This window comes from Triturus cristatus, chromosome 2_2 (assembly GCF_964204655.1).
Source record: "Triturus cristatus chromosome 2_2, aTriCri1.1, whole genome shotgun sequence".
Classification (NCBI taxonomy): Eukaryota; Metazoa; Chordata; class Amphibia; order Caudata; family Salamandridae; genus Triturus; species Triturus cristatus.
Window position 1 is genome coordinate 322,343,901 of NC_140582.1, and position 575,943 is coordinate 322,919,843.

At 46.2% G+C, this 575,943-nt stretch overlaps 3 protein-coding genes across 3 annotated transcripts in view; 1 reads left to right on the plus strand and 2 right to left on the minus strand.

The window, feature by feature from the left end:
• HADH (hydroxyacyl-CoA dehydrogenase) overlaps window positions 1-74,444 on the minus strand; it is a 271,639-nt gene extending 197,195 nt beyond the window's left edge. The window contains exon 1 of the mRNA XM_085641388.1: window positions 74,165-74,444. Within this exon, the coding sequence (XP_085497514.1) occupies window positions 74,165-74,290 (126 nt within the window). The 5' untranslated portion in view covers window positions 74,291-74,444. The remainder of the gene's footprint in view (window positions 1-74,164) is intronic.
• Window positions 74,445-75,172: 728 nt separating this feature from the next.
• Window positions 75,173-95,196, plus strand: LOC146862203 (THAP domain-containing protein 1-like). The gene is made up of 3 exons (XM_085641389.1): window positions 75,173-75,385; window positions 90,675-90,873; window positions 93,343-95,196. The coding sequence occupies exons 1-3, from the start codon at window positions 75,315-75,317 to the stop codon at window positions 94,090-94,092; spliced, it is 1,020 nt and encodes a 339-aa protein (XP_085497515.1). The 5' UTR covers window positions 75,173-75,314; the 3' UTR covers window positions 94,093-95,196.
• Window positions 95,197-232,902: 137,706 nt separating this feature from the next.
• On the minus strand, window positions 232,903-484,235 carry CYP2U1 (cytochrome P450 family 2 subfamily U member 1). The gene is made up of 5 exons (XM_085641390.1): window positions 483,558-484,235; window positions 373,637-374,272; window positions 264,682-264,843; window positions 237,491-237,658; window positions 232,903-234,981 (listed from the first exon to the last, which is right to left on the minus strand). Exons 1-5 carry the CDS (start codon window positions 484,078-484,080, stop codon window positions 234,803-234,805), a joined length of 1,668 nt encoding a protein of 555 aa, XP_085497516.1. The 5' UTR covers window positions 484,081-484,235; the 3' UTR covers window positions 232,903-234,802.
• Between the last annotated feature and the right edge of the window lie 91,708 nt (window positions 484,236-575,943).

Sequence of the window (575,943 nt, forward strand, 5' to 3'; positions counted from 1 at the left end):
ACCTGGCTCTTCGACTGATCCATAGCACCTTTGACGGATCAGCAGCCCTCCCCTCAGCACCTTGAGACCCTTACGGGTGAGAAGTAGCGCTCTACAAGCCACTGATTGATTGATTCCATTGGATAAAATCAGTTAATATCCTCCATTAGTCCCTTCCATTGGCTAGTACTTCCTTTTTGACCATATATAGGTACACTTCCCTTGCTCGACAGTGAAGTCTGACTCTGTTGTTGAGTAATTGAAATGGAAGGATGGGTGACAGGAGAAGGGCAGCGAGGTAAAGACAGAGGTATAGTGAAAGTGTTGAGGTGGAGCGAGAGGCAAACTGAGAAGATGTATATAAAGACAGGTCAAGTACAGAGAGTAGAAAGATACACAGACCGGTGAAAGGTAGAAAGAGATACGAGATGTAGAGAGAAATGCTAAAGTGGAGAGACTGAGGTGAGTTAAAGGGATATGTGGGAGGCAGACACAGAGGTAGACTGGATTGGGTAGAGGGAGCTGAGTGGTGAAGATAAACAGGTGAGGCAGAGAGATGCTAAAAAAGCATGAGGTAGAGAAGGTAGGTTTCGTGTTTGAGTTGAAACAGAGAAGGGGGTGTAGACAGAGAAGACCCAAAGAGAGGGAGGGAAGCTAAGGACAGCCCAAGAAAAAAGTTAGAGGCAGAAAACTATAGGGAGTGAGAAAGGAGTAAGGTAGTCAGAAAGGTGAAGTAGACAGAACATAAGTAGGAAGGAGAGAGGTGAAGATATAAGATAAAGTGAAAGGATAGGAAGTAAGAGAGGATTGGGGTACAGAGTTGAGGTAGTGATGGTGCAAAGCAGACTGAGAAATATGGTACAGAGAGGTGAGTTGGAGAGATGTAGGTTATAGATACAGAGAAAGAGGTGAGGTAAAGAGACAGAGGAGTTTGGAATACAAAGCTGTGAGATGGACAAGAAAAGTCAGGTGGAGAGATTGGCTGGAGTTAGACCTGGGGTAGAGAGAGGGTAAACAGGTAGAAATGCGGAGGTAAATTCAATAAATAAATAAAAAAATTAAATGCTGAGATATGCACAGAGAAAGAGAGGTACAAATAAGTGGAGTAGGAAACAGTGAGGGATATATGGTAAAGGATAACATATCTATCCATTAAGTAGGAATAAACTAAAGTCTTGGTGATAAAATAAGGACTACCAGTAAAAAGAACATTTAAAATAAATGGGGAATGACTGGAACAAGTAGCCAATTTTGATTACCATGACATGCATTTCTAACGTAACCTTAAACGGCATGATCATGTAATAAAGTGTACAGTCAAGTTCAAGGTATGCTGCAAAGTTGTACTTCGATTTGGCAGTTTTATAAAGGATCTGTTTGAACATGGATCATCTGGCAATGGTGTATTTACATTCCGTCATGAAAGTATTAGATTTAAGAGTGATAAAAGGCCACAGTCGGATGGAGCAAGCAGGTATGATGCTTTGTGATTTTGGCCCGAGTCACTTATGGTAAGATCCTAGTGAAATTAATGCTGAGAACCGATTATCTGTCAAGGAAGTGGGCTGGTGAATTAAGTCTACTGTCATTACCAAAAGCGCAAGTCCTTTGACTACCAATTATTCTGAGCATTCTAATCAAGGTCGAGCCCCATACGTAGATGTTTTACATCCAGAATGAAACGCTCACTATACATAAAATGCAGACTAGAGTCCTACCCGACTAGGGACTATTGCTCTACATAGGACATCCTTTTGTCCCAATTTTGCACATGTTTATTGAGGGTAGAGATTTAACATTGCACTTTATCCTTTTTTTTTTTTTAATTACACAAATTTTCTGGTCCAAGGAGGGATTGGCGGATTCTTCTATTGAAGAACAAAGGAATAAGATCAAATGGTGCTTTCTCATTATGTTGCAGGACAGACAACATTGTTTGCTCTGTTGCCTCGACTCGTTTTAGGAAAGAGCCAGGGTTAGTTTCGATCAACTGCCAGCATTGCACGATGTTATTGTGTTTTTGACTACTGTCCTATTTGCTGTTTTATAAACGGCCAGTGGGACCATTTCAAGGAAAGAAGCAGAATGAACTTCCACCTACTGCTTGCATTGCACAATAGAATTATTTTTAAATCCTCTGCATAAAATAATTGGTTAAAGCTGGAACTGATTGTTGTACTCTTTAGGATGAAAGCCAGAGACTGTTAAATTGCCGTCATAGCATTTTTAGATGTTTTTATCACTGCTAATTGGATTTTTCTTACCTATGTATTACGGAATACGCACTTTGTAATTGGATCTGTACCAGTTTAATTTTAATCTCCTCTGTGAGTTGGTTTTACTATGTTGTAGTTAGAAGTTGAACCAGTTAATACATGAATTAAGAAGCAGATGGGATAGAGAGTAGGTTAAAAGAGATGTAGAGAGAGAGAGAGAGAGAGAGATGTAGATAGAGAGATAGAGAGAGAGAGAGAGAGAGAGAGAGAGATAGAGAGAGAGAGAGATGTAGAGAGAGAGAGAGAGAGAGAGATGTAGAGAGAGAGAGAGAGAGAGATGTAGAGAGAGAGAGAGAGATGTAGAGAGAGAGAGAGATGTAGAGAGAGAGAGATGTAGAGAGAGAGAGAGAGAGAGAGAGAGAGAGAGAGAGAGAGAGAGAGAGAGAGAGCTGTCAATCATAAAAAAATAATCTGTTTTCATGCTCACCGGTATCACTTTACCATTAAGGCAAGTTTAGTAGGGCTGCAGAGGTAGTTAACTTTGCCAATGCCTTAAAATGGATCTGTGAAACTGTAACCCCAAAACCAGGATTGAAAATACCACCAGGATTTGAATAGGGCATGCACGCAGCAGAAGGAGACGGGCTCATATAAAGAGCACACAGATACAAACTTGGTCAACACAAATTCAGACACCCATGCGTTCTGGCAAGCTACCATACATGCATCTGAGCAGCAGGGAGCATACGGTTTTGTGCCACCGGGAACCTTGGGATGGGATGTCCCAGGAGACTACAAAGCACTATTTGGAATCCAATTCTCCCATTTTTAGGTCAAGTGTGAGCCAGCGCGCATGCGCTGCTCTGCTAGACTTCTTGTATACGCTCACCTAACGAGTAGCGAATAGAAGCCCCGCCCACTCTCCGCCCATTTTGCCATTGGCTCGTGTCATTGTGTGCCCTAAATGCTGGCTTCTGATTCATCAATCCACTTGTTAGTCCCTCCTTAGTACCGCCTCCTCTTCATTTGTCACCTCCCATGGCGACTGACCCCTTTATTTCGTTTGTTACACTGTTGAAGATTGCATTAATCTCTTTGCATGAGCTGAAAGCCATTTTGTACTTGGCAGCCATTTTAGTTAGCTATGTGCTGGTTATTTGCTGTTTCCCTCTCCCAGAGTCTTGCACATGCTCAAATGGGCCTAGCTAGTAGAATGCACCTGTTCCTAGTATAGAACTGTCAGGCTGTTCTAACTGATGTCAGCAACTTATTACTCCTCCTACTTGTTGACTGTGCAGTTTCTGTATGACCATCTATGAGCATAACTCTTCTCATGTGTACTTGTACCGCCTTTTTCAGCCCCTGTGTGGGTATAAAAGGACCATGCTTCTTCTGTTCAGTGTGCTACTTCACTCAATACCGAAGGGTGCTGTTTGAATGTAGTTCCACCTCATGAGGTTTATTAAACTTTGTATTTTCTATTCCAGTTTCTGTGCCAACTTCTTCCGATTGGTCTGAGGACTCTGTGCAGAGAAGGGCGAACCCCTTGCTCTGGTAGGCCTAGCTGAGGTCACCATCAACAAATTGGCGCCCAACTACTGGGTTTCATCGGTGACTCGGATGCCCAAAGGATTGGTCGCGACGAAGGATTGGAATCTCGCTCTGGACGCGATCGCTGTCCGATGAGACCCGAGTCTTGGCAACCACGGCGTTTTTCCTTTCTTTCTGATCTGACCATCCAGGTGGTGCCGGTCCTCGACTGAGATCTCTTCTGTTGATTCGCCGTGCAGTGACCATTTGGTCGAATTTAGAATTTGGCAGTTGGAACCTGGACACCAAGTGATTGGTAAGTGTCCCTCTGTGGCGCTTGCTGTTGGTTTTGATGCCTGGGATTGGTAAGGTAGTTTAGTAACACTTACTGTGGCTTTTGGAATTGGTGTTGGCCAACTTGGTTTGTTATGAGATTTACATATGGATTGCAATCTATATAGGCAGGTAATGAGGAGAATTTTCTCTATTTGAATTGATTTGAACGGCACATCGTACTAAAGGTACCTTAAGTGCTACTTTGATTATAATACTGCATATTCTGCACTATTTTTGGCATGCCTGTTTTTAGCACACTTCATAGGATGTGTTGCTTTTGTAGTGGTACCAATTTGAGACTAGATAAAGCACAACCGGCCCCCCGGAGGGGACGCCTAATAGGGATATGTATATTAAGTATGGTCTTCATCTATAATGTACAGCGCATTATGGAATAAATACACTCGTAAGGATCCTGAGTTGCGTTGGCCTATGTATGGGTCCTTTGATTTACGAAATAGAGTATGTAGAACAATGTATGTTTAAGCGAAAGACTACGCAAGAGATGTTTGATTGTGTACGAATGTGGGAGAAAGAGGTGCGTGAACGACTGAAGCGTGAGCAAGCCTTGATTGAAAAAGAACAGCGAAAGAACATTTATGTGAAAGCATTAGAGCTGAAGAACAAAGCAGTTAATTGTAAGCACATGCGTGATGGTCTTTTTGTTTTCCCCAGGTGAATGTATGAATGTGTTGCTTTCTTGGATGTACCATTTTTAAACTTGTATAGAATTAGCCGGCTCCCCTAGAGGGGATACTTAACTAGGTTTAGGTATAAAAAAGTATTTCTTCTTTGGTGACTAGTACCCCGAGGAACTAAATATGTACATAGAAAGGATCCTGGTCTGTGCACTTAGTAACATTCATACGTGGTGATATGCAGAGCATTTTTTTCTTGGTGTTCTGCCAGCAAAATCTAGTGAATATGACTTACAACTAGTATTTACAAATGGTTTGGTTTAAGTACAGTCTGTGGGCTGTCTTTTGTTTCTGTCCTAAGTGTTGATCTGTGGGTTAAATGTGTGTTTAAATGTCTGTGGTTTGTCATTAGTGGTACTTGTAAATAGCGATTGCGCTCTTTGTGCAAGAATGGCTAGCCTTAAGTGCCCTGTATTATGTGTTCTGAGTATATGACACCGTTTTGAAAATGTCTGGAATGAGCTCAATGTTTTTTTGTCATCATTCTGTTAGGCCAAATATCATTAAAATGAAATACATTTTTAAAGTATCCAGCGATTAATTATATAATATATGCTAAATAGCTGCACGCTATCATTAAATTGACAGAGTAAGACACTATACATGTGTGCAAATTGCCACAATGTTAAAGATAAAATTAGAATCCACATTTAATAGGAATAAAAAAAGCTTCAAAAAACGAAATTGTGTGTTTTGCAATAGATAAATTAAGATACAAAATGTCACAGCATTTATCCTTCTGTATTAGGCATTCACATTATCTGAGTGAGTTGGTTGTTGCAGACCTGAATACATTCCAGAACGACAGATTTGTGGAAAGGCTGACTTGAAAGGCATGTGAATTCGACGCCTTTACATGTCAAGCAGCTGTGTCAGCATGTGGGTATTTCTGACTCCGGCCACAGAAAACAGCTGAAGTCAAACACGGTGTAAAATCCTGCATTTCAGACTGCTGTTTTAAAAGTTAGAAATATAGTTTCATGATTTTTGATAAACAGAGGACAGATTGACAGTAGGGATTTATTTTCTTAATGCCTTTTTAAATAAGGATAAGGTTTTTGATGTTAAATAATAATGACTATTTTAAAAGTGGCGCAGACTTTCAAGTTAAGTTTCAGTTCTTAGGGCTGTGAATGAATGCGTTTAAATATGATAGGCAAGGGATGCAGCTCGCTTTTCATATGTGGACTCATCAAAATGATTAGATTTATTAAACAAAACAAAAAAATTATTTTGATTATATAAAAAATGTTATTTAAAATAGGTGCATTAAATTTGTTTTGTAATATTTATAATGCCTAATAATGATGCTGTGACCTCCTAGCATCCAAATTGAATTTAAGCCATGCTATACAGCAATAGGGGGTCACTTACATGTGAAATATCACTTTACCCAGGCGTAAAAAACTCCTTTTTATAAGGGTATACATTATACATTTCTGATGCCACATCTCTGGGATATGTAGGGGACATTCTGGGGATGACTATTATGCAAAAACATTGTAGGATATTCATTTTTAAGTGCCCCAAACATCAAAGTCAAAATTGAGTAAAATTCACTGTTTCAATGACGTTATTCCAATCAGAGCAGCTTTTAAACTGCCTCAGGCTACAGTAAATGCACATATGTAAGCATAGAATGAATAGCTGACATCTATACTGCTAGACAAGCACTCGGCACACTGCTTCCAAATATAAATATGTACAAAAAACTGGCAGAAGTTATTAAGCTTACCTCTGAATTGCTGGTAGACAGGAATGAAGTGGGTTTTGCTGTTGCTGTTTGCGTTTCCAGGGTCACTTTGAATTGGGACACCCCCATGAAAACCTTGCACGCAAGATGGGACAGCTGCATAGGTTAAAGGCCGAAGTCCTACATTTAGAAGCCTGCAGGGCTCAGCGCAACGTTTGCTTTGACATTTCGACATTTGAAAGACGAAATGGCAGGGACAGAAAGAGGTTTTGCTTACTTTTTTGGCAAAAGCAAGTTTTTGTTCACTCACATGAATAGATTGCATAATAATAATGGTATATGTCAGCTTTTATTAAGACAATGGCTCTGTCATATGTATAGCACTAATGCTTTTAGGGCTGAATTAAGGAAGCAATGGGATTTAGTTTGAATTCATGTGCCCTCGTGTTACACTTGTACATTTGCTAAAGGGATATGTTCTTTAGCTAGCTGAATGTGCTATTTAGCTCCTCGGAGTTTGTTTATGCCCAGTTGCTACAAATTGGGGTTGATAGTGTTGACAGAATGAAACCTGTTACAGGTTTCCTACTGTCAAAAATGGGGGGGGAGGAGGCTAGCTCCTCTACAAATTAAGGGTAGGCAAATGTATGTGTTCTCTCTCTTTTTCTTAATTTCTTTTGAGCCTGTCTAAACTGTCTGTGAAATAGCCATGAGACTATTAAATTGTCTATTCAGTAATAATGTTTTAAACATTATTAGCATTAATAAAATGAATAAATAAATTTGCTATGTTAATGCCCATCCTGTCTGATGAAATTATGAAAGGATGAGTAGTCTAGATTGTGGTTTCCTTATTTGATCTTTAAAGGGAACTAGCTGTGGGTAGTTTTTGTTCTAAAATTCTCAGGTGATAACACCACTATTGTTTGTTATTATCATGCTACATACAGTTTTGCAAGGGCATTGCTAGTTTTTATTAGCTAGTCTGTGTAAATAAACTGACAGTCCTTACTAGAGCTGATGTTGCATAGTTTGGATTTTGAAAAGTAGAATGCAGGGAAGATGCCTATGTGATCCTTAGCAAACATGTTCGAGGAAAATATTGTTTTAAAGGAGTGTGTGTGTCACAAGATGTTCTGCTGGAGAAAATGTACCCATTATGTTGAAGTTTTTTAGTCCTTTATGTAATAGGAATCCCTGTTAAAGTAGCAGTTTTAGATTTTCCTGTGCTCCTATAACATGAGAGCATGGTCCTAAGCATACAATGTAGGTGCTTTTATTAAGAGAAATAATTTTAGAAGGGTCTGCAGTCCTGTACAAGTAATGCAAAGTCTATGAGTAAAAGTGTAGAACATTTCCTTTTTTCTTGAGGGTCTTTAGATGATTAAGATAGGAATATACAGATGTAAGGATTTGGAGTATGTCTGTATTGTTTTTCTCTTTTCCTCAGAATTTAGTAAATGAACACAGACTTCCTTGGCTGCTTGGGATTGGGTGACGTATTACTCTTGTCAGTTCACCAAAGAGTTCCTTTTATACTTGCCAATAGGTCCAGGCTGTTGTTTCTTTTACTCTCACATAGATTAAAGTGGTTCTTGGGTGCCTTGCTAATATATGGGGCGTCCCTAGACTAGGAAGTATTCTGAGACTATCCTCTCTGTTGATAGATTATTTCTGTGCCTTGTCTCAAGACCTTTTGTTCTGTCCACCAATAGATATTTGCTGCCTTACAACCATTGCCAGAGGGGCGCGGACATCAGATCCAGCTGGGAGAGTCAGCACCAGTCCAGCTTGAAGTCAAAGTGAAGTTAACCAGCACAGGCATTGCTGGCAACCAGGACCTCAGTGAAGGTAGAAGGCCGGAAGCACTGGGATGTGAAGTGTGTACCCCTGCCACTGTCTTGGGCGAAAGACGGGGTCACAAATCAGAAAGGAGAAATCGTGGATCAAGTTTTTGATGCCCAGCTGAGAGTCACAAACCGACCAGATCAGCAAGAAAGTTTTTGCTTGAGGTAACCCCCTTTGAAACAAGGGTTGCTTCAGAGATCCTAGCATCAGGCCTCTGAATCCTGGTCCCAAAGTGGCTGTAAAGTTTTCACCTTTGTTGGTCAAGAGATACCTGGGCACACTGAATGCAATCTATGGCCCCAACGAAAGAGCAGTGTGCCAGCAGAGCAATAGAGGAGTTAGGGAAGGACTTGAGCTGAGGGTACAGGTGCTGTGTCTCTGGTGCCTGTTCGATTGAAATGAAGAAAACCGGTGCACTGCCTGAGACACTGGACAGGATCGCTGAGAGCATTTGCCCTAGTGGGCGATTGCCCTATCCTGAAAAAAGAAACTTTTCCCTTGAAACTAGGCCATGATTCCTGAGTTGCGAGTCGTACAGCTCCACCGTGGGAACAACAAGAGCCTGCCTGTGAGGCTCAAACAGACACAGGGAGAAGACTCCCCTCTGGTTGGTTGTACAGCGGCTTTAATTTTCCAAGGACTTCCTTTTCTTTTTTGTTGAAAATGTACCCCATTGGTAGTCCCATTTTTGAGGAGGAGCAACCCTTTGCAGCTCTTCGTCCTAATTCTCATGGTCTTGTGTGGTCCTCCTGGTCCCCTGGATCCAGGATCATTTTTGTAATAATACGTCTGACTGCTTTCATAATTGTATTGGGAATAATGTTTATTCTGCATGAGAAAAGTTCATCTGAGCAGCTGATAAATGTTACTTTACCCTTTCCTTGATTAATTCTCTAGCCCTCATAAAGGAAACACTGGAAAAGTCTAGTGAAAATGTTTTTATTAGATATGTACTGTTGGCTATTTTGATATTGAAATTGATGGTCACTGAAATGCATAGGAGCCTTGAAATTGTTTTTACTGGATAGTTCTAGGATTTGCTTAGGACTAGAAAGCTAATAGTTCTTTTTCTGATAATAGTAGTTACTCTCTCCTGCTATCTGTAGGACCCAATTATCTGTTCCCTTTGTACTCCTGCTTATACCTTATACATACCAGCTTAACAATATTTAGAATGAGAAATGCCCACCTAGCAATGAATTAGGATATTGATACATTTATGAAAAAATTAATGTGCATATTTTTTGTTTTCCTACTGGATTATGGGAAATGTCTTTAGCTCATGCTAAAAGGACCGTCTGTTGAAGATTGCATTAATCTCTTTGCATGAGCTGAAAGCCATTTTGTACTTGGCAGCCATTTCAGTTAGCTATGTGCTGGCCATTTGCTGTTTCCCTCTCCCAGAGTCTTGCACATGCTCAAATGGGCCTAGCTAGTAGAATGCACCTGTTCCTACTATAGAACTGTCAGGCTGTTCTAACTGATGTCAGCAACTTATTACTCCTCCTACTTGTTGACTGTGCAGTTTCTGTATGACCATCTATGAGCATAACTCTTCTCATGTGTACTTGTACCGCCTTTTTCAGCCCCTGTGTGGGTATAAAAGGACCATGCTTCTTCTGTTCAGTGTGCTACTTCACTCAATACCGAAGGGTGCTGTTTGAATGTAGTTCCACCTCATGAGGTTTATTAAACTTTGTATTTTCTATTCCAGTTTCTGTGCCAACTTCTTCCGATTGGTCTGAGGACTCTGTGCAGAGAAGGGCGAACCCCTTGCTCTGGTAGGCCTAGCTGAGGTCACCATCAACAAATTGGCGCCCAACTACTGGGTTTCATCGGTGACTCGGATGCCCAAAGGATTGGTCGCGACGAAGGATTGGAATCTCGCTCTGGACGCGATCGCTGTCCGATGAGACCCGAGTCTTGGCAACCACGGCGTTTTTCCTTTCTTTCTGATCTGACCATCCAGGTGGTGCCGGTCCTCGACTGAGATCTCTTCTGTTGATTCGCCGTGCAGTGACCATTTGGTCGAATTTAGAATTTGGCAGTTGGAACCTGGACACCAAGTGATTGGTAAGTGTCCCTCTGTGGCGCTTGCTGTTGGTTTTGATGCCTGGGATTGGTAAGGTAGTTTAGTAACACTTACTGTGGCTTTTGGAATTGGTGTTGGCCAACTTGGTTTGTTATGAGATTTACATATGGATTGCAATCTATATAGGCAGGTAATGAGGAGAATTTTCTCTATTTGAATTGATTTGAACGGCACATCGTACTAAAGGTACCTTAAGTGCTACTTTGATTATAATACTGCATATTCTGCACTATTTTTGGCATGCCTGTTTTTAGCACACTTCATAGGATGTGTTGCTTTTGTAGTGGTACCAATTTGAGACTAGATAAAGCACAACCGGCCCCCCGGAGGGGACGCCTAATAGGGATATGTATATTAAGTATGGTCTTCATCTATAATGTACAGCGCATTATGGAATAAATACACTCGTAAGGATCCTGAGTTGCGTTGGCCTATGTATGGGTCCTTTGATTTACGAAATAGAGTATGTAGAACAATGTATGTTTAAGCGAAAGACTACGCAAGAGATGTTTGATTGTGTACGAATGTGGGAGAAAGAGGTGCGTGAACGACTGAAGCGTGAGCAAGCCTTGATTGAAAAAGAACAGCGAAAGAACATTTATGTGAAAGCATTAGAGCTGAAGAACAAAGCAGTTAATTGTAAGCACATGCGTGATGGTCTTTTTGTTTTCCCCAGGTGAATGTATGAATGTGTTGCTTTCTTGGATGTACCATTTTTAAACTTGTATAGAATTAGCCGGCTCCCCTAGAGGGGATACTTAACTAGGTTTAGGTATAAAAAAGTATTTCTTCTTTGGTGACTAGTACCCCGAGGAACTAAATATGTACATAGAAAGGATCCTGGTCTGTGCACTTAGTAACATTCATACGTGGTGATATGCAGAGCATTTTTTTCTTGGTGTTCTGCCAGCAAAATCTAGTGAATATGACTTACAACTAGTATTTACAAATGGTTTGGTTTAAGTACAGTCTGTGGGCTGTCTTTTGTTTCTGTCCTAAGTGTTGATCTGTGGGTTAAATGTGTGTTTAAATGTCTGTGGTTTGTCATTAGTGGTACTTGTAAATAGCGATTGCGCTCTTTGTGCAAGAATGGCTAGCCTTAAGTGCCCTGTATTATGTGTTCTGAGTATATGACACCGTTTTGAAAATGTCTGGAATGAGCTCAATGTTTTTTTGTCATCATTCTGTTAGGCCAAATATCATTAAAATGAAATACATTTTTAAAGTATCCAGCGATTAATTATATAATATATGCTAAATAGCTGCACGCTATCATTAAATTGACAGAGTAAGACACTATACATGTGTGCAAATTGCCACAATGTTAAAGATAAAATTAGAATCCACATTTAATAGGAATAAAAAAAGCTTCAAAAAACGAAATTGTGTGTTTTGCAATAGATAAATTAAGATACAAAATGTCACAGCATTTATCCTTCTGTATTAGGCATTCACATTATCTGAGTGAGTTGGTTGTTGCAGACCTGAATACATTCCAGAACGACAGATTTGTGGAAAGGCTGACTTGAAAGGCATGTGAATTCGACGCCTTTACATGTCAAGCAGCTGTGTCAGCATGTGGGTATTTCTGACTCCGGCCACAGAAAACAGCTGAAGTCAAACACGGTGTAAAATCCTGTGTAAAATGCACATATGTAAGCATAGAATGAATAGCTGACATCTATACTGCTAGACAAGCACTCGGCACACTGCTTCCAAATATAAATATGTACAAAAAACTGGCAGAAGTTATTAAGCTTACCTCTGAATTGCTGGTAGACAGGAATGAAGTGGGTTTTGCTGTTGCTGTTTGCGTTTCCAGGGTCACTTTGAATTGGGACACCCCCATGAAAACCTTGCACGCAAGATGGGACAGCTGCATAGGTTAAAGGCCGAAGTCCTACATTTAGAAGCCTGCAGGGCTCAGCGCAACGTTTGCTTTGACATTTCGACATTTGAAAGACGAAATGGCAGGGACAGAAAGAGGTTTTGCTTACTTTTTTGGCAAAAGCAAGTTTTTGTTCACTCACATGAATAGATTGCATAATAATAATGGTATATGTCAGCTTTTATTAAGACAATGGCTCTGTCATATGTATAGCACTAATGCTTTTAGGGCTGAATTAAGGAAGCAATGGGATTTAGTTTGAATTCATGTGCCCTCGTGTTACACTTGTACATTTGCTAAAGGGATATGTTCTTTAGCTAGCTGAATGTGCTATTTAGCTCCTCGGAGTTTGTTTATGCCCAGTTGCTACAAATTGGGGTTGATAGTGTTGACAGAATGAAACCTGTTACAGGTTTCCTACTGTCAAAAATGGGGGGGGAGGAGGCTAGCTCCTCTACAAATTAAGGGTAGGCAAATGTATGTGTTCTCTCTCTTTTTCTTAATTTCTTTTGAGCCTGTCTAAACTGTCTGTGAAATAGCCATGAGACTATTAAATTGTCTATTCAGTAATAATGTTTTAAACATTATTAGCATTAATAAAATGAATAAATAAATTTGCTATGTTAATGCCCATCCTGTCTGATGAAATTATGAAAGGATGAGTAGTCTAGATTGTGGTTTCCTTATTTGATCTTTAAAGGGAACTAGCTGTGGGTAGTTTTTGTTCTAAAATTCTCAGGTGATAACACCACTATTGTTTGTTATTATCATGCTACATACAGTTTTGCAAGGGCATTGCTAGTTTTTATTAGCTAGTCTGTGTAAATAAACTGACAGTCCTTACTAGAGCTGATGTTGCATAGTTTGGATTTTGAAAAGTAGAATGCAGGGAAGATGCCTATGTGATCCTTAGCAAACATGTTCGAGGAAAATATTGTTTTAAAGGAGTGTGTGTGTCACAAGATGTTCTGCTGGAGAAAATGTACCCATTATGTTGAAGTTTTTTAGTCCTTTATGTAATAGGAATCCCTGTTAAAGTAGCAGTTTTAGATTTTCCTGTGCTCCTATAACATGAGAGCATGGTCCTAAGCATACAATGTAGGTGCTTTTATTAAGAGAAATAATTTTAGAAGGGTCTGCAGTCCTGTACAAGTAATGCAAAGTCTATGAGTAAAAGTGTAGAACATTTCCTTTTTTCTTGAGGGTCTTTAGATGATTAAGATAGGAATATACAGATGTAAGGATTTGGAGTATGTCTGTATTGTTTTTCTCTTTTCCTCAGAATTTAGTAAATGAACACAGACTTCCTTGGCTGCTTGGGATTGGGTGACGTATTACTCTTGTCAGTTCACCAAAGAGTTCCTTTTATACTTGCCAATAGGTCCAGGCTGTTGTTTCTTTTACTCTCACATAGATTAAAGTGGTTCTTGGGTGCCTTGCTAATATATGGGGCGTCCCTAGACTAGGAAGTATTCTGAGACTATCCTCTCTGTTGATAGATTATTTCTGTGCCTTGTCTCAAGACCTTTTGTTCTGTCCACCAATAGATATTTGCTGCCTTACAACCATTGCCAGAGGGGCGCGGACATCAGATCCAGCTGGGAGAGTCAGCACCAGTCCAGCTTGAAGTCAAAGTGAAGTTAACCAGCACAGGCATTGCTGGCAACCAGGACCTCAGTGAAGGTAGAAGGCCGGAAGCACTGGGATGTGAAGTGTGTACCCCTGCCACTGTCTTGGGCGAAAGACGGGGTCACAAATCAGAAAGGAGAAATCGTGGATCAAGTTTTTGATGCCCAGCTGAGAGTCACAAACCGACCAGATCAGCAAGAAAGTTTTTGCTTGAGGTAACCCCCTTTGAAACAAGGGTTGCTTCAGAGATCCTAGCATCAGGCCTCTGAATCCTGGTCCCAAAGTGGCTGTAAAGTTTTCACCTTTGTTGGTCAAGAGATACCTGGGCACACTGAATGCAATCTATGGCCCCAACGAAAGAGCAGTGTGCCAGCAGAGCAATAGAGGAGTTAGGGAAGGACTTGAGCTGAGGGTACAGGTGCTGTGTCTCTGGTGCCTGTTCGATTGAAATGAAGAAAACCGGTGCACTGCCTGAGACACTGGACAGGATCGCTGAGAGCATTTGCCCTAGTGGGCGATTGCCCTATCCTGAAAAAAGAAACTTTTCCCTTGAAACTAGGCCATGATTCCTGAGTTGCGAGTCGTACAGCTCCACCGTGGGAACAACAAGAGCCTGCCTGTGAGGCTCAAACAGACACAGGGAGAAGACTCCCCTCTGGTTGGTTGTACAGCGGCTTTAATTTTCCAAGGACTTCCTTTTCTTTTTTGTTGAAAATGTACCCCATTGGTAGTCCCATTTTTGAGGAGGAGCAACCCTTTGCAGCTCTTCGTCCTAATTCTCATGGTCTTGTGTGGTCCTCCTGGTCCCCTGGATCCAGGATCATTTTTGTAATAATACGTCTGACTGCTTTCATAATTGTATTGGGAATAATGTTTATTCTGCATGAGAAAAGTTCATCTGAGCAGCTGATAAATGTTACTTTACCCTTTCCTTGATTAATTCTCTAGCCCTCATAAAGGAAACACTGGAAAAGTCTAGTGAAAATGTTTTTATTAGATATGTACTGTTGGCTATTTTGATATTGAAATTGATGGTCACTGAAATGCATAGGAGCCTTGAAATTGTTTTTACTGGATAGTTCTAGGATTTGCTTAGGACTAGAAAGCTAATAGTTCTTTTTCTGATAATAGTAGTTACTCTCTCCTGCTATCTGTAGGACCCAATTATCTGTTCCCTTTGTACTCCTGCTTATACCTTATACATACCAGCTTAACAATATTTAGAATGAGAAATGCCCACCTAGCAATGAATTAGGATATTGATACATTTATGAAAAAATTAATGTGCATATTTTTTGTTTTCCTACTGGATTATGGGAAATGTCTTTAGCTCATGCTAAAAGGACCGTCTGTTGAAGATTGCATTAATCTCTTTGCATGAGCTGAAAGCCATTTTGTACTTGGCAGCCATTTCAGTTAGCTATGTGCTGGCCATTTGCTGTTTCCCTCTCCCAGAGTCTTGCACATGCTCAAATGGGCCTAGCTAGTAGAATGCACCTGTTCCTACTATAGAACTGTCAGGCTGTTCTAACTGATGTCAGCAACTTATTACTCCTCCTACTTGTTGACTGTGCAGTTTCTGTATGACCATCTATGTGCATAACTCTTCTCATGTGTACTTGTACCGCCTTTTTCAGCTCCTGTGTGGGTATAAAAGGACCATGCTTCTTCTGGTGCGCCAAAGGTAAGCCTGTCTACGCCCGTCCGCGCCTGGACCGCGCCCAGCGCCATACCCCCTGGTCATCGTAATGCCCACCCCTCCCGCATTACTTACGATGCCACCACCCTCCTAGCCCTCAACCCCGGCCGTTCCCCCAACTGCGTCCAAGCCGCCCCTGGACACACCCATGGACCCTTCTCCTGCAACTCCTGCAAGTTCGACGGCACCAAGAACAACTCCTCATCCACGAACACAAAACATATAACCGACCCCAACCATCTAAAATGCATCCTACTCAACACCCGATCGGTCCACAGGCACGCCATTGACCTCTGGAATCTACTAGACACCATCTCTCCGGACGTCGCCTTCCTAACAGAAACATGGATGAATGCCTCTTCAGCCCCAGACATCACCACTGCCATCCCGGAAGGCTATAAGATCATTCGCAAGGACCGTACCGGCCACACAGGAGGAGGCATCGCTATCGTCCATAAGAAATCCATCCGCATCTCAACCAGCTCAGACGTCAATCTCGCCAACTCTGAACACCTTCACTTCCAGATCCACACCGACCCCAAGACCACGCTCAGAGGCACCCTCCTTTACAGACCACCAGGACCCCGCGCACAATTTAGTGAAGACATCACGGACTTCATCACTCCACACGCGCTCCCCTCCGAGGAGTACATCCTTTTGGGAGACCTCAACTTTCACCTTGAAAAGAACAACGACCGCAACACCACCACCCTTTTGGACAACCTTGCCAACCTCGGACTTAAACAACTTGTCACTACCCCCACCCACATCGCAGGTCACACACTCGACCCTATCTTCACCTCCAGCAAACATGTCTCCTTCAGCCACACCAGAGCTCTCCTTTGGACTGACCACAGCTGCGTTCACTTTACCTACAACAAGCCCACATCCAACATCCACCCCCAACCCACTCTGCAAAGAAACTGGAACAAAATCACCATCGACCAGATCTCATCGCTTCTGCAAAACCCCCCAGCCCACTCCTCAAACCCAGACCAAGCAGCCACCAACCTCACCCAATGGTTATCCAACAGCGCAGACATCCTAGCACCACTGAAAAAACAACAAATCAAACTAGGCAGCAAGAAGGCCTCCTGGTTCAACGATGATCTTCAGAAATCCAAGAAACTCTGTCGCTCCCTTGAGAAGGCCTGGAAAAAAGACCCAACCACCAGCACCAAGGACGCCTTCAAAAACGCCACCCGCATACACCACCAACTGATCCGGAATGCCAAGAAAGCCGCTTTCAAGAACCGACTAGATAACAACGCCCACAACAGCAAGGAATTATTCAACATCGTCAAGGAATTTACCAACCCCTCGGCCAACTCCAACGACATCACCCCCTCTCAAGCCCTCTGCGACTCCCTAGCCTCATTCTTCCACAACAAAATTGCAGACATCCACAACAGCTTCGACAACCGACCCAGAGACCAACCCACCCAACCCCCTGCAGGACCCCCACCCCCCCCCGAAAAGCCTCAATGACTGGAAGCCAATCTCCAATGAGGACACCATCCGTCTGATGAACTCTATCCACTCAGGATCCCCCACAGACCCATGCCCTCACCACATCTTCAACAAAGCAGACTCCGTCATAGCACCACACCTCCGAGACGTCATCAACTGCTCCCTCAAATCCGGCACCTTCCCGGAAAGCTGGAAACATGCCGAACTCAGCGCCCTTCTGAAGAAACCCACAGCTGACCCCACCGAACTCAAAAACTACCGCCCCATCTCGCTCCTCCCATTCCCGGCCAAAGTCATCGAGAAAGCGGTCAACAACCAGCTCGCCGCCTTCCTCGAAACCAACAAATCCCTCGACTCCTCACAATCCGGCTTCCGAGCCAAGCACAGCACTGAAACCGCCCTCATCGCCGCAACAGACGACATTCGAACTCTACTGGACAATGGAGACACAGTCGCCCTCATCCTCCTCGACCTCTCCGCAGCCTTCGACACGGTCTGTCATAGCACCCTTTTACAACGCCTCAGAAACGTCGGGATCCAAGGAAAAGCACTGGAATGGATCACCTCGTTCCTCACCGGAAGAACCCAGAGAGTCCGCCTTCCACCATTCAAGTCAGAGGCCACTGAAGTCATCTGCGGCGTACCACAAGGATCTTCACTCAGCCCCACCCTCTTCAACGTATACATGAGCCCCCTCGCGGTCATCGCACGCCAACATAACCTCAACATCATCTCCTACGCCGACGACTCACCAGAGACCCTAACACCGCCAAAACCAACCTGCATGAAGGAATGAAAGAAGTAGCCGAATGGATGAAACACAGCCGTCTGAAACTGAACTCAGACAAAACAGAAGTCCTCATCCTAGGCACCTCCCCCTCCGCCTGGGATGACTCTTGGTGGCCAGAGGCCCTTGGAAAAGCACCCATCCCGACAGACCACGCACGGAACCTGGGCGTCATCCTGGATTCCTCACTCTCGATGAACAGACAAGTCAACGCCGTTTCTTCATCTTGCTTCAACATTCTTCGCATGCTCAAAAAAACATTTCACTGGATCCCCACCGAAACTAGAAAAACAGTCACCCACGCTCTGGTCACGAGCCGACTGGACTACGGAAACACCCTTTACGCCGGTACCACCGCAAAACTCCAGAAAAAACTCCAACGCATCCAGAACCCTTCAGCTAGGCTCATATTAGACATCCCGCGTAAAGAACACATCTCTGGTCACCTGAAAAGCCTCCACTGGCTCCCCGTCAATAAGAGGATTACTTTCCGCCTCCTAACCCACGCACACAAAGCACTCTACGAAATCGGACCCGAATGCCTCAACACACGACTGTCCTTCTACACCCCCCCCCGCCAGCTACGATCCTCCAACCAGGCCCTTGCCACTGTACCTCGCATCAACAAAACCACCATGGGAGGTAGATCCTTCTCCTACCTGGCAGCTAAAACCTGGAACTCACTTCCCACTCACCTTCGCCTTACTCAGAACCACCTAGCATTCAGAAAGCAACTTAAAACGTGGATATTTGACAAGTAAGTCCCCACCCTTCTTCAAGCGCCTTGAGACCCTCTGGGTATGTAGCGCGCTATATAAATTTTTTGACTTGACTTGACTTGAGTGTGCTACTTCACTCAACACCGAAGGGTGCTGTGTGAATGTAGTTCCACCTCATGAGGTTTATTAAACTTTGTATTTTCTATTCCAGTTTCTGTGCCAACTTCTTCCTATTGGTCTGAGGACTCTGTGCAGAGAAGGGCGAACCCCTTGCACTGGTAGGCCTAGCTGAGGTCACCATCAACAACACAGTACCTGACATTTCAGACTGAGAGCACCATTTTCTTTAAGGAGGTTCTGCTCCTCATGCACACCATGCTTTTGTGCCTTCTTTAACCCCCCCCCCCCTCTCCTGTTGTCCGTGCATTCTTGCCCCTGTCCGCCCTCCCTCCCGTTGTCCGTGCTGGGTCTTTATTTACCCAAGCATTGCTTTCAGGTGTTAGTTCGACGGGATCAACTAAGCTACCCAAGACTACAAATCCCAGAATACATTTGACAGTCAGTCTGGTAACCGTACAGTGGAGGCTGCCTCATCACCATACCTGTCTTTGCATTCGAACGCCATAACTTCATCCCATGTCTTTCCGAATCCTGTCCCTGATTTTGTCCCTTGTCACTCGGACGTATTTTGTGTACGTAGTTCCGTGTATTTACAAAACTTTCTTGCGGGAAACTTTTTTATCTCACTCCTGAGCCTGTCGTACCCTTCCACGTTTTATCTCTGGGCCTCTTATTCTAGTCAGAGCCAAGCCTTTCTCTTATCTCTTCTCCGTTCTATATTATGGGACATCTTTAGTAATCTCTAGCCTGTCTCCACGCATCCCCCTCTGTTGAGAGTGCCCGATTTGACTTCTTTCTGCACCCATTTTTTTATAGTCTGCATCGTGTGATACCATATTCCAATATATAAAATGGACACTGCCCCTTTCTTGCCCTAGTTTAATGTTACCTTGTAAATTGTTGCACTACACTCCTATGAAAATGCATATAGCCCGTTTGTGTGCACCCCGTGTAATTCCCCATTGTTCATCAATATTCCCCGTCTCTTCGGAGTCCCATAGTACACATCTTCACTAAAGCACAACAGACATAAATGAAAGTAAAGAAGGCGAGTTAAAGTGTATATTTTTTGGGGTTGTGAACAAAATGCACGACGCTAGCTTTGCTGCCATACTGAATAAGCATTCTCCCTAAAGGGGAAGGAACCTTCGTTTTTCAGTACAAATGGGCACCGTGCTACAGGTCTATCACCCTTACATATATGACAACATTTCGAGACAAGCATTTGCAATACAATAGGTCTCGCATTTGCTAGAGTTTGAGCTATTGGCATTGTAAATGACAATGCCTTTTATTTATCTGTTTTGAAACCCTGCAAGCAGGGCGTAAACACGCACTTTGTACTTCTAGTCCTTGCTTACCAGAAGCAAGGCTGGCAGACCTATTGCATTGCAAATGCTTCTTTTTAAAGGTTCATTTCAGGTCGGATGCAAATGGCAAACCCCATGAGAACTTCTTGTTCTTTCGCTGCAGGCATTTTTGAACTGCTCCACTGTGGCAGCAAGAGACCACAGCCTGCCAGACATGTGGTGCGAATTATCATGTCCTTTATTGACTAAGCTCTTTTTTTCATATTCAGTCAATTATGTTAAATACGTTCATATCAGGCAGTCATGCTTTTAATAAAATACTTAATTTCTAAAGGCAAGAGGGAGAAGAACCCAGCAAACCTCCAAAATCGAAAGAGATTATTAAACTTTAAAAAATGCAACCTAAAAAGTGGTGCGACAGAAAGGCGGACAAGGCTGGGAAGGCACAGTGGAGAATTTCACAGCTCAACTAAGTCTTTCAGAGGCTCCTTATCTTGGTGAAATACTTCCATTTCCAGACAGTACAGTTTGGTCCTGTTTTTATTCATTTGTATCTTTTATTTGAGAAATTAGAAGTATGGCAAACACATTCAAGGGGCAGCAGATCACTTGATAGTAAACATGTTAAGTGAATCAGCATCATTTCAATCCAAGGGAGATGAACTGAGTGGGGAAAGGGGTCCTCTTAAAAACGGATTACAGAAGCCAGGATGTGAGAAGGGACGTTGAATGCCTCCTTGTTCTGGGCGGAGGTGCCAGTACCTATGCAGCTTCAGAGCAGTTGTCCAAGGGATCAGGGGCCAGCGAACGCAAGTAGTTCTAAAGGCCGGGGCGGGGTACAGGTTCTGTTACCTGCCTCTGCTCCTGTGCATTAGGTTGTTAATCCCTGGTCACTACTAGATACATGCCAATAGATCCGATTCAGGTGAGAGACTCCCGGCTGTTTAAGCCAAAAATGGATTCATTTTGGACTGTCTCCCGCCTCAAATTGTCTCTGCTTCAATTGATGTCAATGGGGGAAAATACATTCTTCCGTCTATTTTAGAGCTTAAATCTCCCACTTTCCTCTTCTAAAATTTTTGCATGGCCAAGATGGCGGTCTGATGAGACGTATTTCTGTGTCTCTCCGACTCCGCCGACATAAGCCTGTACTCTAGCTGCCTCCCCACCGCATTGTACCGGTGGAGACTCCTGTGGACCCCGATACACAACTCAACGGGGCGTAGAGGGGAGCAGCGGAGCACTGCCGAACCCTTGAAACCGCACCCCTCCGTGGATAGACAGGAGCTGGTGTACTGAGAGCTGCGGTGTCCAACCCGGCCTCGGGAAGTGTGACACATTAGAGGCAAACTCTGACCTGCGGCGGAGACGGTCAGCACCTGTCGTCCCGGGCTGCCGAGTGAATCCCTCCGCCTATGAGAGCATCCTTGGTTCTCCCTCCCGCTGGTAGAGCGAGAGATCGGGTTCACTGATCGGGGCCAGGCCTCGAGAGATCGTTGCGGCCCAGCAGGAGATATCTTGAAGCAAAAGCGTGTGCCTGCGCTGAGGGAGTGCGCTGCGCTGACCCCGAGGTTGAAGCTGCGAACACCCGTCCGTCATCGCCACCAGAGGAAGCAGGCCCCATGTGGTAGGTGGAGCAGGCGCACTGGGCAGGCGGCGAGGGAAGAGAGGCCAGTGAATGACTAGCATAGGCCGCAAGGTAGACGCGACCGGGGGCAGAGAGCACTACAGAGCCCGGCCTGGCTCCTGGAAGCAGGCCCATTCACAGCACCAGTGGACGGATCCTGTAAAGTATCCACGATACCGAAGTGAAGTGAAGAAGTACTTTATTAAATTATGACCAACACGGAATCCAGGGGAACGCCTGGATGAGGAACAGCGTGCAGTCGGCTGGGTGATCAGCTGTCAACTGACAATGACAGTTGACAGCTGGTGACCTCACCGCTGGTACAGGTGCCCGGAAGGGACACTAAGGCGTGCACACATTACGGTGTCCGCGCAGGGATACACTATGTAAAACACAACACATCCTCCTCCTGTAGGAAAATGGAAAAAGGGGATGGAAAAAAGGTAGGTGGAAAGACAAGGAAAGGTACTGAAAAGATATCACTCACAAACGAAATCTCTAAACCTGGTAGGGGGACCTAAAAGTCTACCAGACCTACTGGTTGTTACAGGTTCAACAATGTCTCGTTCCGGTGGCGTGGGCAACCTCCGTCTGACCCTTTCCTTGGTAGTAGACAAAGACTGTCTGTCAGCAACCCCAGTGTTAACTCCAACTCCTTGACTTCCACCGGGTCTGTCCTCTGTGGTGTACTCACATTCAGAGTCTTCATCGGAAACACAAAGACGTTTCGGACTTTTCCCACTTGTTTTGTCACTGGTGGCTGAGTCATGACTCTGGTGCTTAAATGGCGCAAGATTTGAGAAATGCCACACCCATCACTGAGGAGTGCAGAGTTGCAATAAACCTCTCGCACACTCAATGGAGGTGTGAACCTATCCTGTCCTTTGGCGATGTGTCCGCTCATCTTTACTTTGACTATGTCTCCTTCCTTTAGAATTACAGGTTTACTTCTGTGTTTTCTGTCGTAATTTTCTTTTGCCGTTGTCTGAGACTGCCGTAGTTTCTTCAGCACATGCGGGGTCGACCAGTCAATTCTTTGTGCTGCTCTGATCCAACCCACATTATTCTTTGATAATGGGGTCCTTCCTCGCATCATAACAAAAGGGATGAGTCCGGTAGATTCTCTCGGGGTTATTCTGTACGCCCAAACAGTCTTCAGAGTTTCTTGTTTCCAATTTAGATTATTACTGTTGGCTATCTGAATAACCCCCCTTAATGACTCTGTTAAATCTTTCCACAGCTCCATTACCAGCAGGATGATATACTGATGTCGTCTTATGGTCAATACTATTTTTCTTTATGTAATTTTTGAATAGTTCGGAAGTGAACTGAGCGCCGTTATCGCTCACTATTTGTTTAGGTAGTCCCTCGCGGGTAAAGATCTCATCCATGAACCTTACAATGTTCTTTGCCACAGGGTCGTTGGTGAATTTAACCTCAGGCCACTTAGTTAAATGATCGATCATAACTATCACGTACCACTTCTCTTGACCGTCTGCTATGTGGCCCATAATGTCTATTCCTATTCTCTCCCATGGCATACCTGGGCTGGGTTGTAAGGGTGGTCTGTACGTCACCTGTGCCTTGTCAGAGTTCATGCATAAGGTACATTCCCTAACTGTTCTTTCAATTTCCAAATTGATACCGGGCCACCAGTTCATGTTTTTTATTCTACCTTTAGTTTTTACTATTCCTAAATGTCCTTCATGGCATAGTTTTAGTATTCTGCTTCTTATTTTACAAGGTGGTACATATTTCCCGCTCCTTAGGAGAAACCCATCTATCTGATAACTAATTTCTTACTTCCCAAAATGCTTTGTAAATATCGGACAGGTTTTGTTTTCCGACCCAACCTTCACTTAACATTTGTATTACCTTGTTTATTGTACTGTCAGTTTCCTGTTCTTTGAACCACTCCTCCTTGGTTATTCCACATGTTTGCTCTAAAACACTAGCAACAGCATTTTCCTCCATTTTAGATTCTTCTTCATCGCTTGCTTTTCCTACTGGCATCCTGCTTAAATGAGCCACGACATTCTTCACTCCTGGTACATATTCAATTTTGTACATGAAATCGAATAGACGCACAGATAGTCTAGCCAATCTAGGAGACGCTGTGTATAGACCCTTAGTTGTTTAAACTTTTGTTAGGGGTTTATGATCAGTGCATAATGTTACTTTTCTTCCCCATACAAAGTGTCTGAAATGTTCCAAAGCCCACACACAAGCAAGGGCTTCTCGCTCTATGACTGAAAAGTTTTCCTCTGCAGGGGTGAACGAGCGTGACGCAAAGGCAACGGTATACTCCCTACCTCTTGAGTCCTTCTGGGTGAGCACGGCACCCAAACCCTTGTTGCTTGCGTCTGTCGTGATGAAATTCTCTAAGGTTGTGTCAAATCCTTGAAGGGGAAGTGCTGTGCACAAATCTTTCTTAACACTGTTTTTTTTTTTTTTTTTTTTTTTTGAAACCGTTTATTGCAATCTCAAATAGTTACAGGTATGGGCCTACAACCGTCTGGCCGGCCGCTAGAGTGGCAGAAGCATATGATATATATACAGAAAAATCTCTTGGCGGTGCAAAAAGGTAAATCAGGGGATATCAGTAGTGCAGGCCACATAACTCCAAATCCACAATACGGTTTCCTTTTGTCGAAACACAACAACACAAAAAACCACACCCGCAAGGCAACCCGCAATCCCAAGTGACAGCACGCGCTCCTTAAGTGGGGGACCCCAACCAATCGCCAAACTCTGAAGAGGGGGAATGAGAACAGATCAGGGACTGGGGAACCACATGCCCGTGGCTAGGGGAGGGGGTCGGCTAGGGGGACGGGGCTGGTGAGGCAGCCGGCAGCAGTGGCGGCTCGCAAATACCCCCGCGATAGGCGTTCCAGGGGCCCCAGATTTTCACCCACGCCCCAGGCCTACCCCTCGCAACATACACCACCTTTTCACGAAACATACACCAATCCATGTGTTCTTTCCAGGCCGACACCGCCGGGGGCCTCTGGGATCCCCACAATTGAGCAATGTCACGCTTAGCTATCATGTATCCCAGAGTCACCCACCGCGTCTGCGGAACCGAGTAGTCAGTTGGCTCCCACACATTCAGCAAGCATCTCCTCGCTTCAGGCAACAGCGCGACACGCGTAACCACTCGCAGGACCTCGTGTACACCACGCCAGAATCGCTCCACCTTTGGGCATTCCCACAGAATATGCAAGAAAGTTGCCAAAGCACCACAGCCACGCTTACACAGTCCATCCTCAGCAAAGCCCATACGTAGAAGCCTCGGCCCTGTCACGTACACCCGGTGGAGGATCTTAAGCTGGACGAAGCGAAGGCGAGCCGGGAGGCCACCTCCTTCGGAGAGGCCACCGCGGAAATCCAGTCCTCGTCGTCCAATTCCAGCCCATCGGCAACCCAGGCCTCGCGGAGGCCAGTCAGCAGGCCCGATCGGTCGTTGATCAGTTTTTTATATATAAGGGAGATCGTGCTGTCTGGAACATGGCCATCCAGCACTCTGTCCTCCAGGGGGGAAGACTCCGGAATGGACGCGACATCCGGGAAGACGGAGCCCAGCGCGTGGCGGACTTGCAAGTACCGAAAGTACTCACTGCCTTGCAACTGAAACTCCGTCTGCAGCGTCTCGAAAGTTTTGAATCCCCCCCTCGTCCAGAGATCTCCCACTGTGCTGATGCCGATCGTATCCCACTTCTCGAAGCCCTTCGAGGTCCACAGGGAGCCCAACCTCGCAGACGCATATAGCGGTGACGCCCGGGTCAAACGGTCCTTCCACCCCATAGCTGCGTTAGCCGCGTGCCATACACGCACCATGACACGCGTCGGTCCCGTCAGGCGAGGGTCCGGCGCGCCAGAGTAGAGCGCTCGATTGTAGTCGCCACCGGGCAGGAGCATCTTGTCCATTTCAAATGCCGGGTTCAGGGCGGGCCCGTAAAGGCCATGATTAAGCGCAGCTAGCTGGGAGGCCCAGTAATACCGTTTGATATCCGGGAGGGCAACCCCCCCATCGTACCACGGGAGCGTCAATTTAGCCAAGGCAATACGTGGCCTCCCGTCCCAGAACAGGCGACGCTGCAAACTCTCCACCTCACGGAAGTAGCGCGCCGGGACCAAGTCCATAGTGTTCTGGAGAGCGTACAGAAAGCGCGGCAACGACATCATCTTAAACAAGGCCGCTCGGCCGAGCGGCGAAAGCGGCAGACGCCGCCAACGCACCACATCCTCCTTCAAGCGCTGGAGGGGGGGCAGCAAATTCCGCTCGTAGCGGGCCTCCGGGTCCAGAGTAATATATATTCCCAGGTACCGAAACCCCTGGGAGGCAATCTGGATCGGACAGTCCCGTGGTAGGACCGGAGCCTCCCCGGCAAGCACATATACACAGGATTTCGCCCAGTTGATGACGAGGCCTGAGTTGCGACCGAATGAGCGCAAAACATCAACTAGGACGATCAGTGATTTACGCGGGGAGGCGAGATATAGAAGGATATCATCAGCGTAGAGGGACACACGGTCCTCATGCTCGGGGGTCCAGCGGAGACCACGGATGGAAGGGTGCCACCGCAGCCACTCCGCCAGGGGCTCCAGGGCCAGTGCAAACAGGAGTGGCGACAGGGGGCAACCCTGTCGCGTGCCCCGTCCCAGTGCGAATGGGGCCGAAACTCGTCCATTCACCACCACCTGCGCCAATGGGCCGGAATACAACAACTTGACCCAGCCGATGAAGCCCGGTCCGAAGCCAAACTTCGCCAGCATCGCCCAAATGTATGGCCATTCGAGCGTATCAAACGCCATGGTGGCGTCCAAGGACGCCAAGATGGCCGGTTCCCGCACGAACGGGACACGCGCGAGCACCCCGTGCAAGCGTCGCAGATTAAGGGCCGTGTTGCGATGGGGTATGAAGCCGGACTGGTCTTGGTGGACCAAATCGCCCACCACGCCGACCAGCCGGTTGGCCAGCACCTTGGCGAGGATTTTGGGCTCCGCGTTCAAGAGCGAGATAGGCCTATAGGACGTGACCCGCTCACGGGGTCTCCCCTCCTTGTGGATCACCACGATCGTGGCCAGACGCTGGTCCGGCGGAAGGGAACCCCGCGAGCGGGCCGCCAGGAACATCGCGCGCAGGTGGGGCGCCAGTACATCTGGTCGCAGCTTATACAGCTCGATAGGGATGCCATTAGGGCCCATGGCCTTGCCAGATGCGACCGAGCGGATAGCAAGGGCAATTTCGTCCGAGGTGGGAGGAGCGTCCAGCAGATCCCTGTCCTCCACCGAAAGGGAGGGCAGCGCGATGTCCCGAAGCAGGGCATGGGAATCCTCCTCCGAACAGGGAGAAACCGGGGAATACACCTCGCGGAAGTAATCCGCGAAGCAGGAGACAATGGCGTCCGGCTCGGTGACACACACACCATCCATCCTCTCGATCAACGGAACCACACGACTCGCTCTCTCCTTTTTGTCCAACCACGCAATCAATTTACCAGCCTTATCACCCACATCATACAGTCGCCCCTGTTGCTCTCTACTGAGGCCCCTGGCCGCCTCCGTTACGAGGGCCCTATAAGCCGCCTGCTTGAGGTGTAGAACATGCAATGTGGCATCCGTCACCCCGCTCCCCAGGTCACCCTCTAGTTCAGTAATTTCGGCCTCCACCCGGGTTACCTCCTCCCGCTCGCGCCTCCGGGCATGGGAGATAAAGGAGAGGGCCTCCCCTCTGAGAACTACCTTAAAAGCCTCCCACAGGGAGATAGCCGAAGGGACAGACCCCACATTCTCCTCAAAGTACCGCTGCAAGGATTTGATCAATTCGGCTCGAATAGTGGGGTCGCGCAGGTACCAGGCATTGATTGGGGCTACCCTGCCCTCCCCCCTCGGGAAGACATCAAAGTGCAACAGTAGTGGGGAGTGATCTGAAATACCCCGCGCCAAATGGCGCACCTCTCCCACTCTCCCAGCATAGGCCGCAGGGACAAGGACATAATCTAGCCGCGAGAGGCTACCATGGGCACCCGAGTGGACGGTGTATTGCAGCTGCGCGGGATGCTTTAGTCGCCAGCAATCCACCAATCCTAGTGTATCTAAAAGGCCGGACAGCCACGCCTGTGCCCGGGGGAGGTCCCTGGGGGGATAACGATCCATAGACCCAGAAGCCACCGCATTGAAGTCCCCCCCAACTACCAGAAGCCCACCCGGGAGGTCAAGGAGGAGGCGCCCCAGGTCCGCAAACGTGGTAGATTGCAACCCCGGCGGAACGTACACTGATACAAAAACGACCACTCTGCCCTCCATTCTACCCACCAAGACAGTGTAACGTCCCCTCTCATCATGGCGCACCTCATCAATCTCCAATGGGAGCGAGTTCTTAATCATGATACCCACCTCCCGCGAGCCCGAAGTGAAGCCCGAATGGGCCACCAAGCGATAGCCTCGCCGATTCATGGCGTGAAAGGAATTACCTATAAGGTGTGTCTCCTGCAGGAAGACCACGTCTGGTGAAATTCGTTTCAGATACTGCAGGACCACACCACGCTTAATCCTATCCCCCAGTCCGTTAACGTTCCATGATAACACTGTCAAATCCCTACCCCCCATCATACCTGGAAGCCATCCGTCGTCCCCCAAAGAGCATCTCGAAAACAACAATACAGTAAAGGGTTCGCCTTGCGGTGCAAACAAACAACACTCCACCCCCCGCCCACCCATCCCAACAGAACTCCCCCCTCCCTGCACCCCTGCATGAGCCCAGACAGCCCCCCCAAAGTGCAGTGTGCCTGTCGCCCCATAGACAAAAAACTAACTAGTCCCCCAGAGGAGGAGGGAAAGCCCCCAATGGACCCCGTACGACCTCCATAGGAGGGGAACATACACGATCAGTGAATGGTAAGCGGAATGTTGTCCAGAGCAAGGCCTACTATTCACCCCTCAGTTCTGATCCGGCAAGCCCTCCCCGCCAACCGCACCCCCCCCCACCCCCCCGGCCCCGATCCCCAGGCAGAGTATCCAACCAGTCCCCAGCCGCCTCGGGACGGTCAAAAAAGTGCGTGCGACCATCCACCTCCACCCTCAGCTTAGCTGGAAAAAGCATTGAGTACTTAAGGTTCAGGTCCCGTAGGCGACGTTTAACTCCGAGAAAACTCAGTCTCTGCTTTTGGACCGTCGGAGTAAAGTCAGGGTAGAAATTCACGTCCATATTATCGAGCTTGACCGGTCCCTGTAGCCTGGAAGTCTGCAGGATAGCGTCTCTATCCCGAAAGTTAAAAATCCGGGCAATGAGAGGCCGCGGCGGGGCTCCGGCCTTAGGTCTTCCTCCGGGGACCCTGTGAGCACGTTCCACCGCAAAAAGTTTACTCAGCCCCCGGGGCTGGAGACGGGTGAGGATCAGGTCTTCCACAAACAAATCTGCCGCCTCCTCCTCCCGTCCCTCCGGCACCCCGACAATGCGAACGTTGTTCCTCCGGGCCAGACCCTCGGAGTCCTCCAATCGACGGTCCATCAGGGCGCCCGCCTGGCCAAGCCGGTGCACCTCCTTTTGAAGGGCCGCCACGTCTGTAGTGAGACCCGAGGTAGTGTGGGCCAGGGAATCGACCCGGTCATTTGTTTTAGACAAGTCGGCTCTCACCAGGCCCACATCCACCAGGGCCGAGTCTATCTTCTGCGCCAGAGTATCAAAGCGCTGGTCCACCGAGGCCTTCATCTCGGCAATGGCGCCCATGACGTCCCGGAGGGTCAGATCCGCGGGCTGAGCAGACGCCTCAGTCGGGCCCGCGGGGGATGTACGCGGTGCCTCTGGAGATCCCTTCTGGAGGGTGTAGCGGTCCATGCTGTTAGACTGATGTGCCGGGCCACGGCGGGTCGATTTCACCTTTGCCCGGTCGCCATCTTGCTTTGTGGACATGTCGCACTCCCAAAGTCGTGCCAATCTCCTCGAAAGGGCCGACAAACCAGTTCACGGGTTCCGGGGGGGGGGTGACCACTGGACCGCAGGACAACTCACAGCCGGCGGGTCAGCCGGGCACCGGGACAAGACCACACCACCGCACCCCGCTCCGCAACCCTACCTCGCTTGAGGGCAAGGAGGGCGCAAAAGCGAAAGTGAAAGCGCGGGGCACGCGAGTCGCCCAGCCCTGCCCGCCGCTGTTGTTCGCTTTGTCCCCGGATCGCCCCACAACTCCGATCCGGGGGGCCGGCGCGGAGAAGGCCGCAATCTTCGATCGGTGCTCCCACCGGTGTCCGGGGTCAGATTCGAAAACGGAAAACGGGTGCCGCCTCAGCTCGGGTACACAGACACAGTCCCCTCATCAAAGACAGGATATAATCAGGATTAATTCAGGAGGTCGCGGAGGTCCTCGGGAGCTTCGCACCTACGCGGCCATCTTGGTTGCGCGCTAGGCTCCTTCCCCCTTTCTTAACACTGTTGAATATTTTTTCACATTCCACTGTCCATTCAAATTTGTTTCTCAGTTTCATGAGTTGTCTTAGCTCATGTGTCTTTTGTGAAATTTTTTTGATAAACTTAAGAGTAGAACTCCACCATTCCCAAGAATGACCGTAGTTCATCCTTGTTGGCGGGGACAGGAGAATCTTTTATTGCCTGCAAAAGTTCCTTTTTTGGGCTTACACCATCACCCGTAATGCAGTGACCCAGATAATTTACTGAGTTACATGCAAACTTGCACTTTTGATACTCAGCTGTCAATCCCTTGTCTTCCAGAATACTGAGCACTTGTTGTACTATTCTGTCATGTTCCTCTTTAGATCTCCCCATGACTAGGATATCCTCTTGGAATATTAGGATGTCAGGAACTCCTTCGAATATATTATGCATGAGTCTCTGGAACATTGCAGCTGCGAGACCAAAAGGGACACGGGTGAATCTGTAGCATCCAAATTGTGTTATAAAAGTCGTCAGTCTCTTACTATCTCGATGTAGTGACACTTGGTGATAGGCCGACTTCAAATCTATTGTGGAAAACCACTTTATACCTTTAGTGGTGGCCAACATTTTATTAATTTTTGGAAGTGGGTATTGCTCGACCACTATATTTTTGTTTAGATCTCGAAGGTCCACACATAGTCTCAATTTGCCGTTGGACCGTTTAGCAATCGCCAAGGGTGCAAACCACTTTGATGCATCTACTTTCTCCATTATACCCTCCTCAAGGAGTTTATCTAATTGGTCTTTTACTTCTTTTCTTACAGCGAAGGGTATGTTTCTCACTTTGTGCACTATAGGGGTTGTTATTGGCTTGAGTGTTATTTTGTGTTGGTACCCTTCCAAAGCACCAACTTTTCCCCCAAATACTTTTTGAAATTTTTTTTGCAAGTACCTTGCCTGGTCATTGTGTTCCGTTATGCTAATTACTGGGTCACTTTTTGTTGGATCTAGTATTATACCCAAGTTCCCTTGGTCCATCCACCCCAAGACTGATGGACCAACCTTAGATACATACAATTTTCCGGCTGACTCTCTGCCTTTGAATCCAATCTTCAGATCTCTGTAACCACAAACATAAAATCATTCACAGGCGAACCAATAGATAATTATGTCTGGTTTCTCTAAATGATCACCAATTCTATATTTGAATCTATCTGACCATACTCTTTCATTTACTATCATATAAGGCGAACCAGAGTCTGCCACAATGCTAATTTTAATTCCACCAATGGTCATGTTACAAATTGGCTTTTTGGTTTTCGTGGCATTTCCATCTTTGGTTTTTCAGTTTTGTTCATCATCTATGTTTAGAATGAACATGTTCATATTTTCTTCCTCTGAATCTGCTGGATCGTATTCATCGGTTTCGTCTACAATTTTTATTTGTTTAGTCTTTCTTTTATTGCATGCCTTGTAAAAATGTCCCTTGATGCCGCAATTAGTACATCTTGCGTCGCGTGCAGTGCATTTCAAATCGTTGGCTAGATGTGAAGTACTGCCACATCTGTTGCATTGTCCCCATTTTAGTGTTTCATTTTTTCTGCTCTGAAGCTTGAATACTTTCTGCCTCCAATTCTGTTTATAATTTACATTTTGTTCAGATACTTTGCTTATATTTTCACTTTCTTTCTTTTCTGTAAGTACTGCTGTTGCGCAGCGCCCTCTTAGTTCTGCCTTTCGCGCTATATCAATGATATTCTGTAGGGGGTACTCTCCTTTAGCCCATAAATTGTCCTGAATATTTTCATTTGACCCCTGCATTACAATTTGGTCTCTTATAAATTCGTCATGTAGTGCTCCGAATCTACAATTAATTGCTAGGTTTTTTAATGTGGAGACATAGTCGTCAATAGTCTCTTCTTTACCCTGTTTGCGATAAAAAAAATTGTATCGATCAACTCCCACACAAAGGTTTGTAGTATGTGTTTAAATCATCAATCGCGTTCATGAATACGTCTCCTTCATTTTCTGCTCTCACTTTTTTGTTAATTGAATTATATACCTTTATCCCTCCTGCGCCTAGGCAATGCATCAACATTTTGTATTTTTTTTCTGGTTTCACTTCTTCATCCTCCTCTAATGTGGAGATATAATTAAAAAAATACTCTCTCCATTCTTCCCATCTGGGATGGCGGGATCTAGAGCCGCCTGGGCGATTACCCCCGCCTTCACGAAAGCATGGCTCAGGCCGTCCCAGGAGATGGTGAGCCTCTTTCAGTGAGCGGAGTTGTCGCATTTGGCCTTCAAATTGGAAGATAATCTGGAAGGGGAGCCCCCAAGAATACGTAATCCCTTTTTCTCTAAGGTGGATCGTGACTCCCTCCTATTGTAAAGGGTGTTCGCGGAAAGATCCTGAAAGCGGGTGAGGGTGTGCCCCTGAAACTGTACAGGGTGTGCTTCTCTTGCGTGGTGAAGGAGTTTCATCAATCTGGTAGTCGTGAACGCACACCAAAATGTCTGCTGGGGGGCACTAGTGCCCCTTGGTTTTCCAGCGCGATGGACCCAGTCCAGTTTGAGATCACACTGGTCATCGTCACCCAGGAGCTGCATAAAGAAAGCTACAATGTAGGCCCGAATGTCCTGTCCCTCCACGTTCGTTGGCACACTGCGGATTCGAATGTTGTTGCAGCGGGAGCGGTTCTCTAGGTCCTATGCGATGGCCTGGAGCTCTATATGTTTATTCCATAAATATACATTGAAAAATGAGTAGTAGTTTAATGCTGCCAGAACGCTGAGTTATGTTGAGCACAAGAGGAATTAACGATATACTTAAAGCCTGCAGATCATACTATTTCCGCCTTCTTATATGCAAGGTGCACGATGGTGATCGTTTAGTTAAGCATGGCCTGGTTTGATATAGTATTTACCTTGAATTATATTGGAGACTAGGATTTGATCTTGCGTAAAGTACTTGTGTTTTCTTCACGCGATCGCGTCGCCCGCACTCGTTGCTGCGATCGCGTACTTTGTTTACAATTTTTTTTTTTTTAAATGGCGCTTACGTTCTTTGCACGCTGACTAGAACGCTAACCTTTATTTTAAAATGGCCGCTTACGTTGTGTCGTAGTCCGTTGCATACGTCAGCAGACTTTCAAGATGACGCGTTGACCAGCTGATGGTTACGGCAGTTGACAATCTGTTAATGCCGTTGCAAGTTCTGTGGTGAAATTCTGTGGTGAATTTTCTATCCGTTTACTTTAGAAATTTTGTAGCGCCTCAGTACTTAAGCATCCATTTACACTTAGTTTTTTCCTCACACGTATCTTCAAAATGTCACTTATAAACAGTTCGACGATTACTTTGTAATTGCATTGAAAGTTGTTTGCAAACGTGCTCTATAAGTTTCTACCATAGTTCCGCATCGTCTTCTTTTCTTCACAAATGTACTCTAAAGTAGATCGTCTTCTTAAAGTTTATATGTGTAATAAAAAAAAAATGTAAGTACTTTTTTCTTATTTCCCTCTTTTATCTTTTAAATATTATAAATTATCCACGATGAGTTGCACTGACCTCTTTTCCTGGTAGTTCAGTTGTCTTTGTAGGTCAAAGCTCAAATTTCTTTTTTTTTTTTTTTTTTAAAAGAAAAGAGTCTTTTACTTATTTGAAAGTTCTCTCAAATGGATTTCCTTTTTCTTTTAAATTCACTTGTGTCACTCGCGTGGGCTCCCGTGTTGGCCCTCGTCGCCACTTTTGTAAAGTATCCACGATACCGAAGTGAAGAAGTACTTTATTAAATTATGACCAACACGGAATCCAGGGGAACGCCTGGATGAGGAACAGCGTGCAGTCGGCTGGGTGATCAGCTGTCAACTGACAATGATAGTTGACAGCTGGTGACCTCACCGCTGGTACAGGTGCCCGGAAGGGACACTAAGGCGCGCACACATTACGGTGTCCGCGCAGGGACACACTATGTAAAACACAACACTCCCCGCACAGGGGGGGGTGGGGGGGGGGGGGGGGAGGGGATTGAGAGTGTGGGAATGCCCGGACACTGCGTAAGGGACTCCACTGATTCTTGAACAGCGTGCCGTGGTGCTTCCAGCAACAGAGGACAGAGGGGCCCGTAGTAGGAGGTATTCTGTGGGAGTTAGCCAGACAGAGGTGAGCTGCGCCTTACCGTTGGCGTGATCGGGCACTCTCCCAGTAAACGGGCACACTGCTCTGGTCCCAAGGATTTGCCTAGGGTGGGCCTGTCATTACGCCTCTAAGCTGTGACGAAACAGGAACTGCATACCAGCCACAGTTATAGCACACTTCGGAGGTCCTCGGGGAAATGTGCGGCTACTCACTCTGCAAGGCGCATTTCAGACCGCCCACTGAGCCAAAGCCACAGGAAGCACAGTAGCCAGCCCTGCAGCATAGCGCGAACTGACAGCAACGGAGGATCAGACTCTCGAGGGGTGCATACTAATACCTAGAGTCAGATCTACACAGGACCAGCCTCGGCCCGACCCGACAACAGACCGGGCTGGACTCTACTGCATCCGCCATGCCAGAGCAGCGACGTGAAGCCCTACATAGCCTTCCACAGCGCGCACCCGGCAATATGGCAACAGCTCAAACCAAAAATTAGCAGTCAGTAAAAGATCTGTTAACGAAGCAGCCTCTTTCAGGGACCACTACTGGAACGGCTCGGGATGGAGAATCCCACCCTGAGGGGACGGAGGATGCGGACGCCCCCGTTACTAAAGCTTTCCTGACAGCGCTCTTTTCGTCACTGAGAGAAGACCTGCAAGAATTGAAGGGGCAGCTGTTTGCCGACTTAAAGGAGCTGAGAAAAGACCAGGAGGACGTGGGAGACCGCGTTGCACATATAGAACACGAGACCGAAAGGGACGAGGAGATTGAAATGATGCAGCAAGAGATTATCAGATTGAAAAATAAACATATAGAGCTCCAGGCCATCGCATAGGACCTAGAGAACCGCTCCTGCTGCAACAACATTCGAATCCACAGTGTGCCAACGAACGTGGAGGGACAGGACATTCGGGCCTACATTGTAGCTCTCTTTAGGCAGCTCCTGGGTGACGATGACCAGTGTGATCTCAAACTGGACTGGGTCCATCGTGCTGGGAAACCAAGGGGCACTGGTGCCCCCCAGCAGACATTTTGGTGTGCGTTCACGACTACCAGATTGATGAAACTCCTTCACCACGCAAGAGAAGCACACCCTGTACAGTTTCAGGGGCACACCCCCACCCGCTTTCAGGATCTTTCCGCGAACACCCTTTACAATAGGAGGGAGTTTCATTCAGTCACGATCCACCTTAGAGAAAAAGGGATTACGTATTCTTGGGGGCACCCCTTCCAGATTATCTTCCAATTTGAAGGCCAAATGCGACAACTCCGCTCACTGAAAGAGGCTCACCATCTCCTGGGACGGCCTGAGCCATGCTTTCGTGAAGACGGGGGTAATCGCCCAGGCGGCTCTAGATCCCGCCATCCCAGATGGCAAACAGTGGGGAAGCCCGCAACCAGCCTCAAGCCTGATCACGACAATTGTGAAAGAAAGAGAAGCGGTCCTCCATTCCCTTTCGGGATCGCCGGGGCAGGTAGTCTCCGCCTGATGATAATCGGACTTACAAGTGGGGAGTGCATCCAGGGCGGAGCAGGAGAGACCCTCCGGTCCATACCACACCTACATGGAGGTCTTGACCGCCGACATCAGGACTGACAACTTCTGTCTGATGCCTAGAAGATCCATGGCGGTTGTCCCCGATGGAATGTTATTCTACAACGAACTGTTGTCGTTCTATTTTGTGTAGTTTAATCATGGAGTTTTTTTGGGGGTGGGCCTTTCCTGCACCAAGGGCTAAACTGGCAAGATCTAATTACTATAGACTCTATGTCTATCATTCTCTGTGGCCGTAGCTGCATAGATTCCATAGCAGGTTTGCATCATGCCTGTAGCCGTCCCTGGCCTAGTCACCAATATAGCATCATGGCCCACTCAAAGGCAACATAGGTAAAGACCTAAGAATCATTAGCCTCAACGTTCGAGGCCTCAACCACCCTGTAAAACGCGCTGTGCTCCTCTCCCTTCTTGAGAATTCTGGGGGAGATATCGGTCTCCTCCAGGAAACGCACCAGGTACAGGGGTGTGGAATTTAATAAAATATCTACTTGTTCATGGTACAGGATGCATCATAAATCTACTTGTCCTGTAACAAAAACCACTTGTCCATTTGGTGCCATGTATTGCGGCGACAAATTATGGGCAGCAATCTCTTTAAATAAGAGTTCTGATAATAGCCTCTGATTATGCCAAAGCTCACACCAAAGTAGGGTATGACTACTAGCAATTTCCTTGTTTTGCCACCTTTCCGCAGATCTACATACTGGGGCAGGATGTAGTAGTAAGCAATAGTTGCCCAGGATTGGAATGCCTTTTTGGGTCTTGCAAACCTGCTAACTTTTGTGTTATATGTTTTATGGGTTTTCACAGCTCGTCCCATATATTTTCCCATGCAGAGAAAGGTTGGAAATGTACTCCTGACAACGGCAAAAGTAAAATATCTTCCAGGGTTTGGGGGGCAAAAAGTGGTTGAAGGAAATGTGAACTTGTTACCACTCAACAGATTTTTGCATGAGCGAATCTACACATGCATATTTGCTTGTGCCAAAATGCAGTTCACAAATATTTTTGGGAAGTACGATTTTCATGACCTACTTCTGTAAATTCTTATGAATTCATGAAACCCTTAAATCTTCAGTAAGGGAAGGACATATACCATGGGTGCATGTTTGTAACTTTCATTAAGAGTTGGACCCCATTTAGGTCTGGGGTTAACCAAGACCTTTTGTTTTTATTAAAATTATATTTCTCTCCATCTACCGGCTGGCTTCTCTGAGAGTGACAGCATTCTGCTCTTTCACAAGGAGCGAATCAACAGCAAAGCAGTTTTGTTTAGTGCAAAGTGTGGGAATGTGTGGCGTTTGAGACCAAAAATACTTTTGCCAATGTTTGTTATAAGGATGAGGGCCCGGCAGCTCCCACAACAATTAAAGTTTTACAAAAACCATGTCAAAACAAGCCATGCATGAACAAAACCAAAAGGCTGCCCACCAGTGGCATACCAATTGGCTTTGCCAATGCTTATTTATTTCCATGTTTCCTATAATTTGGTTGTAACTGGTTACAATGGTTTTCAATTATGAATATTTTTGGGAAATACTAGCCGGCATCAAAACATTTTACTACATGATTCTTCAAAGAAAGGGTACCTAAAATTTCACAGTAGTTCTGAAAAAACGTTTTTTTCACAGTTGCATTTTTTGTAATGAACATTTTATTTTGAAAGCAAAGAATCCTCAATCTTGCTTTCAAGGTTTTGCATATATTTGCATCTAATCAGAGAGCATACTGGAAGCATTATACATGGCCTCACTCGTACACGTTTTTATACTGGAACCACTGTCAGTAGTGCAGTCTGAATTTACATTTCCTCACAGCACTCACCTTAATAATAAAGGCTTTGCATTAATGAACCATAAATACAAGTTCGAACTGCATTAACTTATGGACGCAAATATTACCTTAACTGCAGACAATGCCCTTCCCTTATCCATAATGTAGTGTTGTAATCTGGCAGCCAAAGGGTCTGTGCTGCAAGGGGTTGTGCCTACTTGTCCCAAGGACAAAATAAACATGAAAACTTGTTGTCCTTGGGCCCTAAACAATGTGTCCAGGGAGTCACGGCGCGCATGCGTTCCCGACTCTTCCCAAGACAGTATTGGTCCTCAGGTCCTGTAAAAAAAAAAACATGGAGTTGCTATTCTCTTAGGGGCAAAATTCAGGGGCAAGGTAATCACCACGTCACTCGAGATTAAGGGACGAATGTTAGCTATAAAAATTCAATGGGGAACCGCATATCTCAGTGTAGCTAATATCTATGTTCCAAACACACATCAAGAACCCTTTATTACTAATGCCCTCGCCGATATACTCGCCTCTCCCGACTCTGCGATCCTGGAGGGAGGGGACTTCAATCTAGTTATGGACACCAGCGTAGACAGATAGGGCCAGCAGTTTGGACAGACCGGCGCATTCTCTGCCGAAGCCAAATGCTGGCTAGCGGACAATGGCCTGCACGATGTATGGAGGCAGCAGCACCCTGACACACGGGGCTATTCCTTCTATTCAGCTGCCCATAAAACATACGCGTGACTCGATCACTTTTTCGCCTCCTCCACGCTACTCCCCCACCTGACTATCGAATCGAGAACACCATCAGACCACGCGATGATCACTGCTACAATCCAGACATGCTCTGACCGCACAGCCCCCTCTCGATGGAGATTGAGGGAGAGCCTTCTTCAGTCCCCACAGATCCTCTCGGAGGTACGCACTAAACTAGTTGAGTATCTCCAAATGAATGATACGGGGGTATACTCCCATAGCCGTTGTGTGGGAGGTGCTCAAAGCTGTGTTGATAGGGGTGTTTATTGCGATTTCATGAGCTGAGAATCGCGAGCTTTTTGACAAGTGCCAGACCATGGAAAGGGAGGTGACAAACTGGAGTCCATTCACAAACGGACCGGAGCGCCGAGAATCTGGAAGCAATTGGAAGGGAAAAGACACCTGTTAAAAACACCTAGACCTAGATAGGGCTGAATATGCCCTGCTCAGGCTGCGGCATAAATTCTATTTGAGCAGCGACAGGTGTGGTAGGATGCTAGCACAGAGACTCTGGGCTAAAGCATTAGCAAACTCCATCACCTCGATAAAGGGGCCTAACAGCGATGAAGTCCACTCAGACGCACAAATTGTCGAAACATTTCAATCCTTATCTCAATCTCTATATTCTGATCCATTCCCTCCCAGTTAACAGACACAGACTTATCTCCGAGACTGCTCGGTGACCCGCCTTCCGGAATCGACCGCAGCCCAGCTTGACCTCCCAATAAAGTTAGAGGAGGTTATCTCCACCACTGCCCGCCTTAAAGTCCAGCAGGCCCCGGGTACGGATGGATTCCCGGCCCTCTTCTATAACATTTTCTGCCAAGAACCAGCCCAGCTGTTGAAGCAACTGTTCAATTCATTCCTGGAGACAGGCACGCTCACTGATTCTATGCTAGAAGCTTCATTCTCAGTCATCCTCAAGCCAGGCAAAGACCCGAGTGAGTGTGTCTCCTACCGGCCAATCTCTTTACTTAACATTGATGCAAAACTGTTCACCAGAATATTAGCGGCAAGGCTCAATCCTCTGATGCCGGGTGCTTATAGAGCCGGACCAATCGGGCTTTATACCAATGCGGCAGGGAGGGGACAACATCAAGAGACTCCGACACCTTATGGATGAGATCCACAGGTTGTGCAAGGAGGCACTCTTTCTGTCAATAGATGCTGAAAAAGCATTTGACAGGGTCCGCTGGGTGTACCTCTTCGAGACACTACGTCACTTCGGATTCGGCGATAGTTTTATACAATGGGTTCGCTGCATTCATTACGCTCCCCGAGCTTCCGTCCGAATCAGCAGGGCGTCATCGGATTCTTTCCCAATAGCGCGGGGTACAAGGCAGGGTAGCCCCCTGTCCCCTCTTCTATTTGCTCTCTATCTGGAGCCTTTAGCACAAAGGATCCGGAATAACCCTAGTATCGAGGGCATACAATTTGGGAAGAATTCTCATAAACTCAGCCTTTATGCAGATGACGTGATTCTCTCACTGACAAACCCAACGTCCTCCTTTACGGCTCTACTTGTGGAGCTGATGGCCTTTGGAGACCGTTCTGGCTTTAAAGTCAACTTTAACAAATCCCAAGTTTTAAATATTTCGGTCCCCCCAGGACGAGCAGAGACCCTAAAGGCTGGGCTCCTGCTGCATTGGCCAGATAACTCCATATCGTACCTGGGTATCACTTTGGGCCCCACTATCCCCAAATTCCTTGTGCTTAACTATACGGCACTAAGGGCACAGACGACAAAGGCGTTGGCGGGATGGTCGTGTCTGAAACAGGCATGGTTTGGGCGTATCACCACCGTGAAGATGACAGTGCTACCCCGCATTCTTTACATCTTTCAAACACTACTACTGACTACACCCCCAACAGTAATCCAAATGCTGCACGTGTCAACGAATACATTTATTTGGGAAAGAAAGAAACCCAGGTTTACAGCGGCACAACTAACACGGTCCAAGCGGGTGAGGGGCGGCCTTGGTTCTCCTCTGTTACATAGATACCTTCTGGCAGCTCACCTTCTCTATCTTGTCTAGTGGAACCTGGCCGCTCTCTGAGAACTACTGGTCCTTTATGGACCAAACAGTGGCAGGAGCAAAGCTTGGCTTCTGCGCAAACACACAGCATGGAGCCTGTTGGAAACAGCCCACTCCCACTCCGCAGGGTGGTGGTGGACCTTCCCGACACAACGGGGTAGCTGGGCTCGAGTGGTCAGGAAACAGGCGCAGTGCTAAGCATACAATATACCCATACAATAACCATGCGTGCATCCGTTCCAAAAACGACTCTACACCGTAAAAATTATGAAAATATGTTTCTTTATCTTTCTTCTCTTAGTTGCTGATTGGGAAAATAAATAACAATCACAGTATATACATTTTAAATAGAGCAGGTCAAATAAATATTTGCTGTTTGCTGAAATAAATAGGGGTGATTATAAATAACAGGGCATAAATACAAGTGCAATATATACAGACAATTAAATACTTTGAGGGAATAAATACTGTACTAATAAATACCGTCCCAATAAATACTGTACACCAACAAGTCCTGTAGACCCATAAATATAGTGCAGCAATAAATAGATAAGAACTTAATAAATACAGTATCCCCAATAAATAATTAGAAGTATACAGTCACACTCTTGAATCAGATGACACTTCAATTCTTAAGGGCTGATTTGGCCCAGGCACAGCTTGTAGGGTGTGAAAGGCTTGAGGGGTACTACTCCCTGGCTGAGGCAAAGGCTGAGGCCTAAACTGAGGTAGATCAAAAAGAGGGGGAAATACCAATGCCCTGGCTTCCCTTCTCCACACAACCTCTCTAGGTTAGTCCCAGTTCACCCCAGGCACAGTCAGGTGGGTTTCAGCACCTCCCTAGCCCCTTAGAGGAGTCTCTCAGGTCTCCACAGGGCCTTAGGCGCCCTCTACTCCACTTACTGCCCTTTTCTGATGTTCCGACGCCGCTGGAGTCGGGTCGACGCCGTGAGGCGGTTCCGGTTCGGTCTCGGCGGCCTCGGCACAGTGTCAGTTCTTTGACGACGCCGGTAGGCGGTTCCGGTCCGATGTCGGGGCCTCGGTTCGACCTCTACCTTCGATCCGACGGCGTCGGGCAGTCTCCACACGATGTCGACTTCGGGCGGCTCCGGTCCGATGGCGCACTCGGCTCCGATGACGTCGGCCGGCCTGGCCTCGCTGTCGACTTCCGGCGACTCCGGGGTGCGATCCTCACCCCCGACCTCCGGTGCTCCTCCTCACAGGTTCCGGGCGACTCCGGAGTGCGATCCTCACTCCCGACCTCCGGTGCTCCTCTACCTCGGTCTCCGACGACTCCGGAGGGCAGACTTCACCCTTCCGATGACGCCGCTCGCTCGACCTCGGTTCACCTCCTTCTCGACCCTTGGTATTCCACTTGACCTCCGCCGGCGCCCTCTTATGACCTCAGGCGGCTCCGGGTACGACGTCTGCTACCTCAGTCAGCGCCGCTTCTCCACCTCGGGCTCCAGGTCTTCGGCTACTCGACGCCAGGCTCCAGGGAAACCAACTCTCAGGTCAGAATCTTGTTATCTTCTTGGTTCTAAGGCCTGTTCCTGCTGTCCAGGTCCTTAGGATGGTTTTCTTCTTTCTTCTTCCCACACAGGGCTATAGGCTGGGATCCATCAGCTGGGACAAGTATCAAGGGTGGGTTTATGGACCCCACTCCAGGCACAAGTTTCCACCCCTGCTGCTTCACTCCTTCCTCCTTCACTCTTGTGCTCCTCTCTCTTCACCAGTCAGGTGCCAACTGCCAGCTCCAACTGCCAACTGCCTCTCTTATCCTCCCAACATTCTAAACGGTTTCCAACTGTCACACAGTTCTGGAATCTCCTGGAAGGTTCTGGAAGGTGCTGGTAGGTTCCAGTGGATGCTGGTGATGTCATGGGAGGCCACCATTTTGTGCTTCAGGCCCTCAGACAGAAGTTTCAGGGGTAGCTAAAATGGCTCCCTGAATCTGTAGCAACACTAAAAAGTCTGGTGGTTCCCAATAAAAAGGAAAAATTCAAACAGGGTTTGAGGCACAAGTGGGACAAAATAAATAATGATGAGGAGGGACCACCCAAAGGGCTGACAGGTCTAACACGCGTCCCCCCCAGCTGAAAGTGGGGAGAGCTACCCAACCCCTTGGGAGTTCTCATCACTAAGGCGGAAATACCTTGAGAGACCGTCTGCATTGGCGTGGTCCACTCCAGGCCGATGTTCCACCTGAAAGTCCATCCCCTGTAGGGAAATAGACCACCTCAACAACTTGGGATTCTCCCCCTTCATTTGCATCAGCCAACGAAGGGGTCGGTGGTCGGTCTGAACCAGGAAGTGCGAGCCAAACAGGTATGGCCGCAACTTCTTCAGAGCCCATACCACTGCAAAGGCTTCACGCTCTATTGCACTCCACTTCTGTTCCCTGGGAAGTAGTCTCCTGGATAGGAAGACCACGGGTTGATCCAGGCCCTCTTCGTTGAGTTGCGATAACACTGCCCCAATGCCATGTTCTGATGCATCTGTCTGGACAATGAACTTCTTGGAAAAGTCTGGGGCCCTTAAGACCGGGGCCTCGCACATGGCTTTCTTCAATCTCTCAAAGGCTTGCTGACAAGCCTCCGTCCAGACTACCCGTCGAGGTTGTTTCTTGGACGTGAGCTCCGTGAGAGGGGCTACGATGGTACCGTACCCCTTCACGAAGCGGCGATAGTATCCCGTGAGGCCCAAAAATGCTCGGACCTCAGTCTGTGTCTTGGGGGGTTCCCAGGCCATGATGGCCTCGATCTTCGCCTGGAGGGGTTGCACCGTTCCCCTACCCACCAAGTGTCCAAGGTACACTACCGACCCCTGCCCGATCTGGCACTTGCTGGCCTTGATCGTCAATCCAGCTTGTCTCAGGGCCTGGAGAACAGCTTGCAGGTGACGCAAGTGATCCTCCCAGCTGTTACTGAAGACGGCTATGTCATCCAGATAAGCAGCAGAGAAACTCTCCATTCCGGTGAGGATCTGGTTTACCAGGCGCTGAAACGTGGCAGGTGCGTTCTTGAGCCCAAAGGGCATCACACAGAACTGGTAGTGGCCATTGGGCGTGGAGAAGGCTGACCTTTCCCTTGCTCCATCAGTCAAAGAGATCTGCCAGTACCCAGAGGTAAGGTCAAAGGTACTTAGATATTGGGCAGCTCCCAGCCGGTCAATTAATTCATCCGCCCTAGGGATCGGATGTGCATCAGTCTTTGTCACTGAATTCAGTCCCCGGTAGTCCACACAGAACCTCAGTTCTGGTTGGGCACCCGGCGGTGCAGCTTTCGGTACTAACACCACCGGACTGGACCAGGGGCTGCTAGAAGGTTCAATCACTCCTAGCTCCAGCATCTTAGTGACCTCACTATGAATGCTGGCCTTCACCTTGTCTGACATCCGGTAGATCTTGGACTTCACAGGTGGGCTGTCTCCTGTGTCCACGTCATGGACGCACAGGTGAGTCCTACCCGGGACAAGGGAGAACAACGAGGAGTACTGCCCCAGGGCCTGGCGACAGTCCTCCTGCTGTTCAGGAGTTAGAGATGGGGAGAGAATCACTCCCTCCACCGACCCATCCTTTTCCTGAGACGCAAACAGATCAGGGAGAGGCTCGCTTTCCACGTCCTCTCCTCCGTCAGTCACCATCATCAAGATGACTTCGGGCCTCTCGTGGTGGGGTTTGAGGCGGTTGGCATGCAGCACCCGCAGGGGCTGACGAGGGGTCTTCAGGTCCACCAAGTAGGTAGCCTTACCCTTCTTCTCCAACACCTCAAAGGGTCCTGACCAGCGATCCTGGAGGGCACTAAGCTCTCCTGGTTCGATCACCCACACCTTCTGGCCAGGCTCCAACTCCACCGGGTGAGCGTTGTGGTCATACCACGCCTTCATTACTGCTTGGCTGGCTTCCAAGTTGTCAGAAGCTTGCTTCCACAACTTAGCCATTTGGCTCCGGAAGGCCAGCATGTAGCTCACCACATCCTGGGGGAGCTTTCTGGGAGTTCTTTCCCATCCGTCTCTCACCAGGTTGAGAGGTCCACGTACAGGGTGCCCATACAGAAGCTCGAAGGGGCTGAAGCCCACTCCCTTCTGTGGCACTTCCCTGTAAGAAAAAAGTAAACAGGGTAGGAGGACGTCCCATTTCCTCCGCAGGCTTTCAGGCAGACTTCTGATCATGCCCTTCAAGGTTTTGTTAAACCTCTCCACCAGACCATTGGTCTGGGGGTGGTAAGGAGTGGTGAACCGGTATGTCACTCCACACTCCTTCCACATCGCCCGCATGTACGCTGACATGAAGTTGGTCCCCCTGTCGGACACAACTTCCTTGGGAAAACCCACTCGGGTAAAGATTCCCATCAGGGCCCTTGCCACAACAGGTGCTGTTATGGTCCTCAGAGGTATTGCCTCTGGGTACCGTGTGGCATGATCCACCAGAACCAGGATAAACCTGTGACCAGCTGATGTTGGCGGATCTAACGGACCCACAATGTCGATGCCCACCCTTTCAAAGGGGGTGCTAACGACAGGAAGTGGTTCCAGGGGAGCTTTCAGCTTCACCCCTGTTTTCCCACTGGCTTGGCAAGACACACATGTCCGGCAGTAGGTATCGGACGACACTTTCATCTGAGGCCAATAAAAGTGTGGGACAAGACGGGCGAAGGTCTTGTCTTGCCCCAGGTGTCCTGCCAAGGGGATCTCGTGAGCCAACTCTAAAAGGAAGGCTCGATAACGTTGAGGGACTACCAAGGCTCGTGACGATCCATGTAGGGGTGCCTTGGGTTCACTGTAGAGGAGGCCATCCTCCCAGTAAACACTGTAGTTCCCTTCAACGTTCCCTGCTGCCTGGGCTTCGGCCTGTCGCCTCAGCCCCTCAAGGGTAGGGCACTCCCTCTGGCCCTGGCAGAATTCCTCCCTGGACGGGCCTCCCTCCACGTGCCACTCGGCCGGGATGGGTAGGTCCTCCAGGTTGGTAACGTCCCCCTCCGCAGACTCCTGGTCCACCACCTCCGGTGGCCTATCCGTCCTACGGGGTGGAGACGCCGAGGCAGGCTCCTCCTGTCCTCGGTTCTTCCCTTGACTGGCAGCTGGCTGGGCCTTTGTTCCAGGCTCCAGCCGGAATGAACTCCCTCTTCGGGTAGTCTCGGACCTTGTGCTAACACAGGCCCAGTCAGGTGTACCCAGCATCTCGGTATGAGTCCGGTATTCCACCTCCTTCCAAGCGTTGTGCTCCATGTCATTGCCCAGCAGACAATCGACTGGCACGGCAGGGCTTACGGCAACTCGAAGTGAACCTGCAACCCCCCCCCATTCAAAGGGAACCTCAGCCACGGGATAGTGACCGGTTCTGCCGTCAGCCATCGCGGCTGGGTGGAGTACATCGGGAATGACTTGCTCTGGAGACACCAGTTGGCTACGTACCATAGTCATACTGGCTCCTGTGTCTCTCAGAGCCTCCCCTCTTTGGCCATTGATGGTGATCCACTGCCCATACTTTGTAGTATTTGCGGGCACCTGGATCTTAGGAACCATCTCCCGTTCTCCCAGGGACACTAAAGTGACACCCGCCCACTCCCTTCCCTTAGTTAAGGGCATCTCCTCCCCGAGCACTACACTAGCTACCCCGGGGGGCTTTCCTCCAGTGGGAGGGGGTGAGCGTTTCTGACACTTCGGATCTCCTTTATAGTGTCCAACGCCACCGCACTCGTAGCAATGGACAACCCTTGGCTGCTGACTCTGGCCAGGATTAGGGTTTCTGGGAGGGTTAGCCTTAGAGGTGAATCCTGTTCCCTTCCCTTGGAAGTTATTTTGGGGGCCTTTGGAGAACTCCTTTTTCTTTTCCCCTCCTTCTTTCTTCTGGGGGGCGCCCTGTCCGGTCTTTTGAGTATCCCCTCCAGTCCCCCTTGTGGACACCCGGGTACTAGCCCAAATGTCCGCCTCCTCAGCAAGCTTCCGGGGACTGGTCAGCTTGCTATCCACCAGGTGTTGCCGCAGTTCAGGGAAACATTTCTCGAGTAGGTGTTCCTTCAACACTAGGTCAAACAGCTCCTCGTAGTTCCTTACTTCACTGCCCTGAATCCAACCTTCCAGTGCCTTCTTTGCATAGTCCAGGAAGTCCACCCAATTCTGTGTGCCCAGTTTGTGACTACCCCTGAACTTCTGTCTGTACTTTTCCGGAGTAAGTCCAAACTTCCTGATGAGCGCCAGTTTCATGGTGGGGTAGTGGGTTTGCTCATCCTCTTCGAGGGCCAATAAAGCATCCCTACCAGCTGGAGGCATGTATTTATACAGTCCCCCTCCCCAATACTTCGCTGGAACCCCATGGGCCCTCAATGAGACCTCATAGGCTGCTAGCCACTTGGCGATGTCGTCACCTGCCCCATAGCTCGCTACAATGTCCTTTGGCAGGTAAGGTTTGGATTCCCTGGTGGACTCTTGGTTTTGGCTGCCACCATTAGGAACAGTTGGTGCCCCAATTCTTAGGATCTGAAGCTCTATCTCCTTCAGTCTTATCTCATGAGCCATCCTCTCTTTCTCCGTCTCATGAGCCAACCTCTGTTCCTCCTTCTCCTTCTCCAGCTTTGCTAAATCCCATGTGAGTTGTCTTTTCTCTCTCCGATCTGCTAACTCCACGCTGGATAAGCCCCCACTAGAGGCACGGCTGCCCCCCCTAGAAAGTGTCCTGGGCCCTGCGGACAGGTTCCCCACCTCAGGTTGGTACATCTCAGCCCCCTCGGGGTCAGGCTCTCCATCCCTGTCTTCCTCCTCAGCCTTGCTTTCCCTGCGTGCCTCCCCCCAAGCCCTTAAGCTGGTTTGAAGTGCACCCTTCTTTGCTCCTGGGGGACAGTACACCCCCTCTCGCTGGCAAAACTCCCTGAGTTGGGCCACAGTGTATGTTTCTAAATCTTCAAGAACAAACTCCATCTTGCCCACTCAGGTTAGAGGACAGGTTTTGTGCAGTAGCAATGTAGGGTGGTACCTTTAGTAATACCTCCTCCCACCACCAGAGTAAATTTGGAAAAAACAAAAACCCACAATTAGGAAGGCCGCTGTGAGAAAACTCCCGGTGTAGGCCTATGGACTACCCACAGTTATTGTTGAGTATATGTAGGCACAGCTCTATCCCACCACTGAACACCAATTTATGTTGGAAACAGCCCACTCCCACTCCGCAGGGTGGTGGTGGACCTTCCCGACACAACGGGGTAGCTTGGCTCGAGTGGTCAGGAAACAGGCGCAGTGCTAAGCATACAATATACCCATACAATAACCATGCGTGCATCCGTTCCAAAAACGACTCTACACCGTAAAAATTATGAAAATATGTTTCTTTATCTTTCTTCTCTTAGTTGCTGATTGGGAAAATAAATAACAATCACAGTATATACATTTTAAATAGAGCAGGTCAAATAAATATTTGCTGTTTGCTGAAATAAATAGGGGTGATTATAAATAACAGGGCATAAATACAAGTGCAATATATACAGACAATTAAATACTTTGAGGGAATAAATACTGTACTAATAAATACCGTCCCAATAAATACTGTACACCAACAAGTCCTGTAGACCCATAAATATAGTGCAGCAATAAATAGATAAGAACTTAATAAATACAGTATCCCCAATAAATAATTAGAAGTATACAGTCACACTCTTGAATCAGATGACACTTCAATTCTTAAGGGCTGATTTGGCCCAGGCACAGCTTGTAGGGTGTGAAAGGCTTGAGGGGTACTACTCCCTGGCTGAGGCAAAGGCTGAGGCCTAAACTGAGGTAGATCAAAAAGAGGGGGAAATACCAATGCCCTGGCTTCCCTTCTCCACACAACCTCTCTAGGTTAGTCCCAGTTCACCCCAGGCACAGTCAGGTGGGTTTCAGCACCTCCCTAGCCCCTTAGAGGAGTCTCTCAGGTCTCCACAGGGCCTTAGGCGCCCTCTACTCCACTTACTGCCCTTTTCTGATGTTCCGACGCCGCTGGAGTCGGGTCGACGCCGTGAGGCGGTTCCGGTTCGGTCTCGGCGGCCTCGGCACAGTGTCAGTTCTTTGACGACGCCGGTAGGCGGTTCCGGTCCGATGTCGGGGCCTCGGTTCGACCTCTACCTTCGATCCGACGGCGTCGGGCAGTCTCCACACGATGTCGACTTCGGGCGGCTCCGGTCCGATGGCGCACTCGGCTCCGATGACGTCGGCCGGCCTGGCCTCGCTGTCGACTTCCGGCGACTCCGGGGTGCGATCCTCACCCCCGACCTCCGGTGCTCCTCCTCACAGGTTCCGGGCGACTCCGGAGTGCGATCCTCACTCCCGACCTCCGGTGCTCCTCTACCTCGGTCTCCGACGACTCCGGAGGGCAGACTTCACCCTTCCGATGACGCCGCTCGCTCGACCTCGGTTCACCTCCTTCTCGACCCTTGGTATTCCACTCGACCTCCGCCGGCGCCCTCTTATGACCTCAGGCGGCTCCGGGTACGACGTCTGCTACCTCAGTCAGCGCCGCTTCTCCACCTCGGGCTCCAGGTCTTCGGCTACTCGACGCCAGGCTCCAGGGAAACCAACTCTCAGGTCAGAATCTTGTTATCTTCTTGGTTCTAAGGCCTGTTCCTGCTGTCCAGGTCCTTAGGATGGTTTTCTTCTTTCTTCTTCCCACACAGGGCTATAGGCTGGGATCCATCAGCTGGGACAAGTATCAAGGGTGGGTTTATGGACCCCACTCCAGGCACAAGTTTCCACCCCTGCTGCTTCACTCCTTCCTCCTTCACTCTTGTGCTCCTCTCTCTTCACCAGTCAGGTGCCAACTGCCAGCTCCAACTGCCAACTGCCTCTCTTATCCTCCCAACATTCTAAACGGTTTCCAACTGTCACACAGTTCTGGAATCTCCTGGAAGGTTCTGGAAGGTGCTGGTAGGTTCCAGTGGATGCTGGTGATGTCATGGGAGGCCACCATTTTGTGCTTCAGGCCCTCAGACAGAAGTTTCAGGGGTAGCTAAAATGGCTCCCTGAATCTGTAGCAACACTAAAAAGTCTGGTGGTTCCCAATAAAAAGGAAAAATTCAAACAGGGTTTGAGGCACAAGTGGGACAAAATAAATAATGATGAGGAGGGACCACCCAAAGGGCTGACAGGTCTAACAGAGCCTTTATTCCTCTCCGGTGACCTTGACTACAATGAAAGCTTGGGACAGGGTAGCTGGGGAAAAGGGTTTTACAACATTTTACTTCCCAATGTCACTGATAGTGGACAATCCTGACTTCCCTATGGGCCAATGCTCAGAGATATTCCACAGATGGAGAGAGCAGGGATGCAAAGGGGTGGGCTCCCTGTTCAACCAGGGTGGCATTATCCCCTTCGATCAATTATGCAAGGAGTACACCCTCCCGTGGGCCGACTCCTTTCACTACATGCAGGTTCGACACTGGGTCACCTCACCGGCATATCATGAGAAGGCCTCGAGCCCAGTCACAGTTTTTGAGAAGAGGCTAGTGCGCAAAAAGGACGATAAACACCTTATCTCGGAGCTATATGCGATGCTTTCTGCCGGGGTACGGAGGGGCGCACCGGGGGGCAGAGGCATTGGGAGGAGGAGGAGCTTGGTAGAGTACTATCTGTTAAAGAATGGGCACACATACATTATCGAGCACACCACACAACATATAATATTGCAGGCTCAGAATCTGCTTACTAAGTGATATCATACTGGTATTACACAAAGGCGCGCATTCACCTTTGGGATAAGATCCACTCAGAGAGCTGCTGGAGAGCATGTGGACTAGAGGGCTCCTTGGTACACTTACTCTGGCATTGCCCTAAACTGGGTCTCTTTTGAGACCAGGTCCTGAAGAATATAGACAAAGCATTTAACACCTCGCTTGTACCATTTTGGGACTGCCGAACCCTGTGACCTTCCCCCTACGCTCTTTACGGGGAGACAGATTGCATTAGCTCTGCTAGCAGCACGCCAGGTCATCCAAGTCCGTTTGGGCTCTAACATTCCAGACCACACAACATGGCTCCATAGACTTTGGCTGATTTTAGCAATGGAGCACATGTCCTTGGCTGGAGAACATAAATTGGACGCCTATGCTGAGCTCTGGGCCCCCTTCCTCCAGATACTCTTGAAAGACCTGCGTGAGATCACTAGCCCAAAATTCCTACAGATATCGCATCTCCTCCCGGAACCAAGCGGATGTCCTGAAATCTGTATCGTCTCCCGTAGCACATTCAATGATCTAATTGAATCCCAACAGTCTTAGAAACTAGAGTTTGTGGTGTTAGGTGCAGGAAAGGGGGGAGGGAGGGTCTGTTTTCCTTTTTGTCTGTTCCCTTTTATAAAGGGTGATTTAGCTGTTTCTTTGAGTTGTTGCATGTTTTTATATCTGAAATAACATGATCTGCCCATCGCTGCCAGCCCCTGGGTTGTAGGCAAGAAAGCTGTGTAGAAACGCAATCCTTTTAATACGCTGCCGCCCACTGGTTGTAGGCATCCAGCGGTGTACGTTTGCTTTCGATCATGGTTAATGAACAGATTGGTTTCATACAATATTTGCATATATGCTACGGGTTAGCAGACTTGATGCCAACACGTGGCATCCTATGAGCCTAGATGACGGAAACCCTGCTGTGTACTGAAGTAGCAGGCATGCCCCCATACTAGACTTTCTAGAAAGAGAACCCGGTGAGTGGGACATTTCAAACAGCTATCCAGGATAGACTTGAATTGATTGTTACGCAGAAAGTGTTTCTAGTCTCATACCATTGCATGTCCACCACGGATTGTACCCAAATTTTCCATCTGCTTGGTATCAAATTCATAACTGTTGAGCATAGGATACTGATGTACGCTGCAAAAAAGGGTTTGACAATTCCACTAATTTACGTTTTTCTTTCTCCAAGGAAAGTCGTTCAAAAATGTACTATTTCAAGAAAGTTGTTTACAGTCTGCTGCTCTTAAATGTTCTCATCATGTCATGTTTACATTTCATGGGAGATAACACTGATCCAATGCAATAAATCATTCTAAATGGATGCTGAGATATACACACAGGCTGTCAAAGCAAAGCAGACCATAGCTTCGATGGAACCAACTTTTTTCATGGACATTTCTAACCGCAGAATCCTCACCTTAGCACCAGACTGGATCCAGAAACTCAGAAATGCACCTCTGTGCTGCTACGTGGTACGAGGCAGCTCCCGGAATTAATGGAGTAGAGCTGCATATAAATGCCACAGTGCTTAATTTGAGCAGGTGGCTTTCGGTGCTCAGCACCGGCACCAAATTGGTTTCTGGAGCTCGTAACCGGCACTTTGTCAGCACCACACTTATGACAATCTAGACAGGAGCAGAACAACGGTTGTTTATGAATTCAATATACATAAAAAAATTACTAATAATTGCCTCCCCTGCAATTCCTTTAGCTTTTGGGACCTGGAATAAAAGTAACTGTCGCACGTGCAGGTGAGAGAGATGGTTAGTAGTTGTTTTGGTACCACCATTGGCAGCGATGTCTGTGGAAATGGGTGGTGCAAGTTGCAGTGGCGTCCTGATCAGGCCCTGGCACTTATTATTTTACAAACTAAGCACTGGTGCCACCCCTCACGTCAGTTTCTTATTCCTTTCTTTCCGTACCTTCTGACACAGATCCGGAGCTCTGCTCCTATATCAGTCAGCCTTACAATGATTTCTAAAACAAACAATCTAGAACCAGTGGGCTGGGAAACCATGCCCACCGTTATTCAAGCCATGCTGCATTGCATAAAAAGACACAGGCTCCAAGTTGCCGGCACGGTCTTGGTTTCGCTCCTGGGGCCAGTCTTGTGCGCGGTCTTCCTCGCGGTCGAAGTCCTCCGGTGAGCCCAACGCAAAGCCTAAACAGTAACATAAAAAAGCAAAACTTGACCCCATTCTGCCACTCCATGTGCAAGGTACAAAGATGTCAAAAATTAAGCCTGTCTCCTCCAGGGTCCCCGAGCCTGAAATTTCCCAGCTGATCCAGTGCGCCCCGGGTTTCCCGGGCCTTTGGTGACACCACGGCAAATCAAGGCCTTTAAAACCAGATCTACAGCGCTTTTCCAGTTCCTTCAGGTGTTCCTTTGGGCTCAGAGGATCTGCAGGGGTCTCAAATTGGGTTACTACCAGTGGGCCCTTCCCCTGCACCAACTGACCCCTTAAGACTATTTCCGCACCCAGTATAGACTCCTGTACAGGTGCCAATACTACAAGAGAGGATAGATTCACAAACTGTGCCTGACCCCGATCCAGCTTCAGCCTGATCGCGTATGATGTTGCACTATGAAAATGTCTCAAGTGCAACCAGCTGTCAGTTAGACTGATGCTGTACAGATTACTTTATCAGGGCAGTCGTGCCAACAGAAGTTCCATTCTTTTTTGGGCTCCAGCTCTGATCAAGGTAAACAGCAAAGGGAGAGAACGGTGCATGGGGTAGGAAATGGTGATCGTATTCCTCATTACGATTACAGTTTATATATAGATTTACAAGACGCCAGTGGGTTTGATATTCTTCTGATACGGGGTTGGACTCAGCACTTGGGCTACCGACTGAAGAGAGTAATTTGTGATAATAGTTTGCCGGACAGCGGAGGTCCCAGATTTTCCGCTGCCTGCAATTGAGACCAAGAATAACGTCCTAATGGAAATTCTACTGCCTGAGCCGGCAATATCAGAGCCCTTGCTCCTCAGCCACAAGGCACTCACTGATACTCTGATATTCACTTGGTCATATCCCTGCTCCTGTCCATCAGTGAATAGGCAGTTGGCCCTGCATCAAAGACCAGCACCTGTAAACCCTGATTTTCTCACTAAACATCCTACTCCAGAGAGCCTGGTGATTAAGGATTCAACCAATAAGGTAGGGAGTTCAAGAGGATTGACGAATTTGGGAAACTAATGTGCTCTTCGGCTAACCTGGCTCCGAGATCGGTCAATGAAGTCAGTTTCCTAGGCCGCAATACAGAAGCCCTTCAGGACATGGCCTGCGAGATCTTGCCAGCACTCCCAAAGATTTTGGGCATCTCTGGCTCAAACAATTCATGATGAACAAGATGCAGCCAAGTACATGTTTCGCACTGGCCTAGACATGACGGACTGCCTACAGAGGGAGGTTGTCACTAGCATGGTGCTCCCCCACTATCCATTGATGTGCGCCACTGGGTTTATGAAGATGTGATAGCTTCTCTCATGGATATGCCCTTTGACAGCTGACGCATTTTTTTTTTTTTTTTTTTTTTTTAACGTAAGTACTGATTCTGCTGTGGAGAGCTTTAAGGACAGTATGATCATAGCACTGGCCCTGGGACTTTTTACTCCTGCCAAGCAGTTGCTGCATCAAGTTATGAAACCCACATGTTCTACTCCAGGGGACTGGCTTACAGACAAGGTCAATCGCCCCAACCAATGCAGCAGTCACCTCAGTCCTCTCAAGGACGAGGATAGTGTCAGGCAGGCATTTTACAGGTTTGCATGGGCACCACTCCTTCCCGCCATCCCTATCTTGTAACAACAGTGTCTACGCCACTTTAGTTTGAGCTTAGCGGCACACACCCATCCTGTGGGTGGCAGGATCTGAAAGGTGGGTCACAAACATCATTCTGCATGGTTATGCCCTCCCTTGTCTGGTTACTCCGCCACATCTTCCCCTCACATATCCAATTGAATTTCAAAGGAGAACCTCACCATTCTGCAGTAGGAGTGAGTGTTGCTCTCCAAAGGTGCTAAAGAGAGGGTGCTGGACTGGTAGGAGGAGAGAGTTGCTACTCTCGCTATTTTCTTGTGCTGAAAAAGGACAGGAGCCTCTGGCCTATATTGGACCCCATGACCTCTGAATGCCTCCCTCTGGAAAGACCAATGCAAAATGTTCACGCTGGCACTGATCTTGGTTGCTCTGGACCGTGGGGACTGAATCGTCTTCTTGGACCTGCAGGACACTCCTTTTCATATACCAGTGCTGCAATCACACAGGCATTACCTGCAGTTCGAAGTCAGCCAGGAGCATTTCTAGATTCTGGAGCTCCTCTTTGGCCTCACCAATGCCTCAGGTGCTGACAAAAGTGAGGACGGTGGTCGTGGCACACTTTTGTAGGTTGGGCATCCCAGTTTTCCCCTACCTGGGTGACTGGCTGTTGAAGGTGAGCTTGCCACAGTCAGTCGCAGATCACCTTCATATTACGTCAAACCTCTACACAACATTGGAGTTCACAATCAATAAATATAAGTTGCACTGGACTACTTTGCAGAGGCTGCAACTTATCAGGACTATTTTGTACACAATGTAACTGTGGGCCTTCTCCCTGCCAGAGACTTCAGGACATTCAGGCTACAATTCCCATGTTTCAGCCTCAATTCTGGATCTCACTGCAAGCAGTTCTCAAGCTACATGCCCCCTTAGCAGGGGCGTAACACAGGCCCCCGCATCCCCCGGATGCGGGGGGGCCCCGAGCTGCAGGGGGCCCAACACAGTACTTAGGCCTGAGCGCTCCGTATTAAATTCAGAGCGGGGGCCCTCCGTGTACATTGCAGGGAGGTTCCTTAAACTTTTGTTATGCCACTGCCCCTTAACCTGCTGCACTTTCCTGGTTGACTACATCAGGTGGCACATGTAGGCTCTGCAATGGAATCTGAAGTTCCAGAGGACCCAGCACCAAGGTAATCTGACTAATGCCATCCAGATTTTGAAAAAGATGGGTCACGATCTGCAGTGGTGGCTGCTCAAACTTAATTGGACCAGCAACAGGGACCCTCCCTTCCCATCCAGAGCAGACAATAGTGACGGATGCATCACTGCTGGGTTGGGGAGGTCATCTAGGAAGGTGAAAATCAGGGGACTCTGGTCTCCAGCGGAGGCCCCACTGCATATCAAATTTATTGGAGTGCGAGTCATTCGTCTGGTTTTGAAGGTGCTTCTGCGGATCAAAGGCAGGCTGGTGCAGGTTCTCACAGACACCTCTAAAAACATGTGGTACTGAATCAAGCAGGCGAACAGTCCTGTGACAGTAGACTCTGTGCCGCTGGAGTTGGTTGGGCGTTGGGGAATTGTCCTGGTAAAGAAGCACGTGGCAGGTTCCTCAAATCTCAGAGCTGACGAGCTCAGCTCGTGGCGGATCATGAATGGAGTCTAAATCTTGGGGTGGAGCTGGGAATCTCCGGAAGTGGAGATGGGGCCCTGGTTAGATCTTTCCACCAAGATTGAAAATGTGCAGTGGAACCGGGTTTTGCGTGTTGGAGCTTCTGGAAAGGCAAACTAGGCGATGTATTTCTGTTGGAATGGGGTAAGGGACCCTGCGTTTCCTGTCAAGAGTTCTGAAGAAAATCATGAACAACTAGGGCCAAGTCATTTTAGTGGCTCCAGATTGAGCTAGGAGACTGTGGTACCTGTAACATCTGGGTTATGAGCATCTGGTGTCCATTTATGCTCCCATTTTGAGATGAGAGGATCTCTTGTCACCGCAGAAGGGCAGGGTCCAGAATCTGTGCAATCTACAGCTCCATGTGTTGAGATTGAGAAATTGCAGTTAATTGCATTTGATCTGCTGCCGGCAATAGTGTGTGTCATCCTTGCTGCCAGACGACCTTTGACTAAGTCCTTTTATGCTTGGCGCGGAGACAAATTTGTGGCTTGGCCTGGCGTTTACAAGACAGACAAGCCAAACTGTTGGATGTTTTGTTTGTTTTGTCTTTGGCCCAGCAAGGCCTTGCAGTGGGCACTATTAATGTTATTTGTCAGTCTTTTGGGCCTTTTTGCGTTTGCCAGACCAACCATCCTTGCTTAAATCACCTGTTGAAATGTAGTTTAATAAAGGCTTGGCAAGTGTTTCCTCACAAACTGTTTGTGATTCCATAGTAGGACCTTAACTTGGGCTTGGCGTTTCGCATGTGTACACCATTTGAGTCGATGCACAGCTGCTGTTTGAGCTATCTGACCCTAAAGGCAGTCTTCCTCAGGGCGATCACTTCAGCTTGTCACGTGAGTGAACTCCAAGCACCATCAGTGTAACTGTGCTACGCCATCTTTTTTCCCCAGACAAATTGTTGCTGAAGACTCAAAAAGTCTTCTTGTCTAAAGTCACTACTCCCTTTCAACTGGGCCAATCCATCGCCCTTCCAGCGTTCTTCACCCTTCCTGGCTTCCAGAAAGAGTAGGAGAGGCTTTAAACTTTTACATTGATCATACCAAAGAACACTGTGTGGACGATCTGCTTTCTGTGGGGTTCTCTAGGCAAAGAAAGGGGATTCTGTGCATAAGAGACCCATGGCAAGGTGGGTAGAGATCTGTATCATGATCTACTACATACTGGTAAACAAGTAGCACCTTATGGTCTGAGAGCCAATTCCGCCAAGGCACTGACACATGGAGTGCCTGTCCTTAGTATTCTCCAGACTGCGGTACGGGTGTCTGTGCACCTGTTCACAAAGCACAACTGCCTTGACAAATAGGTCCAAAGGACACATCGCTTATTTGGTCCTGCAGGACTATATGGTTTGAGTCCACTCCACAGGCCCTCCACCATGGACAGTTATTGCTTTGGTATCTACTCTAAGGTGAGGAATCTTTGGTTAGATGTATCCATCAGAACAACAAGTTACTTACCTTCAGTAACGCTCTTTCTGATGGAATTTCTATCTAACTGCAGATTCCTCACCACCTCCCGCTCTATTGAGTGGCTTCTTCTTAACACCTAAAAAGGTCCCAAGAATAGGAATCAGCACACAGGTACCACCAATTGTTTAAGGCTCCGCGTCTGAGGGTGTGGAAAGAGTAAAAAAAAAAAATTATGATGTCAGCACGCATGGGCAGCGCTTATAGGCAGCCCCACTCACTCACTTCCTGGGCAGTAAGGAACCCTCACAGAGCCACATGCCCCACCAAGAGGCACACGGGAGCATTGCTAGCAAAGTTTATGGATCCAGTATGGTGTCTGGAGACTAACAACAGATTCCTCACCTTACCATAGAGTATCAACCAGAAAGAGCATTGCTGAAGGTAAGTAACTTGTTCTTTTTACCTGTAGTCAACAGCATCTTTAGGATTGCTCAACACTTATGTATGATACCTCATGCATGAACTCATACTAGTCCCTTATATCTAAATATCCTAAGATACTGAATGAATCAATGCCACAATCAGAATTTATTAAAGAAAACCTAAAAAATAAATTTAAAAAAACCTACAAGGGTGACCACCTCACTCCATGTCTTTATAGACACTATCGACAGTCCTCAACTTTTCCCCTATATTTGTATTTCAATTGAAGCAAAAGAACACTACGACAGCCAGAATCCATTAGGCTATCACACAAAAGAGTAGGCCTACTAAAATTGTCCAAAATAATTTTGGAGGGAGGTGGCCACTATGCCTAGGGCTTGATACAAAGAGTATTTGGCAAACTGCAGGAATAGTTCTGATTTGACTACAAATAGACCAGAACAAGTGCCTCTTAAGGAATATTAGGTAAGGGCTCGAGGCACTCATTACAAGTAGATGAGCATATGAAAGTTTGAGTCAAAAGTTTGGCTATGGTTCAACATTAATTGTAATCTGAATAACGGAACTAAGGCACTCGGCCTCTCTGTCTCTCCATCTCGCTCTCCTCTCCCTCATGCAGTTTTGAAAATTAATTAATTTTAAAAAAGCACACAATATACCATTAAATGAAGGTGAGCTGATAAACGCCATGGTCATAAATAGAATACGAAATAAGTGTGTACACTCTGCTTCTAATGTAATTGCTGTTTAAAATACATGCCGAAGAATAGCGTGAAGATATGCTTACTTACTGCACCTGAGCTGAACTTTGCAGATCTGTCACAAGGAGCAGCTGTAAGTTGAGAGCAAACTCCATTGTACCTCTGTGACGATTGCACAGCTAATAATTTATCAGTATGCAGGGATGTTAGTAAAATGGAGTAGTATTTATTTAGAGGTTTTGTTCTGCGCTTTGCATAACCTATGATAAACCAGAACACTATTTGCATATAGAGTACTCTCCTTCCTTACATGTAATTCTGTAGAATGGCGAAAAATGAAAACCTATGCAGGTTTGCTTGACAGCTTCATAATGTACATGTGTCCCTTTTGTGCATGAGCCATTTTGAGATTGCACTGATTTGTCTGCTTAAGAGGAATTCTCGTGTGTAGTCAGGATAGTTTTTGAAGCAATTTGTGTTCTTTGTATGTCGCATTTAAAAAAAAACATTTTACGTGATCCTGATAAAATGGATTATTTTGCTGCATCTTAATAGCCAAATTTAGAAACACATAGAAGTGACTCAGTTCAGTGTGTTTGCTAAATAAAAAAATACTCACATATGGTTTACTGGACTGCAATATTGCTTTGTACATATGGCTTAAGTAGCACACCATATTTTAGAGGGATCTTGAAAGACATAAAGGAGTTTCTTCACCAAGTATAGATAAGGCAGAAGACCAAATCATATTCCTCCATAAGGTCACCAAGCAGGTGCTACAAGACCCACCCTCCGCTGCCTCAAAAACAAGGATTCTTCATCCATCTAGTGAATGAGATCGTCTGGCTGTAGGTGTGCAGAAAAAAAAACCGTTGAATATATACTGTGAAAATAATGGGATGCAAAGACATATTCTAAGAACATTGATAGAAATCATTCTCAAAAACATCTTTGTGGTTTAAAATGTGTTAGAACACTCATATAGATTCATGAACTTCTGCTGAAGTACAACAGATAAGCAATCCATCATAAATATTATCACCTAACGGCTGAAGTTTCACAGGAAGAAATTCAGGAGAAATCTAAGATCAAAAGCTCTCCTTCCCTGAGATTCCTCGATCTGGCTCATTGTGTTAGCTCAAGAAACAAGCTATTGTTTACAAAATATAGAGGGTGGGCTTTGGGTCAGCACCCTGTAGCCATTGTCTCGTTTAGGTGATCCCCCGGCAGCCACTTACTTCTTTGAGAGTCACAGTCACATCTTCGATCAGCCCACACTGATATTTCTCGCTCACTGCCATGCCAGTGGCTTTTGGCGCTAGTCTTCCTATTAAGGAGTGCTTGATTGCCATACATAAGCTGTATTGTCTTCAGAAGTAGAATCCGGCATGGAGTATTTGGTTCAGGCAGAAGCCATATTAAAATTATGACTTAAGCTATCAGCTTAAAAAGGCTTACCCCACTGAAAACAACACATTCTGCATAATCTTTTTTTGTTTAAATTTCTTTGAGTTTTAACATTTTTTTAGATGCTGTTTGACAAACTCTGGCACAGATTGCATGCATGCACATGTTTATTTAAATAGACATACATTGATGAGAGAGTCTGCATAAAGGAGAGCGCACATGCTCTATGCTGTTTGCGCGCCATAAAACATGTGTCTTGAGCATTAATGCTTAAAGAAACAGGGGGATGTATGAACTGGGACGTTTTTGTGCTGTATTGCTAGCGCATGTGATGGCCCTCCCACCTGGGCTGGTTCTCCATTGATACCTCTGTGTTGTGCCCTACTAATACATACATTACTTATCTGTCTTTTTAGGTTGTGTGATTCTAGCCGCTAGTGAATGAACTTAGCTAACATGCCCTAATTATGAACGTGAGATGCATCGTCAGTAGGGTAACGTGGTCTTCTGCCCCGCGGGATTCCCAATGGCGCTTAGCACGCTCCATGTGGGCCACTTGGTCCACCTGACTGAGAGCATCATGTGGAAGTCTCGGGCACCTCCAGATTATCTTGCCCTGGATTTCAAATGTCTAGTAGAATCGCATCCCATGCCTCCGCCAGCAGGAGCACCCGCAGGCCCAGCGTGTCCTTCCGCAGCACTGCCACACTCTCCACCAGCAGCCAGCATGTCAGCGACTGTAGCCAGGCTATGGTGTTCGGTGGATCCGGTGACTTCCAGCACCTAGCGATTAGGCGCTTGGCTACAATGATCCAGAGGTCTATAAATCGGGACGTTACTTTGTGCTTTTCTGTTCTACGGTATAGGCCTAGTAAGCAGGTGTCCCGGGAGCACGAGACTGTGCGGCCCGTGCATTTGGTCAAATGTGTTGCGATTGCTCTCCAGTAGGAGTGGAGAGCTGTGCATGCCCACAGCATATGCCATAGGCCTGCATCCAGTAATCCGCATCAAGGGCACTTGGCAGCTACGCGGTTGAAATACCTATTAATCTTGGCTGGTGTTATATATGCTCTCTGAAGTATATAGTACTGTATTAAGCAGAACCTGGCATTCCTGGGGATATGCGTAGGCCCCTCTACTATGGCTGACCATTCGCGGTCAGTGCACTGCCTCTGCAAGTCCATGTCCCAGCGCTGCCTAAGAGATGTCAGCGGCTGTGTCGAATGCGTGCATAGGGACTCAGCGAACCATTTAGTAAGGTGTCTGCCTGTGCCCAGCTTGTGTAGGTACTGAATGGTAAGATGGATCACAGGTTCCTAAGTTAGTCATCCCACAAAGCTTGTAGCGCCTGTGTCAGCCTGGCATATGAGAGGAATTGGCCCTGTGGTAGGCCACTGTCCTCAGCCAGCGTGTGGAACAGCACTAGCTGCTGGTCCTGATACAGGTCACCCAGGGTCAGCAGTCCTGCCGCTTCCCAGGAGACTAGTTACGTTGTTGAGATTATGCGGTGGTAAGCTGGTGTGCCCAGAATGGGCAGGAAAGGGGCATATGGCACAACTTCCTTCGTAAGCTTTAGGCTCCAGGAAAAACATCTACAGGCAACTGAAGTCAGAAGCTGAGTCGGAACTGCACCCTTCCTACAGGGGTGAAACAAGGCTAGGATTTGGGACTGCGTATGACCAGGCTGTTGCGTGGCAGTGTCGGCAAACTGCCGGCCATCAATCCAGCGGGCCACCCACTGTAGTTGCGATGCCAGATAATAGTGCTCCATGTTTGGGACAGCCAATCTGCCTCGGTCAACGGGTAAATAAAGTTTCGCTATTGCTACCCTATTACGTGTTCCATGCCACATGAATGCATCAGGTCTTTCTCTAGAGCACAGAAAAAGGCGGGTCCGATGTAGACTGGCAAATTTGTAAAGTGATAAAGTAGCTGAAGGAGCACCACCATTTTCAGGAGTGATATACGACCCATAGAGGCCAAAGAGAAATGTGTGCCAGAAAGACATCTGAAACCTCACCGCCCTCACAGCCTGCATGAGGTCACCTTCAAAGAAAGGTCCTCCTGCTGGCTGTAGTTACGGATCAAAAACCAAAGGAAATGATGGACGGAGTGTTGAACATTGCAAGCACTCACCCCCAGTCAACTGATCTGGGTTTAATCCATCACCGTTCTTTAGCCCACTCTGCCACCCCAGTTCAGACATGGCCATATGCAAATCAGTCTGACCCTGGCGAACAAAGCAAAAACCAAAGGACGCTCACTTTGCCACTGGATTCAAGCAAGCCTGGCTGAAGACGGCTGAAATGCCAGAAACCGGTCCTAGGAAGCTTGTTTCCGGTCCAGTGAAGACATGGCTTGGCAGTTCGGGCTGGACTGTTCCAATGAGGCACAGGGTCAGACTGATTTGCATATGGCCATGTCTGAACTAGGGTGGCAGAGTGGGCTAAAGAACGGTGATGGATTAAACCCAGATCAGTTGACTGGGGGTGAGTGCTTGCAATGTTCAACACTCCGTCCATCATTTCCTTTGGTTTTGCTTTGTAGATACAGATCCCCATATAACGGAAGGCTGAGTTTTGCCACAGTACAGGCGTATCACCCAGTACCAGTTCCGGATCTCGGGTAGTCTCGGCAAAGGGATACGGGCACGACTTCTCCCAGTTTACTCATAGCCCCGACAGTGAGGCAAACTCCGATAGCGCCCTCTCGATAGCCGAGTATGGGCCACGCACATCTCGAAGGTAAATCAGGAGATCATCCACATACAGCGAGACTGCATGCGTATAGTCACCCAGATGGATACCTCACTCTGCGCCAGTCTGGCGCAGAGACATGGCCAGCGGTTCAATGGAGAGCGCGAATAGCAATGGGGAGAGTGGGCATCCCTGCCTGGTGCCGCATTCGATTGAGATCGCCCGAAAAACATGTGGGCCTGTCTTGATTTTAGCTGTGGGCTGTGTGTCGAGCAACCAGTCTCAGGAAATTTTGCCCCGGCCCATACCTGTCAAAGGCAGCGAATAAAAATACCCATTCCAGGATGTCGAACGCCTTTTCCAAATCGAGAACTAGGCAGCCCGAGTGTGCCCACCTCTCGCCACAGTAGTGTGCCACCCTGAAGAATCGGCGTATGTTCAATGACATGCAGCGAATAGGCACAAAACCGTTTTGATCTGCGTGCACTAACTGCAGCACCAGGGGAGCCAGTCTGCACGCTAGTATTTGGGCCAACACCTTGTAGTCCGTATTCCACCACACCATGGGCCGGTAGGAGCCCAACAGTTCTGGGTCTCTACCCAGCAGTGATTCGCGGAGCGACTCCGGCATGTTAGACAGCTCCTGTGCGCAACGGTACATGGCAAGCAGGCGTGGGGCCCGGACCGTCTGGAACGCTTTGTAGTATTTGGAGGGGAAGCAGTCAGGGCCTGGGGCCTTCCCAGTCGCCAGCGCCTGTATGGCCGCCTGCAACTCCTGTAGCGTGATCGGCTCCTCTAGTTGCGCGCGCTGCCCAGCCAACACCACGGGCAGTGGTAGCGTGGACAGATACAAGTCCAGTTCTGGGAGTGCTACTTGAAGGGCCGATTTGTATACTCTAGCATTGTGGGCTGTGAACTCCTTATGAACATCATGCTGGCCAGTGATTAGGTAACCCGACGCCGAGCGCAAGGGCTTGAGGATGTGCCTGATCTTGCCTAATCAGCCTCGCCAGCAGCCTACCCGCTCTATCTGCTGTTGCATGGGTGCACACTGCATGTGCGGCATAATTTATGCATCGTAGTCGTTCCATGACCTGTGTGTGATCATACTTCAGCTTATCTAAGGCATGCTGGGTATCAGGTGCTGTCGCTACTTATGACTCTAGCTGGATAAGGGCATTTTCAATGCAAATGGCTTTGTGGTCCAATTGCCGGGATAGATTCCAGTTTAGCCCCATACATTGTCCCCGGATCACAGCTTTACATGCCTCCCATTCCGCACCGGTTTCAGGGACAGAGTCTTCGTTGGCTTCATAATAATTTTCAATAGTAGTTGCTACTGAAGCCCTGAAGGGGGGTGGGGGGTCTTCTAGTGCCGCAAGCTGGAGTCTCCACCCGCAGGTAACACGCGCAACTTGCTCTTCTAGAAGATGCATCATGTGTGGATTGTGATCCAAATGCATGTGGCCCAAATATTCTGCACGGTTGCATTTGGCAAGCGGCGCCTCTCTCCCTACAAATCGGTCAATGCATACGTGTAGTCTGTGTGGGTGAGAGTAATGTGAGTATAGGCGTTCTCACAGGTGCAGTGTCCTCCATATGTCGGCGAGGCCCCAGTGGCACAACCATTCCCCTAGTCCCTTAGCGTGTGACGCAGCAGCTGTGAGCTGTAATGGTGGAATGGACCTGTCTAAGCTTGTGTCCAACGCTGCGTTAAAGTCCCCTCCCAATAACCAAGGGATGACGAACAAACAGGACAGTATGCCGAAAGGGTCTGCCAGAACGCTGCCTGATCGGTACTTGGGGCATAGATGGACCCTATGCCAATCTGCCTCCCACCCAGGTAACCACTAGACAACAAACAGCGCCCATAAATGTCTATCTCAGTCTTTTCAGATGTGTATGGAGTGCCCGGGCAGATGCAGATGAGGGCACCCCTAGCATAAGAGAAATAGCCCGTGGCCAACACTTGGCCTCTCCATCTATGATCAAGTTTAAGAGCCTCTGGTTGCGTAAAAAGAACGCTACATAATAGATACAATACAAACAAATGCATATGTAAATAAGAATTGACGTTATATATTTATCTCCTTTATGTAAGCACTTCATTTATTGTATGGCTTTGTTTTTGGTGAATAGCTTGTGCAAATAATGTTATGGGGGAGGAACCGGGTGGGTTCGGATATCCTTTACTTCACTAAGCCTTGGCCAGTGACAAGAAGCAATAATTTTGCTTCGTAGGTGCTGTGTGGATACCAGAGCGTAAAATTCACAGGAACTACAGTTGATGCCCTTAACGTGGTGTTCAAAACTTTATTTGCCATGGTTGTATTTATTGTAAAAGAATCCATTAAGGATATGCAAATAATTCATGCTTGTGAGAAGGAGCCCTATTCTATTCAAGCGGTCTTGGGTGCCAGTGCAAACTGACAAGAGCACCCACGTGCATGACTGAAGACAAACTACAGCAAAGAGGGTACATCGACTGCTTTAAAAAGCAGCGAGTTAGCGAACTCCAAAATATGGGCAAGTTTGACTTTGCCAATACCTTATGTGTTAGTAAAGAAAATAGCACTGATAAGATAGCATTGACACACAAAAACGCTTACCCCATAATTTTTTCCTTTTTTTCCCCCCCCCTCAGGGAATACTCACATAGCATTTTCCAATAAATGTAAACTTATGTGAAAATCAAACACTTTGTACCTGGCCAATTTATTTTTCTGTGACTGTTCTGCCTGTATGTTACGCTAGATTGTTGTTAATGTGATGCTTCTGCAGAAACAATCCAGTCTCGATAAATGAAGTATTGTCTCACTTATTAACATATTTGAAATTAGATCATAGTTGCTTTGCAGAGCCGTTGTAATAAATTGCAGTTCTTTTTTCTCTCGACATCTAGTAACAGCTTGTGTTTTGGCAGGCTTGTGCTCCTCACTCTCTGGACACATCGCATTGGCTATGGTTAGCTTTAGGTTATTATTTTACAGTGCAAAAGCATGTGAGCAGCATTTGTGCAGGCTTGTTTTTGCATGTGTTAACTCATAAAATCAGGCCTATTGGCTTCACCAATGCTTGCTTAAGTGGCAACTGGGCTTACGCGCTGCCAGTGGACATTGTGCTGTCACAATTCTACATTACCAAATTTTTGCATTACAGCAGCTTTTTCATGCCAGAGGTCAGCAGTGGCCCTACAACTAGACAGTAATAAGGACATGAGAAACAGGGTTTTGCCGGGTTCCAATATTTTGAACATGTACGCACTCATCCAAACATCAAATCGCTTTTAGCTCACTAACTGAAAAGTTCAGGCATAATTTATTGAATTTCTAGTTCGCCTAGTTTTAAAAAGTCTTTAAACATATTTACATACAGTCTGCTGCATGATTTACTTGGACATTATTTTTAATGGCTTGCCTCGTGCTGCGGCTTCTCTGACTTAGCCAGACTGCTAGAACTCTTCTAGAACATATGCGCTACTGGATGCACTACAGACAACAGCACGCTTAAAGGGCCGTTTAGATCCGATAGGCAAATTTAGGCGCAGAAACACCAGTACAATTTACATTTGCATCGAGAGATCAAAATATTTTGGTAACTTATTCATAGATGGGTGGGGACAAACTGCAATTGTGACCGTTTTATTCAAGTGACCTTTATTCCCTGCTTTGTGCATGCGGTTACCATGAGCTAAAAGCTGTAAAGTGCAGGAGTAAATAAGCTAAATTTCCTTACAGCTCTTAAAAAGGTGCCTGTGCGAACGCAATGCGCAAATTACTTTAGCGCCTGTTTTGGCCCTGCAGTATGATTCTAAATTAATCTGAGGGGGCCTCGGCCTGATGTGCGTTGATCTCCCTTTACTGGTGCTTGTGCTGAACTATAGCAGGGATGGCGGAAAATTCAGGTATGTCTGCATATATTGGGTCCAATCAGAGCAGTCACTCTCTTTTAGAGGAAGAAGGAAAAAACATTTGTGGTTGATAAGTTATTAAACAGCCTAACAGAGCCTTAACTGGGTCTTCGTTAAGGCCAGCAGACAATGCAGAACAGTTAGGCGATTCTTTTGGGATGGTGCGTTTAAAAAAAAAAATCAAATACGGGAAAATTATCACATCTCCTAACTCCAACACATTCTAACCAAGAAAAGTTAGGCTACCTTAGGAAAAGTCCTCTAAAAATACTGTTTCCAAGAATTATGAAGTAGGGAGCACTGGTTAGCTACAACCGGCCCTCTTTTGTTGAACCCTCATCCTTCTCCTCTTAAAAGACATTGTGGAAAATTCCCTATTTCAACACACAGAGGAAAGGGTTCTGCCTAATGACATCCTTTATCAAGTGGCACTCTTTTCTGGGCCCCTGCCAACTTGATGGCTCATACTGGCAAAATGCCCTGAAGAAGCATTTGACAGGGTGGAGCACTGTAGAAAAACCCAGCCAGGCATAATTTGGAGTTCAGGCACTTCAAGGCAGTAACATGGACGGTAAATAAGGCAGGGCTCTCTTGGAAGAGTGGGACTCTGCATGTTGCTTCATAATTCTGCACTAAACACTTGCGAACAACGCGTTACTTGTGCAACCTTTGAACTCACCGTCTTTTTCACCATAACTGACACAGCTTATTTTCTTGTTGGCTCATAAACTGCACCTTTTTCTGGGAGATTTGCATCAGTTATACTCTACAGAAGAAACATACAATAGGCATATTGCAATCAGTTGGAATGAAAAAAACAGGGCTGTTAGCAAAGCCAATAGGCCTGGCGCTAGCAGCTGCCAGTCTTTTGGGTCTGTCAAAGCCTGTTTTTTTTTTTTTCAATGGATTTCCTAAAACGCTATTGTTGAGGAGCTGCCAGGCCCTTGTCAATAAAAACAAATACATATTGGCAAGAAGCAAAATTTGGTTTGGTCACAAAAAGCACTTTGCTGTTGTAGCAGCTGGAACTGAAGGCAGCTACTTTGTATTTAAGTGTGCTCCTTGTGAGAGCAGTATGCCATTACTCACAGTGAAGTCAGTAAATGATTGAAGCAGGCTGACCCATTTCCCCATGTTGTATGCAGTAGTGGGAGGAAGAATAACTTGAAAAATACATCAGTAGACCAATAGATGAAGAAGGCCAACTCAAAGCCCCTACAAGTATATCACACACATAATTTTAGTAAAATCAAAAAGTCTTGGCTAATGTCAGGCCTAATAATCAAAGGTAGGCAAATAAAAATACTAACTATCAAACACACTGAAAAAAAGTCATGAAAATGGGCATAATTCTGTTGGGCACACACTTCTAGTTATAACAGGTAAAAAAGGTTTTTATTTTTTTTTACTCATGAACAGATGATGTTCATATGCAAAATGTACAGTTACGAGTGTACAAGGATTTTTTTTTAGCTAAGGAGTCACTTGCAATGCTCCCAAAATCAGATGTCCCATGATATTATTTTAATTGTGTCCCTATTAAGTTTAGTAGAAAGTGACATGTTGTTTCTTCACGGTTATGCAATATTGCGTTACAAAAAGAATAAACACTGCAAATGGAGTACACTTGTTTGCCCTTCACCATTGTTTCATATGCCCAATATTTGGTTACTTTTTTTGCGGTTTTATATAGTACGAACTCGACCCAAAGGTATTGGATCGCTTTATATGAGCACTAGTTACGTTACACAAAGACACATTTTTTATTTGTTCTATGCAACCTTTCTTGACCAAAACTCCACCTGGGCCCGAGTGTTTGATTCTGGACGTGCAGACCGAATGTTTTGCTATGATTCTGCTCCATCTAGAAGTTTCCCCAATTAGATTCGGGTCTGACATGCATAAACATTTATCATAATTTCTTTAACACAATGCAGTCCTGGTCCCAACATCAAACAGCATTTGAGAAGGATGTCAATACCATGTGTGGAGGAAGAGAAACCTGGTTCACACACAATGTAATATTAAATGGCACTGAGATGTGGCAAGCCAGGAACCTTATCAGGCTAAATTTTTCACTAGCAAAATAGCTCTTATTAATGGAAGTCAGTACGATTCTCATAGGCCCGAACCATTTTGTAGACAGGAAGGACATGGAGACACAGTTAATTGATTCACCAAAGGAAACAATATGGGATGATTCCGTGCGTCTGTAGGAACACCACCCAGGCCCTACCGAGCTAGGCCCAAGGCCTGGTATATCTGTGAGGTGGCCTAAATGAGTTCTTACTATTTACAGTTACACTTCTGGTAGAGTGACACTTAGGAGTCCATCGCCTTATTCTATGGGTTCCTTTGGACAAAAGGATATGACCAGAAGCATACAATGTTGGCAGATCAGGAAGCCTGGGAATATCGGTGGAGGGGACACCAGGGCAAATTGGCAGCGACAGTCCCTTGGAATATTTGCAACTATAAGGCGTAGTCCCCCTGGGTTCCCCAGGTTGGGAAATGCTTCCACAAATCCTGAAGTAATGATCTTTAGAGCATATCATTGTGAGAACACAATATTTAGCACCTCTTGGTATTAATCCTACACAGGGTGTGGGTGTAGGGATATCTGTCACAAATAGGTCACCAATCATCCCATATGGGACAGACAGCTTGGTGGAAGAAGGTTAGCCTCCAATGATAGGGCATCACTTTTGGAACCAAAGACTACGTCCTGACACAGGCCGCTGACACTCTGGGCATGTGTTATGTTGACAGTAGTATAGGATGATAGGGTAATTAATATCCTTTGTGTATCGTCCACTTATGTTTTTAATTCTATGAGGACATCCAATAATACACTAGGCTTAGGATAGTCCTAGATAGTTTTAACTGTTAATTTGATTACATTTGATTGTGTGGACAATTCCCAATTTAAAAAAAAAAAAACCTTGCTCCCACTCCCCTTGATAAAACCCACCTTGGACTCTGTTGGGTCCGTGGTGTGGGAAGCCCGATGATGTGGGTGGGAACATAGCTACAAACTTTGGCTGCCAGATGTGTGGGCACTAGATTTGTAAGAAACCTATGCATTATGCTGTTTTTCAAATGTAAGCGAGCCCCATTTATGGGTAAACATGATAAACGAGATATCATGCAGGACTGTAGTGTGTTTTTGCCTTTTGGACTAGTTTGCATGCAGAACTATTTACTTGCATAGGATGTTTATATTTTTTCCAAAAGAAGTTTGTTTAAATAGCCAAAAGGCATGTGTCTGCAAACAGAGTCTTCTACTCTGAACACACGAGGAACAAATGGTGGCTGCTGAGTGCTTATGGAGATAGTCAGGAAAATGCGGCATGATGCGCCTGACTCTAAGAAGCGTGCATATTGGCGTAGGAGTGAATGTCCCACCTTGTTCTCCCTCTCTACAGCTTGTTCCTGGCAGAGACAGAAGGTCTGTCAACAACATTATAAGTATGTAATTAGTCATCTGCATGAGTAAAGTTGGTAAGAGAAAGACTGAAAATTTTCTTTCTTTCTTACAGCTGTCACATTATTGCTTATTAAAGCCCTGGGTGGGATTTAGATGAAGGTTTCTTTTTTTATTGTTTTTCATTCAGGAATATCTAACTTGCTCTCATTTTTCCACCACGTGAATATAATCTGCTTGCGTCTGTACACAAAGCGGTGTGGATGAGAATATAAGGGATTGTGAGTAGAAAGTCTGGAGTCAATCAAGGCTTAGGAAGGAGGAGAACCAAGTTATTTTATACTGCGTATTAGCAGCTGGGATGAAAAATCAGGAAAGAGAATGTGGGGCATATTCTCGAGGGCATATTATTAAGCCCATTATCGCCGCTTTAGCGGCAGAAAACTGATAATGTGCTTAATAATATGCCCTTGAGAATTCCCATAGAAGCCCATGTTCTGGTGTCAACATGGGCTTCTATTGGAATTCTCCAGGGCATATTATCAAGCCCATTATCGCCGCTTTAGCGGCAGTTTTCTGCCGCTAAAGCGGCGATAATTTTAACGCCGTGCTTGATAATATGCCCCTAAGTTCTTGACTAGGATCTAGCTGTAGTGAGAGCTAATCTAAGGGCATTGAGGCAGGGACATCTTAAGGATTTTGGGGGCCTTGGGCCAAACGTATTTGAGGACCCTGTTCGAAAAAGCTTTTAATTTATTATTCAATTACAGCTCTTTCATGCGGGTCACTGACAGTGCGCAGTAGCACTCGTCCACATTTTAAATGTGTTTGCATTGAATATTGAGCAATAGAAACATGTGTTATCAATATTGTAACATAGCAGAAGCTCACTACTATTATTGCAAATAATCTCTGTGATACCCCCCCCATTTTTCATATGGGAGGTCCTATTGTGATCTAAAAGAAACTATTTTTTATGGATTTTGCATGAAACATAATCACAACATTTCTCTGCAAAATGTCTGTAATAGACGCTCAAATATCACCCACGTTAAAAATCGGTTAAAGGAAGGTGGTATTTAAAATGATTTGTTTAAGAATTATTCAAGATCAGGGCAAAACTCTGCAGAACAGAACTGGCTCTATTAGGGGGCCCCCCTGAAAGGCTGGGGCTCTGGGACAGAGCCCATTTTGCCCACGTCTTAAAACGTCTCTGCATTGAGGGTCTACTTATAGGTGTTGCAACACAAGGGGATGGGATTTTGCTACCTGCAGATAAGTGTGCCAATTTGCCTCTTTAGCAAATGGAAGTTAAGAGTGAGCCCAGGTTTCTACAACGTGTTTTATGAAGAACACACTCACACTTGGGTTCCTTGGTGATGAAATTATAATAGCAGTTTATTGTAACCCAACTCAACTGTACTCATTTTTTCACCCTTTTATGGATAAAATGCTGAATGGAACCTCCGAGAGTGGACCCTATGACCATGACTAACACAGATTCCTGGAGTATATGCATTAGCCCACTGAGTCACCAAGCCTGGATTCTGATGATGAGCTGCTATGGTAAAGGAGAAGAGGAGATAGTGATAGTTTCTAAAATATTATGGAATAAATGGTGAAAGAAGAGGTATGCAAGGGGGACAAAAAGGTTGTGCATTCTGTCAAGGAGATCTACAATGGAATTCCTTGAATGCTTCCTTAGGGAGTTTGGGGTCTTACAGGTGGGTGCAACAGGAGGGGGTGAAGCGGCGTGTGTTATAGCATGGTCTGAGACGGACTGCATCAACCGTGAGAGGGGAAAGGGCCCGGAATTTAAAAGTCAAACGGGTTACATGTACAAGTGGAGTGCAAGGAGCATATACTGCTGATGGCTGTTTATGTCATATTACTAAATATATATGAGAGATGGTGCATGGCAATTAAGTTAGGATGGCATCCAGGTTTGCAAAAACTGAGCAGATAAATACACAAGGGTGGCATTCTGCTACAATATAAACACAGGTGGTAACGGAGTTATTGATTGTGAGAGACCTGTTTAAAAGGATGCCAACATCCAGAGTTGGTCTTAGCAGAAAGAGTACCCTGAGCGAAACCAAATTTGGCACGCCATCCAAGTCGTTGTCTTTAATAGACTATGAACTGAAAATTTCGGAGCAGAAGGAGGAGGATGAGGAGGGCAAGATTAAGCACTATGGAAAGAAAAACTAAGAAAAAGGAGACAAGGGCACCAGCAACCTACAGGAAAACTGTTTAAACACATTTTTGGGGGTTCGTCATAAGGAGACTGCAGCAGGGAGCCCATCTGGAAGTCAGCGCCTTGGGCTAGGGACCAGTTGGTACATGTTACAGGCCAACCCTGCCAACACCATGCTCCTTTGGATGGCACAGGAGGTGTCAGAGAACATGACGCAGGTAGTGTGGAGATCAAGCGGCACAATGGTATCCTTGAAGTTAAACTCAATGGTATCCAAGTCAAACCATGTCTCCATAATGACTGACTCAGAGGGAACGGGGTTGGAGTTAAAACTGTAGACATTACCCTACTGAAAACAGCTTAAGGGTTCCAAAAATCAGGGGGCATATTTACAAGGACATTATCGCCGTTTTAGCGGCACTTTTTGCCGCTAAAGCGGCGATAATTTCATCGCCCTATTAACAAGGCGGCGCTAACATGCATTAGCGCATGTTAGCTGCCGTTTTAGTAATGCCACGCATCTTAGCGATATACATCGCTAATGAGATGCACAGTAGGCGTACCTTTCCGTAACACCATGACAAAAGGTCACGAACAGGACATCACGTTATTTACAATGTGGCCCCGGAACCACGAAGCGATGATGAAAGCCACGCTAACCGCGGTTTACGCCGGATCCTTACGCCTGGTCAAAACTTGACTTAGGCATGCTTTGAATGGGAGGTGGATTCTCTGGTTACGTCCACACTCCCCTATTATCAAGCTTTTCATTAGCATGTGAAATCATCGCTTGATTACGGATAATTCAGTTGAGGCAAGGTGATGCAAGGATTAGGTGATATGAAATTTGGGCAGCAAACAGGAGAATGAGCAGTGGGTGAGAACAGGGTGTTTTAATGAATATGAGTAGTAGTGATATAAAGTGCCAGCGATATAGAGGCAGATGGATCTTGGAAGAGGAAATCCAAGAAGAAATAGGTGTATGGATGGGGTGCGAGTGTAAAGCAATGTTTAAGGTTTCCTAGAATTCCCTAAGTAGGGGGTAGGATTCCACTTTTTGCCCCAAAATGTTTAAGTAGTATATGAATTAGTAATTAGTTTCCAACCAAGGGCAAGAAGCATTTAAATAAATATTAATGGTAGAAGGTAATCGGTTCAAAGGGAAGTGAAGGCCCTTCAGGCTCGTAATAATTAACATACGAAAGAGGAGACAAATTAGCACTGGAGCGTCGTCGACTAACCTTGGTCCCACTTGCAGGGTCATCATCTTGCCTCGGGGCGCTCCTACTGAAAAACTGGTTAGGTAACTTAAGACAAGGACTTCGAACCCCTATCCAACCAATAGGTATCCGATACAATCCTGAAGGCCAGACAATGACGTAACTAACCTGAAATCTGAGCTACAAAAGCGTTATACAAAATCATTAAAAGCAGTGAACTGTGGAATCTTTACAATGTCTGTAGACAAAAAACTGCTAGTAAATATGGGTAATGAGGTCTGTTTTCGAATTGTAAACTCCTTGGCAGGCTCTCCTCACTGTTGATATCCTCTGAAGAAGTCAATGCAAGTTGAGAAAATGTATGTAGGAAGCAAATGCGCGCAATGCCAATCCTCAGGAAGATGATCAATTATATAGATTAACAAATGTTGCAGTGTCTAATCAAAAGCAATAGTATTATCACGGTTGCAACAGAAAAGATGCTCTGTTACTAATTTCGCAACTATCGACAAAACCTCTCCATTCAGAACACAACAAAAACATAAAAACTAGTACTCGTTCCAGGCATCGAGGTGAAGTAGGATGACCAGCTTTTAAAAACCAAAAAATACGGGACAGTTTCCAAAAATAGAAGGACTATACCTTTTACATTATCCGAGCGCCACAGAATGATAGCGCTCACCATCACAGAAATACAGAAGAAGTACTATGAAAATACATAAAACGCAGTTTTTAAACCCAGTATCATACCGGTTACTTTGACTGCTTTCTTGTAACATTTGCTAATTAGCCCGGTTTTGGAACACATAAAAACGTGCTTCCCACTGGTTTCAGTCTACCGTCTCTGAAAACCGGGACGCGAGCCAAATTTGACGGAATCTGCCAGGACAGCTGATGAAAACCCGTTACAGTCCCGGCAAATCTTGGACGCCTGATCACCCTAACGATCGGGCGTCCTAGATTTGCCGGGAAGGCATTCCAACGGGGATCACTTGCCAACATAGCTTGGACTGAACCAAATCCAACAGTTCACAGATTAGAGTGCTGGCTCTGTGTGTTCTTATGGAAAGCTAGACATTGATTAAATGCCCGTCAGCTGTTAAGAGTTCGCTCCCTACAGGTCTCCGGACAGCCAACACTATATGGACTCCTGACGAAAACCTTTGTCCCAGTTATTCCACATGGAACTCTCCCTCCATTCTTCCTAGGGAGGTCTCAGGCTGCCATGCATCATGCTTGTCTAATGATCCCAAAGCAGGCGCAGCCTGACCTCTGTAGCTGCAATGCCTATTCTCCCCTAGTCTCACCTGTGCAATGCCTGCGCCCATCAGCCCCCCGCCGATCACAGTCACATGCTTGATGACCACTTTCTTTGCCTGTGAGGCGCTGGAGGAGGACAACGCGCGAACAAACTGCCGGGTGGCGAAAGCCATGGCTTGTTCAAATGTCTTGCGGGAGAATCCCTTACTAAAGAGAAGACAAACCACGGGAACGAGTGACAGAAGGGCAAGGCCTGAGTGGGAGGAGCCTATCAGTGACTTAGTCTACCAGCCGCGGGGACTGTCGACATAAAGGAGGGACTGATATGGACAGAAAACGGCTAGCAATCCGGACATCTTATAATGCTAAATGTGATAAGAATCGGAACCAGTGTCTTGAAAACAAATAACACGTTCAAACAGACTTTGCGCAAGCGCCTTTCAAAATTATCTCAAGGATTATTTTAATCATTCTTTGCGTGTCTCACTGATAATGTTCCATCTTTTCGTCGTCTTTTTTGATTAATTATATATAGTTTTTCCTCAAGTAATGTACCGCGCCCCCACGTATGTTTACTATTATTATTATCATGTTTCTAGCGTCGCCTATGCCCGTTCGGCTTTTCTATATCTCTTCTTAGAACTATCAGATTTCTCTGCCTGCAGTCCGTTTCCATTGTGGTAATTTTTAAGTTTGAGGTTTTTCTTCTCGCCCCTTGCTTTTATGTAAACTATCTGTTCTCTCATCTTTCTGCTTTTCTTTTTTATAAACACCTTCACAGTGGAGTATTATATGCTTGTCATATTATGTTTCAGAATGTTAAGTGCGTACTACTCCATATTAAAATTAGTATTATCACCCTAAAAGTTAGCTGCGGGGTTTTACAACATTTTTTTGTACAAAGAACGTCGTTAAACACAATTTTAAACCGACTTCGTACTAATAAACTGTATTTACACATATGGGATATCATTACAAAATGGCCGCTTGTTTAGTTCTTCACATTTCTGTGGCGCGACTGTTCTTTATTTCGAAGGCTCCCTGTTCTCTGAGTAACTCCAGTTTGATTTCACCACCCCCAACAATCACAGGCAGCCGCCATCTTAGTTAAGTGTTTTGTGACAGTGAAGCTCCTGGACCATGGCACTTGTTTAAGAAAGGGGCACGAAAGACTTATTAGCAAAGTAGCTCCTTGCCATGCCTACCGGCTGTGCTGCTCTGGCTTGCTCTAGTGTGTGGAAAAAGAACTGCGACTACAGCTTTCACAGGTGAGTTAAACCATAGAAGGTCTACGCAGTGCAGCACTAGTGCCTCGCAGACACCCTCATCAGTGAGCGGATGAAAGGACATAACTCATCCAAGCCTATTTAGCACAATCAGTATAACCTCAAACACCCTTGCAGCCCATGTTGCTACGTTTCAGGTGAGAATAGCCCACCCAGTTCCGTGCCTCTATTTTCTCTGCATTCCGGTACTTGTAGTTTTTATTTTTCCGCTAGTCCCGCACAACCGCAAGTACTGTGATAGAAACAACAGCCGGACGAACTAGTCACACGTGACACTTGGGAATGTGAAATTTGGAAATTGCATTTAAATAGTGCTTACTTATCCCTGACGAGGCGTTCAAACAGTATAGTATAACGTTTTCACCTATCCTAGAGCCCCCTGGATCTGTCCGATGCGCATGAAGTAGAACCAAGCATACCCATAGACAGCAAAGTGAATCACCGAGTAGAACGACCGCCGCATGCTATTGACTCCATTACGTAGTGCAATATACCACTTGCACCTTATGAAACTCCACATATCTACCCAAATTGAGCACAGCAAGAAAATCACTGTAGCCTCAACAAAATGTCTTGTGGTCCACTAACAAAGGGGCATATTAACAAGCCAGGCGATAAAATGATCGCCGCTTTAGTGGCAGAAAACTACCGCTAAAACGGCGATAATGGGCTTGATAATATGCTCTATGGAATTTCAATTTAAAACCCATGTTTGATGTGAAGGACATCTAACATGGGTTTCAATTGGTATTCCATAGAGCATATTATCAAGCCCATTATCGCCGTTTTAGCGGCAGTTTTCTGCCTTAAGGGAGTCTATTGGCATGTTAGCAACACTACTCCCAGCTAGAACGAAAAATACCCACCCTCTTCAGGACCTCCAAGAAAAGAAATCCTCATGCACCACCTCGAAACAGCCTGATAATGTACAACATTTTTAACAATTAACATATCTGTGCCACATCTGCTTAAAACCGATCATTTCTCTGTTGCTGTTGGGTGAACCCAGTGGGCATTTATCTGTAACCAGTACACACAATGTGCTGCTTCTCTATTGACCCCACACACTGTATTTGGCATTTATACTCACTGCCGGTAACCATTGCGTTTCACAGGTGACTTCTCTATGGCTCCTGGGTGGACCCTAGCAAGCAATATCTGAACTCCACCTGCTACTGCGAACTCTTGGTGACAAAGGGGTAAATGTCATTTACAATCTTGGCATTAGGCTATAGCCTCAACTGCCCTTTAGCCCTCACTCCCATCCTTTTACCTCTTAAAACCTCTCTGCCACCAGAGGCTAGGATTCTGTAATTGCTGGGTCGGGTCCATATTGTTCTTCCTGGAGTCTTAGCACTACCACTAGGGGCTTGGAATATGCCACTTTTGGTATGACTTCATACAGTATTACCTTGGTACCACTATTTCCAGTGTAGCTATATGCTCCCATGACTGCTCACATGACCATCAGTGCAATTACCTGAAGGACTAACTACATTATATATAGCATAAGCTAATAAGGACATATGGTATTACAGATTGCATAAGAGTTTGTGATAGCTTTATATGACAGGTTCCATGATAGATCTAATAGCAAACGACTTAGGAAGTATGTGACAATTGTGTGATAAACAGCATGACAAATTGTAACTCAATTTGCATGACAGTCACCTCTAATATTTTATCCCACAGAGCAGTGTGACGCCCGTCCATAAAGGGCTTCAGTACTTCATCAGAGTTAGAAAGCCTTATATAAATGCCAGCATAATACTGCACAAAAGAATACATTCTCAAAGATCCAAATGTTGTGAAGCTTCCCAAATGACTCATAGCCTTAATCTCTACATTTATTTCACAATAAATGTGCATGAAATGAATATTACAAAATGCATGGTACAGCATAAAAACATGACAAACCGTTAACATGACTAAATCATTAACACTGGGTTCCCACTGAGAAGAGTACTACCTGTTAACAGAGAACTTCAGTGCTCCATCAGGGGCTGTAAGTGTAACTTAAATACCCATAGCATACCTAATGATGAATAGTGAGCTGGGTAACTCGGGCAACAGCTGAGTAAAGGGAAATAAGTCATTAGCATCCCAGTCCTCTAATAATGAGGTAAAGAGTTACATTTTTTTCTGGAGTTTTATACAGCGCATACTTTACCCAAAGGTATCAGATTGCTTTACATGAGCACCAGTTGCGTTACAGACAAACACATACATTTTTTGTCCGGCATGGAGAGAATAAGTGATTTGCCCAGAATCACAGGATGTTGAGCGTCCCTCTCTAGACTCAAACCCGGTTCCCTAGCATTGAGATCAACTGCTCTAGCTGTAAGGCCACACCCTCTCCCCTTTCTGACCTGACCTACATGTTGTGAACCTTTTTACGTCAGCCTATGTCTGCTTTGCTAAAGACATCTTGGGGACATTCAGAAATGCATTCCGGCAGTTGCTTATCATTGACTGTGGTTTGTAACTCACATTTTCTGGCTTTCTATTTGCTGGCTTTATGTGCTTTAGGCTGTCCATCTCGAGTTCGTCCCTCCCATTGCCAAAAACTTGTTTACTGTATTCTTCTACGAACTCCCTTTGAGTAAACAGGCATTTACATCTTGTTCTTATCTTGTCACATTTGCTGTGCAATCAAAGACAGAGGTCAAATGTCAGGCTGTGTCTTCCAGGAAGCTTGGTGTTTATTTTTCTTTCTCTGACTTCAAAGTGAGAGGATTTATGTAGCAAGCATGCTGACTACTGGGGTGCATCTTGATGAAGGCTGTATCAATGTTAGTTTTTTTTCCTAGCACACAATAAAATCTAAATGTCTGTAAATTAACTCTGTTGACTATCAAATCAATACATTGGGTGATGACATTTCTACACGTTATCATTTGTGTGCTGTATACTTTTATCAGTAAAACTGTGAGCGCAAATGTAATGATCATTTCAATTGAAGATGTGTTGTCTGTAATGGCAGTACGCTACCATACCATGCATACTCCACTTAAAACCAATCCACTGCAGTCTGCACCACTTCACGCCACTGCACACTTCTCTGCACCACTCCAACTACACGCCACTCCACTCCACACTGTGTTGCTGCGCTCTTCTCATCACCACTCCACTCTATGCCCTACACCACTCCACTCTACTCTATACCAATCGACTCTACCCCACACTACTCTACTATGCACCAATGTACTCTTCACTACTGCACTCTACACCACTCTGTGCAACTCCACTCTGACACTGCACTCTACGCCAATGCACCATACTCTGTACCACTCCACAGTACACCAGTGCAGTTAATGCCAATCCCCCTCTAAACCACTCTAATCTACTCTGCACCTCTGCACTCGGTGCCACTGCACTCTGCACCACTCCACTCGAATCTGCACCACTCTATGCCAATGCACTCTACACCACTTAACTCAAAACCAATGCACCCTACGCCAGTCTACTCTGTACCCCTATACCCTGATCCACTGCACCCTATGACATTGTACTGTCACTGCACTCTACATCACTCTATTCTACTCTGCGTCACCGCATTATGTGCCACTCTGTTCTATGCTGCACCACTGTAGTCTCTAGCAATGCTCTCTACGCCACTCTACTCTGCGCAACTGCACTGTATGCTATGCTACTCTGCGTCACTGCACTCTACGCCATTGTACTCTGCGCCACTGCACTCTACGCCAATGCACTCCACGCCAATGCACTCCACGCCACTCTACTATAAGCTACTGCACTCTATGACAGTATACCCTGCAACTGTACTTTACACCATGAAAATCTGCACCACTGAACACTGCATCGCTCCACTTCATGCCTCTGCACTCAAAGCTAATCCACACTTAGCCACGCTAATCTACTCTGCACCTTCACTCTGACACTCTACTCTATACCACTGCACTCTACACCACTTCACTCTACTCTGAAACAAGCTACTCTATGCCACTGCAGTCTATACCACTTGATTCCACTGTGCGCCACTCCACCCTACGCCACTCCACACAACACCACTGCACTCTATGCCACTGCACTCTGCACCACTTTACCCAAAACAATACACTCCACGCCTCTACACTTTATGCCAATCTACTCTGCACCACTGCAGTGTACACCACTATACTCTATGCCACTGTGCTCTTCAACACTCTACACCGTTGCACTCTGCACCTCTGTACACCACTGCACTCTACAGCACTGCACTCTACTCTACACCAATGCACTCTACAACGCTACTCTGCACCACTGCTCTCTCTGCCACTCTACTATATGCCACTTTTCTCCCTGCCACTTTACTCTATGCCACTTTACTTAACGCCACTGCACTCTTCGCTGCACCATTTTATGCCTCTCTACACCACTCTAATCTATTGTGCACCACTGCACTCTGACACTACACTCTATGCCACTTCACTCTATGCCTCTCTAATCTACTCTATGCCAATGCACTCTATCCCACTCTACTATACACCACTGCACTCTTCGCCACTGCACTCTACACCACTCCACTCTGCACCCCTCCACGTCACTCCGTTCTGCAACACTGCACTCTAAGCCCATTCCCTCTTTGGCACTACCCTGTACCACTCCACTCTACCCCTCACCACTCTACTCTGTGCCCCTTCACTCTACTCTGAAACAATGTACTCTACGCCACTCTACTCTACACCACTGCGATCTAAGCCACTACTCTATGCCACTGCACCACTATACTCTACACTGCACCATTCCTCTCCCTCTACTCTGTAGCAATCTACTCTGCGCCACTGAACACTGCACTCTACGTCTTTGAACTCTACTCTGCGCCACTCCACTCTGCACTACTGCACTCTGCTGCACCACTCTATTCTAGACCACTGCACTTACGCCAATTCACTCCACATCACTTTACTCAAAACCAATGTACCCTACTCCACTGTACTACGCCATCTGCTTTGCACCATTGCACTTTACACCACTATACTCTAAAACATTCTGCTCTATGCCACTGCACTCTGCGTCACTGCACGCTACGTCACTCTACACCATTGCACTCTATATCACTGCACTCTATGCCACTCTATTCTACTCTGCACCACTCTTCTGTACGCCACTGTTCTCTGCACCACTCTCCACCACTTCACTCTATGCCACTGCACTCTACGCTCTCTACAGCACTCTATGCCCCTGCTTTCGATGCCACTCTACTGCACTCTATGCCACTGCACTCCATGCCACCGCACCACTCCACTCTATGCCACTGCCCTCTACCCTGCACCACTCCACTCTGGACCACTCCACTCTACTCTGCAACCCTGCTCTCTACGCCACTGCACTTTACACTGCACCACTATATGCCTCTGCAGTCTATGCTGTGGCACTGTACTCTAAACCACTGCACTCTACACCACTTTACTCAAAGCCAGTGCACTCAACACCACTGCACCTACGCCAACTACTTTGCACCACTGCACTTTACATCGCTATACTCTAAAACATTCTACTCAATGCCACTGCACTCTATGCCATTGCACACTACATCACTCTACACCATTTCACTCTACGTCACTGCACTTTACACATCTCCATTCTACTCTGCACCTCTCTACTCTATGTCCTTGCTCCCTACACCAGTCTATGACCCATCTCTCTATGACCCGGCACTCTACGACCCTGCACCTTGACACTCTGCATGGCTGCACTCAATGCTACCGCACTCTGTGCCACTGCACTCTACTCTGCACCACTCAGGTCTACGCCACTTGACTCCACTCTGTGTCACTCCACGCCATTGCACTGTACCCCACTGCAATCTACTCTGCACCGCTTTACTCTGTGCCACTGCACTCTACGCTATCCTGTAACATCATTGCACTCTACACCACTATACTCAAAACCAATGCGCTCTACACCACTGCACTCTATGCCAATCTACTCTGCACCACTGTACTTTACGCCACTTCACTCTAGGCCATTCTACCCCACTGTATGTTGCTCTACTCCATTAAACTGTGCTCCACTGACACTCTACTCCACTTTATGGAACTCCACTCTATGCCATTCTACGACACTATTCCACTATACAACACTCTATGCAACTCCCTCTATGCCACTCCATGCCACTTTACTCCACTCTATTCTATGACATACAATCTACCCTACTCAACGCCACTCTACTGTACAACACTTTTTCCCACTCTATGGCACTCCACTCTGTTCTACACCACTCCACGACATTCTGTGCCACTCCACTCTACGACACTCTACTCAACTCTGACACTGTACTTCACTGTATGCCTCTCAACTCTAAACACTTCCACTCTCACACTCTACTCCCTCCTCGACACTCCACAACACTGTACGCTACTCCATGACACTGCACTTCTCTCCATGCCACTCAACTCTACTGTACGCCACTCCGCAACACTCCACTTTACAGCACTCCACTCCCCGTTATCCCACTAACATTTAGCCATGTTGAGCTGCAGCCACTCTGGTGTAAACATTGCTAAAATATATTGGCAAAGCCAATAGCCCTTTAATAGATGAGATCTATTGGCTTTGCCAATGCTTGTTTAAATGAGGCATATTTCGGGATGTGTGCTTGTCACTATGTTATGCAGTCACCATTGAACCATTACAAGTGCAGGGTGTGGGTTAAATAAGTGTTTGGAATTGAATTACAGTTATCTGTCACCCATGAACACCATATTTCCTACTTGAATGTCACTTTTTTGGCCTGCCTCTTTTTGTTCATTGGTTGATTTTTAAAGCTAGAAAATAAATGTATGTTTCTTAAACGTTTCTTAAATGGCCTTAAAAAGGGGTGTGTGTTAGTCCTCCACCCACCTGTTGTTTTCTCACTATAAGCCTGATTTTCAAAACTGTTGCCTGAGACCCGTAGCTCTCTTCCTTAAGTTAAATGTACACATGTATATTAACTGCTACACCTAGTTGTAACTCTCAAATTTCTTGCTGTTCACTGTTTCCAAGTGTGAATTCAGATTTGGGAGCTTGCATATATACATTCCTGTGTCCCCCTCTATCGTACTATTTGTATCGTTCCATAGGGGAGATAGCCCATTAACACTTTTAATGTAGCCACTGTTCCCCTTTCCAGGTAGGAAATACCAATCTTCCTGTCAATATATGCCTTATTTAATATAGCCTCCTCTGTGAGGGCTATGCCTATTCCTAAGGGCTTGTTGGCAGCAGCCTAGGAAACTGCAGTGCTTCTTGACCTTAGCATAACATTATCCCACTGTGGTCATGAACCACCAGCATTGAAGGAGCATCTTTAAGTCTAAATTCCGCAGTGATCTGGATTGACCAGAACTGCCACCAATGAAAGATAAGTACTTTGTCCTCAACCTAGTACTTTGTTCAACATTTGAGTCAGCCTCCTCTAGCCTGGTTGATGAGGGGTGATACCCTGAAACCGGTCCCAGGAAGCTTGTTTCCGGTCCAGGGAGGACCTGGCCTGGCAGTTGAGGCTGGACTGTTCCCATGGGGAGCATGGTCAAGACTGATTTGCATATGGCTCTATCTAAACTGGAATGGCATGGTGTGCAAAAAAACGTTGAATTTAGGCCCAGATCTCTGTACTGGGGATGAATGTATGATATTGTTTCAGCATTCCATCCATCCATCTTCTTTTTTGCATTTCTCGCCCTAAGTGGGAAGGGTATGCCCAGACGTGGGTCCTGTGCTCACTTTGCCACTGGAGTCAATCTAGCCTGGCTCATGAAGGGTGATATCCTGAAACCGGACCCAGGGTGCTTGTTTCCTGTCCAGGGAGAACCTGGCCTGGCAGTTCGGGCTGGACTGTTCCCATGGGGAGCAGGGTCAAGACTGATTTGCATATGGCTTGATCCAAACTGGGGTGGCATAGCATGCAAACAAACAATGGATTTAGGCCCAGATCTCTGTACTGGGAGTGAATGTTTGACATTGTTTCAGCTTTCCCCCCATCAACTGTTCTTTTCCCATAAAGGGGCTGGGCATGATTACAGTTGAGAAGATAATGAAAACCCATGAGGGAATCCTTTATTGGCGCCCTCTCTCTTGTGGACTGCGTCTGGACAAAACACTGAAAGGTAAATCTTGCTAAACTGCAAGGTACGGAAGATCTGCCTGCTTCTGGCTGTGACTTCAAGTTGAGCCAACCAGGACCAAAGCATCATCAATATCGCAGCATCTGGGAGAGGGGAAGATCATAGTTTTCATCAGACATTGAGGGTGAGCCTAGTTTATCAGTGGTCTTGGTTTGCCCAGGGGAGCCTGTATTTTGTGCCCAAGTTGTCCCTGTGGTCTAGATATGTTCTCAATTATAACGCTTGGCTTGTGGATCAGATGGGATAGCTAAGAAAGGCTGTCCTGATTTTGTAACCAGTTGATGTTTGTTTCAACTTACTATATTTTGGAGATGTCATCATGTGAACCCTCGGTTAGGCTTTTCAGGGTCACCATTAGTGACCACAGTTGGTGGCCCCCCCTTTTGCCTCTAGAATATCTTTGCTGCGACTAGGGGGTTTCAAGATATATACTTATCAACTGATCCCCCTAAAACGAGTGTTCTGGCACTCTAGCGTATTCCCCCAACTGGTACTGCAATGGTCCGTGCACTATTGTCCTCCATTAAACTGTGCCCCCACATTGGGCACTGGAAACCGGTCATTGTACTTAACTGCCTTAAAGTCGGTCAGGTAAGACCAAGCTACCTTTTCTCACAATTTCTCTCTTCAACTCAACCTGTGGGATTTCTAGTGGGTACTCTAGTCTCATAATTCACCATTTCACTCTATCCCTGCGTTGTTTGATCCTAGCCATACCTGAAAGTAATGGATTATTAATGAATTGTGTTTGTTTGAGAATGCCCAGTTTAACTCTCTCTCTTAATGACACTTACCATAGTTCATTCAGATTGAAAATTTCGTGAATCCCTTGATGCCGATTGCATTTCTTCCTGTGCCAAAAGCTGCATGAGTTAGAACCTACTTAACAAAAACACAGGGCCACGTTTGCCACGATTCACTCACTTGAGTTGCGTCACGCTGCGACAGCCTTCTTGTGCTTACTTCTCTCCAAGAACTATAACATTCTGTTTACACGGAACAGTCTTACAACAAACAAACTGTGCCATGTGTCATAAAAACATAAATAAGCTGTATGTTTCTCTAATATGACAACCAAAATACACAATTGCTATAATCTGCGTTGCCACAATATTATTTTGAGATATTGTCATGTCCTGCAACCTGCAGAGTTGAAAGTTTTCTCTATGTTGTGCTTTCTTGCCAGAATCAAATTCTAGCAAACCTTTTTTTAGGTCTCGCCGAGCCCAGCGCATGTGCTGCCTCGGAGAGACATTTTGGAGGTGAGTTTTCAAAGTGCTGCTGGCTGGCCTAGCGCTTGCGTTCACATGAGCGTGCACGCGCGACCTGCTAGCCTTCAGCAGCACTTTGAAAACTCGTGCTTTAGCGCATCATCGCGATCACTTTCGCTTTCAGATCGATCGCGATCACTTTCGCTTTTACGGCCGCGCGGCGTTACTTTTACTGCCGCGCGGCCAATGCTTGTTTATTTTATTTTTTTGCAGTGTTATATAGCGCAAACTCGACCCGAAGGGAACAGAGCGCTTTACATAACCAGCATTACAGATGGACACATTACATTTTCAGGCATGGGGGGATTAAAGGATTTGCAAACAATCACATGATGTCTGAGCCCACGCCGAGACTTGAACCTGGTTCTCCATCTTGAAGGTAGGCTGCTCTGGCCATTATCCCACATCTGACCGCTGCTCAGTGGACTGATTACTTTCTGCACGGGCTTCATGAAAGGCTTGCAGCTGCCGTTTCAATTACCATGCTGTTTGCTTCGGTGTTTATTAAGCTTCTGCCACCACAATCTCCTCGTGCTGACCCCTCAGCCAACACATTTGTTTTTTGCACCTTTGCCGCCACTTAATATCCCTGTGCCACCCCCATCAAGCCACCCCCTCACACCACTCAACACTGCTTTTTTAAAATTATATTTCTTTGCAGTGTTATATAGCACCAACTCGACCTGGGCGCGTGCTTAGGAGCAGAGGCACCATATGGCAAATCTCATCATGCTCATTATGCGCCCGCGATCACTTTCACTTTTGCCCGCGATCACTTTTGCGGCGCCCCTTTGATGTTCTAGTTCAAAGAACATGTTTTTGTGTTAATGCTTTGCTGCGCCTGTTTGACTTACAATGTGCTTTCTCTTTCCACAAACTCGATGTGTGCGTTCCTTTATTTTGATATGCTGTTAGTATTACTGTCACACACAACCACAACCACACACACATACAACCACACACACATACAACCACACACACATACAACCACACACACATACAACCACACACACACACAACCACACACACACACAACCACAAACACACACAACCACACACACCCACAACCACACACACACAACCCCACACAACCACACACACAACCACAACCACACACACAACCACACACACCCACACACACACAACCACACACACCCACACACACACAACCACACCCACATCCACAACCGCACCCACAACCTCACCCACAACCGCACCCGCACCCACACACCCGCACCCACACACACAACCACGCACACAACCACGCACACACACACAACCACACACACACAACCACACACACACATACCCACACACACATAACCACACACACACACCCGCACACCCAACCGCATACAACCACAACCACACACACAACCACACACACAACCACAACCACAACCGCACCCACACAACCACACACCCACAACCACACACCCACAACCACACACACACACACACACACAACCACACCAAGCATTGGCATAGCCAATAGGTCTCGCCTTTGGGACCTTATAAGTGTTTAGCCACGCAACAGTTGATGTGGTTGCACCAAGGATATTGTGCTGCATAACTAAATACTTAGAAGGTCCCAAAAGCGAGACCTATTGGCTATGCCAATGCTTTTTCCTTTTATACCCATGCACCCAATTAGACTTTTGCGACTTTGTCCAGAGGTCACCGACAAAAGCCCCCCCAATTCAAAACTTGCTGTGTAAAAATGCTAAAGGACCCCTAGTGGTCAAATAGTCAGCTCAGTGTTCCAGTTATAGTTTAGGTTCTTCCAGCCTCTAGAAACATGCACTTCTCGAACGGGCCCAGCACTGATGCGCCAACCACTACGCTTCAGATACTTGTTGTGAAGCATCACAGATCTGAATAGTGTGATTTATATTGCAGTCCAGCAGATATGGCCATCAAGACTGTCCAGTTCTCGCTCAACCCACCAATTTTGCGAGACTTCCCAAATCGTGTGGTGTCTTTTCAGTTCACACACTAGTGTGAAACGATGCTGTGGTACTCTAGGATGGGCTAGGTTCTTTTCTGGGTCTCGCTTGCCAGACAGCACAAGTTGTTTGGTTACGAAAGACCTATTGTGAACTTTCATTGGGCTTTCAGCCCAAACATTGTTTACCGTTGGTTGGCTTTATTGTCATGCTCATTTGCTTTCTTCTTATTTGATGGCTTCCTCTTCTTGTGTTTGCCCCTCCTCTGGACCATCCAGCGGTGGCGCCTCCACAATGGTGGAGGACCGTCGCCCCACTGAGAATGAAAAATAAAACGACAAAACAATTTAATTATCTTTTTATTTTTCACTGGCAGCTGATGCTGCGGAGTCTAGGGTGAGGCCAGTCAATCCTTTTGACACTAGCCAGGGGCTGGGAGGAGGAGTGGAGGGCACTTGTAAGTGCGCACGTCAGTTTGGTTGACCGTCTTAGGCCAGTCAAACAAACATGCACATTTAACATTTTTCTACCCAGCTGTTGTAAGCTGGGTGGAGAAATGGCACGTGAGCGCCTAACCAGGCTGCTCAAACCAATCCAGGCGCTGCTGTCAAAGCATGAGAGCAGCATCTGGGTTGGGTTGGGAGTCTGGGAGCCTGTGCTGGCCCAGGGACTTCAAGAAGAAAGGAGCACCGAGGTCTCCAGCATTCGGAGCAACAGCGGGAGAAGCAGGTAAGTGTGTTAAAAAATATATATATAATTTGCCCCCCGCGCTGCCCTACCATCTTATTTTAGCGGCAGCCACTGCTAGGACCATCCCCTTTTTACGAACCTTTTGATTGGTTGACTTGTGTCCTTTCAAGTTCACATTTAGGGAACTAATATTTTCTTTTTCCTTTAGCATTCTTAGAGTGCAGGTGTTTTGTAAGTCTCTCCTTCACATGCTGCCCCCTCCCCCTCCTAGGCACCATGTAGCTCTCCACCCCTCCCAGCGTGTCTGTAAATGCAAAACAACAAGGATATTTATGCTATGCTATGTATGAAGAGCAGAATTTAAGGGTTGTTTTTGTTGTATCTCCTGCTTACCACATGTTGCCAGAAAGCACAAGCATTGACACAACACTTTTATGGTGCAAGAGGAAGGGCCATTGAGCTGCATTCATTCAGCTGGTGTTTGATGCAAAAGGTGAACTTAGAATGACATTTCTCCTGGTGGACCATAAATCTACTCCCGGGACTACTATAGACAACCAAATGGGTGAATCTTTTGGAAAGTAAATTAGGTCTTTGAAGGCGTTCCCTTTCACATTCTGACACTTCCTTATTCTCTCTAAATTCTGTTCAGAAATTCCTGAGTAAAAAGTATTTGAAAAAAAAACATGCCATTCATAAGGACTGAAAACCTTGACTTTAGCATACAGTTTTTAGATACCATTAGATGCCATAAGATATGTATTTGCTTTTCCTGTACCATACTCAAATGTTTTTTTCTTTCATTTTTTAAAAACAGTACTTTTCATGCAAATAGTGGCAAATTGAGTGTTGCTACCAGCTCTCCGGAAAAACAATGATGTAATGAATGGAAATGCTATCTTTTCTATTTCCAGAGCCCATTTTGTTTGTCTGTCGGACATGAGAGTGACCCTGAATTTGTGTCTCACTCTTCCCTTCTTTATGTATAATATAAAACCATGAGGAAGAGAATGGTCGGGTAAACAATGGATTTACGTAATACTGAGCTCGAAACTATGGATTATTATTTCCCTGGCTCTACCAAATCACTATTTTTATTTTTACTTAATCATTAAATGGAATTTATGTTTTAGAATTTCCTTCTTAATATTGTGTGGTCACATATCTTTTGAATCTTTGTTTAGTGCAGAAAGTTGGTTTTGTTCCGCTGTCTGTAGAAGCAGTATTTACTCACAGCAGCTTAACTGGAGGGAAGAGCAAAATGTCTTTTTGCATTATACCTTTGTATACGACTGGATATGTGGTTTGAATGCATTCTCAGTATTAGTAGCACGTATGTGTGTTATGTGGTATAGGGATTGCTACGTGTACACTCCTTCCTCAAACAAGACAATAAACAATATCACGCTGCGCCGTTCAAGTTTAATATAAAGCTTACCTGCTCCAGTAACTTCCAAGTCTACCTTGGAGGTGCTTGTTACGCATTGAAATCATTGTTTGGCATTTGAGGACAGTGTGTTAAAATCAAGGCTCGGGCTTGCAATCCAAGACATGCCCCCAAAGCTGTGATTTCTTGCCTTAAAAACGACTACCTACATAGGTCAGATGCAATCATAATAACAGGTGCAACATGCAGTTATTTGAATAATTTGTGAAGTTTCTTCACCGTAAAACATTTGTATGGTAGCAAAACACAGTGAGAAAATCGGTGTCTTTCTGAATCTTTGTCTTGAAAGGTATGTTATTTGTATGTCTTTGGAAAGCCTGTCCGTTGGCCTAATAAGACAAGCCGCCTCTTTACTAGCAACTAATATTTACGGTGTGGAAGTCTACCCAGGTCAGTTAGTACATATCTTGGACAAATACCAAGTTAGGGCTTACAAAAGGGTTTTTAGTCTTCCATTGTATCTTTGGAATTTTGGCTGGTTGCCCAAATGTGGGCAAGTATGGCGTCCTTTGTAAATTACTACCATAGAATAATGAAGGCGCCGGCCAAAACATTGAAAGCAGCCCTCCAGCCCATCTTCGTTCAAAGCGGGAACCCTTGGTCCCAATATCTACAACGCTCAATTAACACCCTTCAAATTGACCAAAATGTGTTTACAGATCATCATAACTTACATGCGCCATGATTAAACGTGCTCTGAAAAAACAAATTAAAACGCTATCCAATGCAAGCGACATGGACAAGCTTAAAAACTAAGGCGTTCTGCAAGCTGTGGGGCTGTCGTAAGTCAGTGTACAACCAGACTCTCTTAGACCACAACCCTGTTTGTCTAGTGCACTTCTTAAAGGCCACATAAAAAAAATTCTGTTTGCCAGGCTAATGGGCTAATGGGCCTACAAACCAATTATCTAAATCCAAGATGGCAGTCCCTTACTAAAACTGCCAACTTAGCTGTTTTAAATATGAGTCGTTTAACCACCTGCTTTGCTGCTATCCCGCACTTCTGGCACCGTGCCGTAGATTGCTAAAACCACTCCTCATCTCCTATGGTGCTCGAACGTCCAATGAGGCTACAAATTTGGTGTTTACCAACAAGGAGCTGATGGAACGGGCAAAATTTGGCAAATAAATTAATATTATGCAGCTTTGCCTAGAAGATGTAAGCTCTGGCACCAATTTTCACCCTGAGCCCACAGGCTGATTGACAAATGACTAAGCCAGACTGGCACTGTTGGTCCACCAGCTTAGCCCGAAAACAAGTGTACCAAAGTAACTTAAAGCCCAATAAGCTAAAGTCGCTAAGCTGTTACAAATGGCTCCAACACCCAGTGTCAGTTGCGAGGGACGAACACTAGTTGATTATATGTATTTTAAATTGGATTAAATTTTTTTAAAGCTGCTGTTTGCACTTACCCTATATTGCTAACTTCCAGTTCGTACCATGTACATCAGATTCGAGTTCTGCACTTTAATACCTGACTTACTCAATCTGTTTTAACTGTATTTCTTAGGTTTTAATGATTTTAAGCATTGGTGCTTTTACAATTTGGAATATAGTACTCTTATATTGTAAACATTTTTATTAATCACACAATAAAGGCTTTTTGTACCACTTGTATGCTCAAATTACTTTTTAATATGAATATTATCAAATACAAGAATAAATAGAAAACGTTGCCTCAACGGAAAACATTCGTAAGTAATTAAATGTGCTTGTCATTTCGCAAACATATTCTATTTAAATGTCTTAATTCAAAATAATACCTTTTAAGCCAAATTATAATTTCAGATTTTTTTTTGTAATAGATTCCCCCTAGATGCCGAGAGAAGGAAAAAATGGTTGTGCCAACTGAACAGGAAGAATTACACACCAAGCCGGCATACGTTTTTGTGTTCCAAGCACTTTGAAGACTTTTGGTTTGATAGAACGGGGCAGACAATCCGTTTGAGAGAAAACGCTGTGCCAACAATATTTTCTTTTCCAATAAATACTCGAAAAAAGAAGGTATTTGAAATAACAAATGCACATTTATATATTTGATCACTTCCCATATTTATGAGGTTTGCATTCTCCAAGAAATTAACAAAGAAGAGTTGTTTTCAATCTAAATAAAACGTACTCATTGAAATGATCACTTGAGGGCAAACGTGATGGCCAGATGGTCTTTTATTCAATATGCTCCTGTGAGTGCTACTTCGTCCATCTATGCATGAATTCATGTAACTGGAAGTCTTCTGATTAGACACAGTTTTACAAATTCCCCCAGCCCCTGTGATTGTAACAAAAAAAGCTTAGGTCCTTAGTATTCATTTACCACAGCATTTACTGGGCGAGACAGCAAATGCACAAAGCAAACTGAGCTAGGGGTTCGGTCCGGCTTTAAGTGTTCTAACTTGAGGTGAGCCATGAAAATAATTTTGCTTGTAAACTATAAAATAATCGTCATGTAAAAATATGAAATATGATATTTTTCAGAATAAAAAAGTTATTTCTTTAACAGTGTTTCGTTTTGAGAGCCAGGTGTTGACATTAGGGGGCTGAATATGATGCAGCCTGTAAAAGCTCAGATCTACGGTCGGAGCCTTTCCGGGCCACATCGTAGCCGGCTCCTCAGTTTACTTTCCGACCGACGCATTATAATGCTGGTGGTTGGAAACTAAACCGGCTGGTTATTCCAGCTAGCTTCCGATGGGCTCACAGAGCCTGTCGGCCAGTCTGAACCAGCTCATAATCCCAAAGGACAGGCATTTCTACCCTTGGGATTACGATGCACGGTTTTCGGCCTGGAAACCATGCCGGAAAGCGTGTTTGGGGTCCCACAGCAGGGCCTCCTTGGGTGCGCGGCCTCCGGTTGGGGGCCCCCTGTTGATCCCTGCACCCCGTGGCAGGAAACTTGAGGTGCCTGCCACGGGGTGCAGTGATAAACAGCAGCTCCCATTTTCCCATGGGGGCATGTATTACGGCCGGTCTAATTCCATTTCCATGAATCAACAAAGGAAAAAGTTTGTCATGTGGACTGTATATAGCCAAACAAACAATATTTGTAGCAATATTATTGATTATTAAACCATAAATAAATGGGTCTGTTTATATAGCGCACATTATGAAGTAAGTTACTCCTGGGTACTTTCAAATTTGTTGCTCAAAGAAAATGAAACGCTGTCAAATAAAAAAAGAAAAATATCCCTAGGATCACACAATTTGGTCAAGTTAGGAAGCAGAAGTTTGAGCCCAGATTTCTTTGTCTGTACAGTTTAACCTATAGATGGATTTTGTCTTTAATTTCACATTTAACAACAAAGTGTATTATTTTGTCTTCAGTTTTGTCATGAGCAAAATTAGTATACTATGATAAATATATATATTGTATGGTAAATCAATTTAATGCTAGATATCCCTATGGGGGTGATTCATGCGCCTTATAAATTAAATAAATAAAATAATCAAAAAATAATTCTTAAAAAAAAAAGAAAAACACTATGTGAACCTTAAGGGTAGCATTAGCTTCCTTTTCCTAAGCCCTTGAAAGCTCCAGAAACCATTCCTTGCCACCCTTGTTACCACCACCCTGGCAGTATTTTATGTTCAAACGAATCTACTTCTTGTCTTTGGCAACCTCAACCTGGCACCAACCGCCATACTGCATCACTTGTCTTCTGCGCTACTATAGGGGACTGTTAAAGGGTTGTTCAGCCTCAGGACAAGTGACTCCTACTATTGGAGCCAAAACGCCCTTCTAATATTTGAGGTATTTTTCTCTGACTGCGTTCTTGACATTCTTCTTTTGCACTGTTTCAGATGGCTTTTGGTGTGGCGAGGTGAGTGGCTAAGTGCTTGTACCACAATAACTCCAAAATACATAGACGAGGCCCCTCTTGCAATAACTGAAAATAGAGAGTACATTCTTGATTTTTGAATAGGAGAAATCAACAGATTGGTTTGTTTTCCTGCACGAAAAGGAAGACAAGATTGGGTATGTTTTTCTTTAATAGGCGTCTTCATTCACCATATCAGTATTTTTCCCGAATCTTCCAGGTACAGAATTGAGACATATGAATGCCCATTAACACTAGAAGGACAGATGTTAAAACAAAGTCCTAGTAAAATATATGTTACTCAGTAAACAATTAAGGTGTTGATTAGTCTCCTTGCTGACTCTGTCAGTCAATATTTTAAGGCCTGGTTGTGTGAGTTATATGAAAGTGTTTTGTTGGGGAGGAGGAGCAGGTGTACTGTAGTTTGTGTACACCTATTTGTGAAAGCTAACTATTTGGTTGGACTGGGCTAGAAAGAACTGTTTCTGATTTGCTAGTGTGGCAGCAAGGTTGCCTTTCTTTGAATCATCACTAAGAACTGACCTAGATTCTCGTCTATAGGATGCCTGAGTTATCCTATATTGCTATAATGTATTATATTTCCAGCACAATAAAAATGTTAACGTAGATATGTACAAGCATATTTTGCTATTTGCAGGTTGCAGTTCCTCAAGATACCAAAAACAAGAGGACAACATCTGTATCTGAAAGCAACTTAGAGGCAGAGTCCAATGACACTCAAACAGAAAACATTCACTGTGAAGACCGTGATCTATCAATTTCCTGTTGTGCAGGTAACAACGACTCATCAGCTCTTTCCACATGCAAGTCTACCGATGTTCTAGCTAGCAAGCCAGCAAGCATTTCCAACGGCAAGCCAGCCACTGATTCTCCTATTGGTGCTGCAGCAAACCTTCAAACAACATTCCATCGCTGTGAGGACCATAACTATTACCTACAAAGCCTATCGGCAGCCAAAAGGAAAATTGAGGTTTTAGAGCGAAGGCTGGAGGCCGCAAATAAGAAAATCAAACTGTGTCAGCAAAGCGAACGGAGGGTGAACACAAAGTGTACCAAACTGAAGAATTTGGTGGAGGATCTGAAAAAGAGAAATCTAGGTGTTTCAGAAGAGTCTGCGATGCAAGTCATAGAAAAGAAATTGGATGGTGTATCTCTAGGTATATTTCGGAATGAAATGAGTAACCATTCGAAGGACCCTCATGGGCATCGCTATAGTGATAGCCTTATTGAGTTCTGTCTCACTTTGTACTCCTATTCCCCTCAGGCATATGAATATGTAAGACAGCATTTGGCCATTCCTCATCCTCATACGTTACGGAAATGGAATGATACTTCTGATGGGGACCCTCTTTGTAAGCCTGAAAGCAACTCTCATTCTCCAGAGTAGAGGAGTTGTATGATATCATACAGGTTTCTTCATAAATGCTTCCATTTTACACAGCACTTGGAGAGTGCTTTGGATTTGTGGTTTATGATTCAAATAAAATGCTGCTCAGTATTTTTCTTTCTTTATTCCTTCATTATACTGATGTGCTTGTTATCCTTTTCTACTCAAATCTGAATTAATGTGTATGGTTTACATTTTTTATATTTATTTTTTATTCGTATATTTCTTGCCTGTCACATTTGAGATGCTTCAAAGTGCTTGCATGCAATAAGTTTATTCATATGAGAGTTTGGTGCCTGTTTATGCATAGCATTACTGTGATCAATATGACATGGTCCCGATAAAGTACATCCCCTATGTGACTCCTCTATGTTGGGTTATGACCTAGTGAGCGAGATTTATAGTTAAGGGGACTAGGACAAAAGCTGCATTTCTGGAGTTGTTGGGATACCATCTAGCAACAAGGTGAATTTTCTTACCGGCTATTTTTTGACCATCAGCTTTATCAGCCTTTGCATCAATGTGATACTTGAGTCACTTATGGCTTACGTGGAATATTGATCCTCTCCCTAACTTCTCTGCTTGCTGTTTTCATCTTACACAAGCTGTTTGCTGCCATTGGGTACAACACCTTCCACAAGTCTTTGGAGTGTAGGGGTATCCTTTTATTTGTCTGGCAGTGAGTCAGGCGAAGTCCACAGTCACTAAAAGGCTTTAAGGGGCAATTCCAGCAACCCCGGGATACTCTGAAAACTTCAAATCCTTTAAACCCGCCTTAAGAAATATTTTATTAATATTCATATATGGTTTCTCTTGCCCTGCTTGTACCACCTTCCTTTGTTCTGCCTTGGCACCTGAAGAAGAGAGCACCATAAGTGCTCAAACCGTAATCAGAATGTCTCCTACTGAAAATGCACGTCTTAGGGCGCTGTGAATCCACATGTGCAGACTCTGAAATAGCTGTTGCGGTGGGGCAGTTTATTCCTGTTTGAAACGTTTCTCCATTAATGACACCAATGTCAGGCTGTATGCCTGCCACGGAAGCACCATCATATGCCACAGTAGGGGCTGCTTGTTGACCAAGTACTGGAGGGTGAAGGACAGGTATGCGGTGGATTAAGAGTGCGCTGGAAAACTGTACTTTCTTAATAGATGGAGTGTGTAGAAAAATGAATATTTATACTGTGGAGGGAAAGGGGTTGGGTTGTAGTAGAAACCATGTTTTTGTGGTAGTCAGATGGGATACAGCATATATCAGATATTCTTTTATGGAGTTGGCATAGTGCTGGTAGAGCGGTGCATTTGTGTAAGCTGTAGTGCACTTGTTAGACGGACCGGGAGGGTCGGCCGAGGACAAGGGGAGAGGTCTCCGGGGAGAGCCGTCTCCAGCGATCGTACAGACGAGTAACTTCCCCCCCACAGATGTACACCACACAAAGATAAGGTTTAACGTTCTTTATAAGCAATCTTTATGTACGATAGAATGGTACAAGGAGGTCAGGACTCAGGGGTCCCCTCGATTCTAGTCTCTTGGTTGGGAAAGGGGGTAGCGGGACAGTCTTGTTACCAATCTGGTAGATGCGATGATATGATGGATAGCTCACAATCCTCGAGCTCGGTGTTCTAGCTGGACGGGCCGCGGCAGCGCCAGCAGGTCCCGGTGAAGGTGGTCGTTACACGGTCCGCGGCAGCGCCAGCAGGTCCCGATGAAGGTGGTGGTTACAACGGTCCGCGGCAGCGCCAGCAGGTCCCAATGAAGGTGGTAGTTACAACGGTCCGCGGCAGCGCCAGCAGGTCCCAATGAAGGTGGTAGTTACAACGGTCCGCGGCAGCGCCAGCAGGTCCCGACGAGGATGGAGGATGCAGAAGGCCGCGGCAGCGCCAGCAGGCAGGATGATAGTTCACAAGGCAGGGCTATGCCAGCGCCGGTAGTCCGTCAAGGATGAGTTCTTCTCGGTGTCTCTCGACTCCAGGATACAACTGCCTTCCTGCTCTGGAGCTGCCCCAGTTATAGGTCTGGCGCCCTTTGATGTCCGGACCCTCGCACTTGGAGGTCGGGAGGTCCGGGATGAGGGAGTCCAGACACCCAGCAGGGGGGTGGAGCCAGCGCCCGGGGGAGCTGGGGGGCGATCGGCACCTGGCGGGGGAGAGCCATCGACACTTCTTTCTCCCATCGACCTGCCAAGTGGTCCGTTCACCTCCTGGGTGGATGGTGGTGCCGGGATGTCGGGGCCTGGCCAGGCCCAGGGTTAGGGTCGAGCTGAGGCCACGCGGCCTCGGGGTGCAGTGTCCAAGATGGCGGCCGGGCCGGGCGAGGGAGCCGGTAGTGGTTCGGCCCCATGATACAGAGATGTCCGGGGGCAGGAGTCCCGTCTGGAGACTGGGTGCGGGTTGTTTCTGTGGGTAACACCTGGAGGGCCGGGGCTCGGGCCCTGTCATGCGGGGAGGGAGCAAGCCCTTCATGTGGCCTGTCCAACATGCGTCCCCCCCAGCTGAAGGCGGGGAGAGTCACCCATCCTCTTGGGGACTCTCCTCGTCGAGGCGGAAAAAGCGTGACAGGCCATCTGCGTTGGCGTGGTCTTGGCCCGGTCGATGTTCCACAGTGAAGTCCATCCCCTGCAGGGAGATGGACCAACGCAATAGTTTGGGGTTTTCCCCCCGCATCTGCATTAGCCACTGCAGGGGTCGATGATCTGTTTGCACCCGGAAGTGGGTACCGAAGAGATAGGGCCGGAGCTTTTTGAGGGCCCACACCACTGCGAAGGCCTCCCTCTCGATGGTGCTCCAGCGCTGTTCTCGGGCCAGGAGGCGTCTGCTGATGAAGGCCACCGGTTGGTCAAGTCCCTCAGAGTTCAGCTGGGAGAGGACCGCCCCGATGCCATGGTTGGAGGCATCTGTTTGTACGATGAATTCCCGACTGTAGTCGGGGGCCTGGAGCACAGGAGCAGTGCACATGGCGGCTTTCAGCTTCTCGAAGGCCGCTTGACAGTCTGGGGTCCAGTTGACCTTCTTCGGGTGGTTTTTGGATGTGAGTCCCGTGAGGGGCACCACAATGCTGCCATAGTCCCTCACGAACCGCCGGTAGTAGCCGGTGAGCCCCAAGAAGGCTCGGACCTCGGTCTGCGTGACTGGAGGCTGCCAGGACTGGATGGCAGCGATTTTGAGTTGCAGAGGGGCCACCAGACCGCTTCCCACCTGGTGTCCGAGATAGGTCACGGACCCCTGACCAATTTGGCACTTGCTGGCCTTGATTGTGAGGCCGGCCCGTTGGAGGGCCTGCAGGACCTCTCGGAGGTGGTGGAGGTGGTCGGACCAGTGGCGGCTGTACACAGCGATATCGTCCAGGTAGGCGGCGCTGAACTCCTCGAGCCCCGCCAAGACTTGGTTCACCAGTCGCTGAAAGGTAGCTGGGGCATTCTTCATGCCGAAGGGCATGATTTTGAAGTGGTAGTGGCCATCGGGGGTAGAAAAGGCGGATCGTTCTTGGGCCCGGGGTGTGAGACCGATCTGCCAGTAGCCCGCTGTTAGGTCGAAGATGCTGAGGTAGCGGGCAGCCCCCATGCGGTCGATCAGTTCATCCGCTCGGGGGATGGGATGAGCGTCGGTTCTGGTGACAGCATTCAAGCCCCGATAGTCGACGCAGAATCGGAGCTCAGGAGTGGTGCCGGGGGCAGCAGCTTTGGTGACCAGCACGACCGGGCTGGCCCAGGGGCTGTCCGAGGGCTCGATGACCCCGAGCGTGAGCATCTTTGATACCTCCTCTTGGATGCAGGCCCGTACCCGATCTGGTACGCGGTACGCCCGGTGTCTGATAGGGGGACTGTCCCCAGTGTCCACGTCGTGCAAGCACCAGGGGGTGACCCCTGGGGTGAGGGAAAACAAGGTAGCAAACTGCAGCAGGAGGTCCCGGCAGCCTTGGCGCTGTTCCGGGGTGAGTGCATCGGAGAGCCGGACCCCGTCCACGGAACCATCTTTCTCACGAATCTTCAGAAGATCAGGGAGAGGCTCGGAGTCTTCTTCCGCTCCACTGTCTGTAGCCATCAGGAGGCTGAGCTCCGAGCGCACAAAGTGGGGTTTGAGTCTGTTGGTGTGGAGGACCCGGAGGGGGTTCCGGGGAGATTCCATATCGATGAGATAGGTGACGGGGCTCTTGCGTTCGACCACTTTGAAGGGCCCCGTCCACTTGTCCTGCAAGGCACATGGTTCGGTGGGGGACATCACCCACACTTGTTGGCCAGGTTCGAATTCGATGGAGGAAGCATGTTGATCGTACCATTTTTTCATGTCCTCCTGACTGGCCTCAAGGTTCGCTTTCGCCATTTCTCTGAATCGCCTGGTCTGATTGCGTAGGGTCAGGAGGTACTTGAAGACGTCTGGAGGGGTCTTTAGGGGGGCCATCTCCCAACCTTCTTTGACTAGGCTGAGGGGCCCTCGCACAGGGTGCCCGTACAAGAGTTCGAAAGGGCTAAAGCCGAGGGACTTCTGGGGAACTTCTCGATAGGCGAAGAGGAGGCACGGAAGTAGTACATCCCACTGGCGACGGAGGGGCTCTTCCAATCCCCCAATCATTCCCTTGAGCGTGCGGTTGAACCGCTCGACTAGTCCGTTTCCTTGAGGGTGATAGGGGGTCGTGAACCGGTAGGTGACCCCGCACTGTTGCCAGAGGGACTTCATATACTTCGAAATAAAGTTTGTGCCTCTGTCGCTGACGACTTCTCGGGGGAAGCCCACCCGGGAGAAGATCCCCATTAAGGCCCGGCCGACCACCGGGGCTGTTACAGTTCGCAGGGGCACAGCCTCGGGGTAGCGGGTGGCGTGGTCCACCAGTACCAGGATGAACCGATGTCCTTGTGCTGTACGGGGGTCCAGGGGCCCCACAATGTCTATTCCCACCCTCTCGAACGGGGTGGTGACAACTGGGAAGGGTTGCAGAGGTGCTTTGAGTTTGCGGCCGCTCTTCCCGCTGGCCTGGCACGTGGGGCAGGACCGGCAGTGGTTGAGGACGTCGTTTCTCATCTTCGGCCAGAAAAAGTGGGTCACCAGGCGACTGTAGGTTTTGTCCTGGCCCAGGTGTCCAGCCAGAGGGACATCGTGGGCCAAATTTAACAGGAAGTCTCTAAAACGGAGGGGCACCACCAGCACTCGACTGGCCCCTAACTCCGCGATTCTCTGTTCACTGTACAATAGGTCGTTGTCCCAATAGATCCAATGGGCTCCGGTGGTGTCCCCTGCGCTCTGGGCGAGGGCTTGCTGGCGGAGTCCCTCGAGGGAGGGACAGGTCTTCTGTTCTTGACGGAACTGTTCCTGGGTGGGCCCCCCTTCTTGATGCCACTGAGCCAGGTTGGGAAGGTCCTGGGGCTGAGCGAGCCCTTCGGGGGTTTGCTCTGGGGGGTCGGTATGGTCGGTGTCCTCTACTGGAGCGATCGGGGGAGGAGGTGCTGGCCATTCTGGTTCTTCTGGTCGGGGGATGGCACGGGCGGCCATGGACCGGGTGGTTACGCACGCCCAGTCCGGGAGGCCCAACATCCCCAGGTGCTCTTTTCTTTCCACGGCGGCCCACGGGGAACTCTCAAGATCATTCCCCAGGAGACAGTCCACGGGGGCATCATCTCGGACCGTCACCTTCAACATGCCGGAGACTCCTCCCCATTCGAAGGGGACGCAGGCCATCCGACATAGACTCTCCGAATTGTCGGCTGAACGGACGGGGCAGAAAATGTTCGGCAGGATCTGCTCTGGTTTTACCAGGTGACAGCGGACGGCCGTCACACTGGCCCCCGTGTCACGTAGTGCTTCGGCCCGGCGTCCATTAATGTTCATCCACTGACTATATTTTCTGGTGTTGGCGGGTAGGGGAGCCTGCGGGACCATGTCTCTTCCCCCTAGGCACGCTAGAACCATGGCGGCCGGTTCCCACTCTTGTTGTTCCTGCTCGTATTCTTCCTGTTCTTCGGAGATTTGTTCTCCCCCCAGGGCGGCGGCAGCTACCTGGCGGGGTCTCGGAGTTTGGTTCTGTGGACAGTTCGGGTCATTGGCGTAGTGGCCGACTCGCTGGCATCGGTGACACGTGACATTGGCTCGGAACCCCGGCCGCATCGGGGGTTGCCCCGGCTGGCCGGGGGCGGGGTGCTGGCAGCGGGAGCGGCCGGGACGGTGTCTCTTCCTCGTCCCTGGCCTCCTCCTCCTCCTCGGGGACGGTGCTGACCTTGGTTGTTCCGGTTCTGTTCGTGCGGCCCTCTCCGGCCCACTCGGGTGCTTTCCCACCGGTCAGCTTCTGCGGCGAGTTGCCGTGGGTCAGTCAATTTACTGTCGAGGAGGTGCTGCCTGAGCTCGACGAAGCAGTTGTTAGAGAGGTGCTCCCACACCATGAGATTAAAAAGTTGCTCGTAGGTCGTTACGTGGCTTCCCTTGATCCAACCCTCGAAGGCTCGGCTGAAATAGTTGACATATTCCACCCAAGTTGTACCCGGGATCCGGGTGCAGTCTCGGAACCTCTGGCGGTACATTTCGGGTGTGAGCCCATATCGGGTGAGGAGGGCAGCCTTCATGTGGTCATAGGATGACATCAGATGGTCTGGGAGCTGTAACAGGGCATCGCGGCCTTCATTGACGAACCTCCCCCATAGACCGGCTCCCCAGTCACTTCGATCGATCCGGTGGGAGGTCATGGCGATCTCGTAGGCCTTAAACCACTGTTGTATGTCGTCCTCTCGGACATACTCTCGAACGACATCCTTGGGGATGTGGACTTTCTTTTCTGTCGCTCCCGGGGTGCGCGGTCGCTCGGGCACCTCCAGTTCTTTGTTCTGCTTCCGTAGGTCTATTTCTGCCAGTTTGCGCTCGTGTTCGTACGCTAATCTCTTTTCTTCGAGCTCTCTCTGCCTCTGTTTTTCTTCCCGTTCTTCTCGGAGCCGCAGATGTTCTAGGTTCAGTTTTTGTTCGGCTAATTTTAGTTCACCGTCCATTTTGAGCCGTGCCATTTCTAGCTCATGTAGTCTGCTTTTTTCTCTCTCTTGGATCTCTTCCTGCGAGAGACCCGTTCTTCGCTCCTCGGGAGCCGTGGTGTTCCTCTCTGATGCTGCAATGTTTTGGTCCGGGGATCTCGCGGCCCCGGTTTCTGCCCACGACTCAATGGCGTGCTTGAAATCGTCTTTGGTACTCAGGCGGTGGTAGCAATGCCTAGTTCAATGCAGAATTGTTTCAATTCACGATGGCTGTACTCTTCCAATTTCTCCATCTGGAATTTCTCGGTGGATCCGCTCTCTTTGGTTGACATTGTGGTTTCGTCGTGGGGTGAGCTACTCTCTGTACGATTACGCGTTGATTCGGATCCCGCCGCTGCCACCAATGTTAGACGGACCGGGAGGGTCGGCCGAGGACAAGGGGAGAGGTCTCCGGGGAGAGCCGTCTCCAGCGATCGTACAGACGAGTAACTTCCCCCCCACAGATGTACACCACACAAAGATAAGGTTTAACGTTCTTTATAAGCAATCTTTAGGTACGATAGAATGGTACAAGGAGGTCAGGACTCAGGGGTCCCCTCGATTCTAGTCTCTTGGTTGGGAAAGGGGGTAGCGGGACAGTCTTGTTACCAATCTGGTAGATGCGATGATATGATGGATAGCTCACAATCCTCGAGCTCGGTGTTCTAGCTGGACGGGCCGCGGCAGCGCCAGCAGGTCCCGGTGAAGGTGGTCGTTACACGGTCCGCGGCAGCGCCAGCAGGTCCCGATGAAGGTGGTGGTTACAACGGTCCGCGGCAGCGCCAGCAGGTCCCAACGAAGGTGGTAGTTACAACGGTCCGCGGCAGTGCCAGCAGGTCCCAATGAAGGTGGTAGTTACAACGGTCCGCGGCAGCGCCAGCAGGTCCCGACGAGGATGGAGGATGCAGAAGGCCGCGGCAGCGCCAGCAGGCAGGATGATAGTTCACAAGGCAGGGCTACGGCAGCGCCGGTAGTCCGTCAAGGATGAGTTCTTCTCGGTGTCTCTCGACTCCAGGATACAACTGCCTTCCTGCTCTGGAGCTGCCCCAGTTATAGGTCTGGCGCCCTTTGATGTCCGGACCCTCGCACTTGGAGGTCGGGAGGTCCGGGATGAGGGAGTCCAGACACCCAGCAGGGGGGTGGAGCCAGCGCCCGGGGGAGCTGGGGGGCGATCGGCACCTGGCGGGGGAGAGCCATCGACACTTCTTTCTCCCATCGACCTGCCAAGTGGTCCGTTCACCTCCTGGGTGGATGGTGATGTCGGGGCCTGGCCAGGCCCAGGGTTAGGGTCGAGCTGAGGGCACGTGGCCTCGGGGTGCAGTGTCCAAGATGGCGGCCGGGCCGGGCGAGGGAGCCGGTAGTGGTTCGGCCCCATGATACAGAGATGTCCGGGGGCAGGAGTCCCGTCTGGGTGCGGGTTGTTTCTGTGGGTAACACCTGGAGGGCCGGGGCTCGGGCCCTGTCATGCGGGGAGGGAGCAAGCCCTTCATGTGGCCTGTCCAACAGCACTACAGTACAAGTACATTTGTAGGTTGTAGCAGGGACCAGTTGTATTGGTTTGGTTTATAACTTAGGAGAACCGCAGGATAGCCTGCGTATTTTTTTCCTAGTGACAGGAGTGGACGTAAAGATAAAAGGTCATTTTCTGGAGTTGGCCTAGGACGCCTCTGCAGTTTTTAGGGGGTGAAGGAGTGACAATTGTTTTGTGCATGTGTGAGAGAGATGTGTTTGCATGTAGGTTAAGGGGGTGCACGATAAGACAAGTATTTTTGTTGCGTGACAGGTGTAAGGTAGGAGGCACCGGTAAGGTGTCTGTGCTTGAGGGAAATGTGTACAAAATATCTTCTTATTGGTGTGTGTTAATTGGGAAAGGAGGTTCAGGAGAGACCATGAGCCTGTGGGGGAACCTTACATTTGAAACCATCGAGGACACCCGTAACTGCATTGCATGGCCTGAGGAACTCAGGCATAGGACCTTTGCAAATCTTTAGTTTCCGTCCCCATGTGCTGTATTATTTAGTTCATTCAGCGCCTCGAGACCCTAACGAGTGAGTAATTGTGCTCTACAAGAAACTTGATTGATTGATCTGCTCCCTATCTTTGCCATCCTCAACCTACCACAACCTATCATACAACTTGACATGCTTATTATCAGGGGAGTCTTGAGTGCTGGCCAAAGTAAAAGTGGCTCCATCAGCTCATAAGATGTACTTAAAACTTTACTCATTGTAATGAGATGTTATTCTCTAAGAATGAATATTTGGATTATGACTTCCAAGTACACTATACTGGTCTTGTTATTCCCAGACATGCTACTGCATTTATTCCCTTTCACAGTACAGAATGATTTGTAAAGTGTTGAATTTAGGAAAAATACCTTGCTTGTTACAAAAATGTATTATTCTCTGTGTGGACTAGTGAGTTGCCCATAGTTAGACAACCCTGTCTAGAATTTCACTAAGCGAAAAAGAGAAGCATTCAGATTCTTTAAAACCCAAATCAGAAATCTTCATCCTTAGGTCTACTTCTAAGGCTGGGTACAGATTTAAATATTTTTGAATTCACAAAGGTTCCCAGAAGTATCTGGGAAAGCTGCGAAAGTCGCAGTAAAAAATTGAAAATTGCCAATTACTTAATAGCGTAGCCCTAGATATCTGCATGCTTAATCTCACAAAGTTCCGCATCTGCAATTCACGACTTTACTTCACAGGGAAAATTTCACCTCAAGATTTAACAATTTTGGGTGTCTTTCCTTCCGATTATTTCCATTGAAAAGGATTTCAAGATTGTCATCAAAAGTGGGAAGGGGCATGATAGAAACGTTTGTGAATACCGACTTACAAGAACGTTTCTGTGTGTCGACAAACTTTCAGAGCGTTCCCATCCTCTTTGACACGCCCTTGATAGAAGATGAACTCACTGGAATATATGTATGTGTCATTTTATCTTTTTACGAATGTGAAACCACGTTTTGCGGACGGCAGACTTTGATTTACACTCATGAAAAAGGCATTGCACCTATATATTGAACCCGCAAATGGCTTTCTGAATTGGGTCACGTTTTCACACTCTTTGCTTGTAAAACATGGAGCAATGTACCCTCTTCTCGTTGTCTGCCACCTCTGTTGCGCTATTCGCAGATTATCATTTACTTAAAAAGATTACATTTTGTAGATTTCAGTTTTCATGAAACATGCGTAAACCATGTCCGAACTGGTCTTTCTCGCTCTTTTATTTTTTTGTTGTGATTTTAAAAAACATTTGGATTTCTTTTATTGTAATTTACAATCGAAAGTAACTGTTTTTCTACTTTTCATTTCACGTGGCATGCTTCCTCTCCATGTTTTGTTACATTTTTTAGTGTAAAATTGGTTTATTTGCTCTTTTAAATTTCTACATGTGTCGATTAATATTTTTGATATATTATTAGCACATTGTATTCGTTATTAAGGTAATCGTCTTTTGTACAGTGTGCCAACTGCCTTTGTAAAACGATATTTGCACTATAGAAGTATTGAAATTAAATGTATTAAAACACGGAGGTGCATTATTTTCATTTGTCAGGATGTGTCTAGTTTTATTCTAGCACAGCATACTACATGTCTGAATCTCTGGTATCCCCCGTTAGATTATTGGCGAGTGGCTCTCCTGATACTACATTTCTTGAGCACATTGTTTCCAATTGCGCCTTCTACTGTGCACCGTGCCTTCGGTGGTCTCTTCTTGATTTGAAGCGTAAAATTGCTTAGTCTGCAGTCCGTGTTTCTACTGGGTGCCAGATGTGCATATTAGGTTCACCAGTAGCTCTCAGTTAACTCAGCAAGTTGCTGTGTTTCACACCTGAAGAGGCCTGGTGTAGTTATCGAATAGAGATTCTAGGGTGGTGTAGGAATTGTTGGATATTTGAACTAAATTATAATCTCCCCGTTCTGAACTTGGTCTAAGCCTATTTTTTTGTGGCACAATATGGTAGTTAAAAAAAAAATTATGCCATTAAAATAAACATTTATTTAGGGAGAACATATAATCTTTACCCTTTCAAAATTGTGTGAAAGTCTTACCTTGTTCTGGCTAATTGCCAGTTTCAAAAGTGTATATACTAATATGCCAGTATGTCTAATACCAAACTCATGGGTTACCTGGCCCATATTTTGAACTGCAAAGAGTTCAAAGCTTTAGTTTCTGGGGAGCATGCATGCCTGAAATCTCTGTTCTTCCTCTGCTTTGCAAGCCTTCAACACCTGAGTCCATGGCATCAGCCTTGATTAATGCCCTTTTTCGGTACACGAGAGAGCCTTTGCACATTTTGCCGCTTATTCCCTAAGATTTCTATGGTTTTGGTGTATGCGGCTCTACCACCAATGCCTTGACTGCACCCTCTGCAACTCTTTCCTTACAGCCCTTGAACAAACAGGCATTGTCGCTGGTCCTCATCTTTAGGTCTCGCCTGAGCCAGCGCATGCGTTGCTATGGCGGGACTTTTAGTGAGTGGGGTTCAGAAAATGCTACCACACGCTTTTGCTTGTGGCATAGAGCTTGCGGTTACGCGCTTCCGTCATGGGTCATTAAGTGCATCGCTCGCGGGCACCCTTACAGCCCGCGATCACTTTCACTTTCGCGGCCGCGTCACTGTCACGGCCGCGCGGCCAATGCTTGTTCTTTGAGGCAGTGGGAGGCATGGCCTCCTCTGCCCGTCAGCATCTGTTCAGCCAGTCAGACGTGGTAGGCGGGCTTCATGGTAATCCGCCCGAGACCGAAGACCTTTTCAGCCAGCCGCTGTTCTTGCCAAGGGAGCCTTCCACTGCGCTTCCCTCAGCTTCAGCGCGAGGCAGTGTGCGACAGGCACCTTCGCTGAAGCTCCCTTCCCCCAGGACATCAATTAAACGTGCACACTTTATCAACTGCTCTGAAATCACACTCACTGAAAGCAGCGCATCTGTCCTAGGCTCTCCTTATCGAGCCAGACCAACCGAATACAAGGAAGCATAAATACTCTACTGCAGAGTAACAAACATGCACAGACTAACTGGCAAATCTTCACTGGTAAAGTGACGCGTCATACCTTAAAAGCTAAGAGCACAAGTTTTTTTGCGGTTCTCACAAAATATTAATATTCCAATACCATCTGAAAGAGGAGATGGTGGAATCCAGATTGTTGCCAAAATAGATGCGTTAAAAATTCTAAATTATTATGTAGAATATGCCCGCAATCAACAGAGGGGAGTTGCATTTAATAAACATTAAACCACTAGTTCTTGAGCTTCCGGGAAGTTACATTTAATAAACATTAAACCTCTAGTTCTTCAGCTTCCACTTGACTGTTTTCACTAGGTTCGGATGTGCAGCTTTAAAGCTCTCATATGTTGACAGATGGCCCTGTCTGCAGTTCAGCAAACACAAACTTAAGTTAACTATAGGCTATGGTTTACTCATTACACGTTAGACGGGCTCTTCACCAGTAATACCAATCTATCCATTATTAAAACTCTACCCCTGACCTGGACTGATCACTGGGCAGTGTTATTTAACATCCAGGCAAAAAAAACTCCCCTTCATCTATACCTAGCAGGCCTAAACAGTTTAGAGCCTGGAGCCAAATAAATCAGCAGCTCCTTAACGCTCAACTGTTAGCATCCAACTACAAGCCCAAAACCAATCCTACACTAGCCTCCTCCAAATACTCCGACTGGCTGAACAATGCCTTTAAAGTATTGGTACCCCTCAAAAATCTGTCAAAAAACAGAACCTCTCCTTCAGCACCTTGGTTCTCCGAAACCCTCAGATTAGAAAGGCAACGCTGCAGGAACCTCGAGAGACACTGGCGCAGAGATTATAACACCTCCGATAAAACACGCTATAAAGAGGCAATCCACCAATATAAACAGCTCCTAATCACCGAGAAAAGTAAATACTACACCAATCAAATCGAAGCAGCCCAAGACTCCAATAAGAGTCTCTTTCAGGTAGCCCTTAAACTATCAAGATCTACAGTAAATCCCCTACCCAGGACCTATGCAATGCCTTGGTCAGTGCATTCCAAGACCAAGTCAGCAAAATATACGACAACTTCACCACGCAATCAAAAAACGATCACCTAATCTTTCCTGAAAATAACAACAATTCCCCTTCTTTTTCGCACTTTCATCAAGTCTCACCTGAATTAATAAAAGACCACATCCAAACCATAAAATCGGGCTCCCCAACGGACCCTTGCCCACCCTCGGTATTAAAACTCATTCCTGACTACTAGCCCCTAACCTTGCAGACATCTGCAACGCCATGTTCGATACAGGTATCTACCCCACAGCCTGGAAAAGGGTAACTATCAAACCTTTGCTGAAGAAGCAGCATCTAGACCCACTAGACACCAAAAACTACGACCCATTACAAACCTCCCTTTCCCAGCCAAAATTTTTGAAAAAATAATGAACACGCAACTAGCTCAAAACATTGAAGAAACAATCTTCTGGATGAGACACAATTTGGCTTTAGAAAGGGCCATGGGACGGAAACTGCCCTTATTAAGGCAGCAGATGAAATCAGAGCCACTCGGGATCAAGGTGGATCAGCAATTCTGATATTGCTGGATTTATCAGCGGCCTTTGACACGGTCGACCATGCCACTCTGATCGACCGTGTCTCAAACTTAGGTGTCAAACTTAAAGCAAAGGAACTTTTGGCCTCCTTCCTATCCAATCGCTCTCAGCTGGTGAGTCTTGGCGAATTTAACTCCCCACCCCCCCCATTTACCCTCCCTTGCGGAGTGCCACAAGGATCCTCCTTGAGTCCGACACTATTTAATATCTACGTGTCGGACCTGGCCAAGGTAATTAAAACCCATGGGATCAGGTTGACAACCTACGCCGATGGCACACAGCTGGTGCTTACAATTAACAACGACGGAGAATCAATTGCAGCCAATTTTCAAACTGGCATGCTTGCCATCAGTTCCTGGATGGCTGAGAACTGCCTAAAGCTGAACTCCGATAAAACGGAGGTAGTGATATTTGGCAAACTACATCCAGCTTGGTCTCCTACTTGGTAGCCGACCATCTTGGGACCTAAACCCCTCCCTGTACCCAAGGCTAGAAACTTGGGGGTCATATTCGACGACAAGCTAACCTTCTTAGCCCATACAAACACCATCGTCTCATCATCTTTTCATACTCTCAGAATGTTTAAAAAACTAGTACCGTTTCTTCCCCCAAATGCAGGAAAAACACTGGTTAGCATGCTAGTATTGTTAAAAATTGACTACTGTAACGGCTTGTTTATTAATGCCCAACAAAAGATTATCAAGAGATTACAGATGGTGCAGAACGCCGCCGCCAGACTAATAACGGGCACCCCTAAGTACAACTCAATTTCCCCGGTGATCCGGAATCTGCACTGGCTACCAATATCAAGCCACATCAAGTTTAAGGCCCTCTGCATCGCCTCTAAGGCCATTCACAACACAGGACCAGACTTTCTGAAAAAAGCGTTTTTGTGCCCATGTGCCTAATCGAACCTTACGCTCCTCAACTGCCAACTTGCTAAGGGTTCCCCGCACATATAAGGCATCCTGGGGTGACAAGATTTTCACCATTGCCACTACCAAGTTATGGAATTCTCTTCCCCAACACCTAAAAACATGCCCAACGCTATCTACCTTCAGGAAACTCATAAAAACCTGACTTTTCAATCAATGAGCATTTCAATAACACTTACTCCTTGCAGTCCATAGCGTCGAGACACCCACGGGTATTTGCGCGCTCTATAAATAAATAAATAAATAAATTGCCACTCCTAGATGGACTCGGATCATCTATCATTGTCGGCTGTATTCAATGCATGCCCCAGGGCTGCTCACCTGGTGCTCTAGGGGAATATATAGAGAGCGTCTGCCAGGTCCCACCTCCTTTGTCATGGGTAGATTCCATAGAGACCCGCTCGATCATGCATAGAAATTAATTGATTAAAGGAGGATGCGTCCTAGCACTCACTCTTCTTGCCATTACACGTCTGGGCTCAGAAACGCCAGTTAACAGCGCCAATGCATGTAGCTGCTCGTGCAGAACACCAAAACACTTCCGGCATAGGCAACCCTTGCAACGAAGCCTCCTGGGCGGTGTAGAGTGCCACCCGTCTGCTGTTTCGATGCCTCATCAAGGATGTGAAGCACTATATAAATGGCATTGCGATACAATTTCTAATTAGTAAATAATTTTCCTTATATAGCTATGCCTTTTTGTTATAAGATTACTGAGTAGAGCGTATGTACCAACATTCTGTACAAAGAAGTGCACACATCTGCCTTGCTGTCATTTGCAGAATTCACAAGGAACGTACAGGAACTGAATTTACCGTTTAACACTTTAGCTTTTTTGAAGTAATAAGGACATTTTGTAAAAAAAAGTATTTGAAAAAAGAAAATGTCTGAAGAACATATATTGCTTTTGAATATTAGCTCTGAATATTACATTTTTAGGATTCAGCTGACACTGTTTATTCTGCCTATTCTCTAGATAAAGGAACACTTTATCTAGAAACAGGCATTTGATCATGACCAAATTTGTTTGAACTCATTGACAGGGTAAGACTCTACAACGTCCTTTTACAACCACAGTGGGAGACATTTGAGAGACTTTCATTAGGAATGCAAACACTATCCTCCACAGAATGTCTATGGAGCTGATAATCTTAGACTCATAGGGAACCCTTCAGTAACACAACAGCTGATGCCGTATGCCTTGATTCAGTGATATGGCCCTGGGTCTTCCTATGCGATCAACAGAGCCTTTAGTGAAGTAAATGGCAGGAATATAGATGACATTGGAAAGAACACTGCCAGTGGCCCCTAATAGCCAATAGAAGGACAAAGTTCACCGGGACAGGGAAACAAGACCTACATAGGGACTCCAATATTGACTTGCAGGAGTGGCTTGGAGCGTCGCCCCACTGCTTAAAGGCAGAGAATGAAAAATAAAGTGACGATAAGACACTTTTATTAGCATTTTATTTTTCATTGACTTGGCCGAGTTTGCTGAGTCAGCCGAATCTGGGGAGGGGCGGGGTCAGGTCACAGTGTCACCAACAGGGCAGGCTCCCAGTCCCTGCTGGAGCCTGAAATCAGCCCGCTCCACCCAGTGCTTAATTTGTAAAATATTAAGTGCCAGGGCTCTAACCAGGAGGCCACTGCAGCTTGCACCACCCATCGCTCTTGTCATCGCTGCCAAAACAATTACTAACCATCTTTCTCGCATGTAAATGCGACAGGTCAGATTATTCCAGGTCCACAAAGCTAAAGGAATGGTTGGAGATGCAGGAATTAGCAATTTTAATGTATATTGAATTCCTAAACTACCGTTTTTCTGCTCATCTCTAAATTAGATGAGCAGCGCCACCATGTGGTGGACTATTCTGAGTATGGTGTTGACAATTAGGTGCCGGTGCCAAGCACCGTAAACCAATTAAGTGCCGGTGCTTAGCACCAGAAAGCCGCGGCTCAAATTAAGCACTGGCCCCGCCCAATCCCAGCGCTTCTCTCATGCTGGGAGTAATAGCATGAGAGAAGCACTGGGATTGCGTTGTGAGCTGGGAGCCTGTGCTCTTGGGAACTACAGTGCCAGGAGCAGAGGAGCAGCTTGGCACGGGAGCAGAAAGCAATTGTATAGTGATTTATTTTATATTTATTTTTCCCTGCACTGCCCCCGCTCCACCCCATCACATAGAATAGGCATCAGCCGCAACTATTGACTGCTGCAGAACCTCCTTCAGCTTTCGCTATCTTGATTGAGAGCCACAATGAACTCATAACATCATGGGCACAGACCATCGGACCCTAATTGACTGAATTAGCCTCATACCTTCCTAACAAGCATTGGCATAGCCAATAGGTCTCGCTTTTGGGACCTTAAAAGTATTTAGTTATGCAGCACAATATCCTTGGTGCAATAACATCAACTGTTGCATGGCTAAAAACTTATAAGGTCCCAAAGGCGAGACCTATTGGCTATGCCACTGCTTGTTAGGTTTGTCTCACGGAATAATGATATCTCTCTCTCTCTCTCTCTCTCTCTCTCTCTCTCTCTCTCTCTCTCTCTCTCTCTCTCTCTCTCTCTCTCTCTCTCTCTCTCTCTCTCTCTCTCTCTCTCTCACACATACACACACACAATCATCATTATATTGGCAATAGGGGATATGACAACTTTAAAGAATGAAGAACACAACCGTGATATATTGTACAAACGTATATATTTTGAGGTTTATATTTGCTACAAATACTAGAACTAACTAGTAGCTAAATTCTTTCATAACGAGGTCTGGATTAGAAACTTGCATACCTGGGCCAGGTAGAGTAAAGCCTTTGGTCTGCTTAACCTATTCACTCTATGGCTAAATCTGAGGTACATGTCAGACTCCTGTGGAAAAGCAGCTTCCTGGTGTTTTTAGTCCTCACCGTTCCTATATGTAAGTCATATGAAAAGAAGATCCTACTTTTGTAACATTTCCCACAAAAAGCGTAAGAAAATGTCCTCCACTGGTGATGTGTGGTGAAAATAGTAGCATGAGAATTTGCAGTTAGTGTGCCAATGTGATTGCCTTGGTGTAATGTATTTATTGTATGCACCTTATGGGGTCAGGAACAGAACTGCGTCTCTAATAACTACCAATTTTATAAGTTAGTTGTTTATGCCTGATATATAAGCACACTTTCATGAGTAGTCTTAGCTACTAAAAAAAATAATAAACACCTGCACAGCAATACAACATAATTTGGCCTTATGCAGCACCATGTAAACAAGAAAACAGGTCACATGTTAGAAACAAGGTTATACGTCGGAGTTGATATAGGTTGCCGTGGATCAGATCGTACATCTGGATCCTAAAACACTTATTTTTCAATCCCAATCTGCAAGGTGATCAAAGGTTTCTCAAATTCCAGTTGTGTGGGTGAAAGAAGCAGCTCTCCTACTTCACCATTGTTTTCACCAAGCACCTCAGCGCTGTTGGATGTCCACCATTGCTCCCATGGTTTCTGACTTGTGATCTGCCTGGTCAATAACCTCGTAATTGTGTGGTGCCTTCTTAAGTCGGGGGCAACTAGTCAGACGATACTCCACTTTCAGGTCACAGCGGTTAACTGCTCTGTCGTAGTTACCAAAGACTGTCAACACTTTCATTCATCAGAAAGGGTCGATCCGCAGGACCAGTGGAATGCAAAGTGAATTCAAAACTGAGCCAAAATTAATTAACCAAAAGGCTCTCTCTTAGTCTAGTTAAATGTATTCAGTGAATAAAATTAAAGTTACATCAGCAATGTAGACAGCAAAAACAATAATACAGAGTAGAAAATCAACTGTATGCTGTAGCGTCCCTCCCAGCTCTGGAGCACGCAAATGACCACGCCACACCTGGAGTTCTGTAACACACATCTTTATTCTTCGGCATGCAACCGTTAACTGAACACCTTGTGTCAAACATTATTGACCACACCCAGACACACCCCAACTGATTACATAACTTTGTAAAGAGTCTCCCAAGGACCACAAGGGTCCTACTTCACATGATCACACAGCACTACATCTCCACCTTCTTAAATAAAAAGTATGAACAACATATATACATTAGAATTCCTTAATGAGTCATTGAGGTGCTCGCAGCAATCTTCCAGATCGAGTTATACGAGGTGAGGGAGTTGCGCAGTCATTGGGCATTGTAGATGTAAATTCAGATGCTTGACTTTGGCACTCAGGCGGACTTGTCCCACTCGTGAGATCTGGAGTGGACGAACATCAAGGCAGATACTTGAAATGCGATAAGTCTCTCCTAATGGTATTTCTAGAACTTTGAGCAGTCAACGTATGTCCTTTACTTGCCACAACTCTCATTGGATCAGCGTCAAATAGAGCTTCAGTCTTGTGCTTTCGCTTTTGTTAGACTAGAACTTGTTCTCCTTTCTCGAAAACCGTGTCTTGAGTGCATCTGCACCTGTCTGCATAAGTCTTCATTTTGCTTTTGTGAGCAGTGTCCATGAGACAAACTTTATCAGTTTTTATCACTCGACTCATGGCCCATTGCAGTAACTTTGTCCCAATGGCTCTCCCGAACAGCAAGGTGGCAGAGCATTCACCTGTTGTCGAATGGGGAATTGACCGATACGCACAAAGGGCTGGACTTAAGGCTGACTTGAGATCAATTACTACTAGCACAGCGCCCTGAACCACTTTCTTCAGGGTGCCCATAAATCATTCAACAATGCCATTTGCCTGTGGCCAGAGAGGTGTGCTTTTCTGATGCTTGATGTTCAAGCGACTAAGGAACCGTTGTCAGATTTAAGGAGGGAAGGCAGAGATATCATCCAGCCTCTCGATTACTTTGTCATGGGTGGTCGATGATAGATCTTCCACTAATGGAAATCATGAGTATTCATCAATGATTGCCATCAGATGATGTCCATTGGTAAGGCGTCCGAATAGGGTCACCAGATGCCACGGATTTCCCCAGACAGTCCCATAAGGGTCCTACTGCACGTGATCACACAACACTGCATATGCTCTCGGCACATAAATTGTTAAACAATATAATACTTAATCTAGTTTAAAAAGAAATAATTAAATAACCGGGTCACTTAAAATAAGTAACCAATGATTTGCATTAAAAAACATGTGTGCCCAGAGTAAAAAAAACTAAATTGTGCACTTGTTAAGATTCAATGTGATGTTAAATAAACTGACTGTGCATTTTGTGCCAAGTAAGTTTAAATTAGTGTGAACTTGCAGTCAAAAGAGCTCCAAGCAATAATAAAACAGATGTGCAAATATAACTAAATGCACAAAAATAAAAAAGCTTCTTGCAAAAATATATCCAAATAAAGAAGAGCACAGAAAAGCAGAGATCCAAAAACAAATATGCAAGAGATCTCTTGACAAAAAACTCAAGCCCTTTTATAATGCTCTGAACAATACACGGTATACAGACAAATATTGTGACATTTTAAAATGCATAACGTTCTGTTAGCAATGGATTTATGAACAGATGTTATGTCAAAATTAAATACATTTTATCTTGCTTTCCATCCTGACACACATTTAATTATAATTAGATTATGAATATGGGTGCAAGCATTCATTATTCATATAATGTTTCCCCGACACAAGCAAAATAATGACTTCAAAATACATGGCGTGAATTTATTCCTTCAGCATATCATCACATCATTCTTCATGCACATATCATGGTGAGACAAAGTTTACGATAGAAATAATCTAGATAGAATAGATTCACTTCTGCCAACCGGCCACTGCCTCTAGCCTTTAAAAGTTTGATTTTGTTAACTAAGTAAAAGCTACACAGATGAGGAAGACTATCATTTGAAAATTAATTTACAATTGTTTTCTGTTTCACAGGAAAGAAACTTGTGCACATTTGTTTGTTGCCCAAGATATAGAAAGACCTGCATTTTGCAAAACAAAAATCATGCCGACTACATTTTAACTCATTAATTAGCTTTCTCACTTCCTCTAATAATTGAAAATATAACATAATTACCACAACCTTACAATATTGTTGTCATCATAATAGACCTGTTAGAAACTTTCATATTCAGAAGTTTTAATCTGTTGTATTCTTAAACTGTTTTCTGTCCTACTCCAATGTTGTTCTTCGTAACTCTTCTTGTCTTCTTCTTTTTCCTTTGGTACTTCCTGTATAGACACATGCTAAAATTAACTCCATAAATTGTACATATTAGATAAATACCTAATGCAACTAAAAATAATATATCAAATGATATAGCAACTATGTCTAATAACTATTTACCTCATCCTCCTAATCTTGATCCAGTCGGATTCTAGGTTCTGCTAATGGGTGTGTTCCTTGTGCAAAGTTAGTCAAATTCTCAATATAGTTATTTTCCAAGCATTATCTGGCACATAAGTACGACACTGAGTTTTAATTACCTTACAAACACCCATGGATTTGCTAAAAGCATATCTAAAGTCATTCCGTTTTGAATTAACATACATATAATTGCATGCATCTCTTCATTAATACTAGCTAATGCACATCCTGAGTAATTCACTAAATGCTCAGAGAACAGAGCTCTGTTAAAGTGTAAGAGTACTCTTCATGTCGTATACAACAATGCTGATAGATGGTATTATTACAGAGAAAAAAATCTAAATACTTTTCCCCTATACTATCACACTTTGTTCTATTATTGTGCACATATTTTTAAACTAGTCACATGATAAATTTTAAGAACCACTAATGTTAAATAACAAGTACCTGTCCATCCCATAGCAAGAGTAAAACATGTATGGTGAATGCCTCTACACATAGGACCATTACCAAAAAAGCTTGGTATTAATATCATAAGTATATGTATATTTACTGTTTTCTACTTTGAACATACCATTTTTCTTACCATGGTTTGTACCGATGTCTACCTCACTTTCGTTCCAAATGTTAAGATTAGTATGTATTTGTGACTTCTTAGTCACAGCTTCTTTTCTAGAACCGAATGCTAACACTCAAGAGCCTACAGGTTAAACATTCTGGCATTGATAAATATATTGTCTAATAAAATGACACTCTTGTTTCAGTTAGTTTCCATACACCTTTCTATGTAAAACAATATTCTTCATGTTTTCACTTTTCATATTTACACTGTGAAACTGTGTAGGATCTCAGATTAAAAGATTTAGAGTACCAAATAATTCATCTATAGGAACATCACGATCTATATAAACTTCCTCCAAAAATGTCTGTTACATTATTATTGGGTAATATACCAAGACAAAGCATATGACAAAAGTAAATATATGTAAGTCACACCTTTAGAAAGAGAAGTAGGGAGATCTGTACAAATGTAGCAATTAGTAACATTTATATTTTTTCTATAATATTTTTAACAATATTATATCGATATTTTCTAAATCCCACATTATTATTTCAAACCTCCAATTATCCTTTTTAGTTTTCGTATTATTAGTGTTTGAGAGATACAGAAAACAATGCATATACTAACAGCCCAATAACAACCAAAGTCAAAACTACTGAAACTACTTTAGAAGCCATGTAAATATTCCCTCTTATAAACATGTTCTCTCCCAATCTGTCTTTCAACAACAAAGTCTTTCAAAAACGTTCAAAAACAAGGTCCTTCAAAAATCAGGTAAATGGATGAAACAGTTTAAGCAATCAACAGTTCACTTATAGTTAAGAAAAACATATTTGTCATCTGAGGATTTTGCAGTCTCTTTTGAACTCTATGGTGTTTTTTTGGATCTTCAAACAAAAATCGAAGACTTTTCAGATAATGTCATCTTCACCAGAATGATCTGGTGAGGCAGTTCTTACCTTTTCTGCAGGCAATCTCTTCTTACATGCTTCTACAGGCATCAGACTGGATCCAGACATTTTTAATAGTACCTCTGTGCAGTGGAAGGTGACGCCATGTGGCTCTGCCCTGACGCTGTTCCGCTCTGAAAGTGCTGTGCAGGGCCTATTTAGGCTCTACTCCCACACACTGATGTCAGTACCTTTCTTTACATGACACCAGATGGCAATCATGAGCGCTCTCTCATCTCTCAGGGTCACTTATCTTCCGCCCCCTCTTACCATTTTTATTCGACTGAGCAAGCGCAAGGGCAGCGCCACCCTTCTTGATCTCGCTCTTGAAGTTGCCGGCCTTCAGAGCTGATGCAACAGCTGGTTCTGGCACAACCCGAGTTTCCGGGGCCTTCATCCATGCTGTGTCCGATCGAAGTGTTCCACGCAGCCACGCTCCACCACTTTGGATAACTGCCAACTCCCTCTTGGGTGACTTTGGGCCCCAAGGACCCGAGAGGCCTTCCACCAAGCATTCCACTGGCGGGTTTGCCTTTGGCAACCGCTGGGTCCTATGAGCCTATCCTGCCTCCACTTCCGGTGTCCTTACCCATGCCGGGCACAGACACGTCGACGCTAATGCTAACTTTGCTGCCTGAGGAGGTGACCCCGATTGTTCTCTCTTACGCCGAGCCGATGCCTGTCTGACCTCGACCGATGTCACGTCTGAATCTGCCCGAGGTGCCGCTTCCCCCACTTGGTTTACCACAAGGTCGAGAGCACTCACTGCATTCCCTTTTTGGGACTGATTCGGGAAATTACTTTGGCCTAGTTGATGAGTTTGCTCAGCCCTACCAGGATGATAATAGGTGCAAGGACTTGAAGGAGTCTAGTGGCCTGGCTACGTCCCCGTAGACAGGTCTTTTTTATCCCACTGGGCCAGCCACAGAGGAATTTACTGCCTATGCCTTGTCCTGGGTCCCCAGTCACCCGACCAATTCCCACCTCCCTGCTCCTAGTGACCTGACCTTTCTTACACAGTATACTTCACCAGAAAGCTTAATGGGGCTGGCTTCTTCCAGCCACTCAAATTCCAATACATTTCCCACCACTCCCCCTGACAAGGAGTCTATGCAAGTGGAAAAATTTGGCAAACAGGTCGTTTCGTCTACTAGCTTGGCCCTCCTATCACTTCACACCAGTGGGTTTGTTGGAATGCTACTAGCACACCCTTTACGATACGGTGGCACAAGTCCTCCATGGTGTGGCCGAAGACCTTTGCTCTGTGCAATCTCAGGCAATTCAAGATGGTCATGATGCAGACAAGTTCAAGATTAATTGTGGCTTGGACTCCACAGATTCCATCGGGTGGGCCATAGGCACGAGCATTTCCTTTTGCCGCCATGCTTGGCTGCAATCAACTGGACATACCCTTTGATGGGACTCGCCTGTTCCGGGAACAAAGCTGATGTGCTCTCAAGCGTTTTCAGGAGAACAGGGCTATCACTCGCTCTCTGGACCTTTCCACCCCTCCCTGCCAAATGCAGCAGTTGCATCGCTGCTTTTGCAGCTTTCACTGAGGCATTCCTTACCACCAATCTGTCCAGCCCCCACAGGGAACCCAGCAGTTTCACGGTAGAGGCCGAGGTGCCCACCGACCCCATGACCAAGGTCAGCATGCTGCTCCTGCTTACCTCTTTAGTGGATCTTTGCAGTGGGAGGCAGAATCCACCAATTCTTACCAGGCTGGCAAACAATCACACCGGACACATATTGTTCGCAGGGGCAACGCTTTACTTTTTTTTGTCTTCTCCGCCACACCTTCCTCTGTCACCAAAGCAACTGACGGCACACCATCTCTTTATTTTGCAAGCTCTTAAGGCCAAAGAGGCTGTTGAGAGGGTGCCATGCCAGAAGTGGGATGTAGTTGTTATTCCTGCTTCTTTCTGGTGCCTAAGAAGGATGGAGGTCTGCATACTGTTTTAGACCTGCGACTTCTCAACACCTTCTTATGGAAAGAGAAGTTGAAAATGCTCATCCTGCCTCAGGTCTTGCCTGCCTTTGACCCTGGAATGGATGGTGGTGTTGGACCTGCAGGACACCTATTTCCATATCCCTGTCTGGGCAGGTCAGCATGTGGTGGGACAGGAATATTTTGAGTTCGCTTTGTTCCCCTTTGGTCTCACTAGTACTCCTTGGGTGTTCACAAAAGTGATGGTGGAGGTGGCAGCACCCCTTCGGAAGTCAGGGGTGTCTGTCTTCCCCTACCTCGACTGCTGTTTGATGATGGCGGAATCATTCCAGACCGTCATCAACCACCTCCAGACTACAGCAAACCTCCTGTCAACTTTGGGGTTCACTATCAAAGTGCTGAAGTCACATCTTGAATCTTTCTCGGACACTTACCTTCCTCTGAGCCATTCTGGACACATTTCGCAGTTCAGTTTTGTGCCTTTCCCCTGGGAAACAGATCTTTCAGCCTTGGTCTTAGATTTCAGTGAGGTGGACTCTGAAGCTGCTGGGACTGATGACTTCCTACATCCTGCTGGTTGAGTATGCCAGATGGCATATGCAAGCTCTGCAGTGGGATCTTACGCCCCAGTGGGCTCAAACACCAAGGGGACCTCACTGACCATGTTCATATTTCGGAGCAGACTGCAAAAGATCGGCAGTGGTGGTTGCTGAACTGTGATTGGCTTAGCAGCAGACCCCTCTCCCCTCCCCATCCATAGCCAACAGTGGTGGCCAATGCATTGCTACTGGGTTGGGGAGGCCAACTGGGAGAGGTGGTGATCAGACCTTCTGGAGCGGAGGTTCATCTGCTTGTCGTTGAAAGCCATCTTTTTGTGCATTAAGAGGAGGCTGGTACAAGTGCTCACAAACAACACTGGCATGCATTACTTCAGCAAACAGTGCAGGGTGGGGTCACGGGACCCTGTTCCTGGAGGCTTTGCACCTCTGGAAATGGCTGGAGCACTAAGGAATTTCCCTAGTAGTGAACCACTTTGCAGAATCATTGAATGCCAGGGCGGATGAGCTCAGTCGTCAACACCTAGTGAATCACAAATGGCAGTTACACTCGGAGGTGGTAAAAGGTCTCTTCCGCTACTGGGGATGACCATTGGCGGATATTTTCATCACTGCAGAGAATGCATGTCAGCACTTCTGCATTTTGGAGTTTCCAAGCCGCCTCTCGAGGAAGACCCATTCTGCCCTGAGTGGAACTCGGGACTCCTGTATGCCTGTCTGCTGATAGCACCCCTGCCTCGAGTTCTCAAGAAGATCAGAATAGACAGGGCCTCATCCTAATGGCTCTGGATTGGTTGTGGACTGTATGGTATACAGAACTTCTCTTCTTGGGCTTGAGTATATGTCCTGCGATTAAGCTGCCCTTCTGGGAGGACATGCTGTCGCAGCAACTGTACAGGGTTTTGCAAATGGGCCTTCGCACTCTCCAAACGGGCATTCGCACTCTCTAACTTGCTGCTTGGTGATTGACTTGACCAGCGACCTCTGAACACCATCGACCTTCCTCTGGAGGAGGTTGATGTTACCTTGGCAGCCAGGCGTCCCTCAGCAAAAACTGCATACACATGTCATTGGGATACATTTGTGGCTTGGTGCAGCACAAACAGAACACTTAGGCACCCACTTTGGTGCCAATACAAGCAGCACAGCCACGTGGCTAAATGAATCCAATCAATTAAATGTTTGTAATCTTGAACTTCTATTTCACTATGTTTCACTACCATTTCTTTACTCCAATGTTCGATTCCTTCAATTCATGTTATTCATTTGAGAACGGAGATGTTTACACAAGCACAAGAGGCGTAATAGTTTCCAAGTGTCACGTCTTTATTATAAAAAAAAACAATGCATTTCGGGAAAACATCCCTTCGTCAGGGGCATCTACAAGACAAGAATTTATGCACATGAATGACAATATCAAAATGACTAAACAGCTTACCTATAATCGTTAAAATAAAAAAAATAAAAAAATTTTACATCATTTCTCGACTGTTACTTGCTTGCTCAATAAGTCGACACCTATCCTGGTATCAATCATTAAAAAGGATAATTAATCCTATTTTAAACCGTTGAATTTTATTGCAGGCATCCCTGTAAAACACAACCTCTATGCTTCCCAGATACACATTCAGTGCGCATACAATTGAGATGAAATGTTGTTTTTTTTTGTTTTGTTTTTTGAATTTTAACGATTATAGGTAAGCTGTTTAGTCATTTTGATATTGTCATTCATGTGCATAAATTCTTGTCTTGTAGATGCCCCTGACGAAGGGATGTTTTCCCGAAATGCATTGGGTTTTTTTATAATAAAGACGTGACACTTGGAAACTATTACGCCTCCTGTGCTTGTGTAAACATCTTTGTTCTCAAATGAATAACATGAATTGAAGGAATCGAACATTGGAGTAAAGAAATGGTAGTGAAACATAGTGAAATAGAAGTTCAAGATTACAAACATTTAATTGATTGGACTCATTTAGCCACGTGGCTGTGCTGCTTGTTTTGGCACCAAAGTGGGTGCCTAAGTGTTCTGTTTAATGGACGCGCATTTTGCGGAGCGCACTTCAAGCATGCACGCCTTCTCAGTGCTGAAGAGACGAGTGTTGTAAAAAACTTTGGATTACACAGGTGTGCATCTCCCTCCTTCTCATGCTCACTTTTGGTGCAGCACAAGCCAGATTGACCCCCCCCAGGCCAAGTTATTTTATCTGACTTACTTTTATTTGTATTGTCTCTTGTCCAGCAAGTCTTTTCTTTGGGCACAGTTCTGCCCTCTCCACCTTTTTACAGATGCCAGATCAGCCTTCATTGTCTAAGTCACCAGTTTGGTGACATTTTTTGAAAGGGCTATAACATATGTCTCTGCCTTCTCCCTTTCTCTTGCTCCAATGGGACCATAACCTGCTCCTAACTTATCTGATTTGCACTCGATTTGAGCTGCTTCACAGCTCTCCTTTACTATCAAGTCTGGGTTTCTCATCGCCATCACTTCTGCTCAGTGTGTGAGTGTGCTTCAGGCTCTTTGTGCCATTCCACCATACTCTCCTCCTTCCCAGAAAAACTGGTTCTGAGAACTTGGGCATCCTTCCTCCCAAAAGTTGTGATGCTGTTCCATGTCGGTCAAACCATCACGTTGCTGGTGTTTTATGCTCTTCCTCACCCCTCTCAAGAGGAGGAAAACTCCATCGCTTGGACCCCAAGAGAGAACTGAGCTTCTCTATAGATCGTACCAAACACTATTGGGTGGACAATCCGCTCTTGTAGGGATTGATGGAGCAAAAAAAGGTAAAGCGATGCAGAAGAGAACCTACTCCCCTGGATCGTGCTCTGCATTTAAATCTGCTACCCACTGACCAAAAAACAGCCTCTTGAAGGACTACATGCTCATTTCACCATGGTCAAAGTTCCTCCCACTGCGTTGGCATGCGGAGACACTGTCCTTGACATTTGCCACTCCACTATTTAGGTGTCCCTCCATTCATTCACAAAGCACTATTGCCTGGACAGTCGTTTGCTGAGAGAGACATTTTGCCTGCTTGGTCCTGCAGGAGTTTCTGGTTTGAGTTCTTTCACAGTCCCACCTCCAAATAGGTATTGTTTTAGTATCTATACCAAATGTGAGGAATCTTCGGCTGGAACTCTCTCTCAGAAGAACAAGTCACTTTTCTTCGATACTGCTCTTTCTGGTAGAGACTGTAGCTGCAGATTCCTCGATGACCCTTCCATCCTCCCCGTTCTGCGATTGGACTCTATCCATTAATTAGGTACCAAGTCTAGGAATCTGCTTTCTGTCTACGAATTTGCTTTTGGGGCTGTACATCTAAGGACGCAGACAGTATTGAAAGCAACTGATGTCAGTGCACCAGAGTGGTGCCTATATAGACCTTGCATAACATTTATGGACCAGAACAGTGTCAGTGCTGAGCCACACAGGCCCACCTTCCAGTGTGCAGAGGTATTGCTGAAAAGTTTCCAGATCCACTCTGACACTTGGGGAATAGTCAAAAGTTGAGGAAACTGTGGCTAGACTAGATAGTTTCTACCAGAAAGATCGTTCCTGAAATAAGTAATTTATTCATTGTGTTTACTTAATTGCAGATGAATGTAAGCTAGCCCACTTGATGTAGGACCAGGAACTTCTCTCAAAGGAAATTCACCTTCAACAGTACAACATGATAAATCATTTTCACTACTACTACCATTACATTTCAAAGGCTTTGACTTTGTAATCCCTTCACTCATATGTCTTTCAACATCTTCTCAATCTCTAATTTTCCCCATATGATGTTCAAAATACTGTCCCTGCAATGCCGGCGTTTCCCTCTGCAACAAACCTTCTGTGTTGTGTGTTCCCCAGGTGAGAACCAGGGCACCCACATTAGGTCCCAGGGATAGGGTTCATGGGACCAGTATTGGCTCGGGGAGGGGAGCCACACACCCACTCTCCTTAAAAATAAGAATACAGACCTCGGGAATGGGGTCCCTAAGGCCTGTAAAGGCTTGGGGAGGGGGACCCCAAAATAAGGATTTGGTTGTCCCTGATAGACACCCAAAACAAAAATAAATATATGTATATATATTTTAATTAATGAGCGTCTGAAGTCGCTGGTTTATTATTCACTGCTCCTTGCAAGGAGCACCCCATAATGCCCTGCAAGGCATTTTAAAGCGTATTTCTTTCAGCCTAGTGGTGCTCATGGAAGGGGCATTTTGTAAATGTTGTAGGGGCTGCAGAGAGTGCAGATGCCACCAGGCAATAAAAAAAAAAAAAAGAAGAAACAGTAAGTCTTCTCGGTCATTGAATCTATGACCCCAGGAGAGCTTACCATATTTTACTTTTTTGAAACACCTCTTCAGCTGGATTGCAGAGCATTCTTGTGGTTAGTTCTATGGCTGCACTTTGTAGCTTGAAACATTTTTTTTTTAAAAGACTCCAAGACATGTTGATTGTTTTCTTTTAATAAAGCATTATTGATATTTTTAATGACAGTCACTTTTATTAAATGCTCAACTATTTGTGAATTAATTAAATATACATTGCAATATAATAATTGGTCATTTTCTGATAAAGACAATATAGGTGATTTATAAATGTTGATATTCTGGCCCCTTCATAAAGCCAATAGGCCTACATTTTATATTTTGGTGTTCTGACCCATTGACAAAGTCAGTAGCTCTGCCTTACTTAAAATAACACCCCTTATATTCAGCTATTTGCGCCCACAGGAGTTTGGGTGCCATACTCTGCGCCCAACCCCCCAGCTGCCCACGGTTTGTGTGCAGCAAGGGGGTTGGGCACCAGTAGGGAATTGGCGCAGGGTGTGACCCACAGCAAACTGCACCTCCTAAGGTCATGCTCGGTGTTGGATTGGCGTCACGAATGGTAATAAAATATTCCTTTACGTTAAAAAAAATAAAACTAGACATCCACTGGAAAAAAGTAAAGTTTAAAGTGACAATATAGTTAGGAATTGTGATTATATGTTACTTTATATTAAAAAAAACCCTTTAGAAATTCATTGAAAAAAAACAGAAGTTATAGTAACGTTAAAGTTAGGTGAAAATGTCAGTGCCAATGTAACATTTTAAAATAAAAAAAAAAACACTGAAATTCACCAGTTACTATAAATCATTACCTAAATTAACTATAAGGTATGCCCTCGCCATGCACTGCTTATGACCTCATATATTACAACACTCATAACATTTTCAATTACATTATTTATAGCATTACTGATGGCAACTGAGCAGACATCATTGATGACAACCATGTACATGGTGGGGGCCCTAGTTATAATTATATATGGCTGCATCAGTGAGGGGATGATCGATTCTGAAATATTTGGGGACAGATGGTGGGATATATATGGATGGCGCTTGGTCAGGTAAGGCAGGGTGTCTGTTAAGGATGCAGGTCCATCTGACTCTTTTTTGCTCTGAATGTTTGATGAAAAATGTTGGTTCCTTCTACTGATGTTTACCATCAATACTGTTTCTAATAACCTAGGGTGATAAATGCACTATTCTATTCCTTCTGCCACCCTTCTTTCAGTATTTGCAGATTTAAAATTTCTAATGAAGTACCCACACCATTTTTGCAGCTTTATTTTAAAACTGTGATAAACCTTTAGCAGATGTTTTCTCCACAAATGGAAAGAGTATACCAGATCAGATCTCAGTTCTGATTAACACATTCATAGACGATTTGCCTTTTTGGAGTGCTTAAATTAACGAGGGACTGTAATGTAAAATAAAACAATGGTCATAAGTACTCCTACCTTTCAGGATTTTTGATTTCCTTAAGCAAAATATGCAGCTTGCTGAACGATAGCTCATTGGTGTAATTCCTCCCTTAGCTAACTTGATGGTCACATATTTGAATCATAATTGAGCTGATTTGGTCCTCTATTTTCCCAAAGTTTAATAAATGAGTTGCACTGTTTAGGGTGATATAGCAGCTTGGCGAGACAATTCACAGTTTAAAGTATATTGAATATTAGGTAAGCATGCCAGTCTAAGCATCAATGTTATACATTACTGTATGATAGTAAAAGTCTAAAGTAAAAGTGAAACTCTCATCCCTATAAATATCGCCCAATTAGCTACTTCCAGAGCTAATACTAAAAAACCATAGACCAGTCAAGGTGTGTCCGGGCAGCATTAAACTGGACCTGATTGACAAAGCTTTTTCTACGAAACTTGTCACACTCTAGGCTTAGACATGAATTACACCAAACTACCCAGGCCTGATTCACAACACATTTTATGTGAGTAGATTCCAGGAGTATGACATGCTTATTGGCAGAAATCGTGCATAAACAAACCTTTCTTCTCGAAATTAATTAAACACTTATGCCTGTTTGAGGCATATCTTTTCCTATTTAAAGTGTGGCATCTAAAGACTATGGAATGGTGGAGTAGGCAGAGTGCTAGAATGTAATAAGGAGGCAGGAGCAGAGCAGTTGGATGTCTATGACACTTCTCTCAAGAGAAAAAACTCTTCTACTCACCATAGGGCAGCAACCGTAAAAGAGGATAATGTGCGCATGTGCAGCAATTAATGATAGGCAACATTTATAGAGCATAACAAAAGAGTTGTCGTTCAGCACCATTTTGTGTGCCACATTGACGGCAAACTGACAGTTAGTTGCAAGTGTAATTGTACAGGCGTACCTGTAACAGACACCGCAAAATGGATTTCTCGTGGCAGCTTCGGCGCACTTTGGGACAGAGGCATTCAATCCCAGAGGTGCACCTGCAGTCTCAGTGGGTCTTGGATTTGATGCAGACCCTCGCATGCCTTGGGCTGTCAGGAATAAGTCTGTTGTGTGTGTCGTCAGTGCAATCATGAGGCTTTAACCCACAGACCACAATTCAGCAGTTATGCAACAAAGAGGAGCGTCTACTCCCAACACTGATTCTTGCCAAAACCAGCAGAAGCAAAGTACAAAGAACAGAAGCTACAGCACATGCACAGTTAAACTGTAAGGAAGGTTAGAACATTGGAATGTGGACAGCGCCACTGAAAACATGGAGTGATTCAGGGATTGTAATGGCTGGTAGAAGCTCTGCTCCCACATTTCAATGTTTGTCTTTCTATTTCTTCCTCTTTAATTTAGAACATTCTATCATCAGTGGGTGGAATCCTTATAACCTTCTGCATTGGGCTATACCAGTTGTTAAAGACCCTAACTAGGATTCAGTGGCTTTAACAACTGGTATAGCCCTCGGCAGCAGACTATAAGGCTATACGAAATACTGTGCTACATTATGCCTTCGGAGATATCTGACTCTGAATAATTATTTTCATTGTTCAAAGACTCATCAATTTTATATAACACAGAGTATAGGGAAGTCAATTATTTTTCTTCCTTGGTGTATACTCTGACCTTGTGTCAAATGCAGTGCAAGTCTTATTTTTTCTCTACTATTCAGTTTACTATTACCTTTCTTCCTGCCCTCCTCAGATGATTCCACATTGAAATGGCAGAAGTGGAAGAAAGTGTTAGAACGATATGCTAGGGTGTGTGGGTGATCTTTACGCGCAAAAAGGAAGTCTGCTTTATTATTACATTGTTTGTGATCAGAAGGTCGGGGGTGTTTGGGCATCTGCATGATTTGATGAAGTTGACTCAAATTAAATGAATATGAGGTTTCTATTAAAAAAAACTTGACAACCATTATCTTCCCATGGTGAGTACAATTATGGAGAGATACCACTTGGGGAGGAGGACAAAGTTGACAAAGTGCATGTGGTAAGAGTAAGTAATTATAAAATTGAGAAAAGGTTTGAGTTTCAAGGAAAGTATCTCCAGTGTGGCAACAAGGTTCACTTAGCAAATAACAAACACTGCCTGGCATGGAATAGTGTGTGTAAATCTTGAGGAAGGAAAGGTCATTTCCACAAATGCTGTGAGACTAAGACAACATTGGCTAACATGCAGGAAAAGTATGTTCAGGAAGATGAAGTGGACTGCAAGTTGGAGTGTAGCAGATAGTCTTACAAATAGATAATGGGGTGAAGAAGAGTCTAATAGATGAGATTATAGCGGAAGGTGAGGCAACACCAGCGTTATTTGTCTCTGGAGTGAAAATTACTCTGATCTCCATGAAGGCCTTTAAGAAACAATTGTGCCCAGATAGTTAAGCTTTTAAATCCTGATTTTAAACCATAAGCCTTTGGAAGTGAACCTTTTAAGTAAGGAGGATATTTTATTGATCAAATTGAGTGAAAATAAGGTATGTGAGTTGTAAAATATATGTCTCCTCAAAGGGGAACAGTATTCTGAGTTGATTCCGCTAAGGGATTTGGATCCAAATAGTGTTCCTCTGCACAATTGCAAAGGAAATGAATCCGAATGTAAAGACAGTTGGTGGAGAAGGATGTAATAAGGAAACGTTTGTATGACAAATTCATGAGGAATTCCCCACAGTCTTCATTGATAGATTATGATGCTTGAAGTATTACATGCACAGCATCTATATGATTAAGGGTGCTCAGCTGAATAGCTGCAAACTGTGAGGTGTCCCTTTTGTACACCAAAAAATGCAGACAGATTTACAAAACCTGGGGTGTCAAGGTATAGTAAAAGTGGAGGGCATGAAGTGCCTAGCTTCCATGGTCGCAGCGAGAAATGACAATTGTGAGTTAAGATTGTGTGTGGATCTGAGGGAATGGAATAAATATATTGTAGTAGACCAGGTTCTTATTCCTAATATCAAAGATGTTGGTATTAATAAAAAGAGTCAAATTACTTTTTACCATTCATCTCAGTTCAGCACCTCACCAAAATATCCTGGATGAAGAATCTAAAGATTTCATAGCATTTGTCACACCATTTGGAACTTTTAGATTTGCCTGCATGCCTTTTGGTTTAATCTCAGCAGCCTCTGTTTTCCAAAGAGTGATGGAAAAGATTCTGAAAGGGATTGCTGGGATTAAAATCTATTGAGATGTTGTTTTGGTCTTTGTAGGAAGTGAGAATGACAAAAGAGGGAGAGAAGTCCTTAAGAGACTCAGTGATGTGAACCTTGCAATAAAAGGTACAACGTATAACTTCAGAGAATTCTCTATTAAGTGTTTAGGACATTAAGTTTCTGGTAATTAAATAAAATCGATCAGGGAGTTAGTGAACACTGTACAAGAGCTACTTTCACCCTCAAACAAAGAAGAATATATGTATTTTTTTTAGGTATACCTGAATATTATAATACATTTGTGAAAGGGTTTGCAGAGAAAACAGACAATATAAGTAGTTTGTTGAAAAAAGGTGTGAATTTTAAGTTGGCTAGTTAACGTGAACAAGAATTCATCTGGTTGAAAGAAAGCTTAGCTCCCAATTTGAAGAGTTTTGATGCCTCAGCTAGTTCCTCTCTCATAACGGATGCCAGTGACAAGGGCTTAGGAGCAGTTCTGGTACAAGGAGAGGGCTAAGAGAAGAAAAACTAAATTTGTCTCAAAACTTAAAAAGATCAGAGCCTAGATAGTTGGTTATTATCTTGGCCCTACAAGAGTTTAAATTTGAGTTTCAATATATACCTGGTTTTAGACCTGGCATCCTTGTTGTGGTTTTCCCCCTAACGTTTTGACTTCAACCCTTCTCTTTGCTGTCTTTGGTTTTGCTGGCTTTAGGGTTCTGCTCACTTTACCACCACTAACCAGTGCTAAAGTGCTTGTACTTTCTCCTTAAAACATGGTAGACTTGGCTTACACCCAATTGGCATCCTTAATTTGCTTGTAGTCCCTAATAAAGTGGCACAACCTGTGCCCAGGGCCTGTAAATTAAATGCTACTAGTGGGCCTGCATCACATGTTGTTTACCCACTTAAGTAGACTGTTAAACCTGTCTCAGGCCTACCATTGCAGAGTGCGTGTACCATTTTGACCTGGCAAAATAAACCTTTTGCCAGATCCAAACCTTCCTTTTTAATACATATAAGTCACCCCTAGGGTCAGCCCTGGCCAGTCCAGGGCAGGGTGCAATGTATTTAAAAAGTTGGAGATGTACTTTTAAATTTTACATGTCCTGGCACTGAAAAACTATTATATTTGTTTTTCCAACTGCAAGGCCTACCTCTCCCATAGGATGATATTGGGCTCACCTTATTACATTTAATAAGCTGTAACTTCCAAATGGAAATAGGTAACTCATTCATGTTTGTTGTCTTTAAAATTGTAATGAAAAATTCCAACTAATGGTAAAATCTTATTTTAAATAACAATTTTCAAAATGCCACTTTTAGAAAGTTAACACAAGGAGATGATGGACGGAGCGCTGAAACTTTTCAGACACTCACCCCCAGTTACGGATCTGGGCTGAATCCATCAACGTTCTTTAGCTCACTTCGCCACTTCAGTTCAGACACAGCTATATGCAAATCAGTCTTGACCCTGTGCCTCATGGGAACAGTCCAGCCCGAACTGCCAAGCCATGTCTTCCCTGGACCTGAAACAAGCATCCTGGGACCGGTTTCGGGCTAACATCCCTCATCAGCCAGGCTAGCTTGAATCCAGTGGCAAAGTGAGAAAGGGACCTACGTCTGGGCATTACCTGCCAACTTAGGGCGAACAAAGCAAACACAAGGAGATGATGGACGGAGAACTGAAACTTTTCCGACACTCACCCCCAGTCACAGATCTGGGTTGAATCCATCATCGTTCTTTAGCTCACTTCGCCACCCCAGTTCAGACACAGCTATATGCAAATCAGTCTTGACCCTGTGCCTCATGGGAACAGTCCAGCCCGACCCACGTCTCTTGCTCACTTTGCCACTGGATTCAAGATAGCCTGGCTGATGAGGGCTGTTAGCCCGAAATCGGTCCCAGGATGCTTGTTTCCGGTCCAGGGAAGACATGGCTTGGCAGTTCGGGCTGGACTGTTCCCATGAGGAACAGGGTCAAGACTGATTTGCATATAGCTGTGTCTGAACTGGGGGGTGAAGTGAGCTAAAGAACGATGATGGATTCAACCCAGATCTGTGACTGGGTGTAAGTGTCTGAAAAGTTTCAGCGCATTCCACTGAAACCTTTTCCTAGCTCTCCCACGCCGACAAGGACGTCATAATGGCACTGCTTCGCTTGCAACTCTGTATGACGTCTCTGGAGCCATAAGAAGACCTCGTCGGCGTGCTGACGTCAGTTCCCCTTTTCCATGCCGTCGATGTGCAACGGTTTTCTCTGGGACTCTCCATTTTCTTCCTGTATACTGTGTTTCTGCTGTTTCCCTTGGTGTAGCAGTGCTATGGCTACAACAAAGAGATCGGGATTCAAGCCTTGCAGAGAGTGTGGGGGGACATATGTCCATCACGGACCCCCACGATGATTGTCTCTGGTGTTTCTCGTCGGATCACGACATCAGGCGGTGCTTGTCTTGTTGGAAGATGAATCCGAAGGCGCTGAATGAGCGAGAGGCGAAGCTCCTCATGGCACGGGCAAAAGAGGAGAAGAGAAGTCGTAAGAGGTCTAAGTCGAGGTTGTCGACTTCGCATACCTCGAAGTCGTAGAAGCACAAGAAGCGCCGACATGGGTCTCATCCTCGTCGGTCTTCGAAGGGCAAGGCTTCGAGCTTGGCTTCTCCAGTTCAGCGGCGTCGTTTTAAAAATTTCTTCTCGCCGTCGCCCTCTCCTTCTCCGCAGGCATCTCCGGCTCACTCTCCGACGCCGAGAGGTTCTCTGGCGCTCAGGGATTCACCGGCTCTGAGAGAGTCTTCTCCGGTTCCTGTGATGTTGCCTGTGCTGGATCCTGTGTCCCCGGCGCCGCAGCCTGCTGCTCGACCTCAGTCTGATCCGGATCCTGGGGCTTCAAATCAGTTTCTGCCCTTTCCGGGTCCAGGAGCGGATCTCTCGCATTTCCTGAATGCGATGCTTGGCGTTTTTGCCAAAGCAGCTTACCCTACTGGCGTACCCTTGGGCCCCGTGGGTTCGCTTGCATTTAATTTGAACGTTCCACAGCACTATGCCCAGGCACCCTTCGTGCCTTTCATGCTGGCGGCTCCGTCTTGGCAGTTCCCGGCGCCGAGGTTTTCAATGCTGATTACTCAGTCACCGGCACCATCTGGAGTTGGGCCGGCGCCTTCCCGGATTTGTCCGGCGCCGTTGCCGGTTTCTGAGGGGCCTCCATCGAAGCCGACGCCGATGTCACCGGCGCCGCACCTGGTGCCGCCGATACCGAGGATGTGCTCCAGAAGTGAGGCCCAGAGGCTGTTGGAGGAAGAAGATTACCAACAGGATCAGGCTGAAAAAGGGGAAATCGTCGACACAGTGGATGACTTTGAGGGCCTTCAGGAGGCCAGTGGTTTGGACACTTCCACTGAGTGGGAAATTTCTTCCCTGAAAGCTTTGCCTTCACAGGATGTTGCTCCTTATCATTCAGTTATAAGAAAGGAAGCTAATTTGTTCAACTTTTCTACAGCTGAAGTCAAGTCAAATTTATTGACTGAGGTGTAGCATTCTCCATCTTCTGTGGTCACACCCTGCTTGCCTTTTAACGAGGCATTGACTGAGCCAATTATGGAGGTGTGGCAGAACCCCTTATCTGCCCCTGCAGTATCAAGGACAGTGGCGAGGCGATATAAAGCTGCTCCTGGTGATCCGGCCTTTTTGACCTGCCACCATTTGCTGCAGAGCCTGGTGTTTCAGGTTTCTTGTTCGACAAAGCAGTCGGCTGGTTCTTTCCCCACCACTCCGTGGGATTGGGATTCGAAAAAGTTGGAGCAATCGGCCAAAAAAGGTTTTCTCCTCTGCGAGCATGGCCTTAAAATCTACGAACGCCACTTGCCTGTTGGGGAGATATATTCATGTCTTAATTGATTCGGCTAAACAGGTAGCTCCTAAATTGCCGGAGGATGATCGTGGTCACTTCTTGGAGGTGTTGGCAGATACGCAAGCAGTGGCCGTCAAGTGATCCAATCTGGTTTAGATAGTACGGACTCTGTTGCCAGAGTGATGGGCTCCTCTGTGGCCACTAGAAGGCAGGCTTGGTTCATGTTTTCGGGGTTCTCTCCGGATGTGCAGGCCACTCCTCTTGATTTGCCTTTCGATGGGTCCAGGCTTTTTGGAACAAATGCGGACTCAGCTTTGCAGCGTTTCAAGGACAGTAGGGCTACTGCGAGATCCTTGGGCTTACAATCTCAGCCAAGAGGTTATGGTTTCAGGAGGTTTCAATGTTTTGGAAAATGGGCTTCCTATCGGGCCGTCTACAGCCTCGGCTGCAACGCAGCAAAACCCTTTGTACAAGTCTTAAGAGAGGGAAGGGTAGAGGCCATCTGCGGGGGAGCCTCCCGACAACAGTCTTCCTCTTCTCCTGCCCCCATCCCCGGTAATATAGGAAAGCAGCTGGGGATCCCGCATCTTAGAGCATGTTGGTCCTGTTGGAGGCCGGGTGTCCCATTTTCTACAAAATTGAAAATCTGTTAGATCAGATCTTTGGGTTTTGAATCTTTTAGAAAATGGGTGTGCCCTCCCCTTCCTGGAGTTTCCACCTCCTTACCCTCCTCCTCAAGGCTGGTGTTCAGAAGACTGTCTGCTGCTCCTGCAGCAGGAAGTTCTGGCTTTGTTACAGAAAGGTGCGATAGAGGTGGTTCCAGAGCAGGAGCGGGGTCAGGGTTGCTACTCCCTGTATTTCCTGATCCCCAAGAAGGACGGTCGTTTGAGGCCGATCCTGGACCTCAGGATTTTGAACTTTTATCTCCGACAGGAAATGTTCAAGATGTTGACCCTAGCTCAGGTTCTTCTGGCGCTGCAACTGGAACACTGGATGGTGTCAATCGATTTGCAGGATGCGTATTTTCATCTTCCCATCCTGAAGTCGCATCGGAAGTATTTCCGGTTTACGGTGGGATCTCAACACTATCAGTTTGCAATCCTCCTGTTCGGGCTTACGCCCGCCCATGGGTCTTCATGAAGATGATGGTAGGGGTTGAAGCCCATCTCAAAAGGTCGGGGATTCCAGTTTTCCTCTGTCTAGACGACTGGCTGCTAAAAGCAAAGTCACAAGAGATGGTGCTGGATCATATGCAAATACCATTGCGGCTGTTGTTCGACTTGGGTTTCACGATAAATGTACCCAAATCTCACCTGGTGCCTTCTCAGCGCATCCTGTTCATAGGGGCGTACTGGACACTACTGTGTCGAACTTTTCCGCCTCCGCAGAGGATTCTCGACATTCACAAAATGATTCCTTTGTTTCACAATGGCGCAGTTGTTCCTGTCCTGAAGGTCCTACGCCTACTCGGTCTGTTCGCTTCCTGCATACTGTTGGTCAACCATGCACGCTGGCACATGTGGGCACTCCAGTGGTGCCTCCGCAGGCAGTGGTTTCAACACATAGGAGATCTCGGAGAGAAGATCAGAATCTCCAGAGACACTGCAGCGGAGCTGTCTTGGGGAAGTGTGTTGACAACCTGTCTCAAGGGAGGCCTTTTCAGCTTCCTCCACCGGTGACCACAGTGATCACGGATGCCTCCACCCTAGATTAGGGTGCTCCTCTGGGGGATCTGAAGGTCAAAGGCCTTTGGTCTCCAGAGGAAAGGTTGCTTCACATCAACGGGCAGGCGATCCGTTTGGCTCTCAAGGCTTTCCTTCCCTCCCTTCGCGGTCAGTCGGTTCAGGTCCTGACAGACAACACTACCACGATGTGGTATATCAACAAACAGTGAGGGGTAGGGTCATATCGTCTCTGCAGAGAGGCTCTGCGGTCTGGTCCTGGGTTCAGGGTCACCGTATTTGCAAATAATCTGGCTGGAGTGTTGAACGTGCGTGCGGACAGTCTCATTCAGCAGTACTCCACCAACCACGCGTGGAGGCTTCACCCGGAGGTGATTCGCCGCGTCTTCAGGTTGTGGGCATCTCCTCAGGTGGATCTATTTGCCACTCGCGAGAGCGCGCACTGCCCATTATTCTGCAGTCTTTAGTATCTGATGCAGGGACCATTGGGGGACGCTTTCCAACTGGATTGGGGCTTTCGGCTTCTTCACACATTTCCTCCCATACCCTTGATTCCTCGGGTTTTGAGGAAGATTTGCCTGGACCGGGCCCAAGTCATATTAATCATCTCGGACTGGCCAAGAAGGGTGTGGTACACAGATCTTCTTCACCTCTCATCGCACCCTGCGCTCCATCTCCCTCTCAGGGCAGACCTCCTCTTGCAGTCGCAGGGGCAGGTTCTACACCCCCACCTCCAGAGCCTGCACCTTCATGCCTGGAGATTGAACGGGGCAACCTGAGTTCTTTCTTTTTCCCACCGGATGTGGTGGATGTTATTTTATCGTCCAGAAGACACTCCACCAAATCTGTCTATTCTTCTAGATGGGCCAGGTTTATGAAGTGATGTGGAGAGAGATCCATTGATCATTTGAAGGTCCATTTATCGGGTGCACTTAGTTTTTCACTTTCCTTGGCCCAGCAAGGTTGTGCTGTGGCGACGGTTAAGGGCTACTTGTCGGCTTTCTCGGCTTTCCTTTGTTTGCCGGGCCAGCTGTCTTTACTCAAGTCCCCAATTGTTACGAGGTTCGTTAAGGGCTTCACCAATAGATTCCTCTGACACCTTTCATAATGCCTCAGTGGGATTTGAATTTAGTTCTTCCGTTTCTGATGGGGTCTCCTTTTGAGCCTCTTCATAGTTGCCCTTTGAGACTTCTTTCTTTCAAGACTGTTTTTCTGGTGGCTATACCTCGGCCAGGAGGGTAAGTATGCAGCAGGCTCTTAGTTCTAAGCCTCCTTTCACTACCATCCATGCAGACAAGATGGTTCTTAGGACCAAGGCTGTTTTCCTGCCTAAGGTGGTTTCTCCTTTCTACCTGGGACATTGCCTACCTTCTATCCTCACCCTCACTCTTCCAAGGAGGAGGAGAGACGTCACCGCCTGGACCCTCAAAGGGCCGTCAGCTTCTATCTTGACAGAACCAAAGACTCAAGGTTGGTCGACCAGCTCTTCGTTGGCTTTGTGGGGAAGATGAAGGGTAAAGCTGTCCACAAGAGAACTCTATCCAGGTGGATCATCTTGTGTATAAAAATATGCTACGCCCTGGCCAAGAAGGAGCCTCCTGAAGGTATCAGAGCTAATTCTACTAGAGCTAAGTCTTCCACGTCTGCTTTGGCTAGAGGTGTTTCTGTAGTGGACATTTGTAAGGCCGCAACATGTGCCTCCCTCCACACTTTCGGGAAGCATTATTGCTTGGATTCTGAGGTGAGGAGGGATGGCCATTTTGCTCGTTCTGTGCTGTAGAACCTTTTGGTATGAGTAAGTGGACACCCTCCGTGAGCGGGACCCCTGTGGGATTCAATTCAAAAGGTGAGGAATCCACAGGCAGATGTATCCATCAAAAGAACAAGTTACTTACCTTTGGTAACGCTTTTTCTGGTGGATACAGTATCTGCCTGCGGATTCCTCACTGACCCACCCTCCTCCCCGTTGTCCACCTTCATATACCAAAAAAGTTTTCCTTGTTTGACATGGTTGTTTTCCAATATCTTTTGCTTGACATACTGTTGGTTGTACGGAAATGCTTTCTTTCTTTAGTTTTTCCTCTTTGACTATATACTGTGTGTATTTGTGTATAGCATACTCTGTATACTCCAATTATGTTGTCGGTCCACCTGTTTGCCTCGAAGGCACGGAAAAAATGGGTGGAACTGACGTCAGCACGACGACGAGGTCTTCTTATGGCTCCGGTGATGTCATACGGAGTCGCGAGAGGAGCCGTGCCATTATGACGTCCTCGTCGACGTGGGCGAGCTAGGAAAAAGTTTCCGTGGAATGCTGGTGCAAGGGGTAATTAAAAAGTTGAGGAATCCACAGGCAGATACTGTATCCACTAGAAATAGCGTTACCGAAGGTAAGTAACTTGTTCGTCTGGTAGGTTTGTGAAGCTTATGCAGTTGTTTTGAGATGTGGGGTCAATTTTGTGTAAGGTTTTATATGTGTGCATGAGGAGTTTGAAGAGTGTTTGTTTGTGGATTGGGAGCCAATGGACCTCTTTGAGGTGCAGGTGAAGTGGCCGGCTGAGGGTGATCCTGGCCGCTTAGTTTTGGAGTGGCAAAGTTTTGAAGCCTGACGTCCAATCCGTGGTTCTCCGAGAGCTTCTGAAGTATTCATGGAGCAATATTGCCTTGGATATTTTGTGTTCTGTCAATAACGGTGGGAGGCAGGTTTATGTAGGTAGTCTTGGATATGTATTCAAGAGAGTAGAGGTGTTTTATGTAAATGAGGTTGAAACTAGAAATATTGTTGAGTGTTTACATGATCTGTTGAGCAGAGAAGGTTTACCTGATACAGTTTTGACAGATAATGGAATGCAGCTGATCTCAAAAGAGTTGGAATAATTTTTAGGAGAAAAATGGGAGCAGGCACATCAATGTGATCTATAACATTCTGAAGCTGACAGGATGGTGGAGCATTTTAACAGGTTGGTGAAGGAACCTATTCAGGTAGCTAAGGAGAATGGCAAAGTGTGGAAGCATGCGGTAAATATGAGAGTTCAGGTATGTAGGTTGACCCCTCATTCAGTTGCAAAGGAAACCCCTTTTGAACTATTTAGGGGAAGGAGAGCTAATTCCCTTGTCACGCCTCCCTGGGTGAATGAGAAGCGTGCAAGCTTGGAAGGGCAGAGAAGTAGCTAATGGTAGAGAGTGGAAAGCATGGTTTGGCATTAAGAAAAGGGTTATGGAAACGTTTATGAAAGTAGGTAATTTGATTAAGATAAAGAAACCTTTAACTAGCAAATAAGTGTCGAATATTCAGAACATCATTAAAGTGATTGATTATTTTGCAATGCTGTAAAGACGCCAGATGCGGAGATATGGAATCTGAGCAGAGTTGTACAATTCAATCAAGGAGAAGAAAAGACACAAAATAAGGAGGATGGCAGTGTGGCGAAAGAAGAAGCCACGGTTCGACAAAGCAACAGAAATCCAATAGGAAGGAGTTCCAGGAAGAGCAACAGAATGAAGTGGATCCTCAAACGTCTGGAAGACTACTTGATGGGAACAAGGATCTGGTAAAATCATTCTTCCCCTGTTTCAATTATTGTTTTTATGCCGTTGTTTGTAAATGTGGTTTATTATCAATGTGTTAGTAGGTTTGTGGTATGTTTGCATAGATAGGTTGTTTGTAGTTGTATTCTGTAATCTTGTCCCAGAAGTTCTCAGAGCACTTTCAGCATGGTGTTCACACACTGTTTCTAGTCCATGGTACAGAGGGGGATATGTGATATCTAAAGATGTAGAATGGTGGTGTAGGCAGAGTGCTAGATTGTAACACGGGCGGAAACACTGCACCAGCAGGTGGCTGGATGACTGGGACACTTTCTCTCAGAAGAATACACTCTTTTTGAATCTACTCACCTCGTATGGACCCTTTATGGGGTTTTGTACCTGGATAACATAAAGCTTTCTGAATAGGGCACAAGTATTCCAGAAAATGAAGATGCCACCAGTAGGTGCCTTTTTGCCTCGTGAACCACTACTAGAAACTGTAACCAGTTCCAAGTATTTTGAGCACAGCAATAACTAATGGGCCTAATTTACACAGCTTTTCCCATTCATAATTTAGATGGAAAAATTCTCAACAAATGTCTACAAAATGGAAAGATGATTCTCCAAGCCAATTTTGCATGAACCAGAATCACCTTAAGAATTTGTACTGCCTCGATTCATGTAATAAATCCCTGTTTTTTTCCTCTTTCCTCTTATTTTACCCAAAAACTGTACCTCTGCCTTCAGCGGGTGGAGTTTCCATGTGAAATATAGTTCCATGAAGTTACAGTGGATCCTGTAATGCCGATTTGAAAAGTAACTCCCATTATCGGACAAATTGGGATTACCGAGCACCTTGTAATAAGGACCTAAGTGCGAAAACATTTCCACAAGCGTTCACAGTTTGGGCCAAATTTCTGTCAATTCCAATCCCTACACATTATTTACAGTGCAGCTACACAGAACAGGCAGAACCCAAGATTCGGGAGAGGCAAGATGGCGACTGCTTGAGTCGGTCGTACAGCACAGCTCCCTGGTCACTGACTATAATGAAGCATAATATGGCAGTATGACGGCGTGATATAAATGTATTTTGGAGATCGAAGGAGAAGATAATCGGTGGAAGAGCAAAAAGTTAAAAAAGACTGAATGGAAACACTGTCTCCTTACCTACTGCTCTGTCCCGGTCCTAATCAGTTCTGGGAGGCCATTTGCCGTGCAGAGCTCATCAGGGCACTGCTTTGCTTCTGGGCCGCACTGACATGCAGCGAGGAGCAAGGAGGCTGCTTGGAGTGTCAGGTGCATCACCGGACGTATCCCCGGGAAACGATGGCTCCCAAGATCCCGGTTGGTGGGGGAGCGAAGGGAAAGACCCGTTCGGGAGCTGGTTCCTCTCCAAAACCCACAACATCATCGTATCTTCAGGGTAACGCAGAGACAGGAAATCTGGCGAGACATGGAGGGGGAAAGAAACAGCCTGTATCGATCTGGAGGGAGAAAGCGGATGACAGGAAGAGCAAAAGCGGAGCATCGCCCCAGCCACATGCGAGCGAGCCCTCCGTTCTGGAGCTTCTGAGTGCTACACCAGGAGTATAGCAGGCGGCGATACTGCTATCACAACAACAAAGAGCAGCTGGAGCAGGTGAGCAGAGGCAAGGGGAGAGTGATACGGCAGGGGAGGAGGATGTCACAATAGCCTGTAGTGGCCCCAAGACTTTAGACGAATCTGTATCAGCATTCGTAACTACACCCGTAATTGTCTTTGCAGCCAGTGAGGAAACAACGTGGAAACAACTGCCTCCTGCTACCCCCGGTTTACAAACGGTGTTGAGGGGTGATAGTGGAAACACAATAGATGGGTCTGGGAGAGTTCAATCGGAGGAAACAATGCCGGAAGCTATTCTATTAAAACCCCAGCAGGGAAGTGCCCAGACTAAAAATCAAACACCCTCTTCAACCCACAGAGAGCAATATATGGATTGCTTCTTCTCCCTCTCAGATGGAGTCTGGTCGGGATCAGGATCGGGATATTCTAGTGAGGAGGACTCAGACATTGGCAAAAGAGACCCAACAGCCACAATACATAAAGCAACAAGAAAAACAAGCCCTAACCTGCAAAAAAAGCTTAAAATGGGATTATTCAGGGATGGAATTGCTTAGCAGTCTCACAACACCATCCCCCCAGAGTGACAGCACACACCCCCCCCCTATACCCCCAACCCTAGACACTGTTCTACAGTGTATACTCTCCCATCGGGAAGAGACTCGCCAAGACAGCAGGCGTGCACAGACAGCCATGCGGAAGATTCAAGGGGCTGTTAGGAAAGTTGCAAAATCGTGCACCATAATCAATGAGCAACTGACGACCCTTGAAACCAGAACAGAAACTTTGGAGAATGACCTGGCAGACACACGATCGAGCACTGCCGCTCATGACGCACAACTAATTGACATACATGGAAGTTAGAAGACTATGAAATCGACAACGCTGAAATAATCTGCGGGTACTAGGTGTACCGGAGGGAAAGGAAGGGTCAGATCCCCGGTCATACATGGTCGATATGCTATCTAAGGCATTTCCAGACTTGGACGGATGGAATTGGGCACTGGAAGTGCAGAGGGCACACTGGGTCCCATTCAACCTCAAGATGCCATTGAGATCGGAAGCAAAACCGCGTGCTATGTTCATTTACTTTGGCAACTTTCTCTTGCATCAGTCTATCTATGACAAAGCCAGGCCAACAACAAAGCGTAGTGGGGGGGACTATTTCTTTTTTGTTCAACCGGATTTCTGCCACTTCGCGGTAGAGCGACGGTGGTGTTTACCCCAGATGATCAAACCATTTCAAGACTTAGGGGGGGGGGAGCAAGCCTTCTTGCTGTATCCTGCTCGCCTGAAAGTAATCAAGGGAGATCACACTCAGTTTTTTTCTTCCGAGGTATAGGCTAAGGAGTATCTGGAGAGTTGGGATCTGAAATCTTAGATCGATAAATACAACAATAGGGCTACACATGATACATTAAATTTCAAGTGGAAGGACAGCTGAGTAATTGCTCACCCTACAAATATAGACTTTAACTTTACGCTAGTATGCATTTATCACGGGCTCCTTTTCTTTTTTCTTTTTCTCTTATGCTTTTCTACTGTCTGAAATGATTAAATTTAGGTTTTCCTGCCTAACACCGCCATAGGATAGGGTAATCAATTTTTTATGTTTCGCCTGAGCCAGCGCATGCGCTACTCTGGCGAGACTTTTAGTAAGTGGGCTTCAAAAATCCGACCACACGCTTTTTGTGTGGCCCAAAGCGTGCGGTTACGCGCACGGTTACGCACACAGTCGCCATCTGGCTTTTCTCTCTCGTCATGGCTCATTAAGCGCATTACTCGTGGGCACCCTTACACTCGCGGGACGCTGCAGCTGCTTTCACTTTTGCCACCGGGCGTGCACACAACTCCCGGGCTAGTTTTAAAAGCTGTTCGTTATAAAGTTCTTGCATAACTGGCATAAAACAAAAGCATACCTTCATGCCAGACCTGTTAGCTCTTTTCTTGGGGGAGATTTTATCTCAGCAGTTTGATTTTCTCAGATTTCGTAGCTACTTCGGTCTTACATAAATCTTTTTTCCGGAGGTAAGAATGCTGCTTGGAATCTGAACTCACTGCTATGCTTTCCACAGGCCTTGCCTTGAAACGCGAGGGTAGTGCCTCCATTCTGAGAACCCTCAAGGGCCCTTTGTGACTAAGGAGTGAGTGTGAAAGGGCAAACCTGAAGATGGTGGCTGACACGTTAAAAGGAACTTCTGTAGTTATCCCAACCGGGGCTTTCGGAACCTGGTGCTTTTTGCAGAAACGTTTAATTCTTCAGAGAAACAAGCCAGCCAATAGAGATTCTATTGGCAATTTACTGAATGTTATGTCACCCACGAAACAGCCGGTTTGTGTTCATATATATTATTTATTTTTACATGGCCTTTTTTTTACATACTGTTCATTTCGTCGAGCGCTACATACACACAAACTGAACTGTTTGCAGGTCAGCGGCTTTTTCGGTAATGCGTGAGTTGAGCAAGGTATTCAGACTTTGTATGAAAATGTATATATAGCATGTGTTCTAGGTGCATTCATATTTGTCCACTTTGCACAGTCACAGCTATTTGAAGATTTTTCTTAACAGACTTTCATTTAAAGCACCCAGTGTCACTGCGTTGTTTTTATCTCTAGTACAGCTGATAAATCCTGTCATGGGACCTGTAGGTTTTTATCTTCTGTGTACTTGACGAACCCTTTGCCACACAAGGCAGTTCAGCTACAATCTGTCTTACGCAGCGTTCGTCGACCAATAAAGCGTCCGCGTGCCTGACATTCTCTGAGAAAAAAAAGGTTTTACATTTTTGAACAAAGGTTAAGTTGCCATTGGTGGCACAGAATCCACACACAAAAGTTTCAGAGGCGTGCTGCCACCACCAGGAGGACTTCCGACCATGTGACCAACAAAAACCATTGAGAGCAGCCAGAGTAGCATAGTAATAATAATATTAATGTGCTTAGTTCATAGGGCTTTGTGCATCACATCTGTTTCATAGCGCTGTGACAGGTACTCGATTAGAAGAATAGACAGCAGTCTGTCCTGCAGATTGACTCATTACTGTACAAACATGAAATCCACTGAGCACTCCTTTCTGTTGTCATCACTAAACAAGCATTGGCATAGCCAATAGGTCTCACCTTTGGGACCTTATAAGTGTTTAGCCATGCAACAGTTGATGTTGTTGCATCAAGGATATTGTGCTGGATAACTAAACACTTATATAGACCCAAAGGCGAGACCCATTGGCTATGCCAATGCTTGTTTTCTCTTTCAATCAGGGAGCAGCGATCATCACCACAGACTGGGATCAGTCTGGATGCCTTTCAACAAGGGATGGGGGAGGGTTGCAAGGGCATGGGGGGCGCTATGGTGGGATGTAGAGGGTGGGGAGGGGGGTAGAGGTTTTAAGGGTGTCAGACACAGGGTGGAGGGAGAGGCAGACCGTGTGCACGATATACGGATCGAATCAGGACGATCCACACATTTTTTATGATTTAGAAATTGAATTAGCATTATGGCCAGCCCCATTAATAATATGTGAAGACATGAATATCAATTATGAAGTAAGCAGCGTCGGACCTTAGAAATATCTGGGAAGAAAACCACATTTTCATAAGGCTCTATCTGCCCTGATGACTAGTCATGATTTGCTGGATGTGTGGGCAGCAAAACATCCTACCGACCCAGGATATACTTACTTTTCAAACCCCCAAAAGAAATACGTTCGATTAGACTATTTTTTGTTTTCTTCATCACTGCTTGCGGCCGCAGTGATAAAGAAAATGCCTAGATCATTGTCTGATCACAATTCATTAATTCTGGAACTGGTATTTCAAACCAGAGACCTTCTACAAAGCAAATGGACATTTGAAAGAACATTATTAACTAATGAGCGATATCTGAAATATATTAGACAGTGGGCAACAGAATATTACGAGATGAATCGGTATAGCTCATCGCGATGTATAGTCTGGGACAGTTTTAAGGCAAGCCTTCAGGGGGAGACAATTAGTTTTGATGGTAGGACCAAAAAGCAAGAGAAAGAAGAGATTAATGCTTTGATCGAAGGCCTGGGCGAACTAGAATAACAACACACTTGCGCTATTGGGCAAAAACAGGAGGTTATGGAGATATCATTGTGGCAGGAAAAGCTGAAATTAATAGTTACTACAGCAAGAAAGGGGCGGCAGCTTTTCAGTCATACAAAAACGAGAATTATGAATATGGGGAATCCGTGGGCAAGATGTTGGCTTTACGGACTAAACAGAGAGGTGCGAGGAATAACATAGCCTAAGTCAAAGGACAGGATGATGCACCCTTCACAGATATAAAGGATATCATCAAAGTCTTCGAGAAGTTTTATATAGATCTATATCGACAAGATAATCTTGATCCTCTCTTACCCAATGAAAACAAAATAATTTTGGGAAATCAACGTAGGGTTAGTGAAGAAATTAAGCAGGAAATGGAAAAAGAGATTACAATAGAAGACGTAGTATTAGCCCTACAGTCTATGGCCCCAGGAAAAGCGTCCAGTCCCGCAATTCAAGAGGAAATAGCTCTGCTACTTTTAGATTTATTCCTTGGTATACAATATACTGGGGTTCCCCCGAAATCCTGGCAAGGAGCAGACATTGTGTTTTTAAAAAAAAAAAGGGAAAGCCTCCTGATAATCCAGCATCTTATAGACCCATATCCCTCATGAATGTGGATACTAAACTGTATTCCAAGATTTTTGCGACTCGATTAGGGGGGATCATAGCTCATCTAGTTTCACCGCGGCAACAGAGTTTTATACAAGGAAGAGGCACAACAGATCACATCAGGCGTGCTATAGCCCTGTTTGATATAACCGAGGTAACTGGAGAGAAGATGGCTATCACCCTCCTAGATGCAGAGAAGGCACTCGATCGAGTCTCATGGCAATATCTATGGGCTATTATGGCACAAAGAGGGTTTGGGCCAGGTTTTATAAGAGCTATACAGGCAATGTACCACAGACCGTATGCAAAACTACATATAATGGGTCAAGAATCAAGCCGTATCGAAGTTGCAAGGGGGACAAGACAGGACTACCCTTGTTCACCCATATTATTTGCCCTATATATTGACATTTTTATTGAACAAATTCTTCAAGACCAGACGATTACGCCAGTCTGTTGTAATGGCTATGATTCAAAGATAATGGCTTATGCTGACGACGTGGCGGTAGTGACCACTGACCCAGAAAAAGAAATTATACAAATTCAGAAACTGGCCAGTGAGTACGGACGGAAATCTGGCTATTTACTGAGTACAGGGAAAAGGCAGATCTTATGCAATTCTAAAAATCCCTGCAATGATCCCCGAAGGCATGATGAGGTAATCTATCTTGGGATAAAAATAAGTAGCAATATGGACTCTATCTGGAAAATGAATATGTTGCCCATGATAAACAAGATCAGCACATATTTACGATTACTAGATAGACTCCATCTTACACTTATAGGAAGATGTAATATACTTAAAATGGTCATGTTCCCTAAGATTTCATATATGTTTAGATCCATCCCGCTCGAAATTGAGGCTCTGTTCCTAAAGAAATTGGACGGTATCTTTAGTAATTTTACCTGGAAATACACGAAAATTCAACGATCCCTCACATTTTTAATCTTACCACAAGATCGAGGTGGATGGTCAGCCCCTAATCTTAGATTCTATTATTTTGCAACTTTCCTGCAACAGATGACCTTTGTGATCTCATCAGGGAATGGGTATATGACAGACGGGCACCAAGAGGCAAACATGGGCATCCCATCTATATATGAACTGGCCATAGGTAAGATAGCGCAGGGAATACTTCTCCGACAAGTGGAGGCCAGTTATTCTAAGAAGACCAGGTTTAAGGTGGTAATAGCAATTTGGAATGTCTGGAGTAAAATAGTTGGACTTATGCAAATTTGAAGTATAACAGATATACACCTTTGTGGCGATCTCTCCTATTCCCTTTATCATTGTATGATAATTTAGGTAGGCAATGGGAAGAAAAAGGGCTCTCTAAAATCGGGGATTTATTCTCAAATGATCAGAGGCTTTCATTTATTGAATTGCAACAAAGATACGGTTTAGCTGCTGGGACATATTTTAAATATTGGCAGATTACCAGCTTTCTGAATCAAATAAATAGGCAAAAGATCTCCACAAATAGGATTCCCTTAATGGAGGCTATGTCTCACCCCGGTTAAAAATTAAATATATATATAAAATATTAATTGACAACCTTCTTGATGATCTGGAAACAGTAGAATCTAGATGGGCTACTAAATTAGGAAACCCTGATGTAGACCTTTGCCAATCATTAGCACTAGGGAAGGGGACATTTATCTCAGCTAACCTGAAAGCCCAACATTATTATACCATTTATGATCTTTATTTTACTCCTGCAAAGCTCTGCCGCTGGGGGAAAAGAGAGGATGATAAATGTCCTCGATGTGATCAAGGGCCAGCGGATACAATTCATATGTTCTACGGCTGCGAGAAAATAAGATCTCTCAGAATGGGAGCGTAATCAGCATAACCCCTACATTAATGCTGTTAGGATATGATGAAAAAGCACAATATGATTCAAGGAAGAATACATTTGTTTTTGTTTCAGTAACGGTGGCCCGGCTACTAGTCGCTACACAATGGAAGGATGTTGATCCACCTACATATTATGCATGGCTGGGCCGTCTGTTGGCAATATATAATCTTGAAAGGTCACTGTACAACTGCAAAGGCTGACACGCTAGCAAGAGAGGCAAAAAAATCTGGGCTCCATTGAATAAATGGCTCACAAGGCAAAATGCAGGGAGTGATTGGTTGGCTTAAGGGGACAGAATTTACGGGTTCAGGTAGCATTATATTGTTTTTCCCCGCCTCTCATATTTTCAATTTTTTTCCTTTTTGTTTTCCTCCCCATAACCAGTTCATTGTGTATGTATTGTAAGGCCGTAGATTGTTTCCGTATTGTAAATATATGAGAAATGTTGTCGGGTAAGTGGCGTGCATACTCCCTTGCATGCATTATTCCTTACATTGCACATGTACCTATGTGGCAGTGAGTACAGTCTGATTGTTCAAAAGGATACGTTGCTGTGATTCCAAATGCTCTTTGAGGTTGGCTGGTCTTCATCTTTGTGAACTTGTTGAGGACAGTTAGCGAAACTGTTGATGCTTGTTAGCGTCTGCTGAAGCGAGGTAGGTGTTGCGTCGTTTTGTGTTAGATGCTGTTTTGAGGTAGGTATTGGTATCTATGCGGTAGATATGGTTGCAGTTTCTTTATTTTAGTCGCCCTCTTAGGGCTACTGGTCACCCAGTGTTCGGCTCCAGTGACGGTCCTCTCTTGGCGGAGCCGGGTTGTGAGGTTTCCATGTTTAGAGCTGCTGGACCTTCCAGGAAGTTCGCCAGGTCTCTGGGATCGGTGAAGAAGTGGTTTTTGCCTTTATCCATTATCTTGAATTTAGTGGGGGCCACAAATGAGAATTGGATATTTTTACTCCTTAGCCTGTGACGTAGGGCAAGAAAACCCTTCCTGGTGTTGACAGTGGGTTTAGAGTAATCCTGTGTGAGGATGATCTTGTGCCCTTTCCAGTTGATTTGGTGTTTTTTGCGGGCATAGTTAAAAATGTCTTCCGTATGCTGCGATCTCAAGGGCTTACATATGATAGGCCGTGCTGTTTGGGATGTTGGCAATTTGAAAGCGGGAATTCTGTCGGCCCTATCCAGTTCAAATTGGCGAGCGAATTTTAGGTTGGTGAGCTTGGTGATCAGATCTTCGAGGAAGGCTGAGCAGGACCCTGCTGCATCTTCTGCCCCTTCCGGGATCCCTAGTGTGCGGATGTTCCCTCTGCGATTTCTGTCTTCCATCTCCGCTGTCTGCTTCTGGAGTGACTCTGTGATTTTCGATATTATTTCCACCTCTTTGCTCGAGCTATGGGTAGAGTCCTCTACATCACTGATCCTTTGTTCAGCTGCTGCGAGTCTGATATTAACTGAGTTCAGGTCTGCTCTGACTGCTGCAATCTCTAATTGGATCGTGTCTGTGGTAAGCTTTGTGGTTTTCGCCAGGTCGTGTACTTCAGCTAGCTTTTTTAGGATCATTTCAAGGGTGCTGTTGATGTCTAGCTTTTGTTTGATCAGTCAGTCAGATGTCGCCAGCTCCCCTTTGCTCTTCTTTAGTTGTTGCTGCTGTAGTCTTGACTCTTTGTCTGCCATGTTTGAATGTTGTCTTGTTTGTCTTCCTTGGTATCTTGGAGTGGCCCCGTTTTCCTCTTTTATATCCTCTTTTATGTCCCTGTTTTCCTGTGTCTCTATATCCAGTGACGTTTCTCTCTCTCTCTCCCTCTCTCTCCTCTTTCTCCTCTCTCTCCTCTCTCTCCTCTCTCTCCTCTCTCTCTCTTCTAAATCGACAGTTTCTTCTCTCCTTTTAGCTGTCTGTTGGCTTCTTATGGCTCTAGACCCTCCTCTATTACTTCCTGCGGGGCCCTTCACCTGGAGTGCTTGAGGACCGGTAGCTCTGTCACCCAAACCCTCCTCTATTGCTCTCAGGGTGTCTGTGTGGTTCCGCGCGTGATGATCCTGCCACTCGCTAAGCTCGTCGCTGCTAGTGCTGCCCTGCTATTTGGTATTTTTGCAATAAGCTGTTCAGTTGTCTGTGGTGTTTGTTTAGGTTTCTTTTTGCAGGTGAGCGCTTGTTAGGAAGCTCTGGGTAACACCTCTCTACTGTTGTGCTTGCTATAATCGGTGTGTGCTCGCTAATGTCTGTGGTTTAACCCCTACTGTTCAGGCACACAGATTTTCCTCAGTCCTCAAACAGTCAGGTCACGCTCAGGTCCCGCATCAGCAATGCGCCTTGGGTTCTACTGCAGGCGCTCACCTTCCCCGCTCGCTTACCCTCGTGAAAGTCCCTCCTTAGAGCAATTCCTGTTTTGGTCTTTACTGTGCGTTCTTAGAGCGGTGGTAACTTTTGACTCTGTATACTCTCTCCAAATAAAAATAAAAATAAAATAAAAAATAGAACAGGCAGGGTTTGGAAAAACAGGTGCACATCAGAAATGTATGTAAATAGCCCAAATTTATACATGCCAGTTTTGAAAGCCAGGAAGTATGAAGGAGAACTTGGTTTTTTTTTCCAGCTGGCTACCATCGCAAATCTGGGCCTTTATTACTAGAAATTCTGTGGTTGCTGCAAAAGCTGAGGCAATTCAAAAGCATCATAGAAAACATGAAAGTTCTTCCAGTCTGCTGTATCAGCAAGGAATGTTTTTCAGCTCATTGGTCCAAAGGTTAAACAGAAAAACGCGGTGTTCGCATAAACCAGTGGAAACCTGCTTGGAGTTGCCCTCCTTTGTGTGATTTTAGCCTACGGCAGTATTATAGAAATGGATTTGCTCCCATTCTGTGATACAAAATGTGCATGTAGTAAATAAAGTACGTCAGCCATGCAAGTAGGAAAGGAACCCCCTAATTGTCATCGGCCATCCATCGCTCAAAGAATGTCATCCAGCAACATATAGATACAGATACTCCATATATACTTTAGTGTTGATCATTTAGCTATTCTACAGAAAAACATATAATAATTACTAAACATCCTACTACTACTTACAACATTGTTTGTCACTTACTTACAGGTGTGAAGAGATGTTCTAGTCTATTGAGTTCAACTAAATGGAAATGTAGGGCGGAATCACATAAAGTGAGCGCTGGAAGTGCTAATTTAACACAGATCTTTGCCACAGTTTTGCTCGGACTGGTGTCTTAAGTTGTGGAATATCTGTATTTTACCACCTTGGATGGCTATTTCTCACTAGAGCTTTTGCCCAGTACAATAGAACACTAGCACATAACACCAAGCAAAATATCAACACATTTCAATGAAAACATTTCAACACAACACAACATTACAGTGAAAATAGAATTAAAATGCAACAGCCAAAGTATAGCACAAGGGAGACAACCAAAAAATCGTCACAAAATATCACTATCATAACAGAAATGCCACGCAATACGTGTGCATAAACATTCTTGTCGCATTCTACAACCTCCACAAGTCTGCTTTCATAATATAGTGGTAAAAGGTGTTTGCACCGAACACGGTCTTATTTGCTACCATGGACATGTAATAGCGCCATCAAGAACTGTTTTGTGATCTGGTCCCTAGTGTTAAGGCAACCACAATTTTATGTCAGGAATGGAGGCTCTGATAGTGCTTCTCTTTTTTTACTCTTCAAATTTCAGCAGCCAATCATATTAAAACTGTTTATAACCCTGCATTTCCCATGACTACCTAGTAATGAAATGATCAACCATAGAGTTCCAGTCCTATATAACCTTCTTGAGCAATAAAGCTTCCTCTATCTTTGCTGATTTGCAGGCAATAAAGTGCATTCCCTTTGTTGTCTTATTACCTTTATTGATATTAACAGTATTGTTTTGCTGTGCACGTTTTCGTATGCCACGCGATTGTTATTATATCCGCCTACTATATGGTGCGCAGTGTTTACAGTGCTGTTTCTTTCTTTACGGGTGACCGCTAAAGCGCGAGGTGCTCTGCGAGCCTGGTGCATGCCATGCCTTCGCGGGTGATAAAGGGAGTGTTTTTTCTCCCAGAAGGGTGGCATGACGCTCCCGCCTTTTTTAAGTGTCGAGTGGGGAATAGGGGAGCGGGGACGCATGACTGCTTGTCCTGTGGTCCTCTTTCTTTGGATTTGCTTGGGCAGCCCACACGCATGCCCAGTGGCAATTTTGCATCTCTCTAATGTTGTTCCGGCAGTTCTTATTGCAGTGAGATGTGTTTTTCTTACTCTCGTGCCTCAGCCATGCATTTTTTGGTCTCTATCTACGCCCTGGTGGCTGGAATTATCCCACAGGGTTGGAAAATTGGCATAAGCTTTGCCTACAGTTTTGATAGCAGGTCCTCCCTCCACATTTTAAGTGTTTTACTGCCACACCTGTTATTGGACTTGATCTGCAGTTGGGGTTAAATCTGCTGACTCCCCCTGAATAACTCCTGATTAGTGGATTGCCAGTCTCCTACTCCTGCCTTGTGGTCCTATTCCCTCCTGAGGCTTTTATAGCACTGCTGCCCAAAATGTTTTTTAAGAATGTCAGAATACTACAATGATAATGGAGAGGGATATTATTAAAATGAGCCTGATGGATATTTGGAGCTGGACCTAGTGGATGTGCTTGATGCAGTGGTACAGCATTCTGTGAACAAAGCAATTGTGAGGGCCTTTGAACCTATAAGGCAACACCTTTGTAGGTATGCTGAGCAGCAAGGTTGGCTGCCAACCCCCCCTTTGCAGTTTGGAGGTGGTTGTTCAATCAGAGCTCAGATGATGGAAATGAACCACGCTGTTGCAAGCTCAAGACACATCATACTAAAGTCACAAATCAAGCAAGTGTGCTCACCTTTGAGCATAACAAGATCATCCACCTGAAGTCTACTGTGAGGCTCCCACCACAAGAGGTGGCAGAGGTGTTCAATCCTTTATTAGCCAGGGTTTCGACAAAGAGGTCAAGGCACAGCTACGTTCCGAGTGCCCAAGACCTGACCTCCAAGACAAGGCTTGGCACGGGTGTCAAGACAAACTGCTAGACGTAGAAGGACCCCTAACCAAAATACTTGAACTCGGTTACCAGGGCAAGGAGTCAGCGACCCCCATCTACCCCAACATCCTGGTCGGCTGGACTCAAAGAGCTATATGTCAACTAGGAAATGCTAACTGCGCCATATCCAGTGAACGGCGCTGGTCCATCCTCCTCAAACTCGAAGCTCATGGAGCTTGCATAGTGTGAGTCTGGTCCCATAGCTCAAGGTCTGCTTTTTAGAAATCCTTTTCTGAAGGATTTGTCGAAGTTTGTAGCAGCCTTTACTGATTTGGATAAGGCTCAAAGGTCTCTCAAAAAGGTCTTGCACCCTCTTTTTGGCAGGGCCGGATGCTTCCAGGCAGGCATTCGGCCGTGGCTATCGCCAAGGCCCACAACAAGGTTTCTATCAACAAGGTATAGGTGGATACCAAGATCCCTCCAAGAATTCCACCTTCTACCCCTCTTGCCCCCACAGCAACATGAACATTTCCGGAAGAGATGATACTGATGGTCGCAGGGCTCCTCCCAGGAGTCTAACATCACAGGTGAGATTAATTCCGCTTTTCCGAAATGCCGTTGGGGTGCAGAACCAGGTTATTCCTACGCAATTGGCAGAGTATTACGCAAGACCCATGAGTTCTACAGCTCCCCTCTGCTGTCTCCCCCCCACCCCCCCCCAATGTATTTTTCAGCTGCAAGATTTAATCTCTTCAGAGGCTCAAGCTCGACTTCAGAAAGGCACCATAGAAATGTCATTACCCCATCCAAACTGGTTTCTCATTTGCATCTTCTTAGTGGAGAAGAAAAGAGACGGGTCACAACTGGTGCTGAATCTGATGTGTTTCACTGGTTGGATTGTTTACTGCCATTTCAAGATGGAGGAAATTTATCTTTTAAGTGATATTCTTCAGGAGGGAGACTGGATGGTCAGGTTACATTTAGAAGACGCCTACTTAACAGTCCCCATTTTTCTGCCTCACCAGTGCTTTCTTCAATTTGTCTGGCAGAGTTGTTGTTACGAGTACGAAGTCCTCCCTTTTGGCCTTTCCTCTGTCCTCTGGGGCTTCAAAAATATCATGTGACTGGTGGTGGAGTTCCTAAGAGCCTGAGGCGTTTGTTTAATTATCTACCTATCCTAACTAATTCTCCCTCCCAAGATAGTCCAAGGTATCAAGAAAGAATTGAGGTAGACACTGGTGGGGTTGAGGGGACTTGTTGAGGCCAAACTTGATGGGGGGTTGTTGGTCCAAAGTGAAGCTGGGTCTCCATATCAATTACTTGGAACTCCCGGTAGGTTTGTTTGCAATTCGCAGCCTATCCCCAAAGAAGTCAGATTGTAGCATACTTCTTCATTGGAAATAGCCAAGGATTTTTGGCATTTTTGTCTCCAAAATAGGATTTCAGTGGTAGCGGAGTATCTCCCGGACCAGAGCAATACCTTTGCTGACTGGCAGTCGCAACGTCTTTGGGACTTCGACGACTGGAGACTACACTCAGAAGTATTCCATGCGCTTCACCTCCTTTGTGGACCCTGGTTGGTGGACCTGTTTGCATATCGCCTCAACTGGCAGCTTCTGAAATTTTTCAGTTGGTATCTGGACCCGGAGCCCAAGCCACGGATGCATTTCTTCAGGACTGGTCTCCCTTCCTATGCTATGCCTTTCTCCCATTCATGATGATCCCCAGGGTTTTGATACAGTTGAGACGCCAAAGAGTGGAACTGATCTTAGTGACTCCGCTTTGGAGAGCACAAGCGTGGTTTCCGGTAATTCTGGAGATGGGCCTGTGCTTGTCCGGTTCTGATTGCTGTCCGTTGGAACCTCCATCTGGATACAGTGGGCCTTCCTCATCCATTTATCCTGTCACAACACCTCTGGAGAGTTTCTGTGAAAGATGGAGTTTCGCGGGTCTTTCAAAGGAGGCTAATGCTTTCATCGGTCAAGCCTGGTCATCGAGCCCACAAAAGCAGTATGCATCTGCTTGGAGACGCTGATATGGCTGTTGCTGTGAATGGGGCACATATCCCATTGGAACGGATTGTAGTCTGGTCATAAATTTTTTGTCATCCCTGACCTAATTTCTAATTTAATTTCTAATTTAAAATACTTGTAAAGCGCAGCATACACCTTGCGGTTTCTTGGCGCTGGGGAGATCGGCAACTGAGGTGAAAACAAGGAGACCAGGGAAAGAAGAAAGGGAAATTTGAAGGGGTTTAAATGGGGAAGGCTTGGTTAAAAAGGAACGTTTTCAGATCTCTGCGAAAGGGGAGATACTGGGTGGCAGACCGGAGGTGGTCAGGGAGTGAGTTCCAGAAGGTTGGAGCTAGGGTGGAGAAATTAGCCCCGCCCCACTTTTTGCGAGTGAAGCGAGGGATCTGGAGGAGGGACCTGGAGGAAGATTGAAGTTCTCTTGTGGGTAAATAGGACTTGATTAGTGAGGAGATGAAGGCAGGGGCGGAGCCCTGGCGGGCCTGGAAGACCATGCACCCGATCTTGAATAGGGCCCGTTCCTTTATGGGGAGCCAGTGAAGCTCTCTAAGAAGGGGGGTGGAGTGGTGATAACGAGGGAGGCCGTACACAAGCCGAGCTGCTTGATTCTGAACGGTCTGGAGTCTACGCAAGCTGGAAGCGGGGATACCGTGATAAAGAGCGTTTGCGTAGTCCAATTTTGATATCACGAGTGCGGCCATAATAATCTTAAGTGCTTGGGGGGAAAAGAAGCGGGAGACAGTGCGGATAGTGCGAAGAGAAAGGAAGCAGGAGGACACCACAGAACTGATTTGTGAGTGGAGAGTGAGTTGGTTGTTTATTTTGACACCAAGTGTTTTGACTGTGGTGGAGGGGGTCGGTGCAGGGCCAAGAGAAGGGGGCCAGAAGAGAGAGTTCCAGGGACTGGATGAACCACCGGTGAGAACCAGCTCGGTTTTATCCGGGTTCAGCTTAAGGTGGTTGTGGTTCATCCAGTCACTGATGAATGTCAGGGTTGACTGGAAATTGGAGACCGAGAGAGGAGAGGGGGACAGATCAAAGATGAGCTGGAGGTCATCCGCGTAGTTATAGACGGTGACCTCCAGCTGCTGTAGTGCAAAGATGAGAGGAAAGATGTAAAGGTTGAAAAGTAAGGGGGAGACCGAGGATCCCTGGGGAACACCGCAAGTGACAGGAAGGGGAGTGGCCGTGAAGTCGCCTAACCGGACCGCCTGAGTGCGTTCCCTCAGAAAGGAGGAGAGCCAGATCAGAGCCGATCCCCCGATACCAGCCGCCTTGACACGGGTGAGTAGGATGGTGTGGTCCACCGTGTCAAAGGCGGCGGAAAGATCAAGGAGGACCAGTGCCTGGTGTTTATTTTCGTCCATACCCTTTCTGAGTTTGTCCAAGACTGAGACCACGACTGACTCGGTCGAATGCCTGGGACGGAATCCGGCTTGGCGGGAAGCCAGTCCCCCGTTTGCCTCCACATGGGCGCTGAGCACCGCGGTAACATGGCGTTCCATCACCTTGCCCAGGAAGGGTAGCAGGGAGATGGGGCGATAGTTAGCCGAGATAGAAGAGTCAGCGCCAGCTTTCTTCAGGATGGGCACTATGGTAGCTGCTTTAAGCGACTAGGGCACTACGCCCTGTGCCAGGGAGCTGTTGAGGAAGGCGATGGGGGGGTCAGGGCAGCTGGAGTATATTTGCTGCAGGACTCGTGCTGGGCAGACGTCCGCAGGAGATCCCGACTTCACTTTAGGGAGTATCTCCAGAAAAGAGTCCTGCGTGAGGGGGGGGATAGAGGTAAGAAGGTGGGGGAGAGGAGGGGGGGCGGGATCGACGAAGGCAGAGGAGGGTGGAGGGATATTAAGCTTGATAGTTGCTATTTTGGCCAAAAAATAGATATTAAGCTGGTCGCAGAGAAGTTGGGAGGGAGGAATAATGGGCGAGGTTCGGTCTGAGAATGCCAGGTCATTCACTATCTCGAAAATTACCCTGGGTTTGTTTTCGGCAGATGTAATTTTGGACGAAAAGTAGGCGGACTTAGCAGCCAGGATTGCTGTTTTATATTTGTCCAGAGCTGATGAGAAGTGGGTTTTTAATAGGGGATCGTAGTTTTTCCTCCAATGCCTTTCTGCCTGACGGGCGCTCAGTTTGAGAGCTTTTAGGTGGTCGTTGAACCATCTATTAGAGTCCTTTGGTCGGCGGACGGAGATGCGGCGTAGGGGCGCCGCAGAGTCGCAGCCATCCGCCAGCCAGGTGTTAATGGCCTTGGCTTGAGAGGTAGATGTTAAGCCAGTAAGAGTAGGAGTAGAGTCGCAGAGCATGGAGGTCAAGGAGGGGTAATCCAATCTATTCCAGTTCCGTGCCCAGGTGTTTTTGGCATACGGAATTTTAGGCATCACGGTGCGAGGAATAGAGAAGGAAATGAGGGCATGGTCGGACCAAGGGCACGGCGAAACCGTGGCCGAGGCCACGGGGAGGTTGAGGGACCAGACCTGGTCCAATGTGTGTCCATGGGAGTGAGTGGGGACAGATATGTGCGACACGAAATTAAGGGTTGATAGGCAATCTGTAAACTCTTTTGAGGCTGAGCACTCGAGTGGGTCAGAGGGCCAGTAATTAAAGTCCCCTAGCACCAAGACCGAGGCATAGTTGACCGTCAAGTTGGCCAATAGGTCTTGAAAGGCCGGCAAAAATGAGGGCGAGGGCTGGGGAGGCCGGTACATTAATAGGCAGGTAATAGGGGGGGAAAATGAAAGAGAGCGGGCTACCAGGAAGTCAGCAGGGGGAATGGGAGGTGAGGGGAGTGGTTGGAAGTTCAACTCCGACCGAGCGATCAGGGCAACCCCACCGCCTGCCTTGCCCGTCGGCCGGTCGGCTCGAAGGGCCACATAGGAGGAGGGTAGGGTGGCCAGGAGAACGGGGAGGGAGGTGTCACAGTACCAAGTTTCGGTCAGGAGCAGTAGGTCCGGTTTCTCAGAATCGAGTACGACGAACAACTCATGGTGGTGCTTGACCGCTGACCTGGTATTGAGTAAAAAGACAGACAGTGCCGGCGAACAGGGGGAGAGGTCAGGGGGAAAGGGGCAGGGTGACGGTGGAGCGTGTAACGGGGGATGAGGGGCTATGGGGGAAGTGGGAGCAAGGCCTAAAAAGGAAATCAATCTGCGAGTGGAATCTGGAAGTAGCCATTTACCTTGAAGGGCAATAAGATCCTTAGAAGAGTAGGATGTAGATTTGGCATGGAGTCGTGCCCCTAGCCCCGTCCGGCCGCGGACGGGCGCAGACGGGCTTGCCTTAGGCGCGCCTTCGGCGCGCAAACGGCGCGCCCGCTGCGCTCGTCCGCTGCGCTTCCTACAAAGACACATACTTTATGCCGGTGAGAGAGGAGGTTGGAGGGGGCGTGGCCAGCCGAGGGGGCGTGTCTCGCCTCGCCCTCGGGAATGGCGACTGAGGGGAAGAGGTCGTTGCAGCGAGAAGCGCTGTTCTAAGATGCCAAGATGCAGGTGAGAATGAATGGCAGTTTAAAAGCACAATGAATATTACACAGACTACAATTTTTAAAAACGTCCCTGCTCCCGGCTTTCCGCCTCAGGAGCCAATCAGCAATGCAGCGCCTAGCGTCGGCGCGCGCTATTTGTAGTCGTAGCGGGGGGCGTGGCCAGCCGAGGGGGCGTGTCTCGCCTCGCCCTCGGGAATGGCGACTCTCATTGAACATCGATCATTGTATAATTTGAAGGCCGCTATTTTAGAGGGTCATTTGGAGATTAAACCGGTAGGCGAACACCCAATAGTGTGTAAATTGTTAAGAGGTATCGGTATGGTAAAGCCTCCTTTTCCAAAGTCTTCCGTGTTATGGGATGTTAACATAGTCCTGAGATTTTTTGATTCGTGGTTAGACAATAAATATCTATCAAGGAAACAATTGTCAGCCAAATTGACCAAGCTCTTGTGTCTAATTTCGTGTTAACAAGTGTCTGATGTGCAGGCTTTAAATCTGGCAGGGAGAGTTCTTTCTCCTGAGGGTGTTACCTTCTCGATTACTCGGCGGGCCAAATGTAATTCCAGGTGAGTATCTTACCCAGCTTTTCAAAATAATTCTAAGCTTTGCATGGTGCAATGTCTGAAAGCCTTTGAGTTGATTATCACTAAATTTCGTACAGATACGGGAGGTCAAGTATTAATTACCTAGCAAAAGCCTTTTTGGCTGGTGGTATCTGCCGCTCTTGCTAGATGGATGCGATGGCTTATGAGTGAGGCTGTGTTATGTTGAGCTAGCGCTTTTCTTGCCTCGTACATGACATGTCTTACCCATTGTTGGGGAGTTTTAGGGTGGTTGGAATGGTGGGGTGGTTCAGTTGGCAGTTAGTGTTTGGACAGCCTGGGATAAGGTACGCTCTAACCTGTCTTCAAGATTAAACTACTTAACTATGTCCAGTGACTCTGCTCCTTTATTCACAACAGGCTGTTATTAATACTTCTGTGTTTGGCGTCTATTCAGCTCGAGCGGGGATCCAAATCATTTGCTTTGGGTTCTAGCTTGCAAGATATTCAAAACGCAGCTGATTGGTCGGCGGAATCTACATTTAAGTATTTTTATTATAAACCTATTGTTGATGTTGCTTCTGTGGTGGTGGCTTGGCTTTAAACAAGCATAATAGGAATTTTCGGTCTTGACATAAAATTAAACAAATTCTAGCATTCGCGACAGGAATTTTAAATTCTATTAAAGACTATGATCACACCCATTGATTTGTCGTTGTCTGCATACAGTTATTTGCATAAATATGTATTGTGATGAATCGTTTGATGTGAGATCGTTCTTTTCCCTCCCAGATGACATTGGGTTTTAGCTATGATATGTCTTTGGTGAGACCAGTGTTTACGGCTTTGGTGTTTTTATTTCCTTGCTAGAAACTGGTGACAAGTGAGTCATGGACCAGATTCCAATATTTTGGATGTTGGCCTCCCTGTTTCCAGAATGCGCTTTCGGATGATCATTTCCTGCTGTTTCAGGTTGAGGACTCCGGGTCCCGCAAAGCCAGGATCTTCGAGTTAGGTTCCCATTGGGGCTGATGGTGATGTTCTCAGTTGGTTAAGGATCTTGTTGTTACAGGGTCTCAGACTGTTTAACCATTTCTCCTTGGAATGGAGCAAAGAAAGAGGAAGCTGTATTGTTGCAAGAATGTTATATAGGGCTGGGACTCTATTATTGATCATGTGATTACTAGGTGGTCATGGGAAATGTAGTGTTATAAAAAGTTTTTATATGATTGGCTGCTGAAATTTGAAGAGTAAAGAAAGAGGAGCATAATCCTCGCCTTTGTGTCCTTTATAGAATTCAAAATTCTTGTTGCGAATGCTAGAATATTTTTGTTCTAGAGTCAAAGCAAACACGATAATCTCTTTAAATAATGCTACAGTTATCTTCAGCTCCAGTCAGAACGATGCTGCTGTGTGACGTATATACTGCTTTAGGTAAGCATAGTGAGTTCCTGTAGATAAAATAACTGGAGAACATATTGAATCCTTTTACTGGAAACCAACTATTTAATTAACCAGGAGACATATTACAGAACGTGTCCCAGGGGCACAATGGGCATGTGCTCCCGCGTTGCGTGCCCCTGGGGCACGTTGGTGTTACAGAAGGGCTGCAGATGCTTGTGCGATCCCTTCTGTAATACTGAAATACATGGCACATATAGCGCCAGCGCTTTCTTAAGAGGGCATTACCTTATTTGCATGGGGACGTGGCCCCATGCAAATGAGGGAATCTCTTTGCCCGTGCCCTATTATAGACACAGGCGCAGAAGGCAAAGATGTAAGGAGGTACACTGTCAATGCTCCCCCTGATGGCAGCGCTCTGGAGTAGGTGAAAGGGGGGTCCTATGGACCTCCCAGATATCCCCTTGCAGGAGGGTGCAGTCACTCGCTACACCCGCCTGCAAGGGGCTTTCATAACCTACGTTAAAGTGCAAGCAGGCTGAACCTGCACAGAGAAACACAGAGCAGCTTTTAATCAGCTGCTCCGTATGTCTCTTGAATGTGCTTCTCTTGGGGCAGCACGAGTTTGTGGCTGCCTTTAGGGCAGCACATGATACATGATAGTGTGCACTTTTCCTGTTTGCACGCTGCACACTAGCTCAAAGGTGCGCCATGGCGCAAACAGGAAAAGTGTGCCCTTTCTATAACAGGGCCCCAGAGGTGCTTTGGGTTCCCCAAAAGATGGATGATTTCAGAAATGTTTTTGAATAAAATGAATGGAGTGAATACATTTGTATACCGTGGTTTTGCAAATTAAATTGCCTCAGGTTTATTTATTGTGATCAACGCATGCGCCGAAGCACTGAGTAAATTATTGCAAGTACTAATCTTTGTATGGATATGCGACTGGCGGTGCATTTCGTGCGTGGTTCTAATTTGCTTCCATTGAGTTTTAGGAAACTCCAAGGCATTGGTGATTCCATGATTGTCTTCGAGTCAGGATTCTAATTACTGGAATTGGGTTTGCTAGTTGGTGAGGGGAATCGGGACAAGTTGGATGATCTGCATCATTACGGTTAATTAAGCCTTACATATCATCTGGGATAGCACAGAACAGGGCTTGTCAGGGGGTATCCTCCAACTTGGCTATTCCACAGTGGCAGCTTAGTTACCTTCATCCTCAGCTTGGTAGCTGCTAGCTCGGTTGGGCTAGCCATGGCATAGAGAATACAGTTGCTATCTTCTACCCTGGGGATGAGCAACTATGTGTCAGCCATCTGAGTGTCATTTGACTCTAGTATCAATATCTAACTAGAACAACCCTATTTTTAAAAGGCTTTGTACATTAAACACAGTTTCAGGTATGTTGGCAAGTGAACAGCCTAGGTATTACTCTAAATATGGTTAGCTATGCTTTGCCCTGACTTACTTTCTCCCGCTGTCCAACACTCATGGTTAACCTTTTATTTTGTGCATGGAGCGCGACACCCACAAAAATGAAGTGAGAGTTGATGAAATCATTTTAAAGCACTCTACCGCCATTTGATAGTGAAGTATTCAGATGATTGGACTAGCCAACCTCTGTGTGCCTGAATGGGTGTGAATGAGCTTTGGTCCAGGGATATTCTTTGAAACTCGTTATCCTTAAATCTTGTCTACATTTAGGCAGAGTCAGGCACCAGGAATATGTCTGGGAGCGCATAGTTCTAGTATCTTGTATAGATAATCAGGCAGAAACCCCAAACCCACTTCTGCAGTCATGACTGGGCTTCCCCAAAAAGATTTACACGGTAGGACTAGTAACCTTTGAGTACTTAGCTTGTTGAAGTTCCCCCTATGTAGCGTCAAGATGATGGACCGGGAGCCCCTTCACTGCAGTGCACATTATTGCACAATATGGTGTACAACACTTTCTTTACTGAAGTAAATAGTATGCTCACTCCTGAGACAACACACGTGCCAAGGAAATAGAATTCCCTGGTTGTGAGGTGTTGGTGCAAACTGATGGTGCTTAGTGAGATAATAATGGCTAGGTAGTGCCTTACTCTACATAGCTTGGGGAGTGGTTAGGAGCTGTAAATAATTTACTCCTCGTCTTGATAAGGAAAGTCAGTGATAGGTGGTGTTAAGGTCCAGTCTCACCTTTGTGGCAAAAGAACGGGTTTGGAAGAGAAGGTGTTTAGAAGGATCGAGTTTTGCAGTGAATGAACTTCCCTGGCAAAATATTGAGCTCCCGCGCGAAGAGTAGAATGTATTGCGAACATTCAATCCCCCATGATTGAGCGATTGCTGCATTGAATCTAATGTGCTGGGCTACTATGATATTAGCTACTTTCTACTCCCTTAGGTCACCCGAAAGGGGAACGAGAATATCTCTGTAAAGGTGAATTTAATTGTGTATAAAATTGCAGCTCCTTTAGTTTGGCTAGAGAGGTGCTGACACACACACACACACACACCACCCACCACCACGTTTATATCCTTTCCCTGTACCCACTACCATTGTGACTGAGAATTTCTTTGTTCCTTATGCAAAGATGGTGACACAGTACTGTGTATAATTAACAGTCACTATGGTCTAGGAAAGCAACTACTACACAAAACTGCGCCATATTGTGGGATGTGGAAGGAAATAAGACTTCACATTGTCTGTAATTAAGGAAGTCTGGGTAGGAGGATCTCTTGTAAAACATTAAATAACTTACATCTTGGCCCACTAGATTTCTTCAAGAAAACCACAGTGAGCATACTTCACTGAAAACTATGCATAGAATTTCATTATGGCGCTTGTACTGAATTTTCTAATGTTCTTTATACCATTTATTTATTTTATTTATTTATTTAGAAAGTTTCATAGAGCGCGAACAAGATCCTTGCGGATATCAGAGCGCTTTACATAACTGGCTGTAAGAAGAACAAAACAGAAATATGCAGTGAACAATCATATAAAACCATAATGAGATCAAATATAGTAGGAGGAATTACAGCATGGTGCTGTCAAATATGACCGGAACTAGAGAACTCAGTTCTGAGGAGAAAGTGCTCATGTAAATTTTGCCATGAGAAGCGCTTTGACTTCATTTTTGAAAGCAGCGGAGGAGGCATTCCGTCTGGTTTCGGGTGGAAGAGTGTTCCAAATTTTGGGCGCCATTCCAGAGAAGGATCGATTATATGTTTTCTTTTTGTTGAACCTTTGAGGTTTCAGTAAAAGGTTTTCGCCACTCCTGGAAGTCCGTAGACCACCAGAGATTGTCAGTTTCTGCGCGAGGTAGCTGGGAGAGTTGTGGTGTAAGGCTTTATGAGTCATGCACGCCACTTTTAGGTGGATTCTAGCTTCAAATGGAAGCCAATTCAAGGATTTTAAGTCCGGGGTAATGTGTGCAGTTCTTTTCGAGCCAGTGATGAGTCTTGCCGCGGCGTTGATAGACGCTCTTAAGGGCGCTGTTGCAGCTTTTGGTAGTCCACACAGGGAGACACTTCCGTAATCCACACAAGGGAGAACTAGCGCTTGTACTGCCAACTTGATGTCCACGAGTGGCAGGAAGGGTTTCAGCTTCCTTAGGGTGCTTATCTGGAAATTGGCTCTCTTTGTGGCGTTACTGATGTGTTTTTGCATCATGAGGTTGTTGTCGAGAGTGATCCCCAAGGATTTTGCAGAATCCACGATAGTTGGTTGTACGTTGATCAGGTCATGCATTAAAGGGATCTTGGCCGGTGGTGCTAAGAGGAGGAATTCTGTTTTTAATGCGTTGAGTTTGAGATGATTTTCTGATAACCAAGACTGGGTGGTCATGAGTGTGGAGTTGAGCAAATTAATGTCCTCTATGGAGTTGATCTTGAGGTATAGTTGTGTGTCGTCCGCATTCATATGAAATTGAACATTGGATGTTTGCAGGATTTCAGTGAGCGGTTCCATGAACAAGTTGAATAAGGACGGTGAGAGTGCGGACCCTTGCGGCACCCCCAAGAGATACAGGGGAGGCATTGGAGAGCGCGTTGTTAACCTTGAATTTTTGTGTACGGTTATGCAGGAAGCATGTAAACCATTTTAGCACTGTGCCAGACAGACCCATCCTATGCTCCAGGAGATCTAATAGTTTCTGGTGTTTGACCGTATCAAAGGCTGAGGAGAGGTCTAGCAGGATGAGTAAGCACGATCCATTCTGATCAAGGATTTGTAGCGCATCATCGAGAATGTGTGTCATGGCCGATTCAGTGCTGTGACCCGCTCTGAAGCCTGATTGGTGTTTATTTAGTAGGTTGAAGTGATCTATGTGATTGGTCAGTTGTCGGTTTACACATTTTTCTAGCAATTTGGCCAAGGTGGGGATATTGGAAATGGGACGGTAGTTGTTAAGGTCAGTAGGGTCAGCAGTGAGTTTCTTTAGGATAGGTGAGACTTGGCCTACTTTGAGGGAGTCCGGGATGCAGCCTTGTTGGAGTGAGATGTTAATGATTTTGGTCCAGAGTGGAAGAAGCCAAGGTGAAAGGGCTTTGACTGCATTAGCCGGGAGGGGGTCAGTGAAATGATTGGCCGGTTTCAGGTTGTTGAGAATCTTGCCTAGGTCGTCTTCAGTGTACGTCTCAAAGGAAGACCAGGCTGCCTCGTTTTTGGGGCAGGCCTTAGGGGGGGAATGGCATGGGATGGGTGTAAATAACGGGGTGATTACCGTATGAGCATCAGTGTGTAATGGTCTGTCATTAAGGAGATCCTTTATGAGGTTGTCAGTCTTCAGATTGAAGAAGGTGGAGAATTCTGGACAGTTAGGTTGTGGGCGATCTAGGTCTCGGGCCCGTTGGGGAGCTTCCTTGGTTTGATTTTTGACAATACGAAGAGCTTTTTTGGCCAGTTTTTAGCTTGGTCAAGTTGGTGTCTGAAGAAGTCAGCTTTAGTGCGCTTAATTTTTTTGTAGTATGCATTTCTCTTTTTCCTAAGGAGTTTGAGGTGGAGAGCCGATGGGACTGCTCTCCAGTTGCGTTCTGAGGATCTGAGGGCTCTTCTATCCTCATTAAGTAGAGCGTTGTACCAGGGCTTGGAATCTTTAATGGGAGCTCTCTTAAGTTGCAGGGGGGCGGCCTCATTAATTATCGGGGTCATAGCGCGTCATAGGCGAAGGGATGAAGAATGGTGTATACGTTTTGAGGATTTGTAAATGTTTTCTTATCACAAGATGGTAGTCCTTTTCTTTTTCAAAATCATTCTTTTCTCTTTAGCACATATGTTGGAGATGCATAGCCACTTAAAGTTAATTCCACAGTCTACCGATTAGTTTAGCATAATCATCAGACCATCTCAGTAGGCCTTCCTAAGCATACACATTGAGTACCATGTTCCATACTATGTGGGCTTCCTGCACTTGCCTGTTTCAAGCCTAATAATTCATATCAAACAAGGGGTACGGGGAAATAAAACATAAAGAAACAAGTAGAAGTCGACACCCATGATCATGAACAAGTGTAACTGAAAATCAGAAGAAACAGTGTGTCAAGCTGGATTGCCTTGGGCTCACTGCGAAGTGCATTAAGTGGGTCCTGGGGTGGGTGGGAAGAACGGTCTGCGGAAAAACCCGGGCAGCGTCGGTGTCACTGGATCAGGCAGAAACAAGCAAGAACTGGAGGTCACAGGCAAGTGGCAAGATGGGTGCCCAGGTGCCTACTAATATAGTTGCGCTGCGGCCGGCATTAAGTAGGTCCTATGGTGGGAGAGGCTTCTGTTGTAAAGAAGGCTGCGGGCAAGTGGCAAGCTTGGTGCCTACTCCTGCCTAACTGAACTGCCGCTGATGGAGGAGCTGGAGTAATATAGAAATTATTCTGGGATTAAGGTGACACTACAGAGGTCAAACATACTGAAGATCCCCAGCACCCAAAGATGCAGGCACTAAGCGTGCAGAGATGCTTTCAGTTCCAATACTCTAAGAAACCTATTACCTATGTAGAAATACAGACACCTCCTCGATAGAACAAATAATGCCAACCAACATCGATCCACTTGTAAATAGGATATGAAAAGTGCTACTGTCTTAGCATATGGGTAAGTTTAAGTCTCTGCTGGCTGGGAACACTAGAGGCTACCAAAATAAATACAGTGCCCAAGCTCCATCACTTCCTCTGGATTACTTGTCCTTGGAAGCTAGAGAACCTTCATGTCACCCAATTGTTTTCTTGTTTTTTGCAGTTTTATATAGCTCAAACTCGACACAAAGGTATTGAAACGCTTTACATGAGCACCAATTACATTACACAAGGACACATTCATTTACTCCAATACTTAAGAGTATTAAAAATTGGCGGCTGCCTCTGTATGGGGGTGGTGGGGCAGAGAGAAGGCATGAATTTCTTTTAAAAATAAACTTGCCTTATTCACCACCACCATCTCTCCACAGTCCTTGCTCTCTGCCACCGGAGGCACCCAGGTTCCTAGACTCTCACAGCCAATCATGATGCTGCAGGAGCAGCATCGTTATTGGTCTAAGTGGCCTGTTTGGCCGTTCAGGCAGTACCTGGGAGTCTGGGCATGTTTATTTATTTAGTGCATTTTTTATAAAGCGCGGACATTACCCAAAGGTGTCAGAGCGCTGTACAATAGAGCTAGTTACGTTACAAGAGAAAAGTGGTACAGAATCTACAATTTACACAAAAATGAAGGGCTGTGCAACACAGTGCAGTGGAAAGCATGCCAAGTGCGCATGACCGTTTAGCTGGCCCTAGAGGGCCGTCTAAGCCCCCGAGGGCCGGCCAAGCCAGGCACTTAGGGAGGGAGTGCAAACCACTCCTGCTCACTCTGACTGTGGTGAGCCCAGCCCGCCCCGCCCAATGTGGCTGGAGTCCTGCAAAGAAAAATAAAATGATAATAACTACTTGTTATTATCATTTTTTTTTTTTTGCACTGCTCAACAAACTGTGGGGCGACGCTCCTCCGCCTTAGCGGAGGAGCCGCCACTGTTACCATCAACTCTTTTCCCGGTTACTTGCAAGAGCTGAAAGAGAACATGAGAATGTGGGAGAAAAGACACAAGTTATATGATAGAAGGCGGGACACGTGACAAGTGAAATACTTATTGGTCCTTTATGACTTGGGCTTCTCCTGTGTCTGGGACTCCAACGGGTTATTTTTCTACAGCACCAACAGTACCTTTAACCCGTTCTTTGCAAGTAAGTTTTCACATCAGCTAGCCAAATGTACCCAGTTGCCAAAGTTTTTTTTCAAACCATTTTATTAGCTTTTGTGTAAGTACTGAGACGTTGAAGTGAATAATTTCACAGCTAATTTGTGATGGATGCCTGTAAGCCCGAAGCTATGGGCTGCTCGCCAGTGTCAACAGAGTTTGCTAACAAAACAGTTGTTCACTAACTAAATAAACAGGATCGCAGAGCAAGCATAGGCAAATCCAACAGGTTTCACTTTAGAAGGTGAATGCAGACTTATTGTCTTTGCCAATGCTTAATTGCACTGGCTCTCCCGCAATTGACGCATAGATGCGTAACGATGCATGCACATGATGTCCGTCTTCACATGGAATGAAAACCCAAGACATCTGTCATGGGCATGCATGCATTGCAATGCATGTATAAGTTCGCGGCGTGATCAGTGCTGGAATTGGGGAAAAAATTACTCAGAGAACCCATAAATTGGGGGTCCAGGTGTGACAGAGAAAAGGAGGTGGAATCACAAGAGTCGTGAAAAGTAGAGTCTGGCAGTCTATATATATATATGTAGTTTTTTTTTCCATCTGCTGCAAACATATTGACAACAAGGACAAATGTGTCAGTAAATCTGTTCTGCCTTACTTAATTGGTCACAACGAGGATATATTTTAAGTTATTTCATAGTTTTTTTTTAATGAAATGTATTGCAGTTTTATAAACAGATTCACAATCTTGTGATATAATCATTAACAAAACATGCACATAGTCAAGTAGTAGCAGGTATATATATGCGTTCAGGAATTAGATGAATTCCAAATATGTTACGTACATCATACAAAATCATGTTACATATGAGGTATGAATGACCCGAAATGAAAATAAAATCAACAACGTAACAATTCCCCACCCCCTCAACAGCTCCATCCTGTAGTTCCCTAGCCGCCAACTATGTGATTTGAAGTAACAGGAGTGTGTATGGTCCCAACAAGATATCTTACGTGGTTAAATCACCCGCTGCAGAGATCTTTGTGTACCTAGCAGTTTTGAGGGGATTTTAATAGCAGTACAGTACAATAACTCTGCTGTTTAGTGCTGTTCTGGGAGAGTTCTGTGTTTCGTCCAGTCACGATTTTTCATACTGATAAAGTGGCATGGAGGGTTAATATGCCTGCTGCAAAGCACAATGGGTAACATGCAGGTTCCAAAATTTTATTTTAGGTAGATGGACAAGTCAGCTACTGCTTATGACACAGAGATCCTTTTGTTACTTTCCGTTCATAGCTTATCAAACAGACTTACAACCCTTTTTATACACCACAGGGATCTATTTATAGGCATCAAGGACCTGCCTGCAAACTATAAGCCATTGGGTTAGATCATTCAAGTTTTTTTCTTCTCAATTTGTTGTTCCAAGATTGTAAAGAAGGGTAACAATAAAAGACGGGTTAGTACAGACAATCCCAATCACTGTGTTGCGTTTTATATCCTGGCCCTGTATTTCTCCTGAACATTGACTCTTAACATATAGGGGCATATGTATCAATATCTCCATTTGCGATTCTCAAATAGCGATTTTTTGAGAATCGCTATTTGGGAATTGCAAAACGGGATGTATTTAAAAATTCACAAATTTTTTGCGAATTCTTTAAATTCCTTAATTGCGATTAGCAAATTGCGAAATCGCAATTAAGGAATACCTTCCCATTCATTCCTATGGGCCAGGAGGCCCATAGCAATGAATGGGAAGTCTTTCTCAAATTGCGAATCGCAATTTGCTAATCGCAAATTGAGAATAATTTCAAAGGTGCAAGGGTGTCATGATGACACCCTGATGCACCCCTGAAATTAGCATGTGTGCGCATATGGCGCATATACATGCCCTAAGGGCATGTATGTGCGCCACATGGCACTTAGAAAAATGCCAAAAAGTGCATTTTTCAATGAAATCGCAAATTACCACCAACTTGAAGTTGGTGGTAATTTGCGATTTCTTAAGGAGAAATCGCACAACTTGGGTGCGTGTTACATAGCATTAAAGGAATCGCAATTTGCGATTCCTTAAATGCTTACGCAAAATTAAGAAATCGCATAATTAGCGATTCCTTAAGATTGCGAGGCTGAAATGCCTCATACATCTCATTTTGCGATTTTGTAGTCGCAAACGCTGTTTTTTTGCGATTCTCAGCATTAGCAAATACAAAATCGTTTGATACATATGTCCCATAATGTCTACAATTATGGACTATTTGCGATTCCTGCACCTTATAACCCTCATAATCAACTGTAACCTTTCCTCTATTTTGATTTACGGACTTTAAGATTTATTCTGTCTGTGTGTGATGTAAAGCGCTCTGACACTACACTGGAATGAGTAGCACTATAAAAGAGTTAAATAAAAAAGAAATTAGCAGGTGTATTTAAATCATTACTTGTTTAATTACTCATACACACAGACAAATCTTGCATTCTTACAGTGCATGCACATTTCTCACATTGGGAGTTAAACGAAGTGAAAAACCTGCCTGTAAGCCATAGTTTCTCTAAAGGGCTTGTGAAGTGATGAGCTATGTTCTTTCAGTGCTTAATTTGACCTGGTGGGTTCATGTGCTCGGCATCAGCACCTGATTGTCAACACCTATACTTATTACAGTCAGCCACATGAAGACACTGTTTGTCTAATTTTGAGATGCGCACAATAACAGTTGTTTATTAACTCGTTCCGTGCTCATGACGGAACCACGCCGTCATGAGCCACGGTTGCCGTGTGCTCATGACGGAGTGGTTCCGTCATGCTGCGGCCGTTGGCGGCCGCGCCGCCCACGCGGCGTTAATTCCCCGCCTGTGCGGGCGATTAGCGCTGTGGGCGGAGTCATGACGGAACCACTCCGTCATGAGCACAGCCCAACCGTGGCTCATGACGGAGTGGCTCCGTCATGAGCACCGCGCCACCGCGCTGCCCCCCCGCACTCCCCAGCGCTGCGGCGGAATTTCCGCCGCTGCGAAGGGGTTAATTCAATATACATTAAAAATGAGTAATACCGACTACCCAAGCCATTCTTATAGCTTTGGGAGCCTGGAATTGTCTGGATTGTCACAATTAGTGTGATGGTTAGTAATTGTATTGGTACTGACATTGGCAGTGCTGGCAGGGGTAATGGGTGATGCAAGCTGCAGTGGCCTCCTGAGGAGGGCTCTGGAACTTATTATTATTATTATATTTTTTTTACAAATAAAACATTGATGCCTTTGTTTACTTCAATAGCTTTGGCATTTTGGTGTTAGGCTCTAGATACCTACCAGCCTATATGATTCTTGAACAAAAGAAAGGTTGATGGGCCTTTAAATCAGGTCTTTGTTTTGGGTCCGGCTTAAAGGAGCCTGGAAAACCTGTTCAGTTTCAATCCACTGTCGGACTTGCTATGGTTCTTTTTAGTAGCATGAATGGGCAGAGGGAACAAAAGGTCAAACATTACTTGAAATACAGTGCAACACAAATGTCCACACAAGAACCGAAATAGACAACCAATTGAAGGTTAGTCCAAATTTATTACAAATTCAAAAATACTTGGACATACATAAATCTCAACTTGAGAGTATAAAAATACAGGGGAAACAGAAGGAAACCGAATTTTCTTAAAAGGGTCTCTCGGTGGAGCATGAAGAGAACAATAAGTTCTATGACTATTATGCATGAGATGAGAAAACAAAAGCTCAAGTCCCCCTACAACAGCACTTCGGTATACAGCATTTAGTTCTAGCTTTCCCTACTCTAATTCCAAAGTGGCATCCATAAGTTAGTATATATGCAAAGAACTTTCAAGAGAAAAGTTGCCAGTGGCAAAGCCTTTCTAAGAAGTCACTCCAACTTAAGATGGGTCTGAGGCATGAAGCCACAAGCAGAAGAGAGGAAGCACGCTAGCACGCAGGTGCTCTCTGTCAGGATAGCAAGCAGGAATGGGGGGGCTGTCCCTATTATACAATGCATCATATACTCAAAGTTGTATTCAGCAAATGTCCCATAGTGCTTTTCTTCTCATAGGCTTTACAATGGGCTCAGCCACAAACTTGTCCACGACGTCGACTCCCTTCATGACCTTCTCCATCCACGCCCCTCTGTAGCAGCTCGTCCTTGGTCTTCTCTCCTCCCATGTGAAAACACCTCCCTCCACCTTATCTTCTCCGGGCAAAGTTAATTGTAACTCTTCACTCCGCAACCTTGCCTAATAGAACAATGCCCCTACTCTTCACTAGCAAACATTGTACACCTGCAAAGCGACCGTGAGACAGAAAGCCTTCTACGAAATTCACATAAGAATTTGAACATTAGTTTCAGAAACAAAGACAATTCAAAGGTACTACATATTTGAGCCTATGACTTAGGCTAAATTAATGAATTAATCATACTGTGTACGTGAGAAGTTACATAAACCACTACTAACATTCAATAGGAACAATTCTCTTAACTACATTAATAGGCTTCTTGCATGTACATCATCAGCCTTGGGAAACATTTAACACAATTAATAAATCAGTGAATCACACTTACTAGTGAGGCCTAAGAAAACGAATCACATTGGTTACAATGGTCAGTACATGTTGTAGGCATTAACTACTGAGCTTTACATTGGATTGCATTAATTTTCGCATGATTATGTTATTTAATTTGCGTTTCTCCTAACATCTAATTCTTTCACAACATTGGATAATATGTGAGTGCATTCTACTAGCGATTACATTGCACTCCTAATTGGTACCCCATGTAGGATACGAATCTCCCACTCTTATCAGGCTCAAAGTAAATATAAGAAAGCCCTCTAGTGCCTGCAGGTTGCTGCTGCAACCAGAATGCAGGCAACGTATGGATGCTGCTGAATTATGTCCCAGTGTTGGAAAATGTCAGCAGGACAAATTTGGCATATTTCGTTCATCTGTGGATCCCAGATACAGCTCAGAAAATGCTGCCAGCTCCGGCACAATCTCATACTTTCCTTCTCTGGGCGTGATGCAAGGACACACATGTTGTGACAAACTTCGGTAGCCGTTTTGGCTTTTTTACTTTAATGCTTGAATACAGACAGTGCTACTGAAGAACCGTAAAATAAAAACATTGCCAGCACGGAGCTTTAAAGCAGCAAGCAGCTTGGTAGAATTTGTGAGCTTCCAGACCCTTAAAAATTACAGTCTGACTTTAATATGCTAACACACGTAAACAGGAATGCAAAAATGCTATTTCAATGTACGAGGATAATTATGGCATTAGTCCTGTACAGTGATTGGCATGTGTTATGTGATATCTGAAAAAGACTATTAGTTATAGATTCCTTACCTTAGAATTAGCCCCAGGCGTCAGACTGGATCTGGAGAATTTTTATTCAGCAATAATCCTGCGCCTCGTAGGTGGCGTTGGTCAATTCTGCGTACGTCATCGGCGTTGGGGTCGCTGGGATGACGTCGCAGTGCCTACTTAGATTACCGCCCCTGCGCGCTGACGTCAGTTCTTTCTTTTTCCGTGCCAGCCTAGCACAGATCCGGAGAGAGCTTGCCCCTTAGTCATTTTTTGATTAAACTTTTTTTGACTTTTTTCGACATCTTTTTTTGAGTCTTTGACTCCTGGTGTACGCGAGATGACACATCGTCGAACCAGATTCAAACCTTGTGACTCCTGACACAAGCTGATGTCCGTGAGGACATCGTCGCCTTCTCCCCGTCAGTCGGCTGAAGCGATGCAGGAACTGGAGCATTGTCGCTCTAAGGCTCCGTCTCTGGTGCCTGATTCAGGGACGACTCCGTTCCTCCCCCCGTTTCCGGGAGCCGGGGTGTCCCCTGCCCAGCTTCGTACATTCTACGAATCCCTCCACCGTATCTTTGGGCAGACCGACTCCACTGGTGCGCATTCAGGTCCCGTAGAGCCTGTTGGGGGGCCCTAGTCCTTTGATGCTGGCGGTTCCGGTCCCGGCACTGCAGGGTCCCCATGGATCCAGGCCTGGATTCGGATAGACGCCGATCGACCTTACTCGACCTTCCTCGGTGCCGATCCCGTTGATGAAGCCTCTGGCATCGGCCTTGCCCCTGGCCGATGCCGCCCCCATCCTCATCCCCGAGATGGACTCGGATCGATGTCAGCCGGCGTCGAATCCGAAGGGTACGTTTGTTCCCTTGCTCATCCCAGGTGTTCCATATCGCCCTGAGGCTGGTGATGAGGACTGGGAGGGGTCGCTGGACCCTTTAACAGACCAGCTGGAAGAGCCAGACTGGAGAGAGGAATTGGGTGATGCCAGTGGTCCATCACGGACCTTGGCATGCTTTCTCCCCCTACTGTGGCTACGGAGGATGGAGCGTCCTATGCAGTGGTGGTGCGTATGGCAGCCGAGGCTTTGGGTCTGGAGCACCCTACAGTGGCAGTCAGGATTAACCTTCTGACAGAGGTGCTTCAACTGGCGGCAACTTCCTCTGAACCCCTCTTGCCCTTCAATGAAGCCCTCATGGACGTCCTTCTGGGCACTTGGTCCAAGCCCAAAACAGGAGCTCATGTGGAATGGCCGATTGCCCGCTGCCACTGCCTGACTCTGGGCGATTCCATCTTCATCTTCCTCTCCCAACACTCTTCCTCCGAGAGCTTGGTGGTCCATGCCTCTTCTTCCAAGGGCGCATTCCCTTCTGCATCCCAGGATAGGGAATCCAAGAAGCTGGATCATCTTGGGAAGCGTATGTTCTCTTCCTCCAGCTTAGCACTGTGGTCCATGAGTACTGCATGCCTCTTGGGACACTATACCCATGCAGTCTGGGATACGGTTGTGCAGGTGATGCCTCAGTTCCCTGAGGAGGCCTGGGACATTCTCTTCCAGGCAGTGGTGGATGTGAGAGATACAGCTAAATTCACAATCCGCCGTGGACTGGATACTGCCGACTCTCTGGGCTACGCCTGGTTGAGGACGTCTGGTTTTTTGGGGGATGTTCAAGCAACCTTGCTGGACATGCCCTTCGATGGCCGTCACCTCTTTGGTGACAAGGCGGACTCGGCGCTCAAGCGTATTAAGGATTCTCGGGCTATGCCCAGATCCTTACGCCTCGCTGCAGCTTCCCTCCCCCACAGTCTGCCTTTCGTCCCTTTCATGGCTACGGAAGGGGCACCCCACCACGTCCAACCCAGTCCAGCCACTGGCCCACCCAGCCTCTGCATGGCCGCGGATGTGAGACCCAACTACGCGGGTCTAGGAACCAGCGGGCGAGCCAGTCCACCCTTTCCCCCCTGCAGCAGCCTTCAAACCCTCCTAGTCTGACCTTTCAGGGCCATCAGCAGCCAGTGGATGGCAGGATTCGCCTTCACCTCACCCACTGGCAATCCAATAAGTCAGACAGGTGGGTTTTGCAGATAGTCCGAAGGGGCTACTCCCTCCCCTTCAAGACTACCCCTCCCTTCATGCCACCATCTTTTGATCACATATCAAAGGATCATTTGGCACTTCTCTGCCAGGAAGTCTCAGCTCTCTTTGCCAAGGGAGCTATTGAGAGGGTCCCTGTGCCAGAAGTAGGTCATGGTTGCTATTCTGGCTACTTTCTGGTGCCCAAGAAGGACAAAGGCCTGTGTCCTATCTTAGATCTCAGGGCCCTAAACCCCTTCCTCCGGAAGGAGAAGTTCAAAATGCTAACCTTGGCTTCGTCCTGTCTGCCCTCGACCCTGGAGACTGGATGGTGGCATTGTACTTGCAGGATGCCTATTTTCACATCCCCGTCCTGCCAGCCCACAGGCGTTACCTACGGTTCACGGTAGGCCACGAGCATTTCCAGTTCACCTTGCTCCCCTTCTGCCTTACCAGTGCCCCTCGGGTGTTTATGAAAGTGATGGCAGTGGTCGCAGCTCATCTGCGCAGATTAGGGGTTCCAGTCTTCCCCCTATCTCGACGACTGGCTGTTGAAAGCGGGCTCGCCCAGGCCACCTCCAGACTACGGCAGTCCTCCTGCATTCGCTGGGGTTCACTATCAAGGTGCCTAAGTCACACCGGACTCCCTCTCAGACGCTCCCTTTCATCGGAGCTATTCTGGACACAGTGCCGTTTAGAGCCTACCCTCCCAGACAGCGAGTTTGGGATATGATACCAATGTTTCAGCCTCTATCTCAGATTTCGGTCAGAAAGACCCTGAGGCTGCTGGGCCTCATGGCTTCCTGCATCCTGCTGGTGGATCATGCCAAGTGGCATATGCGGGCTCTGCAGTGGGACCTGAAGTTCCAGTGGGCGCAGTATCAGGGGAATCTTTCCGACTACGTCCGGATCTCAGAGGGAACTGTGCGACAACTGCAGTGGTGGTTGACGAACCATGATTGGGTCAGAGACAGATCCCTCTCCCTTCCCAACCAGAACCTCATGGTGGTGACCGATGCATTACTTCTGGGATGGGGTGGCAACCTGGGAGAGGTGGAGATCAGAGGAGTCTGGTCTCCGGCAGAGTTCGGTCTCTATATCAACCTGTTGGAGCGCCGAGCGGTTCGCTTGGCACTGAAGGCATTCCTTCCCTCCCTCAAAGGGAGGGCAGTGCAGGTGTTCACGGACAACACCACCGTCATGTGGTACTGCAACAAACAAAGCTGGGTGGTGTCCTGGACCCTTTGTCAAGAGGCTCTTCGCCTTTGGTAATGGCTGGAACATCAGGAAATCACCCTAGTGGTTCAACACCTGGCAGGTTCTCTGAACACCAGGGCGGAAAAACTCAGCCGCCAGTGCCTGGTGGATCACGAATGCGGTACAAAAGGGGGTGGTGATGGACGGAGCATCAGAACCAATCAAACACTCACACCCAGTCAACAGATCTGGGTTTGATCCATCACCGTTCTTTAGCCCACTCTGCCACCCCAGTTCAGACATGGCCATATGCAAATCAGTCAGACCCTGTGCCTCATGGGAACAGTCCAGCCCGAACTGCAAAGCCATGCCTTCCCTGGACCGGAAACAAGCTTCCTAGACCGGTTTCTGGCATTTCAGCCGTCTTCAGCCAGGCTTGCTTGAATCCAGTGGCAAAGTGAGCAAGGGACTCACGTCTGAGCATACCCTGCCAACTTATGGCGAACAAAGCGGTACAAAAGGGGGTGGTGATGGACGGAGCCTCAGAACCAATCAAACACTCACACCCAGTCAACAGATCTGGGTTTGATCCATCACCGTTCTTTAGCCCACTCTGCCACCCCAGTTCAGACATGGCCATATGCAAATCAGTCTGACCCTGTGCCTCATGGGAACAGTCCAGCCCGAACTGCAAAGCCATGCCTTCCCTGGACCGGAAACAAGCTTCCTAGACCGGTTTCTGGCATTTCAGCTGTCTTCAGCCAGGCTTGCTTGAATCCAGTGGCAAAGTGAGCAAGGGACTCACGTCTGAGCATACCCTGCCAACTTATGGCGAACAAAGCGGTACAAAAGGGGGTGGTGATGGACGGAGCATCAGAACCAATCAAACACTCACACCCAGTCAACAGATCTGGGTTTGATCTATCACCGTTCTTTAGCCCACTCTGCCACCCCAGTTCAGACATGGCCATATGCAAATCAGTCTGACCCTGTGCCTCATGGGAACAGTCCAGCCCGAACTGCAAAGCCATGCCTTCCCTGGACCGGAAACAAGCTTCCTAGACCGATCACGAATGGCATCTTCACTCGGAGTTGGTACAAGGTCTCTTTCAGCAGTGGGGAGAGCCTTGGTTAGATCTGTTCACCACCAAAGAGAATGTGCAATGTCAGTAGTTCTGTGTGTTGGAGTTTCCTAGGCGGCACTCACTCGGTGACGCTTTTGGTCACGAGTGGAGCTGCGGCCTCCTGTACACTTTTCCGCCTGTACCACTTTTGGCCCGAATGCTGACGAAGATCAAGCGCGACCGGGCCAAAGTCATTCTTGTGGCTCCGGACTAGGCACAAAGAGTTTGGTACCCTGAGCTCCTGAGCATGGCCATCGATCCTCCAATCAGACTGCCTCTTCGGGAGGATCTTCTGTCGCAGCAGTAGGGGACGGCCCTCTACCTGAACCTGTCCAGCCTCCACCTCCTTGCATGGAGATTGAGCAGCTTTTGACCTTCCTCCCGAGGCGTCTAATGTCATCTTGGCAGCCAGGCGTCCCTCCACTAAGACAATATACGCCTGTCGATGGAACAAGTTTGGGGCATGATGCACAGCAAAGGCTGTGGATCTCCTTTCTTCCCTTCTTACCGAGGTTCTTTTGTTCCTTCTTTCTTTGGCCCAGCAGGGCTCTGCTCTGGGCACTCTTCAAGGCTTCCTTGCAGACATTTCTGCTTTTCTTCGGCCACCAGATCAGCCCTCTTTGTTCAAGTCCCCTATTGTAAGTAGATTCTTTAAAGGCATTATTCATCTCTTTCCTCCATCTCCTTTCTAATGCCTCAGTGGGACTTGAACCTTGTTTTGACTTATATTATATTATGTGCGCTCCCTTCGAGCCTCTTCACAATTGTCCTCTCAGGCTTCTCACTCTTAAGACTGCCTTTCTTGTTGCTATCACCTCTGCTCGCAGGGTGAGTGAGCTTCAGGCTCTTTCTTCTAAGCCACTTTTCTTCTCGGTCCAGCCGGACAAAGTGGTGCTTGGAACAAGGGCCTCGTTCCTGCCTAAAGTTGTCACTCCTTTTCACATTGGACAGGCTATTACTCTGCCCACATTTCTCCCGCCTCTGCACCCTACCAAGGAGGAGGAGAGGCTCCACCGTCTGGACCCGAAATGTGCGCTGTCTTTCTTCCTTGACCGCACAAAGAATTTCTGGGTGAACAATCAAATCTTTTTTGGCTATGTGGATGTCAAAAAAGGTTGGGCTGTGCAAAAGCGTACCATCTCTCAATAGGTAGTCCTTTGTATCAAGATTTGTTACGCTTTGGCTAAAAAGGAACCTCCAGTGGGGCTGCAAGTTCATTCCACTAGAGCTACGGCAGCAACCCCTGCTTTGTCGCGTAGAGTTCCACTCATCGACATCTGCCAGGCGACAACGTGGGCTTCTATGCACACATTTACCAGACATTACTGCCTGGATAGTGAAGTCTGGAGGGAGGGCAACTTTGCCTTTTCTGTCCTTCAGGACTTTCTGGTGTGAACTTGGTTCGCAGACCCTCCTCCGGGGATGGTATTGCTGGGGTATCTATTCTAAGGTAAGGAATCTACAACTAATAGTCTCTTTCTGATGAACAAGTTACTTACCTTCGCCCCACCCATTCTCCGACTCTGCAAACTGACTTCTAGGGATAGGGACTCCCTTACAGCGCCCTAGTTGTAGCGCACCAGTGGTCAGTGTCTTTCATGGCTCTGCGCTTCTGGTGTGGAAAGTCGTGTCAGAACGGATGTCAACGCACAGGGGTGGCGTCATCCCGGCGACCACGACAACGATGATGGATGTAGAGTCGACCGATCCCACCTACCAATGCGCAGGAGTACTGCTGAAGAAAAATTCTCCGGATCCAGTCTGACGCCTGGGGGTAATTCTAAGGTAAGGAACCTAAAACTAACAGATACATCGTTACCGAAGGTAAGTAACTTGTTCTTTAGCCGCACCACATAAAACAAACCAGTAAAAGCTGAGTATTGATTTTATCAAGTGCCAACAGAATGCCATTAATAAATAAGTAAAAATCAATATAGTTTCCATGAAAACAGCACACTTAACAGGGGCTGAAATTCGTTATGACAGTGACTACTACATAATGGTGTTGTAGTGTCAGTAGAATTGTTTTGTGCAAGAGTTAAAATGGTTTATGAAATCATCAGGGCAATAAAACCGTGCAGTTGAACATTCCGCTCTTTCTACAACACTATTGGCATGGAAGCTGACAGCAGTAGGGGTGGTGGTTGGGGCTGTTAGCTCAGAATCTTCCAGTTTTCAGAATTCTTGAAGACACAGAAAATGGTATAAAGCAGCAGGACCTCCTGTGGCAGTAATGTGCAATCGTAGGAAGAGGTATCTAACCCTAGAGAAACTTTCCATGGAAAATGCTGTGCAGTAGTCCTGATGGATCCCAGGGATTATCACATAATCTAGGGCAATTCCTGCCTGCATATTTACCTCACCACCCAGTGTTGAACACCTACAGAAGCGAGTGGCGCCACCTGGAATTATCAATGATGAAAACAAAAAGTGATAGATGGATGGCTTGAATTGATCTCATTAGCCTGGGAAGGCGTTCCAGCCCGTCAACGTCCGCTCTTCGTGGCACTACAGACATAGACACTGCCAATCATATGCACAATCCCAAACTTTTCTCTGCCTCTGGTGGAGAAAAAATGATGGCAGTTCTGAACTGAAGCCATGTTCATCCACTCTGCTGCCCTTTTCTCGAATATGGTTGTTTATTTTCTGGGCAACAGTGCATTCAACTAATCGAGGATTTATTGAGCACGAAAGATCGCCCATGGGGGTCTCGTGCTGCTGGAGTTTGCTACGTGCTTCGTGGTGATCTGTTCATTCAAACAGCCAGGTCTTGAGTGTTTTTCTGAAGCGATGACGCAGTCCTGAGATGCAGGAAGAAGGTAATTCCAAGCTTTGGGCACCAGGTATGAGAAGGAGTGTCCTCTGCTGTTGGTTCAACAGATCTGGGGGGGTGACGGCGAGAAAGAGGGAGGCAAATCGAAGGTGTCTAGTTGGTTAGTAGAAGGTCATGCATTTGTGATGTATGTTGGTCCTTCGTTGTGCAGGGCTTTTTACATGTGAGTCAATATCTTAAACTGGTATCTCTTCTGGATCAAGAGCCAGTGTAGCTTCTTTAGGTGGGGTGTGATGTGGATCCGTCTGGAGAGGTCGAGGATGAGTCTTGTATCTGAGTTTTGTATTGTCCGTAGTCTCTTCAGGAGGCATGTGGTGATTTCTACATAGAGTGTGTTCCCGTAGTTCAACCTGCTGGTGACGAGGGCCTGCGTGACGGTCCTTCTCTTGTTGACTGGGAGCCACCTGAAGAGCTTGTGGAGCATTCATAGGGCGTGGAAGCAGGTGGATGAGACTGCGTTTACCTGTTTCTTCATAGAAAGCTTGCTGTCCAAGATGATGCTGAGGTTGTAGGCGTGGTCTGCCAAGACGGGGGGATGGGCCATATAGGAGGCAGGCCTAGTATATGGTGCACACTTATTTAAGTAAAGCACCTTGCACTAATCCAGACAACACATATGGTGATTTTAGTGGTCTTAGACAACCTTAGAAAGCACTCCAACTGGTAGCTGTGGAGAGCAGCCTTTAGGCTGAGTCCAGAAGGAGTGTTAAGCATCTTGTTTTACCAGATCTAATCATGTAGATGAAAAAGAATCACACAGTGTAGTTATAAAAATGTCTATTTAATACACAACACTCACTAACACAATGGTATATCTCCTAGCTGGAGATATTAACACAAAAACACAAGAATACTTAAATTGCAAGAGGTAAGTAAGCACAATATACAGTGGTCTCCAGGGGGAGACCAAACCATATACTAAGAAAGTGGACATGCGAACTGCGACCAAAGTTGGGACTTGGACCAGGAGACTCAGAAGAGCTGGGTAACCACCCAAAGTAAGTACCCAGGAACCCCACAGAGGCTGTGTGCAGTGTGGGAACACAGCCGCGAACTCAATATAAGTCAACGGGAAAGTTGCGGTTGCACTTTTCAAGAAGAAGGACCCTTCCCAGGGGACCCTGAAGAAACCCCATGGAAGACAGAAGGTTGAAAAGTCACTCCACTCGTGGATACCCCAGGCACCAGGATACCTACACCAGGGAAGCCAGGTGCATAGGTGCAAAGTGACGTTGGAAACCGCCGTAGACCACAATGAAGGACATCAGAAAAGATGCCGGTGGCAAAGAAGGCGCAAGAGTCCGGTGGAATCCAAAAGTGGATTCTTGATGAGAAGGACCTGCATGCAAAGGAACAGAGTCTATGTCACTCGGGAGTGACCAGGAGGCACGGAAGAGCAATGCACAGCGATGACAGAAGATGTAGGAGTGCTGATGGTGACCTTGTCATTGCAGCTGTCTCACATCAGAAGTCGAGAACCAGGGGGTCGGTGTCTGGCGGGAGTACCAACAAGCCTTGGCAGCAGCAACAGGCGTGGAACAAGATGAAGGGGCAATGTTGGGACCAGCAAGGTCCAAGGGACTTACCAAGAGCAGGAGAGTCAGAGCAGGCCCTGAGCAAGCAGGGGAGCCTACTGAAGCAGGAGACAACCCTCGAGAGGACCCACAGGCCGAAGGCACAGGAGTTGCAAGAGGACCTCGAGCAGCTCACCAAAGATGAAGGCCCACGGTGCAGAGAATGTGGTGAGGACACAGATCTTGGCAGGAAGAGATTCTGGAGGCTGGAGCTTCTTGTACCCGAAGATCTCTGGACAGCAGAGCCAATAAGACTTGGCAATGGCAAGTCAATGCGGTGTACAGGGCTTCAGTCCCAGGGGTTCAGACGAGGGATACTGACCTCGGAATTGCAGATAAGGGAGGTCAGGCCTCAAGGGAGTTGCAGAACCACCACCTGTGTTTCTGTGCCTTTCGAAGTCCGTGGGACGTCAGGAGCAGCAGACCTGTCAGCTTTGTTGCGCTGCCCGCAGATGTATGGGAGTAACTCCTTCACTCCAAGGAAGATTACTTCCAGTGTCCTTGATGCCCAAAAGTCTACTGAAGGTCCATAATGTCGAAGAGTGACGTGTTTCAGCCTTGAGTCATGTCCCACCATGAATATTAGGACCCACCCACAGGTAAGCCTTTTTATACCCTAAAAAACCTGTTAGGACGACTCAGAGGTCCCTCCCAGAGGAGGGGCTGGACAGAGGGGAGTATACTCTCATGCCCTTTATCCAGTTTCATGCCAGAGCGGAAGCCAAGGGCTCCCAGAACTGGGTCTAACTAGAATATGGAAGGAGGGCACCAAATGTGCCTGTGAGAAGTTGGCCTGGCATATGCTGTCTCCTAGTTATAGGGACACCTTGCACCAGTCCAATTCGACTCTTATTGATGATAGGTTTAAGACAACCTTTAAAGAAAGCTATCCTAGTGGTAGCTGTGGAGAGCAGCCTTCAGGCTAAGTCTTGAAGGAGTGTTAAGCTTATTGTTTTACCATAATAACCTCTTGAATAACCAAATGAAAGAGTAGCCAACACAGGTATATATATAAAATATATGTATTTATTCTAGACAGAATCCCACAGTCTCTTTATGAAGCTGTGGCAAAGTTACAATATCAAACAACCATTGATAGACACAATAAATAGCACTAATAACATTGGGCCCCAGGGGGGGACCAAACCATATACTAAAATAGTGGTATAAGAACCACGACAATTCTACAGGCAATGCCTAGGGCATTCAGGATCGCTGGCCCCTTAAGAATCCACCCCAGGTTATGAGGAAGGGGACCCACGGGAGGCGCGTGCAGTGCAAGTAGCTGCTATCGGGATCTCTATTACAGCCTATGGAGAATGTCGCGGTTGGAAATAAACAGTTTAAAAATACTTCTAGCAGGAGTACAAAGTTAAAACTTTAGACTTAAGCTTTTGAGGAGCCCAATACCACGAGAGTACCGAGGTACCACTGTTACCTGCCCCAGGGAAGCCGGGTGCATAGGTCGATTCTGGTGTCGGGTCGCGGGCTGATTTTCTATAGGAAAATGTTCAAAAGTTCTGCTAGCCAAAAGCGTCGATGATGCCGTGAAGATCAAAGATCAAAGATGTGAAGATTGTAGAGAAGAACCTGAAAGCAGAGGGGACAGAGTCTGGGTCACGGCAAAGTGACCAGGAGGCTCAAAGCAAAGAGCTCTTCGATGTTGGGTGCTTCAAGTGGAAAGAGGTGTAGCTTGGATCTGCAGCCACGGCCTCCGGGAGGCTTCAAGGAAGGCCAGCTTCGGGAGAGCAACTGTCCCACGTCGGATGAGGGTCGCTGCGGTGTTAGTGTCCGGATTGGATCCACTAAGCCTTGGCAACCGCAACCCACGCAAGATAAACAAATCAGCTACTGGTGCAGACCCATGAGGTCTGTGAGAGGTCTCCTTCGAGGAGACGGGAGAGCAGGCCTGGAGCAACCAGGGGAACTCTTAAAGTTGAAGATTGTCCTCCGCCAGGGCCCACAAGTCGAGAGACAAGGGACCGTGGAAGGCAGCAATTTGGCGTGCGTAAAAGGGAGCCCACGGGCCACCGGGGCGAGCTAGGGCGCTGGTCTTTGGCACAATTGCTGCTTAAAGGTTGGCTCAAGTTTGGGCCAAAGCACGACTTCCCCACTGGTCAGGGTCGTGTGCTATGCAAGAGGTGGCCGGTGTCCTGGGGTATTGGGGATCTCGACACCCACGCGGTCCACGGTGCTCAGCTCGGCTGGGCACTCTCACTTGCCTCTGGGGTGCTCGGAGTCGACGAAGTCCGAAGGAGCAGCGAAGTTCCACCCGGGTCACTTGCAGTGTTTCAGGTGCCTTCCAAGCAGGGGGGTAACTCCTTTACCCCAAGGGAGATTTCTTCCGTCAGCTGGGCAGCAGCAAGTCGAAGATCAAGACTGTAAAGTTCAAGAGTAATCTGAGGCTTTGGGGCCACGTTATTCACCTTTATCCCCAAGATTAGGGGAGTGTCCAGAGTAGTGTCCACCAATGGCTGGTGAGGCGGGAAAGGGTGGCTACACCCTCTCCCCTTTGTGTGTTTCCCGCCTGGGCGAGGGGCAGGATGCCCCTGAACCGGTTCCAAGCGGTGTATGCAGAATGAGGCTTCTGCAGCTGCCTATGTGCAACTCTGAAAGGACATTTGGTGCACCCACCCTGTTCCAATCCACATTATCCTGTCTGGGGAGATGCTAGCACCTCCCTTCCACAGGAGCCCTATTGTCCAGCTGGCGAGGCTGGGATTTTCCCCAGCAACAGCCAGCCAGGGTCGTGTAGTAGCCATTTTATGCTACTTGTGCACTTTTAAATTGGTGTCTAAATTCTGCCGCTTTTCCCATATCGCCCCTCTAGCAGGGGGGAATCGTACCCTCATGCCCATGGCTGGACTGGGGGTATGATTCCTACATGTTTGACACCAAACACGATATGGTTCGGTGTAGCCATTCTCAAGTTATCGCGTTATCGCGATAGACTTATAATGAGGTTAAGAGTATATGGTATGGCTACACTACAAACAACCCAGCAATGATTTTATGAAGGTTGCAGAGAGGCCCTACTCATGTAGGGGTACCCCCTCACACATACCTCAGCACCCTGCCTTGTAGGATTACCAAAGCCTGCTATAGGGGTGACCTATGAGAGCATATGTGTTGTAATGGGGTGGGATATAGGGTACCTATATCCCTGTAAGGGGTGCTAGCACCACCTTACCCAGACTACAGTAGTGGTCCGGTGGTGTCAGTTTGTATGGCTGTCCCAGGGTGGCACAATAAGTGCTGCAGCCCTGGTAGGCCTACTGAGGGACCCATGCCCTGGGTACCTTGGGTACCATCTACAAGGGACTGTCAGGGCATCCTCAGCATCCAATTAGTTTGTACCTAGGGTACTTTACATTAGTTTTAGGGAGAAAGCAGATAGGCTGGGGTCCTGGATAGCAGGATCCCAGCCAGACTAGTCAAAAACCATTCAAATACCAGGCAAAAAGTTGGGGGCAACCATTAGTCAGATTCCACCTTCCTACAGTGCCCTTCAAAGCAGTCTGGTGGCTCTGGCAAGCGCCCCCATGCCAGCCCAATGCACTAAGTCCTGTCTGGAGAGGTGGTCACACCTCCCCGCGACAGGAAACCTATTGTTCTACCTTCCCCTGCTCTAGCTTGGGTCAGCAACAGGAGGGCAGAATTGTGTCTGTGGTTGACAGCAGCACTAACTTGCTGTCAGACCCCGAAAGGCTGTAACCGAGAGTAAAGGGGGTACCCTAAGGGAGCCCCCCAGTACATAGGATCATACTTCCAAAACTGGAATCGGTGTTGAGGTATGATTCCAAAATGTTTGATTCCAAACATGACTGGGTTTGGTCCTGCGACTTTTAAGTAAGATATCTTGTAATGACTGATGTCCACTATATGTATTAAAATGGCTGACCGCACTTACAAAGCCTGGAGAATCAACTCTGGGGTTTGTAGGAGTGTCCTGTTCATGCAGAGGCACCCTCACACTTGTAACCAAGCACCCTGCCTTCAGGATTAAAAAGCCTTCCTTAGGGGTGACTTATAGGTTTTAAGTGTAGTGACCTCAGATGTAAGAAAACGTATATCTGCAGTAAGTGGTGCTAGCACCAGCTTACACAGGCTGCAATGGCAGGCATGCAGTCACAGTCTGAGTGGTCTCTCATGGGTGGTATAATACATGCTGCAGCCCAAGGGAAACCCCTGGTGTACCTATGCTTTGGGTAACTTAGTACCATATTCTAGGGACTCACAAGGGTTCACCAGTAGCCAATTGTGGAGGTTCCAAACGACTTATCATAGCAATTTTTGGGAGAAAGCACAGTGACTGGGGTCCTGATTAGCAGGATCCCAGCCAGACCAGTCAAAAAAGCATACTGACACCAGCAAAAAGTCGGGGGTAACCGTGAAAGCAGATCCTACTTTCCCATAGGCCATGTTCAGCAGGCCAGTGTGCGTCGTTCCATGGTGAAATGCTATTCCCAAAGATGAGGACTTCGGTCTTGTCTGTGTTTAACTTGAGACAGTTGTCTTTCATCCAGTTAGCAACGTTCATCATACATCTGTGAAAGTTTGCTTTGGTGGTGGAGGGGTCTTATATTAGTGAGAGGATGAGCTGGGTGTCGTCAGCATAGGAGATGATGTTGAGATTGTGCTAGGTGACAGTGGTGGCCGCGGGGGGGGGGGGGGGGTGGTCATATATATATTGAAGAGGGTGTGGCTGAGGAACGTTCCTTGAGGGACGCCTCAGATGATCTTCTTCCGTTCTTAAGTGAACTGTGGGAGACTGATTCCGTGGGTTCTTCATTTGAGGGTATCTCCCTGAATTCCAATGTGATAGAGTCTGTTAATAAAGATGTGATAGGAGAGGGTGTCAAATGTGGCTGACAGGTCCAGGAGGATGAGGGCTGCCATTTTGTCGCTGTCCAGGAGGGCCCTGATGTCGTCGGGGGCTGTGATAAGGGCTTTCTCTGTGCTGTGGTTGTCTTGGAATCTGGATTGGGGGGTCCAGGAGGGTGTTTTATTCCAGTTGTTTGGTGAGTTTTTGGTTGATTGCCTTTTTGAGGACCTTCGCTGGAAAGGGGAGCAGGGAGATAAGCAGGTAGTTGTTCGGTTCTGCTGAGTCGGCAGATGGTTTCTTCAGGAGGGGTGTCTCCTCAGCGTGTTTTCCAGTCCTCAGGGAAGGAGGCCAAGGTGATAGAGCTGTTCAGAACTTTCTTGAGCTTGTCACTAATCGTCTTGCTCCTGAGGTTGAAGACGTGGTGGGGGCAGGGGTACATGGAGGTTATGATGGAGATACTGGCATAAGTTATGAGAGGGTCCCAATGGGTGAGCAGATGTTCTGAGTTTGTGTTCGTGGGAGTGAGCATGCTGGTGATGTGGGCGGCAAGGGGTTGGGGTTTGAAGTTTTTGTAGATGACTGAGATCTTGTTGTGGAAGTCCACCAAGGTGTCACACAATTCTTTAGAGGGGTGGATATTGTTCTCGGCGGCTGCGGGGATGAAGAACTCCTTCACAATGGCGAAGAACTCCTTCACAATGGCGAAGAGCTCCTTGCTGCGGTTTGTGCTGACTTCTAGGGTTTACTAGGGAATTCTTCTTTGTTTCTTTCAGGAGGCGGTGATGTTGGGTGAGTGCTGTCTTGAAGGTGGTGTGGTCTGCTGTCTCTTTGCTGGTGTGCCACTTCCTTCCTAGTTGCCGGCAGTAGCGCTTGGTGGATTACAGCTCTGCGGTGAACCAGCTGGCTTGTCTGGCAGGTCCTTTGGTTTTGGCTGGCTTAGCGGGGGCGATTGTGGCGCACTTTTGTAACCCACTAGGACAAGTTCTTTGCAGCCTGTTCTGGGTTAGATGTTGTGTCTGGGAGGTGGAAGTTGAAAGCATTGTTCCACTCGTCTTCTGATATCTTTCTCCAGTTTTTGCATGTGGAGCTGGGGGGGCATGGTGCCAGTTTTGGTAGGTCCTGAGATGGTGAATTGGATGCTGTAGTGGTCAGTCCAGGTGAGCTGTGAGACGTGGTTGTACTTGACTCTTTCACTGGATGTGAAAATGATGTTGAGCATGTATCCTGCGGTGTGAGTGGGGTTGTGACAAGTTGCCTGAGGCCTATGTTGCTCAAGCTTTCCAGGAGGTCGGTTGTGTTGGTTTCGCTGGGATTGTCGAGGTGGAAATTAAGATCCATTAGAAAGGTGTAGTGCTTGAAGCCGATGGGGATCAGGGCAATGAGGTCAGGGATGGCATTGCAGAAGCTGGGACATGGTCCTGGTGGTCTGTAGGTGAGGGTGCCTCTGATGGTGCTTGTCCCATTTGTGTAGTGTTGGAAGTTAAGGTGCACCATTATCGGGGTTCGAGTCATCTGATGAGGTAATGCAGTAGATGGTGTCCTTGTAGATGATGGTATTTCCACCACTATGTTTGTTGGTTCGGACCCGGTGTGCTATCTTGTAGCCTTCAGGGGTGGTGATGGTGATGTCTGGGGCAAAAGTGGGATTCAGCCAGGTCTTTGTGAGGAAGATGACTTACAAGCAAAGGGATGAGATAGTGTCCCAGATCTCCATGGTGTGTTTGCGGAGCGATTGTGCGCTGAGTAGAATGTACTGTAGTTATGCCAGGGTGGTCTTGGTGGGCTTGGTGGACTCAGTCATGTTTGCGGTGTCTCCAGTGTAGTTGGTGGCTTCGGTGTTTCAGATGAAGCGGAAGTGCTTGCAAGAAAACGGTCCTCTGGTGGTGCGTGGGGCACAGGCAGCAGTTGTATATGCGTCTAGGATCCAGGGCTCTGAGATCTGCAGTGGTGTAGCTATGTGGGGTGGAGAACAAGGGTTCCTGGTGCTTGGCATGGTCTAGGGGCGGATGGGCACAGACGAGCCTGCCTTTGGCGCACCGGTGGCGTGCCTGTTGCACGCATCCACTCTGCTGTCTCCATATGTAGTCCTGGGAGGTTGGAGGGGCTGTCAGGAGGCGGGAGGTGCGCAAACGATACAAAAGAAAAGTTTTACATCATCAGTAGAAAACACAGTGAAACCGGATCACAAGACTACAAATTGCAGATTTGAGGCAGAGCCTGAGGTTACCAGCAATGATGCAGCAGCGGGGGAGCTGGCACATCGACCAGGATCTCAAGGAGCCGCTCAGTGGTTAGAATCATCTTCATATTTGGGAAGGCCTCTGGCACTCTGTCTAGATAGCTTTTGTATGAGCTCTGCTTGGAATCTCATTTTGGTTTCATTTCTATATTTAGCTGGAGTCTAAATGTGTTAGTGGCCTCACAGTTGTCGAATGAAATGGAAATGTTCCGTTGCATTGCAAATTACCTGTGGCTATTCTTTCAATATGTGCGCAAGAGGCTCAAGGAATAATATTGACATGCAGTGGTAGTCTTATTGCTTTGATTACATATGCAAATGTAACACAGTGGAGCAAGAGTGGATGCTCAATAAAAGGTCGTTTTTTTCAATCAATGTTGGTCAATGTTTCAGTGGCATTATTGATTTCTTCTCAATTTCTATGCACAAGATGGTGATTCGTATTGTGAGATTAAGGGCACACATTCAATACCTAAAATGTGTGTGGATGTATTATTAGATCATGTTGCATATCTGAACCTGGCATCTTTCATGATGTTCAAAGACTTTGTAGTACTCGTCATTTTACAGCCCCACATGGCATATTTGCATCTCTTGTTTGGTCATTCCCCTATAGGATTAGTACATTTGCTTGTAATCATTCCACTTCTGTACAGTGTTCTACTACTCACTGCCATTGTACAAAGTCTTCTCTGTGTGCACTGGCTGACCTCGGCCCTCGCTTTGGTTGATTAAGGCATATTGTTGGATTCACATTGCAGATATTTTTTATTTATTGTGACTTTGCAGACAATTTACAAGTTTACAGAATTTGATTCACTGACTTTAATCACAAGAATTTCATCGCAGCTAACCAATTTCATAATGTAACCATTGTCACTGTTAATTCCCTGTCAGATTCTCACCTGATTTTCCACAGGAGCGAGAGTAAGCCATGATGGTCGGTCTCAACCTCCGAAATGACCAAGGAAACCCACAATAATCAAAGCTAACCCAGATTGAAGAGGGTAAGGGAAGAGGAAAAACAAAAAAGTCTAAAAAGTGTGCCCATTTAAGATTCCTCTTTTGTGAAGAAGAAAAATAATGTATCAGAAAAACTTCCGACACCTGTGTAGTTCCTTATTACGTATGACTCTTTACATATATCCAAATACCTGATTGATTCCCCTCTTGCGTCTACTAGTAGATTGAAATCAATGTCAGCTGGGGATATTATATATCTAAAGTGGAAAGAGAACAGGTGTATATGCTGTGGAGGTGAACATGGAATGTCATGTAACATTAATCATTCACAGACTATAGCATTCCTTATGTATTGAGTGATTTAGATTGAGACAAAACAATTTGCACCTATCGCTTCTGGTGATCCTTTATAATCCAACTACAGGTAGTGCAGAGATCTGGAAGCTCAATCCCCTAATCCTCCACATAGGATTCTAGCCCGGTAATATTGTTAAATGAGAGTGATCAGCACACACCAACTGTTAGAAGTAGGAAACGTCAAATGCACATTATTTCATTTAACATAGTGCACGGTCTCCTTGTATTTTTTCTAAAGAGGTTCTTTTATTCACAACTTTTTTCCTTTTATAAAACCTTTTATTCAAGTGTATAATATCTTCTTTCTCGTGAATGTTTTTTTCCACTTATAATCCCAACCGTACAGTCATTAATTGCTTATGTAATTCCAGCCTATGTCGACATCCAAATCTGTCCAAACCCCTATGCCCCGAATCCCGCAGAACAGCGTTGTGCAGTCAAAAGACGTATTTGGCTGGAATTACATATGCAATTAATGACTGTACCGTTGAGATTATAAAGGGATGAAAACATTCACAAGAAACAAGATATTATAATTGCTTCTAAAAAAAAATGGTGTTAAAAGAATCCACTAATTGACTGATCATTAAACAAATACTAGTCAACACAGGTGCTATTACATCACAAACCCTGAAGAAATCGCGTGTATGAGACGAAACGTGTTTACTACACTTGAAGAAAAGCTTTTATAAAAAAGATGTGAATAAAAAGAACCTCTTTAAGAACAAAATGGATGGAGTCTGTGCACTATGTTAAATGAAATAATGTATACTTGACGTTTACTACTTATAACAGATGGTGTGTGCTGATACCTTATGTATTACTGATATCTTCGTATAGTAGGTTCATGGGTCATTACTACATCCAGCTCAGTTCTAGTCATGGGACCATGTCAAAAACACTAAAAATATACCGAGTTTAAAGAGATCGCAATAATAAAGGGACCTTTCCTACAGTAAAGTTACTCAAAAGTGTAGATTTAACGCCCCCCCACGAAAAAAGAGGGTGAATTCAGTAAAAATGTCAAGTACGACCGTAAATTTTGTCTTTTGTCTAAAATATATAAATATGGGTTTCAGAAGTATTGCATCAATTTCTGTCAATTATAAATTCGATCATATGGACTTCTATATCTCATCTGTTGTTTCATGCCAAGTTCCCATGTTCCCTAAAACATGGAGAATCATCTCCATTTTATAGTAGTCAATTAGTTAACATATTTTTAAACTTTATATGGAAAAAACACGCTTCCCCTTGCAAGACAGAGGTTTGAAACCCTGCTGTACCACACTTCTATCCAGCTGCTGTTTCCCATTAGGGCCGCTTAGCATGCTGGTAACAGTTTGGGCTCCAGTCAATTAGGATATGTACTGGATTGCATTTTCCTCATCACACCATCATAAGCCACAGGTGTTTCGATTTCTCTGAGACAGGGCAAATTAAAAATGAACAGGCTGTAACGACTACTTCCAATTTTCCGAGTAACTACGACCGTCACATATTCTGGGTTAATATTTAATTGGGCCATTTTGAAGATAAAACAATGGCAGAAAAAAAACATAGCGGATGGAAAAAATACTTTTTGCTCGCAGCAAAAAAGAATTGGATACACCTAAGTATTGAGTTTAACATTTCAAAGAAGTGTAAGCTGATGCATAAATGATTTAGTCTATAAAACAACTTATTTTACGTCAAAACCTGAGGCTCAGATCATTGCTTTTTCCCCCTTGCTTTATTTGTAGTAGCTTCCATATTAAAGCTTTACTCAACACAGTAAACATTAAACCGGAGGATTAAAATGTCCATGGTGCTTTGAGTCAAGTTTGTTTTCCGCAAGCAGGTATCTATCCACCAATAAAACGCCCATGACACTGTATAAACACCCTTGTCTCCAGAAGGTCCACCTCCTTCTGGCTGCTTTGCATAATGGCAGCCATATTTAGTATTCTCTATTTTTGTAAATTACATATATTTTCTGTATTATCCAACCGCGTTTACTTATAGTTAGATATCAGCGCCCCATGAACAGCAGGTGACAATTTCATTATCATTTTATTGTCCCTTATTTTTTTCAGGTTGGGATGTATTTATTTATTCCTCCAGCCACAAAATTGCGCTTTCTGCACCTTTTTGCCCTCCCTCTCTAGGCTCAACTGCACTGCGCAGTCACTGTTTTGGGTGTTGGTGGGAAAACTGCTGCTGCTTTTGGTAAATGGGGCAGATATTGCAGCAGTTCTGCAAAACCGGCCCCCTGTACCAAAAATGGCCCCCACCAGCCCAAAAACAGCCTCTACCCTTCTGGCCCACTGGGAAAATGCCCGGTGGCCGCTACGGCTAGTCTGGCCCTGCCCACACCTACCAAAACCCCTAGGTCATCATTCCCTCCCATCTCCTACTGGTGGACAAGCCCCTTCTGGGACAGACCATTCCCAATCCAAAAATGAAAAAAAACTCGGAAAAATTCAAACACCTTAGGCAAACTTAAAGCTGCATATTGGAGTCTCTCCCCCAAGCCCCACATATTGTGGAGGAGGAACTTTCAGAAGATCCCCCCTGACGTAATCATGGGGAGTTTGATGATGATATTGACTCTGATACCTTGGAGGAGGATCTTCACAGATCATGGCAGCCTCTGCCTAAATGCAGACGACCAGAGAATGTGGACATGGGAATAGGACCTTTTGGTTCTTTGCTTTCCCTTGCCTCTTCCCTACTAAAGGATACATTTGACCTGGAGGAGATAGTCCATCCCCATTCTTCAGATTGGACTCCATCTCTCCAAGCAGTAGCATATATGTAGAAGCGATACTCGGGCAGCCTTTTCCAAAAGATGTGAGAAACTGCTTGCGAGTGAAAGGTCCAAGGCCGTCATTGAAGGGTGAGGTAGCCAACGCACCTAACATTGACACAACACTGGTCACATTTCTGGGGAAGTTTGTCAAGGACCCTCAAAAATTGAAATGATAGGTCCTGGAAGGCCTACCAGGATCTCTCAGGCCCTTTATCAAAAATGTTAGAACTGGCATTCAGAGCCAAACAACAGTCTTCTCCCATCGAAACAGGCATTCTGGCATGTTGGGCCCAAATGGCTATGTATTTGGGCAATGCAAACTGCTCCAATACCATCACTTCCCTTGACAATGCCCAGGTTGCACTGAGGCAAGGTTTCCAGCAAAACCTTTTTTCCACGGACGACAGCGTATGCTCCACTGACTATTTAGCATCTAACTTTTCCTATAGGGGACTCCAGCAAAGAAGAGACTCCTGGAAAAATTACCCATTAAAGGACACTTTCTTCCTATATTTTTCCAGAGGCTTTAGAGTGCATTGCCATTGGAGGTCCTTCAAGGAAGGCTCTTCCAACGCCTCTTTTACCTGTCACGGTTTTCTTTTTCCCCATTAGCAATTGGGGGCAGAATACTCTTATTCCCCCCTCAATTGGTCTTTCATCATGCAAGATGTGGGAAAATTGTCAAAATGCTTCAATGGTTCAAGGCTTTCCTTTGGAGTTTTATGCTACCCCACCCAACAGATATCTTTTCGAAGACAAACATTTTTTTCTCTAGAGAAGCAAAATGTTATAGACCAGAAGTTTCAGTCTTCACAAATGAGCTCTCTGGACCTGTCCATACATCAAAGCGTCTTTCTGAGCAATGTATTCTTGATGGACAAGAAAAGGAGGAGGGTACTGGTTTATCATCATCCTCAAAGATCTTGATTCTTTTTTTTTTTTTTTTTTTAAACCGTTTATTACAGAATCCAAAAAATATACAAAGATGGGCCTACAACCTTCAGGCCGGCCGCTAGCAAACAGAAGGAGCATGTAATACAGACAATAGAACGCACGCTGCGGCAAAAGGGACTTCACAGGAGTTGAAAGAGGCGTTGGCAGCCACACCATCCGGACCCCACACAACGGCTTCATTTTTATATAAATAACAACAAAAAAGCAAGTCCACAAGGCAACCCACAGTCGGAAACAACCGCATGTGCTCCCCTAGGGGGGGGACCCCACTGGTTCATAGGAATATCGAGGGGGGGGAATAGGTCAGGACGGGGACTAAGTAAACTCATTGCCCAGAACCGGGAAGACAAACAGGCTAAGGAGACGGGGCCGGTGACGGATCAGGCAGTAGCGGCGGGGTACAGATTCCCCCACGGTAAGCGTTCCAGGGGCCCCATACTTTCACCCATGTCCCAGGCTTACCTCTCGCAACATACACCACCTTTTCCCGAAACATACACCAATCCATGTTGTCCTTCCACGCCGAGACAGTAGGCGACCTCTGGGAACCCCACAGTTGCGCAATGTCACGTTTGGCCACCATATATCCCAGAGTCGCCCACCACGTCTGCGGCACTGAGTAGTCGGTTGGCTCCCATACATTCAAAAGACATCTCCTCGCCTCAGGCAACAGTGGCACATGCGTAACTACCTGCAAAACCTCATGCACACCACGCCAGAATCGCACCACCTCCGGGCATTCCCACAGAATATGGAGAAAGGTCCCCAAAGAACCACACCCACGCTTACACAACCCGTCCACAGCATAGCCCATACGCATCAGCCTCGGCCCCGTAACATAGACCCTATGGAGTATCTTGAGCTGGACAAAGCGAAGGCGGGCCGGTTTGGCCACCTCTTTCGGGGAGGCCACCGCAGACACCCAGTCCTCGTCATCCAGCTCCAATCCATCAGCCCCCCACGCCTCACGAAGGCCGGTCAGCAGTCCCGAACGGTCATTGATGAGCTTTTTGTAAATTAATGAAATCGTGCCGTCCGGGACATGCCCATCTAGCACTCTATCCTCCAGAGGGGAGTACTCCGGGATGGAGGCAACGTCCGGAAATACGGAGCACAACGCATGACGGATCTGCATATAACGAAAGTACTCCCTGTCCTGCAGCTGGAATTCTGTCTGCAGCACATCGAACGTTTTGAATACCCCCCTCGTCCAGAGATCGCCCACCCTGCTAATGCCTATCATGTCCCACTTCTCAAAGCCCTTCGAGGTCCACAGGGAGCCCAGCCGCTCAGATACGTATAGTGGCGTCGCCCGGGTCAAGCGATCCTTCCACCCCATCGCCACGTTAGCCGTATGCCACACCCATACCATGACCCTCGTGGGGCCCGTCAGCCGCGCGTCATGCGAGCTAGAATAAAGCGCCCGATTATAGTCACCGCCCGGCAGTAACATTTTATCCATCTCAAAGGCCGGGTTTAGGGCGGGCCCGTAAAGGCCGTGATTGATCGCAGCCAGCTGGGAGGCCCAGTAATATCGCTTGATATCTGGGAGGGCAACCCCCCCGTCGTACCACGGGAGCGTCAGCTTCGCCAGGGCGATACGCGGCCTACCCTCCCAGAGCAGTCGGCGCTGCAAACTCTCCACCTCGCGAAAGTAGCGCGCCGGGACAACGTCCATTGTATTCTGCAAAGCATACAGGAAACGCTGCAGCGACATCATCTTAAACAATGCCGCCCGGCCGAGCGGCGAGAGCGGCAAGCGCTTCCAACGCGCGACGTCCTCCTTTAGGTGCTGGAGGGGGGGAAGCAAGTTCTGGCTATATCGGGCCTCCGCGTCCAGGGTAATGAAGACACCCAGGTACCTAAATCCCCGCGGGGCGATCTGGATAGGACAACCCCGCAGAAGGATAGGATCCTCCCCAGAGAGGACATACACACACGATTTAGCCCAGTTGATGACCAGGCCGGAGTTGAGACCAAATGAGTGCAATACATCAACCAGTACTATCAGTGATTTACGTGGGGAAGCCAGGTACAGAAGAATATCATCAGCGTAAAGAGATACGCGGTCCTCATACTCGGGGGTCCATCGGAGACCACGAATAGAAGGTTCCCACCGCAGCCACTCCGCCAGGGGCTCCAGGGCAAGCGCGAAGAGGAGCGGTGATAATGGGCAGCCCTGCCGCGTGCCCCTGCCCAGCTCAAACGGAGCCGACACTCTACCGTTCACAACCACCTGCGCCAGCGGTCCGGAGTACAACAATTTCACCCAACCGATGAATCCCGGGCCAAACCCAAACTTCGCCAGTGTCGCCCAAATATATGGCCACTCAAGTGTGTCAAACGCCATAGTGGCGTCCAGGGATGCCAAAATGGCCGGTTCCCGTATAAACGGGACACGCGCGAGCACCCCATGCAAGCGCCGCAGGTTAAGCGTAGTGTTGCGATGGGGGATAAAGCCGGACTGATCCTGGTGAATCAAATCGCACACCACGCCAACCAGCCGATTGGCCAACACCTTGGCGAGAATTTTGGGCTCCGCATTCAGCAGCGAAATAGGCCGGTAGGACGTGACCCGGTCCTGCGGCCTCCCCTCCTTGTGAATGACCACGATAGTAGCCAGACGCTGGTCTAGCGGGAGGGAACCCGCCGAACGGGCCGCGAGGAACATCGTACGGAGATGCGGCGCCAGCGTATCCGGTCGCAGCTTGTACGATTCGATGGGAAGACCATTAGGACCCATGGCCTTGCCGGAAGCGACCGAGCGTATGGCGAGAGCAATTTCTTCAGAGGTTGGGGCGGCGTCCAACGACACTCTGTCCTCCTCCGAAAGGGAAGGCAGCGCGATATCCCTAAGCAGGGCATGGGAATCCTCTTCCGAGCGGGAGGACACCGGGGAATACACCCCACGGAAGTATTCTGCAAAGCAATCGACTATTTCTTCCGGTTCCGTGACACACACACCATCCAGTTTCTCAATCGACGGGACAACTCGACTCGCCCTCTCCTTTTTATCCAGCCACGCAATCAATTTCCCAGCCTTATCACCCACATCATACAGTCTCCCCTGTTGCTCTCTACTGAGGCCCCTGGCCGCCTCCGTGACGAGGGCCTTATAGGCCGCCTGCTTGAGTCGGAGGACATGTAATTTGTCATCCGTCACCCCACATTCGAGGTCGCCCTCCAACTCAGTTATTTCAGTTTCAACACGGGTCACCTCCTCCCGCTCGCGCCTCCGGGAATGGGAAATAAGGAACAGGGCACCCCCCCGAATCACCGTCTTAAATCCTCCCATAGCGAGACCGCAGATGACACCGACCCCACATTATCATCAAAATATCGCTTAAGGGACTTAACCAACTCTGCGCGAATGGTGGGGTCACGCAGGTACCAGGGATTAATCGGGGCCACCCTACCCTCTCCCCTCGGGAGAATATCGAAGTGCAATAAGAGCGGGGAGTGGTCTGAAATACCCCGCGCCAAATGGCGCACCTCCCCGATCCTCCCCGCATGCGCCGCCGGCACCAGGACATAGTCTAGTCTTGATAGACTGCCATGGGCCCCGGAATGAAAAGTGTACTGTTTCTGCGTAGGATGTTTCAAATGCCAACAATCCACCAGCCCCAAGGCATCCAATAGGCCAGACAACCACGCTTGGGCACGGGGGAGATCCCTAGGGGGGTGACGGTCCTCAATTCCAGAAACCACAGCGTTAAAATCCCCCCCAACCACCAGAATCCCCTCCGGAAGGCCAAGGAGGAGGTGCACCAGATCCGCAAAGGTGGTCGTCTGCAACCCTGGCGGGACATAGACAGAAACAAAAATAATCACTCTGCCCTCCATTCTACGCACCAGAACCGTGTAACGTCCCCTGTCATCATGGAGTACCTCATCAACTTCCAACGGAACGAGGTCTTGGCCATGATGCCCACACCCCTTGAACCCGACGTGAAGCCTGAATGGGCCAGAAGGCGGTAGCCCCGCCGGTTCATAGCACGAAAGGAGTTGCCAATGAGGTGCGTCTCCTGCAGAAAAACTATGTCAGGTGAAATTCGTTTCAGGAACTGCAGGACCACACCTCGTTTTATCCTGTCCCCCAGTCCATTAACGTTCCAGGACAAAAGACTCAGTCCCCTACCCCCCATCATAAACGAAAGCAATCACTCGTCCCCCCGAGAGCACTTTGGGAATAGCACGACAATACTTTTGCCTTGTGGTACAAATGAACAACACCCCAACCCAACCCAACCGCCCCAACAAAACTCCCCCCTCCCTGCACCCCTGCATGAGCCCAAACAGCCCCCCCAACTTGCAGTGTGCCTGTCGCCCCTATATAGTTGAAACTGGGTAAACCCCCTAGAGGAGGAAAGAGTACCCCTTCGAGACCCCGCACCACCTACAAAGGAGGGAGAACGAGTACAAAAAACGAGAGACCCTAAGCTTGGCCGAAAGCGGCAGCATCTTCGTCCAGAGTGAGTCCCAGTATCAGCACCTCAGTCCCGGTCCAGTGGGCCTTCTCCTCCCGCAGCCCCCCCCACGCCATCCCGATCCCGACCCCCAGACAAAGTGTCCAGCCAGTCCCCGGCCGCTTCAGGACGGTCAAAAAAGTGAGTGCGACCATCCACCTCCACCCGCAGCCTGGCCGGGAAGAGCATGGCGTATTTTAAGTTCATGTCCCGAAGCCGCTGCTTGACGCCCAAGAAGCTCAGTATCTGCTTCTGGACCGCTTGGGTGAAGTCAGGATAAAAGTTCACCTCCATGTTCTCCAACTTAATCGGCCCTTGCAGTCTGGAGGCTTGCAGAATTGCATCCCTGTCCCGAAAATTAAAGATACGGGCAATAAGAGGCCGCGGAGGGGCTCCGACCTTCGGCCTTCCCCCGGGAACTCTATGAGCCCTCTCCACCGCAAAAAATGTTCTCAGTCCCCGAGGCTGGAGATGGGTAGTGATCAGGTCCTCCACAAAAAGATCCGCCGCCGACTCCTCCCGTCCCTCAGGTACTCCGATGATGCGGATATTATTCCTCCGGGCCCGGCTCTCGGAATCCTCCAGGCGCCGATCCATGAGCGCACTCGCCTGACGAAGCCGGTGTACCTCCGTCTGAAGGGCCGCCACCTCAGTCGTGAGGCCCGACGCGGTGTGGGCCAAAGAATCGACCCGGTCATTGGTCTTCGAGAGATCAGCTCTCACCAGGTTGACATCAACGAGGACCGCGTCGATTTTATACGCTAACGTGTCAAACCGCTGGCCCACCGAGGCCTTCATCTCAGCAATGGCGCCCATGACGTCTTGCAGAGTCAGATCTGTGGGCAAATCCGGGGCATCCGGGGGGCACTCAGAGGACTTGTGCGGTCCACCGGGAGATCCCTTCGGGAGGGTGTAGCGGTCCATGATGTTGGCCTGATGTGCGGCGCCACGCCGGGTCGACTTGGCCTTCAACCGATCTCCATCTTGTTTAGTGGCCATCGTCGCGGGTCTCACACCCTCACCAGCCACGCAGTAAAAAGCGAGCAATCAAGGCCACGAGCTCCGGGGGGCCACCCCAGGACGGCGGAGCGGGCCACAGCAGGCAGGCAGGCAGGGTCTCCCAGCGAGGCCACCCCAACACCAAGAGCGCCGCGATCCCACTTGCAAAGACAGCAAGGGGGCGCGAAAGTGAAAGTGAAAGTGCGGGGTACGCGACTCGCAAGGCCCAGCCCGCCGTTGTTGTTCACTTTGCCACCGGGTCGCCCCCAAACGCGAATCCGGGGTCAAGAGAGAAGTAGGCCGCAAACTTCAATCGGTGCTCACTCCGGCACCCGAGGTCCGATTCAAAAACGGGAAACGGGTACCACCTCGGCTCAGGCTCACCGACACAGTTCCCTCAACCGATGCAGGATGAAGTCAGGATAAACGTAGGAGGTTGCGGAGGTCCTCGGGAGCCTCGCACCTACGCGGCCATCTTGGTTGCGCGCTAGGCTCCTCCTCAAAAGACCTTGATTCTTTACAGGTATTTTAAAATAGAGGTTGTACACCTCCTGCAATATCTCTTAAGAGAAGGAAATTGCAAGGTATGCCTAAACTCAAGTATGCATACCTAATGGCTCCCAATTTTCCCTCCACATGGAGATGACCTAAGAGTATTAAGCGCTTCCAATAGGACGATCCTCAACACCTTGGGGTTTCACCAACCCTTTGAAACTGGTTGCGGAATTCTTGGGCGCAAGATGGGTTTGTCTCATCATTTATTTGGACAATATCCTGATCATGGCTCAAAACACGATTCTTCTCTATCAGCTCAACCTAAGAACATCTTTTTCACAGCCTAGACATTGTCATCAGTCTGGGCAAGTTGTGTCTTAGTCATTCATACCAGAAATAGTTTCTTGATTTTGTCATAGGCTCAGACTCAACAACTCTGTTCCTGCCAGCACAGAAGATCAATTCTATTAGGAAGGACTTTCACTGACTGTTATTGAGGTTCCGGGTCACACTCCTTTTTTTAAATTTTTTTTTTAAATTATAAGCATATCCAGAAAAAATAAATACAAATTCATTAAATTAAGATGGAAACAATTTAAAAAGTACGAAAATCGTTGATGATTGAGAACATTTTACACATACAAAAGAAAGAACAACCGACATTTCAGTACAGTTTACCCAGAATTATTAATTAAGGCGCGTGGAGAAGCTCAACTAGTTCGTCCTCACGTCTCTGCTCCATTCAGCGATATGCGCCCAGATCTTCCAGCCCCGGTTCCTGGCCTGTCTGCCTCTACAAGCATATATAGACATCTCTTGTTTGTAAATCCCAAGGAGCCTAGCAAGCCACATATGAAAGGTTGGTGGCTCCGGATCTTTCCACCTTGTGGCCAACAATAACCTGTATACTGCTGCTCCCAGGAACAAACCATATTCTTGTTCGATGTTAAGACCCAGAGTACTATCATATCCGAGAATCAGCAGGGTTGGGGTTAATTCTGGTCTAAAACCAACCAATACTTCCCAAAAACCTGACAGCCCTTCTTTAAGTAGGGCCAGCTTGTGGCAACTATAAAACATATGTATCAAAGTGGCAGGTCCAAACCCACATCTAGGACATTTGTCATCAACCTTCTTCCCCCACTGGTAGAGTTTAGCAGGGGTAAAGTAGAGATTAAATATAATTTTATATATTTGAGCTTTTAAATTCGAGGTTAAGAACATTTTTGCAGTTAGGGAAAGGCTCATTTAGATATCCACATCAGGGTTGCCCAATTTCGTTACCCAGGATGCTTCAGTTTTTTCCAGGTCGTCAGGGCTTTTATCAACCAGTATTTTATAAAAATCCCTAATTCTGCTCGTTTCCCTGGTTACCGCTTCTAAAAGCGGGATCTCCTCCAGTTTAATCTTTGGCTTCCATGTGGTGAGGACCTTCTTGATATGGAGAAATTTAAAGTATTGGTTATCTAGAACGCCAAACACCCGCTGTAGCCTAAGGAATTGAGCATCTTGCACTCCCCCACAGAAATCCCCTATTGTTCCTACCCCGTATTTTTCCCACTTTTTCCCTATATCGTCGTTGGCCAAGCAAGGCCGCAGTGAAGATCGCATAGAGGGGTATAACTAGAGATTCTTGGGATTGCCATAACCTTAGAGACCTGCTTCCAAATTCTCCACGAACCGTAGATTACTTTGAACCGCACCTTCTTATAGTAGCTGGGTTCCAATTGTCTCAATAGCAGCACGGAAGCTTCCTTCCCCATCGAAAGTTCATAAATTGTGGGTATATTTGGGCCCTGCACTGGTTCCTTGGTATTATTCACCGTTAACAGGGTAGTCATCTGGTATAAGAGGGCTGCCCAGTAGTACATCATAATATTAGGAACTGCGAGGCCTCCCCTATCCTGGGGCAATGCTAAATATTTGAGTGGTCTTCTGACCTTCCCATATTGCCATATGAAATTAGAGAAAATTGTTTCCAGTGTCCTCAATAAATTATCATCTACGGCCAATGGTATAGAACAAAACAAATACAATATTTTCGGTAGTATGGTCATTTTTAAATAATTCCCCCTCCCAATAATAGACAAGTGCAGCCCATTGACCCTGCTTAAATCGTTCCCTATATTTTTAATCAAAGGTATGAAATTAATTCTGCTAATTTCATCAACCTTGGCACTTATTCGGACTCCAAGGTACACTGCTGAGGTTGCTCTCCTAGAGTCATTAAAATCAAGGTTATCTGTGCATAATACTATTGTTTTCCCAGTATTCAGAGCATAGCCAGAGAAGCGACCATATGCCTCAGCAATCGTACTGATTTCTTTGATTGCCACGGCAGGGTTGGGAATAAGGACCGCAATATCGTCGGCATAAGCCATTACTTTTGTCTCGAACCCACCTGTAATTATTGGTGTAATACGCCTGGTCTGCAACAGTTTGTCAACTAGGGGTTGATATATAAGGCAAATAAAATTGGGGAGCAGGGACAGCCCTGTCTAGTCCCTCTTGATATTTTGATATTGCGAGATTCCCCCCCCAGTATTTGTAATCGGGCTATTGGCTGATAATACATTGCCTTGATAGCCTTTACAAACTGGGGACCAAAACCGTTCTGTTCTAATATCAGCCATAAAAACTCCCACGACACCCGATCGAAAACCTTTTCTGCGTCGAGAAGGATCATAGCCATCTGGTCCCCCACCCCGGACATAATGTCAAAAAGAGAAACAACTCTACGGGTATGGTCCATTGTTCCTTTGCCCGGGATAAACCCATGTTGCCATGGGGAAACCAGATGTTCTATGACCCTCCCTAGCCGATTGGCCAAGATTTTTGAGTAGATTTTTATGTCAGAATTAATTAGGGAAATCGGGTGGTAGGACGATGGATTATCAACCGGTTTCCCCTTCTTAGGAAAAATTACAATGGCGGTCTCTTTCCAAGACTCAGGGGGGGGCTCCACTGTATTGTACACCCTTAAACAGATCTAAAAGCAAAGGTGTAGTAGTTGATCCCAGGTATACAATCCGGGCCCGCCGCCTTTCCTGATGCCACCCTTGACAATGCTAGTTGAACTTCTTCAAGTGTAATTTCTGCCTCTAAATCCTCTCTCATGAGCCCGTCCATCCCTTCACCAATAGTAAGGCCTGCAAACAGCCCTACCATACCTTGAAAGACCTCTTCTCGACTTTTATTAAGATCATCTTGATAGAGAACCTTGTAGTATTTTTGAAACTCCCTAATTATGTCTTCCGGATCGGTATAGGCTTGTCCACCGATTTTAATCAAGCATATAGCGCTTAACGCTGTCTTCTGCCTAGTATGAAGCGCTAGCCTCTTGCCGACTTGTTCTCCGGTTTCGTAGACACTATTACGGTGCGACTGATACTCCTCAGCTGATTTCTGATTTAGCCAGTTAGTAAGCTCTGCTTTCAGTGCAATAATTCGATACTGGGTTAGATCTCCCTCCAGTCCCTGTGCTATCTGCGTAATGTGCTCTTCTTCAGCCCTAACTAGATCTTCCATCAATTGTTGCTTTTTTAATTCCTGCTGCTTTCTAGACCTAATAACAAAAGAAATGGTCTCACCTCGAAGGGCCACCTTGAATGTACCCCCCCTACTAGCACTGAACCTATTTATATCAAAGAATTCCTGTGCCCACTTTTTCATATGTATAATATATTCACTGTTCACGAGAAGTTTCCTGTCGAAAGACCACCTACTCCGTGGCCTTTTAAAACTGGCTATTTCAAGTTCTAAAATCAGGAGATTATGATCAGAAATTATTTTAGGGAGTTTCTTAATCCTGGTTTGCTCAACAAGATCCCTTGTACAGAAGAAATAATCAATCCTAAAGTATTTTTTATATGGGCAGGAAAAATACGTATACCCAGGATTGTCGAAGTTCTTTGTAGCCCAGATATCTAACAGGCCATGATTGATTTTTAAAGAATTAAATGCCCTATAGACCCTGGGCTTTCGACCCGTGTACGCCCCTATCCCATGGTCCAGAGAGATATTCAAATCCCCACAGAGAATCAAAGGGGTTGGCCAGGTAGCAAGTTCTACTTCTAAATCCTCGAATATCTGAGGATCGTCCTGGTTAGAGCCATAAATTGCACAGACTGTGCCGCCCATAATCAATTCAATGATTGCCCATCTACCCAATGCATCCACTAATTTCCGTTTGGCCGTTCCCATAGTAGTCTTTGCTAAAATAGCCACACCTCGTATATTAGATGTCTGGGTAGTACATGCCAACAGATTATATTCTGCTATTCTCAATACTTCTCTTTTCCCCCACGGAATGTGTGTCTCCTGTAAGCATATTATATCGGTAGGGTTTAATCTAACTAGTTCAGCATATTTTACCCCGCTTTTAACCCTCCACCTTCCCCTCACCCCCCCTACTTTGCTTCCCACCCCCTCCCCCAACTTCCCCCCTCCCCAAATAGGGCATACAATGATCATGATGGATGTGCAGCACAGCTGAGTACGAGGGCCCTAAGACCATAGCTAAACGCTCCTTCCAGCCAGAGTTCCCAACTCATTAATGCCTCACCGTAATACTCCCAAGCAGATGCTACAATTACAGGTTACATTTTCATTTTGTTTGTTAACTGTCTTTAGTTAGGTAAACCGTCCAGGTACTCTTTAACCTTTATTTCTGACATAAAAAACCTTGTTTGTCCATCACAAATTACTTTTAGACGAGCTGGATTATTTAAAAAGGCTTGAGCCTTTTTATCCTGGAACGGTTTAATAAGCTGCCGTAATCGCCACCGCCTTTCAACCGTAGAGTGGCAGAAGTCAGGGGGGACAAAATAAGAAATCTCGTTGCTTGACCTTTTAGTGTCGGGCCGAGCTTTTTCAAACACAGCCTGGCATAACAAAAAATTGCCGAAGTAGACTAGGATGGCATGGGGTAGAGCTCCTGCCCTTATAGGCAATTTCTGGACAAAGGGAACCCGATGGACACGTTGAATCTCTAGAGCCCAATTCCAGCCGGTAAGCTCCGGCAGAGAGTCTCGCAGCAGATCAACCACGAAAGAGCGTATATTTGCTCCCTCGACCCCCTCGGGAACCCCAAGGACCCGCAGATTGGCCTTCCGTTGAAAATTTTCAAACTCCTCCAGCTTCCATCTGACATCCACTAACTGTGCCTCGTGGGATCCCACCATCGCGTGGGTTGAGGCAACGTCAGATTCCGTGGTGACTATCCTAGACTCAAGGTCAGTTAGGCGTTCCCCAAATGAGCTGCAGGTTTTCGGACGACCCCTTGCATTTTGCGCATGGCAAGCGGAGCCTTGCGACTATCTTGGCGAGTTTCCTTGTGGTGCATGGAGATAGCCTGAAAGATAGTCTCTAAAGTTGGAGAGGTTGGCTCAGATGGATCAGAAGCCGGTTGGGAGATGAGTTTAGGATTAGAAAGTTGATTTGTTGGAGTATAATCCCAAGCCAGCTCTTTTCCACCACACTTCTTTTTCCTCTGGACAGTATTACATTTGGGACCACCTATCTCTTGCTCATCACTATAGCGTAAGTCTGTGATGTCAGCTGATGACTCCTCTGTCCACTCGTCACCATCAGAGACAGAAAAAAATATTCCCTAGGTTCTTTATCGGGCTCTGTTTGGCGTTCACAGTCAATATTGCTACTGGCATTGGCATTGGCTTCTAGTGCATGATTGGCAGTAATTGAATCAAAATTGGCATTAGATAGTTGCTCCTGGGGATGCTGACTCGGGATATTATGATTATCTGCTTGGACCCCAGAGTCCCCTCCATCTGTGTATATATTTCCTGCATTATCTATGTTTTCTGAGTTGGTCGCCCCAGATGATCGCCCTGTTGGAGTCAAAGTCGGTGGTTTTTCTGTCCCCCCCCCATGAAATTCGACATCAGAGTTTGAGATGAAGAGCCCCCAGGCCTACCTTCATTGTTAGCTGTCCCATTATCAAGTCCGTTTGCCGCCTCGCTCAATTCCCTCTGTGTTGCCTGAGTTCTCACTCCCGGTTCAGACAGCTCCTGCTGGTGTTCTTGAGGGAGCGGGTCTTTTCCAGCAAGCACTTCATGTAGTGTGCTCTCCGCTGCATCCGGGCTTGTTTCGGGACAAGCCTTCCCCCTGAGCTTCCCTTCGCGACCTAGTCTCCTGGCAGGGCCTCTCAGTAGATCCACAACCGTTGGGCCGGCCGGGCGTCCTCTCTGCAATGTCCCGCCTCTTCCTTTCTTTTCCGGATCCGGGTCAGCTAGCGTCCCGCGACCTCCTCCTTGCCGCGGAGTCTGAGCAGGAGATTCTAATGCGCTCGGCGGAACTTCCACGGCTGCATCTCCCGACTCAATCCCGGGCATCTGTTTGACCGCCTTAGCCCTGGCCCTCGCTGCGGCCTTGGGACACATCTCAGCACCCTCAGCAGTCCCGATCGTCTCCCCGGAGTCCACTTCTCTCCCCAACACTGTCTACAGATGGGGGCCTTCCCGGTGAACCTCAGACCTCCCCACCGCGATCCTGGCGATGCAGCGTAGAACAGAGAGACCGATCACCGTGTCCAGGAGACGTAAGTACTCACTGCCAATCTTTTGGGGGTAGTGTGTTTCTGGGCAACACCATGCAGTATTCATAGTCCCGCTTACGATTTAAGGCAGCGTTCCTGACATCTGCAGCCCACAGCACTCTTTGCGCACCTACGGTCTCAGACGACCGCCATCTTGCCCCGCTAAAAGATTGTCGTTCTGGGTCACACTCCAATGGAGTGCCAGACTGGTAGGTCTCCTATCGGCCTCCACCCTAGAATTGTTTCCAGACCCCTTCCATTACAGTGCTCTCCAATGGATTTGAAATTCTTGAGCTACGCAAGGAGCTTTTTCTCCGAGGCAATTCTACTTTCTCCAGAAGTTCATCAGGAAGAAAGAGTATACCTAATCCTCACCTCAGTGCTCTTAATAGAATTGAAAAATCCTGTTCACGAATGCTAGAATATTTTCAATTCTTTGAAGGGAAAAAGCACAGCACTCAGCTACCAAAAGACGAAATGTTATCTGTGTGTAGTGTTATGATTGATGCCATAGACAGCAAGTAAGGACTGGAGGGAGGGGAACTACAGCAGCGGCCATCTTGCAAAGGAGCGGTATGCACCTGAAACACCCTCATTACACATAGGAAATCTTACATTATTTTAAAGAATTCACAGTTTGCATGAATGAAATAAATAAAATTAAATTCAAAAGCTTCATGAACACAAGCCTACATTAAATACGGGTCTTTGACATGACTGTCACGTGTGACCACAAGATGGCATCCAGGCAGGAGGACTGCAAATCAGTCCTCTTCCTGCGCTGGAAAGGATGTTGCATCTGTTGGACCTTTCCCAATTCAGGACCACATCCGTAAACAACATAGGCCAGGATTTAGGAAGCATCTCATGTTGCTACTGCAACAGCCACTTTCCTCACTGTGAAAACCTCTCCCTTGTCCGAAATTTCACCGGGAGTATGGTGCCAGGCAGATTGACTGGTTACTTTCAGTCAAGAAGGAGCAGATCCACTGGAGAGCTAAATGGTAAAGGTGCGTTATGAAGTGTTACATAAAAATCAAGTAGTATTAAAAACCAATATATGACAAATGAAAACAAAAAATCTAAAGATCATCTCAACATGCTCAGTGTCTAGACACCTCGTTCATTTGCTGCAGCAGTTTAGTCAATATGTTTTGTAGTAAGCAGTACTGTATGCTTTAAAGTGCAGCAGGAATATACAACAGTCTGGAATCTTATCTTGAAATCCCGCCCCCAGCACCCCCCCCCCAAATTTAAAAAGTTGACAAAGCTTTTTCCTAGGAGTACAGTACATTAGAAGGAGGAGCTCTAATTTGGAACAAAAGTGTCAAAAGGAGTATCTAATATATAGATATCGTTCTTTTGGAAGGAATTCGTAAATGTTGGAAGAGGTATGATAACTTGGGCATAATGACCAATTGATGTCATTCACTGGACTCGCCAAGTAAAGCGGCAGTTCCTCATCATAGTCAGAGGTTCAAACCCAGGATGGTCCACTCAGCCTTTTATTCTCCTGATGTTAAATTCAAAAAAAAAAAAAAATTTTCAACCCACTCAAAGTCTTTACCATGTTTATTCACAAAAGCAAATAGTGCCAATATCGGCACAATCCCCAGCCCTCCCACAGCAAAACATGTAATAACTCAGACACAACACATTTTTGGTGGAGAAACTTGCTGCAGGTTTATTAACATAACAATATGTCAACATGGTGGGTTAACTTACGGGCGATCCCAGGGCAGGCGCCCCTCGCCGCCTGCCCCCTGATGAGCCATAAAACCCGGTGGCCGCGACCAACCGGCGTTTGTCCTTTTGGGGGAGGGGATAGCCCCTCCCTCCAGCAGACCGCCAGTCCGCCCCTTACTCACGCCCCTCCCAGCTAAGGGGGGCGGAGCGTTGCAGGCAACCCCCAGTTGCTCAGGTGCACAACCGCCCGTAGGACTAACGGGGCGCCATCGCTCCTCCAGGATCACATGCGAGAACCTCCCTGGGGATAATTGGCTTTATCACCCGTACTGTGCTTCTGTAGATGGTACCCATCTGTACCTTACAGCCTTTGGATCGCCCTGTAACTGCCTGCAACACAAAATAAAAAGGTTTTAGTTGAAACACCCCCCCCCCCCCCGCCCGTACGCCGGGAAAGCGGTGGGGAGGTTAAACAGCGTCCGGGCAGGCCAGCAGGAGGGGCACCGTCAAGTCAGCGAAAGAGGTCACTCGGACGGCGGGAAAGGTTTAAATACCTTTCCCCCGCCCCCCCCCTGCCAGAAGTGACGCTGCACCGAGGGGACCCACCAGGGTCTCCTGACCACTACACTGCTGGCGACAGTGCCATCCTGTGGAACCAAGGCTGGCCACCCTCTTAGGATGGCCCCCTGCGGGGGCCCGTGGCAGCCTGGCATAGTGCCAATATCGGCACAATCCCCAGCCCTCCCACTGCAAAACATGTAATAACTCAGACAAAACACATTTTTGGTGGAGAAACTTGCTGCAGGTTTATTAACATAACAATATGTCAACATGGTGGGTTAACTTGCGGACGATCCCAGGGCAGGCGGCCCCTCGCCGCCTGCCCCCTGATGAGCCATAAAACCCGGTGGCTGAGACCAACCGGTGTTTGTTCTTTTGGGGGAGGGGATAGCCCCTCCCTCCGGCGGACCGCCAGTCCGCCCCTTACTCACGCCCCTCCCAGCTAAGGGGGGCGGAGCGTTGCAGGCAACCCCCGGTTGCTCAGGTGCACAACCGCCCGTAGGACTAACGGGGCGCCGTCGCTCCTCCAGGATACCACGCGAGGACCTCCCTGGGGATAATTGGCTTTAGCACCCTTACTGTGCTCCTGTAGAGGGTACCCAACTGTACCTTACAGCTTTTGTATCGCCCTGTAACTCCGCCACAGCCCTGGTGTGGCCCCCGTCACCCCAGGGCCCCCCACCATATAGCGCTACCTACTTACACCCTGCTGTTTCCAAGGCCTCCCCCAGATCCAACAAGAATAAGTCCATGCCAACTCTGGACAGGTGAATCCCATCTGGCTCGAAGCACCCTGTGCATTTAGCGTGTAGCAGCCCATGCCGGATAAACCCAAAACCCCTTTGCTCTGTGAACTTCCGCATAGCGCTGTTCACCCTTCTGTGCGAGGTCTCCATGGCATCCCTGGAACGCGCGCCCCGCCATACCTGCCTAGGTGTGATTTCCGACCATCATAATTCACAGGTCCCCAGCTTGTTGCTCAGCTCGCACATGGTGGCCCTCATCTCGTGAAGCAGGTCCCTTCTCCCCAGGCGAACCAGGTCATTCCCCCCTAGGTGTATTACTAAACAATCGGGCGGTGGGACACCCTCCCCTAATCTCTGAAGGACTCTCTTCATCAGGCTATTCCAACGCATGTCTGGTGTCCCAATCCATATTATCCTCGTGGCTGTCAACCTGTGCCGCCATTTTCTGATATCCGCCCACTGAGATACCCTCTGGACTCCCGAATGGCCCACCACCCAGACCGTCTTCCCTGGCAAATAAAGATGAGGAAGTTTGAAAATCAATGTATTAAACAGAGCACAGCAAACGCCATTACACTTGCACACAAGTACACCAAAAGTAAAAACACCGACATAATGTTGCAACCCTATTTGACACAACACACTTGCTCGTTCCGTGTTTGCATGGAGCCCCTTATGGACAAATGTATTTTTTATAACAATTGGACTCCCAAAGCCCCACCAGTTTGATGCTTTCCTCCGGCAAACCCGCCTGGAAAGCTGTGGTCGCTGCCCCTATTCGGAAAGAGTGACTGCAGAATCGTGTCCCCTGGATCTTTTTGCCTGACAGCTCTAAACACACCGCCATTACGCGCTGTACCTGGTATTTGGTCAAGGGAGTACTGTCAGCGTGCACTAGCAGGTAACCTTCTGTTGTGGGCCGCAGCGCCAGGTAGGACGAGACTAGGCGCATAGGACAATACTTGGCGATCTCTAGTTCGTTCAGCACGATCACCCTCCCTACACCCGCCTGGTCCGTTTTGGATCTACGTAGTCTAATGGTGAGGGAACCGCCTGCCAACACCGTGTCCTGCCTGTTCAACGCCACCCCGACGTGTCCTGTCTAGATCTCGCTACAAGTTCCCCCATTCTAAAATCCCCGAAGAAGGCCAGGCTAAAGGTAGCCGCGAAGAGACCTGCCTCAAAAGCAGAGTGGGTCGCCCTGCCAACCCAATCCAGCATCCCTTGCAGCGTTACGAAATCTATGGCTGCCCTGTTGTCAGGTGCTCGAGGCTCACTCCTGGCCCAGCCTTTGAGCGCCGCCCGGATCAAGAAGGACTTCGTGGGATCTTCCTGCCTCCTTAATCTCGCTTGGTGGCTGATCGCTGACAGGTGTTCCCCAATCCACGGTTGGCTCTTCCCTTGGTCCTTTGCCCACAAAATTAAGTCCCGAGTCCTGCTCTCCAGGGATGACCTCCCTTCTTCCCATGCACCAGTTACGGAACAGAAATTGTTCACACACGCCTTGTACCGCTTGACGGTCCGAGGTGCTAAGGACAGCTCGCCCATCTCCCTCAAGCGCCTGACAGATTCAGTAGGAACCATAGATGTGCAGGAAAAGGGGTCATCTCCTCCCTCGCTCTCGGCCACGCCTCCCGGAACCTGTGCCACTGAAAACGAGAGAGAGTATCAGCCGCTATGTTCTGCACCCCCTGAATATGTCGCGCAATACACTCAATGTTGTTCACCAGACACACCCTCACCAGTTCCCTCAGTAAACACAAGACAAGCGGGCAGGATGCAGACTGAGAATTGATAGCCTGGACCACCGCCAGGTTGTCGGACCAGAAAAGGACCCGACGTGCAGACAGAACAGAGGGCCATAAGTGGAAGGCCACCACTATTGGGAACAATTCCAGTAATGTAATGTTGGACGTGATCTTCTTCCTGCGCCAAACATTGGGCCAACTCTGCGTGCACCACTCTGTGTCCAGGATGACACCAAAGCCCTCCCTGCCAGACGCATCCGTGAACAAGGCGAGTTCCGGGGATCCCGCCCAAGGTGCCCTCCATAAGACCGCGCCATTGAATCTTTCCAAGAAGCTTGCCCACATGCCCAGGTCTTCCTTCAACCCCTTGCTTAGCCTGACTAGGTGATGCTTCCTTTTGACCTTAGCCGTTGCCCTAGCAATCCTCCGTGCAAAAACCCTCCCTGCTGGGATTATCCTGGCGGCGAAGTTGAGCTTGCCCAGCAGGCTCTGCAAGAAGCCCAAAGTGACCTTCTCCTCCCCTAAGGCTGACTGTATGTGCTGTGCAAGGTCCTGGACCTTGTCTGCCGGGAGCCTGGATTCCCCTGCTAAGGTGTCAAGTTCGATCCCTAAAAAGGTTAGAACTTGCGCTGGACCGTCCGTCTTACCTGACGCCAGAGGGACACCCAAATGACTGGCCAACCGCTCAAAATCCTTAAGGGCATTGCTGCAGTCCTGCGACCCATCAGTCCCAATGAATAGGAAATCGTCTAGGTAGTGAGTCACCCCTACGACCCCATAGCATGTCTGAAGGGCCCACTCGAGGAAGCTACTGAATGCTTCGAAGTAAGCACAAGAGACTGCACAACCCATGGGCATGCATGGGTCGTAAAAGTACCTGCCTTCTAGCTTGAAACCTAGCAGGCGTTGGCTGCTTGGATGCACTGGTAGTAAGCGAAACGCCGATTCGATGTCTGCTTTGGCTAACCAGGCGCCCTTGCCCGCCCTCCTGACTAGGTCCAAAGCCACGTCCAGTGTACAATACGTGACAGAACAAGCGCCTTCCTCCAGCCCATTGTTGACCGAGCCCCCTTCCGGGTAAGAGAGGTGGTGTATAAGGTGGAAAGACCCAGGCTCCTTCTTGGGCACAACCCCCAGAGGAGAAACCACAAAATTCTCAAGGGGCGGGCGCATGAAAGGGCCCGCCACTCTCCCAAGTGCCCTCTCCTTCTCTACTTTGGCCCAAACAACTTCAGGCAGTTCTTTGGCTGACCTGAGGTTATCGGCCTCCCTTGCCCCTTCGGGTCCCACAAAAGGAATTCTGAAGCCCTCGCAAAATCCTGATAGAAGCAACTGACTGTCCTGTGTGAGGGGGTACTGTCTGAGGAGAGGTAAGAGGTTTGACAAACAGACTGGCGAGGGGCCCTTAATTGTGCCCCATCTACCTGGTGTCGGTCCCCGTGTGAAAAGATGGTTTGTTGCGTGGACAAAACTGTGTGGACCCAGAACTTGCTACCTCGAGGGAGGGGGAGGGGGAGGGACCCGGGATGCCCCCACTAACTACCAGTGTCTTGCTTACCGTTGGTGGTGCCTCCTTTTTGTGAGTGGCAAGAACCCGCTGAGTGTGGCTCCCCACATTTGTTGCATGCGTGTAAAAATTTGCATGTTTTACCCCAAGAGCAGGATTCCGTGTTGAACAAACGGCAGGTCCCTGGTGGCGACCTTCTGAAACCCCCTCTATTGCCCCCTCTCCACCTGTTCCCCCACCCGGGCAAAGGCACCCAGGCCTGGTGGGACCATCGCCGCCGCCGCAGGAGGAGCGGGCGGGAGCCGGGGAAGGGAGGACCCTCGCCCGGCCCACGGGAGCCGAAGATGAAGGCCCCCCACCAGCGCCGAAGTAAGGCCCCGACAAGCACGGAGCCCAGGAAGGACCAGGCCCCCGCCGCTGGCCTAGTCAAGCCGGAGCACAGGAGGTGAGCGGGGGGGGGGGGGAGGGGGCAAGGGCTGAAAAAACAGGGGGGAGGGCATTAGATAATGGACGAAGGACCGGGCCAGAGGACGCTACAGACGAGACCCTAGACCCCCTTCCAGGAGGCCTCGACCGACGGCCCGGGCCTTTGGGGGGGGGGGGGGGGACGTGACCCCGCCACCCTCCCTCACCGCGACAAATATACCCCAGGGGTAAGGGGGCAAGGAGGGAAACCGGGGAGGTGGAAACACTCACCGTAGAGTCTGCACGAGGGCAGCCGGATCATAGGGTGGGCCACGTCGCCAACAGTCAACGGTCAGCCGAAGGGTAAACAGCGTCCGGGCAGACCAGCAGGAGGGGCACCGTTGGTCAGCGAATGAGGTCGCTCGGATGGCGGGAAAGGTTTAAATACCTTTGCCCCCCCCCCCCGCCCCCCCTCCTGCTGGAAGTGACGCTGCACCGAGGGGACCCACCAGAGTCCCCTGACCACTACACTGCTGGCGACAGTGCCATCCTGTGGCACTAAGGCTGGCCGCCCTCTTAGGAGGGCCTCCTGCGTGGGCCCGGGGCAGCCTGGCAGGAGTCCGTATTCGTGAAACAAACCAAAATACATACTATCACTCTCACAAATATTGCTAACCTGGCTAGATATCACATTACTTTTATACATGTTCTTCATATAGGCAGAGTTAAGAGGGAAACTGCAGATAAAAGAAGCTAAGAAAGGAGCCCTGGTTCCCGAGAGAAAACAGTTGAGAGACTGCTGAGCTTATAGGAATATGACTTTCTCGATAACGAGTACTAAGGTGAAAACGAGGCTTTGGCAGTAGCAGAAGAGAAGGCCTGCATATCTTTGTATAACAAAGGAATACCTTATAAATGAAGTTGAAAAACAACAATGCTGACGTAAAAGCCGTAGTCTAATAGGCATAAAACTATGCCACCGTTTACACTCCCCTCCCTTTTGCAGATTTATGGTATCCAGTCTATTAATTTCAAACCCAATCTCATTACATTTTTCATCACCACATTGCCCATTAGCATCATCAAGATTAGTTATTGAATCAGCAGGAAAAATGCATTATTAGAATCAATACGACAAATAATGCACAATATTCATCATAGGTAAAGAGTTAGTATTACTGCAAGAACGTTTTGGAAGATTGTCACAATCACCCCCCCCCCTGCAAAGGAGCTGGATAACCAAGACCATAACCCACATGTGTTCCATATGAGCTCTTCTTGGGTAGTGTGGCGCTCCCTAACGCTATACTTAATGTGATCTATCTGCTCATGAATGTTAAGAGAAGTGTTAAGAGATAAAGAACAGCATCTGGAGCCATTCACAGCACACACAACTCACTTGGCAGCAAGGACAAAATCTAGGGCCATTCTCATTTGCAAAGTCACATTTCTTTGAGAATATAATTGATCGTTTCTTAGGCCCAATTTGGCACTTTCCTCAAATATTTTAGCATTATGTCTTGTCCCGAGGATGGCCTGCCCCTTGCCGTATGCAGGAAACATAATGGAGAAGAATCCAATAGAAAAGCAGGATTTAAAGGGGGTAACATAGCTAGGTCTCCCGAATGGTGTCACACTCACATTAGCCCACAAAAATGTTCCAGTTACTTGGCTCTTGATGTTCACAAAATGGCCCACACTTAGTAAGCAAGATAAATAGTGTCTGCCAGGAAGTAAACTTTGCTCTGGCAGAAGCTATCCATAATGTATTTAATTTCCAGGGGGGTGTCTGCACACTCGAACTGACAGTGCCCATGGTAGTACAGATCAAGGTATGTTTAATCTTTGCTGAGAGGCACCTCCGACCTCCGACCCCCCCCCCCCCCCAACATTAGTGGTCAGTGAGTGCAAATCCAGCAAGAGGAAAGAGTTACTGTCTGGCAATACATATTTCTAAGAGAGAAGTGATGCCTAGAGAGAAGCGGGGAAGGATTGGTCGTTCCTATGGAAAGGTCGGAGTGACCTTTTCTTGATGCCCTCACACACCACAAAAGTGTCATTCTTCATCATGGGGCAGTGCTCCTCGTTGGGCTGGTACTGCAATGCCAACGGGTCTCCCGAAGGGTCATTTTACCGGAGATCTTTTTAGAAATCTAGCCGTAAGGTGTGTGCGGGTCTGCGTGCAAGGGTGCGTGACATGTAAATGTTAAAAGATGACTGGAGGGGGCAAACTGATTTAATTGAAAAAAACCTCTGTCATCCCCCCAAAAAATACAAGAGGTTGTGCACTGCTCAAGGGTTTTTATCACCCTCAGTAGCTAGACAAGTGCGAAGTCTTTAGCAGACCAGGATAGGGACGACATGTTTCGCGCTGTACAGTGGTCTCAGGAAGAGATCCTTTGCGCTTCTTCAGTACCAAAGTATAGTCAGATGGGAAGGAGGGGTGAATTATTTTGAGTTCTAGATAGATATCTTAGTACCACTCAATGGACCCATGAAGTGATCCAATCTAATCTAATCTTTATGGGTGTATAGTCCCATGAGCCGCACAAGCCGGCGAGAGGTGGGGTAGGTCAGTGAACCTCTCCTCCACGTCGTAACTATTGCGACGGCGATAATCTCTGCCTTTTCTCATGAGACTATACACCCATAACTATTAGATTGGACCACTTCACGACTTGCATAGTCCTGCATGGCTTGGTAAATCCAGAGTAACACAAGGCCGTGCAAGGTGGCTTTGAGTGGCTTGGTATATCTGGATTAAGCCCTTGCATTGTTCTGCATCGCCTTGCATGACACAATGGCAATGCAAGGGCTTAATAATTTTGGCCCTTGGTGTGCAGTAAAGATCGGCATGTTAGGATTTCTCTGTGATTGCATTGTCCTTTTGGGGCTGTGGCCAGGTGGTGCGATCAGAGCTTGCTGATTCCTGACTCTGAATACCTGTCACTCACAGCACAGTACACAAAGCACCTATCAGCAACGTGAACCTGAAAGGCTCTGACAGATTAACTACAGGCTTGGTCAAACCACTAGTCTTTCTGCTTATGTGGCAGGTAGGGCACGTGTCATTGTACTGTATTATGTGCTCCCTCCATGATTCACCAACCACATAGAACTGCTGCTGGGCCGGAGTAATCACAGCCTAGTGCCACCTGACATAGAGTCCCTGTTCCTCGCACAACTGGATTGCAGTAACAAAAACACACCCTCCATAAGCACAGGCGAAAAGGTGAGATAACAGTCCACAACATCACATGCAATGGGCTAGTTCAGACAGAAAATCTTTGTTTCTTTGGTGTTGGCTAGCCAAAGAGAAACAGTTTGCTCTAATGTTGGGCCCAGATGTAGGCTGACAAAAGATAGTTATCAACGTTACAAGTAAAGTCGTTGAGTGCCCAAATTAGCTGAAAGTGGATAATAAACACATAGTTGTTCTGAGCAGGGGCCTCTAAATTATGTTTGGCCTTGGGGGGCCTAAATTCCTTAAGATGCCCCTGAATGAAGTCTCACAACAGCTTCTTGGTAACTGTAATGTTTTCTGCTTGGTGCAGGGATAAGCCTCCACCCAGCCGGAAAAACCCACCAATTTCTAGCACATACAAGTAAGGCTGGCATCTGGGCATATTGATGCACTTCATTTACAGATAGACAAAGGAGCCCCAAGGAGGAGGGTGAGCTGCAGGAGCAGAATGAATTATGTTTTCCAACTTTGTGGGCTTGACACATGGCACATGCATTTAAGTAATTGTACAATGGAAGGAAAGAAATGTGCAAACCAATGGGTAGCAACAGCCTATATCATACCATCCCTCCTGCAATGGGCAAAGCCACTCTACAACTTCCATCCCGATACACTCCCTTAAGGTCCCTTTTGCAATTTTGGGAGAGGATGTGGCATAACGGCTAGAGCAGTCGACCTCGAAGCTGAGGCACCGTATTTGAGTCTTGTCAGGGACACTCAACATCCTGTGATTCTGGAACAATCACGTAATCTCCGCTTGCCGAACAACAAAGAATGAATGTGTCCCTCTGTAATGCAACTGGTGCTCATGTAAAGCGCTCTGATACCTTGGGGTCAAGTTTGTGCTATATAAAACTCTCCATTTTGTTTTTTTATTTGAATCGAAATTTGTTTCTCAGCATCTGGAACTTGTTCTTGTAATAGGGTTAAGTCTTGGATAGTCGGCAGAGGGAAAACATCAGCCCTTAAATGACACACATTGGCCTCACAGTGAGGTGAAAGAGTAGCTTCTTTAGCTACTTGATCAGTGAGAGCCTAACCTCAGGACACTTCATCTAGGACTGGTTTGTGGGCTGCAGAATAAAACAGCAGCAATTCAGATAGGTAGCAGAAGAGTATTTAGCAAATTGTTCATTTATGTTCCAAAATTAATAGTGGTCCCTATGGAGGTCATGAATCCTCTCTGCATCCACAGCAACACAAAATCATAGGCTACTCATAGGTATACTTAGAGTCAGTGAATATGGTAATATTTTTCTCAGAAAGGATGCAACATGTTCAACCACCTGCGTGTTATGAACATGTGGCTGGCGCCTACGCTCAACAACTTCATTTACAGTACTCACAGCATTATCAGCAGTTAGATTTCGAGCATCATCACTAAGACGTGAACTATCAACATAGTAAACATGATCGCTATTGGGTATGGGTGCATCAGTGAGGTGCGATCAGTGCGGGCTTTGTTACATTCTTAATGACAACAAGGCAATTGTTGGGTTCTTCCTCTTGGGAGATGCGCATCAAAGAGGACGGGTTCATGGTGGGGCAACAAACAAATGTCGTATCACCCAGCGTTACCCTTGTTCTCCTGAGTAAAATGATACCTCACTTGTGTGGGTGGGCCAAAAGCCTCTGACTGGAAAGAGCCAAAAACATAAGGATTAAAGGTATAGCACCGCACATTCTAAGCGCTAGGTTTTTGAAAAATATTTTTTTTGCGGATTCTGCAGTGAGCAGCCACACAAGTGAGGTATCGTTTTACTTGGTAGACCAAGGGGAACGCTTTGTGGTAGGACATTTGTGCCGGCACAGTGATCCCACACAAATATGTGTGGAAAAAGTGATGATTATGTCAGCTAAATTTGAGGTTTGCAGGGGATTCTGGGTAGGAAAATGTTGGGGGAGATCCACACAAGCCATACCTCACTAGACTCCCCAGGGTGTCTAGTTTTCAGAAATGTGTGGGTTTGGTTGGTTTCCCAAGATGGCCGCGAGCCAAAAAAACAGGGCCCCCCCCAGGCAAAACCAGGTTGTTTTATGATAGGTAATTTTGAAGACTCCACAGTACGATTTAGGCCATTTCCTGTTGCAGCCACTATGCCTACCCACACAAGTGAGGTACCACTTTTATCAGGAGACCCGGGGGAATGCTAGGTGGTAGGAAATTGGTGTCAGCCCAGTGATCCCACAACTTTCCCACACAGAAAAGTGACAAAAATGCGTTTTTTTCAGAAAAAAATTAGATTTGCAGGGGATTCTGGGTAGGGAATTGTTGGGGGATCCATGCAAGGCATACCTCACTGGACTCCCCAGGGTGTCTAGTTTTCAGAAATGTGTAGGTTTGGTAGGTTCCCATAGATGGCTGCTGAGCCTGGGGCCAAAAAGCCAGGTGCCCCCCCCCCCCTTGCAAAACCAGGTTGTTTTGTGATGGGTCATGTTGATGTCTCCACAATACGCATTGGGCCCTTGCCTGTCGTGGGTACTTGACCCACCCACACAAGTGAGGTACCATTTTTATCGGGAGACTTTGGAGAATGCGGGGTGGGTGGAAGTTTGTTGTCCCACGCAGATTCCAGAACTTTCAATCACAGAAATGTGGGTAAAATATGTTTTTTTGACAAAGTGTGAGATTTGCAAGGGATTCTTGATAACAGAACCTGGTGAGAGCCACACAAGTCACACCATGCTGGATTCCCCTGGGTGTCTAGTTTTCAAAAATGTATAGGTTTGCTAGGTTTCCCTAGCTGCCAGCACGCTAGGATTCAAAATCTACAGCTAGGCACTTTGCCAAAAAAGGGTCAGTTTTCACTGTAAAAATGTGGTGTGTCCACGTCGTATTTTGGGACGTTTCCTGTCGGGGGCACTAGCCCTACCCATACAAGTGAGGTACCATTTTTATCGGAAGACTTTGGAAAATGCGGGGTAGGTGTGATTTTGTGGATCAATGCAGATTCCAGAACTTTCCATCACAGAAATGTGAGGAAGATGTTTTATTTTGTTTTACAAAGTTTGAGGTCTGCAAGGGATCCTGGGTAACAGAACCTGGTGGGAACCAGACAGGTCACCCCATCCTGGGTTACCCTGGGTGTTTAGTTTTCAAAAATGTATAGGTTTGCTAGGTTTCCCTAGGTGATAGGCTGCGATAGGACCCAAAATCCACAGGTAGGCACATTCCGAAAATAAAAGTCAGTGCCTAGTGGGATTTCTGCCGCCCTGGGGAGGGGGAGGAAATCGGGGGCTATTGCCCTGATATAACCCCAAGGGGGGGAGAAAGACTGTGGATATTCTTTTAGGGGCATTGGGATGCCCATTCTGGGAGGCCCCCACCCCTACATATAAAAAAGCCAGCATAATCGTTGGCGCATAGTGGGCTCTCTGCCCCCCGGGGGCAGATCAGGGGCTACTGCCCCCATCTGCCTCCTGGGGGGGGGGGGGCAGAAAGACTGTAGCATAGCATTTCCTTTTTAGGTTGGGGGCATTGACATGCCCATTCTGGGAATCCCCCACCCCTAGTTATATATATAAAAAAAAATATCCCTGGCGCACAGTGGGCTTTCTGCCCCCCCCCCCCCGGGGGGGTCAGAAAGCCCACTGTCAGATCTTGTGGGTCAGATCTTGTGGGGGAGGGGTGGGGGCATTGGCATACCCATCATCGGCAGCCCCACCCCTAAGTTCATCCAGGAAAAATAAACTGGTGTCTAGTGGACCTACTGCCCCCATCTGCCCCCCAGGGGGGACAGAAAGACTGTAATTTTGCAGCGGGAGGGAGCATTGGCATGCCCATATTGGGCAGCCCCCAACCCTAATTCAAATTCGAAAAAAATCCCTGGTATCTAGTGGGCTTTCAGCCCCCCCCCCAGGGAAGGCATAAAGACTGAATTTACCAAAATTATTATGAGGGGAGCAAAGGCCCTTACCCAAGGGGCCGCTCCCCCCTCCCTGGTACCTAGTGTGTGGATCACTGCTTGGGGATCGCCCTCCTGGGGCGATCCCCCAAGCAGGGATCCACTAGGGAGGGGTACCATTGGAAAGGGAAGATTATCCCCTTTCTAATGATACCTCTCCTGACTTTCTACGTGCGTAGAGGGCTGAGATAGCCCCGTGAGCACGTAGAAAGCAAAACTGAAATGAGCCTCTTGACTCATTTCAGTTTCGGTTTCACTGAAATGAGGTCAGCGCGACATGCGCGCTGATCCTCATTTCAGGGAAACAAAGCAGACAGCCTCAGGAGCTGCGGAAGCTCTTCCCCAGCTCCTGAGGCTGTTGGGGAGGGAAAGGGAATCCCTCTGGTGCCCGGACCAGAGGGATTCCCTGTGCCATGTGCGATGATGGCCGGGTCCATCCGACGCACATGAACACTGGTGCGTTGGATGGCCACCGGCCGTCCGAAGCTGCTCGTGCTTAGGATAAGAAGTGCTGAGCAGAATTGCTATGCTGACTCTTTCCTCCTTCCATGTACATCATCATATGCACACACCATTGCCACATACATAACCAACTACATAAGTCACAGTTACGAGCCACATACTCCATTACATACAAATAAACGCATGCTTTAAAATCCACGTGACCAAGATGTACATCATTACATGCACAAGTCATGGCCGAACACAGCATAACACATACAAAATATTGCCACAAATGTCATCACAAACAAATCACACTGCCACTTAACTGCCACATGTTTGAGTCGCCATGACAATATCACATGCACACATCACCATAATAAGCAAAGAAAAGACATTGCACTGCAGTAACCCAGACAAAGTAAACTGCAGCATTTTATGGGTTTTCAAGAGGGAAGGCGGAGGAGAGAGGGAACGAGAGGAAGAGCAAGAGGGCAGGCGGGGAGACAGTGAAGGGGCAGGCAGACATAGTGTAAAGGACGGGAGCAGAAGAGGAATCTTTAAGCTTGGGGACGTTACGGCTGCACATTTGTACGCCCAGAGGCCATATCCTTTGTGCACCCCTCTGAATACTTTCACAAAGACAGCCACATTTGATTACTTCATTGAGTTTGGGTTCCAGATGTCGCTAGAATCATTTAATTCACCTTGTTGTGCTTAATTACAACAGTCAACACCCTATTTTCCAAATAAATCATAACAACGTAATTTCATTAGCATCACAGCAGACTGTTGAACTATTAGTGCTATAACACTTTGCAAACCATTAAACTTTGTTTGAACCTGCCTAACGTGCAGACTGCAACATTATTTTGAGATCTAATGGGTGTAAAAGTGTAATTTCAGGGCAGAACAAATTGCCTGGTGTCATAATGCGCATGGAACATGGTTAACAAGTAAATGTAAACACAGTTGACCTCCTCATCTTTCCAGAAGACAGATCAAATATAAATAAACTTTATATATGTTTTTTAAAGCTAGTTCCTAATCACCTTGATGCACCATTCTAACTGTGGTGAATTAGTCCCCTGGGCACTAGGACGGCCCAAAGTACTCTTCAGTGCTTGAAATAACCTTGTCCAGGATACTGTTTATGGCTTCATAGCGGATGTTATGGGGCACATTTTTGGTTAACATCAAACTAACCTGTGTAAGGGGAGTGCCATTCATTGTGGTGTTGGAGACGGAAACAAGTTGGTGGGGGTAGTGAACTGACATTCATTTGTTAGCAAATGACTCCCTCTTCTGGAAAACGTTCACACAAAAATGTTTGAGTGGTAAATAAGCCTATCTGTCTGGCTTTACAAAAGACACTTTGTGGGGGAGGGAAATGCTGACTCGTTATCCTAATGTGACGAGCTATTGCCATGTACTGGCTGCTCTGGGTGGTGCAGGACATTTATTCATCCCACTGTTCCAAGCAAAACCAGGGGGTTAGGTTAGACGTGGTGTGACGGTGGCACGGGTGGCGCATAGTACGTTGTCTATTTCTTGCCCAATAGTACCCATGAGATTGTTTTACTGCTTACGGAGTGCAAAATGCTGTTGTTGGATTTTTAAAGTCCACCTGATGCAGATTACAGCCAAAAAAGTAAATAAAAAGGCTTATAGACTTAACAGGGAAGAATCACATAGGATGGCCGGAACGTTCACTAAAAGCGCATAGCAAATCAAAAGAAACAATAGTTCCGTAGTCGACCTATTATAAGAAGCTCTACTGCTCATATGCATTGCCAGGTCATCCTGTTTATCACGTATGTTTTATATATTTATGCATTTCAAATTGCTTTACATTACACCCACCTTGTGGTCGCTTCGGATTATATAAACAATGGCTTATGATGTGCTCCTTTGCATGCCTGCAGTGCCCGACAGGCCCCTGCATCTTGCCGCTTTCATCTGGAGCTGTGCAAGGCGAGCTGCCACCAGGAATAAAGCAGAGCAGAGTGGGGAGGCCGGTGTTTGTCGGGAGAAGGGCCAAGCTTTCTGAACACTTTTCTGGCTTTCCTGAAGAAGGCAGAGCCGCTGAGGTCGGCAGGTGTGCTCTGGCACAGCTGCCTCGTTCTCCCCCACATGCCTCCCATGCCCGCCGTCTGCTGCCCAAGCAGTGACCAATAACGCCTTGAAAAATATAGCGCAGCCGTTTTTTAGCTGGGTTAATGGCACTGTACTATTTCAGTGAACGAGACTGTGGCGTCTGAAGCGTATGAGTCGAAACCGACAAACAAGTTGTCGTTCTAGCTCTCCTACATGCACACGCATCATGATCAGACCTTACATGGTGTACCCTGGGCAGAGTTAAAGGTACGTAATCCGATTGCATCTCAGCACTGGACAAAAGAAAAAAGTAAGGCGCGGCCACTATAGTTGAAGCGTGCCGCACTTCCAAAAAAATGTAAAAATTCTACGCTGGATGGGAACTGCCGGCAGTAATAATGCACCAGACTGCACGTAGGGTCTTGTAATGTTGTGCCCTTTACCAAGTGGTAGCGCCCCACAGATGACACTAGGCGTAGTGGTGGTGTAGCAGGGTTTTATTCCTAAATACACATTCCCAGCAGGAGCGCCGGTACGGAGCTCCGATCCCTTTTGAATCGGCGCGCTAGTGCCGAATCCAAAATGGCCGCCGCCGGAAGTCCGGTGACGTCGCACGTAGTGCGCGCCGCGGACTAGACCGCAACACCACATCTCCCTCCTTTATAAACACAACATGCCAAGTCCCTCCTTCACACTTGAACAGTCTTACTTGTGGTCCAGGCTGAACTCTTCGAATCTTCGTGGCAGCATTATTCTCCTCCCGCAGCGTGTTCTCCTGCCTCCTGTGCTCGCGGTCGGGGTGGTGCCCCCCCCACTCGGGAACGCCGCTCCACTCGCTTCTCTGAGTTCAGGACCACCCAACTCTGTCTCTACCACTGTCTCTTGGTCACTTAGTCCTGGTGTCTCGACTCCCCCTTCTCTTGGACTCCAGGTCCCTTGAGGGGAACTTCCTACTTCTCCTTCTGGTCTTCTCCTATCGCCCTTTGCCGCCGGTGTGGACCTGGTCCCTTCCATGCTGTTCAGTTCCGTTCTCTGCTCTGTCTCATCGGCCCTGGAACATCTTGCCATACGATCTTGGGCCCATATCTTCCCGTCGCTCAGTAAGGCTGATGTGGAGTAGGGTTCCACTACCTGGAATGGGGGCGTGAATTTGCTGTCCCCCTTCCTCCCAGGTGTTGGCAACTTCACCCTCACCCACTCTCCTCTTTCCAGTGCGACTTCCTTAGTGTTATGCCTTGAGTCGTAGTAGTTTGTGTACACGGCTTGCGCCTTCTCCAAGTTCTTGCGCACCACTGCCGGTGACCAATGACTCTGCACGGTGAGCCTCTTCCAGGCCACGTTGTCTCGGGTGAACGGTTCTCTTCCTCTCAGTATTCGGAACGGGCTGTAGCCTGTGGAAGAGGGAGTTATCCTGTAAGCCCATAGCAGACGCTTAAGTTCCTTCTCCCAGCTTGCCCCTTGCCCGATTGCCGCTTGCACAGACCCCATTATTACTCTATTAAATCTCTCCACTGCTCCATTCCCCGCGGGGTGGTAGACCGGGGTGCGTCTGACTGTTATCCCATTTCTGTCCATGAAGGCCTCCCATTTGGTCGACGTGAACTGTGGGCCGTTGTCGCTTAGGATCCCCTTGGGGATTCCTTCCCTGATGAATATGTCCGTGAGGAATCCTAAGATGGTGTCTGTCTCCGTGTTCTCATCCACATGGACTTCTGGCCACTTCGAGTACCTGTCAACGACCACGGTGAGGTACTTCTGGTTACCGCTGGCGTCTTGTATGGGGCCTAGGACGTCTATTGAGATTTCTTCCCACGGATTTTCCGGACAATCAAAACGTCCCAGCGGTGGACGCAGCACCCTTTGTGTCTTGTCTGCATTGCTGCACTGCTCACACGCTCTGACGTGTCGTTCCACCGCGAGGTCCAACCCTGGCCACCAGTAGTCCTCCTTTACTCTTCCCTTCGTTTTCACGATTCCCAAATGCCTTTCATGGGCCAAGGCCACCACTCTAGGTCTCAACGCCATCGGAGGTACTACCTTGTTACCCCGGAACAGAAAACTTGGGTCGTCCCCCAACGACAGTTCTTCTCTGACCTCCCAGTACTGTTTGAGTTCTTCTCCGAGTAGCCTCTTCTCCGGCCACCCTTGCGTCACATATATTTTGACTGCCTTCACCTTCTCGTCTGACTCATACTCTTCTTCCCACTCCTGCCTGCTGATGGCTTTCTCGTGATCGCCCATGAACGCCACTGCGTACTCTGCCCAATTTTCTGCGTCTTGCGTCTCTGCAGATTCCTTAGCTGCTGCCCTGCTTAGGTAGTCCGCTACTCTGTTCCTGGTACCAGGTATGTACTCCACATCGTACACGTAGTCGAGGAGTCGTAGCGTCATCTTGGCGATTCTTGGTGTTGCGTGCTCATGGCTGTTGGACGTGAGAACTTTTACCAGGGGTTTGTGGTCTGTTCGTAAGAGGAATCTTCCTCCCCACAGGAACTGTCGGAACCTCTCCACCGCCCACACCACGGCCAGCATTTCTTTTTCAATCACGCTGAATTTGCGTTCATTGTCAGCCAACGTGCGGGACGCGAAGCTGATTGTGGCTGTCATTCCTTGTGCAGACCTTTGAGTTAGTACCGCCCCTAGGCCTCAGCCGCTCGCGTCTGTGGTCAGGATCGTGGGAGCTGTTGGGTCGAACCCTTGAATGGGTACAGCATCGCATATTTCTCTTTTCATCCTCTCGAATTCCAGCTGTTGTTCTTCCTTCCATGCAAACGCCGTTTTGTCCTTCAGGATCGACCTCAGGTGGTGTGTCTTTGATGCGAAGTGGGATACGAACTTGCTGTAGAATTCAGCCATCCCTAAGAACGTCCGTACCTCCTCCTTGCTTGAGGGTGTGGGTGCATCCTTGATGGCAGCCACGTTGGACGATTTGGGTTTTATGCCCTCCTGGCTGATTTCATGCCCCAGGTACGTGACAGTTTCCATTCCAAACTTGCACTTGTCCCACTGGGCTGTGAGCCCATTCTGCTTAAGTACTGCCAGTACATCCGCTAGCTTCCGGTCATGTTCTTCCCTGGAGGCTCCCATCACCAAGATGTCGTCCTGGAAGTACTGGATTCCCTCCATCTTGTTGAACAGGCGGTACATCAATTTTTGGAACACTGCTGCAGCAGAGGCAAGCCCGAACGGCATCCGTAAGAATTTGTAGCACCCAAACGGTGTTATGAACGATGTGAGATGGTTGCACGATTTGTGGAGTGCGATCTGGTGGTATGCAGACGTCAAGTCTACAGTGGAGAACCACCTGGCGCCCTTGGTCTTGGCTAGCATCTCGTTGATGCGGGGAAGAGGGAACTTGTCCACCACAATGTTCTTGTTGAGTTCCCGGAGGTCCACACACAACCTCACCTTCTCGTTCGGCTTCTGCGCCACAACTAAGGGGGCCAACCATTCCGCATTGTCGATGGCTTCGATGATCCCGTTGTCCTCTAACCTCTGCAGTTCCTCTTGTACTGCCTCCCTGGTGCGGAACGGAATGTTTCGCACTTTGTGGGACACTGGTCGGGCTCCTTCCTTCAGGTTTATTCTGTGCGTAAATTTGGTTAACTTCCCTATATTGTCTCTGAAGACTTCGGGAAACTCCTCCTTCCACTGCCTTGCTCCCACTCCAGGGTCTTCTTCCATCATGAGCACTTGTACACGTCCTCCTGGGTTCAACTTTATCCCTAGCTTTCCTTGATCCCTCCATCCTAACACTGATGGCCCCTTTTCTGCCACGGATAATTTCCCTTTGCACGTTCTACCCTTGAACTCGAAGGTTAGGGGGCAATACCCTACCATCGGTATGGGTTCCCCAGTGAATGTCACAGGATGGATGTCCGTGGGACACAGTTGGTGTGTTGTAACCGGTGCGAAGTCCTCCTCCCATATCTTCCTTCTTATGATCGTGTAGGGGGAACCTGAGTCTGCGACCATTGTGACTCTTACTCCCCCGATGTTCATGTCGCATCTAGGTTTCTTGTCGACCGCACCGTCGATCCCCAATATCTGATCCTCTATCATCAGGATCTCTTCGTCGTCCTCCTGGCTTTCCGCCTCTTCCTCCTTGCCTGTCTCCTGTGCCACGTACTTCACTTGCTGCCTTGGTGCTTTCCTTCGGCATACTCTTTCGTAATGGCCCATCAGGCCACAGTACGTACACTTAGCTCGGAACGCTGGGCACACTTTGTCGTTGGCGGCATGTCTATTACTGCCGCATCTGTAGCACGTGTTGGTGCTCCCTTGTCCCTGTACCTGCTGTTTCGCGCCCCGGGTCGTGGACTTCCTGTATGTTCGCGTGTTGTGTTGTTCTGCCGCCACTTGACCCTCGCGGCTCTTCCGTTCCTCTATCCTGCACACCGCTTGTTCTGGGAGACGGTCTTTCTTAGCCGCCTCTGCACACCTCTTGGACATTTCTGCTTTCTTCACCATGGCCACCACTGTCCTAAGGGGTTCGTCCCCGTTAGCCCACAGCTTTTCCTGGATGGACGTGTTCACTGTATGCATTACTATTTGGTCCCTGATCAACTCTTCCTGGAAGGTCCCAAATTTGCACGTCAGGGCCAGCTTCTGCAACGCCGCCACATACTGGTCGATCGTTTCCCCTTTGTGCTGCGCTCTGTGGTAGAAGTTGTACCTGTCGACGGCTGTACACACCGTCGGGCGGTAATGGGCGTCCAGATCGTCAATCGCGTGCTGAAACACATCATCGTCCCCTGCGGGCCGCACTACCTTCACCAGATCGTCGTATACTCTCTGACCCGCTGGGCCCAGATGATGTAAGAGTATCCTCTTCCTGCGCGTGCTCGGGAATACTGCGTCGCCCTCCTCCTCTAGAGCGAACAGGTAGTTCATGAAATACCGCTTCCAGTCCTCCCACGGCATCTCTGGAACCCCCGCCTTTGTTAGGAAGGCTACTGGGTTCGGCAACGAGGACGATGTGGTACTCATCTTGCTCCCAGCTCCCTTCCGCCGCGTTCTTGGGCTCGAACCACTCGACGCACTGGTGCCACTGGAGCCCCCTTCGCCTGGGTCGTCGTCTTGGCCGGACTTTCCGCTTCCTGCGTATCCTCCTGTGACCCCCGCCACGATGTATGGAGTTGCCTGGCCACGTGCACCCCCCTGGCGCTATCCCTTCTCCGCCGGGCTGCTGCCGTCCTGGACCAGGCTGGGCTGGGACCCTTCCGTCCTGATGCGCCCCCTCTGCCGCTCTCCGTAACACTGCCGCGCTCCTGCTAGGGTGGTGGCGGTGACCGTGGTTGTAGTCAGCGTGCACACCACGTGGCATTCACCCTGGAGGCAGCGCTGGGCCGTTTCACCTCCTCGTCGCCATTGTAATGTTGTGCCCTTTACCAAGTGGTAGCGCCCCACAGATGACACTAGGCGTAGTGGTGGTGTAGCAGGGTTTTATTCCTAAATACACATTCCCAGCAGGAGCGCCGGTACGGAGCTCCGATCCCTTTTGAATCGGCGCGCTAGTGCCGAATCCAAAATGGCCGCCGCCGAAAGTCCGGTGACGTCGCACGTAGTGCGCGCCGCGGACTAGACCGCAACACCACAGGTCTGCGTGCGCGTCGCTGCTCGTACCCGCGGCCATACTCAATGGCAGTGAACTTCTTACGAGAGGTGGGACATGCACCCACCATTAGCAGGCTCCGATTTTTTTAATGACACACACAAAAGCCAATACAGTGTGCGGGAGGAGTCAGGCCCCACAATGTACAGACAACAGATCGCTTAACAGCACAAGCGCTGTACAGGCTCGACCTAAAAACAGACACACAAAAAAGATCCACCGCTGTAAACCATTGGGCTGTGGCTGGGATGCAGGAAATGATAGTGACGGGAAGAGGGGCTGTGGGGAAGCTGGGAATCACCATGAGGCCTTGTACAAAATGGCACACGTTGGTCTTACACGCCTTCACTGAGGACAGCAGTAGTCACAATAATTCTGTTTGATAATGTTGGAAATTAAGGATATAATTAATTTTAAAGCTTCAGGAAAGAGGGGCTATTGTGGAATGCAAGGTAGCTTCTTCAAAGGTTTCACCTTAATCTTGACAGGTTTAGCTGTTGCAATGTAACAAACATCATTTGCACCTGTGGACAACAACTTAGAAGGCAAGCAATGTATTACGTTCACGAGAAGTGGAACTGTATTCAATATGAGACAAGTTTGACTCACAAAGAATGGCCAAATCCTCCTCTTCATAATATAGGGGAACATTCAAGAAAAAAACATCATTAGGTCAGAAAACAGTACAGTTCCTTTTACAAAACACGCCTCTTCCTAGCAGACTTGCAAAGGATGTGGGACTTATTGAGAAAGTTTCAGTAATGAGACCAAGTGTAACAGGAACAATGCCTGATAGATGGATTTTATTTAGCACAATTAATAAAAATAATTGCCGTCATCAGGTTAAAACATTACCATAGCAGAAACATAAGATTATGACACTAAAAAAATTCGACACTAATCGGTAAGAAACAGCAACCACAAGAAGCCCCAGACAGCAGTTCAGAGCACCTAATAAGGGGCTAAAAGTCCGCTTTCTTGATGAGTTCTACCTTTTCTGCATTAAAACATGACCTATGGCTAAGATGTGATGGACAGGTCAGAATGAAGCACTCAACAGAAAAGGAGAGAAACTCATTCAAGAAAACTCAGAGCAGTATAAAACATTAAACACTGATTAAAAATAGAATATAAAACACAATTGAGTTAAAATGTGCACTTCTGTTACACCATAAAACCTAACAAAGGATGGCAGAAAATCACCAGGCCATTAAATGCATAGTTTATAATAATGAAGTTGAGGCCTAGTCCACAAGTTAGTTAACAGAAGGGTGCCACCCAAATACTGAAGATCGAGGTGTAGAAGGCGAAACCACAGTAATTCACAGCCTGACTGAACAGCCATAAAATTAATTATTATCACAGAGGCCTAGAATTCTTATTACAGTCATCAGAAATGTCAAGAATCTTGACACCAGTTGCATGGATTCTCCCTTTAGGGAGGCTTCCAGCGCCTCGTTAAAAGGGCGAATGTTGAGGATTCTAAACAAACTTTTATGTGCGGAGAGAGCTTTTTACAGATACACATGATGTGGATTAGTGATTTTGTTGGATAATTACATAACAACATGCGGGCTCCATAGATCCCTTCAGCCTTCCATATCTGTAGCCTTTTAAAGGAATACGGCCAAATTTTAGTCGCATCAGCTGATGTTTCTGTGGCTTCGAAAGAGATGAAGTTAAGTATGTAGGCAGTCACACAGGGTCATAAAGTTTGAATGTTCGGCTACCATGTGAACATTTTGCCAGCTCCTCTTCCTAGGTGGTTTGCAAAGGATGTGGGACTTAATTAAAAAGTTGTTTTTATCAGTAATGAGACCCAGTTTAACAGAAACAGTGTCTGAAAAAGTGGTCAGGAACTTTCTGATTTACGGCACAACCTGCATTTATGGACGAGCCAGAGCGAGGATTTGAGGACAGACCTGCTGGCACCAGTATCAATGTGACAAGAAGTGTGTTTCCCATTAAAGGTGCACTTCATGTTGGGGCCATTCTGATCAGGGATAAAGGTATTTTTGGCACAAACAGCAACTCTCAGGCTCTCCTAGTAATGTGGGTACTGATCTTGGGTAATCTGGAAAAATTTGAGAGAGGCACCACAGGCAAGATTTGGACAGTCCCTTTTCCAACTGGCCACAATTAAAACATCATCTCCACTTGGTCGCTTGTTCAGCTCTCCTGCACCTGCTACATCGGCTAATCTGTTCCCCTTACTTTCTAACCCCATTGCCTCCTTGGTCTGTCTCTCGATTTATCTGGTTTCTTCCTCTTCCTCTTCTCCTTGCTTTTTGCCCTATTGATTTGGATTCATTAGCGTCTTTCCTACGCACTTGTACTGGCATCCAATGGTCTACTTTTTAACCATTTCAGCCAAGCTCTTGGTTTGCAATCCAGTACTATTCATTCTCAAATGACTCTGCATATTCCGTAACAGTCCACTTACAAAGTCAGCACCCACAGCTTCTCGATCTTCTGTGGGGAGAATAATACCAGAATAATACTCAAAAACATCCTTTGAACTGTCTAAATAATCAGCCGGTGATTCACCCTTGTTTTTCTTGGAATTTCAAATCTTAGTGTCGTCAGTTTTAAGTGGACACACTTGCATTACTACACTCACCATCTCTTCTTTCACATTACTCAAAGCGTCATCTTGCGGTACCTGTCTCAGCTGGATACTTTTCTCTATCCATCGATCTCTCACTTCAACTACCAATCGTAATAAATGAATCGCGTCCACCCAATCTGGTTGCTGCACTTTAAATATAGTGTGCAGTTCTCAATTTAGAGATAATGGAGCAGTGCACTGCCATAGTGTTCTGTTTAAGTCACACCAAGTGGTCAATTTTCTTCAATAAAAAATGTTCTTTATTATAATGATCCAACAAAATTGTGAAGAGAATCTCAGCCAAAGCGTTTCGTTCAGGAAATGAACTTCTTCAGGGCGCTGGACCGGTGATAATTCCAATCCGGCCAGAACGGGTAAAGTGAATCTGAGTAGATAGCGGCATGCAGTGGAATGAAAAGGGAAGGACGGGTAGGTCCCTTCCCCAGGACTATGGGATCCAAAAGACAGGCGGGTACGTCCGTTGTGAGTGCGTCCGGCATGGGTCACGGCAGTGCACTGTCGGGATCCGTCTCGAGTGTGCAGTTCTCCAAGGAACTTTGGAGGGTTTTAGCGCACATTGGGGAATTGTTTTTTTTTGTTTGTTGAATGTGACATGAACCATGATTATTTTCACTCCAGGCCAAGGATATTCTCTAAAGCTAAGCATAGATTTTGGGAGCTTCTCAGCATCATGATCACTGGAAGATGAGGAGGCGTGATCACTCAATTTCGCTAGTTCTCGCATTATATGCACCCATGTGCACCTCAGGCTGTATCACTTCTACAAGGGCTTCTGCTCTCACTCAGGTGTGAGTTTTACCAATGCCCTGCGTGAACAAGCCTCCATGAACAGTTTTCAGGGTCACAAAATCAGTCTCTTGTCTCCAGTGCTGTGCCCCTCGTCTGGGTTCACGTACTGAGGCAGCCACTGTGCTCACAAGCACTTTATCTTCTTGTGTCCTCCCTGTTGGAAGAGCAGCCAGTACTAACGAGCATCCGGGTGTGGCTGCCGGCGCACCACAGGCCCCTTCAGGCAGCATGGGGAACCCAAGGATGTTCATGATATTCTCCTGCTTTTCAGGCTCTTCCATCTTGGTTATTTTGGTTGTCTGGTGGAACAAGTAAGGCAGTAGAAGCACAAGTCATACCTCAGTCCTTCCAATGGCTTATTTGAAATTTAAGTTTCACCTACATCTGCTTCATTTTGCAGACCCGAGTCTAATGCTTATGTATGTTTACTTCATCAAACCAATTAAGAAATATTGGCCATTGCTGAGGTTCAATTTTGTGTTAGGATCCTTTAGTTTATTCAGTCTTTCTAAGTCCAAGGTACCATTTTGTATAATAAAAATGATCATATTCCATCCTTGCTAGTGAGTCCCACCCACTGTTTCGAGAACTTCGCACAAGCTTTTTCTATACTGGTGGTACATGGTGTGGGCAGGGGGCCTCTCTTGTGGGGGCTCTTCTTTCTTAGGTGTCTTAGCCCCATCTCTATTTTGCTCTCACACTCAGACTACAAAAGGTTGTCTGTCAGCATTGTGCTGCAGCTCACACCATGAGTAATAGCAAGACTGGAAGGGGAGGGTGATTTATCAGCTGAGATTCAGTTTGCTGTGAACTTTGATACTACAGCTATTCTCTTTTTAGATCTATGGGTGAAAGTAGAGGACGCTAAAATATATACCCTTTCAATTCATTTTAATAGGGATGAAATGTCGACTAATTATAATCATGATTTTTTACACATCATATTCTGATTTTGAGTTGTGTTGGTGAGTTAAATCTATATCAGCCCCTAGTATTGTATATTGGGGGCCTCGGGGGGAGCAGAGCGGAGCGGTCTCCCCCCGGGGTCATTCGCCCAAATGGTACGGGCACGGAGAGAGGTAGGCGGCGTAGGCGTAGCGTGCAGCGCGAGGCGTAGGTTATATAAGGAGGTCAGGGGCGCGAGCGTGGAGTGGCGCAGCGTCGTTTTAGAAGCAGTTAGGTTTGGGAAGTTTGTTTTCTCCCACCCTCCCACCCAAAAAAAAAAAATATATATATATATATATATATACACAAAACCTGTGTACAGATGAGAAAAGGTTTTATTTTCATACACTCGACGGGGAAGAGGCTGTCGGCGTCACAGGTATTGGCCATGTTGAGGAAGGCACTTTTGTGGGTGGGGGAGCATCCCGGGGATTATGGGACACATTCGTTTCGAATAGGGGCGGCAACTGAAGCAGCCCGTTTGGGATTGGGTTGGGACGCCATTAAACGTATAGGCAGGTGGAGATCAAGTTGCTGCACCAGTTATGTTTGTAAATAATGTGCATTTGTAGGCTGTTGCTCATTATGTTTTTCCACATAGGTGATGTTCGAGGCCTGTCCGGCAAGCAGCAAGTGTGGTTGGTAGGCCACTCCTTTATAAAGTGGGCTGCTATATTTGCGGAGCAGCAGCTTTAAGGCAGGAATCTTGGAGTACCCAGCAGTGGGCACGAGCTGGTATGGAAAGGACGCGGAGGCATGAGGTGGGATGAATTGTTTCCTACTCTTACACGCATGAAATGTGTTAGAGGGTCTCCAGCGTTTTTAATACTGCACCTTGGGGAAAATGACCTCGTATCGCTCTCTGGGTTGTCATTAATAAAGCGAATGCAGCTCGATTTAACTGTTTTGAAGAACAATTGGCTTGGTACACGACTTGCATGGACTGCGTTTATTTACAGGCGGCGTTGGAGGAATGCAAGAAACGAAGCTGCAGTAGACAAAGCCCGAAAAAAGGTGAATCGCGCAATGAAAACATTCTGCAGTGCTATGGACATAAAGTATGTTAGCCACTCAGACATTATAGGCAAGGATGGCCAATTGTTTCGTTCGGACGGGGTACACCTCTCACAATTGGGCCTTGCGTATTATTTACTTGAAGTAAGAGATTGTTTGGCCACGGAGTTAGCAGTGAATTTATGGGGCAATGTTTAAAAAAAAAAAAAAAGTGGGGTCTGTTTCTCTGAGAAGGTGGGGTCCAGGAAAACTCTTCGGTTTTCCTGGGGTGGCAAGATGGGGGAGGGTAAATTTGGAGCGGATTTTACCCAACCCTCGTTATTGGTAAGTTGTTAAAGAAAAGGGAAGAAAAAGGATTGAAAACAAAATATGGAAATGCAAAAGTAAACATTGGTTTTGTTTGGAAAATGTACAGTTTGTTAGGCATAGTGATAATAAAATGGTTTTGGCCCAAATTGCGAAATTGTTCTAGGAAATTAAGTTGCCTGAAGTAATATGAGTTACCTCGTCCAATAAAGTGGCCTTTTCTGCTATTGAGTTACATGTGTGGTGTCCGTTATTTTGGGCGAATCTTGTTTGTAGCACCTGTGCACTTCAGTTCACTCATTCACCTGCACCGAGTAGTTTTTTGGAGCACTTTCTTTATGAAGCAATGTGTCCACATATTATTGATATGGTTTTACAGTGAATACATTTGACTGCATTCTTTGCAAAAAAGAGTTTATTCACAGTTATCTTCGAATTGCCAATGAAGTTTAGGTTTGTATTTCCCCTGCGGGGACCACTATTTTATTTGATCCCTGATTCGCCCAGGGTTACAGAAGTGCCCCATATTTTTTAAGACATTGCTCTTAATGGTGACTTTCTTTCCTTTTATGTGTTTGACTGACCCACGAGAGCTTTTTGGTTTTACCACTGGTAGATTCGTTTTTCATATGTGGAGCAGACCACTGCATCTGAGGGGTGACATTTCACCATCAGTAGATTTGGGATTCCTCTTTCTAGTCAGAATATTTTCCACGCTGAACATTCAAAATCATGTTTTTGTGTTCTCTTTACTTACAAACCTATATCCTTTGACCTATTCAAGCACTTTATAGAGGGTGGCCAGACGTTGCGGATTTCCCCGGACTGTCCCAGTGTCCCGAAGCTTTCCTTAATTTTAAATACATGTCCAGGTTTTTGGGACAAGGTTAAGTCATTCAGGAAAGTAGTAGTAAAAGGTGCGCGCTTGTTAAGGTCATTTGTTTGTTTCAGGTAGCTCAGGAGGAGGTGGCATGCATGCTGCAGCAGAGGGGAGACAGGATGAGGAGAGGAGGTATCAGGGTAGATCCTGCCATAGCTTATGTTACGTAACCAAAGCTTGTAATTTGTATGTGTGTCTATCTATCTATCTATCTATCTATCTATCTAATTACAAGCCTACGCAAAAATCAGGACAAGCGTTTAACAAGTAGGGCTAAGGACTTAAGTCCTACTTTTATGTCTGCCCTGTCCCGGTGTTTGATTCTTAAAATCTGGTCATCCTAACTTTATAGACTCTGATAACACACATATCATCTTCTGCATACCTGAGTGAAAGCCGTAACAATTCATAACTACCTAACGTCAATGAACTCGGCAGCAGTTAACGCTTCTATCCACTAGAGGGAAACACACTACACAGAACATTAATACATCAACGTCCTACTGCATGGACAGCAGCGCGGAGCTGAAATTCCCAAGAATAAAAATAATTTTACATCTACTAACAGACATTGCTTATCGTAGATACATTGCTTGGATTAGATTTGAATGTGAACCATGGTAAGCATGGCTGGCAGTATTTAAAACGTCATTTAAATCATATAATATGGATTTTTTTTCGCTTTCTCCTCGAATAAATGCATAGTTTGTACAACGTGTCAAAACTCACGCTAATGATGAACTCCTTGCAGCGCTACTGGCTTTTCGCAACAATGGATGCCTTAATAGGATTTTTAAAAATCAGTCAAAAATGAAATTGGCAATGCCAATCGGTCTTACATGTAGGTAAAGGTAAGCGACACCGAATAGCATTCACTAGTACTTTCGATTCTCCAGTGATGAGCGATTAATACATTCGGTTTTCTCTTCACGTATGGGATTAATTTCTGCGTTTTTTTAGTGACCAAAATTTATTTTTAGTAACACCAGTTTATAACCTTTAAGTCGCTCAGTTTAATACAGTTATTCTATTTACACGTTCTCAATGTATTCGTTTTCGGATTAAAAAGCCATCGTGTCAAAACCACAAAAAGTTTGCTTTGTTTCCATTTATTTTCTTGAAAATGTACTCAGCGATGCCAATAAATCACCAATGAAAATAACCACTCTTCTCTCTTCAGCCAGTAGGTGTCACGCTTTGCAAAGGATATGCAACACCCGCTGTTTCTGAACGTTAGAAAAACTGCCATGAAACATCTCACAGTTGTCATGAATCCACCGATCGGTGAATTTCACCACCAGGGAGCAGTATAGCGTTTTGAACGGAAAAAGAAAAGGTGCTCTGTGGCACCTAGCAACCCTTCCTGGCCAGAAGCAGCCTCCTATTAAAAGCATTGCACATCTGCTTAGAGGTACTGTAGCTTCCAAACACAGCTCCTACAGGTGCAAGTAGTGAGCGTACCAGATGCCAGTGTAAATCACCCATCAAGGCACAAGCACAACGTGCGGGTATGCACATTTTACCTAAATATAGGGCATGGAAGTTGTGAGTAAAACGATTTATAAAATATATATTTTTTTAAATCCAGTTCTGTTGAAAGTATTTCTATGCAAGGAAATAACTGAATATGTGCTTGAAATTCTACCCACTTTTGTTTACTATGATTTAACCCATGCTTTATTTGTGTCAGGGCGTACACGTACACGAAAAGATGTTTGTTCGCCTTAAGGCCGTTCATCAGGTAGGGCAGCAAGAAGAGCAGGGTTCCATCTTGTGCTACGAGTCTGATGTCACTGACCTTGTCACAATTCTAAAATGTGGACACGCAGGTGCAAGAGAAGGTGGAGTCATTGTACTTCCTTTTTTTTCTCTTGAGAGTACTTGTCTGATTATAGGATGTAAAGTAGGTCAAATAAAAGCCGCATATCATGTGAGCTGGCCAAGCATATTCACTGGCGTTAAGTCACTTCACTGGTTTCCTTACCACTCACACCATGTCAACTGTAACATAGTGTGTCAAGCCCCATAAAACCCATATTAAATTGCACCTGCGATTGCTATGCACATTTTGAAAAAGATTTGTACTTGGCTCATAATGGTTGTATTTCACAACATGGAGGCCAATATTCTCGCCATGCACACATATCAACTCCACTGTATCGACTACCAGCATATCAGCAAGTTAGGCACATATAGAGAGCCATGGCTTTACTATTCTTAGCTCTACAGTGCCATAGCTTCACAGTATGTTTGTAGTCAGAACTGGGAAGTCAATTGACGTGAACGGCGATATTAAAACATGGAGAGGGCAGCAGACCTCTCCCATAACGGTATGTTTAAAGTCCAACATCTTTCGCTTGGAATTATGGAAGTTATAAGGCGGCCATTTTGCAGTGGGAACGGGCATGTCCACAGCCACCACGTGCACCGTGATCAAGAGCGGCAGGGACTGACTGTGTAGGAAGCCAGTAACCTTGGGGACTCCGGACTTCAGTCTGCCCTGGCCACAACCTGTTTCAACATCAGGAGCAAACATTAGACTTGGTAAGTAATGCCATTGTGCTAAACCGTATAAAAGTACATCTGGCAAACAAAACAAAGAACAAACGTATTTCAAGGCGCTTCCAATATTTACATAGATCTTTGGTTTCACGTTAATAAGGCTACGTTTATAAGAAAATGACACAACTGAAATACAAGTAGCCTCGTAATTCGAGGAAATAAAGTCTCAGACAAAAAAAACATTTGCAGCTAAATTGAAGAAGATCAAGTTATAAAAAAAAATGTGTCTAATAAAAATACACATTTTAATCCGATCAAATTCATTTTTCCTTATTCTCACACAGTCCTTTCACCGCTTAGTGATTTTAACTTCAAAAGGATAGGGAGCCAAAGTTAGACCAAATCTTCCTTCCATTGCTGGATTTTTAGAGTCATCAGCTAAGGCAAAAGAGAAACTTTGGAATAAATTCACGAACATTAAGAATAATTCCATCTTCGCCAGCTGTTCCCCCATGCAAACTCGACGACCTGAAAAAGACAAAATATTTTAATTTTTTTTTTTTAATTTGTTTTAATTTGGGAATGCTTCTTTTTACATCAACTCGTCATTCTAGGCTGCTCAACTAAATGTGTATCCACTTTCCATCCGATCCTATTTTGCACGTGAGAGCTCATAACACAGTGACCAAATCAATGGCATGTATGACATATCTGCCAAACTGGCATCTCCAAGCAGTGTGAAGAGATGAAAATGTAGGCGCATATTTATCAATCTTTCACACGGGGAAGCAAGCAAAGTTGCTGTGCTGTTTTTCGTCAAAGGGAGACAGAAGAAATGTTACATATTTTCAAAGATATGGAGCATTTCTGCTTTCTCCTTGCGCTGGCGGACTGTGTGCAGCCTAGCTCCAACAAAGGCACCCTTGCACCAGAGTGTCTGCATTATGGGCAGGATTGTTTTCATGTAGGAAGGGACAAAAATAATCCTTAGAGGCATTTTCCTCTTTCTATGTTTGATGCGGAATCCAGCACGCATAGAAAGCTGAAGTAAGGCAGAGAAATTAAGATATTGCTCCTTGTTATGCCTCACTGGGTAGCATTTTTTACGCATTCCCAGGTTTACTAGTTTCAGTAAATCTGGGAATGCACCAAAATCCATGGGTGGATGACTGGGAAATCCAATGCTCCACCCATGGAACGGCTCCCAGACACATTGTAACACAACTCAGCACAAGAGGCAGCGTTACATTACTTTTTCTTTACAAAACCACACAAGGTGGCGTAACTCACTCCTTGTGTGGCTTAAGGACTGAAGCTGCCTTGTGACGACTTGCACCACGTAAGGCCAACGCAAGTGCTTATAGATCTAGGCCATAGTTCATAAAAAGAAACTCATGCAAATTAACAGTCTCAAATGTCAAGGTTTTCAATAAACCGAGTTACAGAAATCTGAGGACGAGGCATTTTTATTGATTTTTGCAATCATACTATGAACTGAATCGGTATGATACGCATAGAGGTCCAGTTGGGCTGTTCATAGAAGTGTTTTTTGAATTTCCTAAAGGAAAGGCCTTTGTCCGGGTTTTCATATATAGAGCTCTAGACCTCTATGGGGAGATGCATGTTACAACGACTCACACATTTCAAGTTCTGGTCGTGATCAGTAGCTGGCTTGCAGACTGGAGTATTTATTTGGGTATGAGATGCACTGCTCATCTAGACATTTTAGGTGAGGTACATAAGTTTTAACTTTCGTAGCTCTTACTAGAACTTTTTTTCCAGAAAAATCAATGAGCACCCCTTAAAAACTTAACTACGACGTTCCACTTATTTTGAGGATAAACTTAATCCCATCTTGGTTTGGAGTTATAAAAAAAGACATTTTTTATAACTGCAAAATTCATTGCATTTGTATGGTTCTCCTCGCAGGTAAAGTGAACATTCATAAGTAGGCGAGTTAAGAATTTCTTTTTTCCAATACGGCAAAAACTCTAGAACCGAATTAAAACTTGGCAGGAAGACAGAACATCACTCAAAATAGGCCCTGTTTGGTGTGGGGTAAATTTGTTAAGTAATTCTTGGGATAGTAGTGTTACACAAGCTTTTTGGGGCTTTGTATATTTAGGCCGTTGATAGTTTTTATCAGAATAATTTGGTGGTTTCCGGAAATCAGAAACTGATGTTTTCTTTCTATATTCTTATTAAAAGGGTGGCAGCTAGACTCCAGAGGAATTGAATCTGACAGAAGCAATGGTGTACTGTTTAGACATGACGGATTTCGAGGAAACTGTGCTATTTGTTTAGATCGCGTTGTGCAAACCCTACGTGCATTATACATTCAGTGAGACAAAACTACATCAAATGATGTGGCAAAAATAAAAGGCATTCCCTGTCATGGACAAGGACAGGGGTGTCACACACAGCTCTGAGAGGGGCAGATGTATGTCATGTTTAAGATATCCACATAATGTACATATTCAGATTAGAATAATTTACATAAATGAAAAAAAAGCAAAGAATTAACAGATAATGGTTATCTTGAAAATCTGGTAAGAATCTGGCCCTTCAGGACCCTTGTTGGCAATGCCTGCTAGGTCTGGTGGCTTAGTGGATTAACGCGCCCACTGTAGGGGCCTGTGTTTGACCTCATGTTCACAGGCTCAAATCCAAGCGGGTCCACTCAGCCTTTCATCCTTCTGAGGTCGATAAAATGAGTACCACTGAGTTGGGTAACAATAAACATAAATTATTCAGCATCAAGGTACCCTTCTGAGTGAACATGCACTTTACAAATACACTTTATGTTAATGCTTGGATTAGAAGAACTAGGGACAAATCTTTGTAATATGAGTACTCTATGTGAGAAATGAATAGTATTAAAAGTCTATAATCAAATGCTGCCCTATACCTTAGTACATAAAACAGCGGGACGTGAACGAGCATAAGAAAAACTAGAGTGCACTGTTTTTTAAAAGCCAGCCTCTGGCTCCCTTTCTGATGCATTTACTGTAGACGAAAACAAAGTATAGTAGGTTACCTATTCCGAATGGAATAAATGCTTCCTTTTTCAGGATTTGTCCATGTTCATCCAGAAATCGACTAGGGTTGAATTCATTTGGTTTCTCCCAAATTTTAGGATCCCTGTGCACAGACCACAAGTTGGATAGTATCACACTGCCTTTTGGAATAGTATATCCTTGGAATACTGGAAATGAATAAAAACAGAGTGAGTATGCGATACACCAGATTCAAAGACTCGAAAAGTGTGAACAGTGCAATACACAAAAGTTGTAACGTACGATCTATTTATGAGACATCAAGTTAAAAATATAGGACTCTATAACTTAACCATTAAATATTTTTCCAACCCACTCTAAGGTCTAAAAATATCTAAGAAAAGTTCCTCTAAGCATCCTTTCATAATGGAAAACAGCAGCTATTTATACAGTGCAGATAGTATTCTGTGTTTAATGCTCTCCGCTTATCTGCTGTCTTTAGTACAACAATTCACAAGCAGCTGCTGGAACTCTTTTATCATTTTGATTATATATATATATACATATATATATATCCAAAAAAGAAACGGAGTTCCGTTCGTGCACTCAGTTCAGGGAAAAAGTTCACCAACTCCCAAGGTCATTCAAAAGAGTTTATTATTTTCACAAACCCGACAGTCGTGTTTATGAAAATAATAAACCCTTTTGAATGACCTCGGGAGTTGGTGAACTTTTTCCCTGATCTGAGTGCACGAACGGAACTCAGTTTCTTTTTTGGATATTAAATTACCGGTATACTCCACCGACATCGTGCCACCCCTCGATGGGCTACGATCTCCAACGGTCGCCAGTAGATAGTTATAGTTAGGACCGTGTTTCCATAGGAAATCTGAAAATTCTATTTTGAATAACTTTGGCGCCGGATGACGAATCCTCGGGAAATTTTCAAAACTAATGGGGCGCTCCGCTCAGCTCCTATCCTGAAAGTCTCGGGGTGATTCGTCAAGCGGGGGCCGAGAAAAAAGGGGGGTCCCAAAACGCGTTTTCACCATGCATTTTCCCATAGGACCTTTAGTCGAAGGTACAGCCCGAACGGCTGAACAGAATTACTTGAAATTTGGCAGAGGGGTAGTCCTCAGGTCAGGGATGTGCCTTTTGCATGTGTGGAGTCAATCTGTTCAGTAGTTCCTGAGAAAATTGCAGTTAAAGCACATAAATATCTATAGACGCGCACCGTGCGCGCACCCTAACATGCGCGAGCGTAATTCTGATTGGTGGTTACATGTCAGTCAACGTTCGAATCGGTCGAAATCAGGAAGTGTCGGCCGCCATTTTGTTTGTTGTGGGTGCGAGAGTGAAAAAGAGAGGTGGCGAACGTGAAAAGGGGGCAGGGTAGAGAGTTCCTGACCCCCTAGCCTTTGTCAGGGGTCCCTAAAGGACCCGAAGGGTGAAAAAACGTGTTTTTTTTTTTAAATAGCGGGGTTTGCGCACGGTGCGTGCACGGTGAAAAACCTTAAAAAAAAATAAAACATACATAACTTAGCATTTAAAAAAAACGTACAAATTCACTTAAAAAACCATAGGTTTCACACACGTTTTAGTTAGGAATTAGCATTTAAAAAACCTTGCAAATTCACTTAAAAAACCATAGGTTTCACACATGTTATAGTTAGGTGGACATTTCACTCGTAAAAAACCAATGAAATTCCCCCGTTATAGTTAGTTCAGATAACTATAACTCGCGCGACCGCCACTCTATCGCAAGGATGATGTCATCAGTGATGTGATGAGTGATGCCACTGACCATGTCATGAGTGATGTAATATGTGACGTCATGAGCAGTGAATTGCAGGCGCCCGAGTTATAGTTATCTGAACTAACTATAAATTAATAGTCAATGGCGCTTCGGTCTCATTGTGAGTGGTGGGATAATTATCAGGACTTAAAGCAATGTAGAGAGCCTGAGGCAGAGCGAATCAATGATGACAGATGCACTAATAAGAGATCTGCACAATCTACTCTACCGGTTCCAGCACCAGAACACCCTGGGCAAGGGACAGCATCTTGATCCTCAACGTCAAAAGAAAATGTTCAAGACCCAGATGTCTAGGATTAGACGAGGACTGGCATCCTTCATTGGGACAAGAAAGTGCTGGGAGTACCATCCCTGCCCAATTTCCTGCTCTGACCTCAGCTCCACAGCTCCTTTCTGCAGCAAGGTTGCCATCTCTTGCTCCAGCAGAAGAAAGTGTTCTTGTGAAAGGTCTGAGCAGGGAGGGGCAATTTTGGGAAGGGACTGATGGAAGGGTAACGAATACCAGTTTTCATGATCTGTAGTACCCACTGGTCGGAAGTTATGACCTTCCAGGCCTATGGAGAAGAAGATACCTGGCCTCCTACTATTCTCGAGTGTCCCAGTAAGAGCCAACAACAGCTGTTTCCCTCTGGTGGCTGAGGAAAAGCAGGAGAAGGAAGAATTAGCGGGCTGTGAAGGAGCCTGACCGTTTCCGTTTCCACAAACCCTGTACTAACACACAAAGGGGTTTGGGACCTGTTGCTGATCGAAGGCCCCCCAATGCTGATGGAAACTGAGAAACTTTCTGAAGGCACAAAACTTAGAAAATCTCTGGTTATCTCTTTCTTGGGGCTGCAATCCAGGTGATCGAGCAATGGCTGCGCTGTTCTTAAAAAACTCCAAGGTGGAGTCCGCCTTCTCTCCAAAGAGTTTGGAGACACCGAACAGGAGGTCCACGAGGGTTGATTAGACATCATTAGAAAAAATGATGTCCTGAGCCATACGTGCCTGCGCACCAACATGGATATAGCCATTTTCCTGGTTACTGAGTCCACACTATTGAGACTAGGCTGGATAACCTTCCCTGAAGCCACCTGACCATTGCGCACAGAGTCCATGAAGTGTGTCTGGAAGTCATCGGGAAGCTCGGCCCGATTAAACTGGCCATATCCCAAAGGGCATGCATATACCTTTTAAAGAGGCAAGTGGCATTGAGGGACTTAACAGAGACTCCCAGAAGCAAAAACTTTTTTGATCCTCTGTCACCAAGAGACGAAGGGAAGATGCCCACACCGGTGCTGGGCTGCATCTCCAGGCTATCGTCCGGTTAATCGCTGGAGTGGGCGAGGATTTAGTCCAAGTTGCAAGGACAGGATCCATGAGGACTACATTAAAAGGAAGTATCTGTTCTGACTAATGGGATTTGGGCTGCATTTCTGTTAAAATTGTGGCCTTGGTTTCTACAGTTAACAGGGATAGGCCTAATGTTTCTGCCGCCATCTTAATTGTAATATGATAGGAGGCCACACCTGGGGGTAGAGAGTCCAAATGGTGCAGGAATTCTTACTCAGGTGAGGTGTCGAGCCCACTGGCCTCCACAAGCTCTAGAAACGTTTTAGGGTTATCACAGGGCTCTCCTGCTTCACCTGATCTGAATCCGTGCAAAAGACGTCAGATAAGTAGTAGTAGTCCTCCTTATATTGCTGCTCCCCCAGGAGGCGCTGTGCTCTCTTTTTGACTTCTGAATTGGCTCTCAAGGCTGCGATGTCAAGATGTCGATATCAACGCAGATGGTGTCTAAGCCACAACCAAAGAATAGAGATACTAATTTAGCGGTGGGTGGAAACTATACATTGGCCGATTTGCCTCACGGATGGTAAGTATACTGGGCTATACTCCAATGGAATGGTCTCTTCATCTCTAAATCAGATAAAAAGGCAGAAGCATAGCTCACAATATCCATACCAATGTGGTACCACTCAAGGTAGCTATCTATCCTGTCATCCAAAAGAGAAGATTGACAGTTTAGGTTTGCAAAGAAGAAACCGACTTGAAAGGGTGCATTCAATAAAACTCAGGAGCCCCTCGCAAGAGTTGAAGAGGACAGAGGGAGAAGGACCTCCTATGCTGATATCACTTAAACATCTTGAAAACCACGGGGCAGGGCAATTAGAGGGGTAGAATGAAAAACCTAGGAAATCCGCAGCCTGCCAAAGAAGCAATACTTCATCCCTGAGATTAGGTGCCATGATCCAGTGTACATTTCAGAATTTGGGCTATCAAAATATCCCAGGCAGGAACTTCCCTACCCACTAAGAGTCAGGAATACATTCAATAACTTAAAAGGACAGCGATATCAATGGGAATGCTCAGTGCTGTGTCAGGACGTTTGCCTGGTCCCTGCAGTCACAAGGACCATCCAGCAATATTAAATAGGATACTGCAAGTGTTTCCCACAAACTGGGCCACTAGGTGGTCAGTGTACGACGTAAAGTTGGCCTTCCTATTTTCTATCACACCCTGATGGCTTGGTTTAGCAGTCAACTCAAAGGAGCAGATATGAAGGTTTAAGACTAGATAAGATACATTACTGTTCACAATCACTAAACGATAGCAAATGTCATATTGCTCAAAGTTCATTTTAAGAACATAGAGGATCATGGTACACTCACCAAAACAATATTTCCCATTGCATTGTTTTAAATCCTCAGTATAAAGGATGCAACCTATGGTAAAAAAGAAACATTCTAGTAAAGCGAAAATAAATGTCTTGGAATACACATTAAAGAGTTATAGAGCCAGGGAACATTGCTTTTCCTCTTGTTTTTGCGGATACCTAGAAAGTTGGAAGCCGCTCAAGCCCAAGATGCTCACATCACTTCGTCAACTGCTTCATGTCACACATGGACAAATGGCACTGAAGGAGGCAGACTTGCCTGCGGGGAAGTTGGAATGAGCGCTCGCAAGCACACACAGGAAAACACAAAGCTATTTTACTCCTAGCAGGGTACCACGAGTGATGTTTAGAGAAACGTTTTCAGCACCCTGACAACGAAGGGTGGTGATGGGTCTGTGCTCACAACACTCTAGATGGATGTAAGTGACTACTAGAACATGTAAAATACGGGGTGACGTCCAGCGAAAGTGAACAAACAAAAGGCTTGCACAGAGAAGGAGTATGCTACCCAGGCAGTCTCCACTCAGCTCACCTGCTCTTGGTAAGTGGTTTTTGTGGTACTTGACCAGGTCTCTGGTGATTCACAGAGATGGCTTATTGATGCTCTAGGTCTGCGTTGTTGGCCTCTTTGGGCAGGGCGCTGGTTTACATGCAGGCTAGGTCCAGAGTATCAGCACAGCAGGTGAGCAGAGCCATGCCCGACAGATGCCAGTAGGTACCAGGGAAGTACACGTGTATCAGGGGGTGGGAGCAGAAGGGGTGGAGGATGCCAGAAGGAGAACAATAAAATGTGGCTAACCTGCAAGGTCATCACTCAGCTCATTTACACCTAGTAGACGGTTCTTGACCAGCCATCCTTCGCTCTCTGGCATGGGGAAAAGAGGGCTTTTTGTTTCTCTCTGTCCACGTCTTTCAACTTCTTGGACAGGAACAGGGATTCTATGCAGGCAAGGTCAGGAGCCCTAGAATGGCAGAGAAACAGAACTGCAGCATGGCATCACGCTTACTAGCAGCCTTGATGAAACGGGCAGAACATAGCTGTGTCTTCAGAAAACACCGAAGAGGGTTCCACAGGTTTCTTTCAGTAGAGACCTCACTTTTTGCTTGAGGAGTTCCAGTGCACAGGTTCAGCTCTTAGAAGTTGGGCAATCGGCCAAAAAGAGGAAGCGCATTTTCTCTTTTCTAAAATTCACCTAAATAGGACCGGGCAGTTTTTTTTTTAACTGCACAGAGGATGCTGTGTAAAACTGACACTGCCATGGTCCCAGATTAGACTTCGTAGGCTGGTGCGTACGTAACACCAGGCAGGTCTACTGAATCTCCCTTACTGTACAATGCACCAATGGCATCCATAGTAAGCACTAGTTCTCCAGGTTTGCGGGGTAGGGGTGCTCTGAAGTAGGGACTGAGACATCCTTATGCTGTCGAAGAAAATGGTTCATTTGGATGTGTTCTACTAGTCACAGCCAAGGAAGGTAGGACTCTTGGTACACATTTTGCAACTCTTCTCCTTTTGATATGCTTCTCAGAAGGTGAGGTTCTGCAAGGCCTTATTTAAAATTTCTTATTACAAACAAGTAAAACAGGAGTCGAGGCTAGAGTCTCACCCAGCTCCCCCAGTGCTCCATTCAAAAGCGTTACCTTGTAGATCTACAGCACAGGCCTTGCAACCTTTCTGAAGTGATCGTGCAAATGGTGAGATATGCAATCGTCCAGGGTATTTTATTTGATCATCAGAGTAGGGTAAAGGCATGGATTGGAACACGATGACTTTTTTGTTGAATGATATCATTTCTTGGATGCCTACATTGAATGAAGTTAACATGGCTTTCGATCAAAATGTTCAAAGTCTACCATGTCTCTGTGTGATCACAGAAGATGGTTTGGCAATCTCTTTTTATTGACACATTAAAATCCGATACCAAGCTTTTTGAAATCTAGTCTTGAAGCTGGTAATAGTGTGTCACAGAATTACAATGCAAGGGTATTTTTTAAATATATTTTATGGGTTATGTTTTAAACCTCTGATCAGCAAGGATAAGCTGTGAGCTTTAGTATCTTCTTGATAATCCCTAAACACATTTTCACTTAAAGTGCTGCTAAATGGGAGGAGCCAAGATGGCGGACGGACAGGACGTCTGAGCTCCCGGCTCCGCAGCCCGTCTGCTGTTTACATGACATCCTGATCTTTAATCCTGCCTACGGCGCGAGCAAATGTAACCACGAATGCGCTGATACTTTCCGCATTCCTCCGATGTCCCCGCCGGCTTTTTTTGGTCGAGGATTCATAGAGTTTGCCGACTTTGGACTTTGCCCACGCACTCTGGCCCGACCACCGCCACCGGACACCGCTTATCACGTACGGTGAGACGACCTGGGGCTGGACCGGCGCCTGGGGAAATGTGACCGGAGGTGGAGTGGGCGGCTTGGCGGAGCCTTCTTCGCGACGGAGAGAATTCCTGTATGATTGGGTCCGGGCTGGCGAACCTTCCTTTGTCCTGCTACCAGCGGTCAGAGCGGTATCCGTTTTAGAGCGCCCATCACCCGCATTGCAATACAGCCGAGGGCTCTCCCATCGTGTGAGCTCCGTATAGCGAGCAGTAACTCTTCTTGCCTTAACTACTATTTCTCCGTCCTATGGAGTCGCCCTCACCCCTCCGATGTGGGCTAACTGCAAACATGGTGGCGGTGCCGGTCTACCTCGCCGGAAAGACGGAAGCCTCCATATCCCTGACGCAAGCTTCCCTGCCTACTGTCGAGCTGGAGGGTGTCCCGGTGGCGCCTTTACATACTGCCTACATGCGGAAGCGGGGAGCAGACCTGACCTATGGTGATATCCTTCTAGCCCTGGAAGACTTGAGGGCGACATGGTGCCAAAACACTCGAGAACTGGAGCGGAAGATCGATGCCGCTATGCCATCCAGGGAACTACTGCGGTTGTCTGACCCCCCAATGCCTCTCATTCCCTTCGAGGCGGATACAATGTGGCGACAGGGGGATACTGTGGAACGTCCTCTCCCTGGCTACAGTGTCGAGTGTTCTTTTAATGACAAAGTTGCAGACACAAAGTTCCCTTCCACTTTACAAGCTGAGACTCTGCCTCTGCAAGTGTTGCCACGGCTTCCTCAACATCGCCGGAGTGTGTGCCGTTCTGTGGGGAAAACTGTGTTGGTCACTATCGATGTGGTGATGGTCTATGATTGGGAACTCTCGCTTCCTCTCCCTCTGCGTCTTCTATGCCGGGAGCGGCCATCTTGCTCCTTTGTTCTGCCTGAGGTACACTCCCAGCGGTGGCCATGCTTGGTGGGGTTTCAGCGTTCTGGCCAGGGCTGATGTTGCCTCCCTTGATGATCCTGCCACTCTTACGTTGTTGATTTTGTGATCCTGCCTGACCGCCTGGCATGACCCGGACTAGAATATTTGTCTATGTATCTGCTGTGCCGCATGTGTGTAATTTGCCATTGTTGATTGCGGGGGTGGATCTGTGGGGCCACTTAGGATCGGGCCAGGGCTGGGCGATTCCCTTTAGTTTGCTGTACGTATTGGCGAGCGGGGACTAGGACGGGACTGCTAATTATCTGATTTATTCGCACATTTGGAATGGAGTCTCCCCACCTGCTGCTTTGCTTGCTACTTCAGTTGTGCTGATGATATTCAGGGTGGGGGATGCTTATGGGGCTGTGGTGACCGGGAGTATGTGAAATTTCCTCCTCCTGCCTTCTCTGGGAGTCGGAGACTGGGATGTTCTTTCCCACTCGCCAGACTCTCTTTCCTACTTGGGGTTCATTTGGGGCGACAGGCATGCCTATTGGGGGGGGGGTGGGCCGTGGCCTTCCGCTGGTATGCAGGGTGGGGGGATGGGATGTGTTCTATGTCTTTTCTTCGTCTCTATGGCCCTCTTTCCCTTTCTTTCTCTCTTCTTCTTCGGCTTCTTTCTCTTTTATGTTTCTTTGTTTCTTCGGGGTCGGGGCTCAGTGTTAGTAGGGAGTTTATTGTGTTCTATCATTCTGTGGTATAGTGTTTGCTCTTAGTTCCTGGATGGTGGCCACCTGTTTCCTTACAAATGCCTTCCTATATAACGCCTCCTTCTGGGTGCTCCGTGAACGGTGATGTCTCTCCTGGTCAGTGTCAGCTTCGACTCTTTTCGTAGTTCACTACATTGTACTCGACAAAATCATAAAATTAAACCTTTTCTTATCCTGACATTATTGTTCTATGTTCTACAATGTCATAGCGGCCGGCCCCGAGGGGTTGTAGGCAGACGCTGTGTATTGTGCATTTACCGAAATAAAGGTTTTAATAAAGAAAAAAAAAAAAAAAAAAAAGTGCTGCTAAATGACAGGTCTTTAAGGGGCACACTTGGCCATTGACTTTTTAAAGGATTTTTTGGGGGAGCAGGGCTTTAGAAATGTAGAAATAAACTTTGAAAAAAATGCATTAGTCCTATTTTGACCAATATGCGGGATCAAATGTGTTTAAAATGGATTGATTGCTCTTTTAAAATATTTCTGTTTCCCTTTCAGTATATTCCAGAATATCTTCAGGCAATCCTGAAGGAACTCTTGAGGCAATCCAATCGCCCGGTCCATTATGCCATTTTTATTTGAACATCAATTTTCCAAGAAATAGTTACAGTAAACTCAGTACACATTGCAGGTGATCAGAATTTCAATTCTCATTCTACATTAACAGCCCCTACCAAGCACATTTTCTTATTGCGCCTACAGCACTACCCATAAATATTTAAGTTTAAATGTGACCAATATATTCTCATGAATAAGTGTACATTGCTACTATCAACAGTATTGGGCAGGCCAAAGGACTAGACATCCTCTGCTGTACCCTCTACCTACCAACGCAGGTCCAAGATGTCTCCGGTGTATTGCATCGCCGGTAGCAATACAGAGTATTTGCGGGGACTTTACAGGACACAGAGTATAACAAATCCTGCAGCCAATGCTTGGTCGTTCTCACCGAGTTCTTACTCCATCTCCTTGCTGCTCTCCTTCTGGTGAGCAGATCTTGCAACACTTACTTCTGGGTTATGCAGGTAAATCTTTTACAAAACCCAGTAGTGTACTTACCTACCATCTAGGAGAGTAGATAAAAAATACCTGTCCAGTATCCCAGAAGCATAGACTGACAAATGTATGATATCTGCCTTTGGATGTTTACATCTCCTTTAGCTTTCAGATGCACCATAGCCGAAGGAGTATCATTTTAACGGTGTATTGCAGAGTCTATGTAGATATTTCAGTTTCTGGTGTTTGTTATTGCTAGCGATGGCTCCTTCACCTTCACATTCAGAATTCTACAGTATATTTGAGAGATTGATGGCCTGGATTATCACTCCTAATCTGCTTTCATCAGTGTGCTGTGGATTCAGAAATGTAGGATCATAATTAAAGGTGCAACAACTCGTAGCATCTATAGTGTTCAAGAATTAAGCAAAAGTTTAGGCTCAATATGGGAAATTGGAGCAGCTTTCCTGTAATCATTGACCTGTAGGTCAGTCTATAATGCTCAACTATGTAGTTATGGTATATTGGTTGCAGTCATCTTTCAAAGTTTCACCAAATCTGTTTAGCGTATTCAAAGTCAATGTCACTCAGGCGTAGTTGCTCTACCGAAAGTCGATCGGAAGTCTCCTCTTCGCATCAAGCCGGTGAAGACTGCAGCAGCTTGGCGAAGGCATTTCGGACAAGAGATTCCAGTTCTCGCAGTTGGGAAACCTTTACCTCTGGTCGGTGGCTCTGGAGCGAGGTCCTTGGGTATGGCCAGCCATAGCAAGCAGAGGTCCTCTGTCTTCCTCTGTGGTGATTACTCGAGCAGACAATCCCTTATGAACTTGATTTCTTGGTCTGGCAGGGAGGTCAGGAGACTCTCTGGTTCACATAGTTCAGCTTTGAACAAACTCCCTTGGCAAACTGCTACTTCTGGGGGGAAACAACCATTACAACGCAGTCATTAAAACGCACTACCTTTACAACGCAGCTGTTACAACGCAACTGCCTTTACATCGCATGCCATTACAACGCACGTCACTACAATGCATGCCATTATAACGCATACCATTATAACGCATAACATTACAACACATTATAAGGTAAGTAATGGGGTTTTTGTTTGTTTTAGGGTGGGTATGGGTTTTGGGGTACATGGGGATAGTATTTGTACCCCTAAACTATCCAACACTTCACCTACTGTTGCACTCACTGGAGTGGGAATAGTAATTTTTACCCCTTCACTATACAACACTTACCCTACTGTTGCACTCACTGCAGTGGGAATAGTCATTTTTACTCCTACACTATCCAGCACTTACCCTACAGTTGCACCAAAAGTATTATGCGTTGTAATGGTATGCATTGTAATGGTAGTTTCTGAAAAAGCTTTGAAATGGAATGAGTTGTAAAATCATGCGTTGTAATGGTAGTTGTGATGTAAAAACCGCGTTGTAAAGGCATGTATTGTAATTATTTGCGTTGCAACGTCATATATTCCTTCTGGGCTGCTCCTCTCTTTCTAAAGCTACTCCCTTCTACTTCCTTGACAGATCTTAAGCAAATTGTGCAGATTTCAGACAATGTCCCTTTACTTCTAGTAGACTGACTGTTAGTGATAGCATCCCTAGACCACAGCGGGTGCTCAGCAGAGTACACCTTTCCTTGGTCAGTGAAGAATGTTGGAACTGGAACGAACTTGACAGCTGGCCACCAGCTCATTATTAACAAGTGCCAGAGGATCAGTAGAGTAAAGAAAATCTAGTCAGATTGGGTCAGATGTTCCCTCCTTAGAAAAGATCCACAGCCTTGCCCTGCTCCGGAACACACAGTAGGAGTATGGACAGATGCTTACATGGCTGCTTAACAGATGTCCAGGACAGGAACACCACAAAATAGAGACTCTGTGGCTACTTTTTGCCAAGGCACGACACAGCTTGACACAGAGGATAATCCAATCTCAATTAGGTTCTCTTTGGACCACCTTTCCCTTCTTTGTATTGGCGAACCCCATGAACAATTGATCATGAATATGGTATTCTTTAGCCCCATCAGTAGAAAAGAAACTAAGGGCACACTGTCGGTCCAACCAGTAAAGTCTCCTCTCTTAGATGAATACGGTCGAGAAAGGAATGCAGGGACTGTGACAGACTGCCCGACATCACTTTCAAGAGAAAGGAAGCACAAGTCCTAAGAATCAGCTGGTCACGGGGTAAAGGTAGTATACGGAGGGTGAACTGATAAGACCTGCATCTTGCTCATATGACACGCAAAAGTGATAGCCATGAGAAACACAGTTTTAACTGTCAGAAGCCTAAGGATACAGCTGTGTAGGAGACCAAAGGGGGCATACATCAACAAGCATTTGCAATGAAATAGGTCTCTCATTTACGCGAGACTTATTGCATTGGAAATGGTTGGCATCACGGACAACGAAAGGGAGGGCAAGCGGGTGTGTTGGGGGGATAAGGCACGGACGACGGTAGGGCGGACGTGGGAGTGGGGTGAAGGCACGGACAATGGGAGAGATGGAGGGCGGGGAGTAGGCACAGACAACGGAGGGCGGGGAGAAGGCACAGACAACGGGAGGGATGTTGGGCTGGGGAAGAAAGCACGGACAACAGGAGTAAAGGGGCCAGTCGCCATGGGAAGTGACAAATGAAGAGGATGCGGTACTAAGGAGGGACTAACAAGCCTATTTACGAATCAGAAGCCAGCATCTAGGACAGACAATGACACAAGCCAATGGCAAATATGGACGGAGAGTGGGCGGGGGTTCTATTTTCTACTCTACTACAACAAGCCTCGCAGAGCAGCGCATGTGCGCTGGCTCTAGGATCGACCTGAAAAGGGTAAGACTAAATTGAGGTTCCACTGCAGCATCATAAAGGGAGTAGCAAGGGGGTCGATGTATGAAATCCATTTTAAGAAAAAGATCACAGCAGGTGATTAGAATAAGGCAAAAAAAGAAAGGTAAAAGATAAAATAAATAACCTTTATCAATGGCCATTGCAAAGCCTTGCTGGGCCACAGACAAAAGAAACAAAAGAACATCAGAGAGTCATGTCTATATGGGATCAAAATTCATTTTCTCACACTAGGCATCAACTCTAGTCCATTAATCTGAATGTATAGATTTGGAGATAGGGTGACAGGCAGCCTGAATGACGTCCATCAATTCAGACAAAAGGTAGAAATGTTTCAGTTAGTTCCATTCAATCTCTGTGCATGGAGTAGTTTGTGGATGTTCAGGTGTAGTAGTGTGTCCTGCTGCTCTGGCAGCAGATCCCCCTTAAAAGGAAAACAGTGGAGAATATATGCTATGGTTAAGGTGTTCAAAGTATCAGACTTCCCAAGCCCAGTCTTGGGCAATCAAAATATGCTGAGCTTGGCCCAGCCTTATTTAAACCACCACCTTTGGGGTCAGAGGCAGTAATGCACATAGTAGGCCAAAGGCAGATCACATCAGCTAGAGACTACAGAGAGGGAAACACTGGACCGCAAACAATGGGTTCTGAGCATTTTCAGAGGTATCAAACAGGTCTACCAAGAGTACGCCCACCGGTTGCCGATGCCACTCATAATCAGCAAGGGGACACCTGCTCAGTTTTCTGTTCTAATGTTGAAGGATCCTGCCAGGTAACTGTTCATCAAGGAGATACCATGAATTGCCATCCAAAACCATAGTCTCCACACTTTCAGACAAGGGCTTGAGACCCCAAGCCATCATGCTTGCTGCAATACCACATGGGGGTCATGTTGTCAATCAGCACCTGAATCGACTTGCCATTGATGAAAGGTGGAAAGACCTTGAGAGCCAGCTGGATGGCATTTCCACTCCAGACAATTTATTTGATGCCACTGCTCCGGGAGAGACCAAAGTTCTCTTATCTTCAAATCATATAGGTGACCCGCTCAAGTTGAGAGATGACTCATCTTTCACTACCGTAAACTCTGGAAGAGGCATGGAGAACAAACTACTGTATGTCTCACTGGAGTCCACCATTCACAACTGAAAGTCCTACGCCACCTCATCGAGCATACAAATCCTGTCCTAGTGGCATCCCTAATGCTGGGCCGAACGCAGATGCATGTTTCATTGGAGGGGCCATTTGTGCCAACAAGGGTGATGCGCCAGCAACATACACAATGTCAAAGCCCAAATAGCCTCTAAACAATCAAAACTGGAACAGTTCTCACATGAAATATCAGGATCATAGCCTGAATGTCCCAGACTCCCTGTGGAGATGGAACAACCTTCAAGACATCAACGTCCAGAATGGCCCCACTAAAGGGTAGCCAATGTAAAGGTTTAAGATGAAATTTCAAATTGTTGATGTAAAATCCCAGGGTGGACAATAATAACCTTGCCTTCTACAGGAAGTTCAAAACTAGATGGGCAAGCCCTTCAACAGCCAGAATATTTATATTAGCAACAAAGATGGGACATGACCACCAACATGACCTGCTTAAAGACCCAGTGGGACGACTGGGGCCTAGTGATGGAAGACTGGATAGCTCTATGTACAGATAGCGTCTTGCTGTTCCTCTCTCGGCCCGTTGAGAGGGGGCCTCGTCTGATTCATATCCTTAATACCTTCGGAGCAGCCTCCGGCCTGAGAGTCAACTGACACAAGTTCCTCCTGGCCCCCATATGGGGAGATCACCAGGATGAAACTTGGCATCCGGGGATTCTTATACGCTGTATTAGCTTTTTGTACCTCGGGGTACACATCTCTTGGGAACCCGTTCTCACCTGGAGCCTCAACCTTTGTCCTCTGGTGCAGAAAGCCTGAGAGGATATGTCATGAAGGGACAGATTATCACTCAAGCTTATGGGTAGAATAGCTCTTTTCAAAATGATGATCCTCCTGAGGCTACTCTAAAATCTCCAGAACTACCCTCTCCATATTCCACAGTCCAAAGTTCTCTGGCAGCCATAGGGTGAAGATTTATATGGGCACACAAACCTCAGGGGTGGCTTTTAGCAAATGTGTTCGTACCGTATATGAGGGATGGTTCACCATGGAGGATGTTTGCTTTTATTACTAGGCAGCCTATCTCTTGCCATGAATTACTGGATGCATGGGGAAATAATTCCTATTTGGCGTGAATAACGTAACAAGCTTCCTCTATGGGGTGCCCATACCAGCAACCCTTCCTGAACTGATGCAGGTGGTGTTTTGGGTGTGGAGGGTGGCACTGCGATGCAGCAGTTGGGAACGTGAACTCTCACTTGAGACTCCCCACTAGGAGGGCTGGTGGCTGGCCCACGTGGCGAACATGGAGGGCTCTCGAGATGGGACTGTAGAGAGATGTCAAAAAGAAGAAGAGGGACCCCTTAGAACCAAAGGAGTAGGGCACTATTCAGTTAAAAGGGAAAATATCCTTGGGGCAAAACTGTATTATCTAAGCGTACTTCAATTTCTACACTTCAATCCAGCCTACACCATTATCCGTGTATAGCGCTATTTGATTGGAGAGTCCTGCCCCTGCTCAAAACCATGGACCTGAGCGTCCATCCTCATCCACACCGCCAATGGTTACATGGCACAACAGAACAGCAGGGGAGACAGGGAGCATCCTTGCCATGTCCCCTGTTAAATGGGGAAGGAGTCCGAACTAGCCCCCACCACCCACACAGCCTCTGTCAAATCAGTATATAGTAGTCTCAGATAGGATTGAAATCCTAGGATGAAATTTAAGCGGCGAGGAAGAGTGAACAAATATACCCAACTCACTCAATCAAAGGCCTTGTCAATGTCGGCCAGAAGAACCACTGCATGCCCCTCTAACCTGTCAGCTAACGCCAAGGCATTATATAAGCACCAAATATTGTGCTGGGAGGCACGATGTGACAAAGTCGGCCTGGTCGAGTTTAACCAAGTCAGGACAAATTAACCTGTTCACCAGCGCCTTTGCAAGGATCTTCACCTCTAAATTTAAGAGGAAAATTGGGCGATAGGAGGAATTGTTGTCTACTGGCAGGCCAGGCTTAGGGAGCACCACTATCTCAGCATTTCGCCAGTCAGGAGGGAGAGCGGCACCGTCAACAGCTGACTTAATCACCCCCAACATGTGCTCCTGGCGTTTAGGCATAAAGGCCTTAATGAACTCACCTGGGTCCCATTAGGCCCCGGGGTCTTCCCAGGGTGCAGGCACACAAGGGGTCTATGAGAGTTCCTCCCCACTGACAGCCCCGTCCAATAAATCACGATCTGAAAATGAGAAGGTTGTAAGGGGAAGTCAGCACAAATTCCTCTATTTGTTCCCAGGGCAAGACCTCCCGTCTAGCGTACACATCTTGGAAATGGGCAGCAAAACTGCAGGCCACCGCCTTCGGATCAGTGAGCAGAGCACCCACTGTATACCGTAAAAGAGGAACAAAGGAATGATGGAGAGGACCCTGACAAAATCTATGGAGCATTTTGCTTGACTTGTCTCCTCATTGGTATGTGCGACTCTGGGCAACCTGACCGGACTGTTGGCCTCCCACAAGAGGGTCTATTGATATTGCTGTTGCAAAAGACCCAGTTATCTATGTGCCAGCCACCCACCCTCCTTAAGACCGTACCTCTAAATCTGCCATCGGGGCCACAAGATTCACCAAATCCTGCTCCCGACTTGGCCGCTCCCCGGTACAGAAGCTAATATCTGCTCCCCGCAGTGTGGGTTGCAGAGCCTCCCACAGGGTCGTCCGGGACAAGATATTCCTCTATGAAGCACTCGATGCAGAGTCTATAATCTGGATTTTGTAAGGTGCCAAGGAGACAAGCACCAGTGGAATGCGGGTCGCCGATGGCCCACACGGAGTTTGATGGTGACTGGGGAGTGAAGGAAGAGTCCCCAGGCCAGCACAGACATCTGTAATTCTATGCAAATAAGAACGCAGAATTAAAAAATAATAAAGGCGTCATGCACCAGGAAGAAAAAGGTGTAGCTCCCTGAAGTGGGTGGTGCACCGTCCAGACTTCAACCAAACCTAAGGCAGACATCTAGGGACGGCAGAGGAGTTCTACTAGATCCAGGGGGAGGCCTGTGTGCACACAACCTATCCACTGAATGATCCATAATATCATTCCAGTCACCCCCAATCACTGAGAGCCTCTCATGAAGTTCACTTCAAATCCTGATCATCGGGTCAATAGAAGACTGACAAAGGGGAGAAGGGGTGTATACGAAAAGAAACACGAGGGATTCTCCACATAACATACCTGTCAGAGCCTTATATCGACCCTGGTGGTTCACAGACGTCTTAACAAGCTGAAATGGAAATTGATTCTTGATTAAGATACAGGTGCCTCCGGACCCCATGGTGCACTCGGAGTGTTAAACCAGTGTGCAACTGAACCGGGCCAAACAAGGGACCTTGTTGCCCATTGGGTGGGTCTCTTGGAGTAACAGGACCTCAGCCCCCACCCTTTAAGCGGGCTTCAGAACTGCCCCCGCTTGACCTTGTGGAGCAAGCCATTTACATTCCAGGACACCACATGAAGCAGATCCAGGGAGTCATCTACTATAGGGCCACTATCGGCATACTAGGGTGGAATTTTCGGAAGGTAGGGCTGGCAAAAGGAGAGATGTAGCAGGTGTGCAAAAGTAAGAAAGGGAATAATAATAACAATTTGAATAAAGCAAACCAATTCCAAACACACCCCCAAACTTCGAAAAACAGGTTAGTATCTGTTATGGGGCTGACCACAGTCGGGCCCTAACAGGGGACCCCGTCATGCTCATCCCAATGGATCCCCAAACTCAACAAAGTCAATTAGCTGGGGGAACTAGTATACGAGTCTCACAGTTTGGCAGTCGCTGGTCGTCATAGCAACATCGGGGAGCGTCGCAGACATCACAGGGATTCATTTCTTATGGAAATGTCATAAAGAGGGCGCAGATGCTGCCCCTGAGTTTCCAAGGGCTCCATACACTGGGGCCCCCCCATCAAGCCAGGAGCTTCTCCACGATGATTGAGATCTATTGAGTCTTTTCATTGGGGTCTTGGCAGGTCGATTTTGTCGGTCTCCTTGAGACGAGTCAAAGTAAATTTGTGGGGGAGTATGCAGATTTAGATCAATACGTTTGTCAGTCCATTGAATGATGTCTCGAAGAAGAGTGTCTGCTAGTGGTATATGAACTTTAGCTCAGCCGGATATAATAACATATATATTATGTTTAAGCCAATAAGGCGCTGTTGCTGCACCATCCTGGTATAGCCAGGAAGATCATGATGGTGTGGGATCGGTAGTGGATCTGGTCTTGAAGCCAGGCATATTTGAGAACAGTGTCCCTGTCCATATGATTTAGGATCTTGCGATGAAAAGATAGGTTCGGGCACTGGACGGAGAGCACCGTATAAATGCCATGTGGGCCTGCTCGATAATGAAACCGGGAGATAAGGCCTCTGAAGCGGAGCCATTGGTCAAGGAAGCGTTCCATTGAGGGACCCTCACACAATTCAGGAAGCCAACAAACCTCAGGTTATTATGGCAAGCCCTGCCCTCTGCGTCCTCTGCTCTTGCTGCCAGCTCCTTGGTCTCAGCAGTGAGTTTAATCACAGTCTGTTGTAGGGTACAAACAGAGTCTTTCACACCAGACAGCCTGGGTTCCGTCTCGATAATCCGCTTGACGACCTTCCTGAGGTCCTGGCGAAGCCAGTGGACATCATCGCCCAGTTGTCATTTCTTATGTTTTAATCATTTCTGGTTACAACGGAATTGTTTGTGCTTCAGAGTGTCAGCGCTAGTCCTCATGGTGTCCTTTTTTAACATGGGCTATATCATGATGGGGATTAATGAACCCCCACTCCTGCGAGTGTTTTTTTCCTTTATATCCCTTTACTTTAGCGCCCGCACCTTGGTAGGAAGGATTCAGATATTTCACTTGCCGAAGGGTGGGTTGAAAGCCTCCTTACTTATTTTAGCCACATACTGTGAATTACGATTTGGTGCATCCTAATATATCTAGACGGTGCAGCTTTTTTAAAGCAATCATCGGACTACGTTGTTGGGCACAACGACATATATAATGGTATTTTAAGCACACCATGTTGGATCACCTTTTCTGTACCATTGCTTGTGTTTGTCGGCTAGACTATGCACACCAGTTATAATAGGTTTTCCCACGTACTTGTTCCTATTTTTATGACTACCCTGGTTTAGCCAATTAGGAATGCTGCTAATGATCTATGGGTAGTATATTGTTGTGTGATTAACACATGCACTGCCATTGATTTTCTCTCCAGAGCGGTGCCCCCTTCCTGAGCTGTCGCCAGGTTGAGGTGGAGTCCCTTACCCAGCAGCAGTGGGTAAGAGCCTTTTTCTTGGTTTCACGTTTGGATATTTATATAATTACAAAAGCCACTGGTTATATACCACTCTCCTACAGGTTGTATATCTATGATTTACTGGTTCTGTTCCCATTAGGTACAGTCACCTTCTGAAGCAGACGAACCATGAACATTATTGGTTCCTGTATCCTTTTTTGATTTTTCACTAAAGCAGCAGCATCTATAAAGGTCCTGACGAAAGCCTCGCCCGATTGAGGGGCATTTTGGCTGAAACATGTTGACCCCTATTTTCCACCACACACATGCGGTTTAAATCCAAACAGCTGGTGCTTAGTACACCTGAATAAAGCTGACATTTTGTGCTGCGCTGCGCCCTCACTCACACTGTACTCATCACTTGTGGATTTAGAATATCCTGGTAGAGTAGACACCAAAAACATCCCTGAGCTCCCCCCTCTCAGAGAGGGGGTTGTAGCCCTCAAAGGAACTAGGTGTTTCCTTTGAGAGGAGATTCCTAAATGATGAAGCATGTCACCTCTGGTGAGTGAGGGATTTTGTCCTAAAAAGGGATTTTTCCACAGCTAGGTCTGTGTGTCATAGTTTGTGGCTTTTTTGTATTTCTTCACCTGCTCTTAACAAAACCCCCTCTCTTTTTTCTTCTTTCTTGCTTAAAGTAGACCCAAGTATTTTACACTTGTTTTTGTCATCATCGCCCACCCCCACACCTCTGATTTTAGCATCCAACATTCCAGCAACTGTGTGATAGCTGCCAGGAGGGCGACATTGTCTAGAGTAGAACCGTCTTATCCACAGCCCCCAACAACAAAAGACGATCCTCCGGGCTGTGTATATTTGTCTAGAGAACTCTGTTTGGCACCGGGAGAGACCTTATCTTTGGCCATGATGGCAAGTATGGCAGAAGGCACAATTGTTTAACCTCTGGAGCTCGCAGGACCAGCGCTGACCCATCCAACCCCCACCACAGCCAGGTGTGTGAGGTGGCACAAGCAGTAAGATGTCGCACCCCCCACTGTAGTGACAGGGCACAGTACTCCACAAAGGCCACAGAGAGTGTGTTGTAGGATCCTGGTGCGAAGCAGAAGGAGCGCACTGCCACAGACCGCATCAGATCCTAGCCTGGCCGCCTCTACAATGGATATGCCCTGCCTAGCGGGGCCCCTCTAATGGGGTTACCCACTGATATACTAGATAGGTCAACTGGGCAGACTGGTGATCAGGAACAGTAGGGGCCAGGCACCCCAGATTAGGCAACTTCAGTACAATTTGCCTCAGGCCTGTCACTTCTCAAACAGGAAGTGCAGAAAAACTCTTGCAGATGGTATTGGGATTAGTGCAGAGGCTCCAGTATGTCTCACCTGGCGATCGGGGGATAGCCTGATGGTGTTATCCAATCTCCAATCTCCATCCAGGAACCAGGCCCAGAAGACAAGTCTGCCCTCACTGGGGTAGTAAAAAAGTCACCCCCCCCCCACGTCCAGGGGAAGAAATCACAGGAGGGGGGTGCCCTGAAGCATCTCTCAGTCTTGCCCACAATTCCACAATCCAGAGGTCACAGACCCACAGGCCCGCTGCGTAGGCGTCAGGAGGCTGGAGTTCACTCTGCCTTAAATCGCCCTGGGACCAGCATCTTCTTACCGGTGTATGCCAATGTGTCTCCAGGAGCGGCCGCAAGGGCCACATAAATTTCAATGCATGGCTCCCTCAGCGATAGGCTCAAGGTTGCGGGGCCGCTCATTGCTCCCGGACAAGTTGAAAGTCATTATGGAGTAGGTTTGCTCCGAGCAAAACAGCTGAGGGCGACTTCCACATCCAGCTGGGGAGAGCAGAAGGGAACACCAGGGTGGGGTGGGGGAAGCCCCAGCAAGATAGTCCTCATGCTCTGCTCTCCAGTCCTCCAGGACAAAGTCCCCTGTACCAGCACCCACAGCGGCTGCCCCTGGGCTCACGACCACACCCCTCAGCCGCAGCGCGACCCGCTCACCACAAGCAGATGGTCCAGGAAGACATCAACAGCTTGTCTCCTGTATTGCAGCATCCTATGGGGCCCCAGGATTCGAGTCAGTGGCATTTTAGCTCCGATGACAACAAAGATTTAGTTGGATAAGGGGCGACCGCAAACAGCGGTATAAGAGTGCGGCTGCCATGTGCGGCGTACAACGGCCCCCCCCCCCGTACTGAACTCTTGACACTGGGTGTTCCCAATCGTGATAAAAAAGATCACTGACTTAGATGACTTGTCCCATCTTCAAATGCAGGCCAGATTTGTAGTATGCAAGATAACCTCTCCTGAGTTTGTCCACACTGGTATTCAGCAAGCCTACTGAATGATTGGCTTTGAGAGAAATCCCTTGGCGGTTAGGCCACCACCAGTGTCTCAACTCTTCCTGGCACAGTGCCCATGACCCCACACAGAACTGCTTGTTGAAGTATCAACATCAGTTGTGTTGTCCATCACGGTCTTCCCCCGATGGACAGGAGAAAGACCTTTATGTCCAGTCGTAGGGCATAGAGTTTCACACAGGGCCAGTAATTTCCCAAAAGCCCCTAATTTCCACCTTGTACAGGTGATGGCCCTACCCTAGAAACGACACATCTCTCTAATGTGAGCTTTAAGTGGGATGGGGGGATGGCCTGCCAGATATTAGGTTGGCTTTTGTCACCATTGAAGTTCCCAGATTGCCTTGACAAAGATACAGATGTTGTCTGAGGGGCAACCCCAGTGCTGGGTCCACTACAGAAAGAGGTTCCACTGCAGAGCCTGCTTGCACGTGCCAATGAATATGGGAACCAGCGAGATGTAGAAGACCTGGGGACCAAGAAGCCTCAGAACTGTCAAGGTTGGAACACAGGAGTAAGCATAAAATAATGGTGTCATTACCTGACTGCCCTGGACTCACTGTAAGGGAAAAAAGCCTTAAAAGCCATCATACTCAGAATGGCTCCTGTGAAGGGAATCTTCTGCATCGGTCGCAGATGGGATTTTGACTCATTGACCGAAGGAGGAGGATAGCATGGAGAGAAAACTGTGTGCAGGCAGTCCACGGCTGACTGTGGAGTGGTTGCTTTCAAAATCAGTTATAAAGATGCAGGAATACATGTTTTCACGACCTACAAAGATGGCGCGACCATCACCTTCATAAACAACCAGGAGGCCAAGGTAAGGTCAAGAGCAGGATGGGAAACTGAAAGTGCTCCAACCCCGCCACAAATCGATGGAATCCTCTCTGGGACTGCAGGACAGACACATGAAATTATGCATCCTGCAAGTCCAAAGACACTATTCAGTCCCCTAGAATGATGGCAGAGAGGAGCTGGGCAAGAGTAAATATCTTGGCCTTGTCCTTCCAAAGCAAAGTGTTCAAGAACCAAAGGCCCTAATATTAGCACGAGTCCTTCCTTTTTTGGTGCCAAAACATACTGGCAGTAACTCCATATACCCTTTTATGCTTCAGGAACTCTCTCTATAACCCCTTGGTCAACAGGGGCTGAACATCCTGGGCTTTGATGGAATCATGATCTGCCTAAATGTGTACAAAAACAGGAGAAGCAGGAGAACAGCTGGTGGCAAGGCTAGGGTTGAAGCAAAAGATCCAATGTGGCTGTCGGTTAGAAATTAATGCATGAGCTGATGCCAACTGAGGGCCTAGTGAGAGAGCGACAGGGTCAGTCAGCACAGTAGGAGGCCACGCTGTGGAAATCTAATTTGAGGCACTAGCAGATCCATGTGGCCCAAAGGCGCTCTAGAGGTACCTGTAATCATCCTATAGAGTTGCAGCATGAACTCCTTGAAGGCTTGAACCTGCTGCAGGGTCGACGACTGCCTGGGTACCTCAGGTTCGGTGGGACCAGTCTCCGGATAGGGCAGGATAGTAAACAAAAAGTGTTTCGACTACACAACAAACAAAGGAATCGTCTTTGGGCCTGCAGTACAGAAAAACATAAAGTATGCGCCTTACAAGTCCAATGACACTATCCAGAACCCCAGATCCAAAGCAGAGAGGACCAGGCCAGAGTCAATATCTTGAACTTGTCTTGTTAGGATTTCTTAGGGTTCTGGAAAGATTTTGTTTTTTTACTTACCCGAGGATGGTGATTGGGTCTTGGAGCATGACCTGCCTCTTTTATGCTTTGGGGGTGTACAGCTTCACCTCATGTTCGGTGATGGCCTCAGGGAGCATTTGTCACAGGATGTTGAGTCATGCCTAGACACCTCAGGCATACTTCATGCAAGTCTGTAAATAACATTTTTTTTCCTGCAGAAATGGCATAGTTTGAAGAAAGTGATCTTCAGGCCTCTTCCAGGCAGACTGCCTTCAAATAACATTTTAGGGTTACTAAGACACCAACAAAAAATCCATCCATCATCCCCTTTGGTTGTGCTTTGTTTGCCCTAAGTTGGCAGGGTATGCCCAGACGTGGGTCCCTTGCTCACTTTGCCACTGGATTCAAACTAACCTGGCTGATGACGGCTGATTAGCCAGAAACCGGTCCCAGGATGCTTGTTTTCGGTCCAGTGAAGGCATGGCTTGGCAGTTCAGGCTGGGCTTTTCCCATGAGGCACAGGGTCAGACTGATTTGCATATGGCCATGTCTGAACTGGGGTGGCGGAGTGAGCTAAAGAATGATGATGGATTAAACCCAGATCAGTTGACTGGGGGTGAGTGCTTGCAATGTTCAACACTCCGTCCATCATCCCCTTTGGTTTTGCCATAATCAATTGAGTGCCAGGTCTTTATTTGATCGCCCATATGAGACTGAACTTAATCCCCAATCTGGCAATGCTGGCAAAATATCATTGCTAGTTAAAAAACTTTGAACGCTAGAAAGTTTTTAAAAAAATATGTCTTTGTTGCATTTTAACAAATTAATCAGAACAGTGTACGCTGGCTGACTTAATTTACATTATCTTTGGCAGATATCAATTCAGGGAACCTATACTGGTGTCAGGAGTATAAGAGCCGTTGTCCAGGGCGTTCAAGTGTATGTGGTATGGGTGTCTGTAATCAGGGGATGGGTGAAGGGGAGGGGTACTGGTTTTCCCCAAAGGGGCCATTGATTGCACATGAGCTGCGCCATGTCATTACAATTGTAATCCAGGCTCGTCCTGGAGCGCCAGCAAAAGCACATCCTATCCCATGGCCTAAGCTTCAAGCCCGGCCTGCCGGCGGAGTCGCTGCAGGGCACAGTCCTCAGCTCTTGCCCACATTTGACCTTGTTCTTCCATCCCCGCCATTGGTCGGTACCTCAGTCGCCTTCCAGTGTATTGCTATCGCACAGCGCGCCAGTGCTAGGTCTATGAGTCTGGTGCCCACATTGTCCTTCTTGGAGCCGGGATCAGTCCCAGGAGATATGCCTGGGGTCTATTACGGTGTTGCCTGCCTGTCGGCGGTGTAAAGTACGTACACATGTCCATCCAGAATGGGCGCATTGCCACGCACTGCTAAGACATGTGGTAAACGTTTGCATGTTTGGTTCTGCACCTTTGGCAGTGGTGAGACGATCAAGCGAACATCTCACGTAAACGCTCTGGGGAAAGATATGTGCAATCCACATAGATAAGCTGTAGCAATTTTAGACATGCATTCCTCGAAACTTGAGGGATATGCCCCAGTGTCTTGCCCCAATCAGTGTTGGTCAGGTCAATGAGCAGAACATGGCTCCATTTGTCTTTTAGGTCTAGCAGAGTTGGTGGCATCACTTTGCCCATTGCTTCATACACATTAGTCACCCAATGGTGTTTCTGGCTCCATGTCAGCACTTCCTGAAGCACAGGGTTAGCCTCACGCTCTTTGTTCTGGACCCCCCCCCCCATCTTTGCAGGGGCTCGTTTGAGAGCCGCATGGGTCGGAAATATCTTGCTGTATTGTCATAAGTGTCCCATAGATTCTCAAACAAAATCATCCAGTCTGCGAGCAACTTCGCCAGTGTGAGCACCAAGGCCCGCCACCACTGCGAACAGTGCGTCATGAGCCCTAACTTTGGCAAAACACCACAGTGATAGGTCAGGGGAGTGTGCCATTCCCACTCGCAGATGTCGTTGATAGCGTGCCCAGCAGTGCCGGGACACCCAGAGGAACAGTGGAGCATGTCCGGTGCAAAAGGGCATCCAGCCGGGCCAGAGGTAATGCGCCTCCGGCGAGGCCTCTCATTCAATCACATCATGCTCGGCAGGTGATACAGCTTGTAATCTGGTCCCCAATCCCTCTGATTCCAAGGGCATGCACAATTCATTTAATGCCACATGTCATCACCCTAAAGCCCAGTCAAGCTCAGACTGCCAGCTGTCCAGCTCCCGGACCACAGTACATGTGGGGCAACCAGCACGCCGAGCAGCTCCACCCCTGAGAGTGTGATCCCCCCCCATCTGCCAGTGGGAAAGACGCATGATTTTGAAACGTTCATGCTCAGACCCAAGAGCTCACTTATTGGCTCCACTATCTACCCAAAGGGCAGTAGCTCAGTGGTAGCGTCATCCAGATATATTAGAATGTCATCTCCATAAAGGGATATGGTGTACTTCTGGTCGTTCGGCTTCAGTCAGTGTTCTCCATGCAGTGTGCGTATTGTACTGGCCAACGGTTCCATGGAAAGTGCGGACAACAATGGGGACAGCGTGTGACCCTGTCGGGTGCCTATAGTATGGGCCCCTGATCAGAGTATTTACGACCAATGAGGACCCTTTCTCTGGGGTGCGAATATAATACATGTATCTAAGCTATTAGGTCGCGGACGAACCCCATAAGCAAGTGGACCGCAAATAAGTAGGCCCATGAAAGGCTATTGAAGGCTTTATTCATATCCACAGACAGCGCTGCCTCCTGATCAAGTCCATCTGGCAGTACATCCATCATGTGGAATAACCGCCGTATATTCATGGAGGTGATTCTCTCCAGAACAAACCTACACTGGTCTGTGGGGACCAGAGTGGACAGACAGTGTAGGATTCAATTCGTAATAATCTTGCCCAGAATCTTCCAATTCAGGTTGAGAAGAGACAGAGGTCTGTAAATACTCCTGTCCGACAGGTCTCCCCTTGGTTTCAGAATCATAGCAATGATCACCTCTGAAAGGTCTCAGGCAGGGAGCCCGCCCCTCATGCTGCCCCATACATTTTTACCAGGGGTTTGGCCAGTTACTCTTGTGCACATTTGTAAAACTCCAGAGGAAGGCTGTCACTGCCTGGAGTCTTCTCCATTGCAAACTTTGATTGCACGTCTCATTCCTCCTTCCGTAAAGGGTCCCTCCATGAGACAGCTGGTGTCCAGGATCAGCATGGTTAGGAGAATGTCGGCTAGCAAGGCAGTCAAATGCTCATCTGATGTCTCAATGGTCGAACAGTACAAAGATTGGTAGTAGTCCGAGAATACCTGTCTAGGCACATAGTGTTCGTCTGGGTGGCGAATTGTAATGATGGAGTCATGATCTCCCTCTGCTGAGGAAGCCTGCCAGAAAGCACCCAGCGCGGTCCCCGTCAGCATGTTCCCTCAACAGGTACTCACGGTAATCATACAGGGCGAGCCTGAACCATACCTCTGTGTGTTCCTGTTGTAAGTGGATCAAATCGCGATGAGCTGCCATTTTCGTTACTGTGCGAACCTCCAGTCCACACAGCTCCAGGTAAGTTGGGCACTCGTCATCAAGAGCACCCCGTATGCGATCTTAATACATATTCCCCCGATGTACACCTTAAATGCATCCCAATCTATCAGTGGTGACAAATCTGTGCTGGGAATGACCTCAAAGAAATGGATAATTTCTTCTCTCATGGACTACAAAGTTTGAATTTTACATTATTTCAGCTGGGAGCATAAGTGAGCTTCTAGATCTGTGATGAAAATCCCTAAACTTATTTTCAGAATTAGAAAGTTATTTCAACTTTTTGATAATGCGATTGTAAGTGACAAGGCTTTGCGATACTTAGTTTTCCAGTAAGATTTTAAAGCGTTTTCGGTGAGTTTGGGCTTTAGAAATGAAATCTGAACACTCTGAATTTATAAAGTATTTACTAATGAGTAAGCTAGTTTTTTTAATGATGTGCAGCGAATTCTCTTTGTGTTTACTGTTCCACTCTGTATCAGTTTTTAGTGGGTGCAGTATTACCACACTGAATATTGCAGGGCTCACAACGAGCCGCATGTCACTATAGAGAACACCTGCTTAACTTAACGGTACTACAAATACATGTCATGGAACTTACTTTATTAATATTGATGAACCCACATGTGGCACTTATTGCATTATAATTATTATGCTATGTAAATGATGGATCCAAAGATTGAAGTATGTACATTTACTCACGAAGAATGATGGGTCAAGGCTACACCAAAATGAAAAATGCCATGAATATCTGGTATAATGTAATGCCCTCTAATAGCTCAATAAAGTTTGTTAAAAAAAAAAAACGTAACGGTACAATACAGTATGATAAAAAGAGTATGCACAGTAAATACCTGTGTTTTCAGAGGCCATGTGGGGAACTGAAAGAGGAACAACCACTGTCATCCTCTGCACTTCCATGATGGTTGCTTCTGTGAATGGCATTGAAGGCTTGTCAGTTAACGATGGGGGGCGCTCACGGCCGATCACCGCATCGATTTCCGCTTGCACCTTTTCTATTAAGAAAAAGAAAAAACAAAGACATAAGAGCACAGTCAGGAAGGAAGGGGGTCTCTGTATGCTATCTGACGCGGAGAACGTTTTTATGGAAAAACCTTATAACTGAATTGCTGTACTGATGTTTGTAGGAATTATTCACCATCTAAACATGCCAGTTATATTTCAAAGCCCAAATTATTACTGGATACAAAACTCAAGAAATAAAGTTTATGTAAGGCTCTATAATGCATGAAAGCTCTCGAAGAACTACAGTGTCAAACAAGCACCTCCTTTTTCACCAGTCAATCTGCTGATTTTCTGGTCGGGTTTATGCTTCTATAGTGACCTTTCACTAGAACATCCACCAATGTCTGGCTTTGTATCTCAGAAGCACTCATTCTGATGGACTGTAAAATTATTTTCAAGTCCATCGATTAAACGCGAAAGGGCTAAACCATGTCTCCATGATTTTAAGATTTTGAGGGTTGTTCTCCTTTAGAGACATTTAAGGCACACAGCACATTGAAAGGTGAGTGAAAGTTAAGGTTTGCTTTGGTTATAACACGATATCGTGTTGAAAAAAACCCATAAAATTGCCATACAAAACCTCAGTTAAAGTGCTGTTAAGGTTACTAATTAAAATAAAGTTATTAGCAAAAAAAACTGAAATTCTCAAGTTAAGGCTAGGACCACAGTCCATAACTTGCACACAATACACAATGATTGCTGATACTGCAGTAACCAGTGCGGCACCCCTTGTGGTACTGATGACGGCACCGCAGTGGCGGTCCGTCCATTGGGGGCGTTGGGGCGTCGCCCCCCCGCCCGCGCCTCGCGCCTGCAGCTTCCTCGGTGACGACGGTGAGGGAGAACTGTCAGTCAGTATGACGTTGGACCGCCCACCCCCTTCAGAGTCTGAAGGGGGTGGGCGGTCTGGCGTCATGTTGACTGACAGGCAGCCAGCAGCACACAAGTGCGCATGAGTGGGGACGGAGGGCGATTTTTGCACCGTGCCCAGTCATGCGCACTAGTGTTTCCCGAGTCTGGCGCATGCCCAAGGCTCAAACCTCGGTCTCGTAATGGGTAGGCGGGCGGAGCGTAAGCCTGCTCTAAGCCAATCCTGGTGCTGCTCCAGCACCTGGATTGGCTGAGAGGGGTCAGATGGGCTGCGCCTGTTCCAGTGAGTGAGTGTGTAGGCGGCGGCGCCAGAAGTAACGGACGGACCTGAGGCGAGGCAGCGCGGACCCGGACCTGCTCAGGACAGGTAGGATTTTATTTTTTTTAAAAAACACCCCCGCGTGACACCCCCCCCCCCTTCCCCCCCCACACACGACACGAGCCGCGACTGCACTACAAAGCTATAAAGACACCAACAACCGTGACCCGCTCCCCCGTACGACCTCTCCTGCCCCAAAGCAAACACCACAGATAAAGAAACGAAATATTGTACTTTGTAATACAAGGGTGTTTTGAGATTATATTCACACTTTTTATTATATAAAATAAAAGCAAAACAAATAAATCTACAGTTTATAAAAAGATACAAAGTTTACGAACAAAATAAAACAAGAAAATGGTACAACAAACCACCTCCGTTTATTTAAGGATTCAGCAACATAAGCAGGCCAACCTCAATCAGGCGCTATTAAAAAACATTTTTTGTACCTTGTAAATGTCGGCCTCGGACCTACACACGGAGCTGGGGTCCCATGCTGCAGTTCTGCTATGACATTATTGTGTACATATTTTCAGTAATATAACCACACCAATCGCCATACGATAGTAGGCTAAAAACGTAAACATAAGCCAAGGACGTTTACACAAAGGGTGGGATCCAACCTTTCTGTCTGGGAAGTCATTTAAATATAAATAATCTAAGCACACCGATATCCAGAAGGCGCTAGAAAAATACATGTTTTGTGGCTCTCATAAACACAAGGCACACACACATACACTACCCTCGCACTGCATTTTCTCTCTGCCCATTCTTTGCACTATTGTATTCTATTCCCTCTATACTACTCGTCTACTCTGATCACTGCAACTTTTCTCACCTCATTCTGTGAAGCCCCTTCTACATCACTACATTCAGTGCAGCTTTCAGCTGCTTCTATGCACTGCATCTGCATTCTGTGTACTCCATCTCTGCTCTCTGTGGCTAGAGGTCGTTCTGTGCACTGTGCTCCTGCTCTGGCTGCTGCATCTCACTGAATGTCTCTGCATTTTGTTTGTTCACTGGGCACTGAATCCCTCTGTTCTGCAATACATCTATTATGTGTGCACTGCAGTGCACACCACACACTGCACGTTGCGTCACCATGTTGAAATCTGCCCTGTACTCTGTGCACTTCCTCTCTTTTCTCTCTGCTCTGCATCCACATGCCACATGCACACTACGCCATCACGTTGTGCACTGCATCGCTGCCTCAGCGCACTGCACAGCCACTCTGAGTGCAGTGCATCCTAACTCTATTTGCACTGCAGTTCTGCTGTCTGAAATTCGTCCCCACTTTGCACAGCATTACACTGTGCTCTGCATCTTCATTCTCTACACTGCACCCACACTTTGTGCAGTGCATTCTCTGCATGAGCTCTACGTCCACTTTCTGAACACCTTATAAGACCACACTGCATCCTCCTCCGAGGCACTGCTTATCCACACTGTGTGCACTGCATTCTTGCGAACACACTCTCTGTGCAGTTCCCTACCGTCTAGTTGACCTTGTAATATAATGTATCTTCCTTCTGGGTCTATGTTGTGGTGTAAATGTTGGAATGGGATCCCAGGGGCCACCCAAATGAGAACCTCATCTAGCGAAATGAGAATACAAGGTGGAGTATAACTGATCCCTCCAGTATTTCTGCAGACATGGAAATGAGTCCTCCCATATGTGTATCTCCTCCAGGCAGGCCACAGCCATGTCATACCACTTCAGCATAAGAGAACACTCTCCCACATTTTTCAAAGGCTGCAATACCAAGAGCGTTCAATGTAATCGTTTTAGTCATGGTGGCTGACATAACATTCCATCATTTGTACCAGTCCTTGGCCTCATTTTCTCATACAACTCAGACACTGTTAAACCCTCTAGCTTCATTTCAATCAATGTACCATGACACAAGTGTCGAGGTGCCCTGCCTACCCTTCCCCCAACATGAACCAACTCCCCCCTCCCTCTAGGCAATAACTACCCCACCTACCCCTTAAAAGAGCCAAGGAGAGGGAATGTCGACCTCACCCCATTTACCGATGAGTCCCATTACACAGAAGAACAAAAAAACAAACATATGTCTCAGCGTACAGCTACTCCATTGGCCGGCCGGCCGGTGGGATGCGAGGACGTGCCTTCCCGTCCGGGTACCCGACTCTAGGGGCGCTGAACCCTGTCAACTAATTATCTTTAATGTAAAAGTATCCCCCCTTTTATCAAGCATGTACCACATGCTCCCAGTAGGGTGCTGCGGTTTAATTCTGAATCAATAGTGGTTTGACACTTCAAGACCATTCCAAAACCCACATACTCATTCGGGCACCGATTTAACTTAAACATTAGTGTCTTTGTTCAGAACACTACTTCTAAGTTGTGTCACGGACGACTCTCGTGAGTCCGGGATGCCATCTGGGATCTGTAGTGTTCCGTCCAGGCATACTCTGACCCGGCCTGTGCTGCGGTCCCTGCAATTGGCGATCCAGGAGTCCTGTTTCTTTTGCACTCTGGGCGGTCTTGCCAAGCCTGTTGACTTGGATGAATCATGCCCCCGGCTGTCCTCGGGAGTCCAGCCAGTCAATTGCCTCACCAGGGGAAAAAGAACAGCATTTTCCCATTGCTCTCTAACCGCAGTTTGGCCAGGAAAAGGACAATGTATTTGAAATTTAAGTCTCGTAGATGTCGCTTTACCACCACAAAGGTTTTCTGCTGTTCCTGTACCCGTTGCGTGTAGTCAGGATAGATTGATATGTGACAGACCCTCACGGGTACAATAGGGGTACCGGCTGGTTCGAGGTCTGTGCAGTAAAAGTAATAGAGAAATCTCAAAATGTGAAATGTACCATGTGGTGAACGTCTATTGTGTGGAAAGTTAGTTGGTAAAATTGCTGCAGAGCCGTGTCCACGACATTGTGAGGAAAACAATCCTGTGTGGTGTAAGGTGGCAGTAGGGGTCTCTTATTACACGCAAACAAACACAAACGATATCATCTGTGTTAACTAGATTTTTATTAAAATTGCTTGTTCTAGTCTTTTAGTAAAAGCTTGCAAGTGGTGAAAGTCTTTGGATCCTAGTAAAGATATCTCTCACGGACGGTAATGCAGTGACTGGAACATTTTGTGACCAAGTATTTAAAAATCACGTGGTTCTCACTTTATGTGGATATATTTGGATGCCAGAAATGTATGCTCTAGATATCAAATAAAGACATGTTTACAGTTAGTTAAGATTGGAGCTTAACTAAATATTTGTAAAAAAAATAACGTATAAGCGAGAGGCCAACAGAGTACTTGGTTCACGTTATGTTGCCCTTTTTGGTGACAAAGCTGTCCATTCCAACAATGCGTACTCAATGCTCCCAGTAAGAAGTGACGTGTTCCAACCTTTCCAGTGAGCAGGATGGTATTTATTTTTAATATGGCAAAAGCATTTCCAAGTCCACTTGGTGGCATCCTAGCTCTCACACTGAAGCACTGTATATTATGGCTCTCATTTGTGGTCCTGTGTCCTGTGCTCATACTACAGCAGCATGGTATGTCCTAGCTCTCAAACTGCAGCACTGTATATCGTGGCTCTTATATTGTAGTCCTGTGCCATATCCTCGATCTCTGGTGGCATGTGCTAGTTGAGCTCTCATACTGCAGCTCTGTATATTATGGCTCTAATATTGTGTTTCTATGTCTTGCACTCATACTATGGTGGCACGATTTGTCCGAGCTGTCATACTGCAGCACTGTATATTATGGCTCTCATATTGTAGCCCTGTGTCATGTACTCATATTACAGCGGCATGGTATGTCCGAGCTCTCACACTGAAGCACTGTATATCGTATGTATGTATGTATGTATGTATGTATGGCGTACTTGTATAGCGCAGACTGTCACCCGAAGGGTATCCTGGCGCTTCAGACAGTTATACCAACACCACACAGCGTAGTTGAAGAGATTTAATCAGACCTAGGGAAGAGAAATGTTTTGAGTTCCCTCTTAAAAGAGAAAAAATCTCCGGAGCTTCTTAGCGACAAGGGGAGAGTATTCCATTGTTTAGCGGCCACAAATCCAAAAGCTCGCCCACCCATCCGAGCTCTCATTACCTTAGGGATTACCACAAAATGTGCTGAGAGCGACCGAAGGGAGCGAGTGGGTACATACCACTGGAACAACTCTTGCAACGGAACCGGTCCTTGTCCATGTAATCCTCTGAACACTAAGCAAAGTGCTTTAAAGATAACTCGTTGCGGGACAGGTAGACAATGGAGATCGGCTAGTGCCCTGGAAGAAGAGTCGGAACGGCGCCGGGACAAGGCCAACTTGGCCGCCATATTCTGCACACGTTGCAATTTAGCCCCCAGATTGGCTGGGGCTCCCAGAAGCAGTACGTTGCAGTAATCCAACCTACTCAGTATGGTGCAACGCACTACTTCTGGCCGAACATAGGTTGGCAGCAACGGCAAGATCTTCCACAGCATACGGAGCAGCATCATACAAGTGGCTACAGTTTTATTTACAAAAAGGTCCAGTTGAAGATTGGGCCCAAGCACTACACCCAGATTCCTGGCAGAGGCTGCTGCCGAAGGAGCATCCGAAAAAGAGGCGGGCCAAAAGTCAGGAGGCAGCGGCCGGGGGACCCGATCCAACGAGCAGTGTAATACCTCTGTTATGGAGCCGTTGAACTGCAGAGAGTTCTGCCTCAACCATTCGCAGTTGACGCCATACACTGATGGAAGGTCTCCAAAGGCACCGCATCTTTGCCCTCGATGGAAAAAATGAGCTGTGTATCATCGGCATAGTTAATAACCGAGATGCCGAATGATTTAATCAGACTCACTAGAGGGCAAAGGTAGAGGTTGAACAAAATAGGGCTGATGGCAGACCCTTGCGGAACACCCTGCTTAACTGCTTTGATCTCCGACTGGAAAGGTGGCAGGGCCACTACCTGCTGCCTATCACCCAGATAGGAAACCAGCCAGTCACGGGCCAAGCCCTTCACCCCTGCATCCTCAAGTCTTCTGACCAAGATGTCGTGGTTGACCGTGTCGAATGCGGCCGACATGTCGAGCAGCACTAAAAAGGCTGCTCGACCAGTGTCGGCCCGCGAACGAAGATCGTCTAAGACGGTCACCAGGGCAGACTCCGTGCCGTGTGCAGGTCTGAAGCCAAATTGAGACATGTCCAGGCAGAGATTGGTCTCCAAAAAACTGGATAGATGCCTAGTAACCAGTTTCTCCAGAATCTTAATGGGAAAAGGGAGCAGCGATATAGGTCTATAATTCGCTGGGCAGGTGGAATCCAGGGTCTCCTTCTTCAGTAAAGGTGAGACCACTGCCAGTTTCCAACACTCCGGGACACATGCCAAGGAAAGGGACTGACAGCAAATAGCATGCAACGGAGGAAAGAGCTCCGCCTGGAATACTTTCCAGTATTTATGTGGCAATGGGTCTAGCGGAGAGCCGGAGGATACACTATTAGCCACCAAGCAGAATTCCTCAAAAGATGGGAGGGGAAAACTATCCATCAATACCCGTTTGCCAGCTACCCTTTCCCTTACTATAACAGTCACTGATAAGGGGCCCTGTGCAGGCTGAGTAACAGGTGTAGTTGTTAAAGCAAGCTTATTTAGAATCAGGGCGATCTTATCCTCAAAAGCCTGCGCCAGAGAAGTACACAGAGCTTGGGAGGCAGGGATATCGTTGGCAGCGGAGGCAGGTCGGGCAAGATCCCCAACAATCTTAAACAAGGCCTGCGTTTTATTCGATGCATTTACAAGTGAATCCTCCAGTAATCGTGCTTTTGCAGCTTTAATGTGTATTTTATAGGTCGATAAGGCCTGTTTAAAGAGAACTTTCTCAGGGTCTAAATAATTTTTTCTCCATGCTCGCTCCGCACGTCTACAACCGAGCTTCAGTTGTGATAGCTCAGCGGTAAACCAGGGCATAGCAATCCTAGATCTATCTCTAATTTTGCGTAGAGGGGCCAGCCCAACTAGGGAATTAATGATTTTTCGTCTGAGGCACTCATAGCTTGCATCCACACTGTCTCCTAAGGAAATATCACCACCCAACAAGGATGGTAGGCAAGGTTGCTTAAGCAACTTTGACCACTGCCTACCCATCCTAGTCCTTGTGCCGATACCTCCGCTCCCAGTTGATACCGTGGGGAGTACAACGGAGAAGAGGACCAAAGCATGATCCGTCCAACATTGAGGGAGGATGTCACGAACTACCACCTGCCCAGAATCTGCAAAGATCAGGTCGAGAGTATTGCCCTTAGAGTGAGTCTGTGAGTGAACCAACTGCTGCAGGTGAATATCACTGCAGGCCTGAACCAGCTCCGAGAGCGCAGACCTTGTAGGGCCATCAGGACAAAGATTGAAATCTCCCAAAATCAGAGTCCTGGCATGGGTGTTAGAGAGCTCGAAGATAGTATCAATTAGCTCAGGTACTGCTGACAGGGTACTGGCAGGGGGCCGATAGCACAGCAGCCCAGAATAAAGGGTACCTCCGTGCCCTTTGATAGAGAAGGCCAGAGTCTCACAGCCCACGATGTTCTTGGTATCAAGCAATGAGACATCGAGCGAATCCCTAAATATAAGACCCACACCCCCTCCTCTAGCTCCCTCCCGCGGGTTGTGTCTGATCTTGTAGCCCGGAGGGCATGCTAACCCTAACTCCACCGTGCAGTCTGCTCTGGTCCACGTTTCTGTCATGAACAGAATGTCGACCTTACTGGACTCTATGAGAAATACTATTTCCGTATGATGTTTGTTCAGTGATCTAACGTTCAGCAGACCGCACAACAGAGGCTGTACATGCTGTTCAGTGGCAGGTGGCTGATGGTGTAATTCAGAGTTGCATTTTAACAGCATGTCTCTGGTATATATTATCCGAGCCTTTGACAGTGGGACAGGGTCCCCGGCTCCCGGCACGACCTGTGCGCGAACGGGCGCAAACGGGCTTACCTCTGGCGCACCTCCGGCGCGCCGCAGTCGCGCTCCCTGCGCGCCAACGCTGCGCGCTGGTACACACATCGCTTATATACAGTGGCTAGCGATCCGCGCGGGAGTCCTGCGAGGACACACCTCTAGCCCCACCAAAGATGGCACCCGAAGGCAGTCTGATCCAGCAGACCTCACCCAAGATGGCGGCCAGAACGCCGCGACCGCGTCCCAGATAGTCCCCCGATTCTGGCTAAATCCCGCAAAGTGCAGGTGAGTTGTCCAATTTAGGATGCAAGTATGACCTGACTATTTCCCTGTAATAATAGGCCCCAGAAAGTACAAAGCGCAAAGAATAGCAGCGCGAGTTGCAATATTTAAAACGGCATAAAAAATGAACCAGCAGCATCAGCTACGCGTTAGCGCTATGATATAAGTCTACCTGAAGGCACAGGAAGGCACCTTAAATATCCTGATCAATGCGCGGGAGTCCTGCGAGGACACACCTCTAGCCCCACCAAAGATGGCACCCGAAGGCAGTCTGATCCAGCAGACCTCACCCAAGATGGCGGCCGGAACGCCGCGACCGCGTCCCAGATAGTCCCCCGATTCTGGCTAAATCCCGCAAAGTGCAGGTGAGTTGTCCAATTTAGGATGCAAGTATGACCTGACTATTTCCCTGTAATAATAGGCCCCAGAAAGTACAAAGCGCAAAGAATAGCAGCGCGAGTTGCAATATTTAAAACGGCATAAAAAATGAACCAGCAGCATCAGCTACGCGTTATCGTGGCTCTTGTATCATAGTTCTGTGCCTTATGCTCAATCTCTTGTGGCACAGTATGTCCTAGCTGAGCTCTCATAATGCTGCTCTGTATATTATGGCTGTTATATGTTAGTCCTGTGTCTTGTGGCCATACTGCGGTGGCATGGTATGTCCGAGCTCTCATACTGCAGAACTGTATATTATGGCTTTCATATTGTGGTCCTGTGTCTTGTACTGATACTATTGTGGCACAATATGTCCTGGCTCTCATGATGCAGGACTTAATGTTATGGTTCCCATATTGTGGTCCTGTGTCTTGTGCTCATACTACAGCGGTATGGTATGCCCTAGCTCTCATACTGCAGCACTGTATATCATGGCTCTTAGAGGGGGCAACATTTACAATGATTGACCCGCTGTCAAATCCAAGGTCACAGCTTTTGACCCGTAGGTTGGGCACAGATTCCTGGCATGATGTGAGTACATTAACTCTCCATCAGCACAAAACATTTTTGCTCCCTCTGTCTCTTTGTCATGTTCTTCATTATGTTGAGTCTCAAGATGTGCCTGTGTATGTCAGTATGTGTGTGTTATGGTATGTATGTCTGTATGTGCGACTGTGTGTGTGTATTTGTGCTTTATTGTACGTGATTCTTTTTTTTGTTTTTACAATGTGCTTAATGCATGTGTGGATGGTCTATGAATGTTCCTAATTTTGTCTGAAAATGTAATGAAGAAACAAGATGGGGAACTCATTTTCTGGGGATGACTCTCTTTGTTAAGTGGGGAAACTGAGATTATAATGTTAATGCATTTTAGTTTCAGCAGGACTTCACCTAAGAACATACCCTCTGCAGTGGGCTCTATGTGTGTTTGCAGCTCTAGTCTCTGTGCTTCTCAAATTTGCTTGAAAATGCACCCTTTACCCACTTTTTTTTCAAAATTTTCTCGGGGGGAAAAACCCCTCCCAACCTCCTCTAAGGTGGTCAAGCTCACTCGCTGCGCTCGCTCGCCGCGGTGCACTCCGACAGAAAGTTTACGCCACACCACTTTCAAATGTCACCATCCGCCACTGCAGCACCGCAGTACCAAACACCATTCAACAAAAAACAAATGATATGGGGCTGTTCATAAAACAGACCCAGTGGCCACACTGCAATTTTGCAAGCTGTAGGCGGTGTGCAGTGGGGGTTGGCCAGTTGCAGTGGGTTGAGCACAAGAACATACACCCTCTCTTTAAACTGAAGTTTTCCTCCGTGAACAGTCAGAAATCCTGGCTTCCTGTGCAGTTAAACTGGCTTCTAACAGAGGATTCCTTTCATCTGCACTTGTTGCAGCTAGTGCATATGTTATTAGCTTTATAATGATCACAGGGGAAGAGAAGGGTTTGTTTGCATGTTTAATACGTGGTGTATTAAATTCACTTTGTGTAGCTATAGACAGTTCGTTCGAATGTTGCTCCACAGTTATCAAAGACAAGGAAACTGGATTCTGTTTGAGAATCAAATTTAATCTGTATAGCAACAGACTGCCTCTTGGATATTATCACAGCCTTCCTGGAAGCTTCTGCTGAAATCAACAAGTTGAGAATTTGAGTGGGGGAAGCTGGACATGTGATATGACCCATCCACTATTTTCTACCTAATATGGTCCATACAATATGAGGTAGAGCTTGAAGTATATCAGTGGTCTGCAGTTTAGGGAGTGGATCTTCAATTGGGGAATTCTCTCAAAGGAATGGGGAGATAGAAAGGTCCTCAAATTCTTTCGGCCCTTCTGATCTATAGCAGAGGGCTATTAGTAGGTTCAGAGATAGCAGAGTCCATGCTAGTTGTAATTACTAGACTACACAATAATGGCATTTTGAATAGCAGATCCCCACCCCTCATGCGGAAATAATGGTAAATGGTGCCATATACACAAATCTAACCACTGAGACATCAATGAGGGTTTTATCTAATTTTATCATGGGTAACTGTAAGTAAATCACATCACTTCTAAGAGTATTACTAGATAAAATTACGTTCATCTGGGCAGAGGCTTCTGTGGTTGGCGAATCTACTGTCATAAAAATTGCTTGGTTGGAATTAGTACACTTGCACCCGTGCTTCATACTTAATTTTGATTTTTCCAGCAGAGGTCTCTTAATCGTAGGAGCTGTCTAAACATCTTTGTTATGTTAATGGTCCTTCATAGGAGCTTTTTTTGTCACCCTCGGCAACTGTACATAAAACGCAGAGTACGTATGAGGGTATGATCGTGTTGACTTTAATAGCAATATCCCCATGGATTAAATTAGCAAGAATACACTTTTTAATATTCAAATCAAATGAATTCATATATTTTTTATTTTAAAAATCCCAAATATATCTGTGCAATATCCAAACAATTGCCGTAATCCACACCCTTGCAAACCACTTTTGCAATTCACTCACCTCTCTTCTCCACCTTATAGCTTAAATGCGTAACCACAGACCAGTTCTATGCCACAGCACATCATGGCAAGCACAGCAATTTCAAACAAGCATTGGCATAGCCAATAGGTCTCGCCTTTGGGACCGTATAAGTGGTTAGTCATGCTACACATTATTCTGACTTGTAGGTATGATGATACTCGTATCATATCTGGATGCAGTGACAGAAGCAAAATACAAGCATGGGTAAGCACTGATTTTTAGCTTATGCATTTTAAGCCTCGTCCTTAATTACATTGGCCACGCCCCTTTGGGAGACCTCCTCCAGTTTTTTCATCCCACTTGAAGCTCCAGCAATAAGTAACGCTACAAGATAGACAAAGAACAGTAGGTTTTCGAGTAATAACTACGTACCCACATAAAATGTCACACTGCGTGTGCCGAGGCCTGGCCCGACAGGCATCACAACCACGTTTACGTTCCAGTTCAGCACAACCTAAAAGTGCTGATGCATTCAGAATGCGCCTGTGAAGCCCAAAGGGTACGGAAGTGGCACGATAAATATGATGTCACACACGACCACTCAAAATGTGCCTGTGATGTCAAGGCGTGATAAACATGAAGTTCCAGTTAATGCATTCAGAACGCGCCTGTGACATCCAATTCACATGGAGAACTGACACGATAAACACTAAAGATGTGCGCTTCGCGCACGTTATATATTCATCCTGAGATAACAACCAGCTACAAAAACATACATTGCACTGCTTCAATTTCAGTCATTGTAATGCGCCTCCCCTTTATCATTGCCCCCATACTTTCGGTCACGTCAAATTAATAATATGCAGCTCCTTCCGGTAACAAAAGCTACGGCTCTTTTCTCGTGCCAGCCGCTGGTCACTACATCTGATTGAAAAAATACGCCAAGAGCAATACCTGCCTGTGCTGTAATCCTCAGTGAGAGCCGCATCCCTGCCTGTGCGCTTGGTAAATAATGAATTGCTGACTACACGCCCGACGTACAGCTGACTGATCACCTAATTGACTCAGGCATGCCTCGTGGGTCACGTGAAGCCCGTGGAGGTGTATTGTGCTCGCGACTTGAGAGATTCCCTCTTGTCCGGTCTCTGCCGGAAGAAAGAGCAGCTCGTGCACTGGCGCGTAGCGAATCTACGCTCTGCAGCCTTGGAGGGGAAAGTGGGAGAGTTCCGATTCTGAACTGACCTGGTACATGCCTGTGAACATAGTGTGATCTGCGCTGTTATTCCCCTCCTCCTGATTTAACTCGTAATGCTGCTTAAATGTGTCGTGATTTGGACGTCCGTGTTGACAGTTGTAACATCTGATCGAAGGTGACATTAGACGTAATTAAATTACTCCCAGGGCACCTGCAGATGATATTTGAAGGAACTTGCGCCCGGGGCAATGCTGCAGCCAGACCGAGCTACTTGAACTCTACACATGCTACACATGTTGACACGGTGCCTTAAACGGACACGGCCTCACGGTGAATAGAGTGTTAACGGCATAAAGGGGATCCCCGACCCCTTGAGAATAAGCTTTGGCAATGTACTCTAGGAAATCACAGAGCTCTGTTGGCTGCTGCGCATCCTTTGCAAGCGTTTTGAGAGCAAGTTATCTGACAACGGGGAGCCGAGGATTTCATTTTATTTTTCCTTTTCCACCGGAGGCAAGACAGCAGAGGTGATCAAGTGACAGCCTAAAAATGTGTGCTTTACCGCGCCTTTGAAAGTATTTTGTGGAGAAACCCTCGCAAATCATCGCCTGAGAAAACAGATGGCCCCTGCGCGCGCCGCTGCTCCAGTAAGCACGACAGTGAAAGCTAATTAGACAAGCACGGGCGCAATAACTGCAAACAGATGGCGCCGCTGCTTGCTCCTGCAAGGTAAACGCCGTACATGCACGAGTGCTCATTGGAATCAGTGCAGTACATGCATGAGTTTCCGTAAAAGTCCTGAGTGAATCCAAGAGGTCATCCTAAGCAGCGCTTGCGCGCTGCGTTTGGCTCGACTTAAAAATAGTAGCAGAGAAGAGGATCCTCTATAACCCACAAGGCACACTGGCCACCACCTACTATGCAGGTGTAGTCACCCAAATTAACATGTGCCCTCTCTGCAGCATACTTACCCCCTCAGGGGATGTGAGGAGCACTGCATGTCACTCGGGGAATGAAACCTGATGCAGGCTGACCGCTTCCATGGGAGTGTGGGAGGAAGCACCACCTCAGCATAGGAAGCTGCTCACCACCTTAGCTCTTCCACGGTCAACAGTGCATTTGTGGTGGGGGAGTTAGTTTTGTGACTAAATGAATGGTGAATTCCACTGGTTTTTGGAGTGAAAACAGTAACCATAACATACCTTTGAACTGAGTTTTTTAAGGAAATATAGGACACATAATGGTTGTGTGATATTTTGTGAAAATTCTGCCTCTAGCAGGTAGAAATTGTTTAAGCTGGTCCCTGCGAGGTGCAGCTAACCAGTGACACTGGTTGGACTGAGAATGTTCAGGTGTTTTTTTCATCAGCGGCTCCTCCGCAATGGCGGAAGCGTAGCCTCACTTGCTCAGAGCCAGCAGCAGAAAAATAAAACAATTTCATTATTGTTTTATTTTTCACATGCTGGCTGAGCCAGCATGTGTGGGGAGGGGTGGTGCCAGCATGTGTGGGGAGGGGTGGTGCCGGGCTATGGGATGGAGGAGTGGAGTGCACTTCTAACTGCGCATGTCTGTTTCGCTGGCTGTCTTAGGCCAGCCAAACAGACACGATCAGTTAGGTTTCTCCAACCCAGCTGTATTGAACAGCAGAGTGTCAAACCAGACCGCTCACGCCAATCCTCGCGCTGCTCTCATAGCACGAGAGCAGCGCTGGGATTGCACAGGGAGTCTCTGATGCTGTCCCAGTGTATGCTAGGACCCCGAATAAGGTTAATACCGAGGCGTGAGGAGCAAGATAGCCTGAAGCTTCAGGCAAGTGGTTTTAAAAAAAATTATTAACCCCCCACACCCCACAATCCCCTGCGCTCCCTCCACCCGCCCCACCACCTCTTGATTGTGTCGACAGCACTGTTTTTTTCAAGTTTCATGAATAAAATGTTGATAAAAGAATGGACAATAGTAAATCTGTGAATTATTTGGCTTGCCATTACGACGATAACACCCATATTTCAGAAGGAGCCATGAAACACTTTCCATATTTTCTAGGCTGGACTGGCCATTTATCTCTTTAGGCTTTTCCCTGGAGGCTGGTAGACTCTGGATGGTGATCTATGACTGCCCAAAGCTGCTGCTAGCTCCCCTGTCATTCTCTCCAGCTCACTAGGTTCTACAGACGCAAGCACAGAGGGGGCATACAAAGAGACGGAGGACAATTAAGATATGGGTGGATGAAAGCAATGGAAAGGAAAGAGAGAAAGAGGATAGAGAGCAATTGGTCCAAAAACCAATGATTAGTCTGTCATTTTAACAAAATGCCCGTGTGAAGGCTTATCTGATTAAAGCACCTTGCACATGAAGCTTTTTTTGTATATTTTGTTAGACACCCCTGTAACATTTTATTCTGCCTATTTTACGTTACCATAATTTCAAATTATGCTGCCGTGCTTTACGGTTTCTACAACAATTAACATCTTTACCAATTTGTTGCAAGGTATCTAGTTACCTGTGATCCGTGATTTGCCTTAGAAAAAACTGGGTCACTAGAATTAACCACCCTCTTATTAAGAGCAATACAGCCAGCTACATTATACAACGTTATTACATTTAATTGTATGGCTTTAACACTCTTGCGCAGTATTGTTTTCTTTTTATTTCTAATCTATTGATATTGTAATTTATTTTTACCAAAATCGAATAAAGCAAAGTCTTTATGGATTGATTGATTATGAGGTGTGATTGTTTTTATTTCTCATCGAAAATGCTAGCAAGAAATATTTAGTGCATCCGCTGTTATTTCATATACTCCAGGTCCGCCTGGATGCACCATTGACATTTACAACATAATAATTGGAAATCATTACCAAATACGGATTTATGATTCTGAAAAACAAATGCACATGTTCAACGTGGACAACGATGCAAGTAGAACCAATGCCAACAAGCTACCTCACATCGTACCTTGCCCTCTAAAACTTGTTTCCTTTGACCCTGGTACCAAGAGATATTGGTTTTATCACAGTATCATGACTAGACAGATTAAAATTCGGAGTCAAAGTGAATCACAGCAAAGCTTGGTGGAACCGACTGCAACAGATATTCAGTTAACTTGCTTACTAGCTAGTCCTCACTCAAAAACACTTGCAGACATTATGGACATATCAAATCTACCTGAAGCGTTTTGTCTCTTTTAGACATACTGGGATTCACTTGGCAGACTTCTTAAATGTTGAAATTGTTGTGGCCAATACATTGATCCACCTATTTGAGGGTCTGTGAATGGTGTTCTTTAATCCCAAACCAGTTATCAGTGAATGTATTGTTCTTGTTATGAAAATAAAAAAAAAATAAAAAAGTCAGCACTGATTAAAAAGTATTCAGTAGCATAACCCACAGAAGATACGGCCCGTTTCAAAGTAGTTACAAGTAAAGAAGTAAAAGTATGATACCAAGTGAAAGGGAAGTATGTAAATGCTTGATTTAAAACTTCTGAGGGCATGGCCAAGATGGTGGACACTATGGCTTGAGTTCCCGTGTCTGTGAGGGCCTGATGATGATCCTTGGTGCTGACGGGGACCTTGCTGCGGCGCCTGCTGGTCATGTCGCAAGCATAGAGTCTCGGGGATTCAGACACTCCATGAGAGGGCTTGGATTGCCTGCGGCACCCAAAGACTGGGAGTGACAACCGCTGCTGGAACCGTAGCAGGAAGATGGCGGGCACTGCTTGCTCAGGGCACGGCTGGGAGTGGCTCTGCACCTGCGGCGAGGGGCTGTCTGACAGCCAGTCCATGTCCGGAGCACTCAGAACAGCATTGCGCAGCTCCTGTGAGTGAAGGTGAGGAGCTGCCCCTGGGGCCTGGAGAACCATGTGCCCCGATCGGGCTGATTCTTCCCACCTCGCGGCTATTGCTCTAGCACCCAAACCTGGTCCTTCTGGGCGGATTGTGCCTTGGACCCTCCCCCTCCCCTGAGCACAAGCCAACCCTTGGGCAGTGCAGTAGATGCCAGAGGCCACAGGGGACGTGGAGGGGGCCCCCAGCTGCATGAATTAATAGGCGTGGGACCAGACAACTGGGGGCCTAAGCCGCAGGTGATACAAACCTCCATTAGCCCTGTACTGTCTGCTCCTGAAACAGATCACGTCCCCATCACACTCTGCATGGGCTTTACGGGCGGAGGAACCCGTCTGATGTGGCGACTTAACATTGGGCACATTACAGATACTGTATTCACAGGGTTCCTCGCCCAAAAGATCAGACACTACTTTGAGACTAACAAAGACTCAGTCACCTCCTACGGCACCATATGGGCTCCTGGGAAGGCCACTCTACAAGGTATAGCCAGACCCTATCTGAGAGGAAAAGGAAAGGAAAAAGTAGCAACAAATAACTGAGTTAGAGACTGACATTCTGAATTTGGAGCGCACTAGCCTGCGGCTGTCCCACTGAGCAGATGTAATGTCGCTTGCCCGCTGCCAGGGCGTCTCTTAGACAGAGGTCCTTTGATAAGACCCGTAACTGCTGGATGGCGGCGCCACGAAGAGTATATGAATGGGAAAATAAGTCCAGTGAACTACTGTATAGGATGGCGATGAAAGATACAGTCTCACATATGGTTGCATTCCTTTCAGGCACCCGGGCGACAGGGGTGAAATAGTTGAGGCCTCTGCCATAGTTTCGACATTGCGGCATACTACCGCTCACTATACGTGGCACCTGCACGTTCCATATTACAGACCTCCCTATGCATTGTTTGCACTCAGGAGCCTGTCAAGCTCTTGAGCAGCCCCTCAGGCCAGATGAAATCCAGGTTGCTGTCAAGGGCCTGCATGCCGTTAAAACTCTGGACCGACGGTTACCCTGTGGAGTACTATTGATGGTTCGCAATGCTCCTGATACCCCTGGTACCAGGCATGCACCAGAAGGCAATCTCCAAGGGACACTAGACCTGGCCACCATTGTAGTTTTACATAAATTGGGCCATCCCCCCAACTGGTGCGAGTCTTACCGACCCATCTCCCTTATCAACACAGAACTAAAGATTTACACCAAGGTGCTCGCCAACAGACTTCTCCCCTTGCTGCCACACCTAATTTACCCAGATCAATATGGGTTCAAGCCCCACCGAATCACTAGACACTGCATTGGCAGGGTCCAGGTGGCGCTGGCTCTCTTCTCAAACTTGCACAGTCTCACTGCTCTGATCGACTTCTGAAAGGCCATCAACTTGTTTCACTAGTCCTTCCTGGAGAAAGTACTCAAGAAACCTGACATGGGCCCGAACTTTTGCTCATATATTCAGGTCCTGTGCCTGCCCCTACGGGAGTAGGTCTGAGTTAACGGTACTCTTTCAGATCCCTTTCCAATTGGACGGGGTACTGGTCAGGGATGCCCTTTATCCCTCTTTTGTTAACCCTGGCCATTCCTTTATACAATTGGTGACATAGGTGAGGTGTGACGCCCAGGTCTGGGGCTTTAATTAGGGGATAGCAGAAGAAGACTGCATATAATTTTAAGTGGACGACATCCTTTTGTTCCTGACACTGCCCTCCATCAAGAAACCTCACCTGCTTCAGATACTGACACACTATGGGGAATCCTCTGAAAAGGGACATGAGCACTGTGGAATGGCAGACACAGCTGCAGGTCCGCAGACTGGGTTTTCAGTATCTGGGGGTGCACATAGCCATGGAACCCAACCTTGCATGTTCTCTAAACTTAGCCCCCTTAATGACAAAACTGACAGCAGCTCTCACCTTATGGTTCAAACTCCATCTAAACGTGCTCGGCAGAGTAGCCTTGTTCTAAATTATTATGCTTCCACGCATACTTTACACCACTCAGAACTTCCCCCTGCTGATACCTATGGACCGATTCCAATAACTATCTGCCAAACTCCACTCCTTCTTTTGGTTACACCGACTGCCTATGATGGCACTCAGCAAATGTGTCCAGTCGCCCTACAACGGGGGAATGTGCATGGCAGACGTCCGTCTGTATTACTGGGCCTCACAATTCTTGATAGTCAACGACTGGATGAACAGGTGCTGGCACAGCCCAGCGTTCTGCCTAGAAGTGGCATGGATTGGACGGGACAACATACTCAATATTTTTTGGGTAGTCTGATTCCTCAGTTTCTTTCGGACATCACCAGGGAAGCCCTCTGGTCTTGGTGCTCCACACTAAAATGGATCGTCTGGGACTGGAAAACTGGTTACACCACACAGCATCGCTTAAGGGTTTAGAGAAATGGGACCTCATTGGGATCACCTGTTGGGTGATGTATGGCACAATTCTCATCAAAAGTCCTTTCACGATCTCCAAGCCGAATACTTGTTACACAAATCCCAATTCTTCAGCTACCTGCAATTATGGCATACACTCCAATCCCACCGTACGCTCCTAGACACAGTGTCTAAAAACAACCCTGTAGAAGCACATCTTCTAATGGTACCCATATGCAAGGGAGAAATCTTCAGGATATACAAAACCTTTATCATCAGTTCGCCAATCCCGTCATAGGCCTGAAAGCCCAGTGGGAGGGGTGGCTGGGATTTCTAGATGATCTGGACTGGATGGATGCATGCATGTCCCCCCAGAGTTTTGATGATTCCCTCCATACTCTGACTCATCCAACTCAATTACTTCCACATGGCTTATCTTTAGGCTTTCCTGTTTTCAGTTTCTATTTTTGGTAAATTCTGGTGGGGTTTTGTCAGTGTTTTCAAGTGATTTCAGTACCTTAAAAAATCAGTGGTTATCAGTGGTTACACATTTTTACGCCATTGAAAACAACAGAAACTGTGTTTTTCAGGTGTTTATGGAACGTTTTGCTTTTATTGCTTGCTTTCTGCACTGATAGAGCAGGGTATATAGACAGTATATGTACAGTGTATACAAGGTCCAAATACATTTTTGCAAATCAAACTTATTGTAGTACACCATACAATACTTCTTCAGTGAGTCTTTGGTCATGTACGCTTGCGCTTCTCTTCCTATGTAAACTTTTGTCTGTGAAAAGGCCCTCTCAACATGGTCACTTAAGACAGGCAATGGCAAAACAGCCAGTACATAAATTGCTAACTCTGGTCACTGACATAGCTTTCCATGCCAATACTGGTGCACTTGAAAATTGGGATTCTTTGGGCAGGTTCTGCAACATTTGCGTTAAACTGGGCACTTATGCCCTCAGAGTTATTGAAGCGGTCAAAAATGAAGCAGCACGTTTGAAACTACAGAGAAGATTCCCTTTACGGAAGGAATCTAGAACTTGTCTAGAGAACCACAGTGAGGTTTCATTGACTTCAAATGCCATGGTTGGTGAAGGGACATTTATATACATCATTGCAAGCCATTTCTCATACATTGTAAAATAAAAGCTTCTGAATTGCTCGTCAACATTGTGTTGCTTAACAGGTGACAAGCATTCTAACAAGGAGTATGTTGCAATGACAAATTCAATAAAGGTGTCGCCCAGCCTACTCTCAACGAGATGTTTCACATGTACACCAAACCAAGAATACTGAACACTTGGCAGACAAGAGTATTTTCAGACTCTAATTTTTTTTTATTACGTCCACTACAGCAGTTATGTTTTCCTGTAAAAAAATCCAAGAATGTAGTAGAGTCTTCCTTTCTTTTCACATCACTCTCAATATGTGACCAAAGATCCTCACATTTCTTGCCTTTGGCATCATTACTCATCAAAAAGTCTGTAAACGGTTGCCACATGGATAATATAGCATTCACAGCCCCTTCCCTTGGACTGAGAACCATCAGCTAAGTGTATGTGACAGTTGGTATGACTCTTTCTTTGATGCCACACAAAGCACAAAATGAGAAATATTTGCGTTTTAGTTCCCACGCATTTGAAAACCATGCATCAAAATGGACTAAAAAGTCAAAAGCATTCTTCATTAACTCTGAAGATTGTAAAGATGCTTTCAGCATACTATCTAACAAGTGGCAAGGATCTCTTGCAGGGAAGCACTTCAGCTCCGGTATCAGTTTTGACAGGTCATTAAACAACTTTTCATATAGGTAGCTGACTCACTGCAAATACAAACAATATTACTCCAATCTTTGTTGAACTTGGAATTAAGCATTTTGCAGCAGCATTTCAAGTGACACTGTGTTTCATGTTTTATACAAAAATCTGGTGTCATGTTTTCACCACTATCCCAGATGCTTGGTGATAGAACTCTTTTCACATATACTTGTCACTATACCTTGCATTGAATGTTAAAAGCCTGAGGTGTTGGCAATTCACCTAATATCAATACTGATTTACTAGAAACTGGGGGTGGATGTATCAAGGGTTTTTACCCATTCTCTGTGGGTAGATGTGATGGCACATATTGGGAAAGATTCCTATGAAACCAGCCATTTTACCTATCAGTGAAAGAATCAAACTCACCCAAAATATCAAATATGATATTGATATTTCCTGATTCTATACAGTTTTTAAAATAATTAAACAAGACCTAAAACATGCTTCTAAACCCTGCAACTTTAGACCAAAGATCACAAAACTGAAAACATCAAAAGGAAGAAGAAACAATATTTTAGTGATATCCCTAAACAACAAAACTCAAGCAGAATGTTAGCTCAGTTTTTTTACTGCTACCTTGTATAACAAAGTTACATTGTATTGGGCCCTTCAGGAAGAAAATAAAGGACTCTTTCACTCTCCTTTTCCTTTCTTTGAATGACGTTTAGTTTGTGCGGGTGTTTTTTCAGTGTTTATATATTTACACTGGTGAGGGCTGTTTCCCTCTCGGCGGGGTTTTATAAGTTATTATAGGTTTAAACCTAAAACTGGACAGCCTACTTATCTTACATCCTAAAGATTTTGCCAGGCTAATATACTGGCTGCTCCAACATGCAGCAGTTTCCAGAGGGAAGAAGCTCATTTCTATCGCATGACACGGAAATGTCACAGGTAACTAGGGAGTCCGAAGAGCCGTCCCCAGGGGTGGCCTAGATGGGCATTGTTGAAGATGTGACAGGGAATCGAGGAGAGACCGCACTCTCCTGGGAATCAGGATAATACTTGCCTAAGAGACATTGCTAAACATTGGCATTCCCCCTCTCCTCCACCCCTGGAGAGCAGCAATGGACTGGTGTGTCAAGCTTGAGGAACTGATTTTTACACATCTAGAGGGTGCCCTGGGAAGCATGGGAGGGCCTGGAGGAAACGGTGGGCATATTACATCTTAGACTGCTAAGATATTTGAAATAATGTACAGGCTTTGTCCCTATAATGCTTACTGTCCTCCCGGGTAGGTTGCCAACTGTTCTGTTACTCTATAAAATGAGTAAAACAATAAAATTTGGTTTAAAAAAAATAAACTAAAAAATAAACATCTTGCCAAAGATGCCCAAACAAAATTTACTTACAAGAAAGGACAAAAAGATGTAACCTTTTACTTTGTTTTGGATTGCTAAATATATTAAGCAACTAGTATATTGTGACAAGCACTCCAACCAGGAACAACCAGGTGTTAAAAAGCATATGATATAAATGGACAAGTGTTTTTAGGGGTCTGAGAAGGTACATTACTATGGTGTAGTGTGGTGGTGATGGGCATAACCCCTTACCCGCCTACCAGGGTGGGGTCGGTGGATTGACCTATATCAAGCACAGAGCCTATACATTATTCTAGGAACAAAGAAACTGATGCACAACACAATAAACAAGGACTCACTTGAACTTGAGTACAAGTGTTTCTACTTCAAGGCTACTAACTGGATATAAACAACACCCCTTAACAATTTACAAGAGAATCATTTCCAGGAGGGATGAGTCCTATTTGAGGTCCTACTAAATACCAAGCCATACTACCCAATACGACAAACAAGGAATCAGTCAAACTTCCATTCATAATCGGTACTAGTACCCTCCAGGGCACATCGAGGATAAATGTGGCCTTATTACATCTCACCCCTCTGAAAGTTCCTCAGTCCCAGATGTGGCCCTTCTAGTTATCCTTCAGTCTAATCCATCTGCCAAAGGTTTGCCAGGACAACCCTAAACATCTAGGTCAAACGAGATATAGGAGGATAATGGGTTTCCATAGGTTTTGCTGGCAATCCCTAGGCACTCGGGTCGCAAAGTGGCAGTCTTTGAGGCAAGCATTTACCCCCAGTCAATCAATCAATCAATCAATAAATCAATCACATAATTTGTAAAGCGCACTACATAAACGGTAGGGTTTCAAGGCGCTGGGTGGGGGAGGGGAGGGGAGAGGTGCTGTTACTGATCGAAGAGCCAGGTCTTGAGTTGTCCCCTGAAAGACAGCTGGTCTTCGGTTTGTCGCAGGTCGAGGGGGAGGGTATTCTAGGTCTTGGCGGCGCGATGGGAGAAGTACCTGCCTCTGGAAGTGGTTCTCCGGATGCGTAGGACTGTGGCCAGGGCGTGGTCAGCGGAGCAGAGGTTCCTGTTGGGTACGTAGAAGGAGAGTCGACTGTTGAGATAGGTCGGGCCGGTTTTGTGGAGTGCTTTGTGTGCGTGGACCAGGAGTTTGAAGGAGATACTTTTGTCGACAGGGAGCCAGTGCAGGTTCCTCAGGTGGGGGGTGATGTGGTCACGACACGGGACGTCGAGGATCAGGCGCGCGAAGGCATTCTGGATTCTCTGTCGTTTCTGATGAGCTTGGACGGGGCTCTGGCGTAGAGGGCGTTTCCATAGTTGAGTCTGCTGCTGACTAGGGCCTGGGTGACTGTTTTTCCTCGTGTTGGTCGGAATCCATCTGTAGATCTTGCGGAGCATGCGGAGGGTGTTGAAACAGGTGGAGGAAACTGCGTTGACTTGTTTGGTCATGGAGAGTTTCGAGTCGAGGATGACTCCCAGGTTGCGTGCATGGTCGGTGGGGGCCGGGGGGGACCCCAGTGAAGTGGGCCACCAAGAGTCGTCCCATGCGGAGGGGTTTGATCCGAGGATGAGGATTTCCGTCTTGTCTGTGTTCAGTTTGAGGCGGCTGTCCTCCATCCAGTCGGCGACGGCCTTCATTCCCTGGTGGAGGTTGGATTTGGCGGTGAGGAGGTCCTTTGTGAGGGAGAGGATCAGCTGAGTGTCGTCGGCGTAGGAGATTATGTTGAGGTCGTGCTGTCGGGCGATGCGTCCTAGTGGTGCCATGTAGACGTTGAACAGAGTCGGGCTGAGGGAGGATCCTTGAGGGACGCCACAGATGATCTTGGAGGCCTCGGATCGGAACGGGGGAGGCGGACTCTCTGCGTTCTGCCGGAGAGGAAGGAGGTGGTTCAGTCCAGGGCCTTGTTACGGATCCCTGCATTGTGGAGGCGCGTGCGTAGTGTGAGGTGGCAGACGGTGTCGAAGGCTGCGGAGCGGTCCAGGAGGATGAGGGCCACCGTCTCGCCGTTGTCCAGCAGGATCTTGATGTCGTCTGTGGCGGCGATGAGGGCGGTCTCGCTGCTGTGGTTGCTGTGGAATCCTGATTGGGACTGGTCTAGGATGTTGTTGTCTTCGAGGTGCCGGGTGAGCTGGGTGTTTACTATCTTCTCGATGACCTTAGCTGGGAACGGAAGCAAGGAGATTGGCCTGAAGTTCTTGAGGTCGCTCGGGTCCGCCTTGGGTTTCTTCAGTAGGGCGTTGATCTCTGCATGCTTCCAGATCTCAGGGAAGGTGGCGGTCTCGAAGGACAGGTTGATGATTTTGTGCAGGTGGGGAGCAGTGGACTTGCTGGCTTTGTTGAAGATGTGGTGCGGGAGAGGGTCGGATGGGGATCCGGAGTGGATTGTTCCCATGGTCTTGATTGTGTCCTCGATGCTTACGTTGGCCCAGGTTGTCAGGGTGTCGTGGGCGGTGGGGTGCAGTGGGTTCGGTGCGGTCGGCAGGGGTCGTCCGGGGTCTGAAGCTGTCATGGATGTCGGTGATTTTCCGGTGAAAGAAGGTGGCGAGGGAGTCGCACAGGGCTTGCGATGGTGGGATGTCGTTGGTGTTGGAGCTGGGGTTGGAGAGTTCCTTCACGATGGTGAAGAGCTCCTTGCTGTTGTGTGTGTTGTTGTCAAGGCGGTCTGTGAAGGAGGTTCTTTTGGTGGTCCTGATGAGGTGGTGGTGGTGGTTGCGGATGGCGTCTTTGTGGGCAGCGCGGTTGTCTGGCGTCTTGTCGTTGAGCCATATGTTTTCCAGTGTCCGGCAGGTGCGTTTGGAGTTGAGGAGTTCCGGGGTGAACCCGCTGGCTCTTCTGCTGGTGTCTGTGTTGGTGGGGTTTTTCAGTGGAGCGACGGTGTTGGCGCAGTCGTTCATCCAGTGTTCGAGGGCGAGTGCCCCTTCATCCAGGTCGGTTGGGGTCGTCGGGGGGTTGAGTGCGAGGTTTGTTTGTAGTTGATCTCCAGTGATTTTGCCCCAATGGCGGCGGGGGGTCTGTAGGGTGCGGTGGTGTGTGGGCAGTTTACGGAAGGAGAAGTGGATGCAGTGGTGGTCTGTCCAGGTGAGTTCGGAGGCGTGGCTGAAGGTGACGTGGGGGCTTGAGGAGAAGATGACATCTAGCGTGTGGCCGGCGTTGTGGGTCGGCGTCGTGACGAGCTGTTTCAGTCCGAGGTTGGCGAGGTTGGCGATCAGGGTGGAGGAGTTGCTGTCGTTGTTGTTTTCCAGGTGAAAGTTCGGGTCTCTGAGGAGGATGTAGTCGGTGGAGGTCAGCGCGTGCGTGCTGATGAGGTCGGCGATGGAGTCGCAGAATTGAGGCCGGGGTCCTGGAGGTCTGTAGACGAGGGTGCCTCTTAGGGTGGTCTTTGGGTTTGTGTGGATCTGGAAGTGCATGTGTTCGGCGGTGCTGAGGGTGTCGTTGGTGTTTGTTGAGATCTTGATGGTGTTTTTGTGGACGATGGCGATTCCTCCTCCGGTCCTGTTGGTGCGGTCTCTGCGGGTGATCTTGTACCCGTCTGGGATGGCTATGGCGATGTCTGGCGAGGAGCTTTCGTTCATCCAGGTCTCGGTCAGGAAGGCGACGTCCGGTGATGTGGTGTCGAGTAGGTCCCAGAGTTCGGCGGCGTGTTTGTGTGCAGAGCAAGTGTTGATCAGGATGCATCTAAGCTGGTTGGCTTCCGTTGTGGTGGGTGTTTTGGTGCTTTCGTGGCAGGAGAAGCTGCAGTTCCGGCAGGTGAAGGGGCCGTGGGTGCGCCTCGGGACGGCCTTGAAGCAGGTGTGATTTCTTCCTGGGTTGGGAGCGATGAGGGTCTTGGCGTCGTAGCGGAGGTGGTCGACCTGGCAGGTGCGAGGGCCAGGGGTTCTGGCGCTGGGCGCGGTCCAGGCACGGACGGGCGCAGACAGCTTGGCTTAGGCGCGCCTTTGGCGCACCAGCGGCGCAGCCGTGCAGCGGCCACCATATATGGGGAGGTGGGGAGGGAGGAGCAGCTGGGAGGCGGGAGGCGAGGGACGGGTGTGGCGAATGGGCGCTGAGGGGGCGGGTCCACAGGGGAGGCAGCGGCAGGGACGGAGGACGGGAGACCGGCGCGGGGCACAGAGGAGCAAAAGGTGAACAAAAAGCAAAGGGGCACAGAGCAGGCGGCGATCAGATTACAGAATACAGGGGCACAAAGCAGAGCGGCGATCAGGATACAGAATGCAAAGTACAAGGGGCACAAAGCAGAGCGGGGGGCAGGGGGCACAGAGCAAAGCGGCGATCAGGATATAAAATACAGGGGGCACAAAGCAGAGCGGCGAACGGGGGGCAGGGGGCACAGAGCAAAGCGGCGATCAGGATATAAAATACAGGGGGCACAAAGCAGAGCAGCGAGCGGGGGCAGGGGGCACAGACAGATGCAGGAACAAGGCAACGGCAGCAAAAGGAAACAGTGCACAAACCAACACTGAAAAACGAACCTAACGGCCACCACTGGCCACCAGGGATGAGGCGCAGGTGGAAGCCTGCGGGTGGAGGAGGGCCTCGAATTCACCGGCGGTGGCAACAGCAGCGATCAGCGACAGCGGGGGTGCAGGCGGAGCTGCAGCGGGGGGGGGGGGAAGGACCAACTAGGAGGTCAAGGGTCGCTCTCCTCACCGCGCAGCGGCCGCCATATATGGGGAGGTGGGGAGGGAGGAGCAGCTGGGAGGCGGGAGGCGAGGGACGGGTGTGGCGAATGGGCGCGGAGGGGGCGGGGCCACAGGGGAGGCAGTGGCGGGGACGGAGGACGGGAGACCGGCGCGGGGCACAGAGGAGCGAAAGGTGAACAAAAAGCAAAGGGGCACAGAGCAGGCGGCGATCAGATTACAGAATACAGAATACAGGGGCACAAAGCAGAGCGGCGATCAGGATACAGAATGCAAAGTACAAGGGGCACAAAGCAGAGCGGCAAGCGGGGGGCAGGGGGCACAGAGCAAAGCGGCGATCAGGATATAAAATACAGGGGGCACAAAGCAGAGCGGCGAGCGGGGGCAGGGGGCACAGACAGATGCAGGAACAAGGCAACGGCAGCAAAAGGAAACAGTGCACAAACTAACAGTGAAAAAGGAACCTAAAGGCCACCAATGGCCACCAGGGATGAGGTGCAGGTGGAAGCCTGCGGGTGGAGGAGGGCCTCCAATTCACCGGCGGTGGCAACAGCAGCGATCAGCGACAGCGGGGGTGCAGGCGGAGCTGCAGCGGGGGTGGGGGGGGGAGCGACCTATCAGGAGTCCAACACAAGGGTTTCCCAAGTACCCTAGTACACTAACCAACAACCAACATAGATGGTTAGTGACCCATGAGGGCAGCCCAGTCACGTTGCCCTATCCTGTGGCCCTTCATGGTCTTCATTGCCATGTTGCCTGAGGGGGCACTCTTTCATCAAATCCACTGACAGCTCCCTGGTTCCGTATGCTGGAAATCAGCAACATCTGCTCTTATTTCTCTTTATAGATGGCCAAATTCCTCATTAATACCAGGATTATAAGCAAGGTTGCACTAGCTTCCTAGATGGTTTTCTACTATATTCCTTCTTTGGCAAAAAAAATATAGTGTAATAGAGAGGCCATCATTTTTTTTCACAGTACTCAACTAACGGTGAACATCCCTGTCCATATCTAAACCATGCTGAATTCTGTCTATGTTTTTTAACTACTTGTCGCCTTCCCCTGGAATAGTCGTTGCCGCCAATTCAAAGCAGGCCCTTCACTTATCACATTCGAGTATGTGCTCACAAAAAGTCCTTCTCTCAATCCACAGGACCAGAGCAGTTGAAATTCCATTCCAACTCCTTCCAGAACCCCTGATCCATATGCTGTACATTAATGTGAACATGTAACATGGTGATGAATGTACATTTTTCCCCCAAAATGTCTTTATTCCTATTTTTCAATGTTACGACATACGCAGTTATAAAAGAGAGAGCCATCCAGGAAACAGCCCAACAACAAACAATACAACAATACAATCAGGGTTGTAGCATGGAAATATCCACCAAGGGGAGATAGTCCAGTGTGGGCGGTGTTCCCCTGCCAAGACAGGGGGTGGTAGGAGAGGAAGGAGAGGAGAGGCAGATCATCGGCGGGAGAGGGAGAAAATGGGGGGCAGGCAAGTAAAACGAGGAGGCAACATACAGTACACACTTGTTTGACCTCTCGTACATCAGTGATAGACCGTTTGCCCGTGCAGGGGGGAGAGGAGGAGGGCTCCTGTTGGAAACAGCCCACCCCCACTCCGCAGGGTGGTGGTGGACTCCTCGAACACACTGTGGTAGCTTGGCTCGAGTGGTCAGGAAACAGGCGCAGTGCTAAGCATACAATATACCCATACAATAACCATGCGTGCATCCGTTCCAAAAACGACTCTACACCGTAAAAATTATGAAAATATTCTTTCTTTATCTTTTTCTCTTAGTTGCTGATTGGAAAAAAAAAATAAATAGGTCAATCACAATATACAAATTTTAAATACTGCAGGTCAAATAAATATTGGCTGTTTGATGAAATAAATAGGGGTGATCATAAATAACAGGGCATAAATACAAGGGCAATATATACAGACAATTAAATACTTTGAGGCAATAAATACTGTATCAATAAATATTGTACACCAACAAGTCCTGTGGACCTATAAATATAGTGCAGCAATAAATAGGTAAAAACTCAATAAATACAGTATCCCCAATAAATAATTAAAAGTATACAGCACCCCTCATATAATCAGATGACACTTCACTTCTTAAGGGCTGATTTGGCCCAGGCACAGCTTGTAGGGTTGTGGAAGGCTTGAGGGGGGAGGCTACTCCCTGGCTGGGACAAGGCTGAGGCCTAAACTGAGGTAGATCAAAGGGGGGAATACCAATGCCCTGGCTTCCCGTCTCCACACAACCTCTCTAGGTCAGTCCCAGTTCACCCCAGGCACAGTCAGGTGGGTTTCAGCACCTCCCTAGCCCCTTAGAGCAGTCTCTCAGGTCTCCACAGGGCCTTAGGCGCCCTCTACTCCACTTACTGCCCTTTTTCTGATGTTCCGACGCCGCTGGAGTCGTGTCGACGCCGTGAGGCGGTTCCGGTTCGGTCTCGGCGGCCTCGGCACAATGTCAGTTCTTTGACGACGCCGGTAGGCGGTTCCGGTCCGATGTCGGCGGCCTCGGTTCGATCTCTACCTCCGATTCGACGACGTCGGGCAGTCTCTTCACGATGTCGACTTCGGGCGGCTCCGGTCCGATGGCGCTCTCGGCTCCGATGACGTCGGCCGGCCTGGCCTCGATGTCGACTTCCGGCGACTCCGGGGTGCGATCCTCACCCCCGACCTCCGGTGCTCCTCCTCTCAGGTTCCGGGCGACTCCGGAGTGCGATCCTCACTCCCGACCTCCGGTTCACCTCTACCTCGGTCCTCCGATGACGCCGCTCGCTCGACCTCGGTCCACTTCCTCCTCGACCTCTGGTATTCCTCTCGACCCCCGTCGGCGCCCTCTCTCGACCTCAGGCGGCTCCGGGTACGACGTCTGCTACCTCAGTCAGCGCCGCTTCTCCACCTCGGGCTCCAGGTCTTCAGGCTACTCGACGCCGGACTCCAGGGAAACCAGTTCTCAGGTCAGAATCTTGCTGTTTTCTTGGTTCTAAGGCCTGTTCCTGCTGTCCAGGTCCTTAGGATGGTTTTCTTCTGTCTTCTCCCCACACAGGGCTATAGGCTGGGATCCATCAGTAGGGACAAGTATCAAGGGTGGGTTTATGGACCCCACTCCAGGCACAAGTTTCCACCCCTGCTGCTTCACTCCTTCCTCCTTCACTGTTGTGCTCCTCTCTCTTCACCAGTCAGGTGCCAACTGCCAGCTCCAACTGCCAACTGCCTCTCTTATCCTCCCAACATTCTAAACCGCCTCCAACGGTCACAGGGTTCTGGAAGCTCCTGGAATGTTCTGGAAGGTGCTGGTAGGTTCCAGTGGATGCTGGTGATGTCACAGGTGGCCACCATTTTGTGCTTCAGGCCCTCAGACAGAAGTTTCAGGGGTAGCTAAAATGGTTCCCTGAATCTGTAGCAACACGAAAAAGTCTGGTGGTTCCCAAAAAGGAAAAATTCAAACAGGGTTTGAGGCAAAAGTGGGACAAAATAAATAATGATGAGGAGGGACCACCCAAAGGGCTGACAGGTCTAACACGCGCCCCCCCCAGCTGAAAGTGGGGAGAGCTACCCAACCCCTTGGGAGTTCTCATCACTAAGGCGGAAATACCTTGAGAGACCGTCTGCATTGGCGTGGTCCACTCCAGGCCGATGTTCCACCTGAAAGTCCATCCCCTGTAGGGAAATAGACCACCTCAACAACTTGGGATTCTCCCCCTTCATTTGCATCAGCCAACGAAGGGGTCTGTGGTCGGTCTGAACGAGGAAGTGCGATCCAAACAGGTATGGCCGCAACTTCTTCAGAGCCCATACCACTGCAAAGGCTTCACGCTCTATTGCACTCCACTTCTGTTCCCTGGGAAGTAGTCTCCGGGATAGGAAGACCACGGGTTGATCCAGACCCTCTTCGTTGAGTTGCGATAACACTGCCCCAATGCCATGTTCTGATGCATCTGTCTGGACAATGAACTTCTTGGAAAAGTCTGGGGCCCTTAAGACCGGGGCCTCGCACATGGCTTTCTTCAATCTCTCAAAGGCTTGCTGACAAGCCTCCGTCCAGACTACCCGTCGAGGTTGTTTCTTGGACGTGAGCTCCGTGAGAGGGGCTACGATGGTACCGTACCCCTTCACGAAGCGGCGATAGTAACCCGTGAGGCCCAAAAATGCTCGGACCTCAGTCTGTGTCTTGGGGGGTTCCCAGGCCATGATGGCCTCGATCTTCGCCTGGAGGGGTTGCACCGTTCCCCTACCCACCAAGTGTCCAAGGTACACTACCGACCCCTGCCCGATCTGGCACTTGCTGGCCTTGATCGTCAATCCAGCTTGTCTCAGGGCCTGGAGTACAGCTTGCAGGTGACGCAAGTGATCCTCCCAGCTGTTACTGAAGACGGCGATGTCATCCAGATAAGCAGCAGAGAAACTCTCCATTCCGGTGAGGATCTGGTTTACCAGGCGCTGAAACGTGGCAGGTGCGTTCTTGAGCCCAAAGGGCATCACACAGAACTGGTAGTGGCCATTGGGCGTGGAGAAGGCTGACCTTTCCCTTGCTCCATCAGTCAACGAGATCTGCCAGTACCCTGAAGTAAGGTCAAAGGTACTTAGATATTGGGCAGCTCCCAGCCGGTCAATCAATTCATCCGCCCTAGGGATCGGATGTGCATCAGTCTTTGTCACTGAATTCAGTCCCCGGTAGTCCACACAGAACCTCAGTTCTGGTTGGGCACCCGGTGGTGCAGCTTTCGGTACTAACACCACCGGACTAGACCAGGGGCTGCTAGAAGGTTCAATCACTCCTAGCTCCAGCATCTTAGTGACTTCACCATGAATGCTGGCCTTCACCTTGTCTGACATCCGGTAGATCTTGGACTTCACAGGTGGGCTGTCCCCTGTGTCCACGTCATGGACGCACAGGTGAGTCCTACCCGGGACAAGGGAGAACAACGAAGAGTACTGCCCCAGGACCTGGCGACAGTCCTCCTGCTGTTCAGGAGTTAGAGATGGGGAGAGAATCACTCCCTCCACCGACCCATCCTTTTCTTGAGACGCAAACAGATCAGGGAGAGGCTCGCTTTCCACGTCCTCTCCTCCGTCAGTCACCATCATCAAGATGACTTCGGGCCTCTCGTGGTGGGGTTTGAGGCGGTTGGCATGCAGCACCCGCAGGGGCTGACGAGGGGTCTTCAGGTCCACCAAGTAGGTAGCCTTACCCTTCTTCTCCAACACCTCAAAGGGTCCTGACCAGCGATCCTGGAGGGCACTAAGCTCTCCGGGTTCGATCACCCACACCTTCTGGCCAGGCTCCAACTCCACCGGGTGAGCGTTGTGGTCATACCACGCCTTCATCACTGCTTGGCTGGCTTCCAGGTTGTCAGAAGCTTGCTTCCACAACTTAGCCATTTGGCTCCGGAAGGCCAGCATGTAGCTCACCACATCCTGGGGGAGCTTTCTGGGAGTTCTTTCCCATCCGTCTCTCACCAGGTTAAGAGGTCCACGTACAGGGTGCCCATACAGAAGCTCGAAGGGGCTGAAGCCCACTCCCTTCTGTGGCACTTCCCTGTAAGAAAAAAGTAAACAGGGTAGGAGGACGTCCCATTTCCTCCGCAGGCTTTCAGGCAGACTTCTGATCATGCCTTTCAAGGTTTTGTTAAACCTCTCCACCAGACCATTGGTCTGGGGGTGGTAAGGAGTGGTGAACCGGTAGGTCACTCCACACTCCTTCCACATTGCCCGCATATATGCTGACATGAAGTTGGTCCCCCTGTCGGACACAACTTCCTTGGGAAAACCCACTCGGGTAAAGATTCCCATCAGGGCCCTAGCCACAACAGGTGCTGTTATGGTCCTCAGAGGTATTGCCTCTGGGTACCGTGTGGCATGATCCACCAGGACTAGGATAAACCTGTGACCAGCTGATGTTGGTGGATCTAACGGACCCACAATGTCGATGCCCACCCTTTCAAAGGGGGTGCTAACGACAGGAAGTGGTTCCAGGGGAGCTTTCAGCTTCACCCCTGTTTTCCCACTGGCTTGGCAAGACACACATGTCCGGCAGTAGGTATCGGACGACACTTTCATCTGAGGCCAATAAAAGTGTGGGACAAGACGGGCGAAGGTCTTGTCTTGCCCCAGGTGTCCTGCCAAGGGGATCTCGTGAGCCAACTCTAAAAGGAAGGCTCGATAACGTTGAGGAACTACCAAGGCTCGTGACGATCCATGTAGGGGTGCCTTGGGTTCACTGTAGAGGAGGCCATCCTCCCAGTAAACACTGTAGTTCCCTTCAACGTTCCCTGCTGCCTGGGCTTCGGCCTGTCGCCTCAGCCCCTCAAGGGTAGGGCACTCCCTCTGGCCCTGGCAGAATTCCTCCCTGGACGGGCCTCCCTCCACGTGCCACTCGGCCGGGATGGGTAGGTCCTCCAGGTTGGTAACGTCCCCCTCCGCAGATTCCTGGTCCACCACCTCCGGTGGCCTATCCGTCCTACGGGGTGGAGACGCCGGGGCAGGCTCCTCCTGTCCTCGGTTCTTCCCTTGACTGGCAGCTGGCTGGGCCTTTGTTCCAGGCTCCAGCCGAAATGAACTCCCTCTTCGGGTAGTCGCGGACCTTGTGCTAACACAGGCCCAGTCAGGTGTACCCAGCATCTCGGTATGAGTCCGGTATTCCACCTCCTTCCAAGCGTTGTGCTCCATGTCATTGCCCAGCAGACAATCGACTGGCACGGCAGGGCTTACGGCAACTCGAAGTGAACCTGCAACCCCCCCCCATTCAAAGGGAACCTCGGCCACTGGATAGTGACCTGTTCTGCCGTCAGCCATCGCGGCTGGGTGGAGTACATCGGGAATTACCTGCTCTGGAGACACCAGCTGGCTACGCACCATAGTCATACTGGCTCCTGTGTCTCTCAGAGCCTCCCCTCTTTGGCCGTTGATGGTGATCCACTGCCCATACTTTGCGGTATTTGCGGGCACCTGGATCTTAGGAACCATCTCCCGTTCTCCCAGGGACACTAAAGTGACACCCGCCCACTCCCTTCCCTTAGTTAAGGGCATCTCCTCCCCGAGCACTACACTAGCTACTCCGGGGGGCTTTCCTCCAGTGGGAGGGGGTGTTCGTTTCTGACACTTCGGATCTCCTTTATAGTGTCCAACGCCACCGCACTCGTAGCAATGGACAACCCTTGGCTGCTGACTCTGGCCAGGATTAGGGTTTCTGGGTGGGTTAGCCTTAGAGGTGAATCCTGTTCCCTTCCCTTGGAAGTTATTTTGGGGGCCTTTGGAGAACTCCTTTTTCTTTTCCCCTCCTTCTTTCTTCTGGGGGGGCCCTGTCCGGCCTTTTGAGTATCCCCTCCAGTCCCCCTTGTGGACACCCGGGTACTAGCCCAAATGTCCGCCTCCTCAGCAAGCTTCCGGGGGCTGGTCAGCTTGCTATCCACCAGGTGTTGCCGCAGTTCAGGGTAACATTTCTCGAGTAGGTGTTCCTTCAGTACTAGGTCAAACAGCTCCTCGTAGTTCCTTACTTCACTGCCCTGAATCCAACCTTCCAGTGCCTTCTTTGCATAGTCCAGGAAGTCCACCCAATTCTGTGTGCCCAGCTTGTGACTACCCCTGAACTTCTGTCTGTACTTTTCAGGTGTTAGTCCAAACTTTCTGATGAGCGCCAGCTTCATGGCGGGGTAGTGGGTCTGCTCATCCTCTTCGAGGGCCAATAAAGCATCCCTACCAGCTGGAGGCATGTACTTATACAATCCCCCTCCCCAGTACTTCACTGGAACCCCATGGGCCCTCAACGAGACCTCATAGGCTGCTAGCCACTTGGCGATGTCGTCACCCGCCCCATAGCTAGCTACTATGTCCTTTGGCAGGTAAGGTTTGGATTCCCTGGTGACCTCTTGGTTTTGGCTGCCACCATTAGGAACAGGTTGTGCCCCTATTCTTAGGATCTGAAGCTCTATCTCTTTCAGTCTTATCTCATGAGCCATCCTCTCTTTCTCCGTTTCATGAGCCAACCTCTGTTCCTCTTTCTCCTTCTCCAGCTTTGCTAAATCCCATGTGAGCTGTCTTTTCTCTCTCCGATCTGCTAACTCCACGCTGGATAAGCCCCCACTAGAGACAGTGCTGCCCTTCCTAGAAAGTGTCCTGGGCCCTGCTGACAGGTTCCCCACCTCAGGTTGGTACATCTCAGCCCCCTCGGGGTTAGGCTCTCCATCCCTGTCTTCCTCCTCAGCCTTGCTTTCTCGGCGTGCCTCCCCCCAAGCCCTTAAGCTGGTTTGGAGTGCACCCTTCTTTGCTCCTGGGGGACAGTACACCCCCTCCCGCTGGCAAAACTCCCTGAGTTGGGCCACAGTGTACGTTTCTAAATCTTCCAGTACAAACTCCATCTTGCCCACTCAGGTTAGAGGTCAGGTTTTGTGCAGTAACAATGCAGGGGGGTACCTTTAGTAATACCTCCTCCCACCACCAGAGTAAATTTGGAAAAAACAAAAACCCACAATTTGGAAGGCCGCTGTGAGAAAACTCCCGGTGTAGGCCTATGGACTACCCACAGTTATTGTTGAGTATATGTAGGCACAGCTCTATCCACCACTGAACACCAATTTATGTTGGAAACAGCCCACCCCCACTCCGCAGGGTGGTGGTGGACTCCTCGAACACACTGTGGTAGCTTGGCTCGAGTGGTCAGGAAACAGGCGCAGTGCTAAGCATACAATATACCCATACAATAACCATGCGTGCATCCGTTCCAAAAACGACTCTACACCGTAAAAATTATGAAAATATTCTTTCTTTATCTTTTTCTCTTAGTTGCTGATTGGAAAAAAAAAATAAATAGGTCAATCACAATATACAAATTTTAAATACTGCAGGTCAAATAAATATTGGCTGTTTGATGAAATAAATAGGGGTGATCATAAATAACAGGGCATAAATACAAGGGCAATATATACAGACAATTAAATACTTTGAGGCAATAAATACTGTATCAATAAATATTGTACACCAACAAGTCCTGTGGACCTATAAATATAGTGCAGCAATAAATAGGTAAAAACTCAATAAATACAGTATCCCCAATAAATAATTAAAAGTATACAGCACCCCTCATATAATCAGATGACACTTCACTTCTTAAGGGCTGATTTGGCCCAGGCACAGCTTGTAGGGTTGTGGAAGGCTTGAGGGGGGAGGCTACTCCCTGGCTGGGACAAGGCTGAGGCCTAAACTGAGGTAGATCAAAGGGGGGAATACCAATGCCCTGGCTTCCCGTCTCCACACAACCTCTCTAGGTCAGTCCCAGTTCACCCCAGGCACAGTCAGGTGGGTTTCAGCACCTCCCTAGCCCCTTAGAGCAGTCTCTCAGGTCTCCACAGGGCCTTAGGCGCCCTCTACTCCACTTACTGCCCTTTTTCTGATGTTCCGACGCCGCTGGAGTCGTGTCGACGCCGTGAGGCGGTTCCGGTTCGGTCTCGGCGGCCTCGGCACAATGTCAGTTCTTTGACGACGCCGGTAGGCGGTTCCGGTCCGATGTCGGCGGCCTCGGTTCGATCTCTACCTCCGATTCGACGACGTCGGGCAGTCTCTTCACGATGTCGACTTCGGGCGGCTCCGGTCCGATGGCGCTCTCGGCTCCGATGACGTCGGCCGGCCTGGCCTCGATGTCGACTTCCGGCGACTCCGGGGTGCGATCCTCACCCCCGACCTCCGGTGCTCCTCCTCTCAGGTTCCGGGCGACTCCGGAGTGCGATCCTCACTCCCGACCTCCGGTTCACCTCTACCTCGGTCCTCCGATGACGCCGCTCGCTCGACCTCGGTCCACTTCCTCCTCGACCTCTGGTATTCCTCTCGACCCCCGTCGGCGCCCTCTCTCGACCTCAGGCGGCTCCGGGTACGACGTCTGCTACCTCAGTCAGCGCCGCTTCTCCACCTCGGGCTCCAGGTCTTCAGGCTACTCGACGCCGGACTCCAGGGAAACCAGTTCTCAGGTCAGAATCTTGCTGTTTTCTTGGTTCTAAGGCCTGTTCCTGCTGTCCAGGTCCTTAGGATGGTTTTCTTCTGTCTTCTCCCCACACAGGGCTATAGGCTGGGATCCATCAGTAGGGACAAGTATCAAGGGTGGGTTTATGGACCCCACTCCAGGCACAAGTTTCCACCCCTGCTGCTTCACTCCTTCCTCCTTCACTGTTGTGCTCCTCTCTCTTCACCAGTCAGGTGCCAACTGCCAGCTCCAACTGCCAACTGCCTCTCTTATCCTCCCAACATTCTAAACCGCCTCCAACGGTCACAGGGTTCTGGAAGCTCCTGGAATGTTCTGGAAGGTGCTGGTAGGTTCCAGTGGATGCTGGTGATGTCACAGGTGGCCACCATTTTGTGCTTCAGGCCCTCAGACAGAAGTTTCAGGGGTAGCTAAAATGGTTCCCTGAATCTGTAGCAACACGAAAAAGTCTGGTGGTTCCCAAAAAGGAAAAATTCAAACAGGGTTTGAGGCAAAAGTGGGACAAAATAAATAATGATGAGGAGGGACCACCCAAAGGGCTGACAGGTCTAACAGCTCCCAAAGGTCTACTCGATGGAGCACAGTCAATCAACCCCGGAGGCAGTGTGTATGCCTTCTGTTCACACAAATTCACACCCCTAAGTGATAAATCAGTTGGCTGTCGCAGGAGGGTGTGGGGAGTTGTAGATTCAGTTGGAGGCCCATGCGACCCCACCGCAGAAGGGCCTGTCTCAGTCGCAGCCAGTGCAGAGCCCAGGCCAGAGCTGCCATCTACCTCTTCGCTATTAGCACCTGGAAGATTTACCATGCCACCACAAAGCTTCAGGCCTCTTTCCGCATGTTCATCTGTGCGGATCTCCCAGAGATGACATTCCTTGACCACAGCCCACTCCAATAGGTCAGCCCTCCCCTTATTTCCTATTGGCGGCACCAGGTTTGCCAAGTGATAGCAATAGGCCTCCCAACGAGTAGTAGTCCCAGTTGGGCAAACTTATATCTCATCTTGCTACCTATTGTCGTACTGTCAATTTGGCAGTTATACCCGTCACTTTGCACAGTTTCCGCACTACTTCTCCCCAAAAAGGTCCAATGTGCCGGCATGTCCATGTGACGCGCGCAAAGCCAGCTGCAGACGACCCGCATCTTGTGCACCCAGCAGTGCCTGCTGTGTACATCCTGTGTTGTCGCTGCGGTGTCAGCTACGCTCTATGCAAGTAATAAAATTGTGACAATTTAAACCTGTCATTGCTAGCCACCTCCTACACTTGCACCCGGGTGTACCTCCATTCTCTACCTGTGAGGCGGCTCTCCAGGTCTCCATCCCACCTATCTCGAGTGAGCGTTAAATCGGTCTTCCTATCATTTTTTTTCGGCAGTATATAGTTGGCAGATGATAGCTTTGGTGGAGCTGGGTCCGGTAGCACCCTCAGAATGTTCGATTCACTTGATTTCGCAGGGAAGGTCGTCCACAGCTCCCTGGCCATGCAGGATACACTGGCATACTGCAAAAATTGTGCGGGGCCTATACCATAATGCACTTTGGCCTCCTTCATTGTCATAAAGGATTCATTCAGATATAGGTCTCCGGCCCTGAGACATCCGCCCTCAACTCAGCGTGAAACATACAAGGAGTTCGATACGTGGGCAAATGGGCGCAGCCACCAAATAGGAAGCACCTTAGCATAGGATGCTCGTTTTGGAACTTGGGCGACTGCTCTCTCCCAGGCCTGTGTGGTCTGTCTGACAATGAAGGGCATACCATGTATGAATGTACTTAGTGGGATTTATACAGGTTATTATTTCAGGCCCTTTTCATTGCTCGGTCAATAATTTTAAAGGTATATTTCCGGTTGGAGAGCTTTGTCTTCAAATCAGAAGCTTGTGTTTTGTAGTCTGATAGTTCTGTGCAGTTCCTCCGGAGACGGAGGAACTGTCCGTAGGGGAGGTTATCATGTAGGCGACGTGGATGAAAACTGTTGTATGGTAACAGACAGTTCTTAGCAGCTGGCTTAAAATGTGTGGTGGTCTTCAATGTGCCACCATCCGGATATATGTTCAAATCCAGAAATACCAGATTATCGCCTGACGTAGTGTTGGTGATCTTCAGAAAAGTATTTTGCTGGTTGAGCCATCTCATGAACTCCTCGGTCGATGGAACGTCACCTTCCCAGATGACCAGCACATCGTCAATATACCTCTTCCAGGTCTTGATGTTATGCCGGAAAGGGTTGTCATGATGGAGGATCTTGCTGGTCTCCAGATGGTGTACGTAGAAAACAGCCAGGCTGGGAGCGAAGGTGCTCCCCATGCTGGTCCCACGCTTCTGCAGGTAGTGTGTGTCCTCATATAAGAAGAAATTCTTAGTGAGGGCCAGGGAAATGCATTTCATTACTAGATTCCGTGGTGTTTGGTAATCCCAGGTGGTTGAGAAAAGAATCTCCTCAATGATGTTGAGTGTCTCGTCGTGGGTAAACTCGTGTACAAACTCCACGTCGAGCCCTCGTAGTAGTTGTTTCTCTGGGTCAAAAGTTAGGTTTTGCAGCAAGTGGAGTACTGCTTTTGTGTCCTTTAAGTAGGTATCGGGTTTTTGAATTAGTGGGCGGAGGAAAGCGTCAGCAAATTTTGATAGATGCTCTAGTATAGAGCCTATGCCCAAAACTATTGGGCGGCCTGGTGGTTGTTCCAGGTTTTTGTGTATCTTAGGGGTGGTGTAGAAATAGGGTGTCCTTGGTGATTTTAGGATCAAAAATTCTGCCTCCTTTTTAAACACCCAGTTATGTGCCAAAGCTTCTTCCACTATCCCCATGATCCGGATCCGTAAGGATATAGTGTTAAAACATCAGTGCTCCCGTGCATTTGCTGGTAGTAGCACGCCGCGTTCCGTAGAGGGACGCGAAGACCTCTTTGATGAAGCATGACACCATGGGCCCTTTTGGTGTGTGAGGGGTATTTAAGAAACATGATGTGCTTCCAACCAATGTAGGAAACACACATGACCCTTGATCTAACATCCTCCATCGCAATCCCTCATGGATGGATCCTTTTGTTTATAAATAATTGTAAGGGGAGGTCGAATCCACCCTTGGTGTTCGTGTAGGACACCCACTCTCCACTCCCTCCTTTGGTATTTAATATAACTGGACAAGCAACAGAGCACTGTAACAAGTGGCAAATGAAAAATTCAGAACTGCGCACAAGGACTGGAGGACCTGGTCTACTTGGGCCCACGAGAAGCATGAGAATCATTATTAGTGTAGGTTGGTGTGTCATACTGGCCTTAAGAGCTGTTGAGTTTCTCAACCAAACAGAGTGGAGAGTGTTGATGGTTACTGCTCTGTACAGGACACATCACATTTTGAAGGTGACGAGTACTTTCCTGTTATTGCATTTGCACCTTTTTCATTCCAAATCATAATTTTTCATACAATTCATTACGTAAGCAAGTGAACAACTAATGTTCTTATGTACAACCATGTAGCTCCATGTATCTATTTGAAATGCTTCCACTTCTAATAAAAACATATAGAGTAATTTTAGATCTACACAAGAACAGCTTGCAGATACCAATCTTCATGGGGATGATAGCATATCTTTGAAAAAATAGCTGACCAAGCAAAACTTAATATGGACTATGTTGTCAATAAAAATAAATCAAAGTGTGGCGGTGCCAAGATGGCAGCCTGAGCAGGCGCATCCCCTGCTCGCTCCTCACCTGCCGTCCAGGTTTGTGGCCCTCGCGACAACCCTTCACGCTGCTCCCGGTCCATGGATGAGAAAGTAGGCTCTGGAGGGTGGCAAGCTTAAAGCTTGAGACTACACCTGCTTTTTCATATGCAGATTCGACTGTGTGGCTGTCGTGGCCCTGAGCAACATGGAGGCTGCAAAGTAGCTTGGAAGGGATTGGCGCCTCTTATCTAACCAAGCCACAGAGCTGAGGAGAGTGTAATACAGTGCTGTGGATGGCCTCTACTTGCATCAAACCAGTTGTTGGCACCCCCAATATCAGTTACCATCCCAGTAGCAGCAAACGGTGAGGCAGGGGATGGGCACCCTTTAGTTTTGATATGATTACACACCCTAGTCTTCCTCAGAGACTCACAAACCTCCCAATTAAACAGAGAACTAACTGACAGCAAAAATATTAGGTGCTTAGGGAAGAGCTGAAAGCCCCACACCACCTCATCCTCATTACGTGATCCTTCCAGCTGATGGAAATAACTACAACTCCTTTGCAACTGCCCTCGCCTCTATTAGTATGTAAAGTGATGGTGACATACCATCTGGGTGGATGCAGGAATGTTTTTTTTGTATTGGTAGATAGGACAGTGGACCGTCTATTGTACTTAGACTGGACTACATTATAAACTGTGAGATCGCTACTCAATAAGTGGGTCACCTCCCCGGAACCCTTCAGATCCCAAGTAATGGAAAGATCTTAAGGACGATATAAAAATGGAACTGGATAAAGGACTTTAAATACTGCGTGACAAGTTGCTGCTCAAATTAGACTCATTGCGAAATGACCAGGATTAACTCGGCACCAGAACAATGGAACTCGAATTGAAAATCAATACTAAGGACACCTCCACCTGAGAACTCACACAAGACCCGGAAACAATAACAAGCGTGGCAATGCTGGCCCTGGCTAGATGTGAGGAACTTGAAAATTTATCTCGTAGAGAATATATAAACAAACGGGCCTTCTAGAAGATGCAGAGGGTCTGCATTTGGAGGCATTCATCGTTGGCCTGTTTGCCTCTTTTCTGGGTGACAAAGGAAGCCCACCAAAAACTGATAAACTGCGGATATCAACCTCTGATAAATGGCCCAGAGATATCCTTGCAAAATTATAACATTTCACAGTTTAAGCAGAAATAATGCGATTGGCCCAAATTAAAGCGGAAGTTACCTGCCAGGACTACGACTGTCAACTTTTTCACATCATCAGGCTGATCACTGACAAGCTCAGAGCGGAAAAAAATTAAAATTTAAGTGGACCTTTCTGTGTGGAATACACTTTGAAAAGTAAGGCAAATCTTACCACTACACCAATAGACAAGATACAGCTGAGGCTTTGGAAATACAGCTGCAGGAGATATCTACCATGCTGACTTGCTTCATGGCACCATAGCCCCACGGTGGAATAAAGCCAAAACGTAAATGCTCAGAGAGTACAGGCAATGAGACAGAATGAAAACTTGATCAGCCGTCTTTCTGGGCACCTCATCGGCGAACAGTCGGACTTCTGATTCCCACATATGCAAGGGGGTACTCAAAGCTACAGAGCCCTGCAACCTAAGAAAAATAGGGCTCTCTGGTAGGTGAGCTGGTTATGGCAGAGGCTGAGGGGCAGGTTTCAATAGTCACTCAAAATAATAGTGGTATGGAAGAACCTGATGCAAACAACCACTCTATAATTTGTCTAGAGGAGACATGTTTGATGAAGACTGACCAACACTGACTGCAACACAAATGAAATCCTAACGCTTTCTACTCCTCATCCACTACAAAACATAATGGGGTTGCCCTCCTTTTTTACAAGGACACACCCTTCAAAGTACATACATTTATTAAAGAGGGCTGTTATATTTTGGTATGGGGAAGTGGAAGTCCACACCTATTATGCTGGCTACTATCCATGCTTCAAATAAAGATTAAGACACATTTCTGACTGATTTGTTTAGGCGTCTGGCTGACTTTGCCACGGATGAGAAAATCGGCACTAGAGATTATAATATGGTATGCGATAGCTTGAAGGACAGATCAGGGCCCCATCGAGGGACACTTGTACTCTTTCTAAATGACTCAGATCGTACCTCCGTGCCATAAGTCAATGGGATGTATGGCACCAATGCCATGGGGAAGACAGCAAATACACCTTTTTCTACAATGTACACCACACACGTTCAAGAATAGATTACATACTGTTAAGTAATGATTTATTTCCAACGGTGCCTGTTTGTTGGGATTGGGCACATTTCAATATCAGATTGTGCACCCCTCAATCTCCATATGGATTTAGGCTCTGGGAAACTTTACTCTAGGAAATGGCGACTGCATCCCTCCCTGTTGCACAACCCTTTTCTCAGACAAAAAATAAGAGAATACATCGATAACTACTTGACGACTAATCATACTGCAGAGATATTCCATGTAGCCTTTGGGATGCCTTTAAGGCCACTCTGATGGGGAAATGAATTTCCATCATGGTGAACATTAGGAAGCTCCGTTTAGCACAAATCGAGACACTGGAATTGGAGATACGCTCTGTAGCACAGCAATATGACTGTACTCCCATAATTTCCTTTATAAGACAGAGAAATTCACTAAGGGGTCAAACTAATAAAGATCATAGCTAATAGGGTGGTCGTTATCCTCCTACATCTAAAAAGACATTCCTGCAAGATTCATAACAAGATAGAACCCCACCTCGCATGACTACTCCAGAGAAAAGATAGCAAACTCCTATATTAAGGAATTAATAGTCAAATTGGAAGAATTTAAAAATGTTTATGAGAAATTACACATAGCTGAATGATATAGCCTTACAGCTCAACACAATTACATTAACAATACCCAGCTTATGAAAGTATATATGCAGAGCAGATGGACACCCCCATATCAGATGATGAAGTGAAAGCCGCAATTAAACAATTGAAGGTGGTCAAGGCGCCGGGCCTGGACGGCTACACTGGGGTATTCTATAAACCTTCCTCCACAAGATACTCCCTCAACTGACATCTCTGATTAATACATTTGCTTCAGAGGAGCTCAGTGACACTTTCCATGACAGAAGATGTTGTATTACTCATTCTAAAACCTGGTAAAGACCAGGAAGCTGCGGCTCTGCCTTTATAAATATAGCAGTAAAGTCATATACGAAAACATGTTTAGTGGATAGATTGGACAAACTTCTGAGAGTCATACACCCTGACCAGTCGGGCTTTGGCAGAGCCAACAAACCCATAAAAGATCCATAAATGAATCTAGCTAACTGAAACAGTAGGGACGTGAATTTTATGAAATGGTTTTTGTAGGCAGCAGGTATAGGTCCCTGATTTATCTCAAATGATCATAGCTAACTATACAGCCCCTACACCAAGAATAGCTCTCAGTGGTCAGGTCTCCCAACCCTTTACACTGACAAGAGGTACGAGACAGGACTTCTCCTGTCTCCCCTCTTGTTTGCTCTCAGTATAGAGCCATTAGCAGCCCAGTTAAAGCACCTGAGACCATTATGGGAATATACTTTTGAGCAAAAGAACACAAACTAGCCCTGTTTGCAGATGACCTCTTTATCAAACTGACGGACCACGCTGGCTGACTAGAACAGGCACTACTGCATCTCAAGACCTATGAAACATTATCAGGATATCAAATAAATGTGTCCAATTCTAAGGTACTTAATATCAACCTCCGTAGAGAAATAGTGGCCGATTTAAAAGTCCGATATCCCCTTTGATGGACATCTAGTTGGATTAAGCACGTGGGGATTCATTTCACACCTAGAGCCCAGCATCTATATTGACCTAATTAACCCCTATCACTCAATGAGATCAAACTTGTTCTGTGCAAATATGTACCTCTTTCCTTTTTTTTATAACTTTTTTTTATTAATTAAAGACAATTAATCAATCTAGTTACAGTTCCGGTCGGTATTAGATCGTGTAACATTGTTACAAACATACTTTTCTTGGTCATTACAGGTATCCTTTACACTTATATACACTTTGTTATCTCAGTGGGTACCTCTTTTCTTATCCAGGATGGGGCAAATCAATGTCATGAAGATGAATATCATACCTAGAGTCTTAGATTGGTTTCAGGCTCTCCCGATTGTGGTAGAGTACTCCTTCTTCACTTCCTTTCGAATAGCTATAAGTAAGTTAATTTGGAAGAACTCTAGACCACGTGTCTCATTACGGCTGCTGCAACAGAGAAAACAACAAGCAGCACTAGCCTTACCTAATTTCAAGTTCTATTACTACACAGCACAACTCGAGTTATTGTGGTATAATCCAAAGAAGAGATGGACACATGTTGGCCCCCTTTGGAGAGGACTGTCATGACACAACGGCAGCAAGAGGTGATTTGCTCCATTGACCATGTAATGCACATCTTAATAAATTAATGGGCACTACCCTTCAGATGTGGGATACAGTAATTAGGAAGGAAAATTTAACTACATATCCCTCCCCATACAACCTAATATAGGCTAACCTAGATTTCACCCCACCACTAGAGAGGGGCGCCTTCGCTAGATGGCAACAAGGAGGTTGTAGATCAATAACCAACATATTCCATCATAGTGAAATAAAATCGTTCCCACAACACAAGCTAGAAGCAATGTGAGACAAAACATAATTTGAAAAACTACAGACCACTCTTATGACACGGAGAGGGCTCTTATCTAAATTGTACGCTACTCTTTCAGATAGTACTCCACCACCACAATTGACCCAAATGGAATGGTAATACCACCTTTAGCAGGAAGGCGCCTCAAGTACTCTACACCAATTTGCCCAGGAAGAAAGTGGTATAGGTAGGTTGTACATAGAGCGCTTATTCAAGAAGTGATGGGGAAAAGAAAGACGGTCTGAGTGTCAGAATTCATAACAAGCAACTGTGCGTAGGTTCGAATGGCATGCACAAATGGAACACCATGACCTGATTAGGTACCACTAAAAGGTATGACGAATGGCTTTGGAGAGGTAATATCATTCAGGCCCCTGAGAACAAATGCATTACAACCAGTGATTTGAAGTGAGATGGATGATCAACTTAGGTGCCCACTGCAAGGCCTGGCTGGGCCAACCAAACCAAGGAACAACAATACATCAGAAAGATTGCCTGAAAAGGACCGAGACGACACACCCCACATCAGGTCACAAACGTTTTCCAGTGCTTCAATTTATGGTTTTCATGGATGGGCGTCTGACTACAAAAATGATATCTACCACTTCAGGCGGTAAGTCAAAATAATTAATTTTTTTGCTCTATCTCCAAGCAGGGAGGTAAACATGTCAGAAATGTAGGTGAAGGGCCCTTCCCTCTTGCTGAGACAGGAGGTCCTTCAGAGGGAGTAGCCAGCTCAGAGGGTTAATGCTGAGGCTCAGGAACTCTAGGTACTTCTCCTGACTAAGTCCAAAGCTATTAACACGACTTGGGCCTGGTCTGTTGTGACTTTCCTCAAAACTCGAGGAAGGAGAGGATGGTGGCAATGAGTACCGGAAACATGTTCCACAAAGAAGAAATGCATCTCCCAGTGACCTTTCTGGAGGAAACCCTAGCGTGCAGAAGCTTTGGCCTTGCAATAGTCGTAAACAGGTGTAACCAGACTGTAGCCCACTGACTCAGAATGGAGAGCCACTCGTGGTCTGCCAGATGATTTCTACTCATTTTGACTCCTCTGGCATACAGGAGCCCTACTACATGGTTGACTACCAAAAAGATCTCCCAGGGGGCCGAGGTAAGGCTGAAGGACAGCAGATCAAATTGGTAGTGATCTGACACTACTAAGAATCTCAGTTAGCGCCCATGGGACTGTAGGATGGGTTTATGAAAATACAGGCCCTATAAGTCCTGTCCTCTGGATTTAGAGTAGAGAGTGTAGTGTAGCCCTAATATTACCCTGTCATGCAGGACCTACGCTGTTTACGGATAACATATACCGTGGGTCTGGTGGCAGACTGACTCTGTACACCCCACCGCATATGTTAGCCTATGGTTTGCATTAGCTAGCTCGCAGTGCCACTAGCATCTCCTGCTATCAGAGAGATTAGTTTTTGGCAACCTCAGAACACAATAACCTCAGACTTGTGGAAACAATATACTCCTTTTCACCCAGTCACTCGTGTTTGCTTGTTTTGCTCTCAGAGAGATACAGAGAAGAAACAGTCGAGCGTTTTTACAATAAGAGTTTATTGTACCGTAGTTCTTCTCATGTAAAATAAGTGCGCTGTTACAACTGTAACACAGTAGCAGAGATATAGAACCAGCAGTACAGTGCATAAAAAGGAATAGTATTGTTCTACCATTGTGCAATAGTCACAAACATATATATAAATATGAAATGCATTTATAAAATAAAGTGCGTACTCCTAAGATGCCTGACTAGATGTACCTGAGTGTACCTAGCATGTATGTAGGTGCGAAAGAGCTACTAAGCCTAAGAGCCTAATGTCTAAGAGCCAAGAATCCCGCTAGGATTGAGTCGAACCCCCGTACCTGAATAGTGAGAGTGTGGGACTTCGTCCTGGACATGAGCTGGACACCCCGCAAGGGATCGTCAGACCACTGTCAGCTGGAGCGATGGCATGCCGGAGCTGTAGCGTCTTTGGTCAATGTGTCGGTCTTGAAGTCTCGGTTCCCTCCTGCTTTCTGATCGCAAGAGGTGCTGTATTTATACAGTCTATGTACGTGTGTTACCCATTGTTCAGTATGAGGTATGACGTTGGGGATTAAACCTTGTGCGTCGATGGGAGAATTGAAGTATGCTTCCCAGAGAGTGCACTCATCAATTATTAATATGTGCTAAGGATGACGTCTTAGCAATATTGATTGAGAAGAACCCACCCTCAGCATGGAACTAGGTGAAAGGTTTAGTCCATAAAAGGCTACAGTCCTTATAAGGCGTGTTGTCCCTATAAGGCATTATGTCCTTATTTGGAAATATGTCTTTACAAGGCTCGTTCATATGAAATAACGGGAGCTGATGTAGGCAAAGTGTACGATGTTCCCTGGACCTATATTAGGGTACCGATATGAAATATAACACCCACTCCACCTTATACTTAACAATAATAATACACATTCTGAGATACACATTTTCATAACAGTGTCAGTTTTTAAAATTATCAAGCAGTCATTTAAAATGTTTCTAAAAAGGTTTAAAAAAATCATTTAAAAACAGTTTACAAAACGAGGAAAAATCGTTTGACATTGTCGTAGAGCTCCGCAATTCACAGGTCTAAATGAGTTCGATCACACAAGTTGAATTACTGCAAGCATACTTAGAAGGCCATGCTTTGTGACAGACAGTGTCAATTTGAAAAAGTTATTTTAGAAATAGAAATGGAAGGAAAAAGTTCCATATTCGTTCCCAGCACACGGTGAGACAGATTCAGATTAAATGTCCTGGCTGAGAGACATAACATTATCACTGCCTGCTACAGCAGGGGACAAACATTGCAATACCACGCATAGCATGTCAAGTGTGCATAGATTAAACTCCTCGCTACCAACAGCTGGTGTGTAGGCTTCCGGTACCGAATACGAAACCTCGGTGTCAATGCCGGAGCTGAAATTTAATTCAGTTGTGAAGGGCACCTGCGGTTTCTCAAGGAAGGCATGCGTCAAGATGGGCACACGCTGGGGGCAGAGTCGTGCATGGGACCACAAAGGTCCCAGCCTGGAGTCTACGTCCGCTGGCGTCTCCGTCAGAGGTGTCAGACAGATGTCCAACTCGCATTCGCCTCTGCAGAACAGGCATCGGAAGACAGGTAAGATATAGGCCACAAAGAATGGTCTGAAGGATAAGAACCAAGTAGCACTTAATTCTCGTAGGCGAGGTGCACCGAGATGCTGTACCATGTGCTCACAGTAATGTCTTTCCAGGGGAGCCTTTGCAATCTCGCTGGCGGATGGTCTGTCCATTGCGCAGCAGGTAGACGATAGTCAGGATTCCAGCTACAGTGAGCAGGATCAGAGGTAGACCCCCGAAAATGCTTCCAAATACGGAGTGTTTAACGTTAGGAATAACTCTGAGGATTGTCTGGAAGGTGTTAAGGAATCCTGACCCTAAGGTCTTAACCCCTTCGCCGCGGGGGTAATTCCCCCACGGCGCGTGGGGGCGTCGCGCGGCGCCGCGGTGCTCGTGACAAGCCCAGCTCATCATGAGGCACAGTGGAGCTGTGCTCATGACGCGCTGAGCTCGTCACAACTCCGCCCATTGATTCATTCTCCCGCACAGGCGGGGAATCAATCACACGTGGGCGGAGCGCAGCGGAGCTGGGCTCGTCATGAGCATGCAAGAGGTTAAATAAGTGTATAATGCCACTCGTATCAGACATGTTAAAGATACGTCCCACCATTTCCATGAAATGTAGGGGGCAGTTTGTGCGAATTAGCGCCTGTATCTCGGTCGAGGTCCTTGCAACTTGAAGTTCAAAGGTTTCTCGAGCCGAGGTCAGTGGCACAGTTTTCTGTAAAAGCATGGCTTTCATTCTGCTCAAAGTATCAAACTGTATCAACGAAACATTCAGTGAAGGCCATACTAGCGCCTCCCTGACTGTATTAGTCAGAGAAAACAATACTTGAATACAGCAAGTAACCTTGGTGTTCACGATGACCAGATATGCAATGCCTGGAAGCATGCCACAGCAACCTTGATCGCTCAGCATCAAGTAACTCCCATTCGAAAGTAACTCGAACACTGGCGATATTACGGCAGCTGGTGTTCCTTTCATGTGGCAAGACAGATTTGAAACTGAACCATTACAGGCTCCGTTCAAAACGATATCTTGGCATATGAGAGAACCGCTGAAAGCGTTCTTGCAGTTGGTACCACTAAGAAACACTTCTCGATCCCCACTCCGGCATCGTAATCTATATGGTAAATCCCAGAATTTCTTAATGTATTCTTTACCCAATTTTTCATATCTGCCCCCAGCCTTTGCTCAAGGCAATAGTGAAACTGAAATGTAGTGACCGGGAGAGTGATTTGGCCATGGATTAGCCACTCAGTTGATGGTAATTCTGCCACTGTAAATGGTGGTCTGTCCAGTTTTTCAATTTGCAGCATTGTATATTTAGCTCCCCTTTGTGCCTTTTCAATCTGTGTATCAGTTAGATTATATTCTGAAAACAGAGACGTACTGTTTATAAAACGCCAAGGCGCAAGGCCTGCATGCAAAGATTGTAGCGTCCAGCTCAATAACATAATAGAACGCAACTGTGATTGGCCGTGTTGTAATATAGCTAAATCCTGCTCCAATATGTCAATAGCAGAAGATACACTGTTGCCCAATGAATATACTCTGGAGGTCAAAGTTGTTAACCCATTATCCACCACCGCAAAAGACTTTTCTAAGTTTATTCGGTCTATTTCCCGTATTCTCTCTGCGGCTTCTTGTTGAGAAATCTTCCAGATTTCATTGTAGGCAGCATAAATGCCTAAATATATGAAACGTTTTTGACGTTGTTTCCTAGGTCCTAGTAAAAAGTCCCTAAGATCCATGTCTTGTGAGAGTATAGATAAGGGTTGTTTCACTTCAGCAAGAGTTGAGGTTTCTAGCCATTGTAGGCACAACCTCCCAACACTGTTGGATGTCACTACCCCTGGATGTTTTCTCTGTACATAACCTGGGTCTGGCCTATGCATATTGAGTCCCTCGGTGATGTTCAGGAACCTTTTATGACATGTGTTTGTTTCTAAGGGCCAAACCACCCACTCCTTCAAATTTGGGTCTGATCTATTGTATTTTAATATGTCATCAATTGTTGCCCCTTCCTTTGTAGAAGAATTCTGCCACCCCTGTGTTGGTGTAGGTAACCTTGGAGTGTTCAGGTCCTTTATCTTGACTATCCCAAGACAGGATGTCTGTTGCACACTATTATTTAAAAAGATAATCTGCCGTGAAATGAGGCACGCTCTAAATAGTGCCTCTGTACCCTGGACTTGCCAGTTCCTCGAACCCCAAATTGATTTTAAGTCAATTTCGTCTTGCCATAGGTCGAAACTCTGTTCAGACAATTGGGCCAAAAATGAAGCAGAGTAAATCTGTTTAGTATTTGTTAGCATGATTTTCAGTGCTGATATTGGTGCCACCTTATAATAAAATGAGGCTGGATCTGTTGTGTTAAACCCTGAGAAGTATGCACATTTCTGTGCAAACACTTGTGAACTCGTTTTTGGTGGTATTGGGCAATGTTCCCACTGATGGTACTCAAATACATTCCTGGGTGAAATGGATTTGTGCAGGAAATGATGACCAAAATGTTGATAACAGTACAATTTGTCATAGTCTGAAGAACCCTCTAACATTTCATTTTTAGAAAATGCAGCAGTTTTCTCTAAATCAGACAACATGTTATTAACTCTTTCAGTGTTCCAATCATCAGAAAATGTACTGGAGGTAATGATATCATTAATTTTTAAAAGTTCGGTTGGGCCAAAAATGTTGAAATCAACCTTGTCCCATACTATACCATCGGGTATAGGAACTGCTGTAATGTTGACTGATGACAAGTCTCTTCGTTCACGATGTGACGATGTGTGTGGCTTCAGGAGGATGTTGACCTTTCGGGCTATGGAATCTTGTTGAAGATAATGTCCATTAATAAGCATATTAAAAGTCAATACTAAACTTAGCCATAAAAGAAAAAACAGTATCCCAGAAATTACCCAGAGTTCAATCCAAGGTGATACCAGGTATATCTTTTGAAGAAAGAGAAGAAAGTTCTTTAATTCTTGCTTGAATGGTGTTTTGGCTAGAGTCGTTCCCGGCTCGCTTGGATCCAGAGAAAACGTATCAAAGTTAATGAAATAGCCAGAAGCAGTTTGATCAATTGTTGGAATTGCATCGGGATTAGTTGAAATGTTATTTTCCTCCCGACGAGGCATGTTGATGTTGACATCTGTATTAGGTCTAATTGCAACTTGTGAATTATTCTGATTTTCATTTAGAATTCGAATGTCTGGTTCAAGTGGAACAAGTTCCATAGCATTGTTTCTTAGTCCTTCATTCCTTACAGGTGGCTCTTCAAACGTGATGAGTCTTTCTGTTTGAACTTCTTGGATTGTAGCTAGAGGAGGACATCTGCTATAGCGGAATCTACTAGGCCTACTGTTTAGTATCGGCCACATGGTGTGGTTTGATTAAGTCGCTTGAGCCTAATCTTTTCTCTTTTTTTCTGGCAAGAGGCGGGAGCAGCATAGTTCTTGTTCCGTGTACTGCAAGGATTGGTACAGGTTTTCTGTAAGAGGGTCCAAATTCCTTTTTGTCCGCAATTTTCTCTTTGACCAGATCCCCGACTTTTGGGATCCAGACAGGTCTTGCCGTGACTACCTTTACTTCCTCAGTGGCGGTCTGCTTTAGATGGACATTGCTTTGTTTTGTCCTGGATTCTTTTATATCCTGTAAAACAGCCAAACGATCATGGATATCAATTGGTTTTTCATCCGCCACTGAGCCTTAACAGTCAAGATCAGGTACCCACATTTGTGTCCGAAAGAGGAACTCATATGGAGTGACACCCCCTAGAGAGCTTCTTGGCTAGTTATTTAATGCCCGCTGTACCCCATACAGGTGTGTGACCCAACTACCGCCCTTGCCTAATACCCTAGCTGTTAAAGATTGCTTTAAGTCTCGTTTTTTTCTCTCCACAACAGAATTTGCCTCAGGATGATACGGAGATGAGAACCGCAATGCTACGCCCATTCCTTCCATGGCCTCTTTGTAAGCCCGAGAGCTAAACGCAGGGCCGCGGTCAAAGTGTAACGAGCGAACTGCATATGTACCGATAAAGACTCGCAAATCTTTTATAACAGTTTGAGTGTCAGCAGAACGCTGAGGCCAAACCCATAGGAATCTCGAGCATGAATCCACTGCCACCATGATATACCTGTAAGCCCCGTCCGTTTGTAAGGGGCCGTAGTGGTCCATGTACACACATGCAAGAGGTTTGTCTGACTTTAGTAATGGCGTCTGTGCCGGGCGTGAAACGTGGAGCCTTTCATTTGCTGGCCGATGTCGCATTTCAAGACATACAGACACATGCAATTTGCGAGTGCGAGAACCGCAAATTGCGAATGCAATTCCCATTCATTCCTATGGGCCTCAAGGCCCATAGGAATGAATGGGAAGACATTCCTTAATTGCGACTCGCAATTTGCGAGTCGCAATTAAGGAATTTTTAGAAATTGCTATTGTTTTAACGATTTCTACATGCATAGGCTTTTGCGATTCCTTAATTGTGATTCCTTAATAATTACAAATAAGAAATCGCAAAAGTCTACCTTGATGCATGTACCTGATAGTCTTTATTTGCTTGCATAACCCTGGCCACCAGTAGCGCTGTTTCAGTAATGAAATAGACGCTGTAACGCCTGTGTGCGCAGAGCCCAAACCCTCGTGTGCAGCTAATATTAAACCTTGCCTACGATCCATATTTGGTATTACTCTATCCCCCACTCCAGGAATCTGAGCATATGGAATGTTTTGTGCATCTAACTTGTAGGAGTACTTGAGTGGAAATATTTTATGTACTGCTGTGCTGCCTTTGCATGATGCTATGACAGCTACCATTATATCTCCGTCTATTCTCGTTTTAGAACAAGTCAGCGCAGATACGGAAGGTGAGCGTACAGCCCCCTTTGCGGCTTCATCAGCCAATGAATTCCCTTCAACGTGAACGCCATCACGTTAATGACTCAGTGTATGGATCACGTGAGTCCTCGGTAGCTTGGTTTTCAACTCTTCTACCTGTTCCCATAGCATTTTGTGTTTAATTGTGCCACCATTTGCATCCTTAAACCTGTTTTGTTCCCAATGCTGTAAGTACTCATTGTACGATTGTACACAGTAAAAAGAATCACACACGATTAGTGTGGGGAATTCGTGATCCGTATTTACAAGTGCCAGTATCAGTGCTTTTATTTCTGCCGACAAAGCTGTGCAGTCTCCTAGAGATTGCGTCTTTGTGAAGCTAGGATGGAACTAGCCATCACGCATGCGACCTTTAACGATAGCACATGCCGAAAAATATTGCTGCTTACTTCCTATCGCCCGTATCCGTCAGTGTAAATTATATATTCATACTGGCAAGATTTCATTTGGTAGAGGATATTCTTGTTCATATTGCAGGAATGTCTGCGTTTTTAAACTGGGATCAAATCTGTATTCAACATCTGTTGCAGTAAGAGAATTAGCCCATTGTATCCAGCTAGGATGTAACGCTTTCGCATTCGGGATGTTGGCTTTTGTAACAGCTTCTAAAGCTGGTACCGGAGTCACGGCAATGATGCGTTTCCCTTGAGCCAGTGTTCTTTCTCTTGCTACAGCAGTCTGAACGGCAGTCAGTATTTTTTCTGCTGAAGTGAAACGCATTTCTGCATTCATGTACAGATGTGATTTGTAAGCGATAGGTACAGTTTCTCCCTCATTAAAGGTCAAGTAGGTGTACCCGCTTTGACCCACAATTATTCTGATCACTAAGTAGCGTACATTTACGCGTGTTTGGAAGCAATCATGTCTTCCTGGAGTAAAAGAATATTAGTATGTTCTTGTGTCCAATCTCTGGCTGAAAACTCAGGTTTGATTAATTCATAGAAAGGTTTTACCCTCTGTGCATAATCTAAAATGCATGTTCTGCCGAAATTTAGGAATCCAAGTATTGATTGTAAGTTTTTCAATGATTTTGGAGGCTGGAGCAGCTCACACTTTTCTAAAAAGTTAGCCGCCAGACTTTTGCCTTCACTTGACAACTCATATCCCAAAAATAGGACATTGAGGTGGGCTATTTTCGACTTTTTAAAGTTGAACTTAAAGTCTTCAGCGGCAAATCCCATAATAATGGTGCTTACCCTGGTCAAGTGCCTTTCCAAGTCATTGTCTGTCAGATAAATATCATCCACAAAGGACAATGCTTCTTCGTCAAATTTGTGAAGTAACTCTGTCACTCTTGCAGAAAATACCCCGGGGCTATTTGTGTACCCTTGGGCGAGTCGACAAAATTGTTGTTAAGACCCTAACGCACTGAAGGCTTGTAGATACCTGCTTTCAGGCGCTATATTTTGGCAGAAAAATACATTTGAGATATCAAGTGTGGTTTTGTATTTTTTGCGCACAATGTTATTCATTAATGCGGCACTATGTGCATTTTGGACAGCAAATATCTTTGTGCATGAGTTTAAATGTCTGTAATCTAAAACTAGACGATATGTATTGTCAGGTTTAGAGACGGGAAACAAAGGATTGTTCATTGGAGAGGTACATTTTTCAATTACCCCTTGGTATTCAAGTTGATCTAAGATCTCCCTGACCTGCTTTTTAGCTTCTTGCTTTATTGGGTATTGCCTCTGAGCATTAGGTGAAACTTTTAATGGGATCACGTGGTAGGTTGAGTTCTCATCCCACCTTGAGTGATTTTTGTACAATGCTGAGGCTTGGGCTACTGCCACTCCTGTGCATATGTATGTTTAAGGTGAACTGGAAAGTGGTTGGAAAATGCAGGAAAAATTACACTTTCTCCCCTAGGGCACTCTATTACGAATGCAGGCGGCCAATCTTGTTCTGCTAATAGGATGTCATAACCAGATGATAAGTTCTTCCAAAAAAGACCTTTTACTTTCCTGGGCTTGTTCCCCTCCATCCGGAGTGTTATTTGATATAACTTATTTTGGACGCTCACCCTGGTGTCTGGTGTTTCCACAGTGATGTAATCATTCAACTCCGCTGTCACCAGAAATTCCTTCAGGTTCAGGCGAGCTATTGTTACTTCTGCCACACTGTCTAGCATCGTCAGAGCCCATTCCCCGTTCAGAAGTTGTGTCCTCAGAATTCTGGGCATGTCTGATTTTCAGACCAGCAACTTTCTTTTTCTCAAATTGAGCTTTTGGATTCTGCTTATCTTCTTTTTTAGAAGTAAAGTCTTGAGCGTGCTGCTTGTCTCTGGACTGTGTGTGCTCTTCTCTGCATTCTGACCGTCCTTCTCTTTCGGAGCCTTTCTTCGAGCCCTGAAGGGAACGAAAGGATCGTGTATCAGTATCTTTATACTTGTCAGGTTTCCTAATATTATCCCTATTCCTGAGGTTGTACCTCTTTCCAGAGTGCTCCTGTGGAGGAGACCTACCTCGGGACTGAGATCTCTTGTCTTTAGAGTTTTCTTTTTTATTATCCCACTTCTTTTTAGAAGAAGTAGGTGCCTGTTTCAAATTGTCCTTCTCAGGACTGCCCTGTAGTTGAGGTTTTAAAGCTTTCCCCCCCAAACTATCCCTGCCTAATTCTGCATATGCAGTGTCAATTATTTTGGGTTGTTCATTCTCCTGTTCTAATGGAGAGAACTCCCTGGGATTGCCACTGATACCGCTTCCCCTTTAATGTTAGCTAGTATTATGGCTGATACCTGGTCCTAATTGTTTAACAACTTCATCCCTAAGTCTAGCGCAGGTTCTGCTCCTTAGTCGTTTTGTATTTCTCTTAATACATCTGGTACTACTGCTAATGAAGGAATACCATGAGATCTGGTATATATGGCAGCACCCCAAGGGGTGCAATCCTCTAACTGTGGTGTAATCCCCATGGGCAAACAGATTGTTAACATTCTGTGTTTTTCAAACGGTGTGGTATTTGGGAATACTGGTTCTAACTGGGTTATTTTCTGAGCTACCCAGAAAGGAATTTGTTCACGTTTTGTGGGCACTTTGCCCATTACTGCGTGTAATGTTTGTGGAGTAATTCTAGTACCTGAGCTCTGTGTAGGAGCTGCAGTAGGTGTAATTACTTTTGGTTGGCCCGCTAGAGTCCTCAAGACGAAGTGTGTCATGTTTCTGTAGAGTTTTATCAACTCTTTGTGTTGAACAAGTAGTTCATCCTGTGGCATTGTGTCAATGTCTGGATGTGGTGCATAGGTCACTAATGTCGGCCATGTTGCTCTTGGAATCCCTAAAGGACCAAGCCTTGCTCTTGTTTTTATGTGGGGTAGGGCGCCATTAAACCAGAAAATATGTTCCTGGAAAGTAAGTGGAATCTCCGTCTCCTCAAAAGGAGTGCAGACCGCTGGAATGTCATGTATTTAATAATTAAAAGTTTTTGTTACAGCATCGGCAGCTGGGAATATAACCCATGAGTAGAATACCTCTGTTTTGAAATCTTCGTGTGTCTCTATCACTACACCTCCTCTGGGTTGTAACCCATATTTGAGTAGTTTTACTGTTAAAGTTTGTCTTACTTTGGGTGCAATTTCTATTGCATCTGCATCGACCTCATCAGTCTGATGAGGTCCTTGGTTAAAACTCCTTCCTCGTCCGCCATCGTGTTTAAGACACAGAATTATTGTCCATGGAAAGGATGAAAAGGTTTTATGCACAATTTTGAGAATATTGTCCTTTCAAGCTTGATTAACCAACAGCCAATACATAGGATATCTCGCCTACTCAGCTGTGGTGGTTTTTGCCCACTTACTCCAGACGTCTATGGGTATTGTAAGTAGGGTCTCTGAGAATAAGCACGACTGAGCTACTCAGATTCTACTTTTAAGTAGGTGCGCCATCAATATACCACGTTGGGCGCCATGTAGTGTAGTCCAAATAGTACCCTGTCATGCAGGACCTACGCTGTTTACGGATAACATATACCGTGGGTCTGGTGGCAGACTGACTCCGTGCACCCCCACCGCATATGTTAGCCTATGGTTTGCATTAGGCTAGCTCGCAGTGCCACTAGAATCTCCTGCTACCAGAGAGATTAGTTTTTGGCAACCTCAGAAGACAATAACCTCAGACTTGTGGAAACAATATACTACTTTTCACCCAGTCACTTGTGCTTGCTTGTTCTGCTCTCAAAGAGATACAGAGAAGAAACAGTCGAGCGTTTTTACAATAAGAGTTTATTGTATTGTAGTTCTTCTCATGTAAAATAAGTGCACTGTTACAACTAACACAGTAGCAGAGATATAGAACCAGCAGTACAGTGAATAAAAAGGAATAGTATTGTTCTACCATTGTGCAATAGTCACAAACATATACATAAATATGAAATGCATTTATAAAATAAAGTGCGTACTCCTAAGATGCCTGACTAGATGTACCTGAGTGTACCTAGCATGTAAGTAGGTGCGAAAGAGCTACTAAGCCTAGGAGCCTAATGTCTAAGAGCCAAGAATCCTGCTAGGATTGAGTCGAACCCCCATACCTGAATATTGAGAGTGTGGGACTTCATCCTGGACTTGAGCTGGAAACCCAGCAAGGGATCGTCAGAGCACTGTCAGCTGGAGCAATGGCATGCCTTAGCTGCAGCGTCTTTGGTCAGTGTGTCGGTCTTGAAGTCTCGGTTCGCTCCTGCTTTCTGATCGCAAGAGGTGCTGTATTTATACAGTCTATGTACGTGTGTTACCCATTGTTCAGTATGAGGTATGACGTTGGGGATTAAACCTTGTGCGTCGATGGGAGAGGTGAAGTATGCCTCCTGGAGAGTGTACTCATCAATTATTCATATGTGCTAAGGATGACGTCTTAGCAATATCGATTGAGAAAAACCCACCCTCAGCATGGAACTAGGTGAAAGGTTTAGTCTATAAAAGACTACAGTCCTTATAAGACATGGTGTCCCTATAAGGCATTTTGTCCTTGTTTGGAGTTAAGTCCTTATAAGGCTCGTTCATATGAAATAACGGGAGCTGATGTAGGGAAAGTGTACGATTTTCCCTGGACCTATATTAGGTACCAATATGAAATATAACAAGAGGATGTCCGCCACAGTGAGCATTCTAAATGTATCCTTGTTCAGGAAGGCTTTCAATGGCTGAAGGCGCAGTACAGGCCTGAGGCCTCTGTCCTTCGTCATGGAGGGAGGATATATTGTATCATGCCCCCTACCCATCTGGCTGTAGGTCTATGACAGCAAATTAAAGCAGTTTTGGAACCTCTGCAGCAAGAGAGGAAATATTGGAGGATTGATGTCCCTGCTGGTGCGAATACTTCTGACCACCACCACCACGTCCTCTGCTCGAAAGGGCAGAGTTTGCTGCTTCACCTGCTGAGAAGATTGTTGCTGCCAGAAAGCCAAGCCACTCAAATAGCCCTCAATTTTCTATATTGCTGGTGGAATTGTTGCTTAAACATGAAATTCCTTTAAAAAACACAAGAGACAAGAGGCGTTTGGCAAAACAGGAAGAGTTTGTTTAATTAAACAATGCAGCCGGGAGAACAGTTGCAGGCATAGGTTTTGAGGACTGTCTCAACTAACAATTGATCTGCGCTGAGTTTACATAAAATTGGTTGAATGCCAAAACCGTTACGGCGATCCTGGTATGGTAAGGAATGTGAGTTGCTGCCTTTGGAGTCGTAAATTAATTTATTCTATAGGGAATCCAGGTGGGCCTCGACCTTTCATGGACACAATGCTGCCAGTACGTAATGTGTCTAGATGTCCTGCATGGGGAGTGTGCTGATCACTGCGTGTACTGTGTATGCTGTGTCAAGATTGGCTGTATGTTCCTAACTTATGTGACATCTGACTTTATGGTGTTTTTTGGGAGCACGCGTACCCCTTCGGCCATGTGTGCTTTATCGGGGCCAATATCCCTGGACCATTGTGCTGTCGCTGCGCTTATCTGTGGGATTGATCTGGGATTTCCTGTTCATGCCTATGTCTGCCGACCTCATGTTGTCACACCTGTGGCATGTCAATCAGTGACCTCAGGCCTAGGTCTCAGAGCCTACCTGACTACGTATTTCTGAGTCGGGTTGACATGGAGTTCACAATGGGCGAATTCATTAATAAAGAGGCGATCTTGATTTTATACATAAATATATCTTTCTTCATATTGACTTCGTCTTTTTCAATATTAACATTATTATCTGGATCGAACAATAACCTCAAAGATCCAGCCGAGGCATGACTGAATTGCTCGAGTACACAGTCAGCCTTTTCTCTTAATAGTCTAGATTGCTAAAAGGGCATGTCCAGAAGGAACGATTTAACATCCCCAGAAAACCCAGTTGATCACATCCAGGCATGCCTTCTAAGCACTACACTGGCATCAATAGCATAGTCTATGCAGTCGGTGGTGTCCAGGTCTGCATGCAAACCATACATGCAACACTGTGTCCTGTCCGTCTTAGATTGTTTGGAATGGTGAAGCCCCGAGGACTTCCAGAATGGCCAGCAAGATCTTACTGGCTAAGTTCCATAAGTCTACCTGCCCAGAAGGCACACCACATTCAAAGATCGTAAAGTTAGGCTAGCAGATGAAAACCATTTCTTGCTAAAGGCATTGATAAGTTCAGCCTTGTTAAATGGTAATAGTGACTGACATGAAGTTGGACCTGGTTCAAAAATTTCAATTAATAAACTGTATTTGGTTTCCAGATTAGGCAATTACAAATCCACCGATTCTGCTGAACTTCTCACTACTACAGCAAAAGAGGCACTTTCTTCCGTTGGTGGACCAGGTGGTGAGTCTACCGCTGTCTCTGGTGGTGTAGCTAGCCCACTGGCAGTTTGCAAATCTAAGTACAGCCCTGTATCAGTAAAATGAGGGAGAAACAGATTGTCCATCCCCTCTTCATTACCAGTGACGCGCAATACATTAGGAATGCCTTGGACTGCTTGTGACCCTGAGCCGAATGACAGTTCTGGTGTTGAGGAAAAGGCCGAGGCTGAAGGTCTGGCTGTACAGTAACTGGTTGAGCCTAAGTTATTTCATAAAACGATATAGGCCTGGTGCGGTGTGATGTCAGTTCTGGATCTTAGACAGGAGCCATGATTGCATCTGGTACCGGTGCTCCAGCATTGGTATTGCCATGGGCAAGGATGGAACTAGTGAGGACCGTTAGGCTGGAATAACTTCTGGACCAGGTTTGGTACGGTCCCAGGAATGGGGCCAAACAGGACAGTCTGCTTCAGAGAAATGACCAGAGATGATACTGACTCAGATCCAGAAAATGCTAGGCTCTTCGAGTGTCACCCATGTGACTCCTCGCCAGAGTTCAAGAGGCACGGTGGTGTTGAGGTCCTCTTGGCGGTCTACCACTATGGCACGTTATCGAAGATTTTGAGTGGGCACGGAACTTCATGCGTGACCGACCTTAGCAGAGTAACAGATGTTATTTCTGGTCCTGAAGAAAGCCTGTTTGCACCCAATTGAGGGGCTTTGATTTGAGTTGAAACATGTCGACCTGTACATAGTGTTGAATTTGTTTTAACTATACCCATCAGGAGACAGGAATAAAGTCAGTCAGCTTACCTGAGAGGCATTTTAATAACTTTACTGCATGTCTGTACTCACACAAGAAGGTTCAGCTGACCCTCTTGAGCCCCTTCCAATCGGTGCCCGCTCAACGTAGGACCCCGATTTGAACACTTCAACAGCACGCCTGGACAGCAGGGTTGTAGCACATGCCTACAGGTGTCAGGAGGGGCCCTGGCTGGTGGGTGAGGGCTTTCATCCTTAAAAGGAAATCATCCTATGTCTGTAGAAGCTGTAGAAGCGAGATTCAGTTACACCACTCACCATTCCCGTTTCCCACAAAGTACCTTTGGTGTGGTGTCAAATACAAATACTTGTCAAGGTGTAATTCAGTCAACACCTTTCAAACAAAATATGAGTGGGTATGGAAGACTTTGTAATGATTGGATATCATGTTCCAATGAGACATTCTATTTTTCCCTACTGAAAATACATTTAAATGAGACCATTTAATATTAAAAAAAAAAAAATTACAAAATAAAATGCCAAAAATACATTTAATTCTAAGTAAGATCATATGAGATAAAATGTGGGTCAGTGCAAGTTACGGATCGAGGCTAGGATAAAGATGAGAGTTAGGCAAATGTTATATTAAGGATTACTTGGAAAGTAAGGGTGAGGTGAGGCTAATGCATCACGTTTCCTTAGCTGAAGATGGAACCCATGTAATAGGCCAGTGTAGGATTTCTTGAGTAGCACACATCAGAGCATTCATGGCACAGCAGGATACAGACGGGATTGCTTTTGGTGCAATGCAGTGCATAAGTACTAGCTGCCAGCATATATGCGCATAGGTGGTCACGTCAAGCCCCAAAAGAGGTGGATCGGTCAAGCAAACCTTGGCAGGATTAGGGGAGATCAGACTAAGGCAGCAACCAGTTCTTAAAAAGCATGACAAACAGTAGGAAGAAGAGAGGGCCAACGACAACCATAAACGTAACATCAGTCAACAACTGATAACAGAATATATGAGTAAAGGCAAACAGGAACAAATCAGATTCTAGAGTATTTAAAACTACGTAAAAGGGTTAAAAGTAAGCTACATAGTGACTTCTGCACACCAGTAGTGGATGCAATACCCAGTGCAGCTTGAAGTCAGAAGGGCAACAGTGGGATAACTGATTGTGATCAAGTAGTATCTGGCAATCCTCCCCCGCTTAGGCACAAACTTTAAACGTATATGACACAGCTTTCAGGAAAGTTCTGTATCTAGTGTGCTTATATTTCTAGGATTCCTGCCTGACCTCTCAAGTAAAGCTGGATTGTTTTTACAGCCTCTCCTGCTGGGTTCCATGCACCTATATCCAGAAAGAGGATTCAGTGGAAGCATCCTTTCACTTGTGGAGTTTACAACATTGAAGTACAGCATGGGGAGCTGTGCAAGGCCCGCCCCCACAGAGCAGACTCTGTATAGCCAGCAGTGCCGGGGCTTAACCACTGTAAGGCCACAGCATTGGCAGCAGCTGTGCAAGGTATTTTTTCAAACAAAATGAGCATCACATGGCAGCAGTGCAAATGTCCCTTTGCACAAAATAGGCACAGCATGGCCAGCATCACGGTAAGAATCCTTCCTGCAAATCAGGCAAAGTACTACATGCAGCTGTGCAAGCCTCCCTCAACCAAATCTGCAGCTTTGCAAACCTCCCCCACAACATGAGCAGTTGCTGTGACAGCCACCTTCACTATAAATCTGCACAGCAAAGGCAGCCGCAATGTCATCGCACAAAAGATGTGTATACTAGGAAGCAGCACTGCAAGACTTGTTGACAAAACATAAATAGTAGTAAAAGAAAACGTCCCCTTGCATCGGACATATAACAAAATACAGGTAATCAAGCTAGGCACAACTGGAAGTCTAGTGTCTGGGACAGGGGGTACGTTCTTACTCCTTACCACCATATACTCTTTTTCAACAGCATTCCAACCATTACCACCCGTTCAACATTCACAGGTTCTCTATACCTGTCCCACCATGTCATAAAGTCGAAGACTGTTTTCTTCCCACATCTCCTGGAGGAATTAATTCTGGTACTGTAATCTGCACACTTTCACTGCCCACGACACTGCACCATTTGATTCTGAACTCCTTCTATTCTCAGATAAAATAAAATATTATTGCTGTATGCTTTGTGGTGATTAATCTCTCACACAGTACACTTGCCAACATTCAGTGATTAAAAACAGATAGGATTTATCAGGATTGAGAAGTACAGCTTGGTATAGTGATAATGTCAATGGAAATGATACCATATGCCCTTTGTGCCGAAGATATCAAAGGAAGTTACATCACTTGTCACTCAGATAGGAGCTGCCCTGCTTAGACTCCTGATACATGCTGCAAGACTCATAGGTTAATAACAGATGTATTTCTGGCAACAGTGAGAGGGGTATGTGCCTTCTTGAACACGTTTTCTGCACTTACACCAGCTCCTGATAACACACCCCTTATTTTGAATTATTAGTCAAATTCAAGGGAAAGAGGGCTACAGGTGCTGGACTGGAGTTGTTAAATAGAAACTTCACGATTGGAATATGCCATCCCAGCCGGCACCAAACCTAATCACCTGCTATGGTTGTAGTGTGGCCATCACAAGAATCTCTACCAATGTGCCTCAATCCTGACTTAATGTGCTGCAGTAACTAACTGGGGTGGCGTAGTGAGCAAAAGAACGATGGATTTAACCCATATCTCTTGACTGGGGGTGAATGTTTATTTATTGAACATTCTGTCCATCATTTGTTGCCGCAGCACTTTTCGCCCTAAGTGGGATGGGTTTGCCAAGACCTAGGTCCCTTGCTCGCTGTGCCACTGGATTCAAGCTAGCCTGGCTGATGAGGGGTGGGGGGTGATGGCCAGAAACTGGTCCCAGGATGTTTGCTTCCAGTCTAGGGAGGACCCGGCTTGGCAGTTCGGGCTGGACTGTTCCCATGAGGAGAAGGGTCACGACTGATTTGTATATGGCTGGGTCCAAACTGGGGTGGCGTGGTGAGCAAAAGATCGATGGATTGACCCCAGATCTCTTGACTGGGTTTGAATGTTTGATTTATTCAGCATTATGTCCATCATTTGTTGCCGCAGCACATCAATCCTGACTTAAAACACCATCCCGCTGTAGGTCCATGACGTTTGCAAGCAACTCCCCTATGTGCCTCAATCTTGCCATGCGTTGCCATCAACCTGCGTTTCAAACACCAGTGCCCTTGTGAGCAGGTCTATCAGTGAATCATGATTCTTACTTGCAGCACCATTACCCTGCTCTTCCATGCAGCTCTGCTATAGCACCTCAATCCTAACCAGCGATGAGGCCACTCGGTTCTTCAAGAACTCATGGCTCTGAGCAAATCTGCCAATTCATGTGAATCCCGACTTGCAGCACGGTTAACCCCACTGTTCCAGAACTAGAACCCTTACAAGCAGAGGTGAACGAATAGCAAAGTTTGCTTTTGCGTGATTATGCAAAATTATGGTATTATGCAGAATTAAGAAAATTGCAAAACTGTTAATTGTTCCTATATTATAGGGCGAAATATGTCCTTATGTGTAATAATAGCGTAATTTCAGGAATTTCACCTGCCAAGCGAAATGCGAAATAACTGAAATTACTAGTCCGTGGGATAATGACAGTTTAGCAGAAACTTTGCCTAGGCCTACTTACAAGCAACTCAACAATCTTTCTCAAACCTTGTTCATCTTACAGTGTGCCTCAGGATATTTCATATAAATCCCGCTGCTCCAGGAACTTGACCCGTGCACATATCTGCCAATGCAACTTTAATCTTGGCCCCTTTCAAGGGCAGGTCAGCATAGGAACCTTACAAGCAGGTCCGCTAATGCGCCACAGCTCAAGCATGGGTTGAGTCTGTGGACTACCTTTCACGTCTGGTGGCCTTGAGATCGTGAATCTACCTCAGTGCAATGTCTCTCACAAAGAAATGTAAATACACAATCTCCCTCAAAACACCAGCTGTCCAGAGGCACACACATCCTCTACTAATCCACCTTCCCCCCTATTTCTTCACCCATCTGTGTTTTCTGCTGGTCCTCCCTTCCTCTCCATACATTATGACTCTTATGTTAAAATCACCTCACTTCTGTTTTTTTATGAATTCTCCATTTTATTGACCTCTCCTTTTCCCATCTTCACCTCACCTCTTAAACTCGGTACCCCTTACCCATCCTACACGTCTCATTGCTCTGCTGCTTTGTTATTTTTTCCCATTAAATTATAAAAGGATAACAAAATGACAGCACGGCATTGCATGTTAATTTTATAGTTTTCTTGATCAGAACAGCAACAACTGGGGCCTGAACTGCAATACCCAGCATGCCACTACAGGCCTCTCCGCTTTTACCACACGGTCTCTCCCACTCACCTTCCCAGCAACAGACTGGCAAAATTAACATTAACCCTATATTTGTTCTTGTCAGATATTGTAATCTTTTGCCTGCATGAGAAAAAGGAATTTCACCATCTGCTTCTTGTACCTTGACCAATAGGAGAACTTTACTTTCTTGCTGCGATTCAGACTAACACAAACAGCAAACAGCAAACATCCAGTCCAGCACAGGGAACTCACCACTCAATTGTTTTCAAAGTAGCATCAAAAGGGTGAGTCGACTCAAGCCAACTTAAAAATGATTTGTTTCCTGAAATTTCTCCAAACCCTAAAGCAATTAGTTTGAAGTGCAGGCCTCTCCAGCAGGGTCAGACTGGGACAGAAAATAGGCCCAGGCACCAACATAAAAGTGAACCTCATTTGTGAAGTGAAAAGCTAAAAAGTGGACCTTGTTTGAAAACTGGGGCAGTTTTCAACTTGTAAAGACACACTGTTTAAGTATTTTACGAGGTATGGAAGATCGCATGGATTTGAGCTTGCTACAGGCAATGTTTGTTTTAATATCAGGGAAAACAGAAAAAAAACGGCCCAGAAGTCCATAAACAAAGCTCATAAACACCCAAACAAACAGCCCGCACACTGACCTATCACACCAGCCCATCGTGCACTGCCTGGTTGCATTATAGGCCAGCAGTGGCGGCCACCACAAACAAAGGGCGGTGAGGTGGGTGGAGGCAACGCATGCAGGGAGGTGTTAGAATAAATCAAAATTTAAAAAAACTTACCTGAAGCCGCCGGCCTCCTCCTGCGTTGCGTTGGGCTTCCTCTTGTCTTCCTGGTCCCGGCAACCCCTGGGACAGACTCCCATCCAATCCCTGCGCTGCTCTACTGCCAGGAGAACAGTGCGGGGATTTGCCCGAGTGGGCTGAAAAGGCGCTTCGCCCAGGCCAGGGAGTCTATGGGGGTTTCTCCAGCCGGGCTGTTCAATGCAGTCGGGCTGGAGAAACCCAAGTGCGCCTGTGTGCTTTGGTTGGCCTGAGAGTGCACATAAAATTCATCCTCCCTTGCCCCGCCCCGCCTCTCCCAGCACAAGCTGGCTCAGAGCCGGCAAATGAAAAATAAAACGATGCTAGAACATCTTTTTATTTTTCATTTGCTGACTCTGAGCCAGGCAGAGGGGTGACTCCTGTAGGCCAGTCTGACTCTACTCTCAAGCAAAAGAAGGCAGGCCTCATGTAGTTTTCAATCGGCTGCCCTGCATGTTATATGTGGGCCCCACCCACTCTAGAAAGAGACCAATCCATCTGACATACCCAGGCTCAGACTGAAAGAGAAAGTAACAAATTGTTACTTTTTTCTCTTCAGGCTCGGGTCAGCACAGTGCTCTCAAAAAGTTTGCCGCATGCAGCAGCTGAAGGATGAACCAGACACAAATTTAAACATAGTCAAACAAATACAGAAGCTGAGGGGGCCTCTTCAGGGCTCGGAAACTGGGGGTCCCCAGGATCGTTGGGGGAGTGAGCTACGCCTCTGATTCTAGCTAGGATAGAGGATGTGATAAGCTCATTCTAAATATTTTAGCCCATAGTCTTCCAATAATTCAGATCATAACTATAAACAGAAAACATATGTAAATATAATGTAATGTCTAAGTTAGATGGTGATCAGAAACTGAGGACAGACACGTGAAACATGAGAGCATCACAACAAAGATGACCTTCCTCACTCCTCAATTCTACTGATAGGGAGTTATATTATGAATTTGATCAGTGTTAGCTTTACAAAAATGTACTGTGGTTTTAAGTATCCATTATGGACTCAGAGACATTATTTAAGAAGATATCCTCTTCATTCGCTAATGCGAATAAGAGAGCGCCCCTTTGTGTGATAGGTATAGTGGTGATGGCCCTGCGAAAGAGAAATCAATGTTCATATCCTCATTGCCAAATCATAGCCGATCTTCTAATTCACACTTTTCTCATTGCAAAACTTTAGTCTAGGAATCAGAGGTAACTTACATTTTCCTTAGTTGAAGATCAGTCTTCCATTTGACTAATTCTGGTTTCAGCCTTCTTTACTCTGAGTTTAGTTTCTATAGTCTTTACAGATACCTGCAATTTATGCTTACGTTAGATCAAAATTGCTTTTCGTACATTGGACTATGTCATGCATAGCATTTTGTTTTTTCATCAAGAGATCCATGTCTGCAATAGGACTGATTTTTTATCCTTGACTGGAGACTCCATAAGAGGAGGTTCCACTTTGGGCATTTACAGATTCTGTTTTTGGTCCTCTACTGTGCTCTCCACCATTAACCTAGTTTATTAGCAGCATGTTCAAAGCTGAATACCTCAGAATGTGGACAATATATTGGTAAGAATATTGTGGCAGGCTTGTAGAGAGTGGCTAGCACTCGTCATCTGGCAGTGGTGGTCGCCAGTGTTGTGTTTAGAGTGTTAAGTATTGTGTAACACCGGCTAGGAGCAGAAGTTTAGTTTGCCAGTGCTTTTTGCACCCTTGAAGTGCTCTTATTTTCTACAAACTGGGAATGCGGTGTGTAGATCTTAGTAGAACTTAGCAGTTCATCTGTGCTGGTGTCGTACGGTAGGGTGGTCTACTCGTGTTTTCACTTGCTGAGAGTTCTCACTGAGAACTTAACTAATGGGCTGATTTAGAGCAAAGTGGCAGTATTTCGACTTGTTTGCACTGCTTTGTGGTGTGGTCTTATTTCTGCACTCACTGAGCACTCCCAATGACAACTCAGTATACAAATCGGTATGAGGCTCCTGTAACATTAGATCTCACACTAGCTGTGGATGAGGTCACTACAGGCAGCACGCACACTATGGAGATATTCACTTACTCACTGTAGGAGGCTGGCTTTATTGTAACCGGTATTTGTAAAGCGAGAACCAATCACCCCTAGGGGTCTCAAGGCGCTGGGAGCCGTCGGGAAGATCAAGTGAGCTATTGCCCAGAGACACAGGGTGCTGAGCTGAGCTCCCACCAGCGCCGGGGCTCGAACTGTGAGCCCCATGCTCTGGCCGCTGCACCACACCTCACCTTACCTCGCCTGCTCTGTATATGATATTATCACTAGTTGGTAATCCCATGCAGAGAGTCCAGGGATTCCCCAAAAGAGTACAAGGCTCAATTCAAAACCCAAAGTGCTCTATTAGTGGTAGTGTGGGCAACCAGCCTTAGGCCTAACACAGAGGAGTGTAAGACATTTATTGCACACACCTGATTAATAAAAGACACACAACTCAAGAAGGACATCCAGACCAATTTTATAAAATTATACTTTGTTTGTACTTTGTTTTAAGACCGACGTCTTCATAATAAGGTAGGTACGTTTTTAATTAAAAATACTTTTCACTTTAAAAAAAGCGACACTTTTTCACACCGTCCAATGTTATCCTATGGGGAAAACAATATTAAGGTTAACCAGGTGAGTATCGAACTTACAATTTCAGTTTTCAGAGCCAAAAGTCAGCAAGGGCTAGGCGTCAGATAAATACCAAAACTGCAACACCAGCGGCACTGGGACGGCCGGGTGCAGAGATCAAAATCGGAGTTCAACACAATGCTTTCCAAAGGAGACCGGGGGAGCCTGGAGCCACACTGCTTGCAGGCAAGTTAGATCGGTTGCAATGACCAATCTTTAGTGGTTAGTACAAGCACAGGGAGGGCCACAAAGCAGCACCAAACATACACCACCAGCGGCACAGGGGCAGCCGGGTGCAGGGTGCAAATTCAACGTAGGGCGCCCAATGCTTTTCAATGAGGATTTTCCTGACGGTAAAGAGGTTGCAGGCGTGCCACTGGAGGTTGCAGGAGGAAGACCAACTACAGCAGAGGTAAATTGGGATATAGGAGCACCGTCTGTTCAGCTCCCCAAGGCCCAGGGGCTTGGGTGCAGGGGTGCCTTTGGACGTTTGAATCTACTTACCGGAGCTGGTCGAGGGAGCCTCTGGATTCACACTGCAGACACCGTCCTTGAGGGCAGGAGAGGTCAGCCAATGCTGGAAACAAGGTCAAGAGCACCGGGGAGACTTCACTGCACAGGTAAACCACTCAGACTCGGGCCGTTGGCAATGGGTGCAAAGTGGGCTGTAACCGCCGGGATCCGGAATCTTCGGAGTTAGTTTCTTCTGAACAGGTCCTCTGGAGATGGGTGTCTTTCTTGAAGGCAACAGTACTCCCTGGCGTTTTGGAGGTCGTGCTGCAAAACAGGTCGCAGTTTTGTCGAAGCTAGAGATAGGCTGGGAGGGCTGGGGCTAAGGCAGTTGTAGTCTTCTTACTTCTGCTGCAGAGTGTCTTCTTTCTTCTTAGGCAGTTGCAGATCTGAGGGCTAGGTCTGGGAGAGACACCTAAATACTAAATTTAGGAGGCAATTTAGGGGAATAGCAGGTAGGGTCAATGGGCAGCTTACCTGGGGTGACTACACCCTTTATTATGCCACCCTCCATGGGAGGGGGCATAGGCCTAGCCCTGATTGGAGGGGTCCCACCGTCTTCAAGATGGCGGGGACTAAAAAGTGAGCTTCACCTCGCTTTCCCCCACCTTAGGGGTGGTGTTGGCAGAGGTGGGCACAAATCATATTTTTTTTAATGTTCCCGCTGGTTTGCCCGCCCAAGGTGGGGATGTAAACCAGGGGCTGCCATCTTCACCTAGCAGCAGAGACTGGGGGTTGCATTACAAAGGCGGCAGACATTTGAAGCTTTCCTCTTCGTGCACTGGCCCATCCTGGGGAAGGAGGCGTGACAGCTCTGCCCAGGATGTGCATGGTGTCTGGACCCAGAGAGCAGAGGCTCTCTACTGAGGGTCCAGAAACATGTCTGGTGGTTGCTGGCTGCTTTCAGCCAGTCAGGCCACACCAGGGTTGGTAGGGGTTCAGGGGCACCTCCGAGGTGCTTTCTAGGCACATGGCACAATAAATCCTACACTGGCATTAGTGTGGATTCATTGAAACGACTAGTTTGGTACTAAACACTCCTATATTCAGTAAAGTCATCATGGTGCTGTGGAACTCGAGTTGTCGAGTTCCCAGCCCATGTACTCTCTATTGCTTCACCGGCACTTACAATATTGAGAAATGGTGCCCAATATTGTTGGGGTATATCTGCTCATGCCGATATGCCCTCACCTGTAGTATAGTGCACCCTGCCTTAGGGTTGGGAGGCCTGCTAGAGGGATGACTTACTTATGCTGCCAGGCAGTGTTAATTGGCACGGCACCCAGACAGGGTGTCATGTCGACTTTTTTGTTTTCTCCTGCACAGAGGCATGCATGCTGCAAGGGCAGTAGCATGCTTACAGCGAGGGGGGTCCCAAAGGACCCTCTTCAGCTCTCAGGCCCCAAGTACCCAGGGTACCAGATACTAGGGACTTACAGGTGGCCGAAGTACCAATTGGGAGTTTGTTTTTAGGGAAGAAGTACTGGCACAGGGCACCTGGTTGGCAGGGATCCTGTGCACTATATTTGAAACCACATCAAAACCAGGCAGAAGGTGGGGGGCTAACCTTGCAAAAGAGGCACTTTCTCACATGACCCCCACTCCTTCCTCCCTCCAAACAAAATAGATGAAACTAACCTTCCCCTGGAGAGTCTGCATCTTCTAAGTGGAGGAACCTGAAAAGGTCATCTGCATTAGCATGGGCAGGCCCAGGTCTGTGTTCCACTGTGAAATCCATTCCCTGTAGGAATATGGACCACCTTAGCAGTTTGGGATTCTCACTTCTCATCTGTTGTAACAACCTGATAGGGCAACTAGGAAGTGAATGCCAAACGGGTATGGCATCAACTTCTTCAGGGCCCAGACCACAGCAAAGGCTTCCTTCTCTATGGCACTCCACCCTGTTCTCTAGAAAGTAGTCTTCTGCTGATAAAAGCAACAGATTTGGGATAAAGACATGCACTTCCAGAGCTGTACCAGAGGTTGGTAAATATAAACTCAATAGCCATGAAGTATGTACCTTACAAAAAAGGAACAATCCTTTGTCCTGACAACGTCAACCAACCCTCTAGAACTTGAAATCAGTTTTTTCAAATTCATGAGAAATTTAAGACTCAGAAACTACTTTGAAAACGTTGTACAAATTACAGTAAAAGAGGATGAATCCATGTTAAAAGGATTGCGACCCAAAAGTACTTTCTTAGCACCTGTGAGTCACAAAACACTTGATACTTTCGAGGCCTAGGTAAAACATGACTTGCTTTCTTTGAAATTTCAACAGAAACTTAGACATACCAATCTAACCACCAAGGACAGAAGCATCTTGAGGAATCTTGCTAACAACAAATCCATAGTTTGTCAAAATGCTGATAAGGGCGGCGCCCTGGTTATTATGGACAGCAATTTCTACATAGAACAAGTTACCCAACATGTCTCTGACACAAACATCTATGCCCAACTAGAATACAACCCGACCAAACAGTTTGCTACCATCCTTTTGGCCTTAGTACAAAAAGCAGTAGAGAATGGCTTGATTGCGGAAAGATTAAAAAGGTTTTTAATAAAAGAGAATCCTAGATCACCCTCTCTTTACATGCTTCCTAAAGTCCATAAGGACCTCCACAAACCGCCATTCAGACCAATCGTCTCGACGAAGGGGAGTATTCATGAGCCGGTGGGCAAATTTATCGACAAACATCTTCAACCTTTTGTCATTAAAACCAGTACGTACATCCGAGATACCACCGATTTCATCACCAAAATCAACGAACTTACAATTTCACCAGAAGAAGAACTTTGGCTGTGTACAGCGGATGTTAAATCACTATACACATCCATTCCTCATGACCTTGGCATAGAAGCCATTGAACACACTCTGTCGCATTCCACACTTAACTCTGATCTACAAGTTTTCATCATGGAACTTTTGGTATTCACACTTTACCAGAGTTACTTTAAATGGGACGACAAATGGTTTCTCCAGTTGTCTGGTACATCGATGGGCAATTATGCAGCTCCATCCTATGCAAATTTGTTCATGCATCATTTTGAAGAGCATCATATCCTGAACACCCCCATCTGGCAAAAACACCCAAAAAATTTTACGGTACATTGATGACATTTTTATAATCTGGTCTGGTCCTCTCGACACTCTGAATCATGCTCTGGAACAACTCAATCTGATTGATGATCGTATTCAATTTACGTTTGAAATACATCGAGACACCATCAGATGTACAAATTCATAGAATCCACAATAAACTAACCACTAATATCTTTCTGAAGAGCACGGATCGTAACAACATTCTCCATTTTAATAGCTTTCACAAAAACAGCTTGAAGAGCAATCTTCCATACTCACAGATGTTACTCGTCAAATGTATTGTATCAGACCCTGTACAATGATCAGAACAAATGGAATCAATGCTTACCAGGTTAAAAATGCGTGGATATCCCACAGAAATCCTCGAACAAGCAAAATTAAGATGTGCCACCAGGGATAGAAAAAAGATCTCTTGACTGTGAAGAACAAACCAGAGTCAAGTCGTATTGTAGTAGTATCCAAATACTCCACTATGAGACACCGTACAAAAGCATCATCATGAAATATTGGCCAATGTTGAAATTGGAACCGGAATTCAAGGGCCTGTTCACAGACAACCCATCTTCGCATACACCAGAGGACATAATTTGAAAGAACTACTGTCGAAACCATCAGAGAATACCACCATCATCACGTACAAAGGATTACAACCTTCTCACAATTGTAGTAATTGTCCCAACAACATACCTGGTACTAACATGACTCACCCTATGAAGGGCACACGGATTAAACTGAAAGTCAACGCTACATGTAACACGCCCAACGTGATTTACCTGCTCAAATGCCCATGTGGCTTAGGATACGTTGGTCATACTGAACGGAAAATTCGGACACACATTTTGGAACACAAGAGCAATATACGTACTAAAAACCTGAACTCAACTGTGGCTACTCACTTTCTTGACAGGAAACATAATGTAAGTCAATTGAAATTCCTTTTCTTGGAGGTAGTAGAGAAAAGGGAAGACTGGGACAATAAGAACAGATTGCTACAGAGGGAGAACCATTGGATTTGGTTTCTGAGCACCATGCAACCCAATGGGCTAAACGACCGGATGGAATTCTTGTGTTACTTATGAACTTTGACAGATCTTGTTTAACATGTTTGCTTTCTCATTTCATCATGTTTATATTTCATATTGTGTTTATTGGCACGCATATGTGTTCTAATTTTTACTGTCAACCTTGACATCATTTCAGCCACTTTGCACATCTTGGGCACCTTGTCTCCACCATTTAATTTCTTGTCTCACTTCGTCTTTCATTGACTTAACATAATCATTCTTCGAATTTCGTTTATAGAAGTGTACCTTGGTAACCTCATATATGATTGTTGTACTGTATTTCACATGTCTGCCCCTGGCAGATTCTTACACACTTGTGTATCCATCGTTCCTTCTCTCCATTAACCTTATTTACACTCCGCACCCGGTTTTCCGTTCTTCTGTGATATGTTTTTCTTCACCACTTCCTCCACCCTAAGATGGTGCCCGTGTTCACCGGCTTCCCCCATTGATTGCGATCACGAGACCTCTTTACCACATGACCATCTAACTTTATTGAACGTACTGCCCACACCCGACACTGCTACTAACTTTCCACCTGAAGTTACAGATCGGAACCTGAACGTTACGGTACATCACACCTAGACGCCCTGTAAGTACGTTACTACCAAGACTTTGTGTCTGCTCATATCATGCTTCACGTTTATCGGCCGTTTTTTACAAACTTGTCTTTGTTATCCCCACAGGGGAGCTTCGTACATAGACCCGCGACAAGTATCGTGTAAGGTAGCCATCATTTTAACTTGATGCATGCTTTAAACTTTACACTGGTCTTCGTCACGTTCCTTTACGTTCACACACTTGTGGTTTACTAACTCGTTGTGTAAGACACAATAGTTTTCACGTTCCTGACATCTTTAGAAAGCGGGAGTTTTAACATAGTGTACACTTTTATCCTTTTGCCGGTCTTGTCATCTTGCGATTCACTTATTCTATTCACCAGGCATGCGAGCTATTTCACTCCACGTGTAACATATTTCACAACATTCATTTATGCCTTGCTCTATTCACATTTAATATCAGGTACATGAGCAATTTTGATATCAGTCGTAGTAACACTCGTCTCTTGCACCAGCATGTTGTTTCTATCTCATTGTACACAATTTTGTTTGATGGCCAACCGTTCGCCCCATTTTGCATGTAGGCACTATATGATGGCCAAACATTTACTTATTAGACATTGCAATCCAATTATGGGTGTGCTTCCTATAAGCGCTGTATTTTTGATTTATCTTTTAGATTGTTCCCCTGACGAAGGGCACTTTACCGCCCGAAATGCATCGGGATTGATGTGTGACATGGTTTACATGCCAATGGATTGATTCATTTTGATAACTCTGCATTTGAAGACGCCTTGGTTTACGAACTTGATGTGAATAAATACTTCATTACAAGTGACTTTACTTTTCCAGTATAGGTTATGATTTAACTACTACCCTTAAATTGGGTTTATACGCTGTGCACAGGGGGACTTCTCCTCAATAGGAGATGCTACTTGGTTCTTAAAAGCAACAGGTTTGTCATGTCCTTCATCATTTGTTTGGGCTAGGACTGAACCTATCCCATGGTCAGAGACATCTGTCTGCACAGTGAACTGCTTGGTATAGTCAGGAGCTTTCAGGACTTGGCAGAGCACATTGCATTCTTCAAAGTGCCAAAAGCCTTTTGACAGCCCACTGTCCAGTTTACTTTCTTGGGCATCCTTTTGGGGGTACGTTCTGTGAAGGGTGTCACTATGGACCCCTTCACAAACCTCCTATAGTACCCAGTCAAGCCAAGGAATGCCCTGACTTGGGTCTGGGTTATTGGAGCTATCCAGTCCACAAATGTCTGGATCTTGGGTTGGAGTGGCTGAACTTGGCCTTCACCTAACAGGTGACCCAAGTACACACCTTTCCCTGCCCTATCTGGCAGTTGTTTGCCTTGATAGGGAGGCCTACACTTCTCATAGCCTCCAGGACCTTGCTAAGTTGGATCAGGTGATCCTGTCAAGTGGCACTGTAGACAGCAATATCATCAAGATAAGCTGCACTAAAGGATTCCAACCCAGCAAGGACTTTTTTCACCAACCGTTGGAAGGTGGCGGGGAATTCTTTAATCCAAAGGGCATCACAGTAAACTAGAAGTGCCCATTTGGAGTAGAGAATGCAGATTTTCTTTTTTCTCCTGGAGGTCAGACCCATCAGTACCGAGATGTAACATCAAAGGTACTAAGATATTTGGCTGCCCCTAACCTGTCAACTAGTTCATCAGCCCTAAGAATTGGGTGAGCATCAGTTTTTGTCACAGCATGGAGCCCCCTATAGTTCACACAAAACCTAATTTCTTTCTTTTCACATTTGGAGTGAGGTTTGGGGACTAAGACAACTGGGCCAGACCCAGGGGTTCATTGACACCCAATTCCAGCATCTTGCCGACTTCAGCTTGGATGCTCTCTCTGGCATAATCAGACTGCCTGTGAAGTTTATTTTTGACAGGTAGGCTGTCACCAGTGTCCACATCATGGGTACACCAGCTACTCTGACCATGGTTCAGAGAGAAGAGCAGAGAAGAGCTAAGCATACTGATTTAGGACTAGCCTGCAGTCAGCTTGCTCTTGGACAGTAAGGTTGTCCGAAAAGACCACTCCATCCACAGACCCATCTTGGGGATTGCTGGAGAGGAGATTAGGGGGAGGTACACTCACATTTTCCTGTCCCTCACCTGTGACCATGAGCATGGTCATGTCAGCTCTGTCCTAATAAGGCTTCAGTGTATTACAATTGTATTACCCTTTTGGGGTGTTTGCAACTGCCAAGGTCCACTAGATATGTGACCTCCCCTTTTCTTTCAAGGAGAGGGTAGGGCCCACTCCACCTATCTTGGAGGACCCTAGGGGCCACAGGCTTCAATACCCATACCTTCAGCCCTAGTTTGAATTCTACCAGAGCAGTCTTTTGGTCATACCACTGCTTTTGCAGTTCTTGGCCGGACTAAACGTTTGGGCTTGCTTTCTCTATGTACTCGGCCACCCTGGAGCGAAGGCCAAGCACATAGTACACTATGTCTTGTTTTGGCTCTTTGAGAGGTCTTTCCCAACCTTCTCTTACCAGAATGCCCAAACAAAAGTTTAAAATGGTAAAAACCCCACTCCCATCTGTGACACTTACCTGCAAGCAAAATGCGGCTTGGAAGTAGGACATCCCATCTCCTTCTGAGTTTTTCAGGGCGCCCACCAATCATGCCTTTCATGGTCTGGTTGAATCTCTTTACCAGGCCATTGGTTTGTGGATGATGGGGCGTGGTGACTCTGTAGCTCACTACACACTCATCCCACATGTGGTTTAGGTATGCAGACATGAAGTTTGTACCTCTGTGAGATACCACCTCCTTTGGGAAACGAACCCTGGTGAATACACCAAGGAGGGCTTTTGCCACCACTGGGGCAGTGGTGGCCCTTAGGGGGATAGCTTCAGGATATGTGGTGGCATGATCCACTACCACCAAAATATATTTGTTTCCTGAGGCTGTTGGAGGGTCCAGGGGGGCAACAATGTCAACACCTACCCTTTCAAACCCCAACTACTGGAAGTGGAATTAAGGGGGCCTTCTAGTGGTCTCCTGCTTTGCCACTGGCTTGGCAGGTGACACATGACTGGCAAAAGTCTTTCACCTTCTGGGACATCCCTGCCAATAGAAGTGGTTGACTAACCTACTGCAAATTTTATCCTGGCCAAGGTGTCCAGCCAAGGAGATATCAAGGGCCAAAATGAGAAGAAACTCTCTAAAACTAAAATTACGAGGCACTACCCTCTCCTGTTTGTACCAGGTTTGGGGTCTCTGGCCTCAAAGTGTATAGGAGCCCATCCTCCCATTAGACCCGGTGGGTGCCACTGTTATCACCCTTTTCTTGTGCAGCAGCTTGGTGGCTCAGGCTTTCAAGAATGGGACAGGTTTCTTGTCCCTGGCACAGATCCATCCTAGAGGGTCCCCCTGTGCCCAAGAGATCTGCCTGGTACAACCTCTTCAGGCTCAGTTCCCTCTGAGAATACCAAGTCCTCTTCCTGAGAAGAGGGGTTCGGACTTGGGTTCTGTGTGGAAGCTGGTCCCTAAGTCTTCTTGCCCTTTCTCTTGCAGGGCTGGTCCATTCTTCCAGGATCCAGCTCCTCTTTTTCGCTCAGAGCTCTACTATATGCTTTGCTTTGGAACAGGAACCTTTCACGAAGCGAGCAGGGGATGAGACACTGTTCTCTCCCCCACAACCTACTCCCGGTAAGCGCCCTAACGAGACCACAGTCTACGCTGCAGTTAATTTTTTCTGACTTCGGGTGGCCCTGACACCTTTTTACTATCTAATAGCATTCCCTCCGAACATGCGCAGTCCCCATACTGCCTAGCTGCCAAGGACAGGACATCATTCCTTTCCCATAGAATCACCTCGTGGTCCACATCCTGGAGCCAAAGTAAGTCCAGTTTCCCCCACCTTATTGCACAATATAGTCATTACTCTCTGGATGTGCATGCTCATCTAATTTTAAACTTCACTATCAGCATGAATTAACCTTTGCACATTAGTTCAGCCTCAGCTGATTGGAACAATCCACAATGGGTCCCCAGCATGCGGTGTGCCACCCACCATTTTCATATCGTTCACAGTATTGTTGTAACCTCGAGTTTTAAAGCAGTCCCATCTCCACAGTCCTAACCTCTCTATTTCTTCTTCCTCCCTTAACCCTTCCTGCTGTTTCCTCTGCCCCCCTTCTCCTTTCTTTCCCTCAGCTCTCCCTCCACTCTCTTACCCTTCTCCCCTACCATATCCAGGCAACTTCTCAGGCATTTTGATTTACTAGTCCTGATGATTCCATAACCGTTGTTGGGGATCAAAACGTCGTCGACAACCACATGTTAACTCTAACCATTATGTATGATTTATGCGGAGTACAAGATGTTGTTTTTACTGTGACTACTGTTATTTTTTGCATCACTAAAAAGTCACCTTGCAGTTACATTCCTGAGGTCAAGAAATCTGTTGGTTTCCAGAAACCCAGTCACTTCCTGCTCACTTTATGTTACTGTATTTTTTCATGTTTATTGATTAAGTGAATAAATCGAAATACCTTCCATTTGGCTAGTAATAGACCCAATCCTGATTGAAGTTTTTGTGGTTATGATTATGTGTTTTCCTTGAAAGGGACCGCTGTCTCTAATAACACATTATGCTTTGGTTGTAACACAATCCCATCCTGAAAGACCAACTGTGCTGCATGGGTCCTCAGTTCAACTTCAGTCCAATGAGAAGTCATTTCCAAGCAGACAATCTACAGGAACATCAGGGGACACAACCACCTCTTTCTGTCCAACTACTCCCTATCATCCCCCAGTCCAAAGTGAACATAACCATGGGATGGACTGTGGTGACATTGTTAGCATTGGTGACTGGATAGAACCTTCCAATCCAGTATTGATTTGAGTGCACTAGCTGCTGAGTCACCATGGTGACATTAGCCACAGTATCCCTCAAGGCCTCTATCCTGGACCCATTAATCTTTGGAAACTGGCTGTATTTTTTCATGGTTTCTGATCAGGCTGCACAGAGTAAGTCTATCTCCGCGAAAGTCTAATGTTGCCTCAGCGGGTTTACTGACATGGTCAGGCCACACCTAGGATCCCATCTGGATGTTACCAACTGCAGGTACTGCAGGTGGACTAGAGGCATTTTTCTTTGTTTTACAGCTAAGCTCTCCAGTTTAAGGGGCCAAGGTTTGGGGCTTAGCACAAGCACATTGGGGGCACAAAGCAGCACCAAACATACACCACCAGTGGCACAGGGGTGGCCGGGTGCATGGTGCAAATTCTATGTCGGGCACCCAATTCTTTTCAATGAGGATTTTTCTGACGGCAAAGATGCTGCAGGCGTAGCAACGGAGGTTGCAGGAGGAAGATCAACGACAGCAGAGGTAAGTTGGGATGTAGGGGGGTCGTAGGGGCACCGACAGTTCAGCTCACCAAGGCACAGGGGCTGCGGATGCAGGGGTGCCTTTGGACGTCAGAATCTTCTTACTGGAGCCGGTCGTAGTTGGGAGGAGTCTCTGGATTCACACTGCAGGCACCGTCATGGAAGGCAGGAGAGGTCAGCCAATGCTGAACATGAGGTCAGGATCGCCGGGGAGACTTCACTAGATGGGTGAGCCACTCAGACTCGGGCTGTGGCCGCGGATCCGCAGGGATCTGAAGTCTTCGGAGTCAGTTTCATATAGACAGGTCTGCTGTCCACAGGAGATTGGAGTCTTTATTAAAGGAACCAGGCCTCCTAGGGGTTTTGGAGATCGTGCTGCAAGACAGGTCGCAGGTTTCGTCGAAGCCGGAGACAGGCCGGTAGTGCTGGGGCCAAGGCAGTTATCGTCTTCTGGCTTCTGCTGCACGGTTTGTTAATTCTTCTTAGATCGTCATAGAACTGAGGGGCAAGTCTGAGGGAGCCACCTAAACACTAATTTAAGAGGTGTTTTAGGGGAGTAGCAGGTAGGGCCAATGGGCAGCTTACCTGGGGCGACTACACCCTTTATTATGCCACCCTCCTGTGGGAGAGGGCATAGACCTAGCCCTGATTGGAGGGGTCCCCCCATCTTCAAGACGGCGGGGACTACAAAGTGTGCTTCCCCTCGCTTCCCCCCACCTTAAGGGTGGGGTTGGCAGAGGTGGTCACACCTCCTATTTTTTTTTACTTTTGCCAACGGCTTTCCCGCCCAAGGTGGGGGTGTAAACCAGGGGATGCCATCTGTTTCTAGCAGCAGAGGCTGGGGGTTGCATTATAAAGGTGGCAGGCCGCTTCCCGCTTCGAGCACTGGCCCATCCTGGGGGAGGAGGCATGGCACCTCTGCCCAGGATGTGCATTGTTTATGGTCCCGGAGAGCAGAGGCTCTCTACCCAGGGGTACAAAGACACGTCTGGGTGTGGTAGGCTGCCTTCAGCCGTCAGAGACCACACCAGGGTTTGTAGGGGTTCAGGGGCATATCTGAGGTGCCCTCTGGGCACATGGTGCAATAAAAATAGTGTGGATTTACTGAAAGAATTAGTTTGGTACCAAACACTTCTATATTCAGTAACTCCACCATGGTGCTGTGGAAATCGAGTTGTTAAGTTCCCAGCCCATGTACTCTCTATGGCTTCACTGGCACTTACAATATTGAGAAATGGTGTCCAATATTGGAGGGGCATATCTGCTCATGCAGATATACCCTCATCTGTAGTATAGTGCACCTTGACTTAAGGCTGGGAGGCCTGCTAGAGGGGCGACTTACTTATGCTGCCAGGCAGTGTTAGCTGGCACAGCACTAGACAGGGTGCCACATCGACTTTGTTGTTTTCCCTCTCAAAGGGGCATGCAGATTGCAAGGGCAGTGGCATGCTCCCAGTGCAGGGTGTCCCAAGTGACCCTCTTAAGCTCTCAGGCACCAGGTACCCAAAGTACCAATTACTAGGGACCTACAGGGGGAAGAAGTACCAATTGGGAATTGTTTTTTAGGGAAGGAGCACTGGCACAGGGCACCTGGTTGGCAGGGACCCTGTGCACTACATTTGAATCCACATCAAACCCAGGCAAAAAGTCGGGGGCTAACCATGCAAAAGAGGTACTTTCTCACACTCACACAGAGTGTCTTAGATATGAGAGAGTTCCTGTAGGAATCTAGAGGTGAGGCACCATATTCTATCTTGTTATGCCAAACTCACAATGCAACACCAAGTAATTAACAGTGGCTGAGATTAATTTAAGGATTCCTTCCATCACATTTTTGTAAACTTCAGTGTGACGCCCAATGTGAAATGGGTATGCCCAGACGTTGGTCAATGCACACAGTGCTACTGGAACCAAACTATACCAGATTGATGAACCCTAATGAGTGCAAAACCAGTCTTGGGTTGCTTGTGCTCTGGTTCAGGGAGTACATTATCTGACCTGGCGGTTTGGGCTGGACTGGTCCTATTTGAGATGGGTCAAGACTGATTTGCATATAGCTGGGCCCAAACTGAGGTGGGATGGAGTAAAAATTACAAAGACTGGGATGCATCCTGTGTAAATACAGGTGTTGATATTATTTCAAGCCTTCCATCACTTTTCCGTATACTTTGATTAGAGATGAAAGCAGTGCAGTACAGCACTTAAGATGACATCTTCTTGAGCTCTGGCTACGCACCTTCTTGTTCAAGTCTTTAAATCAATCTCTAGTATCTGAAATAGTTATGCAAAAGAAAACAAGTAAACAACTTCGGTGCGCTTTAGTAAAAGGCATCCTTGGAATCAAGGAGACATCATTCTACAGCACAATCTCTTTACTTCAAGTTGTTCCTAAGCTATGTGGAATATGTGACTTGAGGAAATAAATCCCGGTCCCCAAAATATACCTGCACAACCCGACGAGGGTAAATCGCTCTGTCGACCAGAGGCAGGAAGTGATCCGGAATCAAAACAAGGATCCCATCCACTTCCGGGAAATAACCCCTCCCTGTCATGTGTCATCACAGGATGAGACGGGTTGGTTGAACCCTATACCTGGAGGCATATCTAACCCCGGAAAGACACTCGTGGAGAGAGAGAGAACGGACGATCCGGAGACGACGAGAAGTGACCCGGAATCATAAAAAGGAGACGGAGACAACTCGACAGAAGCTGAAATCCCGAGAAATCCAGAGGAGGGAACACGAGAGGAAGGCGGAGCAGAGGAAGAATCCGTGAGCTAGAGCGAGAAGTGGTGGTGTCCACCGGAAGATGCGGAAGTGTGGCCGCAACTCAGGAGAGTTGCAGCGGAGCGGGTGAGTGCTGATGGAACGGGTGGGTAGCTGTTTAGGAAACAAGTACGTTGGGAAGGTGGGGAGCACGAAAAGACTAGCACCTGGCACTGTTTTGAGAAAACCCTCACACCACTGATCCAGGACACATAGTGGGCAATTAATTACGGGGCACTGGACGAAACCGCCGATAAGCTGTCAAATGTAGTTGGTGTTCACCCCGAACTGTGAAGAGAACTTGCAAACTACATTGGAGAAAACCATGGAAGAAACATTCCACAATTATTTGTTCATTCTATTGTTTTTTGTTAAACCCCCCCACCACTTCTTTCCTTGATGCACCGAACGGGTAAGGTGAAGGGATTGCGTCTCTCCTTTTTTCCCATTTACTGACTGTTCCTTTGTTTTTCTCATTTCCGAGCTTCCGGGGAAAGCATCCAACCAGGAGACGGTGAGAAGAAGGAACAAGGACACTGGAAGGAAGAGGAAGAACCGAGATACACTGAGAAGTCCCTTATAATCAGGAGGTGAAATTTGAGAGACCAAATAAAATACCACCATTAAGAAATATATCCAGCCTCTGCATCTGTTTATCTGGCCTGCCCTCCCACAGATGGTGTCAGAAGTGGGATCCAGAGACATGGAGGCCGTGATTACCCAGATAGCAGAGAGCCAAAGGAACTTGGAAAAGGTCATGGAGATGTTCTTATCGGTGGCCAAAGAGGACGTGAAAAGCTACAGCAGGCATTGACCAGTCAAAGTCAGACACAAGAAACCACCATGGGAAAGCTAGCTGAGGCCACAGGGCAACAGAGGGGTCATACCTCTCTACCCTCCGTTGTCATGCAGAGGTATGTGAGCGGTGAAGATCCTGACTACTTTTTCAACAATTTCGAACAAATGGCGTTGGCTGCAGCCTGGCCCGCGGACAAAGGGGTAAATACTTGGGTCCGTTATTATCAGGAGATCTACAGGCAGCATATCAGGCGGCACATTTGCAAGGAGTGAAACCATATTCAGACATTAATCAGTGTATATTGGAACTATTGGGTATTGACGACGAGACATATAGGATACGACTGCGACAGATTAAAGAGGGGCCTCAAGAGACACCCAGAGCTTTGCATTTCCGAGTAAAGGACATGGCCGACAGGTGGTTGAAACCCATATCCACAACCAAGGAAGAGATAATGGCCAAAAATTATTTAGAACAGTACTTGTCGTCCCTTCATCCCCCAATACAAAAGTGGGTTCGAAAGCATGCCAGTCTCCTACTAGAGTCAGCTGTGGAGATAGCCAGTACTTACAGCAGAGCACAAGAAATCCAGAAGGGCCGAGAGGGGACACCTTGGAGACCCCGATGAAGTGGAGGTCATCGTCCTCCTCGACCCTCTATCGTGAGGAAACCCTGTTACAGTCATACCTGGTCCTCCTGTACTCAGACCGCCAACGGCTGGACCATAGTGTTTTCGTTGTGGTAGTATAGTGCATATAGCAAGGTTCTGCCCACAGAAAGAGGAACCTATGGAAATTGGAGTCATAAGAAACCACTACTGTTACCCTCCAGAGAAAAAAACACCTCCCTATCATTGCCGGCTTTCCGTGAACGGACAACCAGCCACAGCCTTGGTGGACACAGGCTGTCTCCAGAGTGTCCTACGACCCCAAGACCTGAACCAAGGGATAAAGCACACTACGGGGACTGTGACCATACAATGTGTACACAGAGACAAAAAACAGTACCCTTTCTATCCAACGCAGGTCAGAACCAGCGTTAACCCTATGGGTAGGGCTCATCCCACAATTACCAGAACGGTTAATCATCGGAAACGATTACCCCGACTTGACCGGGTTACTCCGAGAAACCCAAGAAGAGAGAGAAAAGTGGTGGGACACCACTCAATCAAATCAAATCAGCTTTATTCGATTAAAAGTAATTAATCATAAAAGCAAGAGTACACAATACATAAAACAATACACAAATTACATTAAAATTGATTCCTAAGTTTGTAAATAGACTTTAAAAATGCACTAACAGAGGCCATGATGTAGACTGACTCTGACATTTGCAGGGCTATAAACGCTGGTCGACAGTGCCTCAAGCCAAAAGATTTCAAAACCGGGAGGATCCACCTTTTCCTAGGGATAGAATAAAATTTACACAAGAACATAACATGAAATGTAGATTGGGTCGATACTTCATCACATGGGCAATTACATAGGAATTTGGACCAATCGTTCTGCTCAGGGAAACTTAGTAGCCTATGAATAATTCCCAAGCGGAAACGAACTAACAACAATCTATCAAAATCGCCTAAAACAATTGTAATGTAGGGTTGAATCGTTAAGTGGGTGAGAATCAGCTGGTGTGCCTGTACAGAGGTCTTCTTCAATTCTGTTACCAATCTACGGTCATTTAAATGGCCCATGCACAATTTTTTCAAGTCCCTTCTTGCAATTAAACGTAAAGTGGTAGGATCATTAAAAAACTCCTGATGGTCTAGGTTCTGAAAAAAAGATTTAATGTATACTAGCCATCTGATCCTCAACATCCCTTCTAGCTTCATGAGGTCTAAAATAATAGAACGATTCAGAGACAAATTTTCCGAAGTCCAGATCCTATACCATTCTAGTATCGGTTGTATTTTTATAGTATCCTCCAAGTAAACGATACCCAATTCTGCGTGGCATATATATGTTGATGTGGAGTCTGGTAGGAATTTGTTTTCTACGACCTGTAAAGAAGTAACATCAACAATCCCCCAGACACCAGCTCCATAAGTGGCAACAGACACACATTTGGAAGTGTAAATTTTTAGCAACTCAAACGGGGGCCTCCTACCCAGTTTCTTGCTAAAATTAGAAAGGGCAATCACAGTTCTAGCAAACACGATCCTCCTAGCTTTCACTGCTTGTTGCCAACTAGAATTGTGGTCAAATAGTATGCCCAAATAAGAGTATTTTAGTGTATTAAATGGACTTATTGTATACAAACATATTCTTTGGCCTCTTGTTCTCACTATTACCACTGATCATAGCAAAAGTTTTGGAAACATTTATAGACAGACCTAGGTTTGACATGAAATTCGCAAAAGAAGACATTAGTCTTTGTAAAGCCAGAGGCGTGCGAGCCATTAACACGGCGTCATCGGCATATAACAATGCCGGAATAGATCTCGTTTCTATCTGAGGTAGGTCTCTACAATTTTGTACTAAATGTTTTTCCAGGCCATTAATGTATATGGTAAAAAGGAAAGGAGCGAGAACACAGGCCTGTCTCACTCATTTTCCTATCTTAAAATCAGTAGTACATTGGCCCCCTACGCCATAGCGTACCCTTGCCTTGGCCCCTGCATAAACTTAGTGTGGACAACACAGTCGAACGCTGATGATAAATCAACAAAAATTAAATATAAATTACCCCTTTTTGCCTCCGTGTACTTGTTGATTAAAAGATTTAAATTAAGACCCTGATCCACTGTCCCCATACCCTTGCGAAATCCATATTGTGTATCACAAATTATTCCCAAATCCTCTGCCCATTCTTGTAGCCTATTAAGTATGACTCTTCCAACAATTTTCACAGAAGAGTCTAACAGGGAAATAGGGCGGTAACAGGCCGGGTTTGCTCTATCTCCTTTTTTAAAAATAGGAACTAAAATAGAAATTAACCAAGTTGGTGGGAAACCATACAAACTACATGCGTTAAAAAATAATGTTAAAAGCGGTCCCCACAACTCAATGTTATATTTAAAAAGATCTGCTGGAATACCGTCCGGCCCTGGCGCCTTACCCCCTAGACTAACTAATATAGCATCAGTTACTTCCTGAAGTTCAAAAACTAAGTACTCCTTGGATTCTAACCCCTGAAATGGCGGCTCGATTGCAGGTAGCCCTAATACTTCCGAGGCGACAGTTGGACAGTTATAGAGATTTGTATAATGACTGATCCAGTCTTGTTCAGGGATTGCTATCTCTATACTGGCCCTATCTATCTCGACCAAGAACGGAGCGTTCAAGGCCTTCCAAAAAGCTGAGGAGTCACGCAACACGGATGCATCATGCAATGCTGACCACATCTCCCTTTTTAACAAATTTTTCCTATTTTTCAGCACCAATTTGTACTCCCTCCTTGCTTTACTAATATCAATTTGATTTTTGTTTATGGCATGGAGCGCATGTTTCAACTTAGAATATGCTTGGGTGCACTGGTGATCGAACCATCCTGACTTCGTAGGTTTACTTCTGTTAGTTTCAACAAAAAGGGCCTTCTTAATAGATGCTGCGATTACTACAAAGTTCTCCACGATATCTCTTTGATCGCCCTGGTCGTTTAGGCAATATACAATGTTAGCATAGCAATCTCTGACGATTTTACCCATAACTTCTTCTTGGTTCACACGCACCAAACTTAGTGCATATCCATTCTGCCTACTGAGTTTAATATTATCAACATTATTAATATTTCTATCCTTCTTTCTAATGCGTTGGCGTTGCACCATCAAACTTATGCTTAATGGGAAATGGTCACTTAAGACTAAATCGTGTGTGTGAAAATGCATCACCCTAGAAGAATGTCTATTAGACAGCAAAATAAAATCTATTGTGGAGAAGACACCACGACCGTTAAAAGTTGGGCAGAAGGGTCTCATAGGAGTAGTTAGCATGTTACCGAAGCCCATGTCCTGTGTTAGTAGCATATCGTTAAAGAGATCCCCTTGTATTGTGTGAGCAAAATGCGGAAAGCCTTCTTCATCATTAACGTCATGCATTAGGCCACAAATCCCTTTTCCTGTATATTGACATAGTGAACAATTAAAATCTCCCCCCCACAAAATAACTACATCCTTGTCCGTTGAATCCTGAAGCCATACTATTCTACCCATCAAAAACTTCAGGATACTTGCAAACTGTGACTGTGGGACATTATTATAAAAATTAACTATAATCAACATTAAAAGTGAATTACGGGTTAAGCACATAACTTGATAATAAGGACCATCAAAGAAATTACATTTATCATAATTTAACAAGTTTGAAATGTATATACAAAGACCCCCCTTCGCTCTACCACAGGGAGATGGAACTGCTGGGGTGTGAAAAGTTCTATATCCTTCCAGGTGAATAGCCTCTACTGACCATGTTTCCTGAAAGCAAAGGACTTCGAAATTCCTTACGAAATCCAGCCATATATCATTTAACAACTTCAATTTCAAACCCGTAATGTTCCAGTAAACAACTTGAAGTCCCTCAGACCTAGTTCTGGAATTATCATCCCCGCATATGGCTTCTAAAGTTATTGAGGGTATCAGTGGAGAAAAATTATTATGTGGGATGAGTATAGACCCCCAAACTAGAAATCGGCGCAATATTAACACTGGCGGGTAAAAACTTCTGTAACTCATGAGGATTGTTGTTATTCGTAATTATCTCAGGAGGCATTATAGGGGTCGTGAATTCAAAACCAAACCTGCCAGTTGTGTTAGGCGAATAAGGCATGATAACAGCCTTACTGGTTCTTTTACCCCCGGCCTCATTATGGGTACGATTTAGGGTAGAATTTTTCGTAGGGTCCGCCAAGTGGGTTACTTTATTGTTATCATGTGACATCACCCCAATGTCTTGGATCAAGTTACCCCCTATTCTATCCACGCTACTAAGTCAATCTACTTCCTCTAGAGAAGGTAGGAGCTCATAGCGGTTGTGTCTTTGTACAGAATACCTACAACCATGTTCCTTAATTAGGGCCCTTTTTTCCAACACACTAGGTTTATAAAAGAAGCCCAGATGAACCACACTGATGTTACCCGAAGCCATGGGGTGATGTTCCATTTTACTCAGTATCCAGTGTACTAATTGCTGGGTTTTAAAGTTCAAGATCACGCAATCACCTGGTATTTCTTTTATGTCTCTTCCCACCCAGCTTACCCTTCTTGCCATTTTAAACTCCGCAAACAGTCTGTCCGTTTCACCTACCCTAGTCCCCAGCCACGCTAATGACTTATTTCTCAGCACATACCACGGTTCATAAACATAATTTCTCAGTCTTGGAACATTAGTTAAAATCACTGTGTATGAGGTAGCGGCAGGTGGTAAGTCCAATGGAGGGGCGGTTAGTTCATACTCTGAGTTTACGGCCGGATCTACACTACATCGATTAATACCTTCTATATGGTTACTCGTCACGGTTTTCCTACAGTGTAATCGATTTATGACACTATCCTGAGGGGCTGGAGCGTGGCCACCGGTATGCCCAAGGTTCACCTGTGTACTCCCTAGGTTTAATATGGGCTTTGACTGGTCCTTATTAGTCCTGGGTTTAATGGCACCGGGATTTAATGTTGGTGCTTCAATGATTTTTAAAGATTTGGAATGGTTAGATAGTGACTCTTCAATCGCTCCAAGTCTGGTTATAATATTACTTTAAAGAGTCTCTGAAAAATGTATCCATAGCCTCGATTTTACATTTTATTGCCGTCACGTTGTTCTGTGTAAGTACTTGTAGGGGAGTTGACTCAGTTCCCCGAGTTGCTTTTTTAGATTTTGGGGGAGGCTTATTAGTGCCCTTTTTTACTACCTTCTGTGGGGCCACCTTAGTCCTTACAGTGGTTTCTGCTGCTATATCTAGGTCAGAAGTCGGATTTTTCGTGCGTTTAGTAGGTGGTTGAAACTCTACATCCTGATCGGTAAAGGAGACATGATCTGAAATATTCAAAACACACCCATTACTTTCTACATTTAAATCATATAATATTTGTTTATTCGTATTCTGGAGTAAGTCCCCAGAACCGGCTGTACCAGCCGTGTTATCACGGGAGATGGCTTCTTCCACTGACACAATTTGCTCCTCCAAGGCTCCCATTGCTCCCGTTAAATAATTTAAAATATAGGCACATGGTCCCTCCCCCGATTTGGGCTGCTTCTTAGGCTGTGAGCTTGAGGCTTTTCTTTTCACCATTTTTCTTATATTAGCACAATGACCTAGAGGCAGCAGATCTGCAATGCAAAACAATACCACTTGGTGGGGGGGGGGGGGACTCAGTGCCTAGATGCTAACTTTTCTTTTTAAAAATAAGGTAGTAAAACCAGTGTCACAGACAGTAGGCAATAGTCATTAGACGGACTAGTATAAATACACAAACTATTCATGTCCGATATAATGTCTGATACGTTGGCGTGATAAATGACAGTACCTTGTCTAGCGAAAGTCCGAACATGTGGAACCAAAGTGCCAAAGTCTGTGGCCCAGCCCAGTCTACCCCTGGCTATGACGGGCTAAGACGGGCCCGATCTTCGCCCGCGCGCGTCCCGCGCTGCGGGACCTCCTCTCTGCTGACAAGGGCTCCGCCAGGGGCCGTAGTAAAAGTGCAAGGTGCAGTTCCAGGTGCCCAGGGGCTGGCTGTGCAAATGACTCTGTATTCCTCTGACTCACCAGAGGTCTCCCGCGCTGCAGGACCTCCTCTCTGCTGATAAGGGCTCCGCCAGGGGCCGTAGTAAAAGTGCAAGGTGCAATTCAAGGTGCCCAGGGGCTGTGCAAATGACTCTGTATTCCTCGGACTCACCAGAGGTCTCCCGCACTGCGGGACCTCCTCTCTGCTGAGAAGGGCTCCGCCAGGGGCCGTAGTAAAAGTGCAAGGTGCAAGTCAAGGTGCCCAGGGGCTGTGCAAATGACTCTGTATTCCTCTGACTCGCCAGAGGTCTCCCGCGCTGCGGGACCTCCTCTCTGCTGATAAGGGCTCCGCCAGGGGCCGTAGTAAAAGTGCAAGGTGCAATTCAAGGTGCCCAGGGGCTGTGCAAATGACTCTGTATTCCTCGGACTCACCAGAGGTCTCCCGCGCTGCGGGACCTCCTCTCTGCTGATAAGGGCTCCGCCAGGGGCCGTAGTAAAAGTGCAAGGTGCAATTCAAGGGGCCCAGGGGCTGTGCAAATGACTCTGTATTCCTCGGACTCGCCAGAGGTCTCCCGCGCTGCAGGACCTCCTCTCTGCTGATAAGGGCTCCGCCAGGGGCCGTAGTAAAAGTGCAAGGTGCAATTCAAGGTGCCCAGGGGCTGTGCAAATGACTCTGTATTCCTCGGACTCGCCACTCCTTTTACCCAGGATGACAAACCGGAATGGCCATCTTCCAAAGCTAGAAAAAGCAGGAAGCAAAGACGAGAAGAGAAGAAGAATCATGTCTGGGTTTTTCCTGTCCTAAGAGAGGAACCCCCCTGGGAAACCGACAGGAATTTCCATGCAGCTCAAAGAGAGGACCCTGTTCTGCAAGGGGCCTGGAATAGGGCAACAACGCAAAAAGACCCCCTTCAAGTAGGTCCCCAATTTTTTGTGAAGACTGGGTTGCTATATAGAAAAGGGAACCCAACACAACATCCACAGTTATTAGTGCCTAGACCTTTTCGTGATAAAGTCCTCTACCTCTTACACAGTCATCTGTTGGGTGGGCATTTCAGTAATGAAAAAATCGAGAAGGCCATCTTGGAGAGATTCTACTGGCCAGGGATAAACCAGCAGGTAAAAACCTACTTTCGTTAATGCTCCATCTGCCAGAAGAATAGCAGATATAGGCTTGCCGAGTACCCCTTCATCCGCTCCCCATCATAGACGAGCACTTTTGTCGAGTAGTTATGGACATCATAGGTCTCTTGTTACCCTCACGAAATGGGTGTCATTATGTGTTGGTCTTGGTCGATTACGCAACCCGTTTCCCCGAAGCAGTAGCCTTGTGTCACCCAAATGCCTCCTATATCGCAAAAGCCATGGTTAATATCTTTCCCCGGGTGGGATTCCCGAAGGAGATATTAACCGACCAAGGCACACCATTTGTCTCCACGCTCATCAGACAGGAATCACACAGATCCGCACGGCAGTGTACCACCCACAAACCAATGGGTTGGTGGAATGGTACAACGCCACCTTGAAAAGTACTCTAAAAAACCACCTAGCTCTTGAAACCAGGAAATGGGAGGAGATGCTGCCCCTAGCTCTGTTCGCTATCCGGTGCAAGGTTCAGAAATGTACAGGCTATTCTCCTTTTGAGTTATTGTACGGCCGACAACCCCGTTCTTTAATGGAGAGGGCTCACGTAGCATGGGAGAACGAGAAAGATGAAAACAAACCCCTAGTGCAGTATGTGCCAAGCTCAAACCCCATTTAGGCCAAATCCGGGATATCGTTCGAAATAACATGGAAGAGGCACAGGCCGCACAAAAAGCCCAATACGACAACAAAGCCAAGGAGAGATCTTTCAAAGTGGGTGATCCCGTACTGCTGATGATGGCATTGTCCGATCATAAGCTGTTAGAACTATGGCACAGCCCTTACACAGGACTTGAGAAGGTGACTCCTGTCACCTATCGGTCGAGCTAGACGCCAACCGGGGTACATCCCAAATATATCATATAAAGCTGCTAAAAAAATGGGAGGGTCCTGTTCCTATGTTAGAGGGAGTAACCTCAGGACAAAATCCGCTGTTTGACCAATGTATAGATACGGATCTCTCACAACCCTTAAACCGGAACCTGATAGTGAGACTCCACCGTTTGAGGGAGGTGTTTTCCCCGTCTCCAGGAAAAACGTCCTTACTGGAGCACTCCATGAAAACCCTTCCAGGGAAAAGAGTACGCCTGAGACCCTATAGGATACCTGAAGCACGCAGAGCAACCATCAAGGAGGAGGTTCAACAGATGCTGCACATGGGCATCATAGAACCCTCTGTATAGACTTCAGGGAAGTCAATAAAATATCAGAATTCGACTCCTATCCATTACCTAGGGTGGACAAGATGATCGAACGAATGGGCAAGGCTAAATACATCAGCACCCTAGATTTGTGTAAGGGGTATTGGTAAATGCCTCTTAGAAAACAAGATGAGGAGAAGACGGCCTTTTCCACTCCTGATGGCCTATACCAATTCACCGTATTGCCTTTCGGTTTGCATGGAGCCCCAGCCACCTTTCAGAGGGCTATGAATATGATTCTCCAGCCACATGAAAGGTACTCTGGGGCCTGTATAGATGACATCATCATTTATAGTGACACGTGGGACCAAAACGTAGACCACCTATATGCGGTGATACAGGCCTTGGGGGCTCATGGGCTGAAGATCAACCCCGCTAAAAGTCACCTGGGTGCCCAAACTGTCCGTTACCTGGGGTACCCGTTAGGGGAAGGGGTTATCAAACCCCAAAGCAACAAGTTTGCAGCTATTTCACAGATTCCCTTTCCCAAAACAAAGCGTACTCTACAGGACACAAGTCCTAAAAAAAAGAAGTGGGGGGACTCTCCAAGTTAGGTAGTATCCCAGGAAGTGACCTCACGGTGCGTGGCATTGCAGGAAGTGACATCACAGGAAGTGACATCACTGAGTGTGACAGGTTCCTTTACCCAAGGACTGACAAACGAACTCTGCTGCCAGCCTACCCCGCCAGGCATAATATTCCATGTGCAGCACATTTCCATGTAGATGTGATTGCTTTGGCTGCCTGGTGGTTAACACATTTGATGGAAAGATCTGTTTTTGTCTAGTTCTAGTTTTGAATTAAAGTAGCATACAGGGTTAATACACCTCCTGCAAAGCACATCATGTAACATGTAGATGGCAGATTTGATGGTATGTGGTATTTATGGTATGTAGATAGGTAATGAATGTATCCTGGTGTCTCAAAATTACACCGGGACGTGTTCAGCATATTTTAGAGTGGGGCTCAACTTCTTGGCAGGGTGGACGGCGTCTACCCTGTGAAAAGAGTGGGTGGACACCGTCCACCCACATATACCCCCACTCGAGCCCTGGTGATCTCCAAGCCTTCTTGGGTTTTCTGGGTTATTACCGTATTCCAAATTTTTCCCAAACAGCAGCCCCTCTGACGGATTTGTTATAGAAGAACATAAAAACAGAAGCAGTACTACGCCATCCCTCTCTTGATCTACTTCAAGCCTTTAATTCCCTAAAAATGCCCCTGACTTCCAAAACCGTCCTACACAGTCATGACAATTCATGACCATTCATACTACAAACCGACGCCTAAGAAAGGGGCCTTGGGGCGATGTTGCCCAAAAGACACCTCAAGGAGAAGAAAAACCCATCCTGTATATAAGCCGTAAACTGTTTCCCAGAGAGAAAAACTATGCTGTCATAGAGAAGGTAGCACTTGCCATCAAGTGGGCTATCGAAACCTTACAGTACTATTTGGAGGGACGGGAATTCGTACTGTTAACTGATCATGCCCCCCTAGAATGGTTGGACAGGAACAAGGGAAACAACGAGAGGGTGCTAAGATGGTTCCTAGCCTCCACAGCCATATCGCTTTCTCACACAACATCAAAAAGGGAAAATCCAAGTCAATGTGGATTTTCGATCCAGATATCCACAGGAAAACAATACCACTAGGGGGATGTGAGGAAATCCATCCCGGCCCTCAAAACATACCTGCACAACCATCCACTTCTGGGAAAAAAACCCTCCCTGTCATGTGTCATCACAGGACGAGATGGGTTGGTTGAACCCTACACCTGGAGGCGGAACTAACCAAGGAAAGACTCTCGTGGAGAGAGAGAAAACTGACAATCCGGAGACGAGGAGAGACTCGGAATCGGGGAAAGGAGCTGGAGACAACTCGACAGAAGCTGAAGTCCCGAGAAATCCAGAGGTTGGAACACGAGAGAAAGGTGGTGCAGAGGAAGAATCCGAGAGCTGGAGCGAGGAGTGGTGGATGCGGAAGTGCGGCTGCAACTCAGGAGAGTTGCGGCGGAGCGGGTGACTGCTGACGGGACGGGTGAGTAGCTGTTTAGGAAATGAGCATGTCGGGAAGGTGGGGAGCACGAAAAGACTAGCACCGGGCACTGTTTTTGTCTGTCCTCACTAGACACATCCCGAGAAAACCCTCACACCACTGATCCAGGACACATAGTGGGCAATTAAAGACGGAGCATTGGACGAAACCGCCGATAAGCTGTTAAATTTAGTTGGTGTTCACCCCGAACTGTGAAGAGAACTTGCAAAACTACGTTGAAGAAAACAGTGGAAGAAGCATTCCACAATTATTTGTCCTTTCTATTGTTTTTTGTTAAAACCCCCCCTTTTTTCCCTTGGTGCACCGAACGGGTGAGGTGAAGGGATTGCGTCTCCCCTTTTTTTCCCATTTACTGACTGCTCCTTTGTTTTTCTCATTTCCGAGCCTCCGGGGAAAACATTCAACCAGGAGACGGTGAGAAGAAGGAACAAGGATACTGGAAGGAAGAGGAAGAACAGAGATACAAAGAGAAGTAAGTCCCTTATAACCAGGCGGTGAAATTTGAGAGACAAAATAAAATACCACCATTAAGAAATACATCCAGTGTCTGCGTCCGTTTATCCGGCCTGCCCTCCCACAGTTACATTGTTACCACGCGTGCCATTACATCGCAAGCCGTATCAACGACTTGCTGTAGGGGGCGTGCTGAATTTAGGAATAGTATTAATTACTATTCCTACTCCAGTTTGTGCAAAAGCAGGGAAGGTGTTGAAATTAAAATCCAACACATTCCCTGGTGTTGCACGCCCCCTGTAATGGCACGCGTGGTAATAACGCGGTCATTCTAACGACCGCGATGTGGAGACAGCGTTGTAAACGCTGTTTACTATCAAGATGGAAACAGTTACCCTGTAATTCAAATAATTTGTTCAGTTCTTTGCACACTGTTTGAGTCAGTCCTGGTCTAAGTTCTTGAAGGCCTGCTAGGAGTAAACTACAGTGGCAGTGTCCCCACCTTTATTTCACTAGATCGACTGGTGGCCATTAATCACAGCAACCATTCCACCTTGGCCAGTCATTGGCAGGAGATCAAATTTGCTTGTTTAATTATAACCTGGCTCAATTCCTGCTTGTCTAATACAGTGAAGCGGTTTCCTGTGTCTTTTTATCTTGCACCACTGGTCCTCGTCTTTTGGGGTTGACCAGAAATATCCAATGTAACTGACTTGTTCTACATTTATGTTTAGCCTCTGGATCAGCTCACCTGTTGCCATGGCTTTCAATTCCACATCTATAGTGACAAGATTCAGATCCTAAAACGGATTGGGTTGGATCTGGATTCTGCCAAATGATAACACTGTTTGAGAGCCAATGTCTAAGGCTGAACGCAGAGAACACTGATATTATCTTGTGGGTTTTTACTAACGGCTTCTGGAACTCATTATGCCGTCCACCGACTTGGGCTCCTGCCTTTTGCCTCAGTCAGTGGTGAAATATCCTTGTTTTGCCCATCTGTGTGCCCTATATTGTCTCCAAAGTCAACACAGAGTTAAGTCCAAGGTGCTTTCCTTGGTTCACTGAGCTTTCCACAGCCTAGAAGATGCATCTTCTTTGTGGGATACTCACAATGTATGTTCCTGGCTCATATACAGATTCCACTCAAACACAAGCATTGGCAAAGCCAATAGGTCTTGCCTATGTCTTTTAGCCATGTTGTACTGCAGGGTGGCTGTTCAGCATGGCCAAAAATGTGTGATGTTGCGTAGAGGAGAGTGGCACACAGGGCAGTTGCGTACAGAACAGAGTGGTGCACAGAATAGAGTGGCACTGAATAGACTGTGATAGAGTAGAGTGCTGTAAAATCAAGGGGCGTGACCTGGTGTACTATAGAGTGGCATAGAGTAGAGTGGAACAGGAAAGTACAGTTGTGGGTGTATGTAACTAAAGCATCAATAGAGACAGAAGATTGGATGAAAGCAACATAAATAAGAAGCTGTAGGCCTGTGTTAAAAGTAGCAAAGCACATTGCACGTCCAGAAATAATACTAAACATTTATAAAACAATAAAAACACATACACTTGGTCCATGCTCCAGGGAGGAGGTAACAAGAAAGGAAAGGAAGCCTACAGGAGCCAAGCAATCGAAAGATTGAAAATGAGAGTGAGAATGAAAAAACCCAATGGTAAGTTGTGGGTGGATTGTAAGCCCACTAAATAGTAAACAGTATGTCCCACAACACAGTGCATGTGTTGTGTAAGGGAGACCTAAAAAGGTCAGATCTGTTCCTGGTAAAGAAAAGAAAAATTCAACCAACGCCAGACCTTTTCTTCCAACGAAAGAATTTAGGGGACCTCAACTGTAAAAGAAAAAAATGACTTTAAAGAATCTGGGGCTATTATAAATGCTAACAGTAACTGGCTACCTGGAAATCTTTGAATAGCCTTCAGAGGACTGTAATGTTTATATATTTCAACCTCTATACAATTTTTTAGTACACAATCAGAATATGATTAAGTTATTGTACTAAAATAGTTTGACATAACTCTTACCTGATGACAGATTGGCTAAAGGAAAAACCTGCTCCCCCGGAAAACAGCCAAGAACCGCTGCCCTCTTTCAATAACTTTAGATCCACCTAATATTTCAGTTACAAAAAGTGTGTTGCCTCGGATCACGAGAATGAAATGGACACACTTTAAAGGAGGTGCCCTTTGAAGTTACACCCGTCAAACATGGCAGCACCTGTTTACAATTGTGGAAAGTAAAAGATAGAGTTGAGAATTATTTCTCATCATCACACAAAGTAAGTGGCACAGGATTCTAATACAGAAGCAGCTAAACATTTAAACATTTCCTTCTCACAGCACAGAGCCTTTGACAACACTGTTGTCAAAACTCTTCTGAAAGACCTGGTGCCTGACAGACATTCCTGCATGAACATGCACGAGAAGGGAGGGGGGGGGGGCAATCCATTCCTTAAACATACCAACTCCTCCCCCTCTTCAAGTGTGCCAGTGCCAACAAAGAACACAGTTGCCTGTACACACTGATTTCTGATCAACACATTCCGCAGACACAACTGATACCAGCTCTAAAGGCCAGCCTCTTATGAGGTGAAGCTCTGTGCACCATTTCTCCCAGGGCCCTGCAGTGGGATCCATCTTGGCGAAAAGGATGCGTTGTTTGTGAAAACTCTCCAGAGCACAGGTGAGTGCAGTAGCACTCAGATGTTTCCATGGAGCAAATGTACTCTCGGACATGCACGCCCCACACTTTCTACAGCCCATTGGAGTGGAATAGAGTTACTTTTTTTTTTGTTTTAATAAGGGCAGTATTTTATTGCGTGGAGAAGTAAAATCGAGTGCCATAACGCATCTGGTGCTTACAGACATGTTACATTTTTTGGGTGGGGTGACAGAACTGGAAAACAATTGTTCTGGCATCTTATATGATAGTATTCAAACAGGAAAATAAATTTCCATAATTGTACAAACATAAGCCAGAGACACTGCTCAAACCAGACCACCACATTTAAAAGGCAGCAATGTAAAACAAGCATTTTCAGTGCAATAGGTCTCGCATTTCTTAAAGTTAGATCTGTTAGCGTTTTAAAGAACAATCGTTTTACTTTTGTTTTTTTATTTGCAGTGGATTTATTACATAAAATAAAAGCCTGCGGCCGCTAGAATAGCATACTATGCTGCTAAAACATTTAGATGAAAAAGTGTAAGCAAAGTGGCACCGTTGCAGGAAAGCATGCCATACCTGCAGTAGGAGAAAACATTAAAAAAAATAGTGCTTACAGACTAAATAAAACCTACAGTGTAACAACCAAAGTAAAAGGGCCAGTCCTCATGGGAGGATACAAATGAAGACAAGGCGGTACTAAGGAAGGACTAACAAGCCTATTAACGAATCAGAAGCCAGCATTTATGAAGGACAATGATATAAGCCAATGACAAATATGGGCGGAGAGTGGGCGGGGCTTCTATTCCATACTCAAATACAGCATGGCTCGCAGAGCAGAGCATGTACTGCCCAGGCTTGACCTAAAAAAAGAGGGCCTTAGCTATTAATTGTGCAGCAAGAACAGTAGCACCCGTACACCGGGTTTTGGAAAGGGTGAGTGGCCCACCCCAATTATGGCTGTTGAGTAACCAAGGCTCACCTATAGCATTCTTACTCACCATTGTCTGCACAACATAAGGTTACACGCTTAAATAAAATGTGATCTCATCCCAAAACGGTGTATTTTCTTTCGTTTTTCAAGCTGGCCACTTGAATTACCTGCACTTCCGTGAATGCAAAATGATTTGCACCAATTAACATGCATTGTGTTATCCCTTAAAATTTGTGACTATCTTTATTCCTGCGCCCAAACTTTTGTTTTTGCGATTTGCACAATACTCCCTTTTAATTTGAACCACTATGAATAAGTAAAATGTTGTATTTACTTGACCACTTGAAATGTAGCGTAAATCATGACAAAGGGCATACGCTCGATCAGGTCTGGACAAATAACCTATCCTTAACAAATGTAGAAGCTATGCCCTGCATCTGGTCTGATCATTATCTTATTAAATTTGCTATAAATATTTCCACCGCCACTAAAATGATGCCACCAAATCCTGAAGCACGCAGGAGTTGGAGGACCATTGACAAAGATCTCTTCCTGGAGTCATTGGTCAACACCGTCCTCGCGGACCAACTCTCCATTGAGCTTAGCGAGAATGCCCTTACAAACTGGCTGCTGACAGCCAGTAATAAACATGCTCCTCTAAAAAAAAACCCACACACTCGTCGACATGAGGCCCAGAAATGGTTTTCTACCGAACTAAAGAACTTAAAACTTGCCTTGCGGCAAGTAGAAAGGAAATGGAGAAATAAATATCTATCTGACGACAAATCTGCGTATTTAACCATACGAGAATTGTACAAAAAAGCAATACTGGCCTCCAAAGCAGAATATTTCTCCTCCAAAATCATTAACTCCACTAATCGATCTAAAGAAATCTTCTCAATCGTTAATGAACTCTCCAACCCTGAGAGAACAACGATTAAACCCATTCCTTCCCAATCCATATGTGACTCTTTAAATAATTTCTTTGTTGAAAAAATTAAAACCATCAAATCGAATATCCCTCATTGTCCAAGTCCTGCATACCCCAAAAAACCGGCGAACCCTGACAAGTTGGAACAATTCCCTATAATAACTCAGGAAAATTTCAACGACCTATTGGCTAAAGTCAAATCTGGGTCCCCAAGGGACCATTGTCCCCCCTGGATTTTAAAGGAAGTATTTACCACCTGTCCTGGACCAGCCATGGCCCTTCTAAATAAATCAATAGTACAGGGTCAGGTGCCTCAGACCTTTAAGGAAGCGGTTGTTATTCCTCTCCTAAAAAAGCCAGGGGCAGATACTAAAACATTGACTAATTATCGCCCAATCTCGCTGCTCCCTTACTTGGCCAAAGTGTTGGAAGCACATGTAGCCAAAAATTTGTCAGCATTTCTGGAGCAGTCTGAATACCTGGATATCCACCAAGCAGGATTCCGTCCAGCCCACTCTACAGAGTCAGTAGTCTTGTCTGTACTGGACACCCTGAGAGAAAAGGCGGACAAGGGTCTCCCCCAAGCACTGGTACTACTGGACCTATCAGCAGCCTTTGACACGGTCGACTATAACATCTTGCTCGATCGTGTCGGAGACGCAGGTATCAAAGGAGCTGCTCTTGAGTGGATCAGATCCTTCTTAACAGATCGCTCACAAGCTGTATGCCTTGGTGGATTCTCAACCCCCATGATTAAAAATACATGTGGAGTTCCCCAGGGATCTTCCCTATCCCCTCATTTGTTTAATCTGTATCTTCTCCCCCTGGTTCATGCACTAAAAGAAAAACATATCCAGACTTTTAACTACGCAGACGATTTTCAATTGATTTTCCCCATTAATGCCTCCCCGGACTCCATCTCTGAATTCCAAACAACTATGCTGTTCAATCGTGACTGGATGAACAGCAACCAATTGAAACTGAATCCAGACAAAACTGAACTGATCCTCACGGGTGGCTCACTAAATCATTGGACCCCCAACTTCTGGCCAAATGAACTAGGACAACCTCCGAGCCCCTCCAAGCATGCCAAAACTCTAGGAGTCACTATCAGTAATGATCTATCCATGAAAACTCAAATAGGATCAGTATCATCTACATGTTTCTTTCAATTGAGAAAAATAAAGAAAATTAGTCGTTTCTTAACGCAAGAGGCAAAATTACAAGCTATCCTTGCCATGGTGATCTCGCATATTGATTATGCTAACTCATTATATTTTGGTATCCCAGCCTACCTCAATTATCACTTACAATTAATACAGAATCAAGCAGCCAGATTGATATTTCAAGAAAATAAACGTCAACACATCTCTCCCCTTCTCAAAAAACTACATTGGCTCCCCATATCACAAAGGTGCGCCTTTAAGATGGGCTGCATAATATTCAAATCTCTGAATGGAAAAAACCCTAAGTTCATTGACAGCTTAATCACCAGATATATTCCAAACCGCAATCTGAGATCCACCCATAAGCATCTTCTAACAATACCCCCCTTTAAACAGAAGCGTTTTGGTGGATCAAGGTTTGCCTTTCTGGGACCAAGGTACTGGAACTCCCTACCCCTAGAGATCAAAAGCTGTACAAATTTCACGGCCTTCCGTAAACTGCAAAAAACCTGGCTTTTCAAACAAGCATTCGACTGACCCACTGATTCATAAATCCCTTGTTTCTGACCCAAGTAGCGCCAAGAAACCAATCCGGTGTATGTGCGCTATATAAATTCATCATAACATAACATAACATAACATAACATAACATGAAAGAATTGAACATAAGCACAAACATTTTTTGCGAATCAGATGAATCTAGAGTCATCTCAACACTTCAACAGTGTTTGTAATGATAAAGACAGCAGCATGAATATGTCATCTGTAAGTTCTTGCACTGCAGTATTAATCAACCTCGTCATTCAACTGGTTCCCACTCTATGTTTATTTACAGAACGAATCGAGAAGCACATTTTCCATCTTTTAGGACTGAAGTCTGAAAAGTGTTTTTGTTAAGAAAATGTATGTTTTAAATATATAACATTCATGATTCCTATTTGAAATACGCACTTCTTCCTTAAGGCAGTGGAGAATGGCATGTACACGTGTAAAATACCATACTATCATTTGCATACTTATAATGAGCCAGGTGCAATGTGAGTGAAGTAATTCTTTGCTTTTTAAGTGTTCTACTTCCTTTCTTTGACCAACTAAAATAAATTTGCAGGGTTCATGAGCTGTGTGGACCACACACAGCGGAGGCACGAGTGAGTAAACACTTCACTACATCATGCAGCTACAACAGCCAACAGAAGTTGCAAAGTAAACAAACAACAAATGGCTCCGGGCAAATGGAGAGCCACCCAACACAGTTATCCGGTGCTCCTTGAGGGAAGATAAATATCTGCTGCGGAGGAGAGCTGTTGATTCTTTTACGATGCTTAAGTTGCATTTGTTTTTTTTCTGTTAAACTAATGTTCACAGCACATGCATGAGATCCTCTACTGCCTCCTTGGCCAGGATGAGCAGTGCCCTCTTGGACCGCGGACAAGAGTGCGCCCACAGCCGCTGCAGACCACAACACACACCAGGGAAGCAAGCGAGGTGCTGCTATTAAACTCACGCTGCCCCGCCATCTTGATAGCTGGCTAGAGAGCGGCCCCAGCACCTAAAAAACGTAATATTGAAAAAATTGAGTTTGCGAGCCTTGCCAGAGAAAAGAAAGGCGCGGCTCATCAAACACTATTGTTTTAATATTGTAACTTTTTCGTAAGAAGCACAGCACGCCGCGCTGCTTACTAAAAGTGTATACAGTTGAAAAAATAGAGTTTGGCCAGATGGGCAACAGAACAGAAAAGCGCGACAGTAATGAGGAGCAAGCTGCCCAGGTGCCTTTAAAGAAATAAATAAAATGAATAAATAAATTAAATAAAATGAAGAACAGAAGGCGCCCGGCCGCTAAAGTTAAAGCGTGGCATAAATAATACAATTATAAGGTTTCAGTTGAAAGAAAAATAAGAGCACGCAGCCCCTATAGTTATAGCGTGCTGTGCTGTCAAAACATTTAGATGAAAAGGTGCAAACAAAGCGGCGCCGATGCTGGAAAGCATGTCTTGCCTGCAGTAGGAGAAAACATTAAAGAAAATGGTGCTTACAGAGCTAAAAAGACGACCTGTGTAATAACCGAAGTAAAAGGGCCAGTCCTCATGGGAGGATACAAATGAAGACAAGGCGGTACTAAGGAGGGACTGACAAGCCTATTAACGAATCAGAAGCCAGCATTTACGAAGGACAAGCAGTGAAAAAAAGCAACCCCCGGTGTTTTATGACAGATTTACATAAACTATGATTACAAAAAAAAGAAAGGGCCTTGATAACATATAAATACCATAAGGACACTATACAAACACTCATTTTGTAACAAACAGTGTAATGCAATCCGCATTAAACATTCCTCAGCTATTAATTTATAGTATGTTTCTCCATACATCTGTATATGTTCAGTAGACTTGTCTGAGCCCAGAGGAATCATCTGACTCCTTTTAAACATTTTACTCACAAGCTCTCAGATGTCTCCCATTCTTCTTTCCCTAACCCAAAACCACACTGGGTACTCTACACTGCAGCAAACACAATGCGTCCAGGCTCCACCCTTTAAAAAATAAAATAAAAAAGTGCACAAGTTCCAGTCTCGAGAGGCAGAGATCTGCAGTGCTGCTTCTGTCCACCCGGGTGAAGGAGAGCACGCTGGCTGTGAAAAGTAACCATGCAGATCAGTTGCCATGCTTAAGGCAATATCACAGAAGATGGCCATGGATGCTGCAACAAGTCCATCCAATGAAAGAGACAGGATCCGACAGCAAAAGATAACTGTTCACTCAATAATTAAACCTCCAAGCAGAAACGCCAGCACTTGAAAAACAAGTTGTTCCATGTTTTGATGGACAGTTTGTCAATGTTGCTGAGCACCAGAAGAGCATTCCCTGGAGGAGGAACCTGGGTGGGTGATGAGTGAATTCGAAGGACTTTGTGAACAATCTCTAGCTAATGAAAAAGTAAAGAAATGGCAGAGTCTGGCCGGCCGAAGACTTAACTCCAGATTTCTCCCCCATCGTAAATTCCTCAAGCGAACAAGAAAGGGGGACAAGCAGTTGGAAGGGAAGATGGAGAGGGTGGGGGCTAAGATGAAACAGGGATAGGGGTGAGGGGAGAGAAGTAGCAACACGAAAGGAATACGGGAGTGCCTGAAAATACAAGCACTCACGTGGAGTGTTTGGAAACAAATAAAAAAGTAGTTCCAAAAATAGGAGCAGTGGAAGGACACAAATTCTTAATCCAAGCTCCAGGGGAGGGACACTGATATGACACACGCATGTCATACCAAACAGAAAAGAAGCAAATGCAAGACATGCTGAAGCTAACCAATGGTAAACCTATGGGCAGGCTGTAGCCCACTAACTCTAAACAAAATGATTTGAAGAGACACCGCACGTGCTGTCTAAGCAAGACCTAAAAAATAGTGAGTCAAGTGAGGCTTTTATTTTCTGGCCTCTGTCCTTTAAAACTCCAATTCTAGTGTCTGTATTGCAACAGAGGGCCATCTGACATTCAAAAAAAGTGTGAAAATGTGCCGGTATCCCTTAATCATTTTTTACAAACAGTAGGTTTAAAAGCAAATTCCTTTGCCAAAATGTTTTGTTTGGTTAACAGGAACCACTGAAATGCTATAGATCATCAAAGACATTCAATGGGTCTCCCAAAACTAAGTCCCCAAGACGTCAAACAACTATCTATGTCATTAACAGGGCTAGACAGGCCTAATATTTCACTGGGCATTTGCCCAGTGGGCTGGAGCTCCTGGAGGCCCTTTTTTGAAAGTCCAGGGCCTCTCCATGTATCTATGCCACTTTCCCTAGCTGCCCAAGGTTAACTGCAGCAGGCACAGGGTGGGTTCATCAGAGAGAGGAAGGGAGGGAAGAGGAAGGTAGGGGGAGATGAAGTGAGCAGGGCGGTTTTGTGCTTTTTGATTCCCCAGACTGGTCCTGGTCAATATGAATAGTTTGTAAAAACCTACAATATAAAAAAAGTTATTTTAGATAGCCTGACCCCTAAATCCACCCATTCAACAGTATAAGTAACGAAGAAAGATATTTTTTATAAATACACACACACACCCACGTTGGATGAATTGGACGACTCTCGAATCACACCAAAATATGGATGGCTAGAATTTTTTCATGTCAAGTTCATCCAAACTCTGAGATTTTGCTCATAAAAGAGGTGAAGATTAGAAAATTATGATAATGTTAGTGACTGTGAGAGTCAATACTGAAAAGCAATTTTATCTACAATATTATAACTTTGTGCTGTTGCATGTTTTGAAACTGAAGAACAGCCCACAGAAGTCTCTTGGGGCAAAAATATAAGTGGAAATTCGGCTACTGAAGAAAAATAGAATAACTAGTTGATTGTAAAGAAAGCCTCAAGAGTGTTGGGGCAGTGTAAGATGCACTTCGATACAGAATGTCCTTCCTTTAATGAGGAACAAAGCAGTGGTATCTGAAGTAACCAATTTAATTTGATATAATTAAATGTGGAACATCAGTGGAGTGAGTTCTGGTGAGGTAAACTTGACCAGTAAATAAAAGTACTGACTTCTACAATCAAATTCTAGGTGCCCTTTCAAAATGAGCGAGAGTACTGAATATCAATCTAGAGGATTATGAAAATGCATCAAATGGAGCCTGTAAAAGACTCTTGTAAGTTTCTAGTAACCATAATGCTTTATGATATGCATGCATCAAAAGGGGAGACGATACCCACGGCTCTGGGGTTCTGATGTGCAGAAGACCAGGGTTCCAGGTGAAAGGTGCCAGGCTGGATCTGTAGGTTCAGGTAGGAAAGGTCTAGGGTATGTATACCATGTACAACAAGCATTTGCAATGCAATAGGTCTCGCATTTGCGAGAGTTTGAGCTATTGGCATTGTAAATGACAATGCCTTTTATTTATGTGTTGTTTTTCAAAACCGATAAATAAACGGTATTGTCATTTACATGCCAATAGCTTAAACTCTCGCAAATGCGAGACCCATTGCATTGCAAATGCTTGTTGAACACAGTAACAAAGTGCAAACCCAACTCCTCAAATCAAAAGAGCCAATGGAAAATGAGCAGTTTCAAAAATTTCTAAAAGCTTTTGTCAGCCAGGCACATATTGCAGAGTATATCTTACATTTCACTGCAAGCATCGGGAAGAGCCATATCATAACAAACCACCTATTTCTTTGTTAAAAGATGGCCTATGCTGACAGACTATAAAAACACTTTGGCCTCCTGCATCACTGTGCACAATGCATGACTCACTTCAAGCAGGCACACAATGGCATCCAAGGAGAGGGATGTGACGTAACACACTGTAACAGTTTTCAAACTGAATTTTTAAATGCTTTGCAAACTTTCTCCGTCTTTTTCTTCGACTTAGACTGGACTGCTTGAGAAAACCAGAAAAAGTACTTTGCAGAAACTAGTCGAGAAAGATTTTCTCTCAATATATTTAATGCACAAAATAATATAATAGAACCTATCGTGATAATTTGAAACACATATCACATTACTTTGAGTAGGCGCAAGGTCTAAAGTAAGGTCAAAACAGAATGGTCGAACTTTTCCCCTCCTCCCTCTCAATTTTAATATCCTCCCGCTGCATGGTGGAATACACTTGTTTGGCATCTGCCAACATTCTATGTTACTAACTACATATCAGCTTGCAGTAATGCAAAGATTACTTTCAATATTACAGCTGTGTAAAGACCATGAGAGCAATCTCGATAATGCAAACATATTTTTTTACAGCAATATTGTGTCCTTACAATGGTTATTCAAAGAAAACTGCTGCAAATCTCAATTCCTTTAGCTCACAATCCATCCTAATAGTACTGTTCGTAGTCTAATCATCCAGCGCAGGGCTGCCCCCACTGAGACATCTCTTCTCTAGGATCGTCCCATGGTTTGAGGAAAGGTTTGGAGGGAAATATGACAAGTTACTCCATTACTGTGGTGCTGTGACTTGCACAGTTCAAGTTCACCAATTCAGACAGCTAAACAGGGAACTGTTCTTTAAAGAGAGATTGTAACTTTAAATTAAATTAAATTAAAGGATACCTTCTGCATGGGCGTGTATTAAGTGTGTATTGTCCCACATCCAGCCATGCATCTCCACGGTTTTCTCCTTGTGTACTCGCACTCTTACTCCAAGTATGTTTCCAGCGAGGAGCACGTGCTAATGAGGATGGACTAATGACATCTGAGTCACCGTAATGGTACATTGTTGAGACTTTCGCTGGCGCCCTTATCTCCCGCCCGCCTTCCCAACCGGTTGGGGAAGATGTCCCAGCATAAACAACTGAATGTAAGAGACGCTTATGCGTAACCAGGAAACAAACATAAACAAGCATTTGTAGCACACAGACACCGGGAGATAGGACATGAGAGCATAGCAAATGAGCAGCCTGATAAGATTTATGGCCCGGAGGGAGATAAGGTATGCGCGGCATGTGGTTGTTGTGAGGGCTTGCAAGAGAGACTCTGGATGCCTGGCTCTGCGAGTTTGGTGCTCAGCCATGGGAAACAAAAGAGAGGAACGGATTAAGGGTGGGTGCCTAGTGGGAGGGTGACTGAGGAAGACGGAGATAACGGTCATATTGTTCTTACCATGCTACTATACGCTATGCAATAAAATGGATTTATACTATGGTACATTTTGTTGCACTGTGTCTTGTTATCTGCTTGACGTTTGTCAAGTATGCTGTGCCATATTCTGACATAGCATGCTATGTGACATTTTGTTCTGCTGTCTTAAGTAATAGTATTTAAGATGGTTGCACATTTTACATCATGGTTTGTGAGATTTCTACCGAACCACGTTACTTTGAGGTTCAGTGCCCATTCAGACCTTGGCCACTTTGCTCAGACTCTCGCGTTTCCCGTTAGTGAGAACCGTGGCGATGTTGTCAGTTCATTTCTCGCGGGTGAAACAGCCACTAGGTGGCGCCGATAACCAATGCTGACACCCTGGGCTGCTCGAAACACGCATATGTATAACACCGAGTGTAGAGAAACTCAGTCGTGGAGAAGGAATCCCCTGCCCTGGGTGTTTATGAACAGTGTTATTGTGTCAACGTATTTGACGTTTAAAGCCTGCAATAAACAGATTTAAAACAGAGGGAAAACTCCTCTGGCAAATTACAGTGTCCAATGGCATCTGCACAAAAGGACGGGGCACTCTGGGATTTAAAGACGGGGAAGGGAGTAGAAGCGAGTACGAGAATGTTTCTCATCAGCCATTTGCTTGTAATAAGACGCGCTAGTGGAAGGAGTGATTTTACCTCAGAATTACAGTCGGCAGCTCCACCTTTTATCTGCCACGGGAAGTGCAGTTTAAGCTGGAGCCGTAAATCACGGAAGCCGTGTGCACCGCTTGGTGGGTGCGACCACCGTGCACAGAGGCCGTAGATGTCCCTCGGGCTGGGGGATGCCACGCAGGGTTGGTACAGCGCACTCTGGGCTTTGATGCTGTGCCTGCCAGCCCCCTCACATGTCAGGCCTACTCTGCGGGGGTGAGCCAGCTGCACGGGGCCTGGGGTGTGGGCAAACATATGCTGCATTTGGGAAGGCTAGGCCCCGGCCCGGGGTAGCTTGCTCTAAAAAGGGGGCTGGACTCTGATTATAGGCAAATATGTTTACATTTATTTCCCGCAGACAGGAATGTACACTCGTCCGTCTTTGATGTCCACTGCCAGTAACAGCGCTGTGCTATGTCCTGTTTTACTAGGAAACATTTAGGTCTACAGCTCGAGTAGGGGCATCTAAGTATACGTGAGTGGTTCCGGAGCGAAGATAACAAGCATTGGCAAGGTCAAGTTTCAGATTGCCGATGTCCGACATTTGTGTCTGCCAATGTGCAGTACGCCTCGGCGGGCTTCTCCCTACCTGAGCAGGGAGATGGTGGAGGCCTGCTCCCAGAATGGGCGGACCACCGGAGGACTGCTTCTGCTGTGTTTGTGTTCGGAGGGTGGAGGGCGGCTGATAATGGAACAGAAAGCAATTGATTAAAACAGTGCGTGTGGGCTTGAAGTCAAAGCAGTGCACTTCATAAATATACAAGGAAGTTAACCGTGAAGTGATCGCAGGGGAAAATGTAAAGAAGACATTGATGTTTGATCGCGAAAGTGAAAGCAAATGGTGTGCAGGCTGCCAAATGGTGGGGGATCAGGAAGTGCAAACGAGTGCTTTCAGGCTGCCAAATGGTGCGCGCGCCCGGCACACATGCACTGTATTTGGAGGCCTGAAAGCACTCGTTTGCACTTCCAGATCCCCCATTTACAAAAGCTCTCGCGAGAGCAGCGCTAAAGCGCTGTCTCAGCGAGACCTAAAAATGAGTTCGCTTATTGAAGGTTAGTTCTGAACAAAAAAAATGGAGCCTATGTCTTCATTTACAAGATTAAAATAAGAGTAAGGAATAGCTAGATATACACAAGGAAACTATTAGCACGATCTTGGCATATATTGGTCTAAAATTTGCACAGCCCATAGCATCAGTCATCAATGCTAGTCCGTGAAGTGAAGAGCCACTTGTGCTGCAAGCTTCAAACACATAGCGTTTGTTTGCATGAGACATCCTAGGCTTACAAAGGACATATACTAAGGGCTGCTTTTAGTACTGGCTCGAGCAATTTAATGTGTTTTCATTATTATACCACTCTAAATTAGGCCCCACCCCAACAAGGGTTTGCAAGAAAAAAAACCACAGTATGTTTGATTTGGATTGAGTGCTGCCTTGGCGGCATGGCCTAGTGACATAGGGGAGCCGCTGATACAAATATGTGGTCCTTGAGAATGTTAACCAACACAATTTTTTAGTCCCTTTATGACTGGATACTGCCAGCTGTTAGTAAGCCTTTTCAAATGAACATTGCACTTAGTTTTGCATGGGGAACTCGCCACTTGCTTTATACACTGAAAACATGCAAGTGCTGCAATCCAGCATGCATGTACAATGAATTGAGACCAATGCATAACAGCAAATGTTCACTTGGCACTGATGCAAATTATTAAAACCTTTGGGGCTTATTGTGTTATCAGGCAAATGTCATACTTTTACTAATATACTTGCTGCCATAAACCTGCAAACATTACATTTGAGGGTTGTTGTGGCATTAAAAGTAAGTAAAATAAAATAATATGAGAAATAATTAAATGACAAAGTTGTGCAACAAAAAGTGTTTACCTTGCATATCAGGCTTGAGGGCCATGTACAGAATGGACCAAAGAATTGTGTTGGTGGTGGTGTCAGTGCCAGCGATGAAGAGGTCACCAATAATATAGAAAAGATAGTCTTCACTGAATACGCTCTCACTATTGATCTTCTTCTCCTCCGCCGCGTGAAGGAGGTACATGTCAATAAAGTCTCTGGGGTTATCAGCATCCAACGTCTCCCTGTGCTGCACAATAATTCTCTTCAAAAAAGCTGTAATGTCTATTTCAATTTGTCTTAATTCTCTGAAAGGCCCAAAAGGAAGATAATATAGCCATCCACAGAGGTTGCTTAGAATGGCGTGGCTGTTGACGCTGAGCTCTAGGCCGCGGGCCATGAAGTTCAGCATGGTCTTGAACTCTTTGTCTGTATAGTTGAAGCGTCGACCAAAGCTTATGGAGCAAATGATGTTGGACACCGAGTTGCTGATGATTGGTAAAGGGTTGAAAGCTTCTGTCTCTCGTTTCAGTAATTCTTCCTTCACATACTTAAATTCTTCAGTGAATATAGGTTCTAGGCTGAGCTTTCCCAAGCCAAAATGGCGGAGAGTTGAGTGAGCGAACTTCCTCTGCTGCCTCCAAACCGAACCATAAGGGGCAAAAATAATACCTGCAAGAGTCAGAAGTGATAATAAAGTTAATAAAAAATGAAGTATAAAAAGAACTTTGTCTCTGTTAGTCAAAATCATTCACAAAACAGTACTACATAATGTTACACAATTTGGTGATATCTGGACATTCTAGATTATGATTTCTGATTTGGATGAAAGAAACACATTTTCTTGGTCCGAGCCAACACTTCCACTCCAAACTATTCTATTCAAAAAGGAAGCAAAATCGTTCTATATGAGGAAATGTCTCCCTTAATTTTCAACAATCTAGCTATTGTCTACGGACCTGTCATGACTGTTTTCTTGCTACTTCTCCTCGTTCATTAACCCTTTGTGGGTTTGTATACATGTATTTTAAGCTTAATGTTTAGTTCTAGTCATGGTGCAAAAACTGATGACTTGGAAACATAAATGGTTTTGTTTTTGGAAATGCAATTGTAAAGCGCTCTGATACCCTACACAGGGTCATGTTCGCGCTATAGAAAACACCAAATAAATAAATAAAAATAAATATTATGCAGACTTAATTACTGGAGTAAGAAGTATGATCATTTTACCTGTTTATAACACTCACTTAAAGCTTGCATCAAATTAAAAAACTAGATTTAATACAGTATGCTACATTTTCAACTGCCTTCCTATCTTGCTAAAAAACAATCGCAGAAAGATAAAGAAAAACTAGTAGCAAGAACACTGTTTGATTAAACGTCCCTAAGACGAAGAAAACTGAAACTTTCTCCTGCGTAGTTTCTCCTGGTGGAGTTCATTTTGACTCCTGGCTTCACTCACATCAAAGGAAAAAAATCCTCGTTCTAGTCCCCTTTCTAGGACTAGTCTACCCTCTGCTTGTGATCTCTTTTGGATGTTGCTCCAATGTTTCCATTGCTAGATTGTTTCCTATAACAGGTCAAGCATGCAAAGCACCTGGCTTCTGCATTGGCTAAGGCACATTATTTACCTACTATAAAAATAAATTATAAACGTAATTGCTCCAGCTACTCTTTTTCACACTGCAATTTCTTTAGGAAACTGTGCCAATATTTATATTTCTTGTAGTCCATCATAAAAACAGGAACATGCTTCTACACCTCTGCAAGAATACGTGAAGCACAGACTCTCTTTCAAATGCAAATAGAAAAGGATTTCGGCCCCCTTTCACTACTGAGACCTGTAGTCTGCACTTGATGAGGGATGAGAGGCTTGTGCTGGTATCCTGGGGCTGCAGCGAAGATGGTGTTAATGATTCGAATAAAAACAACATCGGGTGTGGGTGTATCACAAAGAAGGTGCAACTTCTAAGCTATGGAAAGCTCAGTGGCCACGGAAATCACCTTGGACTTACATTTATGTTGACTATGGAGCCAATAGAGGGCACACAAATGGACAAAACAAAGATTTTTCACAGCTAATCGTGGCAAAAGGCAGGATCCGAAGTCCTAGGGACAATATAATGAGTTCCAAAAACCACAAGTTCAACCCACAACATTATATCAATCTTCTCTGCGTTCCACGTTAGCCATCGGTAACCCCTCCAGTTTCCCATGGGCCCTCAAACAACGTCATCATTTGGTGGAACCCAGAATAAAGACTTTAGTATTTTGTTGTGAAGCAGCAGATTAAAACTGAATCAAAATGAACAGTTCAAGGACGAGCCTATTTCTACTCAAGCTTTTTACTGCCTTCTAACATACAGCAGCTTCTCCTTAGCCCGCAAACGTTCCACTAAACATTAGGTCAAACTAAACAAGCATTTGCAATGCAATAGGTCTCGCATTTGCAAAAGTTTAAAGTATTGGCATTGTTCATGACAATGCCTTTTTTATCTATTTTATAAAACAAACATAAATAAATGCCATTATCATTTACAATGCCAATAGCTAGTGTTGCATTATTATTAGCAATGCCAACTGCTCACACTTTTATAATGCGAGACCTATTGCATTGCAAATGCTTGTTGGAGCTTGCCAAGCAGCTCGCATGACAGTACAGAAAAAGGCCTGGGTGGCTGACGGCTGGCTAGAGGTGCTTATCACTAATAAAAACCCTTCTCCCACGCCCCATCACGCTGGCAACAGCAAGAGAAGAAAAGTGCATCTTCGCCAGCTAATAATATAGAGACGTGCCCTACCAGAGTCCAGTCACCTCTTCTTAATTGTATGAATTTTAGGCTTTTGGCTAGGCAGGGACTAAGGGCTTCCCACACTTCAGTAATGCTGCTGCACAACAGCAGGCACCCATGACGGTAAACTCCTTATTTCAACAACTCGTACCAAAATTAGCTGAGAAAGACCATCAGTCTTCATGTTTATCAACCACCACAGTATGGATTAAATCGATTTTATTGAGTGTTTTCAAAATACAACTGCCTATTTCTGAAGGCCGAGGGTCATTAACCATGAAACCCAGTACCTTAAAAAATATATCATCCCTTTCTCCAACTCACAGCTTGTGAGTACACCTAGTTACACACACTATAGATAGTGAGACCACTTAGAGACCTCGACCCGACTGTATATAAGTCGTAATAGAACCAACGTATCTTACTGTTCTTTAAGATTTTCTATCGTTGGTCTTCCACCTGTCCTGTGAGCTGAAGAACCTAGGACAAGGCAATTCCTTAAATTTGCTTGGCATCGAAAGACGGGTGGGATAACACTGGTTGCCCGAAATCTTCCTCAATGTTCAAAGGCCGCTGCCAACTTCTCCATTGGCATCAGGTTCATAAAACATGTATCTAGGACCTGTAATCTGGTATTTTGTCAGAGCCTCAAAATATGAATATAGTTTACTTTGCAACACACACAGGACTAGTTAATATCAATTTGCTCTTCGGGGAGAGTACAGGGTTGGGCTGTCTGTTCAGGAGTATGAATCTCAGTATCAAACATGGTGTCGATATAATTGAAGACCAGTTTCTGGAATCTTTTGTGCTTGAAGTAGTGCCACAGATGCTGTAAGCGGAAGCAACAGCCTCCACATCTCCTCCATCATTCTTGGGACTTGGAACGGGCACATTTGGGTATTGACAGGAGTGCAATATCAATGTAACATGATTTGACAGGCGCTTTTTCTCAATCGTACGCCAGCAAATATCCTTCCATTAAACATCAGATAGGGCTCAGCCCAGTTCTCGCTCCCATCCCTTAGACTAACAGTTATGCAGACTTCTTGGGCAGGGATTACCAGTAACTTGTATATGTCTGAGAGGTGGCATTTATTGCCAGTCTTCATAAACATTCATCTTTCAAATTCTGTTTGCTTTTACTTGCAAATGGCTGAATAGAATTTTCAGTGGCCCAATGTCTAATTTGGAGATATTGCCTTCTTTATTTTTCAGTACGGCTGCATTCAGATTTAATTTGCTCACATGATTTTAATATCATGTGGTCACAGAAATCTCCATCTCTTTTATAACCTGCCCCCTGCCAACAAATAGGATTCACCCGATGCTTCTGGGATAAAGTCAGGGTTGCCTATGATGGAATTAATTGGTGACGGTTGATTTATAAACCCCTTTTTGATGGCCACCTTATATCAGGTTGCTAAAGTCCCCCATGTTACCGGGGATGAGTAAAGGCCTATGCTCACTGTTTGTTTGGGACCAAGTGGCCTTCTATAGATGCATACCCATCAACGCTGGTCTGTGAAGCACCAGTACGTCTCCGATTCTAGTCTGTTCCACTCTAGAAAACAGCAGATGTAAGCCACAAGGTAGTAACTGATCAAATTAGGAACCCCCCCAGCCGTTTTGTCATCTGTCTTACTACATTAAAGTTTCTTTCCACTCGCCACCCACTCGCCAGGAAAAGTATTGTGGGCAGAAAGATAATTTTAATTTCATCTAATCTTCCCAACCATCAGGTCTAGAAAAAACTGAATTTATTTTCCAGACCTGCAGGTTTAATGACTTCTCGACCTAACTGTAATTCACTTGACCGGACCATAAACTCATCTTAAATTGTGTGACCCAAGGCAAATATTTTGCTTCACAGAGTAGCTTTTCTCATCACTCTCACACAGGAGAGCACCTTCAAATTATCAACTTCAGTATGTCTGATGTAGAAAACAACTCTATAGTTCAATGAACTAAACTTTTGCTCCATGTATAATAAAAATCCAGCAGACATATTAGGGTACGCACGCCCCTGACTTGCCTCTTAGTTCACAGATAGTTTTGTCATCAACGCAGGTACAGGTAAGTATCTTGGTTCATATTTAAAAACTCACTTTTGGTAAATATGTTACTAAATCATAAAGTGTAAGCACATGCTCATTTATATTACACTGAATTGGCCACAAACTTTCCCACTGACATTCAGTTTTACTTATACAACTATATAGCATACAACAAATGTGTGGAAATAGGAATTTCAGCAAATATTTTTCATCTGCACCCCACCAAGTGAAGTATTTTGATTTGTTTTGCTTTCATCTCACTTCAGTTATAGAAAGATTTTTTTTTTACAACTACTGAACTGTATAAGCTATTTAAATGTTGCGTGCCCAGCACGATTGTGAGACAGTTCTCTAACTCTGCAGTCACAGAATGAAAAGTTAACATTTCTAAGATAAAATAAGAAGCAATAGGTAAAACGACATAGGCTGACATTTGACCGGGCTTTGAACGCATAGCAAACACAACACAAGCATTCACAGCCTTGTTGATACCCAAAGACCGATCCATTCCGAGGTAACATTCATCCAGACTTAGCATGTGTGCTTTATATATTTATTTATTTACTAAGCACATTAATCATCCCCGAGGGGATCTCTCAGTGCTTAAGCAGTTCTCACAGGACGTGGCCAGTGGAGGAGTTAGAGATCAGATAGCCAGGTTTTCTAACATGTCTTGAAGGAGGATAGGCTTTACACTAGTTTTTAGGGCTATTTCTCCTAGCAAGCATCAGGACCATATTAACCAGCATTATCTTAAATTTAAATGTCTTGATGTCTCCTCACATCTAAAGTATAGCTAGGAATGTGCTAAATAGCAAATATGTTAATTACTAGCCATCACTGGGTCCACGGGAACCCCATCCCGCCATCTTCCCAGATACTACATAGGGTTTATCAAGACCAGATTGTGTGATGAAATGTACCATCATGAAGCTTACACCTAATGCAAGTTGACTCAGAAACCAGATATATTAGAACCAATTTAACTCTCTGTAATGCACTCTATGTGAATTCTTGAGTTGGACTGGTTGGCACTTTTACGACATAACGCGAAACACCTTCCTAGTATATATCATCTAGAGGGTCTATTTTCGTAATCAAGTACCTTTCAATTTACCTGTTAGTCATTTAATGTTATAGATCAAGGTTCTGTAGATACTGGATGTGGCCTTTTCAATTTAACTCCTCCATAAGGGAACTAGAATCAGGTGGGGTATGATCCCGACTAGTGCCCCAGTCGAAAGCAGGATTACCAATGCATGCTGCACACACATATGCCTACAGTGTTCAGAAACCACTATCTTGAATTCTTCCTTAAATTCTGAAAACATTTTTTTGGATTCCTCTGTCCATCAAGTATCCCAACTTGGAGATCCCTATAAAGTCCATGTGTGATACCCCGACAGCCATGACACTTCTCTCAGAACCCTGCTCACATTTGGGGTTACCTTGGTAACCAGTACACTCCCTCCTACACATCTAGGGGCCTATTCACAAGCTGCATTTTCTAGTATGTTTAGTAGTACTACAATAAACTTCTAAAGTACTACACAATTCTAATCACAAATGTAAGAATGTAAATCAATAGCTCCACCTATTCTATAGGTTCTATGACGAGATTCTCACCTGGAAGTTTACTGTTTATAAGTAAAATGTGGAAGGGACCAGGTGAAGTTGCTGGAAAAAGGGCACACTTACTACTAAATGGAAGGGGGTTACAGCGGATTTAAGAGGGGTTTATGGGTGGTCATGCACTCACCCACAAAGACAACCCCCACTGCTATTTACAAACTGCAGTTAAACCAGCCAAAAAGGACCCATAATAATAGTAAATATACTCCAGCTCAGAGATGGAGTAAATTCAGCACCACACATGGCCATCCACTACTACTGCAACACCCTACTGTAGAAAATAATTGATTTAGGGACTTAAAGTCAAACCCCATAGAAGTAGTTAAAAATATAAATAATTTCAATTGGATGTTAAAAACATTATCTAAAAGGAACATTTTTAATTTAACACATTTTATTAAGCTTTTTCGAATTTAAAAATGAATGCAACATATTTGTATTCAAATATAATTAAATTATTTTTTATTCTATACATCACTTTTAATTATTAATACATAATTAATATATTTTTTGACTTCAGTGGATTTTTAAACTTACAATTTAAAAAAAAATGTAATCAAAACTATTACATTTTAAATTTCGTTATTAATGTTGTAGCATTTTTAATTTTGGGCTACCTTTGAAATAAATATTTAAAATTAATGTTTGTTACGTAAAAAAAAATTGTAATAGTTTTTCAAGTTTAATACTGTTTTAAACTTTTCGGTATAGTTTACCAAAACATAATCCCTGCTGGTGTTTCTAGGGGTGAAGACATGAAAGCCTACACTTTTGAGTAACTTTATACTCCGATTATGTAAACAGCCCAAACTATGTAGTGCTAGCAAGTCAGATTCCCATCAATAAGCCATCCAGCAGAAGAAGGGTTCATCTTGCTGCAAATAAGCCCATGAATTCACCACTACCCATTCTTATCCCCAATAATAACCCAACAAATATAGTAAAGCAATGTCTCTGCTATAAACTGGCTGCCTGAGTTGCAGTAACAAAATTCTGTGAGGCTTCCAGCTACCTCACAGCGTATGAAGGTCAATATCTACATTGTGAATGGAGGCCTCTGGCCAGTGCTTAATTTACAAAATAATAAGTGCCAGGGACCTGACCAGGAGGCCACTACAGCTTGCACTACCCAGTGCCCGGTCATCGATGCCAATGACGGTATCAAAACAAATACTAACCATCTCTTTCGTCTGCAAGTGTGACAGTTTAGATTATTCCAGGTCCCCAAAGCTAAAGGAATGGCTGGGGAGGCAGGTATTAGTATTTTTTAACGTATATTTTATTCATAAACAATCGTTGTTCTGCTCATCTCTAAATTAGATGAGCAGCGCCACAATGTGGCAGAGTGTTATAAGTGTGGTGATGACAATTAAGATCGGAAACCAATTAAGTGCCAGTGCTGAGCACCGGAAACCACCGGCTTAAATTAAGCACTGACTCTGGCCGTCTGTACTGAGAAAAGTGTGATAGGGAGACTGTAAAAAAAAAAAATATATATATAATATATATATAATATATATATAAATATATATATATATATATATATATATATATATATACATATATATAGCCTCTTCAGTGCCCATGACGAGATAGTCTCGTCATTGAGCACGGTTGCGCTGTGCCCATGACGAGACTATCTCGTCATGAACCCCACCCACTAGTGCAACGCCCGGCACAGGAGGGGGAAAGGGCGTGGCACTGAAGGGGTTAAATATATATATATATATATATACACACACACACATTACATAGTTTAGATACTAATGAGGAAACCATACTCAGACAAACAAATGACCCACTAGATCCTATAAACATTGAACATCTTCAAATAACTCTTGGCATCGAAACATGAGATACTGAGACAACTCATGTTAGAGTACCATCACGGTCTATACCCCAACTACCAAACGACTACATAGATGTATTCTCAGACACAGTTACAGAAGACATCCTAAGATTAAGCAGGGAACATTTGAAACAAAGTAACCTTAATAAAAACCAATGGGAGACAATAACTGATTTGTAAAGAGACCAGACTATAATTATTAAGCCTTCTGATAAGGGGGGGAACATAGTCATAATGAGTAGAGAGAACTATGTAAAGGAAGGGCTCAAGCAAGTGAGAAACAGTACATTCTACACAAGAACTGATAGGGAATATATTCAGAATGTGAATACACATTATCATGAAAGACTGCTTGAGTGGCATGAGCAACAACTTCTGAGTTGGGATGTGTTAGACCTGGCACCTTGGCGTGAGTCTCCCTTCCATTGTTTGTCGCTGTGCCTCATGTGTTTTGCTGGAGTTAGCTGCTCAGAGCACTGTGCCACTGCCAACCAGTGCCACAGTGCAAGTGCTCCCTATTTAAAATGTATATGTTGGTTGGATTCCATGATTGACTTATTTGGTCAGACCCCAGTAAAGTACACCAGGAGTGCCCAGGGCTTGTAAATACAAATGCTGCTGGTGGGCTTGCAGCACTGGTTGTGCCACCCACAGAAGCGGCCTAGTAAAATGTGTCTAAGGTCTGCCATTGCAGAACCTGCGTGCAGTCTGGTACTGTCATGCTGACTGGGCAAGTGCACCCACTTGCCAGTCCCTAAACCTTCCCTTAACTTCATATTAGTCACCCCTATGGTAGGCCCAATGGCAGGGTGCATTGTAAGCATAAGGTAGGACAAGCCCTGATGTGTGTGGCATGTCCTAATAGTGAATTACAGCCATTTTAGTTTTTCACTATTGTAAGGCTACCTGTTCTCCATAGGCCAGAATAGGCTGTTAGAATTGTTACATTCTATGATCCTAACAGACCCAGGGAACATGGTAGAAATTCGAGTTTAGTATGCCTGAACTCAGAATAATAAAATACATCTTTTAGTAAAGTTTATTTTAATATTCTGTGTTTGCAAATACCACTTTTAGAAAGTTGGTATTTGCGAGTGACAGGGCTGGGGAAACCCAGAGGGGCAGGGCTAGGTAGCCTGGTGGTGAATAGAGAGATTGACATCCAGATGGGTGGGAGGAGTGCACCTGGACTCTGAATAGGGCTGTGCTCTGCCACCACAATGCTGGCTTCACCCCCTGTGGAACGGCTGATGTCTCTGCCCTGCACCCTGAATAGAAAGTCAGAGTTATGTCACCAAAGTGCTCAGGAACTGGTTTGGACTGGGCAAAGGCCCCTCTACCCCAGAGGAACAAAGGAAATAGGGGTATAAGTATTGGGACCCAGCTCCCAAGAAATTAGATCCTGCTTGACAAGAAGAACCTCTGCCTGAGGAGAAGGAGCTGGGAAAGCTGTAAGGAGGAGTACTGTCCTTGACCAGGGGGATTGGCCTGCAGTGGTTGCCTTGCTGCTGAAGGAGAGGAGAAAGACTACAAAAGACTTTATTTCAACTTGTGCTTTAAAATATCTCCAAGGGCTTGGAATAGAGCTTGCCTCCTGCTGAAGTCTCAGGAACAACAGACTTCACCCCCAGCTCCCCCAAGTTCTTTGGAAGTGCCTGCTGCTGTTGTTGGGCCTTCTGAGGGACTGCGTGTCGCAAGGAGCTGGAAGCGCGACTCAAGAAGGAGAAGCGTGCCGCCGTTGGAGCTGTTGTCGTCGCATCTCGTAAAGTGTCTCGCCGCTGCAGCATCGCATCGAGCGGAAGCGTCTCGCATCATCCAAGAAGTGTCTCGCAACGCCGAAGAAGCGTGTCGCCATCGCAGCCATCATAGCGGACGCATCGCACCGCACCAAGAGAAGAGTCTCGCATCGAGGAAGAAGCGTGTCGCCATCGCAGCCATCGTAGCTGTCGCATTGCACCGCATCAAGAAAAGCGCCTCGTATCCACGGAGAAGCGTGCCACCGTCGGAGCTGCTGTCGTCGCATCGCGTAAAGGGGTGTCGCCGCTGCAACATCGCATCGAGCGGAAGCGTCTCGCAAACGTCGAAGAAGAGTGCCGCTGCCAAGGCCGCTGTCGTCGCATCGCGTAAAGGGAGACGCAGCTGTAGCTGACGCATCGAGTCGAGTCTTCTCGCAACATCGGAAAAGCGTAACGCATCTGGAAGATCTTCACGTCTTTATTTCTTTGCACCAAAAACTTCATCGCATCAACATCGTTGCAACACTTTTGTTGCCCTGCATGTCGCATCTAAAAGGTACATTGACTTAAAGTGTCGCATTTAAGAACTTAAGAGAACTAAGCAAAATTCTACCATCTAAAGTAACAGTATTGTGTATTTTTGTCGTTTAATGGTCTTGTGGTAACTCTATATAAAGAATCCTTATTTTTAATATAAAACCTGTGTGGTGTCCATTTGTAGTGTTGTCACTTGGTTACTGTATGTGTTCACAAATGCTTAACCTATAATGCTCTGAGATAAGCCTTGTCTGCTCGTGCCAAGCTACCTAGAGGGTGAGCAGGGGTTATTTTAGGAGTGTAACCCCTTACCCTGACTAGAGGAAAGGTTCCCTGCTTGTCACAAGTACCTACCTGTGCCAACCAGAGAACCCGGATTCTAACAGGATGAATTACAATTCTTAAAAAATGAAACACCATATGATACGAGACTGCCCGGGGTGAGACCACCGTGGGGGGGGGGGCACCGGTCACATTCTGGGAGCCCTGGGGAAGGAACTCACCCTTACGCCTCGGTTGGGTCTCCTGAATGTGTGGGACCAGACGGATCTCACAGACATCGAACAGCAATTCACAACATTAGGATATACGCTAGTCAAAAGGGAGCTAGCGAAGAAATGGGACAGACCTTCACTCAGAATGTGGGTTAGAGAATATGACAAATGTATGATAGCAGAAAAAGAGGTGATCAAAGCGAGAGGGTGTCCTAAGAAATGGGACAAAAAGTGGGGCAAGTGGAATGCTTATCAAGGTGACATATGGGTTTCCCCATCAGCAGAAATGTAACTGCAACGCAGAGAATTGCAATGCTTGAATGTACTCTAATTGTAATGGATGCCTTTCACTGATGGTTTCTTTGTATTATGGAATATGCCCAATATTGTTCATACCTGGAATTTGACCTCAATGTCAAAACTAATAAAAACCATTTAAAAAACAAAATAAATGAAACACAGACTATTCCCACATTGTATCTTCTGCCTAAGGTGCACAAGGATGCACAAAATCCCCCAGGTCGTCCCATTGTCTCTGCAAAGAACATCATGTTTGAGAACACCTCAATCTTTGTAGATCATTTTCTGGCACCATATGTACAAAATCTAGACTCTCATGTTAGGGACACACAAGATTTTATCCAGAAAACAAATAACCTATGTTGGGACATGGAATGTTGGCTAGTGTGCTTAGACGTAGAAAGTCTGTACACTAGTATTAGACACAAAGATGGAATACATGCGTACAGATACTTCCTGAGGATGAGGGGAACGAAGTTTTTGCAACATACACAAATGATCATGAGGATGATTGAGACCTGTCTCAAGGAAAACATTTTCTTATTTGAAAATGTGCTATATAACCAGATACAAGGGACTGCCATGGGGACCTGCTTCGCTCCCAGCTATGCCAACCTTTTGATAGACTGGTGGGAGGAGCAGGTCCTCTGGAATCAGGAAGACAATGCATATATTGACCAGATCAGTGTATGGCTAAGATATATTGATGACGTCTTCCTCGTTTGGGAAGGTAACGAGGTAGACCTTAAAACATTTCTGTCATCAACAACAACAATGTAAATCTTAAATTTACCAGGAGTCATAGTCAGGAGACAGTGGATTTCCTAGACATTAAAGTCTCATTGAAAAATGCCACCCTCCAAACAGATCTATATAGGAAGAGTACTGCTGGCAATTCGATCCTCCATGCAGATAGCTGCCATCCACCAAGCTTCTGCTGGAGTATACCCTACAGTGAGCTATCGAAAACCAAGAGGAACAGCAGCACCAATGAAAGTTACCACACAACAAGACAAGAAATGCTAGATTGGTTTAAAGCTAGGAAATATCCCAGAAACAGCCTAAAAAAAGCTAGTATGAAGGCTGACCAGAAATTGAGAGAGGAATTACTTCTAGGCAAACCACATACAGCGAGGGACCCTGACAATGAACCAATATATTTTATCACAAAATTCACTAGTCAAGCAAATAACCTACGCAAGATCCTTAAGAACAGGTGGACAATCCTCTCACAAGATGCTATTTTAAGAAATAAGCTAGGAAATGGCCCTGCCATTACATTCAAGAGGAATTTGTCATTAAAGGATATGCTGGTACACAGTCATCTGACAAGTAACAAACACACATGGCTAAATCAGGGTAGAGGGTTCAGGAAATGTGGGCACTGAAAAGCGTGTAAATTTAGCACTAATGTCCAAGAGATTACCTTGGAGAGAGTCAGAAAAAAACATTGCATCGCTAAAGCAATCACATGTAAGACAGACTATGTAGTCTATGCAATTGTATGTCCATGTGGAAAGTGGTATATAGGGTCTACCACTTTCCCAGTACAAAAACGAATACTCGAACACTGGCGTGCTATAACAAATGCAGACTTGAGCTACAGTACAGCAAGGCATTTTAAGGAACACCATGAGGAAGACTGGACAAAAAGTAGATTCTTTGGAATCAATACAATAGTAAAACACACAAGAGGTGGCAATAGAATAACTGCACTACGCAGGATGGAATCAAGGTGTATCCTTGAAGCTGGCAGTCGCACACCACATGGTATGAATCAGGATGAAGAGCTTTATACACATCTATAATTTGCAGGCTCCTGTAGATAACTTTGAATTCTTATTTAATGATGTGTTATTATTTAATATCGAGTAATGTTATACATATGTACATATGATGTCTTTCCTATCTTTCATAAGTGGGGATGTAGAATTAATGAATAATATTAGTTTCTATTTTCTCATCCCAATTTTGATAAAACAACCATTATGCTAATAATATTTATTTAATTAGTAGGTTGCAACCAATGTTGATATCTTTTATTAAAATATATTATTTCTCCTTTCTCAGATGATCTGGAATTTTCCAAATACATTGATGGGCCAAGTGGAAGAAAGAGTAGTAGGCAATCCCCATAGGTCAGCACCTTTTCCATATAATTACTAAGATGATAAATTAATCTAAATGTAAGAATAGAAATAATACTCATTGATGCAGCGAATCTCAGGGCATTAGACCCTTTAACTATTAACAACAGTGGCAAACTTTGCAAAATAGACATTAAAATACCCATTGATTCAGAGAATCCCAAGGCCACTAGACCCTTTATTTGATGGTGGTATATTCTGCAATATTTACCATGATTGCAACCTCTATTTAGCAATTTGCAAATGTAATATAGCATAATGACAAACATGCTGATAAAGTTTTATTGACAAAAGAGAAATCACAAGATGTGAAGTATTTTGTTTATGTTTATTGATTAAGACTGTTTTCACGTTGATTGCACTTTGTATAAAAAGAAACAATATGGCAGAATTTGGGTTATGTGATAAAGATGGAAAGGCGTCAGTTTTGTTTGCTGAATAAACAAATACACAAGAAAATCTACCACGTTGGTGTGGCTGTTTCCTCCAGGAGTAGCAGGCGGGAGGATTTCATGTGGAATATATATATATATATATATATATATATATATATATATATATATATATACTCACTGAAAAAACCATAGGTTTCAGGGGTGTTATAGTTAGCTGGACTTTTCACTTGTACAAAACCATTGAAATTGCCCCGTTATAGTTAGTTCAGCGAACTATAACTCGCGCGCCCGCAATGCACTGCTGATGACGTCACATATTACATCGCTCATGACATGGTCAGTGACATCACTCATGACATCACTGATGACATCTCAAATGACATCACTGATGACATCATCCTTGTGATAGAGTGGCAGACCTCCTCTCACCCTAATATAACCTTTGATACACACATTCAAAAATAGAGACTAAACTTTTCAAAACAATGGACATACCAATACTAGTTACAACAACCTCTTCAGTAATTCTAAGATCCACATACACATCCACTCATTCACCAACAGTCCTATACAGTCACTCATACATGTACTCACTCATCATATGTACTCATACACCTATACATCCTGTTACACAATGCCACTCATCCATAGAGTTACTCACACACATAGTCACTCATGCTAATAAAGAATCAAACATACATTTACTTGCATATACAGTTATACACACACCACCACACTTACTTCTACGGAAACTTACACATACTTAGTCTTTTAAACAATCACTTATAGAAACACATACTTATTCATACAGGAACTCTTTCAATCTCTCACTCTCACATATACTCACTTATATACACCAATAGTCACATATACTAGTTTAAAACATATGTAGTTACTCATAAAGACACTATTGAGACAGTCATTCACTCACTAACACACCCATACACACACTCATCCACCCATACAGTCCTGCACACATGCGGTCTTCAACACATACAAACAGTGAGTCACTCATTCATGCACCTATGCACTACGCAATACCCCCCACCGAACCATGCAGACACTCAGACTGATACTCAAAAAACCAACTAATAACCTATATAGACACCCATGTAGCTACTCACCAACCCATGCAGCCAATTATACACAAAGTGAGAGACTGATACAGATATTTACATATTTAAACATTACTCACTAAGCCATGTATTCACTATGATACACTTAATCAGTCAGTTACACAATCAATTTTTCAAAAACAAATCATCCATTTAGACACTTATATACCCATTTATTCTTCCATCGACCTTGAGATATACATATATAAAACATATTTAATTTTCAGAAAAACACACATTCACTGGATGATGTCATCAGTGATGTCATTTGAGATGTCATCAGTGATGTCATGAGTGATGTCACTGACCATGTCATGAGTGATGTAATATGTGACATCATCAGCAGTGCATCGCGGGCGCGCGAGTTATAGTTAGCTGAACTAACTATAACGGGGGAATTTCAATGGTTTTGTACAAGTGAAAAGTCCAGCTAACTATAACACCCCTGAAACCTATGGTTTTTTCAGTGAATTTCTGAGGTTTTTTAAATGCTAATTCCTAACTATAACGTGCCTGAAACCTATGGTTTTTTCTGTGAATATATATATATTCACAGAAAAAACCATAGGTTTCAGGCACGTTATAAGTGATTGTTTAAAAGACTAAGTATGTGTAAGTTTCCGTAGAAGTAAGTGTGGTGGTGTGTGTATAACTATAAATGCAAGTAAATGTATGTTTGATTCTTTATTAGCATGAGTGACTATGTGTGTGAGTAACTCTATGGATGAGTGGCATTGTGTAACAGGATGTATAGGTGTAGGAGTACATATGATGAGTGAGTACATGTATGAGTGACTGTATAGGACTGTTGGTGAATGAGTGGATGTGTATGTGGATATTAGAATTACTGAAGAGGTTGTTGTAACTGGTATTGGTATGTCTATTGTTTTGAAAAGTTTAGTCTCTATTTTTGAATGTGTGTATCAAAGGTTATATTAGGGTGAGAGGAGGTCTGCCACTCTATCACAAGGATGATGTCATCAGTGATGTCATCAGTGATGTCATTTGAGATGTCATCAGTGATGTCATGAGTGATGTCACTGACCATGTCATGAGTGATGTAATATGTGACGTCATCAGCAGTGCATTGCGGGCGCACGAGTTATAGTTAGCTGAACTAACTATAACGGGGGAATTTCAATGGTTTTGTACAAGTGAAAAGTCCAGCTAACTATAACACCCCTGAAACCTATGTTTTTTTCAGTGAATTTCTGAGGTTTTTTAAATGCTAATTCCGAACTATAACGTGCCTGAAACCTATGGTTTTTTCTGTGAATTTCAAAGGTTTTTTAAATGCTAATTTCTAACTATGCCTACAGAGATAGGACATGTGAAGAAAGAAGAAAAAATGCACAGAAAGAAAAAAAAGAAGTGCAGAAAGAAGCAACAGAAGTCCTCAAAGACGAAGAAAAGTGCAGGAAGAAGGATAACGTGCAGAAAGAACAAAAAGAAGAGCAGAAAGAAGCCTTGTTGCAAAATCATCCTGTACCCTCAACTTTTTCAGACGGATACTGGTGGTAACTGAGTCTGACTAACCAGTCCTAGAGCCAGTGCTATGTTAAAAGACACTTAGAATACAGTGAAAACACCTACATACACTAGGGAACATTATGCGTTGGGGTCCCCCTGTGATTAGCATGACCTCCTCTGTAAGCCCCTAGTATATAATAGGGCAGGGGGGATTAAAACTACCTCTTAAAACAGACCACAGGGCGTTTTTGCACACGTTAACTCAGGCACCGTCCCCTCCATTCAGCCACTGTGTAAAGACGCCCTGTGTCCGTTTTTAGTTGGGAGATTAAGTTCATTTGAATCCTGAGGGTCCCTAGGGTCCAACTAGCCCACTAGGTACCTCCAGTAAGTGCCACAGAGCTGCGTTGCAGAGAGGTGTAAAAAGTGGCACGGCCTGGACCACCTCTCTGCAATGCAGCTCAGTGGCGCTTACTGGAAGCACTTGGTGGGCTAGTTAGCCCCCAGGGGCTCTCAGTATTGAAGGAAAATTATATCCCCAATTTAAAACGTGCCATAGTGCGTGTTTGCACACGTCACCTCAGGCCCCGTCCCCTCCCTTCACCACTGTGTAAACGCGCCCTGTGGCTGTTCTAAGTTGAGAGATTAAGTCCCCTTGAATCCTAAGGGTCCCTAGGGTCAAACTAGACCACTAGGTACCTCCAGTAAGCGCCACAGAGCTGCGTTGCAGAGAGGTGTAAAAAGGGGCTTGGCCTCAGAACACCTGTCTGCAGTGCAGCTCCCTGGCGCATACTGGAGATGCCTGTTGGGCTAGTTGGCCCTCAGGGACCCTCAGTATTGAAGAGGAATTAATTCCCCAACTTACAACTCGCCAGGGGGCGCGTTTGCAGAGTGCTGCAAGGAGGGGGCGTGGCCTCCGGCACGATGCCAGTCTTTTATTTATTTTAATTTTTTAAGAAGGGGGGCTGTGTGGTTCCCCTTCTTATTTTAATTTATTGGCCCTGATGGCCCCATCCCCCAGGGCCTGTCTCCTAATTATATTTTTTTGACCCCAATCCCCAGGGCCGGCCACTGTTTTTTATTATTTTTAAAAAATATATATTTATAGACACTCCTAGGACATGCTGGACAAACCGTACGTACCTATCACCATGACGATTTGCGTGATATTCATTAAAAGGCGACTATGCATACAATGAATCCACGTGGAATGTATTTACACCACTAGTGAAGCTCTGACATGTCTTATGCCCTACCGTGCCTAATCCCGGTAGACACCCTTGTTGTTTATTTATACAAACATGGGTAGCTATTGACGAGCACATTTAATACACATGCACACCAAGCCATTCAAAGGGGATTCGACAAAAATTCGACCAAAACTATGCAAGAAACCCCCCTCACGGTTAATAAAACACACATCCACTGCCGGATGTGTAATACTTTTTATTTTACTCTCTGGAAAGGGGACGAACATCACTTGAGAGTCACAGCGCGCTCCTGGCAGAGCCCAATGCTGTGTTACACTCACCATTGCCTGCTGAGTGCCACACACCTCTGTGTTGTATTCCACTAGCTAGTGCATATGCTATGACACTCTCTAGCCCATGTGCACTGTAACACCACCCCGTGAATATGTCATGCCACACTTGCCTTCGCACGGGTTATATTGCCCCATCTAACGTGCCTTCCTCGATGCCTATGTTATAATGCACAGTGCTATGCCATACATATTACAATCTGGGATCCATATCTTTGTCACAGTGCATATGCAACGTTACACTCCCCAGCACATATTTTATAGTACAACTTTAGAGACTAGTTAGGTTACACAACACTGCCCTGTGCATATTACACTCCAAGGCGCATATCGCATAGCACGCGCTAGAGCCTGTGCTATCTCGCGCTCTCCAATGAATCTGTCACTGCGCACAATGTATTGCATATTATATTTCACGCCCGGTTCATCTTATATCACACTTTTTGGTGCATAGTTTATACCATACACTATATCTAGTTTTCATTTTCAATCGTGCTCTCAGGACTATGTTCTATATAACACTGTGTTCACCTACCCTTTTCACGGGCATTACATTTTGCGATAGGGGGTGGAGGGTCAGGGGGTGTTTCTGCCAAGTGAGCCCGGAGTCACAGTCACAAACGTCCTCTTCTTCCTGAATAAAAGTGAGATTATGCTGCATACTTGTTCATATTTTAAGTAGTTCGCACAGACACACGTTTTAAAAACAATAAAGTTCCTAATACCCGCCTTCTCTGAACAGTTAGCTTGCTGCCCCATCCCCCTCCTCCCTATCCTCTGTTGTGTGAATCCATGGACTAGCCTCCTCCCTCCTGCCATGCATCTTCTGATGTGCTGCCACTGCCCTCAATTTAGTATGATGTACCAGTCCACTCCTCCTGCCCTCCATTGTCCAATTCTATGCCCCATCATTGACCTCCTGCTTAAACTCTGTGCTTAGCTTGCTGCCCCTATTCTCCTTCCCCCTGCCCTCCGATGTCTTTGTGCATGCCCCTGCTCCATCCTTTTAGCCCACCATGTTCCATGGACCTGCCACTCCTATCTACTCTGAGTGTTCTGTTGAGCTGCCACTCCCCTCCCACCTGCCTAGCATTGTCAGATGACTGTCCCTGCCACCTCCACCCTGCCTGTCCACATGCCATGCCCCTATCCTCTTCCTCCTGTCCTACATGGTCCATTGTACTGCCACACCCTTCTGCCCTCCCTGGTCTGTTGTGCTGCGACTGCTCCTCCTGCCTGCCCCGTGCGGTCTGTTGTGAGGCCCCTTCCCCTGAACTTTCTTGTCTGTGCACAGGTCCTGACCCTCCCTTCTATCCTCCATCGTCCTTTGTGCATGCCCCTGCACCCTCCTTCTTGCCCATCATAGCCATTGTGCTGCCACTAACCCTCCCACTTGCCATGCATGGTCTTCTGTGCTGCCATGGCCCCTCCCACCTTCCCTGTGTGGTCAGTTAGCTGCCCCTGAACCCCTCCCACCTTCCCTCCATGGTCTGTGTGTATGCCATCACAGTCTCACTGTTGCTCTTCATGGTGTGTCTTGCTTCTAGTGCCCATCCTGCCTGACCTCCATGGCTATCTTGCTGCTCCTGCCCTGCCCCCTTGCCCCCAGCCGTCTGTTTACATGTGCAGACCCCTACTCCCTCCCTCCTGGCTTGTCTGTTCCATTGTAATGCCCCTGATCCGTCCCTCCTGCCCTTTATGGTCTGTTATGCTGCAGCTTTCTCTCCTGTCTGTCCATTATGGTCAGCTAGCTACCATTGCCTCTTGCCCCTCTGTTCTCTGTTGTCCATGTGCATGGTCCTGTCCCCTCCCTCTTGCTTTCTATGGATTGTTGTGCTGCACTCCCGTCCCGCATGCCCTCTGTGGTGTATTGTGCTGCTGCAAACCCTGATGCCTGCCTTGCAGGGTCAGTTTGGTGCACCTCTCCATGTTCCTCCTGTCCTCTGTTATCCAAGTCCATGTCCCTATCCCATTTCCTTCCATGATCCAATGTACCATACTTGCGAACATTTTGAACTTGGTAAGAGGGAGATTTTGAAAAAAAACTGGGGTATTGATTTTCCCCCTTGAGTTACATTGAAAAAGAGGAGATTGTAGACAGGAGACAGATCAAATAAAGCCCATTTGAGCTTAAAAACATTGGACGTTTCCTGGCTGAATCGGGTCTGTTGGCATGTATGGTTGTACTACCATTGCCTCTTCCTTCTGCCCACAATGGTCTATTACATTGCCACAGCCTCTCTTGCAAGTCCTGTATTGTTGGTTTGTTGCCCCTGCCCCCCTTTCCACTGCCCTCCATAGTCTGTTGTGCTGCCACAGCCCTTCCTGCCTGCTCAGTGTGGTTAAATTGTTGCCTTTGCACCCTCCTACCTGCCTTCAATTTTCACAGTCCATGCCCCTGGCCTCTGCCTCTCAACAGTATCCTAATGAACAACTAGATTGCTAACATTCTATATTTATTACAAAAGTGTGGAACGCCTGACGTCATCTTGATGTAATCAAAACTGTAATACCTAGAGCATTTCCTTTAGAAATTACATATATGAGAGGGTCTTATTGGCATCAAAATTATGGTTAGTGCTCTAAAAGACTAAAATAAGGACATATTTTCTGAGTTTTCAAATAGCGACAAAGCACTTTTAAATTATTTGTTACCTTTATGTTTTTTTATCCAGTTGACCACTTGATTAAATGTTGCACTTAGGGGAGAGGATGTGGTGATACTTCCAGAACTGCAGACTTTGCAACTGGGGAACCAGGTTGGAGTTTCTGCTTCAGCTCGACATTCTGTGATTCTGGTCAAATCACTTAGTCTCCCCATGTCTACAACCAAAATGAATTTGTTCTTGTGTGATGTAACCAATGCTCATGTAAAGCACTCCAATACCTGACAAGTCTGCACTATATAACACTGCAAAAACACAAGATAATACGTGTTTTGCACACTTCTGTTATTGGGCTATATTTGGGCTACATCTGGGTGATTTTGGGCTACATTTGGGCTCTTTTGTCTCCGGTGGCCATCTTGGGAGATTTATTTGTTATGAAGTTTCCTAATTTCCTCATGTACTGCAGTCTCCTCAGTAGGAAATGCTTTCAGTTTTTTACTTTGATTCCATCATGAAGGTATTCAGATATGTCACACATTTGCCATAAATTCTGAATGTTAGCACTCTAGTTGCTCATTAGATCACTGTAGTAAAACTACTGTTCACCATGGAAGTCGGCTCCTGGTATTAAAAGTGCATGTTTCAGTCTGCATGTCAGAATTTTTTAATGAAATAGAAGAGGATTTGAGAAGTCACTCAAAATGTGCCCTAATTTTTCTTTCTGCAGCACTAATCATACTTTTTATGGAAAAAATGAACCCCCTCATTTTGTTCCTTTTTAAATTAAATGTTTTAAGAGTTACCAGTTTAATCCAAGCAAGATGGCTTCAGGTGTGCCATACGTTTATCATAAGTAGGACTGTTAGCGATCTAGTTGTTCTTTGGAACACTCTGGGAAGCTGCAGTAGAACACAAAGGAATCAACTGACAGTCTCTGCCCTTGTTGGATGTACATGTTTTACTGAGAATGTCAGACTTCATTCTCACATTACTGAGAAAGATAATGTGAAATTACAGAAAATAAGCTCTCAGTTTAGCTTATAGATCACCTTCCAAACCTCTGTGGGAAAAGCATGAGAAAATATTTTTCTCTCAATCATGATATCCCAGCAGAATGCTTTTTCACATGGTGAGATCACCTTAGAACATACCACAATTCCTAAAATGAGTATGGTACCATCAACAAATGATTTATAATGTAACTAAAGTCTTAAAACCTTCTATTAACTGCAATGCTTTTTAATGAGGTGCTATCATGTATATTGGTCCCAAGATGGCTGCCAACACTTCTTGGATGAAGTGCTGACAGCCAATCAGATCTCAGTATGAGATGTGTGGTTAGGCTCCGCCCACATATGTATATGATTTTACTTTTGATTTTCTCAGGAACTACTGAACATATTGACACCAGACCTGCAAAAGGCACATCCCTGACCTGAGGACTACCTCTCTGCCAAATTTCAAGTAATTCTGTTCAGCCGTTCGGGCTGTACCTTGGACTAAAGGTCCCTTTGGAAAATTGCATGGGGAAAACGCGTTTTGGGACCCCCCTTTTTTCTCAGCCCCCGCTTGACGAATCCCCCCGAGACTTTCAGGGTAGGAGCGGAGCGCCCCACCTATTTTGAAACTTTTGCGAGGATTCGTCAACCGGCGCCAAAGTTATTCCAAATAGAATGTTGCGGATTTCCTATGGAAACACGGTCCTAACTATAACTATCTACTGGCGACCGCCAGTAGATTATATATATATATTCACTGAAAAAACCATAGGTTTCACACACGTTATAGTTACGAATTAGCATTTAAAAAACCTTGCAAATTCACTTAAAAAACCATAGGTTTCACACATGTTATAGTTAGCTGGACATTTCACTCGTAAAAAACCAATGAAATTCCCCCGTTATAGTTACTGCAGGCAACTATAACTCACGCGACCGCAATCCTCTGCTGATGACGTCAGATATTACATCACTGATGACATATGTGTCTTTCTGAAAAATAAATATTTGTAATATATGTATAGCTAAAGATTAATGGAAGAAGACATGGGTAAATAAGTGTCTAAATACAGTGATGTAATATCTGACGTCATCAGCAGAGGATTGCGGTCGCGTGAGTTATAGTTGCCTGCAGTAACTATAACGGGGGAATTTCATTGGTTTTTTACGAGTGAAATGTCCAGCTAACTATAACATGTGTGAAACCTATTGTTTTTTAAGTGAATTTGCAAGGTTTTTTAAATGCTAATTCGTAACTATAACGTGTGTGAAACCTATGGTTTTTTCAGTGAATTTGTACGTTTTTTTAAATGCTAAGTTATGTTTTTTTTTTGGTTTTTTTTCAGATTTTACACCGTGCGCGCAGGGTGCGCGCACCTCGCGATTTATAAAAAAATAAACATTTGTTTTTTTCTCCCTTGGGGGTCCTCCTGTGACCCCCTGACCAAGGCTAGGGGGTCAGGAACTGTCCACTCTGCCCCCTTTTCACGTTCTCCACCTTTGTTTTTCACCCCCTCAGACTGCGAGAGACAAAATGGCGGCCGACACTTCCTGGTTTCGACCGATTCGAATGTTTACCGACATCTAACAACCAATCAGAATTGCGCTCGCGCACGGTGCGCGCGTATAGATATTGATATGCTTTTAAATGCTATTTTCTCAGGAAATACTGAACAGATTTACATCAGACCTGCAAAAGGCACTTCCTTGACCTTATGGCTACCTCTCTGCCAAATTTCAAGTAATTCTGTTCAGCCGTTCGGGCTGTAGCTGTGTCTAAAGGTCCTATGGAAAAATGCATGGGGAAAACGCGTTTTGGGACCCCCCTTTTTTCTCGGCCCCTGCTTGACGAATCACCCCGAGACTTTCAGGGTAGGAGCTGAGCGGAGCGCTCCATTAGTTTTGAAAATTTCACGAGGATTCGTCAACCGGCGCCAAGGTTATTCAAAATAGAATTTTGAGATTTCCTATGGAAACTAGGTTGTAACTATAACTATCTACTGGCGACTGCCAGTAGATAATATATATATATATATATATATATATATATATATATATATATATATATATATCTCTTGTAAACTCGTCTCTGACTTCCAATCATAGAAAAGACTAAGCGAACCCAAAATTGCAGTGCTCTTTTCTTTATTGTATGCCCAACACACATATATACACACATATACATAGACCTATATATACACACACACACACATATATACACACACGCTTTGACCGAGAAAATGGTATTATGGTACTACTGATAAAAATGTACTGACACATTACTACACTGCAAAAAGGTCAAATTTCAACAGCATATATGACATGATTAAAACAATTTTTCCTGCCTCACAGAATGCATGAACCAATTACTTTACACATATCTCGAGTGTGATTTTACCTGACCGCACAAATTTAAAACCTTGCACCCCTGTTTTGGTTAAATACATTTGTTACAACAAAGACTCATGAAGGGGTGTGGTCAAGCCAGACATGATGGTGGACGTGTCCGGCTGAGGCTCCGTGACCCGGCACGAATCACGCCCGTTATCCTGCACTGGGGGAGCCTCGAACTGGCCCACCTAGATCGGAACCACCATTGGAGATATCGGAGTATCCAGTACTCGCTCAAAGGTCACGAAGCTGCGAGTCGCGGAGGCGCAGATTGAACATTGCGGCGCCCGTGGAGTGGAGACGAGGCCAGTAACTACGAGGGTGGAATCTCCGGCAAACACACTTTGCTGCACCCTCGGCACAGAACCAGTTGGGGCTGGAGCGTACACGGAGGAGTGCTAGCGGGGATCCGGGCACGGAAAGGACAACCTTTGGGTCGTAGTGCACAGCGGCTGCCCCGCCCCTCCCCCTCCGAGAGCAACAGAGCTGCATGTGTGGCCTGGCTGGAGCTGAGTGGCAGCAGTGTGAGACGCGAGAAGAAGAAGTGCCTGTGTCGCTCGAAGTGGCCATCGTAACTAGGGACATCGGGTTAGTGACTGGAGGCCCCCAACGTATAATCAGTCTCTGCCAAAGCAGATCACCCCAGAGACACTAGACACAGAAGGTGAACGCACCCCCCATTGGCTCCATCGAGTCCCGCATCGCTCCCATTCGAGGAGCTTAATTACCACTATATAAAACTCTACTAAACACCGCACAGAGTGCAGAAATAAATAAGCACTAAACGCAGTAATGCCACTACCAGCCAGAATAAATCCCAAAGTGGAGGGCTGAGACACTCACACTGGGCTAAACGAGAGGTCCTTCCCGCCCAGTTTAAAAGTCTGTAGGAGCACACGCAGGGTTGATAAAACACGTATGAATGACCGAAGGTGAACCACAACAGACGTAGAGAGTACACAAAGAACATTGGCAGTAAAGAAGACCCCCCCCCCCCATCAACAAAGTTGTGTCACGCCCCAAAACATGGGACACAAATTGCACCAAGTGGTGGAATCAAATCGGTGAAGCACCAACACAAAGCGGAATACAGTGACATATGAAATCATCATCAAGCTGGGAAGAAGTGGAGTAAAGTGAAATAAAGCGGAATCAACGTCACACTGTGACTAGTGATTGCCCAAAAGACTTGTCCGTAGTACAGATCATACGACCCTACCCGTCCTTCGGCTGTAACATGTCATGTGCCGATCCAGGGCAAAGTATATTACTATACAGTACCCTGAGCGTCGTCACCACCAGCCAGAGTAAGCATCCAACAGCAAACAGGGGTCATCACATAACCCGCCGCTACAAGTTGAGGCACGCACAGCAAGCACCCAGGAACATCTACCAAAAGTGATAGGCACACAGATTCTCCCCTCCCCACCTACAGCGGCAGAGGGAATAGAACTGGCATTGGGAAGGGAACTCAGCGCCCGAAGTGACACGAACGCAGACAAATACTGGGAAGCGCGCCATTCGGCAACATCGAGGTGCAGACCAAGATTGTGTAGTTAACAAAAGTCAACCAAAGCGCGAAGGGCGGTTAGACCTCAGTTAGAGGCAAGTGAGTTGGTGGACCCACAGAGAAACACATCTAACTTCACACAGAATGTGGAAGCTTCGCTCTCACACCATTTCCCTGTTGCCTGCCACAGGACAAAGCGGCTCTGCAGGTACCAAACTACAAAAAGGGGACACGGAGGCCCCCTCTGCACTGACCCTGTCCGAAAAACTGGATAAGGTTTTGGAAGCTATTGAGCACTCCAGAGTCTCGATGGAAGAAAGATTTGGCTCTTTGGCTACGGATCTCAACCTGCGTCGCGACAATCACCGCAAGCTTGCAGACAGAGTGGCGGACAGAGAGAAGACAATTTCAACCCTACAACCATTAGTCAAAACACAACAAGAAACATTGCGGACTCTGCCGGGCCGGGTGGAGACCCTGGAGGAACATGCAGACGACCTTGAAGGCCGATCGAGGAGATGCAATATTCTCGTCCTAGTCCTTCCAGAAGGCATTGAGGGGACAAATCCCATAATGTATGGAAATCTGGACCCGCTCATTCACGCCGGATGCAGACCTCACTGCTTTCTTCTCAATAGAAAGAGTACATAGGGTACCAGCTCGTAGGTCACTACCGGCCTCCATGCCCCACCCACTACTCGCAAAATTCCTTCACTATGGAGACAGGGATGCTGTACTCTGGGCCGCCAGACAACACGGACCCATTCACATTGAGAACAAACACATATTGCTCTTCCCGAGCAGTGCAGCACCAACAGTCCTCATGTCTAGAAGTGAAACATCTTTGCCAAGAAGGAATCCAATATTCACTGCAGTTCCCAGCAAGACTAAAAATAATGCATGATGCGTCCTCTACATTTTTCACGGACCCCGAGGCAGCCCACGACTGGGTGGGTCAATACTGTCAGAATCATCCAAGCTCGACCTTTAAAAACACTAAACGTCCTCCGACACTGAAGAGCAAATCGATGTTGCCCCAAAAGACAAAACAAACTTCCCAAATCTGAGACCCGCACCCAACTCACAGGGGCCCCGAACCTAGAGCAAATCATTGCAGAACAAAGGGAAGCCCTACAGGCAGCAGCGGAAATAGGACCAGCTTCACTAACAACAGATGTCGACAGAGGCCCCCATCTCTTCACATCAGAAGAAGAAAGCAGTAATGAAACTCTATCCGAAACAGGCTCAATGACTCCGCCACAGGTGACGCCATAAACAGCTGATACGTTGATATGAATTGTAGCTATTACGGACCATGTATCTCTATTGTAGATCAGTTAACAGTGCCATAGTATCATACATGACCCAATGCCTTGCGCAGTGCACGCTGGGCCATCGATAGGCTCCTCCATATACAATAATCCTACAAATGCCACCGACGGAGCCGTCGTAGATGTGGGGTCTGGTTGGCCGCGCAACACATTAGAGTTTCAGTAACATGCAGAGTTTGGATGTAAAGGCCATTGCGGTTAGTTCCCAGCATTGGGAATACCTCCCATCCCAGTTAACATCCCCCAATTCATCACCCACTAATACACTGAAGGTATGTTCGCAGATAGATGAGAGAAATATGCCTGTGTGTGGCATCAAGACTAAACCCAAAGGGTTGCATATACTACAACCCGCCCCACACCCCATCGCAACGCCCGAACCATAACACCCACAAGACCCCATGGCGCGAAAAGGTGATATTACTATCCTCACACTTAACGTGCGAGGCATGCACACAGCATGCAAGAGATTTGCAGTGTAAGCTCACATAAAATGACAGAATGCTCAGAGTGCAATGCTGTAGGAAACGCACTTAGCGGCAGGGGAGCTTGACAAACTGCGCAAACGCTGGCAAGGTGTATTCTGCGCAACGACAAAGTCTGCGATTGCACAGGGAGTGCTCATTTGGCTGCGACCAGGGGTTCCGTTCCAGGAAATGGCCAGAGTGATAGATGCGGAGGGGCGCTACACCCTACTGAAGGGGCTCCTAGATGGTCAACCAATTCTGCTGGGTAGCATTTATGCACCAAACACAGAGCTGGGGAAATAATGTGACTCCCTTTCCTGCATATTGGTCCAATATATTGCAACACCCTGGATACTGGGGGAGACTATAACTGCACACAAAACATCTCCCTAGACAGATCTCACTCACCACATCCAGCCTTCCTGGCAATAACACAAACAAAGCGCTTTATTGCGTGGATGGAGCACCGGCGCGCTAAATATCCCAATGCCAGACTATATTTATTCCATTCTATACCACATGACCTCAGGGTCCGGCTTGACCGTTTCTTATGCTCCTCCCCAGGGCGGCCGGACTGGGAACCGAAACCGGCCCTGGCAAACACTCGGGGGGGTTATGAGGGGGCGAGCTATTTGCTAGAGCCGGTTTTGGACGGGTTTGTTACAGGGGGCTGATATTGCCAGCCCCCAGTAACAAAAACTGCCCCCCAGGGGACCAAAACCGGCCCACACCCTAGCGGCCCACCAGGGAAATGCCTGGTGCCTGCTACAGCCAGTCCGGCCCTGCTCCTCCCACATCATTCCTATGGTCCTGGAAGCGGAATACCTCGGATCTTGACGCACACATGCTCATTTTGGTTTGGCAGCTGCCTCCACCGCCAGTCCCCACCTGGCACCTGCCACGTGAATGTCTGGGGGACCAAGTGTTTAAGCAAGAGCAAAAAACTCACATCCAGAACAATTTCCACGATAACACTAACACAGCATCAACCAGGGCAGTAGAGTGGGACACATGCAAGGTGGTAATTAGAGGGACATGTATCCAACACATCTCCGGTGTACGTAAAATCCTAGAGTGGCGCATACTAGAAGAGGAACAGAAACCAGCAACACTGACAAAGGCAGCAGATAAAAACGAAGCAACACTTGCACAGGTATCAGACACCAAAACTGCATATACGGAGGTACTTGCAGACCTCCGGAGATATAACTTTAGAACGCAGGCAGCCAGAGCACACAGGGAAGGGGACAGAGCAGGCACACTGCTAGCATGGCTGATAAAACAATACACTACCTCGCATCCGATAACTGAAGTGCACAACATTGCAGACATACCAGTCCGCTCCCAGGCAGACATAATGCATACATTCCGCGAGTACTGTACAGCCATATACACAGCCCTGACCTGGTAAACTCAGAGATAGCGGATAGATTCTTAGATGCACACCCACTACCTTGTATAGCGGCAACTGAAAAAAGCACCATAGATGAACACATTACCTCAACAGAAGTGACGCAAGCTATACAAACCCTGGCCACAAATAAAACCCCAGGTCTGTATGGCCTACCATTAGAATTACTCTGCACATTCTCCACCCTGTTATTCCCATAATTGGCAGAATTGTATGAAGCAGCACTAGAGAAAGGTGCACTCCCACAAGCCATGCGGGAATCATTAACGGTCTAATTTCTAAAACCAGACCGGGATCCCCACCACCTGGGCTCATACTGGCCCACTGCCCTGCTGTCCGCAGACTAAAAAATCTATGGCAAAATACTAGCAGAGTGATACACCTCAATTCTCCCAACACTAATACACCCAGACCAATGTGGATTTGTTCCAGGAAGAAATACCTCCCACACATCCTTGAGGCTGTTCCATGTGCAGGATCAGGTTCGGGCCCGTTTTCCTCGCGCTGCGTGCCTGGTCTTGGACCTGGAGAAGGCCTTCGATACATTGTCATGGCCATACCTATTTGAAGAGCTCTGTAGGATAGGAGTGGGGCCCTGTTTATAAGCATACACCAAACTCAAATACACTAGACCAACATCCAGGATTAGGCTCAGGCGGCATGGGTCATCCTCATTTCCGGTGTTGAGAGGCAAAGGCAGGGCTGCCCACTCTCCCCACTGCCTTTAACCCTGGCAATGGAATCGTTGGCGATCTGCCTTTGAAAAGAAGATGAGCAATGGGTCATCCCACTGGCTGGAACCATACATAGTACATCACTGTATGCAGATGATCTGCTCCTCTATGTACAGGATATCACCTCAGACCTCACTCTGATCTTTGCCACCCTGGCAGACTTTAAAACAGTAGCTGGCCTAAAGGTCAACTAGGCTAAATCTACAATATACCCGTTGTCGGCCGACCTCCCTCCACAACGGGTGCACACTGGAGGAGTCGACCTTGTGTGGAGTACGTGAGCGACACAGTCATTAGGCATGCGCTTGTATCACTCTACACAAGATATCTACAAGGGTAACCACCGGAAAGTACTAACAGGCATTCGTTCCTCAATCAATTTCTGGAAAACCCTTCCCTTAGCCCCAATTGGGAAAGTAGCAGTAGCCAAAATGATCCTTGTCCCGCGACTGCTCTACTACTTTGCTATTCTACCAATAGTCCCTCCCCGCTCCTACTTCCGAGAACTAGATACTCTTCTCAGCACTCTAATATGGTGTGAGGGTCATAGATGGGTAGCCCTGGCCAAACTAAACTGCCAGTAAACCTTGGCGGACAGGGAGCTCCCTCATTTGAAGCATACTTGCTAGCGGCTCAATTACAGTGGATGTCGCAGTGGATGGCGGGACATGTGTTAGGAGAGACTCACACGAGCACTGGGCCAATATCTGCCTCTGCGATCTGATGCATGCTGCTACCGGGGGCCAAGCCCACGTCAACTTGTCCATTAAAAGTGATAGTAGCGCTCCCCTACATGAAACGCATACCCCGGATGTCACGGACAACCACACTTTATTCCCCCCTTCTACTGCTGGTAGGCCTTCCCAGAGTTCGGCATCACTACACAACACAGACCCTGCAAACCTGAACAGAACATTTACTCACGGAGGCAGGCTTACTGTTTGGAAATGGACACCTGCTTTCATTTCCAGAGCCAAAAGTCGACACTGACCTTCCTCGAGGGCTGTTTCTTATGTATGGATGGGTGATGGCAGACTACCAATGAACCGGGCCACACACCCTGTCGTCCATGCTATCCTGTAGATGGGCCCAAAATGTCACATAGTGACTTGGATATATAAGGCAATTCCAGAACTCAATGCAATAACACTCACCCCCCTGTGGGAAAAATGGGAGACTGAGCTTCAGAGGCCAATCCATGACAAAGAATGGGAGTAGGCATTAGAGAACCCAAACAAGAATCCTGAAATTACCGATTCAAAAATATACAATCATTTATTTTACATGGGGCATATCTGATGCCAGAAAATCTCCAGCGATATTACCCGAAAACACCATTCTTAAGCCCGAGATGCCAAGAACCTAGCGCGTCATTTCTCCACATGTTCTGGAGCTGCCCGATGCTGCAATCTTACTGGAACACAATACACATCACACTGTGCAAGGTGACAGGTCTCACAGATACTGCAACATGGGAAGCCAGTGCATTAGGCATGTTCAAGCACCGTAAACAACACAAATTTGAAACGCAATTTGCATCCCAGGCTATCCTGCTAGCCAAACGGAGGCTCGCCATGCACTGGAGAACCCAGGAGGGACCTCCTCTAGCCACCTGGAAGTCAGCAGTTATAAAGTAGGGAGGATCAGAGGAAGATGCATTACGATATGAGGAAGTCCGAGGCATTCGGAAACGCCACATTTCCATGCAGTGGATGACACTGTTACACACCTTCAAGCATACCACAATACACGCCGAGTCCCCTCAGTTAACACCAAACTCCCCGCAAACCCCTCAGTAGGAATCTCATTCAGGGCACGAGCAGGATGGCCATCTCATGGCTCATAACACACAGGGCATGGATACAGGGCATATATGAGCACCAGGGCTGTAATGTTGTGAGCATGCTAGTAGTTGGTGGGGCGGAGCCACGCCGGAGTAAATGCCATGAAGTAACCAGGGCGATGGTGAGCCCCTGAGTCTGGTCGCTGCTGCGTGGACCGGAGAGTGGCACCAGCAGAGACGCAGAGAGAGGATCGGCGCGCGAAATTCAAAGGACCCCCCCCCCCCTTGCCGAAAAAAAAAACGGGAAGCGTGGGCGTCGCGTGCAGCAGGAAGAGCGGCGACAGAGAAGCACACATACCCTACACTGACTGAGATCCCAGAGTGCCGGTGAGTGAAGCTCGGGAGCAGCGTGATCGAGCAGGGAGGACTGAAAGATTGCCAAACCTCGTGGTGAGCTCCGGATACCGTGTCAGCCCAGCGGCCATCTTTGAATCAGGCAGTCACTTGGGACACCCCCTTTCAAATTGTGTAGGCGGCCATCTTGGGATCAGGCACCTGGGAACCAGCAAGGAACATCCACAACAAACCCAAGCCAAGACAAGAATTAAAATTAACAAGCACAAGTAAAAGCAAAAAAAAAAAGGGGAGAAAAATTATGATACCCTCAAATAAAGGCGAAAACAAAAAATAAGCAAGTCAAACATACCCAAGCCAAGACAAGAACAAAAAAAAAAATAATAAAAAAAAAAATATATATATATATATATATATATAAACAAGCACAAGTAAAAGCAAGGAAAGCTCTGCAACACACCCAGGCGAAGGCACGATGTCAAATCAAGGATCACCGGCGCGTCAGGAGGTGAAACCCATCGTCCTGGGACTGTCTCACTTGCGACCCCCAGAGCCTCTGGCGCTTGTGGTAGGGAGCAGCATGGGACCTCGCTGGGAGGAGTGGATCGAAGATTTCGAGGACTACATCAAAGGCTCTAAGGTACTTGGTGATGAAGATCAACTAATCGCACTCCGCAATCTCGTGGGGAAGGACATTAGCAAGATAATTAAGGAAATCCCAGCTGCGGATGCAGGGACGTACGCCAAGGTACGGGAAGCCCTGGATAAGAAATTTGTACACAAAAAAAATGTAGACTACGAGAGGTATGTGTTCCAGCGGGCGCACCAAATAAAAGATGAAGCGATGACCACATACATAACTCGACTACGACGGTTGGCCCGCCACTGCAACTTTGAAGCGTTCTCAACGGATGATGCCATACGGCTGCGTGTCATCGATGGCTGTCAGTCTGAGACCCTCCGAAGAAAATTGTTAAAGAAAAGTCACACCCTAGACGAAATAGAAGAACTGACGAGAGTGCATGACCAGACTGAGGAACAGGCCAAGACCATGGAAGCAGGGCGTACGGAACGCCGAGAGCAGATATGTCAGGTGCGAACAGGTCGCCCTCGCCAAGGGTCCAGGGAGCGCAGGCAACACGATCGGCCATCATCGCGCCGGCGCCATGCTGGGCGCCGTCGACCGGACTCGGGGAGAAACAACAGGCGACATGATCATGCGAAGAAGGCGACAGCACAAAAATGCTACAGATGCGGGTACGACTTCCCGCACTCCGGAGTGTGCCCGGCTATGGGACAGCAGTGCCGCAAGTGTGGTCGGAGCAACCACTTTGAAGCCATGTGCGGGGAGTATCGCCGCGAGAAAGAAAAGAATTCGCCCGCGACGCCGCGGAGCGATACTCGCCGATACCATGCGCGAGCTGTGCATAGTCGTCCGAAGTCGTCATCAAGATCATCGCACTCCAGTAGGGAGTCGCGGACATCGCGATGGTCAAGGAGATCACCCTCTCGGGACTCTAGATCGACATCAGACGAACAAGAATATTCAGTTGAATACGCGAGCATGGTCGCTGACCCGGACCAACTGGAGACGTATTCCCGACTGGACATCAGCGTCGGCGGACATGCCACAAAATTTGTGATGGATAGTGGAGCGTCACTAAATTACATTCCGGTGACGGAGTACAAAAAAATGAACCCCCTCCCGCGTCTGAGTCCTGCATTTGTTCGGGTCTACACCTGGATGTCCAGGAAGCCCCTTCCCTGTCTCGGGAAGTTTTCAACTACGCTGAGACACAACACAATGTCAGTTCCCGCTGTGATCCACGTCATAGAAGGGCCGGAGGCTGACTGTCTTCTTAGCCTGCCGACGGCTGAGCGGCTGCGTCTGGTGGAGGTTCTCTATCGCGTCAACAATGGCACTGACATCGCGTACATGCCAGGCAAATCAGTCAGCCTGGCTGATTACAAGTCGCGACACCCCAGGGCACCACACCCACTAGGACTGTCTGGTGTAGAGGAAGATGTCCATCTAGTGGAGGATCAAGCGCGACCGCCTGCGGTCTCCCTGGAGACCACCCCACATGTCACCCTGAAAGAGTGTCCGCAGTGTCCAGCAGTAGGGCACGGTGATCCCCCGGCCCCGAGTCAGATGACACCGCCGCCGCCTGAAGTGTGGCACAAACTAGCCCTGGACTTTTATGGCCCAATGCAATCAGGCAAATATGTTCTCGTAATAATGGACGAATACTCCCGGTTTCCCATTGCCCAGTTTGTGCCGTCCACCAGTGCTGCCGTCACCATTGCGGTCCTAGATGAAGTCTTTGCAGCTTGGGGTGTGCCCAAGGAACTGAAAACAGACAACAGTCCATCGTTCACTGGACGGACATTCAGCGAGTTTGCGAAATCCGTGGGTGTCCGGCATCGGCGGATAACACCTGTGTGGTCACAAGCCAATGGCACTGGCGAAAGGTTTATGGCCATACTGAAAGAGACTTTCCAGCAGGCTACCCGTGATAGACGAGATTTGCAAATGGCTCTCAACGAAGTGCTTCAAGCATATCGAACAACACCCCATGCCGCGACAGGCAAATGTCCAGCGACACTCATGTTAGGGCGCCCCATCTGGACGCGGATACCCACGTGGGAGGATGAATTAAGACCGGTGCCATCAGGTCGTCCTCACCAAGGAGTAGCACCTGATGCTGATCGCGCTGACGAGGAGAGCACGAAAACTTCTACGGACCACAAGAGACGAGCTAGATCCCTCTCGCCTCATGAAGGGGACTGTTGGTTCTGGGCAAAGCCCCTCACAGCCACTAGACGAACGGGCACCGCGCCGATGGCCGAGTCGGAGAACAGGTGCACCACTCGCAATGTTCCCCACTTTCAAAGATGCAGTCCCACCATGAAAGAGACACTCACGCTGGGGCCTACAACGTCTGTGACTAAACACTGTGAAGGACATGATCGGACACCTATAGGTCAGGAACGGGACACTGAGGGCGACAATGGAACTGTGTCTGAAAGCATGTCCCTCCGGCCAAGAAGAGACATTCAAAAACCGAGACGGCTGATCGAAGAGATGTGAGCACTGGTCACAAGCTTTATTAACAAAGGGGGAGATGTAATGTTGTGAGCATGCTAGTAGTTGGTGGGGCGGAGCTGTGGGGAGGGGAAGAGGAGGAGTGACGGGAAGAGCGGGCAGTTAGAGTAGGGACGAGAAGGTGAGAGGAAGGAAAATAAAGGATTCCGTCAAGTAAGTCCCTTGTGTCGGTCGTTCCTGGGGGGGCATCACGACACGACAAGGGCTACAACCTTACCGATGCACACTCTCTTGCGGCCTTTTTCACAGAAACTACAAACTAAAACTCTCAGCAATGCACATCTACATCTAGTACCCTACATTTCTTCATACGCAGTCTAACCCCAGTTTTGTTTCAATCCCCAGTTTAGTTATAGTTAAACTCTCCATTGCAGAACTGAGTTTTACACTCATCAATGCCAAGGACAGACATCTAATACAGCTGTAATATATACAGTGAAGCTACATCCTTTATCATAGTCTAAAACAAGAGCAACATATTAGAGCAGTATATAAGACTATAACAATGTCCACAGCTGAAATGATAATGTATCCAAATGTATGTACAAACTCTTATGTAAATTTCAATTGCTAACAATGTTGTCCTATTGAAAACCAAATAAAAAGAATATTAAAAAAAGACGAACAAAGACTCATGAAAAATGCCATGGCATAAACCATATATGCAGATGCAGAGTATAATACCCTATTTATTAACATTTTGAGGGGGTGGAGGGGCATCATGACTCACTCAATGCTTTGCTTCCAGTGAGTCATGCCCCTACCTGCACTCAACAATAGTAATACTTAACATAATACATACTAGGTGCATCTGGGTGTGTGTACACAGATACACACAGTGCGTGTGTGTAAATATATATATATCTACACACACACACGTAAACACACATACATACACACACACACTATCTCTATAAATTGTTATTTCTCTTAAGACTTGCAAGATTCCTGTGGATTGGTAACACGAGCTCTCCCGTGTGCATGATTGTTGCTGAAGGTTGCCTTGTTATGTTATGTTAAATAAAATTATATCGCGCTCAGCTGCTCGACAGAGTGTCCCGGCGCGTGCAGAGGTAAAGGCAGACAGTACCAAGGAAACATCTAAAACAGGAATGTTTTAAGTTTTTTTTTTAACATCACAAGATCCTGAATGCTCCGAAGCACCAAAGGAAGAGCATTCCAGGCTGCACTAGCTTTCCTAACAAGCGAGCAACCGCCCAACCTATGGCGCTTGAATCTGGGAGTCTGCAACAAGAGTTGAGAGGAGGATCTTAGCTGTCTGGCAGGGGAGTAGAAAGCAAATCTATCCCGGACGCACGCACATTGCACCTTTTTGACAGGCCAAGCAGGAGTCTGGCGGCAGAGTTCTGAACCACCTGCAATTTACGTAAAAGGTACCCAGGAATGCCCACATATAGGGCATTCGCGTAGTCCAGGCGAGATAAAATTAAAGCCCGAACCACTGTTTCCTTAGCAGGACCTGGGAGAAAGGGAAGACATTTTCACAGGGCCCTCGAGGTGCCGAAGCATGTCCCAACAAGCTTGTTGACTTGTGTCGAGAAATTCAGATTTTCCGAGAGCCAAATCCCTAGATTTGTTGCAATATTATTTCCTGCACTAGGCAGGGGGAAACCCGGAGGCCACTGCTAAGCTCTGAAGTCGACCGGAAAAGTTTCATACAAAAGAACCTCGGACTTCCCTTTATTGCACTTCAGGTGGGCCTGGGCCAGCCAATTGAAGACAGAGGCAAGACAGTGTTGTGCTGCCTGGACCGATTCATCGTCTCTTCCCCAAGAGAACAGCAGTTGGGTATCGTCGGCGTAAGCCATCACCTTAGCCCCCAATGATTCCGCTAGAAAGACCAGCGGGGTAACATAGATGTTGAATAAAAAGGGACTAAGGGATGATCCCTGTGGGACACCAGTTGCCAGCTTCTGAGGCTCCGAGGCACACGGAGGGAGCCAGACCTGCTGCGTGCGGGCATCGAGAAAGGACCTGATCCAGCCCCAGACGGAACCAGAGATGCCAATTTCCAAAAGGCGATTGAGGAGCAGAGTGTGCGGCACCGTGTCAAATGCCGCCGAGAGGTCAAGCATAACCAATGCAGCCCTCCTGCCGGCATCCAAACACTCTCTAATTGCCTCTGCCACCTTTACCAAAGCTGATTCCGTACTGTAGGCCGCCTGGAAGCCAGATTGTGCTGGATGCAGGAGGCCGAATGCCTCAACATAGTTAGTGAGCTGATTGGTGACTACTTTCTCACACACTTTGGCTAAACTAGGCAGAAGCGAGATTGGCCTATAATTCCCGGGTATTGCAGGATCAAGCGACGGCTTCTTGAGGAGAGGGAGAATCAGTGCCTGCTTCATGGCGTAGGGACCATAGCATCACTGAGGGACATAGTAATAATTTGGTTAACTTCCGGATTAATAATGTCCACGGCAAGGAGTCTGGCTGCACAAGTGTCCTTAGGGGATCCGGACTTCAAAGCTTTAAGAATGTTTAAAGTGTCCAATGGGTCAACAGGTGCAAAAGTTGACGGCCTATTAGCCAAGCCCGACACCGGATGACCAGATGTGGAGACTATAAGCTCTCCTGCCTGGGCGGAAAAAGAAGCTTGAATGCTACTTATTTTGTCCACAAAGAACTGGGAAAGCGTGTTACGCCAGGTGGTAGAGACAGGCGTTGCTCGAATTAATGCGCAGGGGGCCATGAAATTTTGGACTATGGCAAATATCTCCTTCGAATTATAATTAGCCAAATCAATCCGAGAGGCATAGTAGAGACTTTTAGCAGCGACAATGGAAGAGTAATAACTTTTTTGTTTAGCCCTAAGAGCCATTTTGGATGCAGGGCTGTAGCCCCCAGAGCGCCAAGTCCGCTCCAGAACTTTACATTCATGTTTGAGGTCCGTCAGCTCCTGTGAAAACCATGGTTTAGAGGGTGAGTCTCTAGCCAGCTTGGAACAGCAAGGAGCAGCCAGAGCTGACACTGAATCTGAGATCCAAGAGTTAAACCCATTAACGTATCCTTCTAGATTATCTTGAGGGAGAGGTTTAGAGGCCGCCAAGGAGCTGATTAACTGGAGGGGATCAACTTTGCTATAGGCCGGAGGACGATGGCAGCCCGCAACCTGAGCTGGCCGCGCCACTTCCCAGGAAAAAAAGACCAGGAAGTGATCCGAGCCAAGAAACCGGCAGGGGTTTTTGGATAGCAAAATTTGAGCAAATGGGGTCAAGCGTATGACCCGCTTCATGAGTTGAATATGTGACCCATTGATTTAATTGGACCGCTTGAAGTGCATCGAGGAAGGCAGCCGATTCCAAGGCCTCTTGATGGTCCAGATGGAGATTAACATCCCCAAGAATCACATAGTGGGAGAAGCGCAATGCTCGTTCTGTCATCGCGTCACCGCATGTATTCAAAAACCCCTTCGGCGTACCAGGATAAATAAGAGACTCACCCAAAGTAAAATGGGCGGAAAGCTCCACGCTAAAATCTAGAGCTTCACAATCACCCCAAAGGCTAGAGGGTTCACTATGAAGAACCCAATTCACTCTATACATAATGACAAGGCCACCTCCCTTACTGACCAGGCGATCAGCCCGATGAACTTTATAGCCGGGCGGAGTGGCCAGTGTAACAATAGGGTCTGATGAAACATCCAGCCACGTTTCAGTAATAAAGAGAAAATCCAAAGAATGATCAACAACCAGATCAAAAATGTCCACATGGTGCTTCTTCATTGATCTGGCATTAATCAGGGCAGCCTTAATGGGCTGAGACCCAGGTAATGGTTTTTTTTTTTACACAAAGTGCTCCGAGAAGAAACATTAGTCAGCCTGAATCTGCAGTCTGGGCAGATAAACATTGTATTAGACAATGGTGGGTAGCAACAATGAGTGGGGCATGGAGGTGGTCTACGATTAAGAAGGAACTCTCTATTCAAGTGGGTGTCCTTTCTTCTTACAGGTCCCTCACGAACAGCATTTCTGGCCCTGGGTGCTAACGTGGCACAGACGGGCGCAGACGGGCTTGCCTTAGGCGCGCCATTGGTGCGCCCACTGCGAGCGTCCGCTGCACGTCCAAGGTGAGGCCATTAAATGGAGGAAGTCTGATGTGGCATGCGATGTGCAGCGACCAGAGCCTTGACATGCGAGAAACAAAAACTATATAAAAGAACTGTTGTCTCTCGTCACTGGTTTAAGAGTAATGTAGTAATGATGCACAGAGAGTCTACGTAGCTTGTTTATTTTTCAAAACATCATAAGATGGCACTGTAGTTAACAAGTGCAAGATATGTGTACTAAATATGCTACAAGAAACGCACGGGTTCGGGAGTAGCATGCTACCCACCGAAAGGCGATTCGACACCTCATCAAAAGTAGCAAGCGCTATAAAAATATAAAAGCAAACTCTTCCCTCTTCTATCCCTCCACTATCCTTTTTCAATACAAATACCAGACTAACATTTGCACCGCTCAAATTAATTTCACATTCCCCTATACTAATCTTACTAATCCTGCTTGGGTTGAGGAGTAGCATGCTATCCACTGAAAATGTGCTTGGACGCCTCGTCAGGGGTAGTAAGCACTATATAAATGCAATTATAATACAAAGCAGCTAAAACAAAGTCCCCCCCACACACACAATGTTATATCATATTTCTATAGGAAGGTCTTAGTAATGGTGTAGGAGCACAACGAAAAAAAAAAGTATAATCAGCTGCTCTCAGTCATGTCCTGTACTGAAGTGACCCTGGCCCTCTTTGGCAAACTGGACTATGGTCATGGGATCGCATACAAAAATAGATAAAAGAAACAGCCTTGGCATTGTCACGTGCAATTCAAATGGATTTAGAGATCGCAACACTTAAGTGGGCAGCAAAACAAAGGAAACTGTGGCGGAAAGGACAATAATCTAACTATTGAGTGATGAAAATCACACCTAAACTGAAAACCGCTATAGGATTAGGATGATTTCTTAGCTTTTACTTGTTATCTGGATGCTAAAGTACTTATGATGTGCGTTTTTTATATAGTGCACATTGACTATTAACTTGGCCCCATATAGCTCCTTGATAAAGGGGTATATTTGCGTTGTGCATTTCTGTACGACGATCAGCTCTTCCTTGGGTATGAGTTGTGCAGTTTATAGGGGGAGAGTTTTCCCTGCTTATGCTTCACACTGAAGAGGCACACTTCAACAACTTCAACTATTACATGGATTCTTGGCTAAATCACCCTAAGAAGGGACCACAAGGAGGCAGCTGGAGACAGTGGGGTATACAGGCTCACTGAAATTCCTACCACTCGCTGTGAAATGGTCTGCTGCTGGTACTGAGAAACATTAGGGATTTGGGATTAGCAGGTGCGCCGGGAGTCCGGGTCACTACATTATTGGGGGTCCAATTAAACATGCAGCTCAAACATGGTCAGGTAACATCAACCCCGCCCCCCACCCGCCCCTCCGCTCGTGAAAACAGCGCCCCATGCACCAAATGCCCCACTATAGGGTATACTACGCAGTAGTGTATATCATTAGTGCAGCCGGTGCAGGGTCACCAGATGACTACAATTACACTTGCCTATTACTTACCAGCTTGCATTAGAGCCCATGGATCTTTTCCATACGGGACAGGTGTACCATCAAATTGGCAACCATTAATTATGAGGATAGCTACTTTTTAACACACACACGCTTTGACAGTAAAAACTGTACTGATAAACATGTAATGAAACATTACTACAGTGCAAGAAGGTCAAATTTCAATTATCATAGTGCAGCATATGTGACATGGTAAAAACACTTTTTACTGCCTCCCAGAATGTATGTACCAATAACTTTACACACATCGCTTGAGTGTGATTTTACCTGACGGCACAAATGTAAAGACATTTTCAAGAACATATCCAAACCATTTTCTGAAAACTGATATTATACTGTATGCAATTATTGTAGTAGAATTACAGCAGTAGAAGCAGGGAGCAACAGTGCCACCCGGTCACAACCACCATCTTCCAGGAAGAAGATCGGTCGGCAAGGTGACAGGGGGCAAAAGTCACGCGCTGCCAACCGCTGTCCGCCTCTCCCTCTAGGGCAGAGGTCTTCAAACTTTTGTAGGCTGAGCCCCCCCAGCTGAATTTTTTTAGATGTTGTGTCCCCCCACAACCTGACAGAAATTTCTGGAATCGACCGCCACGCGCATATTCCGGGCATATCCAGCAAATAATGTTCAATACAATAAGAGTGTTTAGTAAACGCCAGGTTTGTGAGTGGGTGTGGTGAAATGACAGGCTTATTACTCAGCTCAAAACACCACTTTCCAAGATAAAATGTGCGCAAATTGTTTTTACTAGGATGCTTTGTTTCACCACCAACATAAATGTGAGAGGTGTGCCTGTTTTTCAGAGACGATCAGTCTGTGGATGGATTTTTGCTACTGCCATCCTCAGGTTGTGCTCCACGTCCAGTCTTGAACGGTACTTAGCCCTTAAAACCGCAAGTGGTGAGAACCCAATCTCACATAAATAGGACGAGCTGAAAGGCAAGAGAGTTTTGATAGCGGTTTCTCCCAAAGCTGAATATTTTGCAGACATTTTCAGGCAAGACAGGGACTGTAAGGCTGTTGTCAGATTTTTCGAGCACTCCCTAGTTTAGAGCTGGTATACGACAAACAAATCTTCTCTAGAAATCATTACCAAACGTTTTAGGCAGCATTATAATAGGATAATTTCCCACCAAACAGTTATGGATCTGAAGACAGTTGAAAGTCCACACAGAGGGCGCTGAACGAACACCTAATTGAGAATTCCGTTGTGGTACAATAAGTTGCTTGCCTGAAGCGGTGGGGGTTTAGGACACGTCAGGCTGATGTTTAAAAAAAAATAGCCCTTATAATAAATTAATGATGATGTTGTCTATTTTACTTCAGAGTAATGTCTGACAGACTTTGTGATGGCATGGACATGTTAGGGATTTTGGGTGCCCTGGGCCAAAACTATTTTGGGGGCCCTTGTTCAGTACAGCTTTGAGTTTAAATGATTTACTTTCAGCTCTGCCATACCCTATTTAGCCAGGCTACTAACGGTGCACAGGCACTGTAGTCGAAATTCTAAAAGCGTTTACATCTAATATTCAGAGATAGTGATGTGTTTTCACTTTTGTAACAAAGCAGCAGCCCACTAATTTTACAGTGAATAATATCTGTAATAACCTCCAATTTCTCATGTGAGGACCCGCTTGGATCTAACTTTTTTATGGTTAACTTTTTTATGGTTGTTGCATGAAACAAACACATTTCTCTGCAAATAGTAATAGACTCCCTCACATCAATCACATTAAAAAGAAATTAAACAAAACGGTATTTGTAAGAATCTGTTGAGGAATTATTCCAGACCATCAGGGCAAAAACAGAACTGTCTCTATCAAGGGGCCCCTGGAAGGCTGGATTGCAGTGCATTTAGATATCTCCTTTTGTAATTTAGGACAAAATCCTTGATGGGGTACGACACGCCCATACTTGTGTACAGGGGTGAGTGAGGTGACCATATGAATTTGGGTGCGCATTTTAGTGCAGAGTGGGAAGAATGAATGTATGGTTAGGGGTGGGCTTATTTGAGTGAGACTGCAGATTGAGCAGTGAGGGGGACAGGTGTGTGAAGTATCACATGAGTGCAGGTTGAGTAGTGTGCTCGTGTGACTGCAGGGTGAGGTACAGGGTGAACAGCACCAGTGCATTGTGAGTGCAGAGTGATCACTGTGAGTGGAGGGCAAGTGGGTGAATGGTGCGAGTGCACGGTGATCATTGTGAGCGCAGGGTGAGCGGGTGAATGGTGTGAGTGCCTGGTGATCAGTGTGAGCGCATTGTGATCGCTGTGAGTGCAGAGTGATCACTGTGAGTGGAGGGTAAGTGGGTGAATGGTGTGAGTGTACCGGATCAGTGTGAGTGCAGGGTGAGGGTGAAAGTGAAGGGTGAGAATGAGGAGCGAGTTGTCTGAATGCAAGGTGCAATCCCAGACACTTGAAGTAACTCAGCAAGTTATTGATGGCAGCGTAGGGTTTCAAATGTGTTAAACTATTGCTATTATGGCAGTAACCAGGGATCAGGGTGGAGGAAAGAAATAATGTGCTGATCCTGCAACAAACTTCCAGTCTTATGATTAGGATTTCCAGCTCATTATTTTGATGTCACAGACGGTATAAAAATAAGCAGTCACCTAAAGCTGTATTTTCAGCACTTGTCTGTGCATACTTTGAACAGCAAATGTAAATAGAAAGAACTTTTAATTGTTTTCTAGAGCTGCTTGAATGATCCATGACTGTTAATAAAAGGGAACAAAGACAGAAAAGTCACATTACAAATAAAGACATACTTCTTTATTTACAACCATATTTCGTGTCAAGACAAGCAATTTGCAGGCTGTTTAAACAACACATGGCTGGCTGGCATTTTGCGCGCCTGCCTGTGTCATTTTAAAAGAAACTTTCAGGGACGTTTTAAGGATTTTGTGGGCACTGGGACAAATGTATTTTGGGGGCCACTGTTTGGACCAGGTTTGATTTTATGATCCAATCTCAGCTCTTTCATGCCTTCTTTGGTCAAATACTAAATGTGTGTACATCTGATATTCAAGGATAGTGATGGTGTTTTCAGTATGTAACACAACAGCAGTCCACTAATATTACTGCAAATAATCTCGGTCACACCCTCCCATTTCTCATATGCAAGGTCCTGTATTGATCTAAAATAAACTTTTTATATGGACGTTGCATGTCGCATAAACACATTTTGTCTGCAAAAGGTCTAAAATAGACTTTTACACATTAAAAATGAATGATAGAAAAGCCCTATTTACAACATTGTGTTTGCAAAATGTTCAAGGTCATGAGGGCAAGACTTTAGAGCTGGCTGTTTCAGATCCCCCACCCCCTTTGAAAGGCTGGGGCCCTGGGCCAGAGCCCACTTTGCCCATGCCTTAAAACGTCTCTGGAAACTTTGTCTCCTTTCTGGGGAGAGCTATCTCTCCCAGGAGGGGGTTAATTCATAGAGCTGAAATGCTTCAGAAGCAGTGGGAGGCAAGGGGGTCTCCTCTGCTATGATATCGAAAGCAAAGAGTCCTGTTGGATTGCTTTCGGTTTTAGCAGAGGAGACATCCTGCCTCCCACTGCAGCTGAAGCATTTCAGCTCTATGAATCAATCCCCTCCTGGGAGAGTTAGCAAGAAAAAAGCATGCCCCATGGATTTCCCCTTCCTCCCCCATCCAACCATACCGGAGTTCTCCAAGAAGACTTGGAGTGCGGGCCCCCCCACAGATTGAAGAACTCTGCTCTAGGGCAAGGAGCATCTGAGGTGTCCCACGAGCGCCACTGGAACAGAAGCTCTATCGCATTCACTTCCTACACTGGAACACAATCGAGTGGAGTAGAGTTGAGATTTGTAGAGTGGAGTGGTATAGAGTGTCGTAGAGTAGAGTGGCATACAATGGAGAGGTGAAGAGTGGAGTAGAGTGGAGTAGAGTGGAATAAACAGTGTGTCGTAGAAGTGAGTAGAGTGATGTAGAAAAGAGCAAAATTGCATAGAGAGAGTTGTGTAGAGTGGAGTAGACTTTTTAGAGTGGAGTGGCATAGAGTGTTGTGGTGTATACTATAGAAACGTGTTGTAGAGTGAAGTGGACTGGCGTACAGTTGAGTGGCATAGAGTGGCATGTAGTACAGTGGCATACCATGGAGTCACGTATAGTGGTGTACAGCGGAGTACAGTGGTGTAGAGTAAAGTGGACTGGCATCAAGTGCATTGGCGTAGAGTGTAGTAGTGCAGAGTAGAGTGGCAAAGAGTGCAGCGGCATCCAATGCAGCAGTGTAGATTAGAGTGGTGCAGAGTAGAGTGTAGTAGCGTAGAGTAAAGTGGCGTAGAGTACTGTGGCACAGAGTACAGTTTCACAGAGTAGACTGGCATTGACTGCAGTGGCGTAGAGTGGTGCAAAGTAGAGTGCAGTGGCATAGAGTAGAGTGGAGTAAAGTGACGCAGAATGTAAAAGCTTAGAATAAAGTGGTGTAGAGTAAAGTGCAGTAGCATAGACTGGAGTGCTGCAGAGTAGAGTGGCATAAAGTGCAGTGGTGTGGAGAGATGCAGAGCAGGCAGAGTGTCATAGAGTGCATTGACGTAGAGTACAGTAGAGTAGCGTTGAGTGGTGCAGAATAAAGTGCAGTAGCAGAGAGCAGTAGTGCAGAGTGAAGTGGCATTGAGTTCAGCGGTGGAGAGTGCAGTGTTGTAGCGCAGAGTGCAGTGGTGTAGAGTTGCAAAGAGCGTAGTGGCATAGAGTACAGTGGCGCAGAGTAGAGTGAATATTAAGTAGTGGTGCAGAGTAGAAGAGAGTGGCGTAGAGCACAGTGTCGTAGAGTACTGTGGAAACGGAGTGGAGTGAGGCTGAATAGAGTATAGTGGTGTAGAGTGCAGTGATGCAGAGTAGATTGACAAAGTGCAGTGGTTCAAAGTAGAGTGGCGCAGAGTGTAGTAGAGTAGAGTGGTGCAAATTAGAACAGAGTACAGTGGTGTACTGTGGAGAGGCACAGCATAGATTGCATGTAGAGCAGAGTGAAGTGGCGTGACAAAGTATACTGCCTCAGAGTAAAGCGAAGTGGGATAGATTGTAGTGGTGCACAGTAGATTAGAATGGCGCACAGTGGAGTGGTGCAGAGTAGAGTGCATTGGCATAGAGCGCAGTGGCATAGAGCGGCATAGAGTAGAGTGACAGTAGAGTGGTGCAGAGTAGAGTGGTGCAGAGTAGAGTGGTGCAGAGTAGAGTGGAGAGGCAGAGTACTGTGGCATGCAGTGCAGTGGTGGAGAGCGGAGTGCAGTGACGTGGAGTGGTGTAGAATGGAGTGGTGCAGATTAGAGTGCAGGGCGTGCAGAGTAGAGTGCAGTGACGTAAAGTGGAGTATGCATGGAGTGGCAGCGCACTGTCATTACAGACTACACATTTTCAATTGAAATTACCATGATATTTGCACAGACATACAGTGATAAAAGTATACAGCGCACTTGTTGAAATGTCATCAGCTAGTATATGGATTAATTTTGATCGTATTAAAATATTTGTCTCCACCACACTTCAGAATTACAAAAGAAGCATTGGCAAAGCCATGAGGTCTTGGCAATCCGAGAGCTATTGGCGTTGTCATTGTCAATGTTTTTTAGCCATGTTGAATAGCAGTGGCATCGGAACGTGTCTGATAAGCCCTTCTCAGCCAAGACCTAATGAATGAGAGACAGCAGCAGCTATATGTTGTTCATCAGTGTGGTAAAAACAGCACCTTGCCCTGCAGCCAGTATAACCAGGGTTATCAATATGTAAAAATCTCACAAGTCAGGCCAGCCTGTTCTGTGCTTCATCCAGGTGCTTTTGGAGAATGCTAATAAAGGAAAGCACAGAAGGAAGACAGAAGCTACAAGACAAATGAGCTAGGATTTGTTTTAAGGTCCCAAAAAGATCTTGGGCTGAGCCAGAGTCGAGCCTTTAATAGCGTGTGCACCTCTTCCCTGGAACAAGGGTCCTAGTGAAAGTTTGTGGTACTGTAGTTTTGTGCTGCTCTCTCTTGGGAGACCTAGTATTACCAAAGCCAATAGGTCTGGGATTATTACTCATGCAACTAGCATTTATGAGTGTCTGTGTTTGCATGCACAAGCACATTAAAATTAGACCTATTGGCTTTGCCAGTGCTTACCTATGGTACTTATGCTTTGTATTCTGATGATTAAAGTTTTGTTTTTCCTCTTTTCCAGCACTGGACATAGAGAGTATTCTGAATTATGCAATAGAAAATTGCTCAATAAAATAAAGCATTTTATAAATATATTCTGCCTGAAGAAAAGGGCCTGTCCCTTGCCTTGGATCAAATATTAAATGGTACCCTAAGGAAAGATCCTTCGTATCATGCAAATAGTCTCCATCATGCCTTGGCAGAGGCTGTTCCTCCAGGGTAAAGGATGTTTGTTGAACGCTCTCATCTGTCAGTCAGGAAACAAAAAGCACACCAATCAGTCTTGCGTGCCAATTCTGGCTAAGCAATGCAGTTGGCATTGCCAATGCACAAATAGCCAATAAATAACTAAAATGATACAAAATACTGCTTTCCATACAATAAAGAAGGCTGCTGCCTTGCAATTATTATCTCAACCCGGGGGAGAGACCATTGTATTAATAAAACAACAGAACATGCAAAGAAACCAATTTCTAACTACTGTGACAACAGAGTATCAAATTATGGAACATTTCCGAAGCACAGACCATCAGAACTCAGCGACCCTCCCCAATTCCCATGCCGCCAAACATAACATAGCGGCGCTGACGAATCCGTTTATGAGAATAATATGTGGCAACTCTGCAGCCACAAACAAACACCATCCAGCGGGGCAGAGGCAGCTACTGTGAATATTAATTATGTAGCACCAACAATACAACAGAGTTCTGAAAAGGTGACAAAACAGCCACACAATACTCTATTACATGGCGCCCGAGCAGCCATGGTGTTCCCAATCTCTATCAAGAGGTGTCGGAACAGCCGCATTCCACACGCCCCTGCTTCAAAGAGAAAGAACTTAAAACATCACCTAGGAATTGACGCCTGTGCAGCCCAAATTCCCAATCATGTAATATGAGCAGCGAGAACACTGCACAGACATATTAAACCATACTCCAAGGACATAGCAACGAAAAACTCCAACATTAAAAGAAACAAATGCGTACCCCATACACCAAACAAACAGTTTTTCCTTCCAAAAGGGAACGCCACTCTTAACATTTCATCTCAGTCTTTGAATGAAGCCTGGCGGCACCAGCAGCAGCTCCCGTAACCTGATGCAAGCAGTTCCAGTAAGCAAAAGTAAATAAAAAAGCAAAGAGTTTTCACTCGCCCATACCTTATTCAAGCAGCATCGCGGGAGGGGGTTGAGGGCATTTGACCTTGGTCTTTGAATGCACAGCAAATGTGACGTGATGAAAACAAGATTTACAGGCATGTTTACGCAGCTCGGAGCCAGTGAAAACAAGAGTGCTCATGTTAACTACTCTTTATCAAAGAAAAAAGTAGTTTCGAGAAAAGGTCCTAAAATTCGAGCTGTGGATGAATAGGAGTAATTGGGGATTGTAAGAGGGATGAGGCCTGCATGCCATGGGCAAATGGGTAGAAAGAATAGGAGAGCGACAATGGAGCTAGCAAATGGGAAGCCTATGGTCAGGCTGAAGCCCACAAAGTATATACAACATGTCTCTTTGAGACAGCGCATGTGCTGTCTAGCCGAGACCTAGAAAATGGAATCCAGAGTCCATGACCTACTATGTCATAGCCTGAAACTGTATGGCCTGATCTGGAACATCTCAGACTCCCATCATAAGGAAGGCTTTGCTAAAATGTTGCACAAAGACTGTTATGGGACACCAAATGCCTACCATAATATGGACTTTCACCATGTGAAATTAGGGGGGGGGGGGTTAATGTGCCACGTTACATTAAAAGTTTCTTTTTAATCTTAAATAATTTACTGCTAAAGGGACCTATATATTTAGAATACTAATACATGCACATTTGTCACTGTAAGTGCTTATCCCACAGGAAAACAGAAAATATCATCTCTAGTCAATGATAGCTACCAGACCTAGATCTCAAAAAATAGATTTGTTTCTTATTAATCCTAACCTAATAATAAATATTAGACACAATCCCTAGCGCAATCATGCATGCAACAAAATATTAAGCCATAAAGTTGGTTAAGCAATGCTACTTCAAGAGCAGATTCCTATCCTCTCACAAACCCAGGCATATTAATAATTCACACTACATAGCAGAACACATTTGAGACGTCCACTAACACTGTCATGTACAGAGCATGACAGCAAAGCTTATAGTTCGCCAGGGGTAGCCATTTCATTAACAGACCTGTATAAAGAGATATCAATAGTTCACCCTAACAAAGAAACTACTTTGGACAGAACTCCTGGCATTATCAAATGCACATCTTGGCACAAAACTACATAGCTGGTTCACCATTGTTACCTCAACAACACATCTATATTAAGATGCATTCATATTTCATACTACAGCCTATGCCAAGAGTACCATCACACAAGGCACCAACACTGCTTGTGTTCATTAGTCATGTGTGTGTGTCAGGGTAATCTTGTAAAGGTTTCTTGGAATGGAGTTCTTGTAAAATTATGTTGTTGTAACCACTATTTCTTCTCTACCCAGAAACATCAAGATGGAAAACCTTATAAGTACTGAATCAGACTCTGATTAGCGCTGCAACAAAATGTTGGCGATCATTGCTTATTCAACTGACACCTTAACCCAACCTTTTATTGATTTATTTTATGCACTGGATTTCATAAAGTGGAAAGTACATCGAGCAGGAATCTTGACGCTAGTAACACAGCCCTACAGCAAAACCGAAAAGGTGTGATTCAGGGCTAGTACGATATTGTGGGGAAAAGCCAGGTTTTCAAAGACTTTTTCAATTGCAGCAGATTGGGTTCCGCATTCAATGAGATTGGCAGAGTATTCAACTCAGTGAACAGTAACTTAGAAAGCACACCTCCAATGGCACACCTCACCGTAGGTATTTCAAGGAGACATGCCCCTGCTGATCTGAGAAAGCGACAAGGTTTATACAGTTAAAATGATGGGACAGAAATGGAATCATAAAGAGCTTGGTGAACCAGACAAGGATGTAAAAAAGGATCCGGTCTCTTACAGGAATTCAATATAAGGAGACTAGTGCTGGCGAGGCATGTTTACATAATCTCAGACCCACAGCATGCTTTTTTGTAGAATTGTGAACCAGCTCATTTTTTGAATGGTATACAGAGGGAGGGTTAAGTAGACCACATTGTAATAGATGTTGTGGGCAGAAATTAAAGAATTCAGTATCTGGACTTTGTGGGAAAATGAAATAAAAGAAGTAAAATCTGTTTCAAAGTACCTAATGGATGAAACAAATATAGACTACTGCATTGATTAGCAAAATTAAGTTGTGAATCAAATTATTCCACAATAACCCAAGATTCCTTAAACAGGTTGTGGTTTAGGCTTTGCACACTAGGAAAACAGGGATGGCCATAAGCGCAAAGGAATTTTAGTCTTGTTTTCAATCAATTTTAGTTAGAAACATATCCAGTTTTTAACCATTGTAAGAGTCGTGATGATGGGCAACCTATACTTCAAGGTTGCCTGAAAGTTTCAGAACAATTGGAGTGTAGACAGCACACATAAAAAAAAGAGAAAACCCAAATGACTGACTAATTTGTGCCAAACTTACCATGAACACATTAAAAGCTTAGGAGAAAGGACACAGCTCTGGTGGAGAACACAAGGAAGCATAAAACCATTGATTCATAAGTTGGTGTAAAGACTTTAGCGGTCCTGTTGCTCAAGATATTTTTAAACCATTGTAGAGCAGTGGCTTTGACACAGAAATCCTCCCGCTGTTATAGAAATATCTGGTGGCCAATGAGGTCAAAAGCTACACACAGATCCAAAAAAAAAGTATGGTTTCACCTGGCAGAGTAGCATAGTTCATGCAGTACTGCCACAAAAGTCTTAAACAAGCGTTGGCCGTGCGGCTCAATGAGAACATCAAAGCGGCCAAAAGGGGAGAAAGGAGGGGTGAGTGCAAGCCAAGGTGAAAAGAAGGGCTGGGCGAGAAGGGAGGGGGGAATGCCAGCAGCAGAGGAGCCTGATAAAAAGCTGACGAAAAGGGAGGGGGAGAAGGGAGGAGGGAGTGCGAGCAGCAGCTGTGCACATGCACACCATCGTGCACTCAAGTTTCAGGCCTGCAAAATCATGTGGGTAGCACTTTGAAAACCTGTATACTAAATGCTCTCCGAGCAGCGCATGCGCGCTGGCTCAGCGAGACCTAAAAACACAGCTTGCATTCAATGCCGGAAGCCTTCTTTCGTTCGTGAATCATTAAAAACACATCTCTTCTGCCTCTAGTTGAATTTTTGTTTCTGTTGTTTCTGAATCCATTTCTATAATTTGAGCATTAGCTTTTGTACTGCATACTATATACGGTTACATGCCCAATGAAAAGCTAGCTAATACTAAACCGGCACAATAGTGAAACAAAAAAAATAAATACTCTCTTGCTCTGTAGGTTGGAACAGTAAAAACACCTGAAAGTTAAAATAAGGAAACTGATAAAGAAGTTCACTGTATTTATACAGATTGTTTCAGAGGGTAGATCTCAATGAAAGGGGGACAAGAAAAAAGGAAAGCCACACTATATAGAAGACATGGCCACACTATGACAGAATGGCGTATTTCTCATCAAGATCCTCCTTGTTTATTTCTCCCTTTACCAATTTTGTGACATGTTTATATCTAAAGGCCTCCCTCACTGTTGAGGCCAAACTGAATTTTTCCTTCTTCGAAGATCTCAGGCACTATTTGGTTATAGGGGTCAACCAGCCATTAACATTCTGCAGCAAACCATGGCCTAAAGTTCTTCCCTTGTTGTGCTGGTAGAAAGTCTCCTTTCAGAGCAATTGGTGTTGGAGAGATGGGGACATGGTCCAAACAAATGTACAGCTGACCAACTTCACTGTGGTAGCTTCTCTACAACAGTCAAAGTGACCTAAAAACGGCCCACATGGTTTTGCAGAAAGCTAGAACTAAATTATTATTTCAGATTATGCACATTAAACTAGGCCTATTATCCAGAAAAGCACCCGATAGCATGATGCCATCCACAAGCCCACAATCGTCAAATGGCTGCTCAATAAAAGTGTAGAGAGGTAGTGCCTAAGGGGTTGGAGGGGCTGAGGGATAGGGACAATGATTACTGGGGGCTAGAACTACTGACCACACACACACACAGTGACGAGCCATACCAATTGCTCTCTCTGTGGCGCCAGCTCGAGCACTGACGTCACCTTTATTTATACCCCTGGCCCGAGCCCGGCCCAGAGGGTTGCTGGCTGATACATTGTATGGAAACAGCAGGTTGGCTCACTACAGAGAGGACCTCCACAATGCATGTAGATGGTATGCAGATCCTTCTTTTACTCCTTCAGAAATATATATTTGGGAACCAGACTGGGGTAAAAAAGTGCCTGTTCCACATGCTGCAATGTATAATTGAGATCAAAGTCTGCTAAAACAGCAGTCCTGGGCTCAACAAGGACTACCCGATCCACCTTCCTTAACACTGCTCCAGGTCCCTGGGTAATCCCTCGTATTCTGCAGGAAACATTAAAAGCTTGGCGATCATATATGACTCCTCTTTATCCGGTTTCCTGCAGGTGCATACATTGTTAAAAAGTAGCCACTTTCAACTGTATATGCTAATAATGTCCTTGTGCCAACAGTGAGAAGCCCCGGTGGTCCTAAATGATTTATACAGCCTACTGTGGTAACATGCATCTTCAAACTGCTGGAACAAATGCAGTTTTTCCAAAATCAACCAGAAAAATTAGTACTCTATGTCAAAGATTCATACTATGCAACAAAGACATCTAGAACAGAACATAATAATCAAAGTGCTAGATCTGACTCGCAAGCCTCACATGAGCCAAATGACTTTCTTGTGTGACAAACTGGGCGCAGCAATAGCAAATTATGAGGCAGTGGCAGAGCGTAAAATCATGCAGTTGAAATGAGGGTGGTTGAAGCATCTCCTTAGGTTAAAAAAAGATCCAGAACAACATTATTCAATTTAGTTTTCACAACCTACCCATTAACGTATACTATCTAGATAAAGTGCCAATCATCTCATATTTGGCGCTTGGATTTGAAGTATTATGCCTAAGAAATCAGCAGTGAATATACATTTCCATCAATATCTGTAAGAGTAAGGCAGTTTACCCCATGACCAAAAAACATTTCTTACTGGGAAGAAAACTGTGCACATGCTCTATCCACTGCCTCTTTCCCAGTTCTTAGCACTTAAACTGGTAACCCAGTATGGCTTTCAAGCCTTCTGCACTATTCTCTCTATCTAACTCACCTTCAGGGGATTGAAGGACAGAAGACAGGCAGTATATAATCCATCATAATGTCATCAAAGTCACTGCTATTACCTCTTTCTAAAACATCTACGGATACTGATCACCTAAATGTGTTTTTTTATGTATTTTTTACAGTCAATGCTATTTCTGTGTCTTCTTTGCTCATATGCAGATTTTGGCTAGAGTCCACCCCTGTCCAGATGATGGGAGTGGGATGTCCTGGTCAAAGCATAATAGAAGCGGCATGTCATGTACCATGCAAACACAAAACATTTGACAGTAAATTAAATATTCTAACTACAAGACTACTATCACATGCCCGATAGGCAAGGTAGTGCCCATGTCCTTTTACTAAATAGTTCAGGTAGTTCTTCCAGACAATCAGTGTTTCATGAACTTTGAGCCCAGAGTCTAGGCTCAAATGTTGGAACAAACAAACACAATTTATTATACTCTACAAAGCATGGCTTTAGGCTAACAGGCACACAGCAGAGAAATAATTATCTACCTTATCAGACATGTAGATTATGAGTAGAATTGCGCCATTTTTCGAGAGCAGAGTCTATCGACTTTGAGCTTCTCCATCCATGCCTTGCGCCTCAAAGTGAAAAAGTTTAATAAGAACAGATGTGCAAAACTGAGCCGGCGATGTCAGAAACATGTGCCTTTGGCTGTCCTAAGACAATGGAATTTAGGTCTTTGTGGAGTTTGAATGAAACACTGCCATCCCACTGGTTAAGTCCAATACATTTCCCTCTCTACTATAAATGGCTTGGGGCTGTCCACAGACATCAAACTATCTAGTGCTCTGCAGTGACACCTTGCATTTTTTGTTAATGGCAAACTCAAGCCTGCACATGGAGGACAAGTGAGATAATTCTCAGGATTCTGCTTACCTCTACCCGGTGCCTTCCGGTGGGGGGGGGGAAGCATAAACCGTCATTACCGACCTTCTCCAGAAATATTCCTTAGCGGCTCACTAACTATACGTACTCAGCTCCTTGAATCCACTGCATATGGGTTGCTTCTGGCGCATTAAGGATAGATTCACAGCAATCAGGTAATAAAAGTTGGACCTTACCAGCAAACAAAAACGTGGTTTGGCGGGGTGATAGAACGTACGGCCAACCGTGATTTCTTAGTAAGAAGTAGTTAGATTCAGCTTGAGGCTCATGTAGCTTTAATTCTCTCTTGTCCATGTGCCCAACAGCCAGTTCCCAAACCTCTTCCCATGGCGTTTAAGAGATGTGGGGATTCTTGGCAGTTGGTGCAACCTCCTGATAACACCCAGTTAGGGGATTCTTGATCTCTTGTTCTTCTTTATATACATAGATTTACAGTAAGTGTCTGGCCAGTGCTATCCTCTCATCATAGTCTGATATTTGGAATAGCTTGCATTTCTTCTGGTTTGCTAATTCTGTGTGGATTTTGCCTTTGCATCTAAAAATGGTTGAGTGTATAAGGCATTTGGTCCATCCCATTGTGCAACCTCTGCTCAATCCCCTTTTCTCCTCCGCCTCCCCACTCACTGATGGCATTGCGTCTTAACCTGACAATGCTGCAATGCACAGCCAGCCTTCCATCTGTCGCACTCGCAAAGAAAGTTTTTGTTCTCATATTCATATCGCGTTCTGGCTTTTTTATTGTCTTACTTTATTGACAGTAGTGTTTATTTGTACAATCATTAATTCTGTTTCCTATCCACGAGGCTCTGGGTACATGCCTAAGTCATTTATGATTTTTATCTCCACCACTTTTCCTTTCAGTCATTTACTTGTCTCCAGTGTGCATGTTTGCTTTTTATCATACAGTGTTTTGTACAGTTAATATTATCTCCTGGCAGGAGATCAAGAGCAAACAAGCTCTTGCGTGGCATAACCCTTACACCATCAACTATAATAGTAATGTGGAATGTATTCTTTCACTGCCGTAGGCTAGCATTATTTTCTCCTGAAGAAGGACAATAGTGCCAATTTTTGTAGCTCTCTCCTGCCCTTCCAGTGAGATGCCCCTCTGGAAATCTCAGCATTGCAACCAACTATCAGTGGGCTGTCTGCATCCCAGAGCAGGTCATCTGAGTGCAGCAGAAGAGTCCAGGACTGCAGCCTGAACAAACATTTGAATGAATCAGTCATGATTTTTAGGCCTCGCCTGGCGTTAGCAGCGTGCAGCGCTGCCCTCGCCTTGCGAGGGCATTTTGTAATCGATTTAAGCTGTGCACGCGTACGAAGGGACAAAACATGCACACGCATGTGGACAGGCTGACGCCATCTTTGTTTACTTTAATTGGCGTACGGATGTGCACATGCACGCGCATGGCAGCTATCATGCGCTTGAACTTACATTTTGCACATCAGCTAAGAATGCATTAACTGGGGGTACATCTAATATATGAAGTTGTTTTTATCATGCGCTTGAACTTACGTTTTGCACGTCAGCTAAGATAGAATTAACTGGGGGTATGGACATGGTAATTGGGGCAGGTGGCGTCACTGAATCTACCCTTCAGTCCTCGGCCTGGTCCTTTCTCGCTCACCATTGGTCCAGTTCCGGGATCCTGGCAGGCCTCTGTCACGCGCCTCTCACGCCTATCAGCACTTTGGGGTGAGGGAGAGGGGCTTACGGTTCATGGCGCTCAATCGGGTTTCCGCTCTCACTTTTCAACCGAGACCACGTTATTAGGAGTAATTGAGAACCTACGCTTGTTACTCGACCGAGGAGAAACGGCGGTGCTTATCCTTTTGGATTTAAGCGCCGCGTTTGATACCGTGTCGCACCCCATTCTATTGAAGGCACTTAGTTCAGCAGGGGTAGTTGGTTCAGCCTGGTCTTGGTTGGCTTCTTTTTTGCAACACCTTTCCTTTCAAATCTTTTCGTCCACTGCTTCCTCATCCATTCGCCCATCTGCATATGGAGTTCCCCAGGGGTCCTCGCTCAGTCCTCTGTTATTTAACATCTATGTACGTCCTTTGGCTGATATTGTGGAGGCTTCTGGCTTAGTTCTTTACTCATATGCAGATGATACCCAGATAATTTTTTCACTCTCAGCTGAAGCGGAAAGCTCTCCCTCCTCGCTTCAGCATGGTCTGGGTAAGGTGGCTGAGTGGATGCAGACTAATCTGCTAAAACTGAATGGTGAAAAAACCGAGGTCTTAATCTTGGGTAAGAACACTCACCTTTGGGGTCCCAGACATTGGCCTCCTATAATGGGCTCTCTTCCCCAGCCTGTGAAGCAGGTGCGTAACCTTGATTTTATAATGGACGATTCCCTCTCTATGCGGCAACAAGTGGTGAGTGTCGCAGCCACTTGTTTCACCATATTGAGATGGCTACGCAAGATTCTTTGGATGCTCCCGGACTACACCAAGTGTACGGTTGTCCAGGCATTAATAACATCACGCCTGGACTATGGAAATGTGCTGTACTTAGGGGGTTGCCAGGAGACTTTGCGGAAACTTCAGCTGGTTCAAAACTCTGCAGCTCGTCTCCTGTGTAAAATCCCCCGTAGGACTAGTGTCTCCCCTTTTCTTCATGATCTACACTGTCTTCGTATAGACAAGCGCATCGAACACAAGACGCTGTGCACAATGTTCAAGATTAAACATCAGACTGCTCCTGCATACTTGCAATCTCTTGTCCATCCTTATGTCCCTGTCCGCTCGCTTAGATCTGCATCACAGGGCAATTTTCATGTTCCTCGTTTTAGGCTGTCTAGAATGGGAGGTCGTTCTTTCTCATGTCTCGCTCCTAGGCTGTGGAACTCACTTCCTCTGTCTTTGAAGCTGGAACCTCATTACTTGAACTTTCGTAAGAATTTGAAAACCTGGTTATTTTCCCGCAAATAAACTTCAGCCACAGTGATTCCCTTATCGCCTGGTCATCGGCGGCGCCGGGAGACCCCATTGTGGGTAACTGCGCGCCTAAGAAATCAATTAATAATAATGGCGCTGCTTTCAATCTGTTTCCCACATCTGTTAAACTAAGTGTGTAGTCTCTACTTCCATAAACTAATACCACTCATCTCACCCACCACGGATATATTTAAAGTACGGGGAAGGAGCTTAGGGGGCTAGGCAAATGGGCTGGCTGACCGACGTGAGCACAGGTGCAGTTTGAAGGAGCCGCCCCTTTCTGAGCCGCTGCACAAATATCTCACCCGACGTCTGATGTTTCCCACTGAATGTTTGGCGATCATTTGTGCACAGCTCGGGTCCCAAGAGTCTACAACTTCACGAATGAAGCACAACCCTTGATTCAACTCCTATTGACTGACAACGTTGTCACAAGGGCCCCAAGGTTACTTTTTGCTTCCTTAAGTGAAGTGTATTTGTGCCGTCTTCTCTTCTAATATTGAGGCCTGTTGCTGTCATTTCCTAGGCCCAACCCCTCAACATCGTGCCGCACATTGAAGATTTCACTGAATTCCTGTTGGCAAAAGCCAACAGCCCGTGTGAAATATAACAATCACAAATCTTTTTTGTTTACTTTGTATGTTTGTTTTATTCCTATAAAAGCACCGAGATCAAGAGCAGAAATGTGATGTTTTTAAGTGTGTGTATATATATATATATGGTCTGAGTGCTGAATTTAAAATAAAAATAAGCAATAATCAGATTCTCTGAGTGCCGCGTATTTTGGTGAAAAATTGATGATTTGGGCCAGGTTCCAGCCCCCACGCAGAGCACCCGTAATTGAGCGCACAGGAGTTTTTTGGGATCACATTGTGGGGAAAAAAAAAAAAATATATATATATATATATTAGAGTTTTATATAGCGCAAACTAGACATGAGAACACGAGTATCTGAGAGCTTTAAATGAGCACCAGTTTTGTTACAGGAGGACACATAAATTTTTGTTAGTCACGTATATACACCCTCTGTGTAAGGCAATGGTGCATAGTCACCTAGGCGGGTGGTTTTGTTGGCATACTGTCCTCTCAGTTTTGGCACCCCCAGCTTGTTTGCCAGTTAGTAGACTGATGGCTGTTTTCTGATGCTGAATACATGCAGCCTCATAGTCTGTACTGTTGCTTGGATAAAGCCATGGTACTCCGACTGTAGCTGTTCACTTTATAAAGATAGCCTCTATTTATTTTGGTAGCAGTAAAAAGAAATTGGTGGAAACAATAAACATTGATAGAGTAAAAAAATGTGTGAATTGTGGATAGGATCGAATGGTAAAATGTAGCACATTTGTATATTTTTTATTTTAATCCATCACCGTGTTAATGAAATACAAAATGGTGGAGTTAGAATATGTTTGTGAATATTTGTATTTGGACAGCGAGTCAGTGGTCTGTGCTTGAGGATCCATGGGTGAGTGCTTGAGTTCATATAGCTTATTTTCAGGCTCCTAGTAACTGAATGTAGTGTACATGTTGATGGCTTGACATAAGCAGGCGTGCTGTGTGTATAGGATTACCTCATAGATCATCTCGGGGATCTTCCAAGTCTGAGCCTTTACTACAATGCCATTGTGAGTATACACCTAGGGTGCCCAGATCATGACTAATGCAAAAGAAACAATTGCAATAAATCTTATCTACTCCATGTAGCTTTTTAGGTCGAGGACTACCGGTCTGCCAAAGGCAGAACCGGAAGTTGGAGATTTAATGTTTCCTAGAGTGGCTATTTAGCCCGCCTCTCTTTTTGCTTCTCCTCCATTGGCTGGCTTCCTAAACGGAGGCCAGCCATTGGAGGAGAGAGCCGTCCCTCCAAATAGGCTCCGTCTTTTTCAGATTCGGGGGCGTGTTCCTTGCTGTTCTTTCCACTTTTTAGCCACGCCCTTTCTCGAACAGCAGGAACACGCCCCCGAATCCGAAAAAGTTTCGAAGCTTTCATCCGCCTTTTTTTAGGACTGCCTTCAGTGAGATGACGTTATTGGCCAGCGCCGCCGGTATTGTTCTGTTTTCACTCCCCGTTGCTCTTTCTCTGCCCCCTGCCTTGCCTCTCCTTCCGTTACCCCTGTCTGCCTGTATTTCCATCCCTCTCGAGTATCGTAGTTTTGTTAAAGTGTATTTAATGTTACAGAAATATATTGGCGTTGTAAACTGAGCCTATGATTCTATATGGTTTTTCTTTGCCTCAGTTGTGCCTACTACCCGCGAAACTCGCCCCTGTGTCAGGCAGTGTTTGCACGGAGTCTCACGGTTCCACTTATTGGACCGGGAAAAGTAAAGCGAAGAAAGTGAAAGGCAGAGCAGCCCTCGAGGGCCGGCAAACAAAACCGACCCTGCGCCCAAGTACTGCAATATTGTCAGGTGAAATATGCGCTACATCAACGGCAAAAGGATACCCTTTCAGCGCAGAGAATGGGTTTCCGCTACAGTTTCATATGGCTGAATGGAGCAGGCCGGGTTTCAATGGGGCCCAGTGGAGATTCGTGATGCAGCGGCGGCTAGAGCGCATTAAGAAAGTAAGTGAGTCGGTAAGCAGACGGTAGCATAAAAGATAAAAATGTCAAGGCTTAGAGAAATTTGATCACAGCTCTCCAATTCATTTCTTCACGTCGTAATTCTGTTAAGGGAGCTCCATAATTGCAGTTCCGGCGGGCGTGGTTCTCACATAAAGGGGGCTGGGGGCCCTCCCCACTCCCGGAGTGTGGGTCGTGGTGAGAGGCGTCCACGTGCAGATAGCCTCCGGGCTCGTGCGGTAACACAGCTGAGCAATAGGTGTGCAGCGTTTCTAAGGGACACAAGTTACAAACACAACAAAACAGCCTCAAATGGGTTTTCATTATATTGGTTAACATTTGTCAGTTACAGCGCTTAGATGGGGAAATTCATATACGGACCGTGGAATTAAAAACAAAAAAAAAAGTTTGATTGCAAATCCCTATCGTGTTTGTATGTCTTGACCTTCAAATACTTTGACAAAGTACTGAATGCGAATCGGCTAGATCCAAAAGGGCTGGAAAGCAAGAACACCTCGATTATTACCTTTGTAATAATGGTAAATGTGATCGAATGCTTCTGTTGTCAATACAGGATTGACTTCTCGTTTACAAATGCAAGGTATAGCGCGCTGAAGGGGGCGGATCTACTGAAGCTGTGTGTGGTCGTTCGCGGAGCGAACTGGATGCAAAATGTAGAGCCCATTTACTACACAATATAGCAACCCGCGAGAGCTGGTCAAAACAGTGTTGACTCTACACGAGCACAAATTGTTGGTAAATCCTTACCTTTGTTGGGTAATGGCTGTGCTATCTAAAACAGCATAACAGAAAAATAAAGAAAGCACTTTGTCAAGTTAAATTATAATTAAACGCAATTAAAGAAAATAACACATATGTAGCAGAACGCAACTAGTTTAACTGTCCACTGCCAGCCTGGGAGTGTGACTTAAGAACAAGATGGATGCCGTGTTCTGAGACCTTTAAGTGTAGGGCTTCTTAATAAACACCACAGGACCTGTGTAGTTTCAGAGTTGAGCCTTACGGCTAGAGCTGCCATCTTTGGAGATGGGAAACTGGGTTCTTGCCCCGGCGCAGGCTCAACATCCTGTGATTCTGGGCAGAGCACCTAATCTCCCCGTGCCTACCAAATAATTAATGTGTTCTTTTGTAACGTAACTGGTGCTCATGTAAAGCGCTCCAATACCGCCGGGTAGAGTTGGCACTATTAAAAGATGCAAAAAAATTAAAAAGAAATTTGACTGGTTATTGACCAGTGTGTTGACACTTAACAGTTTAAATACGCAACTGTTTAAGATGCAGCATGAGTGTAGCACTTCTCACTGCCACAGTTCTCCAGGAGCTAGACGAGCTCAAAGGGGGTGTATGAGGCCAGAGATGGCGATTGATCTCCCAGCGACTAACAAAACAAGCATTTACAAGGCAATAGGTCTCGCATTTATTAAACTTGGAGCAATTGGCATTAAAAAGGACAATATTTTTTACTTGTGCTTTTGTATTTGCAGTAGAGTATATATATTTGCATAGTGCTATTGGTATGGTATGAGCTTGCGACGCTGGAGAACAAGTTAATGGGCAATTAAAAGGGCGAGCCTAAAGGAGGGACAGTGTGACAAGTAGAGAAAAGAGACTGCTATGAAGTACTGGTGGAAGAGCCGCATAGAGAGACTGAATGGATAAGATGGAGGGACGACTAAAAGGCTGGGATGAAAAGTGGGACAGGCTGAGAAATCGAGAGACTCTTGTGAAAGGAGTGACGGAATGAAGAGGGGAGAGGTAGGCCATGATGTAACGGAGGGTAGTGCCATTAGAAGACAGTTAAAGGCTGAGGTGAAAGGAGGAGTCCAGTAATAAACTGAGAGCCTCTGGTAAAGAGGAGGTACAGTGTGACGATGTGAAAAAAGTGACAGTAAGAGCAGAGAGACAGCAATGAAGTAGCGGTAATGTTTTTACACATGTTTTGTTTGCAGTGTAGCTTTTTTTAGGTCGAGGACCGTCCGGTCTGCCGAAGGCAGAACCGGAAGTTGGAGATTTAATGTTTCTGAGAGTGGCTCCTTAGCCCGCCTCTCTTTTTGCCTCTCCTCCATTGGCTGGCTTCCTAAACGGAGGCCAGCCATTGGAGGAGAGAGCCGTCCCTCCAAATAGGCTCCGTCTTTTTCAGATTCGGGGGCGTGTTCCTTGCTGTTCTTTCCACTTTTTAGCCACGCCCTTTCTCGAACAGCAGGAACACGCCCCCGAATCCGAAAACGTTTCGAAGCTTCCATCCGCCATTTTTTTAGGACTGCCTTCAGTGAGATGACGTTATTGGCCAGCGCCGCCGGTATTGTTCTGTTTTCACTCCCAGTCGCTCTTTCTCTGCCCCCTGCCTTGCCTCTCCTTCTCCTTCCGTTACCCCTGTCTGCCTGTATTTCCATCCCTCTCCTGTTCAGCTCCTCTCTCGTTCAGTATTCTGTGTTCCCGGCCATCCTCTTCCGGTTTCCTCGCGGCCTCTGTTCCGGGCTCCTACTCTGGGTCAATATTTGCATTGGGTTCGTCCGGCCTGTGCTTTGTCTGCCACGTTCAGTCTGCTGGGCGCAGCGTTAGGGACTCAGCTGGCGCTGCCGTTTCCACAATTTCTCAGTAACTATAACACGATTTTAGAACCGTTTTCTTAGAAAATTTGCTATTATTCCCTTTTTTTAAAATTCCCAATGATTTTCACTTGTTAATCTCGAATACCTTTAATTACTTTATAATTTTTACCTTTTAACAGACCCAGTAGATGCGCATGAATTAAACACTCAGACACATCCCCATGAAATCCGTAGAACTACTGTGCGATGCTGAAACCCTGTGATCCCAATAAAAACAGTTTGACAAAAAAATTCCTTAAAACTTATGAAAAGCGAAACTTGAGAGATACATTTTGGAGATTTCGTGCAGTCTGTTGGGGCCGGCAGGGGCTTCGAGTGGTGGGGGTCGCTATGGCTGTCTGTGTTCTTCATTGAAATGCCCATAGAGAGTTTTGCAAAAAGGTTGGCGGCACCGAATGCCCCTCATTTCAGCATGAAAACAGAGGCTAATGTGTCCCGTGGAGACATCTCGAATCTCAGTATATAGTACACCACTGAAGTCACAAATGATTCCTGCTGTACATGTCGATTCGCTCATATTGGAAAATACACTTCCATCACAAAGCCATATGAAGCGCAAGCTATGCAATATAGATTTTTTCTGCCAACAGCATGACATGACATGAGATGTCAGCTTCTAGTTGTTTAAATTGGGACTGCAGCCTTACAAAAAAGATGAACTGCTTCAAGGCCTATGCATTTTACTGTAGCTTTTGTATTGTGATGATACCGGCGACGTAGTCAGGAAGCTTCCTGCAGGCCCAATAATTGGCATTTGTTGGGAATGGTTTTAAGAATGTGGATTTTTTGTGTGGATAATGGTGGAAGAGCTTAAATATTGTGCTCAAGGCTTGGAGGCTGCCCCGTTCATGTTGTAGCATACCTGTAACAGATACTTCCTATCTTTGGGCGGTTGTGTGAGAAGTTATCTTGAAGCTTCTTTGGGTTGGTTTGATGTGGGTTCATTATCTGACCTAAGTGGAAAGCACCACTCTGCTTACATCTCACTACCTCACAACATCCCTCTCCCTCACTACATCACTGTTTCACTACCTCACTCTCTCTCACTACATAACTCTCTACCTCACTACTCCACTCTATCTCACTACCTCACTATCTCACAACTTCTCTCTCTCAAAACATCACTACCTCACTCTCTAGCTCACAACCTCACAACTTCACTCTCTATCACTCACTACCTCAATCACTCTCTATCTCGCTACCTCACTCTTTCTATCTCACTAACTCACTTTCACTCTCTCTTTCACTACCTCTCTCTCTATTTCACTACATCACAACATCACTCTATGCTTATATATCACTACCTCACAACATCCCTCTCCCTCACTACCTCACTCTTTCACTACCTCACTCTCTCTCACTACCTCACTCTCTCTATCTCACTACCTCACTCTCTATCTCACTACCTCACTCTATCTACCTCACTCTCTCTCACTACCTCACTCTCTCTCTCTCTATCTCACTACCTCAATCTCTCTCTGCTAATGCAATAGGTATCACATATGCAAAAAAAAAAAAAGCTAATGCCAATAGAAATGACAATGCCATTTATTTAGGGATACAAAAATGATAAAAAAAAATAATGAGCAATACCAATAGCTCTACCTATAATATTGCCGAAACCATTGCATTGTAAATGCTTGTTAATATGTTGACTCCATTCTCTGGTGAATAACATGTAATGTGGTTTTAATATTGCATCAGACACGTGGGATTCCCCAATAAACTTCTTCAGCATTTTTCAAGTCAATGCTAACATGCCTTTATATCTCCTTCAATTTGGGGACCTTGCTCAAAATTCTTTATTTTGGGCTGCGTGTAGTAACTTGTAAAGCAGTACTATCTTCTCTGTAGGATTCTGTTTTTCCTGTGTAGTCTCTGTATGAAGGCGTCCTTGCAGGGTGTTTGCCCCTCACACCACCAGCCTCGTTTCAGGTCTCGACTACAGAGAGTTTTTCCCGGCTGTTATTGAAAGAGCAACCCAAAGTTCCCCGTTCCAATGGCCCAGTCTAAATGGTCCGGTACTGAGTACCGGAACTTTTTTATTTTGTGAGGGAGAAACCCGGTACTTCTCAAGAGAAATGTAATACTTTTAATTGGAGAGCACCGACACTTCTCGGAAACAAGCAGGTACTCTGGTACAGGGTACCTGCACTTCTATTTTTCTATTTCAAGCACTGTTTGTAATTGAGGGGCCTCTTGACAGGAGAGGGTTGTCTGCGAGTGGGCAGTTCTGGTAGTTCGTTGGACTCCTGAACCCATCAGCGGCGTCTGTGTTTAACCATGTAATAACAGGTTTAAATCCACGGGGGTCGGGGGAGCTCGGCCAGCCATTCATCCTTCCAGGATCGATGCAAAGTGCACCATTGACAAGGTACCGATAAACACCAGATAACGGCGCCAACAATCTCTTTCGAGGTGAATGCGTGCTTAACAAATTGAGTGCCCCATTATGCTGTGTGTACGCGGGTCCACTCAGCCTCTCATCCTTCTGAGGTCGATGAAATGAGTACCACTGAGTTGGGTAACAATACATATCTGTTATTCGGCGCCAAGATGCCTCTTTGGGGGCGAACGAGCGCTTTACAATATACGTTATGTTTTAGGTAATGCCTGAAGATGTACAGCTGGCGAAACACCTCTTTTGAATTTGATCCCAAACAGCCGGGCCCTTTCCTTGAAGGGAAGCCAATGCGAACGGGAGCAGCACGGTCAGCCCTCCTCGTGCTCTGACCCCCGCTGATAAGGGGGCTATGCCCTCCGAGAGCTTGGGGGCTTCGCGGCCGAGGGGTCAGCAAGGAGTGTGCTGATCTCACCTGTGCCAGAGGACAAGGGCTGGGCAGGTCTCTGCTGAGGCACAGAGTGTCTGAGACAAGGTCCTGGCCCTCCCGCTCCAGGGGGTTTCTGGGAACGGACTGTGGGATTAGCAGGTGTTCTCAACACGACGCCCTACCCCACAGGCTTGGCCACCCAAGCCTCAGGAGGAAAGGGGCCTCGCTTCTCGAGAGATGCAAGTTATTATTTCAAAGCACCGGGCCGGCTTACAAAGGTTCTGCGGAAATTAATAATCTTTGCTAATTTGCAATACATTTTCCTTGAGCTGTGCGCTTAAATTGGTTTTAAATGCTGATGGAAATGTATATGATTCACAGAAACAAAAAGCCACACCGCAAGTCCGGAACATGGAATTTGCACATCCCTAGGAAAACCAACATAACTTTTTTAATTCGTTTCTTTCTCTGGACACACGTTTTCCACCCATTGAAAAAGTTCACTTTTGTAATACAGGGGACAGTGTTACCTTTTCCCCTTGTGAAGGACAAACTAAACAAGCATCGAAAATGCAATAGGTCTCGCCTTTAATTAAGTTAAAGCCATTTGCTTTGCTAATGGTATTGTATAGCAAAGCAAATGGCTTAAACTTTATAAAAGGCGAGACCTATTGCATTTTTAATGCTTGTTATAATAGGCAGTTCATTAAAAATGGCTGCTCTATGGGGACAGTGCACCTCCTATCAAAGTTATGAAACCCAACGTCAATTTATAGTAATGTGCACAGATGGACCCAGATTTTGCTGAACACAAAAGCATGAAGATACTAAATTCAAGTCACCTCTGCGCTTCAATTCTTCATCATCAATTCACCCACCAATTCGCCTTTGCGGAAGACACTGAACTGTGTCATGTACCTCTCGTGGGTCCCTAGAAAGCAAAGCCAATCCTGCAAAGTGCAAAGTTCTCTGTGTGCATCGGGTGGGCAGCCAGACACCAGGACAGCTGAAGGAAGAAGCTGCCAACTCTGCAAATTATGTTTACTTCTGCAAATGTAGATCGTCACTCCACTGAAAGAAAAATCCAGCTTTCCCCTACTCCACCACAAACACAAAAACAAAAGTCTGTGACACACTCTTTAGAGAGTGTAGGATACGAAGGGATTATTCCTTATCTGTCTCCAATCCCAGATAAAAGCGTTCAGAATTTAATCTTGCAAATCTGTATTGGAATTGACCAAATTCGGAGAATCCTGGGTCTCGGAAGTAGAATTAGTATGAATAATAGAGTAATGTATATGTGACCAGGGAGTTAAATACATCATATTTCATCTTTGTTTTTCTGAACTTTGAATGAGTGGAAAAAATAATTTGCCCAACTTTTAGGAAATATCAAACCTTGACTCGAAACAATGCCCAGGTCACTTTGTTCAGAATTAAATGTTTCCACATAGGATTTGATATTGCAAGATATATTCAGCTACGTCAAAAAGACCATTCGTGGTTTAGAGTTAGGGCAAAGAATAGTAGTCCTTTTTAGGTCTCGCTGGCGTTGCAGCGCGAAGCGCTGCCGCCAACGAGAACTATTGTTGCCCAGATGCCTCTCAAGGGAGACAGACCGGGGCACGCGCAGCGATCGGGGTCCGTGGACGCGCTTCTGAGAAGCGCAGACGCACACGCCCCCGAGCGCGTGCCACGCTCCGCCGACCGCCGGGCTTGTTGTAGCATAGACGCTTCTGAATTTTGGTTGAAATATTTTAATGCAAACTAGCTAAAAAGCTCCTAAGGAAGTTGGGCCGCACACATGAGAGCTATTTTACAGGTAGCTCAGGAACTACTCATTGGAGAAGCCTAGTCTAGGTAAATCAGCCGTGGCACAAGCGACTGATCAAGGAAAAACAAAACCGGAAAGAACCTGTAGGGTACGAGGACTCAGACGCCGTCTCCACCAACGTAACACCCACAGGAAGCGGAGTGCTACGACCAGACCCCCTCTCCGCCAATGTAACGCCAACAGGAAGCGGTGTGCCTCGAGATAAAAGTGCGGAAACGGTTACTGTAGCTAACCAGAGCAGCGTCCACCCCCCCGCTCCACTGCGCTACAGTAGATGACGGACTAGGAGGCCGGAAGCGCTCTGACGACAACAGCTAGACCTGCCAGCATGAGGTGCTGACCGTAGTGTTCACACGTCGCAGGTAATGCTTGTGTCACGACTGAATCATCTCGATATTCCTGACATTTAGAGTTAGCAGTTGGATGCGGCGTTTGCAGTTGGAGGCTACGGCCAAACACTGAATGTTTTATGTACATGTCAGTTGGCATTTCAACCGGGCACTGGTGTTTTCATTTTTTCATCACGTTTGCATAGTATTTGTGTTGGAATCGCCGACAGAGGGTTCGCACAATCTGGTTCGCATTGACGACATGTGATTTGGCAATTTAGCTCGTTGCGCGCTATGCGTGGTACACTTCTGGTGTGGCCTACCCACCACTATGGTCTTGCAGCTTTCCCCGTCGCGACTGCCCGAGTCCCTCCACCGTAGGTTATGTTCGATCAGCCTCACTTTTCAACACTGCGGGGACTTGATGTTTCTTTCTTTTCTCATCTTCCATTTAGTAAATTGGTCACCTATCTATTGAACATCGATTTGTTTTGAGTGTTTGCACAGCAGTCAGTGTTCACAATTTCTGAATATGGCATGTCGACTTACGTTGTATGTGTTATAATATTGTGCATAACGTAATAACTCGACAGCTGGTAAATAATTCTCAACCACATGAGCGTGTTTCTTGTTTTCCCTCATTGTATGTTGTCTGTGCTTGAACCTGTGATGTAACTTATTATTATTATTATTAATGATTCTTTCATTTCAGTTACCCCTGAGGAAGGGTGACTTAAACCCGAAATGAATTGGGTCATATTTTATAGCTATAAATACCTTCTTTTATTGGGAAGGCTACTTTCGCGTCGTCTGCAAGTTCACATCTGTTGAAAACCATACGTCATTCCAACAAGCAACTCATTAAAACCCTTTTCCATAAAGTGAAATTACTGCCTTGAGCGTTTTTTGTCATTGTATGATTTAAACTTTTTAAAAATTTTAAAATGCTTTATTGAACTTATACGGGGAAACAAATATAAAGTAAACACAATGTTCAACAAACATTAAAAATGCAATAAGTCTCGCCTTTCCTTAAGTTAAAGCCATTTGCTTTGCTATACAATACCATTAACAAAGCAAATGGCTTTAACTTAATCAAAGGCGAGACCTATTGCATTTTCAATGCTTTTTTCCTGTTGTAACCTCCCAATAGGATTGCCCCTGTTACATGCTTTGTTATTCGGTATGTTTTAATTGCAGTCTGTGAGCACTATTTTCTCAAATTACTTTCTCCTGCCTGCGACACGCTATCGAACAACAAGATACTGAGCAACTACTTTTTTTAAAAAAAAGCATGGCACGCCGCTGAGCCTTTCTTTTCTTATGTGCAGCTCCCAGAAAATACACACAATATAATATCTTTTTTTTAAAGCAGCGGCACATCGCACTTTTTTTTTCAGCCATGCATAATATGTTTTTATTTCAGCACCGTGGCACCCCGCACTTTATTATTACTTTTTTTCAGCCCCACATAATGTTTTCATTTCAGCAGCGCGGCACGCAGCACTGCCACTTAAACAAAAGTGGTTGCACCTAAAATGACCTGTGTCCTTTAAAAAGCCATATCATTCGATACCCCATCATTATATTTATTGAATTCGTCCGAACTAACAACATTTGACCATTCCAAGAAGGCACTGTTGTTTGAGCAGTATTGCATAACCATGAGGAGCAGTTTCAGTTCTTCTTTTATTGCCTACAGACATCGTCTTTTTTCACAAGTTCACAATGTGGGGGCTCATCACAGACTTGTCTGTGCTAGTGGCTCTCCTCTGTGTGCGTGGCGGGTGCTGCGTGGGCATGTCCGTGGCTTCCGCCACCATGTTGTTTTGCGTCAGAGTGAAAGGCAATCCTGGAGTCAAACACAACTAGACAGCTGGAGCACAGCGGGTGAAAGCACAGGTGCCAGTTGATCGGTGCATGAGGTATTTTAAAATCTTTAGGGCTGAGAGAGTAGCCACAAAGCCTTGTCTAAAACCTTTATCTGTGTCCCGATGCCAGCTATTGCTTCAGTCATTTAACAGCAGACTGGGTCGTTAACCGCTCTGCCACCATCTGCCCCACAATCTTAATTATTATTCTAGTCCAAGGCGTGTCACTTTTTCCCACGTCTCGTCCTTTCACCCTCACTCACCAGCCCAGTAACCTAATGGCCTGGCACCAACCCTTTTCCAACTATGGCTTTTCAAAACCTCATGCCACAACCATGCCATGTTTGTTACCTCAATTCTGTCACTTGATGTGGCATTTTTACTTCTTCAGTGGGCTGTTGACACTCTTACCTCACATATGAGGCGGCTTTGCGGCAGTGGGTGGTGGATGACCACCAACTGTCTCCAGCTGAATTCTAACAAGTCAGAGGTATTGTTAGTGGGAAAGGACCATGGTCAGTGGAGTGAACTCTGGTAGCCAGATAGCTTGGGCAGGGCCCCCTCTCCCAAGCAGGCAGTGAAATATCTAGGGGTTTGGCTGGACTCATCTCTTAACTATCGAGTCCAAACAAAAAAAACGTCAGGGACCTGTTTTGGACTCCTACGGGGGCTTAGACCCCTGTTGGGCTTCTTCGATGCACCTACGCGCCAGGTTATCATTCAGGCATCTGCACTGTCCAGACTTGATTATGCCTGTTCTCTTTATCTGGGGTCCAACAAGGCGGAGACTCGGAGGCTACAAAGGGCACAGAACGCGGCAGCAAGAACCCTTCTAGGTTTGCGCAAACCTTGCTCTGTGTCTGAGGCCTTTCGCCGTCTTCATTGGTTACCTGTTGCCAGGCGTATTGAAATTAAAGCCTTATGTATCGCCTTCAAAGCTTTGAAACCGACCACCCCCTCTATTTTGGCCAACCTCCTCTTGCCATATGTTCCCTCATGACATCTCCGTTCACAGGGTCAGCACTTGGTGGTGGTTCCCCGGACACGAAGAGTTTGTGCTGGTGGCCGCACCTTTCGTAGTAGAGCAGCCATCCTCTGGAACTCACTACCTGCGCATATTCGTGGCCTTAGTAACTATTTAGAATTCAGGAAGGTCTGTTCCATCTGCTTATTTTTTGTTGGTTTTAGCGCCGGGGCGCCCCTTTGCTGGGGCAGCTGTAGCGCTCTACAAGGCACAGTAACATAACATAACTTGAACTGACCGGCTACCTTTCCTGACTTGCCCCCATAGTCTGTTATTACGTCTCTGTCTCATTTAAATCCACAGGGGTGCCTGGAACTTGAAAAATGGAGAATGGATGCGTGAAAAATGGCTTACGTAGCGGGCATTATAGATAAAAGGCATTGTCATTTACAATCCCAATAGCTCCAACTCTGACAAATGCAAGACCTATTGCATTGCAAATGGTAGTTTAACGTTTTCTTTAATTCCATTCTCTTGACAATTCTTTACTTTCTCTCTAGCCTTTCTACTGATTTTGCTACTAATGCTAAACCCACCTTGCCTTGAGGGTTCCATAGGGGTTTCTTAGGGGGGGGACTTATAAATATTAACAAGCATTGAAAATGCAACAGGCCTCGCCTTTGGTTAAGTTAAAGCCATTTGCTTTCCTAATGGTATTGTATAGCAAAGCAAATGGCTTTAACTTAAAAAAAGGCGAGACCTATTGCATTTTTAATGCTTGTTGTGTACTAGAGTTCATGGCGAAATGTATGGAATATTGCAGAAGTATAATATCAGCTATGCTTAATGGAATTATTCTTCTGTATAATTGTATGGTATATGATATTTGTGTAAATCAATTTGTAAAAAGAAATTGTATTTTGAGTCTTAACCATTTTTACATTTCTATAAGATATTTTCCTGGAAATATATATATTTTTTACTATTACACATGCACCCGTTTCTTCCTACCCTGCTGCCACCAAATAAAGTCAGCCCAGTTTCCTCTCTCACACCTATTTTGTTACTACTGCGAAGCATATTAGCCCATTGTCTTTAGTCTGCCCAAATAAATAAAGCTTTCTGCGCAGGCAGATGTGCCATCAGGACAATTTTATGTCTGGCTTGACAGCACAACTGTCTGCAAATTGTTACTGATCTTTGTATATGAAGTAGGCACTAACTCCGCACAGCACATTATTAACCTCTCACCTGTCATTTGCTTTTTGGAATATCATTCCATCTCCTACGGAGTGTCTGTAATGAAATGCTTGAGGGACTAAGCTGCTTGTCAAAAGCACACTACATCATGACAGAATACATTCTTTATCTCATAAATGCATTTAATACCGACACAACATTATTTTAGTTTTTTTCACTGCAAGGGGCTTTTATTTTTATATACACATATACGTACAAGCCAGACCTATTAGCTTTGCTAATACTTGTTCACTCTTCTGGTTAACCCCACTGGGAGATGTTTTACATGGTCTTCGTAGAAAGTAAATAATCCTGTGTGAAATGTGATTTGAGTGCCTTTTCAGGGATAAGGTCCAGTAAAATCCCTCCAGCGGCACCCTATGTGCAGCAGCATCAGTTACACGAGTGATAATTCGAAAATTCATTAAAGTGAAGCCTCCAAATTTTTGGGAGTTACCAACAAGCCTGTAAACCAGTATTGTTGCAGATAGCATAACATCAGTTCTTAGTAAGAATAGGAGTTTGAAATTTTCCTTGTTTCTTACCTGTTCCATATTTAGAAATGTTGATATAAAACCTATAAAATACATATATAGATGTGCAGGAGTTTTACCTCATTTTCTGTATTGCCAATGTTATCCTGTATTGTGTTTTGAAAAATAGGCCTCAGACCACCTCTCTGCGACGCAGCCCCCTGGCGCATACTGGAGGTTTCTGGTGGGCTAGTTGGCCCCCAGGGACCCCCAGTATTCAAGGGGAATTCGTTTCCCCTCTGCAAACGCGCCAGGGGGCGCGTTTCCAAAGTGCTCCAAGAAAGGGGCGTGGCCTCTGGCGCGATGCCGGTCTTTTTCTTTTTTTTGTGTTTAAGAAGGGGGGCTGTGTGGCCCCCCTTCTTATCCAAATATTTTAGCCCTGGGAACCCCATCCCCCAGGGCCTGCCCCCTATTTATTTTTATTTTTTAAATACAAAATTCAGAAAGGGCGTCGCATGGCCCCCCTCTCAAGGCCATACTCTACCCCGGGGACCCCATCCCCCGGGGCATGGCCCTTTTAAAAAAATTTTTTTTTTGCATATATATGCATATTGCATTTTTTAAAAATAATTTACATATTAGGGAGGGGGGCGCGTGGCCCCCCTCCCGGGCCATTTGTAGCCCCGGGGACCCCATCCCCCGGGGCTGGCCCTCTCCGTTGGGGGGTCCCCAATCCCCCCACGGTCCCAGCTGGCTCTCCGCCTCCTGTGGGAGCCGGTATTGCTTTTCCACAGGGGGAGCAGCTAACATGCTGCTCCCCCTGTGGAAAAGCATTTTGCTTTGCTATTTGGAAGAGAGAGCAGGTTTCCTGCGCTCTCTTCCAAATAGCAAAGCAGTATGCTATGACAGGGTGGGAGCCGCGAGGCTCCAGCCCTGTCATAGCAAACGGCAGTGTCCCAGGGGTGGGCACCCCGGGACCCCAGGTCTACCTCTTTGCCAAATTTGGTGTAATTCCGTTCAGCAGTTTGGGCTGTAGCTGCGGCTAAAGGTCATATGGGAAATTGCATGGGGAAAACATGTTTTGGGACCCTCCTTTCTTCTCGGCCCTCACTACACGAATCATCCCGAGACTTTCAGGATAGGAGAGGACCGGAGCTGGCCAAAAGTTTTGAAAATTTCGTGAAGATTCGTCAATCGGCGCCAAAGTTATTGGGAATAGAATGTTGCGGATTTCCTATGGAAAATAGGTCCTAACTATAACTACTTACTGACGACCGCCAGTAGGTAATATATATCTACATAAACATACACCAAAAGCAGGCTGCAAGGGGGTAATGTTTCTGTATGGTAACATCACATTGAAGCGATCTCGCGAATATTAGGAGAGTTGTTTCATAATGGTTACCTGCAATGTGAGAAGAGGTAAAAAGTGTTTTTCTCTTGTCACTTTTGCTGTACGGTGGTAAAAATTCAAACTTGCCATTTGCACTAGTAATTAAGCTGCAAATGAGTACAGTTACTCTAAATATTAAGTGCTGTTGGAACACATTTATTTTCACTGCTATAGCAAACATATATATATATATATATATATAAACAAACGAATCTAAGTCACCTTTTACTTGCTGTTACATACTTTAGCGTTCAGATACACCAGTGTGCAACTAAATATATAGGTAATGCCCCTTTCTATTGCCTATTGCTATAAAGCGGAGAACCGGTTGACATAAGGAGGCCCAATGGCATGCGGTCCAGCACTGCTAGATTACCAGAAATACCATGAGTGAACAAAAAGCTTATATTTCATCAGATAGGTCAATGTTGTTCGTAAACTGGACGCCAACATTTATTGGAGGTGTGTTTGATGCAACTAAGAAGAGCTATAACTAAAATATCTCGAAGAGGACACAGTGGTCACTAAACCAAGCAACACTTAGAAGCCCCAAACTTTAAAATGACACTAGAGCGTGTATTAGCAAAGGATCGAATCCAGAAACTGGGAGGTAAATGAAACGGTTGGAGGAGATTCCCCGGGCGTAAAAGTGACAAGGGCATTGAGGGAAAAGACGTCTTGTCGCTTCATTTCTCTCTGGGGACCCCGCAGGGTGGCAGTGAGCAAGGAGGCGTATGAATGAATGCCTTGATAAAGAAGATCCTAGTCTGAATTTCACTAGAAGAACAGTGCACACTTGCCACCCTAGATTTACTTTAAAACTGTTCCATCACTGGAGGTTTTGCTTTAAACACCAAGAAGACAAAAGTGGAATGTTTTTCTCTCAATTACATTCTGATGCACCAGTAGGAAGAGAACACCCGACTATTTTTACGCCCTTTTGATTTTCTGGATATTACTTCTGCCCACCGCAGCATGGAGCAGTTGAAATCAAACAATGGCTAATTTAACTTTAATTGATGGAATTCTGCCTTTCCCAGATAGCACCTCCACAGAAAAGTTGAGTTCCCTTCGGAGCGAAAACAATTATGACAGACAACGTGTGCTTTTTGAGAACAAAAGAATATTTTTTCTTTTAGCCATTTTTAGGTCAAGCCTGGGTAGCGCATGTGCTGCTCTGCAAGGCATGCTGTATGGAGTATGCACTTGAAGCCCCACCCACCCTCCGCAAATTATTTGTCATTGGCTTGTGTCATTGTCCCTCATAAATGCTGGCTTCTGATTCGTAAAAAGGCTTGTTAGTCCCTCCTTAGTACCGCCCTGACTTCTTTTGTAACCTCCCATGAGGACAGGACACCCCCTTTTACATGTGTTGTTGCTAAGCAGGCATTAATTACAGCCTCCGAGCACTATTTCGTTTAGTGGTTTTCGCATGCCTGCTATTGCAGGCAGGACACGCTCTTGCCCAACAGCTGTATTTTCTTTTTCTTTTACATAGCACGGCATGCCACGCTGATAGTGGTGGCCGTGCCTTTGCTTTACTTGCTGCGCCCAATGCGAACGCATGTTTTTCAAAAAACTTTTTTTTTTTTTTAAATGCCCAATGCCGTACTTACACTTTAATGTCGGCCGCGCTCCTTTCCTTAAACGAACTGAGTCTAAGGAAAGGTGTGTGGCCGCCACTAAAGTGAAAGCACGGCATGGGGCGCATTTACAAAAAAAAAAGCATTTGTCTGTCATCTTGACAAACAAATGCTTTTTTTTGTAAAAGCGCACCAATATTAAAGTTAAAGTGCTGCATGAGCATTTTTACAAACTAGCATTTGTAATGCAATAGGTGTCGCATTTACAAAACTATCATAAATGCGAGACCTATTGCATTGCAAGTGCTTGTTTTTAATATTGGTGGCGGCCCCACACATACCTCAAGAATAAAGTATTATAAAAACCATGGCATCTTGACAAACAAATGCTTTTTTTTGTAAAAGCGCCTCATACCACGCTTTCACTTTAATGGCAGCCACGCCCCTTTCTTTAGACACGGCTCATCTAAAGAAAGAGGTGCAACCAATATTAAAGTTAAAGTGCCACATGGGCGTTTTTACAATCTAGCATTTCTAATGCAATAGGTGTCCCAGTTACAAAACTCTCATAAATGCGAGACCTATTGCATTGCAAGTGCTTGTTTTTAATATCGGTGGCGGCCCCACACATACCTCAAGAATAAAGTATTATAAAAACCATGGCAATACAAAACAAGCACTGCCAATGCCAAATAGCTGGCTGTCAACACCAAACGTTTGGGGTTTTCTAATTCTTGTTTGGAATAGTTAATACTTAACGACTGTAAGACTACTGCCAAAAGTATTTCTCGAAGCAACTACAATTTAATTGTTGGAAGGTATTGAGAGATAGCCCGGCCTGTTATCTTGTGTTTTTCAGATAGCATTCCATGGCCAAAGTCCATTATGCACATTGACCCGGCTTGTGAGATATCTACGTGTCCAGGTGTAGCAGTACATTGCCCTGCACACTCTCTTTAGGACATTGTCCCTTATCGCTTTCCACTGGTGAAAGATACACGTCTCATATCCCTCACTACGCCTGTCACCCTCAGAAAGAGTGGTGTAGGGAAAACGCAGGTTCCAAGTCATTGAATACAGAAGAGACAACTCGTGATAAAATAATCGCTATAGTCTCTCTAGTAAAACAAGCATTTTCAATGCAATAGGTCTCGCATTATTAAAGTTTGAGCTGTTGGCATTGCTAATAATAATGCAACACCAATAGCAGCTCAAAGATTCAGTAATGTGAGACCTATTGCATTGTAATTGTTTTTTTATTTGTTTTTTTTATATTGCACGAACTTGAATGAAAGGTGTGTATTTATGTTGCATTGAGTACAGTGTAATTATATGTTGTGTTATTATGTGGCACAGAGTGGTATTGTGTGGAGTGTATTTACCTTGCATTAAGTAGAGAGTAATTATGTGACGTGCAGTTATGTAGTACTGAGTGGTATGTGGAGTGTATTTATGTTGTATTGAATACAGTGTAATTATGTGATGTGTAATCACACAACCACACCCAACCACACACACACACAACCACACCCACACAACACACACACACCCACCACAACCACACACACAACCACCACAACCACACACACAACCACACACACAACCACACACACAACCACAACCACACACACACAACCACACACACACACACAACCACACACACACAACCACACACACACAACCACACAAACACATACAACCACGCACCCACACACACAACCACAACCACACACAACCACACCCAACCACACTCACACACAACCACAAGCACACACACACAACCACACACAACTTAAGGGAATCGGGTAACAGAAAGAGAAAGAACTCTATCCAAAATCACACGTTTTCAGTCCAGTCAGAAAGTATGACTTAGCCCCAACGAGTCCTTGTTTTGTAGCTAAGCAGATACAGTCAATTATTTCAGTAAGCCTGACGCGACATTAGAAAAAGAGAAGTATAGTGCAATTATTAGGCATGCATTGTTTACCTTGTAACCGCGTAAATATTTGCCACACATTTTCATTTTTTTTACCTTGTAACCGCCTTCATTTATTTTACCTTGTAACGAAGTAAATATTTGCCGCGCATTTTCATTTACTTTGCCTTGTAACGCTATTTTACCTTGTAACCGCGTAAAGATTAGCCACGCATTCCTCCCAATTAAGCAACAAACTGTATTGCAGCCGCAAAGCCACAAGTAAAGTGAACGCAAAACTGAAAGCAAAGCCACAAGATGTATTTGTTTTACTGTCTGTTTCTTCTCTCATAGTGTATTCATATTTCTCTTAGTTTGTGCGTTTCTATCTCTCTCTCAGTCTATCTGTGTGTCTCTGTCTTTGTATATGCTCCTCTGTGCCTGTCATGCTCCACTATAGGTGTCTACCTATGTGTACACTGTATTTGCGTGTATGTATCAAACTCTATATGTGGGAGGAGGAGCCTAGCGCGCATCCAAGATGGTCGCGTGAGCACAGGGCTCCCCGGACCCTTTCTGCTCCTCGGAATTTATCCTGAGAATATCCTGATGTGGTTTATGGAATCTGGGAGATGAAGACCAGCTGAGCACATATCTCTTTTCAAAAATCAACTCGGACCTGGGAATCCTGAGTTGTCGTCGTCGGAACTTTTGGGACCCACCCGACGGAGGTGACCGGGGTGAAGGTGACCCGTGGGGCCGGGCTGCAATTGAACAACAGCGGCTTCAGCGCGGTACCAGTTGCCGATCCACCACTTTCGGTTTCGGTTTTGGACTTCAGGAGACCAGCTGGCGGGTGCGCTCGGGGTGGAGAGGTGCTTCCTGGGCCTCTGCACGAGGTTTTCCTCCACCTGCCACTAGAGTGCCTATAGCCTCGGACCCCCTATACAGACATTTTGAGGTCTTCTTGCTGGCGCCCTTACACCTCTTGGTTGGAGGTCCCCTTGAGTGGCCGTGTTCACATGGGGGGCAAAGGGGGTCCCGAGGGGCGCAAGACCAAGGCCTCCCTCCGCGGGGGAGCGGTCCAGAGCAACAACATGGACCGCTACACCCAGGGCAGAGGGTCCCCTGGCGCTGCTGGCCTCCCCCCGGACGCTGCAGGGGGAGGCACGAACGTCTCTACGGAACTTTCCCTGCAGGACATTATGGGCGCCATTGCTGGCATCAGGGAAACCATCGCCACGCAATACGAGGCCCTGGCCCGTAAGATCGACACCGTCGCGATTGATGTCACCCTGATCCGGGCCGACCTCTCCAAAACAAACGAGAGGGTCCAGGCCCTCGATACACGGACCTCCACCCTCGGTGCGGAGGTGTCGGATCTGCGGGCCGCGCTTGGAGACATCAGGGTGGTCAACGATCATATGGCCCGGCGGCTTGAGGACTTCGAGGGACGGGCCCGACGCAACAACATCCGCGTCATAGGTGTACCGGAGTCCTCCGACGGCCGCCCGGTTGACCTCGTGGTCGAGGAACTTATCCTGCAACAGTTGTCCCCGGCTGGCCTAAGTAAGTTCTTTGCCGTGGAGCGGGCCCATCGAGTTCCGGGCGGTCGGCCACGGCCGGGGGCCCCCCAGAGGCCTATCGTGGCCAAACTATTCCACTACAGGGACCGCGACGCTATTCTGCAGGCCTCACGGACCCACGGCCCGGTTCGTCACGAGAACTCGACCATCAATTTTTACCCGGACTTCACGCAACTGGTCCAGAAACAGCGGATGGGATTCCAAGGGGTGAAGCGTCGTCTCCGCGAGCTGGGCCTAAAGTATTCGATGCTCTACCCTGCAAAACTCCGAGTGGAACATGGGGATCGGACAGCCTTTTTTGACTCTCCTGTGGCCGCAAGTGACTGGCTGGACTCGCTGCCGGACGGAGGTGGCCGTCCCGGACCCTCTGCGGGCACCGCAGGTGACGGGTCCCCTTTAGAATGACTTTTGGTCCTTGATTTTGCCGTTTTGCACTGTTCAGTTGGGTCTTACTTCTTTTGTATATTGTGTTTCACCAGGACCTGTGAGGGGGGCGGGCGGGGACGGGTCCCTTTCCTCCTCCGGGGTCTTTTCGTAGAATGGGGTTAGTGGGGCGACAGGCACACTGCAAGTTGGGGGGGTTTTTTGGCCCGCAGGGGTGCAGGGTGGGGGGAGTTGGACTTGGGGTGGGGTTGGGGGGGAGGAGGGGTTGTTTTGTTGTGTGTTTTTTGTTTACAGGGCGAGGTATTGATTTTTGTCCACATCTGGGAACTGTGCTGCAGGCTGGGGGACCCTTGATCTATTGGAGGGGATGGGGGGGGACGGGTTGAGGCTTATGTCATGGAACGTCAATGGGTTGGGGGACCGTATCAAGCGGGGTGTAGTGCTGCAATATTTGCGTCGTTTGACTCCTGATGTGGTGTTTCTCCAGGAGACGCATCTGGTTGGCAATGTTTGTCATGCAATGAACAGGGGGGGATATCGCCTCGTAGCCCATTCTGGTTTCACAACTGGTTCCAGGGGGGTGGGCATTCTCCTGCGAACCTCCCTTCCGGTGGAGATCACTAAGATAGTCTCGGATGACAGAGGGCGCTATGTGTGTTTGATTGGGAGGTGGGAGGGGCAGCCCCTTACCCTGGTTTCAGTCTACGTCCCCCCGGGCCTCCAGAACTCCACCTTCGCTGACTTGGGTCGAATGCTGCTTGACCTTCCGGACGGCCTCCTGCTCATGGGCGGGGACTTTAATTCTGTGGTTTCGGGTGAACTGGATCGTCACCCACCAAGGACCCTCCCCGCTGCCCAGGCATGGCTGGGTGGGATGTTGGAGACCTTCGGCCTGGTGGATAGCTGGAGATTAATGCATCCGACCCAATGTCAGTTCACCTTTCACTCGGGGGCGCATGGGAGTCTCTCTAGGTTAGACTACTTCCTTATGCCCGCGGCGCAGACTGGTCGGATTAGAGAGGTCAGGCACCTGGCGCGGGGTATCTCCGACCATTCTCCGCTGTGGCTTCTTTTTGACACCGGGTCGCGGTCTGCAGGGCGGATCGCTCCCATTAACCCATGGTACCTGCGAGACCCTACGACTCGCGACAGCCTGGTTAAGGCTATGGACCAATACTTCCTTGATAACGAGGGGTCGGTGTCGTCTGCAATGTCCCTGTGGGAAGCCTTTAAAACCGTGATCCGCGGACACGCCCTCTCCCAGATAGTGGTGGCTAAGAAGGTCAAGAGTGAGGCAGTGGTGAGGCTGGAGACTGACATCTCGGGGCTGGAGTCGGCCTTGGAGGCGAATGTCACTCCGGACGGGCTCCATGCCCTTAGCCTGAAACAGTTTGAATATAGGTCCCTGGTCACTGACGCGGCCAAAACTATGTATAGGGAGCAGCAGGGTCGACTGTACGACGCCGGGGACAAGGCGGGAAAGTTGATTGCGTGGCTGGACAAAAAGGAGAGAGTGAATCGTGTGGTCCCGGAGTTGCGTGCTGCGGATGGTGTGTGTGTGACTGAGCCGGATGAGATTGTGGAATGTTTCGCCGACCACCTCCGGGCTGTGTACTCCCCAGTGACTGACAGAGATGAGGACGACTCTCGCCTTCTACTGAGGGATATTGCCTTGCCCGGCCTGTCCGTTGAGGACCGTGAGCGGCTGGACGCCCCCTTGTCGGCGGATGAAATAGCGACCGCGATCCGCTCCCTTCGCTCGGGCAAGGCTATGGGTCCCAACGGTCTGCCCATTGAGCTATATAAATTGCGCCCTGATAAGCTTGCGCCCTTCCTCAGTCGCATGTTCCGTGAGTCTCTTGCGGCGGGTTCCCTTCCGGCTGACCAGCGTTTGGCCACGATAGTCGTGATCCCCAAGGAGGGCAAGCCGCGAGACCGCTGTACTTCTTATTGGCCTATTTCACTGCTTAATGCAGAGCCTAAAATCCTGGCGAAAATCCTTGCCAATCGTTTGTTGAGCGTCGTGTGCGATCTTATTCATCCGGACCAATGCGGCTTCATCCCGCATCGCAACACCGCTCTTAACTTGCGGCGTCTTCACGGCGCCCTGGCCAGGGCGGAGCTCCTCTCCGAACCGGCCGTGCTGGTTTCTTTGGATGCCACGATGGCTTTTGACACCATCGAGTGGCCATTCCTCTGGGCTGTCTTGGCTAAATTTGGCTTTGGGGAAGGATTTATTGGCTGGGTGAAGCTTCTTTACACGGGACCCATGGCTCAGGTGGTGGTGAATGGGCGGGTCTCTCGGCCCTTTGCCCTCGGCAGGGGCACGAGGCAGGGGTGCCCGTTGTCCCCTTTGCTCTTTGCTCTCGCCCTGGAGCCACTCGCTGCTTGGCTCCGCTGGGAGCCCTCGCTTAGAGGGATCCGGTGGGCCCCGGGCTTCGAAGATCGGGTCTCGCTGTATGCGGACGATATTCTCCTGTATCTCACCTCACCGCGGCAGTCGCTCAACGTCCTCTTTGACGTTCTGACTTCCTTTGGGAACAATTCGGGTCTCACGATCAATTGGTCTAAATCCTGCGTCTATCCTATCTCTGGTGGTCCTCCTCTCCTGCCGCCTCGGCTTCCGATCCAAATATCTCTGAGCGGCTTTAAATACCTGGGGATATACATTTCGCTGGACCCGGTGGCTCGCTATGAGCAGAATCTCCTGCGTCCACTCCGGCGATTGCGAGAGGACACGGCCCGGTGGTGCAGGCTGCCCCTGTCCCCGCTGGGTCGGGCCGCGCTGTTCAAAATGATGTCCCTTCCCAGGTTCCTCTATGCACTCCAGAACTCCTTCGACGTTATCCCAGTGGCCTACTTTCGGGAGGTGGAGAGCCTGCAGAGGAGACTGGTGTGGGACGGGCGGGCGCGTATTGCTCTTGCTAAGCTTACTCTCCCCTGGTACGACAGGGGCATCGCGCTTCCTGACATTCGCAGGTACTATTGGGCCTCGCAGCTAGCGGCCATTAACCATGCCACGTATGCGCCTGGCTTGAATCCGGCGTATGAGATGGACAAGTTCCTGCTTCCCGGCGGGAACTATAACAGGGCACTTTACTCCCGCTCGGCGGGCCGGACCCTTACGGGTCCTACTAAGATTGCGGTGCGGACCTGGAGGGCTGCCACTGCGGCCACGGGCTGGAGTGAGCGACTAACATGTGCTACACCTTTGTTTGCCTCCGACCGCCTGGGCAGCCTCTGGACTACGAAGGGGTTTGACCAGTGGGATACGATTGGTATCAGCAAAGTGGGAGACCTGTGGCATAAGGGCACGGTTAAGACTTTCGCGGTGCTCCAGGCCGAATACGAGCTTACGGACAGGGAGTTCTTCCGCTATGCCCAGGTTCGACACGCCCTGCTCTCGGTCTTTGGGGAGGGGACCAAGATCCCGGTTTCCTCGCCCCTCGAGGACCGCATACTTGACGGACATGTCCCTGACAGTACTATTTCTTTAACTTATAAAAAACTGATTAATCATCGGGCTGACCTCTTTGTGCGCCTCCGGGAGGCTTGGACGGGGGACGGGGTGGAATTGGACGACGAGGACTGGCAGTCTGCACTGTCGTCCCCCAAGGAGGTCGCCATTCCAGCCCGTCTCCGGTTGGTACAGCTCAAGATTCTTCACCGGGTGTATGTGACGGGTCCTCGCTTGGTCTCGATGGGATTTTCCGACGACGGGCTCTGTAAGCGGGGTTGTGGGCTCAGCGCCACCTTTCTCCATATCCTGTGGGAGTGCCGCGAGGTGGCGGACTACTGGCGCCGGGTCCATATGGTTATGGGACAGGTCACTGGGGTTGTGCTGCTGCCGGAGGTGCGTCGCTGTGTCCTGAATGTGTGGGAGCCCAATGATTACAGCGCGGCTCAGACTCGGTGGGCGGCCCTGGGGAACATGATTGCCAAGAGAGATATAGCGCAGCTTTGGGGCGCCCAACGGCCGCCCACCGTGTCAGTATGGAAGGAGAATATGGACTGGTGTATGTTCAGGGAGAAGACTGTGTATGTGGCCCGTGGTAAGCCGGGGGCATGGGGTAGAATCTGGGGGCAATGGAATGCGTATCGCGGGGGTATCTGTACGCCCCCCCTGGTGGACACCGATATCGCCATGTCCCCCTGACCCCTGATGGTTCCTGGCACCTTTTGGAATAACTACATATGGACGTTCATCTCCCTTGACCCCCCCCCCCCCCGTCCCCAGCCTCCCGGTACTCCTTCCTTTTGCCGGCTGCTTAATGGTCTGCACTGGAGTTCCCCGGAGGAAGCCTGACCCGCACTGTTTGCCCTTATGCCTCGCCTTTTGTTTTTCTTTTAGTTTTTGTGTCTGTTGGACTTAAGTCTCCTGTTCCTTTAGAACTATCCGGAGCCACTACGGGGCTGCGCCCCGGGACTTGACTGCAGCCATGATAAATGTATATTTCATTCTGTACCTAGCGGCCGGCCCTGGTGGTTGTAGGCCCGTGCTTGTAACCGAATTATTGTTCAATAAAAATTTAAAAAAAAAAAATAAAAATAAAAAACTCTATATGTGCCTTTTAGTGTTTATAAGTTTCTGTCTTTATCTCTGCCTCTGTTCTTCTTTGTCTATCCGTCTCAGTTTCTAGCTTTGTGTATGTGCCTCTGTTTCTGTATATCTCATTGCTTGTTAATCTCCTTTTCTATATGTGTGTACATCTGTTTTCCTGTACCTAGATCTAGCTCTATGTATTTCTGTCTATATGTCTATAACTCTATTTGTAAGCAAGCGCCATTTTAGATTAAGGGAATTGGGTAACGGAAAGAGAAAAAAACTCTATCCAAAATCACACGTTTTCAGTCCAGTCAGAAAGTATGACTTGGCCCCGACGAGTCCTTGTTTTGTAGCTAAGCAGATACAGTCAATTATTTCAGTAAGCCTGACGAGACATTAGAAAAAGAGAAGTATAGTGCAATTATTAGGCACGCATTGTTTACCTTGTAACCGCGTAAATATTTGCCGCGCATTTTTCATTTTTTTTACCTTGTAACCGCCTTCATTTATTTTACCTTGTAACGAAGTAAATATTTGCCGCGCATTTTCATTTACTTTGCCTTGTAACCGCCTACATTTATTTTACAATGTAACCGCGTAAAGATTAGCCACGCATTCCTCCCAATTAAGCAACAAAATGTATTGCAGCCGCAAAACCACAAGTAAAGTGATCGCAAAACTGAAAGCAAAGCGATCGCGAAACCGAAAGCAATCGCTTTTGGAAGCAGAGACAGCCGCCAATGGTGCGCGCGACAAACAGACAGCCATATGCTTTCAATTATCGCGCCTGTGACTGGGCACGATAATTGAAACCAGATAGGCTTTAGTGCGCGTAACAGACACCAATAGGCCGTGGGCGGAGCGATGCGCCCGCCTTTGGCCTATTACGTGCTCTGTCTAAAAAATACAGCCACTAAAAGTCCAATAATAGAAGACAAAACAAAAAACACACGCACGAGCGTGTACGATTCCAGGGTCCATTTCTGAACCCCGGACAAAAGGACTCTCGCTGCGCAGTGCAACGCTAGGCGCGAGACCTAAAAAGATATTGACGCACCAGAATATCCAAGCATAGAAAATACTCACGTTATAAAAATATGTTCACAAGTTTAAAAGTATCATTTATTTTTATTTTTTTTCAAACGGAGAGGTTGAATTTGATCTTTTCAGGGCTTTTCTGATGAGTAAATGGAATCTCTTTATTATTCCAAGTAAGTAAATATATAAGAATTAATAAAGAAAATAGAAATAGAGAAATCTGGACTTCGATCTGATAAAACGATGTAAAATTCAACTAATCATGACATTTTGAAAAAGTATTTGAGGAAACATAAAGGCAACCTCAGAGTATTATATTTCACAGTAAATGATTAATCAAAGAAAATAGAAGGACTTTCTACAAACTCTGATACTTCGATGCACCTACCGTGTCTGGCAAAGCCAAAGACCACAGAGCCTACAAAAATACCATGCAACCAACAGCAACGTTCCCCAAAGAAGCCTAATCGGAAAAGCATAAACAAACATTGGCAAAGTCAATAGAGCTCACCTTTTGGCTTTGTTAATGCTGTTCAACAACTGAACACCCAAAACAAAAAGACACCTCAAAGTGTGACGTGTTTAAAGCCATCCCAAAAATAATTAAATAAAGGGTATTTAAGGAGCGTTTGTGTTTTTTTAGAGCACTGAGCGGGGCAGCTTCTTTAAAAAAAAAAAAACAAGATTTACAAGTCACTAGGAGCAAAGTGATTCATAGAATAATCACAGCAGAACGTGAAACAAACCGTGCACATGAAGGGAGTCACTACAGATCTCAGTGTAATGCAAGGTATTGGGAATCTCCACTAAACATCGTAACATGAAGTCGACAAAAGCACTGGCCTGTGTAAGCTACTATCGTAATGGTGTCTGATGAGCCCCATGGATCACAGTGAAGATGGTGTCAGAGTGCCACTGACATTCCCTTGTAAACCTCTGCTCAATGGGTAACCAAGAGATGCAGGAGGAGAGGGAGATGGTGAACCATCAGCTCCCACTTCTTCACCGCGCTTGGGTCCATGGAGAACCTGTGGAGGTGACGGATCAGGGCCTGCCCTAATATTACATTTTAAAGATTTTTTTTTCTAACGACCGCTTAAAAGAGATGAAAACGAAACTCGTTGTTGGTGAGGTTATGTCCCAGTATTGGCCAGGTTCCGCTGGGTTTATCTTATGTAGAACACCATGGAGTACAAACTCACAGCAAGAGGGTGAAGCTTGCATTAGGTAGCTCCCTGCAATGAGATATTAAAGGATCTAAACCATGGCTATCCAAGTTAGGTCCAGAAGGCTGGTTCCTTGTCCACATTATCAGTATACTGATAACTACTGGCTAACTAAATAAGTTAGATTTACATTAATTGCAGGTAAGAGGGCAATATACAATGACATACTGGGGTTAAGGCATGGATCCAGCCCTCCTAGACCTAAAATGGACATCCCAGATTTTGACAGTGTATTTGAACCTCCTCAGGAAGACTTAGGTACTCATGTAAAGCTCGTATTAGGATTTTTGAGCTTTAGTAATGTTTAAAATCTGGTACCATCTTATTTCAACATTGCAGTAATGGTCAAGGAAGCCAGTAGCATTTATAGAATACCGGATGGACACCCGCATCACCTAAAACGTGGAGTCCCAAAAGATATCTGCAGGTGTAGATGCGTTACTTGGTGTTAACCAACATATGTAATCCACGTAGGCCTTCAATCAAATAAAATGTAGATTCCAAACAACCACAGCAGGTGTTGACGTGACTTTGGACATCCTCCCAACAGCGGATGGCACAGAAGTGACTGGGCAAAGTATGATCCACGTCTACAAAAGGCATACAGTAAGCTGCAACAGTCATGCCCTTCACTGTGGTGAGATTCCATTTCAACATAAAAGTACATCCTTTAACTTGGAAAGGCCCTAATTTCAAGTGATAAAATTGTCTCACTAGAGGCACAGGAAAAAACATACAAGTTTTCCACAGGGCTCAGGAAATATTATCAAACAACCACAAGCACATTCCATCATAAGATATTGTATAGCTGTGGTCAGTAAGAAACTCAAGCAAAACACGCTTCTAGGATCAGGAAAATTAGGTATCTGCAAACTGTTTTCACAACTCTTTGCCTAAGCTAAATTACTTCCCATATGCGCCCCACTCCTTACACCTGTCCTGCAAAACACAAGGCTGGTGCACCACTTATCTGCACCACTTATACAACTGGAAGCCAGGTGCTTCAGTAAGCACCATGCCTGGTGAACAAGACCAACCGAGGTACTGCCTGGTCTAGTGCATATTTGTACCAGGAATTGCATCTGTTACCACTGATGATGAGAGGGAGTGAGAGATTCGAGTGGGGGAGACAGTGTTCCCAAGTAGACTATATTCAGCAACAAATGCCTGCTCCAGTGCTAAAGGCTCGAGCAGTGGCAGACTACAAAGTTATTAGAATATTGTCCTTAAAAAAACATTTTTTTAAATCACACATCTCAGAAGCTTTCATCTCTGCTTTTATCAGTGGGCCTTCTATGCTGTTCATTCTTCTACTGTGTTCTCTCCCCCACAGCCTCTGTCGCCCTCACTCCTCTCTGCATAACTACCCTTTTAGTGAGGCAGGAGAGAAGAGAGAGGGAGTCAGAGGATGTGAAATGCAGCATTGACATGTTGATAGTGTGGTTATGCTGGGGTTTGTGACCTGCTGCTGAGCCCATGTCTTGGTTGGAGGTCCCAACATCTCAGTTTTCTAATTAACCGTTACTGCCCGCACTGTCAGATAACGATGCTTGCAATAATAGCTGTTAATAACTCTTAGTTAGGGGCCCGGGCCGCGGGCAAGGACGTATAACAGGGGGGTCATTAAGAGTAGTTATTGGCCTGCAGGTAAAGGAAACAAGGCTATTGGAATCCTTAATTTTTTTTTAAAAATGATCGTAGAAGGAGCAATTTCATAACAGAAGACTGGGAGTAACACACAGCTCCGTTCTCCGGCAGCGCTCTCTCAGCCACTCCAGGACTAGCCTGTTGGCACCGCCGTCTGGACTCCGCCCTTCGATAATAAAACAACAGAAGTACAATCAGTCAAAAAACAGGGGGCCACAGCGCACTGGAGGGACACTGGGACCTGAAAAATACCCCCTCAGCTGAACTATAACAAGGGCTACCGCCAGCAAAGGTTGAGTAGTAGAGAGAGAGGCAGAGAGGTAGAGAGGGAGTGGTAGAGAGTGAGTAGTAGAGAGTGAGTAGTAGAGAGTGAGTAGTACAGCGTAGTAGAGAGAGTAGTAGAGAGTGAGTAGTAGTGGGTGAGAGTGAGTAGTAGAGAGTGAGTAGTACATAGTAGTAGAGATTGAGTAGTAGATAGTAGAGAAAGAGTAGTGTAGAGAGTAGTAGAGTGAGTAGTAGAGAGTGAGTAGTAGAGTGAGTAGTAGAGAGTGAGTAGTAGAGAGAGAATAGTAGAGAGTAGTAGAGTGAGTAGTAGAGAGTAGTAGAGTGAGTAGTAGAGAGTAGCAGAGTGAGTAGCAGAGTGAGTAGCACATAGTAGTAGAGAGTGAGCAGTAGATAGTAGTAGAGAGCAGTAGAGAGTGAGCAGTAGAGAGTGAGTAGTAGAGAGTGAGTAGTAGAGAGTGAGTAGCAGAGAGTGAGTAGCAGAGAGTGAGTAGCAGAGAGTGAGTAGCAGAGTGAGTAGCACATAGTAGTAGAGAGTGAGCAGTAGATAGTAGTAGAGAGCAGTAGAGAGTGAGCAGTAGAGAGTGAGCAGTAGAGAGTGAGTAGTAGAGAGTGAGTAGTAGAGAGTGAGTAGTAGAGAGTGGGTAATAGAGAGTAGTGGAGAGTGGGTAGTAGAGAGTAGTAGAGAGTGAGTAGAGAGTGAGTAGAGAGTATTAGAGAGTATTAGAGAGTAGTAGAGAGCGAGGAGTGGAGAGTAGCAGAGAGTAGTAGAGAGTGAGTAGCGGAGAGTAGCAGAGAGTAGTAGAGAGTGAGTAGTGGAGAGTAGCAGAGAGTAGTAGAGAGTGAGTAGTGGAGAGTAGCAGAGAGTAGTAGAGAGAGTAGTGGAGAGTAGCAGAGAGAGAGTAGAGGAGAGTAGCAGAGAGTAGTAGAGAGAGAGTAGTAGAGAGTGAGTAGTTGAGAGTAGCAGAGAGTAGTAGAGAGAGAGTAGTAGAGAGTGAGTAGTGGAGAGTAGCAGAGAGTAGTAGAGAGTGAGTAGCGGAGAGTAGCAGAGAGTAGTAGAGAGAGAGTAGTGGAGAGTAGCAGAGAGTAGTAGAGAGAGAGTAGTGGAGAGTAGCAGAGAGTAGTAGAGAGTGAGTAGTAGAGAGTGAGTAGTGGAGAGTAGCAGAGAGTAGTAGAGAGAGAGAGTAGTGGAGAGTAGCAGAGAGTAGTAGAGAGAGAGTAGTGGAGAATAGCAGAGAGTAGTAGAGAGTGAGTAGTGGAGAGAGAGAGAGTAGTAGAGAGTGAGTAGTGGAGAGTAGCAGAGAGTAGTAGAGAGAGAGTAGTGGAGAGTAGCAGAGAGTAGCAGAGAGTGAGTAGTGGAGAGTAGCAGAGAGTAGTAGAGAGTGAGTAGTGGAGAGTAGCAGAGAGTAGTAGAGAGTGAGTAGTGGAGAGTAGCAGAGAGTAGTAGAGAGTGAGTAGTGGAGAGAGAGTAGTAGAGAGCAATTAGTGTAATTATATTATTGTCAGAATACAAAGAGAGTGCATCCCCAGCTGACATCCATATTGATGAGCCGTACTGGTGATACCTAAATGACGTCCATGGAGCATGATGTTTTATTTTCTAACTAAATCATTTAACAATGATGTGAGTGCACTCTCAATTGCACATAGTGAGAAGTCCCCCCCCAACACGGGTTCACAATCTGCATGTAATGCCATACCCACCTATTGTTTGCGGTTGTGTTACGGCATGTGCCATTGCCATTTTTGTATATATTTGCAGCAGTTGGACCCAAGTCAAAGCAGATTTGTTATTGTAGCATGCGATTAACATTATGATATGGGGTCTAGTAGAGATCGGATTATTGACACCAGGCTGCCATGGACGTGGGAGTATGCAACAGGAACTTTATTAGCCCACTGTACAGTTGAATGTTTACATTTCCTGTTACGTCACGTGTTATTTAATTTCCTGTCACGTATGCGGCATGCTGCTATAGCATGCTTGGCTGGTCAAGCTTGGCTAGTAGGTGTATCTGGAAAGTTAGCAGTGGGTAGTGGCAACTGTTCGAAATGTATACGCTGCATACTTATGTTTCAGAAATAGCATGAATATTAGGTCACTTGTAATGCCCATAGTAGGCTGTTATTTTGTTTGCCCTGTTGATCCAGTAGTTCAGTATTTCCTAGGCTACTGTTGTCGGCTTTCCAAGAGCAAATTTGCTTTCTTCCCCTTGGTAGAGGGCACGCAGTTGGATGAAAGGGGGAGCTAGGTTGAAATTCAAGGGCCATGTTCTTTTTGTAATTCTCGGTTTGAAAGACAAGCATCTCTAGAGGTATTGTATTCCATTTGCAATATAGGGGTTTTGAAGCCGGCAATATAACTGTAACAAAGGTATTTGTAATCATAAAACAAAATACATTTTTTACTCTAACCTTTCGGCGACAATGGGTTTTAATGGAACCGCAGTGAGGGAAACGGTCGCAAAAAGTAAAACACTGAAAAGCCAAACGAGAAGAGTCCATGGTGATTCAGTGTGGAATTAAGTAACAGCTGGGAAGAGCGCTGCTGACTTTAGTGTGTGGTGTAATAGTGTGCTGGCCATCTTGGCTACGTGCATGTTGGCCCCCCGCCTGTTCGTATTTAGCTCGTCTGATTTGTAAACTCTACGTACATCCTCTGGGATTTCTCCCCAGCATTTTAAGGGTTTTACAAAATGGATGGCCAAGGAATCACTCCGTCTGATGCATTCTTCCGGCCAAAAGAAATGCGTGTTTCTGCTCCTATTCCCGCAGAGTTGGGTTTGGAAGGCGATGGCTGTCACACCATTCGGAGTACTTCACTTGCGATTCCAGCCTGATGGCACTCAGAGCGCCGCCGGAAAGGAAGCTGCTTCGTATATAAAGTGCATACGGCCCTTTGATCCACTACAGAATTATAGACCTGCAGGAGATTGTGTGCAATGCAGTTTTTGGTAGCATTTAATTTTGTATCTAGTCACTTTATCCATCACGTAAAGCTGCAGCTGATAAGGTAATAAACAGTAACAAGCCCGGCGGTCGGCGGAGCGTGGCGCGCGCGCGCTTGGGGGCGTGTGCGTCTGCGCTTCTCAGAAGCGCGTCCACAGACCCCGATCGCTGCGCGTGCCCCGGTCTGTCTCCCTTGAGAGGCATCTGGGCAACAATAGTTCTCGTTGGCGGCAGCGCTTCGCGCTGCAACGCCAGCGAGACCTAAAGAACAGTGGGGGTAACCCTCACCCACTACTCATACAAGTTGCATGCTTAATCATTGGGTTCTCAACCAGCATACCTAACCTATCTGGGTGGGCTCTGCACGTATATAACAAACAGAGGAGCTCCTTGTTGGTGTTATCAAGGGATCTACTTTTTAAAATTGCCGGCAGGGATCCCTTTTCTCACTAATTTTATCGGGGGAACTTTAGCAGGGTTTAAAACGAGAATTTAAATGTAACTGGAGTTACAATGAGCTCTTAGATTAGGCAGTTCTTCATGTTTCAGCTATAAATGTTTGCCGCTTTAGTCAGATAGATTTCTTCGGGACCAGTAAGTTGTATAGATCCCTAGTTCAATTAAGTCAGAGACTAAACACTACCTGTGCAATCGTAATGTCTGTGAATGCGCATTAAACAATGCTGTTGTGTGCATGCCTTACGGTTTAAGACCGTAAAAGTCCAAAAGAAAAACAAGAAGTCAAATTGGGACTTGGCCCCTCCCAAACACTCTCGTTCTCGAAAGAAGGTGCAAGGGCATCACCATGCCTCCAGGTCTTGCTCCCATTTGCATGAGGAGCTGCTTACAACCTTGGTCTGTTGAGTTTTGGTGTCTTTCGATTACATTGATGCAGGTCAAACCCTTTAGAGAGGCCAGGTTGTGCATTTTTTGGCATGCATCCAGCTTCCTCTGGCGCGCCTTCAGGCCCCAAGGCTCAGCAGGGTCATCCAGTTGAGCTACTGCAGGCAGAGCCATCCTCTGCGCCTTCTGTGCCACTTGAACCCACTTCGAGTTCCACATTGGTGCCAACTTCGAGTCTGGACAAAATCTACACCGGTTACTCAGACATCAGCACTGACACAGGAGCCACTGGCCTCGGGAAAGGATCCACAACTTGTTGTGCTATCAGACTCATAGCTAATTCTTCCCGACCTGTACCGTATCCACATCCAGTCCTGATGTGGCTCAGCCAATACTGCAATCCTCTGATCGAGAAAATAACCGGTTACCACACCGCTGCGCACAGACACACTGCACCAACCTTTTTGGCTCGGACTTCGACCAGAGTCAGCCTTTGGAGAAAATGGAGATGTTGGGGGAAGGGTTTGCCTCCACTCTATGATGAGATGAGGATAACAGATACATGGATCTACAAGATGCAAGTGGGTTGGATTCGCCATAGACCAGCTCCAGATCACCTGAATTTTTTAACTCTGCGTCCAATTCCTGAGAGTTTTGTGAAATCCACCAGCAGAATTTACCGTAGCACTTTTCCAACAACTCCTGACGAAGTCCAAACGTATGGAAATTTATGGGAAAATAATGTGTTTATCAGCCAGTCTGGCCCTGAGGTCGGTCAACACCATGTGCCCCGCAGGACGTTAAACCTATGATCTCTTGGACATGGTTGGTGAGAGCTTACCAGGAGTTTAGAATACTTACACCTTTCCTTTGCCCAAACCATTCATAATGGTCAAGATGCAGCCAAGATTGTCATCCTCTCATACCTAGACATCACTGACTGTCTAAAAACGGCTACAGAGGCAAGCGTGGGGCTCCGGCACCACTCCTGGATGAGAGCAACAGACTTCGCCAGAGACATCAGATATTGATAATGGACATGCTCTTCGATGGTTCCAGCTTGTTCAGCAAAAAGGTGTACCCGGTCCTAGAGCCTTTTAGGAAGAGCCAAGCCATGGCACGCTCTTTGGGACAGCTTAGAAATCCAGGCAAGAGTTTTGTGCATTTTTGGGGATATGCCATGTACTTGGTGTATCAGAAGCGTCCGGCCCCACCACCTGCATAACAGTCCTCTCAGCAATTTCGAGGCTGTGCTGTGGGCCCAAGAGACAACAATCAGGTCATCAGGGGCAACAACTTCCAAACCACTTTAGTGTGCCGTTAGCAGCACACAGCCATCTGGTGGGAGGCAGGGTAAGCTAATTAATTCTTTTATGGGTGGCAGAGAATCACTTCTAACAGGGCTATGCTCTGCCATTTCTTTTCTACCCGCTACACCTGCCATCTTCTTCAGAGCAGCTTCTGGAGAACTATCTGTCCGTTTTGGGCCCGGAGGTGCAATCTCTTTTGGGGAAAGAAGCCATAGAGTGCTTAAGGACTTCCTTGTACTGAAAAAGGATGGAGGCCAAGATGCTCACTCTAGCCCAGGTTCTATCTGCACTGGGTCCCAGAGACTGGATGGTGGCGTTAGACCTGCAGGATGCCTATTTTTACATCCCCATCCTGCAGCCCACAGGCACCACCTGCGGTTCCAGTGGGCTGTGAGCATTTTCAGTTGTGCTCCCTTTTGGCCACACCAGTGCCCTTTGGGTGCTCACAAAGGTGAGGGGGGAAGTCAGCTGCCATTTTCGGGGTTCACTGGTCCCAGTCGTCCACTATCTTGACCTGTCTCGTAAAAGAAGCAGGTCTGCATATTTAAAGGGGGAATTGCAGTGGATAGAAAAATGTAATGTTTTCAACTCTTTTCTGTTGAAGGAAGCACACAGTTCTCGTTTTGCAAATGTGATCTACGTTAAGATGCATGTGCCAGCAAAGCCATCATTACTTGGAAACAAGTATTAAAAGCTTCATTCTAACTAAAATAAAAAATAACAAGGAAAAACCTTCTGAAAATCGAACCATATACACGGAGGGTCATTTGAAGAGTTCCAGCATGCCTCGGTGAAAAAACATTGCCACTAAAAGGCGTGACCTGGAACCTTTGTGCACCCAGTGAGGATTCTATGCCAAAACATGGATTTTACATGTGTTATAAACATAACCATCAGTGAATGAACTTGGGGGGGCTTCAATATGTAAATGAAGCATGTCCTGAGTTAAAAATAAAACTTCAGGCATTGTAGTGCCAGACACACTGAATAATGTCTAATTTAATATTGATAAGCCAAGTGAGCATAAAATAAATTCATAATGGTAGTGACTAAAACGTATTCATGCTAAAGAATCCAAGCGCAGCAGTCCATGAGAGTCTCACGGACTGCTGCACTTGGATTCTTTATACGGATCTTCTTTGTTGGGCACCAATTTGCCCCTGGAATCCCCTGGTGTTTCCGGTTATCATACTGGGGCACTTACACTGAACCACATCAACTTGTTTTTTGCAACTGGTGCCCTGATGAAGTTCTCGGTTGAGAGCGAAATGCGTCTGATGAGCTTAATGTTTCCTTAAAACTTGGAAAGAATTAATTGGAAAATAAAGACTTATCAAATACAGGAGTGTCTTGGACTTCTATGCCTGCCGCACACCCACTTGCAGCTACATCCTTTTAAATAGCACTTGACTCTCAGAGGTAGCAAAGGTAAGCAATCACAGGCTTCCTAGGGAGGTAATGTGGGGTGCTCGAGCTCAAGAGTCAACAATCATAGCCCAGCACAATAGTAGATTGTTTAACCCAGTGCTTTACATTCACGAAAAAAGTAATTCAATGGACACTAAAACCAAATACTAGGCCTGGGTGGAATTGTTTGTTTTTTAAAAAGTTTTTTTATTCAACAAAAAAGAACAAGCTTCAGAGACATAGCATACATAGACATACAATTGCGGGTTAGGAAATAAGCACATCTGCCCCGTAGCCCCCAGATATCGAACTCAGATACATGCTGCACACATTACTACTGAATTAGACGGATCCCTCTGCCCATCTCTTATAGGAAATCATGTAAGACACACCTCAGGACCCCGTGCACGGGTCTCTATACTGAGCCCATGCCCCCCATATTTTCTCCTATTTGCGGGCTTTGATAGACCACTTGTTCCGCCCTATGGCACCAGTACATATCGCACTTCTATGCTTCCAGTGTCGGGGGTTCTGCTGCCCCCCATGCCCGGGCGATATTCCTCTTGGCGACCACCCCCCCGGCTAAGGCTAGCCAGGTTTTGGCCAATTGTGGCCAAGTGATCTCTCCCGTGACGCCCAGGATGTGCCATCTAGACTCCAGCGGGACTTTCTCACCCACCACTGTCACCATTATTCGGGTCAGACCCCTCCAGTACCTCTGAATTTGGGGCAGGACCTCAGAAAGAAGGACCCTTTCTCGCCACATCCCCTCGCACACAGCTCGGATACACAACCCCCAATACAAAACTGTACCATTCGCGAGGCGTACGATCTATGCAGAATGCGGAGTTGAACAAGCCTAAAGCACTCTCTAATGGCTATGTCTCTGGGAATCTGTAGGGCCTCTGCCCAATCATCGTCCTCCAGAAGCCCCATGTCAGATTCCCAGGCCTCCCTCAAGGAACCCATGAAGTCTGGGAAGTTGTTCACAAGTTTTTTGTAAGTAAGGGACACTGCTTTATCAATCATGGGGTCCAAAAGGAGCCTGTCCTCCAAAGGAGAATACTCTGGTATCACAGTCCCTTCTTCCAAATGACAGTGGAGTGCGAGATGCAATTGCCGGTATCTGAGGAACTCACCACCCCCATTTGGAACTCCTCCCGTAAGGTATCAAATGTAAGCATTTTGCCCGCCTTCCAGACATCCCCAAGTACGTCAAACCCAATGAGGCTCAATTTTCAGAAGCCCTGCAGCCGTTTTAGTTCTTTCAGAAAATCTCCTTCCCACAAAGGTGTCTCCAGCCTGTCATTTTAGTTGCCTTATGGCAGATGTCAATAACCGTCCTTGTATGTGTCGGGAGATGTACCTTGCCCCGACCCACCCGGCACAGTTCCGCTAGATAACTGCGGTTGGTCAACGCCAATCGATTCATCCTGTATGCTGGTTCCTCAAACGGAGAAAAGATCCATCCATTGACATTAATGAGTTGAGAGGCCCTGTAGTATTTCCTAATATCCGGGCACTGCAAGACCCTGGATCAGGGAATGTATGACAGGGCTCAACTGATTCGCAATGATCTTGGCCAGAACTATGACTTAAAAATTCAGAAGGAAAATAGGTCTGTAGGAGCTACAGAGGTCATGAGGTTTGCCTTTCTTGAGGAGGCCCCCTATGGTCGCCGTTCTCGTGTCCTCAGGGAGTTGGCCCTCTTTGATTGCCTCCAGAAACATATTGACTGGATGGAATTTTTAATTCTGCCTAAGGAATTGAAGGAATTTGGTGATTCTGTGAGAATTACCGATAAATTATGCCAATACGCGGGCCTACCTCTCAGCGCCCTTACATACTCTGCAGTGATTACACATTTTAATCACTGAAGAGTATGTAAGGGTGCTGAGGGGTATGCAGTGGTTTCGAAGCATGGTGTCGTAGAGGGTAACAGTCCTATGTTTAGAAATCACTGCATATCACTTGCTGCCCCAACGTACTCTACAGCGATTAAAACATTTAATCACTTCAGAGTATGTAAGGGTGCCCAGCGGTCGTGCTATTTTCTTATGCAAAATGCCTTCTCGCATTGGCATTATGCACTACAAAAATAGAGCCAAATGCCCACTCCGCCAGCTGCAGAATTACGCAGAATTTGAATGTAATTCTGCGTGATTCCACAGAATCAAACTCCATGAATTTCACCCACCCAATACTGCCAACACAAAACTGGCAAGAAGCAATGTGTTTGGGGTGCTGGAGCTGGCTAGGCCTCTAGCCGCTCCCTTCTCCTCACCACATCCCCCCAGGTCCCTCCTTTCTGGTCCAGGAATGCTCCATCAGGAATAATCACAAGCTCCGGTGAAGATTACCTCCTTTTTAGGTCTCGGCTTGCGAAGGCTGCGCTTGCGCAGTCTCGCTCGCGAGATTTAATGACTTGGAATAGTGGGGCTTGAACCCGCCCCTCTTCTCTCCTCTTCTCCATTGGCTGTCCTCTTAAATGCTGGGCAGCCATTGGAGAAGAGCTTTGTCTCTCCAAACAAGCCCCGTCTCTTTCAGATTCGTGGGCGTGTTTTTCAATTATTTCTCTTTTTTTTAACACGCCCATAAGACAGCGAGTCTACGGCATGTCTTGCTCACGCTGCCTACACGCGCCAGTCGGCTCTCTGATTGGTTGGCAACTACCAAATAAGCACTGTGATTGGTGGACCTTGTCAACCAATCAGAGAGCCTACTGGCGCGTGCAGGCCTCCCACTCGGGACATGTGTTGCTATTCAATGTCATTCTGTGTTCTGCTGTCCCTGGGCGTTCTGCTGTCCCTGGGCGTTGTGCTCTAACTGTTTAGTTGGGCAGTTACACCGAGGACACCAAAAGAGCGGTTGTGGGTTCTCTGCTCTCCGACATTACCTGCAAATCAATCCTGAGTTTTCATCTACTTAGTTTGGAGACTTATCCATTCAACATTTATTTAGCCGCATTCTTAAATTATGGTTCTAGATCTTAAGTGCGATATAAATACAATTTACAACTGCAATTTCATTTTGCAGATAAAATCATCGTTAACCCAAACCTAAAAAATGAACCCTGAAAATATTGTCAAGCGCTCGGGTAGTTTGATAGGTAAGTCGACAAACGGAAATACACATATTAACGCAGTAAAAATAAGCCACCTGCTCACATTGCGAGGCTTTGCTGCACAGCTCAGGGCACGCCCACGAAAGTCGGAAAAAACACACAAGAAACGTGAACATTTCACAACGAATCATTGCATCTGCTATGTAGTGTCGTCACTTCCTATGAGCTTTACGTCTGCGGTGGTTACCAGGAGGAACCCAGTGAAAACGAGAAACCCGGAAGTGTAGGAGAGTCTCTGTTTCAGTCCGACAGTAGACTCAATTTGCAGCCCGCCATGAATTACAACGCCAAGGAGGAAGACGGCGGGGGGCACCACTCGGGCGCCGGGTCCGGGGTGACTTCAAAGAGTAAGAAGCCAGACAATACGGCCTTTAAGCAGCAGCGGTTGCCCGCCTGGCAGCCCATCCTGACAGCCGGCACCGTGCTACCTGCTTTTTTCGTCATCGGCCTAATCTTCATCCCCATCGGTATCAGCATTTTCGTCACCAGCAACAATATCCGGGAGCACGAGGTACGGAAAACACAGTCCTATTCCTACCCACAAATAACTAATGCCTCCGTTAACCTGCGTACCCACCCATCACCCTAACACTGTCCCGTCATGCTATGCTTTTTCACTCCACCCTCATGGGCACAATGACAGTCTGTGCGCTATTATACTGTGCCTACAATGAGAATTGTACTAACGGGGGCCTAGGGAGGGGATGAGCGCGTAGGAGGGATGATTGATGAATATTGTAAGGCTCATTATTCATCCAGCCCTTAAAGCAAAGGTGAACTAAATTGCCTTGTTGCGAAAAAGGTAACTGGGTGACCTGTGCCAGACCCAGAACTGATGTCTGTTGTGAGAAGCCCTTTAATCCTTCGAGAAGTGATGAATCAATGTATATAACACTTTTCCCCATACAAACGGAGGGTCGAGCAGTTCTTCAAAGGTTTATCATACAAATTATATTTGCCCATTGTAGTTCACTTTGCAGGATTGTGTTTTTGTACCACTAAGAAGCTTCTGTTCTCCCCCCAAGCAATCCTTTCCAGAATCTTCTTTGCACCATTGCAGCCAATATATTCCGCAATGTCATTCCAGTTTCTATTCTTTATAGCTTGGATCATGGCGGAGCTAGGGGGAGACGATAATCTCTTCAAACACTTCCCCTCCTCAGCATCCCACATAATTTTGCCACTAATATATAGCAGCTCGGCTCCCTATTGCAGTTCCGGGGGGATCATTACTACATAGGACTTTAAAACGGGTCTATATTACATTTCACCGAAATCCCTCTTGAATTTTTTCATGCCACTCACGAGGCTATAGCCCTGATGTTCAGCGCCTCTAAATGTGTTTTCCATTTCCGGGACCTCTCAAACCACACCTCAAGATGCTTATATTCTTTAACTAATTCACGCTTCTCAGGGCCTAGAAGCATCTAAATTTACTTTTTGTCTTCCCAAAGCAAAGCACCCTGTTTTTTTCCAATACTTACCACTCATTTCTTTACAACTACAGTATTCTCTAAACATGTCTAGTTTCCTTTGCAGACCTATATATGTATGATCTCAAATCACCAGGTCGTCTGCATATAGGGGCCATGCCAAGTGTTTACCATTTATTCTGGGGCTAAATCCTTTGGCAGACGCTAGGACTGCAGGCAGATCAATAACAAATAGACAGAAGAGTAAGGGAGCTAGTACGCACCCCTACCTGAGTCCATTGTTAAGTTGTAATTTTTGTGTTAAGGTCCCCTTTGTGTGAGTGATTAAGCTATTGGCATTGTAAATAACAATGCCGTTTCTTTAAATGTTTTAAAACCAAAAACATAAACAAAAATAATGTCATGAGCAATGCCAATAGCTCTAACTTTAACAATGCCGAGACCATTGCATTGTAAATGCTTGTTATAGAATAGTGTGTTCAGCCTCTCCCAGTTCAAAAAGTCTGACCTCACTCTGATTTGTAATGCTTCTAGTGGTCAGGCAACTGCTCGACTTAGTCAACAGGCAGCCCTTCTCCCACTTCTGGGAGGGTGCGCGTACCAAGACTCCTGCGAGCTGCTCCCAGGCACTTGCGGTTCAGTTATATCTTCAACAAGCTTGCAGGTGAAAGGCTGCAGCCGGGGCAGATGTCAGAGCAATCCAGGAGCAGGGGGTCAGGTATTCTGTAGTTTAAAGAGGTCCACACGGGCGATCTTGTAGCCTTGTATAAGTCAACAAAGCTTCACACAGCCCCTCCTTTCAGCAAGGTGTCTTAGCCCTGGGCATGCTCTTCTTGGGCACAGTGACGTATGGACAAGATGCACTCTTTTTGGGGCACAGCGGTACAGGTCAATAATAATTCTATAATCAGGTCACTAATAATTCTATAATCATCTTGTTCACAGTGGCTTAGGTCAAGCCGCTACTGTCTACTGGGTCAGAGCAGTGTAGGCTAGCCACGATTACATTCTGGTCACATCTGGTCATGTTTCTGGTGGTTCCCACCTGGAACTGAAAATCAGTCAGCTACCAGCAGAAACCTTGGGCACACAGATCTCACGGAGTATTGTAGCAACTGGGTCTTCCTGGACAGTCATTCCTTCTGCAGGTTTGGAAGGCTCCTTCCCTCTCTCCGCCGGCAGATGGCTTCTAGGCTCATCAGGTCAGAGGAACAGCTTCTTCCAGCAAGGGTTGTCTCCTCATCTCTTGGAATGTGGCAGTCAGGCAGGCACCAGCTCTCATTGTACATCAGTCATTTGGGTCCTCTAAGTGGCACACCCTTCCCTGTTCATAGAGAACTTGAAACTGGAACAAGTTGGTCACTGGGTTCCACTTTTATGCACTCAAAGCAGACAGGAGAGGTGAATCCACTGTCAGCACTTTCAGAACCGGTTTGGTTGATTCTCTTTTGAAGTGTCATTTCCATGCTGCTCTACAGACACTGCCTTTCTACAGAGTGATGGTCCACACATCAGGGTAATAACCAGCAGTGCACACCCACTACAGAAGAACAAACAGACCCCCTAAGATATTGCAGCATGGATTTAAAAAAATTGTGTCATATAACTTTTAATTTTTCAGCACTTTTGCGGAAAATACATGTATTAATTCTAGCTGGTTTTCATCTTTTTGTTCTTTTAGGGATAGTACCGGGAGATACTCATCCCAAAAGACCAGGCAACCTGCTGACCACAAGCCATTCCTAAAGACTTATATACTTGGCATCCTACCTCCCTTCCCTCCCGCCCCAAAAGATTGTCAATTTTAGAAATATAGGCGCTTAGGTGAAAAATTGTTGCACAGTCTAGAAAAGATGTGCACTCCTTATGTGTCTATTTTTCTAGCAAGCCCTTTGTTTACCTCTTGTGAACTTAATCATGCAAATCCATTGGAAGATCAGCATCGTTTTTGTAGCTGTTTGCAATCCATGCAGTGCTTGGGCAGCTAGTCCCCCTATGTGTACTCCCTCATCCCGTTGCTACTACCTCTCAACCTAGACTATGTTGTAACTGTAAGTGCTAGCACTGTCTTCTCAGTCGAGGTTCATAGGCCTTTGTTTCTGTACCTGTCAGTGGAGGATGCGCACTGGCATTCCCTTCTTAAGGATCCATCAAATCCCCATAAATTGGTTTGCTTGCCTTCCCTCATGTGTGGTATTTGTGGAAGTTGTGTGTTGATGTGTAAGTGGTTTACACAAGAAAGAGTACATTGTGGTTCCATTTCGACCCTGTGTGCTTAGGATGGTGACTCTCCTTTAGTAAAACTGTGTATGTTCAGCCTGACACTACTCCCTTACAGGCCGGCCCTCCAAAACGTGCTCTACCTACAAAATTGTAGTAGGTCACCAGCCTGTTGCTTTGCTCTAAGTACTATGTCATAATATTGTTACCAAATATACCATCAGACAGAAATATTGTGTCTTAAATACCCTTTACAAAAACATTGTGCCATTAGGTGTACATTTTCTATTATTTTCTCCAGTGCAATGCTCCCTCTAATTGTTTTTTATCTGTGTGCGCCAACGAAAGATGCCTGTGCACAACAGTCAATGTTCCCTGTGCTGAAGAAATGCAACAATTCACTGTACAAGGGAGGACAGTGTTGGAGCTATCAAAATGTGCGACGTTTGACCCTCCTAAGATTTGTTTGACAATAAAGATAACAAGCATTGGCATAGCCAATAGGTCTCGCCTTTGGGACCTTATAAGTGTTTAGCCATGCAACAGTTGCGTAACTAAATACTTATAAGGTCCCAAAAGCGAGACCTATTGGCTATGCAAAGCGGCCTTGCGGCCGCGAAAGTGAAACGGATCGCGATCCGATCACGATCAAACATCAAAGCGGCCTTGTGGCCGAAAGTGAAAGTAATCGCGGTAAAACGCGGCGCGCGCGCCCGCGCACATGCACTGTAGCTCTAGGCTGGCCTGGTAGCACTTTTTGGAGCCCTCTCAATAAGTCTCGCCAGACCAGCGCATGCGCTGGGTCAGGCGAGACCTAAAAAGGTGCATATTCAATCACATTGTGCAGCATGCAACAGTCATTATGGAGGCTCTTGTACCAATCTCTGTATGTGAAGTCCAATTAGGCATACCAACATTAATTGCTTCACAGTGAAAATAATGTTCCTATACCATCCTGGCCATTTGTGTGCAGACCTTTCCTTCGTGACTACTGCCTTCATTTTTGACAAATCCAACGAAGGAATTATATACAATTTCAGTTCATATGCATCTTAGTTTATTCTGCTCTACTTCCTTCAGTAATTGATAATTATATAAAAACGTATTCCTTGCTTCAAGGATAAGCTTGGACAAAACAATCACTCACTATGGCTTTCCATTAATTCTAGGGACTCAGTGTTGATATTGCAGGATGGGGGAAGAATATGAACGTCTCACTATTCTCATTAGCTTTGGCCATCAAACTAACACTGGGGGGCATCAACAAAATCTTGGTGTGTTGTTGGATGGGCTTTAGCTAGTTAGGGCATTGCCTCATGAGTTCTACAGTCCATGAAGCCCAGTGAGAAATTGTCATATCTGCTCAGAGTGCCTGACTGGAATGATGGAGTGAAGGGTACTTTACACCAGGGATCGGTTTCTCTTTCTAACAAGGCACACAAAGGAAGTGAAAGACTACAAACCCTGTCCTTCACAGTTGTACAGCAAGCAATAACCCACATTTGCAGGCTCTCATCGCAGAATCAGTTTTCGGCACAAGCCAATGCTGGTGGGGATTTATCTGGTTATAGGTATATAATATAAGGGTGGTGTGGTAATCAAAGCAACCCTCTTAATTATACTCCATAATGCACACAGTGTGATGCAAAGCATGGATTGTGAAGGTAAAATTCTGAAGCCTGGACTCCTCGATTTTGCACACCGAGGATCCCACACATGGTGTACGAATAACGTTCCCACTGGAGTACTCCTCTACCATGACTATTCACAAACTTTAGGAGACATTAAATTTAAACAGATTAATTGCACATTCCAAGTGCAGCATATGCCATTCAAGGCATACACAAAGCCAGTGCAGAATGACCTAGCACTTCTTTATGCTAAAGAGTTGCAACAGCTGAATAGTTGCCCCCCCCAGGCCAACCCACAGCTACTATTATTATGAAATTAAATATGGCGCACAGCTACCCGGAGGTTTCCCGGCGCCTACAGACACGCAGTTCAAGGAGGCAGGGGCCACAGCTCTACTGATTAAGAAGCCAAGTTTTTATATCTTTACGGAATTTAAGGTAACTCGTTTCGTTTCGTAAATTAAATGGAAGAGAGTTCCACAGGGAGGGAGCTAGATAGGTAAAAGAGCGTCCGCCCATTCTAGCTCGTTTAATCCTGGGAACTTGGAATTTTAATTGATTAGAGGATCGTAGTAGGCGTGAGGGATGATAGTGGTGCACCAAAGTACCTAAATAGTGGGGAGCAGAGCCCATGTTTATCCTATGCATGTAGCAGAGAGCTTTAAATTTCGCACGATTGTCTATTCTCAGCTAATGTAGTTCACGGAGTGAGCCTGTAGCGGAAATCATTCTGGGGAGTTGGCAAAGCAGTCTGGCGGCAGAGTTCTGGACCACTTGCAGCTTGCGAAGCACTTCCCTACTAGCACCCAGATAAAGCACGTTTCCATAGTCTAATCTGGACACTATCAAGGCCTGGATGACAGTTTTTTGCGTAGAGGATGGAAGCATCCAGAGAATTTTTCTAAGCCACTTTAGAATAACAAAACAGGTAGAGGCTACCTTGACCACTTGCTGCTTCATAACCAAGTGGTCATCAATAATCATGCCTAGGTTGCGGGACGATTGTGACAGAAGGGGAAGATCGCCCATTTGCGAAGGCCAGTGTTGGGGGCCCCAGAGAGTTTTGTTTCCACCAAAGATGAGTAGTTCAGTTTTACCACCATTTAGTTTCAGTTTGTTTGCGTGCATCCAGTCGGCTATCTTTTTTAGTCCCGACTGGATAGATGATCCCTTCAAAGTCTCTTTGGCGGAGAGAGAGAAAATGAGTTGGGTGTCATCCGCATAATAGTATATTGTAAGCCCTGCTTCCTTTGCTATTGTAGCCACGGGGCTGACGTAGGTGTTGAAAAACAATGGGCTGAGTATGGAGCCCTGAGGGACTCCATACGGGGAAACATGAATCTGGGAGTTAGCAATTGAGGAAAAGACCTGAAAGGTCCTGTTAGACAAAAAAACTGGACAGCCACTTGAGTGCTGGGCCACAAATGCCTCTCGATTGTAGGATTTTTAAAAGAGACGTATGGGAAACAGTGTCGAACGCAGCACTCAAGTCCAATAAAATGAGTGCCACAGTGTCTCCTTTGTCGACACGTTGGCGAATAGTCTCAGTGACTCCCAGCAAAGTGGATTCCGTGGAAAAGCCTGCTCTAAAACCTGATTGAGACAGGTGTAAAATGTTTTGTGACTCAACAAACTTCGTCAACTGAAGGTTAATGTGTTTTTCCAGAATTTTGGAGAACACAGGAAGCAGAGAAATGGGGCAGAAGTTAGATAGGACATCAGGGTCAGAGTTAGCCTTTTTTAGCAAAGGAAGACCATAGCATGTTTCCAGGCCCCTGGAACCCTCGCTTCCCATAGCGATGCGTTGAGGAGTTCCATAATGATTGTAAGTATAGGGAGGTCCAGTTTTTGCAGCACAGAAGGGGGAATCGGATCCTTGGGAGAACCAGATTTGATGCTCGTAAGAATACTACAAAAGGAAGAGATGTCGAGTGGAGGCCATTTATCGAGCAAAATGTCACAACTATCTTGGGGGACTTCCTGCGAGGAGCATTGTGGTACAGAATTATTCTATTGCAAATTTATGACTGTGGTAGTATTATTGAATTCAGAGTAAAGTTTATCGATTTTATCAACAAAAAATTGTGCCAGATCATCACAATGTTTAGAGTCAAGACCCGGAGGCTCAGGTTGACAGGTGGCACCTGACAATTAACCTTCACTACTTTAAACAAAGCTTTTGGGCAATTTTGTGATCGTAGAATAGTGTGATTGGCATGCTCAGCCCGAGCAGCGTTGCCCATTAAGTGATAGCTATTTAAAAGCTGATTTATACATGGATTTTCTTGCTGGCTCATAATTTTTCCGCCACTGTCTTTCTAAATTTTTACATTTAGTTTTTTCTGTTTTAAGTTTTTTGGAGAACCAGGGGGCGGTAGGGCGATGGTGATCCCATTTCTTGTTGGACAGCGGGAGACATGTGTCAATCGAAGATGTCAGACAGTTATGGATAACATCTGCATCATCTCCATGAGTCATCGACGTAACAGGCATGGTGTTGATAAGATGGAGGTTCAGACGGTTAATATCTAGTTTTTTCCAATTTCTGCAATTCCTAGACCCTGGATGAAGAGGGGGATTGTTAAGACACATACCATGTTTAACCTTAAATTCCACCAGAAAATGGTCAGACCAAGGAATAGGGATGGCAATCTTGTATGAGACATTGGTTAGGTTAGAAAAAATGGGGTCTGATAAGTGTCCAGCCTTATGGGTAGGGCCTAAATTGTGAAGAGAAACATTCATTGCTGCCAAATCAGTAATAAGAGTGCAGCTGGTAGTGCAAGAAGCTTCATTAAAATGTAGGTTAAGATCGCCTAAAATCATAAAATTTGTGGCTTCTAGTAATAAGGGGGCAATAAGATATGGGAATGCAGCTGCCCATGGTCCTGCCGGTCCCGGGGGACGATAGATTAGAGTCCCTGAAAGGGTACAATTAGGGGAAAGCAAAAGTTTAAACAGGCCGGCTTCAGAGTCCTTGAAGCATAAGTCCTCCCATTTGCACGAGTAGGAGGTTTTAAAAATTATTGCCATACCTCCTCCAATCTTATCTGCACGATTCTTCCCAAGATATGTGTAGTTAGGAGGTAGCGCAAAAACAATATCGGGTCCTGAGCTCTCATTAAGCCAAGTCCTTGTTAGGAAAATGGCATCAGGTTGAGAATCAACCAGGAAGTCATGGATATCTCATGGATATCTCCTTTATGCTTCGGGAGAGACCTACAGTTGAGGCTGAAGAAAGTAAATTCAGTACGGGTAGCAGTATACTTCTTGGCCGAAAGAGGCGTCAAATTATATTTGCCGCATGGAGGTTTCAAGTGGGACTGTGTCGTAAAGGTGTATCCACAACAGTAGCAGTTTGAAGGCGCTGTGTCAAGTATGTCAAGTACACCAGCATCAAACTCCTAGCCCTCAACTCCGAACCTCGCAACAATGACTGCACACGTGCTTCCATTGTAATAAAGAATGCCCCACACAAGAATCCTCGCCCTCAGCCACCACTGCAGGACAACTCCACTGCCTGCTGATCAACATCTAACACCTGTTCACTCCACAAGCACGCCATCGAGATCTGGAACACCATCACATCCCTCACACTTGAAGTCGTCTTCCTCATCGAAACCTGGCTGAACCCTTTATTAGCACCAGCAAAACACCCAACGATCGAGTGGCCAGGTGAATTTGGCCCCTCACCTACACCTACAGAGCACGCAAGAAACAATGGAATCCTGCTCGACAGCAATGTCATCACGAAGAAGCAGATAAATGCTGTCTCATCTAACCGATTCCTCATTCTACGCATGCTCCGGAAAAAGTGGCTCCCCATCAGCGTCAAACGTATCGTCACCCAAGGCCCTCACCACCAGTCGCGTGGACTACGGCAACTCCCTCTACATGGGGACTAACTCACAACTACTAAACAGACTACAGATCATTCAGAACACAGTAGCCCTGCTTGTCCTCTACCTACCTAGGACGAGCCACATCATCCCTCACCTCAATGCATACACTGGCTCCCCATCAGCAAACGGTGCCAGTTCAAGCTCCTAACCTATACCTACAAGGCCCTGGACAACAAAGGACGGCCTACCTCAACCACAGAGTGAATTTCCTCCAACCGGCGAGACAACTGCGATTTGCATGCCTCTCCCTAGCCCACATGCCCTGCATCCATAGAAGCAGGAGTGGTGGCCGAGCATTCTCCTACCTGGCTGCTAACTCCTGAAATAGCCTTCCCCTTCACCTCCATTTGGCCCCCACCATTCAGGAATTCAGGAGAGACCTAAAAACCTGGTTATTTGACTAACATCCCTCGGCAGCTGAAACCCCTTCTCCCCTCATGCGCCTGGATACCCTCACGGTGATAAGCAGCACTTTAAAAATCCTATTTGAGTGATTAATTTGGGAAACTATCAGTAAACATTAAGTGAATCTGAAAAAAGTCTCCTGGTCTGGATTTCAGGATTGTTGTACCATTACAGTGAAAAATGCAAAAACAATAGTTGATGGACAGAATGCAGAACAATGTCATACATTCACCCCAGTACAGAGATCGGGGCCTAAATCCATCGTTTTTTTGCTCACCATGCCATTCCAGTTTGAACCCAGCCATATGCAAATCAGTCTTGAACCTGTGCCTCATGGGAACAGTCCAGCCCGAACTGCCAAGCCAGGTCCTCCCTGGACTGGAAACAAGCATCCTAGGACCGGTTTCGGGGTTTCACCCCTCTTCAGTCAGGATAGCTTGATTCCAGTGGCATGGAGACCATGGGACCCACGTCTGGGCATACCCGTCCCACTCGGGGTGACAGATGCAAAAACAGTTGATGGACAGAATGCAGAACAATGTAATACATTCACCCCAGTACAGAGATCTGGGCCTAAATCCATAGTTTCTTTGCTCACCATGCCATTCCAGTTTGAACCCAGCCATATGCAAATCAGTCTTGAACCTGTGCCTCATGGGAACAGTCCAGCCCGAACTGCCAAGCCAGGTCCTCCCTGGACTGGAAACAAGCATCCTAGGACCGGTTTCGGGGTTTCACCCCTCTTCAGCCAGGATAGCTTGATTCCAGTGGCATGGAGACCATGGGACCCACGTCTGGGCACACCCGTCCCACTCGGGGTGACAAATGCAAAAACAGTTGATGGACAGAATGCAGAACAATGTCATACATTCACCCCAGTACAGAGATCTGGGCCTAAATCCATCGTTTTTTTGCTCACCATGCCATTCCAGTTTGGACCCAGCCATATGCAAATCAGTCTTGACCCTGTGTCTCATGGGAACAGTCCAGCCCGAACTGCCAAGCCAGGTCCTCCCTGGACTGGAAACAAGCATCCTAGGACCGGTTTTGGGGTTTCACCCCTCTTCAGCCAAGATAGCTTGATTCCAGTGGCATGGAGAGCACGGGACCCACGTCTGGGCAAACCCGTCCCACTCAGGGTGACAAATGCAAAAACAACAGGTGATGGACAGAATTGGCAGGTCTAAACTGGGGTGGCATGGTGAGCAAAAGAATGATGGACTTAACCCAGATCTCTTGACTGGGGGTGAATGTTTTGATTTATTTAGCATTCAGGCCATCAATTGTGTGTCTTTTCCATTACAGTGAAAGCCAGGATGGCCCATGCCCTATATTTCAGCTGTCAGTGATGTGGATTAAATTTAAAGCAATTCAATTTGTCCACAAACTCCATTTCTACTACTAATTGCACCCAGGTATTTCGACGACCGTTAAGCAAATCAGTGGTTGCCAAACCAGACAAATCCTGGTCCCGGCTGGTCTTTACTCGCAACTATTTCAATTATTTCCACTTAAGTATGGCTGTCATTCTAATTTAAAAATAAGGAGAGGGGGGGTCCTACTCACCAAAGGGACAGGACACCAAACAAGACACTTCTGTCACAAACAAGATCCCTTTAGGCTCCTATTTTAAGCATACGGGTACCCACTCTTGTCATACATACATCATACAAGATCATCAGCAATCTAAAAAAACAAAAAAAGATAATATAAAGATGAAGTTTTTATTATGTTAACATATGTGAATATTTCTGATCTAAAATTTAAATGTGTGTACAATAAATGCATAAAAACACATCCAAAATATGCATCAGAGATACAATTTCGCTTTAATTAAAAACAGCTAATGAAACAGACTATAGTAATCACTGTGTATATTTGAGCACCCAAGCATCATTTGAGGTCACCGAGAATAAGGACAACATAACATTGGGTTGACCTCTGAATTACTGGGTTGTAAGACTTGGTGTGCCAATGAAATAACATTGGGTCTTATGTTTCCATCGATTACTATAGGCTGTTTCATTAGCTGTTTTTAATTAAAGCGAAATTGTATCTCTGATGCATATTTTGGATGCGTTTTTATGAATTTATTGTACACACTTTTAAATTTTAGATCAGAAATATTCACATATGTTAACATAATAAAAATTTCATCTTTATATTATCTTTTTTGGGTTTTTTTGATTGCTGATGATCTTGTATGATGTATGTATGACAAGAGTGGGTACCCGTATGCTTAAAATAGGAGCCTAAAGGGATCTTGTTTGTGACAGAAGTGTCATTCTAATTTGACAACACCTAAACCAGAGCACCCACATTATCATCCTCCTGTCTTTCCATCTGGCTACGTTATCTGATTAGGAGGAGTATGAAGAAAGATTAAATGAGGACAACAGAATAGACTCCCTGTTTAACAGTCAACCAACCCAACAAAGCTGTGGTCCGTTAAGAATGAAGAAAGTTCCAGCTACAATGAGCATATGTGCATATTGTTGATTGGCAACTTAGATATTTATAATTCAGAGCCTTGGGTTAAAAGAACGAAAGACCGTCGTCCACAAGTTTCCTCACGGGGTCTACTCCTGCTCTTGGAAGGTTAACTAAGTCCATGGTGGGATCAAGGTGGCCACTTCAGGATTTTATATGTGTAGCCAGGAGCCCCGTTTGGCTGGAGTGTTTTCTTTCTTCTCGGAGGTCGGAGGAGTGTTCTGGCAGCGTAACAAACCTCAGTTCCTCTTCTAAAGAAAAACAGGCCCCAACACTAAAATTGCGAAGCAGTATAAAAATAGTTTACTGTTTTTAAGTTTAACAGAAGGTATTAAAGGACCCTTCAGGTGTCTTCTGGACAAAATTATTCTGCCAATTACAATTATGCTTGTGTGCCACAGGCATGCGCCAGGACTACAGCCCTACAACTACAGCTACATTGTATTCTGCTGTGAGTGATACATCTGTTGGTGGGATCACATCCGGAATTCTTTTAGAATTTCCTTTGCTTTGCAAACCCCGCCGCCGTACTTTTGTTGGTTGCTCGTGATCACAGAACTTTGCAAAATTCAAGAACCAACAAAGCAGCACACGTTTGACGTTCAACTTACGACCACGGGTCATCTTAGAACTGCCATCATTAAGCTAAAAGAAACACTGCAAATAACTCTCAACAATATCCTGTCAAGTCAATCAAGACATATTCCTGAGATCGCCCCAAACACTTCAATCCCTAACAGGATTGTGGGCTCAACACACTCTACGTTAACTTGTCTCTTCTTGTTACATATCCGTGGCGTCATGCTATACACTCCTGTAGTGTCTCATGCCTCAAATACCCACATAAAAGGTGCACATTCTGCATTGCCCCATGATAGCGTCGCTTCATGCCATGGTTTTGTGCATCAGATTGAGTTTACATTGATTTTTCAATCCAGACTTCACTTTGTACTACAGCACGTTCTGCATTCTTCCCTTAATAGTACGGAATGCAGAAATGTAGCCTTAAGATGTTCAGTACCATGCATTGCCCTTTCATTGGGTTGCACGCTCTACACTTTCGCTTCAAAACACTCCTCACTCCTTATCTCTTTCTTCACTTTCTTTCTTCCATAGTAATTAATGACCCTCAACGGCCCCTTTTTCAGTCGTTACTGCCCCCGCTACTTTGAAAGCTCGGCATTGTCGCCTTCATAGCCATGCTTTTGGTGTGTCCCTTTCTCAGGGTTCTGAATATTACAAATCCACTACCTCTGGTACGCGCATATCTTGCTTCCTGCTTCAGTGTGGCATCTCCTGCATTGCTGCACGCCTTGCATCGCATCGCCCCGTCCCGCACGGCTTCCCCACTCACCTTTCCTCTTGGTGATGATGGTGACCATGGGCACGCTTGGCCGGTCTGAGAACACCTCGGCATAATTTACCATAGCGTCGCGCACAGTGGGGAAGTCTCCAAGTATTACCAGCATGCGGTTTCCAATGAACAGACTGAAGACGTTGCCGTAAAGCCGCCCTAACTTGGTCAGGAAGACGTGGGGGGCCAATAAATTGCCCTCGTTCGGCACCCCAATCCCTCGGTGTGTCTGGCCTGTGCAGCGGCGCAGAAACGCCAACAGCCGCCCCGGCACCAACAGGAAGCCGAAGTTTCCCACCAGGGGCCAAGGCCGCGGGCCCGGCGGGATATTGCTGGACATCAGACGGCCGTATAACCAAAGGCGGCCGACCAGCCATTGCAGTGCGAACAGCAGCACAGCCAGAAGCAACAGCCGGGAAAAGGAGGTGCCGCCCGCCGCAAAGGGTGACACCAGCCCCTCCGGTAAGAGCCAGGCCATGGAGGGCCACTGGGCGCCCGGCTCCTCCAGCAGCTTCGCCTCCATACTCCGGACTGTGGGCAGACGCACGACGAAGGTCACACTGGAATAGACTCCGACGCAACACTCCCTCCTCTGCTTCTGGCAGGTCCCGTCAGCCCTTTATAACGCTTCTCAGGGCCATTGTTTACAAACAGAGCCAGGAGCCCGCCCCCTTGGACACATTGCCGCGCTCTGATTGGCCGGGCACGTGACAGCGAGGCGCCCCGGTTCCTGGAAGCCCACTATCTTTAACCTGTTTTCAGTTCCTGGTGGCACCGGAAAACGAAAGACCGGGCACCCCGCGATTAAACAGTGCAGTGCTACGGGGCTGAACGTGTTAATGATGTATTTGTAGTCCATGAAAAGGCAAGCAATGCTGTAATGTGTGCGTGGGGAAATACCGAACTGTTTTAAGTGACAGACAGTACATCGTACGTATAACTTTCTGTGCGGATGACTGACCAAAGCAGGTGAGGCAAGGCAAGAGGCAACGATTGGCACAGTTTTGGAGGAATAAAAACTGTAGGAAACGTGGAGATAATGTTTTTGTTACTATATTATGTCAACCCGCATATAGAATGTGTTGAAATTAATATTGCCAACTGTCCCTTGTCGTATTGCACTGTCTTAGTAATTTTTATGTGTAGGTCGCTACAAATAATGGGAAAATCGGTTAAGACTGGTCCCCCTGTGAAACATAAACGTAAAATAGTAAATATTTATACAAATATTTTTGAGTTGTTTAAACTATGTGTGCACTTTATTACAGCAAAAGGAGTCAAACATGTTATCAAAAAAAATCTGCGATTTTACCCCAACTCATATTTACGTGGCGGGTAGTTGCCCTTCCAGAATCTTTAAACATGTTTCTGAGAAAGGTGGTAATCCCAGATGAAATTAAAAAGGAAATTTAATTTTTAACTAAATTATAGCATGATAACATAAACGGCCGAACCGGAGAGACAGTCCCGAGGTGAGCTCACCTTCCGCTCTGTATATATCTATATAGACTATATTTTCTGCTGTATCATTTGACATGTTGAAGAATATTTAGAAGGTTTTTAAGGCAGTGATCTGGCGTTATATTTCTATAATATACTTATATCGGATTTCAGCAAGTCTCCATACATTGGTGTGCTGTAGTGTCATTCACATTTTCTTCCTCCCAGAACAGTATACACAACATGGGGCTCTGAGTCCGCCCACTTCAACCATTAGCGAACTTCACTGTGAGTGACAACATTATGCCCGTTGATTAGAGCACCTCTACACCAAAAGTAGTTCCCTTCACTACCAGGGGTTAATGTGGCAGACAATGAGTCTTTCTTGAACCCCAAAAATATTTTTGCTTCCAGCCAGTGTTTTCTGATAATGGTGAGGTACTGGCTGGTAGACCCCCCCACCCCCAATTAAGTTTTTCAAAAACAATGGCAACACAAAACAAGCATTGGCAAAGTTAAAAGGATTGCAGCAAATGACATACCTATTGCCGTTGTCAATGCTAGTTTTGGTAGGTCTTGCTCTTCATATACGACAGGACAATAAATAAAGTACTAAATTTTTGGTCAGAAATAAAATAGATCATGCCAGATTCTTAAAGAAAGTCATACATCTTCATATCGTGCATGGATCCAGGTTTACACTGTCTAGAAATCCACTAAGGTATGTATGCTTGACTGCCTGCATAATTTGCAGATTTCAGGCAGACTCCCGGAAAACTATTGTTATTACATTTTCACACGAGCAGATATGCATATGCAATTGCTAACTTTCTGTTCGTTTTTCTCAGTGGGAAAAATATTTCTCCTAATGGCGAAATTCCTTCCTGTAAACCCCCACCACATTTGAGAGTGGTAGGGCCCCCCTCCCATCCTCGAAAGGGTTTTTCTCCAGTCCTTGTACAGAGTAATTTTCAACCTTTTACAGGGAAGGAGTTTGAGCGTAGCTTGAGAATATTCACAAAGGTGTACATTTGTGGCTGTGCATAAATCCACACTACATTCTAGTTTTAAAACACCAATCTCCACCCACTCCTGGGCCATGTCAGTAAATACATGAACATCTGCAAAAGTAAACCCTTGTATGAGTGCATACCCAAGTTCTGAGAATTTAAAAGAAGGACTTGCTCTCACAGGCTGCTAAGCCTATTTGTGTGGCAGATAGCAGGGGTACAGTGTTTCGGTATCACATGTATGGCGCCACCATTGTTTCACGTCTTATTACTGGAATACCCTAAGCCTAATGAATTACTGGTTGCTTATAACACTAAATTGTGATTTACTATAGGAAGGGGCATTCTTTTGTACTTTGCTAAAAATTGCGGAGATATGCCCAGCTATAGACTTTAAAATGAATTATCCAGTAGGTGTTTTCTATTGCTATTAGAAGTGAGCAACTTTCCTGTGTTGAAAACAATGCAAGCACACCTATAATGGTGTATTCAAGTTTACAGTTCACTTACTCCCACAATCCAATTTGGTCAACATTCAGACAAATAGAGATGAAAAATGAACTATTTCTTAAAATCTCAACCACTTCCTACTTGTGTCCGTTGCAACAAACCCATATTACAGCAAGCATGAGCAGCAACATGGAGGGCAGTTATTTTGAAAGGCAATGGAAATGCGAATAGAAACAATCGTATAATATTTGCTGCAGGCTTCAACAAATGTAAATGCCTGAAAGTATAAACGAATACTTCCAGGATAACTGGAACTCGTGCCGCTGTTGGCACAGTTGATGAGCTCCATTACCTTCCTGAACGCTGATTGCTGCACAAGAAAATGGTCGGTTTTAAGGCTGTTTTGTCAGGAGCACGGCATCCAGTGCTTTCACGTTTACAGTTGGTGTTGGAGTTGTATTAAAACTCTGAGGGAGTCTGTATGATGACTAGGTGGCCCATGATAGGTGGTGGACGTTCTTACCAGAGTTATATTGCATACCTCAAGATTTTGGGGACACACTCGTAGATCTCCCAGGACCAAATGGTGCTCTGCCCATAACTTCCCGGGGTCCTAGATATATACAGCAGGTCGCTGTTATGGGTTAGAGCATTGTGATGGGACCCTGCATCTTCTTAATGATTTCAGCTTGACTTCCACCTTTCTGCGCAAAGGGAATGTGGTTTGATGGTGCTGCAGTACCACAGGTGGCTCACGCTTGGGTCAGTTCTGCTAAAACATACCATGCCCATGAATAACATGCCAGTGAATAATGGTGCAACCTCCTCCTGCATACAGTCCATCTTATGCTGGCTAATGGTAATGTACATCACATTTAGTTCTTGCTTGATGGAGCATCTTAGTAGTGAGCCTTTTCCAGTACTGTGATACATATTTTTGCCCGAGCTGGTGTGATGACCATGCCCGATCATGCATTTCAAAACAGACCTTCAGGGGAATCAGAATGAGGCTTTTCTAGGCACATATGCAAGTGAGGCTCTAACCTCAGTTGTCAGTAGTCTCTGTATATCCTTACATTAACAGTTTCTCAGATGTCTGTCATAGCCATGAAGTCCTGGCAATTAAATTAAATGCAGCGCTTTGGGTAAGCTCTTTCCTGCTTATTAGGTCTCGCCTGACCCAGCGCATGCGCTGGTCTGGCGAGACTTATTGAGAGGGCTCCAAAAAGTGCTACCCGGCCAGCCTAGAGCTACAGTGCATGTGCGCGGGCGCGCGCGCCGCTCTTTACCGCGATTACTTTCACTTTCGCGGCCGCACGGCCGCTTGGCATGGCCAATAGGTCTCGCTTTTGGGACCTTATAAGTATTTAGATATGCAACTGTTGCATGGCTAAACTCTTATAAGGTCCCAAAGGCCAGACCTATTGGCTATGCCAATGCTTGTTTTTCCTTCTAGGTAAGCAGGATGTTCATTTTCTATTCTTCAACATTCTTTGTGTCGGAGGGCTGACCTTCCCTCTCTCTGATCATATGCTATACAGCTGTGTATCGGACACCGCGATTCCTTTGCAGAAATTTTCCAGGTAGGCGCATTCATGCAAAAGAATTTGCTTTGCTATAGGATGTATGACGTAACAACGCGTGTGTTTACAACGCGTGCAGTTACATTGCGGTTTTTACAACGAACCTATGTAACCACGCGATGCCATTACAACGCAAGTCTTTACATCGACTTGCGCTAGATGGCGTGCTAACATTAGAAAAGCGTAATTTACTATTCCAACTCCAGTCCACTTAACAGTAGGGAAGGTGTTGGGATAGTAAACTACACTATTTGTAATGTTAGCACGCCATCTAGCGCAAGTCGATGTAAAGACTTGCGTTGTAATGGCATCGCGTGGTTACATCGCGTTCGTTGTAAAATCCGCGATGTAACTGCACGCGTTGTCAAAGTTTTGTTGTAAAGGTTGTTCCCCTTTGCTATATGCTGAGCACCTTTTCCCCAGGGCTGCTCATTCGTCTTAGTGGAACATTTAGTGGCCAGTGAGCAAGGCTTTCCTGAGCTGTGATTTTTGTCTGCTCTGCATTTTCCAGCTCTTCCTCTTCCACGGACCATGGCAAAATGATTTAGATACTGATTTTGTTCTTCCGGATCTGTGACAGTGGAGGCGTTCAGTGTATAACCAAGTTTAATAAAGCAGAGCAAGGCAGGCACATGATGAAAGTTTCATAACTAGCATTAACTAAGTGTGCTAATAGGGCGTCAGAGGCTGCTACTGATACAAAGTTCGCATTGGTTCATAAGTGACGTCTACACAGTGCACGGAGGAACGTGCAGGGACGGCAGCCTTATCGCTCCCGCACCTTTTCGAGCTTCAACGACTGTGAAACTCTGTACTATCGCAGTGTGTTTAAGCACTCCAGGTCTGGGTGGATCTATCCTCAACCTACTAAAGTAAGGTAGGATCTTAGGTCCTGACGAAAGCCGTAAAGACCCGTGTATGGGCTACATTCAATCGGCTGAAATATGTTGACAAATATGCAGTGAGGAGGGGTGAGGGGCTACTAAAATACCCAACACTTTCATCCTATATTTATTTTAATCCTAACCGGGAAATCCAGGAATAAAATATGTGGGCAGATATTCTTAAGCAAGTTTTAGGTTCCACATTCTGCACTTATATCTCTATTTTTGATCCCTAACATTTTATGTTTGTATTGTCTTCCTCCTCCCTTTTGCTCCACCCAGGCATTGATCAGCGCGGGGTTGTTGTTTAGCAAGCCGTATGGTGAAGCATGCCACAAATTGTGGGTGAGGGCAGTTTTAAAATCCAAAGTCCGTGCCACCGAGTACATCAACGTGTGTCTATATACTCCTACTTCTCTTTTGTGTCTGTTGCTAATTGTAGGTGAGGTCGATGTAGGAGTTCATCCTTCAGTTGTATCGGATTTATTTGAGGTCTAACAAGGCCAAAACGAGTCTGGATTTGTTTGTGTTCCCATTTCGACCTAGCTTGGTGGTTCAGGCTCGACTGTATTGGAGCAAAACTACATATTTCTACCAGGCTGGTCCTTGTCTGGAGTGGTGCGGTGGGCAAGAAAACGATGGCCTGAAATGTGGTCTAAGCAATTTTCAGTGGCTGAGGTTAATTCAAGCATTCCAAAATATCACTTTATTGTTTTTCTTCGTAAGACATTCGAACTGCAAGTCATGACCACCAATATTTATAAGGCCCTACATACGATGCAAGCCCCAGCTTCATTGAACCCAAAATCTTAGAAGCAAAAGTAAGAATACAGTGCTCTAACTGAATTGTCCCAGGATCGCAAGGGAACAAATCAAGGATATCAGCAAAAATGGAGGTCCACCTACAGCAGACCTCTCCAAACCTGTATAATTAGTGACGCGGATATAATCAATGTATATGCCATATAAATATTGCATTTCATAAACATTGATAACACACTTACCTCCACGAGAACCTTGGGACTGCTGGTCATAGAGGAGGCATGAAGATTGGTTCAGAGAGTCCCCAAAAACCTGAAGAGGGACTTAATCCAAGAGAACCAATGTAACACGCATATACCGTAGGTAGACCAAAGGTTGATCAGAGAAAACAATAAAGGTACAGTGAGTGGCAAGGCCCGATGACAACTTATTCAGAGAACCCAACAAGATGCAAGTTTGGCAGTCTTTCTTTATTGCTGTCTTTTTTTGGTGTTTCTGCCTAGAATGACCCCGAAGAGAAAATGATGTCATGGCTTTCATTGACAGCTGCCATCTTGGATTGGGTACCCATTTATTATTAGTCAGTAAATATACATTAGCCCCATAATCTTGAATAAACTGATCAAGAGTCCACAGTCTCAGTCTATGTCCTACTGCCAAAACCTCCAATTGCCTCGGTGTGTTACTCTTACTGGAACCTGACAATCTCTATCTACTGGCTGTCATCATATGTACCAAGCCTCAACCTATGACAGGAGCATTATGTAGACCAAACGGATTAACCGGAGTTCCGTAATGCCTGTTTCTTGTTTTAGAACTTTGGAATTTTGAGAGCTCCTTTGAATACAGTGGAGTAGCTCTCGGCTTATAATGGCTGATATAAGCCCGGAGTTCCAACATTCCAATGTTTGTCTTTGTGTTTGTCTCTTTTCTAATTTACAGAATTCTGCCCTTAGTGGGTGGAATGTTCTAATAGCCTTATAGCCCTTCCGACAAGGGCTTTAGTGGTTGTTAAAGGCCCTCATCTGCGGCTCGAGCCTATAACTCGGGTACAGGGCCTTTAACAACCAGTATAGTCCCCGGCAGCGGGCTATAAGGCTATATTAAATGGTGTGTTCCAATCAACCTCCTCACGCAAATGACCAGTTTAGAAACTCCACGGAAATCAAGTTTGAAGAATATCATAGTTGTCTTAACCTGGCCCAACAAGACTGAAATGATAGGGAGAGGAGAAGGATTCCTGATTATGACCTCTCTCTGTTCTCTGCAGTCAAAATAGGGACGTTATTCACCCAATATCTTTAACATAAAAAAGATGGGGGCTTGTGTAGGTGACATCGATTGTCTTATTAAAACTTTTAACAGGTTTTCTCGCAAGTATTGTCAGAGCAATTAATCTTCATGTATGGCCAAGAGATCCATTCAGCCATATGGAATGGGGTTACCAGGAATTAGCTCTATGGCGCAATCATACTGCTCATAGAGACTGTAGTGACATATTTAGTAAAAAAGGAACCAATACTTGCTCCCTCACAGAGGAAGCAACGTATTGGTTCCTTTTTTACTAAATATGTCACTACAGTCTCTATGAGCTGCAAGAATATCTAATGGCTCATTTGTCTCTTCTTCTGTAGAGCTTTTTAAAGACACTGGCACTGAAGGAGGAATAGCCAGACACGCAGGAATTGACTCGTCTATACAGGCTTTCTCAAATAACAATTCTCTAAGCGATAACTGAAAGTAAATATCAGGGAAGGAATAGTCCAATCAATTACGGTGGTTGTATGACCTTACAGCGCATGCCTTTTTACCATGCATACATATATATTTTAAAATTAAATATTGATTTTTTCTTTCTTCCTTAGGAAGGACCCCCCACCACCTAAAATTACCCATACCTCCTCTTACCACTTCATAATACCCACCTCTAAACCCTAAACTCAATATTTAGTACTTTACATTTTTGGAGAGAAACCCTCCACCTCCCACTCTTAAATGTACTCCTTACTTTCCTTTGCCATTACCCACCCTTAAACCCCCAAAATTACCATTATCACCCTTTACCACTACCCAGACCTAAAACCTAAAATTGCCCAAACCACCCTTTATCACTACACACCTCTAAACCCTAAAATTAACCTTACCTCCCATTACTACTACCCACCCCTAAACCCAAAACTTACCCTTACCAGCCTTTACCACTACGTACCCTATATGTATATATATATTTTTTTCTGCCTGAGTAAATACCTTCAAAACTGATGATCGGTGTGGCTCGTGAATATGTGTGTACTTGTGGTAGGATTCCGTCTGTGGAATATATATCTATATCTATATCTATATCTATATATTACCTACTGGCGGTCGCCAGTAGGTAGTTATAGTTAGGACCACGTTTCCATAGGAAAACCTCAACATTCTATTTTGAATAACTTTGGCGCCGGTCGACGAATCCTCGCGAATTTCTCAAAATAGGTGGGGCGCTACGCTCCGCTCCTACCCTGAAAGTCTCGGGGGGATCCGTCAAGCGGGGGCTGAGATAAAAGGGGGGTCCCAAAACGCGTTTTTCCCATGCATTTTTCCATAGGACCTTTAGAACGACCTACAGCCCGAACGGCTGAACAGAATTACTAGAAATTTGGCAGAGAGGTAGTCCCTAGGTCAAGGAAGTGCCTTTTGTAGGTTTGGTGTAAATCTGTTCAGTAGATTCTGAGAAAATAGCCTTTAAATCAATATATATATCTGAGCCAGCTTACGGTACGCTTACCGTACGCTTACGGTAAGCGTACGGTGGCGTGCGCGAGCGCGATTCTGATTGGCTCTTAGATCTTAGTAAACATTCGAATCGGCCGAAACCAGGAAGCGGCGGCCGCCATTTTGTGTATTTCACTCTGAAAAAAAAGAGTGAAAACAAAGAAAGGGGGCAATGAGGAGAGTTACAGACCCCCTAACAATTGTAAGGGGGTCAAAGAAGGACAGAAAAGTACAAAAAAAACATTTATTGATTTTAAAAAAAATCACGGGGTACGCGTACGGTAAGCTCACGGTAAGCGTACGGTAAAAAAAATAAAAAAAAATAAATGAAAAGCAGATTTAAGAGTTTAGAAATTAGGGAGCTCTAAAAAGAGCTGTTGTGTTTATGGAGTCATTTTTTTAGTGGTACTTACAAGTAAGTACCGATGCAGAGTCTAAGGTTCAAGAGGAAGACTCTGTTCCCTTCATCATTGAAGTGCACACCATCTCCTCTATAAATGTCTTGCATGTCGTAACGCAAGTTGTTGTGGTAAATGGCACCCATACCATAGTCACGGAGGAAAGCAGAAACAGATTTGTTGACGTGCATTCTTGCTTTGTCAATCTGTGGACAGAAATGATTGGACCAGTTCCATTTTTGCCTTTGGCATATGTTGGAAAACACAAAGGCAGTTTTAGGGAAAAGTGTAAACAGTTGTGCAAAGGTGTCCTTCATAAGCATTTCCAGACCTACCCCAGTCAAAGTGCCTAGGTCATTGCCACCACAGTGCACTATTATGAGGTCAGGGTGTTGGATTTGCATGAAGGATTTCACCAATGGCATCAATTGGTGCCACTTTAACCCTCTCTGACCAATCCATTTAATGTCTACATTTGGCAAAGCAAGGTCTCTCACCATATCTGTTTTCTCTGCAAACTTTTCACTCCAGAAGACATAGCTGTGCCCTACAATCCACACTGTGAACATCTTCAAAGGAGAACTGGATGCACTCAGGAGGTGTCTTTCAGTAGAATGGCAATATGAAAATAAAGACAGTTTGGAAATGGAGGCATAGATATTTTTTACAAAAAAAAAAGAACTGATTGGCTGTTTCATACCATTCTAGAATAAAAACTAGGCTGTATGTGTAAATTAATAGAAGCATGTTTTGTATTGGTACAAAAAAATGTGTAACCAAAGAACAGTACTATGGATTTGCAGTTAGGATTGAAAAGTCAAGCACTCTTGCTCTGTGGAATTGAAACATTGTGTGTCGAACTTCTGACCTAACTGCACACAGCAGTGTTCCATGAGCTGTTGCTATGGTAGCAGGCAGAAGTCAAGTTGGGGGAAGGGTACTAGGCAGAAGTCAAGTTGGGGGCAGGGTACTTTTGGAAAAGGGTTGGTTTTCAACCAATAGAAATGTGTCATTACATTTGAAAAAAAGGGGGAAGCACTGAGATTTGAAACTTACATGTATATGTGTGGAAAAATAGAGGGAAAGTTTGCCATTATCTGGTTCTGCTGAGAGAAGAGAGGTGTACAGAACAGAGATCCTGGCTCTGATAATCTGCTGTTTGAGTGACACATTTCTTTCACAACTAACTAAATTTAAAGGTGAGTTTACAGTTTGAGAGGGGATGTATGTGGTAACTTAAGAAATGAATAATAGAAATGGGAATTGTTTTTGTTGTAGTTACACATGGTGGATTCATAATGTGTCAGTCTGTAAAAGAGATTTTCACTTGGCCCAAAAAAAAAAGAGCAGTAAGTGTGCTTTCAAATTGGCAAAGAAATTTCGTTTTGGCACTTATGTGAAAACATGACTCTGTGTGCATAGAAGAATTATAGGCAGAAATGTATTGCGTCTTGCTCTGGTGATTTCACAGTTGCAGTAGATGGAAAAGAGGAGCGAATTTTTGGGGGAAGAAGCAGAGGCTTAGCACACACCCATGTGCTTGCCATGTATAGTCATGCACAGTAATTAGAAGCGAGTGGGGTTTTCAGGTTTAAGTCTGTAATGCAAATACATTCAGCATCACTAAGGCTGGTTGCCCCTGCTGGAGTGTAGGCAGTCACAGAGAATACACACGGTGGTGGTCTGAAAAAAAAACAGCTTGGACATGTGCATTTAAATAAATTTAAAAAAAAGGTTTCAGAATGTGTCAGTCTGTAAAAGTGATTTCAAAGTGTAAAAAGAGATTTTCACTTGGCCCAAAAAAAAAAGAGCAGTAAGTGTGCTTTCACATTGGCAAAGAAATTTCGTTTTGGCACTTATGTGAAAACATGACTCTGTGTGCATAGAAGAATTATAGGCAGAAATGTATTGCGTCTTGCTCTGGTGAAAATGGTTTAAAGATATTAATACTTTTTTCTTTTTTTTCAGATCGATATAGAAAATTTTCGTAAACTACAACCATTTTAAAAACTATTTTTTAAAAAAACAAATGAATAAATATTTTTTTCAGTGAGTATGGTAAGTCAATAGTAATAATTGTAGTCTTTCAAGGACCTTGTAATGTGAAAAATGATTTTTAGTGTTTTTTTTAAAAAATAAAAAAAAAGGTACGCTTACCGTACGCGTACGGTAAAAAAAAAAAAAAAAAGTTTTTTAAAAAAAATGTAAAAAAAAGATGAAAGATAAGGTTGGCTCTTAAAAGAACCGTTGTGTTCATGCAGGGACAGAGGAAAGGAACCATGGGAAAATCATTCAAAGCTACAAATGTGCTGATCTATTTTGTTATTCACTAGGGAAACACTGGTCTCCCTATAACAAATTAGAGCTTTACAAAATGTGCAATGAATATCAACCTTCCGAAATCGAGGGTTCATTTCCAGAGGGCCAGCAAAAGGAGATTCTCCCCCCACAGATGAAGGGCTCACCTGAGCTGCAGAAGAAGGAGTAAGCTCTGCAGGTGATGGTCCAGGCTGAGCTGCTGTGGATGTACTGGCTCGTCTTTCTGAAGAGTTACCTCCAAAAAGTTGAGCATGTGTCCTTTTGTGTACATCCTTGAGGTGCCTCATCATGGTGTGATTCCCAAAGGAATACTTCCTGTCAGGATTACCTCTAGAAAGTACACGCTGACACAGCTTGCAAGTAACTAAGGGTGCATTCACCTTTTGCTGGCCTTCTGGAAAAGTAAAATAATCCCAAACATAAGAAGGTTTTACTTTCCTCGCTCTCTGCCTCAAGACAGTGCTGCTGGTGCTAGCCTCACTCTCAGAAGAGCTCTGCTGTTCTGCCATCGTATCCCAAAGACAAACCAGCTCCTTCTCCCAAGGGATCACAAGCAGAAATGAGGGGAATGGGTGTGGTGTAGGAGAGTTCTAGAACTGAAAGTAGTTTCAACCAATCAAAAGTTGTGTTTCAAGATCACATGACCTACCGTACGCTTACGGTACCCTTACGGTACGCTTACGGCAAAAAGTACGCGTGCGCGTAAAAAAGACACGCGCTTGCGCGCATGCGCATAACAGTCATTTCCGGCACTTCCGCGTAACGTGCGCGTGTTGCGTAAGCGCGCACGCGTCCCACGCGCAGTACGCGCGCTACGCAAAGTACGTAACTATACGCAAGCAGCGTAGATAGATTACGGACGGTGCGTAAACCGTACGCTTACCGTGAGCTTACGGTACGCGTACTATAAAAAAAAAAAAAAAAAAAAAAAAATCTGGAAATAAATGTCACTTGTTTATTTTAAAAAATTTATATAAAATAAATATTTAATAAATATAAAAAAAAAACATAGTCTTTAAAAAAGGTAAAAAATTAAATTAAAAATATGTTTGAAAAAAATGAAGAAAAAAAACAAAAAATAGCATTTAAAAAACCTTGCAAATTCACTGAAAAAAACATGGGTTTCACACATGTTATAGTTAGGAATTAGCATTTAAAAAACCTTAGAAATTCACTGAAAAAACCATAGGTTTCACACACGTTATAGTTAGGAATTAGCATTTAAAAAACCATAGAAATTCAGTGAAAAAACCATAGGTTTCACACACGTTATAGTTAGGAATTAGCATTTAAAAAACCTTAGAAATTCAGTGAAAAAACCATAGGTTTCACACATGTTATAGTTAGCTGGACATTTTACTCGTAAAAAACCAATGAAATTGCCCCGTTATAGTTAGTTCAGCTAACTATAACTCGCGCGCCCGCAATGCACTGCTGATGACGTCACATATTACATCACTCATGACATGGTCAGTGACATCACTCATGACATCACTGATGACATCTCAAATGACATCACTGATGACATCACTGATGACATCATCCTTGTGATAGAGTGGCAGACCTCCTCTCACCTTAATATAAGCTTTGATACACACATTCAAAAATAGAGACTAAAAATTTCAAAACAATGGACATACCAATACCAGTTACAACAACCTCTTCAGTAATTCTAAGATCCACATACTCATCCACTCATTCACCAACAGTCCTATACAGTCACTCATACATGTACTCACTCATCATATGTACTCATACATCTATACATCCTGTTACACAATGCCACTCATCCATAGAGTTACTCACACACATAGTCACTCATGCTAATAAAGAATAAAACATACATTTACTTGCATATACAGTAATACACACACCACCATACTTACTTCTACGGAAACTAACACATACTTAGTCTTTTAAACAATCACTTATAGATACACATACTAATTCATACAGGAACTCTTTCAATCTCTCCCTCTCATATATACTCACATATATACACCAATACTCACATATACTAGTTTAAAACATATGTAGTTACTCCTGAAGACACTATTGAGACAGTCATTCACTCACTAACACACCCATACACACACTCATCCACCCATACAGTCCTGCACACATGCTGTCTTCAACACATACAAACAGTGAGTCACTCATTCATGCATCTATGCACTACGTAATACCCCCCACCGTACCATACAGACACTCAGACTGATACTCAAAAAAACAACTAATAACCTATATAGACACCCATGTAGCTACTCACCAACCCATGCAGCCACTTATACACAAAGTGAGAGATACACTTAATCAGTCAGTTACACAATCAATTTTTCAAAAACAAATCATCCATTTAGACACTTATATACCCATTTATTCTTCCATCGACCTTGAGATATACATATATAAAACATATGTAATTTTCAGAATAACACACATTCACTGGATGATGTCATCAGTGATGTCATCAGTGATGTCATTTGAGATGTCATCAGTGATGTCATGAGTGATGTCACTGACCATGTCATGAGTGATGTAATATGTGACGTCATCAGCAGTGCATTGCGGGCGCGCGAGTTATAGTTAGCTGAACTAACTATAACGGGGCAATTTCATTGGTTTTTTACGAGTAAAATGTCCAGCTAACTATAACATGTGTGAAACCTATGGTTTTTTCACTGAATTTCTAAGGTTTTTTAAATGCTAATTCCTAACTATAACGTGTGTGAAACCTATGGTTTTTTCACTGAATTTCTAAGGTTTTTTAAATGCTAATTCCTAACTATAACGTGTGTGAAACCTATGGTTTTTTCAGTGAATATATATATATACGCTCTCTGTGAAGGTTCGGCTTCTCCACAATGGTCAGCGATTCGGCTCATTAGAGTTTTAATTAAACCAGGAGTTTTAGTACCTAGTGCAGGCACATGCAATACCGCCTTCTACAGATAAAGCAGTTTAGAATAAATATTATTGTTTTGTGCAGGACTTGAAAGCAGTGAACAATGATGTAGAACCTAACTTTCCTGTAGTTGGGAGGGCAGAGCTTGCCTGACATCAAGATGGTCACTAATTGGGTGAGCTCCGAACACAGTCTAAACTATCCTAAAGGAATCTGCTACATCCAGAGGTTTTGCAGCCATAAATATAGCGCATACTGATACGCTGACGACATTGAAGGCGTCTGAAGCTGTGTCGAGTGGTACGGCATAGCGAGATGCAGTGAGACAACGTGTGCGGCCGAGACGCTGGGCCGTGCCGCCGTCAGAGGAACGCTCCGAGGCTTACACACTGATCGCCTCTGAAAGCCGATCGGCGAAGGCACCTGGTCTGACTGTTACAGTGAGCCTAGGAGCCGGGACACTAGTCGGGGAAGCGGGCGGCCAAGCCGTACGTACCTGAGGGCCCCCTAACACTCTGTGAGCGGCTCGGTGGCCCCGCTCCGATGGCGATGACACCAAATCACTGCTGCAACTACGGAAACTGCAGGAACCATGGACCGCTGCGGTGAGTGCGCATGTGCACGGGGGGGGGGGCTGAAAGGGTAGCGGAGAATTGCAGTACTGGGCCTGCTGGGCAGTTAAAGCAGCGCGCTCATACACATTAAGCAAAGCCCTGGGGGATGGCAGCATAAAGAAATGGAGATGTGAGACAGCGCCTAATCAGCAGCGAGGGAGCGAGAATATGCATGGTACACGCTACCTGCAAATTATGAACAAAAAAGCGGAGGACATGTTACTGTGCATATAGAAACTCTGATTTGGGGCAGGTGCTGAGCTTCCCTGTTGAGACTAGAGTCTGGAAAGGGCACATTCAGTGGCGACATTGGGTAGCTACTCAATATTATATCTATAACGTGTAGAAAAGCCGCAATACAGAACACTGAGAGCAGACAGCCAGAACTACACAATTCAAGTCCTGAACGGCTGGCAGGCTACCTGCAAATTATGAACAAAAAAGCGGAGGACATGTTACTGTGCATATAGAAACTCTGATTTGGGGCAGGTGCTGAGCTTCCCTGTTGAGACTAGAGTCTGGAAAGGGCACATTCAGTGGCGACATTGGGTAGCTACTCAATATTATATCTATAACGTGTAGAAAAGCCGCAATACAGAACACTGAGAGCAGACAGCCAGAACTACACAATTCAAGTCCTGAACGGCTGGCAGGCGCCCACAACGAACTATATTGCAGTAGGGCTCACTTGGTTAAATAATCCACTTGCACGACGAGTAAAGCAACCACCACACTAAACTGGTGCAGACAATTTGGCGACACGACTGGGGTAACCCCACACAAGCAAAAACCCAACAGAGGCAGCAATATCCATTCCATTCAATAACTTTATTTCGGTCTCGAGGACCATGAAAGTACAGACCAAAACAGTATAAAAAGACAGTATATACATTTAAATCATGGATGATACACTATCATGAAACTACTGTATGAAGAAGAACAGCGCATTTAAGCATGAATGAGCCTAATTTAAAATGAATACAAGAAGAAGTCAGTAGACAGTTAAAAACAGATAAAATAGGGCTACTGTTTCAGGTTCAAACAGTAAAAATATGTATATACTGAATAATAACAACATGCTTACTAATTTAAAAAGTTCCGCCGGGCATGCCACATAGAGTTTAGGAAGTGGGAAACTGCGAACACAATTGGGGCGTGAGTATCATCTTTTAGAACTCTGTATGCCACAGCACATTGGGTGAAACCTAGGTTCTTACATAGTTGGATGAGCCAGCGCTTTCACATTCTTCTATAAGCAGGGCAGAAGAAGAACAAATGTATATCTGTCTCCTCCTTATAACTACAGGCAGGGCATCCGTCGTGGTCTGCTTTGGACCACTTGTTGGTGAAGCCGAAAAGCAGCAGGATCCCCATTCCGAACTGCATATACAGTTTTCTAGCCTGGCTAGGTTGGATGTCATCTAGAAGAGGCTCCATTGAGTACTTTGGAGGATGTCCGCCGTCAGGTGAGATTGCCGGGCATGATTCTTCTGGCGATTTCTAAAGTTCTGCCTTGCCCAGGATACTGCAGAGGACCCTAATGTGTTTGAGCCAGGGTAATCTTGTGGAGGCCGGGTTGTTCAGTATCTCTTTGAGCTCAGCTTGATAAGTGGCCAGTTCAGGAGTCACCCATAGATGCCCCCAGTAAGTTAGGGGTCTGAGGGCTATCTCTTTGCTGATAGGCCTGATGCCTAAGTCTTTGCGTAGGGGGATGAGGGGTGTGCGGGAGGGGTGACCTACCAACTGCCTCATAAAGTTATTCTCAATTTTGTTCAAGCTGGTGGTAGAGCAGTGTCCCCACAGTTCCACCCCATACATTGTAGCACCCCTAGCCTGGGTTCTATAGATTTCGACAAGTGGTCTTACAGGTTTAAGTGTAGAAGTTCTGTGTAATTTTGTGAGCCCTCCCACTGTTTGTGCTAGCTTGTTAGTTGCTTTGGTCACTTGGGGCCCCCATTCCAGATGTTTTGTTAGTGGAACACCCAAGTAGTCAAACACCGACACCCTTTCCAATGAGGTGCTGTACAAGGATGGATTTGCGCGAGACTTGTTCGCAGGGTTGAAGACCATGTATTTGGTTTTTGATATGTTGATCTCCAACCCCTGGTTTTTACAGAAAGCATCGAAGCTGTCAAGAATGCGCTGAATTCCCATGGGCGATTTTGATAATAGGAGGGTATCATCAGCAAACATCATCGCTGGAACCCTCCCAGAGGCTAGCCTGGGGGCGTTGTTGTCCTTCACCTCCCTAAGCTGCTCAATTAGTCCATTAATAAAGAGGCAGAACAGGGTGGGAGTGAGCACACAGCCATGCCGCACTCCCTTGCTCACTGGGAAGCGAGATGTCAATTTGCCGTGTTTCCCAAACCTTACTTGGGCAAAGTTGTCTTCATGGAGCCTCACGAAAATACTAAGGAGGTACAATGGGATCCCCAATTCTCTCAGGACATCCCAGAGTTTGTTCCTGGGAACAAGATCAAAAGCAGACTTCAGATCTACAAATGATTAAATAGAGGCTGCCACCCTCTATAACCACTATTTTCTAGTACAAGAGTTGGAGCCTGAATAACTGGTCGACAGTGTAGGTGTTCTTTCTGAAGCCAGCTTGATATGGACTCAGGATCTCTTCTTCTTTTATCCACGCCAATAGACGGTCAAGAAGCACAGAAGCAAAAAGTTTCTGGGATACAGCAATTAGGCTAATCGTCCGATAATTAGTAGGCAAGAGGGGACAGCCTTTCTTAAAGACCAGGACAATTTTTGCGCCTCGCCAGGTATCTTGTGGTAAATAATTTAATTACCGGGACTTAATTTGATACAGAAAAATAATAAAAATAGCTCAGTAAAATAAGAGGCAAAATCCGTGATATTAGAGGTTCGGAATGGGCTTTATTCCAATGGACGATTCGAATCGTTGACTCCAGGTTCCATCACCACGGAGGTTCAGGAAGTGAAGTACATACTTTATTGATAAGTAATCACTTTTATACAATAGGCATTACAGTGAAGCAAATGCAGGAGGCGTAACAATTGATAGTAGAGATAGAACATACATGCGTAGCAAAAGTGGGCGTAACTGGGTGTAATTAAAGAACGTCATCAGGTATGATGTCATAATAGGGTGGTTCCATGAAAGAATTTCGCAATGTCAGCAGAAATACTTGGCAGAAATGCGCGCGCAGCAGCATGACGTATGATTGACGTGCGACTAGGGGGTGAAGGGGATTTGACATTTAACTCTACATGTGGCGACAGATGTCTGGAGGGTCAAGTCAACCTAATCCCAAATCATATCTAACATCCTATGTTTAAAGAACTATGTTATCCAAAAGAGAGGTCTCTTAGAGTAGAATCTTATTCTATACTGACTATACTGACTGTTAGTGCGTGTACAAGCGTCTAAGTGTCTACACTAGATGCGAGGGCAGAAGTCTTCCATAATAATAGGGCTATGAATTACTTGCATAAAGACAGAGAAGCCGGGCCTTTGCTCGGTAACTGGAAGAATGTTTACTTAAACTACTAGACAGGAATGCATTGGGCAGGGAGCGGAGCAGATAATTTCGAAGGTGAAATACAGTTTTTGGCAGGCAACAAGCTGATGTCAGGCACCGTGAGCCGCGCAGGGAATGAGACAAAGTTCATGGTCACAGATGCAGGCTCAGACTGGAGTTTTCAGAGGCAGAAGGCAAGAAAAGCTTGATGACAGAATCAGGGCCTACTTGCCTGGACTGAAAAATAGCATAAGTGAACCATATAAAGCCGGTGGCCTTTCGCACTTAGGAATGGAATATCTGGCCTATTCATGGCGGATCTGAAAGAGGACGTGTTGACGGTGGACGCACATGTGTTTGCGTCTTCATAACTGGAACTGGAGGGAACATACATGTACTTATGATTCATACATGAAACCGTTGGGGTCCAAGATAGGGGACATAACTGATCAGAAAAATCCATATTTCCACATTCCCTCCTTGTCCCCTACTTGCCCGTTAAGAGATATCAATCTTCATTAATCCATCGATCTGTTCATATAGCATCATTTGTTCTTCTTTCTTCTTCCGAGATGAATGGAATCTTGGTGGTGGAATACACGATGTGGCACACAGACCACAGATCGCTGGTCCACATTGTAGACATAGACAGCAACTGAATAATATGAGGAAGCCAATACCTAGGAAGGATAGGACCTTCCATCCAAAGGTAGATAATACACTCCAAAACCAACCGGACCAAGTCCAGGTGCCTGGATTCTGGTGTATCTGGCTTACAATCTTATGAAGGCGGGTTATGGCTTTATATACAGATGGCGAATTTTCTGGTATGAAAATGCAACAACTTGATCCGATGACCCTACAAGCTCCGCCCCTGTCGGCCAGGATGACGTCAAGGACAAGACGATTTTGAAGCACAACAATCCGCATAGCAGACTGCTCTTCTGTTAAATTGCCTAAGGCGGAAATAGTTTCGTTCACTACTGCTTCAAGGGTTCTAGTTAATCTACGTATCAGCTTACTATTAGTAACGGTACCTATGTAGGGAAAGAGACCTTTATTGAAATCTGTGTATTTTTCCCATGCTGTTTCAGTGTAATCGACTATTGGGAGATCTCTCCTTTCTCTATTGTGTACTAAATGAGTATTTCTGTGATAATCAGGAGGAGCTAGGAAAACAGGTGGCAAAAGGAATCCGATGTAGCAGGTACCATCCCAATCTAGAGGCAGACGTATATATGCCGTCTGACCACATATAAAATAGGAATGGCGGGAAGCTCTAGATGTCGACTTGCCTTGATCACTAAATTCTATTACAGTGGTGCATCTACTATGGCCCATATGTATGGAACCATTCTTTCTTACACATAATTCACCTTTTACTGGAAATACTGACATGGCGGGCAAAATTGGAGTAGCTTCGGATTCGACATTCAAGATCAAGAGATTAAGCGTAAAATTACCTAATCCATATACTTCATTTTCTAGATCAGTTCCTGTTCTTTTGGGAAGTCCCTCCTTGTTGGGGTGGCAGACTTTAAGTAAAACTAAGTTCAGATTTCCCCATACCCCGTTGTCTTGATAAACTGCGGAGTTCGAATCTTGGGAATTAATTAAACTAAACCATGCTCCACAGGAGCCGTTGTGTGTGAACGGGTATGGAAAGAGAGGTAGAATTCCTTTATAATTCTGATAGGGAGGGAGTCGGCCACATATCCAACAATTTGTAGCATTGCTAACCTGATGGGAATGATGTAACATACTAATAAAAGTGTTATTGCGCAGCGCAAATCTATATGACAATTCATGCGGAGGTAATTCACTAAAAGAATGTTCAGCAGTAACATTATAAACATGTCTAAAAATAGGATAACATATGTGCAACAATATACTTGCAGTAATTATTAAAAGACTTAGGAAAAACAGAATTAATAACGTCACTGTGCAATGACTACGCAGTGATTTACAGTACGCATGTCGTTTCAGCTTTATCCTTTTGTTTCTTTCTCTGTACAGGTCTAAGGGATACATGTCAGAGACAAATTCGACCGCTTCACCTTGGAGAGGACTTAAACAATCAAATTGCCTGACTGGTTAGACCTGAGTTTTAGTTTATATAGTTCACGACTATTCAATTCAACCAAAGGAAGTTTAGAGTCACTCGGGGAAGACACGCAAGGTGTGTCGTTTACATCTGATGGTAGTCCATGAAATTTCTTGATATGACTTGAATGTATCAAGCCTTTTCGACCTTCGATCTTTACGGCTGTCCTCGTCGTTAGCAATACGAGCTGAGGCGACCTCCACCTAGGATCCAGCTGAGACTTCCGATCAAAGTTCCTCACTAAGACCAAATCTCCTGGAATTACGTCATGGGGTTTCACCTCAGTGTTGTCGGGAAAAGCTGCAGCTACCTGTGAACGACAAGATTGTAGTGCAGACATCAAGGAAGCCAAGTAATCTGTCAGCATATTACAGTCAATATCAGTTATTTTGCGTGGTATAGGCGTCCCCCACATATTTGGTGGTCTACCAAAGACCACTTCATAAGGAGATAGCCCTGTTCGAGAGTGCGCTACCATTCTCATGTAAAAGAGTGCAACGGGTAAGGCTACTACCCAGTCGACACCTTTCTCTCTACATATTTTAGACAATCTAATTTTCAGAGTTTGATTATGTCGTTCCACGAGACCTGCTGCCTCGGGGTGTCGGACACAGTGGAATCTCCACTGATAGCCTAACAAGAGTGAAACGTGTTTCATTAGTTCGGAGGAAAACGGCTGGCCGTTATCTGAGTAGACAACACGTGGTAAACCGTACCGTGGGAAGAATTCTCGAACTAACTGTTTGGCAGTAGTCGGGGCAGTGTAATCTGAAACCGGGTATGCCTCTGTCCAACGGGAAAGAGCACAGACAACTACGAGAACATATTTGAATCCTCGACATCGTTCCATCTGGATATAATCCATCTGGAGGACTTCAAAAGGGTGATCAGGAGGCTGAAATCCACCCTGTTCTACGGGAATGCTTTTTCCTGGGTTAAACTGACAACAGATCATACAGGTACGGACTTTTTGTTTAGCTGCTGCTCGTAAATGTTTGTTAAACCAAATGTGTTGGATGCTGTCTAGCATAGCTTTTTCTCCTAGATGTGCTGGACTATGTACAGTGTTAATAACGACTTGGACCATTGAATCAGGAAGGAACCACACAGATTTTTCCTTCGTCATCCATCCTTGATCCGTTTGGATCCCTCCTAACTCAGTCCATTTCTTTATTTCGTCTGGAGTAGCATGTGTCTGTATGTCAATTACGTCAAGAGCGGGATCCTTAACCATCATGCAATGTGTTGGTGTCGGGACTATTGTCTTTGTCATGTCGGATGTTTGAGTTTGAGCAGTCTGTTTAGCTGTTCTGTCAGCTAGATCATTGCCTTGAGAAATGATATCAGTAACTTTCGTATGAGCTTTACATTTCATAATTGATATTGCAGTGGGTAGATGTATTGCATCTAATAAGGCATGAATAAGGGGTCCGTGCTGAATGTGGGCACCGTGAGAAGTTAAATAACCTCTCTCTCGCCACAGCACGCCGAAGTCATGTACAACTCCGAATGCATAACGTGAATCAGTGTATATGTTGACTTTTTTATTTGTGGCTTGAATACAGGCTTGTGTCAGAGCGATGAGCTCTGCTGCTTGAGCGGACAAGGTATTTATACAATTTGTTTCAATGATTTCAGCGTCTGTTGTGACTGCATAAGCGGCCACTAACTCTCCTGTACCTGTTCTCATACATGAACCATCTACATACAACGTCAGGTCTGGATCTGACAATGGAACGTCTGTCAAATCTTGCCTGGGTTTCGTCGTGATAGTGATAACTTCAATACAATCATGTGCAAGTGGGTCTGTTCCATTTACAGGTAACAGTGTGGCAGGATTCAATGTACTACAACGTCTGATTTCTATATGTGGCTGAAACAATGTTAATTCGTAACCAGTGAGTCGTGCTATAGTCAAGTGTTGTGTTTGTGTGCGGTTCAAGAGAACCTCTACTGCATGTGGTACTTGTACTGTCAATGGATGTCCTAATACTATGGCATCGCTTTGTCTGATTGCTAAAGCTGTTGCTGCCACTGATTTTAGACATGCAGGCAAAGCCTGAGCTACGGGATCTAATGTACTAGAAAAATAAGCACATGGTTTGTGTGATCCTGCTTGTTCCTGTGTGAGTACAGACAAGGCAGTACCTTCGCGTTCTGTAACAAAAAGCGTAAATTGTTTGCTGTAACATGGTGTTGCTAGGACAGGTGCTTGACATAAAGCTTTCTTTAGGCCTTCAAAAGCTTGTTCATGTTCCTGAGTCCAAGGGAGAACAGTCGATTTGGCTGCCTCCTGTGTTGTCAATTGAATGAGTGGTTTTGCTAGAAATGCATACTGAGGGATCCACTGCCTACAATATGAAGTGAGGCCTATGAAAGCCCGCACCTCCTTTTGTGTCTTGGGTATTGGCATATTTGCAATTAGCTGGATGCGATCTGGTGTAAGCTGCCTTCCCTCCTTGGACAGCGAGTGACCAAGGTAAACAACTCGCTGGACACAGAATTGCAGCTTAGAAGGGGACACCTTGTGCCCCTTTTCGGCCAAAAATTGTAATACCGTCAGTGATGCTTTCTCACATTCAGGTTCGTTTCTAGCGGTGATCAGCAGATCATCGACATATTGAAGCAGGGCAGTGTTGACTGACATGTGGATACTGTCGAGTTCTCGTTTCAGTGCTTGGCTATAGATGCTGGGGCTTTCTGTAAATCCTTGAGGTGCGCGTGTGAATTTAAAGCTACGTCCATTTAAACTAAATCCGAACAAGTATTGGCTTTCCGGATCTATTGGGACGCTGAAAAAGGCATTCTTGAGATCAATTACAGTAAAGAATGTTGCTTCGGAATCAATAGCTGTCAGTAATGACGAGATATCTGGGACCACAGGGAACTGTGGCACAATGCATTTGTTCAATTCGCGCAGATCAATAACCAATCGATACACTGGCGGGGCCTTTGGATCTGTTCGTTTAAGAATCGGAATTATCGGGGAATTACATACATTGGAGTCTGTTTCCACAACCACTCCTTGGACAATGAGCTCGTCAATAATTTGCAGTAAAGCCACTACAGCATCTGGTGGTAACTTGTATTGTCGCATTCGCGGTAGTACCACTCCTGCCTTTAGTGTAACTCGATATGGTGTAATATTCATGCAACCCACATCAGTAGGGCCTTGTGCCCATAAATGTGTAGGTAAAGTCTGCAGTCGGGGATCCATGTCTCGAGACACATAGTGACCTTTGAAATCACGTAAAAACAATCTTACTCCTTCCGGAGAACAACATATTATAGCTCCTAGAGCTTTCAGTGTTTTTATACCTAACAAGTTTTCTGGACATGATTTAGTAAGCAATAAATCTGTAGTTCGGGTCAAGGGTCCTATCGTAAGTGGAAGAGGCTGTGATACTTCATTAACAATAGGTTTTCCTGAAAAACCAAGGGAAATATTCTGTGAGCCTGAGAGGGGTGCCCCTGGAACTTCACTACGTTTTATAGTTGTTCGACTTGCCCCTGTATCAAGTAAAAATTTTCTATCTTGGCCTAATAGTTCACTATGTACATAAGGTCCTTCTTGGTCTACAGGGACCTCGATAAGGGGTAAGTCAACTTCCCTCTCTAGGCTGGTTCATGCGTATCGTTGATAATCAGGATAGTCATACTGTGCGGTCTGGTACAGCTGTCGTGTCGTTGTTTGTGTGGCAGCAACAGGCAGCGCTGGTGCAGCTGGCACAAACTGTATAGACTGTTGTGGAGCTGGCATGGACTGGGCATGCTGCGGTGCTCCTTGTTCATTCTGATCCTGTCTAGGTGGCCGTGGTCTTTCTTGTGTTTTACCTGTGGCGATATTACGCTTCAAGACTGGGCAATCGTGTATGTAATGACCTGGTTGTTTACAATAGTTGCATGTCCCTTTTACAGGTCCTGCTGAATCACCGGACTGTGTCGTACCCTTTTTATGACCTTCAGCTGGAACTGTCTGGGAGACTAGCATTTTCATTTTTGTGTCTTTCATGCGTCTCTGCTCATGTTCTTGTTCCTCTCTAATTCTATTGTAATGGTACTGTAACATTTGTAACATTTGTGATGGGGTATTACCTTGCCAGGTACTCTCGAATTTTAATACTCTATTCTTCACCTGGGGCAAGGAATTTTCAACTAATTTTGTCACAAACAGATGTGGGTATGACTCGCTACTTGCTTTTATACCACTATTTATACCAAAACATTTTTCGAATCGGGCATAGAAATCACTAGTGTCTTCATCTTGCTTTTGTTTACAGGCTGAGATTGCACCCCAGTCTTCCTTTTTCGTGGTTAATAAACGTGGCAGTACCTGTACTAGTAAACCTGGTAGTGCTTTAGTTTTATCCCCAAGCCCTGCTCCTGCAGTTCGGGCCTTTTCTTCTGCTTCTAATGCTGTCCATTCTATCTTTTGGTCTCCCACCTCCCACTCTTTTTCCTTGAGTTTTTCATAAATGCCAGCAGGCATTAATACCTTTAATATTGTCATAATGTCGGGATAGGTATACTCTCCCATGAGTAACATGTCTTTAATTTCTCGGTGGAAACCCGCTGGGTCTTTGTCATGACTGGGTACCACTTTCTTCATTTCTAACAATTCTATTTTCGATATGGGCGTATATACATATACACGTTTAAACTGATTGTCCTCGCCCTTTATTGGGTGTACTTCTCGTAAGGGATTCTGTCTGTCCATGTAATACGTCGTTCTTTCCTTGATGGGCAGTGAGACATGTTCTGGGCATACAAAAAGAATGTACTGCTTTCTTGATTCTAGTATTTCTCTAATTAACTTAGTACCTGAACCTCTCCATCTATTCGTGAGTAATTCAGTCAATATATCAGGTAAAGGACCAGGATCGGAATGTTGGCTTTTATAAAGTATAAGAAGTTGTTGAATCATATAAATCCCAGCTAAACGCTGTTCATCTGGGGTGAGGTTCAAAAATGTGTGTGCTACTGTATCATCACCATATTTTCCGGGACTGTCAACCCAATGAACGGCTGACCTGGCTAATTCTTGTTCATCCATAGAATCGAGTAAATGATAACCCCTTCGTTCTCGGAGTAATTTGTCAGCGGCTTGGAACGAATGCTCGGGGGACCTTATATTTATTATAGGTGTTTGGAAACTCCTGTTATTATCTGGACATATCGGACGTATCGGGTCAGTGAAACATCTAGTACTATTACAAGATCTTCCTCTACCTACATAGGCTATGGTTTCTGACTGTCCTGTGGGCAGTCTTGATCCTTCCTCCTCCTCATTTTGTTCAAACTGGTCTACCGCTAATCTCTCTTCGTGTAGGCGTTCTATTTCTTTACGGATCTTTCGGCACATGACTATTATACATTTTTGCCTATCATGTCTCCCTTCTGATATATTCTGGCTCCATCTGGTAAGGGTTTGCATTATTTCCGGATCTACCCCCGGTCGGTCTTGATTTCTGATTACACAATTTATGAGGAAACGTAACAGTTCCCCCTGTATCTCCACTTTCTGGTATTCCATAGCTCTGTTAATACATTCAGAATCTCGCCCTGTTTGGACAAAATGATATATGTTGTCTAGATGCATAGTCATTCCTGGTAGCTTTCCTAAATACACCGCAGCTCGTCTGATACGTAATGATGCCAGGATCATTTCGTCCTCTTTTCCGGGCACAGGGTCATATCTACAATCTACAAGAAGTTCCTTAAGCGTGCGGGAATTTATGAGTTTGGGGGTACGTGGATGTGCTGATTCTTGAAAAGTAAGTTTATTCCTTCTGGGTGGCGTAGAAAAAATGTTGGTAGCACCTCCGGTAGCCCCGTCTGGGGTATCGGGCGTGAAAGGATTCGTTGAACGCGATACAGCAACTATAGGTGTGGACACAGCTGTAGAAGCAGCTGTAGGAACAGATGTGAAAACAGATGTGCTTGCCGGAACTTGTGTCAGGATTTGATGCTGTAAGGATACAGATACAGGATCTTGGCGTTGAACCTCCCCGGCAGACGGTCTATGTGGGGCGGGGTTAGCATACTCGGGAGCTGCGTCATCTAAATATGAGGAAAGAAAAACATCTTCTGCTGTTCTAGGATGCCCCTTAGGATGCATTTTTATTGGGAACAATGGGGGTGGCAAGTCTTTTGGTATCTCCGGAGTAGCCTTAGGTAATCCCTCGGCCAGAAGGGGATACATACCATTCATAAGGGCATTTCTTTGTCTGTCTACTTGTTCTGATTTCACTCGTGTACCTTCTTCAATTAATAGATTTTCTCAGACTTTATTTGAATTTTCCTTACTCTTCTCTTCCTGTCTACGTGCTTTTTCTGTACGTCTATACGATTCTTTACGCCATAATTCAATGGCGTCTTTCTGTGATTGTCTAGCTTTCCTTTTCCATAATTCTTCCTCTACTTTCACGATGCAATCTGCATCCCAGGTCCCAGCTGCGGGCCACCTCTGACTTTCTGGTAATTCCTTAGTGTAGTCTACCCATAGATCAAGAAATAATATGGCGTCTAGGCCATGTTTATGATACATGAAGTACCCTGGAGTGTCCCTAGGAGGAATGGGAACAGCTTCTTCGAGTACCCCTTTTCTAGTTGTGATCTGTCTTAGTTTCGAAAAGAGCGGCATATTGAGAACTGATCTGATACTTGGTCTTGAACAAACTTAATACAATAAACACAATAATGAACAGTCATTCATACCACAATATGCAGGACGTATTAACACATTTAACATTTAACGTTTTAAATGAGCAACAATGATGATGACGATCTAAGAAAACTTAATCACAAAACATAATCCTCGGCATTAACTGAATTATTCTGAATTTATATATTTGATATACTAGATATACTGCTAAACAGTACAGATACACTGCTAAAACAGTGCAGACCGGATTTGTGTACCCAAACCCGTCTGGACCGGCACAACTTATGTGCACGCCAGAACGCCTCCCCAGTAATGGTACTCACCGGGTAGCTCGGAACGGAAGGCCTCGGAACGGAACTGAACTGAACTGGACTCGACTCGACTCGAAAACTTCGGAAACTTCGGAACATCGGAAACCTCGGAACTTCGGAACTTGGTGGGCCTCTGTATACCTCGGATCTTGCTCTCTCAGCTAGGCTCTGGTCGGGATACTTCGCACTTCTCACCGCCTCGTCTGGGTGTTGATCGCAGCCTCAGTCGCCCCCGCTTGACCGGAGGGAGATACAGGAAATCCTGCTGGTACGCGTTGTTGTCCGTCCAGCTGTGGCAGGAGACCGGGCCTGCAACGCACCGCCGGCGCGTGAGATGAGAAAGTGTCCCTGTTCGGGCGCCATTCATGTGGTAAATAATTTAATTACCGGGACTTAATTTGATACAGAAAAATAATAAAAATAGCTCAGTAAAATAAGAGGCAAAATCCGTGATATTAGAGGTTCGGAATGGGCTTTATTCCAATGGACGATTCGAATCGTTGACTCCAGGTTCCATCACCACGGAGGTTCAGGAAGTGAAGTACATACTTTATTGATAAGTAATCACTTTTATACAATAGGCATTACAGTGAAGCAAATGCAGGAGGCGTAACAATTGATAGTAGAGATAGAACATACATGCGTAGCAAAAGTGGGCGTAACTGGGTGTAATTAAAGAACGTCATCAGGTATGATGTCATAATAGGGTGGTTCCATGAAAGAATTTCGCAATGTCAGCAGAAATACTTGGCAGAAATGCGCGCGCAGCAGCATGACGTATGATTGACGTGCGACTAGGGGGTGAAGGGGATTTGACATTTAACTCTACATGTGGCGACAGATGTCTGGAGGGTCAAGTCAACCTAATACCAAATCATATCTAACATCCTATGTTTAAAGAACTATGTTATCCAAAAGAGAGGTCTCTTAGAGTAGAATCTTATTCTATACTGACTATACTGACTGTTAGTGCGTGTACAAGCGTCTAAGTGTCTACACTAGATGCGAGGGCAGAAGTCTTCCATAATAATAGGGCTATGAATTACTTGCATAAAGACAGAGAAGCCGGGCCTTTGCTCGGTAACTGGAAGAATGTTTACTTAAACTACTAGACAGGAATGCATTGGGCAGGGAGCGGAGCAGATAATTTCGAAGGTGAAATACAGTTTTTGGCAGGCAACAAGCTGATGTCAGGCACCGTGAGCCGCGCAGGGAATGAGACAAAGTTCATGGTCACAGATGCAGGCTCAGACTGGAGTTTTCAGAGGCAGAAGGCAAGAAAAGCTTGATGACAGAATCAGGGCCTACTTGCCTGGACTGAAAAATAGCATAAGTGAACCATATAAAGCCGGTGGCCTTTCGTACTTAGGAATGGAATATCCGGCCTATTCATGGCGGATCTGAAAGAGGACGTGTTGACGGTGGACGCACATGTGTTTGCGTCTTCATAACTGGAACTGGAGGGAACATACATGTACTTATGATTCATACATGAAACCGTTGGGGTCCAAGATAGGGGACATAACTGATCAGAAAAATCCATATTTCCACAATCTGGTGGATCCATCCCGCTCATGATTGCATTGAACAGGGACCATAGATACGGTCCCCATACTTTCGGTTCATCCCGAAAGAGGTTCCCTGGTATTCTGTCAAGGCCCGGTGCTTTGTTACTAGAAAGCTTATTGATGGCATTCAGAACTTCGGGCAAGGTAATCTCTGAAGTTGCCTCCTCAGTAGGCATAGAGAATGTTGGTAAGGGGTCTTCATTAGCAATTGTTGGCGCTGTGCTATTATACAGAGAGCAGAAGTGATTCTCCCAGGCTTCAGATGATATATTTGGCTCAATAGCTAACCTCTCTTGGTTGTCACCTGTGCTAACTATTGCCCAGAATGTCCTCAGATCTTTATTTGTTAGTGCAATTTTAAGGCTTACCCACCTTTCCATTTCCCAGTTCTTTTTTCCGATGTGGATGGTCTCTTTGTACAGAGCCCTTTTTAGCTTCGTTTCATTTCTGTCCTTTGCCTTGACTGCGTCCAATAAGGCCCGTTCAGCATTGCGACATTCTGTGTTGAACCATTTGCATTTATGCTGGGCTTTGGCCCGCCTAGGAGCCACTGGATAAAGTATATCTTCCATTTTTAAAATTAAGCCTAAGTGCATTTTTACAACTACCTTATCAACTGGAGGCAGGCCGTTTACGCCTACAAATTCCCCCATTTTTACAAGTATTGGGGCTACCAGCTGGTAGACCATGGCTAGCTTGTCAGGTCTCTGTTTGATTTGCGGCCACCCGACTCTCCGTCTGTTGTTGGCTAGTACTAGACCGTTGTCCCTGTGTGCAATCGTGGGATCGGTGGTAGTGTATCCCAGGTTTGGCCTCTTCAGGTCCAGGACCAAGGCGTTGTGATCACTATCCTGCCTCACTATGACGCCAAAGTCGTGTACCATTTGCCACAGTCTGGTCTCCACTGGAATATAAACCAACAGAGACTCTTGACCTGCTCTGTTGAAAGTTCGATGTCCTATCTGATGTTGTTCTGCCATTACATGCTTTTAGTGAATGGAGTAGTGTGATCGAACTAATCTGCAGTGCCAGCGGTGACCAGGCTTTGACGGGTCGAATTTGAGGAACATGAATTTGCCAGTAAGAATCCTCTTCACTGGGAGAGGTGTTGCTCGGATCAATGAGGGGTCCAAACTGACAGTTGAGGTCGCCCCCTATGATCTTCCACACCAACGGGTCCATAGTGGAATTGAAGAGGCCCAGGGGGTCTATGGTGGTGGATTCCGAGCTGATGGAAACCGGTCGGGAATAAACATTGATAAGAGCGATTTTTGTCTTTGTAGGGAAGGTAAGTTGGACACATTGGATGTCTTTTGTAGGCATGGGTATCTACTCGGCACTGCACCCCAAGTGTGATCCTACCCATATGGATAAGCCCACTGATGGTCTGCCCCTTCCCCCATGTGTGGCTTGAATGGTAAATGATGCAAAACCTATCCTCCAACAGTGTTCCCTGGCCCAGGTTTCCTGAAACATACATATGTCCTGAGTGTCAACAAAAATTCCCCAGTCTGGGCAAGCAAGTTTGTTTTTAAGCCCAGCAACATTCCACGACAAGATTCTCAGTGTACTGCCTCGGTCAGTTTCCCTGTCTGAGACCTTGTTTGCACAGCCAATAGTGATTTGGGTGTCACTTGCTTCGATCATATAGTCAGAATCTGGAGACCTCAGACGAACCCCCGCTCCATCAATCTCGGCTAGGGTGGTACCATTAGGCCCGCCAGGTAGTCTACCCACCTGTACCTCAGCCACTTGTAGGGCAGTTAACTGTGAGGAGTCCCATGTATTTTCCTTACTAGCTACCCTCGTCCCACTGTACTCCACCCAGTTGTTGTCTAACCCCTGTCCCTCAGAGACCCCACCACGAGTCAGACTAGCCTCGTGTCAATCTACCTCCTCAAGAGTTCCAAATCTGTTGCTTACTGGCAGATTGTATACTGTAGGTCTTGGGGGGGCATTCCACCTACCATCTACTAATGATCTTGGTTGGGAGCTTGGGGTGCTGGGGATAGTGCGACCTCTAAACATCAGCTGGTGTTGGGTGTAGAAAAAGTCCAGTGGGTATAGCCCAATTCCTATTCTAGAGTCCTGGTGAGATGTGTAAATACCTCACAATTTCCGGATTTGTAAAGTTTATGACTACACAGTCTCCCTGCTCTGTTTTTTGTCGATTTCCCACCCAGCCTATTCTGCAGGTCATTAGAATTTCCCCTGCCCGGTGATAGTCAAACTGCCTATATTTTGCTAACCAATAAAGGCACTTATTCCTAAGATCAAATTGGGTTTCCCTATGACTGAGAGCAACTTCGGGGACACCAGTCAGTATAATTACGTACGGGGTGCATGCAGGGGGCAAGTTAATAGTTGGCAGGTTTTCTGTTTCTGGATTAGCGTTAAGGCGTACTGCCAGGGCCTGCGTGGTCGGAACCCTGTTAGGCCCATGTTGGGGCCGACTGGGTTTGTCTCTGCCTGTTTGGGAGGAAACTAACTCATTACCACTGTTCTCGTGACCTGTGTTCCTGCCTAGCTGATGATTTACAGCAATCTGATACCTTCCCTCTTGAGTTGTGGTGGGACCATTACTTATCTGCCCACCCAACCCGTCCGGAGATTTTGCATCAGAAATGTCTACCTGGCATTCAAAGTCAGTTCCTCTTAGTGCTGGGCTAAGATGTGTTAGCCTATTTTCCCCAGCTGCTATCAAATTATCTAAACGAGTAAATAGGGGGGCCAACTCATCTCTTAAATTATCCCGTATTTGGGCCTTTAGGTCAGTCGGGAGATTCACTACCCAGTTAGGGTAGTTCTTCTCATCTATACAATTCAATGGGCTACTTAGTTTAGGATCCAGATTTTCCCCGTCCCCTACGTTAGATGCAATATCTTCGCGCGGTGTCTTCCTTTTGGAGTCCACCTCAGTCGGTTGTTTACGCTTTCAGTTTTTAGGGTTGGTAGTGGTGGTTCTACTTTTGCGTGCAGCTTTTTTTGGTGGGGCTTCAAGGGGTGAAGACAATGGTTCTTCTTCAGGGGGCACATAGGTATCGTTTTGCACAGTTGGTAAGTCTGTCGTTAAAATGCTTAAGTCTGGGGTTAGTGACAAGCACCTTTCTGTGCGTTCTATTTCAGTGTTAACTGCCCCAATAGCCCTCTGTAGCATTTTATCAATCGAGGTTGGGGGGAGAGCTACTGAACTAGGGGCTTTTTGTTTTTGTCACACATGAGCGCTTTCACATTTTTTTAAAAAACCTTCTAGATCTAATTCTTCAGCTAAACCACAAACCCACCACCAGACAGTGCTAGTTATATGTGTTTGTGTGGCCAGATCGCGGTGCGAATAATTGCAACAACAGGTGGCAGGTGTCACTACATGTGCCCGCACGGATGGTGTAGCCTAGAAGTTACCGGCCATTCGGCAGAACTCAGTGCAAGATCTACGTTTTTGTGGGGTTTGAACCTCTGACCTTACTTAGACATTGCAATCTAAGCTAGCCAAACAAATAGTAAAAATAAGGTGGTCACCCAGTAAATTGTTTGCGATTATTTAATAAGAGACCCTGTACGTCAGCACCAAGAGTTCTTAGCAAGCAATGTCTGTTGGTACAGAAATAAAATACAAAATAGTCCCACTCTGTGTTGTGCCCGTCTTCTTTTAGTCTCTAAGGTGTTTAAGAATTCCAAGTGTTAACTCCACATGATCACTGAAACTTGAAGAATCTTAGCAAGTTGGCGCTCACCCGTCTCATCAAACACCGCTGGATGAAACCAAGGGATATGGCCCTGTCCTGTCTCCTCCTGTCGCTGACAGGCGCAGATGGACCTGCCCTTGGCCCGGGCTTTGCCCGGGTGCGGCCCGGGCATGCCCGCGCGCGTCCCGTGCTGCGGGAGGTCAACGGTGCTCTTATCGCGCCTCCAGGCGCGAGTGCGGCGTGACATGCGCGGGGCTGCTGGGGGATGTAGTCCTCACAGCGTGGACCCAGCGCGTGCTCCCAGCAAAAATTGGCCATTCCCCTCACGGTGTGACTCAGTGCAGGACAGCAGGGTAGCAGGACAGCCGTTCCCCTCACGGCCCGACAGCAGGTGAGCTCCACTGGACCTTGGGCGTTCTGCGCTGCGGGAGGTCAACGGTGCTCTTATTGCGCCTTCAGGCGCGAGAGTGGCGTGAAGTGCGCAGGGCTGCTGGGGATGTAGTCCTCACAGCGTGCACCCAGTGCCTGCGCCCAGCAAAAATTGGCCGTTCCCCTCACGGTGTGACTCAGTGCAGGACAGCAGGGTAGCAGGACAGCCGTTGCCCTCGCGGCCAACAGCAGGTGAGCTCCACCGGACCTTGGGTGTCCCACGCTACGGGAGGTCAACGGCGCGAGTGCAGTGTGATGTGCGCGGGGCTGCTGGGGAATGTAGTCCTCACGGCGTGCACTCAGCGCATGCGCCCAGCAACAATTGGCCGTTCCCCTCATGGCGTGATTCAGTGCAGGACAGCAGGGTAGCAGGACAGCCGTCCCCTCACGGCCAACAGCAGGTGAGCTCCACCGGACCTTGGACGTCCCGCACTGCGGGAGGTCAACGGCACTCTCATCGCGCCTCCAGGCGCGAGCGCGGCGTGATGTGTGCGGGGCTGCTTGGGGATGTAGTCCTCACGGCGTGCACCCAGTGCATGTGCCCAGCAAAAATTGGCTGTTCCCCTCACGGCGTGACTCAGTGCAGGACAGCAGGGTAGCAGGATAGTCGTTCCCCTCACGGCTGACAGCAGGTGAGCTCCACCGGACCTTGGGTAGCAATATCCACTATGGGGAAGGCAGATAAGCTGCAATCCAAACTGCAGTTTTAACAGCGCAAATCCACAAGAAGCAGGGAGGAGGATATAGCTATGACCCTACCAACGCAAGATGCTGTACCCAATGGAATCGGAGGGGATCTTCGCCAAATACTAACTGGCATGCAAAAGAGTCTCACCACGATAGACAGAAAGTAGACTCGCCCGTCATTTCGAATGTACCGTATGACGGACATGGCAGAATGAAGAATATCTGAAGCTGAAGATGCTCCAAATGAAACTGATAAAACTCAGAAACAAATGAAAAAGCTCCTAACGACTGTACGTGACAAATCAGAAGATTTAGAGTCACGATCCAGGCACAACAATATTCGTATCACGGGCCTACCAGAAACTACGGCCACAGGTAACATGGAACAGTTTACAGAGCAACTGCTGGTGTCACTGCTTGGCCGCAATACCTTCTCCACAGTCTTCATTGTGGAAAGAACCCATCACTCCTTGGCCCCTAGCCCTGTGATAGCGAGGCTGCTAAACTACAGGGATAGAGACGCGGCACTATGGTGGGAGAGAGAACTGCGAGAACTTAAATTGAGGGCTCGATGCTATCATTGTTCCCAGATTTCACCCCAACGGTACAGGAGACAAGGAAACAGTTTGCCTCTGTAAAACGCAAACTGCAAGAACTCAACATAGACTACGCAATGTTATACCCGGCTAGACTAAAAGTCACAATGGATGGCAAACCCAAAATCTACACGGACCCCAAGGCACTGCAGAGAACCCTTAATGAATATACTAGAAAAGGCGCGACAAACAAGATTAACCCCACAAGAACAAAACCTGAATGCTGGCATGAGGCATTGAATTGTGTAACATCACCATGCTAACTGAATCATACGGACTGATAGAATGACTCCCTAATTTGACTGAGAAACTATATTAAACAGGCAACCTGCATGTTAAAAGTTGTTCGATGCAAAATCTTCAGAGGCAATGTTTAAAAAGTAGACAGTAAGGTGTTGGATAAAAAGGGAAACAAAGGGAGGCTTCCTCTGCCTCAAAGTGTATTCCACACCAAAGGGGTTGACTAAAAAGGACAAGCATTGGCATTGCCAATATGTCTCGCCTTTGGGACCTTATGTGTTTAGCCAGAACTTTTGGCTATGTAGTAGAGCATTGTGGCTGCTGTGCATTATGTTGAAAAGTTATAATAAAAAGTGTTAAGCATTTTTGTTACCTTTATACAAACAAAGATGACATTATATACAACTGAAAAACCTGATTAAAAAAAGATTTTAACATAAAAAATGTCTTCTAGTTTTTTTGAACTTGCACTGCTGGCAACTTCTTCCTGCCTGTTCTCAATCTTGTTTGTTATAATTTTTTTTGTTATGGGGGAGCGGGACATAAATAACGGGGGAGTGGAGGTTGGAAAACAGTAATTTAATTAGAACACGAGCAGCGGACGGACACTAGGGGAGAATCAACATATGCCAGATTCCAAGGGCAGACTGACGTGATGCTTAGGTGGTGCGCTGATGCAAAATGGTGGTGGTGAATGATGTTTGGTGCTCAGGTGGTGACACCATATGGTGTGGATTGGAGGTACGTTGTGGATTGTGGAGTTGAAATACGTTGTTTGGTGTGTAATTATGTGGTGTGTATTGGAATTGTATGGAGTTGGATTGTGTGCCCTGGAACTGTGGTGTTGAGTGAAATTATTTTTAGTGAAATTGTGTCATGGTGTGGAGTGCATTTATGTTGATTGGTGGTATTATGGAGAGTGTATGTTGTATTCAGTAGAGTGTATTATGTGGCATGTAATTATGTGGCACTGAGTGGTATTATTTGGAGTGTATGTTGCATTGAGTTCAGCATAATTATGTAGGATATAATTATGTGGCACTGAGTGGTATTGTGTGGAGTGTATGTTGCATTCAGTAGAGTGTAATTATGTGGCACTGAGTGGTATGATTTGGAGTGTATGTTGCATTGAGTGCAGTGTAATTATGTAGCATATAATTAGGTGGCACTGAGTGGTATTGTGCGGAGTGTATGTTGCATTCAGTAGAGTATAATTATGTGATGTGCAAATATGTGGCACTGAGTATTTTGGAGTGTATGTTGCATTGAGTGCCGTGTAATTATGTAGCATATAATTATGTGGCACTGTATGGTATTGTGTGGAGTGTATGTTGCATTCAGTAGAGTGTAATTATGTGGTGTATACTTATGTGGCACTGAGTGGTATTTGGAATGTATGTTGCATTGTGTGCTGTGTAATTATGTAGCATATAATTATGTGGCACTGAGTGGTATTGTGTAGAGTGTATGTTGCACTCAGTAGAGTGTAATTATGTGACGTGTAATTATGTGGCACTGAGTGGTATTTGGAGTGTATGTTGCATTGAGTGCAGTGTAATTATGTAGCATATAATTATTTGGCACTGTGTGGTATTATGTGGAGTGTATTTATGTTGCATTGAGTAGAGTGTAAGTATGTGGTGTGTAATTATATGGCACTGAGTGGTATTATGTGGAGTGTATTTATGTTGGATTGAGTAGAGTGTAATTATGTGGTGTGTAATTATGTGGTACTGAGAGGTATTATGGGGAGTGTATGTTGTATTCAGTAGAGTGTAATTATGTGATGTGTAATTATGTGGCACTGAGTGGTATTTGGAGTGTATGTTGCATTGAGTGCAGTGTAATTATGTAGCATATAATTATGTGGCTGTGAGTGGTATTGTGTGGTGTGTATGTTGCATTGATTGCAGTGTAATTATGTAGCATATAATTATGTGGCACTGAGTGGTATTGTGTGGAGTGTATGTTGCATCCAGTAGAGTGTAATTATGTGGCATGTAATTATGTGGCACTGAGTGGTATTATTTGGAGTGTATGTTGCATTGAGTGCAGTGTAATTACATAGCATATAATTTTGTGGCACTGAGTGGTATTGTGTGGAGTGTATGTTGCATTCAGTAGAGTGTAATTATGTGGCATGTAATTATGTGGCACTGAGTGGTATTATTTGGAGTGTATGTTGCATTGAGTGCAGTGTAATTATGTGCAGATAATTATGTGGTACTGAGTGGTATTGTGTGTAGTGTATTTTGCATTCAGTAGGGTGTTTTTATGTGCGTGCTGTCTTTTTTAGAAAGTCGCTAATGCCAATGGTCGTACATCTGGCCCTGAGCCCAAAGGTACCAGAGCACTTTACCTGAAGACCACATTACACAAGATCAGATTCTGATGCGTCCGCCCAGAATGTCAGTTTGTCGAGCCGATGCCTAAATTCCAACCAGGTTCCCCAGATGGCAGCTCAGAATGATAGGCCACTCTACATTACAATCAAGCGAGCAGTGAGAATTCTTAAAAAGTGGCACGCTATATCGTCAGTAAAATCCCAAGGACATTCTCTGTGTGTTGTTTTTATTTTACATATGTGTGCTCCTCTCGCACTCTGTTTCACGTTCTTGGAGTGCCTGTAAATAAAAAAGGGGGGGTCCAAGCCTCTCGCAGCCCGAGCACCCCCATCCCTTTGAAGCCGTGTGTACAAAGAACTCCTGGAGGGGTGGCGTCGTGGAGGGAGGCATTTTAAGCTGCATTTTCCCCTCTTGGCCTTGCTCTTTGAAGAGTAGGAATAAGAATGATAACGAAGGCGAGGGGCCTCGACCTGGGCTGGCTGCACGAGGGCCTCAGGCGTGGGTAATTGGAACGTCTGAACCCATAGCTCAGCGCATTAATTAGCTTTGCCGGTCTCTTTCAGTTGACAGCTGGAGCTTGGTGCACCCACGTTTGTGTTGCTCATTTCCACAATACGTCCACCCAAAGCTATATGCTGAGTCGGCTTTGTAATGGCAAACCCAGCGCATGCAGCTTCATCAATACAATGACGTTGACGCTTCAAAAAAGAGCTCCCGAGTATATTTAAATGGCTGCTCGGGCCGGGTGCAATATGGCTGTTGTTTAGTTTAACAAACGGGAACCTAGGGACAGAAAATGTGCTAGCTATATCCTTAGTTTCCGACCGGAGACATTGATCAGCTCCTACAACCACTTAGATGCACTGGGGGATCCTCTGCAAATCCCCCCACTTCGGCTGCAACGTGAGGCTGGTTAGAAGCTTTGGTGAACTGTATAGAGATAAGCAAAGGGGATGGTGGAAAGTTGCATATTGTCTGTTGACATATGACTTTATGACGTAATCAGGATTCTGTCATACTCGTCTGCTCTAAAAGAGAACTGCGTAACGATGGCGCGGGAGAAGTGTGCCGTAGCAGTGGAATTCTTAAAGAATGCGTGGCGCTTGTTACCGAAGATCTGCTATTGTATCGCTCTATTAAAACAAGCCCGGGAGTGGTGCTTGCACACGCTTGTGCCCACCGCTGCAGGCGAAAAACCAGCGCATCCAGCGCTGACCGCCATCGCGCCATCTGTTTCCAATAAACGCGAACGCGATAATTGGAAACAGATGGCATTAATGCTCGCTCCCGAGCACCCTAGGCCAGGGAACAAAGAAACTGGGACAATCACCCGTCTTGGACCAATTGCATGCTGTCTTTCTTAGAAAGACGCATTCAAATCCCAATTGCGGGTGATTAGAAAAAAGCACATGCACGAGTTTTTTCGAATTTAAAAGCCCTTACTAAATCTTCGCTGTGCAGCGCATGCGCGCTAGCTTAGGCGAGACCTAAAAAAGGGAGTTGGGGGGGGCACCACGAGATGGTTGAAATAAACCATGCCAAATGTTTGGGGATGTGGCGTGGGTGGGGGAGGGGCTTAATTGCTCAGTTATTGACGAAATGTAGTAAATTGAAAATGATGTATGGGTTAAGTTATAACGCATTATTAAAAAAGAGTCATGAGATAATAGACAATACACTTAGGTAAAAAGGGAGAAGGTGCTAAAAAGTCTGTGGACACAAATCTGAACTTGGTGACGTGGAATATGAGGGGGCTGAACGACAGACGTAAGTTTAGGAAGGTAGTCACATATTTGAATAGGCATCATATCGATGTGGCTATTCTGCAGGAAACCGACCTGGCACCACGAAGCGGGGTGCTGACACAGCGAAATATAAGGGGCACTTATATTGAATCTGCTTTACTACACACTCCAGAGGGGTTCTTATCTGGGTAAGGAAGGACACGGCTCCAAGTGCAGATAATAAGTTGTGATCCTGGAGGGCGGTATGCAGTGGTCAGGTGCTATAAAGGCAGATTCAACAAACTTCTTTGAGGCATTTATGGGCCTAATCATGAGGACCCCAATTTTATCAAACCCTGCACACCAAAACCATGCAGTTCTCGCATATACCTCAACTCTGGGGGGGAGACTTTAATTGCATTCAAAACCCCGAATTGGACAGATCTAAAGGCCCCCCTTGATGGCCATCAGCAACGGCGAGGGCAATAGCAGCAATTGCCGAAACAGAGGCCCTGGTTGATGTGGGGCATCGCCGCTCCCCGATGGGTAGGGAATATACGCACTACTCTACAGTACATGATACACACACGAGAATTGATTATTGGTTTGCTTCACATGAGCTGTTACCTTACGTTAGCGAATTTGAACATATGCCACGCACATATTCTGACCATTCACCTGTGCACATACGCTTCAGAATTCCTAATATGAAACCCAGGATAAGGGAGTGGTGATTTCCCCAGTACTCGCTGCTGGATTCGGTGTTTCATGTCAAACTAGAGAAAGCAATAGAAGATTTCTTTAGCACTAACCTAGGCAGTGTCCCCAAGATGTGCTCCATATGGGAGACATTTAAGGTATATATAAGAGCAATAACAATTTCCAAGCATGCAAGTGTTTTACGATCGATCAGAACGCAGCTACAGAAGGTGGAACTGGAGCTAAAAAGGTTAGAGCAGCAGATGCAGGAAAAGCCCAAACCCACAACACTGTCGTAAATTATAGCAAAAATGTAGGAGTTCCACGAGCTAGCTGACACGGAGAACAAACACTTAGGGAAATATGCCACAGCCAGATTATACGCTGAAGAGGAGAGACCCAGTGCCACACTGGCAATATTAACCAGACTGTGAGACCGGCCTCACGGCGTATGCCCTCCCGATCATCCAGCCAACCTGCAACCACCCCCAAGACACGGCATCTCCGACTCCGGCCGCCCCAGCCACACAGACCCGAGGGCCGGCCAGAGTCCCCGACAGACTCGACACCCTACCACGCATGTCCGACCGAGGGAGCGGGAACCCCCGAGCCAGACTAGGAGGCGCCAGCCCAGTCACACCTCGGATCGCCTTCCCCCGGGAGGACTCGATCGGCCACCAGGCCCCTGGGGAGCAGGCGCCTCGCCTGCCGAGCGTCTGGGGACCCTCCCAGACCCACCTGAAAAGACCAAAGAAACGAGCGGCAGGAAATCCCGCCGAACCCCCTCAGTCACCAAAGGCCCCTCTCTGCGAGGACTCCGGACTTCAAAGGGCAGGGGGAGTATAATAGGGGGTGCCGGAGGAACGAATGGCAGAGAAGACCTGGAACCATCGAAGCCTGCTGACGCTGTCGCGGCTCCCGAACTCCGAACCACCTGGGCCTGCTGAGTGACTCGCGGCCCCCAGCCATTGAACCATCTGAGCCCTGCTGACGAGATCGCGGCTCCCGAACTCCGAACCACCTGGGCCTGCTGAGTGACTCGCGGCCCCCAGCCACTGAACCATCTGAGCCCTGCTGACGAGATCGCGGCTCCCGAACTCCGAACCGCCTGGGCCTGCTGAGTGACTCGCGGCCCCCAGCCACTGAACCATCTGAGCCCTGCTGACGAGATCGCGGCTCCCGAACTCCGAACCGCCTGGGCCTGCTGAGTGACTCGCGGGCCCCAGCCATTGAACCATCTGAGCCCTGCTGACGAGATCGCGGCTCCCGAACGCCGACTACCTGTGCCTGCTGAGTGACTCGCGGCGCTCCCCTCGAGGACGAATTGGCAAGAGATCACCCAGAGACACACCACCCTCCAGCTCGAGGATTGTGAGCTATCCGCAGGGTACTTTGCAGAGACACTACCGTCAAAGACTGTCCCGCTACCCCCATTCCCCTACCACCGATTTGTAGTATCTTGTGCCGCTGATGTACTACTTGCACCTTGGATCATAAAGATCCCTTGAAACCTTCGATAAAAGAACCTATCGTCTTACAAAGAATACGTGTGGTGTCACTCTGTTCGTAGTGTAAGCTCAGGGTGTGCGCGCCTGGTTCGGCCTACTTGGGAGAGGTGGGTCATAGGGGGGGGGCAAGACGTGTATCGAACCCCCCTCCGGCGAACGCCTTTCCAACATTTGGTGGCAGACGACGGGATCCGAGCCGACACCGAAAGAGAGCGTGCAGTGAACGACTGACGCACTACCAAACAGAGATGGAAGGAGAAACCTCCCTGGGTGCCGCAGGTACCGAAATGAGCTCACCGTTCCGAGAGGATCAATTGGACTATTATACGCATAGAGAATTAAAACAATTTTGCAAAGACCTTGGAATCGCTACCACCGGATTAAGCACAAAGGAAGACTTCCAGAAAGCATTGAAGACCTGGGTCGAGACGGGCGCGCCACTGACCCAAACGGAAGGAGACTCCGCCCATGAACCACAAAGCATCCCGGTGAGAAACAACGGGCCAGAGGGGAACCTGTCCCCCGAGGAACTAGCAGACCGAGAGAGAAGCCGCAAGCACGAACTTGAACTGGCCAAGCTGAAAATCGAGGGAGAAATAAAACTGGCCGAGAAAAAGTTAGCCGTCGAGCAGTTACGGCTACAAGGGGAACTCGAGGAAAAGAGACGCCAAAGAGAGCACGACGAAAAGAAACTCCAGCTGGAACATGAACGCAGCCTGAAAGAGATCGAGCTGAGGGCTAAAAGCGAAAAGTCACAACCTTCCGGGAATCTACCATCCGCTCCCACCGTGGAAGCCAAAGTCCACATCCCCAAGGATGTGGTAAAGGAGTATTACAAAAACGACGATATCCAGCAGTGGTTTAAGGCCTACGAAGTCGCCATGACCTCTCACCGAGTCCCGCAGAAGGATTGGGGGGCTGGCCTATGGGGCCGGTTCTTAAGCGAAGGAAGAGATACCCTGCTGGATCTGCCCTCCACGGTCATGAACTCCTACAGCCACATGAAGGAAGCCCTCGTGGGCTGGTATGGACTCACCCCCGAGATGTACCGGCAACGGTTCCGAGATTGCAAAAAGATACCGGGCACCACATGGGTAGAATACGTGAACTTTTACAGCCGGGCCTTGGACGGGTGGATCAAGGGCAGCAAGGTCTCCACCTTCGAAGAGCTGTTTGATCTGATCGCCTGGGAACATTTAGCGGCCAATTGCTTTGTAGAACTGCGCCAACATCTCCTGGACAGTAAACTCACCGACCCTCGAAAGCTGGCCGCCGAGGCTGACCGTTGGGTGAACACCCGGGCCACCCGAGGCCCCGTGGGAGACTACGGTCGCCACAGTCAAGGACCCCCCCGCCAGAGGGGCGGAGGAAACCACGGCCGACCGAGAGACTTCCCAGGGGGGCCCTTGCACAGCCCTCCCAGCAGCCCACCAGCGGCAGGTCCAGCCCCGTCCCCAGCCAGCACCGGAGCCCCGGGGCGGCTAGGGCCACGAACCAGGATCACCTGCTTCCGCTGCCAACAGCCCGGACACTACGCCAAAGACCCCCAGTGTCCCCAGTATCAACGAACCGCAACAACCAACCCCCCGGCCCGGCAGATGGCCTCCGTGGCCCTAGGGGAAGAGATAGAGGACTCCGAAGAGTGGGAACCAGCGGCCATGGCCCTGGTCTCCCTTGGTGATCGAGAAATAGTCCCCGGGACACCCTTGCCCGCCAACACGAAGAAGTACCGACAGCAGGTGACCATCAACGGCCACCGAGTCGAGGGCCTCCGCGATACCGGGGCAAGTGTCACCGCGGTCCACCGCAGCCTAATCTCTGAAGACCAGATCCTACCCGGTGCCCTCTGTCCGGTCATATCCTCCGACAATTCCGAGAGCCTCTGCCAGATGGCTCTGGTGCCTTTCGAGTGGGGAGGAGTCTCCGGAGAATTGAAGGTAGCCGTCCGAACATCACAGCCCGTAGACTGCCTCCTGGGCAACGACCTTGAGAGTTCCCCGTGGGGGCAAGTGGAACGAAGAGCCCATCTCGAGATGATGGGCCTACCCGAATGGGTCTGCGCCACCACGCGCTCCATGACCGCGCGATTGCCTCTCTCCGAGGGCGGTGAGGCCCTCCCCCCGAACACTGTCCCCGAGAACCGGGACACCCTACCAGAAACGGACAACCCTCCTTCGGAGGGAGGAGAAGACACTAACCCGGGAGAAGGGCCGGAACCTTCCGCCCCTGAGGCACTGACTGAGCTCGGAGAACTGCCCGAGATGGCCCAGTGGCGCTGTGAGGGAGGGCCCTCCCGTGAAGAGTTCTGCCAGGAACAGGCCACCTGCCCTTCCCTCGTGGGACTCAGACAACAAGCCGAAGCCCAGACCGCCGGTGACCGGACCGGAACCCACTGGGTCTATTGGGACAATGGCCTCCTATACAGCGAACAAAAGTCAGCCGAGCTAGGCGCAGCCCGAGTACTGGTGGTACCCCTGCGCTTCCGAAGCCTCCTCCTGGGCTTGGCCCACGATGTACCCTTGGCAGGACACTTAGGCCAAGACAAAACATATCAACGATTAGTTACCCACTTCTATTGGCCCAAGATGCGAGCAAATGTAGAAGTCCACTGTAAATCCTGCCTCACGTGCCAGGGCAGTGGGAAAAGTGGCGGAAAGCGCAAGGCTCCATTACAACCCTTTCCCGTTGTGAGTACCCCGTTCGAGCGGGTCGGCATCGACATCGTGGGACCCCTGGATCCGAAGACCGCCCAGGGCCACCGATTCATCCTCGTCCTGGTGGACCATGCCACCCGCTACCCCGAGGCCATTCCCCTCCGCACCGTGACGGCTCCCGTGGTGAGCCGGGCTCTCATTGGGATCTTCTCCCGTGTCGGATTCCCTCGCGAGGTTGTGAGTGATCGCGGCACTAACTTCATATCCCGCTACATGAAGTCCCTGTGGCAGCAGTGCGGAGTAACATATAAGTTCACGACCCCTACCACCCCCAGGGCAACGGCCTGATGGAACGCTTCAACCGAACCCTGAAGGGGATGATCCTGGGCCTCGAGGAGCCCCTGCGCCGAAGATGGGACGTCCTCCTCCCTTGCCTCCTGTTCGCGTACCGGGAAGTTCCCCAAAAGTCCCTGGGGTTCAGCCCATTCGAACTACTATACGGACACCCCGTCCGGGGGCCCCTGAGCCTGGTCAAAGAGGGCTGGGAGACAAGCCCCCGGGGAACCCCCCCTGATGTGTTCCGCTACATCCTGGCGCTCCGCAACCAGACCCGGAAGTTCAGAGAACTCGCAGAGGCTAACCTCGAGGCCAGCCAAGAAGAAATGAAGCGCTGGTATGACCAGAACGCAACTCTGGTCGAGTTCCAGCCGGGCCAGCAGGTTTGGGTCATGGCCCCGGTGAAACCCTGCGCCCTACAGGACAAATGGACTGGTCCCTTCAAGGTGATCGAGCGGAAGAGTCAGGTCACGTACCTGATCGATGTACAGTCCCCACGGAACCCCCTCCGGGTCCTCCACGTGAACCGTCTCAAGCCCCACTTTGTGAGAACGGAGTTGAGTTTGCTACTGGCCACCGATGATGGGGCGGAAGAAGACACTGAGCCCCTGCCCGACCCCCTGTGCGCTAAAGACCTGGATGGTTCCGTGGAGGGAGTGAAACTGTCAACCACCCTCACTCCCCAACAGTCCGACGACTGTCGCCAGCTGCTCAGACAATTCGCAGACCTCTTCTCCCTCATCCCAAGGGTCACCGAATGGTGTGTCCACGACGTGGACACCGGCGACAGCCCACCTGTGAGACACCGAGCCTACCGGGTGCCTGACCGGGTCCGCACCTGCATCAAGACCGAAGTACAGAAGATGTTAACCCTTGGAGTGATCGAACCCTCCGACAGCCCCTGGGCCAGCCCGGTAGTCCTGGTCCCGAAAGCGGCCTCCCCTGGGGTCGCCCCCGAACTAAGATTCTGTGTGGACTACCGGGGGCTCAATGCGGTCACCCGAGTGGACGCTCACCCTATTCCCCGCGCCGACGAGCTCATCGACCGCCTTGGGGCCGCACGTTTCCTCAGCACCTTCGACCTGACCTGCGGTTACTGGCAGATTGCGCTCACGGAGGGAGTAAAAGAACGCTCCGCCTTCTCCACACCCGATGGACACTACCGCTTCAGGGTCATGCCGTTCGGGATGAAAAATGCCCCGGCCACTTTCCAGCGGTTGGTAAACAAGGTCCTGGCCGGACTCGAGGAGTTCAGCGCAGCGTACCTTGACGACATAGCCGTATTCAGCTCTCAATGGCACGAGCATCTCCAGCACCTCCGGCAAGTACTGCTGGCCCTGCGCCAAGCCGGCCTAACAGTGAAGGCCAGCAAATGCCAGCTCGGGCAAGGCTCCGTGGTCTACCTGGGGCATCAGGTGGGCAGCGGGCAGGTCGCCCCCCTCCAACCAAAGATCGACGCCATCAAGTCCTGGGAGCCCCCCACCACTCAGACGGAAGTCCGGGCCTTCCTGGGCCTCCCAGGATACTACCGGCGGTTCATTAAAAACTATGGTAGCCTCGCAGGGCCTCTCACGGAGTTGACCTCCAAAAAGCTTCCGAAGAAGGTGCAGTGGACCCCCCCGTGCCAACAGGCGTTCGACGCCTTGAAAACCGCCATGTGCACCGCCCCAGTGCTCAAGGCCCCCGACTACTCCCAAGAGTTTGTGGTCCAGACCGACGCATCCGAACACGGCATCGGAGCCGTCCTCTCGCAGTTCAACGACAAGGGCATAGATCAGCCCATAGCCTTCATCAGCCGAAGGCTGCTGCCTCGAGAACAGCGTTGGAGTACCATAGAACGAGAGACCTTCGCCTTAGTCTGGGCCCTCAAGAAACTACGGCCCTACTTGTTCGGAACCCACTTCCGAGTACAGACGGACCACCGGCCCTTGCGGTGGCTGATGCAGATGAGGGGAGAGAACCCCAAGCTATTACGATGGTCAATCTCCCTCCAAGGGATGGACTTCACTGTCGAGCATCGCCCCGGGACCGATCATGCCAACGCCGACGGCCTGTCCCGGTTCTTCCGCTTCGGCGAGGAGAACCCCCCAGTGGATGGGTAGTTCTCCACGCCTTTCAGCTGGGGGGGACGCGTGTGAGACCGGCCTCACGGCGTATGCCCTCCCGATCATCCAGCCAACCTGCAACCACCCCCAAGACACGGCATCTCCGACTCCGGCCGCCCCAGCCACACAGACCCGAGGGCCGGCCAGAGTCCCCGACAGACTCGACACCCTACCACGTATGTCCGACCGAGGGAGCGGGAACCCCAGAGCCAGACCAGGAGGCGCCAGCCCAGTCACACCTCGGATCGCCTTCCCCCGGGAGGACTCGATCGGCCACCAGGCCCCTGGGGAGCAGGCGCCTCGCCTGCCGAGCGTCTGGGGACCCTCCCAGACCCACCTGAAAAGACCAAAGAAACGAGCGGCAGGAAATCCCGCCCAACCCCCTCAGTCACCAAAGGCCCCTCTCTGCGAGGACTCCGGACTTCAAAGGGCAGGGGGAGTATAATAGGGGGTGCCGGAGGAACGAATGGCAGAGAAGACCTGGAACCATCGAAGCCTGCTGACGCTGTCGCGGCTCCCGAACTCCGAACCACCTGGGCCTGCTGAGTGACTCGCGGCCCCCAGCCATTGAACCATCTGAGCCCTGCTGACGAGATCGCGGCTCCCGAACTCCGAACCACCTGGGCCTGCTGAGTGACTCGCGGCCCCCAGCCACTGAACCATCTGAGCCCTGCTGACGAGATCGCGGCTCCCGAACTCCGAACCGCCTGGGCCTGCTGAGTGACTCGCGGCCCCCAGCCATTGAACCATCTGAGCCCTGCTGACGAGATCGCGGCTCCCGAACGCCGACTACCTGTGCCTGCTGAGTGACTCGCGGCGCTCCCCTCGAGGACGAATTGGCAAGAGATCGCCCAGAGACACAACACCCTCCAGCTCGAGGATTGTGAGATATCCGCAGGGTACTTTGCAGAGACACTACCGTCAAAGACTGTCCCGCTACCCCCATTCCCCTACCACCGATTTGTAGTATCTTGTGCCGCTGATGTACTACTTGCACCTTGGATCATAAAGATCCCTTGAAACCTTCGATAAAAGAACCTATCGTCTTACAAAGAACACGTGTGGTGTCACTCTGTTCGTAGTGTAAGCTCAGGGTGTGCGCGCCTGGTTCGGCCTACTTGGGAGAGGTGGGTCAAAGGGGGGGGCAAGACGTGTATCGAACCCCCCTCCGGCGAACGCCTTTCCAACACAGACCTAACAGAAGTAATACAGATATTGATCAAAATCATAATGATAATGACGAGCCAGTTAGTAATGCACCTGAGATTGTTGAGGCATTCTATAACTACTTTACTAAATTTTATTCCTCTCGCAATCCCAGCCCAGATGAGCCTGATGAGGAATACCTGCCCAACAGAACCAGCACTAAAAAGTATGGCGAACAATAAAGCGCCTGGGTTGGACGGGCTTACAGTGTCATTTTATAAAGCTTATCAGAAACTGTTGATACCACATTTAATGAATCTTTTTACTGAAATGGCCGGTGAAGGCATACTGCTGCCCACTATCTGTGAATACACCTTAATTGCCCTGCTGAAGCTGGGAAAAACGCTGTCGCAATGCACCTCATATAGGCCCCTGTCTCTACTCAATACAGACACCAAACTGTTTGCAAAGGTTCTCGCCAACAGGCTGGCCCCAATGCTTCCCGCCATTGTCGGGCAAGAGCAAACAGGATTTGTGCCTGGACTGTCTCTCACCAGCAATGTGCGCACCATCTTCGGAGCCATAATGCATATGGACCCAGAGGTGCAAGCTGCAGCCCTTGTTTTGGATGCCGAGAAGGCATTTGACTCTGTTGAAATTCCTATTCGCAGTCCTTAAGAGAGTGGGTGTGGGTGGGGTGTTCCTTCAACTAGTAGAGGACTTATATGCAAAACCCACTGCAAGGGTGAAGATTAATGGTCAAATCTCTAAGTCAATCGATATCAAAAGGGGCACTAGGCAGGGCTGTCGGCTTTCGCCTTTATTGTATGCGCTAGTGGCAGAACCCCTTGATATGTGCAATAAGAGAATATCACTCTCACTGAGGTATCCGATTCCCTCATTATAATCTGGTCATATCAGCGTATGTGGATGACATGTTACTATATATACGCAACCCTGAACATAACATTGGACCACTGCTGCAAGAGGTTGAAAGATTCGGGCAACACTCAGGTTTGCGTATAAACTGGCACAAATCAATGATCACTCCCCTTACTCCTAGCACGGTCCCCACTAATACGGAATATCTTATAGAGTGGACCACCAAACCAGTTAGGTACTTGGGTATTCAAATACACACTGACCCAGAGGTGGTTATGAGGGTAAACTGTGGACGAGCGGTACAACGACTCAGAGAGGCCATTGACAAATGGATCAAACTTGCCCTATCATTGTTAGGTCGCATTGCGATCATAAAAATGATAGTGCTTCCCAGGTTTCTCTTTCTATTTGCAAGTACCCCAATAGAGCTATCTACGTCATTTTTTCGTACTCTGGATTCCCAGATGATCCCCCTCGCTTGGGCGGGTAAGCAACCCCGAGTAAAATGGGAAACACTGACAAAATCCTACGCAGAAGTAGGGCTAAATGCGCCAGATCTAGAGACATATTACAGGGCAGCGCAGCTACTACATACACATTATTGGATACATGACCCTGCCACTCTCCCTCACCTGTACATCGAGAAAGTGGAGGCAGCCCCCTCCCAGCTACCAATGTACTTATTGCACAAATCGCAACGCAGATTCCATATAATAGATCCCGTTGGGTGCTCTAAGTCTCAATTGTGGCAGATAGTAGATAAACAACACATACTTCTACTTCACTCCCCAAAACTTCCAGTGGATTGGTGTTATTTGTTTCCATTAAGCAAGGATAAAGCAGTCATCAAGACAGTCAACTCCCCACATATAGAACGTACGGCAGATCTTTTCCAAGGAGGAGTATCGAAAACATGGGAACAAGCACAAACGCAAACACCACAATTAACTATGTTGGATAAATATCAATTTCACCTGGTGAGACAAGAAATGCGTACCATATTGGAAGGGGACATGGCAGAGCCACAAGAACTGCCCTCACTGACACATCTGATCCGGGGGATAACTGTCTTATATGCACTCTCTAAACCACGCAAAAATTTAGCATTAGGTAAAACACAGCAAGAATGGATAGATGAGTTAGGCACGGAGATTACTGAAGCACAATGGTCATACTGCTATGCATGTACCAAGACCGTATCACAAAACGTCAGGCACAGACTAATTCATTACAAATACCTACATAGAACATATTATACCCCCGCCAGGATGCATGGATATGGCATGAGAGAAGATGACAGATGTCCACGATACGGGGAAGGCAATGCCGGTTTTATGCACCTGGCGTGGGGTTGCTCAGAAGTGAGGATATTCTGGGGGGAAATGTTTGTAGCACTGGTTGCTCTGCTGGGGTATGACAAAGATATTAAAAAATCAGGTCGGAAGCTAGTGGCAATTGGTATTCTCCTGGCAAAACGGAGGATAGCCATGCGCTGGATGCAAGGCCCAGTACCCACTCTGAAAGACTGGCACACAGACGTAGCATACTGCTCCACACAAACAGATAACTACAACGACTTACTACCAGTAAGATGCAGACTGAAAAATATCTGGGTCCCCTACCAACTGTATCTGTTAAGGAAGGATGCAGATAAGGATGAGAGTAGAACATTAGAGGCCACTGGCATATGGTAAACTGCACACCGTAACAATATGTTAAATACGTCTAGAGACATTGCAATATGGGACCAATATGGTAAAATATGACTATGGAAGATGGAAGCATGTATATAAGTGGGAGGGAGGGGAGGCATAATAGTAGCCTCATCCAGGTTTAGACAAGAATGTATAATATTGCTTAACTCACCTGTAAAAATGCCTTGAAAGTAACAACATTTCTACAATAGACGAAGCCACCTAATGTGTATAGTTTATCGCACGGAATGTCTACTATAAAGCAACTCATTTACTGTATATGCCATGTTGTTGAAAAGATAAATATAGTTTTAAAAAACTTTCCTGTAGTTCCCAGTCCCACTGCCATACTGTCATGTATTCCTGCTTCTACAAGTTGGTTTACAGTCCTAGATCTATGCTTCTTTTTCTTCTCCATTCCTATTCACCAAGAAAGTCAATACCCTTTTGCATACCAATTCGGCAGAGGCAGCTAATGTGGAGGACTTCCAAAAGGGTATATTGAATCCCCTTTCATCTTTTCCCAAACCCTTAAGAAAGATCTCTATACAGCAGTCTTTACTTGATTCTACGACTCAGGACCAATGCAAGGCTGACTTGATTTATCTGCTCACTAAATTCACTAAGAAATGGCATAAGGCTTCTAAAGAGAAATTACAATTTGTCTCCCTTATGTTCGATATATAGGTTACTACATCTCTGCTGAGGAGCACCAGTGGTCTGCAGACCGATTGAAAGCATTCAAGAGTTGGCACATCCATTTACAACCTCTAAAGCACATGCTTTCTTGGTAATGGCTGGATACTATTGACAATGGATATTGGTATTTGCCACTCTGAATAAGCTTCTTCAGAGGTTAGTTACGAAAGACACCCCAAACCCCATGCAGTATACTGAGGAGACATAGAGGGGCAATTGTGTGGGCGAAGCAAGCCTTAGCCTTTTCGCGTACCCTGAGCTTGCCAGTTTACTCTAAGCATTTCACTCTATTGTGCCCTAGGAGTGCTGGTGCAAAATGTTATGATTGGCAAAGAAACAACAACTGCATATTATTCTTCTATCAGTAACCACCGTAACGGCTGCCTGTACAACTTGCTTCTAGTTTATGTCTGTAGTTGCCCTTCTGGTAGAAGCTTCAGAAAACATTGGTTTAGGTTCTACTCTGATACTTGCTTTTCCCCATTCTTTGGCCACTTTAGTGCTCACAATTGGAACCCAAGATTTATCTGCTGCAACGTTGTCCTGACGTGAAGTTTTGTTACTTTGTGGTAGTCAATTGCCCTGCACTGAATCAAGCTTATTTGATACCCACTGTACAGGAAGAAGAGACCCTCAATTCAGTGGTGGCTCCTCCGCTATGTGCGCATGTCAGTTTGGGCGGCTTTCTTAAGATGGCCATACCAACATATGCACTGATATCTCTCCAACCCAGCTGCATTGCTGGGTGGAGAACAACAGCAGGCAGAGGCTCCCAGCCCCCAATGGACCGCTAAACCATCCCGCTCTGCCCAATCCCAACGCTGCTCTCAAGGGTATTAGCATCATGAGAGCAGCTTCTGGATTGGCCGTAGGGGAGTGTGGGAGCCTCAGCCTGTGCCTAGAGGAGCAGAAGAGCGGTGGGCAGAAAAGCAGTAGGTAAGTTCTTTGTTTGTTTTGTTATTGCCCCCTTTCGCTGCCCCCCACTTTTCCCCGACACTACTGCCTCAATTACTTGTATGCCACCAAACATTTGACTAAACCTCAAATTGATTTATCGGATGCCACCATACCAAACTGTGAACTTGTTTACTATGTGGATGGACCATGTTTTAGAGATTATGTTGGAAGCCTTGTTGCTGGATATGCTGCAAGTACTTTGGATGAGGTGATAGAGATCCATCAATTGCCTCAAGTTCTTTATGCTCAAGTGGATGAACTTGTGGTATTTACATGCACATGTATTTAGGTTCGCACAATATTATTGCTGTATTTACTCGTTCAAATTATGCCTTTGTGGCAGCTCATTATTTTAGGCTGCTCTGAGTCAAAGAGGTTTTCTTACTTTTGCTGGAACACCCATAAAGAATCTGTCCTACGATGAGAACTTGTGAGACGCTCTCATTCTGCCCCATAAAATTACAGGTGTTAAATGTACTGCCTCCCCTTCCTCTCAAGATGAAGTAGCCCAGGGTAGTACATTTGCTGGTGATACCACTAAGAAAACTGGACTGTCTCCAAATCCATCTGAGGATGAAAAGCTGTCATGGACCAAACTGAACTGTAAAAGGGACCCTGATGGTTTGTGGCCGTATGAGAGAATTAATTAATTAATTAATTAATTAATTAAGATGATTTGTATAGCTAGTAGCAGCTCCTAGGAGCATCCCATCACTGCAAGGGTTTGCAGACCCGCAACCATAGGCCAGTTAAGATGACACAGCCAGCAGGTTTTCAACAGTTTATGAAACTGCAGTTCAATGCTAGCGCTTTGAAGATTTACTGGCAGCTTGTTCCAGGCTCGCACGGCCAAAAAGGAGAAGAATCAATCTCCTTTACTAGCGTCCCAGAACTTCAGAACCACAAATAAATCAGCATGTGATGAGTGTAGTGCTCTTAAAGGAAGATAAGGGGTGAACCTGTCAGATAGAAACTGAGAACAGGAAGCATAGAAGGCCATGTGAGCCAGTAAAAGAGCTTTGTAAAGAATCCTCTTCTTGACATGCAGCCAAGGCAGATGCTGTGAGAAAGATTTGTGTCAGGGGATTTTCAGTATCAAATACACAGCTGCATTCTGTAGAACTTGCAGCCATTTTAGCAAGCTGACCCAGATACAAAACATTGGCATAATCCAGTCTAAAAGTAATTAGTGCATGTGCCACTATTTTCTGAGTGTGCAACTTGAGAAGAAAAAGTCATTGTTTTAGGGTGTGGAGGAGAACCACACTAGAGTCCACCACCAAAGACACCTGGGACTGAAAAGAGCTTGTTGTCAAATTTGCCCCCCAGGTTTTTGGCTGCTGTGGCTGGAAGAGGTGGAGAGAGCAGAGCATCAGGCCAGCCGTGAACAAAAGAATTTCTGTCTTATCAGAATTCGATTGAAGGTTGTTAGCTGGCGTCCAATCTCATACGGACAGTAGACAAGTCTTGAAGACTTCCTGTGCAGCAACCAATTCATTCTCAACTGTGTGTCGTTTGCATAACAAACCACTTTAAATCCAAAAGCCTCAACTAGGGGAGTGAAAGGGGCCATATAGATAGTAAAAAATGTGGGTCTCAAAGATGAGCCCTGTGGCACCTCAAATATGAGTGGGTTGGAAGCTGAGTCACAAGAAGCCATCCAAACTGCCTGCCCTCTATTCTCCAAAAAGGATTTGATCCAGGCTGAAGCCTGGCCAAAGACATCTATGATTACGAGATGTTGCAAGAAAATAGAATCAAATGAGGCCTAAAGATCAAATTGTATAAGGGAGGCGTTTCTCTCTTGGTCTAATGTCATTTTGATGGAATCGGACAATTCTAGAAGAGCTGTTTTGGTACTGTGTCAGGAGCGGAAGCCGATTGACTCAGATGTAGCAACCTGTGCTGCTCAGGGAGAATGGTGACCCCTGCTCCCCAACCTAACTAGCTTACATTGCAGCCATCCCTATTTTGGATGGGACGGCATGATCTGTGCTGCAGAAACCCTTTGGTTTGTGCCCATGTACCCATGCCCACTTCTGTGCCTCATACCAAGCCCCCAACATCGAAACAGAGATTAAGAGCAGTACTGCTAACAACCCATTTCCTTGTGTACTCTTCTTCCACATATAGATGGAGTTTATTCAGAAGCCCAAGTGTTGTTCATGCTCTTATGTACTTGTGTTTCTATGTCTATTATCTGGCTGGGTAACAGCATATCTGGCTTTCTAGAAATCTGAGAGCTCACTTTGTCTCTTCAGTAGGTTAGAACGTTTTCTAGGCCCTTGGGATTAGGCATGATTTCCACTGTGCCTATCCTCTTGAATTGTCAGGAAAAGTGGTGCATTAAAGCAATTCTCTCAAGTACAAACTGGCCAAGATCTACACAGCAACTCAACTTAGATGGCCTGGTGCACTACCCCGAGCACTCTGGTGGATACGAGCCATATGAGGTTGTCATGGGCTGTCCCATGCAGCTTCTCTTCAACCCTGTCTGCCCTGTCAACTGATTTGCTGCAGTTGCCATTCTTAGACCCAGGCTGCCCTGAAAGAATGCCTGGCTGAGTCCTGCCATGACTTACAGCCTGGTGAGTGGATCCATATCTGGGTTTATCAATCAAAGGCTGCCTTGCAGTCCAGGTAAAACGGCCCCTACAAGGTTTTGCTCACTATAAACACTGGATTCATTGCACCCACTACAAGTGAACAACTGGGCCCCAGATTCGAGTCCTTCCACAGCAGTTGTGCCTTCTGCTGCCGTCTGGCCCACAGCAACCAAGCCCAGCTTCATTGTACCTGTGGCAGTGATGGTCTTCAGCTCTAATGTCAGCACCATCTCTGATGTCTAAGAATGCAGCCCCTCCTTCTCACCATTATCCACTCTGCCCAAGGTAGTTGGAGGACCTCGTGCCACTGGATCTTGCAGTGGGCCTGGCTAGCTAGGTTTTAAATAAGCCTTAATGTTTGGGCCATGGTGTGGTACTTTATTGAGATAAGGGGTGTAGGCGCCTCAAAGTAAATAGCAGGGACTGTTACTCATTGTACAGCAAGAATACTTGCTTGCACCTTCTGAAAAGGCACCAACAAGACCTGAACCTTTATTCCTGCTGAATTTGTACTCATTTGCCCATCAGTGTCCTACGGGGTGTGACCAATATCTGTTATATTGATGATGCAACAACTTACCTTGATCTGTTCTTTCATGGCCACTTCCTTGATGAGTGTGATGACACTTATGCCCCATTATTCCTGTATAATGTTGTTTTCCATTTTTACAATCAGAGTTTTCTGTCTGCTGCCACTCATCTTGCACCTCTGCTCACAGCATGTTTTGCAGTGGGAGCATGTTTGTGGGACACAGTGAATTTGACATCACCTCCCTTGCCGTACCTGATTCAGAGCTAAGCTTCTCATTCAGGTTGCCCTCAGGAGTCCTGTACTATCACAGTAAACACAATAAACAGCATGGAACATACAATGTTTCCGGAAACAAAGCCCATTCCTGGCTTCCAAGAGAGTGGCCAGGAACCTGTTACCATGCCTAAATTGACCATGCCATGTGTCACACCTCTGACAAAAGTCCTGATCGACAAAGACTACTCAATCTATATCAAAGAGTGCCCAGTTCTTTGCCCTCCTGTTTCCTATACAGGGATTTGGACTATTGATGAAGTTCAAACAGTTGATACGATCTTGGATATAGCAGTGAAAGCTACCACTCTGTCTTTGGAACTCATTTCAGATCAGTCAGAAGCTCAAAGGTCCATCATATTGCAGATTACAATGGCCCTGAATTGTATCCTGGCTTGCAACGGTGAGGTGTGCACCATTATGAGAAATGAGTGTTGCATCTATATCCCCAACACTTCTCTTAGCCCCCATGAACAGCTAGACTATACTGGAAGTAGCATCCAATAACTGCAGAAGGTGCACAATGGCTTGGCTGAAAGGTATTTTCGAAAGCTGTGAATGAAGGTTTTTGAAACAGTGTTGGTTTCATTATCTTGGTTTTCATTTACATAGTCATATGTCTTTGCATGTGCACTACTCGTTTTCTCACTGCTAATAAAGGCTCCTCTGCCTTCCCACTGATAATTCCCAAAGACGATGATGACACTTGAAGTAACTGTATTCTTGATATTGAAAAATACGATGAGATGAAATTGAATGATGAAATTAATAGATTAATGTCCATGGATTAACTGTAGATGTTGTACCATTTGGTGCAAAAGGGTGGGATTGAGGAAATGCCTGAACAGTTTTTAACATTACTGTTATAGCTGACACCATGTTAATTAATTACTGCCTTTTGCGCTCATGTTTTCATGTTATGCAATCCCTGTTCTCTTGCTTCTGAATATTCAGGGTTACTCTTGTGTTTGACACTGCTAAGCAATGGCTTATAAATCACTGCCTCAGCACACTGAATCTACTCACCTCAAATGTCTGTTTTGGTGTTGTTGGTGTTGAAGGGTGCTCCATATAAAGGAGCTGTTCCCGATCTAAAATTGAGAACTGCCTAGAGTTTGTTGCCCTTATATTTGATGAACGCCCCTCCAAGGCGGGTCGGAGCTTGTTTTCGCCCCCGCTCCTCTAACTCGCACCAATCTGCAAGGATGAGCCACACCGATCCGGGAAATTTTAAGATGTTTAATTTGGGCACAACAGACGCGTTTCAACCTTCACAGGTCTTGGTCACATGACCATTACAGTGAGTTTCCGTATTTTAAACAATTATATATATATAAAATCGGGCACTCCAGGGTGAAAGATTGAGTCAACTTCTTTTATTCGGAAATCGTGTTCCGGTGCATTTCGGCTCTCCTACACCTTTGTTAAGGTAAGTAAACAGTGAAAAGTTGCTCCTCCCACTCTTTTATTTGTTAGTTCTGCAGATTTTATTGAATTTTCAAACATTATAATAAAACATAAGAATATACCACCACAGATTGACATTGCGTGAATCAATAGGGTGGTCCAGATTTATGATATCAATAAAAATAAGCTTGTCTGAATAAACTGGAATATTAGTGTGACAACATAGCCACATCGGGTTACAAAAATCAAAATATCGATATGATATAAAGACAGAAGCCAAGATAGTGATCATGAAGATATAGAAACTGACAAAGCCTAATGTAACACTAAATATGGATATCTACAGTGCCGGACTAACAGGGGGCTGAGCTGGCTGTGAACAGTGTAAGAAAACTAAATGGTTGACAGCCTAGATGAGGGGAGAATAACGAGGAAGGAGGCATGGGGAGAGGAGGGAGGGGCAATAAAGGAAATGGAGCGGACAGCTAAGAGGATGGAGAAGAGGAAGAAGACAGAAAAGACGAGCCAATTCAATCTAAGAATGACCTTGATACTATACTAGAGTCGTATGGGTCAGAACTTTGTCCTGAGGGGACAACCGGCTTTCTGCCCAGTGTGGATAAAGGCATCTACGATTTCCCATATCTGCTGTGAAGTGATGGGGTTGCCAATGCACTTGGATTGGACCGAGTGTGTGCTCTTTATATAAGCGACCCATGCCCACCAGGGGCCTTATTACACACAGTGCTCCGGGGGTGCAGAGGGCGTTTGTTCACACTTTGCGTGCCCCCACGGCACTTTGGTATTACAGAAGGGGCCGCAGAGGCTTGTGCAGCCCTTTCTGTAATACATATAGCACTGGCGCACATACAGCGCTTTCTCAAGAAGGCGTACCCTCATTTGCATGGGGGCGTAGCCCCATGCACGTGAGGAAATCCCTTTGCCTCTGCGCCCGTGTTGTATTATAGACGGTGACTCAAAGGCACGGAAGCTGTCAGAAGGCGCACTGACAGTATGCCACCTAAAAGGTGGTGCACTGTGAGTGCGCCTCCTGGTTGCAGACCTCTAGAGGGAGGAAAGGGGGTCCTAGGGAACCCCCAAACATCCCCTTGCAGGCATGTGCAGGTACTCACTGCACTTGCCTTTAATCCCCTACAAAGGTGCAGACGGGTTGCCGCCTGCACAGTGAAACAAAGAGCGGCTTCTTGAAAGCCGCTTCGTTTGTCACCTGAATGCGCTGTCCTGGGGGCAGCGCGAGTAAAGGGCTGTCCTGGGGGCAGCGCATTCTATGTAATAGGACGCACTTTCCCTGTTTGTGCCCAGTGCACCTGTTTGAAGGTGCTCCGGGCGCAAAAAGGGAAAGCGCGCCCTATACATAATAGTGCCCTAGGCGTGGTATGGTATATTATTAGGGGACTTAGTAGGATTACTTTAAATGCTGTAGTGATCAGTAAATCAAGAAAGGCCAAATCCAATCCTCGGAGGTCAATTGGGGTAGGGGATGCAAGTGGTCCGAGAATGTTCATTGGGAAGTCCAGAACGATGGGAGTGTTGAATATTTTCCTTAATTGACCGCTGATATAGCTACAATAAGAGGACAGGGTAGCACAGGAGAAACATGTGTTCTAGGTCACCATATGGTGCATTACATGACCAGCAATTATCAGAATCTACCAGTTTGAGTTTGAAAAGCTTGCCCGGGGTCCTGTACAGAAAATGAGCTGCATAGAACCATGGGGCATATCATCAAGCTGGCGATAAAAAATTGTCGCCGCTTTTGCGGCCGTTTTCGGCTGAAAAGCGGCGATAATTTTATCGCCTAATTAGCAAGGTCACGCTAACGCATGAAACCTTGCATTAGCGTCGGGATTCCTAACGCCCAGCTTTGCATCTCTAATGAGATGCAAAGTGGCCGTTCCTGACCTGACATGACAGGAGAAATGTCGCTAAGCGACATTTCTGCTATCATCAAGCCCCACGCTATGAAGCATAGCGGCAGGAAAAGTAGCGATAACCCCTGTTATCGCTACTTTCCTTACGCCTGCTTCAGGACTGACTTAGCCATGACATCCTATGGAAGGTGGATATCATGGCTAAATTTGTGGGGTCCTATCAACAATCTAACGCCACATTTCATGAGATTATCGCTGGGTTTCCAGCGATAATCTCACGTTAGGCAGTTAGCGTTAGGATTTTTATCGCTTTTAAGATAAGCGTTGCTAATAGCACGCTATCTCAGCGATAAAAATCCACGTTAGCCGGCGATAATTATCCAAGCGCTAAGTGCGCTTAGCGATAATTAGCGCCGGTTGTTGCTGATATGCCCCTGTGTTTGGATAAGTGAAGGAATCCGATTATTTTGGAGTAGATGAGGGCAGACTTTGGTCCAAGCATCATGTTGTATTTCTTCACTAGCAAGGTAAAATAACCATTTAATCTGCAAGACAGAAGGACGTGAGAGGGAAACATTGGCCTATAATTTATAAATTTTCGAGGCCATGTGCCCTCCAGATAGTATGGATTTAAGTGAGGAGAAAAAAGGTGGCCCAGTTTGTAGACCTTTGCTTTAAAATTCAGGAAGTGACAACAGTCTAATTAGCAAGATTATGTTTTGCTTGGAGTGTTGCAAAGGGCGAAGGTTCTGAATTTTCAAAGAAGTCTTCTACGTTGGAGATGCCTTTGCCCAATATGGGCCAATTCTGGCAGATTCTGCAAACGGAAGCTTTTTTTCTATTTCCTAGAGAAATGGAGTAGGATTTATTATTATTAGAAGAAATGGTTCTGGCTAGTATTAGTATCGCTGCACTCGTATCCATAAAAATCGTATTGGAGTGCACGTATGAATGCTGGGACATAGTCAAATTTGCTACTAGTGGGAGGGGGAGGCAGGTAAGTCTTTCTATTTCAAGACAAACCGGAGCTTTGAAACGATCCAGATCCAGCCAGCGTGTGCCCTGAGCAGCCAAAAAAGACGTTTGATATTTAATCCAATTCGGCAAGTTACAGCCTGCCCCTTAAAAGTTACTCCTTAGTTCATTAAGGCCGATTCTGACTTTCTTACGAGACCACAGTAATTTAGAGATAGCTCTGCGAAAGGCGGACAGGGAGCATACTAGCCAATAAGCTAACTAATGGGCTCACCAGCATCTTATCTGTTTCCAGTCTCCCTCACCATTAAATATGTTTGGATGACCATGTATAAATAAGGTTTTTAACTTTTTTGATTGTCTTGAACTCGTACTGGGTTATAGATTCAGAAATTACAAAACCAGATGCCCAAATATTTGCCACGAAACGTCAGAGTTCCCTAAACAGGAGGAGTGGTAGTGTATATTTAACTGTAAGGCTTCTGTTTTCTCCCTATTCAGAGAGTAACCTGAACATTTGGAAAATGTATTGATCATACTAATAATTGCAGGAATCGCAATCTCTGGTGCCTCTGTGATATCGCCAGTGTATGCATCTGTTTTGAAAGTCGACTCGCCAAATTTTATTACAGCAATTTCTGTTGATTAATTTAGCATTATTAGTAGAGGACCAATGGCAAGAAGGAAGAGTTGGGGGGTGAGTGGGCAGCCTTGTTGCAGGGCCAATGGGGTAGATAACGCTCCATTAATTCTAATCCTAGCTGAGGGGCTGGCATATAGGGCCATGGCCATTCTTATGTAATAGTCACCTAGATTGTATTGGTGTAGAGTGGCCTCTAGGTGTGGCTAGTAGACCTTGTCAAGGGCTTTCTCTGTGTCTAACACTATTGCCGGTGCTTCAGGAGAATGCACCAAAGGTGTTTTCTCATTGACATGACAAAACGTGTGTAAATTGTCACATGCTAACCTACCCTTTATGAAGCCCATTTTAGAGGTGTGGACTCATCTAGTAATCAGGGGGCAAGGCGGGTGAGAAGTATTTTAGCCTATGTTATAGACTCCATGCTGATATGTGAGATCGGTCTGAAACTCTTAGAATCAGAGTGGTCCTTTCCATCTATGGTATAACCAAAAGGGTGGCTTCCGAGGTTGTTCCGGACACTTTCCCTGACAATGCAAAGTAGTTCAGCATTACTTCCAAAGGGGAAATTAGCATGGTAGCAAAGGTTTTATAAAAGTTGATAGGGAGGCCTTCGGGGCCTAGGGCCTTTCCAGAAAGAATATGTTTAATTGTCTTTAGAATTTCATGGTTTACAATTGGTTTATTGAGATTGAGGTTTTCATCTGCAGGGGTGGATTTTATTGGCAGGCTTTAGAGGACTTTGCGACTTATGTCTTTAGGAGTGGATACAGAGGGGGTGTATAGTTCGGCGTAGAATTGCTGAAAGACCTTAAGAATTTCCTTGGTTTTTGTCTGTGTTCTACTTGAAGATCTTTTATGTTTGAGATAATGGATCGATTCTTTCTAACTTTCAGAAAGGTCGCCACTGACTTTCCTACCTTGTTCAGATAAAACAGTTTTTTACCTTTTGGACGTGAACCCACAAGCGTGCACGCTTACTAATGAATTGTGTTGTGCTCACACTTAAGTAATTTTAAGGTTATTAAGGTAGAAGGGTCTTTGTCTGTATGTTATTTCATTGGACTTAATCTCTGTCGCTAACTCGTCTATTGAGTTTTTGATGTCTTTATTTTTTTTTTGCCATGCAACTTATGCCTTGACGCGTAAAAAACATTTACCTATGTCCCATAGTGTGACAGCTGAGGAAACTGAGATGCTGTTTTCCTGAAAGAACAATGGTAGTCCCTGGTGAATGTCTTGTACAACTGAGTCGTTGTGCAAAATCTCTGTGGTGGCATTGTGGAAATTTAGCGTGCAAACTGAACATTATCTGCGCCATCTTGCCTCTCCCCAGCGCCACGCACAACGAATGCACGGCCGCCATTTTAGGCACCCCGCTCTCTCCCCACTCACTCTCGACCGCCAGCGTTTTCCCTTGGCGCTGCAAGCATCCCCCGCGCGCCGGCCACCCCCGCTCTCTCATACAGGCCATAAACCCTCTCCTTCTGCGCGACCCTGCTACGGAACCACTTCCAACCGACAACCCATACATGGTCATGCCTCTCCTTTGATAACCCCCTTCCTCTGCGCCCCATTGTCTGAACTGGTCCCAGGCCATCACCTAGCCCTGCGGATGCAGTTTACTGCCCCTACTGTAAGGGAAACACCCCACATCAAAGGGATTACAGTAGATCAAAGCCCCTACCCCCTGAGACCCGGCCAGTTGCACACACCCCCGGGAATTAGCGGAATTCCCTACTGCGCGATAGCCATCTCCCACTGCGGGTAGGGTGGGAACTTCTACTGTATCTATGTGTGGGATCGGATCTGAGCCGGGGCTTCAGGGGATGTTCTTTCAGGCATCAAGGGAATCTCAAGAATGTACTATGTGTAATAAAGCAATAAACCAGTGTATAAGAGACCAGGTCTCAGAGATGCAGTTAGAGCACCTCGTGACGATACCTTGCTGTCTGATCTGATGTGTTCTGCTCCGACGGAATAAAACTTTGTTTCCTGCCTTCCAGTCTCCGGCGCCTGCCTCTTTTATTGGTAAATTATCGAGTGGTATGAGAGGCGATTACCGCCGGGCAAATACTTGAAAGATTATCAACTGAAACTGCCGCTACCATTTAACAATTGGCGTCCCAAACGTGGGGCCCATCAGCGACACGTGGATCCAGTGGGAGAGGTCCCGACGACAGAGTGAACGACTGCAACGATCGGGAGAGCTCCTGCCCAATAGACCCTCGTCTGGCAGCCGATCATCCGAACTTCACTGGTTCCGAGCAGACCTCTCTCGAGTGATCTACGGTCCTGACTGGGAACCATCAGGAGTGCCGCGGCAAATACGGAGAATAGAGGACGATCGGGCGCTGGAGGCGGAAGACGAGAAACTGTCCACGCGGTCCGGGTAAGGTCGTGAAATACGACAAAAGTGCGAAATAATTGATTGATTGTTTGAATACTAGTATTGCTCATTGATTATGCTCATTGATTGTTCTCTTTGAGATATTCGCTGTCTACAAACGGGGAGGAGTAGAAATACTCTCTCTCTCTCCCTTTGCAGATGGTGAAGGGTAGGTAACGCAGACTTTTGTCCCCGTTGAAACCCGTCGTGCCTATCTTTATCTCCCCATTGATTGATTGTCCGAACATTGATTGTTTTGAAGAATAGTACTTTTTGAGATATTCTCTGTTTGCAAATAACGTAGAATAGGAATATTCTGTCTAGTCTTTGCAAATAGTGAAGGGTAGGTAACGCAGACTTTTGTCCCCGTTGAAACCCGTCGTGCCTATCTTTATCTCCCCATTGATTGATTGATTGATTGTCCGAACACTAGTTGTTCGATATTGGTTCTTTGGAGGTATTCTCTGCTTACAAATAACGAAGAATAGAGATATTCTGTCTAGTCTTTGCAAGCAGTGAAAAGATAGGTAGTGCTGACTTTTGTCCCCGTTGAAACCCGTCATGCCTATCTTCTCCCCACTGATTGGTAGTTGGTTCTGCCCGGACCGCTTATTAGAGGTGAACCATCCGGCTCCACTGGAAGGCACCCCTAATAAGGACATGTTCACTAAATATGGACTAGTCGCCGTAGCTTATAGCAAGCTGTGGCATAAATATACCAAGAAGGACCCCGAAAGTCAGTGGCCACTGATGGGATCCTTCGACGACCGCAAGATAGAAGCGCTAGAAGTAGCTCTGCGTAGCAATAAGACGACGCCTACTATGCTTGACAGTATTGGCATGTGGCGCAAAGAAGCGACGCAACGGAAAAAGAGGGAAGAAGTAAAAGCAGAAAAGGAATTACGAAAGGCAGCTCACCTAGCCGCTAAAAAGTTAGAAGAAGACATAAAGGAGAGAAGGGAAACTAAACTAAGACAGGAGCCCGAAACCTCAGGCCAGTACGCTGTTAGGACCCCTTCTTTGCTCTACCCTGTATTGTCCTCCAAGCAGCAAACTAATGACGAATTACTGTTAGGTCCCCCGACCATTTACATGCCCCCTCCGTATGCACCCTCCCAATCGGTAGTGCAACACCCACAACCCCCGAACACGAACGAAAGCAGTACAGGGGCCTCGGCCCTCACGGCCTCCGCGCCGGCTGAGCCTCTTGTACTGAACCTAACGTCGACTACAACGCTAGACGACCATGAGATAGGAAAGAAGGAGTCCACCAGAATGAATCGGTTAACTAAAGATGAACGAGCAGGAATTGACAAGATAGTAGGGACGCTGGTGGAGCGAAAAGAAAGTGAGGAGTATATAACGGACATGTATAAATCGTATGCCGACAGCCGCAGACGACACTTCGTCGTACGGCTCTGTTATCACACCCTGAATACATATGAGGATAGGTACCACGATAAAGGTCCCGAAGGCCTAGCGGCCCTATATAGGAAGGTAGACATTGGGGAAGAAAGAGAGGGCGATGTAACGAACCTCTTCACTCGTACACTCGAGGTCTACCGACACCTTAAAGAACATGGACAGACAACCAAAACAGAAACCCCCATAGCAACTAAGCCCCAGGGAGGAAGGGCCGATGCCATGATGCCCATTAAAGAAGCTGCCCCCTATTGGGTCCCCCCACGGGGTCAGGGAACGCACGACGACATCAACCACCAAGATGCGAAGGGAAGGGTTGTATATAACTGGGTCTACCAGCCGTGGGACCGGCAAGATATTTTGACCTTTAGAAAGACCCTACCCGACTTGAGAAAGAACCCGACTGCCTTCTACACTGAATTAGGCACAGCCTTAGGCTCAACGATAATGACGTTAGCAGATATCGACTTGTTCTTTGGGCTATGTCTGCCGGCTGATGTGTGGAAACAAATCCGGAAAGTTGACCACGCTGAGCCGTTCGGATATACCTGGGTACAACTCGATACCATAGATAAACAGCGAGAACCTGGACAGAAACCCCCGAAAGCCATCTTAGAGCTCCCAGACAAGATTGTACAAAAGCTGAAGACTTTAATCCCAGAAAGAAAGGTAGACTGGTCGATAGTGACGGCTTGCCGCCAGAAACCCCAGGAGGATGTGTCTGAATACTTCTCCCGATTCGAGACTGTGTTTTCCGATTACAGTGGCCAAGACATGACCACCGCAACCGGACACCACCTCTTTGTCCAGAATTATGTAAAGGGTCTGTCTCAAGAAGTCTCCCAGAAGCTACAGACCAGCGAGAGTAGTTGGGCAGCCTCCAAACCCGCAGCAATTCTCCAGATGGCCCAATACTACGAAAATCAGAAGAACGAGAACGATAGGGCGTCAGAGAAGAAGAAAAAGGAATTAAAGGAGAGGGTGATGATAGCGCAGTTGCAAGGGGTGACCATAGGAAGGGAACCCCCAAAAGAGAATTACCAACCAACCGCCCCTAGAAAGCTACCCCCTAGAGACCATACACCTACACCCTACAACGGACGGAGAGACTTAGATGGAAATCAATGTGCGTTCTGTAGAGGGTTCGGACACTGGAAATCCCAGTGCCCGGTCCTTCTGGAAATAAACAAGAATAGGGACCCCAGAGACGCAGCATACGACCACAGAAATAGAGGACAGGGACGAGGGCACACGAACAACACCATCAACGACAGGCCAGGCAGACCAAACACCTTTGATCGCCCCCGCCAAAACCAGTGTCAGCAGTCCGACTATGAGAGCACTCATGACTTCGCATAGGACCGCCAGGGGCAAGGGAGGGATCCAGTCGAACTCCGTGTTGACCAGCAAGGTCCTTACGTCACCGCTAAGGTCTTGGGCACAAAATCTCCATTCCTGGTAGATACTGGGGCGACACGTAGTGCGTTATCTAAACGACTGATTCCTAGGGCACCCTTGTCTGGCTCACACGTAACCTCAATAGGCTTTGACGGAACGCCCTCCACTAACCCCTTATCAGCACCAATCTCCTTTGACTTAGAAGATAACACCACTGACACGACCTTTCTGCTCTCCTCCAACACCCCCGATGCTATTATGGGACTTGATTTGCTAAAACATTTTCGAGCCACTATCAGATGCTCCCCAGACGGAGTTCGAGTCATCCTACACGATAACCCAGATCTGTCCAGACCCTGTCACACTCGGCGTATGCTCTCTATAACCGATGCTGATATGTCCCTACTCGACACATTACCTTCACATCTATGGGCTAAAACCGACTCAGATGTAGGGCGCATGGTGATCGACCCGGTACACATAACCGTCCGACCGGACGCAGTGCTCCCAAAGCTTCCACAGTATCGGATATCACCCGAAGGCGAGAGGGCATTGGTGGAAATCATCGAGTCCCTGGTCGAGGCAGGAGTGGTAGAAGAAGTAGTGAGTAATGTTTGCAACAGCCCTATCCTACCCATTGTAAAGAAGCAAGGCGAGGGGGATGAGAAAGCCTACCGTTTCATTGTTGACTTGCGAGAGGTTAACAAAGTAGTCATACCCCAGTACCCCGTAGTCTCAGACATCACCACCATCCTCACCCTGATTCCATCCACCGCCACCATCTTTACTGTTATTGACCTCAAGAACGCATTCTTTTCCATCCCCATCCACCCAGACAGCCGCTACCTGTTCGGCTTCACTTTAAAAGCCCGTTCGTACAGATTCTGCAGGGCACCCCAGGGCTACACTGAGAGTCCCAGTATTTACAGCCAAGCCCTCAAGAGGCAACTGGATGCAGTCCAACTGCCCGATGGAGTGGTATTGATACAGTACGTCGATGACATTCTTTTTGCGGCCGACACCACTCCTCTTGCCGTCACAGCCACCATTCACCTCCTCCGCTTCCTTGCGGAGAACGGTCACAAGGTCTCCAGAAAGAAATTGCAATTCTGCCAGCCCCAGGTAACTTATCTAGGCCACCTACTATCCAAAGACGGGAGGAAACTTACCCCTGACCGAATTCAAACCATCCTAGAAACCCCTGTTACCAAAACTCAGAAGCAAGTACGATCCCTAGTGGGCCTCACTTCCTTTTGTCGACAGTGGTTGCCAAACTTCAGTCTCACCATAAAGCCTCTGCTTTCCCTGCTGGCTAAGGATGTCCCCTTCCCCCTCCCCTGGACACCCGAATGCCAATCCTCCTTCAAAGAATTACGAGACGCCCTCTGCTCGGCCCCAGTCCTAGGAACCCCAGACTACACTAAACCTTTCTCCCTCTACACCCACGAAAGGGAGGGATGTGCGTTGTCTGTCCTAACCCAGTCCATAGGTCCTAAGCAACGCCCTTGTGCCTACTTCTCTGCCACTCTCGACCCCGTAGCCAGAGCCTTGCCCGCCTGCCTTCGAGCAGTAGCCGCCGCTGCTGTCTCTATCCGACAAAGTGAGGGGATCGTGCTCTCGAACCCCCTCACAGTATTGGTACCCCATGCTGTTGATACCCTCCTGAACCAAACCAAGACTCAACACCTGACTAGCGCACGACTGACTGGGTATGAACTGACTCTGCTTGCACCCCATATCACATTGAAACGATGCACCACTCTGAATCCAGCTACTCTACTACCTCTCCCTGACGCTGACCCCAATGCATCCCCTATACATGACTGCGTGACCCTCACCGACGAACAAACCAAGAGTAGGGTTGACCTCCGGGATACTGCCTTCCCGGACCCTGACGGAGAACTGTGGGTGGATGGCTCATGCATCAAGCTCCCTGATGGCACCACCTCAGCTGCCTATGCAGTCACCACAGCTCGAACAGTTGTTGAGACAGCCCGCATCACACAGCGATCCGCACAGGCGGCTGAACTAATTGCCCTCACACGAGCCTGCATCCTGGCAGCAGGGACAACCGCAAACATTTACACAGACAGTCAGTATGCCTTTGGGGTAGTTCACCACTTCGGGCTCTTATGGAAAGAGAGGGGATTCTTGACTTCTCATGGCACACCCATCCTGCATGGAGACCTAGTCTCTGCCCTGACCGAAGCAGTCCTCCTCCCCACACGGTTAGCTGTGATCAAATGCCAGGCACACAAGAAGGTGACAGACATTATAGGTCAGGGAAATGCACTAGCTGACATTACTGCCCGAACCACAGCCGAGAATAGGTCCACGACCCGTATGTACGTGACCAGGTCACAAACTGAGAAATGGAAGGATGCTAGGGAAACGATTAGGGATATCCAACTAGCCAGCACACCACACGAATTAACTGAATGGGCCCGGGTAGGATTGAAGGACGATGACGGTTGTTGGCGAACTAAAGACTCGAACAAATGGCTGCTACCCGACTCATACTTGATCCCCATGCTGACCATGGCACACTCCCCCGCACACATAGGGTCTGCCCCCATGATCGAACTCATCTCCAAAGTCTGGCACAACGACAGAATACCAGACTCAGCCAAACGTCTGGTCCAACAATGCCTAGTATGCCTCCAACACAACCCTGGGAAAGGAACTGCTGTACCCCGGGGAGGGTTTGGGGTCCCCAATCACCCCTTTGAAGTCCTACAAATGGACTACGTCCAGCTAGAAAGGTGCCAAGGTTTAAAGTATGTGCTTGTCGTTGTATGTGCCTTCAGCAAGTGGGTGGAAGCCTACCCGACCCATGATAACACCGCTATGACTACCGCAAAAGTACTACTGAAGGAATTCTTCCCCCGATACGGCCTTTGTCGAATTTTGTGGAGCGACAATGGCCCCCACTTCGTAGCCGAAGTTATCCAACTCATCTTAAAAGGGTTGGGTGTAAAACAGAAGTTCCATGCGGTCTTCCATCCCCAATCTGCAGGCCTGGTTGAGCGACACAATGCCACATTGAAGCTTAAGATAGCAAAAATAGTCGCCACCACAGGACTAAGATGGCCAGACGCTCTCCCACTAGCATTGCTATCAATGCGTTCCACCCCCACCAAACACCACTTAACCCCCTACGAGGTCGTCTTTGGGCGGCCCATGAACCTTTGGACTGCACCAAAACCATCATCCATCCACGACGTCCCGGACGTCCTCATGTCTGACTATTTGTATAACCTAACTAAGACGTTGTCTGTTATCCACCAGCAGGTGCTGCACGCCATTCCCGATGTTTCCAGGGGCCCGGGACACGACATCCAACCCGGTGACTTCGTCTTAGTGCGTAACTTCCAGCGCACCAAGAGTCTGGAGCCCCGGTGGACGGGCCCCCCTGCAAGTCCTGATCACCACCCGAACAGCTCTTCGAGTGGAGGGGAAACGCAATTGGCTGCATGCACACCACTGCAAGAAGGTATCACCGACCCTGACAACCACGGACAACATCACCACCCAAGAGGAACTACTGGACAAAGACCGACCATCCCTGAACCGCGACCCGGATACAGAGACACTTGAGTTGATTGAATATCCCGATCCCACTGTGCCATCCAAAGAAGGGTATAACTTGCGACGAAAGGAGAGAACTTCGGCTAAGCAGACCACAGGCTAAGTGGAAATCTCAGAACGGTAGCCTAGTCACCTAAAAGGCCACCAGGAGAGAAACTAAAACAAAGTCTGTGGTTCTGCCCGCTACCGAGTCTCTTGAAGGTGATGGAAGCGCCCGACATGAAGATGATGGAAGCAACCGGACGTCCGAAGATCCACTACAGAAACCCAAAGATTGACCGAATGCACAGCTTAAAGACTATTGCACTTTTCATTACCCTTCTCTTTTGCCTTCTCCTCATGGTCACCTTCTGGATCATGGAGGAGAGCACACCCGCTCATAAGACATTACTGACCACCGTTCAACCTACCACCACGAAAGAACATCATCTGATCTCGCTTTCACCCCAACTCCGAGAAAGGCGTAAGGAGTTCTGGAATAACTCTTTTGTGCAGTTGCTCCACCAACACAATCTTGCTACCAACGCCACTAATTGCTGGATCTGTGGACTGCTACCACATGCCACTGGACACTCTATCCCTTTCATCCCTTCACCTTTTTCTGTCCATGGTTCCTGCCTCGCCTGGCTAATCCTCCTGCAAGAAAGCTACAAGGACAATGCCACTTCCGGCAGAACCATGTCACACTTTTACCATGGGTTCTGGCTGAACAAAACTGGAAGAACTTCTGCCCTCTTCTGCCCTCTGAGATCGAACACTTCCTTTCACATGGACATCCCTGCCAAAGAACGAGTTGAAATGCAAGTGTTCAACAATCCAGCCAGACCCACCTTCTCTTACCTCCGGAAACGGACGGCCGCCACCCTAACAGTGGCCCTGTCCGTCATCAACATCACTGGGTCTGTATGCCTCGCAGGCCTGGGGGCACAGCTGGTGGGCCACAGCTCCTGCCTCATCACCCGAACATTGGACTCAGTTGACCCACCCTCCTTTGTTGCCTCCCCGAATATGTACTTCGTCTGTGGTACTAAGGCCTACACCTGGCTTCCGAAAGGTTGGGGAGGCACCTGCTACATCGCCTTTGTCCTTCCTCCGACGTATGTGGCTCCAGCAAACCATCACCGACAGAAACGGGCCAAAGACATTGTGCAGGCCGACTCCACCGGAGCACAGTTCATGGACGCAGTCAAAGGCCTTGTTCCACTCTGGGGTCCGATGGCAAACAGCCGTGCCATCCGCCACTTAACCCAGGCAGTCGAAACGGCAATGAACATTACAGCTGGCGCCCTCGCCAACAACACCGCTGAGCTTCAGGCCGTCCGCCTGGTGGCTCTCCAGAACCGCCTTGTTCTAGACGTGGTTCTGGCAGATCGTGGAGGAGCATGCCGCATCATTGGGTCCAGCTGTTGTACCTACGTACCGGATAACTCACCCTCAGTCTACAAAGCAATTGAACATCTCCACAGACTGTCCGCAGAGGTTCATCAAGAACAAGAAGAATGGTCACTGGGGAGTTGGTTTTGGGACACTATTAAAGGTTGGGGATGGAGACTGTTTTCATTTATCCTGATACCGATTGTGTTACTATGTGGATGTTGCTTGGGGATTCAGTGTCTGCCACCTTTATGTTCGCTTTTTATGAACTGCATCTGCCCTAAGACTTTGGACTTTGAAACTGAGCGGATGAAAGCTCTGAACGAGGTGGAGGTACGGGGTATTATGGGGATAGATCCAAACTAGGCAAGCTGGCGAGACATGTTAAAAGGGAGGACTGTGGAAATTTAGCGTGCAAACTGAACATTATCTGCGCCATCTTGCCTCTCCCCAGCGCCACGCACAACGAATGCACGGCCGCCATTTTAGGCACCCCGCTCTCTCCCCACTCACTCTCGACCGCCAGCGTTTTCCCTTGGCGCTGCAAGCATCCCCCGCGCGCCGGCCACCCCCGCTCTCTCATACAGGCCATAAACCCTCTCCTTCTGCGCGACCCTGCTACGGAACCACTTCCAACCGACAACCCATACATGGTCATGCCTCTCCTTTGATAACCCCCTTCCTCTGCGCCCCATTGTCTGAACTGGTCCCAGGCCATCACCTAGCCCTGCGGATGCAGTTTACTGCCCCTACTGTAAGGGAAACACCCCACATCAAAGGGATTACAGTAGATCAAAGCCCCTACCCCCTGAGACCCGGCCAGTTGCACACACCCCCGGGAATTAGCGGAATTCCCTACTGCGCGATAGCCATCTCCCACTGCGGGTAGGGTGGGAACTTCTACTGTATCTATGTGTGGGATCGGATCTGAGCCGGGGCTTCAGGGGATGTTCTTTCAGGCATCAAGGGAATCTCAAGAATGTACTATGTGTAATAAAGCAATAAACCAGTGTATAAGAGACCAGGTCTCAGAGATGCAGTTAGAGCACCTCGTGACGATACCTTGCTGTCTGATCTGATGTGTTCTGCTCCGACGGAATAAAACTTTGTTTCCTGCCTTCCAGTCTCCGGCGCCTGCCTCTTTTATTGGTAAATTATCGAGTGGTATGAGAGGCGATTACCGCCGGGCAAATACTTGAAAGATTATCAACTGAAACTGCCGCTACCATTTAACAGCATGGTCAGAGGACATGATAGGTTCAATGTGAGAGAGGAGGGTGTTCTGTAGAAGGGAGGGAGCTACTAGAATGTAGTTAATTCTTGAGAAGCTGTTGTGGGGAGAGGGATAGAATTTAAAGTTGTTAGTCATTGGGTTATGGGGTCTCCATGTGTCCATAGGCCATGTGTGGAACAGAGAGCACTAATCGCTTGTGGGCATTGGGAGTTCTGCATTTAAAGGCTGACTGTCTGTCTAGGATGACATCCATTGGCAGGTTGAAATCTCCCCCTAAGATGATCCTAGTGTCAGGGAGTAATAATGACAGTTTAGCTGATAATGGTGCCCAGAATTGGTGATCGTCTGCCATAGGAGCGTACATGTTAACTGCAGCTAATTCTATTTTGTCGCTTTGTGGGCGAGTGATAAGCCATCTGCCATGATCGTTTTGTTATGAGGAAATTATTGCGAAGCCAGAGTGTTTTGAGATTAAGGTGATCACTCCATTCCTTTTAGAAATTGCTGGGGAACAGGATAGGTTGGATACCCAACCATTATGCGTTACCAGTGCCTCGTTTAAGCCTATTCTGGTCTCTTGAATAAAGATCAGATCACCCTTTAGTGAATGACAGTATTCAGATGTTTGTCTGTGTTGCACCGTGTGATTAAGGCCTTTGGCTTTCAGGGAGATGATTTTTACCACTAAAGAGATTTGGTCAGGCATTGCAGTGGGGAAACTGTATAACATGTAAGTTACTGTGAAGAGGAGCCCCTCTGTGTGGGCTATGAGGACATTTGGCAGAATCAGAATGCTCGTGAGAAAAAAGAGGAATATCACAGCAGAAGTGGAGACGACAGCAACAGTAGAGGGATGAAAAAGAGTACAGGGAAGAAAAGTAATAAACAGACTTAAACATACCCTAATGTTAAGGGCGGAAGCCTCAATGAGATGAAGTACAGGGAAAGTGGAAGTCTCACACCACAAGATGGGCAAGAGTCCCCTACATATAAGAAGGATAAGGGAAGTAGACCCAGGTTAGATTGGGACCGTTGAATTCACATGAGGTATTGGGGCTGTAAGAACCAATCATGATAATACAGCATTATAATGAACATGAAGGTGAAGGCCATCATAAGGCAGCCGTTAGCTAAGTTTACATATTAAAACAGCGACACATTTGTGAGTATTCGTGCAACCATGAACATCAAGCAAAATGAGTGCAATTGGTGAATTTGAGTTCTCTGAGCATATTAACCTCATTTGAGCAGGAGTCCATCTCGATGGCTGATAAAATACAATCATCTGACAACAGCCACAAAACCACCTGAAAGCAATGGATATCAGTCTGATCTCCTCTGACATTACTAGCAAAGTAAACCATTGATAACAATGTCACCTATTATAGCGAATCTACCGCCACATGGAGTTCTGGTAGGGATACATCGGCTGGTGGCAACCAACTGCAAACGAACTATGGAAAACATGTCCTTGTATTAATGGATAAACAATGTGTTCCCAATTGGGATCAGCTCTGCAACAACAGAGTGTGAGCACCTGGCTCACACTGGGGCTATCCGGGATTGACCTGGCTGTCGTCCATCCGTGCCTCAAACTTATTTGTACAAAAATGATTTTAGATCTGTAGGTTTTAAGAAGAAATGGTCTTGGCCCTAGTAAATGATCTTCAAATTTCTAGGGGCCCTCACACGAGTGCTGAATTGCTCTGTCCGAAAGAGTTTTGCGTAGTGCCAGGAATCCCTTCCTACTGGCAACCGTGTCTCTGGCGCAATCCTGAGAAATAGAGACTCCGAAGCCTTGCCATGAGAGTGAACTAATTTTATTCATATGTGCCCCTATGAGTGTTGGTGGTGAAGTGGTTTGAAAATGAGGGCTTTTGGTGTCATTGGCTTCTTATATTTGAAGGTCAGGACATGATGTGCGTGTTCAAGTTCAAAGTCTTTTGTGAAGGTATTGCAGAGAGTTGCTGGAATCCATTATTTGAGGAACATGGAGTGGGCCTTATCCTCAGCTTTTTCGGCCATACACAGCAGGGGGTTGCAGCCCTCTCCCCAACCCTTAATTGGCACCAGGACCCCATCACCCCGGGGCCATATACGATTAAAGAGGGAAGGAGGGCATACAGCCCCCCCCCGCCTTAATTGACCCGGAGACTGCTTCCCCTCGGGTCAAATTCAATATAAAGTGGGTGCGGGGCCATGTGCCCCCCCTCCCCGGGCCTCATTAGGCCCAGGGGACCCCATACCCCAGGGCTTAATGTATTTTAAAAGAGAGGGGGCCCACATTGCCCCCCTCCCCAAGCCTCTTTAAGCCCCTGGGACCCCATCCCCCAGGAACCTTTTTTTGTTTTTAAAGGGGATGGGACTGTGTGCCCCCCTGAGCCTCATTAGGCCCTGAGGACCCCATCCCCCCAGGGCCTTATGTGATATAAAGGGGAAGCGGGCTGTGAAAGCCTCCAGGGCGTCATGTCATTTAAAAGGGAGGGGAGCCTTGTTGCGACTTAGATGGATGGATGTGTCGATGTGTGCTTGTGTATGTATGTATGTATGTATTTATATATATATATGTTATATATATGTCTCTATACACACGCACACACACATGCATGTACACATTGATCCATCCCAGTGGCGACCTATAGTTAGGATCGTGTTTCCATGGGAGTAGTATTTTTTCTTTTCCTAATGATGTTTACTCTCTTTGATGAATCTTCACAAAACTTTTCTAAAATGTTCTTCCACTTCAGCTCCAAACTGAAAGGTTTTGGAGTGTTCCATCAAGCAGGGACTAAGAAAAAGGGAGGGCCCAAAACGGCTTCTCCCTATTAGTTAGGCTTAACATACAGGCAATGTGTGAAACATTTATGCAGTACTCAAACAGTAATAAAGTAAAAACAGAAGACAAGAAAAATACCAAACTAACTTAGAAAAATAGAGTACATTTTAATAAATGACAAAACAACAAAAATCCAATAAGGAGACCCGGAGATATGCATTTCTAAAGTTTGAATTCAAATAGCTACAAAAAGAATAAAGTACCAACTACAGTTATCTGGTCAAAGCCAAAAGTTCAGGCTAAACACAATGGAGCGTGAGTCGGATATAGGTACTAGGTTTGTTCCGGTGAGAAGTTTACCTACTGATTTAGAAATTTTTAAGAAGCAAAAGTGGTCAACAATGGGTCGTCGTTTGGGTAAGCTGCAAGATGGATCTGAAGCAGGCCTCGATGACATTGGGTTGCTAGTGAGCAGGGTCCTGTTGCGGTCGGCGACGTAGGAAGGAAGGCTCAGAGCATACGAAGTCTGAAGTCCATGCCCAGAAAGACCCTGAAGTCCACCTGTTGCTGCTCAGTGTCAGTCCCGATGGAGTCCTCAACTTTCAATCTTAGAAACTTTTCTGAAGTCAGATCTCCTTCAAGGGGGGCAAAGCAGCAAGTTCAATCCACCTGGCGATGCAACTTCAACTATTTCCACTCAGTGGCGGTCTCAGTCACCCGCTAGTTTTCTGGAGGAATAGTTGGCAAAACGTTGAGAGGACCTGGCCCGGCAGTTTGGGCTGGACTGTTCCCAAGAGGACCAGAGTCAAGACTGATTTGCATAAGGCTGGATCCAATCTGGGGTGGCATAGTGAGCAAAAGAACAATGTATTAAACCCAGATCTCTTGACTGGGGGGTGAGTGGTTGAAATGTTTCAGCACTCCGTTTATCACATTGTGTTTTCAATGTTTGCCCCAAGTGGCCAAGGGTATCCCTTGACGTGGGTTCCTTGCTCGCTGTGCCACTGGATTCAAGCTAGCCTGACTGGAGAGGGGTGATACCCTGAAACCAGTCCCAGGATACTTGCTTCCGGTCCAGGGAGCATCTGGCCTGGCAGTTCATGCTGGACAGTTCCCATTGGGAGCAGGGTCAATACTGATTTGTATATGGCTGGGTGAAACTGGAATGGCATGGGGAGCAAAGCAACTATGGATTTAGGCCCGGATCTCTGCACTAGGATAAATGTTTGACATTGTTCAGCATTCTGCCCATCAATTGTTCTTTTTGCATTTTCAAAATAGCAATTTAAAATTCGACTTTACCTTTAGATTAGATTTTAAATTGATATCAGTTTGAATACTTGAATCATTGCTATTCCTAAACTGAATTTATGCATCATAGGTTGTTACAATATGACCCACTGCATTTGTATGGGAGAGCCAGCCTTGCTACAGTAAAAACCTACTTTGGAGACTTTTTTCCTCCAGGACATGTAAAACGTAAGCACACATGGCTTACTTTGTAAATACCATGCACTATGCCTTATGGGCATTCAGGACCTACCTTTGGAGTGACGGTTTAGGCCTGGCAAAAGGTTTATTTTGCCAGGTCGAAATGGCGGTTTAAAATCTGCCCACTCGGGCTACAATGGCAGACCTGTTGACATATTTACAGTGCCACTTTAGTGGGTGGCACAATGAGTCCTGCAGCCTGTGCTGGCACATTCCGCATAGAGCAAGCGGTCCAGCTTTCTAGCAACAGGAAGTGATGTGCATGCTACCGTGCACGTTACCCGGGACGCCGGCCGGCATATAAAGGCAGTGCAACTCAAGCCTCGTTGACTGCTGCTGCTGCCGGACATGGGCTCACAAGATACACGGATAACTTGATTACATAAGAAGTTCTGAAAATACTACATCTGAAATTCGAGACGCACCAGCAGTTTGTCCCCGGACCCCTGCCCTGCACAACGCACTTTGCCGACTGCCCCTGATGGAGGGAGGAGACTACTTGAACTAGGAGCAGGTCCCGCACCTCGGGAGACCGCTCCGAAATTCGAGACACACCAGCACTTTGTCCCCGGATCCCTGCCCTGCACAACGCACTTTGTTGACGGCCCCTGAAGGAGGGAGGAGACTACTTGAACTAGGAGCAGGTGCGCAGCGCGGGAGACCGCTCCGAAATTCGAGACAAACCAGCACTTTGTCCCCAGACCACTGCCCTGCACAACGCACTTTGCTGACGGCCCCTGAAGGAGGGAGGCGACTACTTGAACTAGGAGCAGGTCCCGCAGCACGGGAAGTGCGCGGGACGTGCCCGGGCCAAGACGGGCCCGTCTTAGCCTGTCATAGACCGACAAAGACTGGACTGGGCCACGGCCCTGATATTTGCTCCAAAAGGTACTGTGACTGTGAAATAAGTTGTGCTCCCAGAGTCACGATAGAGTGTTATTATATTCGTAAACTCATGGTACTTAGCATATTATAGGCAAGTTATTTCACGGAGTAATCTGCTTAAAACCAGCAAGGTTTGGTAGCTCCTTAAAAGGAGTAGTCTGTTCGAGGGTAGTAACTCATACTTCCCGAATTAAAATATAGCTATGGGGGAAGAGAAAAACACTGAGTACTGCAAATAAAAAGCAGCCCCATTCGGGGGCTCATCCTCGCAAGACCCTCCTTAACTATCTAACAGGAGCTGTGGGCGCCATTGAGCGCCAGATCATAACAGTGGAAGAGGCTTTAAACCCAGGACTTATAGGCTCTGGAGGGGATATAGCTTCAGTAAATATATCAAGTGAGGACTCTGCCCCACCGATAGAAGTAGCTAGGAGTACTATAGGAAGTAATAGCTGCAGTGAGATACACACCCGCCGACAAAGCAAGTCAGAAATCCAGACCCTCCTACACATATCTTAGGGGAAACGGGTTCAATGGTGAAGGAAACTCCCCCTAGACTTAAAAAAAAAGATCATTAAGAAGGATAAACAACTCACAAGGAAAAATCTAGTTAAAGGGGGAAAGTCGACAGACAGCGCTAATATAAGCCCACAGAATGAGTTGGCAAACCCTTTTTACCCTGTCAGTTTCATCACCACACGGGAGAGCCAAAAGTGATCTGTGCACATATATTTCAAATTATCTAAATATAGGACAAATTGTCCTAAATGTCTCAGACCAGCATTATCAAATTATTAGCCTTCATATAGATAGAGCATTTTGTATAGTTGTATTGAACTTTTATAATAATGCTGCACCTGGATCGATTGAGGGAATCTTGAGACGGGTGAGTGGGGAAATGCACAATTTACAATCGTGTTCATCTAAAGAGATTTGTTTTATCTGGGTGGTGATTTTAATTATTCCTTATGCCGGCATTCCGATAAAGGAGTGTGTGGTATAACATATGAAAAGGGCCCTAGCCTTCCACATTTCCCCCATACATTGTTTGGTGACCTCCTAAATGACATTATGTTTTCGCAAGATATAGGTTTTGCTAACAATTTATGTTCTCCTGTGGTAGCCTTCCGACTTACCTTTAATGGCCGAGATACCTTTTCAACTATTGATTTTGTACTAGCATCAAGCAGATATTCTACCCGCATTATGGATTTTACTACGCATGAGATAGGATTAAGCGACCATTTTCCAATAAGTATCGATGTGATGGTAGAAAATAATGTCATCAAGGCCAGAGAAAATTCTACCAACTTTGTGGATAACATCATCTTGAATAGACAAAATGGTTATGCACTCACATGGGTAAATGTGGATCCAGAGGCATTTATTGGTAAAGTTGTGACTAACTGTAAAGAAATGTTCCTAATTTGCTTAAATGAGAGGTCAGCAAATCAGGAAATCGTAGACAACTTTTCTGCTATCTCAAACTTCGTTAAAGAAACACTAAATGTAAAAGCAAAAAAGAATAGAAAAAATAAACGAGGGTGGTTCGATAACAATTGTACTAAGGCTTATTCCAACCTCAAAAACACCATTCATTCCACAGTGAAAAGTCAGGAAAACATCAGAAAGGCAAGAAATGAATACAAGAGGGCAATAAAGGATAGAAAGAGCGCCCTAAAAGAGGAAGCTTGGCAAGCCTTACATGATGCTTCGACCAACCGTGATTCCACTGCCTTTTGGAAGGCAATTAACACCCCGTTTTTGTCTGAGAGCGAGAAAGCTACCATAGAGATCGCTATAGCAGAACGAGATTGGATATTACATTTCACTAAGCTATATAAAAATCCACAGCTAGAAGAACAGGTTATCTCAGCGATGGGGGCAGACATCGAGCAGACCTCAACATTCAAAGAACTACCCTTACACTTCTCCCTTAGTGAAGTCACTACAGTCATTAGTTCGAGGGGAAGGCAGCAGGGCCCGTTGGTATCCCCGTTGATCTTTTTAAATCGAATATAGCACTATGGGGGCCACTTTTAACGCAGGTTTTTAACGCATGTTGTTCACAAGGTTTTTTATCGACTTGGTATGACTCAATTATAGTGCCTATTTTTAAAAAAGGGGATAGGGCAGACCCAGCCTGCTACCGCCCTTTCTCATTGCTGGACTCCACAGTCAAGATCGTGGGACGAGTCCTGCTAGATAGGCTACAGTTATGGGCGGAAGAACAATCAATTCTAAGAGATTTACAGTATGGTTTTCGCAAGGGCGTGGGCACAAAAGAACAGGGCCTAAATTTACATATTCTACTTGACAAATATGCTAAGGCTAAAAAGGAAAGGTTATACCTGACTTTTATTGATTTAACAGCAGCTTTTGACTGTGTCATCCACGATAAGCTGTGATCGCTTTTAATGGGGATAGGTGTAGACGTTTTAATAATGACATTTTTAAAACAGCTGTATACGGGGGCTAGGGCCAGGGTTCGTTACGGGAGGGGGGTGAATGCACTAAGCACTTTAATGTGATGAGAGGTGTCAGACAAGGGTGTATCCTTGCCCCGTTCCTCTTTACATTGTAAATAAACGAACTTGAAACCGTGCTGGTTCGAGAATGTAAAGATTTACCAGCTGCAGCGACTCGTCCGATCCCAGCACTCCTTTACGCGGACGACACGGTTCTTATGGCCCACACACCAATTGGTCTGCAAAGGGTGGTAAATGCCTTTGTTAATTTTATGTCAAATTTGGGTCTTACTGTCAATTGCTCGAAAACCTTTGCAATGAACTGTGGGGCCGTACCAAAAAAGAAGACCAATACTCTTTTTATTTACTCAAAGTTAATAGAATGTACAAAAACCTATTCCTATCTGGGGATTTTATTCTATCAGTCAGGTTCATGGTCTCAGGCTATTAAAACCAGAAGGCTGGTATTTATTAAATCCCTGATGGCACTGTTAAAATTTTGCAGAAAACTTGGTAGACGCTCCCCTGCAGAACTGCTACAGATTTATGGAGCTATATGTGTAGCAATTGCCACCTATGGAGCAGGAATATGGGGTTACACTGAGGTAACTCCATTACAGCGAGCAGAAAACATGTTTATTAGGTTTCTCCTGGCAGTCCCAGACAGCACATCAACCTATATATGCCATCAAGAATTGGGTATACCATATTTAGAGGATACAATTAAGATTCAGCCAGTCCTGCTGTGGCACAGAGTTTGGCCCTCAGAAGAGACAGCTTTTAACCGTCTTATCATGAAAAACGCACTGGGGTTTGACGGGATTAACCACATAAAATGGCTAGATTACGTAAAAACGTTTTTGTCTAAATTGGGCTATCCCGAATATTTTAAAGAACCACTAACAATGTTTAAGATGTCTAGGAAAACCTTAAAGTGAGCTGTATGCACTATTTGAGCGAAATTACAATTACACTAGAATTAAAGAAACCTGCGGTTCAAACACATCAATTGACCCTGATGACTTTATCTATTCAACCATATATTAGATTAATAACTAATGATTACGAAAAGTTTCTGCTAACACGCTTCAGATTGAATATTTTACATACGTCCTTAAGTTTTCCTGTACAAAATGATTGGTCGAGAGTCTTAAGTAATTGCCCGTGCGATGATGTTTCCATACAATCGACGTTACATATACTGTTTTTTGTAAATTTGATTCTATCGCAAGAAGAAGTTGGATTATTCCTGTACTAAAAAGATCAAAGTTGAGACAATGTTACCCAGCATTCTTGACCCTGCAACTGCTAGAAAATGAATTTATTATTGCTTCAGTCGTCGCCTTTTAAAAAAATGTTTTTAAATGTCGTAAATCAATTTTGATGTGATCTTAATAATATTACGCATACATTTCTTAAGGTGTTTTTATTGTTTCCATTTGTGCCTGTGAACTTTTATGGTCAACTTTAACAGTTACCAAATAAAGAATTTTTGATTGATTGATTGAGTCCTGCAGCCCACTATCAGCATTTAATTTATAGGCCCTGGGTATATATTGTACAATATACTAGGGACTTACTGGTAAATTAAATGTGCCATTTAGGTATATGCCACTTTTATGGGGGTTAAAAGAAAGAGCATAAGCAGTTTACCACTGGTGAGCAGGAGTAAAGTGTGCAGAGTCCTATGGCCAATACAAATGGTTCCAGCTACAGAACGCAAGACGTCTGGGGGAATACCACGCAAAAGATGCCTATTTTTATTAGACTGTTTTTAATAAATTTTGCAATAATAAAGACAAACAAGGTGTCAGACATATTAACCATGTACTGTGGTATCTCTGTCATCTGACATTGCGAGAGACATACGAGTTGGTGTTGTTGAGGCTAACCGATGTAAGCAGGTAGAGCATAATAATAATTAAATCAAAAGTCGTTAACATAAAAGCTTCATACAAGAAATGAAACAACCAAAGTAATATAGATACAAAACTAGGTATCAGCATTCGAGTCTCAATATTCTTTGCATGTTTCAACCCATGGTCACAGTGTTCCCCACAATGAGAAAACAACATAAATCTTTCCCCTCCCGTCTTGCGCTAGAACAATGCGAATGACACTAGCAGGCCCATTAGTTGCTACGGTTTGCAATTGAAACCCTGCGAGTCAGTGGTGTCCTCTCCACAAGGGGAAGAGAGCTCCCTGACTCACTCAGGTCACAGATCCTATTCTCATGCAAAACCAAGGGCGGTCTCCCTCAGCCTAGTGCTATGGATTCTTGAGTCTTCCAATACATGCAAAAGGGGGACGATATCCTCTAAAATTTCATCATTTTGTCTTGTGTCAAGGCTGTTAATTTTTGAATAGCGTATACACCCCAGATCTTTGTCCACCACACTGTTATAGGTAGAGTTGACTTCCAAAACTGAACACTAGTCAGTCTTGTGGCTGTAGGTAAATGGGTGAGGAGCTTACCTTACGTGGTCTTTGTGGGATATTCAGAGTGCTTCCCCTAGTGCCCAGAACCAACATCTGCGGATTCAACACTTGCCTGAAATTGGTCACTTCTTAGAATGTTGTTACCATAGTTTTCCAATAAGCCTGTATTATTTCACAGCCCTACCAAAAGATGGTCATTTCTAACACTGCCTGAGATACAAAGAGCTAAAGTGAATGTTAATGTAGGTGCAATACCAAAAGCAGCCACTAGAAGCCATTCACACCAAAGATTAAATAAAGTTATCTGCAAACTGCTCTACCTTACGTTAGCTGGTAGAGGAGGGCAGCATGTTACCTTGCCGTCTCGTACACTCAAATGCTCCCAAATGCCCATATTCCACAGGGAAGCAGGCATTCCTATTCCTCTGCTTCAAGTCTGCAATGAAGAGTCCAGTTACAACTTTGTCAAAAGTTTCACAAGTTTGTCCTGGATACCCCACAGTTCCCAAACATCTAGTTGATCTGAGGTTTCCATAAAGAGAGACGGAAATCCCTATTCTTCATCTTTAGTGTCACTTCTAAAGAATAGTACCACTGGACCTGCATGTTCCTTTTTCCAAGGTGCCCTTTTTAGGTCTCGCTTGACCCAGCGCATGCACTGATCTGGCGAGACTTTTTATGAGGGCTCAAAAAATGCTACCATGGCCAGCCTAGAGCTACAGTGCATGTGCGCGGGCGCACGCTTAGGAACAGAGGCTGGCAAACCTCGTCATGCTCATTAAGCGCCCGTGATCACTTTCACTTTCGCCCGCAATCACTTTCATGGCGCCCCTTTGATGTTCTTGTTCAAAGAACATCAAACATCAAAGAACACGTTGTTATGTTAATGCTTTGCTGCGCTCGTTTGACTTACAATGTGCTTTCTCTTTCCACAAACTCGATGTTTGTGTTCCTTTACTTTGAGATTCTTTTAGTATTACTGTTTTGTGACTTACAGAAAATTAAGGAAATGATACTGTGAAACTGGACAACGTTCACAGTGTTTATTTCTGATCGCAGCGGCTGCTTCATGTCCGTTGCACCATTCAGGGAGTCCTTTCGTTGGCGCTTTCATGAGCACATGATGAGGAAGCTGGAAACTTTTGGCACATTCTCTTTAAAAGCACAGCATGTTGGCGACTGGTTAATCGATTAGACCTATGTAGCGCTTTAGATCGCAAAGCGCTATGGTGGGTGCAGCAGTTACAACTCATGAAATATGGGGTGCAACTCACAAGGAGGGGGCAGGTTTGAGTGTACATTGGCTGCAATCGAACTCTTAAGATGATGAGCTGTGTGTATCCATTATCAGTACTCAGTCTTCGCTAAGTGAACTTGTTTTGTTGTTGTGTTAATGCTTTGCTGCGCCCGTTTGACTTACAACGTGCTTTCTCTTTCCACAAACTCGATGTTTGTGTTCCTTTATTTTGAGATGCTTTTAGTATTACTGTCACACACACAACCACACACAACCACACACACAACCACAACCACACAGCCACACACACACACAACCACAAACACACAACCACAACCACACACACAACCACACATACAAGCACACACACACACAACCACACCCACCCACACAACCACACACACACACAAACACCCACACACACACACACACACACACAACCACACCCACAACAACCACACAACAACCACACACACAACCACACACAACCCCACACAACCACACACACACGTACAACCACACAACCACACACACACAACCACACACACACACACACACAACCCCAACCACACCCAACCCCAACCACACACCCAACCACAACCACCCACACAACCACACACACAACCACAACCACACACACAACCACACACACCCACAACCACACACACAACCACACCCACCCACAACCACACACACAACCACACACAACCACACACAAACACACACAACCACACACACACACACACACAACCACAAACCCAACCACACACACACAACCACACACATATATAGTCTTTATTATCGATTAAATTCATCATAAAAGACAATACAACATAAAAAAAATCTATACAAACACAATTTAAAAGTTAAGAACAAAGTTAAGATTAATAAAACGCATCACATCACAGGGTGCCGTTAAGTCTTGCTTCTAATGATCCAAACCCAGCCCAAATATTTAGCCACAGCTATTACCACAGATTCGCTAGTGTCAAATCTTAAAATACTTAGTGCCTCAAGCCCCAGCCTAGTGCCCATGTTACGACAAATGGGTTTAAGCCACTTTGCCCGAGGGGCAGCATAGGCCGGGCAGGCAAAAAATAAATGACCAACAGATTCAACACAGTCTGTACACCAGCGACAGGAGTCAGACACCTCACCCTTCCAGCTTTTAGTAAATAATCTAGTAGGTAGGGATCCGACCCTAAATTGATGATAAAGTTTCCTGTCGCTGGGCCTGCAAATGATATCCCAGTAGTCTTCTAAAAGAGGAGCATTTTTCCACTCAAGGAACCTGCCGGTTAGAGACTCTGGCGAGATGCAAGTTAGCTGTTTTTTAAATACCAGAGACCAGTACAGGCCTTTAAATAGGTTTTTTGCAGGAAAATAATTATTAACAGGATCGGACCATAAATTTCCCAGACCCATAGATTCCAGAAGCAATCTGACTTCCCTAAACCAAGCTATGTTGCCAGAGCCAAGAATGGAACGTACATCCAAAAATATCTTAGCATAGGGGGCTAATTCAGGGGTGGTCCACAATCTGCGCCAAAGGGCCAAAGGTTTAAACCGAGCAATATCTTCGATAGAGCGACATCCAAGATCCAGTAATAATGGTTTCACAGGACTAGAGCTGGGAAGGCCCGTTAGATTCTTAAAAAATGTATTTTGCACCTTAACCAGGGAGGATAGGTCGGCAAAACCCCAGAGTTCTGTGCCATATAGGATCGCAGAGCTGATCCTGGAGTTAAAAATCTTAATTGCTGGGCCTATCCTTTTAGTCTGAGACTGTCTCTGTTCTTTTACCAGACAGCCTGAGAGCTGGGCAAATTTAGGGGATAAAATTTCAATTTGTGGTTTCCAGCTCAATTTATTTTCCAGAACAATCCCCAGATAAGTCATAATGTTGGTACGTTCAAGAATTTCATTATTCATCATGACGCAGCCTCCCATGCTTCGTCCTTTATTGAAAACCATATACTTGGTCTTGGAAACGTTCACTTGGAGATCGTGATCCGAACAAAAGATTGCAAATCTATTTAAGGCCGCCTGTAACCCCCTCTGCGTCTGTGACAGTAATAGGGTGTCATCAGCGAACATGAGCAGTGGGATTTTAGTACCACCCACGGAGGGAGCGTCTGTGGAAATAGATGTAAAATACTGCACAACTCTATCTATGAATAACAAAAAAAGAGTAGGCGCAAGGACGCACCCTTGCCTGACACCCCGATTTACTTTAAATTAATCAGTAACCTGCCCTTGGTTCCCCCAGCGAACCTGGGCAAAGTTGTCATCATGTAGCCTAATAACAATATACAAAAGCTCGGGGGGCATCCCCAACCCCGCCAAAACCCCCCATAATTTTGTCCTGGGTACTAGGTCAAAGGCTGACCTGAGGTCGACAAAAGCAGCGTATAGCGAACCACTACCAAGATAAACAGTTTTCCAGACAATCAATTGGAACCTAAAAACCTGGTCAATAGTACTAATGCAGGATCTGAACCCAGCCTGCAACGATGATACAATGTCCTCCTGCTCAATCCATAACTGGATTCTTGCCAAAATCATCCTAGCGATGATTTTTTGGATTGAGTCAATTAGGCTGATCGGCCGGTAGTTCCCAGGGCACGAGCGATCCCCCTTCTTAAAGATGGGCAGTATCTCGGCCCCTTTCCACGATTCCGGGATAGCCGCCCCTTTTACAAGGGCAGTAGCCAAAAAGGCAATATATGGTACCCAAATACAGTAATCGTGCTTGAAAAGATCCGCAGGAACACAATCGATTCCTGGGGCCTTTCCACTAGACATCCTACTTAAAGCCATTTCAACTTCCTTACTATCAAAAGAAAAGTTTTGGAAGAAGGGGATATCTCTCAGGATTTGATGGGACGTTTCAGCAGCCAGATTAGTATTAGAGAACTGGGACTCAAAGTACTCCACCCAATTTTCAGGAGGAAGGGTTGGAGGGGACCTGCGAACACGAAGAGTTCCCCCACTTTACTATGTGCCAAAATTTGGTCAGATTTTTATATTTACTGGCAACTAAAAGGTCGTGCCAATGATCATCATCCCATTCTCGTTTGGCCAAAACTTTGGCCCTGCGATAGTTACCCCTGGCAATTCTAATATTGACCATGTTCTTTGATTTTATGGCAATTTTTAATTTGCCATAAAGATCTCTACACAATTTATTATACCATAGATTGCACTTTGGTAGGCTGGGTTTCTGTTCTTTGCTCGGTTTAGAGGAAAGAGCCTTTAAACCCGAAAACAGAGATTCATGTATGTGCGCAGTTTCCCTATTAACTGCTTCTTGGTTTTGTAGAGAGTGGAAAGCTTCCAATGCACTAGTAACCTTGGTGTTAATTTCGGCTAGAACAACACTATTAGTGACAACCCTGTCCCAACGCACTCTCCGTAAGTTATTAGTAAGGAGAGCATCTGCAGTCAAAATCTCGGTTGGTTCAGTACTATGTCGTGATATACTTGACAGAATACTCAATACTAGGGGGTTGTGGTCACTCTCAGGGCGATCTATGATCTCCATATCTTTTAGAGCGGACCAAAACTCCACTTTAATGAGAGCGTAATCGATTCTGCTGCGGCGAAGGCCGTCAGCAAATGTATCACGGCCAATCTTATCGGAGCTGGACCGACCATTTGCCGCCCTAAAGCCACGCTCCATGCATAAACTCGTCCACTGAATAGCCGACTCAGACCATTTCTTCATGGGTGGAAGGTCAAGCGAGGGAATATTCCAAGTTGCATCCACTTCCATAGTGAGTGAATCCCAGGCGGAATTCAGAGGCTCAAAACAACAGTTTAAGTCGCCCACAATAAGCACATTAACACCAGGGTTGACAGTTTCCAAGAACCCATCAAGTTGTAAAAAAGTGTTAGTTCCACGACCACCCGGTAGGCCTCTATTATAGACATTAATGATCATAATATCTGGTTCATTTTCAGGATGCAACAGGATTATCAAGAGGTCAAGACTGTCAACATCCAAAACAGTGGGTCTACATTTAAGCGTTTGCCCGACCCAAATACAAAGACCGCCAGAGGGACGTCCCCTAGTCCCACTGACAGCCCCTTTATGAAAATTAATAAAGCCCGGAAAATATACTGGGTCCACTGCCCATGTTTCTTGGAAAACCAGAATATCAAAATTTTTTACCCACGTAGACCATTCTTCTATTGTGGTTTTGTTCCTTAGGCCCGCGATATTCCACGAGACCAAGGTGAAGAGCGGGGGGTCGACATTAACAGCTGACAATTGGGCATGATGCGAAACCGGGGGGGACAGTGTGATTTACTGTCTGTTCAGGAGCTAAACACTGATGTTCACCAAGGCAGGGTTCTAAGGACATGACATTAGGGTGAACATAACGAGATGTACTGACAAAAGGTACATGAGCTACTTTAACTGGAGGGGGGGGCACAGTTGATGCCCTGAGAATGCTAAGGATAATCCCAAGCTAATGGTGAAGGATCTAGATTACCACAGGGCACAAGGAAGGGGGAACATACAGTATTAGAATGCTCACCACCAAGAACGAAAGGTCCCTCCGCGAAACAACTACAAGAAAAGTTACCCATACAAGCAGTACTACCCAAGCTTTTGTCAAGAGCACTGGCAAAGCCTTGGTTGGTATTATAGCTAGATGCTAGTCAATCAACTCCATCCATACTGCCCAGGGGGCCAAAATGATTGAACAAGGGGAGATTAAAGTCTAAACTAGATGGTCCTCGATGGCCTCTAAGGACCCTTTCCCATCCCGCCGATTGGGCATGATGAACAATACTGGGAACAATAGAATAGAAATACCTTAAATCTAATGTAGTTATTCCGCTGGGACTCATTGCGTTGGGATGGTGGTGAACATATCTCACTACTCTAGGGTCCCTAAAATTGATGATGATACAATCACCATCCAGATCCTTCGGTTTTGTACCAAGCCAACACACCCTACGTACAGACAAAATTTCTGCGGAGAGGTTAGGAGGTAAAGGCCTGTTAGTATTGAGCCAATAAATAACCTTATTCTTGAGCTCATTATGAGACTCAATCTTGTCGGGAGATATCCTCGGGACACCTGCCAGAATTACTGTGTAGGGGAGTGACTCAGGAGGAAGATTAATACAAGGATGTTTACGAAACGAGCCGTCGCTCTGGGGGACAATTGGAACTACTGGACATTAGAAGCGTTAGAAACCGGATTCTTCATTCGACCTTCTCCAGATGGTGGGGGAACGTCGGCCGGAGCATGATCCGTAATAGAGGAGGTAACAGGACCTTTATGTACAGTACAGTTCGACGGTTTGCTAACCAGAGAGGGGATACTAGAACCATTTAAAACGGTCTTTGGTATGGCTGCAGAACTAGAAGGTTGGATAGTCCTAGAACCAGGCAGAGACGCTAAGGTTTTTTCCAAAAGAATCGAGTTAGCAGCCACAATATTTTCCAATTTCCCGATATTGGTAATGAGTTGTTTAATTCTCTCATAAAATGGTAGCAACAATGATTTCAACAGTTGCTCAAGAGTGTCCAATAAACCATCTGGGAATAGGTTAGCACAAGGCTGACTAGATGTAGACTTGTCGGTCATAAGACTAACATAGGCTGGAGAAGTACTATGGGTAGTGGAGGGTTGGGATATTTTAGGCGGGGTAGAGGGTTTAGACACTTTAGACACTTTAGCCCGACTACCCTTATTTGCCCCTCCCGCCCGTTTCCTTTTCCCATTTGTAGAATTACTCGTACTTCCCCTGACCAAAGTAGCGACACATGGTTTTACTATAGGGGGCAAGGGGAAAACAATACTAGGATTCACGATAGAGGGTCTAGAATCTAAAATTGATACACTGTCAGAGGTAGAATCCAGGATGCTACTTGTGATATCCTGTCCCGCAACCTCAGTGCTAGGCACCAGAGTGGAAACGGAATCGGGTTTTTGCAGCCGACACTCTGGGGAAACAGCTGACATAATTTTGCCCAGTGAAGATCTCTTAGCCGATAGATCCAAGGACAGTCTTTTCTCGGTTAAAGTAATTTCGTGCTCAAGGACGCGAGCGGCTCTAGATATAAAATTTTCAAGGGACCCTGATACTGTATCCCCAGTGCTATCTTGGGCAAACTTTCTCCCAGACCTTAAGGAGGTCATTGTATGGTAAAACAAAGTAAACCAGGAAAGCAACAACAAATGGCGGCAACCCTAAAAACACAGAGTGTAAGGTTTAAACAGACATACACTAAGTTAAATCACAATGGCATAACAGGACGTCACAAAACAGTGCAACAAAATCATGGAGATGGCACAAGGCAATATGTACAATGGCACAACTCTATAATGAACTACCAGAGTCTCTGAGGCGAAGCTCTAGGCCAACCCGTCCACGCCCGGCCACGAACGGCCACAAACGGTCCCGCCCTTGTCCCGGGCTTCTCCCGGCGCGCGACCTTGTTAAAGATATGCGGAGATCGGCGTGGTCGGGAAGAGGGCACAGCTGAGCCTGGTCACGGGGCTGCTGGTCCTCGCAGTCCCGTCCGGAATAGACCTCCACAACAGTCCTCAGCTCCAAAGATCCACTCTATCCACTGTGGTGTGAGCCTTAATTAAAGAGTCCCAGACCGCACAAGAGCTCGGCAAACAGAGCAACCTCCAGCAACGAACGGCTCCCGCGAAGCGGGGGCCGTGAGTCGCTAAGAGCGCGCGGAGATCGGCGTGGGCGGGAAGAGGGCACAGCTGAGCCTGGTCACGGGGCTGCTGGTCCTCGCAGTCCCGTCCGGAATAGACCTCCACAACAGTCCTCAGCTCCAAAGATCCACTCTATCCACTGTGGTGTGAGCCTTAATTAAAGAGTCCCAGACCGCACAAGAGCTCAGCAAACAGAGCAACCTCCAGCAACGAACGGCACCACCACAACCACACACACACAACCACACACACACACAACCACACACAACCACAGCCACACACACAACCACAACCACACAACCACACACACACACAACCACAACCACACACAACCACAACCACACACAACCACACACACACAACCACACACACACACACACACAACCACACATACAACCACACACACACACACACAGCCACACACACACACACAACCACACACACAAGCACACACCCACACCCACAACCACAGCCACAACCACAGCCACACACACAACCACACACAACCACACACACACAACCACACACTCACAACCACACACACAACCACACACACACAGCCACACACACACACACAACCACACACACACACACACACACACACACAACCACACACACACAACCACACACACAAACACACATCCACACACAACCACATACACAACCACACCAAGCATTGGCATAGCCAATAGGTCTCGCCTTTGGGACCTTATAAGTGTTTAGCCACGCAACAGTTGATGTGGTTGCACCAAGGATATTGTGCTGCATAACTAAATACTTAGAAGGTCCCAAAGCGAGACCTATTGGCTATGTCAATGCTTGTTGTCTCTGTTTTTTGTGTGAGCTACAGGATGCCAGCTTCCCTGCCCCTTAAAGAAGCATATACAAGGAATGTCTTGGGGACGAGGACGAGCAGGATACAAAGCTTCAATCTTTTCCGGGTCAGTCATCAAATACTAGTTAGACTTCCTCTCCTAATCCTTCTTTGTCCTTTTCAACTCCAGTGATTTTCCATGTTGCATGTGTTAGGAACTCCAAGAAATAGTGGTAACTTAGCAGTGTTTGGTGGAGGTCTCTTAGCATGTCATTGCTTAGTGTTCACAGTGTGCTCTTCTCTGCAGTTCTGCCAACATTCGGCCAAAAGAATCAAATAAATCTCTATTTTAGTGATTTTCAAGATGGCAGGATGCTCTTTTAAATCTCATAGTGCTGCTGGCCTGCCCATAGACAGTCTTAGTGGTGCTTAGAGATGCTTCCATTTTCATAGCAATAAATAAAGATGTTAAACTTTATCTGTTTCTCTTCCACCCTCCTGAGGAAATGGAGCCAACCTAGGAAGAGGCACATTTTAAAGGCAGGCCTACTCTATAGGGCCTATCCACGGACTACATTTTGTAGTATGCTTTAGTATACTCAGACTCAAGGGTATGCTCAGACGTGAGTCCCTTGTTCATTGCACCATCAGGATTCAGGCAAGCCGGGCCGACGAAGGCTGTGATGCCAGAAACCGGTCCCCGGAAGCTTGTTTCCTTCCCAGTATAAGAATTGGCTTGGTAGTTTGGTTTGCCCTGTTCCCATCATGCACTGGGACAGGTACAGACTAATTTGCATGTAGCCAGGTTCTGAGCTGGGATGGTGCAGTGAGCTAAAAAACGGGGATGGATTAAAACCATGATCTCTTGACTTGGTAAGAGTATTCTGCATCATTCAGAAACTCTGTCCATCACCACCCCCTTTTTCCCAAATCGATTTTATCCACACTCAGTGTGGGAGGGTATGCTCAGACGTGAGTCCCTTGTTCATTGCACCATCAGGATTCAGGCAAGCCGGGCCGACGAAGGCTGTGATGCCAGAAACCGGTCCCCGGAAGCTTGTTTCCTTCCCAGTATAAGAATTGGCTTGGTAGTTTGGTTTGCCCTGTTCCCATCATGCACTGGGACAGGTACAGACTAATTTGCATGTAGCCAGGTTCTGAGCTGGGATGGTGCAGTGAGCTAAAAAACGGTGATGGATTAAAACCATGATCTCTTGACTTGGTAAGAGTATTCTGCATCATTCAGAAACTCTGTCCATCACCACCCCCTTTTTCCCAAATCGGCCTCCAGCCCTAAGAACACCCCATGGCTCTCACCCTGTGGAGGTGGACTGCGCACCCGAGCCCTACGGCGACGTCTGGCACCTGTGTGTGCTCCCTCAGAGGCGAAGTGCACACCGGCATGGCAACCATCCAGTGGCACAGTGGATGTTTCCGCAGCCCTCGAGTCTTCTGAAGAGGACTCTGAGACATGTAATCTGGCAACAGCACGCCTCCTAGACCTGAACAATGCAGGTGGTGTCGATGCGGGTGAGGCCAGCTGGAGTGGCGATGCTGGATGTGGTGGCGAGGCTGGCTGTGGTGGCGTGGCTGGCTGTGGTGGTGCGGCTGGCTGTGGTGCTGTTGTCTGGCCAGAACTCGTGGTGGTCTTCTCTGAGCTGTCCTTCCGGGGTGCCCTCTCTCCCTTCTCCTGTGCAGTCCTGCGCGAAGTATCGTCTGTAGACAGAAATTCAACATCAGCTCAGTGTACCTGCAGCCCTGCATTGCTATCATCATAATAAATTTCTGTAACACTCTCTCATTGTCCTATGCCTGCTTATCGCTAATGTGTGTAACATGTCTAGTTGTTCTGCGCAATTTTTGTCCTGTTTGGGGTTTCACAGACTACATCTCCCATAATGCATTACTGGTATGCACTAACACCTGTACTGGAGTGGGATTCTCATTGCCCAATTGGGGATTTGGGATAGGGGTGGGGGGGCACAATGCTGTGCATGCGTCTTACCTTGTTTTGTGGCGGCTCTGGCAGAGCTGTCTGCATCCCCTATCCCCACGACACTTTCAGGCTCAATTGTAGACTCCACGAGCTCCTCAAGTTCTGTCAGGGCAGGTGCCCTGTTCCTTCCTCCTCCTGTCCGGCTGGCCTCTTTCTTCAGTTCCGCCATCTTCCTCTTTGTGATGATACGGATGTCGTACCATCGCTT

Bases quoted from the DNA above. Each gene is read 5' to 3' on its own strand.
- LOC146862203 (XM_085641389.1), top strand. From the start codon at position 75,315: ATGCCTACCGGCTGTGCTGCTCTGGCTTGCTCTAGTGTGTGGAAAAAG. The intron at 75,386-90,674 runs GTGAGTTAAACC...TTTTTGTAATAG, and splicing joins TGCGACTACAGCTTTCACAG to ATTCCCCCTAGATGCCGAGA. The intron at 90,874-93,342 runs GTATTTGAAATA...TGCTATTTGCAG, and splicing joins TAAATACTCGAAAAAAGAAG to GTTGCAGTTCCTCAAGATAC.
- CYP2U1 (XM_085641390.1), bottom strand. From the start codon at position 484,080: ATGGAGGCGAAGCTGCTGGAGGAGCCGGGCGCCCAGTGGCCCTCCATG. The intron at 237,659-264,681 runs GTATTTACTGTG...ATTCATTTCCAG, and splicing joins CATGGCCTCTGAAAACACAG to TATTCCAAGGATATACTATT. The intron at 234,982-237,490 runs GTAACCTACTAT...TGTCTTTTTCAG, and splicing joins ATTTATTCCATTCGGAATAG to GTCGTCGAGTTTGCATGGGG.